We start from the raw sequence: 542,914 nt of genomic DNA on the forward strand, positions 1-542,914 counted from the left end.
AATCAATACCCAGGTAATTGAAATCCCCTAGTATGAGAACCCTCTTTCGCTTACACGTGTAGGAAATTTCATCATGCACTTTGGCGATGTAGTTTTGATCCCTATTCGGTGGATTGTAACAAACCCCAAGAATAAGTTTATGACGTCTTTTGTTCTCAAGTTCAACCCATATGGTTTCAATATCTATTCAACTCTACACGTTACACTCTCTAGCCTTCAAACATGATTTCACGTATATCAACCCCCTTTCCTATCAGATCTATTTCTCAAAAAAGTATCGTATCCTGAGATGTGTAAGAAAGATTCATCCCCATCGTTCACCCAAGATTCTGTAATGGCTATAAGATCCAGGTCCTCCATAACTATCATAGTTTCTAAGAAATCTTTCTTATTACCCAAGCTCCTGGCATTTATTAGCATACATTTTAATTTGCCTGGTGATTTAGTGTCAATCGAGAAGCCATCCAAGTCAGAGGTGGGTAATTCCCTGTCAGTACTGTTGTGATTAGCATTAACTAACCCGCATTCCCGCTAGTGATATATATCAAGAATAATACAAACGAATTTCACCAAAATATTTATGAATAGAACTATTCATACCATGAATTCAGAAGCTGCTTCTTAACTCTGTAATTATCCATTACACCAGATTCACTGGCTACCATTGGTTCACCTGTATGGAAGAAAAAAGAAAATATATTAGAGCGCCTATGAAATAGTCATAGTTCAATTGAATAATTAAGTAAACTGAATTTGATGAACATTCATTTGCTGAACAGTAAAAAAAAAAATTTATAACCTTCCTTAGTATTTGATCCCCTCTCCTGGAAAAAAAAAGTTCAACATTTAAATGATCTGCTGAAGAATACTCTACTGTAGATCTAGATATTCAGCAGAAATAAAAAATCTCACCTTCACAAATATCGTGCAGTAAAAGTTACTCGAGCATGATTAAAAAGTTGAAATTACCCATTACTACATATGCTTATAACATGACATGTAACCCACCGGCCTACCTATTGTGCTTTTAATGAGATTATACACAGTATACAAAAACAAATTTGCACCAAGTTTTAAAATTTAATCACGCAAAAACACTTTTTCAGAAAACTGACCTGAGTTTATGTCCAAGCCTATCAGTTGTCCTTGACTGTTGTTATACTCTTGAACAAGTTTTACAATAACTTCTTGGGGATCATAGCCAGCATTTGTAGCCAAGACTTTGGGAACAATGAGCAGAGCATCGGCAAAAGCTTGTATACCAAGTTGTGCACGACCTTTAACCTCTGTTTTGTATTTTGTGAGTGCTACATGCACAGCAACTTCAAAAGCACCAGCACCAGGAACAAGACACCCTGAAACATGATCAACAAATAAATAAAGTGAAATCTATCTTGAATGGAACCAAAAAATATAGTCCTATATAATAATCCATTTAGTTTATATATATATCCAGTTACATTAACATAATTATAATCAACAAAATGATTTATTCTATTAAATAATTATGTTATATTAGCAAATTTTCTACTTGAAGGTTTTTGAAAAACGTGGAATTTCTAATGCAAATAACAGAGCACCAAACATGGTTTTAGTTGTTCATATCAAATGAGCTTGACCATATATCTACATGGCTTTCAAAATTTTAAGCTCAAGATTTGATATTGGGATGATCAAATGTTGACGAGTACAAATGATATTTAACAGGGTGTCTGCCACATACCAAAAGCAAAATTTGGTGACTTTTCTGTGACCTTTTCTCATTCGACATAATGAACCATGCTGGACGGTTTTTCATATCAGTGGTTCCCAAACTCAAACTCTAAAGTAAAAATTTCACCAGTAGAATTATCACACACACCTGCAAGAATGATAGGCAAATTTCAGGAAGCCACCAGATGATGCCGATAGTACGTCACAATGACGAGAATGTAAGGGGGGGGGGTATATACGGAATGGTGGCAAAGAAGTAAAATTGTTCACAAGAGTTCTGTAGATGCTCAGTGCCATAAGCGAATAGTTATGACACAGAGGACGATGTGGATGATTTTTACGTGGTAGAATTATCGGCCGCCTGGAATGTGGGCATACTCAGATGGAAGTATCCGAGGAACTTGGAATTGCCAAAAGTGCCATCTCTAGGCTTTGGCAATGATTCCAAGATAACGGAAATGTCAGTAGATGTTACAGTACAGGTTGCCCCCGAGTTACAACACCAAATGAAGACCGGTATTTGGCAGTAACTGCCAAAAGAAGCAGACGGAGCACAGCATCCGACCTGTCTCGTCAGCTATCTTCAGCCACAGTTACCACAGTTTCAAGGCAAACCGTGTACAGACGTTTGGGAGATATTGGTCTATATACTCGCAGGCCTGTCAGATGTGTTCCACTCACGGCAACTCACTGTCGGCAGCGATTAGCCTGGAGTAGAGAACATGCAATGTGGACATCGTCACAGTGGGCTTGTGTGATGTTTTCCGACGAGTCCAGGTTTAGCTTGCAGTCTGATTCACGTCGGACTTTCATATGGAGAACGCCAGGTACCCGTTATGGTGGTGCAGCATTGCTCGTTTGGGGTAGAATTATACTGGGTTCCAGAACAGATCTGCATGTTCAAACCGGAACCATGAAAGCCCAAATTTATCGGGACATCATTCTGGAACAACATGTACGTTTGTTTAGGGGTGCCATGGGTGCAGAATTTGTGTTTATAGATGACAATGCCCATCCTCACCAAGCAAACATCGTAAACGAATGCCTTGAATCTGAGGATATAACCCGTATGGAATGGCCAGCATTCTCACCTGACTTGAATCCGATAGAGCATGTGTGGGATATGCTTGGCTGACGAGTTGCAGCCCATCAACCACCTCCTACAGGTGTACCGGAACTTCGGAGAGCATTGCTTGTTGAGTGGAGTGATCTTCCCCAAGATCAGATTGATAATTTGATACTCAGCATGCCTAGGCGTTGTACGGGTTGCGCCTTGAAGTTGGGAACCACAGAAAACCAACTTCAGCCGACCACCACTGTGGTGACGGTGCGGCTTGAACCCGGGTCCCCGCGATGCGAGTCCGTCACTATGACCACTCGACCACCACAGCGACCATAATAGAAACATATGATAAGAAATCAATTTTAGTCTTTTGTAACTTTTCATGGAGCATGATGATGCCAATACATATATGCACAATGTATTTTGATCGGCCGTACAAATCTTTGATGCAGGGGGGAGGGGTGTGGCTACAACTCCATGTATCTTAGTAAGCACTGTCTTACAACACAAACAGAAATAAAATTTCTCTATCAGAGCCTTATGACTGAGAAAATTGTTGTACATTGTACTTTTGTTCATTCTTGCAGCACCACAGTCATTTTGTGCCCATGATGGTTTATTCAAATGAAACCTAGTAAAGCCAATTACAACTGAGAATTAGAACACAGTCCTCAGTTGTGTCAAAACCAGAAGTGTTGTGGGTGCTCGAGCACTCATAATAGGCACAATAATAGGTGACATAGGTCTCAGCACCCCAGAATTTATTCAAAAATTGATATTTCCTATATATAAAGCTCAAGACGAAACACTCACTGGTTCAAAACACCTCCAACGCATCCGTCAGTCCTGTTAAACTGAACATGTTTATATATATATTAGGCACCTCTGCTGTTAAATGGTCATTCATATACAGCACATATGAATCAATAAACTTCAATGCTTTCGAATAGCTTTAAAATCTTTCTCAGGTCTGCATCAATTTTTTTACTTTTAAAAAATTAGAGAAAACATTGCTCATAGGATAGGAAACCATCGTGTGAGGGTGCACACAAATCCAGGCAGATTTTCAGATTCCGACAGTCAATAACCCATACACACAGGGAAGTGCAGTAGGGGCTGACAGGGCTCCAGCTTAGCCCCCCCCCCCACCCGAGATAATTCTTAATTATTTTTTCACACAATAAATTCATTATACAGGGGCCCACTGAGAATCTCAACTTAGGGCCCTGCTGCAGGATGTGGGAGGGGAACATTAAACCAACCAAGGGCCGTTCCGGAGGATGGGTTTCATTTTCAGTAGGGTCTCACATATATGACATAAATGGGCCGACAGAACGTTGGATAAGCGAAAATGTCAGATAATAGGGACATGTTAAACGTCAAACTATGCTATAATTTTACACATTACGAACTTGATAATCATATTTGACAACAAAACAGAAAAACTGAAATTAGTTACAGAATATTCTGAAGTTAAATACAGTACTAAAAAGTTCCATCCTGTGATGATTTAAAGAAATTTTTTATTGTAGTCTGCTTTCTTGATGAGTGCAGTTTTTTTGCTGCAGAGTTTTGCCATCTTTGCAGTGTCAATTCCTGTAGCAGCTTCTTATAGCTAAATATATTTAATTGCAGTTTCCAGAGCCTTAACGCCGCCGTTATGCAAATTCCTCGAAAAACCAGTCTGAAAATTTCACCGCCCATCCAAGAACTTTTCTGACTGTAGTATTTTACAGGAAGAATGTTTTTTGAAACTGTTTTAAAGGCTCTAGGATTTTTTAGCTTTCCAATCATTGCAATGTTAATTTTGAAGTTTGCTGTAGCATTGTTCATTTGCTGTAACATTTCAGTTCTGACTGCAAAGTTCTTACTAGGTAACATTTTGTAATCAAGGTCTGACTCATCACTGTTAGATATCTGATCACCTGTTAGGCTTTTAACTATAATTTAAATATATTCCTGAAATATTTTCTTGAATTCTTCCATTTCTTCAAAACTCAATGATAGATTTTCACCACAGACACTTGACTGATGGATACTGTACCTTTTCTTCCATCAGGCGAGCCAACCGACACTTGCTGTGAAATCTGGGTCACTTTCATTGAAGTCCTATTCATTGTGAAAATACAGCGCCATTTGCAACAAAAAATAGACTATGCTCATGCTCGCAACTGATAGCTCTTGTTGCCAATGGATGATTTTTTCTTTTCTGTGGCATGTCAGACAATACGGAATGTCGGATAAGCAAAAATCGAATAAACGAGACTCTACTGTATTTCTATTCCGTTTGAAGTCCAATATTATATGCTTCTTATTTGCTCTATTATCGACCTAAATTGCAAGCTTGTCACTCTATTCCAGTGGTTCTCAAACTTTTGTCACCCGCAATTCCCTAGCCTAATACATGGTTCATCGGCGGCTTCTCAGAATAAGTTTGGCAGATTTTCTCATCTTAAAAAATCAAAGCATAAATAGGCACACAAATCAATAGTTCAAGCTCGCCGCGATGCAGGGCCAGAACTAGGGGGGGGGGGGGGGAACAACTGCCCTGGGAGGCAAAATTTCTGGGACAGCCATTTTAGGTGGGAGCAAAGAATACTGTCATAAAATGATTGAATTTTAGAATGGGGGTGGGCAAAAATCCTAGTTATGGCCCTGCTGCGATGCACAGTTACCTCACAAAACAATTAACGGTGAATGAATCAGCAATTCGATCACGGATCCTATTCTATTTCGGAATTTGTCTTCTCGAACTCTCTCCTTCCATCACACGCGCATACTGCACGATTTCGTCGTTCACTATAGCTAGTTGGTAAAGACTGACATGACCAAAAAAATATATAAAATACTATTGAAAAACTACAACTTTCTTCCTTCACAGAAAAAAAAATTGACATCCTGTCTGGGTGTGGCTGGCAGGGCTATAGCCTTGAGGCCCGGGACAATTACAATAATTGTTTTTTCCTGTTATAAACTCACTATAAAGCCCCCCCCCCCATGAAAACTCTGGATTTGCAGAACCGCCGAAGATCCCAGCTTCACGAATGTGGGTGGGGTCATGCCCTTTCTCAAATGGAAACCAATATTGTTCCCATGAGATTTGCAGTCCACTGCTTCAGGGAAATATTGCAGATGTTGAAAGGTCCCAACAAGCAAAAGTTGTTCTTTTTGTTCATCCAACTAAATATAGCTCTCTCTCACAAAACCCTTGGAGAAACGAAAGGGAAAGAAAAAAAAATATTGAATGCCCGGAAAAAGAGTAATTTATAAGGGGAAAAAAACTTCAAGACATAAAAAATCTGTGACCTTTGCTTAAATTTTACGACTTTTCAGTGACCTTTTTTCTCATTCCATGATGGTAGACACTGTTTAAAATTAATTCTCTATTGTTTTAACAATAAATCAAACATGTTTAAGGCTCTCACAACAAATACTATACAAAAAATTAGTCCATTGTGAGGAGATTCAATATTTATTAATGTTTATGATCAGATGCTAAAGTTAACAATGATTATTAATGATGATCATATAATGCTGATGAGAATTTCATGATATGTGTAAAAATCAAGTTAAAAAAGAATTTAGACATCACAAGAAAAAAAAAAAGAAGAGATCATATTAAAATACAGGATAACAATCCTAGATTTTTACCATCTTCAATAGCATTTTTTACTGAGCGAAGACCATCGTGAACAGCATCTTTGATCTGGGTGAGGGTGTGCTTGTTTGGACCTTTGATCAGTACAGTAACCGACGTTGGATTTTGGAGCTCTTCAACAAATGTAAATTTTTCTTCTCCAAGGATATGCTCATATACAAGGCCAGCAAAACCAAGACATTCTGGTGTGAGATCATCAATAGAATTCATAGCCATACCCCCACAGGCCAAGGTCAATCTTGAATAACAATTAAATGAACAATTTACTATTACCACAATTTAGAATAGTTTATTAAGAAAGGAGGAGAAAAAAAAAACACAATATATATAAATATATAAATACAGTATTCTACTCAAGGGATCGCTTGATCCGTCCATGTATACAAACATAAATTATTCTGTGGTGGCAAACACTTTCATACACTAACAAGTACTAAACAAAATACAAGTATACAGATAGACAAATATTTCAGAGGCCTAGGTGACACAACACTGTATACTGGGGGCCGAAAAGTACCTTCCTATTGTAGTAAAATATTAATATAATCGATAATTAGTTTTTTGAAAGCTCTTAATTCATTTTCATATTTTATTTCATTTGGCAGGTTATTAAAATATAATAGAGCCAAATATATGAATTCCTTTTGGGTTAATGTTTTTTTAGGTTGTATAATATTATATTGAAAACCTCTGCAGAGACGTGTGTTAGTTGGTTTGAAATCAAGCACACACAAGTAGGATTTTTATAAACAAACATTAGACTTCGCATACATACAATTTTTGAATATTAAATCTATAGTCTGATTTATAATTATAGGCAGATGGTGTAGGGTTACGAGAGGAAATTATATGAATAGTTTTTTTCAGAGCACTTATTAAAACATTCAAATTGGAATCATAATCACCTCCCCAAACACATATAGCAAACTGAATAAGTGAGTAGAACCAAGCAAAATAAAGTGTATGAATAAATTGAGATATATTTTTTAAGCAATATAAACAAACATTCATGCATTTTATTTTGTTACTAAGTGCAGTTGCATGAGAGTTCTATTTCAAATTTTTGTTTATAGTGACTCCTAAATATTCAAACTCTTCAGTTTCTGAGACAGACAGACAAAAACATTGGTCATCAGAACATCTCAACTCATGGCATCAAACTCTAAGTGTTTCAATATTTCTATTATATAATTGAAAATTTATGTATTTAGTTTTGTTGAGATTCAAGGTTAACTTATTATGCCTCAACCAAGTGTTAATTTTTGTTAAATCTTCTTCAGTATCAGATTTCAGCATGTTATACGTTTGTTTCTGACAAAACAATAGCTGTGTCATCAGCATAGCTAATCAAATAACCATGTACACTGCTGGCCACCCAAATTGCAACACCAAGAAAGACAAGAGATATCGCAACAATATTTATTTTGTAGATAACATGTTGACCAAGCATCAAATGATTAAATTTATAGACTTCTGTGAAGTGTGGTTCCTGCCAAAATTAGTAGCCAGAGTAGCCGCCATTGTTGGAGATCACCGCTGCCACACGCCTCGGCATTGATTCAAAGAGACTTTGGATGTGTTCTTGGGATACAGCAGACCAAGCAGCTTCCACACGTTGCTAAAGTTGATCTGGTGTGGCAGCTGGGGATGTAATCTGGGTCAATCGTTGAGCAACCATGGACCACATGTTTTCTATCGGCGAAAGATCCGGAGAGCGAGCAGGCCAGGGAAGCAATTCAATCTGGCGATTGACGAAGAACCTTTGGACAATGCGTGCCACGTGTGGTCGCGCATTATCCTGTTGAAATATAGCTGTGGGCAAGCCCTGAAGGTAAGGAAGGACAACTGGCTCCAACACCTCGGAGATGTAGCGCTGGCTTTTTAAAGTACCGGCAATGCGTACTAGAGGAGTGCAAGAGTGATATCCAATACCGCCCCATACCATAATACCCGGTGCAGGACCAGTGTGGCGGTGCATAACGCAGCTGTTCAGCATCCTCTCTCCACGGTGTCTCCAGACTTGAATCCGACCATCGTGGTGTTGTAGACAGAAGCGTGACTCGTCAGTAAAGACAATTTCATTCCATTGTGCCATCCACATCCATCTTTCATCGCACCATTGGCGGCGGAGATGTCTGTGGTTCTGCGTCAAGGGTAGACGAAGCAATGGACGTCTTGCGGACAGACCACTCTGCTGTACACGGCGCCGAATGGTACGCGCAGACACTGGATGATGCGGTACAGACTGAATGTGCTGTGCTATGGTTCGTGATGTGGCTGAGCGATCCGTCACTGCCATACGCACAATACGCTTGTCATCACGTGAAGTGGTGTACTGAGGTGGATGCGATCGAACACGCCGGTCCGTCGTACCCTCCTGCATCCAACGATCACATATCCGCATTACAGTTGTTTTGTTTCGTCCAACACGGCTACCGATTTCCCTGAAAGATAATCCACAATCTCGGTAGGCCACTATCCTTCCTCTGTCGAACTCGGATACTTGATCAAAAGATGATCGCTGTTTTCTACGAGGCATAATTGATCGTTTTTTTGAAAAAAAACACAAGAAAAACACAATTGCCATACTTCAAATCGTCGAAATCTCCAAGCCTTAAATAGCGCTTTGAAGTGGCGCCACAGGGGCACGTGATGTGCGTCTGCGCTGAAATTCTAATCATTTGCATATCTCACCTCTGCTAATGCATGTTGCAAATTTCATATTATTTGCATGCTTCCTTCAGAGTGTTGCATTTATGGTGGCCAGCAGTGTAGATCCAGGTTATTGATATCATTAACAAAGATTAGAAATAAAATTGGTCCAAGAACAGAACCCTATGGGACGCCAGTTTTAATAATCCTGTATGTACCTATTGTATCATTTATTTTAACTGCTTGCATTCTATTTGAAAGATAAGTTTTAAACCAGTGATAAGTGTTGCCTCTCAGACCTGAACAATATAACTTATGCATAAGAATTGGATGATCGACACTATCAAAGGCTTTTTTAAGTCTAAAAACATAGCAAAGGTTCTTTTGCTGTCATTAATACTTTCATATACTTTTTCTGAAAATTTCAAAATTGCCATCTCGGTATTCTTATTTTCAAGAAAACCGAACTGATTTCTCGAAAACAATTTTAATTGATTTAGAAAATTTATAATTTTGTGTTTCATTATCTTTTCCAAAGTTTTCGAAAAAACAGGCAAAATAAAGATAGGACGATAGTTTTTGAAATCATTGACATTACCTGATTTATGAATGGGTATGACAAGAGCACATTTTAATAAAACTCCATTGAGAATTGAAGGGTTTATAATGTGGGTTATATAAACTTTATTGGTATTTACTGACAATTTTTAGCATTTTTGGAGTGATTCCATCATAACCAGATTCTTGTTAAATAATCATGGTGTTACATAAAAAAGATCTGAATCTTGAGTGGCATACAGCATATTATCTGAAGCTGTTTTTTGGAGAAGTTTAACTGAAAGAAAATTTTTAAAATAATTCACAGAAAAAAAAACAGTTAAAAAATAACAGTGAATGGTTAGCATCCTGTCACCTTCTCTCTGTGAGATATCCGACTGGCTTCATTCGTCACAAATGGTCACTCTCCTACACGGAGAGCAAGCACCGCTAATCAAGGGTCGATCAATATGACACCATAGCTGCCAACTTTTGAAAATGAAAATTCGAGAGATTTTTGCGCAAACCCGTATTTTATGCTAAAACCACTCCCTAATAAATACAATAGGGATTTTTCCAAATAAAATAGAGATTTTCTAAACAAAAGTTAAAGCATAGGGAATAAAATCCCTACTCAAAAACTAAAGTCAAATTAAAATAGGGATTTTACACACATGGAAGTTAAACCCTTGGGAATAAAACTCCTACGCAAAAAAAAACCAGTGAAATTGGAGGCCAAAACTTCAATGATGTAAAAATAAATATTGTGTTCAATCAGAAACGCTGTAAACAAACATTCTGTGCGAATGACCCCAAAATCATCGGAAGATGAAGGAAAAAACCGTCAATTTTGAAGAGCACTGACTTTTTGTGACACTTGCTTGATGTTTTTATTTTTTTCATTTCACGAGTGATGATAATAGTCTTTCCATGACCGATGTTTATGTCCGTAACCCAACTTGTCAGCTCTCTTCTGGAATGTTTGATGAAAGGAAATTCATCGGAATAAGTATCTTTAAAACTGATTAAATATGTTTTTGCTTATCAATATTAGTGTTTTGTTCTATTGCATGTACGTAACTTCAACAAAAGAAATTTTGACCATATGCGCGTCACTATAATCTTCAATTATTATCAAGGACTATTGGCTGCTAAGCCATTTACCCCACCCCTCTCCTCCCCCTGCACGATAAGACAAACAACTTTCTTGTTACCATCAGAGGGTTTGTAAAACTTCCTTAAAAAGGGAATTTCCCCATTTACGACGTGTGACGTCATTTCGAAAGGGGAAAAAAAAGAGGCTTCATGTGCCACAAGAAATTCCTTAGGGATTGTTTTCATAAGCGGCGATTTTTTTTAATGAAGTAGGGAATTTTTAGGAACAATTAGGGATTTTGTGATTTTCGTAAAAATTTGGGAGATTTAAGAACTTTTCGAGAGTTCGAGCGATGAAGCTAAAATTCGGGAGACTTGGCAGCTATGTGACCCCCCATACTAGGAAACAGTACTACACACGTCGTCCTAACTTTGTGACTATGGACCCTACATAAAATACAAATTCATGAAACCATAATTTGGTATTTCATTTCTTAGTTCACTAGTTTATTTTTCTTCCAATGAAATTACTTATTTTTCACAAAATTAATATTTTTTTTACAAAAATAAGGACCCTAAAAAAAGGTCTGGACAGACCCTTTCATTGTATTGTGTAAGAATTCACTTATATTGTGTGAAATTCATTCAAACACACAAGCATCTAGAAAGCCAGTGATAATACAGAATGATATGACATGCATAGTATACCTTTCCATATTTCTTCTCTTAGCACGTCTTAGAGCCACAATGCCTTCCTTCGCCAACATATCCAATGATATAGGATCGATTCCCTTAAAACAAAGATGTCATATAAAATACTTCGGAGAATACAGAGGATTACGGAAAAAAAGACAAAATGGAAGTTGATAATTATACCAAAGATTCTAAATTACCTTTTGATTTATAATAACAAAATTCTTATCCTCTGTATCACAGACTTTCTTTTTCAAATCAATAATTTTTTGTACACGCTGAGCTATGAAGTCTCTTTCGGCTGAAACAAGTTTTTCCCTTTCCTCAGCACTCTTGTAGAAGAAACCAGCATTTACCTCACTATACAAAAGCACAGAAACAAATTAAAATATCAAATAGTTACAGTAACATCACAAAATCTTGAATGTTTACTCATTTCTTTATACAGGGTGCATAGCTAACAACACATTAAAACACACATTTCCGATTAAAAAAAATATCCAAATAATGTGTAGACCACAGATAAGTCATTCATATTCCCAGTGGTTGTATAGTTATTCTAATTAAGAAAAAATAACTTCTTATGCAGACACCCTGTGCTGTTGCCTCTGTTGTTTGAAAATTGTGCTCTTGAAAATTGTTTCTTGTGATGCCAACAAAAAAAATTCCATGTTTCTAAATGTAATATTCACTCAGATATTTTAATTCAAAAAACTGGAAAGTTGGGAAAAAAAAGGATAAATTGAGGTAAAATGTTTTTTGCCTGTGAGGCGAAATGCAGCACTCTAGAACTCCGTAATTTTTAATATTTAGAAGGTTTTTTTATTTAAACTAAGAACATAAATTTCATTAACAAAAAAATTAATTAAATAGTTGTAAAATGTTAAAAATTACTTGTTGAACAAAACAACCAGCGCTAGTGCAATAATAAAAAAATACAGGATTAGTCATCTTATATATCCCTTTGGTCGAAAAGTGTTTAATTTTTTTTTTTTTTTTTTGTCTGTTTTGTCCATTGTGCTGTTTGTTCAAAAAAAAACAAAAAAAAAACAAAAAAAAAAAAACTTTGCAACAACACTGTAAAAATTAGCATATTGACAAAAGAATCAAATACAGAAAAAAAGAGTCAGTATGCATGATGTCATAATCGTTTTCTATCCAACAGTCTCACGCATCGCAATCTTTCTTCAGATCGGTACGCCACACCTGCATTTATGATGTCCCCCGCCAACTCTTCTCCATTTTGTGAATTCAGATATCTCAGCGAATATTGCACATAGAAAAGTGGATTTTTTTTGTTGGCCTCAGACACAGAGCAACAACTTTCTAATTGGGTTTTTAAGAAAGATATATATAAGTTGTTTTTTTTTAATTTTCAATAACTATTCAACCCCTGGCAATATGAATGACTTATCTGAGGTCTTACTTATTTGGATACTTTTGTAAATATTCACCCCTACATTGAAACCTGTCATGTTTCAATTGTGAAGGGGTAAAAATAGCTTGGTATATAGGTGTCTTAGTTTATAAAATTAGTTTGTTTCAGGGACATCACACATGGTTCACCAGTAACTAGCTGTGCGTGCTGTTAGCTATGCTCCCTGTATATTATGTGCAAGTTAAATTGCAGACCCACACTTTTAGAAAAAGAACTTATCAAATGTTCACCAAGCACTACACATTTGTGTCACAGCCAAGATTACAAGAAGGTACTTTATATATATATATATTTATTTATTTATTTATTTTTATTTATCACACACCCCAGTAGGCAAGATTGCACTTACACTGGTAAGATTCAATACTTAAAACATAAAAGAACATAAATAAAATAGAAAAAAACTTCATATAAGGTGTAAAGTTAAAATCGTCCAAGGAAGAAACTAATCCAGCATAAGGGGCAGAAACGACGTCACATGGAAGGCTGTTCACAGTCTAGCTGAGCGGCATCTAAAGTTATAAAAAAGGTGGTCGCCACTGACCCCTGGAATTTTCAATTGAAGACTGTGTCTGTGGAGGTTAGGTCGTCTGTCCAAGATTTCAAAAAAAGTTATCAGAAGGTAAATATACCATATTGTGTCCCCAGGGGTGGGAAGTGACAAACTCCATTTCGGAGTAGCTTTGGAGCAGCAAAATATAGGATTCAGAGCAGATATTTATAAATTGGAGCAGCGAAATTAACAAGAATATTTTCATTAACCCTCACCCTTTTCCAAAATAAAACTGCACTGTCTTTCGTTATCAAACATCTTTTCATCAGCTTTTTTTTTTTTTTTGGTGTTTCAGGCTTTTGACACATTGTTTGAAAGAGCGGCTGTCATAAAATATTTCACACCAGTCTATTCAAGATGATTTTTGCTTACGGAGTCACTATTTGCTGTCTGGAACAGCAGCACTTCAAATGGGCTAAAAATATTCTATAAGTTTTAAATTTTTTTTACACTCGGAAAGAAATTGTTGTAAAATGGGAGAGAATTTTGGAAAAATCAACACGATGTTTGGTGATCTGACACTCGCAGACGTGCGAACTTTTGAAATCCAGAAATCCGGAGATTCTCCCAAGGGGTGTCCCCCCCCCCCCGGCACTCACTGACTCGATCAATTAAGAATAAGTTAATATTACTTTCCCCCTCCCCCAGGCCGGTTCTGCATTGCCCCTGAGTAGAATATAATTGCATGTCAGTCTTTCCGTACAGGATAGAGAAATCACATCTACATACTGTTCATAAAATATGAAGCAAATATTTGAATTCCAAGAATAGTATCATTTTCATACATATGAAGACAATAGAACATCATATATTGCTAGTTACCTTTTCTCATATTCCAAGGATACATTACAGGTCAAGATGTAAGCATTTTCAACCCTCTTCATCATGTTGGGATGCCGAGCACCATGGTCAAGAACAAGCCCACGAACTAGCTTCGAATCCTCAGCAGTTTTATGTTGCATTTCCATTATCTCAACCATATGCAGATCAATTGGTGTATTTTCTTTTTTCACAGCCAAAACAGCATCAACACATATCTAAATTGGGAAGAAAATGACTTACAGCATTAGCAATTAATGGTTACTGACATCACACATGGCACACTAAATATATTTACTACTTTAATGGTATTTGAGTTTATTAAAACATGCATTTGTTGCCCACATATTAAACAGATTTTTATTTCATTTTTCCTCAACAGATCCCAGGTGATATGTATGATAAGTTTTTTGTAATGTTTTTTTCTGAAGTAAAACTAAAAACTTGCTTATTTCAGATAATCATAATTTTCAACTGTGAGGCAATCACGAGCCTATTTATAACCAATTGAGACCAAGACTTATTAATGAGTAACACACATATATTTCTTTATTTTATTTTTCTGTCACTTGATAATAACCCCCCCCCCTTTTCCCAATTTGTAAAAAAATTGACGAAATGTCTAAAACCTTTGTGTCGTCCAAACTTTAGCCTAGTTGTTACACACAAGTATATAGAAATTTAGATACCAAATGTTTAATAGACTTGATGCTTGGGATTCATCACACTTTGGTAAAGATGACCACATTTCAATATGATTTAAAATGAAACTATTTATTCTTATGATTGTTGTCATAGAGCCTATGGCAAGCAGAAAATATTCTGAAAGTGAGTAACAAAACAATTTTGTGATAATATACACGTTAACAAATTTTCCAATCACAAAAATAATCAAAAAACAAAAATTATTCTATGATAGGCTGAGAGCAAAATAACCAAGGTTAGCAGCAGGTTTAAAAATAAATCATAAAACGGGTGGAGGAGAGAAATCACAATTAAGTTACACAATTTTTATATTAACCAAATCAAACCCTAATCATTGTCTGCACCATTATTCAATGAATGATACAAAAGCAATTGGTAAATTTACCTCAGTCAGATGTGAAGCCAATTTTGCTGGCAACTTAGTGTTTAAGGTTGTATTTGCAATATTTATGAGAGTTTCTCTATCCATTTGTTTCGTAACTTTCACCTTATCCAAAACTCTGAGAGCCTCAGCCTTGGCAAGATCAAAACCATCAGTCAAAATGCGAGGATGTAAACCCTGAAATATAAGAGAGGGGTGGGGGGAAGCCACAAACAAGCTTGTTATTATGTATTTATTAAGTTATCCCATATACATTCGAGTATACTTATAACATACTGTGGATATAACATACAAGTGTAATCTTCAAAATTTGGTCTATTCACATCTATATATTTTTAGCTCCATGCAAATGTTGCTTATAACATACAATGCTTAAAACATACACTGTGGATATAACACTCCAAAAAAATCCTAGGGGGAAAAAACAGACTTCTTTGTATAACATTCACTGCATGCAGGTGATCTTAACATTTTCTCACAAAAGGGCTTGAATTTTTTTTCAAAAAAAAGAGAAATTATACTGCCATAATATAGTTAAATTTTTCATCAACTGGTGCCTTAATTTTTTTAACTTTAGCACTACCCGTTGGTAATAAATATAACTATTTTGACAAAATTGTTGACATTTAATAAAATCCTCTCTTCTATGCTCTTTGAATTATTGAATTTTTACTTGTTTTTGTTGACTTTGTGGTGACTATATAAATGGCTGTGATAAAAGAACAATTGTTGTAATCAACTCACTCACTGTTGAAAAGATATACTAATATTCAAGTGTATTATTGATTGGTGACATGTATTCCATAGACTCCAGACTATCCGGCCTAATGTGACAAAAAGCCAGATAACAAAAAAAAAAATAACCCCAATTAGTTCTAGAAATGATCACTTCTTACTTCGCCTATTAAAAACACCCTTTACCACCACCTGCTTTTATTCACATTTTCTAACCTCCAAGTACAGGCCAGTACTTATAAATGCTTATAATCAGGTATAAATGTTTATGTACCATACCATAGCATAAGCAGGGCTTTCTTGGGAGGGGTTCATTTTTAATGCCAAAATACCCCATAATCTCGACTCTACATACCACTTCTCCTGCCATATACCTTATGTGGGTGTGATAGTGTAGGTTTTAAAAAAATATTAATTTTAAGACCTTGCTTATAAGATACACCTCTTGAATCACTTAAGCTATGTTATAACTAACTAGGCATGGGACGAATAGTGATTTAGCTTAATACCAAATATTCGGTGGCCAAATATAAATTTTCTTAAAATTCATCACAATTATAAATAAAAGTGTCATTTTTAATTGGAAATAAAATTATTGGTAATTTTAAATGATTGATATTGAATTTTAATTATGCAATTTTTTATTTAAACACATATTAAAAAAACCGGTAACAAAGATTTTTATTGCCATGATTTTTATACCGACAACCAAATCTAACAATGATACATTGTATTTTAATATTACAGTGATACCTCAGCTAATGAAGATGATTCATTCCGGAATCACGTTTGTTACCCAAAACATGATTGCTCATAGGTTCTATGGAAAATAGTTTGGTATGTTTAAGCTTTTAAAAAACCAAGGAATGCTATACAAACTGATTGAAGGCTAAAATGAACAGCTTCAAATTAGATAATTAAGAATCTACAGGAGGATGAGATACCGAAGATCTTTTTTATTTCACATATTTTGTACACAACCCAATGGAGTTCATAAGCATCCCCATCCATTTGTGATTAGGTCAGCTCATTTCTGTGTCTCATACATGTGGATGGAAAAGATACTCTCATCCACTGTTCAGCTTGATGCTGAGTCTTGCATTGAAAGAACGAATACTCTAAAGACAGGCTACTTTTTTCAATGCATTTTCTATTTTGGCTGAATCTTTCATTTTATATGAAAATGTTTAAAGAATTTCATCATAAATGATGATTGGTGGGAAAATTCAGCTCACGGTGTGGCTATTTTATGTTAGTGGGTGCATTCATATCATCAAAAACTTTCATTAGCTGAATCCATATTTGCTAACTGACACAGAAAAATCACAAAAAAAACCTTCATAAGCTGAAAAATTTAAAGTTGAAGCGTTCATAAGCCGAGGTATCATTGTACTTATAAAATCAATTTCTTTTCAACACCTCTAAAGTATTAAGGCATCATAAAATTTAAGACTTATTTTTACACTCTAAGTGGTCTTCACCCCTTTCAGTAGCTCCATACATTTCTTGTCTAGGTACCTCATTCAGTTAGTGAACTCGTGTATATATAATTCATGCTCACTTCCACATTATTCGAAAGATTCCAATCAATATAATTTTTTAAAAATTAGTTTGTTGTGCTTAGGTTTAACAGATATTCTGCGAAATACCTTAGGTATTATCCAGCCGGGCTGAAAACTGAATATTCATCTCATCTCTAGTTAATAACCAAATTCGACTGCACTTATGTGCACGATACATACAATATAACTTGCAACCAGGAACTTAGAGAAATTCTTCTTCCCCCCCCCAAATTATACTCTTATGCTTCAAATTATCACCCCCCCCCCCAGTCCAAAATTCTTATAAAATAGAATTGTTTTTCCAAATTTCTCTCTGAACAGAAAATTTTTTCTCAGCACAATTTTGATTCGATTGTAGTAATGACAGATGATTTATCAAGTTAAGGTGGTGACTGTGACTACTGTTGGCGATACAGTCTAACCTCGTTAAAACTAATGGGCGTACCATATCCTCATGCATAATCCGACATGTGGAATAAAATCAGCAGTTGGATAGAAAGAACACTTTCTTGGAGAACTTGAACTTGACTTTCTTTCATCTAAGGATAATGGCAAGGTCTAAGGCGGGTTAGTTAATGATAATCACAACAGTACTGACAGGGAATTACCCACCTCTGACTTGGATGGCTTCTCGATTGACACTAAATCACCAGGCGAATTAAAATGTGCGTTAATAAATGCCAGGAGCTTGGGTAATAAGAAAGACTTTTAGAAACTATGATAGTTGTGGAGGCCCTGGATCTTATAGCCATTACAGGATCTTGGGCAACCGATGGGGATGAATCTTTCTTACACATCTCAGGATACGATACTTTTTTGAGAAATAGATCTGATAGGAAAGGGGGTGGAGTGTTGATATACGTGAAATCCTGTGAGAAGGCTAGAGAGTGTAACATGTAGAGAAGTGATATTGAAACCATATGGGTTGAACTTGAGAACGAAAGACGTCATAAACTTATTCCTGGGGTTTGTTACAATCCACCGAATAGGGATCAAAACTACATCGCCAAATTGCATGATGAAATTTCCTACACGTGTAAGCGAAAGAGGGTTCTCATACTAGGGGATTTCAATTACCCAGGTATTGATTGGGAGAACCTTTCATCTGGAAATCAGTATGAAAGAGACTTTTTTAAGTTGGTGCTCGAAAATTTTTTGTATCAGCATGTATCAGAAGCCACTAGGGGTACTGCTATTTTGGATTTAGTTCTTACTAGTTCTGAGGATCTAGTTGAACATGTTTCGGTGGGGGAAGAGTTTTCTTCCAGTGATCATCGTATCGTCAGATTTCACTATTTATTAACTTTTCCTCGGGTAAGGTTGATAACAAAAGACTGGTTCCTTGTTTTTGGAGAACTTTGATGTTTTGAGAAGGTTAGAGGAAGTTTTCAAAGACCGGTTGGAATCAGTAGGGGTGGTAAGTCAATGGGAAGAATTTAGTATGAAGCTGTCGTCTGTTTTGCACGACGTCATACTCTTTGTTTGAAAAAAACGTGTTTGTACATCGCACCCTCTATGATTTACGGATAGCATGAGTAACCTTTATCTTGAAAAGAAAAGAGCATTCAGAGAGTATAAAAGTGGACGAGGTGACCTATCATTGTTTACTGATAAAAGAAGACTGTTGAAGAAAGCGATAAGGGATAGTAAAAAGGAAGTTGAATCTAGGTTGGCAGATAACATTGGCTCTGACCCAAAATAATTTTTTTCGACACATCAATAATGGATGTAAGGGGACAGTTGGCCCCCTCTCGATAGGAGGCTCTAGGGTAGAGAGCAATGTAGGCATGTGTAGTGCTTTCAATGACTTTTTCGCGTCAGTTTTTATGGAGATAATGATATTCGATATACGGGTGTTGCATGGGGTAATAAAATCCTCAACGACATTCAAGTAGAAGACGTGGAGGTCCTAAATCTGCTAAGAAATGTATGTGAAAGCACAGCACCAGATGATATTTATCCCAGGGTCCTCAGGGAATGTGCTAATGAATTGTTGGGGGCCAGTCGCACAGATATACAGGAGTAGTGTTGCTGAGGGTATCGTACCAAGAGATTGGAAACTTGCTAACGGTGTTCCGATATTTAAGAAGGGCAGTAGAGAAGCGGTGTCAAATTATAGTCCAGTGAGTTTGACATTACTCTCTCGAAAATTTTGGAAATTATCATCAAAAGGCAGTTTGTGAAGTGGATAGACGAGAATAATGTATTGTCGGATAATCAGCATGGGTTCAGGAAGGGGAAGTCATGTGTAACTAACCTCCTTTGCTTCTAATGATCACGTGACTGAAGTTTTGGGTAAGAGCAAAAATGTCGACGTTGTTTACCTTGATTTCCAGAATGGTGTCACTATCTCAGATGCAACTAGGGTCACCGATTTGGGAATTCTCATTGACGAGCGACTTAGGTTTTCTGAACATTGTTCAGCAGTGGTCAAAAAATCGAATAGAATGCTTGGTCTCATTTTCAAAAAGGTCTCTTCGCGTTTTCCTTAAGTCATTCTTCCGCTTTTTCGAGGCTTAGTTCGTCCTGGACTGGAGTATGCTGTGAGGTTTTGGAGACCATACCTACAGAGGGACATAGACTTGGTTGAAGGGATGCAGAGAAGAGCTACGCATGTCCTTATTGGCACACAGGGCTTGAGTTATGAAGAGAGACTTCATTTTTTGAATATGTTTACATTGGATGAACGCAGGTGTCGAGGAGATATGATCGAAGTGTTCAAAATTTTCAATGGGATGGATAGGATGGACCATGAACTTTTAGTACACCGCCAATCGACTGCTTTTACAAGGGGACACCAGTATCGATTAGTGAGGGACAATGCAAGGTTATGGTGTCGCAGGGAATTTTTCTCTAATAGGGTTGTTAATAAATGGAATAGCTTACCCCCGGAGGTAGTAAATTGTAACACAATTGACACGTTTAAAAAGAAGTACGATAAATATGTTGGGGTAAATCGAGAAGCTATCCATTCTTAGAATAAGACAACCATAATTATTCTTCATGGGCGTTGTATAATATTTTATCATGTGTATATATTGTTTATAATTTGTGTTAATTGCATTTTTAATTGGGTTGCTGTATTTTTGAAATATATGACATCCATATTTTTATGGGCATCTTTTTATCAGCCACCTCGTTGGGCATTTTGCCTGTTGTGGTGTTGTATTTGTATAAGGTATTTATTGTTAAAAGAGGGAAAAAAATCTAAATCCATTTTTTTTCACTCACAGAGATAGCAGAAAATAGCCAATGCTTAAAAATTCAAAGGACTTGAAAACATTCTCAAAACTGTTTTTTCCTAAGGATGCTGTATTGACCCAGGGTTGGCAAATTCGGCCCAGGTCAGAAAAAAATGGGTGGGTTTTTCTGGGAAGGCCCAACTACAAAACCTACCGGGTTTTTGCTGAGAAGTGGATATTTGCTGAAAATCATTTGTAAACACACAAAATCCCATTTACATTTATCATTAGCAAAACAAATTTACCTTTCAAGCATTAGTCATTTTTTAAATAGAAATTAATGTTATATAGCTGAATGTAATTTCTTTGCATAGGAGAATAAATTGTTATCCTAAAGTATACAAAGTGCAGGCCCACTTAGGCCTGTATTGCACTATAAAATTTTTCTATAAGTCATATATATATGTAAGTCTTTATAATTTAATAAAAATAAAAAAAATTAATGTTTTTATTACTTTTTAATATTTAACTATCAATTTGTAGTTTAAGATTTCAAAAAATTCATGACTATTACATTAAAGCTATATTGATGCATATTAAAATTTCGCATGTTTAATTGAAGCATTTTTGAATCGAAAGCAGACCTAAATCGAAGGTCAATCCTACCCTTGAATTTAAATAGGTTTTTGCAATATCCATTGTGAAAAAAAATAAATTGGTTCATTTCTATCAGATTTTCCCCTCAAATTAATGGGATGAATGTCTGAGGAAGTTGCCACATCTGTTACTTTCAATATGGTTTGCATTTCTCTCCAGCCTTTTGCTTGGGAAGAAACATATCATGTTACATAAAAGCTTATATAATGACTGATGTAATGGTACCCTATAAAACGATAATCACACAGATAGTAACTCACTTTTCATAGTCTTAATATATTCCGTCTATAACTATAAGTTTCACTGATCCCTTTACTATCATTAGGGGTCATTCAAGTATTATGTCAGCATCAAGGGGGGGGGGGGTTCGGATTTGCTGACTTGTGATGACAAGGGGAGAAGGGGGGTTTGAAGGTTGCTTACGTCATCAACCACCCCCTTTTGAAGATATGAAATATTCTAAGATGCTGACGAAAATTTTGCTGACAAGGGGGGGGGGGGGGTGGTGTCAAAAATAGCTGAAAATCTGCTTACGTTGTCGGGTTCGTTTTCAATGACTGACTGCCACAATCATAAGCACTGCCACTTTTATGTATATTACTTGGTTTAATCATAATTTTCAACAATAACATTATACTATTAACACATCCTCCTCGCTTACAGCGAGCCTTTGAAACTACCTCCTGAGTCCACAGGAGCCACCCTCTAACTAACTCAAAACACACCAAGCTTCTTTCCTCTTCATTGAGGGCCTTTCTCCGCCACCCACACTTTCTAATCCCATCATGATCCTACCCGATGGGGGAAGAACCTTACATACATAATACTTGAATGGCCCCTTATACACTTGAGAATACAATTTATTTTCATGGTCCTACAACTCCAACAAATTCTCATTAACATTTCCAGTTTATAGCCTTTTCCTGCTCATGTTTTTTTTTGTGGTATTCATTGTATAAAGTACAGGCTCACTCACAAAAACTCACTGGGTTTTTTTGCTAAAAAGCATTTGTTAGCCCAAACTACCCTCCTCTATATATTATTTAGCAACACAAATTTTTTTTAAACAAATTAGTGAATAAATTACTGGCTGAATACAAGGAATTTTTTTGCATGGGGGAAGAGAATGTTATAATATATGCCAAGTACAGGAAAGATCGGAAATGTATTAAAGAAATTAAGATTCAAAATTTTAAAAGTAGCTCAATCTCACTAATACTAATTTAATATTGAAATTAAATTAGCATGATATTAAAATATTAATTACTAAGTACATATATCTAATGTATGCAAACTATTTTTATATTTATTACTTTATTATTTTTATATTATGTACATTGATATGTAATATTGCAAACAGCATACCCAGAAAAACCTGGGTTTTTGTCAACCCTGGTAGTGACTGCTGATGCAAAAAGGTCCATGACAAGTGAACTCTGATAACCAACTATAAACTAAGTATGGGAGAAAAGGCCCAATGTAAAGACACTCAAAATGTACTTCAAATATCTATAAAAAAAGAATTTTGTGAGGAATATTTTCACACGGGTATGTGGCATTGAAAGTATATCAGCAAAGAAATGTAAGCATATGAAGGATAATTTTTCTTAGTGATAAAAAATGTTTTGGTTGTTCATCATGTTTCAATTTTTCATATTACAAATAATTGTTTTAATTCGTTTTTTTGCAAAAAATCACTTGCAGATCAAATCAGAATTGATTACGTCTGGGTCACCACTTATTTGGGAGACTTCAACCAGTATATTAATCCTAAATATTTTTGTTAATCAAAAGGTATATTTATTTTTTGCATAACTGGTACTCTGTTGAACTGGTCTTGATAAATTTTTACTGGACTGTTTAAAAATTTGAAGGCCTATCAAATTTATGCAAGCTTAACACTTATTACTTGGTTAAAATCATATAATGAATTATTCAATTAAAAACAAAAATTAACATTACTGATGTGACGTCGCGCCATCAGCAGCACGACCAACTAGATAACACAGATATTGCAGGTATGGCAAAAATAATCAAAAGCATTAAGAGATGCCCGAATAGTATATTTCAGCCCGAAATATACTGAGAAAGTGAATTTTCTGGATGTTATGCCGAAACTAATATTTGAAAAGAAAAGTTATTTGTCTCCACCAGGAATCGAACCTGGATCCCTTTGCATACTGGGCAAGGGTGCTAACTAATACACCAGAATTGAAAAGTGTGTCTGGACACACAGGAAACTTTTATTATTTTTTGCTTTAGATCAGACAAAATCGCAGCAATTTTCATGTCTGTTATCAGAAATTTCCAGGTTTTAGAACAAAAATGGGCTATTTTCCCCTACTTTTTTAGTAAATTTCTTTCCCTGACAATTTCAGGTTTTCTATGACCCGTATGGACCCTGGTATAGAATCTATGGCAGAAATAATCGTGATTGAGTCTTTTGCATCATATACACCACACAATGTTGAAAAAAAAAAAATCTATCAAGGAATACCACACAGATAAATGATCAGTTCAAAACCAACCTCTGATATATAGAGTTCAGCTTGCTTAAGTAATTCACCGATAAGTAGCACAGTCGATGTTGTACCATCTCCGACAATGTCATTCTGTGCTGTTGATGCTCTTGCAATAAGAGTAGCTGTTGGATGCTGTATTTTCTATTGATAGCAGAAACACAACTCATTAATTCGTTGAATAATGATTATTTTCTTATAACCATCATCACATAGAAATAGCAAATAAATCATCAAATCACAGATGATTTGTAAAACATTTTCAAAAAGTAGTGATAGGATAAAAAAAACCATTTTATATAGTGCAGCGGTTCTCAACCTTTTTTGACTCACGGAGCTCTTTTCAGTACATAATTTCTATGGAGCCCTGTTTGTATATAATTTTTATGGCGGAACCCAGTAGACCTCTTTTTATTTATCTATCAAATTAACAGATTTATTTTGCACGAGTCGCCACGGAGCCCCTGGGAAGTGCACACAGAGCCCCAAGGGCTCCACGGAACACCGGTTGAGAACCGCTGATATAGTGAAACTTAGACATAACGATACTCTGACCAAGAAAAAATATTGTTGTAGAGGGATTGTCATTGCATCGAGAGGCAGCAGTTTTAACATTAGAGCATAAACATTTCTAGAGATGTGAGGTGGTGAGAATATTCTCCTGGATGTAAAAATTTGAAAATTGAATTAAAAGATTATTCTCGAGAATTTTACGTCTCTAGACATTTCAAAACAAGAATTCAAAAATACTGTCGTAGAGGGATTTATCATTATATCAAGGTTTTACTATATATCCATGCTTTGCACAATACACAATTTAAGTTACTTGCAGAGACACGTGCAACCAATAACTCCAGATACAGCTGTTTCACTGTATAGCAAGTAACTATTACTAAACCACGTGTGAATATCATAAATACTTTTTAAGGTTCTCGTAACAGATTGGTGCATACCAGAAACTGTTGTGTTGATGTTGTGTACTCAACATAAACGAGATTGTTTTCAGACATGAATGTTTCAATGAGTACTGTAGCCTTTCTTCCACATTTGGGAGCAGCAAGCAGACAGTTTAGTGGTTGTGTGATAGGCAATAACACACAAATTTAAATGTTGTAGGACTGACTGCGGAACAGCTTCGGTATAAGGGACACGCCAACTTGGCAAATTTTTTGCAAAGATAAGTCTCCAGCGCCGGCGCACTGTGGTGTTCTGCGTTGCCTACTTGGTTGTTGTTGTTTTAGAATGTTCTTTCGGTTAAAAAAAAGCGAGATGGCACTGGTGGTTGTTTTCTATTGTTTCTAGTGTATCTTTTGAAACTTCCAACTGCCATTTTCAAACCCGTCTTCTCTCGTTTTGTATTCTCTCCCTTTTTTCTTCCAAATGACGTCACCCCATAGCCGCGGCATTTTGAAAACCGTTGGTAGACGAGATCTTTTTTCGTGATTGAGAGCTTGATTTCCACAATGTTATCTTCATCCAGTTTGGCTTTTTCTGGGTGATTTTTCAGGAATCTGACCGTTTCCACCAACGTCTGGTTCAGATTAATTATTGGATATATCGTGCCAGAAAAAAAATCACCAGCATAAAAAACAACAGAAACGAACATCAGATTTTTCTATCCTCTCTCAGGTTGTACCTTCAATATTTTCCTTTATTTAAACAGTTCCTGTATTTTATTTATACCCTGATCACTTTAAACAAGGGTCCGGGCTTTATTTAAACAATGCCCGGTTTGATTTATTATTTAAACAATACCTGGGTATTATTTACACCCTGATCGATTTATTATTTAAACAATGCCCGGTTTTATTTTTATCCAGTTTTATTTTTTAAACAAGAGAAAGGGCTGTTGTTTATTTAAAAGCGCCTGGATGCCTTATATTGTTTTAATTATTATATTTAGTAATTATGTGCTTGTTGGTTTTCATTGTTTTTTTATGCTGGCCATTTTTTTTTTTTTTTTTGGTGCCCATAACGTGTCTGACGGTCTTGCGACTTTTCATCGGGTCGTCAGACATGTTTGGCGCTGAAAAAAAAAGTTGCCAAGCTGCCCCTTATACCAAAGCTGTTCCAAACCGATCAGAGAAAAACACAACTCAAATACAGTAGACCAGTGTCTACCAACCTATGGTATGCAACGATGGCGTCAGCAGTCCGCAGGCAGAGTTGATAATTTAATTCCAACTGGATGGAAAATTATTCAATTGCTGTAATTGTTATTATATAATATCCCATATGTATTCAAATAAAAATTGTACCTTCATACTTAGGTTCATTATACCTCATCAAGGAAAATGTGGGAAATTGCAATCCTAAATACAGGACAGCACTAATTTGCAGCCCAAATATGCATTTTCGGACAAATTTACTAATTACTGCAAAAACGGGTGAAGGGTGGGAAAATAAAAGGCTGTGCTACAAATCACAATGAACAAAACTTTCACAAAAAAAAAACCCCCCATTCAAATGACCCGATTACTGTAAAATTCTGAATGTCAGTAATTGTCATTGAAAACGTTGCCATAAGTAAGGAAAATCCCGAATTATAGTTAAAATTGCTGAACAATTGAGGAAAAACAGTTTAACTTGACAATTTCAGATGAACATTTGTACTGTATAACGCCACTATTTATTAAAAAATTTTGTAAACAAATTTAAATAAACATTACAAAAAACAGGACTGTCGTATAAAAATAAATTCAGAACCACTAAAAATATAAAAATTTCCTGTAATACAAGACGCAAGTGGTTCAAATTTTTTTAGACATTTTACTAATCTTCAGGTTCAGAGAGGTTGAGAAACACTGTAGTGGACTCTTGACCATCCGGCTCAAAACTAACTGGCCTGGTTAAAAAATAATTATAATTCTCTATAATAAAATAATTTATTTGCCAAGGTGTTGCAAGTGTAATCAATTTGTGCAATCATTTACCAATGAAATAAGTCTAAATAATTTTGTTTTTCAAGAATTAAGTCTATGTTTTGTTTATTTTGTCCCTTTCCGCGATGTAGAACAATATTTTTATACACTATCTACCAATAAGTATTTGGATACCTATGCAAATGATGATATCTGCGGTCCTGAGATACGTCATGCCCTCCGCCGGTATATATCGTGTAGGAAACAACATCGGCATTAGTCGCATGCAAGATGCAGCGCAGTTCGGAGCTCTCTGATTTCGAGAAAGGTATAATTATCGGGTATCAAAAAAATGACCGATCCTTAAGGGACATATCTAGCGAGCTGAAGTACCCAAAATCGACAGTGGCCTATGTGATTAAGAAGTGGAAGGTGAGCTGTGATTGTCGGAATTTGCCCAGAGTCGGCAGACCAACGAAACTTGGAGATAGAGACCGACGGGTGCTGTCCAGAGAAATTCGGAAGAACCGCACCCAACCGATGGCCCTCATCCGCGAGGAGCACATCTGATTGGTTTTCATGGTCGTGCTGCTGCCCATAAGCCTTTGATCACAAAGTCCAACCGCATTGCTCGGTTAATGTGGTGCAAAACACATCGAAATTGGACCGTAGATCAGTGGAAACGGGTTCTTTGGAGCGACGAATCAAGGTTCACCCTCTACCGTTCGGATGGCAGGGTCTGGCGTCTGCCAGGAGAACGTCTCCTGCCAAAATGCATTGCGCCAACAGTCAAGTTTGGCGGAGGTGGAATTATGGTCTGGGGGTGTTTCTCCTGCTATGGACTGGGACCCTTGGTCCCCATTCATGGTAAGCTCAACGCCAATGCCTACTGCACTATTTTGGATGACAATGTGCTTCCTACGTTGTGGCAGTTTTACGGGATGGACCCCTGTTACTTCCAGGACGACAATGCCAGCTGTCATACTGCGAGGTTAACCAAGGCTTGGTATGGTGCCAATGGGGTTCATCGAATGGACTGGCCTGCCCAGAGCCCAGACCTGAACTCTATCGAGAACCTCTGGGACGAGTTGGATCGCCGAATTAAGGGGTGCCCTACCCGTCCAAAATCGGTGAAGGAACTGACATGTCTCCTCCAAGCCGAGTGGAAGAAAATACCACTAGCCATCACACAAGGACTTGTGGAAAGTATGCCCTGGAGGGTTCACGCTGTAATTGCCTCTCGTGGAGGCTCTACCAACTATTGATTTTGAATAAAGTTAGTTTTTCTTTTCTATCACAGGTGTCCAAATACTTATTGGTAGATAGTGTATACTTGGACTTCCTCTTGCTGTAATAAATTTTTTAAAATACACGGTAAACATATATAAAGTAATGGCCCGTACTGAGAAGTCAAAATATGAAGATCAGGTTTTGCTATAAAGTTTCTTTTTATTGCATTGAATGAGATAAGAAGTGAGCATCTATGGAACTCCAACCTGTCCGGTTTTTTTTCTTCTGTTATACGGCCATTAAACAGGGTAGTTGCGAGTCTACTGTATAATGGAGTCTCTTGTACCAGACAATCCATTGGTGGCCACTTTTTTAAATTACATCAACTAGACATGTATTTTACTCTCAATTAACCGACACTTCTCATTAGTGGACAAAATTCTCTGTCAGTGTCTGTTATTGAGGTTCTACAGTACTTGAAATATCGAAAAAAGACACCCAAAATTTTATTTACAAAGAGAACCTCTTCATAGGTTTTATTGGGTCCAGATACCTAGAAGTTGGACATCACTGAAAAAAAATAAATAAAGGTGAAGTTATGGAAAATGACAAACGATTTAACATAATTACCATTTCATGAAGCAGCACATTACCATCTTTGGTGATTTTGATTTCTCCCGCACCAGATACCAACCTACAAGTATTAGAACAAATGAAATAAAAAATAATCATGCATGTTCATTCATCATTTTTATCAACAGTATCTGGTTTGATTCAGCCACTGGTTTTATGTGATTTATCAATATAAAAATATATATAAATATTACAGATGGGACGAATAGTGATTTGGCCGAATATTAGTTTTCTTAAAATTCATTGCAATTATAAATAAAATTGGTATTTTTAATTGAAAATAAAATTATTGATAGTTTTTTTAAATGATTGATAATTTTTATTACACAATTTATTTAAATTTAAAAAACTGATCTCGTTTATCTGACCTATGCTTATCTAACATACCACTACAAAAAACTATCCATTGGCAACATAAACTGCAAGTTGCGAGCGTAGTCTACTTTTGGTTTTGAAAAGCAGTTTTGTTGCTAGATAATGCTCCAATGCACCCTGATGAAGAGGAGCTTCAAGATGGTGACATTAAGGCAATGTTCTCCCCCCCCCCCCCCCGGAACAGCTTTGGTATAAGGGACACGCCAAATTGGCGACTTTTTTCCGGCTATAAGTTGCCATCGTTGGCGCGCTCTGGTTTGTTGTTGTTCTGCTGGGTTGTCGTTGTTCCAGAATGTTCGTAGAATTCTGCCAGTCGGTGGCGCTGACTGTTGTTTTTCCGTGTTCTTAGTGTCCTAGCGCGTCTTTCAAACGGGTTTTACTGCCATTTTCAAACTGGTTTTCTCTTTTTCTCATTCTATCCTCTCTCTTTTTTTCTTCCAAATGACGTCACTTAATAGCCGCGGCGTTTTGAAAAACCGTTGGGATAGTTCATATTTTCTCTTCCTTCCGTATATATGATGTAGTGTGTGTGTCGGATTAATTGGAATTATTTTGGACATCTTTTCCCTCAGGTTGTACCTTTAATATTTTCCAATATTTATTCTTTTCTACATGCAGGATGCCCCTGCATCCTTTTTATTTTATTTATTTATTTTATACCGTTGATTATTTATAAGAACCCGGATTCTCGGAAAGAGAGTCCGGGTTTTAATTTATAATAAATAGAATATTTTTATTTATACAACATGCAGGACCATTGATTATTTATAAGAACCCGGATTCTCGGAAAGAGAGTCCGGGTTTTAATTTATAATACATAGAATATTTTTATTTATACAGCAGGACCGTTATTTATTCACAACGGTCCGGGTTTTATTTAAACCCTGATTTCATTTCTTTTTATCCAGTTCTATTTTTTAAATACTCCACAGCTTATTTTTGTTTATGCCATTTGTTTTTACTGTTTTCTATGCTGGCGACTTTTTTTTCTGGCGCACGTAGTGTCTGGCGGCTTTTTCTCGGGCCGTCTGACATATTTGGCGCCGGGAAAAAAAAAGTCGCCGAAAATCGCCAACCTGTCCCTTATACCAAAGCTGTAACGGCTATGTGGATAAGTCCTCACCAATAGTATATAGGGAACAGGTGCTGTATAATCCAGAGATTGGCGATTTTTGGTGACTTTTTTCGGCGCCAATCACGCCCGACGGCCCGGACGAAAGTCGCCAAGACCAAATAGATGCTATGAATCGACAGCATTGAAAACATTACAAAAGCGGAAACCAACAATATAACAAGTAATAGAATATATATTCTCGGTTTAAAAAAATATATAAAATCCGGGCAAAAAATGAATCGATTAGATCTGGTAAGCGTTATAACGAGTTGGCGATAAAACGGGGGTTTTTTTTACATTATAATCACTATACGAACATATATGGAAGATATGTTCAGTGGAAATTTGTGGTGCCGTTATAACAGAGTTCAACTGTGCAAGGGGTCCCAAAAATTCATATTTGCCCAGGGGCCCGAACTTACGACGAACAGGCCCTGATTGAGGGAGGGGGGTGCGACCTCTTCGACAACTGCTCATCTAAGCCAAGGAACTTGGTGATCGGAATCGAGAGACCGAAAATGCGATTGAAACGAAAAAAACAACGAAATTCGAGAATGGTTCGCTCAATACCGAGTTTAAAGATTGGCGATGACTTACATTTTCATAGTCCCTTTAGGACCCAAGTTCGTCTTGAGCACATCCTGCAACCCTTTAGCGGCGTTGATGTTCACAGCTAGGGCCTCGGCTTGACGAGCGATTTCGGCTTTGGGATTCAAAGACAGGACAGAAGCCATTTTTAAGTATTCGGTGGATCGAAATCTGAGACTGACACACCTTCTGATATATGAACGCTACTCGAACTGAATCCGAAAATGCACAGGTGCGGCGTCGATTATTGTTAATGGAAACACGAGGGACAACTGAGATCGTTGCCGAATTGCGGACATCTACGACGGTTATGGACTTTCCGCCCCTAGTTAACATGAAATAAACTTGATGAGGACTTACTACAACCCTTTATTTTCATTCGGCAGTAATTTCTACGAAATTTTAGCGATAATTCATAGAACTTTTGACAATTAGCAACATTTTTGATGACAATTGACAACATTTTTGATGACAATTGACAATGGCCCGTATCTTTCCCCCCCCCCCATTAAGCAATATGGTCAAGGTTTGTGCGGCAAGACTGACAAACATAGGGAGGGGTGTAGCTAAAGTCAGTATCTAAGCTATAGTCAGCCTTTTCTCGAAAGCCGAGTTTTCCTAGAAGAAGGTTTTCTGTGCCGTTCGCAACGTGAATCGCGCAGCGCGATACGCCGTCCACTCGTACACAGTCATATTGTTTCCTACAGAGCGCAATACGGCTCACGACAGCGCATGGTCCCCACATTCTGAAGTAGGGCCCTAAGCTGGGATCTTTTGCGGGCCCCCGGACCAGACTTTCACGGGTCCTCGTATGACGTATTTACAGCGTGAAAAAACAAAAAATAATGAAAATCGTCCCGGGCCCCAGGACTGGAGCCTTGCCAGCCCACCCCTTGTGGGGGCCATGCGACAGCGCTTTACGTCGGGTGTTATTGGCGGACTGCTTCTGGAGGAGTCAAGTGCGCCGCGCGTTTCACCGATCTTCCCTTCATTTTTGTTGTTTTCTTTCCCGGTTTGAAGAGAAGCATGCAGACGACAGAGTAGCTGATGATGCTGGGGCCATATCAATACCTAGAGCCTTCTGCTCTAGAAGCAAAGCCGCTTGCAGCTCTTAATGCAGCTTTGTCTAGAAGCCTAGCAGCAAAGATGCATTAAGAGTTCTTTCAAGCGGCTTTGCCTAGCAGTGATGGTAACCTTGTCAAGCAACATTTCCCTTTTCACTAAATTTTTCCCACACATTCCGAAAATTACCCAAGTAGTCGCCTGACGTCAAATATGACGTGAAAATTTGGTCATTTTCTCTGAATGACGTCAGTCAAAAAAAAATCACGTCATTTCAAAGTCATTTGGTGACCACGAACAATAAAGGTCAGGAAATAACGTGATTCTTGATGACCTTAATGAAATATCAGGTCATTTCATGACCTTATTAGCCATGAAGGTCATGAAATGACGTGATTTTTTATGGCGTAAACGATTTTGCGTCATAAAAATCACGAATTTCTTTCCAACTGAAAAATTCTGTTCCGGATGAAAATATCAAAATTATCCAAAATGTTTGTTAATGAACCTTCAGAGGGTGTTTCAAAATTACCCTAGGCCTATTCGTTACTGGTTGTCACAAGATAAATGAAGTACTTTTAACTGCGATTTTGTTTTGAATGGAAATGCGAAATTTTTCAATGAGTAATTGTTCATATAAATTTATCAACGTACGTTATATAAATTATAATTGCATCCATTTCATGTTTTTTACGGACGATCAGAAGATCTGTGAAATCTGTCAAAAATTCAAGAAGATGCAACGAATTCATTGATCTAAAAAAAATGAATTTTTTAAAAACTTTTTTTTTCGATAATTGTAAATAATGCAAATAATTATATTTATAATTATATTACTATATTTTTCATGGATAAAAAAATAAAATAAAACGAAAAAATAACTGCCATCGGCTAAACTCAGCAAGAGATTAAACGATAATTGTAATATAACTAATCAATACTTTTACGGCCGTATTCACCGTCCAGGTTCAGAACGCGATCCAGGTTCTAAATCGCGTTTCACCTCAAAATTGGTATTCACCACCCCTGAATCGAGATCCACGGACCAGCTTTTCGAGCCTGAAACTGAACCTCCGATATCGGCGATCCAGCAGGGTGGATCGAGTTTCAGCGCATGCGCAGTGAACATTATCGTCGCTGCAAACACAAACATCGACATCTAATGGCGGTCGCGCTGAATTGTTTTTACGATGACCCGAAATGAAATAGGGAATTTAGAAAAATTTATTAATTATAGGGTGATGAGTGACCGCGTTTAGGTATTAAATATATGTTAAGTAATTATCCCCGATCAATGAAAGCTCTCAACTACTTCTTGAAGCCATCAACAAGTGACGAAAGAAGGTGAGTAATGATACTTTTCTATGATTTCCTTCAAATCTGAACTTCATTCGCTAACAAAATGATCATTATCAAATAATAATAGAATTGTATGAGTAATATACTCATGTATTGATATTAAGGCCCCCGGGCCAAGTGGCTTTTCTGAGGACCTACCAGGTAAATTACAGAAAATTTCAACCAAATCTCATTTTTGTGAGGCCCCTCTTCTCTCGAGGCCCCCGGGCCGTGCCCGGGTAGGTCCATCCGTTAAGGCAGCACTGGTAGTGGGCTCTTTCGATGCAGACTTTTTTCTTGAGTGGGGGCCCCTGAAAGTATTATTATGTAAAATAAAGTGTACATTTTTGTGAGGGCCCCCATTCTCTCGGCCCTCTGGAAGTGCTCCGGTTGCCCCAGCTTATTTACGGTCCTGACCTAGAGGTTAAAATGGCAGGGTATTGTGTCACGCTTTTGAAGTTTTTTCCTCTCTGAAAATAATGTAACATTGGTCTGAAAAGAAGTCATGAATATCTCTCTTGAATTGCAGGAATAGTCACTTGTATATAGTGTATACAAAAAAAATTTTTTTTGTATTACTTGTATACAAAAAAAAAAAATTTCCCTAACCAGGACCATCTTAAGAGCATGATGCCCCCCCCCGAGACGAGAAATTTTTCTGTGGCCCTACCTGGTAAATTCTAGAAAATTTCAGCCAGATCTCATTTTTGTGGGGGCCCCTTTTTCTCTTGAGGAGCCTCGTACATTAAGAACTCGCAAAATGTACTAGGCAAAAGCAATCATTACAGTAGTGCATTTTAATTCCTAAACAATGCAATATTCACCAACACTCTAAAATATAGATTTGTGTATGAAATGTTTCGTCTCTAACATGAAAATATTTATATTAATGCCAAGCAAAATATATTACCTTTTTTTAGCTTTTACCTCTTGGCAATAATATATTTATTTGATACTTTGCTGCTGTGTGTAAACATGACATTTTCCTTCTATATTCAGTCGATCTCGCTTATAATATTCCCATGTATAATATTTTCCTGCTTAGTACTCAAACTAATTTTTATTAAGATTTCCTGTTTAAAGCATTTTACCCGCTTACATTTTTCATGGTAATTTTTTGAAAAAAAAAAAACCTTTATAAGCAGAATCGACAGTATTTGCACAAATGAAAACACGTGCACAACAAAAAATATTTTCTGTGATGCACTCTCATTATCCAAAATCATATAATTATCAGCTCATTTCATTCTATTTGTGCATCAGTATTTTGCATATAAATATCAGTTCATTCGTTTATTATTTACAGTTAAACCTCACTACAATGATACTTGATATAAAAATAAATCCCTCTACATCAATATTTTGAAAGTCTTGTTTGGAAATTCCTATAGTATAATGTTAAACTGCTGCCACTCAATTACAGATGTGAGATGAGAATATTAATATGAGAAATAACTTGAGAATAATTATTATTTTTGATAAGAATATTCCCCAGTAATTTATAAAAGTAGTCTTTCCAAAGAATGTTCTCTAGGATATTATGTATAATTATATTATAAATAACTGGAGAATATTCTTATTAAGAATAATAAGAATATTCTCAAGTTATTTACAATAGTAGTCCTTCGTTGTAATATTCTCAAGAATTTTACATCTCTAATCTTAATACAACAGCAGTCCTTCTACAATGATATTTTTAGTGTGTGATCATACCTTTCGTGCTCAAAACACTAATTCAAAAATTCATGAAATTACTTTTTGGAACCTTATTTATGTGCAGTTCATGCCAGCATTGGGCAATGATTGAGTGAAATTTATAATATTTAAGTAATCTATCATTACATAACTAGTACCACGTGATTGCTGATTACATGTGCTCTATTCGTATTATGCAGTATGATTTCACTGTATTTGAAACACATGAGTGTGATTTGCTTCATTCTTTAGGGAAATTTTTTTTCATGAAAACTATGTTTTTAATTTTTCAGATGAAACAAGTATTTGGGAGCAAAAGTAGGGTAAAAACACATCTATGATAAAATGTGGCCACTGAAGACAAGCTGACTCAATCACAGAAGAAAATCTCAATATTTATTTACAATGTTTGTGTGTGTGTTATACGTACCATTATTTTTTTTAGCAATCTCAAATACTTCCATATAAATATGAATAAATTATTTTTGATAATTGATTTGTCGTTATTTCTTAAGTGAGGAAAATGTTAGCTTTTTTTTACGTAGTTTGAATTTGTGCCTTAATTATGTTCAAGTTACAGTGTAAATTTTGAAAGTAACGAATTACTAGATTGTGATTATCATGTAAATACAGTATATATTTTTAAAAAATCCAGATTTAACTACCAATCCTGCTAGTAAAAAGAGGGATGGAAAATGATTTTGTTGATGAATAATGACGTTGAATCTATCAATATATGTCAAGTTAATGACTTTAACGGCCGTATTCACCACTCACGGTCCTGAAACGCGGATCAGTTGAAACCCGTTTCAGTTTTAGAACGAATTTGGCATTCACCAGTGAGTCTCGAGTGCGTATCAAGTGAAACTCGGTTCAGTTGGCGAGTATTTGGCGTATATTAGCTTGGCGAGAGTAGATCCGACGCTGATTGGATGAAGGGTTTTTGATCTTCTAATGAAGTAGAAAACTCAACGGTAGGATTCTTGTGTTTACGTTTTTCAACAATTTTTTTTCGATAAGCAAAATATGGTTTTATCATCCCCTTTTTAATGGAAATTCCATTTCATTCCAGCTACGGTTTTCTTTCCTACTTCCGCTATATCTATAATGATGGTTTTTCATTACGCTACGGAATTGCTAATATTCTCAGATTAGATAAATTATGTATCACACATACAATCAGCTTAAATGCGCTTTTCATTGCTTTGAAAAAAAAAAATGTATCAGCACATTCAAATTTTATTAATCGTGAAGGAAAAAAGGACGGTCGCAATTGTGTAAAATTTATATTACACAATTATTATACAGTATTATTTTAAAAAATACTAATAAATTTGGAAATTTTTCAAAAAATAATTTTTATCTGAATATTTTTTAAATTATGATTGTTTTGTACCTGAAATCAAATTTTTAAATACACATATTAAAATGAAAAAGTACAAAATTCAGTGAATTTGATTTCCAAAAATTTTTTTTATGCTAATAGTAATTCTTGTGATGCACATTGAATATTAAATTACTGAACATTAATAGCTATATTTCCTATTAGCCAAATAAGTTAATATCTGAGACTGATTTTTTGTAATTTGTTGAAACTTGTATGATAGTTGCATGCAATCCTTCCTACACACAAGATGTGCCCCCTCTCAATGTATAAAATGCTAAACCCAACAGGTTTTTTTTCAACAAAAAACTGTTCCAACATGTGTACTAGTTTTTTGATTAGCTTACATAAAAAGTTAGATTCAGTTAAAAACAGTTCATTATATTATTAAATATAAGGTGAAAGGACGTCCTTGAAGCTGAAAGATTCTTAAAAATAAAAAAATCTGTAAACAAAGTTTCAAATCTGACAGTCAATACAAGCATTAGTGTATGGACAATTTTTTTTTTTTATGTGTAAAATGCATTGTTTTTGAATCATGTTTAACTAAAGGGTAAACTAATAGTCAAGACTAAAAATTAAAAAAAACTTGACATATATCGATAGATTCAACGTCATTATTCATCAACAAAATCATTTTCCATCCCTCTTTTTACTAGCAGGATTGGTAGTTAAATCTGGATTTTTTTTAAATATATACTGTATTTACATGATAATCACAATCTAGTAATTCGTTACTTTCAAAATTTACACTGTAACTTAAACATAATTAAGGCACGAATTCAAACTACATAAAAAAAAGCTAACATTTTCCTCACTTAAGAAATAACGACAAATCAATTATCAAAAATAATTTATTCATATTTATATGGAAGTATTTGAGATTGCTAAAAAAAAATAATGGTACGTATAACACACACACAAACATTGTAAATAAATAGAGATTTTCTTCCGTGATGGAGTCTCGTCTTCAGTGGCCACATTTTATCATACATGTGTTTTTACCCTACTTTTGCTCCCAAATACTTGTTTCATCTGAAAAATTAAAAACATAGTTTTCATGAAAAAAAATTTCCCTAAAGAATGAAGCAAATCATACTGCATAATACGAATAAAGCACATGTAATCAGCAATCATGTGGTACTAGTTATGTAATGATAGATTACTTAAATATTATAAATTTCACTCAATCATTGCCCAATGCTGGCATGAACTGCACATAAATAAGGTTCCAAAAAGTAATTTCATGAATTTTTGAATTGGTGTTTTGAGCACGAAAGATATGATCACACACTAAAATCTCAATAAAATGATATTCTGCAAATCAAGAAAAAATATCATTGTAGAGGGATGGCTGTTGTATTAAGATTAGAGATGTAAAATTCTTAAGAATATTGTAACGAAGGACTACTATTGTAAATAACTTGAGAATATTCTTATTATTCTTAATAAGAATATTCTCCAGTTATTTATAATATAATTATATATAATATCCTAGAGAATATTCTTTGGAAAGAATACTTTTATAAATTACTGGGGAATATTCTTATCAAAAATAATAAGAATTATTTTCAAGTTATTTCTCATATTAATATTCTCATCTCTAATCGAGTTGGCAGCAGTTTAACATTATACTATAGGAATTTCCAAACAAGACTTTCAAAATATTGATGTAGAGGGATTTATTTTTATATCAAGTATCATTGTAGTGAGGTTTAACTGTAAATAATAAATGAATGAACTGTTTTGGATAATGAGAGTGCATCACAGAAAATATTTTTTGTTGTGCACATGCTTTCATTTGTGCAAATACTGTGGATTCTGCTTATAAAGGTTTTTTTTTTTTTCAAAAAGTTACCATAAAAAATGTAAGCTGGAAAAATGCTTTAAACAGGAAATCTTAATAAAAAATTAATTAGAGTACTAAGCAGGAAAATATTATACATGGGAATGTTATAAGCGAGATCGACTGAATATAGAAGGAAAATGTCATGTTTACACACAGCAGCAAAGTATCAAATAAATATATTATTGCCCAGAGGTAAAAACTAAAAAAAGGTAATATATTTTGCTTGGCATTAATATGAATATTTTCATATTAGAGACGAAACATTTCATACACAAATCTATATTTTAGAGTGTTGGTGAATATTGTATTGTTTAGGAATTAAAATGCACTACTGTAATGATCGCTTTTGCCTAGTACATTTTGCGAGTTCTTAATGTACGAGGCTCCTCAAGAGAAAAAGGGGCCCCACAAAAATGAGATCTGGTTGAAATTTTCTAGAATTTACCAGGTAGGACCACAGAAAAAGTTCTCCTCTCGGGGGGGGGGGCCCTTCCCATCATGCTCTTAAGATGGTCCTGGTTAGGGGAATTTTTTTTTTTTGTATACAAGTAATACAAAAAAAAAAATTTTTGTATGCACTGCATACAAGTGACTATTCCTGCAATTCAAGAGAGATATTCATGACTTCTTTTCAGACCAATGATACATTATTATCAGAGAGGAAAAAACTTCAAAAGCGTGACACTATACCCTGCCATTTTAACCTTTAGGTCAGGACCGTAAATAAGCTGGGGCAACTGGAGCACTTCCCAAGGGCTGAGAGAATGGGGGCCCTCACAAAAATGTACACTTTATTTTACATAATAATACTTTCAGGGGCCCCCACTCAAGAAAAAAGTCTGCATCGAGAGAGCCCACTACCAGTGCTGTCTTAACGGATGGACCTACCCGGGCACGGCCCGGGGGCCTCGAGAGAAGAGGGCCTCACAAAAATGAGATTTGGTTGAAATTTTCTGTAATTTACCTGGTACGTCCTCACAAGTCACTTGGCCCGGGGGCCCATGGTGTTCTTAAGACGGCCCTGTTTCAGGTACCATAAAGACGAATTTGTCATTAATATCAATACATGAGTATATTACACATACAATTCTATCATTATTTGATAATGATCATTTTGTTAGCGAATGAAGTTCAGATTTGAAGGAAATCATAGAAAAGTATCATTACTCACCTTCTTTCGTCACTTGTTGATGGCTTCAAGAAGTAGTTGAAAGCTTTCATTGATCGGGGATAATTACTTAACATATATTTAATACCTAAACGCGGTTACTCATCACCCTATAATTAATAAATTATTCTAAATTCCCTATTTCATTCCGGGTCATCGTAAAAACAATTCAGTGCGACCGCCATTACTATGTCGATGTTTGTGTTTGCAGCGATGATAATGTTCACTGCGCATGCGCTGAAACTCGATCCACCCTGCTGGATCGCCGATATCGGAGGTTCAGTTTCAGGCTCGAAAAGCTGGTCCGTGGATCTCGATTCAGGGGTGGTGAATACCAATTTTGAGGTGAAACGCGGTTTAGAACCTGGATCGCGTTCTGAACCTTGACGGTGAATACGGCCGTAAATAACACCAGGTGGTTGCTGCTACTTTAGCGCGAACGGTTAAGGCATGGCGTGAGATACATAGGGACAATCCGGAGAGAAACCAGGTTCGACTCCGACCTGCGCCAGAAAGTGATACATTTTTTTCCCCGTCTCTTCGAATAGCGCCATCTATCTTCTGAAAGTTTAACTATTTGCAAATGGTCATATTTTTTTTGACGTCTCCAAAATGGACATAATGACCATTTTATCACGTGATGTTTGAGACATTTTATGACTTCCAAAAAACGTTTTTATTGACGTCAGGCGACAACTTGGGTATGCTGCCATCTATCGGTGGAAGTATGTAATCAAGTATTTTACAATAGAAAAAAAACATTGTTTTGCATTTATATTTTTCTTTCAATAAAAAATATTTTGTTTAATGAACTCGCAAAATTTGCCACAAACGCCAAGACATTTCCCATATGGACCAATTTTGGCCAATATTTCCCACGAGTTACCACGTTTCTGCCGACACGAAATGGTCTAACTCGGTTCACGCGGCGTAAAAACCTATTCCTAGGAAAACCCTGCATAATGAGCAGGTTTTTCTTTGCCGCGTAAACCAAATATGATAATTTCGCGTCAGAAAAAAAAAAACCATTAACTTTATCACGCTATAATCACGCGTCTACATAGGGTAAGAGTTTCAAGCGGCTTTGGGCAGGGTAAATGAACGGGAGCATGCAGACAACAGAACCGTTGATACAAAACGCTGGAAAAACAAAAACGCGTAGCGTGGTAAAGTTAAACGCTCCTGCCGACGCGAAAGTCACGCTTCAGTTCACGCTGCTCAAAAAAAACTGCTGATCCTTGCATAAATGTTCTTTTACTTATTATATGTAATAGATGGCGGTAGGTGGTTAAAATGAGGAGATGCGTGGAAAAAGCTTGAAATGTCTTCATTGGGGGGGGGGGTACTGTTTGTTGCTATGGTAACCAGTCTTGAGAGGGGAAATCAAAACGTGGAAATGGTGGTGGGAGAAAAATTAATTGGGGAGTATATATTGTGTGTTCCCATAAATTACTTCAAAACAAAATTAGTAAGTAGTATTTCAATTTTATTTTTCTAAGAAAAAATCCATACTGATTTGTGATTGATGATGTTGTGATTACTTTGCCAAGAATCCCTTGCCTTTTCTTAAAATAATTTTTTATGCACATCTGTAATCAGGGCAGTGGTGTATTTACGGGAGGACTGTATCCCAGGGAGGCAAATTTGAGGAATGAGTGGCAAAGAAAATTTGTTCAGTAGAAGAAGGGCAGTAAAATTTGTATGGCCTACCATAAATCTGCAGGGCCGTCTTAAGAACTTCATGGGCCCCCGGGCCAAGGGGTTTTTCTGAGGCCCTACCTGGTAAATTCTAGAAAATTTTTACCAGTTGTCATTTTTGTAAGGCTCCTTTTCTCTTGAGGCCCCTGGGCCCATGCGTTAAGATGGCACTGTAAATCTGCCCAGAGAGCAAAGGACTAGGTCAGTGAAAGAACAAAAGAATGACCTAGAGTGTGTGAATGACCAAAGAGTGACCTAGAGTGTGTGAATGACCAAAGAGTGACCTAGATTGCATGAATGACTAAAAGAGTGACCAAGTATGTGAATGATCAAAATAGTTACCCATGCAGTGACAACCCATGTCAGTCAGTGAACTAAAGAGTGCATGAGCATGGAAATGACTTATGGCCTCCACACAAGGATACTGAAAGTGAACTCAAGTAGCCTCAACGTGAATGCCGAGTTGACTTGAGCGAGTAGAGTTGCCTGCTCTCCCTCACATGGTGCTAGAAGAAGGAGAAAAAATCTTAAAGCCCGGGAAACTGAGCGAAAACTACACAGTGTTTAGTTCATCTCCTTATCTTCCTGTTCTTATGAACTGATGTAGAAAAAAAAAATCGAATTTTTAGTTGATATTATGAAAGAATTTATAAATAATTATCATCTCCTACACTATTATCTTCACTACAAAAGGATAAATGGAAGAAAATTATGGGTACATCTATACATATTGAAAAATTTAAAATAACATTCTTTATAAACTATTTGTGACGGTTAACAGGAATCAGATTGTTGATAAGGTTTTCTAACCGCTAGTGTTATACTAACTATTCATTATTTGTAGAAAGTGGTAAATCTATAAGATGAAGAAGCTTTATTTCAATAAACTGACTTTTGAAGCTAACTATGTTACTTCTGGCCGCTGAGCCCCTGGAAAGTGTTCACAGCACTGATTGAGAACCACTGACCTAGAGCATGTGCAAGCTTGTAAATGACCAAAAGAGTGATCTTTATATAGCATGTGTAAGTATATAAATGATTAAAAGAGTGATCTATAAAGTGGGAAACCATGTCAGTCAATCATCTAGAGCAGAAGTTTCCAACGTGAAAGCTCTCACGGAACCCCCCTGATGGTTATAAGGCTGTCCAACAGAACCCAAACTTATTTTGAATATTTCTCTAATTGAAGTGTTATCCTCAAGCCCATCCCAATATCATCATGGGATTGATCGAGTAAAATGATATGCTGGGGCTCCACACCTCAATTTGCATACTTTATTCTCTGAATTTCCAATAAAGAACAACTTTTTACGAGTATCAATAACCAGAAAATTCTTTTCTGTGAAAGCTCTACGCGTTCAGGGATTTTTTAAGTTTTGTCAAAAACCAGAACATAAATCAAGCGCTACGTATTCTGCAGAATAATTCTGTGGTGTTTGATTCCGCAAAATAATTCTGTGACGTTTGATTCCACAGAACCCTAGGATTCCATGAAACACCTGTTGGAAATCCATGATCTAGAGGGTATTTGAACATGGAAGTCATCTAGACAGCAAATCAGTGAGTGACCAAAAGAGTGATCTAGCGTTAGTACAAGCATGTGAATGACTGAAATATTGACCATCAATGTGTGATTATTATAGGAATAACCAAAAGAGTAACTTAAAAACATGGGAGTACTTATAGAGATTGGGGGGGGGGGGGCAGGGGCGTAGCCAGAAATTTCGTTCGGGGGGGGGGACCACTTTCATTTTGGGGGGGGACCAAAGTGACAGAACAATGGATTTGGCCATCTTTTTCCCTTTTTTCGGTCATTTCCTCACATTTCGGGGGGGGGGGTGGCAAGTGGGTTATAGCACAGGGTTGCAAATTCGAGGAACGAGGGGGTCATGAAAATTAGACTAGAATTTGAGGACAGAAAAATTTGCGTAGTCCACAGTTGGCAAGACTATAAATCCACCTCTGAGCAGATGGGGGAGGAGACAACTGTCCTAGGTAACAAATTTTCTTGGGGGAGACAAGAAACACTGTTTTTGTGAACAAATAACACTCTACTGTAAAATTGTCAAATTTTAGGGAAGAGCCAGTGAAACCATTTTTGCCCCCCCCCCCCAAACAATTCTAGCTACAGTCCTGTGTGTGATACACCTATTCAACTTGATTGCATGTAAACTGACATATTTGCAAATGGCCTTTCATTGTAGCAACCTAGAACTCTATTTGTTTGAATGCCTGAGGAGTGTTCGTGATGGAGGAGGAATATAAAAACCCATTTGATATATCATTTCTTCAAAGTGATGAGAAATCAAAGAAAGATTCAAAAAAGCAAGGAAAGGTAACTGCTTTTCATTATTTTCCATTGCAGCTGTATGTTTGCTGTTTCAACACATCCAATTTATTATTGATAAATAAGTTAAAACCTTGAAATAAGTTATAAGCCTTTGCAGTTGACTGATTCAGTACATTGTGTGAAAAGTTCCTTATTGTGTGGACATGCTGAAGCGATACTGATATGTTTACAGAGAACTTCTATATATCAAACAGATCCATCTCAACTACAGGGCATGACAAATCTCAAGTCGCCATGGCAACTAGAATATTAATACTGGCACCTTTAAAATACTCAATGTCAGGTGATTCTTGATTTGCTGGTTTTTACGTTCATCTTCAACCTGCTGTCATTGGGCTTTATCTCAAAGTGCACTCATCTCCACCTCAATATATATTTTTGTCCTGTCTTTGCCCCAGTGCTCATGAGAAACAGCTTCATTTGGGGTAATAATACATTATTTCTGTAATGTATTTATATTGTCTGAGTTATTTGCATTTCATGTTCTTGTTGGTTCTGCTATCTGTCATTTATATTTTGAAGGAGACAGTGACAGATTGTCTGAATTGAATTTGCAAGATATGCTATGGTGATGCTAGCATATGTGGGAAAAAAAATATCATGATTTATGTTTATAATCTTTGTATAGGCATAAATTCATAGGTGTAAAGTGTATCTACTTCAACAGAAATGCAGCATAAACAAGTATTATTTTTACTCGTTGTTTCTTTATAAAAAAAGTTCTGTAACTTATTTTAAACATAACCTGCTGGCATTTGTGTCCTCTCATGACTTTTTTGAGCCAACTTAATAGTGCAGGCAGTTTTAACTTGTGAAAGAGTAAATAAACTTTGGGCAGTGATACTCAGGAATCACCAACGTGAGGCAAATACAGTCTATTTTACAAATGTCCAATTTATGAACTGCTTGTTTTTACAAACTAATCTACTTTTCTTCATAATACACTATTCCTTTGAATGTCTTTTCAATTCAAGAACTATTTTTCCGTCAGTAGAGCTTTGTAAAAACGAGTGTTGGTTGTACACCAACACGTGGGAAAAATACAAAAATTCCTAATGCAGGGACGCCGGAACATATCTACTCTTGTTGCTAAAGCAATACCAATCATACCAATCACCATTTGAACATAGCTCAAAACATGGGCGGAGATACGGGGGACGGGGGGGGGGAGGGAGGCATTGTTCCCCCAGCGTCAAAGGTGGAGTCAACTGATCTTTTTTATATATGTATATATGAGCTGACATCATCATCATCATGCCCCCTCAGCAATAATGACCTTTGCCCCCCCCCCAGACTTCCAAGTCGATCTCTGCCTATGACTCAAATATTGCACTGAATGCGCTTTTTTTTAAATTAAAATTTTTGAAGAAATACCCTATCCTTGTGAGGAGTTGCATAGCTGTAGTTCTTATTGTTTGCTAGTCATTTCACATCCAAGGGACTTTCCCATACACCTTGTATATTCATTAAGCATGAGAATAAAATGAGCATCATAGAATCTGAATACCACAACGGTAGTCACAACAATAGACTTGAGACAGTACGTTTCATTGCTGATTTCAGACGGATCTCAACCCTTTGAGTGGAATTGACAAGACACCTTCTTATTTTAGCATTGGCAAGCCCAAATATTTTATAAAGTTTATCCCTCTCTCAGTGGAACACTTTTCCTTATACCAATGGTTCACAAACTTTTGTCGACCACTGCTCCCTTGCCTAATTCCTGATTTGTCAGCGGCTCTTCAGGATATATTAATGGATATTTTCCTGTATAAACTTTCCCGTAACTTCTTCAAAGCATAAATAGGTGCACAAATCAATATCTCAAGCTTGCAGCGACACCTCACATAAAGGTTGGGGATGCCCCTAGAAACAGCGTCGCACACTTTGAAAAAGCTGCTCTATGCCATAGGCGGAGAGAGACTTGGAAGTCTGGGGGGGGGCACGGTCATTATTGCTGGGGGCACGATGATAATGATGTCAATTTCTATATAAATATATACATTAGATTTTATATATATAGTGGACTCCACCTTTAACGCTGGGGGAGGGGGCAATGCCCCCGTATCTCCGCTCATGCTCTATACCCATTACTTTTTCAATACTTTGTACTCATTTACTGCTGAAAATCATAAGGAAGCTCATTCCTATTATGCCATGTAAAGGGATAAAAAACATCAATCAATAGTTTCCTCAATGTAGTTAAAAAAAATGAAAAAAAAGTTGCTGAGAAAATAAAACAAAAAATGATAATAAATGCAATATAATGACATAGCTTTGTTATTTGAAGTTTATACCACAAAAAAAATCATACTACAGAATCGTTTATTCCAGCGCTATTACCAAAATTAAAATTCAAAGCTCAACATAAGTATAAATAAACAAATATACTCAGACACAAGAAACATGTGTTTAAAAAACATCCTAGTAAAGTGAGATGCTGTATATTGAGATTCAGAGACGAAGGAGAAATGGTTCGACATTTGTTTTTTCTATTTTTCATGACAGTGTGAGGAAGAATTTGTGAAAAAAAAATACATAAATCACTTCAAATAAGAAAAGATAGACAACGTTTTAATTATCACCATGAAGTTATCGTTGAAAACACCAGGAAACCTCTCTGTTACTACTTCCAGAACACATGTGAATAATCTCATTTCAGCATTCTATATTTACACAAGACAAATCTCAACGATGATTCTTGTGCATGAAAGAAAAGATCGTTCGATAAACGAAATCAAACATTGATTCCATGCACCATGAAAATTAAGACGAAAATGTCTCGTGCATCTCTTTTCTGGACATACTGCATACACAAATTATACATCATGTTGTACAATGGAAAAGTGAAAGAATTTTTTTTTAAGTAATTGGAAAAAAGTATTTTACTTAAATCACTATATTTAATTTAATTTGCGTTTTTTTTTTCATTACTTTTCCGCACTGTCAACGGTAAAAGCCACCACTCCCCCGAGATTGATTGCTCAGCAGAAAAAAAATATGTCTGTTCACAGCAAATGTCATGGTTCAGAATGAAGTTGAAAGCCTGCATGTAAAACTAAGTGCTTCCTCACACAGGTTCATTAATAGCAATAAGTTGTTGCTCTAGTAACAGCAGTAAGTTATGAAATGAAGTAATTTTTTTATAGATCAGTTTCTTCTGAATTTAGTGGAAGAAACCCATTTTTTCTAGCTGATTTTTCCCTCCATAAAAGAAATTTCCCAACCCGGTTAATCACACATATGGATTTTCTATCATTCTGTTTGCTTAGTGACCTGTGGAGATGTGCCAGACAACAAACTAAACAGTGAGGAAGATGAATTTTAATCATCTATTGCAAGGGTTGTTAAACCTGCTTGTTAAACCTAAGGGTGTAAAGTTTCTAGGCATGAGAATTATTAGTTTTCAAAACAACTGTGCGAGTAATAAGTTAGTTTTTATACTCTCAACATTATTTTGATTGAAACTTTTCAAGATTATGGCAACATGAGATGTGTCGGTTTATAACCTATTTATTTTCTAGAAGCTTAGTGACCGTTTTAAACAGATGCTTCAAGAGAAGAAAGCTGCATCCTCTAAAATAAAAGAACAGTTGGTCACTGCAAAAAGTGTGAAAAAATTTATTGAACAAGAGAAGAAAAAAGCAGAAGAATACACAAAATTCATGAAACCTGGATATGTTGAACCAAAGTTCATATTAGACCTGACAAAAGATAGTAAGTATTGCAATAGCATTTGAGCTCCTATTATTGAACAGATATGGATGCGAAATTCCCATATTTATTGAAGTGTATGTTTTCATGGAAGCAATGGACTTAATAAAACTACATTTTTATAAGTTTTATTCCCTATTTATGTGAAGCTAATAGGGGTAATCGGGAATTAAAGCAATAGTGAGTTGCTCCAGAGCAACTTAAACAGGATTGTGCATGGTCACTCTTTTTTGTTCAAACAACCCACGGTTCTCTTATGAGTTGAATGGTGTCACTATCCCGGATGCAACTAGGATCACTGATTTGGGAATTCTCATTGACGAGCGGCTTAGGTTTTCTGAACATTGTTTAGCAGTGGTCACAAAAGCGAATAGAATACTTGGTCTCATTTTCAAAAAGGTTTCTTTGCGTTCTCTTAAAGTCATTCTTCCGCTTTTCCGAGGCTTAGTTCGTCCTGGTCTGGAGTATGCTGTGAGGTTTTGGAGACCATACCTGCAGAGGGAGATAGACTTGGTTGAAGGGGTGCAGAGAAGAGCTACGCGTGTTCTTATTGGCACACAGGGCTTGAGTTATGAAGAGAGACTTCATTTTTTGGATATGTTTACATTGGATGAACGCAGGTGTTGAGGAGATAGTACGTATGATCAAAGTGTTCAAAATTTTCAATGGGATGGATAGGATGGACCATGAACTTTTAGTACACCGCCAATTGACTGCTTTTACAAGGGGACACCAGTATCGATTGGTAAGGGACAATGCAAGGTTATGGTGTCGCTGGGAATTTTTCTTTAATAGGGTTGTTAATAAATGAAATGGCTTACCCCCCAGAGGTAGTAAATTGTAATACAATTGAAATACGATATACATGTTGGGGTAGATCGAGAAGTTATCTATACTTAGAATAAGACAACCATGAATATTCTTATGGGCATTGAATAATATTTCATCTTGTATATATATATATTGTTTGTGCAATTACATTTTTAATTGCATTGCTGTATTTTTGAAATATATGACATCCATATTTATTATGGGCATCTTTTTCTCAGCCACCTCGTTGGGCATTTTGCCTGTTCTGGCATTTTATTTGTATTATGCATTTGCATATTACACACATTTTCCAAATACTGACCCTTTAACACTAGAAGGGTCAGACTATACGTTATACCTAAAAGGGCCGCTGGCAGTCATTTTGACTGCTACTTCTGTTTAGTGCAATATATTTAATAACATTAAATTTTTACAATAAAAAACAAGCATTTTCCCACATGGTTAGTTTTTTAATTTTGAAGAAATTTGCATTTTCTTAAGCATACAGGGTGTTCATAAAATGAATTTCCAACTATAAATATGAAAAACTAGAGGGCAACTGTAGGTTACCAAGATTTATCATGAAAAAAAGCTAGATAAACATTGCATTTACATCACATCATACATTGCTCCATTTTGATAATGTTCTCATTTTTATATGTATGTCAATGTCTTTTTTATTCACTATTTAGTTGGCATGCTATGGATAACATATACTATTATGGCACTGTAAATTCGCACTATTGAAGAAAAACTAGGGCACTATTAAAATTTCATACTACAAATTAACTTATGAAGAATATACAATTAAAAAAAAATACACACACACGTGTCTTTCTTTTTCATCAGTATTATCCGATTCAGATGTCACTTCTGAAACCACTACTTTCGGGTAGATATAGAAAATCATAAATTTCTTTGTCAGAGTGTCTCCTCACCCTCAGATTTACTGCCCGAAATAGCATTCAACACTGATAAAATTTGACTATTTTGTTCTAATACATCTTTTTTCTGACACCCATTTCTACACACTGTGAATTAACCTCTGTTTCTTAGGCAGCTTTCGAAGCAGATGGTGGCATGAAGAGTTATGAAATGTCAAACAAAAACTGAGCTTGCCAAGTGAACGATCAGAAAAAATAAGTTTTTCCTCAACTTTGATAACAGAGGCTGCTACTAAACCACTCATGTACCTCGTCCATATTCGTCTGTGAAACGTCTAACAAATTGGTACATATTGGGATATGCGTGTCTGTGTTGTAAACCTAACGTGAAACTAGTTTCTGTGTAATGCTTGTCATAGTGCTGCCATCTGCCACGTTTTTTTCGAACTATTAGTGAAGTGTAATGTTTGGAGATTTTACCATTGTAGGCCTGTTGCTCTCTGCGGCAAGACTTATTAATGGGGAGATCGGCTTGCATTCACATCTTGAAGTTGGGAATAATAACAGAGGCTATGGCTGAATAAGATAGGGTTTTGATTGTGGATACATACTGTCCCTGTCAATAGACTTTTTAGATTGCCTAGTAACATGATGCAACGAATAGCATTATTTTTATATTTTTTTCTCATTGGTATGTTACTTGTGAATATATGTTGTATGTCATCAGGGAATGATAGGGAATATACCTAAAAGGAAAATCATCAATGCCCATTGCAAGGAGAAAACATATACAATTTACATATAGCAGTCAAAATGACTGCTCTTGGCCATTCTAAGTATAAATATCGATATCTCCCAAATAAAACCTTCAATATCTTCAAATTTTTTTATACAGAGATAAGGAAAAGCCACCAAAAATAGAGTGTGTACATCAAATGGTGGAGATTATAGTATTTTCAAAATTAAAAACTCAAAATGACTGCCCTGACCTGTCTAGTGTTAACAGCTGTATTACCTGATGAAAATATTTTTATGATCGCTACTTTTACAAAAATATACAAGGTGCATAGCTAACAGAACGCACAGCAAATTACTGAGGAACCGTTGATTCTAGAGACATACTTCCAATTAGAAAAAGTATCCAAATAATGTGTAGACCTCAGATAAGTCATTCATATTTCAAGGGGTTGTATAGTTATTAAAGTTGAAAAAAATAACTTTTTATACGACATCCTGTTCTCAAAAACCCTATTTAAAAATTTTTTGCCCTGTCTCTTCTGAGGCAAACAAAAGAAATTCCACTTTTCTAAGTGCAATATTTGCTGAGATATTTGAATTCCAAAAACTGAGAAAAGTTGGGGGGTAAATGGGGGATAAAATATGCTTTACGTGCAGTGTGTGCTGTTAGCTGTGCACCCAGTATATACAGTTGAGCCTGTTTATAAAGAAATTGGATATTATGAATTATGGTTATAACAAAGTTTTGTTCATCCCAGTGAACTTGCAATATCAAAAGGATGCTAAAATATTTTATTGTAATTTGCCACACTTATAGATACTGGATATAACAAAGTTTTTTGGCATGAATTTGAATTTTTTCATAGGATCAAGTCCTGTAAAGTCAGGAGTTCTCTTTCAGAAACGAAGTCCAAATGTGAAGTACAGTGTAAGCCGCATAATATTATCTCATCAGGACTGTGTTTCTGATAACAATATAAAGTTTAGTTATGGCTTTAATTAGTTATTATGAATTTATTTGACCATTTATGTTAATACCTTTCATTCACATTCGTAAATTGTAAATCATTGTATGATATGAGTTGGGATATTGAATTGATATGTCTCTCAACTTGAGTAGATTATGCTAGGTGGAAGGAACATTCGAGTAGATATCAACTAAAAGTATAGCATCTCTGCTTTGTGCTGTAGGTTGCAAAAACTAATTTGTTCTATACATAGTTGATAGTTTTATGTATACTGGATGTTTTCAGATTATTGAAAAACAAGTTTTTATTTGTTTTTTTTATGCTTTGAATTTGGTGAATATTTGCTTGTCACTTTTCAGTTCATAGGCTTGGAGAAAAAAGTGCAGAAGAGTATGTTAGTAGGAACAAGACAATACTTAAGGATAATGTAAGCCACAATCATTCAGATTGAAAAAAAAAATTGACTTATTAATAAATTTAATAATTGAGAATTGCATCAATGACTTTGATTTTTACCTTGCAGTTCCCCTTAAACATGATTTTCTGTTGCATGCTTGCTACTTTAACCCTGGAATTTTCCTTCCAAAAACTTTTACAGTAGACTCTTGCTAATCCTGCACATTTCAGACCAAGATGTGCCAGATTACAAAAATTTTCAGATTACTGGAAGTTAATTGAAATAGCCCATTTAGATAATATAAACTTCTGTGCACAGACATGCAGTGAGATGCTTTCCTCCATTAAAACTCACCTAAAACATCAGATTACTGGATTAGCCTTATTATCGAGAGTCTACTGTTTTTGTATTGTATTGAGTATGCCTTGTATGAATTGTAGAGAGCAACATCACATCATCTCTTACACTGCATAAGAATTCTACAATAGTTTTGGAAATAGGTTGTTCAGTTTTGGAATAAATGGGGTTTTTTTTTTCAATCAAATAAAATCAATTACTGATTGCATTTTTTTTTTCAGAAAATGCTTTAGATTTATTTATCATCATTGATTAATTGTCACTCTTTGCTCTTTGCCGCGCACATATTCTGAACTCTCTTATGCAGAAAATAATATCATGGAAATTTTCACTGCAGAACATTTTAATTAGCTGAAGGCTCATTACAGAGCAATGCATATAATTCTGATTTGGGGCTACTATGCATAGTAGCAGGCTCATGTCTGACAGTTAAAATAACATAATTAGAGGGAATGTTGCTAATCATCATCATAATCACAGCCATAAAAGGCTTCTGTTTTGTTAAAATAATTTTCTTTTGCTTTGGTAACACTTCACTCTGCTTTAAAATATTTCTGTGTGTATATTAATATTCACAATAAAATTTGTAGCATGCCTTAGAGAGAAAGTTGCAAGAAATATCAAAAATGAAAGAACAGGCAGACAAGGAGGAAGAAGATGTTGCAAAAGAGGAAGAAAGACTAGAAAGAGATGCTGTGAACTTCAATGATTTTATATATAGCATGAGTTCATTGACAGATGATGCAATTCGAAAGTAAAATCAGAGTTTCAAATTAAATGTTTGTACATTTAACTTTAGTACACATATGTTGTGAACATTTGCCTAGTAACAAAGTATCTATAACTGAATGTTATGAATAGAGTCTTAAAACAAACTTTTTTTTCAAAGTTCAACCCTTTAACTGCTTCCATTTTGAATAGATTTTGGGTTGCTGCATTTTAGTTATATTTGACATCCATATATTTTATAGTCATCTTCTTTTTAGAGACCTAGTTGGGCCTTTTGCCTGTTGTGGCCTTTGTATTTGTGTTAGATATTGACCATAGTAAAGTAGAATATGTCGCTAAATCACTTTCTGATGATTTATGATATGAAATTTTTTTTTCTTATTTCTGACTACTTGTGAAATTAAATAGTTGAAATATCATTCTATGTGTTCTTGAAGACAGTTTGGCAATGCTAGTGATATAACTGGGAATGCAGTTGACACTCGTTATAATGACTGTTCAATATAACCGGTATGATAAGTTCAAAATTTCTTCCTATTTATCCCATGTTATTTTTCATCCAATATAACTTGAAAGATCAATCAATTGATACAACTTCGAAACTCAGCTATGCCCCATCCCTAATTTTTGCAAAGAAATGGACGAAAAATCTGTTTGACTTGGTATTGGAGAATGCAATTTAATCTACATGAAATGGAAAAAATACTACAGGATATATGACAAAAATGTGTGTGTGGTTGTTGCATGACTGACACCTTCATTCCTCAAGGTGAGAAGGTTTCACGGAATCCAGATTCAGGAGAAAAGTTCTGATCCCCCACATAAGGACATGGCATTCATATTCCAATAGGCATTCATAATGAACCAATTTTTTTCAAATAATGAAAGGATATACAGACAAGTGGACTTTTATTTTACAATGAAAATCATGAATCTTTTTTGTTTGCATTCATTCAATGTGGTGGTCTGAGATTTATCACAACCAGACATCCTTGGACTTTAAATTGTATGTGCACTTTTGCATGCATGCAAACAGTTGGTTAGTAGTTTTATCATTATTCTCTAACCTGATGCATTTTCATTGCAACTGCTTACATTATAACCAAATGAATAATATAATTTTTTGTTGCATCCAAAAATGGAATTCTTAAAAACTAATATTTTTGCAAACTTTTCATGTAATTGCCTCTCAATATAATATCTGATTTCCATGGAACGATGGGGTGGGGGTCATAATAATGATAATTGTTGACTGGTATAAATATTATTCCTAACTCGTGTGTGAGTGATTGTTGTGTGCCCTACATTCATCTTTCTGAAATGTAAAGCTAGGTGTGTCCATCCGGTTTTTCAATGTTCAATGCATGTTATATAAAGTATATTGAATATGTTTTTTTATTCATGGGTAAAAAAAAGTACAGTATATGATTAGATTTTAAAGGAATTGCATTAATTGGATATAGATTCCTAGTAAATAAAAAAATTAATATTAAAACCTGATCATGTAATAGCTTTCTTGTTTCACAATAAATAGTGTATTCACTACCGATTATTTGAATTAATTTATTGATTAATTTGGTTCAGTTATATTCAGACAACTTAAGTTGTTGCAATTATAAATGGAATAAAAAACACCTGAAAAAAATAGTATAACTTGTATGTTAGGTTTTTTTTAAGTTTTAGAGATAAATATAAATTTCCCAAAGCAATAAAATCGCAAACAATATTAAATTTACATGCTGTTCTTTAAACATTATATACAGTAGACTGTTGCTAATCCCGCTCATATCAGACTAGGGTGTGCCAGATTACAGAAATTGCCAGATCACTGGAAGGTATAGTTAAAAAAAAACTTATCTAAAGGGGGAGTATTCACAAGGTTATGTTCCAGGGGTTACCACAAATATGGGAAAATCTGTGAATAGCCCAAACCCTAAAATTTTGTTCTTTAGGCATCTCATCTGCTTTGTGTGGAAGAAATAGAGTTAGGGGTGGTCCAGTGATTCAAGACAATGCTTTCTGGAAGGAACAACATAATGTCTGTTAGTGGTTTCTTCTAAATTCCAGTTAATTTGTTAGAATATACAGGGCTAAGCACGGATCATGGCCTCAAAACTAGTGAAAATAGTGACCAAAATGTTCAAAAAAGAGACCAAATAGTGACCAAATTGTTTAAAAGTGACCAAATAGTGACCAAAATAATTTTAGACAGAGACCAAATGGACATTGAATTTTGATTATTACCAAATTGAATGAATTGAAATTGAATTTAATTTTTACTAAACTTTGTATTTCAATGGAACTCATTGAAATTGGGTTTTTTTACATAGTAGTGTGAAAAAAATCAAACTCAAACACATTCTGCTAACCAGAAAAGTTTTGAATAACTTATCAAATTTATCAACAACTATGTGTGTGAGAGTAACATTACATCCTTTTTAAGTAACAATAACAATGCCTTTCCCCCATGTTGCATTCCACAACCCATCTTAAAATCAATTTAAGCAGGAAAAACTTCAAAAACGGGAAAAAATGTTCGCATCCAAAGAAGGAAAAAAAAATGAAATGACACAAAATTTGATGAGAGAATTTGTCCAATCTACATTCAAGTGGATTTTTCATTCATATTATGCTATGAATGACAGTATACAAAATGTACTCAAACTTTTTTTAACTAGTACAAATTTTATTTACATACCTAGGTTTGTATTCCAACAAATTTTAAGAAATTTACTGTAATGATTTTAAAAAAAACTTATAAAATTACATTTTTACAATATTATTTTAAATTATTAAATTAAAATATTACTTAAATTATTAAATTAAAATATTACTTAAATTATTAAATTAAAATATTACTTAAATTATTAAATTAAAATATTACTTAAATTATTAAATTAAAATATTACTTAAATTATTAAATTAAAATATTACTTAAATTAAAATATTACTTAAATTACTGAATTAAATAAATGATTAAATTGAATAAAGTATTAAAATGATTAAATTGAATAAAGTATTAAAATGATTAAATTGAATAAAGTATTAAAATGATTAAATTGAATAAAGTATTAAAATTATTAAATTGAATAAAGTATTAAAATTATTAAGTTAACTAAATTATTTTAATTATTAAATTAACTAAATTATTTTAATTATTAAATTAACTAGATTTTAATTATTAAATTAACTAAATTATTTTAATTATTAAATTAACTAAATTATTTTAATTATTAAATTAACTAAATTATTTTAATTATTAAATTAACTAGATTTTAATTATTAAATTAACTAAATTATTTTAATTATTAAATTAACTAGATTTTAATTATTAAATTAACTAGATTTTAATTATTAAATTAACTAAATTATTTTAATTATTAAATTAACTAGATTTTAATTATTAAATTAACTAGATTTTAATTATTAAATTAACTAAATTATTTTAATTATTATACGTTGAGGGAGGACAATCCCTCCCCCCACCCCCCAACGTCAATGGCAGAGCCTACTGATGCATTGTCATCTGCTGCACCCCTAAGACCTTCAAGTCTATGGCTGGACTGGGAAGGGTTGGGCACCAAAATAATAAGGCCCTTTGTGAGGGAGAAAATAAACCAGTTTTGAAATTGTTTGGTTTGAGAGAAAAATTTGTAAATATATGTTTTTCTTTTTTTTGCACATAACATACACCCCTGCAAAAAAAACATTTACTCCTTTACCCAGAAACAGTATAATTTTGGCCCCTCCACCCGTAATTTTTAACAGAAAAAGACCCCACGGCCTTCCCCGGTAAATTTCCCATGAACCTTGTAAGCACCAACGTGGCGGCTTTTTTCCGCGCCAATCAATCGCCGTTTTGCAGTGGCCAATTCAAGATGGCTGACTAAGAGCACATAAAATTACAAAAAAATGTATAATTTATAATATGAATCAACCTAATATGCGAAAATCGATAGAAATATATCGGGGAAATACGGAAAATTAGGATAAAATGAACACAAAAATCAAATCAACGACCAGTGCCGTCTTAAGGCATGGGCCCACCCGGGCACGGCCCGGAGGCCTCAAGCGAAGAGGGGCCTCACAAAAATGAGATCTGGTTGAAATTTTCGAGAATGTTTGGTAGGGCCTCAGAAAAATCAATTGGCCAGGGGGCCCATGATACTCTTAAGACGGCACTGTCAACAACATACGGGGTTTATAAATGCGGTTGATACAGAGTTTATGGATGCTGCTGTCAGGGTTACCTATTTTAGCGCGAAAAAAAGTTGCCACGTTAGCTCCAACTCCTCCCGTAATTTTCAACAAACAAAAACAGTGAATTTGCCCCCCCCCCCACCCGAGGCTCCCGATTTACCATGGCCGTAATACGATATTTTTTTCTGGATGGGAAACGTAATTGTACTGCCCCTTGACTGTGAAATTCGATAATTTTGCAAATAAATTTAATTGCCTTTTCTTAAATATATCAAAAATGTCGTTCGAGGCATTGCCCCCCCCCCCCCCCGTTTTGGATCTGATCACGGTATGCAGCAACCCGGGCTGCAAGTACGAACGAAAATTTAATATCGCCCGGGGACGGTATCCATTTTTTTAATGGAAAAAGAGTAAACTCGGCACCCTGGCACCCTTCCTTGTTCAACACCCGTGGAACCAGACCCCGCCCTCTCCTATTGCGGTCATAACAGCGACTCGAGACAAAAACGTTTTAATAACTTTCAACGTCTAAAAAGGGGATTGTTTTACACAACACCGATATTAAGTCAACAATCGGTATCGTGAAGATGCTCTAAATTAAGTTACAGCCAGAAGCGGATAAAGGCCGGTTGTTGACGGCCCTGGGCATAAAAAAAAAAATTAATATTAGGCCCCTTAAATTAGGAAAAAAAGTGTAAAGTAGGGGTCAGAGGCGTGCTCGGCGTGCCCACCGTTTAATCCGCCTCTATTTACGGCTCGCATGCATTCATCTGATTTGAAAACCCTTGTGTTAAACCAAAGCTGCATTAAGAGTAAGCGTAAACAGTCCTATCGTTAAACTGGTAGCCAAACGGCATCAGCGCCCTCTCTGTTTAGATGGGTGCCTGCTGGCCTGTGATTGGCTGCTAGCATCGGGTAGGAAAGTCATTTCCCATAATGCATTTCCCCATCACGGCGCCATTTTGTTTACTTACTCATGTGAAGACTCTCGGTTAGGTTGGTTAGCTATTGCTCGTGGTTATTTTGGCAAATTGTTCATCTTTAAAATTATAAAAACGGGCCTTCTGAGGGCCAACTAAAATTATATTTATTGAATAAGTCTGCGTGCATTTGATGGGTGTAAAATGACACGAAGACGGGTGTTCACAAGTATAGATTTAGCTGTTGAAGTGTCGATAATATTGTTATTGAGTGATTTATATTTTTATGCACAAGTACGTCTCCTATGAAGAAGTAAGAAATGTCCGCTTTAGTGGGAATTAAGATTTTTAGGTTCCGTAGCAATAGACTGAAAAATAAATCAAAGTTGAAATCGGAATAACGCGATCAAGGGAAGGGGGGAAGAGAAGCGTAGGAGCCACGTGATCAATCGGCAAGTTTGACCCATCAAACTTCAGATGGCGCTGCCATCAATTCCGCTGCCTTTCTTTAACATTGAGTGGGTACGCTTAACTTACAAGCGGCTTTGGTGTTAAACTAAATGTTGAATTGCAGGATTCTGTGATCTTTTCATAAACAGTTCTCCTTTCGATCATACCTGGGGCTACGGTTTCTTGCTGAGATTTAAATCCAGTTAGAAAAATAGTACAAATTTTATTTCTAGATAGATCACGATTTTCAGTCGGATGATTTTTTTTATTGTAAGTAAATTCAAAATACTTGCGAGCTTCTTTAACCTTGGCCACCTACAAGAGTATTCTCCAAAAGCGTATTAATAATACGCTTAATACGTATTAATAGTACGCATCTTTAATACGCGCACTTTGGTATTCTCCCGCTGCGCGTAAATTAGTTTCTGCACGGGCTAAATCGTCATTTCAAATATTAAAAAAAAACATTAACAAAAGTAACGATAGAACAAACAACAAATGTAACTTGCTCGATGCTCCAAGAAAGGAATTCGGCCCTTAGGACTAAAACGTTTTAAAACAAATAAAATAAAGGATCAATTTTAAAATAAGATGAAAATGAAAAAACGAGTGAGCACGCGTGGGGAAATAAGAAAGAATGGTAGTAGGGGGGGGGGGATTCTTTGTTGTAAGTACACCTTTTACGCTATTTTTTTCCGACGGGCTTTTCCATAAAATTACTCTTTAACCAAGGAGCTTTCTTTCCAAGCGCCTTGAAATCAAGTTATGCTGACCTCACACGGTATGCTTCCGGGAAGATAAGACGCCTTCATGTACAGGGGTTCTACCAAAGCCTTCTACTTTCCTAGGTACTTCTAGGAGGCTTTGGTTCTATGGGAAGGGAGCTAATGATCATAGTTCAATGAAGGGAGGGAGAAAATTAGCGACCTTGAACCTTTAAAGTTCTTCCTTGAAGAAAAGAAAAACACTGACAGCAGAAAAGCGCGCGAGACCAAGGTTTTTTTGCTAAAAAAAGTGGAAAAAGTGACCTGGGCCTGAAAATATGTAATAAAAGTGACTAGTTTCTAAAAAAGTGACTTTTAGTGAAAAAAGTGACCCGTGCCGAGCCCTGAATATAGTAACAACGCTTCCTTTACCAATTTTTCTACATGTGGAAAATATACCACAGATGGTCTATTTAATGGGAACAATCCATTGCTGATTTAAAAGTTGAAACTTAAAGCTGAAACTTATGAAGCCTTTGCTATGTTCTCATAATGAACATGTCTTCTATGTAATTCTCAATCTTGATTAGCTTCATAAGGTAGCATTTGGGTTTCAGAAGCAGTCAGCTCAATTAATTCCTCCTCTGTCAATTTCTGAATTGCTATTAATTAATACTCTGTAGTCCATTTCAGGTTAACTTTGGGCTGAAAGGGAAGCTATGAGGGAACTGCATCACTTGTTGCTATTGCAACAAAAGCCTTTTAATCAATGTATCGATGGGTGGCCTTGATAAGGTATAGCCGATTCTTGCCAATCTCGCTGAGAAAGATCTTTGTTTATGCGTAACATAATGCTTGTAAAAAAATTTCACAGTGTGTTAGTAATAATTATAGAATGAAAAAAAAAAACCGCAGATACTTTCAGAAATTAATGCACAGTTTTTTTTGTTTTGTTATTTATCAAAAAGTGTTTTAAAATTCATAAAAATTAATTATATCAATGTGTCACTTACTCTTCATTGATGTGTCGTAAGTAACACTAAAAATTTCGAAAAACATTATAATATTTTTCTGAAATATTTCCCTTCCCTCAGCTGAAATTTATTCATTGAAAAAAATACTAAACAATAATATGAAACAACATACAATTTTAAAATACTTTATATTAATTATGGCTCTCAAAAACTTTGCGATTTTGATTTTTTTTTTCAATTTATGTGGAAAAAATAAACAAATAAAATTTTTGAAGCCAATCAAAAAATTAATTAAGAACAAGCAGATTAACTCTTATCAACCCAGTTTTTGCTTTTGTAGGAATAACACCAAATAATAATAATGACATAGAAAAGTTTAGAATTTTTTACTCAGTTTTCTTGTTGCCATTTCTGTCACTCGCTCACACCAAGGTATACGCATGGCCCCCCTAAAGGTGGGGCTGACAGGGCTTCAACCCTGGGGCCCAGGGCAATGACCATCATTTTTTGTTTTTTTCACGCGATAAATTCACTATAGAAGGACCCGTAAAAAATCTGGATTGGCACCCGCCAAAGATTCTAGCCTGGAACCCTGCTCTGGGATGTGGGGGCCATGGTTATACGTCTATTTCACTTTTTTTCATGACAGTTTTAGTCTTTTGTTATGGTAGATATGCTGCTCATGATTATTATGGATGATTCTTATCAAGTATTGTTTTTACAGCAAGCATTCAAACACCAAAAATATAGTATTGAGAAATGCATATATTAAATAATATTAGTAAAAAATATAGTATTGGAAAAATTATTCATTCATTACACTTCAATCACTATGGGTTGAGAAAAACTCAAAGTTTAAAAAATTGATTGCAGACGGCAACACTACACATATTAAGCATTACACACAAACTTCACGGAAGGTTCACTATATGCACACACACACACACACACACACACACACACACACACATCTCAACATGTACCAATTCGTTAGAAGTTCCTCAGAGGAATATGGACGAGGTGCATGTCTGGTTTAGTAGTAGTATTGAGAAATGAATAGAGCAGAGAACTTTTAGCGTGGCTATCTCTGGTGAAAATAAATATAAAACTTTCACATAAAAGAAAAGAAAATGCACAGCTGGCATAAACGGCCGTGGTCCCCTCTCTCACTTAGTTTATCTGAAGAGACACTAAAAGGCATCTGGAGAAACAGGTGGCCCCTGCTGTGGGTGAAAGACAGTGTTTGTGGTGGTAGCAAACACATTTTTGTGTCAGCACTCTCCATCATCAGCAATATGCATGCATGTTCGGCCATAGGCAGGACTCTTTACTACACAACTCTCTGACCCAAGACAACGGCTTTCCACTTCAGAGAGCCAACTGAACATCTGCTTAAACCTTGGCTTGAGTGCATCCTGAATCGAGAAGATTCGAAAAGTAAAATACCTAAACTGGTCCGCTTTCTAGAGCAGCACCCTGAGGATATCAGAGCTACAGTCCTGGAGCCAGAATGAGATAGAGAGCCACCTATGACAGTTAGGAGATCCGTGGTTCCCAACTTCGAAGCGCAAATGTGAACCGATCTCCCCATTAAAAAGTCTTGCCGCAGAGAGCAACAGGCCTACAACGATAAATTATTCAATCATTACACTTCACTCACAGTTAGAAAAACTGGTGGCAGATGGCAGCACTACACATAACAAGCATTACACAGAAACAAACTTCATGTCAGGTTTCATTACACATACACACACATTCCCGCATGTACCAATTCATTAGAGGTTCTGCAGAGGAATATGGAGGAGGTGTATGTGTGGTTTAGTAGCAGTAGTTAGGAGATCCACTAGAATATGACGTCAACTACACCCATACAGCGATCTCGTACATCTGTTTAGAGAAGAAGAAGAAGAAGAGGAGGAGCTTGAGTAGTCGAGAATAGTTTGATCCACGTTGGCTTATCGAAAAGCTGGATACAGGCAGCAATTACTGACGAATGTCTTTGAACAAAATCAAACCACACGGTGCAGCAATTAGATCAACCCAGCAGTTGATTGACAGCATTCATTGATGTGATAGTTGCTGATTAAATGAAAATCCCTGGAAGAGAATCAAATCAAATTTTATCAAGAACTATTCTCGATTATGACGATTATTATGATGATTTCGTGATTTATAACCTGTGGTTTATAATCGTGATTTATTTACATAAATCATAATTTTTTTATCATAAATTTTATACTTGTTTACTGGCGAGGTGCGTAATGGCGCCTGCCCATGTATGTAATATATCTTTCTCAAGCCCAATAAATGGTTAGGTTCCCCGAAGGCACCCAAATCTTCAGGGACAATGTGCTTATATCACCGAGTGTGACAGAGCCTGGGTGTCTCTTGGTTCCTATCACTATCATCATCGGCAATAGGAATTCCAAAACCACCCCTATCTCATGAACCTGGCAAGAAATAAATAATTAAAAAAAAGGAGGACCTGAGAAACCTATACCCATAAAGAGCCTCTCACAATGGTATCGGTGCTCTCTTGAAAGAGGAACACTTCCTGTAATCTATGTGTGAATATCTACATTCATTGAAGCCTGTTTTTGGGAGAAAAAAATAAAACGGATTGAATATTCGTCTTGATGTAAGCAATTGTGTAATGAAGAAAGCATGACGGTGATATTGGCGAGGAAAATTTGTTGGAAATCTCATCAAAATATTTTTGCGCTTGCCATGGATTTTTGATAATGGTAACTAATATTTTTTCTAATTTAAAACTTTAAGCGAATAAACATCAATTCAAAACGGTATTTTTTCGAAATCAAAGAAAAAATGAAATATTCGGTATAAATGATCATCATAAACCTTGGATATATGGGAGCTAGATTTTGCGGCGAAGTAGTATACTCTCTACCTTCCTTTTCACTGCAAAGTTAATCTGAAACAAACTATAGTTTCTTTTATCTCTACATCAGTGGACCCTTCTCCATTAACAATCCAGAAAATTTTTTTCGTAGTCAAAGCTTTTTCATTGTTCACACAAAATACTAAGAGAAGTGTCTTATTCTCTTCATCTCTTCATGGATTTCCAGATTAAATAATGATAGCTATAGCAGTGGCAGCTCATGATTAAATGTTCTAGGGGGGGGGGGCCCAAAACAAAATTTCATTCTAAGATACCAGTAGTCAGTAGTTAATTTCCACACAAATATGATTTTTTTTAAATTCATTCATTTTAATTAATTAGATAATTTATGCATTGAAATTTTATTTTCAATGCGCCTGTCCAAATAAAAAAATTCACGCTCAACCTGGCAATATAGGAGTAAAGAGTCGGTACAGTATGTCGGACCACAATTTTTTCTGTCAGATGCTGAATTTATGCAGGGTGCTTCAGTACCAGTATCGAAAAACTTCTAGGAAGGACACACCCAAATGACATACTAATGTGTAGTCAGAAATGATAGGGTAGCGTACTCAGAAAACACGCCACATAGTTGAATATGCATTTCAACTGATACGAAGGGCCAGTGTATCAAATAAATTTAGAGACATATCAATTCAAAATAATTACTCTTAACTCCAGGTTCATTTTCCTTTGTTTTAATCCAACATCCATCCTACTGTTCAACAGATTAAAAATGTATATGTTCATTTAATTAACGCGAGGTGGCAAGTTGTGGGAGAGAGAGAGAGAGGAGTCAGTTATTTACTCACCGCCGCCAGGCCGAGGGGTCTGCACATGTTGCTGTTTCTTGTCACTCTGTCTCTGCGTTTTTTCTTCTTCCTGAAGGTCTCATTCTATGTCGCCAAACGACACCCTCTTGTGCGCCAAACAGCGTAGTGTTCCCAAGTTATCACTTGCGGTTACGGTTGAATTGAGCAGGGAAATTATCACAAATTAAATTATCTTTATCACAACAAATAACAGAGGTCAAAGGTGTTCAAAGTGTTGTCCCTGAGCTGTAATGTGGGTCTCGTGTCCCTGGCGAATGAAATTCCTATCAACATTCTGGAAGGTTACGGGCATGTCTCGGTCTTTCTTGCAATGTGTGCAGTCAGTTCATCAGCACCGGCTGCACACATTACAGGACAGAGCATTCTATTCATTAGCACCAATATACACATCAAATAACACTCTGGATAAAACATACACTGTGGGTATAGCAAACGGTTTTGTGTTTTATGTCTTTTGTCCTATTCATTTCTATATATTTTTACCCCAGTCATAACATACCTTGCTCAAAACATACACTGTGGATATAAATTACCAAAAGAAAAATTGGCTTGACCAGAATTGAATGTTTCCATCTCTGCCCAACTCTTGTAGGCTGTCTGGTCACTTACAAATCACTAGGGGGTGATATGTCAAGGGGAAAGACAAGTTTGTGCACGTGCGCGAGTTGTGTAAAGCAGTGGTTCTCAACCGGGGGCACTAGGATATACCAGGGGGGGCCATGGATGAAAATCTCTCAAAAGGGGAGCCACGGCTACTGATACGGGGGCCATGGAGAGAGAGAGAGAAGTTTGTGAAATAAAATTTTTTTAGCCACGTTCACTAAAAAAATTTAATTTCAAACAAAATGTGTGTGCATAGAATATCTTTTTCGCAATTTTTCCCCTATTCAAGTAACATTAACATGAGGAAGGAAATAAAAAAAGTGGTTCATATAATCTCTGTGGTTTTACAACTTGGGGGTGGCAGTAGACCCTGACAAATGTTACGAAAATAAGGGGGGGGGGAACGGAAATGGATAAAAACAACAAAAATCATATCCACATCTGCAAGTTATCAAACCCATTTGCTCACCAATAAGATGTTAAGCAAGACATGACTCGCTCCAATGGAGATATTTTATATTACACAATATAAGACTCCCATTTCGTTTTTTTTAAATGTATTCTGTGTATATAATATGGCAAGTGTAAGACAATGTATGAGATGGCATGGGGGACCCTTCAATTGCTTTTAAAACATACCTCCATCCTAATATGTGTACATTCATCTGTCTTAACAAAACCCCAAATTTTTTCTCAACTCCCAACCCCATTTCGTCTGTAATCAATATAAAATTTGTTAATCACGATAATACCCAATTGTCCAGGGAAAATATGTTGTAAAAATTTTGTATGTTTTTTTTTCTTTTCACACAAAATAAAGTGTTTCAGACTCTGCCACGAAGCTGGGCTGGAAGAGATCTTGCCAACGGGATAAGTCCCATGGCAAAGTTCTGGCATTCATTCATTCATTCAGTAGGCCCTGACACAAACTACAGTAGAGGTTTAAGCAAAATGGAGTAACTGTAAAGACAGAAAATTGTGTGTGTTCGAAGACTTTTCATTCAAAGAGGCTGCCATAAAGAAAGCAGACTAAGATTTGTTGACCATTCATTGGCATTCTTTTGAGTGCTGGTAGTAAATGTAATCCATAAAGTAGATAAGTGAAAAATAAAAGCTTGTTAAAAAACCCCATAGTTTTCATGCAATTACAGACGGATAGCCATCTAGTTTAGCACAAAGCTATCTTCAGTCGGCACTGAGTGGTCTGATGGGGAATATATATTGATAAAAATCGAATAAAGAATGATTGCTCTGGGATATTTTTTTATGAATTTTGAGGGGTGTGCTAATCCATTGCCTTTGCTGAAAAGAAATAAAATCAAATCCAGTTATAATGAACTCCAAGACACCAAATAATACATGAGGAAAAATACCCGTGAAATTTAATTTTTTAAAACTACATTGGTGTATAGCTTAAGAAACTGTAATTGCATAAAATTACGGTTGTTTCAATCGTCTCAAGTGTTTATATGCCATTCCTTTCAATTTAACAGGAAAAACGTTGATTTAAACATATTTAAGACGGTCTTAACATCATTTGGTTTGCTGATTGGTTTATATATCCAATGCAAGCATATAATGTATTGGGACTTCCTCTAAGATTGACACCACACCTTTAAAGTATTTTTAATATATACTGTAATGCTTCCTATTAACTGCCTTACTACTTAAGCCTGCTGCTTGCCTACTACTGGCCTGCAACATCCCAAATAATTTCAATGCAATTTTCCTATCCTGCAAGAACAATGTTGTGGACATCAGCAAAAATTCTTTATGACTAAAATTCTTTATGCAAAAGGGCTTATGACCACATTTAAAGTAATTTAAATCCATTTATTTGAGACTCGCTGCATCTGCTGATTTCTTAGAAGAGTGCAATAAATTCAAAGTCTTTCACTTTGAAATGTCCATAACAGGCTCAGTGTGTCTCTTTGTATCTGTCAATTTAAAATTTATGGTTTTTATTGTTGATAATATGCATGCAAATCCAGTTCAGTTGCGCGTTTTCACAATCTATAAAAACTGTGGGGATTTGATAGTTGGAAATGATGTCGAAATGCCAAAGATTCAGAGTTCCAATAAAAATGAAAATGCCAAATAATTGAAATTGTGCTGCGTATAAATGAAATATTTTAATATTGAAAGCTATATATAAAGATTAATCGTGACTGTAGTCAAACGTCTTCTAAATGTGAAATTTTGTCATAAATTTGAGAGTGAGGCACAAATCCCCTTGTGCACAAGTAGAATTTCGAGGCATTTACGCAGAACCGGGTCCCTATTAGTCATTTTTCTTTTTTTCTTCCCAACCTTTCTTCCTTTTGTTTCCTTCCTAAATTTATAAAAGTAAAAAGGGCTGTTTTCAGATCGAATTGCAGAAGTTCAATTATGTTAGTGCAAAAATGTCAGATTTTTTTTTTGGGAGGGGGGGGGGGAATACAGTCAAACCCCATTATAATGAACTCCAAGAGACCAGAGAAATCACTTCGTAATAACGAAATTTCGTTACAAAGGAATTCCGGATTTTTATATTGTTCCTATGTAAACTTATCCGGGGCTTTTCGTTAAAACAATATTTTTTCAGTTATAACGGTATTCGTTAAAACAAGAGTCGGCTGTATTTCGTCTCAAACTATTTTTTTACGTGTATATGCAGGCTGCATGGGTAACAGGGCATATGGCGTTTTACTGGAGAGCCGTTAGTCTTAGAGACCTACCCAACTAGAAAAAGTATCCAAATCACGTGTCCAACTCAGCTATGTCATTCATGTTGTAAGAGATTGTATAGTTATAAAATAAAAATAAATTTATACTGTCCCCATGTGCCAAAGAACCCAATTAAGAAGTTGTTGCTCTGTCTTTCCCGATGCCAACTGAAATAATTTCACATTTCTAAGTGCAATATTCACAGAGATATGCAAATTTGAAAAATTGTGGAAAAAACAGCATTAAATTGCGGGTAACATGGTTTCCCTGCATTTAATGCTGTTTTTTTCCAACTTTCTTCGAATATCTCAGTGAATATTGCACTTAGAAACGTTGAATTTTTTTGTTGGAGACCGGGAAACAACTTTCCAAGTGGGTTTTGGAGCATAGGGTGTCCGCATAAAAAGTTTAAATTTTTATTTTAATAACTCTGTAATTCTGCAATCCCTGGCAACATGAATCAAATATCTGAGTACTGCACATTATTCGTATACTTTTTCCAATTGGAAGTATGCCTCTAGGACCAATTGTTCACCAGTAAAACGCCATATGCCCCGTTACCTATGCTCCCTGTATATTAAATATAATACAGACTGTTATGCAAAATATTGTGTTGTGTTTAAGCCAACTCGCATGTTGCTTCGTTCGCCTGTGAGAGAGCGGCCACATTTTGAACCAAAAAGCCACTTGAAGGTAGCTTGTCATCCAACGAAATATCAGATTTTCACCATATCGAAATTGAAGTCAACAAACCGATAATTTTCTTATTTGAAAATCTGGTTATTTGTATTTTCCGATGGGCTTGAAATCCTGATAATGAATCATTATTATGTTCACATGAACAGTTTTGTCACTGCGTACATGATTTTTCTGGAATAAATGGTTCAAACAAATATTTAAACATTTTTCACACGTATTTAGTAGGGCTACAACATGAACCTATATCCTTGATACATGCATTATTGTTGAAAACGATGTGAAGGGTTGAACTTTTCAATTGTGATTCATTTGTGTGGCTACTCCCTCATTACTACTTTTAAAACTACTTTGGAAATAATACAAATTTCATCCAGTACAGTAACTTGATCACATTGTGCCGTCTTCAAGTGCAGAGTTTACATTGATTGAAAATAAATAATTCTATTTTTTTACTGTATTCTATTATGTTTATTTTGCTTTTTCGTTATTTTCATAATATATTGCATTGTATTATGTTGGTGTATTTGTATAAAAATTAATCAAATTAAATTCAAACATTTATAATTTAGACAATTTTTGAATAACTATCTTCTAATGGGAAATTTCGTTATAAAGGAACTTCAGGTCTTTGCATTGTTCCTATATAAACTTACCTGGAGGATTGGAAAAGTGTCCATTAAAACAAGATTTTCCCTATAACGGTATTCGTTAAAATGGTATTCGACTGTATATCAATTTTGAGGCATTAAATTAACATTCAGATGATTTGGGGCATCAAACTGATGCCCAGAAATTTTCTTGGGAGCCGTGTGCCTTCATGTCTTTATTATGAGCCGCCCCAGGGCAATAGTGTGCAATACATATAACTTCCATAACTTTTTATCACACCTGCAGAAAAACAGCACTTTCTATATGAGAGACATGTGGATCCAGAGCGATATAATAGCAGGTGTAGCTACAGCAGTGGCTAATTGAATGTTGAGTTCTTATTTCTTGATATATTTGACTGTAAACACATTGATGCCATAAATAACGGGGAAACTGCAGCAATGAAGCTAACCTTTGTCATTATTTCAAATTTTCCGTGCAAGTTTTTCAGTTTTAGAAACATTTAAACAACAGTCTTGTATAAATATTTTCAGAAGCACCAGAAAACCTTCAAGAGAGGTATTTTTTAACCTTTATTTAACATGTATAACTTATATTTTGTTCCGAGCCGACAATTATTAGCTCAACAGTGTTTTCTAAAAAAACTGGGAGAGAGACAGCGAATACAAAACTATGAATATGAAATCGGTGAATACTGATGGCTAACTGTAGAATAAACTCCTGTGCACACACATGCAGTGACAGTTTTGCTATTCTACACTTGCAAGTTGTTTGCCTAAAAATGCTGGATTACTGGACAATGCCAGATTATAGAGTCTACTGTAGTTTTAAATGTATTAGTTGTAAGCAAATTCAATTAGAATTTCTCTTTCCATGTTATAGCATGATCAATGAAACAAAAATAAAGTTTCAGAAGATTGAGGAAGCAAGTAAGCTGAAGACAGAGTTGTTTATGCTCAACAGGTAAAAAAATATTAATTTATGATGTGATGAGGCTTTTTCCTTTTTTCAGTTTATAATAGTTTTTTTACACTGAATTAAAAAAAAACTTTACTTGCATTTGAATTATCTCTTCAAACTAAGCAAAATGTAAATGCTATTAAATTAATGCAATCAGCGCAAATTTAGCTATCTCTTCTTATTTCTTTTTCCCTCTTTATTTTTTACAAAGCACAATGATAAAGAGAAGTTGTTCTATGACACATAAAAGAATTACTTCACATCTGAAGAAGTTCTTGTATCCTAATTGAATTCTTTTTTTTCTATATATTGTGTTCATTCATATAAGCAGGGCGATCTTAATAAATTGGCTCACCTGCCCACAGCCCTGGGTCCCTCTTGACCATTCATAAAGAATAAAACTTTTATAGGCAGCCACCTCTATTCTATGGCCAACTTCATGGGTAGTTTCTCCCGTGCGATAGGCTCCATCAACATAATATGAAATATAATATTACCTTGTGGCCATCTCTGCATGCAATTGGCAGCCAACCTATTCTTATAACTAAAAGTTGGAAAAAAAAGGTTTTATGAATTTTTTAAATGCATCATAAGACTGAATAGTTCTCTTTGCTTGACCTTTTGTATAACCTTATATGGTAAAACCTGTCTATAACAATACTGTAAGGACCTAGGAAAAATGTTGTAATAGACAGGGGTTATTCATGGCCCCCACATGGGGGGGGGGCTGACAGGGCTCCAGCCCTGGGGCCCGGGAATCAGGGGGGGCCCGTGGAAAGATCTTTTTGATTTTATTTCTTTCAGATGCATCCCATAGGAAAATAGACAGGACTCTTTAATATCAATCATATCAATTTGTACTCGTATGGGCGGATATCTTGAACTACGTACCTTAGATCTCATTGAAATTTTTTTTAACTATACACATGTACAAGTAAACGAAAAAAAAACCCAGAAACGAAGAAAAGAACATTGTACAAGGGCCCCCCCCCCTGGCTCTCATGGCAGTCGTTCTCCTAGGAAAGAAGAAAAGACGTGATGGTCATGGCTACTGAGACATCAAGGACATCAGCATTTTGTGTGTCCTCAGGGCTATAGCCACTAGAATGAGGGAGGCCACCAGAATAATCGTTATCTAGTCGTCTAGCATGTGTAGGGACCTACAGGGCTACCGCGCGACCCCTGCTGTTTCAGTTCGTAGAAGGCCATAATGTCTCGATAGAATGAAAATTGGAGTAAACAGACGTCGTATTCCACAGTGAAATTGCCTCTAGGTGCCGATAAAGCACATGAACCTCCCTTCCCCCAACATCCTGGAACAAGGGGCTCGAAACTTCTATTCACAGACATATTGTGACACAGAAAAATATTTACGGTTCGCGTCTGCAAAAATACAGTTGTTCGAAATCGTTTAGTAAAATAGTTGAACGAGTTTGCGTACATAAAGGAGTGATTTTTTTCCCACGCTGATGAATCCTACGGTTCTAGCCCAAAAGAACGGTAAGCAAAGCTAAAAATTTGAATTTCTGTTAAATTTTTATTTTGAGCATTAACAGTTAACTATAATAAATCTATGTCAGAAGAGTTTGGCCCTGCATCGAGGCCAGTAGCGATGTTTGTTGAATTGTGTTTCATAAAGTTTAAAAACGATTATTTTTAATAGAGCATATCTCAAATCACAGAGTAACCTCGTTCATACGTCACTCAGTTATACAACTTTCATGTTTATACGACGTTTAACTTTGGTAGCAATTGGTAACAATACATTTTAAACAACAATACAACAAATACATTTTAATGTTAAAATATTTCATTCATTTATTTAACGTAAAACTTCAATTATTCGACGTTTTCACTTCGACTAAAACTCGGAAACTTTTGAAAAAAGAAAAACGTAATTTATATCCATCAAATGCGCACAAAATTTTTGTATGCAGTGAAAAAGTGTTGCTGCAACAGTTCTAGCATATTGTCACCGCAAAAGACAAATTTTAGGGTGATTGCTGACGTATACGAAAATTGCCAGTGAGATGGCTGATGACCATTTAGAGTGGACACTTAGGTGATTTGTTTATTGCCTCTTTCTGAGAATACGCAGATGTGGAGAGTCCCGAAGAAATGAGTTTCAATTGTTTTGACGGCCGTATGACCTTTCAGAATTTTTTCTCTCCCTATGTTTTCAACGTTATCCCGAGAGGGTGAGAAAGTCTACTGTAAGCATTTGGGGGGTACAGGTCTGCCGAAAATAGGTACACATGCACAGCAAGTTCTTTCGATCATTTCCTGTAGAACTTTCTTTCTATGTGGTGCTTTGCTTGCTGACAGGGCCGCTTAAGACCATCATGGGCCTCCGGGCCAATTGATTTTTCTGAGGCCCAACCTAGAGAATTCTCGAAAATTTCAATTACTTCCCATTTTTGTGAGGGCCCCCCCTCTTCTTTTGAGGCCCCCGGGCCGTGCTCGGGTGGGTCCATGCGGCCCTTCAGACGGCACTGCTTGCTGACTGTGTCAAATCATAATGTCGGAAAAACAAAAAACGCTCTCTCTAAAAAAACTGGAAATTTTGGAAGAATTCAACAAGAATTTTAAATTGATAACGAAAGTTCATCTTGCAAACAGGCCCGTTATTTTGGGGGGGGGGCAACGGCCCCCTGGCTTTTGAAAATACACTAAAAATGGTATATATATACATACATACATTGAGTACATGTGTTTTCCCCCCCTGGAAGAATTTTGCCCCCCCCCCCCACCTGGAAAAAGTTGAAATAACGGCCCTGCTTGCAAACCAGTTGAATATGTTCGTTTCAACTTTTTGAAACGATTATAAAGTAGAGAAACAACCAAAGAGCAAGCTCCTGATTGAAAATCATCTACTGCCAAAAAAAAAGTCCAAGATGGGGAAATTTTTGCAAGTCGAGAAGATTTTGTTGCAATTTTGTACTCAATGTCGTGTCCCAAAGGTAATGTTGTGCCAAATTTTATTTCTTTAAATGATTTGAAATGTGATTTAATTTCCTCTCAAGTATGAAATATTTTTTACAACAGAATTGGAATGCAATTAAACACATAAAATTTTATAACATTTTATATGTATGAGGGGGGGGGGATAATTTTTTAAAAAGGCTGTTATATTCACTTCGACTTATACATAAAACGTTTTATGAAACATTTTGACTCGGCCTCTTGAACATCGTATAAACGACTGTAACAGAATTGTAGAGTTGCTCACTTGAATAGATGAAACGAACATAAATATTTAAATTATTTCAGTTCTCACACACAATTTTTCAGGCCAGTGCTTCAACCAAGGCCAATGAAAATATTTTTCAGTATTATTACTTTAACTCTTTAATTCACTAAATTTATTTATTATTTTTACACGCCTGTTGTGAATCGCCTGGCATAACGGAATCACCTTCGTTTTATCAAAAAAATCATTGCATGGAATAACTTCACGTTAGAGCAAGGCGCCCTTTTCCCCTATTCAATGCTTATCCGCGAGCTCCACCGGCTCTCCAGAGCTGTTTAACAAAGAATATTTTCGAAAACCTCACACGATGACAAAGGTTGGAGGCGCACAGTTTGAGATTTCGTGTGTTATAGGAATAATCTTTGATGTTCTAAATTGAAGTTAAACGTTTGGATAGAAATTTTGTTTTGTGTCAAACACGTTTCAAACTGGTTCGTCATGTGTAGAGATTCTACAGTAGTTTCATTTGGTGTAGTATGAGTATACTTGCTTCCTTGGTGAACAACGAAACTATAGAGATGTGGTGGATATCTTATCTGAGGGAAACTAAGGACAAATTTAATTCTGTCTGTGTGTTCTCTATACAAATCCACAATTTTAGATCGATCGTCGCCAAAATTTGGATATGTACCAAACAGGGCCCGGATTGAACGATAGGCTACTTTAAAAGTTCGTCAGAGCAGAGCGAATGCCTGAAATGGGCGAAAAACTTGTGCAACAATGGTTTCTGGGCCTCAACAATCACTTTCGGAATGTTTACTTTGGTTACCGTGGTTCCCTAGTAATGCGTTTTACACGTGCCTTTACAATGGCTTGTCACTTCTTTAATCCTGCCAGTATTATATATTTATTCCTTTGTAATGGTTTGTCACTTTTCCAATCCTCCCAATAAATGAAGAAAACACGGGCAGCGCCGGGTATTGTAGCTAGTATTATGCATGATAAAACTGCAGTGAAATCTCGATATAACGATATTCTGCGGACGAAGAAAAATACCATAATAGAGGTATTATCGTTAATCGAGAGACTTTGACATTGAACACTAGCCATCAGGGCCGCAAGTAAATGCTTGATCAGCTGAGGTAAGCACATATTTTGACATCCCCCCCCCCTGTAATTTTGAAGAAGAGGCTATAAAAGGTGAATTTTGCACACTCTTCTGGTCCTGGGCAAGATACCTTCTTGTCCCCCCCCAGTTGCGGCCCTGCCGACCATGAATCACGATCACCATTGGCGTATGCAAAGGGGGTTTAGGGTTCTAACCTCCCCCCCCCCGAGCCGAGATTATAGGGAAAATTATTATAAAATTATTGCAGGAAAAAAGAACGTAACCCCACCCTCGTGAAAATGGCAATCACAAGTTTCTATGGGAAAACCATATTGCCTAACCAATTCGTTCTTTTAACTGGCCCATAGGGGAGCTCTATTGTATTGCGTAAAATTATATACAAATCCCATAATCATATCTCGAAATGTGATAATATTTATCACACACACACACACAATTATATTTCATTATTTAGTTTAAATATACAGTGAAACCTCGATATAACAATATTCTACGGACCAAAAAAAAATATTGTGGTAGACGGATTAAAGAGGTAACATTATCCTCACGTGTGATCAAATTTATGCTATTGTCATTTTTTCTATATCGGCATTGTTAATATTATTGGAAAATACGCTTTTATGTATTTATTCGTTACAAAAAATTGTAATTGATTAGTTTATTTATAAAATTCACTTAGATGTCCCTGTACAGAAGTTTACCGCATATGCTTTTGTGTCGTACACATAGTGCAGCAATACAAATAACGTTAGCTTTCGATGATCATTTAGTGCAAAATATTGATGTCATCAGACGTCTTCAAAAGAACGAGAACAAGTGGTGAAGTTAAAATTAAATTCGAAACGATTTTGAACAAAATATAAAAAATATTGTTGTAGCGATTTCAAAATTCTCCTAAAAATATCGGATTATAGAGGCGTTTATCATAGTAGATGGTGTCGTTGTACTGAGAGTTTAACATAAAGCCAGGCAATTCCAAACAAGATTTGAAAAAAATATCATTGTAGATGTATTTATTATCGATTATCGCGTGTTGTAGCAATGTTTTGCTGCATATACAAATGCCGTATCGTATGCAGGATATTCTCATGGGGGGGGGGGGGAAGGGCATTCAATATTTTTTTTCTTCCCGGAAGGAGTTTCTTTTTTTTTACTTAAAAAATACACCATAATATTTTCTCAAAGGAGGTGCACAAAATGTTTCGGGGGGGGGGGCGCGAAAAATCCTGGCCTGGGGGCCCGGCACTAGCATGTGGGGGCCATGGGGTTATTGTTGTAGACTGTTTGAGTATCTGTGCATCCAGTATTTATGTACGTATAATGTGTATATGTGATATAATGTATGTAGTACCAATTTTATTGCTCTTAATGATTTATCTTACAAATACTCTCACATATATAAGATTGTACTTTGCAAAATTTAAATTATTTAGACTTTTTTTAAGAGCTTAAAATTTTAGTTAAAATTTTTACCAACGATATACTGTACATAAAAGTATGCATAAAAAAAGATGTAAGCATAATTTTATTTAATAATACAATTACAAAAAAAAAGTCTGTTAATACTCAGAAATTTTTTTTTTGTTCACTTGTTGATAATGACACTTGCATATACATGTTTGAGCCCATCCAAAAAATTAAAAGCCACATTTAAAAAGAAATATGATAAACATGTTGGGGCAAATCCAGAAGCTATTCATACTTAGAATAAGGCAACTATAAATGCATTTTATGGGCATTATATAATATTTTATCATGTTGTAATTTCTTTAATTGGGTTGCTGTATTTTAGAAATATATGGCATCCATATTTGTTATGGGCATATTTTTCTCAGCCACCTCGTTGGGCGTTTTGCCTCTTGTGGACTTGTTGTATTTGTATAAAATGTAATACAATGCCCAAATATACTACAATAAATAAGAATTCCACAGGGAACAAAGAAAATATTGTTATAGGCAGGTTTTTATCAGTATAGACAGTATTGCTATACATAGGTTTCACTGTAATCTTTATACGTCAGTGTAAATACCTTTTCAGATCAATTTTATTTTCTGTTCATACTGTTTATATGTGACACTGTCAAGTTGGAAACATTTGAAATAGAAAGACAAAGGCTAATGTTTGATCCCAGCTGATAAGAGTGTGCGTGCCCAGGAAAGCACACTCTTCTTATAGCCATTACTGAATCTTGGGTAAACGATGGGGATGAATCTTTCTTACAAATCTCAGGATACGATACTTTTTTGAGAAATAGATCTGATAGGAAAGAGGGTGGAATGTTGATATACGTGAAATCATGTTTGAAAGCTAGGGAGTGTAACTTGAAGAGAAGTGATATTGAAACTATAGGGGTTGCTTGAAAACAAAAGACATCATAAACTTATTGTTGGGGTTTATTACAATCCACAGAATAGGGATCCAAACTAATCGCCAAATTTCATGGTGAAATTTCCTATGTGTAAGCGTAAGAGGGTTATCATACTAGGGGATTTCAATTACCCAGGTATTGATTGGGAGAACCTTTCACCTATAAAGAGACTTTCTTAAGTTGGTGCTCGAAAATTTTTTGTATCAGAAGCCACTAGGAGTACTGCTATTTTGGATTTGGTTCTTACTAGTTCTGAAGATCTTGTTGAACATATTTCGGGGAGGGGGGGAGGAAAGAGTTTTCTTCCAGTGATCATCGTATCGTCAGATTTCACTGTAACTTTTTCTTGGGTAAGGTTGATGACAAAAGACTGGTTTATTGTTTTCGGAGAACTAACTTTGTTGTTTTGAGAGAAAGGTTAGCGGAAGTTTTCAAAGACCAGTTGGAATCAGTAGGGGTGATAAAACAATGGGAAGAATTTAGTACAAAACTATCTTCTGTTTTGCACAACATTATTCCCTTCGTTTTGAAAAAAACTGTTTGCACATCGCACCCTCTATGGTTCACGGATAGCGTGCGGAACCTTTATCTTGAAAAGAAAAGACCATTCAGAGAGTATAAAAGTGGACGAAGTGACCTATCATTATTTACTGATAAAAGAAGAGTGTTGAAGAAAGCGATAAGGGATAGTAAAAAGGAAGTTGAATCTTGGTTGGCAGATAACATTGGCTCTGACCCAAAATAATTTTTTCGGTACGTCAATAATGGATGTAAGGGGGCAGTTGGTTCAATGTCAATAGGAGGCTCTAGGTTAGAGGGCAATGTAGGCATGTGTTGTGCTTTCAATGACTTTTTCGCATCGGTTTGTAATGGAGATAATGATATTCAATATACGGGTGTTGCATGGGGTAATAAAACCCTCAACGATATTCAAGTAGAAGACGTGGAGGTCCTAAATCTTCTAAGAAATGTATGTGCAAGCAAAGCACCAGGACCAGATGATATCTATCCCAGGGTCCTCAGGGAATGTGCTAATGAATTGTTGGGGCCAGTCGCATAGATATACAGGACTAGTGTTGCTGAGGGTATCATCCCATGGGATTGGAAACTTGCTAATGTTGTTCCGATATTTAAGAAGGGCAGTAGAGAATCATCCAATATCATAGAGAGTCTAATTATCATCCAGTGAGTTTCATGAGTTCCCTATCAAAATTTTGGAAACTATTATCAAATGGCAGTTGGCGAAGTAGATAGACGAGAATAATGTATTGTCGGATAATCAGCACGGGTTCAGGAAGGGGAAGCCATGTGCAACTAATCTTTTTTGCTTCTATGATCACGTGACTAAGGCTTTGGGTGAGAGCAATAATGTAGATGTTGTTTACCTTGATTTCTAGAAGGCATTCAATCTGGTCCAACATGGTAAACTCTTGAAGCGTTTACACGAGATTGGGATTCGGAGCAACTTGCTGAATTGGATAGAATTGTGGTTAAGAGATAGTTCACAACGAGTTATGGTGAACGGGGAATACTCTGGTTGGACAGGCGTCACAAGTGGAGTTCCTCAAAGAAGTTCCAAGTCCCCTTGGCCCCATACTTTTTCACTTTTTGTTGATAAACTCGATCAGGGTATTGATGGGATTGCTAGCAAATTCGCAGATGGCGTGAAGCTAATGGGGGTAATCGGGAATCTAAGTGATAGGGAGTTGCTGCAGACCAACTTAAACAGGATTGCAGCATGATGTTTAGTGTTGATAAGTGCATGGTCTCTCATTTTGATTCGAACAACCCACGGTTCCCTTACGAGTTGAATGGTGTTTCTGTCCCGAATGCAAGTAGGGTCACCGATTTGGAAATTCTCATTGACGAGTGGCTTGAGTTTTCTCAACATTATTCAGTGGTGGTCAAAAAATCAAATAGAATGCTCAGTTTCATTTTCAAAAAGGTCTCTTTGCGTTCTCCTAAAGTCATTCTTCCGCTTTTTTGAGGCTTAGTTCATCCGGGACTGGAGTATGCTGTAAGGTTGTGGAGACCATACTTACAGAGGGACATAGACTTGGTTGAAGTGGTGCAGAGAAGAGCTACGCGTGTTCTTATTGGTACACGAAACTTGAGTTATGAAGAGAGACTTCATTTTTTGAATATGTTTGCATTGGATGAACGCAGGTGTTTAGGAGATATATGATCGAAGTGTTCAAAATTTTCAACGGGATGGATAGGATGAACCATGAACTTTCAGTACACCGTCAGTCGACTGCTTTTACAAGGGGACACCAGTATCGATTGGTAAAAGACAATGCGAGGTTACAGTGTCGCAGGGAATTTTTCTCTAATAGGGTTGTTAATAAATGGAATAGCTTTCCCCCGGAGATAGTAAATTATAACAGAATTGACACGTTTAAAAAGAAATACGATAAACATGGTGGGGTAAATTGAGAAGCTATCCATACTTAGAATAAGACAACCATTATATGGGCATTGTATAAAATTTTATCATGTGTATATATTGTTTATAATTTTTGTGATTGTACTTTTAATTGGGTTGCTCTATTTTTTAAATATTTGTTATGGGCATCTTTTTCTCAGCCACCTCATTGGGCATTTTGCCTGTTGTGGCGTTGTATTTGTATTTGAAAGATAGGATAAAGGCAAATGTCCCCCCCCCCCCAAATGTTTTTTTTCGGTCTACAATCATTCAATGGTCACTTCTGCAGACAGCCATTTTTTTACAGATAGCTGAGTAGCCGTCTTAGAGACCTTTCACTGTATGCTAATGTCTATTTTGTCAGACTTGTGGGATGTTTCATTTTATTCTTTAGTGTAGGAGGCCAATGATGCCATTACAATGATTCAGCCTATAAGTAAGAGGGTTGTTTAGAAAGTAACAATACATAACACATAGGCAGAAAAGTTATCTTTTATTGAAAATTTCTGGCATTGCTGACCTTGACCACAATCTTAGTTTTCTTCTCATGGTTTTCTGTCATTGCTATGCTGACTCTGTCTAAAGTCAGGGCTGTAACTGGAGGGAAGCGGGGGGGGGGGAAATTTCTGTCTCGAACTGCAGTATCAGGTGGGAACAAAAAACATTAATAGGATTACCAAAAAATTTTTAATGGGGGGGGGGGGGGGCAGCAAAAATCCTAGTTACAGCCCTGGCTGAAGTGGCAAGAGTGTGGTGACAATTCAGAATCTTGCTAACTGTTAAATGTTCTCTGTCATACATTTCCTAAGATGTGAAGCACCTCGCAGTTATTCACAGAGAAATTGTCTCCATTTATGGGAATTGAATCGACAAAATGCCTCAATGTGTTGCTTTGAATTCTCTGGAGTTAGGATTAATGTTATCCGAGTGATAATCATCAGCAATGTTCCATATGATTCATCAAAGCCAAGAAATTCAAAACCTTAATTTCAGTTAAAAAATCACTTCTGGACCGTGATTTTTATTTTCAGGGACAGTAAAAGCATTTTGGTTCACTTTATACCTCCCTGAATCACAATGCTGCTACCTATTGTCAAACCTGCAGCACCTTTGACAGGTTATTAAAAACCAACGGAAGGGAATGTTGAGTAGTGATGTCCTACTCAGGTTTACACAGTCAATTTACCAATGTCATTTCCCAAAAAGAATCAAGTGGTAAGTTTCAACTACACTGCTGGCCACCCAAATTGCAACACCAAGAAAGACAAGAGATATCACAACAATATTTATTTTGTAGATAACATGTTGACCAAGCATCAAATGATTAAATTTATAGACTTCTGTGAAGTGTGTTTCCTGCCAAAATCAGTAGCCAGAGTAGCCACCATTGTTGGAGATCACCGCTGCCACACGCCTCGGCATTGATTCAAAGAGACTTTGTATGTGTTCTTGGGGTACAGCAGACCAAGCAGCTTCCACGCGTTGCCAAAGTTGATCTGGTGTGGCAGCTGGGGATGTAATCTGGGGCAATCGTTGAGCAACCATGGACCACATGTTTTCTATCGGTGAAAGATCCGGAGAGCGAGCTGGCCAGGGAAGCAATTCAATCTGGCGATTGACGAAGAACCTTTGGACAATGCGTGCCACGTGTCGTCGCGCATTATCCTGTTGAAATATGGCTGTGGGCAAGCCCTGAAGGTAAGGAAGGACAACTGGCTCCAACACCTCAGGGATGTAGCGCTGGCTTTTTAAAGTACCGGCAATGCGTACTAGAGGAGTGCGAGAGTGATATACAATACCGCCCCATACCATAATACCCGGTGCAGGACCAGTGTGGCTGTGCATAACGCAGCTGTTCAGCATCCTCTCTCCACGGTGTCTCCAGACTCGAATCCGACCATCGTGGTGTTGCAGACAGAAGCGTGACTCGTCAGTAAAGACAATTTCATTCCATTGTGCCGTCCACATCCTTCTTTCATCGCACCATTGGCGGCGGAGACGTCTGTGGTTCTGCGTCAAGGGTAGACGAAGCAATGGACGTCTTGCGGACAGACCACTCTGCTGTAAACGGCGTCGAATGGTACGCGCAGACACTGGATGATGCGGTACAGACTGAATGTGCTGTGCTATGGTTTGTGATGTGGCTGAGCGATCCGTCACTGCCATACGCACAATACGCCTGTCATCACGTGAAGTGGTGCACTGAGGTGGATGCGATCGAACACGTCGGTCCGTCGTACCCTCCTGCATCCAACGATCACATATCCACATTACAGTTGTTTGGTTTCGTCCAACACGACTACCGATTTCCCTGAAAGATAATCCACAATCTCGGTAGGCCACTATCCTTCCTCTGTCGAACTCGGATACTTGATCAAAAGATGATCGCTGTTTTCTACGAGGCATAATTGATCGTTTTTTTGAAAAAACCACAAGAAAAACACAATTGCCGTACTTCAAATCGTTGAAATCTCCAAGCCTTAAATAGCGCTTTGAAGTGGCGCCACAAGCGCGCGTGATGTGCGTCTGCGCTGAAATTCTAATCATTTGCATATCTCACCTCCGCTAATGCATGTTGTAAATTTCATATTATTTGCATGCTTCCTTCAGGGTGTTGCATTTACGGTGGCCAGCAGTGTATATATACAGCCTAGACCTTGTGCCCAGTGACTTCCATTTGTCTCTTTAACTGAAGAAACATCTTAAGGGATATGACTCTTCCTCTATCTTAAGGGACAGATAAAACATCCTTGATGCTTACACAATAAAGAATGAAGTTGCACAATGTGGTTCGGGGAACCAGTGGCAAATTTCTATGACACTGGGATACAGAAACAAGTATCTAGAAAGAAATATATTTGAATAGTGATGACAATTATATGTATAAAAGTAATGCATTAACTAATGAATAATTTTTATTTGAGGTTTAGTAAAAAACAAAAATATTTTGAATAAATAGTGTCCATTGTATCTTTGTTTTTCAAACACCCCTTGTTTATTACTCAGAAGCAGCATTCATTTTTTTGTCCTTGCCAACCTTTTGAAATGATATCCTTGGGAATCCCTTCAACATCTCAGAACATGATTTGACTTACTATTTGCAACTACTGTTTACTACTATTTATTGTAAAACCATCACTATAGCCAATAATTTTTTTGGGGGGAAGGGGGGGGGGTGAAACTATGTGACTCCGCCTACAGCAATTCTTCTCTTATTTTGAGTGGGGAAATTCTCTATAAAATTCCCTTCAAAATGCTTATAAAATGCTACTCTAAGGAATGAATAGGGCGGAAAGAGTAATTTTTTTGGTATTGAATATGTTAGTATGACTTCTGCTTTTCAGCAGTATTAATGCCATGTATTTTAAATAAATACAATTTGATATTTATAACAATTTTATCTTCTTTTTTACAGTGATGTTTCATATAAAGAAAACTTGTTATCTAATTATTTAACATGCTACAACTTTCTGAAAGCTGCTAAACCTCAAGTAAGTTGATCATTACATTATGTCTTTTATTTATTATATTACTCATTAAAATTTGTACGTAATGATTATTATGGTATAATGTCCATTTTTATTTATTTATGTTTGGGTTTGGTCATACAAACTAAGCTCTAACTTAGAAGTTAGAAGCTTTTGTACAAATAGCAGAGGGGGGAGGGGTATTTGGCAAACCACTATCTCACCGTAATTCAAACCTTATATGAGAGTCAGGAATATAATATGGCATTTTTATAAATAAGAAAAATTTAAAGTATTAAAAAAACACAACATTTTTTTAAACTCTTTCAATGAGTGTGAGCAATGAAGTAGTATTCGCTCAGAAAGTTTCTGTATGTACAGTTTGTAAATTTATTCATTTTTGATTTAAGGTACGATTTCAAATTTGCATTGGTAGTTTGACTTCTCAATCATCATACAATGAAGTTCATGTTAGAAAAATATTTTTCACCTAAAACCTAAATTTTTTTTTTTTAGACCAAAACACATTGAAGACACCTAACGTAAATTTTTCGAACTCGTGAAGTTTAGAAGATGACTCCTGAATATTATAGTTTATTATAAAAGTATTGTAATATTGTGACAAATCATTGTCTGCCTTCCATAGATATTTTATGGTAGTCTGCTTGTATTGTGAAATCACAGATTGCACTTCCTTATTTCCACAATCAGTTGCGAAATACATGACCATTTTTTGCCATGTAGGGGGAATAACCATATAAATCCATAATCAATCCGACAAGGAAAGGGTCACATTGACGTTTCACCAGCCTTTTCCTTATGGAAGAGTGAAATTTTTCGCCTTTTCTATTATATTACAATCAATTGGAATACCTTTTTGTATCAGTCTTGTACTCACAAAAAACAGCATTTTCTGTACGAGAAACACATGGATCCCATAGGCATTGCGAAGTTTTGACTGCCACGGGTGTAGCTATAGCCACGACTGAATTAATTTCAGAGAGAGAGAGATTCCTTTTTCTTGATATATCTCACCGTAGATTCGTTGATTCCGTAAGCGGACCACAGCAGGTATTCAGTTACTTTCGCCAAGCATAGTTTTCCTCAATATATCCAATTTTTCTTGTCAAGTTCTCACTTTTATTTGTCTTTTCAAAGCATTATCAGTATCACTAGAAGAATGAGCCATCCTAAACAAGCACAACTCAAATTTTGTAAACAAAACACATGAATGACGATTGCTGAGTGTTGTCAAAACATTTTGTAAAGGAAAAACAACCGCGAATATGGGGCCGACTGTATATATATATTTGTGTATATATATATATATATATATACCATTTTCATATATAGTGTATTTTCAAAAGCCGGGGTGGAGGGCAACGCCCCCCTGACCCCCCCTCCCAAATGACAGGCTTGCCTGTCAGCCTCACACCAGGGTCATCTTTAGGGACAGCGCATGAGGCTTTGCACCTGGGCAGAGGGTAAGCTCGAGCTGCCCGTGGTGTAGGGCTATAGTAGCTGTAAGTGTAAAGGGTGTTTGGATAGGGCAAGGTTGGAACTTGAGATCAAAGCATTACGGGAGAGAGTTAGGGTTTCAGAGGCCTTGGGTATAACGTGTCGTCAAACAACGACGGTTTAGATGGTGAATGGGAGATCCAGGATGAGGTAGAGGGATATAGTGATGGGGTTTAATTATCGGGGATTCTATGGTTAGGGAAATCGGAAACAAGGTGTGTAGGGATTTTCGGGGTTTTAAGCGGCATTGTCTTCCTGGGGTAGAAGATTTGCAATGTTCAAGATGCTTTTTGTAGACAAAAGCTCCCTGAGCCTGCAATCATGTGGGTGGGAACAAATCAGGTAGGAGCGTATATTAGTGAGTCTCTGCCAGAGTACCAGCAGTGGCGTAACCAGGGGGAGCAGAGGGAGCGGTTGCTTCCCCCAATCGAAATTTTGCCTACATTGGCGCCTATTTTTCTAAATGACTTTTGATCTTTAAAAAAAAAACTTGAAAAATATTCACTTTTTCATTTTCTACCTTCCTTGACTAAAATTATGAGTAAAAAAAAATCTACATTTGTGCCTCTTGTGTGCAGTTTCACAGTGTGATTGGATTCGTACTAATCCTTAAGAGAAGGAAAAACAGAAAGTGGAGGTTTCCATTTGGAAGCATGTTCATATCAGCGTCTGTCCCCCACCTTTATTAAAGGGCAGAATCTTGCCCGCTTGTAGCTCTAACTTTTTCCTCTTGCTATTGGTCTTTCTCGGTAGATCTCCTACAAATACCTTTCATAGGTATGAGGATATGGAGTTCGCGAAATGCTCATTGTGTTCTGAAGGGCCACCAAGAGCATTGACTAAGGCGCCTTTTGAATAAATTAGGCATGGGAACCTATTGTGGACAGACCACTGAACCTATGAAGTAATATCTAGGATTCAAGCTCCAAGAAGTATCGCCTTTTCTTTAGGCATCTTAGGAAGAGCTTGAGCTCCTAGACATATCACTTTATGAATGGGGGGGCTTAACGTGGCATTTCTAGGCGCTATGAATCTAGCTATCTGCAGGTGCCTTGGCAAGAGCTACTAGCTTGCGTATAGGGTAGTGTCAAAGACTAGGAAAAGGTGGTAAACAGCTATGAGCTTTTGATCTCTAAAAAACCCAAGATTTTGGGGCACAAAAGGGGGGCTCTGGAAGAGTTTTTCCTAAAGATGGGTAAATAAAAAACCTATTATCTTGGGTCAATAGCGCTCTGATGTGTAGAGAATGGGAGAGGAAATTATAGTCTTTTATATTTGTACGACAATATATATATATATTATACTATATTATACGGTGAGTGCATAGTTTTATGTTAAAAAATGTGACTTTTTCACAAACGTCTTTTTCATGGTGAAGTTTCTCTTTTCTACGAATCACTGTTTGTTTCATCATTATGCATATACAGCAATGTGCCGAATTGGAGAAATTATTTCCTGGAAAAAGTTATGGCCGGTGTGTTTGTTAACTCATGACACGAATATCTCCACTCCAATTAATCCAGTGTTTCTTAAACTTTTGGCACCCGTGCCCCCTCGACTTTGTCATAATTTATTCGTGACTGCCCAGAATAGCCTGACGCAGATGTTTCTCTAACTTTCCAAAAACTTATTAGTTATTGGCGCCACGGAGCATCCCGAAGATTTTTTAAAGCGATTCTTTGTTAAACTGCTCTGGGCAGCCGTGGACCAATGAAATTTGGTACAATACACAGTTATAACAGGAAAAGAGATGTACCATACAAAAGTGATAGTATGCACTCATAATTGTCAGTAAAGCCCATCATTGAAGGAATGTCCAAAATCCACGTTGCGAGATCGAACCAAAAATGAGTCTAATATGTGGGTATGGTTTCCTCTCAGTCAGGCCAAACACATAGTAAGGCGACCACGAGATGCGGGAGAGACTAGTGACGGGGCACCGTGGATGGAAAAAGTTTGAGAGAACCCTAGTCTCTCTCTATCTCTGTACCATTCATCACTCGACATTGCCATTCTTTTTTGATTTGTTATAAAACATATTGCATGAATTTATTTCACTAGAAATAAATATACATATACTATGCACAATGCTTTTTTTAAGTTCTTCAACTTTGAGCAGAACTTCATTTTACATAGTATCTCCAAAGGAAGCCGGTAGATAATAAAACAAAAAAATATTTCAATCTATTCATACACCTGCCACTTTCACTTCGATTCGGAAGATGAGCAGTGGCATTACAAACACGCCTCAGAGATACTTGAATAGATTACGGACACATGTGACAATTTCTGGCGCACACATTCGTTTAAAGCAGTGGTTCCTAAACCGTTTTGGATTCAGGCCACCCTTTGTTTGTGCGTCTGCAATCTAGTAGTATGTGATAACCACCGCGATCGTGTGGGCATCATGATGGATTCATCCCAGTTTGAACCCCACTAGTGGCACAGTGGCGGTTGACTGAAGAGAGTCTTATTTTTTAAAATTTATAGGTACGAATGCTAACCGATCTTTCATTTGGAAAGCCTTCCCGCAGAGAGCAGGCAAGCTTTCGCCGTGGTATTTGCATAACACGAAACTTCAGGCATCGGCCAGTTTTACTTCTAATATGGAAGACAGTTGGCAAAACTTCTCGAACTAAAACCATGCATAACTATGACATCATATATGTTATGGTCACGCATAATATAAGAAAACTTTCCGGCATGCATTAATTTGTTAGAAATTCCATCATGTCTTGGAAGTACATGCACGATTGAGTAGTAGTAATGTATAAGTGGTATGTGCTTACGATAACAGTGTAACATGATGAAAGCAATTAAATGTAAGCATGAAGATTTCTCTGTACTTTCATAACTTGGAATAGTTTTAGGGAGAGAAAAAATATTTCTTCCTTTCTATTTTATTCTCCTATCATTTGATTTTTTTAAATTGGGAAATTTAAAGTTCTTTCCACTAATGCATAATTTTAAGTTTGCGCCTTAAGCACGAACAAAAAAAATGGCGCCTTTCACAATTTCGCTCCCCCACGGACCAAAACCTGGCTACGCCACTGAGTAGCAGGACTTGCTATTATCCCCCAGGAGGAGGAGGGGGGCGGGTGGTCCAGAAGTGGCAGTGATTTCAGTACTGCCAAGGGGTAGTACGTGTATAGGACAGGGTATGCCGATTTAAATCAGCTTGGTTTAAATCATGATTTGAATGACTTGATTTTAAAAAAAAAATCATTGATTTAAATAAAAAAATTTAAATTTTGTTTTCCCTTTACATAAGTTCAATGGTATTGAAGTAAAACTAACTTGGTATAGTATGCATGTTACTGATATGTGTAAATTTCTTAATTAAAAGAAGTATAAGAGATGTTTGGGGTAAATATAGACTTGAACTTGATCCCTAGGATACAGTGCAGAAAGAAAACTGCTCCATTTCTAGATTTTGTGCATGGAATAAATTGCAGAAAAATGCAAGGAGTTGAACTTAGCACTTAACTAAACTGCGCTAAGTATTCTAAATACATTATAATAGCCCTATTCACATGTGCAAGATTGGGGGTCGCTTTGGTGATAATTACTGGTATGGCAACTTTTTTTCCCTTGCAGGAAAAAAAAGGTGGGAGAGAAGCTCATAAAAAAAAGCCCATCTTTCTTGGGGTCGATTGGTGGTCGACACCGACCTTCTCTCCCATAATCCTTTGCGCAGCGAAAACTATTGCAAGTTCCTTCGTCAGCCATCTTGAATCAACCACTTCCGTTAAACCCACATAACCAGTGACGACTTTCGTAAAGAAGAGGGGTGATTACCGGCATAAACTGAACGTCATGTGAATGGTTTGTAGCGAAAATCCCCATTACCGGTAACTTCTCGGGATGTTTTATTGTACATGTGAACTGGGCTAAGGTAACACTAGGGTTCCCCTGATTAAAAAACAGAGGAATAATTTTTTGTATAAAGCCTTGAATTCTATCCCCTAATTGCTGATTCAAAATAATAATGGATGCTGTATCAATGTAAATACTGTTGGACTTTACCTTTCCCATTGAAATTTCAAGTTTGCTCTTTTTTTTACCAAAACCCATTAAATCTGCGAAGGAATAAAAATGCATAAACTATTAAGCAATACCACGCAAGTCGAAAACACATCCATTAATTGTGCAAGAAACAATCTTGTCAATAGAATTTTTTTTCAAGGAAACATTTTATTTTCTGGATATTATGCTGAGGTGAACTCGGAAAGAAAAATAAGAAAGATTTTTAGAAACCATTTGATAGCTGTGGAGGGCCTGGATCTTATAGCCATTACAGAATTTTGGGCAAACGATGGGGATGAATCTTTCTTACACATCTCAGGATATGATACTTTTTTGAGAAATAGATCTGATAGGAAAGGGGGTGGAGTGTTGATATACGTGAAATCATGTTTGAAGGCTAGAGAGTGTAACGTGAAGTGATATTGAAACTATATGGGTTAAGTTTGAAAACAAAAGACATCATAAACTTATTGTTGGGGTTTGTTACAATCCATCGAATAGGGATCCAAACTACATCACCAAGCTTCACGATGAAATTTCCTACATAAGTAAGTGTAAGAGGGTTGTAATACTAGGGGATTTCAATTACCAGCTAGAGAAAATTATTCAGCTAGAGATCAGTATGAAAGAGACTTTCTTAAGTTGGTGCTCGAAAATTTTTTGTATCAGCATATATCAGAAGCCACTAGGGGGTACTGCTATTTTGGATTTAGTTCTTACTAGTTCTGAGGATCTTGTAGAACATGTTTCGGGGGGGGGGAAGGGGAAGAGTTTTCTTCCAGTGATCATTGTATCGTCAGATTTCACTGTAACTTTTTCTTGGGTAAGGTTGATGACAAAAGACTTGTTTCGGGTTTTTGGAGAACTAACTTTGTTGTTTTGAGAGAAAGGTTAGCGGAAGTTTTCAAAGACCAGTTGGAATCAGTAGGGGTGATAAAACAATGGGAAGAATTTAGTACAAAACTATCTTCTGTTTTGCACAACATTATTCCCTTCGATAAAAATTGTTTTTTCGGGTTCGAAGACCGTCGTCCGTTTGAGTTTGTTCTCAACGTTTCCCCAACACTAGTGGTTGGCATCATCAGGAGAATTGATAAACTGGATCAGTTGGGGAAACAATCCCGAAAAAACAATTTTTATCAAATGATGGCCGCGAAAACCTTATAGACTATTATTCCCTTCGTTTTGAAAAAAACTGTTTGCACATCGTGAGCCCTACGGATAGCATGCATAACCTTTATCTTAAAAAGAAAAGAGCATTCAGAAAGTATAAAAGTGGATGAGATGACCTGTCATTACATACTGATAAAAGAAGGGTGTTGAAGAGAACAATAAGGGATAGTAAAAAGGAAGTTGAATTTAGGTTGGCAGATAACATTTGGTTCTGACCTGAAACAATTTTTTAGATACATCAATAAATGTAAGAGGACTTCCCCCCCCCCCCTCGATAGGAGGGTCTAGGGTAGAGAGCAATGCAGGCATGTGTGGTCCTTTCAATGACTTTTCGCATCGGTTTTTATTAGAGAAAATGATATTCAAAGTACCTGTGTTGCATGGGGTAATAAAATCCTCGACGATATTCAAGTGGAAGACAGGGAGGTCTTCTAAAATATGTATGTACAAGCCTAGCACCAGGAGATACCTATCCCAAGGTATAGCTATAGGAGATACCTATCAGGGAACTGGGAATCTTCAGGGATTGGAAACTTGCTAATGTTGTTCTGATATGTAACAACGGTAGTAGAGAAGCTGTGTCCAATTATCATCCAGTGAGTTTCACGAGCTCCCTCTCAAAAATTTTAGAAATTATTATCAAAAGGCAGTTGGTGAAGTGGATAGAAGAGAATAATGTATTGTCCGATAATCAGCATGGGTTCAGGAAGGGAAAGTCATGTGGGACTAACCTCCTTTGCTTCTATGATCACACGACTAAGGCTTTGGGTAAGGGCGAAAATGTATATGTTGTTTACCTTGATTTCTAGAAGGTATTCGATCGGGTCCAACATGGTAAACTCTTGAAGCGTTTACATGAGATTGGAATTAGGGGCAATTTGCTGAATTGGATAGAAGTGTGACTATTCCGGATGCAACTAGAGTTACCGATTTGGGAATTCTCATTGACGAGTGGCTTAGGTTTTCTGAACATTGTTCAGCAGTGGTCAAAAAGTCAAATAGAATGCTCAGTTTCATTTTCAAAAAGGTCTCATGTTCCCCTAGTCATTTTTCCAGTTTTCCAAGGTGTAGTTCGTCCTGTACTGGAGTATGCTGCAAGGTTTTGGAGACCATACCTACAGAGGGACATAGACTTAGTTGAAGAGCTAGAAGGGGTGCGGAGAAGAGCTACGCATGTCCTTATTGGCACACGAAACTTGAGTTATGAAGACTTAAAGGCCAGTCGCGATCCAGGCTCTGTCCCTGATGGGATGTAAGCCATTTACCCAGAAGGGTTGGACCACGCTGGAGGAGTTATGAAGACTGACTTCATTTTTTGAATATGTTTAGATTTGATGAACAAAGGTGTTGGGGAAATATGACCGAAGTGTTCAAAATTTTCACTGGGATGGATAGGTTGGACCATGAGTTATTAGTACACCGTCAATCGACTGCTTTTACAAGAGGGCACCAGCATCGATTGGTAAGGGACAATGCACTTGCATTTCTAATTGGGTTGCTGTATTTTTGAAATATATGACATCCATATTTATTATGAGCATCTTTTTCCCCAGCCATCTCATTGGGCATTTTGCCTGTTGTGACATTGTATTTGTATGTGCTAATGAATTGTTGGGGCTAGTCGCACAGATTTACAGGAGTAGTGTTGCTCAGGGTCTCGTCTCAAGGAATTAGAAGCTTGCTAATGTTGTTCCGATATTTGGTGAGAAGGGGGGTAGAAGGGAAAAGGGTAGACCATGTCCAAGTATCGTCCAGTGAGTTGGACGAGCTCCCCCTTGAAAATTTTGGATATTAATATCAAAAGGCAGTTGGTGAAGTGGATAGAAGAGAATGATGTATTGTTGGATAATCAGCATGGGTTTAGGAAGGGGAAGTCATGTGTAACTAACCTCCTTTGCTTCTATAATCACGTAACTAAGGATTTGTGTAAGAGCAAAAATGTAGATGTTGTTTACCTTGATTTCTAGAAGGCATTCGATCGATCCAACATGGTAAACTCTTGAAGCGTTTACATGAGATTGGAATTGGGGGCAACTTGCTGAATTGGATAGAATCGTGGTTAAGAGATAGGTCGCAACGAGTTATGGTGAATGGGGAATTCTCTGGTTGGACAGACGTCACAAGTGGAGTTACGTAAGGAAATGTCCTGGCCACATACTTTTTTCACATTTTGTCTATAAACTTGATCAGGGTATCGATAGGTTTGTTAGCATATTTGCAAATGACATGAAGCTAATCGGGGTAATCGTGAATCAAAGTGACAGGGAGTTGCTCCAGACCAACTTAAACAGGATTGGAACATGACGTTTAGCATTGACAATTGCATGGTCTCTCGTTTTGGTTTGAACAACCTACGTTTCTCTTACAAGTTGAATGGTGTTACTATCCCGGATTCAACTGTGATCATTCAGCGGTTATCAACAAAGCAAATAGAATTCCCCCTTTTTTTTTAAAGGTCTCTTCGTGTTCACCTAAAGTCATTCTTCCTCTTTTCTGAGGCATAGTTCGTTGTGGATTGGAGTATGCTGTAAGGTTTTGGTGACCATACCTATACAGAGGAACATAGACTTGGTTGAAGGGGTGCAGAGAAGAGCTATGTGTATCCTTGTTGACACACAAGGCTTGAGTTATGATCTAAGTGTTCAAAATTTTCAACGGGATGGATAAGATGGACCATGAATTATTAATACACCATCAATCAATTGCTTCGACAAGGAGACATTAGTATCAACTCCTAAAGGAAATTCTAGGTTGTGGTGTCACAAGGAATTTTTCTGCAATAGAGTTGTTAATGAATCGAATAGCTTACCCCTGGTGTAGTAAATTCTATCACAATTGACGCAATTAAAAAGAAATACGAGAAACATGTTGGGGTAAATCGAGAAGCCATCCATACTTAGAGAGAGAAGAATACAACCATATATATTTTTTATGGGCATTGCATAATATTTTATCATGTATGGTTTTCAGTTTTTATAATTACGTTTTTAATTGGGTGGCTGTATTTTAGAAATATGTGCCATCCGTATTTGTTATGGCCATTTTGCCTGTTATGGCCTTGTATTTGTATAAAGTCTGTCCTTTCGAGTGATAAAAAATGTGTCTCTCTTAGATTGAAACTCCATGCACAACCACCGATATGACATAAACATGTTTCTGATGTTCTTTGCCCGGATTCAAACCGGTTGAACTTACCGCTAACCCAGGGCTGTCATTTCAACTTTTTCCGGAGGGGGGGGGGGCAAAGACATGTACTCGATGTATGTATATATAATTTTTAGTGTATTTTCAAAATCTGGGCGGGAGACTGATGGTTTGGTATGAAATAAATTAATTAAATGTGTATTCTCGTACATAAGTTGTAAAGCAATTAAGAAGAAAAATTATTACAAAATTATGTTCAAGTGCATCTGATAAGACCTTTTTGTTTTTCTGTGGCTCATATAAGAGTTATAATATAAATATAATCATTATAAAGGAACTTTTTACTTTTTTCATTTTGACAATGTTTTATCGGATGCATATAATATACACTTATAAAATTACATTTGCTTTTTTGCACAGTTATAAAACTTACTTTAACTGGGTATTATTGTCATGATATTATTGTATTTTTGGTTACAGACTATTGACTGGGATACTTTAGACTTGATTATGCCTCTGAAAGGTATTCAAAATTTCAGCTGTTTCAATTTAAACCCATATATATACTTATCGAACAATTTTCCTTGTGTATGTCTTGAAAACTTTAGGCTCTTTTTGTTTATTGGGTAAAGATGCATCTTGGGAATTCCAAAAATAATATAATCAAATACTGTATATATACAGGGTGGTAAATATCGACTGCCCAATAATTACACACGCGATTCCTTGTGAAAAACTGATATGGGAAAAGTGTTTTCAGTTTCTTGATTTGACCCATAATTTATGAGTTATAAGCTTTAAAAATTGATGACCTCACTTCTAAATCCTGCCAAATTCACCCCACGAACACCAAATGTTTAACTTGGCGTTTTTTAAAACTGAACAATGATACAACCCTGAGAAATGGAAAAAGTAAACTATTTTTTTTCTCTTTTGTTGTATGTGTGTGTGCACTTTCCAAATTTTTACGCAGTTGTTATTTTTTATGATTTTCCAAGATTGTCGAGTTTTTGAATTCATCCGATTTAAAGAACAAGATTTAAAAAACATACTGCTGCCCTAAAAATTCTGAAATTTTGCTCAAATGTGTTACTTGCCACGTGTTAGTAAAATGAACCTCAGCTTTAGAAATTAACCCAAGTATTGTTTAAAACAAATATTGAATTCTCAGATTTTTGAAATTTATACAGTTTTTCAAACTTTATAAAATTCTAACCGAATGATCAGACATCGAAGTTCGAGGTTCAGCATCATTATGCCGTATAAATATTTTTACAAAATTTCAGAATTTCTGGTGTAGTAGGTTTTTTTCGTATCTTGAACGGATGAGCTCAAAAACTGCAATTTCTGAAAATCATGTTCAAAGCGTTTTTTCTTGTTTATGTTTAAACTGTAATTCATTAATTTTTAATTTTATTTTGAAAAAAACAACAAATTAACCCGATTCACACGAAGTTTTTGTCATTTGATTTTTGCAATTGAATGAAATATTGTTTAAAGTCATGTTTGAAAAATCGACTTCAGGGTTCATGAAACCCCTTAAATGAATAAAGTATCTCCAAAAATTTTAAGATGAGATTTTTGTTTCCAGTTCCGATTCAGAAGTTTTGGAAGATTTACATGTTGCATCACAGCTTTCGATTGTAATTCTGCAACACAATTAACTTGAGTAACACAACAAGCATAATGAAAGTTACAAATTGTCACAATGACTTCTAACAATTTTTACAGCATCTCATTAATGTTATGAATGTGTGTGAAACAGTAGGCCCCTACTCAAAACCATATTTGGAACAACAGATAGTAAAGACATGGCTTTCATTTTGAAAACTGGGGGAAGGGGGGTGTAAGCATGATTTTTCAGAAAAAATTTAAGAAACAAAATACACACACATAAGAGCAAAGGGACGGCAAAATTAGTAGTGTCTAGGGCGGCGACATCCTGAAGTCTGTCTGTGTGAAGAGGGGGCTCGGGAGCACACACAACTGCCCCCTTATAAACACACGCCTCCTTTCTTGACATGACAAGTACGGTTATTTTTAATTGGTCATTTGTTTTGGCACAGTTCGACCTAATTTGTCCTTGCGCCACAAAATACATAATCCAATTCAATAAATACGCCCCAGAATAAACCTTTATCTGAAAAAAATTACCAAGTTCTGTGCGAATCATGCAGGCTGGAAAAAATTTCAAAGTAGTCCAAATCTTTCTTGTGAAAGGTAAAGTAAAAATTTATTAATATTTCAGAGCGACAAAAATCAATTGCAGTCAAAAAGTAAATGAAAAATCTTCATTGCACATGCAGAAATCGGTATGAAAATGTGACTCGAATAATTGATAGAAAATATCTGAAACTACTAATTATTTTGAATATGCCAATTCATAAAATGCCCTAAATGTTATTATTTTACTGTTTTTACAAGTCACCTTCGTCAAGCTACCATTTTTGTACACATAACTGTTTTGATGAAGTTTTAAAATAACTCAAAAAATATTGCTGTTTCATCGATTAAAATGTAATCTGATTAAAACGACGGCATATAAAAAGGATTGCGTAGTAAACACAACGCACATTCCCTCAGAAAATTTGACTTGATGGTGAAAGAGAACAAATTACCACATTTTGGCAAAAAAGTATTGATTTGGTTAAAAAAAATTTCAAGTAGATCTCATTTGGCTAACACTTTACAAATCTGGTGATAAATTTGCAGATATCGTGGATAAAACTAACACGTAATTACACGTAAGCTAAACGTAACAACAAGGTTATACTATCACACTACATTGAGAGAAAAGTGCCAATCGTGAAAGAAGGCCAAACTTAGCTTCTAATGGGATTGAATATTTCAGTTCATTTTCAAAAAGTGACAACCCGCTGTTGGTGGAAAATTTACTTTTGTTGGGTGTTTGGCGCATAACTGACCATTAGAAAAATGACACGTCATAAAAATTCAAAACATCATAACTCATTAAATATTCGTCGGATTCTAAAACGGAAAGCACTTTTCCATATTAGTTTCTCACAAGAAATCATGTGTGTAATTATTGGGCGGTCTATAGTTACCACTTTGTACATTTAGAAATGTTTTAGAAGCAGTACAACTCTTTGCAACAGCATGGAGAAAAGAAACAAGTCAGCAAATAAAATAAAAACATCATCCTATTAACATTTGTAAGGATGCCAAAGATTTTGAACAATGGAAGGAAATATGCGATCCAATCCAAGTAGCAGCCATAGTCATTGCAGATGACATTTGCGGGAGAGTGTGTGAATCAAATGTAGAATGAAAATGAATCAAATTTTACCTATGGAAACATAATTATAATGAAATTGGACCTGCTGCTTTTTTTCTAAATTGACTCTACTATTTCTTTAAAATGAAGAAAAGGAGCATTCTTGATGTTATGCTTATTTATGTCATGTTTTTCTTCATACAGACGTATTGGACTTTCAGGAAGATGAAGTTCCAGAGTAAGTTATTATTATAAAGCTCATGTGCAAAGCTGTGTAAGTTTTTGTATGCAGCATGTTGATGGTTTTGATTTTAGGCTGAAAAATTGTAACTGATTGTGATTGTAAGGGATATTAAGTGAATATCTGTTGGAACCAGTGTTGAATGCCACCCACTCCCACCATTTTAACCATAGATGTTAAGTCATTATAACAAATTGACAAGTGGCTTTCAATTTTATTGAAACTCTTTCTCATAATGCTATATGCTAACTGCTCTCGTGGCATTACAGAAAAGAAATACAGTCGAATCCTGTTATAATGAACTCCAAGAGACCGGAGAAATCACTTCGTTACAACAAAATTTTGTTATAAAGGAATTCCAGATTTTTGCATTATTCCGATGTAAAAGTATCTGGAGGGATTAGAAAAGTGTTCATTAAAATGAGATTTTTGCTATAACTGTATTAGTTAAAACAGAATTCAACTGTATATAGCGTTAGGAATTGACATGGAGATTCTTCAGCCTATAAACCTGCGAAAACCCAAATAATTTTGTTTTTTGTCTGCTCATGAATATCTAAAAATTTCCCAAGTTTGGTCACAATCAAATTATTTACTAAAATCAGTTTAAAAAATATTTTGAGTATTTGATAATTGACAAAAAGTTCAAGTTCACACTAATAAATCATTTTAAAAACTGCAAATAACTTTCAGAATATGAGTAACATATCTACACAATTCACAGAAAATAAAATTAATCTATATATATATAATTGATTTTCTGTGTGTTTGTGTGTATGTTCTCTATACAAATCTACAATTTTAGATCGATCGTCGCCAAATTTTGCATATATACCAAATGGGACCCGACTTGAACGATAGGCTACTTTAAAATTTCGTCAGACCAGGGCAAATGCCCCAAATGGGCAAAAAAACTGTCCGGCAACAATGGTTTTTGGGCCTCAACAATCACTTTCCGAACGTTTACTTTGGTTACCGTGGTTCCCTAGCAATGAGTTTCAGACGTGTTTATGTCTTTACAATGGTTTGTCACTTCTTTAATGCTGCCAGTTATGTATAATAGTTTATGCCTTTATAATGGTTTGCCACATTTTCAATACTCTCAGTAATGAGGCTTTTTGAATAGACGTCATAATCATCACCATCATCGCTTTGAGGGTCAGGAAAAGGGTGATCCTCATAGAAATCACTATTAAAATTGCCGATTTAACTGCATAAATACGGAAATTTAGTGGGGGGGGGGGTTCCCTGCCACATCAATAATTTTAAAAATTAAATTGAATTCTCGATTTTTGAAATATGGAATTCACTTGGAGATACGAAGCCCAGAAAATTAAAAATATGAATAATTTGCCGGATCTACTTTTGAGTTGGATATCCATGTAATAACATTGATTTCAACTTTTTATTTATATTTTCTCAAGCATGAAAATTAAGTTCTCCGTATTGTCTTTTGATATTTATTTGCATAAATTCACATAGTTTAGGATGTTTTTAAATTTAGTTATGGGCCCCGTAAAGTGCATCGAAAAAATTCCACAGCTTTAATTAAACATTTTTGGAAGCTCAAACAGGCAGAAATAGATAACTTGAAGTTCAGGGGGAGGGAATCGAAATGCCTAACACCCATAAAAAAAAAGGGGGGGACTATTCATTTCTATGTTTCTTTAAATTTAGATTTATTTCTTTCGTGAGTCGCGCAGGACGTCGCCATATTGGTTAACTTAGACACGGTTCGGTTTGCATGTCCCTCAAAGAAAGAGGGAGATATCGCATGATCCAAAAAGCCTCATTGAAGAAAACCCGGGCAGCGCCGGGTATTGTAGCTAGTAGCAAAATAAGAATGAAATTTAAAAGATAATGGGACTTTTCCCATGTATACTTCATTCTCATGTTTTTGTACCAAAAACTTATCTCCATGATGTTTTTGATTTGTTCTTCCTAATGTAGATGCTTTAAATTGAGAATTCATTGGTGAAGGTTTTCTTTAAGCGGCAGTGCTTTCTTTGAATTTGTTGGGATGAGCGTGGAAGATGTGATGTGTCACTTGAATAGATATTGGGCACATTCCATTTTTTTAAATACATTTTTATGTTTTTCCACAAGCTTGAGATGATTTCTGGTCCTGTGACTAGGAAGTGTTTTAAATGCAAAGATATTCCAAGCTTCTTTTTAAGTCAGTCTTTCATCAAGTTTTTTGTATTCCAAATTCTTCCATAATCTGCTAAAAACCCTTCTTTCAAACATTGCCACAGAAACAATAGGAAAACATATTGTAGGTATTTTTGATGCTGGTGATTTGTAATCTAGGGCTGTGACAAATTTTTTAATGTGACCAATTTTTATGTATAATGGTGACATTCATATTTTTTAGAAATCTGTCTTGAGAAATAAGCATTATGTTTGTATATTAAGTTTATTAGCATTGCATGACCTAATATACATCGTAGAATAAGAAAAGGCTGTGACTGTGATTATACCACAGTGGATATAGATATAAATTATGTAGCCATAAGTCAGCGGGCACTTTGAAGTTCAGAGATTTTTTTGAATTTCTAGAAAAATGCTCAATGTTGAAAAATGATGTTGATTAAAGTTGTTCTGAAATTTTGGTCATGTTAACCCTATGCTTGTACTCACAATTTCCAGCGAAAAGTTAGCCACATCTATTCAGTAAAATCACTCTTATGCAGTCATCCCTCTTTTACGGATAAAATTTTTTGTTCCACCGGTGTCTGCAAAGTAGAGGTTTTACTGTATTTAAGGAGACTGACAAAAAAATTGTTTTTGATCAGCCCTGTATCAGATAAATCAATAAATCTGCAAATGATTTCTAACAAAACATTTTATCTGCTATTTTCAATGTTTGTATATATTTTCATGAAAATTTCATGTATTATCACGAAGATACAAAAGTTTCTTTTGAATATTCTAATTTTCATCTCTTGTTTTTTGTTTTTCACAAGCAAAGTTTTCAACAAAATTTTACAAAACCCTCAGAGAACTTGACAATATAAAAATGACACATTATACCCAAATTTAAAATGAAACCATATGATGTTTCATGAGATATGAGCATTTAAGAGAAACAATTTTTATGTTACACATGCACAAAAGATATCAATTTTATTTTTTATAATTTGCTTGAGTATCTTTCATGAAAATCACAGTTGAATATCATGAGAAAACAAAGATATATGCAATGCATAAATCTGTATTCAAAGTACTTCCAGAAAGTATTTGGATAATGAAGGATTTTTCACGAATTGATATTTTGTTTATTTTCTTGTCATTCGATTATTTCATTAATAAGCCCACAACATTATGCAAATGAGTACAGATGCATATCTAATGTTATATAATTATGAAATGTTTGAGCATAACACACATGTATGATGTCAAAATGCAGAAACTGAAGGAAATAATCATATGACAGAAAACAATCAAAATATTAAAATTCAAATTGATTGCTCTGGTCTTAAAACCAATTGCAAAAGTGACAACAACATGAAAGCTAAAATTAACAATAATACAATTAAATATAAAGTGAAAATACACTTGAAGGCCCGGGTGACGAACGGTAAGACCATTATATGCATGCTTTACAACAAAATGTACACGTCTATTCGCAATACTACATAGAGGAAGAAAACCACTGAATTATACAGGTGCTCAACGCTGTACAAAAGTAAATATAATAATAGAATTTCATAAAAATAGAGCTACCATGCAAATGAGTTCTGAAACATTGAGATGTCGGAAAGAAACCAGAATATTTTGTATTCAAGTCTATCGGCATTTTTTATAAAGTATGTGAAGGATTGGTTTATTGTAGAGGCTCCGAAGTATTTTATTCTGTAATAACTATAAACCTTGCATCTCAGAATCACATGTTGCCAAGTTTCTGATACCCTTTCATTATAGAAAGAGCAGGTATCTTCCTGATTTATCATCAGTACTCTACCATTCACGAAGATCGAGTCTACTCCGAATTTAAGTTGTGTAAAAACCCGTTTCGCACAAATTTCCCAGTTTACATTGAGATACTTTTTTTAACCGAAGTTCGTTTTTAAAAATTTGTATTGGGGAAAATGCGACGAGTTTTGAATACGTGACATATCATGTTGCATACTTTGATCTCTCAGTGATTGAATGATAAGGGGAATATAAGTATGGATGATGCTCGGGTCCCTCACTTTTCTTAGAAAACAAAAACTGCTTTCGTTTAAAATTTGCCATACAAAGCCCAGCCAGTTATAAGGAAAGGAGTTGATTGAGTTTTCTGCATTTTCGATCAAACGGAGGTAACATTGTTTAGGATATCTATGGTCTGGCATTTTCAATAATCGGATCCAAAAGCCCAGAATAATTTTTTTTCAGGTCCACTACAACTGGGAATTGTCCAAATTCTGCTGTTATCATATAGCCTGGGATTTGTCGCAGCAAAAGGAAAATCTTCCTGACAAATTTGAACAAAATAGTCTCCAGGTTAGTTAGGTACATAGGGGACCAAACTGCGGCACCATACATAGCAGAGGTTAATACCAGACTAGAATAAAGACTAAAAGCAGCCGAGATGGAAGATTGTTTAGACTTCGATAGAATTGACCAAACAGAAGCAGAAGCCGATTTGGCTTTTGCAATCAATCTTAATTTTGCCAAGTGAAAACTCCCAGATGAAGAGAAAGGTATTCCTAGGTACATGTATGATGGGGTTACTTCTAGTAGTCTGCCTCCAAGGAACCATCTCTCATTGCTTCTAATTTTACTACCTCTCCTACATATCATTACTTTTGTTTTATCCACATTTACGTTGAGGCCATAATCTCTACAGAAGTTTTCCAGAATATTTTTTTTTCTGTAATCCTATTGGGCTATCCCCCATTATCACCATATCCTCCGCATACAACAAACAGTGTGTTGCTGAGTGGTTATTAATACAGATTGGGGTTGTTTCTGAGGCATTCAGTCTGTCCACTAATTCGATAAGATACATTGAAAAAAAAAAGTGGGGATAAAATTTCACCCTGGAGAATCCCTCGCCTTATTTCCACTGCTTCCGAGAAGCCCTCGTTGGTTTTCACTCTCCGAGAGGCTCCTGCGTACATTTATTTGATCAGAGCAATAAATCGTGGGCTAATGCCAACTCGCTCTAGTGTGAGCCATAACATTTGGTGCGGCACCAAATCATATGCATTTTTAAAATCAACATATAAGACATATAGCCTGCCCTTGGGATTTCTAAGCGTCTGTTGCACTAAACAGTGGAGAGTGAAAATGTGATCTATACAACTACGACCCTCTCGAAAGCCGGCTATTTTTCCCGATACCTTTCATGCATGCATACTAAAAAATAATTTCCTTTAAACGTTTATATCCCATTAAATATTGAGTAGTTCCATTTAAAACTTCAGTATAACGTGTAATTTTTATGTTTATTTACATATTTTCTAAGTTTACTGTAAGTTTTGTTAAAATTTGATTGAAAACTCCACTTGTTATAAGCAAAAAAACTTGCTACAAAAATTCAAATTTTAGAGGAAAGTCATATCTTTGTGAATATATGTAAAATTTTCACGAAAAGGCATGTAAGCATTGCAGCTAAAATATTTTGCGGAAGTTACAAACCATTTGACACTTTTTCTGATACAAGGGTTGGGTTTTTATTGGCTGTAATTGGTTGTATGTCCTGCTTTAGTTTAAATGAAACATGGTCACCATTGGATACCTGCTATTTGTGAGATCACTAACTGGCAACCCTAGGGAATCACATAATGTTTGTGTGGTACTTCTTTGCTACTACTAAACCACACATGCACCTCGTCCATATTCCTCTGCGGAACTTTTTAACTGGAAATGTGTGTGTACGTGTTGTGAACCTAACGTGAAATTTATTTCTGTGTAATTCTTATGCCTAGTGCTGCTACCTGACATCAATTTTTCTAACTATGAGGGAAATGTAAGGATTGAGTAATTGTATCTTTGTAGTCTTTTTAATGGGGGAGATCGGCTCGCATTCGCACCTCAAAGTCACTTCCTTGCAACTACATAATCCTGCTTTTTAGATATTTGAACTCCAAAATAAAAATTTGTTCTCCTATGTTCAAAAGTAATGTTTAAAACACCAAATTGCTGTTTTCTGTCCTTTCCAGTTGTAAGGCATGGAAAATGAGTCTGGTTACCCAGAAACAAAAATCGTATTACATGGTGTAATAATTACTTTTGATATAAATTTTGAGTAAATATGTTAAACAAATTTAAGGTGTAATTTTTTGAATCTTGGATATTATACGTATCATTTTCTTCCCTCTCTTTATCTCCTGTTTTCTTGAACATAGTTGAGAAACTGATCATCATTTTATCTTTAATCAAGAAATTTTCTCCAATTACCAGAATTTCCTATATATAATCTGCTCATACAAATTCATGGTAACTATCTGTGACACCACTTATGAAATCTTTAAGAAATGGAAGGGGTTATCTGTTATGTTTTTTTAGAAAAAATGTTGATCCTGTTGCTTGTATTTACACACTGTCTGATATCTTTAAAATATTATTTTTTAAAGAATTGTTTTTAGAAATATTTGTTTCCATCTTCCAATCTCGGAAAAATAAAGTCTCTAATTCACATTAAAAAATTCAGATGCTTTTTAGCTTATAATCATCATATTATAAGCTAAAATCATGGTGAAACAGGTCTAAGGTGCTAAAGGCTTTAAAAAAAGTTTTTCATCCAAAATATCTAAATTAAAAACACGTTTATTATACCATTCTACATTTTCATTCATTATAATATAATGTATGTACAATGCATTTAATATATTACATTAAATACATTGTATGTAATAATTTGTATATAACTTTTCAGGACATCTTCAATGACTAAATCAGCTTTCAATATTTTTAATGAAGACTATGATGATATGGTAGGTGATGTTAATTCTTATGAAGTTATGTACTGTAATTATATAAATCATGTTATTTATTTTCCTTCTGATAACTGGAAAGATAGTTACAGTTGTTTCACCTAAATAACAAACATCAGTTATTATATATTCCATATCAAATGAGAGTAGGTTTTATGCAGCCATTAGATTTCAGAAATCAAACTTGCAGAAATGACAGTGATGGCTCATGACTCAAAATTTTTGGAGAAAATGACAAAATAATTTTTCACCAAGATACCTACCAGTCAGCTCCCAAACTAGTGATGGGCAAAACAGGGCTGACATATTCCAGGTGACCATATTGAATAATATTCGCTGCACAAGCTGGACATATGACGTCACTAACAACACAGAACAACAACTACGGTGACAAAACTGAAAATGAAAATGTTCAACGCCAGCAGATGAACTCAATGCTAGCCTCAAATCATCAACACTCTGTCACGAAGTTAAAAAATTATCATTATCTACCAACATGCGAGTTCAAATGCAAAATGACTCAGCGCTGCTATCATTTTCACATCAGTTGATCAAACTTGGCAATGGAAGAATTTCCATAGACCCAAGCACTAGACTGATTATGTTCCCAAATGGATTTTACCAATTTTTAAACTCAGTTGAAGAACTTGCAGACAGTCTTCCCAAACATTCAACAAAATCACAGAAACCATGAGTGGCTTTGTGAGAGAGCGATTCTGACACTGAAAAATGGCAGTGTGAACAAGATCAACGAAAAAATCCTAAAAATTATTCCAAGAGACTCCACATCTTACAAATCGGTTGACACAGACACAGCGCAGACAGTTCTGAATCCTGCAGAATATCTGAACTCTTTGGATAACACCTATAATAATTTTAAGAAATTTGGAGACACAGAGACTCTGCAATGGCACCAGACTCTGCGTGAAGAAATTTCACAATTACATCATTGAAGCAACGATTCTAACTGGATGTGCCAAAGGAGAAGACATCTTCGTTGAATGCATCCCAATTATCACTGAAGAAATGGCATTCACTTTCAAGCGATTACAGTTCCCGATTCATTTAGCTTTTGCCATGACAATCAACAAAGTGCAAGGCCAGTTGTTAGCAGTGGCAGGTATCAACCTACTTGAGCCCTGTTTTTCACACAGCAGCTTTTCGTCGCCTGTTCGCATGTTGGTAATCCCAAAAATTTGTACATCTACACACCAGATGAAAAAACAAAAAATATTGTGTATCCACAAGCGATTGCCTGAAGATTTTAATTAAAATATTTAAAAATAAAAGTAATTTTTTCTTACTTGATGCAGAAATTTTTTGATTAAGAAATAATTAATAAGCTATACATATATAAATTTTTTACAGGGCGGGCAACGTTGCCGGGTATGAGCTAGTTTACTATAAATGTTGGCTTTTTTCATGGACACATAACCACATTTGTTTTACCAGATTTCTCGAGACTTTACAAAGTCTATGAGAATTAATGTTTGATACATTGGTGATGTTATTTTTGAGTCCATCAATTGTATGTGGATTATTGCAGTATACAATATTCTTGAGATAGCCCGAAATTTGGGTATTGGTCAACTACAAAACCTCATATTGTTCATGAACAGCCCTCATATGATTTAAAAAAAAGGGTTTGGTGAGCTATATCACGCCATCAGATTGTGGGGCTTATTTTCCTGATTCAACTGTTGATGCCAGTCTATACAGACATTACTAAATTCATTTTACTGATGAACAGCGATGAATGGTAGGTTACTCATAGTTTCAACAGAATAGTGGCACACATCACAAGAAATTTTTCATGTTTTAATTGAATTTTTTGTTGATCGTGCATCACGCACAGACTTAGGCCACTACTCACATCTGGTAAAACAAATGTGCCTATGTGTCCATGGAAAAAGCCAACATTTTGAACATTTCATAGTAAATTCAAAGTTTTTAAATTTTTATTAAAAGTAATGTATTCCTCCATAAGTTTAGTCATATTTATTTAAAAAGCATTCATAAACTATGATGTGCGTGAATTTTGAAACACCCTGCACATCCTATGTTTATGGATTGCAAATATCAATTGTGGTCTTGATTTTAATTTGTAAGGTAGATGTGAAAAATGAAGTTCGAGTTATACAACTTAGACTTCAGAGTAATTTTTTTTAACTCTATCTTGAATGAAAAACTTTAGTTTTCAGAAATTAAAATAATTTCTTTCCATTTATTTTGTCTTTCAGCAGCCTATTCATATTCCTTTCAAGGATACGTATGAGTTATTGCAATCCATAGACCGTTTTCGCAACCAGAACCTCTCGATCATCACAAACAGTCACTATGTAAAGAGTTCTTTGAGGGATGCCCAAGAGAAGTACAATAGAATCAATATGGAATTGTATGTATATTACTTTTGATTAAATTGTGTGGAAATTCCAATAATAATACTTGTATCTTCTCACCATCCTTTAATGTAAGGTGGCCACCCTTTTAGTCACTTGCAGCCCACTATGGCTACGAATGGGTATAAAAGCAACATCTTAAAAACTAATATAAATAAATCAATTTATTAGTATTTTCTTTTGCCAAACTAACTGCTTCTCACACATCTACATAAGCTTATACCTAGCTGAAAAATAAGCTTAAATCTGATTTGTGAGACAAACCAAAATTTTGACTCAATAAAAAAGCGATGATTCACATTCTCAGCAAAAATTTTGTGCTTTGTTTGTTTTCACATGATCACAACTAAACTTTGACCTTTGAAGGCCGCATACATCCCACTTCTCATCTCACTGATCAAAACTGAACTGACTGTTCTTTGCGTCCACACATGTACTATGAGTTCATGGGTGATCTCCCATGCAGTCTCCAATCAACAAACTAAATGGAACAAGCTTACCCTCAAAGAGTTATGGAAAAACTATTTCCATATCCTGCACTATCTCAAGATCATTGATAAAGCATGGATACCCAAGAGAACCCTAAATTCTGCTTAGAGGAAATTGTGAGCTGATTGCATTATTGAACGTGAGATTGAGGGATTAGCTCATGAAAAGGAGCCACCATTTGTCAAAGAGATTGTCCTTGTGGTAAACCTTGGGACTGGAGGTGAATGAGGACCACATTCAAGAACTAGTAGAGGAACATGGCCAGAAATTGACTTCAGACTAACTGATCAATCTCAATTTTGTGCAAGAGCTTGTGGATGGAGTCTGGTCTGAGGAGGACGAGAGAGAGATGGACTTGGAATCTCTCACTTCAAATGAGATTAGACAGATGAGCAGAATATGGGAAGCCATATAAAATTTTGCAGAAAAGAGCCACCCAAATAAGTGGCAGTGTGAGCAATGAATCTGCTCAATGACAATGCAATTTCCCATTTCCACGAAATCTTAAAAAGGAGGAAAAAGCAATTGTTATTGGATAGGTTTTTTTTAAAGTCATACAAAATGAAGAATATTGCATTGGGCTAGCAGATAACAGTGAGCCTCTAAGTCATCCTAAACTATATTCTGTTTCTCTATCGTCATTTATAATGAGTAAATGTGTAAACATTATTGCATTGTATGATTACTTTATTGCATTGTATGATTACTTTATTGCATTGTATGATTACTTTATCGCATTGTATGATTACTTTATTGCATTGTATGATTACTTTATTGCATTGTATGATTACTTTATTGCATTGTATGATTACTTTATTGCATTGTATGATTACTTTATTGCATTGTATGATTACTTTATTGCATTGTATGATTACTTTATTTCATATTATATAAAATTATTGTCTCATATTATTGATTAAATGCCATTTTTATCAATCATTTTCATGTGAGTGAAGTATTATGGGTTGAATTGTTGGAGTTTCCATCACTTAATATGAAAAACAATTTCAATATACAAGTGTTTCAGATTACCAACATGTTCACATAACAAATTATGCTTGTAGAACAAAGTTCCACTGTAATTGACAGTGCCTCTGGTTTTCATGATGTTAATAGAAGTTTTGGACTGTTGCTACAATATAAATTTAGTCTAGTAAAGAGTCGAGAATTTTAAAAGTAATAATAAAATTCATTAGCTCAATGCATTTTATCATACTCAGAGATTAGAATAACTTTTTTAAATAAGAGATCGGTTTGCACTTTGGTCTCAAAGTTTCAGAAGATTCAGTTGCATCTTAATTGTAGTCCTGGAGAAAACCATTTTTTTTCTTCAAAAAATGACCCACTGGAATACTAATTGCATAAACCACAGAAGAAAAATAACAATAAAGTCAAATTAAGGAAAAAAAACCATAGGAACCTAAGGAAAAAATTTTGCAAATGCACATTCTGACAGAGCTGCTAACTTAAATTAGCTGATACAATATTGTCCTATTAAGAAGACAGCAACGAATAAGGCAAATACACGAAAATAAAAAGTCCTAATGTATTTCAAAACCAATGGGTGGCGTCTTCAGAGGAAAATTTAACTACTAGTGACGCTGACAGAGTTTCCCACTTGGGTTGAATACCAAATCTTAACGCTCGATTGCTCAGCGGAAGAAGTATGTCTGTTCACTTCACACGTTGTGGTTAGAATGAAGCTGTGAGCCTGCGTGAGTTACTAATGCAGTGTCCTGATTGGACACTTGCGGAATAGTGCTGTCCAATTGGTCTATTCGAATTTTCGTATAATTCCAGCTCAAAATGAATTTAAGCCATGGTGTTGCGATGAAGGGGGTGTAGATTTATTATCATTAAGTAGTGTATTTTGGAAGGCCCGAATATATGTGCCTTCGTAGAAATCTAAATCAACTGTGTACTTGACTTTGTGAAAACTCTCGCTTCATGAAATTTGAATCTATGGCCCTATACTAACAGTGAGCGGCGATGGTCGATTTTTCACATTCCTGATTCTTAACACAGCGAGCGTGTTCATTTAATCTTGCTTTTATGAGTCTCCTCGTCTGTCCTATATAACCAAGAGAGCAATCACCACATGGAATGTAATAAATGCCCCATTGTTTATTCTGCGGTATAGCATCTTTAGGGGGCATGAAACCAAAGTTTTTAGTGGGCACATCTATGGTTGTTAGATTAAACTTTTTAAGAATCTGTTTGATCTTTAGTGAGAGCATTAGATCATAGGGTATGACTACACTTTCTTTGAGTGGTCTCTCTGTAATATTTTCTAAAGTGGTTCCTCGTGCCGGTTTCAAGAATTTTCTACTTATTTCGTCAACGATCTTGGTGTTGAACCCCCTGTCCATAGGCGGAGATAGACTTGGAAGTCTGGGACGGCACGGTCATTATTGCTGGGGGGGGGGCAAGATGATGATGATGTTCATTCATCTATACATATATACATTAGATCAGTCGACTTCACCTTTGATGCTGGGGGGCAATGCTCCCCACGCCCCCCATATCTCTGCCCATGCCCCTGTCTATCGAAATTGCTCTGATGGTTTCAAGTTCATGGTCTAATGTGTTCCGATCTGAACAGATGTTAAATGCTCTCGCTACATAAGTGCGAAAAGCCGAAAGTTTCTGTTGCATGGGATGGCAAGATCTGAAATGAGGTGGTAATGAGACTGTGAAAGGCTTACGATAGACCGAGGTTTGGAACTGTGATTTCTGTTTCGTTACTAATACGTCCGAGAAAGAGAGTTCATTGTTAGTTTCAAATTCGGCTGTGAACTGAACATGGGGGTCTATGTCATTCATAACAAGTAACAATTGTGCCAAGTCATCTTTAGAGCTGTCCCAAAGCACAAAATTGTCGTCCGTGTATCTCTGATAAAATGAGAAGGGCACAATGTTCAATAGCTTACTCTCACAGACTACGGAACAGAGAGATAGTGTTGGTTTGTGCACTTTGAGTAGGCCATAGATACGTGACGAAATGGCGCTTGATGGAATTAGCATAGAAAATTCTTGAAACCGGCACGAGGAACCACTCTAGAAAATATTACAGAGAGGCCACTCAAAGATGCTATACATTCCATGTGGTGATTGCTCTCTTGGTTATATAGGGCAGACAAGGAGACCCATAAAAGCAAGATTAAATGAACACTCTCACTGTGTTCAGAATCAGGAATGTGAAAAATCGACCATCACTGCTCACTGTTGGCAAGAAGGCCATAAGTTCAAATTTCAAGAAGCGAGAGTTTTTCACAAAGTCAAGTCCACAGTTGTGTGTGTGATTTAGATTTCTACGAAGGCGCATATATTCGGGCCTTCAAAAATACACTACTTAACGATAATAAATCTACACCCCCGATCGCAACACCATAGCTTAAATTCATTTCAAGCGGGAATTATAAGAAAATTCGAATAGACCAATCGGATAGCACTATTCCGCAAGCGTCCAATCAGGATGCTGCATTAGTATCTCACGCAGGCTGACAGCTTCATTCTGACCATGATATTTAAAGTGAACAGACATACTTCTTCCGCTGAGCAACCAAGCGTTAAGATTTGGTATTTAACCCAAGTGGGAAACTCGGTCAGCATGACTAGTGGTTAAATTTTCCTCTGAAGGCGGCACCCATTGGTGTTGAAATGCATTAGGACTTTTTATTTTCGTGTATTTGCCTTATTCGTTGGTGTCTCCTTAATATTCTTGGGCAAAGTTGATCAAGTCTTCTAAATATTGTCCTACTTTGTATATGAAGGTGCTCCACAAATAATATACTCCAACTTTCAAGTGTTCATAGATCTTGAGAATATAATTTTTCTCATGGGGGGGGGGGGCACTGTTCCCGCAGTGTCTAGGTTAAATCCGACTGATCTAATGTATTTTTATATATATGAACTGACATCATCATGACCCCCCCCCCCTCAGCAATCATTGTGCCTTGCCGGACTTTCAAGTCTATCTCCGCCTATTATTGTTGGATTGTACTCCTATACCCCCTACTACATTTGGCAGAACTGGAATCATTGCCACATCTGAACTTCCCTCCTGAGCAGATAATAGTAAGTCCTGGTACTCTGACAGAGTCACTAATATTTGCTCCTACCTGATGTGTTCCCACCCACTAGATTACCCACAAAGGCAATTTTCGATGATGAAAAACGTCTCGAATGTTGCTCATCTTCCCTCCAAGAAGACAGCAGCGCTCAAAACCTCGAAAATCCCTACACACTCTGTTCTTCAGTTCCCTAACCATAGAATCACCCTCTACCTCATCCACGACCACCCATTCACCCTCTAAACTGTTGTTGTTCTTGGAGATTGCTTCTTCAACCAATCTCCATGTTGATAATGGCAAGTGGTCTCGATAGGCTAAGAAATTGTTTAGCACCACTGCTCCAGCCACCTTTACACTTCATTTCCGACCGTGCATTCAATGCAAAACTTTATTTCCTTGACTTCCACTTCTTCAAATTTAATTTGGCACCAATCTTTTTTACGACTAGTATATATAGAATTAAACTTTAATGTTAGTGAAACTGGTGCTTACTATGCCCTCTAGCTCCTTCACATTTTATTTTGATAGACATGCCAAAACATTGCATAGGTGCATGTTTACTTATTTTGTAATTGTGTGTAAAAACTTCATTGAATAGTTATTTTAATATATCTTTCACTTTTAAAATGTATATTCTTTATAAGACACACTGCATGCTTTTATTCTTTATATTCATTTTTGGTTTGTTTTTTTCTCAGGGAAACTTCCAGTAAAAAGCTGAAAAAACAGATAGAGGGTTTGATGAAGGAAATAGAAAATGCTATAGACGAAACTACTAAACTGGAGGAGATATCAAAGTAACCTACTTAAACATATTCATTTAAAATTTAGCATATTGAATTGCTGCTATAGTTTGGGAATATGATAATCTTGAATATAGAGTAAGCAAACTTGATTAATATTTGCCATTTCGTAGATAACTTTGAACAGAATTTAATTAATTTTTAATAGAATGGTTTCTAAATAAAATAGTCTAGTAAATTGAATTAAAACTGCATATCAGTGCCAAAACATACTGTTTATATTATTTATTTATTTATTTTTTAGCAAAGCTGTTTTACAAAGCATCAATGAAGAAAAAATGTTTCAAGAAAACATTACTCCTCAAGTAGAATCTGTTTATGAGACATGCTGTGGTGTAAAAGGAGGCCAGCTCAAGTATTTTTAATTTGAAATATTTTTGTTGTTCTATATACATGTATCATATTAAAAATAATGAGTGAGATTTTTTTCCATAAAATTACAATTTATTAATGTAAAAAAGGCAAACCATATTTTGATTCTTGATCTCCAGCATTTTCTTTAAACAAAGTCTTTTCAAATTTTTTTCTTCACATTTATACAATCGGGAAAATTCCCTTTGATTTCTATTTTAACTTCCATCACAGGTCCTCTCTAGACCAAAAACCAAATTTGTCATCAGAACCAAAAAGCTGGTAATGCGAGACCTTTGTTTTTAGTTTCATATATAATTAGCTTTCATTGCCTGATGCAAACTCATCAGGAAATAATTTGTCATTTTGATATCACAGAATTTACTAGGGTCACCGATTTGGGAATTCTGATTGACGAGCAACTTAGGTTTTCTGAACATTGTTCAGCGGTGGTCAGTGCTGTCTTAAGGCATGGGTCCACCCGGGCACGGCCCGGGGGCCTCAAGCAAAGGGGGGAGGCTCACAAAAATGTGATCTGGTTGAAATTTTCTAGAATTGTTTGGTTAGGGCCTCAGAAAATCAATTGGCCTGGGGCCCATAATACCCGTAAGACGGCCCTGGCGGTGGTCAAAAAAGCGAATAGAATGCTTGGTCTCATTTTCAAAAAGGTCTCTTCGGGTTCTCCTAAAGTCATTCTTCCGCTTTTTCCAGGCTTAATTCGTCCTGGACTGGAGTATGCTGTAAGGTTTTGGAGACCATACCTATACAGAGGGACATAGACGTGGTTGAAGGGGTGCAGAGAAGAGCTACGCGTGTCCTTATTGGCACACAGAGCTTCAGTTATGAAGAGAGACTTCATTTTTTGGATATGTTTACATTAGATGAACGCAGGTGTCGAGGAGATATGATCGAAGTGTTCAAAATTTTCAATGGGATGGATAGGATGGACCATGAACTTTTAGTACACCGCCAATCGACTGCTTTTACACGGGGACACCAGTATTGATTGGGGAGGGACAATGCAAGGTTATGGTGTCGCAGGGAATTTTTCTCTAATAGGGTTGTTAATAAATGGAATAGCTTACCCCCGGAGGTAGTAAATTGTAACACAATTGACACGTTTAAAAAGAAATACGATAAACATGTTGGGGTAAATCAAGAAGCTATCCATTCTTAGAATAAGACAACCATAAGTATTCTTTATGGGCGTTGTATAATATTTTATCATATGTATATATTGTTTATAATTTGTGTTAATTGCCTTTTTAATTGGGTTGCTGTATTTTTTAAATATATGACATCCATATTTTTATGGGCATCTTTTTATCAGCCACCTCGTTGGGCATTTTGCCTGTTGTGGCGTATTTGTATTTAAGAAAGTCAAGACTAATTGTTTCAATCTGAATTTTATGGTCTTCTGAAACAAAAGTGGCACCTAGAAAATTTTTTTTAAAACCTAATCTTCAATCATTTCTTGCATTGCACTCAGGACCAGGTTTAGGTTTGATGGGGCACTAGGTTATTGGAGGTAATGGAACCTGTCCTTTGTCAACAACAGTTTTTGAGTTTTTAGATTTAATACATGATATTGTCCCCCAATGCTAGAAACATGAATGTGCAAATTTCAAGAACTTGGAAAATTACATTTGAATGTTTACTCTAACCATGTTACACTATGGAAGTTGTCCTTAAGTGTTTTGTAGAATGTGTTTCATTAGGGGATACGCATTCACATTTTTGGCAAAACTTAGCAAAATAAGTGATCTAACCAGCTGATAAACCCAAAAAGTGAATATTTACAGATTCATGTCTCTGGCTTGAAAAAGGAATGATATATAACAATTTATGGACCTAATATGTATCTAAAGCATTTTTGCTATCCATACTTAGTTTATGGAGGTATCATTGGCATAGAAAGTTGCGTGCTGACACTTCAATTCCGGTAGTGACTTGTCCATAGATAGCGTAAATCTGACTCACAAAAAAATACTGAAATTCCAGATAACAAGTAAATATAAAGTTTATTAATTTGAAGAAACACGGTACGTTACACATATAAAAAGAAACAAGAATACACTGACACATAGAAAATGACATCTTGACTCTGCAAGAAATGAAAGCCTTCTCTCTCAAACAGCGAAAGAGAGGTAAAGAAAAGGCATGCTCACGAAAACCATGTGTTGGCAGGTTGTTTATGATATTGGAATGCTAACACCTACGCACTCTTGCCGACAGCACTGCCACAAGTTAAGACAACCACAATTTTTTTTATGGGTAGTGTATTGCATATTATAAAATTATTTTTGGTGATTGGAAATTTAGTAAATTTTTTCTGATATTTGGCATCCATATTTTTTATGGGCAAATTTTTTCAGCCACCTTGTTGGGCATTTCACCTTTTGTGACCCTTGTATTTGTATAAACATTTGTAAAGTGAAGTAACAAAGTTCTAAACTTTCTACTCCAATGTATTAAAATTTGATCTATTTCTCCAAAAAATAGCAATTAAGATTTTTGAGGCCCTCTGCAGAATTTAAAGACCTAGGCTACCGCCTGTCTAGCCTATAGCGAAGTCTGGCACTGATTGCATTACTGTGTCTAACTTCATTATTTGATATTCCGTTCAACTCACTGTGTTCAGTGAAGGTGGCGCTATAACGTTAACTGAAAGTTGATCATTTGAAACGTTTCTATTTTTAAAATGTGTTACCCATCTCTCAAAACAGCTAGCACCCATCCATTAATACTATCCACCAAGGTTGGACAAATCTCCGAAAATTTACATACTCTGTCGGGAAGGATGTCCGGATTAATATTTTACCATTTGGCATGTCAGCTAATGCAGGGGGTAATACGTATTTAAAAATATTAAAGTTACATGACAATTTCTCTGCTACGAATGACTGATTATTGTTTTTAATTTTTTCAGAAGTTGATAAACATTACACCACATTTCTTTGCAGTCTGACAATGATGGTGGGTACGATTGAAAGCCATTTGTTGAAACTGATTTTAGATATCCAGAAGCTGCCTGAAAAAGTTGTGTATAAAGTCCATAAGGTAAATAATTATGTGTCTTCCTTTACTGGGAAGGGGATATTTGATCATCATCATTGTGTCATGTGTTCACTAGTGTATAACGGTACAAACCTGCAGCGAGTGGAGAGGGACCACCTCATTTAAAATAAGTTCTTTAAAATAATTTTGTTAATTGTTCCTCACTAAAATATTGCAAGTCGGTTCATTGGTGCCGGTCCAAGGTTGTCGTCGATCTGGAGCAATCGGTAAACATCGCTCCCGAGGCTTTCAACTGACTGTAGTGAAATAACGTCACTCCTACTGTCGCTGCATCGCTGATCGAGAAAATCCGAAATGTATGCAAATCGCCGATGCGGTCGATGGTGATTGGTCGCCGCTTTAGTATAAAAGGCAGTGATAGTGTCGTCTATACTCGTATTCTCACTTCACTCGTATCCAGCCGTACTTGCCACTTGTTGGTTAACTCCACCAGAAGAGTTAGGATGCCATAGCTTGGAATGCTTCTGTAAATTCTCCATGTCCCTGAACTCTTACTAGGCCGCTTCTCATCATGAAAGGCTTGCAGAGGTAAAAGAATTGATGAGTCTACTTCAATTATCCAGCTACGAGATGGACTCACTCCCGGCAAATGGAGATGTGGACCGATGACTTGGTGATGTCAAAATTTGTAAAATATTCTAAATCAAATCCTTAAACATTCTATCTCAATTAAATTTATATTGAAGTTCTAATTCTCGACTCTAGTTGTGTTTGCTCGTGATGTTATTTTTGATCCCGGTTGTGACAAGTGGTGCAGTGGTTCTCAACCTTTTTGATATCGTGGCCTGGCAAATTATTTTTTCATGACTCGAGGGCCCGGTCTTGAGTATAGTCATACAAAATTTAAAATATTTCAGAAACATAAATAAATATGTAATTATATGAACTTTTCCGATAGTAATCGTAAACTATTAATAAGTAATTCCGCTTTAGTTATATGATTAACTCGAATAATTAATGAAAAAATCAAATTTCTAATAACGCATATATCAATTAATAGGTGTTGATTTATTTGCGTGTTTAGTGGGGATGTTAACAAGCTCGAAGTTTTTATTGAGTAAGAAAGATGAAAATATTTGCATTAAACATATTATTCCATAGCTTAAAAGTACATACATTCTCTCATTCTACCACGTATTTCAGAAACAGGAAAATTAATATTTTAATTGAAATATCTAAATGAAGTTTTACGAATCTCTGAATTTAACATTATACTACCAGTACAAATTGATACTTCAATTTTAAAACAAAATACTTCAGTTTAACAAAAATTAGAACTTAAAAAAGAGTGACTTACCATGGATTATGGCACTAATGAGACTTGTTGTTGTTTTCTGCCCGTTATCTCGTTAATCCTGGGCTGAATCGATGTAACAGCCAGACAGAGAGTCAAAAAGTTGCAAATGGTTTCTCTGCTTTGTTTTGAGCATAGATTCATAGTAGAAAAAAACGTTTCACAAAGATACGTGGTAGAAAAACAAAGAATAAGTCTCACCACCACCTCATGCAAATTTGGAAATTTATTTTTTACTTTTTTGCGGAATTTTGCAAGGCTAGTAGAATTATAAGTATTTTCCAATTCTTTGTCGGATGACAATTCAATTAGTTCAAGGGCTTCTTGATAAGAAAGGGCTGCTGTTTTGTATTCGAGAAAAGGATTCACGATCCACATGTATTTTTCCATTGGGTCCCGGATAATATTTTTCAAATGACAATAGCAACATCTTCAAATGCGATTCAATAACATCTGGTTCTTGAATGCAAGTCATCTTCTTCCATAGCATAATTTGAGTATGACTGAAACATTTCATAATTATTTTCACCAATTATTTTCAGCCATAATTCCATTTTTTTTTTTAAATGATTCAACCTTATTCTGAGAATGAAACATCTTTGTTTCTGATCCTTGAAGTTTCAAATTCAACTCATTTATGGAAGAAAATATGTTGCTGAGGTATGCCAACCTGGCTACCCACTTCTTATCTTGAAAGTGGTACATATCACTTTTTTTACCAATAAGGAACAATTCAACTTCCTTTAGAAGTTCATATATCTGCTTCAGAACTTTACCTCGGGACAGCCAACGAACTTCCGAATGAAAAAGTAGATTTTTGTGATTCGTGCCCATCTCATCGCACAATACTCTCAACAATTTGGTATTAAAAGCACTGTTTTTTATGAAATTAACTATTTCAATCGATTGCAACAGGACTTCGTTAAGTTCAGGAATCATTTTTTTAGAAGCCAGGTTTTGCCTATGAATGAAACAATGTGTTGATATTAAGTTATTTTCACTCACCATATCCTTGATTCTAGTGACTAAACCTGAATGTCTATCCGTTAGATTCACAGCACTGTCAGTACAAACTCCAATGCAATTTTGCCAATCCAGTTCTTTATCTTTCATAAAATTATCCAAAACTTTGAAAATTTCATTGCCGGTTGTGTTTGCAGATAATTCCGAAACACTGAAAATGTCTTCTTTCACGTCATTATCAACGTCATTATGATAATCACAACAGTACTGACGGGGAATTACCCACCTCTGACTTGGATGGCTTCTCGATTGACAACAAACCACCGGGCAAATTAAAATGTGTGTTAATAAATGCCAGGAGCTTGGGTAACAAGAAAGATTTTTTAGAAACTATGATAGTTGTGGAGGACTTGGATCTTATAGCCATTACAGAATCTTGGGCAAACGATGGGGATGAATCTTTCTTACACATCTCCGGATACGATACTTTTTTGAGAAATAGATCTGATAGGAAAGGGGGGGGAGTGTTGATATACGTGAAATCATGTTTGAAGGCTAGAGAGTGTAACGTGCAGAGAAGTGATATTGAAACCATATAGGTTGAACTTGAGAACAAAAGACGTCATAAGCTTATTGTTGGGGTTTGTTACAATCCACCGAATAGGGATCAAAACTATATCGCCAAAATGCATGATGAAATTTCCTACATGTGTAAGCGAAAGAGGGTTCTCATACTAGGGGATTTCAATTACCCGGGTATTGATTGGGAGAACCTTTCATCTGGAAATCAGTATGAAAGAGACTTTCTTAAGTTGGTGCTCGAAAATTTTTTGTATCAGCATGTATCAGAAGCCACTAGGGGTACTGCTATTTTGGATTTAGTTCTTACTAGTTCTGAGGATCTAGTTGAACATGTTTCGGTGGGGGAAGAGTTTTCTTCCAGTGATCATCGTATCGTCAGATTTCTCTGTAACTTTTCCTCGGGTAAGGTTGATAACAAAAGACTGGTTCCTTGTTTTCGGAGAACTAACTTTGATGTTTTGCGAAGAAGGTTAGCGGAAGTTTTCAAAGACCGGTTGGAATCAGTAGGGGTGGTAAGTCAATGGAAAGAATTTAGTACGAAGCTGTCCTCTGTTTTGCACGACGTCATACCCTTTGTTCGAAAAAAGCGTGTTTGTACATCACACCCTCTATGGTTCACGGATAGCGTGCGGAACCTTTATCTTGAAAAGAAAAGAGCATTCAGAGAGTATAAAAGTGGACGAGGTGACCTATCATTGTTTACTGATAAAAGAAGACTGTTGAAGAAAGCGATAAGGGATAGTAAAAAGCAAGTTGAATCTAGGTTGGCAGATAACATTGGCTCTGACCCAAAATCATTTTTTCGATACGTCAATAATGGATGTAAGGGGACAGTTGGCCCCCTCTCGATAGGAGGCTCAAAAGTAGAGAGCAATGTAGGCATGTGTAGTGCTTTCAATGACTTTTTCGCGTCGGTTTTTAATGGAGATAATGATATTCGATATACGGGTGTTGCATGGGGTAATAAAACGCTCAACGATATTCAAGTGGAAGACGTGGAGGTCCTAAATCTTCTAAGAAATGTATGTGCAAGCAAAGCACCAGGACCAGATGATATCTATCCCAGGGTTCTCAGGGAAGGTGCTAATGAATTGTTGGGGCCAGTCGCACAGATATACAGGAGTAGTGTTGCTGAGGGTATCGTCCCGAGAGATTGGAAACTGGCTAACGTTGTTCCGATATTTAAGAAGGGTAGTAGAGAAGTGGTGTCTAATTATCGTCCAGTGAGTTTGACGAGCTCCCTCTCGAAAATTTTGGAAATTATCATCAAAAGGCAGTTTGTGAAGTGGATAGACGAGAATAATGTATTGTCGGATAATCAGCATGGGTTCAGGAAGGGGAAGTCATGTGTAACTAACCTCCTTTGCTTCTATGATTACGTGACTAAGGCTTTGGGTAAGAGCAAAAATGTCGACGTTGTTTACCTTGATTTCCAGAAGGCATTCGATCGGGTCCAACATGGCAAACTCTTGAAGCGTTTACACGAGATTGGAATAGGGGGCAACTTGCTGAATTGGATAGAATCGTGGTTAAGAGATAGGTCGCAACGAGTTATGGTGAACGGGGAATTCTCTGGTTGGACAGACGTCACAAGTGGAGTTCCTCAGGGAAGTGTCCTTGGCCCCATACTTTTTTCACTTTTTATCGATAAACTCGATCAGGGTATCGATGGAATTACTAGCAAATTCGCAGATGATGTGAAGCTAATGGGGGTAATCGGGAATGAAAGCGATAGGGAGTTGCTCCAGACCAACTTAAACAGGATTGCAGCATGGGCAAATGAATGGAGCATGACGTTTAGCATTGATAAGTGCATGGTCGCTCATTTTGGTTCGAACAACCCACGGTTCTCTTACGAGTTGAATGGTGTCACTATCCCAGATGCAACTAGGGTCACCGATTTGGGAATTCTCATTGAAGAGAGACTTAGGTTTTCTGAACATTGTTCAGCGGTGGTCAAAAAAGAGAACAGAATGCTTGGTCTCATTTTCAAAAAGGTCTCTTCGCGTTCTCCTAAAGTCATTCTTCCGCTTTTTCGAGGCTTAGTTCGTCCTGGACTGGAGTATGCTGTAAGGTTTTGGAGACCATACCTACAGAGGGACATAGACTTGGTTGAAGGGGTGCAGAGAAGAGCTACGCGTGTCCTTATTGGCACACAGGGCTTGAGTTATGAAGAAAGACTTCATTTTTTGAATATGTTTACATTGGATGAACGCAGGTGTCGAGGAGATATGATCGAAGTGTTCAAAATTTTCAATGGGATGGATAGGATGGACCATGAACTTTTAGTACACCGCCAATCGACTGCTTTTACAAGGGGACACCAGTATCGATTGGTGAGGGACAATGCAAGGTTATGGTGTCGCAGGGAATTTTTCTCCAATAGGGTTGTTAATAAATGGAATAGCTTACCCCCGGAGGTAGTAAATTGTAACACAATTGACACGTTTAAAAAGAAATACGATAAACATGTTGGGGTAAATCGAGAAGCTATCCATTCTTAGAATAAGACAACCATAAGTATTCTTTATGGGCATTGTATAATATTTTATCATGTGTATATATTGTTTGTAATTTGTGTTAATTGCATTTTTAATTGGGTTGCTGTATTTTTGAAACATATGACAACCATATTTTTATGGGCATCTTTTTATCAGCCACCTCGTTGGGCATTTTGCCTGTTGTGGCGTTGTATTTGTATTTGTATAAAATGCTATGCTTTTGGACATCAGTGGATTCACCCAGCTGTATTGCAAACAATTTTGACGTCTTAATTTTTTCTACAAGTTGCATTTCAGTGTCTATTGCCATATCAGATATGCGCCTTTCTATGGTATCATTTGATAAAGGAATATCTTTCATTCTAGTTGCTGCAGACTGGCCTAACACTTCTTGGCAAGCAGTAATCAAAGAAGACTTGACGAGTTCTTCATCAATAGTATACGGTTTTTGGCACTTGGCTATTTGTAACAATATCAGATATGATGTCATTAGTAGTGAATCATCAGTCGTTGAAATTCGAGAAATATTTTTCTTTTCTGCTTGAAGAGCACCTTTTTTGCGCATGAAGTAGTCAATAGGTTTGTTAGCAAAATCAGGATGTTTCATGCTGAGATTTCGGGTGAGATGTGATAGCTTCATGGCTTCGTTTGCCAAAACAGTAGCACAAATAACACATTGTCTTGACAATCGGTCGGTGTCAGGGCAAAGAATGAAACCAAATTTCAAATAATCATCATTGCATTTACAGATGAACGCTGACTTTTTTCTGAGTGACACTAGCTATTTTTTCCTCGTTATACACATCCTGCTGGCTTGACTCAAGAAATCGTTTTTTGTTTATTTTCGATGCAGGATTTTTAACTCCAAAACCGAACAAAGTCCCTTGTGTTTTATTCATGATGAAATTCAAATTTGCACACTTATTCACAAACAAAATGAATACTCCAAAAAAAAAAAAAAAAAAAACCCAATTCACCCCCCCCCCCCCCAAGAAAACATTACCACACAATTCTGAGAACTAGACACAGACTGCTTCAATGTCTGATTAAGCTTTATGTCCAGAATACAGTATTTTCTGTGTACCCCGCTGATTGGTGGCTGACATTTGCCATACAGATGACAAAGGGGAAGATTTCCCCATTCAAAGTTGTAATTATATTTGTAAGAGCATTTTTCACGAATGGTCAACAACAATGGCATCTTTATAGGCCCTATCTTATGGGTTAAGAATTTTAACTGTGCAAAAGTTTCTCATCATTCTTCAACACCTCCACATTGAGAAGGATGCCGCTTGGTCACTGATGAGCACACAGTGACTAGCACATGTATTTTCAGTCTCCAGGGCATCAGTGTTTAGAAACATAAAGTGGTATTTTACTTAAGAATAGTCCCATTATATTAACAATGGACCATATGTATAACCAAAAAAAAAAAAACCACCCCTATATAGCTACAGGAGTTTTTTCAGCAAACATGAGCATTAATTTTCCTAAAAGGTGCCCAATTGTCCGGCAGTCATGGCGGCTACTTGAAAGTCGCACTACAAAAAAAAAAAAAAAGGAAAAATTTCTTTGAGGACCAGACTGTTCTGCACCCCATTCTCAGTCTTGCAAATGAAGATCGCTTTGAGAAAGATATTCCCATTGGAGTTGAACAAAGGGCCCCCCTCCCTCATGGCTATTCCTGCTTGTCCCAGTGAACATTCACTAGTTTATATTTGGATGCAATGAATTTTGTGGACAGAGATTTGAATTATGTATTGCTTATGAAAAAAAAGTTCCTGAAGTAATTCCATTAGTGTTCAGGAAAACTGCATAGCAAATAAACAATTAAAATGATCCAAAGGTGAATCTCTCACTGCCCAGCGGTTGAGAAACACTATCCTAAAATCCCCTTTTTGTAACATGGTGCATGTAGATATGAATAATGCCAAATTCATAGTTTGTGAATTGTTAGGCCAACATGATAGAAAGTTTTCATCTTTCGACATTTCATTGACATGGTTGGTGAACATTCTCAATTTAAGATTGGAAACCAAGCACTTGTAGATTTTCATTCCGTCCTATTGAAGCAGTTCTTGTTCTTTTGAATTTCACAATTGGTTCTCCAAAAATACTTGGGAAATATATATTTTTGAAAATCACACCCATACGTTATCCAAAGCCTTGGCAACGACATCAGCTATTAGAGAAACTTGAGCTCAGATGACAAATTGATAGCAAAGAGATTTTCCAATACTGACCATGTTGTGCAATGCAAGCAAGGTCACTTGAAAAAAATAAAAAGAGCCCCTTTGGGTTTCAGGTGAACCTATAGATTCACCCACTTAATGCATACAAACTCTTATGGAAAAGCACACTACTGCTACTCATGGCGGAGATACGGCATTGCTCCCTCAGCGTCAAAGGTGTAGTCGACTGATCAATTCAATTCAATTTTATTCATCACATCATAAAACTTAATTGGCAAAATGAAGAAAATCCATCCAAGGGATCGTTGTCGATCCGTACTGGTGGACACGATTATTATTGAGTTAATTTTCAACTAATCATAATTTTAAAAAAAATACATAAATAAATAACAAACAAAACAATGAAAAAACGCAAGACAGAGAAATCATCTAATGAATATGACATACATACACACACGTATACGCAGACACAAAATATTACACTGATTTAAATTAAGATTAGTGATTTGTTTTATTAATATAAATAGAATAATTTATAAATGAAGCAAATAATTAGTATTAAAATAAATAATAGCAACAACATAAGGTGCGATTCAGAAATTTTTGAGTGATGGGGTAGTGTTTTCCTTTTTTGCGAGAGCTCAATAGGGAAAAAATATATTGCATATTAAAAATAGCTTTCGATATCATTTATAGAGAGCAAATATTTTTTGAGACGTTTTTTTAATACAAATATTGAAGAGCAGGCAAGAATGTCAGATGGCAGATTGTTGTAAAATTTCGGAACAACAAACGTAAAATGATTTCTCTTTACTGTTTTACGAATAGGTGGTATAGATAGTGTATTGCTAAATCTACTCGATGTTCTTGAAGTATTGAAAGGTAAATTAAGTTGATTTTTATGTAGAAGAATTGTCGATCTGTGAAAATATAGATAACGAAGGGGTAGTATATTTAGGTTTAAAAAAAGTTTGTGTGAAGGAGTGGAATAGTCGTTAGTAAGTGCTCTAATTATTATTTTTTTTGCATTTGAATAATGGGACATAAAGTGCTTATGTAATCACTTCCCCATACAGTCAGGCCATATAATATATGTGAATGAATAATGGCATAATAAAATGACAGTAGAAAAGGTCGATTTACATATTGCTATCTATATGCACACTAAGATACTTTAATGAAGATACTTGTTCTAAAGATGAGCATGTACACGAAAAGTTATATGGCAGTTTTGACTATGAAAAATAATATTGTATCTAATTTCTGTATTGTTATGCAAAGAAAAGCTCATAAATTTTGTTTTTGATATATCAATTTCAAGATTTGCAGAAAACCAATTGCGAACTTTAATTAAGTCATGATTTATGGTGTTCGTTAAAGATTGATGATCTATTGCTGAATAAAGTAATGCAGTATCATTACAGCACGTTATAATTTTAACAAATAAATCAAGGTTACAGAAATCATTGATAAACATATTAAAAAGAAGTGGCCCTAAAGTAGATCCTTGAGGAATTCCTTTCTTCATGGACGTCGGAGTACTAATGTATTTGCCACTTTTAACTCTTTGGATCCTGTTCTTAAAGTATGATTTAAATAGGCTATGTGCATTACCTCTAATTCCATACAGTTAAAGTTTATTAAGTAAAATGTTATGGTCAATGCTGTCGAAACATTTTCGTATATCCAGGAAGATAGCTATTGTTTTCTTTGATTTGTCTATATTATCAACAATATAGTTACTGAATTCAAGAAGTGCAGTTTCTGTATTTCTATTTGGAAGAAACCCATGTTGGTTTTTTGAAAAGAAATTATGCACATTTAAATATGAAAAAAGTCTGTCTCTCATAATTGTTTCCATAATTTTTGATGCTGTACAAAGATTTGAAACAAGTCTATAATTGTCCAAGTCATTTTTGTCACCTGCTTTGTAGATTGGGGTTATGATGGCATGTTTTAATGAATCCGGAAAAATTCCATTTTCAAAACTATCATTGATAAGCCTGGAAAATATATGTAGAACATTATCCGGAATATGTTTCCAAACTTTTGCTTCAATTGAATCAGAAGATGCAACTGAAGTTTTTAAATTATTTATGATGTTTTTTTACTTCAGCAATATCTGAGGGAAAGAGAAAAATGGAGTTGTTGATGTTTTGAATATATTGTTCATGAGCATCATCCGAAACTCCTTTATTTGATGAGACATTAATAAAATGTGAATTGAATTGATCTAATGTATATATGAATTGATATCATCATCACCGTGCTCCCCCCCCCCCAGACTTCTTAGTCTATCTCCACCTATGCTGCTACTGAATCGGCAGGGTAATGATGAAGGGGGTTTGATAGTTTATAACTACCCATTGGAACCCTGGTATCACCAATTATTACCATCAATGTAAAAAAAAACTTGAAAAACAAAGAAAAGAAACATTGAGTCTACTGTTTTCTGCTACTTTTCTGTAGAGTGACCCCCCATCCCCATTTACATGAAAAAGCTCTAGGGCAGGGGTTGCCAACCCTTTTTCAAGTAGTGCCACAATCATTATTTACGACATCCATGTTACTCTATGAATTTTAATACTCAGACCATGAGTCCTGGTTTTACAAAACACGAGCCTTCTCAAAACATTTCTGCAAAACATTGTTCGACTGTCTTTTAATTTTCCTAAAAATTCCAGTGTGCCATTCTTTTGAGTTCTAAATTTTTTTTGAACGAATAATTTAAATTTTATCCAATTTAATCAAAATATTTTTGTATTTTATTAAATTTTAGTTAAAGATGAAAAACAGATTATAAACACATTGAATAAAAAGTCATGACTAGAGCCCGGATTATGCAAATGCATATGTGCATATGCATTTGCATATTTTGGCCTTTTTTAGCATTAATGAATATAAATGCATAAAATCAAAGAATTTTCAGTATAAGTGCATATTTTTGAAGGTCTATTTAAGTTCATTCAATTTTTTAAATAATTTTTCAAATAAATATTGTTCATAACATCGGTTTTTTTCTCGCAGGTGAAATTTAGTGAATTAATGCATATTCATAAACTATTTTACGAATGTTCACCGTTTTACTGTAAGGTTTTTTCTAGATATATCAAAGTGTTAAATGTTTTTAGAAATAGTGTCCAAATTCTTTTTTTTTACTGCTATTTTCATTATTGAGCAACTACAACAAACTAAAAATTAAGAAATGCCTGAATAAAAATATGTAGAAGATATTTGCATGTATGCCTCATATATATACATTTATATGAGGGGATATTTTTTTGTAAATGAATATTCATACGCACTAAGAAATAGAAAAGATGCATTTTAAAAACACAATTTGCATGGCGATTTTTTTAATGCATATTTTCTCATTTTTTATACATAGTTCGGAATTTTTGACTTTTTCAAGATTTTTAATGCGTATTCTGGGGTGTTTAATGCATATTTCGGGATTTTCAGTGCGTATTTTGGCCTTTTAAGTGCACATTTTTGCATTTTTAAGGGCATATCTTTGCATTTTTACGTGCATATTTGCATATTATTAGAGCATATTTTGCCACTTCTTTAGTGCATATAATCCGGGCTCTAGTCATCATACTTAACCGATATTAATATACATGGGCCAAAATGCATAGATATCTCTGTGTACCTGCATATGCATATTTTCTCATTTTTTATACATAGTTCACATAGTTCGGAATTTTTGACTTTTTCAAGATTTCTAATGCATATTCTGGGGGGTTTAATGCATATTTTGGTATTTTCAGTGCACATTTGTTTTTTAAGTGCACATTTTGGTATTTTAAGTGCATATTTTTGCATTTTTAAGTGCATATTTTTGCATTTTTAAGTGCATATTTGCATATGTTTAGAGCATATTTTGCCACTTTTTTAGTGCATATAATCCGGGCTCTAGTCATGACATAGTTATTATTTTAAGAGGGCCCGCTACACTAATAATATAGGTTTGGCAATCTATAATTTTTGAAAAGTGTTCGCGTGCCACTTCTGATACCATGGCATGCGTGCCGCAGGTTGGCCATCTCTGCTCTAGGGACATTGCTTCATAATTTCATTTCATTGAATGACAAGAAAAAATAGTTCCATTAAATTTACACATATTGCATTATATAAGTATTTTTTTTCAGTCATATGAAGTATGAAGTTTTCTGCATTGATCTTCAGCTGTACAAGTCTGGTTCTAAATGAATGTCTTAGTCCAACTCTTCAATGTCATCATGTCTTAAATGTAGATCTTGCTCTAGTTATGTAAAATCCTATATAACGATAATCCACTCTTCAATCTACATTACTCTTCGCTCTCTGGTCCCAATTCACAGTATTGACATGTCATATCTGTAACAATAACTCCTTCATAATAATTTTTTCCAGTCCCTTCACTGTACTATCATAATCCATGGAATAGTTGATCATTTTGCCACTAAAGCTAATCAAACATAAGCCAATAGACAATTATCAAAGGCTATTCTTCCATGTCTGCCACCTAAGTCAACAACGAGGTGGCTAATTACTGAAGTGTATGAAAAATAATTATTCATCACACATCAAAAGCAGATGTTTTGTTTTCAAATTTTATTTATTTGCAAAATTTTATTTTCAGATGTTTTTATTTTGAGAATTACTTATTTTAAACATATTTTGCAGGAAAAACAAGTGGAAAGACAAATGCAGAAAAAGAGAGATGAAGATGAGCGAAGGAAGAGAGTTCAGGAAGAACGTTCTATCAAACGGGAAAAATGTGCCCAGGAAGATCCCAAATTGAAAGTAAGAAATGGGTGACAGCTTTGGCATCATTATCCACCATTGATTGCGAACTTGATTCATAATGTGCAATGCAAAATGATTATCCGTAATCATGTGCACTTGAGTCAACAAACTAGGTTCACAAAAAGAGAAAAACGCCTACCTATAACACTATGTTGGTTATTCGAAATAATGTTTTATTCTCAAATTTGGCACCTTGTTTTATCTTTGGAATTGAAAATTTTCAAAGATGTATTTTTTTTTTACTGTTTCAGCAAGCTTTTTTTTTCAATGTGGAAACCTAAATTTATCCAGTTTTTATTCTAGAGCTCCATGAAATACTAGACTGATTTATCCGTCATCTTTGAACAAAAAAGTGACGTCAGTATTAATTGCTTTAATTAGAGCCCAGATTATATGCATTTGCATATTTTGGCATTTTCTAGCATTAATGCATATAAATGCATAAAACCAAAGAATTTTCATAATAAGTGCATATTTGTGAAGGTTTATTGAAGCTTTTCAAATGAATATTACTCATAATATTTTCATAACATCTTGTTTTTCCCCATACATCAACTGTTTCAGTGTTAGCGTCAAAAATGTTCAATTCTTTTAGAAATAGCCTCAATTCTTTTTTACTGGTATTTCGATACTGAACAGCCACGACTAACTAGAAATTGAAAATGCTTAAGTAAAAAATATTTAGAAGTTATTTGTGTATGCAGTTTATGCATTTTGAAAACATGGTTTTTTTTGCATAGTGAATTTTTAACGCATATTTTCCCATTTTTGGTACATATATTGGAATTTTTAACTTTTTTCAGGATTTTTCAAATACAAACACAAAGGCCACAACAGACAAATTGCCTAACGAGGTGGCTGAAAAAAATATACCCATAAAAGATATGGATGTGTATAAAGATAGTATATATTTTAGCCTTTTTAAGTGCATATTTGCACATAATTTGTGTAAATAATTTTAGAGCATATTTTGCCACTTTTTAAGTGCATATAATCCGAGCTCTAGCTATAACTAATCACTGTTCCCCTATCCTGCTTTTTCTACCATTTCCCTAGACATCACTTGGAGCAGTAAAACTGTTATTTGTTCAAAGATGGGCGATGAGTTTGTTCTGCTTTATAGGTGCCTTAGTTTTTGCTATTAAACAACAAAATAATAAATTTGTCGAAAGTTTTTGCTAAAACAATTTTTTCTATAGCCATGATCATGTTCATTTATTTGATAAAATGTCCCATTGGACTAATCCTATGTAACTACCTATATGTAATTTCAAAAGAGTAGAGCAAAACCCAAGTTCATACAATTTCACGTATTTATTTACATGAATCCAGATATTTGGTTTCTTTTTCTCTTGCAGCTTGAACGACGTCTTATGTATGCACCCAAACTTTCTCAGCAGATTTTGAAGAAAAAAGAATCTCTGCGCAGTACTACTTATGAAACACAAGACGAAGATTTATTTATTTCTGAGTGACCCTAACACTATTATAGCTTCAGCATGCTAGTCAGAATAGGGTTGTACTTTATTTATACTTATGTTTTATTTGATGAATTAGTTTTTCTCCAGAGTGTTTAACACACGTTATGACAGTGTTATTTTTACAAATATATGTAAACAACAATAAATCACAAAAATTACATAGTTGTTTGTAAATTTCTTTAACTTTTTCTTTTTGAATAAACCAAACTTCATAGATGTTTCCATACTCATAATTGTATGATCTCCAGTGTGCCTTCGATGGCGAAATGCGTTACGAGGGGTGTTCATTGGGAAGGGATTAGCCTTCATGAAAGGAACAGGTTCCTCCGGGATGACTTTATACTCCTTCAGGAGTTGCTTCTTTGTTTGTTTCACCAATTTATTCATGGTATCAAATTTTTAAACTCAGTTGTAGAGTACGAATGGAGTCTTTTCAATATGGAATGGGATTTGGAACTAGCAGGATACCATATTAAGTTAGACATGTGAGAACATTCTTTTAATGAATAAAAGCATTTCAAATTACGCCTCTTCACAAATTCGCTCAAAACTAATTACGTATTGTCTGTCTCGCATTATATACTTCAGTTGCAAAGTTCAGAGTTTTTTCGTTTATTGCTATGCAAAAAACAGCATAGTGGGACCTCAGAAAACCAATGATAACTTGAGATTCTTCTTGCTATGACGAACACATAGAAAAACAGTGTTACAGGGGCGACTTAAGTGAGGGTGCAAGGGGTGCGTTACACCTGGGCTGCAGAGTAGAGGAGAATTTTAAAAAATTTCCAATAGTAAAAATTCATGTGACATATCACACTTTCGTTACCATCATCTCACAGTTAGCTTCATTTTTTTATTTTTAAATGCTGTAAATTCACTAAAAGCAGGAGCGCCAAATATCTCAACGACAGAGATGCTAAAAAACTTGAGGGAACTGACAAGGCCTGGGAACATGCCCCCTCCCATCTTGGAGCACGGCCCCCATAATTGGGATCTTTGGTGTACGCTTATTTTTAGTAAATTTGTGACATGAAAAAATAAAAATGATGGTAACTTGTCAGGGCCCTAGGACTGGAGCCGTCAGCCATGCCTGGGACTATAATATTGGTAATTCCCCCCCCCCATTTGAGAGGACCCTGTATCCGCTATGCTAGGGGCCCACATGGAAGGTGTGATGGCCATGGGCAGGGCATCAAAGTATTGCGTATACAGTAAAAAATACAAAATAGATTCTAAATGGTACAGCATATTTAGGTTACTTTAATTTATGTCACAGTAAACTTCATTCAAGGATTTTTTTTTTCTGCATCCAATTTAATATCAAAAAACATTTGTGAAATCTTGGCTAAGGGGTATTCATTTCTCAACTAGGTCCTCACCTCGAAGATTCCGCCATATGGATCCGGCTCCAAGATATGAGGTGGGTGGCTAACGGACGCGAGAGTCCAGGTTTATGGTGGTTAAGGTGAGGTTAATGATATCATTGTGCAAATTTCAGATCCCACAGTCGAAGGAGTATGTTTTGCTGGCCAGGTCTTTTACCTTGCCACGCTCGGTTGATGATAATCCAGAGAGATTAAAGTTGAAATTTTGCCGTCTGAGACAGTGTGTTTGAACACATGCCTCTTGGATGAAACTTGATTTGATGAAACTGATTGATCCAGAGAGATTCAAGTTGAAATTTTGCCATCTGAGACAGTGTGTTTTGAACACATGCCTCCTGGATGAAACTTGATTTGATGAAACTGATTGGCTTCCGAAGTCGAGAAGTGTTCTGAATGTTTGAGCTTCACACATCTTATAGACCTCGTTGATGGTGGTCATTGGCAAGATGACTTAACTGGAAGTCGATGTTTTGACAAAAAGACAGTTATTGTGGTATGACATCCTCTTCATGCAGAAGTGTATTTGTAACATGAGGGGCCCGTGAATTGCTGATAGTGTAATATGAGGGGTTCTGCAGATTCCCGGTGGGAACCCCACTATGAGTCATCATCTACCTTAGTTAAAATGTGATAAATGTGCAATGTTTTTAATTTAGATATATTTGGAAATACAATTATACTTAAAATGTGCAATATTTACCTCCATGCTGATGGTAGGCCATAGACCACTTTTATAGTCAATATTTTATCATGGGTTTCCTCAATTTACAACAGGCCTAATTTTGTAGACCCTGGCCAGGTCTTCAATGTTTGCTTTTGTGTTGCCAGATTCTAAATGTCATAATTGTTCAATAATGTTTTATTTCGTAAAAATATGCAAATAAGAAATTATCTGTCAAAAAATCTATATTAATATTTCAGTATTGCCAATTCTCCACCCTGATTCATTACAGCGATAATGGATGATGGGAAGAATTCCCATTATATACCAGCAGAGTGCTGAGTATGATCACATTTCATTTCACCACAGTTCATTCCTCAGGCACTTCGCTCCAAGAGCAGTGCGCTGAGTCATGTCGCTTCCACTCCTATGTACTAATGATCCAGTAGCATGCTTCAGCACTGCCAGAGTTGTCCCGCTTCTCCTCCTGATCCCATCTCTCTATCTGTCCGGAAGTCCTCCATGTGAAAGCTCAAGGTGACACTTTTCGTCTAGGATGCGATATGGCTACTACATGTAACTCGTCCATATTCCTCTGCGGAACCTCTAATGAATTGGTACATGTTGGAATGTGGGTATACATGTAGTGAAACCTGACGTGAAGTTAGTTTCTGTGTAATGCTTGTTATGTGTAGTGCTGCCATCTGCCACCAGTTTTTTCTAACTATGAGTGAAGTGTAATGATTGAATAATTGTATCGTTGCAGGCCTGTTGCTCTCTGCGACGAGACTTTTCAATGGGGAGATCGGCTCGCATTTGCGCCTCGAAGTTGGGAACCACAGGAAACCAACTTCAGCCGACCACCACTATGGCGACGGTAGGGTTCGAACCCGGATCCTTGCGATGCGAGTCTGTCACTATGACCACCACAGCGGTGATGCGATATGGCTGACAGACATCGAGCGTGTTAGTGTCTTTCCCGGATTCATCAACACTGTTTCATACTGGACTGTGATCGCTGGGAGATATTCCAGACGCTTGTTCTGAACATTCTAAATTGTGTAGTTGTGGTTCCCCGTGAAGGGTGTCTCATCGGACATAATTGGTGAGAACGTTCTGTTTGTTCAACTCTAAGTGCTAATAACATTAAAGGAAAAATTTTATTACTCTATTATAATCAAGCTTAAAATGTTTTTTTTGTGTAAAATTTAATATTGTTAATAAATGTTTTAAGTGGAAAAGAAAGTTGTCATTCTTTATTGTCATCCACTGATATGTTAATTGTTTGGAAAACAAAAAAATTAAACCGGGAATGTACTTAAACAATACATGTTTAAGTATGAAATGTTGCATTTTTTGCATTGTCCTGCACAACAACTCCAAACACAGCACTCCATAGGTGATGATCCTAAGCAGTTTGATCCTAAACAGTTGAAACAAAGGCAATGCTTTTTAATGGTTGCTTTTCCAACTGAAAAACTCTAATTGAGGAATTTCAACATGTGAAGAGAGGATGGTTTCCTTTTCAGACCAGATATGACCTAAAAACGGTGATTTATCAACACTGATTTTCGTACATCGAATGGACTCATCGAGTGACCTCACATCTTTGACTTGACTGAACCTGATGATTTGTTTATTCGTACGGCTGCAAGGGCACGAGCTTGACTGTTGATGAATTCCCACCATTCACTGAAAGTGAGTTTCTTATCCCATTGTGAATGAAGAGACCATTAGCACAAAGATGCTGGATCCAGTTTTTTTCAGACAAGAAGTAGATCAGAATGCTATTCCAATATTGCACTGGTTGCTGGAGCGATTGCAGAGCTTCCAGGCAATGATTTGTGGTATCTAGATGTAGGCATGTTGCTGATTCATGTGTGATGTTCTGTTGAGAAAATAGCTTGCTCAGACTTGCCTGAGTGATTTCCGTTTCATTGTTGAACCGATCACCCAAGAGTGTCAGCTCTTTGCCATAATTGCTCCCTGCAAGCAGGATCACTTGAATAGATCTCCGACCAAAAAGTTCTTTGTATTTATTCCTGGAGACAGGGATCCAAACATGTCTCTGAAACTCCTCAGTATATGCAATGAAGGTCTGGTGCCTGAGCAGCTTTATCTGTGGGCTGTCATCCCGGGAAATGGGGGGTAACACCCTGGTGATTGGGGGAGCAAGCGATGGTGTGGACTGGCTTGCCACCAGATCTTTCATGGTGCACCGTGAGCTGAGCGCAGTTACGCTCAGAGAGCCATCCCAACAACAGAAGCCACCCACAGTGTCAACTTCACATCCTGAGGCAGAATAAACAGGCCGAACCTGCTACTGAAGCGAGGGCTGCCTCCAGAACCACAACAGGAACAGCAACTCCTTACAACACAGCAAAGTTGCATTCTATAACCGTGCAGCTTCAGTGGTTCCTAACTTCAAGGTGCGAATGCGAGGCAATCTCCCTGTTTAAAAGTCTCGCCACAGAGAGCAACAGACCAGACCTACAAACAGCACAAATGTAATTCAATCATAACACATCACTCACTTCCCTTCTGAAATATAAATGGCAGCACTGAAAAATCAAACACAACACTACATATGCACTAAGTGTGTTAGGTACACACGCAGTTACACCTCCGGCTCAACTCACTAGGTAGTAAATCGCCCATAAATGGTAATAGACCTGAGTTGTGCTCGGTTTCAAAGAAAACAAAGTCAAGGAAACCTTGCAGCTTCCTTTTATAATCAAGTTATTTTGAGCTAGTTAATTAATTAGCTCAAGTTATTTTTGTTATTATAAGCTCTGATTCAAGAACCATGGGTCAGAAGTGGGATGATTATAGGTCGTCTACCCAATTCCTAAGTTTTTGTTAAGAAAGGAATGGGGACACATCTCAGAGCGTGTGTGCACCATGCTTGGATGCTTCCGCAATTTACATCAGGAGATGTTGCTGTTTTAATAAAGGGTAATGAACTCAACAAGAATCGTTCTATCATGATTTGCTTGGTCTATATGGCCTATGATCTTAAAATCCCACTAGAGTTCGGTGAATTGGTGGAATACTGTGAACATTATAATACATGTATGACAATATGCTCATGGATATGATGTCAATGCTCATCATACAGCATGGGGTAGCTCTGATATAAACCAGAGAGGCAAAACATTTTTAAAATTCCTCATGGAAACAAATCTGGTCTGGGCTAACTAAAGGTACAGACCAACTTTTTGCAAACGAAATCGTGAAGAAGTTATTGATCCGATCTTGGTATCATATCTATATTGCAAATGTGATAAAGAAATGGAGGGTCGGTGATGAACCCTCCTTGTCACATCTCACCGGTTCATAAATTTCCATTATGAAGCAACAGTTGTTCCTACTTTTCTCTGAAATATTAGGAACATAAACTTGGTTCTTTTCAAAAAAAATCAGCTCAACACTCTCGTGAACTGTGCAGCTCTCAACAGCAGATGATTTGGACTACCATGCTGTCATATTGACGTATATACACAGGCTTATGCAGATGTGCTCATCCAAGGGCAGGATTTATCAACCTTAAGGAATCTTACTCAACAAACTTTACACTCTGCCAATAGATGGGGTGATAAACACCAACTAGTATTTTCTATGGAAGAAACCAAAATAGTGGTATTTACATGGAACAGAAAATGGGAACTTAGTAATCTAATCCTTAAGGGTCTAGAACTTACATGTGACTAAGTGAAATATCTTGGATGTCATTTGGACTCTAAGCTCTCTTAGATATTCCATATTCAAGAAAGAGCTAAATGGGGCAACTAATATATTTATGCTATGCAAAAGAATTATTGGTAAAACATGGGGTTTGAACCTTAAAACCACCCAGAAGATCTACACCGCTATTGTACGCCCAATGCTGAGCTATGGGTGTGTGGTATGGCCTCAGGCGTTAGTAAAGACCTCTTATGAGACCGTCCTACAAAAAGTGCAAAGATTAGCATGCATCCTGACCACTGGAGCTCTACCTAGCTCCCCTTCAATTGCCCTTGAAACCAGGGTTGTCAGATTTGCTCCCTGGGTAGATACCCATTTCCCCCCTCCCCCCAGGCTGGGGTTTTTTGGGGAAATTGTTTTCGAAGAAAATGTGTTGCTTTCAGGTTGAAATTTTATTTTGAGGTTAGTTTATATATTCCAAAAATTGCTGCATACCCCTTTTTTTTATGTAAGTATTTAGGTACGAGATGCACATATTAAAATATGTTACAAGAAACCGCAAGCAGAAAATGTAACCATGGACCTTAATTTATCAAATATACCTGATATGTAATATGTGATAAGCATATCCACAGAAATTATTCTTTATTTATAATACACAATAATTTTTCCCACTCGCACAAATCCTTGTATAAATAAATTCAAGCCTCTGTGAAGAAGTAAATCATTGTATGTAAACTGAATTTTCATTCAAAAAATATTTACATGTTTGCATTACTTTTTCATAAGTTTGCTGCGGCTCACCAAATACTGTGACCAACAGTTGCCAAGTGCGGAGGCAGCGCGAGTTAATGTGTATGACTCTACAGACTGGAGCAGAATGCTGATTTAATATGTTGTATTGTCTATGATACATAAAAAGCTGATTGTCACAGTGACCACCAAAATATTTGTTATCCTGACCAAACAAAATAGAGTGATTACAAAAAGGTCCTACCCTGATCCTAATGGCATCAGTGGTACTGCATGCAGTACATACACAAACTACACTGAATAATTATTTGAAAAGGTCAGAAAAAAACGACAACAGAGAAATTGCTTGAACTGACATAGCAAATAAGAAAACGATGCCAAACTCGTACATCAAGGCGGTGCACTGTTTGAGGTAGTTGACAACGAGCTTCAGCCTCTTGCATTCTTTTCTAGAAAATTAAGGCACTAGTCTCACTTCCCGGAGAAATATTCGATCCCACTCAAAGGGAAACATCATCAAAAGAATTTGTTGAGACTATCAAAGAACATTTTTCCAAAATTACGACTGCAACCAACATGTTACCATGGACCACAAAGTATTTTCATCCACCCTCATCTAAAGGACTGCTCACGTGTATTCATTCGGCATGATGGAGTACGGAAGCAGCTCCAAGCTCCATATGACGGGCCGTTTCAAGTGATCCAACGATGTGAAAAGACATTCGACATTGATGTCCATGGGAAAAAAATAAACAGTTTCTTTGGACAGACTGAAACCCGCCTTCCTGGCTTCAGACGTGAACGATTCCAGTCCGTTATCAATAAGAATTACTTTGCCTACGCCTCCCGTTCCTCAGACAAGAAAAACACGTTCCGGATGAACTGTCCATTTCCCAGACCGTTTCGAACCGTAAGTTTGTTACTGGGGGTACGGAGTGTGCGGCGGTTCACCAAAGACTGTGGCCAACAATCAACAAATGCAGAGATGGCACGAGTCGATGTTTGTAACTCTACAGATGGGAGCAGAATGATGATTCAATATGTTGTGTTGTCTATGATACATAAAAAGCTGATAGTCACAATTTTTATACAAGTATATCAGACTTTCATAATTGAAATACCAAGAGACAAAAATATTATCCCATAAGGAAAAGAAAATAACTTTGTGGGATTCTTGAATTGAACAATGGTAACAAACACCTTCAAGTGAAACAGAACAAAAAGTATAGTTTCCTCTGAAAATAAAACCTAACTTGATTTTTCAAGATGCTCATAATATAAGCGCGCCCCCGAAAATTGACCTGTTTAAATCATCAGCCAGATGAAGGTATTCTGTAGGTCTGTTGCTATACATGACAGATTGTCTTCTATAAAGTGATATTAATATACAATAATGTTATTGACATTTGTATTTAATGATAATTCAAGTTATTCTGTAGTTTTAAGTTCCCAAAAATCGCTAATTTGGACAAGTGGAAAACACTTCCAGAGTAATGAATCCTCAGAATGACTGCTATCTCCTCCTCTTAACCTGATCATTTTTTAATTATTACTGCTCTTTTGAAAATATTTCAGAATTTGATATAATGAAGCAGGGGATATTCTTGTAAGGAATTCAAGAAAAAGGGAAGCATGCGACTTTAGCTCCTGAAAGTTTGGGTTCGATTAAAAAAAACCTAAGGGGTTCTGGTTTAGGTTACGTAGCTATAAGTTTTATTTTTGACGGATCAGGACACTTTTGGGTACATTTTCTTCGGGGTTTGAAAAATTTGGAGAAAAAAAAAATCGAGGCACCGTCCTGATTTCTCAGAATTTTCATTATCCAAATGCATTTTATCACAATCTTCTTGCTACAGTTCTGCATACAACTCAAGCTGCAGATACAATTATGCAGAAGTGGGTGTGTGAACAATTATTCCTTTATTGTATGGTCAATTTTATTGATCAATTCCGTAGTTACATGCACCAAAAAATGAATATTTAGAAATAAGATGTACATATAAAGGATGTACATACATTTTTAAGTTACATATTCTGAGGTTGTGGAAAAAGGAAATTTGTAACAGTCAAGCTGTTGACAAGGATATACAGTAATACTTTTATTCATGAGACACGTGAGGTTCAAGTTCTATCGAGAGGCGACGACATTCTCGAGAAGTTTGATTCAGGGCTCCCACTCAAAAAATGAGAAAAAGTAGGAAAACGCAGGAGTAAAAAAGTAGGATGGGGAGGGTAACCCCCTTAGACAACATAATCATAGCATAATGGACAAAAATCCCTGAAAAAAATTTTTTTTTGCAAAAGAAAAATTTTAATTAAAATTTTTTTTTTGAAATTTTGAACTAACTTTTTTTCCATAGCACTATTTCAGTATCCTATAAGATTGACTCAAGCCAAAGCAAAATGACAAATGACTTGGTTACAAAAACCAATTTTTTGCCAAAACAGTGCACTAGCAACCACAGATAATTCTTTTCTGTCTCTCCTCATATAATTATATTACATTCTTTTTTTGGAGTCTTCCAAAGTGCAGAGTTTTTCAACTCTCTTTGACGATGCACAGCAAATTTTTAAGACGTATGTTTTTTAAGAATGATGCTCTTTCGAGACCACTTTCAAAAGCACAGTGCAAAATGTGTAAATTACAAGATCCGATGTAAATAAGGCAGGGTGAACCAGATAGTTTTACTGTGTTGTCTATCCTTTTTTAAAGGAATTGGTTCACATTTTACTGTTCAATGCCAGTGTAATCATTTTTGATAAATGAAGCACTTCCATTCCTAGCTCTTTGCAGAGCATTGTAAATATTGTTTATGCCTCTTCTTGCCTTAAAAATACAGAAGACAACTGAATGCTATTGGGTAGCATCAGAATCACCAAACCTAGAATAGGCCTATGTATCCAACTGCTTTGTAATGCAAACTGTTGTTTCACCTATTTGCCCCATAATTTTGAATGGTGAATGTTAGTTAATGTCCAAGACCATGAAGTAATAAATACAATATTATTTTTTCCATCCAGACAGAAGTTTTTAATGACTACTCTACTTGTTGAACACTCAAACTAAGCAAATGAAAAATTAATCAACCAAATGGTCTACATACACCCCTCTCCCAAATAACCTTAAAAACGATACAATTTCTGCTTTGGCAGAATCATTAATTGCAATCTACAACATTTATACTATTTGGCAATATATCAATGATTCCCTATTCAATTAAAATCAATTACACAAATTTTGTCGATAGGATTTGGTAGGAAAAGTAGGACAAAACCGAGAAAGTAAGACATTTTACCAAAAAGTAGGACGAATGGAAGCCCTGTTGATTTTAACCTTCATGACGAAGGATTGTCAGTTTCGCATGTTAACGTACAGTTATTCTGTATTAATGTAGAATACAGGAATTTTCACACACACACACACACAGTGTTCGTCGCTCCATATACACCACACCAACCATCACTAATTCAATTTTCCTCCCATTTTACCCAAAAAAAAAACCCGGCTAAGCTGTAAGTGAACAATTCTGTGGTGTTTGGTCAGAACATATCATCTCCAAAAAATGGTTTTTTGATCTAGTAGGAAGTCTTGCTAATTATAACTAATTAGAAGTGAGATAAATGCACAAATACGAGCTGTATGGCTAAACAACATGTTGATGTATATTTCCATTTGTATTTGTGTGTATGCTTTATTTTTGATTTTTAAATGACAATGAAAATGCTTATATCTCAAAAATTTGATTTTGGAGTTATCATGTTCTGACCAAACACCACAGAATTATTCCATTATTGTAAAGGATATACATATGGGCCCCTAACTATCATACCATTCACAGAAACTGAATGAAATTTTGGCATAAGGAATTTTGATGTATGCGCTCAAGAATGATATGGAAAACAACAGTGTCCCTATAACAGTTACGGTTACAGTGAGAAAATTTCGAAAATATCAAATGGCAACACCAAGTTTTTTGTATTGGAATGTGATTTCCATTGTGAAAAACCCTAAATAGCGTTCGAACGGCAACTGTAGCATGAAAATCACCGGTGGTAGATAGGCTAAAAGTGAGGACAACCAATAAGGACAGAGAAGCAGCATAAAATAAAGCATTTTATTGTGTTTCACAAATTTTCCACATGACCTTGTGGAGGACTAATCCGGCTGGGATCTCAGCCGAAGAAACGGTTTGACGAATGAAACGAACATTAATGCTCTGGTGCATGGCAAAGTCCTTTTTACTTTTTCCTTGCCTAGCTCCGGGGATTTTCGTGCTACAGGTGCCATTCCAATACAAAAAACTTGGTGTTGCCATTTAATATTTTCGAAATTTTCTCACTGTAACCGTAACTGTTAGAGTGACATTGTTGTTTTCCATATCATTCTTGAGCGCATACCTCAAAATACCTTATGCCAAAATTTCATTCAGTTTATGTGAATGGTATGATAGTTAGGGGCCCATATGTCGGGATAGTTTTTTTATAACCACCTCGTACATACATGTTTAAATTAGATATTTTGAGGTTGTGAAAAAAGGAAATTTAGTTTTCCCCATTTTGCCCAAAAAACCCCACCCGGGGTGGGTTTTTTTTACAACCCTGCTTGAAACTTCCACCTCTAAGATAGTATCTACAAGGAGAAGCTTTTAAGACCATATAGAGTCTTGAAAGAAATGGTACTTGGTGCAAACAACCCTATATGGGAAGCAAACTCTATTTTAAAACCCATTTCAACAGCTGTCCCCTCAGTAAAGTAGAAATTCCTTCTGCACTAATGCCAAAAGACTCCTTTCCAAAACAAAAACTTTTACCAAAAATTACACTATCCGCATACCTGGGAGAAATAAAATTACTAACATAATTGATAACATCTCAACGCGAATAATCAAATACAAATACAATACAAATACAACGCCACAACAGGCAAATTGCCCAACGAGGTGGCTGACTTAAGAACATCATGGATCCCCGAGCCATTTTTTGGAGGCCCTACCTACTACTGCTACACCACACGTGCACCCCCCCCCCCCCCGCGGAACCCCCAACGAATCGGTACATGCGGGAATGTGCATGTACGTATAGTGAAACCTGACGTGAAGTTTTTTGTTTCTCTGTAATGCTTGTTATGTGTAGTGCTGCCATCTGCCACCAGTTTTTCTAATTATGAGTGAAGTGTTATGATTGAATGATTTATCGTTGTAGGACTGTTGCTCTCTGTGGCGAGACTTTTTAACGGGGAGATCGGCTCGCATTTGTGCCTTGAAGTTGGGAACCACAGAAAACCAACTTCAGCCGACCACCACTGTGGGGTTCGAACCCGGATCCTCGCATCACGAGTCCGTCACTATAACCACTCGACCACCACAGCGGCAAATGTTACAATGATGGCTCCAGGATCACTGAAAAACTGGGGCTATTCTGTACCTTTGAAGTGGATCATGACTACCATAAGATACATTGATATCTTGGCAAAACGACTAGTCTTCCAAGCTGAAGTAGTTGCAATAGCCATGCTAGCTGAAAACCTTATTACTAAAGGGTATCATGACAAACAAATTGTTATTTCCTCTGATAGCCAAGCAGCATTAATGGCTCTTGACAACTTTTTCCAAGTTTCAAGTATGTATCAACTATTGCACTGTTATGTTGAATGACTTAACAGCACTTGACAACATCATCAACCTTTACTGGGTTCCTGAACATAAAAATTTCCAGGGAAACAAACTTGCAAACCAGATAGCCAAAAGGTCAGCGAACCTGAAACTATCTGGACCTGAACCTTTCTATTCCGTTTGGATGTCAACCATAAAAGGAGATGTCAAACACTGGATAGAAAATAAACATTATCAGCAATGGAACTCAAGGCAGGACTGCAGACAGGCCAAGCCGGTTTTTGGGAGCCCAACCGAATATTGCCAAAAAACTTATTTCATTGAATAGGAAACAGATTCGACATGTTATACAGATCATAACTGGTCATGTTAACCTAGTGAAACACCTACACAATTGTGGCTATGCAGACTCACCTATTTGTCCTGTGTGTGGGGAGGAAGACGAAAGTCCACTTCACTGTGTAGGACAATGCCCCACCTTCTGTATTCAGAGAAGGAACTACTTTGTTGACCATCAGGTGACACCAAGTGAAGTAGTAAATGAAACTATCATTTACAACTTGACTTGACTTACAACTCATGGTGATTATCAATTCTCTGCTCTGATTTGAACTGTCATGAGTTATTTTTCAATAACTTTATGTTAAGTTGCTGGCCACATATATCCCTAGAAGATCTCCTCTGCTCCTTTTCTTTAAAAGGGTATTGCAGATAGGAGCAGCTTCCTCATTTATCTGATATGGCCCATATCGGTTTGCAGTTTTACTATAATATCCCACTAAAGGGGTTCAATAAAATGGTAACAGACACCAACCTTTCACCCAACGCTGTTGTAAAACTTCTGGGAATTCACAGAACAATACTTTTTTACAACCACATGACCCACAACTCATGTTACACTACTTGGCGTTAAAGTAATGGGCAAAAAATTAGCCCAAGTTTTTCCCCACCAAAAAATGATGGAGGAGAGGGGGTTCAGTTTCTTTGTTTCCCAGTATTTTTTTACTGCAAAAATTTAACACAATATCGGCTCCAATGCTCCACTTTCCTTGGCAGCTGCCATGGTACGGTGAATTTTTAAAATTTATCACAGAAAAAGGAAGTCCAATATTGTGCACATTTTAAGATACATTTGATAAAGTCTTAATTGCAGGGAATATAAAATCATGTAAACTTTACAGTATATGAATACATAAATTTTTAAAATAAACTAAATGTTAATGTGAACTTAATTCTAACAAAAATAATTCAAATTTATTTTATTGTTTTTTGATAAATGATCACACAAATTGATAACACTTGAAACGCCTTGGCACAAAGTAAATTATTCTTCATTTTTATCAAGCAGAATTATTATTATTTAACTAGGCTGGATAGTGTGGAGTAAAGATAGTCATATGCAGGATAGCTAAGTGTATTGCATTTGGGATCTGTCGTACTGGTCGTTATAATGGACGGTTGCTTGTAACGAGCATCGACTGTAATATTTCTCATTCGATGCAGAGTATGAGGAAATGAAAATATATAAAATAACACACATATAATATTTTTTGGCTAAAACAAAACAAAAATTTGAACTATGTAAACCACAGAGAGGAAAACGAATGTAATCGCTTGTGTCTAAAATATATATTTTTCAAAGGGTCACTGTGAATAACTTCCCCCATGAGATTTAGTTGGAGGTATTTGTCAGTTTTTGATCATTGGGGCTCGTATCTTTTGTTGGTTCAAGTTTCATCATTACATTCAAATACATCGATTTGTAGAAGGAGCAGTCCCGTTTTGTTTTGCTGAATTTTTTGTCCATTTCTTCCAGCTCCGTTAACAGACCATCTATTTCATTTTGACTTTCTTCCAGCTTCTCTCTTGTTTCTTCCAACTTGTCTTCTGTTTCCTTCAGTTTCTTTCTCGTGACCTGAATAACAAAACAAATGAAAAATACTGAACATGTGGGGCAAAAAAATTCTGGACAGCCGAAAAATATGGAAATGGCCCATAAAATATGTCAAATGGTCACAGGCAATTCTTTCTCATTTTTTCCGTCTCTTCAATGTGGCTTTTGTGGGGAAACATTTTCTTTCCAAGAACATCATCTCAAAAGCTTTCAAGCTTTGCTCAAAGTGTGTGCAATTGAAAAAAAAAATTGTTAGAGCATAAGGAGGAACATTATCAGAGAAAAAGAAGTTATGATAGAGAAAACTAACCATCTCGTCTGTAAGAGTTTGTGTTTTATTTCAGATTATATTATGACATTGTCTTCTGCTTTTTATCTGTGTACATTATTGTTGCCTGTTTTCCATCAGTGTGAGTGCGACGAGGTAGACGTGTCTTGAGGAGCTGTGAGTCTGTCTATTTTTATTTTGCATTTATATTAAAAGTTTTTTAAAATTATTTAAATTGAGTTTGACTCACTGTGTTTTATATTCTTCATAAATTGTTGGTCTGTCGAGAACCAGAGAAGAGAAATACTTTCCATGAACTGAATTCAATGTGTAACTGCTTTCAACTCATCATGGCTAAATTATCTCATTGCAAAATTTTTTGGAACTCTTCGCTTTCGAGACTGGCATCAAAATTATTGAGTGTATTTTAAATGGATTCCATTGAGTTGACTGTCTATGCCAGTGGTGCACAAACCGTGGGTTGCGACCACCTGGGGTCGTATCAATGAACTGGGGGAGGTTGTGAAAATGTTCGTCGCCGTGAGGGGTGAGTCTTCTGATTATGCCGATTTCATTTTTGTTGGGCAGTCAGTGCGCTTGAAAATGGGAAGTAAGAGTATGTCGAAACTGTGTTTTTTGCATGGGATTTCTTTTGCCAGCCATCGTGCGGTATGGGACAAGGTATCTAATGCTTATATTTCATTAATTGAATATGATATGAATGCACATAGTGACGACGACGAGGCCCCTAACGAAACTAGTGTTAGACAAAACCTAATAGTCGCCATACTAAAAACTCTCGACATGCATTCGTCCCGTATGAGACATGCAGAGATTAAATCGTCTTCAAGAGGCACGTGCAGTGGTAACAATTCTTTCTGTGAACTGATTGAACTGGGCTTTAGGCTCGTAAACTGTGAAGTTGATTATGACAAGTACGAAATTGAGGATACTATGATATGGAAACTGGGTGAAGTGCTCAATGCCAAGGCATCATCTTGTGGTATATTTCGCAAAAACAGCCCTTCTCCCCGTCAATCATCTGATGACGATGCAAATAGCGTCAATGGAAAGGGAGGTCAGAAGAAAAAGAGAAATAAGAAGAAAAAGAAGAGAGATAATGACCCGAAGGACATTATTTGTGAGCCCATTACTGTAGAAAGGTGTGAGGTGCCCCAGGGTACCCTGTGTAATGATGATTCAAACGAATCCCCACTTATTAGTGCCTACGCTGTGGCCAGCGCATCCAATGCTGTAACAGCAAGTAATGATGTAGTCGCTCCAGCCAATGGGCAAACAGCTACTTGTGATGTTATTGCTACAGCCAATCAGGACTCAACCAGCAATAAGACGCGCAGGAGCGATGTCATTGAAGCTATACCATCAACAAGTACCGTAGGAAATGCAGGAAATACAGGACAAAATATCGGAAACTCTGGAAATAATTCAGAAAATGAAGAAATTGATGATCCAGACCCTGATAATCCTAATCAATGGAGAAAAGTCTCTCATAAGAAAGTTTGCATTCCCCCATTGACTCTTACAAAGTATGGGAACTGGATGGAATTGCTGCAAAAAATTAAAAGCACCTGCCAAGAGACTTTTTCGGCAAAAACAGCCGGTAAAAATATGATGCTGTTTTTGAACTGTGAAAATGACCACCGTGCGATTACAAAAATGTTCGATGCGAATAACATAAAGTATAGCACATACATGCTCCATTCAGATAAGACAATAAAAGTGGTTTTCAAGGACTTAGAAAGAAATACCCCCTGTGAAGTGATCAAAGAGTCGCTGGAAGCTGAGAGCTTCGAAATTATAAATGTTGCTCAGTTAAAAAGCCATAGAGGACAGGGCCCTGACAGAATAGTAGTACCAATTCCGATTTGGCTAGTGGAAATGCCCCAAAAAAATCGGAGTAAGGAAATTTATAAGTTGACTTCTTTGAACTACATCAGAATTCGAGTTGAGATGTATAGAAAACGCCAGGGTGTGGTCCAGTGTTTCAATTGTCAGGCCTGGCGACATACATCGAAGTCATGTCATAATGATCCACGCTGTGTCAAGTGTCCAGGGGATCATCACTCCTCTGAATGCAGTCTGAAGCGGGGTGAGCAAGACCCGATATGCACCAACTGTGGAGGAAAACACAGTGCAAATCACAGAGGCTGTTTATCGTGCCCCACTACCAAAGGCAGAATGGCCAGAAATGAAAACACGACAAGACGTCAAGATATACCAAGAAACAGACCAAATATTGGTATGCATAATTGTGAAAATGATAGACAATCCAACAAGTTGAGACCAAGTCACAAATCTCAATATAAATCTCAAGATGACCATGATGATGACTGCTAGAGCGTCAGTTCAGCCAGAGGCTGGCCCAAAGGAAGGAAGGTTCAACAAACCTAAAAGGACTTCTAATGTACCAACGGCTGAGGCAGTGCCAACTCATGATGACGAGAGTGTCATGGTTCAGCGGGCTACCGACGAGATGGTGCCTTTTGCCAAAATACTGAGGTTCCCTCCTCGACGAAGTGAATCACCGGCAACAGCTGTTACAGACGTGCGGGTCTCCACAGCAGCTTCCAATAGCAGTAAAGTAGCAAACTGCAATGTGGTGAAACCAACAGCTTTGAATCAACGATCTGACATGTGTGGTGGCAACCGTGTGGAAAAAGAACCCACGAAAATAGCAAATAACGATATCAATATGAACTCTAATAGCATAATTTTCCCGATTCAACAACTAATATCTATTACGAAGGACTGCTTTCTGAAAATCCTCAGAGCTACTTCAAACGAGGAAAAAATAGAAATCTTCTTCAACTGTTTTCTAACAGCAGCTGAACACTTATTTGCTTCAACACTCACAAATATCTAGTACACCAAATGTTGTGTTGCATAACATAAAGATCATGGCTTGGAATGCCCAAAGCTTGGTCTCTAGCATGACTGAGTTCAGGGACATCCTTGACACTGAGGGTGTTCATTTGGCACTGGTGAGGGAAACTTGGCTTCGTCCTTATTACACTGCCAAAGTAGCAAATTATGACTGTATCAGACAGGATAGAAACTTTGGTCCAGGGGGAGGAGTAGCTATACATGTAAAGCGACACATTAATTATGATATTATTCAGCTACCTCCCTCGACACAATGTGAGATAATAGCAATAGAGATCTACGTAAACAATCAAAAAATTAGGATAGGAGTGTGCTATAAACCTCCGAGAAACACTATAGACATTCCACTTTTTAACGAATTTTTCAATTGTCAGTACCCAGTGATAATATGTGGCGACATGAATGCTAAATCCTTTCTGTGGAACTCGTACTCTACAAACACCCAAGGCAGGGTGCTCGAAAATTTTTGTATCAGAAAGAGCATTCAACCTTATGTGCCATACACCAGATATTCTTGACATAGCGCTTGCTAAGAACCTTACATTTGCTATGTCGATTCACGTTCAACCTGTCACGGTTTCTGATCACAGCCCTATATTTCTGGTAGCGGATTTCGATATTCCTTTTATATGTAAACCAAAGAAAATAGTGATATGGCCATTATTTAAGCGAAAGCTGGCCAGAATCACCTTGCCTTCCTTCACGGGTGGCAATATTGATCAAACTGAATCTGACTTATTGTTTCTCACAGAAACCATCACTAACACTGCTAAGGAATCCACTCGAGATGCTCCCACTAATAATCCACTGAGTATTCCCTGCTGGATTAAGGAACGCATCAAATTAAAAAACAAATTTAGGAGGAAATGGCAAAGAACGTTAAATCCGTACTACCAAGATAGATACAGATCTATAAAAAGAGAAGTATCTAGAGAAATCAAAGAATTTATGAGTGAGCGTTACTTCAGCTTTTTACGTGAGGCAAATTGTGCTGATGGCACGTTATACAAAGTGTATAAAACATGTAAGCCCACTTATTCGAGGATTCCTCCGATTGTCGGCACAAGCGGAACAGTATATAGTGACAGTGATAAAGCGGAAATATTTGCTGACACATATGAGAGACAGTTCTCTCCATGTGATAACACTCCTTCTCAGCTTATTGCCAGTGTTGACAGAGAAGTTCAAGTATTTTTTAGGGATATTCCCCCAGAACAACCCTCTGCTTTATTTCCTACGAACACTGGAGAAGTAACAAACATTATCAAAAACCTCAAAAAGAAAAAAGCACCTGGTCAGGACACCATCACCAACAACACTATCAAGAATCTCCCCGAAAATATGGTTCGCCAGCTGGTCAACATATTCAACGAATTACTTCGTACAAACCACTTCCCGGCAGAATGGAAACTCGCTAAAGTTAAGGTCATCCCCAAAGCTGGACATGACCTACACTATCCACGGAATTGGCGCCCAATCTCACTTCTCAGTTCATTAGGGAAACTTTTTGAGAGAGTGGTAGCCATCAGACTACACAAATTTGTAGAGGACAATAACATTATCGGTCCAGAGCAGCATGGCTTCCGCAGCAAGCACTCGACCACCACTCAATTATTGCAGTTCGTAGAACGAATTCAAGAAGCCAAAATTTATAAAGACACTGCAGCAGTAGCCTTTTTCGATTTAAAGAAATATTTTGATAAAGTTTGGCACAATGGGCTGCTGTTTAAGATGATTCGCATGGGAATGCCATATAACATCATCAAATTTGTGAGCAATTATCTCGACTCACGCTCCTTCCGAGTACAGATAAATGACTCAATATCTAATTCTAGACAGATTCGTTCATCAATAGCTCAGGGAAGTGTGTTAGGTCCCATTCTACACAATTTTCATATGAATGACTTCCCAGTTGCCCCTAAGGGTTTCACCGCTCTTTATGCCGACGATAGTGCCCTTTGTTGCACAGATAAGGACCCTGGCAAGGCCCTTTCAAACTTACAAAAAATGGTAAGATTGGTCGAGCGCTGGTGTGTGCGAACCCGTGTTGAACTGAATGCAGATAAAACCAAATTCATGTGGTTCACTAACAAGTCCTCATTACCACAACAAGCACACATAGAGGTACAAGGAGTTATAATCAACCCAGTCATTCACAATAAATATTTGGGGGTGATAATGGACAAGAGGTTCAGTTTCTCCCGGCAGTGTGTTGATGCCATCCGTAGGGCGACCGTGGCTTTGGTCATGCTCAACAGACTAAGCCACAGGCACTCAAGTCTTTCAATTTGAAATAAAATTATTCTGTATAAGATGGCAATTAGACCGATTCTTCTGCATGCTGCGCCTGTCTGGTTGTTCTCGAAGAAAATGAATATCATCGCTCTGGAGAGATTTCAGAACAAGACTCTGAGGAGATACACCAGACTACCTTGGTACGTTAGAAACGTTAATATCAAACGTGATTCCGGAGTGGCTGATATGATGTCATATGCAAAGAAACTGGCAAAGAACTTATTTGATAAATTGAACTATTCTGAATTTCCACACCTTGCGGAGATTTCATCATATGACAGTAGACACAAAGCACGATTAAAAAGACCAAAAAATTTTCTACACATGCCTCGACCTGTGTTGTCACGTCTATGAACATTTGAAAACTACAACATTATAGCTCGGCTCTTGAGGGCCGAGCTTGAAAGAGGGGGAAAAAAACAAACCCTTGGGTCTCAGGTGAACCTACGTCTTCACCCACCTTATTAGAATCTAACTATCATTGCAAAGCGCACTACTGCACAGGAATTGGCAGAGTCATGATGAAGGGGGTTTGATGGATTATAACAATCCATTGGAACCCTGTTCCACCAATTACAGTTTTCGGGAGGTTGTGAGAGATTCTCCAAAATAAAAACTTCCAACTAAGAAATTCCTCTTTCTTTAAAAGTGTGTCAAAACTAAAGAATGCCTTTATTGAGCCGAGCTTATTACCATGTATCATACAATGTAATTTTATCACATTCTACTTGTGCAATAATCAATATATCAGCTCCGTCATGCCCAAATCACAAATGTCCGTGCAAAAAAAGATGTTTACTCTCTACCCATGTTACTCTATGGAAGTTTTTTTACTAAAATTTTTTTAACGTGTTTCAATAGGGATACACATTCCATTTCAGGCACAACTGAGATTGCAAAACAAGGTATCTAAACAGTTGATAAAAAAAAGAAAATTTTTACATTGGTTCCTCTGGTATGCGGAGGACAATACCCAGTTAGTACTTTTACAGAGTGACTTAGAGAGAATCATCCTATTTCAAAATTGTATATTTCTTAAAAATTAAAAACATAGAATAGTATGATAAGTAATATGTGAATATACGGGTAAAGTATGTTTATGTTTCATGAACAATTTTTGTTAGAAGGCATCATGTTCTGTGTTCATGGCATCATGTTCATTCAAGTGTAGAATCATTTTGAAATCGGGTGATTCTTTTTTAATGTATACAAAAATCAAGAACTCCCCGTACACCTCGCTACGCTTCCATCTTGCATAAGCAGGGTTCATACAAAATTTCCTTAATAAAAATCACGGAGTTTTAAGGACTTAAGTAGTTTCAAGCAGTTCTTAATGAGTCATGGCAAACTTCATAACTTACAACTTTTACAGCAAAAAAGGGGGGGGGGGCACATATGCAAATTCATATATATTTTTAATTTGACAAACAAATTTTTCCTCTTCTCAAAAATATAGACGTAGAAATTACAACTTTTGATTTGTTACCCAGCATCATGAGAATTCATAAATGAATAATCAATCTACATACATACTTTTCTGTTGTCACCAAAGTGTTCTAAAACCTTCAAATTTCGGTCAAAAATATAACTCATAACAGCATCACATAAATTATAAAAATTATAAAAGTGATATTCATTCCCCTTCCAATTATTCAAAATAAAAACTACAGCTGACAAAGATTTTTCTTACAAAATTATTTATATTTGCAGCAACTCTTTATTCACCTCTCGCTTAAAATAGACACATACACAAATCTTTAAAATTAGGCTTTTCAATTTTCCTTCTCGTTTTTCAGTTACACTCAGAAACAAATTGTTGCAAAATGGGATCAAATTTCAGGACATACAACACGATGTCTGGCAATTTAGAACTGGTTATTTGGCAACACAGGCGATTTAACACTCCTTATTTAGTAAAATTTACAAATTAATTCGGCGGAGCAGCTCTTATTTATGAAATGGATTTTTCTTCCACGAAACATCAGGATTTGACGCAATGATGATCGACCACAATAATTTCCGCTGCTTGCAGTGGTGACTTTTTTGGTTTCTTTTTTTTGAAAACGGAAACTGCGGTAGGTTGTTGAGAAACACTGAAGTAGAGTAAACCATCTTCAGTTGTAGGATTAAGGATATAATTGGGGTTTCACGATGAGAAGCCCAATGAGGGGCCTATAATTTGAATAAGGAGCTGCGGTTACCTCAATCCGATTTTCTGGGACAAAATCAACAGCGGGAACTTGCCAGGAAAATCCAATACGCATCTACATTCAATTTCAATCCTCCAAATTTTGTAGAGGACTGAAAGCACTCTTTCAAATTTTGCGTAAATTTTTTTCCCCCATAAGATAAAATACCGCTTTAAAAAAATAATTTTTTTTAATATAAATAAAAAAAGTTTTTTTTTCAAAAATACCTTCCCTTAAAATTTTGGAGAGGAATAAAATTACTCTTCAAAATTATTTTCTCGAATAACTCCAAGTGCGACTATGGAAGATGGGAGAAAGGGGTGGTATTGAAATACGAAGGAATAAAACACGCTCCCTGGGAAAGAATCGTTTCTTGGCACGCAAAAACAAAACTTTTCTTTGTGCCGTTTTCCCGAAGATCTGGGAATTTAATGTGCTGAGCACGTCATTGTACACACGAAAGAGGAGAAATATAAGTATTTCTCTTTCTCCTCTAAGGCAGTGGTTCTCAATCTTTTCAAGCCTGCGACCCGATTTCATTCATTTTTGTGAGTCAAAGGCCTGGTCAAACACACGACCAAAGGAAAATGAATGAGGAAAAATTAAACGGCTAATCACTAACGGCCCGGTATGAATGATATCAGGGTCCGGCGGTTGAGAAACAATTGTTTTTTAAGAGCTTTTTTAAAATTTCAAAAATTCAACCAATAAGATTATTGGTTTCATTTGTACAAATGTAATCTATGAGCTTTATTGGTTGGATTTTTCAAATTTTATAAAAGGGATTTTATCAAACCTTTATAGTGTAATCTCGGCCTGAGGTACATACAAGGCAACTATAAAAGTATTTAAAGGAGTTTCCAAAAAAAAGAAAACAAGTGCTATTTGAAACAGAAAAATATGAAAATGCACTATAGGAGCAAGATGTTAATTTTGGTGCAGAGTTCCCACCACTGGTAGTAGCATCATTTTCTGGCAGGAATGATAGTTAGAACTTAGCTAACTTCTTTATGTCAATTTCATTGTTAATTTTTTTGACAGAGCAACAATCTTTTCCAGTTTTTCTTAGCATATCAGAAGCGGGTGTGGCCACTGTAGTCTGACCAATCGGGTGCCGTTAATCTCTTATCTGCACTGGTTGTCGGCAGAGCTGTTCTCACTCGCTACAGGGTGGCCTTGAAATCCCTATAAAGAAATCTCCCCCCCCCGACATGCCTTGTTTTCTTTTTCTTTCTTTTTTCCAGGGACTTTCTTTCACCATCAAGTACTACTCATCATCAACCTTAGCAGGAAATATTTCAGGGAGGGGGAAAAGTCGACTTTTTTTTAGAAACAGGTGGAAGGATTTTAAGGAATTTTTAAGGGCCCTTAAAAGGAAATGAAAATTAATGACTTTTTAAGGAGTTTTTAAGCACCGTACGAACCCTGATAAGGGACACAAAGTACATCAAATAAACAAAGTAAATATTTATGATATTAAAAAAATTTAATATATTTGGAAGTCAATATCACCTAATTAAAATCGAAACATGCATTCTGAAAATTGTTTTCAGGACAGCACATTTACAAGCAAAGCATTGGAATGTCCTGTACAGTCAGCCTATGTAGGAGTCGCTGATAATTTTTTTTGGTCAAGGGGAGTCGTGTTTCAAAAGGTTTGCGCGCCACTGATTTCTGCCAAAAAGCTGAATGATATCAAAGAAGGCTTCAGAAGTAATCGTAACAAATCATCAGTGAATGCAAGGATGAAGATATAGACAAATTAATCAAGAAATCAGAGTTGTTTTCCGACAGAGTTACAGAGCTGGAGCCCTTAGTGTTAAAACGCGAAGAGAATGGACATAAGGAGAAGACATCACACCAAGAGGATTCTCATTCATTCCAACGAGGCGGAATCAAGATCAAGTTGCCAAAGCTGACACTGCCGACCTTCTTGGGTGGGGTGAATGAATGGTTGTCCTTTTCTGATTTGTTCAGTGCTTCAATGACCAAAAATGATTGTATCTCTAATGCATAGAAGCTTCAATAACTCAAAAGTTCAGCAAAAGGAAGCGCCTTAAGGCTCATTCAAGCATTCTTCATGACAGATGTTAATTTTTGAAAAATAGCCTGGGACATACTATGTGCGAGGTATTCAAACAGAAAAGGGTTCTTATTTGCTATTTTGAAAAGAATGATGTCTCTTCCACAAGTTGAGAGTGAATATTGACTATGCTATCATGGCAATATCATCTGCACTTCGCTGATTCAGCTACCGAATGTCACGAACAGAGTCTTTAGCGACTCTGGGACAGTGGGTTTCAGACTTCCCCGATACAATCATCCTGTTCATAGTGCAAAACAAACTGGATTCTTTGACGAGGAGCTGGTGGGAGATGTCTCAGAAGGATGATGGCATTCCATCTCCACAAGAACTGTTTGAGGGTGGTGCAAAATGAACGTTATGGTTTATATGCTTTATAACTTTTTTATTTGATATTGCATTTTTTATTTTGCTTCAGAATTGTGTAAAGAAGGCTTGGGGAATTTGAAATGAAACAGTACACAATAGAACGAACAAAAATCATTTAATTTTATTTTTCAAACGGAAACTCAGTTATTCTGACGCAGCATACATATCGTCGATATTTTAATGTGCGGACTGGAGCCTCAGTGCCAACAATAAATCAATAACTGCAAGGCAATGGTTCTATTATGGGAGATCTTTGGGGAACACATTATTTCGCTTAGGAGCGACTTCAATTGGCGTTCGCTGGATTTGACCGCTCCAGACTTTTTTCTTCTGGACTATTTGAAAGAAAGAGTATACGTCAATAAGCCACAGGCCATACCTGAATTGAAAAACAATATTCGCAATGAAATCCGTGCCATAACCCCTGAAATTTTGCAAAAAATCGTGCAACATGTGTTGGAAAGAGCACGACTTTGTGAAGCGCAAAATGGATGACACCTGCGAGACGTACTTTTTCACGTTTAAGTTAACAATATCCTCCATTCATATGCTGTATTTTGACAAAATAATGTTAACAATTTATTCAAAAGTAAAAAAGTTATAAAGCATTTAAACCATAACGTTCATTTTGCACCACCCTGTACATGCAAAGGCCTTGCAATTGAGCAAATCCTCATCACAGCAGGTGAAATAAGCAAGAAGTATGTTCCATTCTAAGGTTACTTAGCTCACTTCCATCAACCCCTCTTGTTGTTATTGTAATAGCAATCATGAGTTGTATAAGTGCGAACGATTTTTTGAAAACTTTCCGTTCAGAGATGCATAGAATTTGTGAAAAATAAGAGACTGTATTTCAACTGCTTGAAGAGCAAACTTCGTGTACTGGCTTCAAGAGCATATTCAAATGCAAATTTTGTGGCAAAAATCATCATTCACTTTTGTATTCCAAAAGAGAGGAAAACACAGAGGCAATATGTGTCCGGCAAAAAGCTCCTGTCTCCTATTGCAGGAAACTGGCACTTGTGCCTCTAGGAGTGTGAGAAAGTGAAACTGCAGTAGAATTTAAAGAGGATTGCATCCTACCAAAGATACCACCTGAAATCGAGATTATAATGTGTATTTCTGACTTTAAACAACATGTGCTATTGTGTACAATGGTAATCAGAGTGAGAGATTCAGCGGGACAGTGTCGAGCCTTGCTTGATCCAGAAAGTTAAGCAAGCTTCATCACATTGAACATTGAAGGACTGGACACACCCCGATTCCCCTCTCAGAGAGATAAAGAAAAATGTGTAAAAAGACTTAGGCTGTCACGAGAAAAGGGGAAAATTCCCATTTCATGTTTAGGTACAATAAGTTTTTACACCAATGGAGTAACAGATTTATACTTTACTCCTCATTTTACATATATGTTGACTTTTTGTGAATCCACATATGAGTGTTGCATAAAATTGTAGGAGCCACATTTTTCTGTCTCATTGAAGTTATGTAATGAGTTCAATGATCTCGAGTTACATTCTACATTCTACAAAAGTGGAACTATCAATATTTTTCTACGTGTAAATATGTCTCTTACCTTGTTGAAGGGTGAACAAAGTTATTTCGTTAAAGATTTGCCATTTACTGTACGTTTTGAACTTGGTTAGATCATTGCAGGAGCAGTGTTCAGATAAATGTGAAGGAGAATCCTATACACTTTCAGTCAATTGTATCCAGGCTAATGATGATTCATGCTTGAAAAAATTCTAGGAGTTAGAGTCAGTGCCTGATGTGAATCATATGACTGAAGAAGAGCAAGTATGTGAAACACATTTCCTGAATACATATATGAGAGATCAATCTGGATGATATCTTGTGAAACTTCCGTTTTGGAAATTCACCTACAGAGTTAGGAGATTCAAGGGAGTTTGCAGAATGGTGAGCTCCGTAAAACTTAGTGAATTCATGAATGAATACTTGGCTTTAGGTCATATGGTGAAGGTTGCTCAAGAGCAGTGTTTGCCAAAGTGGACAATATTGCCCCCTGATGGGTGATGGAACGGTCCAGAGAGTGATAGAAGCTTCAGGTACAACATAGGATACTATGGGTTCACTTGAGTTGAGGGCGATGAGAAAAAAATTTCTGAAGAAAGGGACGATGGAACAAAAATTTTGGGGAAGTATGCTCAAGAGGAAGCTTACAAATCAGTTTCTCATAGTTATTACATGCCACATCATGCGGAAATTAAAGAATCTAGTATAACAACAAAGTTGTGAGTAGTATTTGATGCATCTGCCAGGACAACTAGTGGTCTTTCTTTGAATCATCTACTATTGGCTGGACCGAGAACGCAATCAGATATATTTCTTATGCTATTGAGGTTCAGAATTTTAGAGGATGTTGATTTCCAGAGAATTATGTGTAGAAATAAATCTGAGGATCCAATATCAGAGTATAGACCTTCAACTGTGACATATGATACTACATGTGGTCCATTCGTTGCCACATGAGTACTGAAACAGCTCTTGATGAGCCTGAATCATATCCAATAGCTTCCAAACTTACCTTGAGTGATGTGACAACCTATTTTTATCACATTTTGTGACAATTGCTCATTTCCTGTAATTGAAATAATAATTTCCCATATTTTTCTTCACAAAAGGAGGTCAGCCTGCAATTGCAAAGACTGCAAGAGTACTTTCTTTGGGATTTCTCATTCATGCGAGTCACAGAATTTGAGGTTTTTTAGGAATTTCTATTTAAAGATACAAAAAATCAGAATCTGGTTTCGAACTGTAAGAATTTGAAAAGGCTGAAAAATCATAATGCTTCTGGGTAAATCTGAAGCATTGGCACTTATGAACAGTGAATTTTGCCCTATTAGTTTTTTTGTGGCTTTTTGTTTTTGCAGTTGATTTAAATTTTAGGGATGTAATCCACTGGCAGCGACTGGAAGCAATAAACAAGTCGTGTGCGCACAGTGCGAGAACTTCGTCCATTTATCATCCATCAGCAATCTTCAGCTAGTGATTTCCCACTACAGCAACAGACAAGAAAATTTTCAGATTCCTATGGGATTGCACAGCTTTTGTTGTATCCGCGCAGGTGCAGTAAGGTTGTTTACTTTTTTTGCATTATTCATTCTTTTTCCCCTCCTCTTCTCAGTCTTTCTTTTTCTCCCTCTTTTCCCACACGAACATAAAAGAACAAAATTTGGTAACTGCCGTTCATAAGTTGTGATGGTAAGTAGTAATCGATTAAATATAATTACTGGGGCTCAGATTGCTATGTTTTTGCATATATTTTAATTTTTTTTACATATTTTGCTATTTTTACGTGATAGAGCATATTTTCATAATTTTAAGACCTATTTTGCATATTTCATAATTTTTTATCACAAGTAAATTTTTTCTTCGCTATTCCAATCCTGCCTCAGACTTTTTTTATGGTTCTCGTCTCTGACGAGAGCTCTTAGGGCTAGGATTTTATGCACTAAAAATGGAACAATGTTGCTGATTGGTAAAAAATCCCAAAATTCAGGTTTTTTAACCAATTATCAATGACGCCGAATTTTTGTGGAGCATAAAAAATACTAGCCCTTGAAGGACACTGGTGTATGCCTGTAAACAGGTTAACCATCTGAATCGGTCTCTGTGGTGTTAACGCATGGGAAAAATTGGCTAAAATTGGTAAATGGGGAATTTTTCAGCGTTTGCAGGAAATTTTGAGTTTTATCAATTAAAAGCACAAAGAATTACAGCTATTATTTCTTTCTAAAAGAATTATTTTAATTTTGTGCAATGCTTTTCTTAAGCCAAATACCGTACTTGGCTAGGTATTTTTACCTATAGATGGCAGCACATTAATTCTGAATTTGTTGGGGAAAAACTTACTGAAAAAGGAAATTTTTGGCTGGATGAGATTAGTTAGTAAAACGAAGAATTTTTGTTCATACAATAAGTAATAGTTCAAAATAATTTATACTGCATCAACACTTCTAATTATCATATTATTTTGTTGAAACGAATGTTATTTCAGATAGGAATAGAAATTGTGTTTCATTTTATAGGGCATATTTAAAATTTTTTAAGAGCGTAAATGCATTTTTTGTAGAGCATATTTTAGAAGTTTTTCTAGCCCTATTAATTAATCATTTATTTACAACAAGATTGCCTTTTCAGAGTTAGTGTCAGATGTCTCAATAAGTATGGACTTGAATAAATTAAACTTATTAATAAATTTTCACAATTAAGTAAATTTTCTCTTAAATATTCTCTCATTAGTAAAATAAATAACACATCTAAGACGAGCACATTATTTAAATACTTTTCTAATTGAAAATATGTTTCTATAGCCAACGGTTCAAGTTATTTGAGCTGAATCTAAAATGTCTGATTAACAAAACCACAAGTATTTAATTTTCTCAATTTTATGCCAATCAGATGAAAGAATAATGTCATACTTTCAGTTCTTCCGAAACAGCTGGATCTGTTCCATTGGTAGATGAAAAATTTTCACGCAGATGACTGAGTTCAATCTGCAGTTTGTGATGCTCCTCTTGCAAAGCAGTGAAACATCGTTCGATCCTCTTGGAGTTGAAAGTCATCAAATGATATTTTCTTTCCATTTCTTTCAGCTGGGTCTCTGCCACTGTGTTTCTTTCAGATTCCTGTCTTACCTAAATACATATTTGAGAATAAAATCTCATGACTGGTGATTAGATATACTTGAATTTTGTAAATAAAGAAATCATAATTTTCATAATTTTGCAAAAAAATTTCAAATCGAAAAACTAGCATTCATCTTCAAAAAACATTTTTTGGAGGGGGCTTTCTATTTCTAAGAACAGATTATTTTTTTTATGGCAGGTAGAATCTTTTTTGAGGATTGGCTGAGGCCTTCTTATTTTCACCAAAGCCTTTCATCTGGGTAGTGTGTGTAATTAATTATGAGATGAGAGAGAGAAAAAAATATATAGATCAGGTTAATTGTAGTAGGTGTGAACAAACATTTCAATTCAATTTTATTCATAAATACAGAACAATATAAGCAGAATAAAAATTGCTAAAAAGCTGAGACATGGCTCTTACTAGCAATCACAATTTTTTTGGGTTTTAGACATTAGTTGTAAGGATTTGATTCAGAATTAGATAAGATAATAATAAATGAAAGAAGACAAAAAACCTAAGAGAAAACAAAAAAATGGGGGGAACTCAAAAATGACAAAATAAAAACTACCTAGTGGTGACAATTGCAGAGAAGCAACAATAGTAATCGGAAAGAAATTATTTGATCTGTTTTTCCTTCATTTTATTCAGACATTTTGTTGAATTGAAATTAATTAAAAAGTCAAAAGAAAAATAAACAATAGATTAAAAAAAAAGTTGAAAGGGTTATATTATGAAGGTAGTCAGAAAAAATTAAGGAGAGGTAACCTGTGGAAATGGAAAGTAACATCATTTAGAAAAGCGGTTGGTGAATAGAAATTTTTTTTATTGCACTGAACACAACATACAATTAATACAATTAAACTCAGAAAAACACAAAACAATAAAACTCCACAATAAGTAACATTACGATGACACAGACACTCTGTGACCCCAAGGGACGGATAGTCCTTCCAGTGGGTCAATATAAATTGAATTATGCAACAGCCTTGTTACAGTACTAATTGGTTAATATTTTATAAAGTCATATATATATATTTTTAGATATTTTTTAACTGAACAAATAAAATATAATCATATAATCACATACTTTATATAATCATATAAAATTAGTCAGTTGACGAACACAGAATTCACATACAATGTGTATTCACATATTTTTAAGTTGATTACAGGAATGGTTATATTTTTGTTGTTTTTAGAATGAATTATTTTAATTATGTTGTTTTATGATCCATTATTGTTGTAGTATGGATTCTAAACTATTGTTTATTGAGAATATAAATATATTGTGATTGGATCTTATGTTATTATTTGCATGATTAGTTGCATGGTATTGGTTCATTACTTTCGGGGCAGTATATCTCTTTTGGAATAGCGTTTCATTTAGAAATGAATTACCTTTTGGGTTTGATAATACAATTGAATAATCTAACGTCAATTATTCAATTGTATTAGCATTTTATTTGTTTTTGGCACTTGATATAAGTTATTTAATCTAGATGAGGTTCTATTTTGTTTCGTTTCTAATCATTTATTGTATTTTAAAAGAAATGTTCAATGTTGGTGATAGTAAAAAGATGTTTTTCAAGATTTTCTTAAAAGTGGGTATAGATGCTGTACTGTCAGTAATTTCATTTGGTAAATTATTGTAAAAATTTAGAATCAGATAGGTGAAATGCTTTTTACCAACTGTTTTATTAATTTTTGGAGTCAAATAAAAGTGATTTAATCTTGGAAAATATCTAAAGCTATTAATTGGAAATGTTTTTTTTTAAAAATAAGAATAGATTTTAGAAAGTATAAATGCCGCAAAGGGAGGATATTTAATGAAAGGTAAAGCTCATGTGATGATGAATTACAGTTGTTAGTGACTAGTCTTTTTTGAATACAGATCTAAGGGTGTAGATTAGTAATGTATTCAGATCCCCAAATTGATAGTCCGTAAAGCAGATGAGAATGACAAAAGGCATAATATAATACCAAAAGACTTTGAGGTAGTAGAATCTGTATATAAGATATTGAAATTTAGAATGAATGTGATCTTTCTGAAATGTTGTACAACCGTTTTGCATTTTTCTACCCTATACCCCCCCCCCCCGTACATTACTGATCCCACTAATTTTTAATATGAGTTAGGAGGTAGTACTGATGAAATTTTGCTGACAGGGGGGGGGGGTAAAAAATGGCTAGAAACATGCTGACATAATACTTGAACGGCCCCTTATAAAACAAAAATCTGGGGCTGTTCAAGATATATATAAAAAAGAAATGGCAAAATACATAATTTTTTAAATTTGGTTTTTCAGATTCCTTTAAAAAAATTTTAGGTTTGTTAATCTAAAATAATTGTTGATTTGTTACTACAATTATTGTTAATCTAAATAATTGTTATTCGGTCTACGAATTTTTACGAAAAAATTACTTTCTAATAAGTACTTCGACAAAAAACTAATTAAAATAAAAAAACCTTATCCAGTAATAGCGCACAACTCGAAAATGTGAATGACAAGGAATGACTTCATGTTATGTAGTTCGAAGAACAATAAGAACTTTGAACTGTAGAGCACACTTGAACAAGACAGGCTGTATAAAGTGTGATATGTATAACAGGAGTAGGAACTAATCTGAACCAAACGAACTAGTGAATTGAAAGGAGAAAGGTTTCTATTCAAATTTCGACCCTCAGAGTTCGGGCAGTTAGCTTGGAGTGGCACTATGTGGACTCAGGGAAAGATCGTGCATCCGCATTCCAACAGGTAGTGGAGGGGTAAAGAACTAAAGAACGATAGTTCACTAAAACAAAGACCGCTACGTACAGCTCTTTTTCCCGAACTAGTGTATTTGAACCAGTTGCTCACAGGCTTTTTTTCCCTTCACAAAGAAGCAACAACAGTAGTGACTTCTCTGGCATGTTAGGGCAGGTGGTCTTATAACCCAAAAGAAGACCAGCTGCTCCTTAAGGACAAAGACCAGTGTACTAGCAGTTATATTACCTCACAGACATTTTCATTTCCTTCCAAAAGGAAGCAGCACATCTCATACTGTATATCGCCACTAGGCAGGGTTGGTAAAACAATAAAATTTCTGAAAAATCATTCAAACTTCTACTAATTAGTTGAAATAAAATGTTTAATGTAATTAACACTATTCCCATATTAATTAATCAATAAATATTTCTTACATTTTAACAAAAACCAACTTTTGCAATTTAATTATTTTTTGCTTGACTCAATGGATTACTGTGTGTTTGAAAAAATTATTTTAATGTTATTATTAATCATATAAAGATGTTTTTTCTCCAGTTACTTTCAGCATGCTTAATTAAGGTATCCGACTACCTTTCTTGTCACTTTTCTTTAAAATGGTTCTAGAGTGAACTTTAAATACATTTTTTGATAGAAGGTGTCTCGAAATGGTGAAAACAGTGACAAATTTTGATCTATCTATTATATTTTCTATGAAAAAGTCGTTTTTATGTCAAATTTTAGGCAAAATTCATGTGATATTCGAAAAACGATTGCAAAACATTTTATCAATGAAATGCTTTGTGATTTTCACAGTGCATTTAGCTAGTAATGTTACAGGTTATGAAACAAAATGTAAAGGATTGCATTATATGTTCATAAGTTACACCAAAATATGTTTAGGGAACGTGTGAATTTTTTGAAATTTCATCCTACATTTTGTCTGTAAAACACTGTAATTCAAAAAATATATATGATAGGCCTTAGATTTTGGTTCATAACCTCAACAATATATAGCAAAATATCACATTAAAATTTCGTAAGCATGCAATGCATCAATTTTTACAAATCATGTCACAAAGTCAAGTAAAATGTCAAAAAATAGCATTCTTTGTAAAACACGTTTAAAGTATTTATTCGCGTATTACTTGTATGTAGAAACACAACACTAAAGTGAACGTAACTTTGATTCTAAGCATCATATAAACAAAACAAGACCCATTTTGGAATCACAACAAATAGGGCTTTTATAAAAAATAAAAAAAATGAAAATCTTTATTTTCTCCCAAAATGACGTTTTCAACATAGTCGGATACCTTAAGAAGTTATTTTGCAAAAACTAATAAAAATTATTAATTAGCAATGATTTACAATATACAGGGTGATTATAACTAAGGTTCTGATTTCAAAACACTGTAAAAAGAGAACGATTGTCAGAATGACTTGAAAATTGACATGAATATTCCTGAAAAAATGCAAATTTATTTGGTAAAGGGGAAAAAATACTTAAAAATGTAAAATTAATGACATCATCTAACATGTGAAAAATTTGCTCACAGAATGGAAACGATAGCCAGTCATGGCAAAATGACAACTTAATTATAGCATTTCACGATTTAATAATTCATGGAAACCACAAAAAAATGAAGTAATTGAAGAAATAACTACAACTTACTTAAGAAATTTAAATATGTTGTCCACAGTGTTCTGGCTATGAGGTTGAAAGCACATAAATTCTTGTTCAACAACAGATCAGAGTATGCCATGGTCATGATGTGGATGTGCTTGCAATTTACCTTTATTAAACCAAACGTGCCCCCACGTTAATATTCCTGAGGAACTTCTAACATAGGGGATGTGCTGGAGATCGCAATTCACCAAATTTTCCAATCTAACCATTGTTTATACCACTTTGAGGTGCCCCCTACAGCCAGAAGTTACAAGGGTTAAGGTGCATCCTGTCAAAATGGGTCTTCAGCAGCTGCTTTGCTGGTATTGCAATGTGCAGCTTGATAGAAGTTCTATCTACACAGTGAAGCTATGGAAGTGCTGAAATGATGTGGTTTTGTGCAACCACACTGCTGGCCAAGTACAGCATTACCTACTTGCACATTTGGCACTACTTGCACTTTTTTTTAATTTTGCGAAAGAAACTTCCATTGCTTCAGGAATATCCATGCAAATTTTCAAGTCATTCTGACCAGTACTTATTGTATAGTTTTGGAATCAAAACTTAGATTATAATAGAAAATGTATGAGCTAATGTAACTACTAGTACACTAGTCTTTGTCCTTTAAGGACAGCTGGTGTCTTTATTGGATTATAGGACCACATGCCCTTAGCATGATGAGCATGATGGTGTCACTACTGTTGCTGCTTCTTTGTGAAGGGAAAAAGAAACCTGTGAGATAATACACCACTACATTTAGGTGTGTGATGCAATCCTTATTCATGAATTTGCCTAAAATAAAGAAGATACTTCATATGAAAAAAATGCATATATATTCTGGCCATTTCTATGAGACTTTTTGAAAAAAACCACTTAAAAAAATCTTATGTCATTTAAAGATATACCATCAGAATGTACCAAAGGATATAAAATGTGGCAAAAATGAAACATTTTGGCTAGTAATGAACCAATATGATATTTTTCAAGGAAAAAAAATATTTAGGCCACTTTTATTTGATTTAAAAAAAAAAAAAACCACTTGGTTTAAACCATGGGTCTTCAGCAGCTGCTTTGCTGGTATTGCAATGTGCATCTTGATAGAAGTTCATGGTTTAAACCAACGTGGTTTAAACCCACAACCCTGCCACTAGGCTTAACATTGAATTTTTTTTTACATATTTTTACCATTGCCCCCCCAAGTTAATCAAGGTTTTACTGTGCAGTAGTAAAAGCCAGAAATTGGCCAGTTCATGAAGTGGGCAGCGATCCCTGTCCAAAAAAAAAAAAAAAAATTCAGTTAGAAGTGCTTTGGAATATGGAATGGGCCTCCATTTAGTTAGGATGGACAGTAGTAAGTGATTAATGAAAAATAATCAGCTATATATACATGGTGATTATAATTAAAGTTCTGATCCCACAAGACAAAAATTTTACCAGAGCCAAAATTTAAACTATGAGAAGGGGTATGTATTTTTGGAATTTCCTCATGGCGTGGAAGTCTCTGGAACACCTATCACATTGTGTATGATTTTTGAAAAAATAAAAGTGTATTTGCATAACCTATTTAGAGTATTTGAGATATCTTCCTCTCAGTTAACAATTCTTTGCATTTTGTTACAATGATGTCCCCCCTTTGTTACGGGAAGCATTTTTGCAGATCACAGGCAAAAAATTTGAAGAACACTTCAAACTAAGATGTTAACATGTAAATTACTAATCCATTTTCTATTAGAAATAAAAAGTTTTGATCAAATTAAATATATGTAAAAAATAAGCTTTTCTACATGCTATTTGGAAAAAATTATGAAAAATCAAAACAACACAGAAGAAAAGTAAAAAAAAATTTAAATTGCGTTTCTTTCAACATATATGTAAGAAATAAGTTGATATTGTTATTTTAAGGGATGAAAACAGCAGAAATAATATTTATTTTTTTGACAGTGATATTTGTTTTTGTAACAGAGTGAACAAATACAAATACAAATACAAATACAAATACAACGCCACAACAGGCAAAATGCCCAACGAGGTGGCTGATGAAAAGATGCCCATAAAAATATGGTTGTCATATGTTTCAAAAATACAGCAACCCAATTAAAAATGCAATTAACACAAATTACAAACAATATATACACATGATAAAATATTATACAATGCCCATAAAGAATACTTATGGTTGTCTTATTCTATGAATGGATAGCTTCTCGATTTACCCCAACATGTTTATCGTATTTCTTTTTAAACGTGTCAATTGTGTTACAATTTACTACCTCCGGGGGTAAGCTATTCCATTTATTAACAACCCTATTGGAGAAAAATTCCCTGCGACACCATAACCTTGCATTGTCCCTCACCAATCGATACTGGTGTCCCCTTGTAAAAGCAGTCGATTGGCGGTGTACTAAAAGTTCATGGTCCATCCTATCCATCCCATTGAAAATTTTGAACACTTCGATCATATCTCCTCGACACCTGCGTTCATCCAATGTAAACATATTCAAAAAATGAAGTCTTTCTTCATAACTCAAGCCCTGTGTGCCAATAAGGACACGCGTAGCTCTTCTCTGCACCCCTTCAACCAAGTCTATGTCCCTCTGTAGGTATGGTCTCCAAAACCTTACAGCATACTCCAGTCCAGGACGAACTAAGCCTCGAAAAAGCGGAAGAATGACTTTAGGAGAACGCGAAGAGACCTTTTTGAAAATGAGACCAAGCATTCTGTTCTCTTTTTTGACCACCGCTGAACAATGTTCAGAAAACCTAAGTCTCTCTTCAATGAGAATTCCCAAATCGGTGACCCTAGTTGCATCTGGGATAGTGACACCATTCAACTCGTAAGAGAACCGTGGGTTGTTCGAACCAAAATGAGCGACCATGCACTTATCAATGCTAAACGTCATGCTCCATTCATTTGCCCATGCTGCAATCCTGTTTAAGTTGGTCTGGAGCAACTCCCTATCGCTTTCATTCCCGATTACCCCCATTAGCTTCACATCATCTGCGAATTTGCTAGTAATTCCATCGATACCCTGATCGAGTTTATCGATAAAAAGTGAAAAAAGTATGGGGCCAAGGACACTTCCCTGAGGAACTCCACTTGTGACGTCTGTCCAACCAGAGAATTCCCCGTTCACCATAACTCGTTGCGACCTATCTCTTAACCACGATTCTATCCAATTCAGCAAGTTGCCCCCTATTCCAATCTCGTGTAAACGCTTCAAGAGTTTGCCATCCATGGAACAAAATCCATGACTTTTCATAAAACCCAAAAAATAGGTTATTATTGCAAAATAAAAGTGAAAAATATTTATGAAATATTAAACTTCAAGTCATTGGCTGTAATCTGTCATAAATTTCATTTTGAAAATTTGACTTGGAATTTCACATTTCAAAAATGTTGAATGTACATTTTTTTTTGGGGGAATGACCCACACGACTTCATTATTTTTACCTGTACATGAGGCATGTGCTACTCGTATTTTACAATAAAAATCAAATTAAATTAAAATAACAGTGAAAAAAAGCTATAAAAACCATTATCTTTGTATCATTGTTTATTTTTTTTGGGGTCATATTCCGCGGTGTTCTTTTTTTGTTCTAGCACACGCTGGATTGTGAGATAAGTGTTTTTTTTTATTATATTGCTCTCAATTTTTTTAAAATTTTCGTTGTGTATTTTTGATCGACTTAATTTTTTTTTTCCTCGTTCGCATTTCATTTTCATTGAATTTTTGCCAGGTTTGTGTTTTCTTGCTTCTCTGATATAAATTCGTAGGTTTTTTGGACGTTAGGGTTAGCAAAGAGTGTATACTTTTTCCCAGGTTCTCTCAATAACTTTGTTTTTCCTTCCACTTGGGCCTATAGTTGTAGTGTTAGCGTGATTTGAGATAGTTAGCTAATTCTAATAAGTAAAAATTGTACTTTGTAGCGTAATACTTCTTTTAGAGTGTGTTCTATTCTTTATATACATATTTATTTTATTCTTCGTGATTTAGTGTTAAGCATTCTATTTTACGTAATTTTTTCGTACAATCTCTTACGCATATCGCATATTTACATTATTTCGATTTCCTGTTAAAGTTTTTAATTTTCCTATTTTTAATTATTATTATTATCTAGCTTTAGCAATAGTGTTAGTATGCTTCGACCTCGACTAGTGCTGTGCAGAGCTTGCGACGGGATGTTTCCCTGGTCTAGGGGTATAGTAGCTGATAGTTTCAACTGTAAAGGGTGCTTGGATAGGAAAAGGCTGGAACTCGAGGTCGAAGCTTTACGGGAAAAAGTTAGGGTGCTAGAGGGCCCGGTTATAACGGAGCCTCTGGACATCGAGCCACCTGTTGATGAAGAAACAATCTCCACGAACAACAACAGTTTAGAGGGCGAATGGGTGGTCGTGGATGAGGTAGAGGGTGATTCTATGGTTAGGGAACTGAAGAACAGCGTAGCCGGTCAATTTGTCGCAATCAACTTGTCGCGCTCAACTCGTCGCGCATCAATTTGTCGCAGTGCCAATTCGTCGCGGTACAAATTCGTCGCAGAGCCAATTCGTCGCGATACAAATTCGTCGCAGAGCCAATTCGTCGCAGTACAAATTCGTCGCAGAGCCAATTCGTCGCGGTACAAATTCGTCGCAGAGCCAATTCGTCGCGGTACAAATTCGTCGCAGAGCCAATTCGTCGCGGTACAAATTCGTCGCAGTGACAATTTGTCGTGTAACCAATTCGTCGGGACGTCAATTTATCGCAGAGTCAACTCGTCACGCGATCTGTATGTAGGTTTTTTCTCTCATACGTGAAAAAATAAACATGAAGAAAAGTTTTTTTCCATCAAGAAATGCACACAGTTTACTAAATTTTTTTTTTGTCATTTCGAAAAAAATCATCGAAATTAAAATTACAATTGATATTAATGTTTTATTATTTAATTATTATAAATGTTAAAAAAATCATTTTTTCTATGGTAAAATTTTAAAATTCTGTAAAAAAATGTCGGTGTTTATGATATTCCCCAAATTACAGTACAGTGGAGGCTGTCTTTAAGTGTAAACTTGTATCTGTCCCATGTGGAATCGAGACTCCCACCAACATTAACCACTACAGTATCTCCACAAGAACCTGAAATAATTAATAATTTATTTTAATTAATATTTCATTTTCACCGGATAAGCCACACTTGTCGCTTTCTCTCGAGATTTCCATTACTCGTAGCGAGGGGAGTTGGGGCGCACACCGAGATGATAAATTGCGATCACATACATTTTCAAAATTTAATTTGCACCGGATAAGTTGCTCAAGTTAAAAACTCAAAAAATCCAACCAATAAAGTTCATAGGTTACATTCGAGCAAATGCAACCGATAATCTTATTGGTTGAATTTTTCAAGTTTTATAAAAGGATTTTTAGAACACTTTCATAGTGTAATGCTAGTCTTAGATATATTGTCGGTAAAAAATTCCTCAAAGATGTATTCCCTACATGGCAGATACATATTCAATAGTGAATTAGGGCCATTCAAGTATTACGTAAGCAGATTTTCAGCCATTTTTGACCCCCTCCCCCTTGTCAGCAAAAATCAGCAAAACACTGACCCCCATCCCCTCCCCCGTCAGCAAAATTTCACCAGAAGCTTAGAATATTTCATATCTTCAAAAAGGGGTGGTTGATGACGTAAGCGACCTTCAACCCCCCCCCCCGCCCTCAAAAGTCAACAAATCCGAAACTCCCTCCCCGATCCTGACGTAATACTTGAATGACCCCTTAGGCAAATTGTGCTTTGGGATGGGCATTGATCCTAATTTATCATCTTGGTGTGTTCCCGCAACACCCCTCGCTGCGAGAAATGGAGATCCCGCCAGAAAGCGGGAGTGCGGCTTATACGGTGAAAATTTAATTTTGAAAATTTATTTTATCGTAATTTATCATCTTGGTGTGTTCGCCCAACGCCACTCGCTGCGAGAAATGGAGATCCCGCCAGAAAGCGGGAAGTGTGGCATGAATACCATGAAAACTGAATTTTGAAAATTTATTTGATCGGCGTACTGACTCTGCGACAAATTTGTACCGCGACGAACTGACTCTGCAACAAATTCGTACCGCGACGAACTGATTCTGCGACAAATTTGTACCGCGACGAACTGACTCTGCGACAAATTTGTATCGCGACGAAATGAGTCTGCGACAAATTTGCACCGCGACGAACTGACTCTGCGACAAATTTGTACCGCGACGAGTTTGTAGCACGACGAATTGACGCTGCGACAAATTGATTGCGACGAATTGTCGTGCGACAAGTTGATCGCGACGAATTGACCTAGACCCGAAGAACAGTGTGTAGGGATTTTCGAGGTTTGGAGCGCTGCTGTGTTCCTGGGGGGGGGAGATTGGCAATGTTCGAGACGTTTTTCATCGCCGAAAGTTGCCCTTGTGGGTGATTCTGTGGATGGAAACAAATCAGGTATGAGCGAATATTAGTGAGTCTTTGTCAGAGTACCGAGATTTACTATTATCCGCTAGGGAGGGGGGGGGGGGGTTCAGATGTGGTAGTGATTCCAGTGCTGCCAAGGGGTAGTAGGGGGTATAGGAATAGGATCCACCAATTCAATATAGGCCTGAAGGACATTTGCTCCTCACTTGGGGTCACATTCTTGGAGCTTCCCACATTTACCGATAGGTGGCTTCGTTCAGATGGGATCCATCTAAATAAGAGGGGGGTCTGGGAGGTTTACGATAGTCTTAGGTCAGGTTTTTTACTCCCAGACCACGTAGTCGGGAATGCGGGTTAGTTAATGGTAATCACAACAGTACTGACGGGGAATTACCCACCTCTGACTTGGATGGCTTCTCGATTGACACTAAATCACTGGGCAAATTAAAATGTGTGTTAATAAATGCCAGGAGCTTGGGTAATAAGAAACATTTTTTAGAAACTATGATAGTTGTGGAGGGCTTGGATCTTATAGCCATTACAGAATCTTGGGCAAACGATGGGGATGAATCTTTCTTACACATCTCAGGATACGATACTTTTTTGAAAAATAGATCTGATAGGAAAGGGGGTGGAGTGTTGATATATGTGAAATCATGTTTGAAGGCTAGAGAGTGTAACGTGCAGAGAAGTGATATTGAAACCATATGGGTTGAACTTGAGAACAAACGACGTCATAAACTTATTGTTGGGGTTTGTTACAATCCACCGAATAGGGATCCAAACTACATCGCCAAATTGCATGATGAAATTTCCTACATGTGTAAGCGTAAGAGGGTTCTCATACTAGGCGATTTCAATTACCCAGGTATTGATTGGGAGAACCTTTCATCTGGAAATCAGTATGAAAGAGACTTTCTTAAGTTGGTGCTCGAAAAGCTTTTGTATCAGCATGTATCAGAAGCCACTAGGGGTACTGCTATTTTGGATTTAGTTCTTACTAGTTCTGAGGATCTAGTGAACATGTTTCAGTGGGGGAACAGTTTTCTTCCAGTGATCATCGTATCGCCAGATTTCACTTTAACTTTTCCTCGGGTAAGGCTGATAACAAAAGATTGGTTCCTTGTTTTCGGAGAACTAACTTTGATGTTTTGAGAAGAAGGTTAGCGGAAGTTTTCAAAGACCGGTTGGAATCAGTAGGGGTGGTAAGTTAATGGGAAGAATTTAGTACGAAGCTGTCCTCTGTTTTCCACGACGTCATACCCTTTGTTTGAAAAAAGCGTGTTTGTACATTGCACCCTCTATGGTTCACGGATAGCGTGCGGAACCTTTATCTTGAAAAGAAAAGGGCATTCAGAGAGTAAGAAAGTGGACGAGGTGACCTATCATTGTTTACTGATAAAAGAAGACTTTTGAAGAAAGCGATAAGGGATAGTAAAAAGGAAGTTGAATCTAGGTTGGCAGATAACATTGGTTCTGACCCAAAATCATTTTTTCGACACATCAATAATGGATGTAAGGGGACAGTTGGCCCCCTCTCGATAGGATGCTCTAGGTTAGAGAGCAATGTAGGCATGTGTAATGCTTTCAATGACTTTTTCGCGTTGGTTTTTAATGGACAAAATGATATTCGATGTACGGGTGTTGCATGGGGTAATAAAACCCTCAACGATATTCAAGTAGAAGACGTGGAGGTCCTAATTCTTCTAAGAAATGTATGTGCAAGCAAAGCACCAGGACCAGATGATATCTATCCCAGGGTCCTCAGGGAATGTGCTAATGAATTGTTGGGTCCAGTCGCACAGATATACAGAAGTAGTGTTGCTGAGGGTATCATCCCAAGAGATTGGAAACTTGCTAATGTTGTTCCGATATTTAAGAAGGGTGGTAGAGAAGCTGTGTCAAATTACCGTCCAGTGAGTTTCACGAGCTCCCTCTCGAAAATTTTGGAAATTATCATCAACAGGCAGTTTGTGAAGTGGATAGACGAAAATAATGTATTGTCGGATAATCAACATGGGTTCAGGAAGGGGAAGTCATGTGTGACTAACCTTCTTTGCTTCTATGATCATGTGACAAAGGCTTTGGGTAAGAGAAAAAATGTAGACATTGTGTACCTTGATTTCCAGAAGGCATTCGATCGGGTCCAACATGGCAAACTCTTGAAGCGTTTACACGAGATTAGAATTGGACAGACGTCACAAGTGGAGTTCCTCAAGGAAGTGTCCTTGGCCCCATACTTTTTCACTTTTTATCGATAAACTCGATCAGGGTATCAATGGGATTACTAACAAATTCGCAGATGATGTGAAGCTAATGGGGGTAATCGGGAATGAAAGCGATAGGGAGTTGCTCCAGACCAACTTAAACAGGATTGCAGCATGGGCAAATGAATGGAGCATGACGTTTAGCATTGATAAGTGCATGGTCGCTCATTTTGGTTCGAACAACCCACGGTTCTCTTACGAGTTGAATGGTGTCACTATCCCAGATGCAACTAGGGTCACCGATTTGGGAATTCTCATTGAAGAGAGACTTAGGTTTTCTGAACATTGTTCAGCGGTGGTCAAAAAAGAGAACAGAATGCTTGGTCTCATTTTCAAAAAGGTCTCTTCGGGTTCTCCTAAAGTCATTCTTCCGCTTTTTTGAGGATTAGTTCGTCTTGGACTGGAGTATGCTGTAAGGTTTTGGAGACCATACCTACAGAGGGACATAGACTTGGTTGAAGGGGTGCAGAGAAGAGATACACATGTCCTTATTGGCACACAGGGCTTGAGTTATGAAGAAAGACTTCATTTTTTGAATATGTTTACATTTGATTAATGCAGGTGTTGGGGAGATATGATCGAAGTGTTCAAAATTTTGAATGGGATGGATAGGATGGACCATGAAGTTTTAGTACACCGTCAATCGACTGCTTTTACAAGGGGACACCAGTATCGATTGGTGAGGGACAATGCAAGGTTATGGTGTCGCAGGGAATTTTTCTCTAATAGGGTTGTTAATAAATGGAATAGCTTACCCCCAGCGGTAGCAAATTGTAAAACAATTGACACGTTTAAAAAGAAATACGATAAACATGTTGGGGTAAATCAAGAAGCTATCCATTCTTAGAATAAGACAACCATAAGTATTCTATATGGGCATTGTATAATATTTTATCATGTGTATATATTGTTTATAATTTGTGTTAATTGCATTTTTAATAGCGTTGCTGTATTTTTTAAATATATGACATCCATATTTTTATGGGCATCTTTTTATCAGCCACCTCGTTGGGCATTTTGCCTGTTGTGGCGTTGTATTTGTATTTGTATATTTGTATTATCTGTTTTGAAATGTTGGCTTTCTTCCCAAATATGAAAATGTGCAAACAAAACCAGCATTACCATTCAAATTCACCGTCCTGAATGGTAATGGTTATTTTCAGTTCATAAAGTAATTAATTAACAATGTGTCATATTTACTAATACAAACTTGGGATTATACATAATAAACTGTTGAATATGATAAATCTCTATTTGTGAACAGAAATTAATAAATTATCAAAGCATTCAATGACCATGCACACACACATAACCACCGTATTTATTATTTTATACCTTAACATATAGACTATATTTAATATGATCATATTAAAGAAAGGATCACCATGAGAGTTATGCATTAAATAACACAACTAAACACCCGACGATTAAGTCAAGAAAATAAGTGCATTTCCAGAAGGATGCGCATTGAGTGAAGTAATACACAGAAGTTGGACTTTTCTGGAATACAAGAGATATGCAGTTAAATCAAAATTTGAAACACTTTGTGTCTGTATATACACACAATGACAAATAATTTAAAAACTATGAGATGAGTTTGTTTCATTTTTTTTGCTTCTCAGAGAAAATGAAACTCACAATTGAATATAGACACACACTTGGAAGAAGACAAATAAGGGCCGTAGGTGAAAAATGAAGTTTGAAAGTTTTAAAGGAAAAAACCTTTTTTTTGCAGTTTAACAAATGAATTAAGGAATAGAAAAAAAAGAAATTGGCAGCCATTAATGCAACAGAATATGAAAAGCTTGAGGCAAAAATATTGGCTGATTCAATCTGGCTAAATTTTCATGACCTTGCTTAAGTAAACACATAGCTGGAGGTCTCTGCTGTTCTAAAACTCAATTAAAAAACTGCTAAAAAGAGCTAGGGAAGAGACATTAAATACAATACAGCCATATGGATTAGTCTTATTTTTTGGTAGCAATCAAAGTTTAAAGGTCTGCAGTTACAGGAGTAGGGTGCGAGAAAATGGAAGTTTATCAATAAGGTGAGGAGGGCAGAACATTTTTCTCTCTTTTTTTTTTTCATAAGCAATCAGATAAGGAAATGAGTTTATACTTTGATATTGCACACTTACTGCTTTATTTTCTTCATCATATTTCTGCAGTTCAGTTTGAAGACCTTGCACAATACTGTCGTAGTCAGAAAATGATTTTTCGGCATGATTCATCAGATTCCTCATAGTTCCATCTAGATGGCACAGATGCAACTTGGATGAATTTGTTAAATAACACAGTGAGTTCCAGATATTCTCAGAAGCTTGAACAATATTCACTGGACACACTGAATTTCTGAATAAATCATTTTTCTTTATTTCAGTTTCTGTGACTAATTTTGAAATCATGGTAAATTTACTAACAACAAGTTCCAGTTTCATGACCTCTTTTTTTAATTTATTTAGAAGGGATGATTTATGTTCTATGTGAGGTTGCTGGATGTCATTATCAATATGTTTTAAAATTGCCTCAGAAGGCTTCTCCCTAATTGTACAATAATTGCCATCATAGTTATTTTCTTGCACGCTGTCTAAGGATTTCGCAATTTCTGAACAACTGTTGAAGAAGTTTTCTACCAACTGTTCCCAGGCTTTGTGTAATTTGTTCTCACCGGATAATGCAGTACAAGTGCTGCACACCACCGACTTAAAATCCCGATCAGCTGTAGAATCTAGCCTATGATTCAGGTTTTGTTCACAGGCATCAGTTTCTCTTCCCTCTGATTCAATTTTATTGTCTGTAATATAAAGAGATTTGGTGGTTTCACATTCTACTTTACAGTTGGTTTCAAGTTCTGTATCAATTTTCTTGGCTAGACATATTTCTGTTATTTTTTCTTCTAACTTCACCTTCCTTTCAAGATGAGCGCTGAGTAGAGATAACAAGTTTTCGGACAATTCTGCATCTGTCTTGAGATTATTTCTCATCTCTGGAAAAGAACATGTGCTACATGAATGCTGTAGACTTTCAACTTTTTTTTTCAGATACTCAACACAATTTTTCAAATTCTCATCTTTCGATTTTTCCATTTCCATAACTGACATCTTAGTCTGCAGATTTTTTGTTAAAATTTCCAGTTCATTTAGTTTGCTATCTTTTTTTTCACAAAGTGAACATGCTACACCATCATCTACCTTGATAATTTCCTTTCCAGTTGTTTCTGTATTTTCCAGTCTCAACTTCAAGGAAGCAATTTCTTTGATCAACAAGTGCTTTTCTGCTTCAAGATTACTAACCAGGTTTTGCCAATTAACTGCTCTGCTTAGATGTTCAAGATCTACATTAAAATCAAAACTTTGTGAGAGATCTCCTAACTTCTTATCTATATCTTCAATGATTATTGGTTCGGGCACATCATGGATACTTTCCTGCATATTTTTGATGACAGATGAAGTGGTTTTAAGATAGTTCTTACCAATCGTACAAGTTTCTAACAATGAATTATCCAGGCCAGTATTCTGCATGAAACGTTCCCTGTACAATATCTCTTTTTTTAGTTCTTCAATGGCATCTTTTTGTTCATGTATCAAAAGAGATTTTTCACGAAGTGAATTTTGCTGCCTGGCTATCAAGTTTATTTTCTCTGTAGTAGAACACTTAAACTTGTCTAAGAATTTCATAAAATTTTCAAGCTTTTCTTTTTGAGCCAAATGAGAACCTTTGACATTGTTCACATTTTTTAGTATTTCTCGCATATTTTCTTCTGTACCTTTTCTTTTTTGTTGAGCATTTTCTATTTGTTTCAGAGCTCTTTCGCAAACAGACTTTTCTTGTTGACTCAGCATTTCTTCAAGCTGATTCTGCAAGTTTTGCTTCTCTTGATAAACTTCTTGAAGGTTTTCCTCAATTTCATCAATAGTCTGATTTAACATGGCGTTTGATTTTTCAAGTGACAAACACTTTTGTTTTAGAAGTTCACAATTTTTTTCACACTCTTCATATTTTTTTTTCAAAAGAAATTTATCAAAATCATCTTCTGAGTTTTTTTCACATGATGCAGTTTTTTGCAAAACGGAGGTAGTCACATCTGGTTTCATTACAACATTTATACATTTTTCTGTATCTTCCAAATTGGACTCAAGATTTTCTGTGACATTCTCATTTGATATTTTGTTTTTTGAATCAATTGAAGAATGAAGAGAATCAGGAAAAACTTTACTCTTGAGAATATCTTTCTTTAGACTATAATGATTGCTGTGTGTGATAAGAGTATTTAAATTAATTAATGAATTATGTATGTCTTCAACTTCTTTAAATATTGCATCATTTTCAGCATGACTATCTTTTAATCTCATTTTAAATTCTTGATTTGAGTTTGTCAAGTTGGTAAAATTTTCTCCAACACAAGCGAATTCCTTTTCAAGTTCATTATATTTACATTTCCAATGTTCACAACTTGCTTGTAGATTTCCACATTCTTTCCCAATGGAATCAAGAGCTTTTTCCTTCTCTTCAAAAGATGATGTGAGAATAAAAATTTCTTTTGCTTTGACTTCAAGATCATCTTTCAATTTGCCTGTTGAATCAAGCAATTCAGAGTTCACTTCCTTCAGCTGTAAGATCTTATCATTATTGGTTGTTGCATCAGTAAGCAGTTCATTATACTTTGTCCTCCAGCAGTCACAACTTATTTCCAGATCCTCATGCTCTTTTTGAATGGAATCAAGGGTCTTTTCCTTCTCTTTCACAGATGATGTAAGAGTAAGAATCTCTTTTGCTTTGAATTCAAGCTCTTCTTTTTGTCTGGATATTGATTCACACAATTCAAAGTTTGTTTCTTCTAATTGTAGGATTTTGTCATCCTTATCTGTTGCACCTATAACCAATTCATTATACTTTGTCTTCAAATTCTTGTAGCTCCCTACCAGATTCTCAGATTCTTTACGAATAGAATTAATTATTGTCATTTCTTTTTCTTCCAAGGATGATGTAAGAACAAGCATCTCTTTTGCTTTGAATTCAAACTCATTTTTTAGTTCGCCTACTGATTCAAGCAGTTCAGAGTTTGTTTTCTTCAGTTGCAAGAGCTCATCACCTTTATGTTTCAAATCAGTAAGCAGATCATCATACTTTATCTTCCAATTTTCACAACTTGTTTCTAGATCCTCACGTTCTTTAAAAATAGAATCAACAATTTTTTCCTTGTCAGCACAAGATGATTTAAGAATCACTATTTCTTTTGTTCTGACTTGAAGTTCATCTTTCAATTTGCCTATTGAGTCAAGCAGTTCAGAGTTTGCTTCCTTCAGCTGTAAGATCTTATCACTATCAGCTGTTGCATTTGCAAGAAATTCATTACAATTTTTTTCCCAATTGTCACATTCTTTTTGAATGGAATGAAGAGTCTTTTCCTTCTCTTTCACAGCTGATGTAAGAGCAAGAATCTCTTTTGCTTTGCATTCAAGCTCTTCTTTTTGTTTGGCAATTGATTCAAACAGCTCAGAGTTTGCTTCTTCCAACTGTAGGATCTTGCCATCCTTATCTGTTCCACCTGTAAGCAATTTGTTATACTTTGTCTGCCAACTTGTCTTCAGATCTTCACATTCTTTCTGAATGGAGTGAAGAGTCTTTTCCTTCTCTTCCATGGCTGATGTAAGAGCAAGAATCTCTTTTGCTTTGAATTCAAGCTCTTCTTTTTGTTTGGCAATTGATTCACTCAGTTCAGAGTTTGCTTCTTCCAACTGTAGGATCTTGCCATCCTTATCTGTTGCACCTGTAAGCAATTGATTATACTTTGCCTGCCAACTTGTCTTCAGATCTTCACATTCTTTCTGAATAGAATTAAGAGTCTTTTCCTTCTCTTCCATGGCTGATGTAAGGGCAAGAATCTCTTTTGCTTTGAATTCAAGCTCTTCTTTTTGTTTGGCAATTGATTCACTCAGTTCAGAGTTTGCTTCTTCCAACTGTAGGATCTTGCCATCCTTATCTGTTGCAGCCATAAGCAATTCATTACACTTTGCCTGCCAACTTGTCTCCAGATTTACATATTCATTTTGAATAAAATTAAGAGTCTTTTCCTTGTCTTCCATGGCTGATGTAAGAGCAAGTATCTCTTTTGCTTTGAATTCAAGCTCTTCTTTTTGTTTGGCAATTGATTCACTCAGTTCAGAGTTTGCTTCTTCCAACTGTAGGATCTTGCCATCCTTATCTGTTGCACCTGTAAGCAATTGATTATACTTTGCCTGCCAACTTGTCTTCAGATCTTCACATTCTTTCTGAATGGAGTGAAGAGTCTTTTCCTTCTCATCAAAAGATGATGTAATAGCCAACAATTCTCTTTCTTTGACTTCAAGCTCTTCTTTTTGTTTGGCAATTGATTCACTCAGTTCAGAGTTTGCTTCTTCCAACTGTAGGATCTTGCCATCCTTATCTGTTGCACCTGTAAGCAATTGATTATACTTTGCCTGCCAACTTGTCTTCAGATCTTCACATTCTTTCTGAATAGAATTAAGAGTCTTTTCCTTCTCTTCCATGGCTGATGTAAGGGCAAGAATCTCTTTTGCTTTGAATTCAAGCTCTTCTTTTTGTTTGGCAATTGATTCACTCAGTTCAGAGTTTGCTTCTTCCAACTGTAGGATCTTGCCATCCTTATCTGTTGCAGCCATAAGCAATTCATTACACTTTGCCTGCCAACTTGTCTCCAGATTTACATATTCATTTTGAATAAAATTAAGAGTCTTTTCCTTGTCTTCCATGGCTGATGTAAGAGCAAGTATCTCTTTTGCTTTGAATTCAAGCTCTTCTTTTTGTTTGGCAATTGATTCACTCAGTTCAGAGTTTGCTTCTTCCAACTGTAGGATCTTGCCATCCTTATCTGTTGCACCTGTAAGCAATTGATTATACTTTGCCTGCCAACTTGTCTTCAGATCTTCACATTCTTTCTGAATGGAGTGAAGAGTCTTTTCCTTCTCATCAAAAGATGATGTAATAGCCAACAATTCTCTTTCTTTGACTTCAAGCTCTTCTTTTTGTTTGGCAATTGATTCACTCAGTTCAGAGTTTGCTTCTTCCAACTGTAGGATCTTGCCATCCTTATCTGTTGCACCTGTAAGCAACTGATTATACTTTGCCTGCCAACTTGTCTCCAGATCTTCACATTCATTCTGAATGGAGTGAAGAGTATTTTCCTTCTCTTCCGCAGCTGATGTAAGAGCAAGAATCTCTTTTGCTTTGAATTCAAGCTCTTCTTTTTGTTTGGCAATTAATTCACACAGTTCAGAGTTTGCTTCTTCCAAGTGTAGAAGCTTGCCATCCTTATCTGTTGCAGCCATAAGCAATTCATTACACTTTGCCTGCCAACTTGTCTCCAGAATTACATATTCATTTTGAATAGAATTAAAAGTCTTTTCCTTCTCTTCCATAGCTGATGTAAGAGCAAGTATCTCTTTTGCTTTGAATTTAAGCTCTTCTTTTTGTTTGGCAATTGATTCACTCAGTTCAGAGTTTGCTTCTTCCAACTGTAGGATCTTGCCATCCTTATCTGTTGCACCTGTAAGCAATTGATTATACTTTGCCTGCCAACTTGTCTTCAGATCTTCACATTCTTTCTGAATAGAATTAAGAGTCTTTTCCTTCTCTTCCATGGCTGATGTAAGGGCAAGAATCTCTTTTGCTTTGAATTCAAGCTCTTCTTTTTGTTTGGCAATTGATTCACTCAGTTCAGAGTTTGCTTCTTCCAACTGTAGGATCTTGCCATCCTTATCTGTTGCAGCCATAAGCAATTCATTACACTTTGCCTGCCAACTTGTCTCCAGATTTACATATTCATTTTGAATAAAATTAAGAGTCTTTTCCTTGTCTTCCATGGCTGATGTAAGAGCAAGTATCTCTTTTGCTTTGAATTCAAGCTCTTCTTTTTGTTTGGCAATTGATTCACTCAGTTCAGAGTTTGCTTCTTCCAACTGTAGGATCTTGCCATCCTTATCTGTTGCACCTGTAAGCAATTGATTATACTTTGCCTGCCAACTTGTCTTCAGATCTTCACATTCTTTCTGAATGGAGTGAAGAGTCTTTTCCTTCTCATCAAAAGATGATGTAATAGCCAACAATTCTCTTTCTTTGACTTCAAGCTCTTCTTTTTGTTTGGCAATTGATTCACTCAGTTCAGAGTTTGCTTCTTCCAACTGTAGGATCTTGCCATCCTTATCTGTTGCACCTGTAAGCAACTGATTATACTTTGCCTGCCAACTTGTCTCCAGATCTTCACATTCATTCTGAATGGAGTGAAGAGTCTTTTCCTTCTCATCAAAAGATGATGTAATAGCCAACAATTCTCTTTCTTTGACTTCAAGCTCTTCTTTTTGTTTGGCAATTGATTCACTCAGTTCAGAGTTTGCTTCTTCCAACTGTAGGATCTTGCCATCCTTATCTGTTGCACCTGTAAGCAACTGATTATACTTTGCCTGCCAACTTGTCTCCAGATCTTCACATTCATTCTGAATGGAGTGAAGAGTATTTTCCTTCTCTTCCGCAGCTGATGTAAGAGCAAGAATCTCTTTTGCTTTGAATTCAAGCTCTTCTTTTTGTTTGGCAATTAATTCACACAGTTCAGAGTTTGCTTCTTCCAAGTGTAGAAGCTTGCCATCCTTATCTGTTGCAGCCATAAGCAATTCATTACACTTTGCCTGCCAACTTGTCTCCAGATTTACATATTCATTTTGAATAAAATTAAGAGTCTTTTCCTTGTCTTCCATGGCTGATGTAAGAGCAAGTATCTCTTTTGCTTTGAATTCAAGCTCTTCTTTTTGTTTGGCAATTGATTCACTCAGTTCAGAGTTTGCTTCTTCCAACTGTAGGATCTTGCCATCCTTATCTGTTGCACCTGTAAGCAATTGATTATACTTTGCCTGCCAACTTGTCTTCAGATCTTCACATTCTTTCTGAATGGAGTGAAGAGTCTTTTCCTTCTCATCAAAAGATGATGTAATAGCCAACAATTCTCTTTCTTTGACTTCAAGCTCATCTTTCAGTTTGGTTATTGATTCAAGCAGTTCAGCATTCACTTTTTTTAGCTGTACAATTTGATCACTTTTATCTTTTGTATCTGTAAGTAACATATTACATTGTGATCTCCAATGCTCGCAACTTGTTTCAAGATTACATTCTATGTTTTTCATGGTTTCTATTTCATTCATGAGGTGAGCAATTTCTGCATCTTTTTCCATCGATGCAGTACATTTGCTCTCTAATTTTGTTTTTAACAGCTCATACTCAGATTTAAGAAGCCCCAATTCCTCTTTAAAGATCTTGATACTTTCATCCCTTTCAGCTCCCAGTTTCCCATTTTCCTGTAAAATAAAAAAAACTGAATCTTTTACCACATTTATATATATTTCATTTTAATCCATTTAAATTTATTCATGTAGTAAAATATATTTTTTCAGCAGATAACCAGCAAATATCTGATTAGAGGGGAAAAATCAACTACAAACTGAAACAAAAAAAGTAAACCAATTAAATACAATCCACACAACCTGAATCAGTAAAAAAATGTTTTAAAACTTGTTTTGTTTAATTTTGTCATCAAACCTCTTATACACACATTCTTTATATAGTCAAAGCTTGTTATAACACCCTGATTGTTCCATGCAAAACCCAATGTTATATCAAAATTTTGAGAAAAAAAAATCTTCCACGTATTGAGGAAGTAAAAAATTATACTGTCAATTTATTTATAATGTAAGCAGTTGCAATGGAATGTGTAGGATTAGAAAATAATTAAAATTGTAATAATTAATTGCATAAGATATACTTATGTACATGCCATTCAACGTCCAAGGCTATTACGTTAGGTTTATTTCAGACAGCCATATTAAATGAATCAAGGAAGTGCTGATTTTAAACATGAAAACATAAATCTATTATATTCTCCCCTTATTTAAAGTATTTCTTATGAACACTATTCAATTGATTAACCTTATATTGTGGCCAGAATCTTTCTTACCTCTTTATTCTCAATAAGGATTCCAAGAAAACCAGACCTCAAGAAATGTACGAGTTAATCATTCAACAGTCACACACAGGTATTTATCAGACAATTTTGTCTCTACGTCTTTTGTCTAATTTTGTCTATTACAAACAGATTACAATGACAACCAAATTATCAAAGGTCAAAGTTAAACACACTTTTTGTTTATTTCTTGACAAAAATAGAAGAGGGGAAGTAGAGTTTCCCCCGAACTTCTTATCGGTTGTAGGTCCTCGGCTGTACCTCCACTACGATTTCAGGGCGAAAAAACTGGATTCTAGACTCCCAAAAAGAAGAAAACAACACCTTATTTAATTTATTATCCAACACCTCCACGAAACCGTCCTGTCTCTTCGGTACAAACTTTCGCACCTCTCACTCTTTTTCGAATGTCTCAAAAACGTTCTCGTTTCTCTCTCTCGCGACTTCTGTTTCTCCTCTGCCTTTTTCCAACCTCTTTTCTCCTGAACCTTACACGTCCCATCATCGAAAAGCACATCCATCATGGCTACCGTGACAGGGCGTTGGCATTACCTTGCATATTCCCCTTCCGGGTCCCTCAGGCCAACGCATGATGCTATCCGGTATGCGAGCGTTGTATCGTGCAGCAGCAGCTACTTTGGCGGCGGCGGCCATACCATCCTTGAATGGCAAATAACGGTTGTTCATCCAAGAGTTCATGGGGTGGTGGTCACCACCGCATAAGTGAAGGATGGCCTTTCTCTGCCCTGATTCCTGGGCACGGCGTTGTTGGCGATTGAAGATTTAGCCGATTGGCTTCTGGTTTTCTCGGTCTTCGACTGCCGGTTCGTAGCTCTGTTGATTCCTTTGGCAAATGGACACGAAAACAATCGCCAGTTCGATTACTTGGATGTTTCCTGCCTAGCCGGGAACCGGTTCGGTGCCGATCTCCTCCCTTTGACAGCATGACCATCGTCGTATCGTTTCGAGTTCATCTTCTTGAGCTGCGAGGCCTTGCCCTCGGATGCGGACGCGACCCGATTGGTCTTGCACTTGATAAGGGCAAACGTCTTCTTCACCATATTCCCGTTGACGCAGAGACAGCGCCTCGTACAGACATCCGGTATCTTAGATCCTCGATTGACGACTGCCACGTCGACGACTTCTCCGTGTTCTGATATAAACTGCGACACTGACTCGGGTGTCATTTCCTCGAACGGCATGTTGCAGACCAGGATCATTTTTGCGCATCTGGTCTCGAAAGCCGGTACGGGCAAAATCCGGCGCACTTTAGTGCCTCCTACGTTGACTTGGAGTTTGTTCGAGTTCCTGAGACAGTACCGGACGACCCTCCAGTCCTTGGTCAGGGTCTTGACCTTCCTGAAAGATGAGACCAACCTCAGGCTGATGTAGCCCTCCTTGTTCCTCTGGATTTGTTTCAGCAGAAAGTTGTTCTTTATGATGTTGAAGTCAGTGAAGTAGCTCTCGACTTGAGATATGATCCTCTCTTCAAGTTCTTCGTTAGGTATGCAAAAATCGTTGTTATTGCCATTGTTGGCCTTCTGTTTGCCATTGGCAGATGAAGTACATACACCGTCCCTACGGCTTAGCTCATTGATCGGACTTGGAACTAGTACATTTCCCAAGAGTGCGTCGTACACCGTCTGACATATTAACATTTCATTTATCAAGCGACTCGACACTGCGCAAGAAATCGGCACGTACCCGTGTTTGCCGTCGCTGATTTTCATCATACATATTTTCAGAGGGGCTATCTCACTTTCGCCAAATGCGGACTTGATCCTTATTCTCCCCTCGCCTTCACTGTCGTCGATCTCAACCAAATCCGATCTAACGACTGAGATCTGATTCCCAGAATCGACCACGCCTCTTATTGTCTTCTGACCATATTTCAAACTCACGGTCTGCGGTGTGTCAATGTCCGCACAGACACCAGCTGCCGGCACCGTGATATGTGCTGTTAGAACTGTGGTTTCTTCAATCATGTCCCCCTCTTCTGTCTGGACAGAGTCCGCCTGGGCCCGACTCAGGGGCTCCTGCTGGACTCTTGCAGGACAAAACCTTGCTATATGGCCTTCTGCTCCACACACATAACAAGTGACTGCGGCTCTCTCTCTGGTATTCGAACCCATCGTCACTTTAGGTGGGAAGGACTTGTAACGTGCCGATGATCCCCCGACGTAAAAGTCTGTAGTCGCCGTCACGTGATGTGTTGTCATAAATGTTACTAGTCCGCAGCTGTGATCGTATGGCGACCATCAAGGCCGATCGTGATGTCCGCCTGCGATCGCATGCAAATGAGGTGACCTTGAAGCCGATTGGCTTGATCAGACACGTGCGGCCGGATGTTTTTCCTTAAATACCGGCCGTACGTTGTAACAGGTCTGATTCCGTGTTCATCTAATCTAGTTCTATTCAACTGAAGCTCTCTAGTAGGACGGTTCACCGTCTTGCTACCGTATCCATTGGCCTTAAGCTGAATTGTTAAAATGCAATAATTTACATTGTTTGAATCCGTTTTCCGGCAGGTCCGGAATCAAAAATATTAAATAATCTTCACAGTCAAAGTTCTTCATTGCTGATCAAGGTGGTCCGGCCCTCAACCGAGAGGCCCCCTGGAGCTGATCAAGGTGGTCCGGCCCTCAACCGAGAGGCCCCCTGGAGCTGATCAAGGTGGTCCGGCCCTCAACCGAGAGGCCCCCTGGAGCTGATCAAGGTGGTCCGGCCCTCAACCGAGAGGCCCCCTGGAGCTGATCAAGGTGGTCCGGCCCTCAACCGAGAGGCCCCCCTGGAGCTGATCAAGGTGGTCCGGTTCTCAACCGAGAAAACTTCTCTGATATTTGCGGGAAAGGCTAACAACATCGGATGTCCGATCACTATACAAGTTGACTGTTGATGATCATCAATTGGTGAGCCAGTAACTTTACTGTTAACGTCAAATAGAGGGCTCCACGTTATACTAATCTATTGTTAAAATTGACTAACCCTATAATTAATTTGAATAAATAATATTTCATGCGAAAGTTTATTTGCAATCATTTTCCACTTGTCGTTTGCCACTTTATTACTGGATATTTCGAACCGGGCAAGCAACTCCCATAAGGGACGTTGCAATTTTGGGGGCTCGACCAGTTCTCAGTAAGTGTGGCAAACCGCGGGTGGAAAGTACTTTCGCTAAAATTTTTTTTTTTGAAATTTAACATTGATTTTGGAAATGAATGCAAATAATCATAGTACGCCGTAAAATTCGGGCAATCATCTGATCAAGGTCAAATCAAAATTTTGCAAAAATGTGATTTAATGTTCTAGTCGTTTTGTGATTTTACATTCTAGTCATTTTCAATATTTAAATGTTGAGACTAAGGACTTTTTCTCCGGTTGTATGATCCTGTAGGAGAGGGGGGAGTGCCTGTCGAAATTAGTGTGTATAACGTGTATTTTGGAGGGAAATGTTATTTCATGTGTTTTGGAGGGGATAGTGTGTTTTATGTGTATTTTGCGGTTTTTAGATAAATGTGATATTTGGTGTGATATTTTGAGGTAGTGGTGAGGAAATTGAAGTTTTCGGAAGGTTGATAGGGCAGGGCCCTATATCTATATATTGTATTTTGGTGTTGCGATTTCATGCGGGATTTGAAGTTTTTGTTTGAGTGTATAATTATAGTTAGTGTATTTCATGCGGGATTTTTGATATTTTTAGTGTATTGATAGTGTGTATTTAATGCGGGATTGTTTATTATATTGCATTTCATGTTTTCGATAGGTTTCTTTTTCCTCGGGATATGGATTGTTAGGAAAACTGGGCCTTAGAAAAATTCTTAAGAATTTTTCTTTCTGGTGGCAGGGGGAATGTAACGTGCCGATGAAACCCCGGCGTTAAAGTCTGTAGTCGCCGTCACGTGATGTGTTGTCATAAATGTTACTAGTCTGCAGCTGTGATCGTATGGCGACGATCAAGGCCGATCGTGATGTCCGCCTGCGATCGCATGCAAATGAGGTGACCTTGAAACCGATTGGCTTGATCAGACACGTGCGGTCGGATGTTTTTCCTTAAATACCGGCCGTACGTTGTAACAGGTCTGATTCCGCGTTCATCTAATCTAGTTCTATTCAACTCAAGCCCTCTAGTAGGACGGTTCACCGTCTTGCTACCGTATCCATTGGCCTTAAGCTGAATTGTTAAAATGCAATAATTTACATTGTTTGAATCCGTTTTCCGGCAGGTCCGGAATCAAAAATATTAAATAATCTTCACAGTCAAAGTTCTTCATTGCTGATCAAGGTGGTCCGGCCCTCAACCGAGAGGCCCCCTGGAGCTGATCAAGGTGGTCCGGCCCTCAACCGAGAGGCCCCCTGGAGCTGATCAAGGTGGTCCGGCCCTCAACCGAGAGGCCCCCCTGGAGCTGATCAAGGTGGTCCGGCCCTCAACCGAGAGGCCCCCCGGAGCTGAGCAAGGTGGTCCGGCCCTCAACCGAGAGGCCCCCCGGAGCTGAGCAAGGTGGTCCGGTTCTCAACCGAGAAAACTTCTCTGATATTTGCGGGAAAGGCTAACAACATCGGATGTCCGATCACTATACAAGTTGACTGTTGATGATCATCAATTGGTGAGCCAGTAACTTTACTGTTAACGTCAAATAGAGGGCTCCATGTTATACTAATCTATTGTTAAAATTGACTAACCCTATAATTAATTTGAATAAATAATATTTCATGCGAAAGTTTATTTGCAATCATTTTCCACTTGTTGTTTGCCACTTTATTACTGGATATTTCGAACCGGGCAAGCAACTCCCATAAGGGACGTTGCAGACTCACCCTGAAGTCTCTGGTTCTCGCTGGCTTTCCATCTTGGATTTTGATGAACCGGTCTTGGGGTTCTCGTTCTGTCACTAGGGAAGGGTGTCTTCAGAGTCCTCTTCACATCATCGAACCTATCTAGTTTCTCCGATAGCTCACTTGGAGACACCATATCACTCCATTCGTCCAGATAGTGTTCCTTAAAATCTGCTGGGACGCATTTTTTCATTTGATCGCTGATGATTAAATCTCTTAGTTGCTCAAACGTCGTGACCTCCAAAGCCGTCGTCCATGCATCAAAATAGGTACACAGTTCATGGTAGAAGTCTCTCCAGGTGCCCTCTTGGTTCTTGTAGCACGAAGAAAACATCTGTCGGAACTTCTTTGGGGTGAGTTTGAATCTCCGCAATAACAATTTTTTAACTTGGTTATAGTCCTGTACTTGCTCTTCCGGCTCGTGGGCAATTAACTGGTTCATCTCGTAGGGAAGAAGTCCCAATAGCTCAGCTAACCAATCTTCCCGTGCCAGGACCGCGCGACGAGCTTGCCGCTCGAACAGCACCAGGTACAGACTTATGTCTTCTTCCATTCTGAACTTTTGCATCATGTTCTGGAAATCCCGGCTGGGGGTTCTGCCGTGCCCAGCTTGATTATTCTCCTCTCTTCTGACTCCTGTCTCGATCCTCAGTCTTTCGAGTTTTTGTTCCCTCTCCTTTTCTCTATGCCGCTCCTCCATCTCCATTTCTTTCTCTCTAAGCCTCTCCTCCATCTCCATCTCTTTCTCTCTACGCCTCTCCTCCATCTCTTTCCCTCTATGCCTCTCCTCCATCTCTTTCTCTCTACGCCTCTCCTCCATCTCTTTCTCTCTACGCCTCTCCTACATCTCCATCTCTTCTCTTTCTTTCCTATTGCCTATGATCGTTTTCAGCATCTCTCTGCACGTCGCTTCGTTGTACAGTTCACTTTCCTGTATGGTACTCACTAGTTGCATTAAGTTGAACTCCGGTCGGACTTCTACCCCCAAGTTGGCGGCCATAGTCTCCAGATCCTCTTTGTTCCCTTTTGCCAAATACGCCATCTTTATTTAACGTCTCGATACCGCCGTACAACAGTTGCTCCTTTTTCCCTGGGCAGGATTGCCCCTCTCAGCACCGGTTGTCGGGTTGACTTCACGAAAAAAAACAGCGTGGGTGCTCGACGCTGCTACTATCCTTCTATACGAACCGGGTGGTTCCACTGTCGCTAGGACACTCTTCTTCGAATTCAGCTCACAATCTTGAGTCGTTGAAGCCACGACCTCATCCTACCGACTGCGCCAGTAAAGTTTCCCCTGAACTTCTTATCGGTCATAGGTCCTCGGCTGTACCTCCACTACGATTCCAGGGAGAAATAACTGGATTCTAGACTCCCAAAAAGAAGAAAACAACACTTTATTTAATTTATTATCCAACACCTCCACGAAACTGCCCTGTCTCTTCGGTACAAATTTTCGCACCTCTCTCTCTTTTTCGAATGTCTCAAAAACGTTCTCGTTTCTCTCTCTCGTGACTCCTGTTTCTCCTCGGCCCTTTTCCAACCTCTTTTCTCCTGAACCTTACAGGGGACAAAGCCAAGTTTGGATGTTGTATTGGATTGAACTGTCTTTGTAAGTCATTATATTGCATTAAAATAATACGAAGGTGAATAGGAAAACATTTTGGTCATTATAATGGAAGGGTCACTATAAAGTGCATTTTTTACAATGAACTTGACTTTTATTCAAAAAATACCAAACCAAAATGTATCATGAATTCTGCTGAATCTCTGTTTTTAATTCATTCAAAATTTTCAATTCAAATTGTTATTTTTCCAATCTCATTCAATATAATCTATTTACATAGCTTATTTTTCATTCACAGATGGTGAATTACATACAAACATAAACTATACGTTATCTCAAACAACTAAATGACTATTATAAGGGTAAATACATATATGTGCTCAGACACGAGGCCCAATTTCTATTGGGCCTCAATACATAATGGGCAAATACAAAATTATTTTTCCATCCAGACGGAAGTTTTTAATGACTACTCTACTTGTTGAATCCTCAAACTGTCCACATACACCCCTCCCCCAAACAACCTTAAAAACGATTCAATTTCTGTTTTAGCAGAATCATTAATTGCATTCTTCAACACTTGTAATATTTGGCAATATATCAATGATTCCCTACACAATTAAAATCAATTACACAAATTTCGTTGATAAGATTTGGTAAAAAAGTAGGAAAAGTAAAACAAAAACTAGGAAGTAGGACACAACCGAAAAAGTAGGACAAATGTAGGACATTTTACCAAAAAGTAGGACGAGTGGGAGCCCTGCAACACCTTAAAGGAACTGCATTCAAGGATTGAAACCATCATCATTTCATGCATTCCTATGTTAAACTTGCAGTAAAGATGATCTTCTTTTGATGATGGGTACAGACAGTGCTCCTAACTGGAAAAAGGTTGAAGACCTCTGCCCTAGTCTCTTCTTAAACCTCTCTTGTGGCAGCCTGCTCTCCATTTTTTTTTTTTTTTTGTCTTCCTTATTTTATGGCAAATGATCTGCAAAACATATTCACTTTCTCCACTGGACTTAAGGCTCATTTTAAGCACTTTGATGGGCACGGCGGCAAAAATATACGCTTGTCGTCTGTAACGGTACAAACCCGCAGCAAGTGGAGAGGTACCACCTCATTTAAAATAAGTGCTTTAAAATAATTTTAATTACTTCTCACTAAAATATTGTAAGTCAAGTCATTGGCGCCGGTTCAAGATCGGCGATCCGGAGCAATCTGTAAACATCGCTCCCAAGGCTCCCAACTGACCGTGGTGAAATGACGTCATCCTTGCTGCCACTTCCGCTGATTGTGAAAATCCAGAATGTATGCAAATCGGCGATGCAGTCAATGGTGATTAGTCACCGCTTCAGTATAAAAGGCAGTGATGGTGTCGTCTCTACACACTTGTATTCTTACTTCACTTGTATCCAGCCGTACTTCGCCACTCGTTGGTTAACTCCACCTGGGAAGTTAGGGTGCCATAGCCTGGAATGACTCTGTAAATCCTCCATGTTCCTGAACTCTTACTAGGCTGCTTCTCATCGTGTAAGGTCTGCTGAGGTAAAAAAACGGATGAGTCGACTTCAACATCCAGCTACGAGATGGACTTACTCCAGGTGAATGGAGATGTGGACCGACGACTTGGTGATATTAACTTTGTCAAAATTTGTAAAATATTCTGAATCAAATTCTTAAATATTCTATCCGAATTAAATTTAAATTGAAGTTCTAATTCTCGACTCTAGTTGTGTTTGTTCGTGATGTTCATTATTTTTTATTCCGGATGTGACAACTTAAACGTCACACGTCGTCCCTAACTTTAGTAGAACCGAAAAAAAAAAAATTCTCTTCTCTTTCAGTAGCGAGCTGTGAATAAAACACGTCAAAAAGGGAAGGAGGGATAAAATGGGAATATTAAGAGGGAATGGGGGTAAAAAGGAAAATTGTGGTGAAAGTAGGAAAATAGGAGGACATTTCTGAAAAGTAGGAAAAATAGGAGCACTGTAGGTCTGTTCATGTAAGGGACAAAAAAACTGACTCTCACTCTCTCTACCGTCCATTTTCTGATGTTAAGGAAGGTGCCACTAATGCCTACACTTCAGCGCCTCACATCACAGTGCATGAAATAAGGAAGGCAGGGTTGTGTCTCCAGTGGTGTATATGGTTGCACACTTGCCCAGTTTGCAAGAGGACATAGGTTTGATTCCTGGTAGAGATCAGATGACTTTAATTTCTATGTTCACTCTGGCATAATAAAAGATCTATTTCTTAGCAAAAATCATTTTTGCATTAGAAAGAAGTGGCAGAAATTTCATAAGTATAGCACTCAATTATTGATAATTCATGAAAATGACTAGAACTTTGATCATTTTTGGGTTTTTAACTTCTGGCACTGATTAAAGATGCTATTATTTTCTAGTAACAATTTTAAAATTATTCGTATACTTGATCACATATCCTCCCCCCCCCCAAAAAAAAACACCAACAGGATTTAAAAAATGTTTTTACATTACATACAGTTATTACAAAATATTAAATGTAAACACAGACGATGTACAGAAAATATAAAAAAAAACAATTAATATACACAAGTATAAAAACAACCTCCATTTGCTTCTGAAGGACATCTTTCAGTTCAGATATTTCTGTATCCTTTTCCAAGAGAGCCATTGCCTTACTTTTAAGTTCTGTTACCATTCGTTCAAGTTCACCAGAAAGACACACTTGCTGCTGAATGGATCTCCTTTCATCTTCCGTGATATCCTGTAGTTCTTTGTTACTCTTTAGATAAAATAAAGATATAGAGATATCTAGTTTTTTTTTAGAATAATTACAAAAAAAACAAAAACTTATGATTTAATACAAAAAAGTCAAGGGAATTTCTTCCCCCATGTAATAATTCCTTGACCCTGTTTGCAAATTGATTCCGTATATGATTTCGGGATGAAATCACACAATTACGCAACTTCCAAAAGCGCTACTTTATTCATGCACAACTCAAGCAGTCATGCAATACATTTCAGCCTATAACTCAGAGGAGAACTCTTTAAAAATCAGTTGAAAATATTACATGCTATACACACAAATTCTTGCTATAGTAAAACCTTGATTGACCTTTTTTTTTTTTTTTTTTTTTTGAGAGAATAAAGGTTTATTTGTATGAATAAACTACATACAACATAACAAAAAACAACACAACACATGAACTACACACAAACTGTATACAAGAGTATGATCTCCCAAGGGACCTCATGTCCGTCCAGGGCAGATCCATGAAAATAATACCAAAAATGTTTTGTGGCCAACACATCGTTTAATATATGCATGTATGTGTGGTTGCACGTCCACAATCCATGGTTTTTAGTGTATGTGTTTATTTGTCTGTCTTAAAACTTTATATACTATTTATGATATTGGTATTTTCCACATATGTTTTAATCAGTTTTATATTTTTTTGTGCATTTTTCATTTTTTATGTGTGAATTCAGGGTATTGTAAATTTTTGGTCCTAAATAGATAAATTGTTTTTTTATTATAGTTTTACAAGGAAGAATTATTTGAAATTGCGTCCTGTTATTTCTGATATTTCTTTGAATTTGTCTTATTTTAAACCAATCTGTATTTCTGAATAGAAAGAGTAACAGTCTATAAACATAGGTTTTATGAACAATTGATCTGTAGTCATTTATTTGGATATTTGATGGATGATGAGTATTTGGCCTGATTATATTTAAGCTTTTGTTTATTGTTTTGTTGAGTAATTGGATATTACAGTCATAATCACCTCCCCATACACAAATTCCATAATGAATGGTGGACAGGATCCAAGCATTGTAAATAGTTATCAAAAAATTTTCTGAAATAATGTTTCGGAGGTCATATATCATATATTCTTATATTATAATATTTTATTCTATTGTTGATAATTTCTATATGATTTTTCCATTTCAAATCTCCACTAAATGTTATACCTAAATACTTGAAGGTTTCAGTCTTTTCTATTTGAGGGCAATCACAGAGCTCATTCATACAATTTAGAGAGTGATACCTTATCTGAAATGAAATGTTAACGTCATTTCTTCCAAGCTGAAATTTTATGTATTTTGTTTTCGAGACGTTTAACTCGAGTTTATTTCTATGGAGCCAATATTGAATTCAATTTAAGTCTTCTTCTGTACATTGCTTTAATACTTGATCACTTGAAGCTGATATGCTCAATGCGGTATCGTCGGCAAATGTAACTAATTTCCCATGCAGTTGCAAAGAATGAATGTCATTTATATATACTAAAAATGCCAACGGTCCTAAAATTGATCCCTGAGGAATTCCTTTTCGTATTATCTTATAATCACTCATTATATTATTTATTTTAACAGCTTGGTTTCTATTTTCAAGATAACTCATAAGCCAGTTAAAAATTTTCCCCCTTAAACCTGCATTATAGAATTTTTTCATTAATATATCATGATCGATACTTTCAAACGCTTTCTTTATATCTAAGAAAAGGGCTAAGTTTTTATTATTTTTATTATTTTCGGTGTAGATATATTCAGAGAATTTCAAAATGGCCATTTCTGTATTCATATTTTTTCGGAAACCAAACTGTGAACTCGAAAAATAACTATGTTTGTCAAGAAAATTCACAATTTTATTCCTAACAACTGATTCGATCACTTTTGAGAATATGGGCAAAATCGAAATGGGGTGAAAATTTGTTAAGTTATTTTTATTTCCGGTCTCATAGATGGGTTTTACAATTGCGTATTTTAATTTTTCCACAAATTTCCCTTCTAATATGGAAGTGTTTACAAGATAGAGTAAGAATTTAGAATGATATTTATACACCATTTTTAACATCTTTGCAGTAATACTATCATAACCACATGATTTATTATTTTCCAGACTATTTATTACTATTTGTAAATTTTTTTCATTTATTGGGCTGAATACCATTGAATCTCTTTCGGAGTGTGAAATATGATCCATATGTTCATCTAGATCGAGAGAAATGTTTTCAACTGTGTTGATGAAAAAACCATTAAAATCTTCAGCCAATTTAGCATCATTTAGGGATTCTGGTAAAACAATCCGTGGCTGAGGTCCCTTAACAATCATGTTCACTTGTCTCCATTGTTTTCTATTATTTTTGCCACATTTAAGAAATTAATTTTGAAAATATCTTTCTTTGACGAATTTGATTTTTTGTTTCAGCATAGTATTAAATTTTTTATAGTCTCTGCATTTCTGTACATTATTAATGTCGTGCCTATGAGTTTTATATAGTTTTTCTTTATAATTAATCATTTATTTTATTTCGGAATTCATCCAATTATGTTTATTGTTAGTATTTTCACTTTCGCACATCCAGTGTTTATGTTTATTTATTAATTCCAGAAACGCTTCATAGATGATGTCTACATTTTTTTCTTGATATATTTCATCTGAGATTCTCGAAGATTTTGTTCGTTTAATTCATTTTTATTTCCAATTTCTCTATTTATATCGATTTTCAAGACTATTGGCCAATGATCGAAAATCGAGCTTTTAACAATAGCAGTTTTATATTTTGAGTTCATTTTTTTTATTTCTTATAAATATGTGATCAATACACAAATTATTTCGGGTAGGATTGTTTATATATTGTTGCAAACCGTGTTCTGACATTAAACCTGTATATTCGTTTGTATTATTGTCATTTTTCATCAGATCAATATTAATATCACCTATTACAATCATTTTTTTTTTATTTTGATTAGCAATAATATTACTCAATTCTTCTATAAATTGCATCGGGGTATATTCATGTGATCTATAAATTAAAATAATATCTAAATCCATCTGTTTACAGTAAATACACTGCTGGCCACCGTAAATGCAACACCCTGAAGGAAGCATGCAAATAATATGAAATTTACAACATGCATTAGCGAAGGTGAGATATGCAAATGATTAGAATTTCAGCGCAGACGCACATCGCGCGCGCCTGTGGCGCCACTTCAAAGCGCTATTTAAGGTTTAGAGATTTCAACGATTTGAAGTACGGCAATTGTGTTTTTCTTGTGGTTTTTTCAAAAAAACGATCAATTATGCCTCGTAGAAAATAGCGATCATCTTTTGATCAAGTATCCGAGTTCGACAGAGGAAGGATAGTGGCCTACCGAGATTGTGGATTATCTTTCAGGGAAATCGGTAGTCGTGTTGGACGAAACCAAACAGCTGTAATGCGAATATGTGATCGTTGGATGCAGGAGGGTACGACGGACCGACGTGTTCGATCGCATCCACCTCAGTGCACCACTTCACGTGATGACAGGCGTATTGTGCGTATGGCAGTGACGGATCGCTCAGCCACATCACGAACCATAGCACAGCACATTCAGTCTGTACCGCATCATCCAGTGTCTGCGCGTACCATTCGACGCCATTTACAGCAGAGTGGTCTGTCCGCAAGACGTCCATAGCTTCGTCTACCCTTGACGCAGAACCACAGACGTCTCCGCTGCCAATGGTGCGATGAAAGAAGGATGTGGACGGCACAATGGAATGAAATTGTCTTTACTGACGAGTCACGCTTCTGTCTGCAACACCACGATGGTCGGATTCGAGTCTGGAGACACCGTGGAGAGAGGATGCTAAACAGCTGCGTTATGCACCGCCACACTGGTCCTGCACCGGGTATTATGGTATGGGGCGGTATTGGATATCACTCTCGCACTCCTCTAGTACGCATTGCCGGTACTTTAAAAAGCCAGCACTACATCTCAGAGGTGTTGGAGCCAGTTGTCCTTCCTTACCTTCAGGGCTTGCCCACAGCCATATTTCAACAGGATAATGCGCGACCACACGTGGCACGCATTGTCCAAAGGTTCTTCGTCAATCGCCAGATTGAATTGCTTCCCTGGCCAGCTCGCTCTCCGGATCTTTCGCCGATAGAAAACATGTGGTCCATGGTTGCTCAACGATTGACCCAGATTACATCCCCAGCTGCCACACCAGATCAACTTTGGCAACGCGTGGAAGCTGCTTGGTCTGCTGTACCCCAAGAACACATCCAAAGTCTCTTTGAATCAATGCCGAGGCGTGTGGCAGCGGTGATCTCCAACAATGGCGGCTACTCTGGCTACTGATTTGGGCAGGAACCACACTTCACAGAAGTCTATAAATTTAATCATTTGATGCTTGGTCAACATGTTATCTACAAAATAAATATTGTTGCGATATCTCGTCTTTCTTGGTGATGCAATTTGGGTGGCCAGCAGTGTATTTAGAATCTCGGCTGTTTCCATGTTTTAGGAAACGGATGAAAAATATAGATAATTTTTTATGAAATTCATGACACCTCCAGACCTGTTTGAACATCTGCATCTATTATATGCATAATATCCTTCAATATGATAATTATCAACTTCATTTTCTTTGATCCAAATTTCGGATAACAAAATCAAATCAAATGAAAAGTTTAAAGTTTTTAAATAAACAACGAGCTGATCAAAGTTACTACGCATACTTTGGATATTTAAATGTAATATTTTCAAATCATCATATTTTTTATTTAAAAAATAATTGTCTATAGTCTGTCTCAGGTTAACTTTGCAGTGAAGAGAAAGGTAGAGAGTGTATTCCTTCGCCGCAAAATATAGTTCTCATATATCGGAGGTTTAAGATGAACCTTTATACAGAATATTTCGATTTTTTCTATGATTTTGAAAAAAATACTGCAAAAACATCGTTTTGAACCGATGTTTACTTGTTTAAAATTTTTAAATTGTAAAAAATATTGGTTACCATTATCAAAAATCCATAGCAACGGCAACAACACTCTGGCGCGATATCCTAGAAATTTTCCCCGCCAATATCACTGTCGTGTTTTTTCCATTACACAATTGTAATATATATATTTACAACAACGCTAAACATATATATATATTTTTTCGTTATTTGGTTGAATTTTCCATAACGATACAATTTTTCATTGTTTTACATGCAGTTATAGGCTTACATAAAAACGAATATTCAATCAGTTTTATTTTCTCCCAAAAATAGGCTCAGTGAGTTCAGATATTCACTCATAGATTATAAAAAGTGTTTCTCTTCTACGAGATTGCCGATACTATTGTGAGAGGCTGTTTATGGGTGCAGAAGTTTTGGTTAGGTTTTCCTTTTTTTTAATTATTTATTTTTTGCCATGTTTATGGGATAGTTTTAGTTTCCGATCACGGAGAGTGTTGACAGAGTCGCGACTTCCACTCACACGAACGGACGCGATCTTCCACCCACCTGTCTCTCCCGTTGCCCCTTGCCTTTAGTGTCTCTTCAGATAAAATAAATGGGGGGGGGGGGTGTCCACAGTGGTCTGGGTTTTCATCTTTTATGTGACAGTTGCGTCTTTATTTTCACCAAGCCAAAGTTAAAGCTAACGTTCTTAGATAGCCAAGCTAAAGTTCTCTGCTCTTCCATTCCTGAATACTATATTTTAGGTTTTTGAATACTCGCTGTAAACAAAACTTGATAAATACAAATACAAATACAAATACAACGCCACAACAGGCAAAATGCCCAACGAGGTGGCTGATAAAAAGATGCCCATAAAAATATGGATGTCATATGTTTCAAAAATACAGCAACCCAATTAAAAATGCAATTAACACAAATTACAAACAATATATACACATGATAAAATATTATACAATGCCCATAAAGAATACTTATGGTTGTCTTATTCTAAGAATGGATAGCTTCTCGATTTACCCCAACATGTTTATCGTATTTCTTTTTAAACGTGTCAATTGTGTTACAATTTACTACCTCCGGGGGTAAGCTATTCCATTTATTAACAACCCTATTGGAGAAAAATTCCCTGCGACACCATAACCTTGCATTGTCCCTCACCAATCGATACTGGTGTCCCCTTGTAAAAGCAGTCGATTGGCGGTGTACTAAAAGTTCATGGTCCATCCTATCCATCCCATTGAAAATTTTGAACACTTCGATCATATCTCCTCGACACCTGCGTTCATCCAATGTAAACATATTCAAAAAATGAAGTCTTTCTTCATAACTCAAGCCCTGTGTGCCAATAAGGACACGCGTAGCTCTTCTCTGCACCCCTTCAACCAAGTCTATGTCCCTCTGTAGGTATGGTCTCCAAAACCTTACAGCATACTCCAGTCCAGGACGAACTAAGCCTCGAAAAAGCGGAAGAATGACTTTAGGAGAACGCGAAGAGACCTTTTTGAAAATGAGACCAAGCATTCTATTCGATTTTTTGACAACCGCTGAACAATGTTCAGAAAACTTAAGTCGCTCGTCAATGAGAATTCCCAAATCGGTGACTCTAGTTGCATCCGGGATAGTGACACCATTCAACTCGTAAGAGAACCGTGGGTTGTTCGAACCAAAATGAGCGACCATGCACTTATCTACGCTAAACGTCATGCTCCATTCATTTGCCCATGCTGCAATCCTGTTTAAGTTGGTCTGGAGCAACTCCCTATCGCTTTCATTCCCGATTACCCCCATTAGCTTCACATCATCTGCGAATTTGCTAGTAATTCCATCGATACCCTGATCGAGTTTGTCGATAAAAAGTGAAAAAAGTATGGGGCCAAGGACACTTCCCTGAGGAACTCCACTTGTGACGTCTGTCCAACCAGAGAATTCCCCGTTCACCATAACTCGTTGTGACCTATCTCTTAACCACGATTCTATCCAATTCAGCAAGTTGCCCCCTATTCCAATCTCGTGTAAACGCTTCAAGAGTTTGCCATGTTGGACCCGATCGAATGCCTTCTGGAAATCAAGGTAAACAACGTCGACATTTTTGCTCTTACCCAAAGCCTTAGTCACGTAATCATAGAAGCAAAGGAGGTTAGTTACACATGACTTCCCCTTCCTGAACCCATGCTGATTATCCGACAATACATTATTCTCGTCTATCCACTTCACAAACTGCCTTTTGATGATAATTTCCAAAATTTTCGAGAGGGAGCTCGTCAAACTCACTGGACGATAATTAGACACCACTTCTCTACTACCCTTCTTAAATATCGGAACAACGTTAGCCAGTTTCCAATCTCTCAGGACGATACCCTCAGCAACACTACTCCTGTATATCTGTGCGACTGGCCCCAACAATTCATTAGCACCTTCCCTGAGAACCCTGGGATAGATATCATCTGGTCCTGGTGCTTTGCTTGCACATACATTTCTTAGAAGATTTAGGACCTCCACGTCTTCCACTTGAATATCGTTGAGCGTTTTATTACCCCATGCAACACCCGTATATCGAATATCATTATCTCCATTAAAAACCGACGCGAAAAAGTCATTGAAAGCACTACACATGCCTACATTGCTCTCTACTTTTGAGCCTCCTATCGAGAGGGGGCCAACTGTCCCCTTACATCCATTATTGACGTATCGAAAAAATGATTTTGGGTCAGAGCCAATGTTATCTGCCAACCTAGATTCAACTTGCTTTTTACTATCCCTTATCGCTTTCTTCAACAGTCTTCTTTTATCAGTAAACAATGATAGGTCACCTCGTCCACTTTTATACTCTCTGAATGCTCTTTTCTTTTCAAGATAAAGGTTCCGCACGCTATCCGTGAACCATAGAGGGTGTGATGTACAAACACGCTTTTTTCGAACAAAGGGTATGACGTCGTGCAAAACAGAGGACAGCTTTGTACTAAATTCTTCCCATTGACTTACCACCCCCTACTGATTCCAACCGGTCTTTGAAAACTTCCGCTAACCTTCTTCGCAAAACATCAAAGTTAGTTCTCCGAAAACAAGGAACCAGTCTTTTGTTATCAACCTTACCCGAGGAAAAGTTACAGTGAAATCTGACGATACGATGATCACTGGAAGAAAACTCTTCCCCCACCGAAACATGTTCAACTAGATCCTCAGAACTAGTAAGAACTAAATCCAAAATAGCAGTACCCCTAGTGGCTTCTGATACATGCTGATACAAAAGCTTTTCGAGCACCAACTTAAGAAACTCTCTTTCATACTGATTTCCAGATGAAAGGTTCTCCCAATCAATACCCGGGTAATTGAAATCCCCCAGTATGAGAACCCTCTTTCGCTTACACATGTAGGAAATTTCATCATGCATTTTGGCAATGTAGTTTTGATCCCTATTCGGTGGATTGTAACAAACCCCAACAATAAGCTTATGACGTCTTTTGCTCAATAAGTTCAACCCATATGGTTTCAATATCACTTCTCTGCACGTTACACTCTCTAGCCTTCAAACATGATTTCACGTATATCAACACTCCACCCCCTTTCCTATCAGATCTATTTCTCAAAAAAGTATCGTATCCTGAAGAAGACCCATAGAAGAAGACCCATAAGAATCATCCATAATAACCATGAGTACCACATCAATCGTAACAAAAGACTAAAGCTGTCGTGAAAACAAGTGGCATCGACGTATACCGTTCGGGGGAAGGGACGGTTCGGTCGAGCGACGAAAATTTCGGCAAGAAAAGTGAGTAGAAAAATTCTAAACTTTTCCGTATCATTATTATTATTTGGTGCTATTCCTGCATTTACACGTGAAAACAGAGTTAATCTGCTTCTTCTCAATTTTATTTAACGTTAATTTTTCCCATTTAAATACAAATACAACGCCACAACAGGCAAATTGCCCAACGAGGTGGCTGCATCATGGATCCCCGAGCCCCTACCTACTACTGCTACACCACCCCCCCCCCCGCGGAACCCCCCAACGAATCGATACATGCGGGAATGTGCGTGTACGTGTAGTGCAACCTGACGTAAAGTTTTTTGTTTTCTGTGTAATGTTTGTTATGTGTAGTGCTGTCATCTGCCCCCAGTTTTACTAACTATGAGTGAAGTGTTATGGTTGAATGATTTACCGTTGTAGGACTGTTGCTCTCTGTGGCGAGACTTTTTAACGGGGAGATCGGTTCGCATTTGCGCCTTGAAGTTGGGAACCACAGAAAACCAACTTCAGCCGACCACCACTGTGGGGTTCGAACCCGGATCCTCGCATCACGAGTCTGGCACTATAACCACTCGACCACCACAGCGGCAAAAAATTGAAGAAAAAAATTAAAAATCGCCAAGTTTTTGAGAGCCATGGTTAATATACAGTATTTTAAAATTATACGTTGCTTTCATAATATTGTTTGGATTTTTTTTTGTAAATAAATTTCAGCTGAGGGAAGGGAAATATTGCAAAAACATGACTGTTTTTTGATATTTTTAGTGTTACTTACGACCCATCAATGAAGAGTAAGTGACACGCTGATAGAAGATAATTATTTTTTCTAAATTTTAAAACACTTTCTAATCAAAAAACAAAACAAATGATTTCAAAAACCTCACTTTAATTTCTGAAAGTATCGGCAATGGTTTTCTTTTAATTCTATAATTATTACTAATTTAACTGTGCAATTACGTTACACGTAAAAAATATTTTTCTCAGTGAGATTGGCGAGAATCTGCCATACCTTACCGAGGCCGCGCATTGATACATTGGTTAAGAGGCTTTCGTTCCCATAGCAACGAGTGATGCGGTTCCCTCGTAGCTTCCCCTTCACTGCAAAGTTAACCTGAAACGGACTTTTTTTTTTTCCAAACCGAGCACAACTCAGGTCTATTGCCATAGGCAATTTACTACCTAGTGAGTTGTGCCGGAAGTGTAAGTGCGTGTACCTAACAGTCTGAGTGCGTATCTAGTGTTGTGTATGATTTTTCAGTGCTGCCATCTATATCTCAGAAGTGAACTGAGTGATGTGTAGTGACTGAATATTTGTACTGTTTGTAAGACTGGTGCTCTCTGTGGCGAGACTTTTTAACGGGAAGATCGGCTCGCATTTGCGCCTTGAAGTTGGGAACCACCCTGAAACGGACTATAGGTCAGACCAGTTTTCTAGGTAAGGAGTCTCTGGAACACTCACATTTTCTTCGATTTCATCTTGGAACATTTTTTATGGTTGGCAGTTTGCCCAAATCAGTTGTTAATTTTATTCTATACACTTTTCCCCCATCACTTTGTCGCAGAAACACCTTACCGTCCTTTACCCATGCGTACTTATAGTTATTTTGTGATTTGAACTGTCTAGCAAGATAATGCAGATGTTTTACATTTGGAGTCAAGTGTTCATTTATGAAGATTTTTGATTCTGGAAATTTTTCACTTACTTCACTTGCATCGATTCATTTACACTGTTTGTTTTTTGATAGCCACCTGTCACGGATAGAAACATCCTTAAATCTCACAATAACAGGTCTGATTTTACATCTATCACTTGTGGGGACTCTATGCATCTTGATAATGTCGCCTTCACAATACATTCCCAGTTTCCTGCCAATTTTTTCTACCAACTGGTGAATATCCTCATTTTTTCCTCTGGCAGATCCCTGATCTCGATGTTTGTCTCTCTGGATCGTAGCTGTAACTCCTCAATCTGCATCTCCAGTGTTTCGATCTTAGCTTTCTGTACACGTTGACTGTGTTTGAGGAGTTGATTTTGATTTATTAGATCTTTTAGCGGGTCTTGTTGGGATTTCGTTTGCTTCTGGAGTTCCTCTATAGAACCGTTGCTGAAATCTATTGATTTTTTAAGATCAACAATAGCAAGCCTATATTCATTTGTAGCATAATCCTGATTTCATCCCTAAATTCACTGAACAATTTACTTAAATAATCGATGTCGTGGGTCTGTGTCGAACTGCAGTCTTGACATTTCCATCCCATTTTCTTTTCCTTAGGCATTTTCCTGAACATTTTTCCTCAGCCACATCTACACACTTCGGATGAAATAAGCTCTCACACGTACCGGAACACTCAAAAACCTCAGTTCTATCAAAAATGACTCCACTGCACCTTTGACATCTCTGTGCCATGTTTACTATCTTTGATGGCTCTCCACTCTGCACACAATCACTATTTTACAAGTAGGACTCAAATCCGATGCTTTCGAATGTATACAGACAGACTTTGTTATATTTTCCACTTCATATGGATATCACACACACTATTTTCACATATATTTATGTTCCAATGGTAAATTCGTTTGAGGGCATCTAGTACATTTCAATACCATATAAATCTGATTAAAAAACTATCGAAAATTATTTAAAATATGTATTTTATCACAAAAAATCCGGAAGACATTGGACTACCTAAAAAACACGTCCGATCAAGGCAACACCTGTGTTGCCCTTATTATTGCGACTTATTCTCATTTATACATACCTCTATATTAACTGATGGCAGTCTCTTTAGTAAAAGTAAATTTTCTTTTCAATGGTAAGGAAATTACTGCTTAAATCCTAAACTATCTTATTTATGAAAATTGAGATGAAGGTAAGGATACACAGCAATGTTTGAGTGTTTCTTTAACTGTTTAAAGGCAGAACTTTGAACAAAGTCACTTATTGTTTTGAAATGTGGAATTTGAGGTTCTTTTGCATGCCTACACATAGATCAACTTTGAAATTCGAAGAAAACTTTTTTTTTTTTTCTGTTTTTCATGATGTTCCATTTATGGAAAATTGGCACTTGGAGAGAGGTGAGAGTAGAAACTGGTATTGCCTATATTCTCACGATTATTTGCTTCTGAAGTACACAGTTATCACACGAAATTTTCTATTTTTTACTACAAATTCAAATTCACAACACATACTGGTTTTCTTAACATAAAAATGAGTACGGAAAATGCAAAATTTTTCCTAATGTCCATGATAAAAGAAGGAAAACATATATTTGATGGACCCGTTTGTCACATTGGTAGCATTTATAGTGTTTTTTTGGCAAACCGCACACTGTCCTTGTGTCGCAGATACAATATAAGGGCCATCAAATGACCCGACATCTTTTTTTCAGTTGACAATGTGGACCTGGATAAATAATAAACTCCTCCTTCGTTCATAGAAGGTCCATTGTCACTTCTCTTCAGAATTCCAAATGCGAAATAAGATCCGCTTCTTACAACTCTTAATTAAGTAACGTTCCATAATGGCAAATCTTTCCAAATTCAAATTTTCAACCAGAGCCAAGGTTTTGATCGGATTCTAGAAACAATTTTTTTTTATCCCATGCAATAGTTTTTTTGGTTTGCTGAAAACTGTTGTAATTACGTTTTGCTCTTTTTTTCTGCCCTACATCTTTTGAAGAAAACATTTCAGGAGTTTTTTAACACCTCATTCTCGTTGTTGCAAAATTACCTAGCATTTCACATACAGTTGGAACCGTTGATACTAAATCATTTTCAACAATATCATCTTCCCATTTTCATTAGCACGTAATTGGCATACATCTGCGTTCTCTAATTCGGAAGCTGAAAGAGTTTCTATATATCTTACAGCTTCTTCTAATGTAAGATATCTTTTTGATATGGTCACACTCAGCTGAACACAACAAGACTATCTAGGATTGTTGAATTCAGTTTGATTAGTCTGAAGTTCGCAAAAACATACATTTCTAAGAATGCAAGAATAAAAAAATACTCATCCAATATAAACAATCCATCCCAGAAAGCACATTCCTCTGTAATATTACGTAGAATTAGCCCCTATACACATGTCGAACGATGACAACCATTCTGGGGTTCGAAAGGGAAAATTGAAGCAGCGCACTGCACATTAGATATCCCTAGAATCCTGCTCTCTTGAAAGGCCAATGTTTCATAAATGGCACATGAATTTTTGAATGCGTGTAGCTCTTTAATGTTTAATAGTACAAAGAAACTAATTGATTTACTTTGATTAATATATTAAGTGGTAAAAACACACAAAATAATTTTCAATTTACTTCAAAATTGAAATTTTGGCAAATTTTAATCGAAATGGGGAAAAAATGCCCCAAAAATGTCAAATTTCAAAATTCTGTCAAAAATGTTTATATCAACCTGAAGTTTCCGAATTTATTTCGAAAAATACTTTGAACTCTCATTGAAAAGCTCTCATAAAAAACCTGAAATGTTTGAATCAATTTTGATCTGATATTTTTATAAATAAAAACTATGTTCCATTTATGGAACATTGGTGGTAAATTCTAACACAATTGACACGTTTAAAAAGAAATGTGATAGATACGTTGGGGTAATTTGAGAGGCTATTCATACTTAGAATGGGACAGCCATAAGTATTCTTTATGGACATCATATAATATTTTATCATGTATATATATTGCTTATAATTGCATTTTTAATTGGGTTGCTGCGTTTTTGGAATATATAACATCCATATTTGTTATGGGCATCTTTTTCTCAGCCACCTTGTTGGGAATTTTGTCTGTTGTGGTGTTGTATTTGTATAACATCTCACCAATATTGCAGTTTATGTGCACAAGAAAATTCAATAAGCACTCTTACTAATGTAAGTAAATTAACAAACCTCAACTTGCTTAGTAAGTATTTCATTAAGTTGGATTATTTCAGCTCCACTCTTAGCAATCTTGCTGTCTTTATCTCCAACTTCAACTTGCAACTGCTCCAATTCAGATTGCTCCTCAATCTTAAGCTTTTGATCCTCCACTTTGCATGATGATACTTGCAATTCGCTATTTTTCTGTAAAACCAATTTTATTATTCTAATTTTCACAACAATGGTAATATTAGTATTTTAAAAAATATTAATGTTTAGTATTAGTAATATTAGTATTAAGTATTTTTTTAAAAAAGCCAGGGACTATAAAACTGAAAAAAGAAAAACAAAACTTGTGTGGGAAACCTTCATATAACTTTTGAGTTAAACACAAGTAACCCCTACTAAAGAGGAGCAGGTGGGTCTGGTGCCCCAGTTGCTAGACCAGAAGGGGCACAAATTTCACCCTTAAATCTCACCTTCAACATTATGGGGGAAGGGGGGCAAAACGTATGCTTCCTCCGGCTGATAAAGCATCTAGCTGGGGGGGGGGAGAGAGAGAGAGAGAGATAGATAGATAGAAATATATATATTACCAAAATCATCAATACATGAAGGCTTTCACTGTTGAAGTTACTAGGGCAACTGAAAAATTCTTCAAATACCTCATCAAAAAGCTGTGCGGTGATACCTTTGCTAATGAACACTAATTTTTTGGCCAATTAAGATTTTTTTCGAGGTTTTCCTGCCTCGGCTAATGAATACAGATTCTGCTAACAAACATTTTAGTTGATATGGAAACACACACCTGCTAACATAAAACAGCCACATCATGAGATAAACTTTCATGTCAATCAAATACCAAAATGAATCAAATGAACAACTGTCACTCAAGCTAGATTATTTGTCCATTTCTAATTCACTTTACAGATACACCTCTATTTTCTAGAAAGATTTCAAGCCATTTAATGAAAAATGAATTTTTAAAAAAGAAAAAAAAGCCTCAGATTTGAATGGTTTCAGTGCATACAGTAAAACTCTTGATACCAAAGGGAGCAGTCTGGACGTTCTAGGAACTTATTTTTTCCATCTGCATGTGTGTGAAAGAGAAAAGAGTGAACTATATCACACACTTCCTTCATCATATTGGAAATCTGTTTATCTCAACCTCTGGGCATTTTCTATAGTGCTTCTTAAATATTTTATAAAAGTTACTTTGAAATTTTGGGCAGCTAGAACAAATTCAACAATTTTCCATAGAAACCTGTGAGAAAATCACATTTTACCTAACAAATGTGATTCTGGAGCGCCTTACCTTTGCTAGTCAAGGTATGACTGTATAGTGAGATAGCTAAAATTTTTGTCTGCTAATGCGACAGACTTCTTCGGCATTGAATTTTCTATAAACATTTTACAGGGTCAACTGATTTTTTTTTTTCACATGTGAATTCTCTCTCCATTTATGTTGATCAAAAGGAAATTAATGTTGTTTTGGACTACTGCTACTAATCCATACGTTTACCTAGTAGCATTTCTCTGGGAAATTGGGGTTGTTTTCTATCACAAAATTATTCAAACTAAGATTATAACTGATGGAGGGTTCTCAGCAAAATCTGCCTGATCATTTCCCAGACTAAAACTGCTGAAGAAAGAAATATAATTTAAAATTTTAAATGTTTTCCCTTCACAGAATTTTTCAGGATGCTGGAAACCCTATCATATAATAAATTGCATAACGAATCGGCACTGAAGTTTCTATTTTACTCAACAGACTTTATCAATAACATCTTTTACAGTGATGTTACTCAGAATCACGATCGGCTAGGTTTTGGACTGCCCTAAACTTGCGCCTCAAAAATCATATATTAATTTATCAGCTTTAAATCAACAACTTGAGAAAAGGGGCTAAACACCTGAGACAAAAATCAGATCACTCTTTCAGATACAGTCAATGCTCATTATAATGACCCAACATTACAGTGACCACTCTATTAGAAAAATCAGTAGGATAAGTCCTAGTGTTTTCATAGAACAACTATCATATATGTTTTACTTTTGATATAACTTTTTAAAAATAAAATTTTCACTATTGCGAAAGAATGTTACGGGATTATCATCGCGTTTTGGGTATTTTCTTCCTCACTTTGAGTCAAGAATTTTGTTCCGATGTCATCTCCCCTACTCGCTAACCGACATGCCTCCTCGCACTCGTTTTCTGCTTGTATAAATTCATCTCTCTACTGTACAACGTTGTATGCGGTTATATATATATATATATATATAGTCATTTTTCTATATATAATCTATACTGTATTTAAAAATTTTTATTTTACACTTTTGCTGTCAATATTTTTCAGGTGATCCCAGAGGTTTTTCCATCACTGCATTTTTCTCCGCTCTTTCCCACTTCCCACCTGTTCCTTCTTTTCTTGCTTTCTGGAGATATCAAGTTCAAACCTGGTCCTAAAGCTACCCGCTCTCTCACAACTTCTCTAATACAAACCAGATCCAATTCCCTTTCTGAGGCAGCCAAAGCACCCGATAATTTCGATTCTTCCATCCAGCATAATATACAAGATACTCAAATGGCTATTCTCAATAAGCTGACACTGCTCTTATAAAAACTGGACTCTTTCAGCATCCAACTAAACTGTTTATCTCAACGATTAAGTGCAATTGAAGAGAAATTTTTCCCCATCGAAGATCTCTAAAAACAGGTTTCCGATCTTTCATCAGACTTCTCTTCTCTGAATTCATATCTTCCCTTGTCAGCAAAGTAATTGATCTCGAGGACCGCTCCCATCATGCCAACTTAATTTTTTGTGGCATCCCAGAGGATTCCTTGGACTTAGAAACCCCCTCGACGCTTGAAACAAAAATATTCAAATACTGCTCCAATCATAATTTCTCCTTCCAATATTGACCATTGCCACAGACTTGGTTCTAAAAAAGATGTCAGATCTAGGCTCTCAATAAATAAATTTAATAAATTCAAAGTCAAAACCGAAATCCCTAAAAGCACCTTCAAATTAAAAAAAGTGGCATTTTCATCTCTGAGGATTTCTCGCCTGCGGGACAGATTGGGAGGGGAGGGCTTCCCAAAAATTCGGTGATAGTGGTTTGAAAGTTAAACTATTTCATAACTTTGCCTTTATCAACAACACTAAATACATTTGGTATCCCAACACTAATGATATTTTCTTGATTTTTCTATCTTATTGTTGTCCTACTCCACCCTCTCTAACTCCCCTAAATCTTCCTTCACCATCCCTTTAGGCTCCTTCAAATTCCCTTGTAGAAGCACCTCAAAAAAACCCTTCCAAAATCAGAACTTAATATAAGAAGTTTTTTTTTAAAAATTTTATTATTACTAATAAAATTCATTCTTTCAAATCCATATTGTTAGTTCATAATACCAATTTTCTTGCTGTCACTGAAACCTAGTTACATAGTAATATCAACAATTCCAAATTCTTACCACCTAATTACCTTGAGTTTTGTAAAGATAGAAACTCCCTGGGAGGAGACGTTGTCCTCGTCTTTAATAGCTCCATCCCACTTCTTGAAATTTCTTTGAACAAAAATCTTGAAATCGTTAGTACAGAGTGGCATTGTCCAAGCTGTACTCCTATCACAATATATTTTCTCTTTATTTACCCCCCCCCCCCCGTTCCATAGAATTGGAATCAATTTTAGAGAGATTTTATAATTCACACCTCTTAATCATAGCCGGTGGCTGAAACCTACTCACAATTGACTGGCACAAAATGCAGTTCCTCTCGGGTAACAACTATATTAATAATAGAGTTCTTTTTCTTTTTATGAAGTTTAATCTCGTTCAAACTAAGAAGTCAAACCCTTGACTTCTTAGTTTGTATGAGATTTTTCTGATTTTATTCTAGAACCAACAAGAATCTCAACCCACTCTAGCTCTACATTAGATCTAATTGCTGTTTCAAACAAAATCCTGGTTTCCGATTTCTGTTTTTGATGGCATTTTCAACCACAAAATGCCCTTTGTAAATTTTTCCCTCCATCACTCTCTCTCTTCCTTTAAACACGCTGCAAAACTCAATTTTAACAAGGACACCCATTTCCCGGATTTTATTTCATCGTCTCCCTTAAATGATATTCATATTCTCTGGAGTAAATTCAAAGCGATTACAGAAAAATGCAAAGCCTCTGATCCCATCAAAAATACCTCTTCTAAATGTCTCTTTAACCCCTGGATCAATCGTGATATCCATTTAAAATGGAAAATTCCCCAAAATGTCTCCAAACTCAAATTCAATAACTCCCTTTCTCTCAGAAATAAGATCTCTGTCTCCACACGTAACTTTAAAGATCTCATCTCTCACCGAAAAACAAATTACCTAACTCCTTGCCTCAATAACTTAAAACTAACCCCCTCAAAAATTTTGAAATTTTTTTTGCCCTAAATCAGTTGGCCTTTCTTCCCTTAAAATTAATACCATTGACCTGAATTCTCCCCTTGATAACATCACAGACTTTAATCGGGCTTTTTCTTTTATTTTTTACTCGGACCCCCACTCCCTCTCAGTACTCCTTATTTCGATTCATTATTCAATTCGTGTCCTATCTTCTTCACTAAAGTAGGTCTCCCGAATCTTTTAAAAAAGTGAAACCCCACTCCATTGGTCCCGATAGGATTCCAAATCATACTCTGAAATTTTGCACTGATGAAATTTCTAATTACCTTTTAATTATCTTCAACATATCATTAAACTTATCTAATTTGCTCTCTGACTGGAAAATTAATAAGATTATCCCAAAATTCATATATATATATAAATTGTTCTCTTTCAAATCCCCTTAATTTCAGACAAGTCGCTATCACCTGTACATGCTGCAAACTTTTTGAGTACATGCTGCAAACTTTTTGAGCACATAGTTGCCAAGGAAATCTGCTTACACCTTGATTCAATAAACTTTTTCCCCTAATCAACATGGCTTTCTATCATCTTTATCAGTAACTACCCAATTAGCTCTTTTCATACATGATTTATCAAGTAGTATCGACAAAAACATCCAAACATATAATTTTCTTGGATTTCTCTAAAGCTTTTGACAGGGTGTCCCACAATAAATTTCTTAAACTCCAAAATCTTGGCCTATGTGTTCAACTGCTTAAATGGGTGGAAGCCTTCCTTACCAACCGCAGTCAGTTTGTCTCCTTCAAGGGCCAGAACTCCCCATTTCTCCAAGTCTGGCACGGCCCAGGGTTCAGTTCTCTTATCATTATTTTTTATTTATATAAACGATCTTCCTAATTTCATCAACAGCTAAAAAAAAGCGGGCACACATGCAAATTTATATATATATATTTTTTTAATTTGCCAAACAAATTTTTCCTCTTCCCAAAAATGTAGACGTAGAAGTCGTTTAAAAATTACAACTGTTGATTTGTTACCCAGCATCATAAGAATTCATAAAATAACCAATCTACATACATACTTTTCTGTTGTCACCAAAGTGTTCTAAAACCTTCAAATTTTGGTCAAAAATATAACTCATAACAGCATCACATAAATTACAAAAATTCTAAAAGTTATATTCATTCCCCCTCCCCCATTTATTCAAAATAAAAAACCACAGCTGACAGATTTTTCTTACAAAATTATTTATATTTGCAGTGGATCAACACATACACACATTCTTTAAAATTAAGTTTTTCAATTTTCCTTCTTGTTTTTCAGTTATACTCAGAAACAAATTTTGGCAAAATGGGAGCAAATTTCAGGATATACAACACGATGTCTGGCGATTTAGAACTCATTATTTGGAAACATTGGCAATTTAACACTCGTTAATACAAGATTCATTGAGCAACTGGTTATTTGTGGAGATGAAGATTACAAGGAAGAAAAGTCATCACTGCCCCCACGGGGACTCGAACGCCGACAGAGATGGAACCCCAATGATTGAGAGACTGGTTATTATTAATAACCAGTCTCTCAATGAATCTTGTATTGACAAGTGGAGAGGGCATTTCTAATAACACTCGTTATTTGGCGAAATTTACAAATTAACTTGTAATTCGATGGCTAGCTCTTTTATTCATGAAATGAATTTTTTTCCCACGAAACATCAAGATTTGGCGCAATGGCGATAAACCATAGTAATTTTTGCTGCTTGCAGTGGATTTTTCTTTTCTTGAAAACGGAAACCACGGTTGGTGGTTGAGAAACACTGGACTAGAGTAAACCATCTTTAGCTGCACAAAGATATGATCGGGTTTCACGATGAAAAGCCTGATGAGGGGCCGATAATTTGAATAAGGAGCTGCGTTTACCACAATCCAAATTTCGAGGACAAAATCGAGAGTGGGAACTTGCTGGTAAAATCCAATACGGATCTAAATTCAATTTCAATCCTCCAAATTTTGTAGAGGACTGAAAATATTCTTTCAAATTTTGCATAATTTTTATTCTGTTTTTCATAAAATAAAATACTGCTTAAAAAAATAAAAAATTTTAATGATAATATATATTAATTTTTTTTTCAAATACCCTTTAAAATTTTGGAGAGGTCAAAATCATTTTCTTGGATAATTCAAAGTGCGACTATGGAAGACGGGGGGAAGGGGGTGGTGCTGAAGTAAGAAGGAATAAAACATGTTCTCTGGGCAAGAATTGTTTCGTGGCACACGGAAACAAAACTTTTCTTTTTTGTGCCCTTTTCCTAAAGTCTGGGAATGTAATGCGTTGAGAGCGTCATTGTATATACATATAGAGAAATACTTATATTTCTCCGCTATGACACATACAAGGCAAGGTATAAAAGTATTTCGAGGAATTTCCAAGTACACACACAAAAACACAACAAACAGTATTTGATGCAGAAAAATACAAAAATACACTATATAGCAAGATGTCAATTTTGGCGCAGAGTTCCTACTGGTAGTAGCATCACTCTCTGGCAGGGATGATGTTTAGAACTTAGCTAACTTTTTTATTTCGATTTGATTGTCAATTTTTTCGACAACGCAGCAATCTTCTTTTCCCATTTCTCTCAGCATATCAGAAGCGGGTCTGGACACTGTATTCCAACCAATCAAGTGTCATTATCTCTTAGCTGTGCTGGTCGTCGACAGAGCTGTTCCCACCCTCTACTGGGTAGCCTTGAAATCCCTATAAAGAAATATTTCCCCCCACCGTCTTTTTTTCAGGGACCTTATTTCAACATCAAGTACTACTCATCATCAACTATTCACAGGGTGGGAGAAAAATCATTTTTTTAGGAAAAGCTGGAAGGATTTTAAGGCTCCTTAAAAACGAAATGAAAATTAATGACTTTTAAGGAGTTTTTAAGCAATTCACGAACCCTGATTATAAATATCTGGGTGTAATTATTTCTAGCAACCTCCATGTTGATTACGTCTTTCATAAGTGTCTCCAAAAAACTCTTCTTCCTTCGTCAAAATCTTAAAAACTCCACGCATCACATCAGACATCTCTGCTTTCAAACTCTCATGCCTGCGAAATCTGGGATCCTCATACTCTCTCCAATATAGACGAACTAGAATGTATTCAAAATAAATCAGCTCGCTTCATTTGAAACTGTTGGTTATCCTCCATCTCCGTTACTGAACTCAAGTGCCAACTCAATATTCAACCACTTTCCACCTGTAGACATATTTTTTAATTAACTTTCCTTTTCTAGTTCATGGCCATTTTCATATCGACACTTCAAATTTTCTAACTCCAGCTTAATACTTTTCAAAAAGAATTAACCATTCACAAAAATTTAAACCCATCTTTGCATCCACAGATTGTTTCAAATTTAGTTTCTTTCCTCAAACAATAACTGACTGGAACAACCTACACCAAACATTTTTTATTGTAAAACAGTTTCCAATTTCCTATGTAACATCAACCGTCTCTTTTGTCAAACTTTACCACTGCATTCCCTTGCATAGGCCTCGACCAATCAGTACTGAATAAATAAATAAAATAACAATCCTTCCAGTATAATGCCAGTTTTTGATAGGATGAAGGGGGTTATTATATTGAGTGCTGACTGTATTTACAGATTTTCTGACTGATTTAAGATTTGGACAGTTGTTTTATCTGCTTGTGGTTTTTATATCTCTTCTTATTGGGTTGTGGTGTTTTTGATAAAGTTTAGATATGTATATTCAACATTCATATTTTTATGGGCATCTTTTTTCAGCCACCTCGTTGGGCATTTTGTTGTGGCCTTTGTATTTGTATATTTTTATTTAGTGAAGACCAAGGTGCTGAAGCAACCTTTGTTCAAGGGACATGGAGAGCTGATGTCCAATTATTCTGAGCAGCAGGGGTTTGGGTTTTGGTCAGGAAGCATGTATTTCACTGTCTTAAACCGTCCAAAACCTCAAAACTTCTAAAAAAAATTATCAAAATTCAAATTTGTCAAAAAAAAAAGAACTTTAAAAGCATGAAAAACTGCCATTATGGAAGGATATCTGAATTTTGAAACTGCCGTTAACTGTCATAAAATTAATCAAAACCTGTCCTTAAGTGCCAAAATATGACCATATGAAAACAAATACACTTTTCTTTGATTATACTAATACACTATAAAAACTGCCTATAACATTTCCAAACTCTCTTTAGCGGTCCAAAATCTGTAAGACTGGATTGGCAAAGTTTTGGACTGCACTGTAAAAAGCTTGGTAAATATATACTATGGTTTGATCCTACTGTTCAAAAAACTGTCTGAAACTCTCTTTAAAACTATAGTACACATAAAAAATAAAATTTTGAGAAAGAATATTATTTATTGCCAAATGTTAAATAAAAGATAGCAAAATTGAATATGTCACATATCCACATCAGTGTCATGAGCAAGTGACTTAATTTTATGTGACCAATATTAATTATACAGATTTTATTAACTTTAAACCACCAGATGGACAAAAACAAAAATGGAATGACATTTGCAGACAATTTGAGGATATTTTTAGCTTAATTTTTTTTGATCTGCTTGTGGATTTTTTGAAGTGTACCTCACACTTATCTTTGGTATCATCAAAGAAGCTACTGTTTACACACATCATGACACTCTAGGGGTGTGTAGATTTGTTTTATCAATTGTTTTTATAACCATTTTTTATGACAGTGGTTTTTTTAGCATGATAGTAAACTGTATCATTAAAAGAAAATCTTGCTTTCCATATCACACCAATAATTATGACAAAATATAAATATACATACTGCCAATAAAAAAATTATGGTTGTCTTATTTTAAGTATTGACAGCTCCTTGATTTATCTCAATATGTTTGTCATATTTCTTTTTAAACATGTCAATTGTGTTAGAATTTACAATCCCCAGAGGCAAGCTATTCCATTTATTCAGAACACTATTAGAGAAAAATTCTCTGCGACACCACAACTAAGAATTGTCCCTTACCAATCGATACCGGTGTGCCCTTGTAGGAGCAGTTGATTGACGATGTAGTAATTGTCATTTTACTCATGGTTCATTTTATCCATCCTGTTGAAAATTTTAAACACTTCAATCATATCCCTCGATATCTGAGCTCTTCCAATGTAAAAAACATTTTCAAAAAATTCTCATCTTTCTTCAAGGCTTAAGCCTGTGTGTCATCGACAGCATGTGTGACTCTTCTCTACATCCCCTCGACCAAACTAATGTCCCTCTCTGTAATTATGGTCTCCAAAACCTGATGGCATACTCCAATCCTAAATGAACTAAGCCCCAGAAAAGCAGACGGATCACTTTGGAAGAGCGTGAAGAAACTTTTTTGACAATGAAACTGAGCATTCTGTTCACTTTTTTTAACCACTGCTGAACATTAACACAGAGCTTGTGAATTAAACTCTTACAAATATATATTTTTTTAATTTTAGTATTTGACAAGCTATAATGTACCAGTGATATCACTGATTTTTTACCACACAACAGACAAAAAAAATTTTAAATCAATGCAGACAATAAAGCTATATTTAAAATAATCAGAAAGAAATTCTCATATGCTTTAAAGTCAAAACTTACCTGCTGAAGCAGCTCAATGGTTTTCTTAAGAGCCAAGATTTCTGATTCATATTCTATTAGGATAGATGCCTTTTCTTCTAATTCAGCTGCAACTTCTTTCAATTTTTTCTCTAGTGTTTCTATTATTGTTTTGCTACACTTGTCAGATGCTTCCAGATCAGTGCAAGGCTTCTGAAATGGACTAGCCTAAAAGTTTCCAAAGTAAATTAGTCATTTATGCAGAGCCATAAAGAATAATTAAAAAGAAAGTTTCATATGCACACCTTTTTTTCATAGAAAATGTTTCTGATTTTTTTTCCTTCTCGCATATTCATAGAAATTTGTTTGGGTAATACAAAAATCCATGATTAAAGAATTTTATAGCTTCATGATTCTGTATCCTCAATATGTGAGGAGTTAAAATGGAACTGTCCAATGTGCATCACAAATGACGATAATTTTTTTAATGTATGACATGTGCCTTAGATTCCCTTGTGAACGTCTTCCGGCAGAGGAACTGTGAATGTGGTCAGTTGGTCAGTATATAGGTATGTTGAAAAACCATAAACATTTTTTAGGCAGATTACAGTTTGAAAAAAAAAATATCAATTTATTATACATCATAATATGATGTCCCCCCCATCACACATAGGTGATGGGGGGGGGGGAGTAGTTTCAGCTTTCACATCCAATCAGCATTTGTTAGTTTTGTCATGCTGCCCAATTCAGAGCCATATGATTTTCATGTTGCTGAGGCCTTTAATTTATATTTAGTTGCAATGTTATTTCCAGTAAGAATATTGTTTTAAATGCCTGAAATTTTCAACATAATTTAATAATAATAAAAATCATTATTTACACATATTGGTTTGAAAAATAGAGCTGTAGATTATAATGACAATAATGTTGCTTAAAATTATTCTGAAGAGAGTATAAAATTATTTATAATGAGTGTAAGGTTTTCCCCCATTGGGAAGGAGCATGATGGGAGTAGAAAGCGTGGGTGGGGAGAGAAAGGCCCTCGACGAAGAGAAAAGAAGCTTGGTGTGTTTTCAAGTAGTTAGAGAGTGGCTCCTGTGGACTCAGGAGGTAATTTCAAGGGCTCGTTGTAAGCGAGGAGGACGTGTTAATAGTATAATGTTTATTGTGAAAAAGTATGATTAAACCAAATATTATATATAAAAGTGGCAAAGAGTGCTTATGATTGTGGCAATTATTCATTGAAAACGAACCCTACATAGTGGTGTCAGCAGTGCGGTCAGTAGAACTATACTGAATGGAAACTGACTATTTTGTGCGAAGGTGATCGCAGGAATAAATCATCGTTAAGCGGTTGACAAAATAGAAGAATCAGGACTGATCACTTGGCGTAGCTGATCACACATTGGGTGGTGACCATTGTCTCAAGACATCGGAATATTTATGTGAAAGCTCGGCCATCGGCAGAAAAGAATGAGCATCAAGACTTTCGCCTCTACTGAGGTGAGCGGTCACATTTTTTTTGTTTGCAAGGCGAAACCGAACTATTTTCGTACCGTAATTTCATTCGATACTGATTTTAAAAAGAAAAAAAAAATTAAAAATGGCCGTCTTTGCCATGGGACGAAAAGAGGACCTGCTGGTTTTAGCAGACGAGCTACGGGCGGAAGTCCCCAAAGACGCAAAGGTTGGGGATTTGAAAGAGCTAATCATGAAAAGCCCTCATTATGAACCAGAATTTGTGAAAGAATTACTAAATAGTATTATCGATGAAAGAACAGAGCGAGAAGCAAGAAACCACGAATTAGAGGTAGAGAGAATAAAACATAATGAAAGACGTGGAACACGTGGCAATAATGATTTTATTGGGTATTTGAATTTAATGAAAGGTGTAATACCAGAAGTGATGGAAAACATAGAGGATTGGCCTTTTTTCTTTCATCAAGCAGAGACTATATTCAAGTTGTATGAGGTCCCAGAGGAATACCATGGGAAAATTATACTATGCATTTTGAAGGGGAAGGCTGGATGCATGCATAAGTATGAGGCAGGCAGAACCCGATTTTGATGATTACAACAGAATCAAAGAGATGATTTTGAAGGAATTTCAAATCACTCCCATTGAACATAAAAAGAATCTAGATACGATGAAAAGGAAAACGGAGGAAACGTATAGTCAATATGCGGTCAGGGTGGAAACAGCTGTAGATTTATACCTCAAGTCGAGGGAAGTTAGCACATTTGAGGATTTGAAGCAATTGGTCATCGTTGATAAAATTAAAGAAAGCCTGTCCCCAAACATCAGAACCTACATACAGTTGAAAGAAACAGACGGTTGGTTAGATGCAGTCAAACTTGCGAAAGAAGTAGATAATTACACGAGTGCGACAAATAATAGCGGTTCACATTCAGAAAATTTTTCTGACATAGGATGTTATGATAACCAACAGAATAGATATTTTCGTGAGCGTGACCATGGAAAGAAATATTCTGATCAGAAGCCACTTCGAAAGGAAGGTTGTTTCATTTGTTCGTCAAGATTCCATGTAAAAAGAAACTGTCCTGAAAATAAGAACAGAGTCAGCATGAGTAATAGAAGAGCAGGTAATTTGGATACTAGAGTCAACCAGATAGAAACGGAAAGTGTAATACAAGATACAGAAGCGTTTTCAGTAACAGGAATCGGTATCAGTGACGATATCAGACAGGATTCGGATATATCCAATCTATCACAGCATTGAAGAGAATGAAAGTTAGCATTGAGGGAAAAATTGTGAATGCATTGATTGATTCAGGTTGCCAAATTTCTGTCTTAAGAGAAGATTTGGTCCTTCGCCACAAGACAGAGTCTAAAGCAAAGACATATTTGAAATCTGCATTCGGAAAGCCTATTTTGGCAGGTTTGAGACACGTCAATCTGGCCATTCCCGTAACGGACAAAACAAGTGTAGTCCACCACAGAGCTATCTTGTGCGCTATTACACCCCACATAAGTGAGGAGGCCATATTACATCCACAAATTATCGACTTACTCAAAGGGGAAGTGAAGGCCCAAAAGATCGCAGCTGTGAACAAGAAAGATATAACGAACAACGAAATGCAGGCAAAGCAGGGTGGGAGAGATGGAGTGGATGAGAGGAAAAAACATAAACAGAGCACATCCTCACCCCACAAGAAGAATTTCAAAGAAGCGACCCACTGGTTGCTGAATGGGAGTCAGCAGCGAAGGGTAAGTGAGGATACGGCGGGCTGTGCTCTTCAACAAAGGGGTTGGGGGTTGGTTTTACCAAAAGGAAAAAAAAGTTTTTTTGCGAAGGGCCCGTAAAACTCCTTTTGAGGGACATATAAGAGTGCTAAGAAACAAATGACAGAATCTGGTACTCATTTTATTGGGAGGGGATTGTCAAGGATATGAAGGAATTTCGTGTGTGCATGTGAGGCTTGCCAGTTGAGAGGAAAGAACGAAGTCTCAGACAGAGTTTCAATTACTCCATCAGTAGGGGCAGAACAAAAACTCATACTATCCGATCATCATCACAACACCTGGAAGCGGACACGCCAGGGACAGACAACGTAAGCGCCGACGTGATATCACATTTACGAACAGAATGAATTGTGTGAACTGAAATAATGAACATTAATGTTTACTTGCGTCTTATTGCAAATCATGTAAATATTTATTGCTATCAGTATCGTGTTGTTTGATCATATCCTAGTTTCTATTATCAGTATCACTGCATGTAATCAGATTGTCTTGTAAAATATGTTATGCATATTTCACGCTTAGGAAGGGGGTAATGTAAGGTTTTCCCCCATTGGGAAGGGGCATGATGGGAGTAGAAAGCGTGGGTGGGGGGAGAAAGGCCCTCGACGAAGAGAAAAGAAGCTTGGTGCGTTTTCAAGTAGTTAGAGAGTGGCTCCTGTGGACTCAGGAGGTAATTTCAAGGGCTCGCTGTAAGCGAGGAGGACGTGTTAATAGTATAATGTTTATTGTGAAAAAGTATGATTAAATCAAATATTATATATAAAAGTGGCAAAGAGTGCTTATGATTGTGGCAATTATTCATTGAAAACGAACCCTACAATGAGTATATTAAGTATTTATTATTGGTATAATATAGTGATTTCAAACATTACATGCAATCAGTGCATTTATTTTCAATAGGAATTTCTATAATGAAATTTACTGTTCAAGGTTTTTGACGCGACGGTTTAAGTCGTTAAAAACCTGCCAACTCTGCTTATAAGAAAAAAGTGAGTCTGGTTCATCCTTAGTGATTCAGAATATAAAAAAAGTTTGTGAAAAAAAAATTGATAACATAAACCAATGTCCTGATGAATACGATAAATGAATTTTTTCCCATCTTATGAATGATATTGGTCTGTTCCATACTTTACAAAAGTGATAACAATACCGTGATTCTAATGAGTAGCATCGACTCACTGTACCAGCTTTTTCATTTCCAATATAAAAAGCTCAGGATTTTCATAAATAAATTTCCCAGAGTCTTCCAGGTTTTTCAGTCAAATTTTAGAAAAAAGAACATAGTAATTTTTTAATCAAAAGTGTGTCAAGTTTTATTTTTACAAAAAAAAAGGGATATAGTTAATAAACTGAATGTACTTATAAATTCTCTGTACGTTCACACAGTTCTTTAAAGTTCTTAATAGTTTTTGATTTTTTTTTATTCTTCTAAAATAAAAAGAATGAAACTAAAAGCATATATACAAAAAGTCACAAAAGAAATACGTACAGTAAAACCTCACTAATCTAAACTAATTGGGACCTGTTCAGATTAACAAAAGTTCAGATTACCAGAATGTGTCTTTTAAGCATGGCTTTTTTTAAATCCGTAATAATAATAATGAGCATCCCTACGGGTGGGATAAAAGTTGACTAGATAATTCTGTTTTCAATGACTGAAAAAATTTCGGGGAAATTAAAGGGATATTTTTTACCTCCTAAAGTCTTTGCTAATGAATTAAGTGGCTTTACAAAACCTCAAACAGGTGTACAAAAAAATATTGCTTCCATATTTCATTGAAGATGAGAATAAGTCCCTTTCCATTCTTTAAAAAAATTGGAAGGAAAAAATCACTAAAAATGTCATTTACTGACCTGCAGAAGTATGGTAAAACGTGATGGAAACTTTTCTAAAGAAAACCTGTGAAAAATTATAGCTTGCTTTTGACAATAATCAAGAAATAACAAAAGAATCCGATAAAATGCTCCAGCTTTCAAAAGAAATCTCTAGTTTTGAGGGAAGCACAGGAAAGATGTGAGTGAAATGTGGACTCTAACACAGCCATCAAATTTTCACAGATGCGGAAATTGTCTCTGAAGTTTCAACTGGCAATGGTTTTCTTTCAATGATTCATTGTCGAGCGATGAGTTAGATCAATTGTTCTCAAAGTGTGCGTCAGTTCTCTTAAAGATGCCACCAACCTTTGTTAAGGGTGTCACGGCGAGCTGCGAACATTGATGATTGCCTATCAGTGCTTTGCAGTGATTTTTTTCTTAGACTATTCTGAGCGATCGCAGATAAATGTTGTCATGGCAAAGGAGCCACAAATGGCAAATGTTTGAGAACCACTGGGTTAGATAGATTATCACGCTCCCCACCAAAGGCTCATTCAGAAGCTGTGGTAGCATTTGAACCTCTCCTTCCACACATGGAGCAGTATAGTAATGAAACCCCTTTCCCAATAATTATGTAATAATAATGAATGTTTTTCTTCAATCTTTCCCAATAATAATGAATGTAATAGAATTCAACAATACGTAACTAAACAAATTATAAACTTGATCAACAATTTAAATGGCAATTAAACTAAGTGTATTATTTCGGCCTATATGAAAAAAAAATTAATTCATACCAATTTAGCTGTTGAGAAGAAAATAAATAAGGATTATTTTATACTTTTAACTTAGAAAATAATTTTTTTTCGCAAAACATTCATACAGGCAAACTTGGTTAATTCAAATTTGAGTAATTCCCCTTGAGTTTTCCAATTCAATTTAATGTTAAAATTACCCGTTTAATTCAATTTGAAATCATTTAAAATCATTTTCCTCATGTTTTGTGTAATTCAAAGTTTTATTCAGATGTCATTTGCAAAATGCTTATTTTCTCTGAATTTCTGTCTGAATTTTGGTCATCCTTTTCTTTACTGTGTTGGTAACTGATCTTAGGGTATAACAAATATTTAAAAAATTACATAATTAGCTGTCGTCTTTCAGTGGTCAGCTGAGTTTTACTGGTTCCTGAGTGACTTCATTAGCACCTGCCACTGGCAGATGTAAATGCAACTATTCAGGAGATATAAAAGTTTGCATCTGTATGTGAATCTCTCCATAGACAAATTCAGTTGAAGTGCTGAGATTCTAGTTAGTCTGATAAAATGCATTGGAGATTTGTCCCTCTAGCGTTATTACTTGTTTATTTTGGAGTATCAATGTTTAACAACATTTCTCACCATGTCCAAAAAAAGTTCATATCTCTAAACCAGCAGTTCTCAATTGGTGCTCCGCAAAGCCCCAAGGGCTCTTTGTGCAACTCCCAGGGGCTCCGCGGCGACTCAAGGAAAATAAAATGAATCAGTAAATTTGATAGATAAGTAAATAAGAGAGGCCTACAAGGTTCTGTCGTAAAAATTATGTACAAAAAGAGGACTCCTCGAGTCAAACAGAGCTCCGCCATTGAAATTATATACTGAAAAGTGCTCTGCGAGTCAAAAAAGGTTGAGAACCACTGCTCTAAACTAACTCTAGAAAAAAAAAAACATTGGTGGAGTTATGGATGTGGATATTGGTGAAGTAGAAAATAAAGTCACATGGACTCTTCTCATGAAGAGAACAAGAATGAATCTAAGAAAGCAATAGAAGTCGTTATTCAAACACTTGCAGAAACTTGGAAGGACATTCAAGTTCTTGATGTCAATAGTGTATGTATTGTATATGTATATATGTTTGTATATTGTATACATGTTTATGTGTGTACATATCTTTGCATTTGTGTAATTAAAAACAAAGCTACAGACATGTTAGAAAAAAGTAAGGCTGCTTAAGCTAGAAAATTACATCTTTTATTCTCTAAATCAATTTGGAGATTTTGTTCAATGTTTAAGAGCATCCAAAAGAAAACAAATTAATATTACAGATGAAATAATTTTCATGATTGTTATGTTGTTTTATACAAGCACTAGTTGCAACAATAAAGAAACTGACATATTAAGTAATAGCATTCAACCATTCAATACATTTTCAAAGTTAGCAACAGTTTTTGCTTTTTTAGTGAAAAAAATAGTTATTCTGTATTGATGATTGGATAATTCGAACTTTTTTGCTGTCCCCATGAGCTACGAATTAACCAAGTTTGTATTTGCTCAATTTACCCCACAACCTGTAACTTACAATTACAAAAAGATTTAAAACTTATAATTTTAATATTTCTTCATTAGTAGCCAGTGAAACATAATAATTAAAATTAGCTCACCGTGAATGAATTCCTTTTTATTTGCAAAAGCTGGCCTTCAAGCAGGTCTGCTCTAGCATCACGACTCTGAAGCTCCACTTGAAGCTTCTGATGTTTCATTTCCAAATCTTGGCATTGTTCAGAAAGAGTTCGTACTTCCTTTTGCAAACAGCAGTTTTCAGATTTTTGCTCTTCTTCCTGTAGCATACAGATCGATCAATATAGCTAACAGGATAATTTAAAAAAAAATTAGGAAGCTTTTATACAGTTATACCTGAGCTTACAAATTTTTAGGCTAACAAAAACTCTTTTTGTAATTTTTTGGCCTCAGCTAACGAATACAGATTCGGCTGATAACATTTATGAAGAAAACAATATATGTGGTAACATAAAAAATCTGCATCGTGAGTTGAATTTTTACATCAATCACCAGAATTATTCTCATTGGAGTCCATTTAACTCATGTCCATCTCAGAATCTTTATTCAGATGTACCTACGTCTCTTTCTGAAATTTTTTGAGCCATTTCATGCAAAATAAAAGATTCAGCTAATAGAAAATGTATATAAAACAGAAGCCTCTGTTTTCAGAGCACACATTCTTTCAGAGCAAGACTCTTAGCATTAAGCAGAACAGTCTGGTAGTCATTTTCAATCTGCATGTGTCAAACAAAAATGAGCTGATTAAATCACAAATGGATGGGGTCACGTACAAACCTGATTGGGTTGCGTCAACACAAGCTTTACTAAACTAAAGCTGTTATTGGTTGCATACATCAGTGTAAAATAAAAAGGTCTTCAGTATAGTTCAACTTCCTGTACATTCTCATTTATTCAATTTTGAAGCTGTTCATTTTAGCCTTGAATCAGTTTGTCTTTTTTATAACATTCCTTGGTGTTTTAAAAAACTTACCTTTAAATTTTGAGCTGGAATGAATCAAACGATTTTCCATATAAACCTATGGGAAATCATATTTCATCCAACGAGTGTGATTCTGGAACAAATCTTAGTTAGCCAAGGTATCACTATATTTTTTCTTAAGAACATCAACCACAGAGGTAAGAGTTCATGAAATATTTATAAATATACAACACAAAATAGAAAATGGGGTTTGGTGAGGAACCTTCATAGAAACTAAAGGACCATGATAATTTAGGACCTATGAGGAAGTGCTCCAAAAATATTGCCAAAAACAATAAATCAGTACAGAGTATATTATTCTTGCATTCCAACCAAGCACAACTCCGGTCTATCACCATGGGCAATTTATTACTGAATGATTCGTGCCGAAAATGTGAACATAACAGCCTGAGAGTGTATCTAGCATTGTGCGTTCGTACCGTTGTAGGCCAGTTACTCTCTGTGGTAAAACTTTTTAACAAGGAGATCAACTCAAATTCAGGCCTTAAAGTTGGGAACGCAGAAACCAAATTCTGCCAACCACCACTGTACCATGATGCGATTCAAGTTTCACAATGCGAGTTTGTCATTAAATAGGGCATACTGGGAAGTTTTAAGGTTACTGATGAAAGCAGTAGGAAAAGAAAAGAATTCAATTTTTAACGAGATTTCTCATAAAAAAAGAACTGATGTTACCTTTCGTTTATGGCTGTCAATAATCTGTTCCAAATTCTCAATTACAAGCAGTTTTTGCTGCCGCTCCTTCTGTAACTGTTCCAGCTGATGTTCAAGGACATCTATTTTTTGCAATGCTTGAGGAGATAGATTCATTTTCCATTCGGTAGCTGCCCAATCCATGTTTTAGTTATTCATAAAAACCACTAGAGGGTTACATATACTGGAGTATTACTGCATAATAGAATAGAATAGTTTAAAGAGCAAGAACCTTTGAACCAGTAATCTGAACATTTCAAAAGCTTTATAACTGAACATATACTATTAAGCAATTTAAACTAAATTTCTGATACCTATGGCTAGCGACTATTTTTTTAATTGCCAGACCTGATGTTGTGTTATTCTCCAGGGTTACGGGAAGGATGACAGGAGCAGTAATTTAACGTTGTAACCATACCATTTATCCCTTTTTTGTCTTGGCTAATTTTCGTCAAAGCAAAACCAAATTGAGCAATTTGGCTTGTTTGTTTCCACACAGCATGTTTTAAATAAATAACAAATTTAAATGCATTACACTAAAAAGGAAATATTTGACGCTAGACAGGAGCCATAAATTCAAAGAAAATTCACCAAGACAAAAAAGACACGAATTGATGATGCCATGACTGATATAGAATTTTAGGAAGCGATACACAACATAAAGGACGCTATTTTCAATGTCACCATTACCTGGGCTGTCCTTGCATTGATGTTTATATTGATCGTTTTCTGTGTGTAAAACTAAATACAATATGCATGTTTTATGTTTTATTCACTTTTAAAAGATTTTATTTTCATTTTTGTCCCAAGCCGGCAGTGAAATCACGTTCTGTACATATGTATTATGGATTTGTTATCCGTCACAGCTCTTGTCCAGACAGTGTCAGTTGATCAGTTTTACTGTATTCAGGACGGATAAGATTCCGTAAGCAGGGTTGCACCAAATTTGGCTATTTCGAACTTCGCCAAGGTTTTTGCTCCTTGGTGACCTAGAATTTTTTTGCTCGCCAAAAATTTTAAAGCAAATCAATATGCCTGGCAAAAAAAAAGAAATTTGGCACTTTTTCGGCAAAACTAGAACATCGTGAGTAGGAATTCTAGAACCAATGGAGAAAATATTGACCACAAGATTCACCAACTCATTACATTTGGTAATTTTTTAAATGCTTACTCTGGCAAATCCAGCACCAATCAAATTTTTTGATACGATTGTTGTTTGGAACCATATTAGTGGCACATTTTGGGCAAGAAACTATGATTTGTGTTACAGGTATCTCACTGAATTCTGCCAAAAACTAAAGTTTTTTTTGTTTGAATGCTCTCATCCATAAAAAATTGAAAAATTTCCCCACCAAACGATACCCGATGACGAATAGGGTTTCAGTCTAAATAAAGTTCAATAATGACGAATACGATAACAAGACAGCTAAGGCACTGGTGAGAACCAGAAATGAAAATGACACTAAAATATATAATGATAGCACGTTAGTGCATGAAAAGCACCATTGGCCCCAATGAAAAATTTTGAAAGACCAAACCGCCAAGATAATTATTTGGCAACAAAAAACAATCCCCAAAATTGGCGCAACCTCACTTACGGAATCTTAGCCTTCAGGACTGGTTTCATAAATCATGCTTGGCTACTAGGAAATTTCATTGGCTCCTAAATACCTTCTCGATTTGACAAGTCGTGCTGAGCACAACTGGAAAACCCTCTCATTCATTGGATACAACTCATAACATAAAACCAAGAACCCATCTTTGGACTTTGAAGAATTAAAGATTCATTTTCAAATAAAATCATTCATGTGAGAAGATTCAAAATAATGAAAAATGATGTGGCCTGACTCATGTAAGATTCAAAATAATGAAATGAGATTGATGTGGCCTGAGATTGACATAGCATTTTAAGACATACTGTTACCTTTTTAAAGACAAATCATGAAAATGTTTTCAATGAAATATGATGAAAATGTTTAAAAACTTATTAAGTTGAAAGCGATCAACCAAATTTAATTATTTAAAAAAAAAAGTCGAAATATTATTATAGATAAGTAACCAAATTTTTCACTAATGTTTTCAACATTCAAGTTTTGAGTTCAAATCACTGATTGGCTACATCCATAATACGATTACGATATTGATAAACACTAAAATTCAACTGACACTTCCAAGAAAAAAAAAAATAAAATTTTCAACTTTTTAATAACGATCATCAAATCGTTTATGTTTAAAATGTTTTTAATTCCATTATTTATTTATTTTTTTAGAGTTTTTCACAATGAAAAGTTTTTTTCCTTTGAAATGAGAAGAATATACGATTTCATCCTAAATTGCTTTAATGATAGGAAAGATATCTTAAAACTACGGTAAATTACTTAAGATTGTTTTTATAACGTGAAAAGATATTATTTATTAATCGATGTAATCGATAAAGAAGGAATTTCTGAATATTTAAAATTTTTAGGTATTTTATCAATTAAAACTTGTTGTCAAAAGTTAGATCGTGAGGCCTAATTTATTTTGTTTCTGTTTCTTGGGGTTTCGTTCGAATTTTAATTCAATTCGGTCCACTAATTACCCTCCAGAGAGTGTGTGGATCGGCGTAATCGTAATCGCAAGTGTGTGTTGCGTGTCAAAAACCTGTTGCTGTTGTTAATTTGAATTTTTGCACCTAAATAATATTTGGTTGGTCGCGAATTTATTAGTTATGTCTATACGCGATGTCCATTTCGACGTAGGATGATGTCCACGGTCCCATTCAACATCACGTGTTAAATGGTTTGCGTCTATTATGAGCGAGCGAGTGAGTGAGTGATTAGCGAAGTAAAGTGCTGGGTACGTGATTATGTGTTTTTCGCTGCTTCGCTCACATGTTCGCTCAAATCATCGCCGTACGAATAGGTGAGAAGCGGCCAAAATGCCACATTCACATTGTTCGGGCATTTAACAAAACTGGCAATTATGTTATCATCCTCGCCCCAACCTTCGGTGGATGATGCAGTCGCTGCTCAGAGGTGTGTCACTCCCAATCGCAACATCATCCAATCCACCACAGAGAGCTGCGATGCTGCATATCAACAACATCCTCCTCCTCAGTGGGGCCAGTTGGCTTACGAATGCGACGTGTTTGCGAGACTGGATGGTTCCTTCGAGTTCATTGTAGAGGGTGGTTCGGATAATGGCGAGTTCCCTTTCTTTGGTTCGAACCACGGTACATATCAGAATATTTCTAGAGGCGACATCATATTGGAAATTCAAGGACAGAAAGTAGCTGGCTATACGCAGAGAGACGTCATTGCGTGGCTCGCACACTGTTCTCGAAATGGGAACGTGGTAAAGATTAAAGCTGTCAAAGCAGGTGCGGTTTTGTTACACGAAATTTTATTGTTCACGTGTTTGTATCGAAATCTGCCGTGTTTACTTCAAAATATGGAAGGTAGATGGCAGCACATGTATAACACGAAACAAGGGTGACTTTGTTAACATAGATATATTAGAACCGTGTACATTCTTGCATGCACCAATTCATTAAAAATTCTCCAGTGCAATGTTTACAAGATGCATGTGTGGTTATGGTCAACTAGTATTACAGTAGATTCTGCTTTAATGTTCCCATGTAGAATCTTGTAATGCTTCCTACTCACTATGCCTCATTTTCGTGTTCTTAACTCTTACTAATACTTATCGAGATTACCCATATAAAGTGTTTTCCCGCTTATACCACTTTTTCATGACAATTTTGGGAAAATGTAAGCAGGATTGACGCACACATACACACATTGATATTTATATCAATTACATTAGGGCTTGACAAATCCCAGGTTGCCCTGGTGACTAAACAATTAGCATTAGTACTGGAACAGTTATAGTATGATTCTCCTAAAGCAGAATGTTTTGCATTGTTCTGTAACAAGCCTTCAGCTAACTGGAAATGTTCTGCAGCAAAAATTCCCATGTAGTGCATGGTGTTTTCTACAATTTTTTCTTAGAATTCTTCCAGATTGTTCTATGACATACGTCAGTTTTCGGCATATTCTGCTTTGGGGTATAATCCTCTTTTGGTGATGTGTTGGTGATTATTTTCTCTGGCGTAGAAAAAATTCCCTAGAGCATGATGAGAAGCAGGGTTTCGGAACAGCTTCGGTATGAGAGACACGCCAACTTGGCAACTTTTTTTCAACGATAAGTCGCCAGTGCCACCGTGTAGTGTTCTGCATTGCCGTTTTTCTGCTGGGTTGTCGTTGTTCTAGAATTATTTCTGTTAAAAAAGGTGACACTGTTGTTGTTTTTCCATGTTCCTAGCTCGTCTTTTGAAATTTTCAAACGGGTCTTCTCCCTTTCCATATTCTCTTTCTTTCTCTTTTAAATGACATCACCTTATAGCCGAGGCATTTTGAATGATTTGAAAAACCGTTGGGAGATAATATATACGGAAGGAAGAGAAAATGATCTAATGTAGCGTGTGGTTCGGATTAATTAATTATTGGATATCTCTCAGGTTGTACCTTTAATATTATTCGATATTTATTCTTTTCTGCATACAGGATGCCCCTGTATCCTTTTTATTTATTTTTCTTATTTATTTTATTTAAAAGAATAGATTCCCGGAAAGAGAGGAAAGAGAGTCCGGGTTTTAATTTATAATACATAGAATACATTTATTTATACAACATGCAGGACCATTGTTTGTTTAAGAGTGGATACCTTATGTTGTTTTGATGTTCAGTCTTAGATAGTGATAATTTTATTATAATTATGCTTGTTGGTTTTAGCATTTTTATGCTTGCTTGAGCGTCAATAGCGTTCGACAGCCCCATATCATATTTATAATCCAAATCTTATTTATGTTTCCATTTCTCTTGTGTTTCATGATATTTTTCATATTGTTTTCTATGCTGGCTATATTTTTTTTCGGTGCCCGTAATGTGTCTAACGGCCTTGGAGAATTTTGATGGGGTCGTCAGACATGTTTGCCGCTGAAAATTGCCAAGCTGCCCGTGATACCGATGCTCATATCCTTAAACCTTCCAGGATTTCTCCTGACTTTTTATCCATGGTAGCAATTTGGCTAATCAGATGGAAAACGTTGTTGCCAAATAAAAAAGCACCTTAGCCAAATTGACGCGTTATATAAAATATGGATTCAATTTATATCAAGTTTTTTGGAGTTTTTCTCCCATTGGTTATATACTGAAAATAACGGTAATTTTGCGACTACCTACCTGGTGTTAAAAGACAGCATATCTGCGATGTAAATTTGCTTTATTTCCCACAAGATTGCATTCATACCAAATTGAAAAGGGGATTATTGCACTCTTTTAAATTGCCAAATTTTTTGGAGATCATTGGGAAAAACAGGATCTGTAAGAGCTCTAGCTGATATCCAGTTTTGTCATCTAGCCACTATGCAGTCGTGTGGTTATCATCGGTCGTTGCCAATCGTGACAATTTCACGTCACGAAAATGCGGATTTGGTTAACAGGGGTGGCTCGAGAAAAAAAATCTGTACCCATGCGGAACCTATTTTTGGAGCTACTTACCACGTTTTTTGGTTGACAAAGCTTTTTTCATCCATCCAAGGGGCATTTGGTGCCCCTTTTAGAGCAGCACCCAATATGACCGCTCGGTCCGTGGGCCACCCATGCATTGATGGGGTGCATGATACTGTCTGCTCTTAACAATAGTCAAAGGAGGAAGTTTGTGCTAGGAGCATGCTCGTTTTACATAACTATGTGAGATACCTATTATATACGAATGTCCTACCTTTCCAAAACATGTTGGAGAGAATAAAATGTTCCCACCATCTCTTCTATTTACTCACGCTCCCTCTAGTACAGAGAATTATACTCTGCCTGCAATTAAAATTATTGCTGGGATTTTTCTTAACATTGTATCACCAACAGAACTATCAATTATGTGTGATGAATGCGTTGCAGTACAATACAAAGAATTGTAAGTAATGACATCAGTTCAGAGAATAGATAGCTATTGGACAGATATATTTTAACTTTGTAACCTTGATAGCAGCCCAAAGTTCAAAATTTTGCCAGTTTTGGTAAAGGTTTTTTTTATCTTTAGCACATGGTAATGCAGACAGTGAAGCAGGGTTTAAGCTGGATAAAAAATTCCTTTCGAAAAAAAACAAAAATGGGTGAAAAGCTTTAGCAAAATGCTACAATGCTAATGTAATGATTGATGGTTGGATTTCTCATTTCTTTCTTCCTGTGCACATTTTTGCAAAAGTGGCTACTACTTTTTTGCATTCTACGATTTTCTTTTGCATTTTGCGAAAAATATGACTGTAGCTTAAACCCTGCAGTGAAAGGGACTTCAGGGAATAACAGTGTTAACAAAAGTCTGTTTCTACAGTGAAAAATATATCCAATACTTTAATGGAATGAGACACACAAAATCTCATGTTTAAGGGCATGAAAAATGTTAAAAAATTGTCATTGAGATGCTGAATTCCTGAAAGTGACTTGTGATTTGTATAGAAAATATTGTAACGAGCTTCAGGCTGAGAAAACAGCAGAGAAATTTTTTTTTTTCAATCTATTAACATGCTGTTATGTTGAGAAAACCCTGATGAGAAGTCACCAAGAGTGAAACGAAGGCATGCTTTCATATGTCTTTTTTGCTAATGTCTTCTTACAAAAAAATTTTAACACATAGTTGAAAAGAGTAATACTATGGCTGTTAACGTTTTAAGCGGCACAGCAGAAATTGCTAACCTCCCTGTAAAATGCCATATTTTTCCTAATGAAGTATGCTTTCCTCTGATTTTCAGCAGGTGTTGGTGTTAAAATAAGTAACTTTTAAGGAGGCGGGATATCTCGTCAATGATGCTTAAAGGGTTAAAAAAAAAGATAAAAAATCCAATAAAAACAAATGACAAAAAGAATAACACGCAAAATACCCTTTTAGACTAAATAAAAAAGGATCAATATTGAAAATATAACGTCCTAGACCAGGGCTGGACAAATCCCACGCGCCAGGTTGCCATAGCTACTAAAAAAATTAGATTGACATTTAATTTTTTTTATGTTTGATAACTGAATTGAAATATAGGGACCACAAAATTTTCTGAAATTATGTCAGTCTGTCTGCTTGCAGAGAAGGGGGCCCCTTGAGTCCCATAGAAATTAAAGGATACTATATTTTGGATCAATTTTGTTTCGGGGGGGGGGGGGAATGTTTGGCTCCTATGAAATTTTCTAGCGCTCTTCCACCCCCAAGCAGAATGTTCTGCAATGAGCCCTTGCTGACTGGAAATATTCTGTGGTAAAAACTCCTAGATTGCTCTGTTACGTCAGATTTCAGCTTATTCTGCTTTTGGGGCGCGCCTAAATATCTTCTTGATTTATCAAGCTCTGTATTAGATCAGATACAGGATTGAAAGTAGTAAAAAAACCTGGACTCTCTTTTAAATAATACAATGGTCAGGGCTAAAAAAGTTCTCTGGGTTCAATAAAAACGGGATTGCGTGACCAAATATAATGGCTAGTATACAAAAAATTAATACAGTCGAATCCTGTTTTAACGAATACTGTTATAGCGAAATTCTCGTTTTAACAAACACTTTTCTAATTCCCCAGATAAGTTTACATAGGGATATTTTTAAATAACCTGAAATTCCTGTATAACAAAATTTTGTTATAACAAAGTGATTTCTACGGTCGCTTGGAGTTCGTTATAAAGGGATTCGACTGTATAAATAGAAATTGAATGAATGAGAGAAATATATCGGAAGGGTATATTTCGATAACGCGTAAAGGCGATAGGTATTCCAACAAGTAACTACTACTACTTCACTGCACACAAACTCCGGCCATATCCCTATACTTAATTTATCCAACAAGATATTTTTCATTTCATGCCGTGCATCACCCAGGTTCTATCGACCATTGTCAACTTTAGCCATTGCCCTGGATGAGGGGGGCTGGGTGGTGTTGGGTGCTATATTATGCATATTGCATGAATATAAACACATTATTTGAAAAAAAGATATATACAGATTTAAATATTTCTGTTATACAAAATTTATATCGATGTGCTCTGATGATGTCTTTGTAGCTCTATTGAGCCCTTTGTTGTTCTTTGTGGCCAGGCGCTAGGTCCGTGTTTTCTCTCATTAGCTTGTTGGCTCGGGTGAGCCCTCTGCTGTGGCCAGGCCAGGTCCTGGACCATGTCTTCCCTTGTTGGCTTGTTAGCTCGGGTGAGCCCTCTGCCGTAGCCATGCCAGGTCCTGGACCATGTCTTCCCTTGTTGGCTTGTTAGCTCGGGTGAGCCCTCTGCCGTAGCCATGCCAGGTCCTGGACCATGTCTTCCCTTGTTGGCTTGTTAGCTCGGGTGAGCCCTCTGCCGTAGCCAGGATCCAACAAGATAACTGGATGTAACATACTGGGGGAAAATGGTACATACGATAAAACGTATAAATGAACAAAGTAAAAATTATCTCCAAAATTTTAACGGCTCAATTAATTCACACACAGTGTGTCTATACAAAAGCCTATTATTACTAACAACATTTACGGGTTGCTCCAATATATCCAATAGTGAAAAGGGAAAAGTGCAACCTGAAAGAAATAATAATAAATATACAAAAATGCCAATGGAAGAAAATGCCCAACCAGGAAGAAAAGCACCAACAGACTGGAAAAGAAATCACCTAAGGAAAAAAAGGAATTGTATTATAGCTGTTCCAAAGTGCTTGCCTACCAATTTGTGTATGCTTACTATCAAAATTTTCAATCAGATCTTATTTTCACTAGGCCCTTGAGTTGTGCCCTCGTGGATCCATGTGTAAGAATGTCACTGATGGGAAGGGGTCATTTATTCTGGGAAAAGTCAGAAAAACATTATTTAAGCCTTTTTCTTGTGAAAAATCACTTTGCTCCTCAGAAATTTGACTGACGCCTGAATTGTTTTTTGATTTGTTAAGCCCTGGATTACATAGTGTTGATAGTTTGAATATCAAAGGATCGTTATGTTTCACATCATATTCTAATTTGTTTCTCTCTGAAGTTCAAGATTTTCTAATGTTAAATTTACCAATGGAATTGATATTTTTATTCATTTGTATCTCTACTCAGCAATAATCTAGGGCTTGACAAATCCAAGGTCGCCATGGCAACTAAAAAATTTATATTGGCTTTTAAAATTTTCTATGCATGATTTCTTTTTAGCTCAGGCAAAAGGAATACTCTTGGCTCCAAAAAATTGGTTACGGCTTATTTTTTTTTCTCGATTTGTCAAGCCCTGCAATAATCCATTCCAAAACTAAAGGCATAATACTATACTAAAATGAGCAGCATTAAGCAAATTATTCGTGTAAGAAATAATAGAAATTCATAATATCTCTCTTAAAATCTACACATGTGTGCACTACAGAGTGTGCACACACCTTTTACCACCACATTTTACTGGTGAACCATTGATCCAAGAGGCACATTTCCAATTAGAAAAAAAAAGTATCCAAATAACATGTAGTTATCCAATAACATAACTGTTTCAAAGTGTAGATATTTGCTGAGATATTTCAATTTAAAAAACTGGGAAAAGTTGGAAAAACAGGATAAATGGGATAAAAAACGCATGTTACCCGTATTTAACTTATCCAGTTTTTTCCCAACTTTCCCCTAATTTTTTAATTTAAATATCTCTGTGAGTATTGCACATAGAAACATGGAAGGTTTTTTTTTACCTCAGAAGAGACAAGACAACAACTTTCGGATTGGGTTTTTCATCACAGAGTTTTCATAGTTTTTTATTTTAATAACTATACAACCCCTTGCAATATGAATGACGTATCTGAGTACTGCAAATTATTTGGATACGTTTTCTAATTGGAAGTATGCCTCTAAGATCAACAGTTCACCAAAAAAGTGTTTATAGCCAAATGAAAATTTTCCCCAGCTGTTTTTTTTTTTTCAATTGTGTCATTTAGAGAATACTGGTTCAAGTCCTACAACACCAGTTGCCACCTATCAAATTTAGTGTTGAGAAGGTTGTGAGAGAAGAATGTAGCCGTCACTTGAACCACCTTTTAAATCAATTAGAATTGTGAATTAATTCACAAAGTAGGTTTATTCAGGAAAAAAGAGGAGAGTGTCTTTATCAAATGGCTTTCTCTTGGCTATTTTTTTTGTGATACATAACTGAAAATTATTTTCACACTTTACCACGTTTCAGTTCAAAGACATCTTTTATTTCCAAAGAGCACATGTTTTCAACATGCTTAGTTTTTTAATCAGTGCTGCAAAGCATGTAAAAATGTCTTTCTCCTGGCATTGTTTAACCAGAAGGAAGGTTCGACCATAAGTTAATTGGGGAGTAAACAAATTCCAAATTTCTTGGTTGCAACATGAAGCTGCAGTAATGTTTGATCTAAAGACTGCTTTGAGAATGCAACTCGTGCTCTAGCCAAACAGAGACAAATTAGAAATCAGTTGCCCCCCATAAAATTGACAAAAAATGGAGCAAGAAACACAAATAAAAAAGAAATAAAAATGCAACTGACAAAAAAATTCTTCAGAGTATTAGTGCTTGTCTAAGTTCAAACTGATCTATTAAAATAAATGGAACTTGTTGCAATTATCAAGCATGAACATCAAGTTAAGTACTGAAATGGGCAAAATCTATCTCTTAACATAGTTAAATTTAAATTAATCTTAGCTCCTCCATTGCTTACTATATTTCATTTATTATTTGAATCGCTAAATGTAAAAAGGGGTCATGTCACATTTTCTCAAGTTTTCAAGAGAGGCAAAAAACTTATATCTTCTCCAATAATTTTTTTTTTGGTAAAAAATTTAATTGCAATGTCTGTGGAATGCATTTAATGAAGCCCTGAGAGAGGATTTTAAATTTTTATCACTTAAAAATAGCCACGAGAGAGTAAAATCTGATACGGACATGACCCTTTTTAACAATTAAACATTTTAGAGCCTCAATTCCCCAATTAAAAGTCTCAGGAAAACACATAAATAAACAAATGTACGCAATGAAACAAACTTTATTTAGCTTTTTATACTATATAAACTTTCTATTAGGCGGGGATCAAAAGTACTCCTCTTCCGGTTGCCTCTCATGAGTTAATGGTTGGTGCACTAAAAATCTGGCCCCAAAAAATCATTATACTCCATTGGGATGTATTTTTTTGTTTTATTCAAGTCATCCCTTTTACTTTGGTTATTGGAAGTTTGTCTATGAATAAGCTTTGCTTTGGAGTATTATTAGTGGTACACCAAGTTTTCTTAGTGGGAAGATTCGTGAGCCAATACCATTGACTTATTGCGTACAGTAAACTTTGATGCATTCTGGTTGATCAAATACACATATTGGTGCACTGTGTACAATCTCACATTCTTCTTGATAAGTATTTTTATTAGGGTGAAATCCCTATCACAGTAAAAAATAATGCCCTCTGATGTGGAAATGAAATTTAATTTCCTCAAAACGTTCAGACTCTACTGAGAACATCAAAAATCTCATCAATGTGTTCTGCCCCCCCCCCCCAGTTGTCCATAAAAAGTTTTTCACGATCTTTCCATCTTCAGCTCCATCAATATATTTTTTCAAACAGAACATAACTTTATTAGGCCCTTTGCCTCCATTTGTTTCGTCATAAACGAAACATTTCATTTTACCATCTCTTAGGTTATGAATACTGAAGGTATCAACACTCAGCTGCCTAAAATAGTAGATATCTTGCACTGGAATCTGAGGTAAGGATACAGTAGCCATATAGTCAATACACAGACAGAAAATATCACTGTTTTCTTGGCAAAGCTCTTTAGTTCCTGTGATTGCATCATAAAATTTTTTTCTCCTTTTCTGTACTAATGATTACAACATAATTACATAACAACTACTACGTTTTAAACAATAAATAACATATAACAACAAAACAAAAACAATGTAAACGAAGAAAACCTTCTTATGAAGGTAACTCAACAGGAAAACCCTGCTGCCACCTGTTAGTGGTCTTGAGAACTAAATGTAAAAAGATGTTCTGGACCCCTTTTTACTTTTAACATCTGTTTTTTCTCAGCATCTAGGAGTGAGACTTGACCCATTGTACTATAAAGCGATGCGTTGGCGTCTCTATTACATGAGTCCATCAAAACATAAAAAATGTGACATGACCCCTTTTTACATTTAGCGATTCATTTATTCTTGTCCTCAAGAATTTTTTGGATTTTTTTCGTTAATATTTTTTTATAACTTTTTCTTCTATTTTTTGTCCAATTTCGAGAGAATGACCCAAATATGCATTGCAAGCATTAAAAGTAATATTCATGTGCTTGTATGCAATTGAGGGTGACTTCATATAACATTCATTGACATTCAACTCATAGGCTACCATCATGCTCTTATGAATAGCAGCAAAAAACTTGGTTTTAGAGATCTTTGCTAAAATCCCTATCGCCCCTAAAGCAGGGTGCTATGGCTTTAAAATAAAATGTGTGTGAATGCAAGCCAGTCTTTCATTTAAAAAAGTCTCTCCGCAAAGAACAGGAAGGCCTACAACACGGTACTGACATAACATGAAAATTTAAGCATTTATACCACCTTTACATCAAAATATGAAAGACGGATGACAGCACCAGAGTAAGAACACAAAACAAGCAACTCTGACTACATAGATACATTCCCTAAAGCAAAATGTTTTTTGCATTGTTCTGCAACAAGCTCTCTGCTGACTGGAAATGTTCTGCGGTAGAAATTTCCATAATAGTGTTTTCTAAAATTCTTCCAGAATTCTTCCATTGTTCTGCTGTATCACTGATTGTAACCCAAAACAGACATTCCAGCATGCATAGATTTGTTAGAAATTTCATAGAGAAATGTGTATGAGGTGCATGTATGGTTAAGTAGTAGTAGTTCTCGGACCCCAATTAAGTGATCGGACACAGAAACCTTCAAGCGGCAAAATTAATTTTCCAGTTACCATATGGCAACCTGACACTTGCCAAGCTCTGTTGGTTCATAAAAGCTTGAACTGGTGTCTGCACATTTTTTTAATTTATCAAGCACTGTCCTAAACCTTATGTTTTTTTATGTTTCATGATGATAGGTCTACAAATCTATAGTTTTGCAACATTTTGTGCCCTTCAAAATTTTTCAGAGGCTAGGGACTTAAAGCACTGATATAACAAAACTATGGAGATATTGATAATTTTTGTAAGTTTTTACCTAATACATTTCACAGAAATTTTTTTTTTCTATTGAGAGCACACCATTTCCTCCATACTACAACATGGTAACATCAAAATTTTAGATAATTACAAAAAATGATGCATCTCAGCATTCACTTTGATATGCTACAACTAGGAAATCTATAACACATGTCTACTTTAAGTAATTTTTGTTTATTCTGATGTAATATAGAATATGACTGTATACACTTCATTTAGTGTTTAAATATGTTTTTTTTAAAACATCTAAAATTGAGTTATCTAGATGTAGAGTATTGACACGATGATATGTGTGTTGATAAATTTTATTATGTGAACTCATTTGTCTTCTTCTTTTACCTCTCAAGGTTTTCTAACCAAAGATTTGCGTCAATATCTGAATTCTCGCTTCCAGAAAGGGTCTTTAGATCATGACCTACAAAATACAATTAGGGACAATTTGTATTTGCGAACTGTGCCATGTAAGTTTCTTCATTAATAATTATTAAGAAAATGTTAGTTTTTATCTTTTATGGATTTCGTGTTTTACCTTTAAACTGAGGAAAAAACAAGAGTTTATACATGCAAACAAAAAAATTTTGTTTGTAGTTGTGGTTTTCATTTGAGGAAAGTTCATGGCGTAAAAGTCTTCAACTTCAACCCGCTAACAAATATGTTGTGCTATACTTTTGTAGCTAACTAAATGCTAACAAAAAGCGGAGAGGACAGCAGAAAAAGAGCTCTATCCTGACTACCTTTTTGTATCCATAAGTGACGTGTTCCATGAATTTTTGTTGTCTTTTATGATCAAGCATGGAAATAATCCGAGAGGAAAGAAAAGCCCTAAAAATATTTTATGATGTTAAATCAGTTTATTTTTGGAAATTTGATATAATTTTATCATATTTACGAAATTTCATATCCTTTGTTTCACTGCTTCAAGATTTCCTGCTTGGTGGTACATCTTGAGACAAAAGTTTCTTAAAACATGTTTTTGAAAATGCCCAAAAAGGTACAAAATGAAAAGGTACTTTCATAACATTCATGAATGTCGAAAGTATATAACAAATTTGCATGATTGAGTTTTTTTTTTAATTTAACAGCAAAAAAAAAGCAAAAAATATTCTATGGTGAGCCATTTTGCCTTACTAAGCTAATGAATGATTAATTTTTATTAAGCTAATTACCAGTAAGAAATTAAACCAATGCAAATTATGTAAAGATAAAACAATAAGCAATCTAAAAGCAGCTCTAACTCATACTGTTCAATTTTTATGAGCAAATATGCCAATGTTCAGTGTATGTTTAATCGTTGGAGTTTAATAAAAAAGCAACAGAAAAAAATTTAAATAAATTTTTATCCATACCCAAATTTACGGTTACAAAAAAATATTTTATTCCTTAAAAAAATAAGAAATTTTGTACTGCCTAATTTAATTTCGGCATGGAATAGCCTTCAAATTTAAATAAATTTGAAGGCTATTCCATTATATAATAGCTGAATTTAATGCTAAGTGGTGACGGTAGCGCAATTGCATCTGACTCCGTATGAATGAGACGTAGTTGTAGATACATTATCTTTAATTATGATGCTATATAGAAGATATTATTTACATGGTACATATATTAAGAGAGAGAAAGACAACGTTGGTGCATCTCGTGTGAGAGCTGGAGCTGAACTGATGTTCTCACACACATGGCCCTTCGGACCCTCCGAAGGGGCATCTGGTCACATGATCATCTCGTTTTTCAGTACAGAATGTACTGAGATTCTTTCACGTGACCAGAGTGTGCTTGTTAAGAGAGAGCCAATGTACAAAGTAAAGTAATAATAATAATACATATAAGAATATATATTGTACAGTACCCCCTCCCCAGTGTCAATGTTTGACACAATAAAAATCCGTGAACCGGACTCGACGTCAAGATCGTGTGGTCATTGGTGGTTTCGATTTCGTTGTCGAGCTCTCTGACGTAGAGTCGTTAGTTTGCGTTTTCGCCACCAGTGCCGTTGTATCTTCCGAGAGGGAGAATGCTGGTTTTAAGCGGTCGATGGAAACCGAAACTGTTTTGCCATTGATGTCAAGTTTGAACACTTTTTCATTTTTGTTAATGACAAGAAAGGGACCATCATATGGTCTGTGGAGGGGTCGACGGACACTATCACGACGTAGTAATACGCGAGTAGCATTCATCAGTTCTGGATACACAAATGTAGCACGTTTTCCATGATGTTTTGTTGGCGTTGGACGGAGCTGCTGCATGTGGCCCCGTAACTTATTTATGTAGTCACAAGGGTCAATGTTGACATTCGTTGAGTCGAAAAATTGGCCGGGAAGACGCAAGGGTGCACCAAACACCAGTTCGGCTGGCGTACACTGCAGGTCGGCTTTTAGAGCGGCTCGGTAGCCCAGAAGTATAGTTGGTAATACTTCGGTCCAACGTTTGTTGTTATGGCATTTAATGGCCATTTTTAGTGGTCGATGAAATTCCTCAATCAAACCATTCGCTTGAGGATGGAAAGCGGTAGTTCTAGCTCATTCGGTGCCTAGAAGTTGTAGGAGAGAGCAGAAAAGGTGGGACTCAAATTGTCGACCTTGATCAGTTTTTATAACTGATGGAGCACCATAACAGGATACCCAACAGTTATAAAAGGCTTCTGCTACAGTTGGAGCTGTGTTGTCTTTTATTGGTTGTGCTTCTGGCCAGCGGGAAAAGCGATCGATCATGGTCAAACAGTAAGAATAACCATTTGATGGAGTTAATGGACCCACTATGTCGAGATGAATGTGGTCAAATCTTACAGATTGCATAGGAAATTCTTTCAAAGGAGATTTGACATGTCTGTGAATTTTACTTTTTTGACAAGCCATGCAAGTTTTTGCCCATTTTGTTAATTCCTTATTGATACCAGGCCAAACAAAGCGAGAACGGATTTGGTGGATCGTTCTTCTGATGCCTGGGTGCGCTAAGTTATGAACGTGATCAAATACCGTTTTCCTATATCTCACAGGAATGTAAGGACGTGCACTTCCAGTGGAGAAATCACAAATTAAATCTATGTCAGATTCGGGAAGTTTAATTTTTTTCAATTGTAAGCCACAATTTGAATCATCCATCAATTTTGATAATTCATCATCTGTTGCTTGAGCTTCAGCGATTTCATTGTAATTCATTGGGCTTGGCATTGAAATAGCACATATGCGGGACTTTATATCGGCTGCTATGTTTTCTGAGCCAGGGATATGACAAATATCACTCGTGAATTGGGAAATGAAATCCAAATGTCTGGTTTGGCAAGGCGAGCATTTGTCATGCTTCTGCCGAAAAGCATAGACCAAAGGTTTTTGATCTGTAAATAGAGTGAACTGACGTGCTTCAAGCATGTGTCGAAAATATTTGATAGAAGAGTATGCAGCCAATAGTTCTCTGTCATATGCGCTATAGCGTGTTTCCGCTGGAGTGAGTCTGCGAGAAAAAAATCCTAGCGGTTGCAAAGAATTGTCCACTACCTGGTGTAATGCACCACCAATTGAAAAATCAGATGCATCAACATGAAGTGCAAGTTTTGCAGATGTGGAAGGATGAGCTAATAGAGTGACTTTAGCGAGTTGCTCTTTGCATTGATTGAATGCTGCGAGTGCAGAATTGGTCCATTCAATTTTACGATTATCTTTTTTTACGGCGGGAGCCCTTTAGAAAATCGTGTAAGAGTATTTGTGACTCAGCAGCATGTTTTATGAACCTTCTATAGAAATTTATGAGACCAAGAAATTTTCTCAACTCAGAAATTGTGTCAGGTCTGTTGAAATCTAATATTACTTGCACTTTGCTAGGTAATGGTTTAATGCCAAGAGGAGTGATTAAATGACCTAAAAATTCCAAATTATCTACACCTAATACACATTTAGAAATATTGAGTTTTAAGCCATACTTGTGTAAACGCTCAAATATTTGCCTCAGGTGATTTTCGTGCTCTTCAACAGATGATGAATATACGAGGATATCATCTAAATATGCATAACAGAAAGATAAACCTCTTACCACCGCGTGCATGAAACGCATAAATGTTTGAGGCGCATTTACTAAACCAAAACAAAGCTAGTATATTCGAACAGACCCCATGGTGTTGTCACCGCTGTTTTAGGAATATCAGTTTCGAAAATAGGGATTTGATGGTATGCTTTGAAAATATCTAATTTTGAAAAAATTTACTTACCATGAAGTGCATTGCTGAAATCACTTACGTATGAGATGGGATAGGAATCAAATTCTGTGACAGAATTCAATTTTCGATGATCTCCCACTGGTCGTATAGATGTTTCTGACTTCAGAACAATATGCAATGGTGAAGACCATGAACTTTTTGAAGGACGAATTATTCCTTGTTGTAACGAAAAATCAAATTCCGTCTTCACCTTCTCAAAGTGTTGAGGGTGAAGCCGTCTCGGTTGAGAACATATTGGAGGACCTTTAGTCACTATGTGGTGAACTGTGTCATGTGATGCAGGTTTGCCTATTAAGCACGGATTTGTGATGTTTGGGAATTCAGAAAGAATTTTCTCGTACTTTGATGGGCCCACTGTGGAAATTGAGAGATGAGCCGTTTGATGCACTGCTCCCAGTGAATGAAGGGATGTGCTAGAGCTAATGAGACGACGGTTTTTCAAATCTACCATGAGATTGAAATTGCGCAGAAATCTGCTCCGATAATAGGGCACGAAACCTTGGCGATGACGAATGTCCATGGAAAATTTTGTCACAAACCCAGATCTAGAACAATATTTTTGGTACCGTAGGCCGGTATTGACGTCTGGTTTGTTGCGTAGAGACAAAATGTGGAGCAGGGAGTGGTGGAAGCAATCACTGACGGCGGAACGACACTAATTTCACTGCCCATGTCAACGAGATATTTTATTCCCGTTTTACGATCATGGATGAACAACCTGCTGGTCTCTGAGCTCATGTTCACCATGCCAGCTATGACGGAGCTCTTTCGTTTTTTGGTGCCCTGAAGTTGCACGGTGTAGTACAGCGCCGAGCATTTTTACCGAATCGATGATGGTAGTAACACATTCCGGAGGAATTTTACCTGTTCCTGGAACTGGAACGCTTCTTGAAGAAGTTGTTTCACCCATGATGTGGTGAACGTCCACGTCGTTGAGAGGAAAGTTCATCCACTTTTTTGGTGAGCATTGCGATTTGTTCACGCAAGTCATCTTGATCCGGCGGTGGAGAAACGGCACAACCGGATGCATTTTGGCTTATTTCCGCGATTTTGTCAGCCAGTTCCGCAAGTTTATCCAGTCCATCACTCGATATTGAGAGGACAGTTTGGATTTGAGTGGGAAGACGTTGCAGCCACAATGTCTTTAAGAAATCATCAGTTAGTCGAGATCCCGAGAGTTGGCGCATTTTTCGTAGCAGCTGTGATGGTTTATCATCTCCGAGTTTAATTTCTGTGAGCAACTTCTTGATTTTGGCAGATTCGGTTTCGGCAAACTCCTGTATCAGCCGGTCCGAAAGAGCCTGGAATTTCCCGGTCGCAGGAGGATTGACGACAATATCGGCAACCGCATGTAGTGTTTCTGAGTCGATATTAGCGACGAGAGCGGCAAATTTGGTATCATCACTTGTAATGCGGCTGAGGAGGAGAGCTTGCTCGCATTGCCTCACCCAGAGAGAAACGTTTGTCTTCCAAAATGGGGGAAGGCGGAGAGCGACACTGGAAACTTGGGGAACGGTATTGTCCCCTTCTGCTGCCATCATCCTGTTGCTTGAGAGAGAAGAGAACCAAGAGGTCAAGCGGAAAGGACCTTATGAGGGAGGCTGCTCCATGGTCTACTGTTGCTAGGAGAAAAATCCTCTGCTGCTGCTCTCACCGTAATGGCATCTTTTGAAGAATATTCAGAAGGCATTATTTTTTCCGTTTAAACTTCTGCGGTCACCAATGCTGAATTTAATGCTAAGTGGTGACAATAGCGCAATTGCATCTGACTCCGTATGAATGAGACGTAGTTGTAGATACATTATCTTTAATTATGATGCTATATAGAAGATATTATTTACATAGTACATATATTGAGAGAGAGAAAGACGACGTTGGTGCATCTCGTGTGAGAGCTGGAACTGAACTGATGTACTCACACACATGGCCCTTCGGACCCTCCGAAGGGGCATCCGGTCACGTGATCATCTCGTGTTTCAGTACAGAATGTACTGAGATTCTCTCACATGACCAGAGCTTGCTTGTTAAGGGAGAGCCAATGTACAAAGTAAAGTATTAATAATAATACATATAAGAATATATATTGAGGCTCTACAATATAATATTATGTATTTAGTGGGGATGATACTTACCATTAAAATTCATAAAAAAATTATAAATAATAATAAAGTGTTCTTAAAATACGGGTAATTTTGAAAACCTTCCTTTCGGCTGCATGCAATTTTTTTCATCTGATGAAGAGAATCTTAACACAAAACTTTTGGATCACTCCTTTAATTTAATTTACACTTTCAAATTACACATTAACAGCATCAGAAATATAAAACAAATTTGGAAAAACTTGGGCAATTAAAATAAATGTAAAAACACTAGCAAGGCAGAGATGATGCATGAACAACAAACATGTTCAATCGTGCTCTACTGTGTAGGGTTATGGGCAAATGATAGCATTACTCTTGCTGACTTCACAGGGCACTTGATCATGAGTGCACAGGCCTGTATTATCTCGAAGGTCATGGTTTTCTTCACCAAATCAAATTGGGCACATTGGATTTGTGAAATGAAGAGCACAGATTTAGAGTCATGATGCAAATGGGTTGAGGAGCAAGAAAGAAAATTAAAAAAAAACCACCAGGATCCTCGCTACCTGAATAAAGTGATATATATCCATGCATCAGCTATCTATGGTGATAAGTCTGCTAACAAATGCCTTGGCTTACAAATTTTTAGGCTAACAATGATTTTTTTTTTTTTGTTTCTCTACCTCAGCTAATGAATACAGATTCCACTGAGGAACATTTTAGTTGATGTGGATGCATGCACTAACTTAAAACACGTGTGGCATGAGCTAAATAAAGTTACAGTATATTTACATAATACTACCAAATCTTAATTCAGCCAGTAAAAGTGTAATATTTAAAAAAAATGTGCTGTTAAAATTATTTTTTTTTTGTATTTGTGTAGCTATAGAACAAATGGAATCTAGAGTCTGTCCAGCCAAAATTTCTTCACAAAATTCTGGATCTGAAAAACAGACCCTTCATAAAATAAAAAGTGAAAACAATTATCATAAAATAATCACATAATTCTTTTGTGATTAACTAGATTTCGCTTCCCACAAAATTAAATATGATCCTTTTCATAAAAATAAATAAAATTTTCACAAATACAGGGCTAATTTTAAAAGAATTTTTTTAATCTTTAAACGTTTTCAAAATCTTTAAAACTTTTCACTATGACAGAGAATATTCTCGAACTAAAACTTGCAATAAAAACTGAATTCTATTTCATAACATAAATAAAATTAGTAAATTTGTTTCTCATTATTTAAAAGAAAAGAGAATATTCTCGATTATTCCCCAATTTTTACATCCGGGAGAGTATTCTCAGGATATTGTCATTCTCAGAAAATATTCTCATATGACTTTTCTATATTTTTTCTTTCTGTGATGAAAAATTTTAATTTATAAGTTTATTGATCTTTTTCCAGGCACCACTCGATCACCTCGCTGTGGGGAAATAAATGGGGTTGATTACACATTCTTGAGTGTTGAAGAATTTATTGCTCTCGAAAGGAGTGGAAATCTTTTGGAAAGCGGCATCTATGAAGGTTTCTTTATTTATTGTGTCCTTAATAAACAATGTAACTTAATTTTCTTTTTTGCTATTCATCAATCAAAACAACAAAGAATTATCAAAATGTGTATCAATTAACAGTGAAATTGCTTTATAACAATTTTAAAAAGGCAGAGGAAATTTACCATTATAGATGGAATTTCATGTACATTATGGCTATGGAAAATCTACCAAAGGGGTACAAAATCATGGTAAAGTCTCTTGATATTGTCACTCACTTCATTTGTTTTATCCCCTCATTCCGTTGATATATTCACTTATTGATAGTCCCTGCGGAAGAACAAGACTATGAATGTTAACAATGTACTAATATGTTGTCATTAATTTTATGCTCTACATGTGTACAGTTGTTCCTTTTTTCTTATATTAAACTATTGAATGATCCAGTCTGACTTAAAATTTTTCAAATTTTCAGTGTAGGAAAATAAAGTCAGCATATTCACCTATTGTGAAGCTGGTTCAAAGTTTTTCCTTTTGTAAAACTTACAAATACATCAGTAGCATCATCTTATCCACTGTTTTTGTTGCTTTTCTCAAAACTTTTTGCTAGTCACTGATTAGTTTTTCTCATCACCTCTATTTTTTTCTTTTTTGAGTTTTTCTTTAAAAATAATGATGTGATCCTCACGTATTCTCAAGGGATCAGCATGAGTTTCTAGTGGAAAAGGTATGACTGGTGTAGTTTTTGGCTTATTTGTGTTTTTGGTCATGCATCTAGGCTGTTAAGACTCTCAAAGGGAAAATTGAGTGAAAGGAAAAATTTCCTTCATGCTCTACTGAATAGAAAATTCAGTAGAGCTAAAGCAACATTTATTTATTTATTTATTGTTTATTTATTTATTCAATATTGGTTGGCCGAGGCCTATACAAGGGAATGCGGTGATGAGGTTAGACAGAGATGATTGATGTCGGAAAAGAAAATCAGAAATTGTTTCACAATCAATAATGTTTGTGGGGGAGGTTGTTCCAGTCAGTTATTGTTCGAGGAAAGAAACTAAATTTGAAACAATTTGTGAATGCAAAGATGGGTTTCAATTTTTGTGAATAGTTAATTTTTTTTAAAGTATTAAGCTGCAGTTAGAAGGTTCGAGGTGTCAATATGAAAATGACCGTGGAGAATTTTAAAAAGGAAGGATAACCGAGAGATATAAGATTGAAGTGGGCGGATTTATTTTGAGTAGATTCTAATTTGTCTATATTGGAGAGAGTATAGGGGTCCCAGATTTCACAGGCATATGAGAGTAGAGGAAGGATGTAGGTTTGGAAGCAGAGATGTCTGAGGTGACTGGTGGAGTTTTTGAGGTTCCAACGAAGAAAAAAAGAGTTTTTGGAGACAATTATGGAAGAGGTAATCAACATGGAGATTCCAACGGAGGTCAGCTGAAATAATTACACCCAGATATTTATAACTAGAAATTTTGGTGATCAAGGAGTTATCGATAGTGTAAGAAGAAACGAGGGGAAGTCTTTTGCGAGTAATTCTCATAAAAACTGTTTTTGAAGAATTAAGGGTTTATTGCTAGGATGAGCACCATTGAGAGACAATGTTGAGGTTATTGTGGAGAAATGCTTGGTCAGATTTGGTGTGCACCGTGTGGTAGATGACGCAATCATCTGCAAAGAGTCTAAAGGGTAAAGAGTTAGTTAAGTAATGTTTTTTTTGGCGGAGGATGAGATCTTTAAGGTCACATGTAGAGGCTGAGATCTTATTTCTGAGAGAAAGCGAGTTATTGAATTTAAGTTTGAAGACATTTCAGCAAATTTTTATTTTTAAATGGATAATATCATGATTGATCCAGGGGTTAAAGATATATTTTGAGGAGGTATTTTTGATGGGAACAGAGGCTTTGCATTTCTCGATAACAGCTTTGAATTTACTCCAGAGAATATGAACATCATTTGAGTCCGAAAATGAAGCGAATTCAGGGAAGTGGGTGCGGAGGATATTTTGCAGAAGGGGAAAGTTGGCCTTGTTACAATTGAGTTTTGCAGTGTGCTTAAAGGAAGGGGGTATGATGGAGAGAAAAATTTACAAAGGGCATTTTGTGGTCGGAAATGCCATCAAAAACTGAGACATCGGAAACCGAGATTTTATTTGAAACAGCAATTAAGTCTAATGTAGAGCTTGAATAGTTCGAAATTCTTGTCTGTTCTAGGATAGTTTGAATGAGATTAAATTTAAGGAAAATGAAAAGAATTCTATTATTAATGAAATGGTTGCCCTAGAGGGACTCCAATTTATTCCAGTCAATTCTGGGTAGGTTCCAGTCATTAGCTATGATAAGGTGGTGTGAATTAGAAAATTGATCTAAAATTGATTCCAATTCGATAAAACAGTGAAGATATGGGATAGGGGGTTAATAAAGAGAAAATATTGCAATAGGAGTGCAGTTTGGGCAACGTCACTCAGCCCCAACGATTTCAAGATTGGTATCCAAAGAAATTTCAAGAAGAGGAATGGAGCTGTTAAAGACTAGGACAACACCCCCTCCCCGGATGTTTCTATCTTTACGAAACGCATGGTAGTTAGGAGGTAAAAACTCGGAATTGCTGATATTTCTATATAACCAAGTTTCAGTGACAGCAAGAAAATTTCGGTTATGAGCTAACAATATGGATTCGAATGAATGAATTTTATTGGAAATGCTTCTTTTGCATTTATAGTACCGATTTTGAAGGAATTTTTCCGAAGTGCTATTAGGGAATTTGAGATGGTGGAGTTTTGGGTGCGAAGCCTAAAGGGGTGGTGGAAGAAGATTGGGGAAGTCAAACGGGGGGGGGGGGGGTAGGATTACAGTGAGTTTGGGAAATCGGGAGGATATCATTAGCATTGGGGTCCCAAATGTATTTAGTGTTATTGATGAGGGCAAAGTTGTGAAAAAGTTTGACTTTCAGACCAGCGTCGCAGAATTTCTGGGAAGCCCTCCTAATCTGTCCCCGCAGTCTGCGGGTCTCGAGAGAAAAATCCTCGGAAATGGAAATTCCACTATTTTTTAATTTGGAGGCATTTTGGAGAATTTCGGTTTTGACTTTGTATTTATTGAATTTAATTATAGAGAGTCTAGATGATAAAAATTTAACAAAAACAGATCTGCAGAACACAAAACATTTGATGAACTCTAGATCAGGTTGAAAATTTTAATTGGTAATGAAGGAAACAGCGTCATTTCATAAAATTATGAACAGGTGGACAGAGTTTTGATTACTTCTTAAATACACCAGGGCATAACATTTTGTAACAGCATGTCTTCCAACATGGCAGAAAACCATTAAGTCCAGGAAAAGTGAAATAAGATTTTATTTAGGCAGTGTTAATTCATAAATTAAACAACTAGAGTTTCTGAAATTCACATAAAAATAACTGAAATTTCGAAAATTCACATAAAAACAATTGAAATTTCTAAAATTCACATAAACACAACTAAAATCATGAACTGAAATACTAGAAAAGTTTACGTCGGTAATATTTCATTTCAATTATGTAACATAGTTTTCTTTTGCAACTAGATGCATATTTTTTCTAACTAAATAGCCTAAAAAAAAGTACCAGATCTATTATGGAAAAAACTAAGTTGGCAATATTGTATTTAGGACCAATTTTCTTGAGGTAAAATCATGCTTGGCTTTTAAAAAATTAGAAATTAAGAGATAATCCTGTTGTGCTTTGATATATATATTTTTATGAAACACAAATCTAAAACAGGAAAAATTACTTTGTTTTCAGTAAGTACATACATAGATGCTGTCTCTGTTTACTGTTGTAGTTTTTGTTTCATTCTGAGTATAGTCAACATCCTATCAGGTGTGACACTAAGTGGTACAAGTGGATTTTTGTGTTTGTGTTCTATTTATTATTATTTTAATTGACCTTAGAAGTGGTTAATAGAAATGACGAAAACATTTATGAAATATAATGTTACAAGTCAAGACAGAAAAAAACAACAAATCTGTTTGTTTGGTTGTTATTCTCTAGGAAACCTATATGGAACACCAAGGCCAGCCCCTGCTGCTTCGGCTTTTTCCGCTAGTATATCAAATTTAGTACAGTCAACAGGATGGATGGTAAAACGTATGTAACTATGCATCAATCAATTTTATATCACAGTGGAACTGTTATAATATGAGCATGATTAATATGAGATAACGACTGATAGAGCAATTCTAAAAAAATTTTCTTCTGCTATTTCATTGTATAAACAAGAAGTTCATTCTTTTTGAAAGCAGTCAAATAGAAATTTTGGTTTATACAAGCAGTTATTTTTGGACTTTAAACAGTAATAAAAGGTTAATCACACACACGTACACATACATTCCAACATGTACCAATTCGTTTGAAGTTCCGAACAGGGCCGTGTGCAAGTAGAAGATTTTTTTTTGCAAAAAGCTAAAACACTGCCAAAATATAAATTAAAAATTCAAAACCAGTTATATATATACATTTTTTTAAAAAATTCTTGTTATCGTTATATAATAAAACATACATGCATGCATGAACTATACTAGTGCTTTTCACAAGTTCATTCAAAAAAATCACTGAGAAGGTTGCTGAGCAAAATTTGAAACTTCACAAAAGGAAGAGATATAAACATGAATACTTACGAACATGAAAGTTTTTCATTCCTGAAATGATTTTGGGGATTAATTGGTCTTCTTAGAGTGAGGAACACTTTTTCTCACGAAACATTACCATATTTTGGGAAGCATTTTCTGACAAAGTGGGTTCTTTTGCATTGTGCCAATTGACAGAAAATGTATATTACTTTTTTAAATATAACTTCGTATGGAAATTGATAGAGGATGTATTTATCAAGATGTTTTATTCTGTGCTTTTAATTTGCATGACATCGGTTATTATTTTTTCATTTTTATGTCATTAACGGTATGATACCGTTGAAGTATATATGTTGTGTGTTCACTCGCGCGATGAGTTGTTATATGAAATAACGGAATTATGCACTTTAACGGTAACATATGTATTGAATAATGGTTGTTTCAGAGTCTAAAAAAATTTCTGATTTAACACTTATTACATCATTTATTGTAAAAGATGTATTTTGTTTAAAAAAAAAACCGTGGTTGCAAAATTTTTTTCCTCTCAACTTGAGTCCAACACAAAACAATTTAAATTTCTTTTCAATTACCTGCTATGCTTTCTTCCTTTCTTACATTTCTGATAAAGGTAGAAAGATCTTTATTCAAAATGGTTTTATTTTTGTTTTCAGCTAATATTCATGGAAACGGGAACAGGCATGTCAAAGATGCCACTCATTCACCAGCAAAGCGTAATAACTCAGTTGGTCACATCATGCCTGGAGCTCATGCTTCATCAGAGGGAAAAAGACGTAGAAATAGATCTAATGTTGAAGCTATGGCATCAAAAACAACAGACGCTTGTGATTATCCACCATCAACCCATACTAGGTTAGCATGTTCTTAAGTTTTTATGCTTTTAATGGAACTGTGTAACTGTATAAATAAATTCTTGATTATTTGACATGAATAACATGAGGACATATACCGGATATTCATTTTATTTTTATTCATTTTAAATAGTTAAAATGCTTAAATGTATAGTTTACTCAAACTATGTTCAAATTATTGTTGTTTTGCAACTTTTATTTCATTCTTTGCTGTTTAACTACGGTTTTTGGTTATCCTGGTTCTCTTCCCCTACCATTGCCACAGTCAGTAGAAGGCTATACTTTATTTCTGGTATTTATTCCTTTTCCAAAGGATTTGTAGAAAAGAAAGATCTCAACACAAAAATTTTGAATGATGAGTTTGAATTGTGTCATCAATGATTTTTTTTTTTAAATCAAGAATAAACTTTTCAAAATGGTACTGATCTCATTTGAGGTGGAAGCATTAATACCCCTAAAATTTGAATCAGCATCTAATGTATATTGATATATTCTTTTTTTACAACCATATTTTCACGTAGCCTGTCAAATATAATTCATTCCATTGAGCTGTAGCAATCTTACAAGCCATAGTAAATAATGTTCCACTCTAAGCCTTGCTTCTTGAAAGGATCTCACAAACATAATAAATAATAATGAAAAAAATTTTCTTATCAGATTTTAACCCTCTGGTTCAACCGCTTAAAAATGTATTGAAATTTTTTTTTCAGATATGGATGTGAATGGATGCTGTTAGCATATTTTTTTAATTAAAAAAATGCATCAGCATAGCAATTTAATTAAATTTGAATTTTTTAATTAACTAAAATGGTTAATTAAGGGTAAAACAGTCTGCCTTGATTTTGTTATTTATAAACCGGTAAAATCTTACTTAGCAAAGTTGAATACTTTATACCACAGTTTTCCAAACTTTTTTTGTTCCATCGCCCTCTTCAAAATTTTTCTCATCTGCCACAACTCAATCGAGCCTACAGTATTCTATGTTATACCTGCAGCTTCTATCATCCACTTTGGGGAAACACTAGAGCTGTCCTGATTAATCGGGTTGGTTAATCGATCAATTGTTAATAGCAGTTGAAAATTTTGAGTTAATCGGCTCGATCAATAAGATCAAAATTCAATTAAAATTATTGTTAAAAGTTTCTATTTTAACTTGATTTATTTGACTAAACCGATTAAATGTTTTAAATTATGTTCCTGTACATAGCATTTCAGATAAGTGACCGTATTTAAAAATATTTGAATCAGTATTTTGGTAAAATTTTGTGACATGAAGAAACGCAAGTTGATTCAACGGAAACTAGTGATGATTTCTAAAATCACCATTAAAAAAACGACAAGATCCAAGTTAAGAAATTCCAGGATACGACAAGCATGTTCAGCATATCGTCCCCCCATGCCTGAGACATGGATGTACAAATTTTCACTTTTGGGTTTATCAGCTGGTTGGATTTATTTGTTAAGTTTTGCAAGAAATGCAAATGCATATCCCGTATTGAAACACATTTTACAAGAAATTTTAGGAGAATAACTTTCATAGAGTAAAATTCAAAAGTCATTTTCAAAGTTCTAGAAATTTGCACATTCATGTTTCTAGTAAAGGGGAACAATATTATAATAGCTTCACTATCTTTTCAAGCGGTCAGCCTTTATTTCTTAATCTATTTCTATATTTGTTAACACCCGCTCAGTAGATATATAGATGCATGAAATGAATAGAATATTTATTTATTTTATCACACAACCCAGTAGGCAGATTGCACTTACACTGGTAAGATTCAAAACTGGAAACATAAAAGAACATAAATGAAATAGAAAAACACTTCATAAAAGGAGTAAAGTTAAAATCGTCAAAGGAAGAGACGAATCCAGCATAGGGGGCAGAAACGACGTCACGAAACAGGTTGTTCCACAGTCTAGCTGAACGGCATCTGCAGCCATAGAAGTATCGGTCGCCTCTGGCCACAGGAATTTTCAATTGAAGACCGTGTTTATGGAGGTTAGGTCGTCTGTCCAAGATTTTGAAAAAAGCGTTATCGGAAGGTATATATACCATATTATGAACCAGTTTATAGCACATAATTAGGTCAGATTGAGCCCTCCTCCACTCCAAGGAGTGAAGGCCAAGTATCTCGAGTCTCTCTTGGTATGATCTTCCACCAATACCTGGAAGTCGTTTAGTAAAAGCCCTTTGGGGACTCTTGATGAGTAATATGTCTTTAATTTTGTATGGACACCAAACCTGCGAGCAGTATTCAAGAATCGGTCGAACATATGTGCAAAAAGCGAACGTCAGGGTATGCATATCGCACTTGCTGTACGCCGTACGTATCATATATGTGACTCTATTGGCCCTGCATATCATATTATGATAATGATCAGTGAAGTTGAGAGATCCGGATAACGAAATACCCAGATCGGAGCATATGGTCAAGTGTTGTAAAGCTTCAGGACCCATCTGATAGCAGACGGGGTCGGTGTGTCTGCCTAGATGCATAGAGCCACTCTTGACGATAGAAATAGGAAGATTGTTCTGGCTACTCCAACGGAAGAGACGAAAGCAGGCAGTCTCGAGGCCCATTGTGTTGTCCGTCGTTGAGAATAGCTTTATATCATCTGCAAATTGTAGAATGGGAATGGGAGAAACGGCTTGAGCTATGTCATTAGGGAATAAAGTGAATAGAATGGGACCCAGCACAGATCCTTGGATGACACCGCTTGGTACGGGGGACTCGCTGACACAGCCCCAGCAACTCGAACACAATGAACTCTGTCTGACAGTAGGGCAGAAATTGTCCTGACTATTTTGCCAGGAATGCCCATATCGATTAACTTTCTTAAGAGAATTGATCTGTCGACTTTATTGAATGCCTTATTAAAATCCACATAGATTACATCAACATTGTGACCTTCGTCGATAGATCTAAACCAACTGTTGTGGGCGACTAGTTGCTGAACAGGTAACGAGTGGAGGTGTAAGGAGCTGTGTAAGAGGTATAAGACCCATCTCAGTTGAATATGGAAGGAGGTGATTGGCAATGCATCTTTCGAAAATTTTGCAGGTGATGTCAGTCAAAGAAATTGGGCGATAATTGCATAGATCTGATGTAGAACCCTTCTTTTTGTAGACCGGAATGATAATTGTGGAGTGCCAGGAATGAGGGATAATTTCATGGATGCAAAAGTAGGAAAATAGAAAGCTGAGAAGCGGAGATATAACGTCGGAGAGGAGTCTGAAGTAAATGCCTGAAACTCCATCAGGACTCGGGGATGAACTGGAGCAAAGGGAGGAAATAATGGTCTGTATTGTCTGAATATTGAACATGTCATTAAAAATCGAATGGTCTCCCGCAAGGTCACTGCTGGAATGGTCATAGCCCTGTTGAACAAGACTGTAGGAGCGAGAAAAGATGTCAATAAAGGTATTAGCCTTATCGAGGTCTTCAGTTATTGGTGAATCATTCAGAAACAGCATGGGGATAGTCCTAGACCCACAAAGCCTATAGCAGATATCTTTATAAAAATTACTGTGATCGCGATTCATACAACGTTTTTGAAGATGCAAATATTCTCTATACTGCACATAGTCTGAGTAGATCCGTAGAATACTTTTGTAGTCATCTTTGGAAAATTGAGAAGGATAGTTCTTAAAATGGCACCACGCATATAGTTTTCTTTTGTTGCACATACGTAGAACTATCTGATCTATGGAGATCAGATCAATACCATACTGATATTGGTGAGTTGTTCAGAGACAGCACAGGGATACTCCTACTTAAATGGAAGGTGGGGCGGGTTGTCACTGTAGCAGAACAGGGGAAATGAAAACAAGTCCTGAACCAACGAGGGGGTCGTTGTGAAGAGGAGATCCAAAAAGTTGACTCCTCTTGTAGGAAAGTGGACCAACTGGACAAGACCCAGTTCAGTAAAGTATTCCAGGAACCGTGATGCCACACCAGATGAGCACCTACCGGTCGGCCAGTTAATGCCATGCAGATTAAAATCTCCAAACAGAACCACCAGGAAGTGCACCGAACAGAGCTGGGAGAGCTCACTCCAAAAGATAGACCAGTAGTCAGTAGAGCAAGACCTATTAGGAGGTACGTAGGCCGAAATCAACCTGCATCTATTATTTCGACACTTGATGTCCACTGACACAATCTCAACCTCGTGGTTCGTATGGGGGCCTGGAGACCAGCTTCTGCTTAAGTTTGATGTTAATAAAAAGACACACACCACCACCTGAAGAAAAAGATCAATCGTGTCGAAATACCTCATATCCCGGGAGGCCTATTAAAGATGTTGGAATGGACTGATTCAGCCAAGATTCGACTATGCCCAAGATGTCAATATCATGTGCTGGAATGAAATAGTGTAGCATATGTTTTACAGCATATATATATATTATATTATTATTATTATTATATTATGTTATATTATTAATATATATTATAATAATATGTAGTTACTGCTATATAATATTGTAGTTATATAGTTTTGTAGTATATATAGTTTACTACTTTTGCTATGATTGAATGGCATTTAAAAATATTCGATTAAATTTTGATTAATCCATCAATCAATTAAAGATTTTTGATTAACCAGTTAAAAATTTTAATTGATTCCCAGCCCTGGTTTATACCTTGAATTTTATCTTTGATTTTTCTCAATTTTGTGGTTTTATAAATCTCTGAGCATGCTAAGTTTCAGCGGCTCTCATAAAATGGCATTGACAAAAAATCAACTCTTTTTAGCGAGAAAAGTATTGTATTTATATAGCTATATTTTGTACTTTTATGACACTAAAAGATGTACTTTCTAGATACAAAAAAAATTGAAAAAAGAAATTGGTATAATGGGTTTTTTGACCATGCATTTGCCATGTACAGTGAAACCTGTCTGAGATGACACTATGAGATGAAAACCTGTCTTGAACAGAATTAAAAGATAGTCTGTTCGATCATTAGTGCTTTGATGTGCACTATTACAAAATGTGAATCTGTCTAAAATGGAATATTATTTCAGTCTCTTGACATACTGTACAGGTTTCACTTTATATTCAAGTATACACAAAACCATGGGGGGTTAAGCCAAGTAACAGTTTCCTTTAGTTCTTATGTGTGTCGTAAATGAAACTCCCTTCTTTGTGACCATCTTCATGTGCAAAAGTAAAGCTGAGGTTTGCTAATGACACAATAAAGGAAACAATGATCTGTAAAAATCCCAGCAAATGAGAAATCGATGAGCTCAAACAAATGAGCAATATTAACAAAAAGTACAAAAAAATTTGCCTCACAATTTTTTTGGTATTTGATTGGGGTATCTCACATATCCTTGGCTTGTCACTTATGTGGGGTTTCACAATTCATAAGAGAAGTATCGGGAAAAATATTTCATCGATATAAAGTATGTATTCGATTGAGTACACAATCACAAAACTTGAAATATACATTCACACAAACTATATTGCTCTGAACTTATATTTATTTTTTTATTTATTAATTTGGATAATTATAGGTCTTCAACTCCTGTCACCAGCTTACCTAATATCGTAAATTACAAGCAAAATCATTTCATTCCATTTTCTTCAAGTTCTCCATATGATCAAGACTTTTCATCCAATGCAGATACTCCAACACATAGCTATATGGGAAACAATCAGGGATATTATTTGGCAAAGTGAGTATTATTGAAAAATAATCCTTCCTTATTATTAACACATTTGCATGGAGCTATTTTTCCTAAAACTTTCATATAAATCAGGGTATTTTAGTGATATAAAGATATTTCAACATGTGTATTAAAACTAAGATAATTATTTTTATAATTAATATATTTTATTGAAATTTTCACTCATACATAATGTAAATATATAATCTGGTTTTCTAAGAATTTATCAGGATAAATTCTTGCAAAACAAGAATTCTCGTTTCATGATGCTAATGTGTTAATTCTTATATATTTGATATTAATTCCCTTTTTTCTGTTACCGGAGCTGTTGAAAAAAAAGAATTATGGAGTAGATTTCTCAAATGAAATGGTATGAATTTTCAAGTGAAATGGTATTTAGTAAAGTCAGACTTTTGTATAACGTCACCTCTGGGGATAGAATAAAAGTGACTTTCTAAGTGGGGTTACTTAATAATGAGTAAGTCTGCTTTAACAAGTAAACATGCACTCTAGGAAAGTATATATAAGAAAATTTGTTTTACGCATAGAAACAGACGGTTGGACTAGAACTTATAGAGTTATAAGTTTCAATTATTCAGGTAACAACAAAAAGGCATATTTCAGAATAATTGTGTGATTTAGTAGAAAAATAAATAATAAGCATAATTTTTTGTGACTTTTGTCAGTATTCGTATCGAGAGTAGTAGTCAGATTCATATTGTGAATTGATTATGATTCCAAGCAAGATGAACAGTAGTTTTGCAACTTCTTTTTTTTTTTTTTGCCATCTACATTTTTAGAAAAATGTAAATGGCAATTTGACTGATTGTAGGTTTTCAAATGGTGACTCTGCATTGCTTTTGAATTTTTGTATTTCCTTCAAAATTTAGAATTTTTTATCCAAATATATAAGGTTTGGTTTTTTTTTTAAATTTCCTAATTAAGTAAATCCAGTATTGATATTCAGTAGTGTTTTAACATTGTTTATAAAATCTTAATTTGGGTATCTAGTATTTTAAGTTACATGCCTGACTGGGCATGTAAATTTTTGTAGATTTGTCGAACCCTAGTTTCTTCTCATTTACTCAGCTGAAGCTTTCCTTTTCGCACTCAAAGACGCTATGATATGAGGAAGAGTTTTTTTTCATGAATTTTCAAAATTGCATTTAAAGTCTCATCAGAATAACTGCTATTGTTATAAGTACTTATAAAAATACTTTGTATAATTTTAACACTTTATGCATTTTTTTAATCATGTTGACTATATTTATTTTTACTTCATTAATAACTGACATTCTTGAAGAAAAACATATTGAAATTGTTGTTCTCATAAATATATTGTGATGATAAATTACCATTGTTCCAGTCATAATGGGTCCCACTGGATGGATTCAAGAAACGCAAGACCACCTCCACAATCAAGTTTTGGTGACTGTGATAATGGTGGGCATGTAATTTATGGCAATTAAATTGTGAGCATAAGAAAAACATTGTAAAAGTTTGTAGTACTTGAGTTTGTCTTTTTTTTAGATCTTCCATTTGGTTGGGAAAGAATCGATGACCCTCATTATGGAACATATTATATTGAGTGAGTGATATATTTGCTGTTATATCTCACACTAATACAGTCAAACCTCAGTTTTATGTTTTTATATTTATCACTTTTAGCATCATCCTGCTTGTAACATTGGTTTTAACTGAATGTTATTTTTGAAGTTGTTATCACAATGAGTGAAAAGTATTAGGTGTGTCGCTCAAAATCATTACTTTGTTTCTTTTTTCGTAGCCATGTTAATCGAAGGACACAGTATGAAAACCCAGTTTCACATGCAAGAATATTTGATCAAAATGGTATGAATGAGTAAATTATGAAAATTCATAAATGGTTATAAGTTTATAAAATACAGTTACATCTCCCTGTAATGACTACTCTTTCTGCGATAACATTTTTAAAAATTTTGTTTGGAATTATATTTAATATAAAATTAAACTTCTCTCTTGATACAACAATATCCTTTACTATGATAAATCCCTATGTAAAGATATTTTTTTAGGGGAAATCATTACAATTATAATATATATTTTTATATCTCACTTAAAGCACCTCTATTTTTTTGTAACTCCACCAGTTTTAGTTCTTCCAGGAGCATTAAGTAGTCAAATTGGTATTTTGTGCGATTGGCCCCTATTGCTATGTTTTTTATGACAAAAAAAAATGTAGTGCAAATAAACCTCTTTAAGGGTGAAACACATTCATGCTCTTAGTAACAGTGATTCCTCAGAGTGATAGAAAGTCAATCTAGGAAGTTAAATTTTTTTAAATAGAATCAATTGGCTACAATGTGATGCTCAACGTGAAATATTACATTTTTTCAACCCGAGGGGAATCGTCAGCGTTCTGCCTGAATGTACCTACCGATTGACAAGGGAAACTTCCGCCGCAAATGCTCGTCTGATGTTTGTTTTCAACCTGAAAGAAATTCATCGCATCAGTTGTTTTGAAATTCGCGAAAGTGTGGAAATGTTCCGCTGATGTTCATTTTTTTATGTTGCTCCATGCATCTCAAAAGTGTCAATTTTTTTATTGTTATTGAAACATTGGTTTATATATCGTGTAATATGGCTTACTTAGAAAAAGGAAAAAAGCAAGACCTCATCGTTCTAGCTCAAGCCTTGGGACTAGCTGTTTCTACTGACATGACAGTCATTCAGTTAAAATCTGCCATAGTCAATCACGGCATTGATGAGCACTTTATGAAAGAATTCCTGCTAGCTGTCATCGATGAGAGAATTTTGGACTCTAAGCGCCAAAATCAAAGGGAACAAGCCATGCTTCAAGCGGACAAGGAAATTGAAGTCTGAAAGTTGGAGATGCAGTTCAAATGTCAAAAGTTTAAGCTTCAAAACGAAATGGATCGTAACGGTGCCTACTGTGTGTTAACATCCCCGGAACTTAAATTTAACCTTCAAAAACTGCTCCTGAGTTTCGACATTCAAAAGGATGACATATCATTGTTTCTATCTCTCGCTAAAAGGTAACTCAAATTGATGAAGGTCCCTGAAAAATTTTGGGTATCCCACCTCATCACAGTTCTGTTGAGTAGTGTAACATCGTTCATTGCACAAGAACCTGAAGATAAAGCATCTGATTATCAACATGTAAAAAGGGTCCTCCTGAAACGTTTCCGATTATCTGCTGAAAAATTCTGTCAACTGTTTGCTACTCACAAGAAATCGAAAGACAGTACTTGGTGTGATTACTATTTTGAGCTCTGGTCATTCTTCAGGAACTGGTTAACTGAATCGAACATCACAACTTTCCATGGCTTAAAGGACTCGATCATCACAAACCAGATAAAAAAGAAAGTCCCTTCTTAATGTAAAGAGCATCTAATGGATGAGTGGACAGAAGTAATCTCACCCACTGTTTTTGCCAATAAACTGGATGGCTATGACAATATCAGAAGTTTTTCATCCGAAACAATTTTTCAAATAAACCCGAAGCAATTCATAATACTGTGCAACCCCAAAAATCCTTACCTTTTCATGACAAATTTTCTATCATTTGCTATGGATGTCATATGCCAGGGTTCATCAAAGCAAACTGTCCAAATTGCTTGCTATTGACTGTGACAGCTGTGAAATCTCCAAAGCTATTTTGCACAGCTGTCAACCCACACATGCTTAAGTATCGCTACCACTGATAGAAATTCAAGTATATCAAGATCACGGTCTCATATGCGTCAGCGCAGGTGCGACACACTCGGCTGCAGGGGAACTGTTATACAAGCTTTTCCTAACTGCCACCACGACTATTTCTGTGGCTGATGGTACCCTGTCTACCAACAGTGTCTATGAAGTGAAAGTACCTGTATGTGTGGGAAATCAACCTGTCGAGACCACCTTCTTAGTGTTACCAGAAGCAAAGGGTAACCTATCATTGCTGAGATTGGACTTCCTGATGGCAGCAGGCATTGCAGTAGATCTCAAAAGATGATAGAAAATAGATTTTGCTGGGATTCAAGTTCCATTTTCTTACCTTACAAAGGAATTTTCCCTATCTTACCCATGCTGAATTCAACTCACTTCACTCAATTTTCCAGAACTAATTAATTGTGTGATGTGAGGGACATCAATGTATACAATTAAAATAGCATCATCATCCTGATTATGCAAATGGATAATCAGGATGATGCTGAGCAAAAAGTACAATAATAAGCAGAGTTAGATTGAGTTTGTTGATGGAGTGTTCCAGTTTTTAATAAATCAATTGATGAATTTGAAAAGTTCCAAGTAAAATTAATTTTATAAATCAGCTTATTAATTAAATAAAAGTATTTTTAGATTTGTTTCTTTCTTTTGTACAGCAACACCACCGCGAAATCTCACTTCACGATCTCCTTCATGGCATAGCAAGTTGGAGCAAAGGAGTGAAAACAGCAGAAGCCTGGGCCCATGCTCTCCCCTTTCAGATTCCAAGATCTCGCCAAGAACCTCAAGGAACAGCTCACTTACACATACTACCAACTGCAGTAACGCTCATGATTCTGTAACCCCAGCTAACACTAACAGTGAGTCTCCGTTAATTGACGGAAATTCTTCTGTGCAACCTGTTGCCACTTCTTCTAATAACCCTCTATCTTCCTCTCCTGCTACTAACCATCGTTTTCCATACTTACATTGCATACCCTGTTTGAATGAAAAGCATGATCCTCCAAAACACCAACTTCCATCAGATGATGGCTCAAAGCCTGATTCTACTACTCATCTGCCTAACGGTACAATACCTTCTGATGCTGCTAGTGATGGGATTGCGCAAACTTCTACACTTATTGCAGATTCTTCTTGTCATGCTAATTTCAGTTCCATTGGTCAGGGTAGTGATTCGACCTGCAGGGACTTTTCTCATCCTTCCTCTAGTCTCACAGGTATCTCCAAGAATTTTTAATTTGACGTTATCTTTTCTCTTTCACTTGGCCCTTTTTATGTTTAATTCTCTGTCCCCTTCCCATATCAATAAATTTTGAAATATTGTTGTATTTTTTTTGGGGGGGGGGGGAAGAAGTAATGGTGTAAAAAGAGGATATAATCTTGAGCCACTTTCTGTTTAGATAAATTTTGAATAATCTTGATTTCACTCAGAATTTTGGAAAAATAGAAAAATATGTGACTGTGATCAAACAATGCAAATTAGTTCTATAAGTTTCTATTTGAAAATGGTGTGATTTCTTATGATATAAATTCTTAGCTTTGTCATATGCCGAGTAAATACGGGTTCCTAGTGACCTCGAAAGTAAGGGAAAGTCAGGGAAAGGAAAAGTGATTAGGGAAAGTCAGAAGAAATGTAAAATGATTAGCATAAGGCTGAGAAATATGCAAATATTTGCTAAAAGTCAGGGAAATGTTCTGTGAAGGGGGAAAAAGAATGAAATACGAGAAACACACACACAAAGATTCGAAATCTGGGAGATTAAGATTTTGAATTATACTTCTTTCGAAGTTTTTGTCTGGGAAATTATCAAGCATGTTTTTCTGAAAACCCTGAAATATCTGTTCATTAAAGTTATGGTTTTTTAATTATGAAATTATATAAAATTATGAGGATAATATGGATGCTCATTTTCTAAAAGAAGTTAAAATATGTACACAGACTATGTCTGTAATGAACATTTGTATGTTCTGAGCTGTCTATGGCCTACTATCAGAAAATTATAAAATTTTAGGAGCATCTTAATGATAAGATGAAGAAAATTTTTGAATCTCTTTTAAAAATAGAAAATCTCTGCATGGCTTTTGGTGTTTGTAAAAGCATTTTATCAGTGAAGCATAGGTGAGAAAGACTTGGAAGTCTGGGGGTGGCAAGGTCATTATTGCTGGGGGGGGGCAAGATGATGATGATGATGTCAATTCATAATATACACATATACATTAGATCTGCCCACTCCACTTTTGATGCTGATTCCCCCCCCCCCGTATCTCCGCCCATGCAGTGAAGCACATTCTTGAAAACTCAATCTTATATTTTTTAGTGAAGAAATGAGGATAAAATTCTGCTGGAAATGTTCAGATACCCCATCAGTTTGGTCACATGTTTGCAAAACATTAGCACAAGCACTATGTAGTTTGCATACAAAATATTCTCAAGTGATGAATGCCAGAAACTTTTTTGTGGTCTATCTCTATCCCATTCTTTCACTGAAGGCTGTAGGCCAAAAAATGCCAACTGTAATTATAGACACCATGTATATGAATGCATGAGATAGTGGAACTTTAGGAAGGATAAATGCAAATTTAAACACATTTTTTAGTTTAAGCAAATGTTGAAAGCATGATTTGCTAAACTCATCAAAAACTCTTTTTTTTTCTTTTCTTTTTTGCATGCTGTAGGCTTCAACACCAACACAATACCCAAGCAGCCAGCTTTCTTTACAAGAAATCCAGATGAGCTTAGGGGTATCATGTTGCTCATACCCCTAGTGAAGAGCTCTAGAGGTTTGGGTTTTACAATCATTGGTGGTGACAACCCTTCCAGCCAAGAATTTCTGCAAATCAAAGATGTTGTGCCTTATGGTCCTGCATGGTGTGATGGGAAACTACAGACTGGTAAAGTTATTTTCATTGAAAATATTTGACTTTGATTAAGATAAAGGGATTGAAATAGTGGCTCTCGAAAAGTTCCCCTTGGCAAAACCAAAGCATATACTTATTTCCTGCATTATATATAAATTGTTTGCAGTTAGCACAATTAAACTAGTGCAGTTAAGATTGATTAAGCAAAATGCAATATGACGACTGTCAGATAGACATGTGCTGAGTTCAGTGGCATAGAAAAACTCTTATGGTAAAAAACTGCTTTATAATTTTGGAACTGCCGGAGGCATCTGTACAAAAAAAAACAAAAAGCATTCAAAGCAGTCCAGCGTATATATAGGATTCAAGGGCATAAGCAGGAGGAGGTTCATTTTTTATTATTATTTTTGGTGGCCTCTTCACCCCCCAAAAAGCTTATTGGGGAGAGGAGAGCCTCAAGTGTCCATAGTCTCTGAGTTCCGGCCCCTATGAAATTTCTGGGTCAAGGTGTTGAATTATTAGGCTTTTACCTTTCAGCTGCTTGGTACACCAATCTCTTATTTGGAAGAAAGGTGACATTCTTTCACAGGGTCAGAACAAGTGACAGGGAAGTGGGTGCCAGGGGCAGTTGCTCTGGAGGGCAAACTTTGAGGGAAACAAAACAAAAAACAGAGGTAAAATTCGTAGACTTCTATGTTGAAGGGGGGGGGGGCACTTAATTATGTTTGCTCGCTTTGAAAAAGCCCTAGTTACGGCCCTGGCATTTCAAGTATCATTACATCTGTCACAAAATCAAAAGCATTCTTTTGTATAGACCTTGTCCTACAATAGTGTAAAGATAAATATAACATGCACAACTTGGACACTCATGTTTACATAAAGAAAATACATATTTGTACACTGCTTTCTAAAATATATCAATTTATTAGAATTTCTTGAGAATGCTTACAATATGCGTATGTAGTTTAGTGGTAGTTGTCCAGGGCTGAAGTCCTGAAAGTATTTCAGTTTTTATTCTACATCAGATTTGAAGTGTGGGTTTGTGTTTATTTATAGTCTTTTTTTTGCTTCGCAACAACAACAAACAGACTTTGATGGAAAGTATATGTTGGTTTTTTTTCATTACAGTTTTAGTTCAAATGAACTTTTTTTATAACTTCTGTTAACATGTATGATTTTTTTTGCAGGTGATGTTTTAGTGCATGTAAACAACACTTGTGTCTTAGGTTACAGTCACAAAGACATTGTTTCATTGTTTCAGTCAATCCCTCCTGGGGAAATAGTAGAACTTGAAGTTTGTCGAGGTTACCCATTGCCTTTTGATCCAAATGATCCTAACACAGAGATTTTAACAACTGTTGCTGTTTCAGTGGCTAGCTCAAAGTCATCTTTCTCTCAAAATGTATATTCAATAAGCCAACCTAATAGCAACTCCAGATTGATGAATTCTTCTGGTGTTAAGTATACAGAACCCATAAGTAGAACTGCAAAATCTTTGCCTGACCTGAGTTCAAGACAGCCATCATTCTCAAATCAACATAATGCAGCAACTGGCATCCACAATTCAACTATGCCTTCTGAAGATCTCTTGGATGAATATTACTCTTCATCAAAACCACCAAAGAGGATTTCTATTGGCATTATCAAAGGAACTGCTGGATTTGGTTTCACAATTGCTGATAGCTCTTATGGACAAAAGGTATCATCAAATTATCATCTAATCAGTAGCATGATTACAATGACTATGTTAAAGAAATTTAGACAAGTTGACTGTATTAAACAAATTTAGACAAGTTGACTGTATTAAACAAATTTAGACGAGTTGATTATATTAAGAAAATGGGACAAGATATTGCTGTAAACCATTACATTGTTGTATTCTTCACAGGCTTTTGGTTTTCATTATTGTTGTTAAATATGACAAGGCTTCTTTATAGGTTACAAGAAATGATGCTCTGTTATAACTCAGCGTATGGATTCTAATCTGTAGGATAGACATGAAATGATAATGGGAAACATTGAAATCAACGTGTCAAATATCTGAAATTTTTGATAAGATTGTATAGAAATTGAATTCAAGCATCCCCCCTTACTCTATAATAACCCAGGTTTTTTTTTAACAATTTGGTTTCTACGTGAGTCAATAGATACTTAATCACTTGGGGAATGACAGGTTCAAAATTAGATGGATATAGCCTATTGGGAGTGAGTGGCATGGTGCTAAGAAGCTCATCTACTACTGTATAGGCTACTGACAGGTCCGATCCTAAGAATTAGCAAAGACAGTTTATTTTGCCATTGGACCTGAGGTCACCATCAATAGATGGCACCCTCTTAATATACCCTTGTTAAAAGTCCAATATGTGCTCAAAACAAGGGTGAAAGCTCATGATTTTTGACTCATCTCGATCAGTAATAAATTTGGTGGCTATTTTTTTTTCAGGGAATGTGTGTGGAAAAACTTAATAATACCAAATAATTTCAACATGTTTAAGATGTAGACAGATAACCAGAGCATGAAATTCAATATAGAGGGGAATTTAGTGAATCATTTTGATGTATATACAGCCAACACATTTTGCTTATAAGTACAGTCAGACCTCATTATATGTCTACCACTTTTAATATCATCCAGCCTAGAACGTCAATTTTTAAAGTTAATTGCTAGCATAACTTCTCTAGATCTGGCTGTATTCTAGTGGATAGTAAATTTTCTTTTCCGAGTATTTTAAGAATAATCAACTGAGATTCTTCTATGGTTGCACAATGATAATAAAAACTGATAAGGAACACTTGGTTTTTTAATTTCTGAAAAGATTTCGTTCAAGTCTAAAATTTTCTTAACTCTTTCATGGTTTAATATATTCCTGATATTTAACATTGGGTTCAGTTCTGGGGAGGCTGTATTATCTAAAGCAGTGTTTCACAACTTCGGGCCACGGCCCGGTACTGGGCCGTGGCCCGACAAGGACAACTGGCTCCAACACCTCGGAGATGTAGCGCTGGCTTTTTAAAGTACCGGCAATGCGTACTAGAGGAGTGCAAGAGTGATATCCAATACCGCCCCATACCATAATATGATGTCACGGCCCGGTACTGGGCCGTGACATCATTCATACCGGGCCGTGACTGTTCTGCCGTTTTCTTTTGCCCCCATTCATGTTCCATTAATCATGTGTTTGACTGGGCCTTCCACTTATAAAAATGAATGAAACCTGGCCGCGTGCCTCCAAAGGTTGAGAACCATTGATCTAAAGTACACTGCTGGCCACCCAAATTGCAACACCAAGAAAGACAAGAGCTATCGCAACAATATTTATTTTGTAGATAACATGTTGACCAAGCATCAAATGATTAAATTTATAGACTTCTGTGAAGTGTGGTTCCTGCGAAAATCAGTAGCCAGAGTAGCCGCCATTGTTGGAGATCACCGCTGCCACACACCTCGACATTGATTCAAAGAGACTTTGGATGTGTTCTTGGGGTACAGCAGACCAAGCAGCTTCCACGCATTGCCAAAGTTGATCTGGTGTGGCAGCTGGGGATGTAATCTGGATCAATCGTTGAGCAACCATGGACCACATGTTTTCTATCGGCGAAAGATCCGGAGAGCGAGCTGGCCAGGGAAGCAATTCAATCTGGCGATTGACGAAGAACCTTTGGACAATGCGTGCCACGTGTGGTCGCGCATTATGCTGTTGAAATATGGCTGTGGGCAAGCCCTGAAGGTAAGGAAGGACAACTGGCTCCAACACCTCGGAGATGTAGCGCTGGCTTTTTAAAGTACCGGCAATGCGTACTAGAGGAGTGCAAGAGTGATATCCAATACCGCCCCATACCATAATACCCGGTGCAGGACCAGTGTGGCGGTGCATAACGCAGCTGTTCAGCATCCTCTCTCCACGGTGTCTCCAGACTCGAATCCGACCATCGTGGTGTTGCAGACAGAAGCGTGACTCGTCAGTAAAGACAATTTCATTCCATTGTGCCGTCCACATCCTTCTTTCATTGCACCATTGGCGGTGGAGACGTCTGTGGTTCTGCGTCAAGGGTAGACGAAGCAATGGACGTCTTGCGAACAGACCACTCTGCTGTAAACGGCGTCGAATGGTACGCGCAGACACTGGATGATGCGGTACAGACTGAATGTGCTGTGCTATGGTTTGTGATGTGGCTGAGCGATCCGTCACTGCCATACGCACAATACGCCTGTCATCACGTGAAGTGGTGCACTGAGGTGGATGCGATCGAACACGTCGGTCCGTCGTACCCTCCTGCATCCAACGATCACATATCCGCATTACAGTTGTTTTGTTTTGTCCAACACGACTACCGATTTCCCTGAAAGATAATCCACAATCTCGGTAGGCCACTATCCTTCCTCTGTCGAACTCGGATACTTGATCAAAAGATGATCGCTGTTTTCTACGAGGCATAATTGATCGTTTTTTTGAAAAAACCACAAGAAAAACACAATTGCCGTACTTCAAATCGTCGAAATCTCCAAGCCTTAAATAGCACTTTGAAGTGGCGCCACAGGCGCGCGTGATGTGCATCTGCGCTGAAATTCTAATCATTTGCATATCTCACCTCCGCTAATGCATGTTGTAAATTTCATATTATTTGCATGCTTCCTTCAGGGTGTTGCATTTACGGTGGCCAGCAGTGTATATTGTATCAGATTGATTAACAATATTGAGAGAAGATTTACAACTTCATCTACTGGATTGCTGGGATCAACCAAGATGCTGTGTAAATACTGACGACTGAATGTAAAGCAACTTTCCTGCTTTCTTGCCTGTTGTGATCTTATTTTATTGTATTGATGAATAATTTCCATTCTTAGTCATGAATAATTTTTTTCTCTTGTGTGTGTTTTTGTTTTCCATTTAGGTTAAAAAAATACTGGATCGTCCAAGGTGCAAGCAGCTTCAAGAAGGTGATATCTTAATAGAAATCAATGGGTTGCTGGTTAGAGAAATGCCTCATGCTGAAGTTGTTCAGATCTTGAAGGAATGTCCATGTGGCAATACAGCGGAGATAGTCGTTCAAAGAGATGGTATCTTGCAGCCTGTGAGACACAAGGTAATATCATAGGTGCTAATGCTTCCAATTTTTCAGCTTATTAAAATCTTCTGGTCTAAAATCAGATTCTTCCAATTTTTTTTGCATTTTATAAAAAAGGTCCCTAAAAATCTTCAATTTGGCTTCACTTGAATGAAAAATCCCTAAATACTTTTTGGTCCTTGCAATCCCAGGCTGGCCATGTTTTCTCATGGAAAATATGCAACATAAGGATTTCGAGTACTCCAAATTAACATTTGTTGCCAAATATGATGCCAAAAGTGAGCAAAGTTGCTAATTATTTAGAGAGATAGATGGCTTTTTCTCAGCCCAAGATATCAAGGAAACAGTTATTTTCTGGATATTATGCTGAGGTGAAATCGGAAAGAAAAGTTATCAACTCAATAGTCCCGGCGAAAACGTGATGACTTTTCTTTCCGAGTTCACCTCAGCATAATATCCGGAAAATAACTGTTTCCTTGCCTAATTATTGTTAAAGTTGCGATGGGTGGGAAATGAAGCATTACCACAAATTACAGTGGATTAAAATGAATTATAGAAAAAACTTTATGACAAATATGTGAGATACACTACAATATTCAGCCATAATTTTTTTTATGAGTTGACAAAATAATTTTTATCCTTGATTTCAGCCAGGAATAAGTTCAAGAAGGTTTGGTTGAAAATATGGAAAAAAATGGGTATTTTTTTTTATATGAAACAAAATTGAGACCAAAAAATAAGGGAATCTCCCAGGAAAAGGGGCCATATTGTTACCCTATACAGTCCCCAAAAAATTACCAGTTTTCCCTTTTATTTATATTACATACTTTCTTTATTGTGAAAAACTTTGTGGCAACAGACATGAACTCATGTAAATTTGTAGTGCTGGCATCATGCTGCTTGATGCATAAATACCTAACAAATATTGTAACATTAATTGGGGGAGTATTATAACGTTAATAACAGAAGGGTTGCCTTAACTTCATCATGTGATAATCTACAGATTTTTCAAGTCTGGGAATTTTCACCCATGTAATACAGTGGAACCTTGTTTATATAAAGTTCAAGATGCGAGTCAAAACATTGTATGAATGCAAAAATCGCGCAACTGAGACTTCTTTAAAGAAATTACCTACCCCCCCCCCCTTCAAAGACAAAAAAAATTATAAAATTCAATGTGTTTAATAGCATCACCAATTCCGTTAAACACTGGCGAAAAATAAAATTCCAATATCCAGAAGAAATTTAGGCAAATCAATTGTTCAGGTAACAATTTATTTGAATAAAGTTTCAAGGTCCATGAAGTTAAGGCAACCCTTCTGTTATTAACGTTATAATACTCCCCCAATTAATTAGGTATTTAGGTAATTTATGCATCAAGCAGCATGATGTCAGCACTACAAATTTACATGAGTTCATGTCTATTGCCACAAAGTTTTTCACAATAAAGAAAGCATGTAATATAAATAAAAGAGAAAACTGGTAATTTTTTGGGGACTGTAATCGCCACGATTGTGAATGCAAGCATGAAAACGTGCATGCATTGTGTCATACAGGTGCTGTGTCATTTTATGGGATGGAGTTCCATGCCAGTTGCAATTGGTCAGTCAAATCAGCAATGGGGTTAATGCTGGTTGTGGATTACTCTAGATTTGTCTTCCAATAATGTCCCATACGTGCTGAATGGGAGAAAGATCTGGTGATCTCGCAAGATGTCGGCACTTTGTAGAGCTCACTGGGTGACAGCAGCGGTATGAAGACAAGCGTTATCCTGTTGGAAAACACCCCCCTGAATACTGCTCATGAATGGCAGCACAACCAGTTCAATCACCAGTCTGATGTACAAATTTGCTGTCAAGGTGCTAGGAATAACGACGAGAGTGCTCCTGCAAACCGTAACTCCAAGTGCTCACCTGGCCTTCTTACCAACGTACGACCATCATTGGCACCGAGACAGAAATGGATCTCATCTGAGAACACAACAGATCTCCACTTTGCCTTTCAATGAACTCTAACTTGACACCACTGACGTCGCAGATGGCAGTGATTCAGAGGTAGTGGCGTGAAGCTACAGGCTGTCTGGCTCGGAGTTGTCCCTCAAATAATTGATTTGTTACAGTTCACTGTGCCACTCTGGAGACAACAGAAGCTCTAATTTCTGCTGCAGATGCAGTACAATGCGCCACAGCCATGCAGTGAATATGGCAGTCTTGTTGGGGGGAATTTCTTCATGCCTTATGCAAATGACAGATTACACTCGTCTCTCTCGGCAACTGGTCGATTTCCATGAAGGGAACAAATTTCCCAGTCTATGAAAGATAATGTTTGTTCGTGAACTGAGTTCTTTGTTAGTTTAATATTAGTTCGATGCCAGTTCAGTTTCTGTATACATGTTGTTTCAACATAGTTTTTTGCCATGCTCGTTACTGTGGATTAAAATGAACTTATTTATTATTCAAATTTGGGTTCTTATTGAGCAACACTGAAATAACAAGATTATGGCTACGCTCTGATGATATGCAGGGTTATGCTCGTGTAACCCAGCGGAAGTTAATTTTCCAAGTGCTCTTCCTGTATTCGCCAGAAGGGGGCCACCTCCAAAATATTGTCAGAAGCTTTTTGATTATCGTTCCTGGAGATGGAATCCAACGTCCTCTCTGCTCAGCCCGGGAATTTATTCTTCATGGAAGTATGATATCAAAGTCTACCTAATGGACAGAGGTTGTTGGTCCTTCATTGAGAACTCTGAACTACCTATCGCCGAAGGAATGTCTCGTCACGAAATAATAGACTATAACTTGCGAAAGGGTCGTGCATACTCTGTAATATATTATGCACAGGTGTGGGAACTCGGCACCAATTGCGCCGCACTGCACCAAAATTAACATCTTGTGCCATCCTTCTCCAATGCTGTCTTAAGGTAGCCAAATTCTGTCTTTCAGAAATCCAATCCTTCTCCAATAGTGTATTTTCGTATTTTTTTGCACCAAATAGCCAAAATATCAAATTTTACTTCATTATGCCCGGAATTTCGGAAAGGATGGCAAAAAGTTTTTCTTCCTGCATGCCGCGAAACGATTCTTTCCGAGAAGAGCGTGCTTTATTCCTTTATACTTAAACTATCTGCCCCTCATCAGGCTTTCCATCGTGATACCCCAATAAACATAATATCCGTGATCGTAAAACAGAAGATGGTTTGCAATGGTCTTTCAGCTTTAAAGCGCAAATGCGAGTCAGTTTTCGTTTTCAAAAAAAAATTTTGCCACTGGAAGCAGCAGAAATTACTATAGTCGATCGTCATTGCGTCAAATCCCGATGTTTCGTGAAAAAAATTTTCATTCTGGGGGTAAAAGAGCATGTCCATCGAATTACAAATGCTAATTTGGAAACTAATAAAGAACGGAATAACCAGCGTTAAATTGACAATGTTGCCAAATAACGAGTGTTAAATCACCAAATAACGAGTGTGAAGTCTCCAGTCTCGCCAAATAACGAGTGTTAAATCACCAAATAACGAGTGTGAAGTCTCCAGTCTCGCCAAATAACGAGTGCTGAATCGCCAAACATAGTGTTGATTCTTCTGAAATTCTCTCCCATTTTGCAACAATTTCTCTCAGAGTATAAAAAAATTGAAAACTTATAAAAATTTGTTAGCCTATTTGAAGTGCTGCTGTTCCAGACAGCGAATAGTGCCCTCAGTAAGCAAAAATCATCTTAAATAAACTGGTGCAAAAAATTTTATGACAGCTGCTCTTTCAAAGAAGGTGTCAAAAGCCTGAAACACCAAAAACAAAAAACAAGCTGATGAAAAGATGTTTGATAACAAAAGATAGTGCAGTTGTTTTACTTTGAAGGGGGGGGGGGGGGTTAAAAATATTCTTGTAAGTTAATTTCGCTGCTCCAATTTATAAATATCTGCTACAGAACTGCTCCGAATCCTATATTTTGCTGCTCCGAACCCTATATTTTTTTTTTAATACAAATACAACGCCACAACAGGCAAATTGCCCAACGAGGTGGCTGACTTAAGAACATCATGGATCCCCGAGCCATTTTTTGGAGGCCCTACCTACTACTGCTACACCACACATGCACCCCCCCACCCCAATATTTTGCTGCTCCAGAACTGCTCAGAATCCTATATTTTGCTGCTCCAGAACTGGTCCGAATCCTATATTTTGCTGCTCCAAAACTGCTCAGAATCCTGAGTTTTGCTGCTCCGAAATGGACTTTGTCACTTCCCACCCCTTTATTATACCATAGAACCTCAATATCGTAATCCCATCAGTGCCACAACCCAAAACCAGAGCACAGTTAATACAACTATTAGATGAATCCTTCTCGCTTCATTAATGATGAAGACGTGAATGCGAGCATTGGTGTTTTTAGTGCCCAACTGAAGGAAGCCGTGCAAGCACTAAGTAAAGCAGGCCACCCACTCGAGATTTTATATCAAGGTTTTCAATTCATATGATTCGTGCCTCAACAAAAACCTCAAATATTGCTTTTCAATATCAAAATTCTCATTGGAAATACACACGTTAATTGTATGTAATGTTTAAAGTAACTATATTATGCAAAGAATAAATATTTAATGATTGTAAAATAATTTTCTACTCTCTGATATTTAAAATGTGTATTTCTCTTTTCTTTATTCAAGTACTTTATGCATTTCATGACCACAACACACATGTGTACTCATATTGTCATGTTCATGTTGCTCATCGCATAAGGTGCTAAGTGAGATGGCACGGGTGATCCCTAATTGTATATATTTCCCCCACACAATATTTCTATTTTGTATATTTTCATCAAATCCATCCCGAAACGAGTGAACTCAACCCAATAAAACTGATGCCAGCTTCTAGTCCGCAAGTTAACAAACCCATTTGCTCACTAATATGGTCTTAAGTGAGATGACTCACTCCGATAGATATTTTACGTTTTACAATAAGATTCTCATTTCGTTTTTCTTTCTTTTTTGTATCCTGTGTATATAATATGACAAATGTAAGATAACAGATTAGATGGCATGAGGCCCCTCCAATTGCTTTTTAAGATATACCTCCATCCTAATATGTGTACATTCATCCGTCTTAACAAAACCCAGAAACTTTTTTCCAACTTCTAACCCCATCTTGTCTGTAATCACCACAAAATTTGTTAATCATGACAGTACCCAATTGTCCAGGGAAAATATGTTGTAAAAATTTTGTATGTTATGTTGTTTTTTTTTGACCCAAGATAAAGTATTCCGGACTCTGCCACGAAACTGTGCTGGAAGAGATCTTGGCAACAGGATAAGTCCAGTGGCAAAGTTCTGGCGTTCATTCGTTCTTGATACTTAAAACGATACTCTTATTGTGCATAACATTGAAATATATCTAGCAATCAAAATACTGAATTGCAGGACTAAAAGGTCATTTATTTTGGCAATGCTAGCTTGTATATGATGCTTAAGAAACTCCTGTAACTTAACCTTAGTCAAACTTGGTTATTCTTAATAAGTTGTCCTGCGTCCCCCCCCCCCCCCCAGGACAACATGATCATCGTACAGGGCGTCCATAATTAAAAGACCCTATTTTAAAGTAGCCTACAGGCAAAACCAGTCATCAGAAAATTGTTAAATTTTGTGGAGGACTTAATGAAGGGATGGGAATTTGTTTAAAGGAGAAAAATTAGTTGCATATGTCACCACCAGAGGACGTTTCATAAAGAAATGACACATTTAGGCAAACGTTTACAATTTGAACAATTTTTAAAAACTTTTACAATTGTTACTGCAACAAAACGTTTCACATGATGGCCATAATTTTCAGATACCACGTGAAATTGCAAGATGACATGTTCCACAACTGACCAAAGTGTGTGCTGGAAAATGTTCAGCACGTCGTGTGAAATGCTGCAGGTGTGAAATCAGGGGGTGAATCAGGGGGAATCTGCTGGTGAATGCACGGGGCAGGTGGGAAATCAGGTAAAGTTCTTGGATTGTCACGACTTACCGGACATTTCAAATGCCTCAAAAGCCAAAAATTACATGGATTAAGGTTCGGGGATCAGGGAGGCCATAGATTAGGGAAGTGCCGGCTGATGACACGTTCTTATGTAAAATGTGTTTTAAGAACATTCTTAACACACACTGCAATGTGTAGAAGAGCTCCGTCTTGCACAAAGATTGTGTTTGCAAGGTAGTGACATGCTTGCAGAGCAGAAACAGTTTCATTCTGTAACAGAAATGCATATAACTTCCCTGTTATCGAACATGTCACTCGACCTGTAGAACATAACTCGTCATAGTAGGGACCGAGAATATATGATGCCACTATATAATAGAGTAAATCCGCACTATACAATCACTTTTTGTGAATGCAACAAAACCTCCAAGATAGAGTGCTGATTTTCTGGTTTCCAAATTCAGCAGTTGTGAGTATTGACTCCACCATCCAAGTGAAAATGTGCTTCGTCTGTCCAGAAGATATTCCAAGGCCATTCTGAATTGACCTCAACACGAGCGAGCTAGAAACTACAGTGAGAACTTGAGAGCATCATAATCATGTGGAAACAAACACTGCACAAGTGAAAGTTTGTACGATATTCTGCATGAGCATGATCTTGTGGACAGTTGAACGTGACCTATCCTCTTGAGTTCATTTCTAGTCCAATGACTTACAGCAGAGTAATATCAGTGGATAACATGTTTATGTTTTGGATAAAGTGAAACAAATTCCCATCACTTCATGAAGTCTTCCCCAAAATTTCACAATTTTCTGATGACTGGTTTCACCTGTAGGCTACTTTAAAATAGGGTCTTTGAATTATGGATGCCCTGTACAATAAAAAATAATCACTGAAAAATTTAATTTTTTTAATTTTAATTGAAAGTTCATTAAATGCAGTACCTCATTGGCACTGGAACCTAGAAGGCTCAGGCTACATGTGCCCCCCCCCCATCTCCCGAAACAACTTTCCGAGGTCAACCTTAATAATTCATGAATATTCAATGCAATCCCAACCTGCATACTTCTTGTGGATGTATACGGATGTCTAGAAACCTTGGACCCCCATCCCCGTTTTCTTCATATCAGAGTACCTACGACGAAACATTCTTGCCGACACAAGTTCTACAAGCATGCCCATGCACTATGCAAATGAAGCCGTGTCCCGACCTGCTTCTCTGAACCACTCAAAAACCTGTTTTTAGACCGCAGCGGGGGGGGGCGGTTTTGATGGAAAACAGAGGTTTTTGAGCATTTATGCATCGAGTATGGAGGTGGGTTTCTACGCGGCTTTACAGATTGTCTTCCGCGCACAGACTAAAACAGATCGTCCGCGTGAGTCTTCTAACTCTCTCTCACATGCATATACGAATTCAACGTTATAGTACAGATCAATGTAATTTAAAAATGATAATAATAAAAATAAGTAAAACACAGCAAGAAACTCAAAAGACCCGATCTTTTTAAACCGATTTCCGTAGTATTGAGAGTGTTTCCCGTAGCTCCGTAGACACTACAGACAAATCCGTAGCAGTTGGTAACTCGGTGTTCAATATAATTTTATCCCAAAAATACTGTATAGTAGCCATATTTGAGAGATTTTAATCTATTATTTTTTCTGTTATAATTTAACATTTAATATGTGCAATAATTGAGCGTAATATAATTTTTGGAATATCTACTTTGCTCATTTGAATCTGGGATGAGTATAGCTTAATTTCTCTTTGTAGGGTTTTCTATTATTTAGAATTTTTATACGCTCTTTGCAGAAAAGCTTGCTTTGCATAAATATAGAACAAAATAATATTTTTGTTGCTATTTTTTAGCAGTATCCAGTGATATAATAAATGCAGTATTAGAAGGAGAAGTATTAAAAGGGGACAATTGGCCCTTTCTCGATAGGAGGATCTAGGGTAGAGAGCAATGTAGGCATGTGGAGTGTTTTCATTGACCTTTTTATTTCAGTTTTTAATAGAGAAAATGATATTCAATGTACGAGTGTTGCAGGGGGTAATAAAATCCTCAACAGTATTCAATTGGAAGACGTGGAGGTCCTAAATGTTCTGAAAAATGTATGTGCAAGCAAAGCACCAGGACCAAATGATATCTATCTCAGGATCCTCAGGTATTGTGCTAATGAATTGTTGGGGCCAGTTGCACAGATTTACAGGAATTGTATTGCTGAGGGTATCGTCCCAGGATGATTGGAAACTTGCTAATGTTGTTCCGATATTTAAAAAGGGTAGTAGTGTCCAATTATCATCCAGTAAGTTTGACGAGCTCCTGCTCGAAAATTTAGGAAATGAATTATCAAGAGGCAATAGGTGAAGTGGCTAGACGAGACTAATCTATAGTCAGATAATCAGCATGGGTTCAGGAAGGGGAAGTCATGTGTAACTAACCTCCTTTGCTTCTATGATCACGTGACTAAAGCTTTGGATAAGAGCAAAAATGTAGATGTTGTATACCTTAATTTCCAGAAGGCATTTGATTGGGTACAACGTGGTAAACTCTTGAGGTGTTTTTACACGAGATTGGGATTGGGGGTAACTTGCTGAATTGGATAGAATCGTGGTTAAGAGATAGGTCACAACGAGCTATGGTGAACGAGGAATTCTCTGATTGGACAGGTGTCCAATGGGAGTAGTTGGGAATCAAAGTGATAGGGAGTTGCTCCCGATCAACTTAAACAGGATTGGGCATGGACAAATGAATGGAACAAGACGTTTAACATTGACAAGAGCATGGTCGCTCATTTTGGTTTGAACAACCCACATTTCTCTTATGAGTTGAATGGTGTTACTATCCCAGATGCAACTATGGTCACTGATTTGGGAACTCTCATTTACAAGTAGCTTAGGTTTTCTGAACATTGTTCAACGGTGGTAAAGAAAGCAAATAGAATGGGCGCACGGTTTCATTTTCAAAAAGGTCTCTTTGCATTCTCCATCTGTCATTCTTCCGCTTTTTCGAGGCTTAGTTCGTCCTGGACTGGAGTATGCTGTAAGGTTTTGGAGACCATACCTACAGAGGGACATAGACTTGGTTGAAGGGGTGCAGAGAAGAGCTACGTGTGTCCTTATTGGCACACAGGGCTTGAGTTATGAAGAGAGACATCATTTTTTGAATATTTTTATATTGGATGAACGCAGGTGTCGAGGAGATATGATCGAAGTATTCAAAATTTTCAACGGGATGGATAGGATGGACCATGAATTATTAGTACACTGTCAATGAACTGCTTTTACAAGGGGACACAAGTATCGATTGGTACCTGAATTGTGCTCGGTTTGGGGGAAAAAAAAAAGTATCGATTGGTAAGGGACAATTCTAGGTTATGGTGCTGCAGGGAATTTTTCTTTAACTGTAACAGAGTTGATTGTGACTTTAACTGTGAAAGACCGAAATTGGAGAATGTCAACATTCACTGATTGTAAATGTCTGAAATATTCGGTTATATTTTTATACATTCAGACTATCGCCAGCTTATATCGACAATTACAGATAAGCTCTGGTGGGGGTCCTAATGAGAAGGCAAGAAGAAAGAGCCAGAGAGGTGCTAAATCCTTGTTGTGGATCTTTTTTGCCGGTTGTGAAAACAGCGTTGATATTTTTGGGGGCAGGGGCTCCTCTTTATCTGCCCGAGGAGCAAAGTGATGGGGACCAAGCCATTTCCAGGTAGCGAAGCTATTTGTGGGCCACCGGCTTGTCAACATTTGTCGCTGTGATTGACAGGGTACGCTAATTTAAATGAGCTTGATTTAAATCATGAAAAAAAAATGTAATTTCGTTTTTTCGAACAGCAATAACTTCAATGATATTGAAGTAAAAGTAACCCGGTATGGTATGCATGTTAATATGTGGTAAAGTTTGTAATTAAAAGAAGTATAGACAATCTTTTTTGGGGGATAAATATAGACAATCGTAATCCCTAGATAGAGTGCGGAAATAGAACTACTCTATTTTTGCATGGGAAAAAATTTACTGAAAATATAGGGAGTTGAACTAAGAACATAGCTAAACTACACTAAGTACTTATCAGTGCGCATTCATTTTCAGGTTTCCCTGATTAAAAAACAGAAGAATTATGTTTTGTGTATAAAACCTTGAATTCTATGCCCTAATTTCTGATTCAAAATAATAATAGATATTAAACCAACATAAATATTGTTTAGCTTTAGACTTCTTTACTTTTCGTATCAGAATTTTGAGTTTTCTTGTTTTTTACCAAAACTCATTAAATCAGTGAAAGAATAAAAATGTGTGAACTTTATTAAGCAGCATCATGCAAGTTGGAAACATGTCATAATAAATGTAATTGTGCTAGAAACAATCTTTTCAATAGAATATGTTTTATTTAGTTGACGCTGAATGGCCCTTTGGTTATGCGTTGAGTGAATTGAGATGTATGCACCATATGTGTGATACGGAGTTGCCGCCAATAAAAAAAATGTTAATCTATGAAGTTAATTTGGTCTCAATGACCTTTCACGTTACATAAACATAGATTTTTCATATTTTTTGCTTGTAGTTTGTTTGTAGTTTAAACATTAATGCTTAATTAAATTTGAGCAATTAAGATAAAAAAAAACAGGTGATATGAAAATATGCATTCTTAATGATTAACAAGATTTGTTTTAATTAATAAGCATTCAGTTAGTTTTAATCAAAAACATGCAATTTAAATCAAAGAAATCTTATTTCAATTAAAAATATCTGATTTTTTGGTTTTTTGTTTTAAAAAATCATGATTTTTTTCATACCTTGGGAAGTGAGAAATAATGATAATATTAAATATTTTGGAGATTCACTATCAGTGCATGGTGAATGTCTTCATTCGCCAGATTTCGGTCTTTCATGGTAACACATGTGTATTGCTTCTAGTTTTTGTAATTAAATTTTGATTAGGTTGCTGTATTTTAGAAATATATTACATCCATATTTGATTGGCATCTTTTTCTGAGCCACCTCATGGAGCATTTTGCCTGTTGTGGTGGTGTATTTGTATCCCCATTAAGTGATTATCAAAATAACAATACCTTTTGCCAATATTTTAATTGTAACCTTTACTTATTTTTTTCTTCTGTAATATTTAAATTTGTTGATGTAGGCTAATGTTCGCATGAAAGAAATGAATTTCTCACCCATTTTTCAGAAATATTATTTCAAGTGTAAATAGTCATAGTCAATATTGAGCTTTAGATTTTTTCCTTTAAAAGTTTCATTCAATTTTGTGTATTTACTCCAGGGACCTATGGATAACTATAATTCGGTCAAGAGATATGACTTCAATGACAGCACAGCACTACAGTCATCTACTCATCACATTTCTTCAGGTATGTTTGCTGTAAATGTGTCTATTACTAGTCTTTTTTTCCTGCTGAGGAAAAAGTTTTGAAAAGAGACATAATTTCACTGTTTGTGTTCAAGGCTACGTACAGTGGAACCACATTTATATGACAGGATGAGTTAAAACGTGGTATAAATGTGTAAGTCAAATAACAGACTTAGAAAAAAAAGACATCTCTTCCCACAGATATACAAAATACAGTGAAACCAGTCTAACACGAACACTGTATGAGATGGAAACTTGTCTTAAACGGAATCAAAATATAGTCTGTTCCATGGTTAGTTCTTTGATTTGCACCTTTATAAAATTTAAATCTGTCTAAAATGGGATATTATTTTTTGACGTCTCTTGACGTTCCGTCTCGTACAGGTATTGCATGCATACTGTATTATAAAATTCAATGTGTTTGATTGCATCTCCCATTCTGTTATAAAAAATATCATTTCAATCCTACTTGAAGGGGAAAAAAATTAAATCGCATTTCAAAGATATAAAATTTAGTAGAGCATTGCCTTTGAGACACAACACATTGCTTAAAAAAAACTTTTTTGACTTGGGAGAATTTCCCATCTTGGACTCTCATTTTTTTGGCAGTAGAAAATTATTTGCAAGCAGCAGCTTGGTCTTCGATTTTACTCCTCTGTGTTATAATCCTTTTCAAAGTTGACAAAGTTCAACTGTTTTGCAAGATAAACCTTCGTCATTAATTTAAAATTCTTGTGGAATTTTTCTAAAATTTACAGTTAGTGAAAGCGTTTTCGGTTTTTTCGATATTAGTAATGGGAGATTTGACACAGCCAGCAAGCCAAGCCTTACAATGAAAAACAATTCTACAGAAATGATTGAAAGTACTTACTGTGTGTGTGTACTGTATGTGTCTCGTACAGTAGACCTGTACCCTCCAAATGTTTACAGTGTGCAGACTTTCTTACCCTTTGGGGATAACGCTGAAAACATTAGGAGAAAAAAAATTAAGAAAGAACATACGACCATCAAAATAATTAAAACCCATTTCTTTGTGGCTCGCTGCGTCTGTGTATTCTCAGAAACAAGCAATAAACAAATCACTTAAGGGTCCCCTTTAAATGACCATCAGCCAGCTCACTGGCTATTTTCGTATGTGGCAGCAATCACCCTAAAATTTATGGCTTTTGCAGTGACAATATACAAGAACAACTACTGTAGCAATGTGTTTTTACTGCATAATAATGTGAGCATTTGATGGATGTAAATGAAGTTTTTCAAAAGATTTGAAGGTTCGAGTCAAAGTAAAAACGTCAAATTATTGAAGTTTCGTGTCGAATAAATGAATTATTTTAACATTAAAATGTATCAGAACTGATTGCAGCCAAAATCAAACCTCATATGAACATGAAAGTCGCACTACGCAACTTATATGCATGGTTCCACTGTATAAATTAGTGAGCTGAACACAATTTGTATCGTTTCAAGAAAAGCTTCAGATTTTGTAATAAATATATTCTAAATTCTTGAAGCATGATGTGGTAAGTTTGTGTATTTTTTTGGGTTTTTTTTTCAAACCTCTCCTCAGTGTTGTTTGTGGTTGGTTCCGCTCTCATATAGGTTTGACAGGTTTGTTATATTCCTATGAATACATGGCAAACTATTATGTGAAAAGGTTTGGCTCACTAATACATTTATCGCTTTGGACTTTTTCCCCCCTGATGTATAGTAACTTGTACTCATTATTGAAACCAAGTTCATATTTCACATCAAAATGATTAAGTATGCCAATCATTTTATTTCCAGCTGCTCTTGTCTTTGAAAAAATCTCACCATAACGAGTAACAGACACTTTCAAAATTTAAATTACATTCATAAGAATAGTCCTTCATTTCCAGTTTTGTCTTTAGAAGGCAGATGGCAGCTCTTTAATATGCATGCAGGGCTCCCACTTGTCCTACTTTCTAGTTTTTGTCCCACTTTTCCACCAAATCCTATGAACAAAATTCTGGGATTGATTTTAATTGAGCAGGGAATCATCGATATATTGCCAAGTATTACAAATGTAGATTGCAATTAATGATTCTGCCAAAGCAGAAATTGTATCGCTTTTAAGGTTATTTTAGAATAAAATAATGGAGAAGTAATAATGGAGACCTAAGTATGGAGAAGCTTTATCCATACTTAGAATAAGACAACCATAAGTATTCTTTATGGGCATTGTATAATATTTTATCGTGTATATATTGTTTACAATTTTTGTTAATTGCGTTTTTAATTGGGTTGCTATATTTTTGAAATATATGACATCCATATTTTTATAAGCATCTTTTTCTCAGCCACCTCGTTGGGCATTTTGCCTGTTGTGGCGTTGTATTTGTATTTAGGGGTGTATGTGGAACATTTGGGTTATCAATTTTTTATTTACTTAGTTTGAGGGTTCAACAAAACAAGTAGGGTATTCATCGAAAACTTCTATCCATATGGAAAAAATGATTTTTTACTCACTACTTCATGGTCTTGGAGTATTCATTGTACAGTAATTAACATCATTTAAAATTATGGTGCACATTTTGTGTATAGGTGAAACAAGTTCGCATTACAGTTGGATACATAGATCTATTCTAGGTTTGGTGATGTTTAAGCTATCCAATAGCATTAAATTGTCTTCTGTATTGTCAGGCATAAACATATTATTTACAATGCTCAGCAAAGAGCTAGAAATAAAAGTGCTTCATTTGTCAAAAAACTGCTATTGAAGCTATTGAACAGTAAAATGTAAACAAATACGTTTAAAAAAGGGATGAACAATGCAGTAAAACCATCCGGTTCACCTTGACTTATTAACATCAGATCTTGTAATTTTGCACTGTGCTTTCGAAAGTGGTCTCCAAGGAGCATCATTCTTGAAAAACATACATGTCTTCATAATTTGTGGTGCATTGTCGAAGAGAGTTGATAGACTCTGCACTTTGGAAGACTCAAAAAAAAATTGTGATAAATCTTTTCTGTCCCTCCTCACAATATGTATCTTTGGCTGCTAGTACCAGCACCTGCTAGAGATAGAAGGCCTCTGCAGTCTGCTTGTAACGTCAGTAAGTAGAATTATTTTCCCTCAGAATATTCGGGGGAGAAAATTCCCTGCTCTTGCCAGTATCATTGTTATGAGGAAAAGAAATGCTCGGGCTCAGAATTGCAGATTTCTATGTCCCACATCAAATCACTATGCAGTATTTGTTAGTCAATATGGAAGATTCTACGCCAAAATAAGAAGAAATGAAATAGGATGCTGTGTTTCAAAATGTGGCAAACTTGCTAGGTAGTCTGAATGACATTTATGACAAACAGTGCAGAGGCCTTCTATGTCTAGGAGGTGCTGCTTGTACATGGTTTTGGCCAAAAATTGTTTTTGTAAGTCCTTTTTGCAATTTTGCTTTAGCTTGAATCAATCTTATAGGGTACTGAAATTGTGTTATAAAAAAATTAAAATTAAAAAAAATTTCAAAATATATTTTTGGGGGTCGTTTTTTTATAATGCTATTATAACTCCCCCGTCACCCACTTCCTACTTTTTAGTCCTGCTTTTTTCTATTTTTTCTAATTTTTGAGTGGGAGCCCTATAGATAGCAGCACTGAAAAATCTGACACAACACTAGATACGCACTCGGAGTGTTAAGTACACACACTTCACTTCTGACAGAACTCAGTTGGTAGTAAATTTCCCATGTGCTCGTTTTGAAAAAAAAACAAAAAGCTTGTGGACACAAATAATGTACAAATATTACAGTAAGGTATGGGACCGTGTAACTAGAATTTTTGCAGCCTGACAAACATGATCCCCCCCTCCCCCACAACTTTGAAATTCTATAATTTTATATCTGTGTTCTTTGTTCCCACCTAAAACTGCCACCTGGGGCAGTTGCTCATCACCCAGCGCCCCCTCCAGTTCCTACCCTGGTTAGGCATTACAATAATTGGTCCAATACAGTACCACACTGTTAGATATTGCAATAATTAGTTCTAACTCAACCACCTCCATGCAAATGAAATGGTAATAACTTGCCTGCGTGGCGATAGACCAGGGCTGTGTACAGTAAGTAGCTAAGTATTATTCAGGAGTGAAACACTTTTTAAGAGATTTTTCTAAAGTATCCAAATCCAAGGGAAGCAAGCAGGATCATGAAGATTGGAAGCTGTGGAAGATGAAGAAGATCGAAATCAGTAACTAACCTAAAATCGAGCAGCCCTACCTTTCTAATCTGTTTCTGTTTATATTTTTTAATAGATGTGTGTTAAGATGTGATTTGCAAATGGATGTATGATGAAACAAAAAAAAAATTTCTTTAGCATCAATTAATAATATATATAGAAGAGTTGATCCACTTTGCCCAAGAATATTTAGAAGACACCAACGAATAAGGCAAATACACAATTGTGTATTTGCCTTATTCGTTGGTGTCTTCTAAATAATAATATATATTTGCTAATAGCAGATAGCACACATAGATGGTGCACAATTGAAAAGAACTGATTAATAATTAAATTAATTAGTTAGTTTTTTAATTGATCGACCAATTTTAATGAATTCAATCTGTAGTTTTTATGTCATGCAATATTTTATGCTACATAATGTTTTGTTGTTTCAATCACCAGGGAGGAGAGATGAAAAAATATTCAATAATTATCGTAGCAAAACCCCCACTGCTGAACTGTACAGCACACGAGATAAAGATGCAGTAGTTGTACCCAGACCAAAAACACCTCTGGTAGATTCACGTAACTGGACAAAAAGCTCTCCAGAGAATAATCTTTCATTTGGATTCACCGAGAAACAAAATATATTCACCGGATTATCTTCATCATCAACATCCTCTAGGCATAGGAAAAGAAATGACTTCAAGAATGGTGAACAGTTGGATCGAGAGACCACAGATTATTTGCTGCGTGAACCAAGCTATAAAAGTTCAGTGAATCATCATCATCATAATCAAACGTGGTATTCACCTAACAACCATAGTAATTTTAATTCTGAACCATTTGACGATACCAATGTGATGTCATTGAATAAACAGTTTCAAAACATGCCTTCTCACTTTGAAAAAACACCCAAGAGTTTGGACCGACCTTATTTGTCATCCACAATTGATCCTCTTAATGAAAATGGTGTTTCCAAGTCAGGTGAAGATAATAGTATCAGTGATAATCCAGATACTTTAGATTCTGATTGGAAATATTCTGGTAATAGCTCTTCAAGTTATTATAATAACCACAGATCACCATTACCTTCTAATGCCGCATTTTATGATTCATTTAGACAGTCACAAGACAATAGTTTTGGGTTGTATACCGCGCAGCCAACTTCTGGCTATCAGGCAATGACCTTGAATCATGTGGGTTCATCAGCTTTGTGGAACGGAAATGCATCTATAAGAGAATCGTCATCTGCAACCAATTCTCTTCATCATAGGATGGATCAGAAGTCTCAGAACAGTTTCATCAAAAGGGAAGATAACTCTGTTGATCAAGAGCACACAATGTCAAATGTTGGGCCAGTACAATCACTCACCAGCAATGATATGAGAAATGTAAATATCCAGTCCAGTGTGAGCAGCAGTGATGGTTTCATAAATATGACAGTCACTTTATATCGCCAGAACAGTGGTTTTGGTTTCCGAGTTGTTGGTGGAACAGAAGAAGGTTCACAGGTAAGTAGATATTACTCTTCCTTCCCCCAGAATGTAAATAATATTTTAGTGAAACCTCGATAGAATGATACTCTGCTGGCCAAGAAAAATATTATTGAAGAGGGGTTATATATCGTTATATCAAGAGGTAACATATTATCAGTAGGCATTGGCAAATTTATAGTTGTTCGCATGTCTTCTCAATTGTCGTTCTTAGTACCACCGTAAGCACCTACGTGATGCAGTGGTAAGATGCATGTCTTACACTGTGAAGGTTACTGTCAAGGTCCACGGGTTCGAATCCAAGCAAGAACATTAGAAACAAGTTCTTCACTTACCGATCCTGGGGCGACTACCGATAGATAAAGATAAAACCTCATTTCCCACCCAACTCCACTTGTTGGAAATTGCTGTATGGCGATATAACTGGAGTTGGTATGCAGCGGGGTTGGGTTTTTGAAATGACAAGCATCAAAAACTGGTTTAAACTGTCAAAAATTGGTTTAAACTGTCAAAAATTGGTTTAAATGGTCAAAAACTGGTTTAAACCATCAAAAACCGTCAAAAACCTAAATGAATGCTTTTTGATAATGTTTTGAACATCATAGGTATATAACATGATGAAGAACTTACCCTTTTGCATATGTAGTGCTGCCCGCACGATGGCGCTATCGTATCTTCGCAGCTTGTATAATGATTATTCTATGTTCTGCTCGTGGCAACGCAACAGAAAATCGGGAGTCAAAGGCGTCTGACTCTGCTTGTTGTTGTTGATGTTGTCTTACTCACCGATGCGCGTGTCTGTGTCTCGCCGTGCACGGGCCACATTTTTCTCTACCAGCATTCCCGTTTGTATTATGTAAATATTATCCGTTGTAAATAAAGTGTAAATATATAAACGAAATCATTTCATGGATCAACCAAAGATTGGCGACATCGGACGTGAAACAAAAGAAACCACCATGGCAGAGGTGAGTGCCGTAGTTATACCGCCATTAAACGTGCGTGATGTTTCGTTATGGTTCGTGATGTGTGAAAGCACTTTCGAGTTAGCCGCTCCAAAACCGATAACAGAGTCAAAAACAAAATACAACTACATCGTTGCAAATCTACCTCCAGATACCGCATCTCTAGTACGAGACATTCTCATGAACCCGTCGACTTCGGAGCTATACGAAAAACTGAAGCATGAACTAGTCACACATTGTAGTGAATCCTCGTCTACACAACTTAGGAAACTTCTAGCTTGTGAGCCATTAGGAGATCGGAAACCGTCTGACATTCTCCGTGAATTAAAACGAAGAGCGGAATCTCACAACGTTTCGGACGAACTATTGACAGAACTCTTCCTGCAACAACTGCCCAAATCCACTCGATCTATACTCGCTGCCGTCAGCCCGCTAACACTTGACAAAACGGCAGAGCTGGCTGACAAGATCCAAGAAGCAAGCCCACCATGTAGACGCTGTGGAAAAAAGTCAACAATCGGACATGATCGCACAACTAAAAGAAGAGGTTGCCCAACTACGCCGCAAACTGAAAACAGTTTTGCATGTGCGTTCCCGCAGTGTTTCGCGCTCGCGTTTCTCTCGTTCAAAGAGATCAACATCACCACCTACGTTGCGGGATAGACAATTTTGTTGGTACCATAAGACATTTGGCAATCAAGCCAGAAGGTGCACTTCACCATGCAGGTTTACAAAAAAACGACGAAGGCGGAGAGTAGTAGCGACATGCTCCCTGCCAACAACATCTCGTCGCTTATTTGTAGTCGATCGAAGCACCAACATTTCATTCCTTGTGGACACTGGATCTGACGTTTCAATACTCCCAGCATGCAGCACTGACAAACGTCAACCACTTCTCCAACTTTTCGCTGCAAATTCGTCTCCAATAAACGTCTATGGTGAGCGAACCATCACTTTAGATTTTCAACTCAGCAGGGTCTTCCGGTGGACTTTCCTCTTGGCCGCGGTACCGAAACCCATTCTTGGGGCCGATTTCTTGTACAACTTCAATTTGCTTCCAGACTTACGACGACGATGTCTCCTCGACATTAGGACGAAACTCACTGCAAACTGTCAACTAAAGAAGTCAGAAGTGCATTCAATCAAACTTTTCGACGGTGACGCAACTTATCAAAGCCTGCTCAGCAAATCTTCGCTGAACTCCAAACCATGCTGTGAGCATATCATCGAGACAACAGGTAGGCCAATTTTTGCTAAAGCTTGCCGTCTCTCTCCAGAAAAGTTATCTTGTGCCAAAAAGCAATTTCTGGACATGCGAAAACAAGGATTATGTCGGCCATCAAATAGTGCATGGGCCAGTCTAATTCATATGGTCAAGAAACCTAACGGTGCGTCGCGTATCTGCGGTGACTACCGTCAACTAAATAAGATCACCACACCAGACAGATACCCCATTCCTCATATCCATGACCTAACCCACATGCTTCATGGGACTGCAATCTACTCTACCTTGTCTTGGCGTACCAACAAATTCCAGTGGCAGAAGCTGACGTGCCCAAGACTGCCGCCATCACGCCTTTCAGGCTTTATGAAGTTACTTTCATGCCCTACGGACTTTGCAATGCCGCCCAGACATTCCAGAGGTACATCGACCAAGTGTTGGCTGGTCTCAATTTTTCTGCAGGGTACATAGATGACATCCTCATCGCATCAACAAACTCTGAACAGCATAAACAGCACCTGGACATAGTTTTCAAACGACAGGCCGAGCATGGTCTAAAGATCAACTCTTTGAAGTGCAAATTCTTCCAAGATGAAGTCACATTTCTTGGACACAGGATATCATCAAATGGGATTTCTCCTCTTCATGATAAAGTGAAGGCGATAAAAGATTTCCCAAGACCGACAACCACCCAAGAACTTCGACGTTTTCTGGGAATGTTGAATTTTTATCGAAGATTCCTTCCTGGGTTAGCAGAAACACAAGCTCCACTATGTTCATATCTTCGAAAAAAAGTCAAAAGCAACGCGAGGATTGAGTGGACGGAAACATCAAATCAAGCTTTCGTAGATTGCAAGCAAAAACTCGTTTCTGCAACCCTTCTTGCTTTTCCACATCCATCAGCCGAACTCTCTATCATGGTAGACGCATCCAACACAGCAATCGGTGCCTGCCTGCAACAGCTTGTCAAAACGCAATGGCAACCTCTCGCTTTCTACTCCAGGAAGCTTATCAAAGCTGAGATGAATTATAGCACTTACAACAGAGAGCTATTAGCAGCGTATGCCGCAGTGAAGCAGTTTCAACACATGATCAAAGGAAAACATTTCATCCTCTACACCGACCATAAGTCCTTGACGTTTTCGTTTCGTTTAAAGCCTCACAAGACATCTCCCAGACAAACACTACATCTAAACTTCATGGGACAGCATACCACCGACATACAACATGTATCAGGCGTACAGAATCAGGTCTCTGATGCTCTTTCTAGAATACAAGCCATTGCATGTCCTCCATCAATAGACTATTCCAAGATCGCAGAAGCTCAAGTGACCGATAGCGAACTTGACTCTCTCAAGCATTCCTCCTCATTAGAACTCAGCATCTGCAATTTAGTTGGTATAGACAAACCACTCTGGTGTGACACATCCTGCAATCGAATACGTCCGTATATACCAAATACTCTTCGAAGACACGTTTTCGATGTTCTTCACAATCGATGTCACCCAGGCATCAAAGCCACAACACGTCTTGTCTGTGATCGCTTTGTATGGCCTTCAATTCGGAAAGACTGCGCCACCTGGACTCGATGTTGTGTGCCTTGCCAAAAGTCAAAGGTGCACAAGCATACTGTTTCCGCTCCAGGAAAAATAGAAATGCCAGACGCTCATTTCAAGCACGTTCACATCGATATCATTGGTCCACTTCCGTCATCTCAAGGTTACACATATTGCCTCACCTGCATCGATAGATTCAGCCGTTGGATCGAAGTATTACCGATGAAGGACATGACAGCAGCCACTGTTGCTTCAACATTCTATTCTGGTTGAATCAGTCATTTCAGAACCCCAAAACAACAGACCAAGGTCGGCAGTTCGAAAGCTTCATTTTTCACGAACTCACCAAACTCCTTGGCATTCAGCAAATCAGGACGACACCTTACCATCCTCAAGCTAACGGGATGATAGAAAGAGTTCATCGACAACTGAAAGCAGCTCTGATAGCTAGGTCAAACATGAACTGGGTGAACACACTTCCAACAGTCCTGTTAGGGCTACAATCCTGCTACAAAGAAGACCTCAAAGCCACACCAGCACAACTCGTATACGGCACAGAGCTCCAATTGCCTGGCGATTTGATCGCCAACAGTAGCAACACCATTCCGTGTCCCACAGAATTCGTCTCCATTCTAAGAGACCAGATGCAGCAGCTACAACCAACTCCTGCAACGGCGCATGGTGAAAAGAGACTCTACGTACATTCGGAACTGAAGAACACCACCCACGTCTTCCTGCGGTCAGACACAGTGAAACGAGCACTCGTCCCCACTTACAACGGACCGTACGAAGTGCTGAAACGTGGTGAGAAGACATTTAGCCTTCTCATAAAAGGAAAACCTTCCATGGTATCGGTCGACAGGTTAAAACCTGCCTTTCTGCTCACCGGCAATGTGCCTCAGCCAACCAACAAAAAGACAGATGCATCTGTGCCAAAAACTTCCTCCCTCGTTCCAAAAAGCATCCTGAAAAAGACAACGACCAGCAGAAATATTTGGGAAAACCGTCTACGTTCGTCGAAGCACGTGACTTTTAAAATATAACTTTTTTTTTCTCTTCTTTCCTCGTCCTTCGGACTGCGAGGGGGGGTACTGTAGTGCTGCCCGCACGATGGCGCTATCGTATCTTCGCAGCTTGTATAATGATTATTCTATTTTCTGCTCGTGGCAATGCAACAGAAAATCGGGAGTCAAAGGCGTCTGACTCTGCTTGTTGTTGTTGATGTTGTCTTACTCACCGACGCACGTGTCTGTGTCTCGCCGTGCACGGGCCACATTTTTCTCTACCAGCATTCCCGTTTGTATTATGTAAATATTATCCGTTGTAAATAAGGTGTAAATATATAAACGAAATCATTTCATGGATCAACCAAACATATTACAATGTTTTATTTGTAAACATTAATTTATTACAATGATTAAAGCAAAATATTAATTATAATTTGAAATTTTGAATTTTTCAACTTAGTCCAGAACATATAAAATATAATTTTATGGTTTATTTACCTAAGCTACTCATTACCTGTGTTCAATTTGCTAAGCGGAATGGAGATGCTCATTCAAAATATGTATGATAGGGCATCAGGGTTAAGTTTTTGACTTCAGAAACTAAATCAGTATTAAAACAGTTTTATTGTCAATGTTGTCAAATATTTTTTTCAACCTGATAGATATGTTAAATTACAAAACACTTACTTTTATATAGATTAAAGGGTTTTATATTTGGAATTATAATTACTGAGAAAAAATATCTATTTTAATATTTTGAATTTTCTGACCTGCCCAAAATTTTATTCTGTATGAAAATTCTCATACAACATTTGTTAATACATTAATTAAACTCATTTATTCTCACCTAAAAGTTTCTAAGCTCAGGGTGTATAAATTCACAGAGTTTTAAAGAGTATTTTCAACCAAAGTAGATCTGACAGGATTTGATACCCAAAGCATTTGTTTTACACGTTTAAATACAGCTATTCAATTGTAAAACCATTGCATTATAAATGCTATTAAATACACCATAAATAAGAATAACTAAGTTTGACTAAGGATAAGTTACAGAAGTTTCTTAAGCATCATATACAAGCTAGCATTGCCAAATTAAATGGCATTTTAGTCCTACAATTTAGTATTTTGATCGCTAGATATATTTCAATGTTATGCACAATAAAAGTATCGTTTTAAGTATCAGTGGTTATCCGGACAATTTAATAATAACAGAAATCAACATTACATATACAATGTAGTAAACTTTTTTAAACACTTATCTGTTGTAAAAAGAGTACAGCAGATGATTTATATCAATGCATTTATATAAGCAGTTGAAATTTTGGAAGGTCAAGAACTATCTTAAATCAGGGAATGTCAATCCATTCCATAATTTTCCCTTCAGTGTTTATCTTATGCTTTATTCAAATTGTAAATCTTATTTAAAAAAATGTATATATTGTCCAAAATAATTCTGTAGAGAGTAGAAAATTATTTTACAATCATTAAATATTCTTTGCATAGCATAGTTATTTTAAACATTACATGCAATTAACGTGTGTATTTCCAATGGCAATTTTTATATTGAAAAGCAGTATTTGAGATTTTTGACAAAGGTTTTTGACATGACAGTTTAAACCGTGGTGTATACCGTCAAAAACCTGCCAACCCTGGTGTATGGTAAAGTAGTACCACCATATACCAATATTTATAAATGCATTTATAAGTATCTATTCGTAGCAAAAGATTCTAAAATTCATTTAGTTGTTTCACCCTGTAAACTGGTTTACTACATAACACTTTTGTGTAGCCGTGAAGCTACTTTCTAACACTTTAAGAGGGTAGATAGTGCAAAATACTGATGTTATTAGACACTCTCCAAAGAAAAAAAACTGCTGAGGAAGTTGATTATACAAAGAATTTGATATTGAGTGAAATATAAGAAATTATCATTGCAATGGCTGTGAAATGTCCTAAAAAATATTGGTGTACAGAGATTTATCGTAGTAGAGGATATCATTGTTTTTTTTTCATTATGAGTTTAACATTAGGCCATACTCAATCCCAAACAAGATTTGGAAAAATATTGTTGTACAGGGATTTATCATTGTTGCGGGATTTCACTGCATTTAAATTGTTCGATTATATTTTTAAAAAAAAATAATATACATTAAATATGTTGTAAGAAGTATAAAATACATACATGTAAATTTGTTTTTATTAAAAAAGGTGATTTACCAAATAAAATATGACAAATTCAACCGAGAAATAACACATATCAGATATAATTATTTATACAGTGTGTATATATGAATTTATACAATGGAACTGATTAAATGCAATCACAGTTAATGCAAGATCAGAACTAATGAAAAATTTTGTTCGCTACTTAATTGCAATATAAATTTCAATCATTTCAATCAAAAAGCGGAAGAATGACTTTAGGAGAACGCGCAGAGACTTTTTTGAAAATGAGACCAAGCATTCTATTCGCTTTTTTGACAACCGCTGAACAATGTTCAGAAAACTTAAGTCGCTCGTCAATGAGAATTCCCAAATCGGTGACTCTAGTTGCATCCGGGATAGTGACACCATTCAACTCGTAAGATAACCGTGGGTTGTTCGAACCAAAATGAGCGACCATGCACTTATCTACGCTAAACGTCATGCCCCATTCATTTGCCCATGCTGCAATCTTGTTTAAGTTGGTCTGGAGCAACTCCCTATCGCTTTCATTCCCGATTACCCCCATTAGCTTCACATCATCTGCGAATTTGCTAGTAATTCCATCGATACCCTGATCGAGTTTGTCGATAAAAAGTGAAAAAAGTATGGGGCCAAGGACACTTCCCTGAGAAACCCCACTTGTGACGTCTGTCCAACCAGAGAATTCCCCGTTCACCATAACTCGTTGCGACCTATCTCTTAACCACGATTCTATCCAATTCAGCAAGTTGCCCCCTATTCCAATCTCGTGTAAACGCTTCAAGAGTTTGCCATGTTGGACCCGAGCGAATGCCTTCTGGAAATCAAGGTAAACAATGTCGACATTTTTGCTCTTACCCAAAGCCTTAGTCACGTAATCATAGAAGCAAAGGAGGTTAGTTACACATGACTTCCCCTTCCTGAACCCATGCTGATTATCGGACAATACATTATTCTCGTCTATCCACTTCACAAACTGCCTTTTGATGATAATTTCCAAAATTTTCGAGAGGGAGCTCGTCAAACTCACTGGACGATAATTAGACACCACTTCTCTACTACCCTTCTTAAATATCGGAACAACATTAGCCAGTTTCCAATCTCTCGGGACGATACCCTCAGCAACACTACTCCTGAATATCTGTGCGACTGGCCCCAACAATTCATTAGCACCTTCCCTGAGAACCCTGGGATAGATATCATCTGGTCCTGGTGCTTTGCTTGCACATACATTTCTTAGAAGATTTAGGACCTCCACGTCTTCTACTTGAATATCGTTGAGGGTTTTATTACCCCATGCAACACCCGTATATCGAATATCATTATCTCCATTAAAAACAGACGCGAAAAAGTCATTGAAAGCACTACACATGCCTACATTGCTCTCTACCTTAGAGCCTCCTATCGAGAGGGGGGCAACTGTCCCCTTACATCCATTATTGACGTATCGAAAAAATGATTTTGGGTCAGAGCCAATGTTATCTGCCAACCTAGATTCAACTTCCTTTTTACTATCCCTTATCGCTTTCTTCAACAGTCTTCTTTTATCAGTGAACAATGATAGGTCACCACGTCCACTTTTATACTCTCTGAATGCTCTTTTCTTTTCAAGATAAACGTTCCGCACGCTATCCGTGAACCATAGAGGGTGTGATGTACAAACACGCTTTTTTCGAACAAAGGGTATGACGTCGTGCAAAACAGAGAACAGCTTCGTACTAAATTCTTCCCATTGACTTACCACCCCTACTGATTCCAACCGGTCTTTGAAAACTTCCGCTAACCTTCTTCTCAAAACATCAAAGTTAGTTCTCCGAAAACAAGGAACCAGTCTTTTGTTATCAACCTTACCCGAGGAAAAGTTACAGTGAAATCTGACGATACGATGATCACTGGAAGAAAACTCTTCCCCCACCGAAACATGTTCAACTAGATCCTCAGAACTAGTAAGAACTAAGTCCAAAATAGCAGTACCCCTAGTGGCTTCTGATACATGCTGATACAAAAAAATTTCGAGCACCAACTTAAGAAACTCTCTTTCATACTGATTTCCAGATGAAAGGTTCTCCCAATCAATATCCGGGTAATTGAAATCCCCTAGTATGAGAACCCTCTTTCGCTTACACATGTAGGAAATTTCATCATGCATTTTGACAATGTAGTTTTGATCCCTATTCGGTGGAATGTAACAAACCCCAACAATAAGCTTATGACGTCTTTTGCTCTCAAGTTCAACCCATATGGTTTCAATATCACTTCTCTGCACGTTACACTCTCTAGCCTTCAAACAGGATTTCACGTATATCAACACTCCACCCCCTTTCCTATCAGATCTATTTCTCAAAAAGGTATCGTATCCTGAGATGTGTAAGAAAGATTCATCCCCATCCTTTGCCCAAGATTCTGTAATGGCTATAAGATCCAAGCCCACCACAACTATCATAGTTTCTAAAAAATCTTTCTTATTACCCAAGCTCCTGGCATTTATTAACACACATTTTAATTTGCCCAGTGATTTAGTGTCAATCGAGAAGCCATCCAAGTCAGAGGTGGGTAATTTTCTGTCAGTACTGTTGTGATTATCATTAACTAACCCGCATTCCCGACTACGTGGTCTGGGAGTAAAAAACCTGACCTAAGACTATCGTAAACCTCCCAGACCCCTCTCTTATTTAGATGGATCCCATCCGAACGAAGCCACCTATCGGTAAATGCGGGAAGCTCCAAGAACGTGACCCCAAGTGAGGAGCAAATGTCCTTCAGGCCTATATTGAATTGGTGGATCCTACTCCTATATCCCCTACTACCCCTTGGCAGCACTGGAATCACTGCCACATCTGAACCCCCCTCCCTAGCGGATAATAGTAAATCCCGGTATTCTGACAGAGACTCACTAATATTCGCTCCTACCTGATTTGTTCCCACCCACAGAATCACCCGCAAGGGCAACTTTCGGCGATGAAAAACGTCTCGAACGTTGCCAATCTTCCCCCAGGAAGACAACAGTGCTCGAAACCCCGAAAGTCCCTACACACTCGGTTCCCAAGTTCCCTAACCATAGAATCGCCGATGATTAAACCCCTATCACTATCCCCCTCTACCTCATCCACGACCACCCATTCGCCCTCTAAAATGTCGTTGTTCGTGGAGATTGCTTCTTCATCAACAGGTGGCTCAACGACCAGAGGCTCCGTTATAACCGGGCCTTCTAGCACCCTAACTTTTTCCCGTAAAGCTTCGACCTCGAGTTCCAGCCTTTTCCTAACCAAGCACCCTTTACAATTGAAACTATCAGCTACTATACCCCTAGACCAGGGAAACCTCCCGTCGCAAGCTCTACACAACACTAGTCGAGGTCGAGGCATACTAACACTATTGCTAAAGCTAGATAATAATAATACTTAAAAATAGGAAAATGGGAAACGTTAACTGGAAATTAAAATAATGTAAAATACATTACTATGCAAAATATACGTAAGAGATTATACGAAAAAATTACGTAAAGTAGAATGCTCAGCACTAAATCAAGAAGAATAAAATAAATATGTATATAAAGAATACAACACCCTCTAAAAAAAGTATTAAGCTACGAAGTACAATTTATACTAATTAGAATTAGCTAACTATCTCATCACACTTACACTACAACAATAGGCCCAAATGGAAGGAAAACAAAGTTATTGAGAGTACCCGGGAAAAAGTATACACTGTTTGCTAACACTAACGTCCAAAAACCTACGAACTTATATCAAAGAAGCGAGCGAACCTGGCGAAAAAACAACGAAAATGAAATGCGAACGAGAAAAATAAATTAAAGTCGATCGAAAATACACAACGAAAATTAAAAAAAAATGAGAGCAATATAATAAAAAAAACCACTTATCTCACAATCCAACGTGCGCTGAAAAAAAGAAAATCACCGCAGAATATGACCCAAAAATAAACAACACGCTAAGTAAAACTCACGAGAACGAAGAAAAAAAGTAAGGAAATGTAAGGAATACTTTTGTTATTAAGGAATTGCCATACTTTATGAAGAAGTATTTTCTCGCAGTATAACACACAGTATAACATAAGTAATACAAATACAACGCCACAACAGGCAAAATGTTCAATGAGGTGGCGGAAAAAAAGATGCCCATAAAAATATGGATGTCATATATTTCAAAAATACAGCAACCCAATTAAAAATGCAATTAACAAAAATTATAAACAATATGTACACATGATAAAATATTATACAATGCCCATAAAGAATATTATTGTTGTCTTATTCTAAGAATGGGTAGCTTCTCGATTTACCCCAACATTTTTATCGTATTTCTTTTTAAACGTGTCAATTGTGTTACAATTTACTACCTCCGGGGGTAAGCTATTCCATTTATTAACAACCCTATTAGAGAAAAATTCCCTGCGACACCATAACCTTGCATTGTCCCTCACCAATCGATACTGGTGTCCCCTTGTAAAAGCAGTCGATTGGCGGTGTACTAAAAGTTCATGGTCCATCCTATCCATCCCATTGAAAATTTTGAACACTTCGATCATATCTCCTCGACACCTGCATTAATCAAATGTAAACATATTCAAAAAATTAAGTCTCTCTTCATAACTCAAGCCTCGTGTTCCAATAAGGACATGCGTAGCTCTTCTCTGCACCCCTTCAACCAAGTCTATGTCCCTCTCTAGGTATGGTCTCCAAAACCTTACAGCATACTCCAGTCCTGAACAAACTAAGCCTCAAAAAACTGAAAGAATGACTTTCAGAGAACGCAAAGAGACCTTTTTTTGAAGATGAGACCAAGCATTCTATTCGTTTTTTTTTACATCTGCTGAACAATGTTCAGAAAACCTAAGCCGCTCATCAATGAGAATTCCCAAATCGGTGACCCTACTTGCATTCAGGATAGAAGCACCATTCAACTTGTAAGAAAACTGTGGGTTGTTTGAACCAAAATGAGCGACCATTCACTTATCAATGCTTAATGTCATGCTCCATTCATTTGCCCATGCTGCAATCCTGTTTAAGTTGGTCTGCAGCAACTCCCTATCACTTTGATTCCTGATTACCTCCATTAGCTTCATGTCATCTGCGAATTTTCTTACAATCCCATCAGTACCTTGATCAAGTTTCTCGAAAAAAAGTGAAAAAGTATGGGGCCAAGGACACTTCCTTGACGAACTCCACTTGTGACGCCTGTCCAACCAGAGAATTCCCCGTTCACCATAACTCGTTGCGATTCTACCCAATTCAACAAGTTGCCCCCAATCTCGTGTAAACACTTCAAGAGTTTACCATGTTTGACCCAATCGAATGCCTTCTGGAAATCAAGGAAAACAACATCTACATTTTTGCTCTCACCCAAAGCCTTCGTCACGTGATCATAGAAGCAAAGGAGGTTAGTCACACATGACTTCCTCTTCCTGAACCCATGTTGATTATTCAGCAATATATTATTCTAGTCTATCCACTTCACTAACTGCCTTTTGATGATAATTTCCAAAATTTTTGAGAGCTAACTCAAACAACAATAGTTGGACACAGCTTCTCTACTACTCTTCTCAAATATCGGAACAACATTAGCAAGTTTCCAATTCCTTGGTATTATACCCTCAGCAGCACTATTCCTGTATATCTGTGCGACTGGCCCTAACAATTCATTAGCATATTCCCTGAGGACCCTGGGATAGATATCATCTGGTCCTGATGCCTTGCTTGCACATAAATGTTTTTTGGAGATTCTGGACTTCCACTTCAATATCGTTGGGGATTTTATTACCCCATGCAACACCCATATATTGAATATCATTATCTCCATTAAAAACAGACGCAAAAAGTCATTGAAAGCACTACACATGCCTACATTGCTCTCTAAACTAGACCAGAGAGGGGGCCAACTGTCCCCTTACATCCATTATTGACGTATCAAAAAAATGTTTGTATGTCAGAGCCAATGTTATCTGCCAACCTAGATTCAACTTCCTTTTTACTATTCCTTATCACTTTCTTCAACGCTCTTCTTTTATCAGTAAACAATGATAGGTCACCTCGTCCACTTTTATACTTTCTGAATGCTCTTTTCTTTTCAAGATAAAGGTTACGCATGCTATCTGTGAACCATAGAGGGTGCGATGTACAAACATGCTTTTTTCGAACAAAGGGTATGACGTCGTGCAAAACAGAGGACAGCTTTGTACTAAATTCTTCCCATTGACCTCTACCACCCCTACTGATTCCAATCGATCTTTGAAAACTTCCGCTAACCTTCCTCTCAAAACATCAAAGTTAGTTCTCCGAAAGCAAGGAACCAGTCTTTTGTTATCAACCTTATCAGAGGAAAAGTTACAGTGAAATATTACGATACGATGGTCATTGGAAGAAAACTTGTCCCCCCCCCCAAACCATTGTCAGCAAGATCCTCGGAACTAAAAAGAACTAAATCCAAAATATCAGTGCCCCTAGTGGCTTCTGATACATGCTGATACAAAAAAATTTCGAGCACCAACTTAAGAAACTCTCTTTCATACTGATCTCTAGATGAAGGGTTCTCCCAATCAATACCTGGGTAATTGAAATTCCCCTTGTATGAGAACCCTCTTACGCTTACACGTGTAGGAAATTTCATCATGCAATTTGGTGATGTAGTTTGGATCCCTATTTGGTGGATTGTTACAAACCCCAACAATAAGTTAATGATGTCTTTTGTTTTCAAGCTCAACCCATATAGTATCAATATCACTCCTCTTCACGTTACACTCTCTAGCCTTCAAACAGGATTTCACATAAATCAACACTCCACCCCCTTTTCTATCAGATCTATTTCTCAAAAAAGTATTGTATCCTGAGATGTGTAAGAAAGACTCATCTCCATCTTTTGCCCAAGATTCAGTAATGGCTATAAGATCCAAGCCCTCCACAACTATCATAGTTTCTAAAAAATCTTTCTTATTGCCGAAGCTCCTGGCATGGATTAGCACACATTTTAATTTGCCTTGTGATTTACTGTCAATCGAGAAACCATCCAAGTCAGAGGTGGGTAATTCCCCTTCAGTACTGTTGTGATTATCATTAACTAACCCGCATGAGGGGTATGTTGTCTGGAAGTATAAAATACCTTACCTAAGACTATCATAAACCTCCCAGTCCCCCCTCCTATTTAGATGGATTCCATTCCAACCAAGCCACCTATCGGTAAACACGGGAAGCTCCAAGAACGTGACCCCAATTGAGCAAATGTCCTTCAGGCCTATATTGAATTGGATCCTACTCCTATACCCACTACAACCCCTTCGCAGCACTGGAATCACTGCCACATCTGAATCCCCCTTCGCTAGCGGATAATAGTGAATCCCAGTACTCTGACAGAGACTGACTGATATTCACTCCTACCCAATTTTTTCCCACCCACAGAGTCACCCGCAAGGGCAACTTTCGGCGATGGAAAAACGTCTTGAACGTTGCCAATCTTCCCCCCAGGAAGACAACAGTGCTCGAAATCCTGAAAATCCCTACACACTCTGTTCCCAAGTTCCCTAACTTTAGTATCATTAGTATCATGTATCGAAGAGTGACATCATCTTTGGATGAGTTGCTGTCTTGTCGCAGTGTCAGCAATTGTGAACTTTGGCCTAAGTTAGGTCTGACTGTCCATATACAGTCTCGTTCAGTGTACACGAGCTCTAAGGAGAGAGGTGCATTGCCTTTGTAAAGCATAGTGGAAGACATGTATTCGATTCTCTACAGAGGCAGTTGACTTTTCTTTCTTTGATCATCTTCACATCAACCAATTGTTGATACCTTTGTATAAATCCCAAAACAGAATTGTTCTGCAATGAGCTGTTGGCTGATGGAAAATGTTCTGCCATGATATTATTTTCTGCAGAGAAGAGTTCATTTTCATTCTTTTCTTATTATTCTTCCTGAGATTGTTCCTTGGAAGCACTGATTGTTCTGCGATATATGTCATAATGTTTGATATATTCTGCTAAAAATCTGTACATGAAGTGGTGGATTTTCTAATTCTTCTATGAATAGCACTTCTAATGGAGATGTGACCATGGATTCTGGAGTTTTTGCGTTCGATAATCTGCTTAGGGCATCCACATTACCAATTTTCTTTCCCGGCTTATGAATTAACAAAAAATCATATGCGTTTAGAAGCAAACTCCACCTTAGCATTCCCGGAGATAAAATCTCTTTTGTGATCTTATTTTTATTGAAAATTCCCAAGAGAAGTTGGTGGTCAGTAACTATAGTGAATGAGTGACCACACAGAAGATGGTGAAACTTTTTTATTCCAAATACTATACCCGAAGCTTCTTTTTCAATTTGAGCATAGTTCCGTTCTATAGTAGTTAGAGTTCTTGAGGCATAAGCTATTGATGCTTCTGAACCATCAGGAAGTATGTGACTGAATGAATGAACGCCAGAACTTTGCCACTGGACCTATCCCGTTGCCGAGATCTCATCCAGCCCAGCTTCGTGGCAGAGTCTGGAAGAAGTATGTGACTCAAAACCGCACCAACTCCAAAAGGTAAAGCATCGCATGCCAACACAATGGGAAGCTTTTCATCGAAAGGTACAAACACACAATCTGAACTTAACAATTCCTTCAGAGAATTGAAGACATCATCATGGATCTTTGACCATTTGAATGGTACATTTTGATCCAGTAATGTATGCAACACTTCCACAACTGTAGCCTTATCCTTAAGAAAACTGTAAAACTGTTATAGAAATTTATCAGTCCTAAAAATGCCTGCAATTGATGTTTGTTTTTTGGAATCGAACGAATTGCTTCAATTTTCGAATGGGAAGGGTGAATACCCGCAGCATAGATATGGTACCCTAAAAATTCAACCTCAGTGATTCCAAAAAGACATTTTTCTCTTTTAGCACGTAATTCGACAACATTTTTAAGTTTGTCTAGCATGCATTCTAATCTTGATGCTAACTGCTCTAGAGAATTAGCCTGATCAAAACGTCATCAAAATATGGAACTACTCCTTCCAAATTTGAAAACAAATTTTCGATCATATTTTGGGAAATTCTAGGATCAACATTAACACCATATTGCAATCTGTTAACCTTGAAAGCACCCTTGTGACTTACAATTGTCTGGGCCTAAGCTAATGTTTCGTGTACACGAAGCTGTAAGAAAGCCTTAGCTAAATTTACAGGGTGATAAAAAAACTATCCCGACATATGGACCCCTAACTATCATACCATTCACAGAAACTGAATGAAATTTTGGCATAAGGTATTTTGATGTATGCACTCAAGAATGATATGGAAAACAACAGTGTCACTCTAACAGTTACGGTTACAGTGAGAAAATTTCGTAAGTATCAAATGGCAACACCAAGTTTTTTGTATTGGAATGTGATCTCCATTGTGAAAAACCCTAAATAGTGTTCGAACGGCAACTGTAGCATGAAAATCACTTGCGGTAGATAGGCTAAAAGTGAGGACAACCAATAAGGACAGAGAAGCAGCATAAAATAAAGCATTTTATTGTGTTTCACAAATTTTCCACATGACCTTGTGGAGGACTAATCCGGCTGGGATCTCAGCCGAAGAAACGGTGTGACGAATGAAACGAACATTAATGCTCTGGTGCACAGCAAAGTCCTTTTTACTTTTTCCTTGCCTAGCTCCGGGGATTTTCGTGCTACAGGTGCCATTCCAACACTATTTAGTGTTTTTCAGTATGGAGATCGCATTCCAATACAAAAAACTTGGTGTTGCCATTTGATATTTTCGAAATTTTCTCACTGTAACCGTAACTGTTAGAGTGACACTGTTGTTTTCCATATCATTCTTGAGTGCATACATCAAAATACCTTATGCCAAAATTTCATTCAGTTTCTGTGAATGGTATGATAGTTAGGGGCCCATATGTCGGGATAGTTTTTTTATAATCGCCCCGTATTTTTGCGTAATACCCTCCACCCTTCAAGTTTGACAGTAACTGATTAACCACTGGAATTGGATAGGGGTGAGCATTCATGGCCTTATTCAAAGTTACCTTATAGTCTCCACATAATCTAACGTCACCAGAAAGTTTAATAATGGGAACAACAGGAGTTGACCACTTAGGGTTCTAAATAGGTTCAATAACTCCTTCATCCAGAAGTTTTTCAAAGCAATCTCGATTTTTGGTTTCATTGCAAGTGGAACATTCCTAGCCTTGAGTTGAAAGGGAGGAAATTGAGGATCAAGAGGTAAAGACACGACAGGTCCTACAAATATACCCAATCCAGCATCAAAAACCTCGCTGTATTTTTGAATTACAAAATCCACGGGATTAGATTCATTCTTTTTAACTCCATGCAATGAAATACCCAAGCCTCAAACCATGAGAAACTCGAAATATTTGTGCATTTGCATTTTGAAATTAGCAGTTGTAGTCTGACTTTCTTGTTCCCAAATTTACTTCTACTATGCACGAACCTAGAAGTGAAATTAAATTTCCGTGAAAATCCCGCAACTTCACAAAAGTGTTTCTACTCTTAGGTTTGCAGCAACCAAACAAAGTTTCAAAAGTTTCTTTAGAAATTATAGCATAAGATCCAGAATCAATTTCCATTTTTAATGCATGGTTGTTCAATAAAACCTTGATACCTTGTTTGAAACCAGAAAAGTTAACTACAGAATTTGAATATTCATTTTCGGTTTTAATTTCATGTGTATTATGTGTGTATGCTTTATTTTTTGAATATTCTTGGCCTGGCATACAGTTCGTATATGCCCTTTCTTGCCACAGTGCCTGCAAGTCGCTGATTTGAAATGACAATTAGAATGGTCATGTCGTCCACCACAACCAAAACATACGTAACTGTTATTAGAAAAGTCATCCTTTGAAACATTTTTTGTTTTCCCCCAGAACGGGACCAACGACGACTGACCAGAGTCATTAAACGTGACAGACGTGCAACCCTTCTGCAAATTGCTGCAGATTTCAATGCTGGGCCATCAACAAGTGTCAGCGTGCGAACCATTCAACGAAACATCATCGTTATAGGCTTTCGATGTGAGCCGAAGGCCCACTCGTGTACCCTTGATGACTGCACGACGCAAAGCTTTACGCCTCACCTGGGCCAGACAACACCGACATTGGACTGTTGAGGACTGGAAACACGTTGCCTGGTCTGACGAGTCACGGTTCCAATTCCTTCGAGCTGATGGACGTGTACGGGTATGGAGACAACCTCATGAATCCATGGACCCTACATGTCAACAGGGGACTGTTCAAGCTGGTGGAGGCTCTGTGATGGTATGGGGCGTGTGCAGTTGGCGCGATATTGGACCCCTGATACGTATAGATACGACTCTGACAGGTGGCAGGTACGTAAGCATCCTGTCTGATCACCTGCAACCATTCATGTCCATTGTGCATTCCGACGGACTTGGACAATTTCAGCAGGACAATGCGACACCCCACACATCCAGAATTGCTACAAAGTGGCTCCAGGAACACTCTTCTGACTTTAGCTTCCACCACACTTCCGCTGGCCACCTAAATCCCCAGACATGAACATTATTGAACATATCTGGGATGCCTTGCAACGTGCTGTTCAGAAGAGATCTCCACCCCCTCTTACTCCTATGGATTTATGGACAGCCCTGCAGGATTCATGGTGTCAATTTCCTCCAGCACTACTTCAGACATTAGTTGAGTCCATGCCACATCGTGTTGCGGCACTTTTGTGGGCTCGCGGGGGCCCTACACGATATTACCAGTTTTTTTTGGCTCTTCAGTGTATATGAATATATTCAAAAATTTAACATATTGTGAAATAATACTATAATGTAGTTTACTTTTATATGTGTCTGATTAAGTTTTCAACGTTTATTTTTCTGGTCACTTTCAGGTATGTGTAGGCCACATAGTGCCAGGTGGTGCAGCAGATTTAGATGGCCACTTACAGACTGGAGATGAGCTACTAGCGATTGATGGTATATCTGTAGTGAACAGTTCTCATCAAAATGTGATACAGCTGATGAATAATACAGCCACCAATGGTCAAGTCACCTTACATGTACGGAGGCCGAATCCCTCATCCAGTAAGTTTTGGTGTATGTATCTTCCGCAGATGTTTCTACCTTCAATTATTACACTGCTTAAAAAAACACACATATTCAAATTATGCCAAGGAATTTTTAACAGTTTTTAAGGTATATTGAGACTGTTGATTTGCTGATTCCAAGACTGGACTGGTTTTGGTTATGCCAAATTGGCTCTAGTTTTTGAAAAAATACATATATATTCTCAACATTTCAATATAGTCTGCAGCCACTAATTTTTGTGGCAGATTTTTACTTTTAATTTTTTTTTCCTATTTTATTAACTATATTATTAAATTTATATCATCAGACACCAGTGGTCTTATATACATTGGTCTAAAAATGTATAAACTTCCTACTGGGACAAAAAGCATATCTATGCATGAAGGACTCTGTATTATTTGCGTGTGGAATAATAAGACACATAGAGATCATTGGAAAAAGATAAAATGGCATTTAAGAGAAATGGTCACTGCAGATACGACAAATATTATCAGAGATACATTTATTCATAGAGAAAATACAAGTCTCCCACCACTTCATATAAAACTTAGTGAACCGATTTGTGAGGGCACTCAATAAAGGTGGTGATTGCCTTCAATAGATTGGTAAACTGTTTCCTGAAGTGAACAATAAAATACTGCAATCAGGAATTTTTTATGGTTTTCACATTCGTAAACTTGTTAAAGATTCAAAAATTTTAGCATATTTAACTGATATTAAATCATCAGTTTGGTCATGATTCTTGGTTATTAACTTGGTTATTAACCTTTTACTGGCCGAATTAAGATTTGAATTGATTTTCTAATTTTTTTTTCTGTTATTTCCTGTGTCCCGATCCTTTAGTTTAAGATATAAACCACAAAATTCACAAAAAAAAATTTCTTGTATGTTTTCTGGACTTACCCATGTCCATAAAAACAACATTGAAATCAAAACTAAAAAAATTTATTCTTCCTTAAAAATAGGTGGTTTAACAAATTTAATAAATGCTTAAATGAATGAAATTTTTGTTTTGTAAATTAAGTTTGGAATCTCATGCATTCAGGAAAAAAATCAAGTGCTTTTCATGTAAGAATAAAATTTTTTTGCTATTAATAAAATCGATGTTCCCGATTGGGAATATTGTCTGTTAAAAGGTTAAGAATTTTTTGGATTACCACAAAGCAGAGAACCGTGAAGAATTGGTGCAAAATGTGCTTCATTTGTAATTAAATTTTGAATTTTTCAGTTTTGAAAAAATTGGTTTACTAACATGAGCACAAAACTGCATATTTTCTTCCTAGTCACTTGGAAAAAATTTCTATAGTCCGTTTCAGGTTAACTTTGCAGTGGAGAGGAAGCTACGAGGGAACCTCATCACTCATTGCTATGGCAATAAAAGCCTCTTAACCAATGTATCGATGCGCGGCCTGGGTAAGGTATGGACGATTTCTAGGATACCGCGAAAATGTCGTTGTGGTTGCTATAGATTTTTGGATAATAGTAACCAGTATTTTTTTTCTAATTTAAAAATTTCAAACGAAGAAACATCGGTTCAAAACGATATTTTTCCTTTCTTTTTCACAAAATCATTAAAAAAATTGAAATATTCTGTATAAATGATCATCATAAAACTCCTATTTGTGGGAACTTTATTTTGCGGCGGAGGAGTACACTCTCTACCTTTCTCTCCACTGCAAAGTTAACCTGAAACGAACTATAGGAAATCTGGGCCATTTGCAATGAAACAGAAATATCATATAAATGCATTTCCTTGAATTAATTGAAATACATGATTTTGTTTTCATTTTAGCAGACTATAAATGCAACATCATCACACATTGTTTAGTGTAACATTGTATTTTTTAAATTTTATTCTTAACTTACATGTCATGCAGATTTTGTGTGATATGTGTATTGCCTGCCTATTTGAATCTGCCAATTGCATGGTGTATTTTTGAAGATGTGCATTTGTTCTTCCTGGACTGGAGTATGCTGTAAGGTTTTGGAGACCATATCTACAGAGGGACATAGACTTGGTTGAAGGGGTGCAGAGAAGAGCTACGTGTGTCCTTATTGGCACACAGGGCTTGAGTTATGAAAAGAGACTTCATTTTTTGAATATTTTTACATTGGATTAACGCAGGTGTCAAGGAGATATGATTGAAGTGTTCAAAATTTTCAACAGGATGGATAGGATGGACCATGAATTATTAGTACAACGTCAATCGACTGCTTTTACAAGGGGACCCCAGTATTGATTGGTAAGGGACAATGTGAGGTTATGGTGTTGCAGGGAATTTTTCTCTAATAGGGTGGTTAATAAATGGAATTGCTTACCCCCGGAGGTAGTAAATTGTAACACAATTGACACATTTGAAAAGAAATTCCATTCTCAAATATTGCAAGGAAGAAATCTCTGACTATCTTCTAATCTTATTTAACTTCTCACTAAATACCGCCATACTCCCCACCGATTGGAAAATCAATAAAATTATTCCCATTCACAAAACCGGCCCCCTTTCCGACCCCCTTAACTCCAGACCAATATCTATTACTGCATCCTGTTGTAAGATTTTCGAACATATTATAGCAAAGGAAATCCACGCTCATTTATACTCCATTAACTTTTTCTTTCCCAACCAACACTTCTTCAGAAGATCCCTTTCTACTACATCCCAACTGTCCCTTTTCATCCATGACCTTACCAAAGCCATTGACGGGAAGGTACAAACTGATATCATCTTCTTGGATTTCTCTAAAGCCTATTGTAAAGTTCTTCACAATAGACTCCTCCTTAAACTTTCAAATCTTGGTCTTAATGTACAGTTGCTCAAATGGTTAAAAGCTTTCCTAAAAAATCGTAAACAATTCGCTCATTTTAAAGATCATGATTCACCTTTTTTCACTGTAAATTCAGGTACTCCTCAAGAAGTGGTTCTCTCGCCTTTACTGTTTTTAATTTATATAAACGACCTCCCTGAAACCCTCAAGTGCACCACTAGATTTTTTGCCGATGATTGTGTAATCTACTGCGCAATTAATGACAGATCTGATGAAGAAATTCTCCAACGTAATCTTGTTTCCATCTCAGATTGGTGCTCATGTTGGCACATGCCTATTAACCTATCTAAATTTTCATGAGAGCTACACATAAAACTCTTCCCCTCGAATTTTCATACTTGATGAATAACATAACCATATCCCAAGTTTCTCAATTTAAATATCTGGGAGTCATAATCTCGGCTGATCTCCATTGGAATAATCATATTGATTATGTCTACCAGAATTCCTCAACAAACTTTTTTTCCTTTGCCACAACCTCAAGCATTCTACTCGTGACATCAGACTTCTCTGCTACCAAACTTATATTTCTCCTGTTCGTTCTTATGCAGCTGAGGTCTGGGACCCCCACACCTCTAGTAACATTGACAAACTTGAATCTATCCAAAATAAATCAGCCTGCTTTATTTACGACTGCTGGTCATCTTTTAGTTCATTTTCCGATCTCAACTCGAACTTAATCTACACCCACTCGCTACTTACCGACTTATCTCCCGCTTAGCCATTTTTTACAAAATTATTCATGGTAATTTAAATTTCGATATGTCCGGTATTTTGTTTAGCCCTTCCTATGTTTCCAATAGACTTGACCACCCCAAAAAATTAAAATCTATTTTTGCCTCTACAGATTGGTATTAGGAAAGAAACTGAATTTAAAACATAGTTGAATGGCACAAACTCCCCTCTACTATTGTTAACTCCCTCACAATCTCCGATTTCTTGTCTAATGTTTCAAAGCATATGTGTAATCTACTGCGTTCTCTTGTATAGATACGCCTTGGAACCAACAATATTGTATAAATAAATACGATAAACATGTTGGGGTAAACCGAAAAGTTATCCATACTTATAATAAGACAACCATAAGTATTCTTATGGGCATTGTATAATATTTCATCATGTATATATATTGTTTGTAATTGCATTTTTAATTGGGTTGCTGTATTTTTCAAATGTATGACATCCATATTTATTATGGGCATCTTTTTCTCAGCCACCTCATTGGGCATTTTGCCTGTTGTGGCATTGTATTTGTTAGTTTAAAAATAGGCAGTACTTAGTAGCATCGGTAGTAATTTATCTTGTGATTTATTTGTTGGCTATTCTTTATGTTTAAATTGATTTATTGCATTATGACCATACATCCCATTTTTGAAAAATGAAAGTAATTTTTTTAAATAGTTTTTTTTATTTGGTTAAATTGGCCATTTCCGTAGAAACTACTTTTTTGCGCCAATTTTTATTTGATTTTAGTTATTCTACCAACAGGTAGAGTTGTAGATGATTCTACCTTTTCTCTTTACATCTGAGGGTTGTCGCAACTTTTTGTGGAAGGATGTGAACAAGGTGGCAGAGGTTCTGGGATGATCCTTTGAGGTTTTTTTTTAAGACCTGACACACCCCTTTTCACATCGTAGGGATGATCTGGATACCAAGGGTAGGTCATTCACTTAGTTCTGCCAAAAGTTAATCTGAAACCAGTGGAATGGGCCACAGAAAAAAATTATCTTTTTCTAATACCATTGTCTGTTCCTTCCCTACTTGAAGCCGTTCAAAAAGACAAGCCACAACAAACTCCTATGTGGGGCAGTGAGAAGCTCACTTATTACGCGACTGTTTGCTCTCACACAAACCAATTCTATGTAGTAAAATTGATTGAGGAGTGGTACCATAGCATGGCAAGGAACCTATGGCCATCCAAGACTCAGGGATCTCACGATATTTCTTGAGGACAACCTGGAGTAAGTTCATGATAAACAACCTCCAGTTGCCAGGAAAACAGATCACCCCCTCTCCCAAGAAATGTTGCCAGAGTATGGAGATGCAGAAAATTTCACTAACAATGATGACGAATCAAACTTTCTCCTACAGTCACTGGTGGCTCCAAGGTGCAATCGAAGGGCATGGGATAAAGAGTGACGGAATTGTTTGGCATGTATGGTTTTGAACTCAATCATTTTTAAATTTCGTGTCCCCATGCATCTGTTGTACACCATTCCCTGTACTACTTTGTTTTTCCATGTGTGTCTACACTGTGTTTTGATATTTAACTTTCTGTGGCTCCATGCATTTGTGTCGCATTGTCCACTGTACAGCTTTGCACTTCAGCCCACTACCATTGTTTCGCAAACAGGGGTCGAATCTTGATCCTCATGATGGGATTCCTGCATGATGCCCACACGTTTTAATTACTAATTATTAGGGGGCTAGGATTTTTATGCTCTAAAAACTTTTAAAAATGCTCTATAAAATATGCATTTATGCTCTTAAAAAACTTAATATATGCCCTATAAAACGAAAAGTATGTCCTAAAACATTTTTCATTCCTATCTCAAATAACATTAGTTTTAACAAAATAATATGGTACTGAAAAGTGTTGATGCTATACAAATTATTTTGAACCATTACTTATTGTATTAACAAAAATTCTTCGCTTTACTAACTAATCTCATCGAGCCAAAATTTCCCTTTTGAGGAAGTTTTTCCTACAAATTCATAATTAATGTGCTGCCATCTGTAGGTAAAAATACCTAGTCAAGTAGTGTATTTAGCTTTAGAAAAGCACAAGTTAAAAAAATATATATAAATAAATAAAATAATTATTTCTATTTGATAAAAACTCTCCAAATTTCCCACAAACACGGAAAAATCCCCCTACCAATTTTAGCCAATTTTCCCACAAGTTACCATCACTGACACAGATTCAAATGATTAAATGGCCAATCGTTATTGAAGCCGGCACAAAACAAAAACAGGCAAACACAGTTTTAATTCTTTTAGTTGAAATTCACTTAAACACGTTTTCGCAGCTCAAGGACTGGTGTGGTTGACTTTTACTTCACTTCAGCCTCGTCGTCGGAAAATATTCGTCGCCGTGGGTTGCTGTGAGGGGTGAGTCTTCTGATTATGCCGATTTCATTTTTGTTGAGCAGTCAGTGCACTTGAAAATGGGAAGTAAGAGTATGTCGAAACTGTGTTTTTTGCATGGGATTTCTTTTGCCAGCCATCGTGTGGCATGGGACAAGGTATCTAATGCTTATATTTCATTACTTGAATATGATATGAACGCACATAGTGATGACGACGAGGCCCCTAATGAAACTAGTGTTAGACACGACCTAATAGTCGCCATACTAAAAACTCTCGACATGCATTCGTCCCGTACGAGACATGCAGAGATTAAATCGTCTTCAAGAGGCGCGTGCAGTGGTAACAATTCTTTCTGTGAACTTATTGAACTGGGCTTTAGGTTCGTAAATTGTGAAGTTGATTATGACAAGTACGAAATTGAGGATGCTATGATATGGAAACTGGGTGAAGTGCTCGATGCCGATTCATCATCTTGTGGTATATTTCACAAAAACAGCCCTTCTCCCCGTCAATCATCTGATGACGATGCAAATAGCGTCAATGGAAAGGGAGGTCAGAAGAAAAAGAGAAATAAGAAGAAAAAGAAGAGAGATAATGGCCCGAAGGACATTATTTGTAAGCCCATTATTGTAGAAAGGTGTGAGGTGCCCCAGGGTACCCTGTGTAATGATGGTTCAAATGAATCCCCACTTGTTAGTGCCTACGCTGTGGCCAGCGCATCAAAGGTCGATTTGGCCAATGCTGTAACAGCAAATAATGACGTAGTCGCTCCAGCCAATGGGCAAACAGCTACTTGTGACGTCATTGCTACAGCCAATCAGGACTCAACCAGCAATAAGACGCGCAGGAGCGATGTCACTAAAGCTATACCATCAACAAGTACCGTAGGAAATGTGGGAAATACAGGACAAAATATCGGAAACTCTGGAAATAATTCAAAAAAATGAAGAAATTGATGATCCAGACCCTGATAATCCTAATCAATGGAGAGAAGTCTCTCATAAGAAAGTTCGCATTCTCCCATTGACTCTTACCAAGTATGGGAACTGGATGGAATTGCTGCAAAAAATTAAAAGCACCTGCCAAGAGACTTTTTCGGCAAAAACAGCCGGTAAAAATATGATGTTGTTTTTGAACTGCGAAAATGACCACCGTGCGATTACAAAAATGTTTGATGCGAATAACATAAAGTATAGCACATACATGCTCCATTCAGATAAGACAATAAAAGTGGTTTTCAAGGACTTAGAAAGAAATACCCCCTGTGAAGTGATCAAAGAGTCGCTGGAAGCCAAGGGCTTCGAAATTATAAATGTTGCTCAGTTAAAAAGCCATAGAGGACAGGGCCCTGACAGAATAGTAGTACCAATTCCGATTTGGCTAGTGGAAATGCCCCGAAAAAATCGGAGTAAGGAAAGTTATAAGTTGACTTTTTTGAACTACATCAGAATTCGAGTTGAGATGTATAGAAAACGCCAGGGTGTGGTCCAGTGTTTCAATTGTCAGGCCTGGCGACATACATCGAAGTCATGTCATAATGATCCACGCTGTGTCAAGTGTCCAGGGGAACATCACTCCTCTGAATGCAGTCTGAAGCGGGGTGAGCAAGACCCGATATGCACCAACTGTGGAGGAAAACACAGTGCAAATTACAGAGGCTGTTTATCGTGCCCCACTAGCAAAGACAGAATGGCCAGAAATGAAAACACGACAAGATGTCCAGATATACCAAGAAACAGACCAAATATTGTTATGCATAATCGTGAAAATGATAGACAATCCGACAAGTTGAGACCAAGTCACAAATCTCAATATAAATCTCAAGATGACCATGATGATGACTGCTCAAGCGTCAGTTCAGCTAGAGGCTGGCCCAAAGGAAGGAACGGAAGGTTCAACGAACCTAAAAGGACTTCTACTGTACCAACGGCCGAGGCAGTGCCAACTCATGATGACGAGAGTGTCGTGGTTCAGCGGGCTACCGACAAGATGGTGCCTTTTGCCAAAATGCTGAGGTCCCCTCCTCGACGAAGTGAATCACCTGCAACAGCTGTTAGAGACGTGCGGGTCTCCAAAGCAGCTTCCAATAGCAGTAAAGTAAACTGCAATGTAGTGAGACCAACAGCTACGAATCAACGATCTGACATGTGTGGTGGCAACCGTGTGGAAAAAGAACCCATGAAAATAGCAAATAACGATATCAATATGAACTCGAATAGCATAATTTTCCCGATTCAACAACTAATATCTATTACGAAGGACTGCTTTCTGAAAATCCTCAGAGCTACTTCAAACGAGGAGAAAATAGAAATCTTCTTCAACTGTTTTCTAACAGCAGCTGAACACTTATTTGCTTCAACACTCACAAATGTTTAGTACACCAAATGTTGTATTGCATAACATGAAGATCATGGCTTGGAATGCCCAAAGCTTGGTCTCTAGCATGACTGAGTTCAGGGACATCCTTGTCACTGAGGGTGTTCACTTGGCACTGGTGGGGGAAACTTGGCTTCGTCCTTATCACACTGCCAAAGTAGCAAATTATGACTGTATCAGACAGGATAGAAGCTTTGGTCCAGGAGGAGGAGTAGCTATATATGTAAAGTGACACATTAATTATGATATTATTCAGCTACCTCCTTCGACACAATGTGAGGTAATAGCAATAGAGATCTACGTAAACAATAAAAAAATTAGGATAGGAGTGTGCTATAAACCTCCGAGAAATACTATAGACATTCCACTTTTTAACGAATTTTTCAATTGTCAGTACCCAGTGATAATGTGTGGCGACATGAATGCTAAATCCTTTCTGTGGAACTCGTACTCTACAAACACCCAAGGCAGGGTGCTCGAAAATTTTTGTATCAGAAAGAGCATTCAACCTTATGCGCCATACACTCCAACTCATTTTCCTGACCAGGCTGGCCAGTCACCAGATATTCTTGACATAGCGCTTGCTAAGAACCTTACATTTGCTATGTCGGTTCACGTTCAACCTGTCACGGATTCTGATCACAACCCTATATTTCTGGTAGCGGATTTCAATATTCCTTTTATATGTAAACCAAAGAAAATAGTGATATGGCCATTATTTAAGCGAAAGCTGGCCAGAATCACCTTGCCTTCCTTCACGGGTGGCAATATTGATCAAATTGAATCTGACTTATTGTTTCTCACAGAAACCATCACTAACACTGCTAAGGAATCCACCCGAGATGCTCCCACTAATAATCCACTGGGTATTCCCCGCTGGATTAAGGAACGCATCAAATTAAAAAACAAATTTAGGAGGAAATGGCAAAGAACGTTAAATCCGTACTACCAAGATAGATACAGATCTATAAAAAGAGAAGTATCTAGAGAAATCAAAGAATTTATGAGTGAGCGTTACTTCAGCTTTTTACGTGAGTAACAAACTTATCAAAAACCTCAAAAAGAAAAAAGCACCTGGTCAGGACACCATCACCAACAACACTATCAAGAATCTCCCCGAAAATATGGTTCGCCAGCTGGTCAACATATTCAACGAATTACTTCGTACAAACCACTTTCCGGCAGAATGGAAACTCGCTAAAGTTAAGGTCATCCCCAAAGCTGGACATGACCTACACTATCCACGGAATTGGCGCCCAATCTCACTTCTCAGTTCATTAGGGAAACTTTTTGAGAGAGTGGTAGTCATCAGACTACACAAATTTGTAGAGGACAATGACATTATCGGTCCAGAGCAACATGGTTTCCGCAGCAAGCACTCGACTACCACTCAATTATTGCGGTTCGTAGAACGAATTCAAGAAGCCAAAATTTATAAAGACACTGCAGCAGTAGCCTTTTTCGATTTAAAGAAATCTTTTGATAAAGTTTGGCACAATGGGCTGCTGTTTAATATGATTCGCATGGGAATGCCGTATAACATCATCAAATTTGTGAGCAATTATCTCGACTCGCGCTCCTTCCGAGTACAGATAAATGACTCAATATCTAATTCTAGACAGATTCGTTCATCAATAGCTCAGGGAAGTGTGTTAGGTCTTATCCTACACAATTTTCATATGAATGACTTCCCAGTTGCCCCTAAGGGTTTCACCGCTCTTTATGCCGACGATAGTGCCCTTTGTTGCACAGATTAGGACCCTGGCAAGGCCCTTTCAAACTTGTAAGAAATGGTAAGATTGGTCGAGCGCTGGTGTGTGCGAACCCGTGTTGAACTGAATGCAGATAAAACCAAATTCATGTGATTCACTAACAAGTACTCATTACCACAACAAGCACACATAGAGGTACAAGGAGTTATAATCAACCCAGTCATTCACAATAAATATTTGAGGGTGATAATGGACAAGAGATTCAGTTTCTCCCGGCAGTGTGTTGATGCCATCCGTAGGGCGACCGTGGCCTCGGTCATGCTCAACAGACTAAGCCACAGACACTCAAGTCTTTCAATTCGAAATAAAATTATTCTGTATAAGATGGCAATTAGACCGATTCTTCTGTATGCTGCGCCTGTTTGGTTGTTCTCGAAGAAAATGAATATCATCGCTCTGGAGAGATTTCAGAACAAGACTCTGAGGAGATACACCGGACTACCTTAGTACGTTAGAAACGTTAATATCAGACGTGATTCCGGAGTTGCTGATGTAACGTCATATGCAAAGAAACTGGCAAAGAACTTATTTGATAAATTGAACGATTCTGAATTTCCACACCTTGCGGAGATTTCATCATATGACAGTAGACACAAAGCACGATTAAAAAGACCAACAAATTTTCTACACATGACTCGACCTATGTTGCCAGGTCTATGAAGATTTGAAAACTTTTGAAAGAAAAAAAAACCCTTGGGTCTCAGGTGAACCTACGTCTTCACCCACCTTATTAGAATCTAACTATCATTGCAAAGCGCACTACTGCACAGGAATTGGCAGAGTCATGATGAAGGGGGTTTGATGGATTATAACTATCCATTGGAACCTCGTTTCACCAATTACGGTTTTCGGTTTTCTATTTATGGCCACACACATGCAATGGCCATCAATGTCATTGCTGATTGGTTGAAAACCCTGAATTTCATAATTTTTTACCAATCAGCAACAACGTTCTATTTTTAGTGCATATAAATCCTAGCCCTAAGAGCTCTCGTCAGAGGCGGGACCGCAAAAATCAACCTGAAACGGAATTGGAATAGCGAGGAAAAAATTTACTTTTTATTAAAAATGATTAAATATGCAAAATATGCCTTAAAATTGTGAAAATATGCTCTATCACACAAAAATTGCGAAATATGGGAAAAAAATATGCAAAGACATAGAAATCCGAGCTCTACTAATTATTAGCTAGAACTTGGCTTTTAGCTTGTGGCAGTGGTAAATGTATGGTGAAAGTAGATGAAATGAGTGGGAACACCACAGAACAAACAATTAGCCTTGGGTGATCACTATCGGAGGCCACTCAGTTGGATTGTACATTGTTATCGAGGTCAGATATTCAAATCGGATTAACTGAATGAAAGAATACATTGGGAATACAGTGGGATAGTCTATGTATAGATTGTGAAATGCACATTTGACTGTATGAGGTTCAGAAGCTGCAAACTTATAAGGGTACCTTTGCTGAAAGCAAGTCATCACTCTAAAAAAAATTTTGAGCCAGAGCAATGTGCTTATGATGGGAATTTCTAGGATATATAAGCTAGAAAACACAGTGTAAAGACTATCAGCAATGAGGGGCAAATAACATTATCTGACTAGTCCCATTTCCAACTATACTAGGCTGTTGAATGGCAGAAAATATGGTGGAGCCGTATGAAACTATGATCCAACATGCCAGATTGAAATCATGTGCATTCATCGTGATTTGATTATGGCATGATGTAGAGCCGTTTTAATGCATTGGCTCAACCCAGGAAGAAATAACTCCAGAAATTTTTCGCCTACTTTTTGAATAATTCGCAGAGTTTAGTTCAAAAACAAAACCTCCGACCTTTGCTCCGATACATTTTTATCATATTAAAAACATTTCATTTCGTTGATTCAAAACAAAGAGAGCTCCTGGCTTTATTTTAGCATAAATGTAAATTTTTGAAATACTTGAAAAAATGATTTATTTTCGAATCTCTTTGCAGAGCACCCAGAAATCCTTGGCGGAGCACAGTTTGGGAACCCCATTCCTAATGAAATCTTTACATTTTTCCAATCGATTTGACCATCCCAAAAATCAAAACCTATCTTTGCATCCATAGACTGTTTTAAATCTAGTTTTAACCCTCAAACAATAACCGATAGGCACAACCTCCCAACCAATATTATTGAATTCTAATTTTATCTGCAATATCAGCCGTCATCTTTGTCGAATTTCACCACTGTATTCTCTTGTATAGGACTCGGCCAAGCAATATTGTACAAATGAATAATATCAACATTTATCAGAGCAGCACCACAGAACTTATTGCATTGCTACCGTCAAATAATGTAGTAAAACTCCTTAAAACGATATTCAAGGGGCCACTGAAATGTATCGTTATAGATGGAGTATATTAGCACAATGAAAAGTGCATCAGGACCAGAGACTAATATTGTTAGATAGGCAATTAATATTGTTATAGAGATGTATAATATTGTTGTATATGATTTTCACTTTATTTTGAAAGTGAGTGATGATGCTTGTTATTTCAAATGTATAAATAATGATACATATCAACAATATTGATGGTGCTAAAGACTTTGTCAACCATGTCGTTTTCATTGATTTGCAGCCAATAATGGAGACAACAGAAAGATTGGTAATCGATATGATGTAACTTTAGTTCGCAGTGAAGAAGAAGGATTTGGATTTGTTCTTATATCTTCTCTGAACAGGAAAGGATCTGCAATAGGTGAACTTTTATTTGTGGTTTTTAATTTAGCATTAAGTTGCTTACGCATAGTCAAACGTGGGAAAGGGGGAGAGAATTCCAGTTGTTTTGAAAGTTTTCAAAGTGATAAGGAAGGTAAAGCTTTTAGATGTCTAAAGTGTGATGACTCACTAACATGTTATTTATGGCCTTTCCAAAGAAAAAGGGATCGATTCACACACAACACGATAAATATAGCCGATTACAGCCTGTGAATCATAGCCATCTCACATATCTGGCCAGCAAACTGAACATATTGTACACCCATCTTGTACACGTGTGATAGTCATTGATGTGATAGAAAAATACATTATTGCTGTCGAGGTCAATTAAATGGAAGGAAGGCAACAATTACAGAAGACTTTTGATTATTTTTCATTGGAATTTTGATTATTTTTCTTAGAAATACACATTTTTTCTCTAAAATGTTTAGTTTTTGCTCAGTTTATACACAGGTTTTGAATTTTGTTGGTCCTCAAGTTGGTGGGGTCGGTTTATACACGAACTGGTGTGTACACAAGTATGCATGGTACATATTTTTTGGTTATCATATGATGAGAGAAATTTAAGGAATATACGAGACAATGGCTAATATACACTGGTGTAAGAAATTAAGAGAATTTGCAGACTTGGTCGATTATCTCTAGAACTACTGTACCGATTTTAATGAAATTTGATGTGTACATACATTGATACAATACAAAACAAATAACCATCCAATAATTGTAATACACACGCATGATCGTGCGTAACACTCGTTGGAGTCGGAAGGTATGAAACAGCGGTTGCAGAATAAACAAAAAAATGGGTTAATAGCGGGTATGGTCCCCTCTTACAGATATACAGGTCTCGCGGCGTGATTTCATACTTAAAATAAGGCAGTTTATCATTTCCTGTGGCAATTGGTCCCACTCGTTCAGCAACGCTGTTTTCATTCCCTGGATGGTTCCCGGGGAGGGGGGGGGTTGTGAGTTGCAATTGTCCTCCCCAGAGCGTGCCAGACATGCTCTCTAGAGTTAAGGTCTGGAGATCTGGCTGGCCAATCCATCCGGCGCATATCCTCACTCTCTAGAAAATCGTCGAGCAGAAGAGCTCTATGTGGCCTCACGTTATCGTCCATTAAAATGAACTCAGGGCCAACTGCACCCCTGAAAAGGCGAATATAGGGCTCCAAGACCTCATCCCTATACCTCACACCAGTCACTGTAACGTGCCGATGGTGCCCGGTGTAAAAGTTCGAAGTCGCCGTCACGTAAATCTGTTGTTGTCATAAATTTTGTTGCTATTCATCGGCAGCGGTGATCGTTTGGCGACGATCAAGGCTGATCGTGATGATGTCCGCCTGTGATTGCATGCAAATGAGGTGACCTTGAAGCCGATTGGCTTGGTTGGACACGTGCGGTCGGGAGTTTTTCCTTTAAATACCGGCCGTACGTTGTAACAACTCTCTCAGCGCTCTTCCTTTGTTTTGTTCATTCAACTGAAGCCCTCTAGTTGAACGGTTCTCTGTCTTGCTGCCTTATCATTTGGCCTTAGGCTGGGAAAATGATCCAACAGTTATTCAAAATGAAATAGTTTATAGTATCTGAATTTGTTTCCCGGCAGGTCCGGAATTGAAAGCATTAATTTATCTTCATAGTCGAAATACTTCATTGCTGATGATAGACGGAAAATAACGTAGCGGCTGGCCTTGTCAAGGCTATGTGCAGTAAAGTAACATCTTGGAGATCCGGCTCTCAACCGAGAGGCCCCCTGCAAATTCGCAGATGGTGTGAAGCTAATGGGGGCAATCGGGAATCAAAGTGATAGGGAGTTGCTCCAGACCAACTTGAACAGGATTGCAGCATGGGCAAATGAATGGAGCATGACGTTTAGCGTTGACAAGTGCATGGTCGCTCATTTTGGATCGAACAACCCACTGTAGCGTAGTGGTGAACTCATTTTTGCCAATGAGATAACAAATCATTATTCTTGATTAAATGATTTTTAATTTTAAATAACAATATATGTACATTCTACATTTTAGTTAAAATACTTGAGTGTCAACCACGTTGGTCGCACATCCATTCACTATCTCGGTTCGTCTCTTCTCTCTCTAAGTTCTTATCTCTCGTTAGACGATGGCGTACTACCTGTACAGGAGCAGGTGTTTCCAACCGGCAGATGTTTGGACACCCGCCGGGGCAGTCCACATAAGTTCAAGGGGTAGGATTTGATGGACGTCACACCACAGTTCTCTTATGAATTGAATGGTGTCACTATCCCAGATGCAACTAGGGTCATCGAACGGTCGCCCATTGATCCATACTCCAATCTCTATGCTCTCTGCACCATGATAAACGGATTATCCTGTCCGTAGAAGTGAGCGGGATGCAAACAGCAGGTCTTCTTGCAAACAACCCTCTCTCATGAAGTCTTTTGGAAACAGTCACCTTTGATACACGGGTTCCTGTGGCTGCATACAAGTCACGAGACAGCTGAGAAGCTGTAGCACTCCTGTTACACCTCGCTATAATCGACAAATGGTGATCTTCTCTGGCCGTCATGGCTCTTGGATGACCTTGCCCAGGCTTTCTCTCGATGGATCCGGTATCCTGGAACTGTTTCCATAAGTTACACACGATGCTGGCCGTTAAATTGAACTCTCTACAAATCTAGACTTGAGATTGGCCTGCTTCTAGCCTCCCCCACAATTCGCCACCTCATTCCATCATCTAAACGTTGGTGGTTACTCATTTTTACTGTTAAAATTTGAAATTAACCGATTGCTGCAAAATAACACCAAGAAATTCGCCGAGGTGTGCTAGCGAACGAAATGCGTCTTAACTTACGCGTGCTTATAAAGCCTGTTTCTCTACTGGCTCCGCCTACACACACGTGTACGCTTGCGTATTTGACATACAAGATTTGGATTTTTGTCTAGAAGCAGTGATTTTACATTCAGTTCAGTTCTTTTCATGAAATTCGGTAAAATATGCAAATTCTCTTAATTTATTTCACCAGTGTATCAAAATCAGATCTTCATGCTACATCATCCTAGGAGTATCCTTTGCTCTCAATTATCCTCGCTTCCTCTCTGTGGGGTCTTTTGGCATCTCCTTGCAATCTCATCTTTGTCAAATGGGTTGATTCAGAAAATCCTAACCTTACATAAAAATACTTATTTTCATAGAATTCTCAGCAAAGTACTTCCAGTATGGTGTTTATTTTTACAAAGTCAAATCCACCAATGAAAAAAAAAGAAATTATGCATCTCTGTCATAGATTTTTAACATTTCCATTTGTTTGTTCATAGGCAGAATCACTGAAGGAAGTCCTGCCGAAAGGTGTGGCCAGCTTCACATAGGAGCTGTGATTGAAGCTGTAAATGGAGTTAGTATATTAGATATGCATCATGGAGACATTGTCGGGCTCATCAAAGATTCTGGCCTATCAATCACATTGACAATCAACCATATACAAGGCAATTTTTTTTCTTCTTATTACCACAGTAGAAACCCCATAATCCTGAACCTTGGTGATTCTGAATTTTAGAACTTTCCGGATTATGGATCAAGTTTTATTCATTTCAAAATTTCCATATCTAAAGCAGTTACACGTGTCTATGAGATATGCTGATTCAAGTTTTTTTTTTTTTTTTTTTTGAGAAGATCGTTTATAAAGTAAAACATTTATGCATAGAAACATATAATTAATTTGTCTAATTTACATATACCGTAATTTCCTGGTGATAATCCATAGCTGTAGTAATCTGCATGTGAAAATTTTACTCATACATTCCTTTCATAGACTGGAAGAGATTGCTTGTTCCATTTTTTGTATGTCAGTATTTGTGCTCACATCTATATACTATCAATGGATGTTTTAAAATAAATACTTTTTATCAGTTAATTGATATAATATTCATTTTTAGTCCAATTTATCAGAAAAAAATCTGTATTACTGATCCTTAAATCACTTTATATGTTATTGGAATATGTTTAGCGAGAATTGCTTGGAACGTATCATTATTTTCTGTTGTTTTATGTTTGTGAATCTTTTAGAGTTTTTCTTCTAGCTTTTCTCAAATTTTTATAGATCCATAATCTTTGGCATTGTTAGTCTAACCTTCCAAAACACTATTTAAGAAGCATCATAGCTAATCAGTCAGAACTTTCTGTATTTCCTTTAATACTCTCATTCTCACCATTTTCTGAATTAATCCTTTCTCAGTTCTTACTTATGCCACAAAGTTTGCCATTCATTAATTTGTTACTAATCGTTCCATCATTTTTTCAACATCCTCATATTTTGAATTGCTGTTGAAAAGGTATGTTATAAAAGTTATTTGTTTGACTGGTGTATTTTGGTGTTCATAACATACTTTATGTTTGATGAAAAAATTCAATTCGGCCCCACAATAGCTGTTTTCAGCAAGCAGAATTGTAGGATATTTATTGTAGTAGGCAGTTCTTTGAAAGGTTTTCAAGTGAGACTTACCCAAGCCTTCATTACTCCACAATCTGCATCATTTACACTGACCTGTTTGAAGTAACCTTGTGCTTTTCCGCCACATAGTTGATGGAAGTCACCATTCTATTCAGAAAGTTGCTGTTCCAGCAACACTTAATGAATTGCAAATGCTCATCCACAGAACTGGATTATTTCATTTTGTGGAAAAGAAATGCAGTAGACTCTCGGTAATCCAGCACATATCAGAGCAAGGGTATGCCAGATTACTAGAAGATCTTCTAAAAAACAATGCATAAAAATTATTTAAACCACTGTACGCCATATTTTCATTAGCAAAGCACCATATAAAACCAAAAATGAACTGAACTTTAAAATTTTAGAATATTATATATTTTATTAAGCTATTGAAATGAGTTTGCATGATGAATCTGTGCGTTTCTTTTCTGTGACAAAAAAAAACACTACTGGTAACTGTATTATTCCATTTGAGTAAAAAACAGGTTTTACAGGGCATATTCCTTGGCAAGGTCAACCAACTTTCTTCCTTTTTTCAAGCTTCTATTATTAAGAAGCTTGAGAAAGGAAGGAAGTTGGTTAATAATCACATTTTTTTGAACGAGAGTTAATGTTTAGACTGCAATGACATTACACACGTGAAACAACAGAGATGCAGACAATACACCATCTCAAATGAAGGGGACTGGGAATCACAAGTCGAAGCAAAGACTGACCTGGTGTGACGGGTGGGTTACAATATTTTTACAATAGTTTCTTCACATCTGCATATTTTTGGGACATGTTTATATGCATATGTTTTTCCCATAACAAAGTGGTCTGGCAAGAGAGCAAAAGAATCAGCCAGAAAATACTGGATTAATGCATGGCCAGATTATCAAGAGTCTACTGTAAATAGAAAATATCTATGATAAAAGTAGAAGGCATATTTTCGAAAGGTTTTGCTGTTGTGATTATCTTGATTGGAGGTTGAAGTTGATTTGAGTTGATTTTTCCTCTTCGATTGTCTGATAAAAAAAATATATATATATTTTCCGTTGTTTCCAGAGAGACAAGGCGATTACAAAAACTTCCATCTTCAATGTAGAAAATAACAGGAACTGTTGTCAAAAGCCCATATTTCCTGTCAAATGAAAGCATTTGATAGGGCAAATGATACACAAATAAATAAATGTTATAAGAAATATATATATATATATATTATAGCCCCACACATCAATATAACTTATAATTTTATTGTTTTTTATTAGATGATTCTTCTAGTGCAGCGTCCACATCTCAAAAGGTGAGTTCACCAAGAGCGTTAAAATTTCCATATTAGTTTATTGTTGAGGTTTAATAGCTTAGGTCAATGTAAAATCTGCCTCATGTACAGCAGGAGATGCTGATGTTTCATGAATTCCAAAATTTTGTGTATACACTTGAAAGAAAGAGAAACAGCATCAAGATGACCACAAAAAAATCCCAAAAGATAACTAGAGACTGCAGGACTCAAATTACCCTTTTTAATATTGATAAATACATCAACACCCCGAAGTTTTGCAATAGGTAGACCAATGATAACTGCAAGTGAAAATCGCTTTAGTCAGCATACAATTTTGCTTACAAAGGCAAATAAATATATGTTAATTGAAACTAAAAGTGGAAAAAAACAACCCAATCTTTTGGTGAAAATTGTAATCAAAAAATGTAATTTTATCTGCACAATATACTGAATGGAAAGTTGATGAAACGTGTCTTTATAATGATGTCTTCATCAAATGTAAGATACCCCAGGGCTGCAATCGGGTCCTTTAAAAAGTCCATATTTTTTTTAATTTGTGCAAATGACTGTGATGTGTATGTTGAATGTTTTCATAATACCTTATCTTTGGAGGCAAGAAAACAACTTTTACTTTATAGTCGAAAATTAATTAAGAGTTGCGGACCTGGTGAATTGTTATTGATGTGTGTGTGAGAGCATCGTATTAAACATTTTTTTAAGGCTGGCAATAACATTGGACCTTGGATAGAAACTGTAACTAGTATGGTATGAAATGAAAATGAGTCTGCAAAAATGGCAGATACCACACCAAGCCTTGAAATGATGTTCCTAAAAGTCACTGCAAAGTTATCATCTTTAGCAATTTCCCCAACTTATACTGTAGTCTCTCATGAATCAGCGTAATTCAGTACATAGACTGTTATGATCGACGATTTGATTCTTACTTGACACTACCGATATTCACTACCAACTCAGCAATTACCCTGTAATTATGCTTGAGTTTGAGGAATATGAATTTGTCACAGAAAATCGTTTAACTTTGAGTTCACATAACTCTGGGTATTACTTGTAATTGATTATTATTATTTTTTTAATGTTTACAGGAAGACGAATCACTGTTCGATTCCAATGATGGTTTGCTTAATATTGATCTTCAGAGAGGAACGAAAGGATTTGGTTTCAGTATTAGAGGAGGCAAAGAGTTTCACAACATGCCCTTGTTTGTTCTGCGTATTGCAGAAAATGGGCCTGCTCATCAGGATGGAAGAATCAAGGTAATATCAGTAATTTTTAAAATTGCCAATTGCCCCAAAGCAGAATATGCCAAAATCTGTGACTTAACTCGCTAGAAGAATTTTAAGAAAAGTGTAGAAAATGCACTAGTATGAGAATTTTTACCGCATAACATTTCCAGTCAGCTGAGGGCTTGTTGCAGAACAATGCAAAGCATTCTGCTTTGGGTCCCAATTGTATTCAGAATCATCACATTGAGAATACATTTACAATGAAGCTCTATTTATTATTATCATCATAAATTATTGATTCAATGTTTTGAATTATAGGAATATTGAACATCATTAAATCAAGATTGAAATCCATAGATGTTAATGTTCTTTGTTCTTTTTAGGTTGGTGATCAGATCATGGAGATAAATGGTGTATCTACTAAAATGATGACTCATGCAGGTGCTATTGAACTGATCAGAGAAGGAGGTAGTGCGGTTCGCTTGCTGGTCAAGCGAAATAATCAATCTATGCCCATATTGGCAGGTAAGATTCAGATCATCCTAAAACTTCTATGCTGTCTCCACCAGGAAAAACAATGTGAGAGATTTTGTGCTTGTGAGGGCAGAGGGCCACTGTTATAAATCATCACTAACTCTAATTTTCTAACACACCCTGCCTATTTTGAGGCAACATAAGTATGCCGTGTTGCATTAGTTCAAATTTGTATAAAGTCCAAGGTTCCATCTTTTTATCTATCTAAAACTTGTACAAAAATAGGCATAAAACTATGATTAACCTCACAAATCTCGGAACATCTCCCAGAATACCACTCAATTTGAGTGCATGGGTATACAGGGTGGAAACTTGCTTGTTTCACCTCAAATAACTTGTAAACCATTGGCATAGTAAAAGAAAAAGTATTTAAGTAACATGCTCATCTTACGTAGATATGCTGTTTATTTTACTATACAAAGTTAATTTTTATATGGTCTCCCTGTAACTATCAATAAGAAAGTTTTCCTGTCTCTCCTGAGCCTAAAAAAAAATTCCATGTTTCTAAGTGCAATATAATCTGAAATATTTGAATTTGAAAATAGCTGGAAATGAGAGAAAAGAACAGCGTATGAAACATAGAATGAGTTTGTCTTTTAGTTTAAAAAATTAAAATTTGTATCCCAGTCCTTATACTTATGGTTTAGTAGTAGTCTTTATACAGCCCTTAACAAAATGAATGACACATCTCAGATGGGCACATGTTTTAAATACTTTTTCTCATTCAAAGTATGTTTGTATATCCAATAGTTTATGAGTTATTTGAGGTGAAACTAACTCAAGTTTTGACCCTGTATGTAGAGCAAAGAGGAAAGTTTATAAAAATCAATGGTAAAATTAAAATTTAAAGGGAAAAAAAAAATTAATTTCAGAAAATTAGTTTCAATGTATTGTGTAGTAAAATATGATTACTTTGTTTTTCAGGGACCAATCAACGTCTTCCATCTCATGCGTCACCAAATCATATTTTCAACCCTGTTAGCAGCGAAAATACTGGACATATGATATCGTGACAGCAAAAAAATTAGAACTTAAGTTTTTTTTCTGCCATAGGTGACAAAGTTGAATGCATGCATTTCCGCAGAATGCGTGTAAATTGATATGAAAGGATAAGTGCAATTGGTTGTTTTTGTTACATGCTTTTATTTTTTTAAGATCACAGTAATGTGTGCAATCCAGAAGTGCTTCAAAATTACGATAATTGTTTCATTGTTGTTGTTGTTGTGTTGACTGTATGTTAAAATCTGAGCTTCATATTGATGATAAATGTTATTCAAAAGTATAAAGCTATACCGGTTACTCAATATTTCCAAGCAATATTCATTTTATACAACAGGTTTATGATAAGTGAATTTTTCTCTGATTCCACAAATATTTTATGTAAATAACATTACATTGCTATTGAAAATTGTCAATGAATCATACACTAATTCCATTATGTAATAAAATTATATATAATTTTATTAAAATATTATGCAGGGTAGATGAGAATTGGACAAATTTTAAGAATTGATAATAAATCAACCAATTGATATAAAAAGGTGCGGTTTGCAGCAAAATGCTTATCGTGGACTAAAGATAAATTTTAAAAAAAGTGTAAATTTCACTCGCAGGTGGTGCTGTAAAATAAAAAACTTGACGTAGCACATAAAATGTAACACAAACATTGCATAAATTAACGTTTATGACAATTTGCATTGCATAAAACTATCACATTCCCATATAATCACCCTTTTTAGCTCAGGCTACATCTGAATGTATGAAAGGTCCTGTTGAAATATGTATATGTTATGGTAAATGTGATGATCCCTAATTGCTGGTTGTTATGTATAATTATCAATCATCTTTAAGTTTGATAAATTTTCCTACATTTATCACTTTTACCAGTAATTATGCATAATTCCTGAATGAAGCTAGTAAGTAAGATAAATATGGAAGAAATCATGTGGAAATAGCACTTAAATTCAATCATTTATCAGCATCTCCCATATGTGGTGGATGCACTACTCATGTAGAAATTAAAATAAGTGTTATGTTAAAAATTTATAAATTATTATCAGTCTTGTAATGTTAGCTTTCCTCGCATTTTTAAACATAATCAGCATCACTGATCGAAACCATCATCCTAGACTGAAGTTGGAGCAAAATGTTTGGTAAATTTAATTATTTCATTGGTGATTCATCATATTTACCAATACGAGATGGAGATTATACATAATCATCAGTAAATGTGATAAATTTATAAAATATAGCAAACTTACGAGAATGGTTGGGGATTATATATAGCAACATAAGATGCATCATATTTACTGTAACATATACATGTCAACACCTTATTTTGAAATACTTGTACCTCAGTTTTTTTCAAAAATGTCTTTTCAACAATTTTAGATTGTGAATACCGTAACTGGCCTATCACACCTTTTGAAAAAAACAAAAATCTGTAATAATCTGCGTTCTATAGAGAAAACATTTAACCCCTTTTATGTGTTATTCAATGGGACGGCTCATCCTCCTTTCTATAAAGTTAGGAATTTTTTATGTATGAGTTGTTTTCATTATAAGGTGAAGATATGTAGCTTTATTTAATGCAAATTGTCATAAACATTAATTATGCACTGTTTGTGTTACATTTTGTGTGCTATATCGAGTTTTTCACTTCAAAGTGTCCCTTGTTAGGGAAATTTAAACTTTTTAAAATTTATCAGGAAAAAGCTCTAGGCCCATGATAAGTATTTTAGGGCAAACAACATCGTTTTATGGCAATTTGTTGATTGCAATTTGTTATTGATTTTTAAAATGTGTCTAGGACTTCTCGTCCACCCCGTAATTCCATTACAAATAATCATGCTACTCTTTCTATTAGAAATATTGGGATTAAGTTGATGAGGTTGAACAAACTGACCCATGTTGATTAAATTCTTGTAAAGGGTAACTTACAACAGTAATAATAATTTGAAGCTTTCAGATTTTTTATATTCTTATGAGGCTCATTTTTGTGAATGTTATGTTGTGGCAAGGGATGCAGAAAAAAACCTCTTTTTTTTTTGGCTATTATTTATTTTGATTGTTGTATTTTAAAAAATTTGATTTTTTTTTTTTGTGCTGAGGTTGAAGTTATATTCTTCATTCACTGTTTATTTATTTCCTCCAATCTTGTTTATTTAACTCATAAATATTTTGCATATGCACAGAGTTCTTTAAACATTCATGGCTGTAGCCAGCCAGTTTGAAGATTAAAATTCAGAATGTCTCTCCATATAATGTGAGGTTATATTATTTTCATTTTATATTTTGAATTTGCTAGTAGATGTCCCAATTAATGAGAACAACTGTTTGTTCATTGCCGATCATGTGTGCCTGTGATTTCACTAATTCATTAAATGGTTTTTTTTTATAACCTTGAAGTGTGCTACCAGAATTTTTTTTTCTCACAATAGTTTGAATCACAAAGAAGATGGTTTTAAATTTTGAAAGTGATATTACTTTAATACATTTTTTTTTACGTGCAGTTTTTGAGACACTGTATATCCTCTGTAAGACCTTGTATAAGCAGTACAATTCATAATAGATTTTTTTTAATGATTTTTCTGGCTTTAATATGTATCATTAAGAATGAAAAAAATTATCAGCTCGAAAAAGAAATAGAGCGTTTAAGGGCAACTAAATTTGTTGCCTCTACAGAAAGCAGCAATTTACTTTTATTGGTTGTCTCGCACAGAGAATTGCAGTTACATTATCCTTCTCCAACTGAAACTGCTGTTGAGAGAGAGAGATAATCTTTTCTCAGCCCGCAAATCAAGAAAAGTTTCTTGATATTATAGTTGGTATTAAATTCGAAAAAAAAAACAGTTGTTTGTCTCCACCAGGACTCAAACTTAGGCCCTCTTGCAATCTGGGCAAGCACGATATCCAATGCAACATAGAGCGCAAAGGTTCCCAAATACTTTTGGTCATGGACCCGTCTATCAGCAAGAATATTCTTGAACAATAGAGGACATTTTATACAAATACAACGCCACAACAGGCAAAATGCCCAACGAGGTGGCTGAGAAAAAGATGCCCATAAAAATATGGATGTCATATATTTCAAAAAAACATAGCAACGTAATTAAAAATGCAATTAACAAAAATTGTAAACAATATATACACATGATAAAATATTATACAATGCCCATAAAGAATACTTATGCTTGTCTTATTCTAAGTATGGATAGCTATTGTCAAATCATAACGATATTAGTGCTGCAGTCTACCAACATTGCAGTTGTGTGTTTTCATGCATAAATTTAATTGAAATTTTTCCTTTTAAGTAATTTACTATAAGTCAACTTAGCATTAATTTATTTTATAGTTATCCCATTATTATATCATTTGCGAACCCCTGCCATAGAGAAACAACTCTTATTTCCTTGTAACATACATAGTAACATGGCGCGCTGGGTGGAGATATTGCTAAGTTAAGAGAGGCTGTAAATTAACCTTCACTTTATCTTTGAAAATAATCATGGTTGGCATGAGGAGACTGTGGTGAAACAAATTATTTGAGTTTCTATTAGGTGTTATGAGGAAGCACGATTCAATGTATACATGTTTTGGATCACGTGCATGTTTGCAGAATGCATTATGCTCATAAATGGAAGCTCCATTTTATTAAAAAGTGTATCAGTAAAAAGAGGAAAATTAAGCTGTGATAGTAGCACTTCTGTAAAATAATAACTCATAGAAATATAAAAAAAACCAAAATCTATATATACGACCCCTCCAGCGAATAAAAAATGTAGATTAAAATTTGTACCTACTTTTATTATATCAAAAGAAATTTACCCCATTTGAATGAAAATTCTTGATTTTATTTTATTATATCTTGAAGCAACTTAGTTTCCAAAATTTTTCAAGACTTTGAAAAGTTGTGAGAAATGGCAAAAAAAAAAGAAAAAGATTTAATAACCAACATTTCAGTGAATTTTCAAATGGTGTAAATTTCTTTTGTTGTGAGAAAGGTAGGCACAAAATTTAATAATATATTTTTATCACAGTTCAATCTCCATTTTTTTCTGATCATTTTTAGAATCAACCCTAACATTTCAATTCTTTTAAGATACTCTTTGCAAAACGGTGTATATTTCTCATTTTCAATTAATATTGAAATCTTTTTTCTGGTTTTTTTTTCATCCCTTGTTAACAGAAAAAAAGTGTGCGTTAAATAAACTGTTGAGCAGTAAATGTCTTTTTTTAGTAATAAAATTTTAAGAATGGTGTATCAGTCTTGTGTATGATACTCTCTCTAAAGTACAAATCAATGTATTTTTTCCCCCAGTGTGTAAAACAGATAGACATATTTATATATTAAATGTTATTTTTGTACTATTTATATTGTTGCAAAGGTTTTCAGTTTCCCCCCCCCCCCTAAAAATACTGTCCAGCAGTAGCTTTTTATTGCTAGGCATATTTTATTCTTAACATTCCATCGGACAAATGTTTTATTTTTATATACATAAAATTTGTCTGCATTATCATTTATATATATATACACACACATATATAGGTATTATATACATATTTACATCGCTATGTTGCTGTAAGTATATTTGCGAGAGTTTTTACTTTGCTTATCGTGTATTTTATAATTTTAATCACAAATTCTTTTTTTAATGTGTTTTTAATTTATGTACAGCAAAATATTTTTTGCATAGTGTGCAAAATGTATAATGCAAAAGCTGCATGTTTATTCCGTTATGTTGACTGCCATACCGATGTCTGAACAGCTGATTCATGTATTCATTATATGGTATTGTAAAAGCAATGTGGGTTTTTATTATAATTTTTTAAAAAAAGTACATGAACATGATGATGAAATAAAATTTTATTATACATTAGACCGAAGAGATTCAATAATACCTCCTAATCACAGATGAAAATACTCTGGTAGAAGTAATCTCGCTATAACTGTTGATAATAATACAAGATGCGCACCTTAAGAACTGGAAATAAAATTATAAAAATAAAGGAATATAGATTAGGGCTGCTCCGATTTATCGGGTCTGTTAATTAATCAATAAAAGTTGATAGGCTTGGTCAATCTGATTAAATTTCAATTAAAATTTACATAAAAGTTTGTAATTTAACTTAATTTGTTTAACAAAAGCAATTAAGCATCTTAAATTATGTACTTATACAATATTTGGGATAAGTGACCATGTTTAAAAATATTTGAATCAATATTTTGATCAAATTTTTCAACAAGTTGATTCATTTGAATCAATATTTTGATCAAATTTTTCAACAAGTTGATTCAATGGAAACTGATGATTTCAAATTTAGTTTAATGGGAGTTTTAGAAGACAAGATCACAATTTATTGTCCCCCACTATGAACAGTCTAGGAAAACAAGCAATAGTATGATAGAAAGTAATTTCAAAATCGGTGCCTAATCTAAAATAACCAATTTAAAAAAAAAAAGACAAGATCCAAGTGAAGAAATTACAGTGTTTGGACAATATTATGTTCAGCATATTAAATTGCTTCAAGCGGGTAGCCTCAATTTGTTAATCTATTCCTACATTTGTGTACATCTGTCAAATAGGTGTGTAAAATGAATGAAATACAATTTCATAGCATCTATTAATATTATATGATTACAAAAAATACTCAATTAAACTTTGATCAATCAGTTACAATAATTTTTATCGATTTCCAGCCCTAAATATAGATACAGCAGAAAATAATTCTTTTTCAAAGTATCTTCCCTCAGATGATATGCAAATGGCTTTAACTGGAAGCTGCCTCAGTGAACCCTACACAGCTGAATAATATCAGCATCTTCATTAAATTTTTTGCCACAGAGCTGCTCCTTCAATATTGGAAACAGCCAGCAATCCCATGATGAGACATCTGGACTGTAAAGGGGGTTGTGAAAAGTTTGTGACAACATGTATCAAGAAAACATTGTAAACTAGTAGGAAATTAGACATTACATCAATCATGATAACATCCGCTCGTTGTCGTTACTTCTGTTCAGCACAATATCAATGCAATATTAAAATCGTGTCACAATCCCCTCCCCCTATAGTCCGGATCTCTCACCATGTGATTTCTAGCTGTTTCAAACATTGAAGGAGAAGCTCAGTGACAGGAAAATTCAATGAAGATGCTGACATTATTACAGCTATGGGTTCACTGAGGCAGCTTCCAAAAAAAACCTCTGCTTGCTTTGAAAAGTGAACTGTACGGTGGGAACATTCGTAAATAATCTGAAGGAATATACTTCAATGTATTAAATAATAAATTATTTTCTGCTGTACCTATATTCTTTGATTTTTCTTCAGTTCGTATGGAGAACGCACCTTGTAACTTATCGAAGAAATGCATCAACAATACGCCTTAAAAAAACATTGTTATTCTTCAAAAATATATGCCTTGTTATCACTATGAATTTGAGCAGTGTTATATAGCACCAACTTTTTAGAAGTATTATACAACAGACATTCATCTACATCACTTAATAGTTTCAAGTTGTAAATTAGTATAAATTTTCATTCTATGACTATAAAAAAATACAATATGTAACGTTTTCCTATTTAACTTCCAGTTTCTTGGCAATGGTTTGTGTGAACTGTGTGTGTGTGTGTGTGTAGGCCCTATTTAACATTCATCAGAAATTGACAAACCTCTGAAATAGTTCACAGAATAATTTTTTTTCACAATACAGTCAATTCTCCCTACATGAGGGGGTAATTAAATTGGAACCTCTAGTTTATAGCCCATCCCAAACTGCAGAGTTTAATGGGGTTTTCTTTTTTCACGTGTTTTGCCTGAAAGGTGGTTCTGCTAATTCCTTTGGGGGTTGGGATTTTCTGAAATGGCAATGTGCTCTGTAATCATCGTTTTGCCATCTCTATTTTACCTAAGCAATCATAAAAATTTCAAATAGGATTAATTGTGCATCAAATTCGCAACAGCTCTGGACATCTTATAGACTTGGATACAGTGCGCTGGAGTATGGAGTTGCCAGCTTCGACAATGACTTTTGGAATATATACCTTGGTCACCATGTTTTTGAAATGATCATTATTCTAACTTTTCGTAAGTTGAACACATAGTGAGGTGGAGAGCAAAGCAACAAATCACAAGACCTATCCCACATTTGTGTGAATACATGCGATAGGAATGCACTACCTAATACTTGCCAACTACTATGGAATGTCTAAATTTTTTATGGATTTCTACCATAAAATACAGAATTGCAAAAAACTATGGAAGTCGGTTTTTTGGAAAAGTACATGTTTCTGATTAGAGATTTCTCTGTATTCTATTATCCTATCAACTACAAAATATCACGCAAAGACTGCATCTCAGAAGAAGGAATATTGAGCTACATTTGAAATTAAGTGAAGCAACCCTGTTGTTAATAGTCGTTGTAAAGGTTTGCTTTGTTTGGCTGTCTGCACAAGTTGTGCAAGTTGAATCCTCAGGTAGACGATTACACCTAAAAAATTACTAAATTAAAAAAACAAACAAATGAGCGGAAGTTTATTAATTTACAGGGTGTCTACCATCGAGGGAAAGTCCTGAAAAAGTCACAAAAATTGAGTGAAGGTCACAGATTTTTTTTAATTTCGATTTTTCCCCTAAAATCTAGGCTTTGGAGAAGCTGTGGCATTCATTCAATATTTCTTCTCTCTCAGGTTTTAGTCATTCATTTTTTTGCCCTGGATGGGTGAGTAGCAACAGAAATGAACAATGCCAATATGTAACCACCCCACATTGGGGCGGACATTATATGAGTGGGGCAAAAAAGCTATTTAAACTGGATGAACAAAAAAGAACTTTTCTTCCTTTGCTTGTCTGGAGCTTTCAACATCTGTAATATTTCCCCTAAAGCAGGGTTCTCAGGATCACGTGATAATTCCTACAGGAAGAGCGGGAAGACTGTAATAGACAACGGCAGCAGTAGGGAGTCCTCTTGAGAACAATATTGGTTTTTCTGTAGAAAGGACATGATCTCTCCCCCCCCCCCCCACATCGTGGAGCAGGGCTGTTGGATCTTTGGGGGGTCCGCAAGCCAAAGTTTTTACTTGGGGTGGGGCTCTGTAGTAAATTTATAGCATGAAAAAACAGTGATGGTGACCCAGGCCTTAGAGCTGCAGTCCTGTCAGCCTCATTCTTGTGGGGACAGGTGAAAGGACACCAATTTTCTCCCCGCGAAAGATTTTTTCAAAATTATCGTCCATTTATTTATTTGATCGCGTCGATCTTTACCGACTAGCTATATCGAACGACGGAATCGTACAGTATACGCATGTGACAGAACGAGAAAGTTCAAGCGAAGACCGATATTGAACTCGTTCGCTGTTGTGTTGTGACATAACTTTTAGGCCAAATTTAAAGGAGTAACAGTGCTTCCAAAAGTGAGCGTCAGGGCTCTGGAGCGTCGTTTCGAACTCAAAATATGGATTTGTGCGCACAAAACCTATGCTTTAAAATGGTTCTTTTATATGGCAAAAACCTGCCAAACTTCTTGGGAAGCCGCTGACGAACCATGAATTATGCAAGGGACGCAGCTGACGAAAGTGAACCATTGGAATACTGTAACAAGCTTGCGATCTAGACCAGAGGTCTTTAACCTTTTTCCAGTCGCGAGCACTGCCTGTACCCATCATCAAAAGAAGAGCACTCTTACGTCATGTTTGACATACGAATGCATGAAATCCGGATGATTTTAATAATTGAATGCAATTTGCACAAGGTGTTTAAATGAAACGTTGATCAAGTGCTCGCAAGCATCAAATCGGACACGAGCAACGGATTGAAGACGCCTGATCTAGACGGACACCTAAGCAAGATGATAGAGCAAATAACAAGCGTCAAATATTGGACAGAAAAATGTGAATATGAAAAGGAATATGTGAAATCTGCGTCCTTCGTAAGGGCTACTAGTAATATAAGCTCCATGGCTGGACTATGTTTGTACCCTTAAACGATGGTTTTGGCTCTCGTATATATAAGAAACGTTTTTTTAAATTTTTTAAAAATTTATTTTATTTTACCTGCGATGTTTTGCCTAACCGCGTTAATGCCATCAGTAAAGAAATGGGTTCATTCGTGCACATTCTATTAAGACGCGTTTTCTTCTGATGCACATCCCTGTCTGGCGATGCGTGTCGATTCCGACGGCAAACTGCCGATTTCGACAGTCGCGCCGATCGTTGAACCGACTACTACTAAACCATACATGCACCCCGTCCATATTCCTCTGCGGAACCTCTAACGAATCGGTACGTGTAGTGAAACCTGACGTCAAGTTTGTTTCTGTGTAATGCTTATGTGTAGTGCTGCCACCAGTTTTTCTAACTGTGTGAAGTGTAATGATTGAATAATTCATCGTTGTAGGCTTGTTGCTCTCTGTGGCGAGACTTTTTCATAGGGAGATTGGCTCGCATTTGCGCCTCGAAGTTGGAAACCAACTTCAGCTGACCACGTTGAACCGACTGAACAAACAGCTCAATCTATCACACCTTGCTCCATTCACGGGTCTTTTGCTCTGTTCTGAGCCCACTATGCGTCGCAGCACAATGCTGCTGTTGTGCACTCGGCTTAATATAGATCAATAGTGCGTTCAGTAGTGCATTCGCAGAACGCGTTTTAAAGGAATGCGGGCAGGGCCGCAACTAGATGCTTGGTCACCCGGGCACGAGACCCGCCTGCCCCCCATCTAGTTGTGGCCCTGAATGCGGGTGCGCCCACTTTGTAAAGTTTTGTCGTAGCTGTAGCGAAGAAACTCCGATACAAAGCTGCATGAAGAGTTTTCAATAGACTTTTCTTTTTAATAGAGAACTTTCAAGCAAGCGGCTTTGCTCAAAGGTGGACATTAGTCTCCCCACCTTGTTAGGGAAACAACCTGTATTCACTTATGCTTTTGCGGGGGGGGGGGGGGGTTGTGGCTTGAGCCCTTAGGGTGCAGTTTCTATGGAGCATTGTATTTCAATCAATGTTAAATTTAAAAGTTTTTAAAAATTTAATACAAAATTCAGGGGTTTTTTTGTTAATTTACTTGTGCTCCCCCTTTCATTAAGACCCTCTATTTTATTGACTCAAACCCCCCGCCCAGGTGGTCGTTACTCACAGTTTGGGAACAACTGATATAAGAAAACAGTCCAGCAGGGCTCCCACTCATCCTTCTTTACCTACTTTTTGGTAAAATGTCCCACTTTTCCTACTTTTTAAACAAAATTCATATAATTGATTTTTATTGAGAAGAGAATCATGGACATAATGCCAAATAATACAAATGTAATAGATTGCAATTAATGATTCTGCCAAAGCAGAAATTGTATTTTTTTTAAGGTTATTTGGGGACGGGGTGTATGTGGACCATTTGGTGGTTTAGTAATTTTTTATTTGCTTAGTTTGAGGGTTTTACAAGTAGAATAGTCATTAAAAACTTCTGCCTGGCTGAAAAAAGTTTTTTGTATTTACTACTTCATGTGGTCTTGGACAGTAACTAACATTAATCGTTGCAAATTACGGTGCACTTTTTGTGTATAGGTGAAACAACAGTTTGCATAACAAAGCAGTTAGGTAGATAAACCTATTCTAGGTTTTGTGACGTTGATGATACCTAATAGCGTTCAATTTTCTTCTGTATTTTTAGGGCATGCGGAGGCACAAACAATATTTACAATGCTCAAGTAAAGAGCTAGAAATGAAAGTGCTTCATTTGTCAAAAACGATTATGCTGGTACTGACCACTGAAATTTAAACAAATCCTTTTTAAAAGACATGGTCAACATAGTAAAACCATCTAGTCCTCCTTGACTTATTTATATTGGACCTTTTAATTTACACATTTTGCTTTTGGAAGTGGTATCCAAAACGTGTCATTCTTAAAAAAACTTACATATCTTCATAATTTGCCGTGTGTATTGTTGAAGAGAGTTGACAGACTGGACTGTGGAAGACTTCCAAAAAAAGAATGTAATATATATATTGTGAGGAGAGCAGAAAAGAATTATCTGTGGTTGCTAAGACGCCTATTTAAAAAAAAAAAATTTGTAATTTTTTCTGTAATTTCTGTAATTTTGCTTTGGCTTGAGTCAATCTTACAGGATACTGAAATAGTGTGCTATGGGGAAAAAAATTAATTTTAAAAATTTTCAAAAAAAAATAATTCTAGGGATTTTTTTTATTATGCCATGGTTATGTTGTCTAAGGGGGACACCCTCCCCCATCCTACTTTTTCTAACTTTTTAAGCGGGAGCCCTGCGAATAAGAAAAAGTCACAGAATTTTGCTTTTGGTAGACACTCTGATTTACCAAGTTTCTTCATAGCATTTTTCATGGATAAGTTTTTATAAAGTGGAAAATGGATGGCAAATGAAGCAGTGACAGCGCCCTGACCAAAAAATCAAGGAATTGATTTTGTGAGAAATATTCACAACAAACAGGCTAAAACTTAAACAAAAGAAAACGTTTTAAATGTTCGTCGAAGCTGGGTATGGTCAAGTTGAAGAAAAGAAAAATCTGAAATCATATAATAGTCATGAAGTGGAAAAAATTGGCGGGGGGGGGGGAATCACCCCCTCTTCCATCAGTGAAAATTGTGGAGAGGCTTTGTCCCAAGGGTGACATGTATGCACTAACATGACATTCTGTTTTCGAAATTTCTGGTGATTTTTTTTTTTTTCAAATATGAGAAGAATCTACATTTCAACTTTCACAAAAATTTTAAACTAAAACTTTGTCGCACTTATACCATGCACACATCTTGAGGTTCCCATTCTCATACAAAATTTTGGGTCTTGCACCCCCCCCCTCCCCCACAATAGCAGAAATGTGTAAAAAAAAATTGATCACCAGCATCCCATCAAGTAATAGAGCACCTTCCACCCCTTGTATAAAACTAAATTTGTAACAAACCATTTGTAAGAACCAGAGAATGTGATGATTCAGTTGTCATTCAATATAAACGAAGCCACAACTACCCAAATGTTAACTGCCAAGAGACAAAGCCTTAAACACTCATATCATACACTACGATTATTACCAATATAAGAGGGTCGTTTGATAAGTAAGGTAAGAAATGGTGATTAAAATTTTTTTTTTGGACAAGTTCTATTTTGTTTTTCATATTGTCTCCTTCAAGCTCCACACACTTTCTCAGATAATTTTCAAGTATCTCTATCTGGTCAGAAAATCATGTTTTCTCTAAGCCCTCAAAGTGGTCATTTATGGCTGCAATGGTCTTTTAATTTGATGAGAAAAACAGAATTTCCACCAAGCTGAACTTTCAAGTTTCTTTCTTTCAAACCAAGCACAACCAACTGCAGTCTATCATCATGGGCAATTTACTACCGATTGAGTTGTTCCAGAAGTGTGAGTATGTGTACCTAACAGTCTGACTGCATATATAAAGTTGAGTGAATTATTTTAGGGGTGCCATCTATATTCCAAATTCTGAGTGAAGTTTGATATTTGTACTGTTGTAGGCCAGTTGCTCTTTGTGGCGAGACTTTTCTAAAGGGAGATCGGCTTGCATTTCCATCTCAAAGTTGGTTTTCTGTGGTTTCCAACTTCAGCTGACGACCCCTGTGGCAGTGGTAGGGTTTGTTCTCGCAATGCAAGTCTGTCACTAGACCACCATAGCAGCAAACTTTCAAGTTTAGGAACAGGAAAAAGTCACGTGGGGCCAAATCTGTAGAATTCAGTGGATGAGAGATTTACCTATACAAAGCCCAATTCATCTGATTTGACCATTGCAATGATGGATCTGTGGGATGGAGGATTTTCTTAGTGAAATAGGCCTTTTCTTGTAAGTAAACCTTTGCCGTTTCTGCGGTTCTTTTAAATTTCCCAGAAATATGGCATAATGTTGTTCTCTTATTATTGTCTGACCTTTCTGGAACAGACAATGTCTTGAGAATCAAATGATGCCATCACTTTTCCAGCAGACAAAACAGCCTTTGCTTTGTTTAGTGCAGTTTTACCATGCTTCATCCACTACTTTGAATGTTGTTTTGACTCAAGCGTATAGTGGTGAAACCATGGTCAAAAATCAATGGGGAAAGTCTTCAGGTTATGAGCTAATATTGACAAGTGCTCTTTTGAAATGTCTTTTGCATTCCCTTTTGATCAATTGTCAACAATCGCAGCACTCATCTTGCAAAAAATGGCTTTTCAATTTCTTATGGAGAATATTGTGAACCCATTCTATTTAAATACCAACAAAATCAGATATCTCAAGCAATTCCAATCTGTGATCTTCCATGATGATACCATGGACTTTCTCAATGATTTCCATGGTGGTGACCTAAACCAGATGCCCAGGATGCTTCTTCTTCGGTGGATGTATGGCCTGTTTAAATTTGTTGATCCAAAAATAAATGGTCTTTAATGATGGTGGAGTCTCTATAAACTTATTCTTATTCAGGTTTAATCTAGGCAGCTTGCAACTATTTCAGATTTAAAAAAATTGTTTACTGCACAGCACTTATGATTATACATCTCTAAAATAACTGCTACAACTCAAACTTGGAACGGAACCAAAAAAATAAACTGCAAAGCTCTTTTGAACTCCAACTTGTTGTGACACGTTTTAAAGAGTCATACTTATAGTCATAATAATTTGAAAGTGATCATGCTGCTATCTCATGGAGATATACTTTACTTATCAAACGACCTACATATAAAGCTAAATTTGCAGAAGGCCACTAAGACCCAGAGAATGCAAAGACACAGCTACCAGCCAATCTGAACTAGGTCACCTTTACCGACGAGTTAACTGCCTGGAGATACAGCCTTAAACACAATTATATTGTACAGAATAATTATATACACGAATATAATTTCCAACTTTGAGGCTTAAATGTGAGCTAATTCCCTGTTTAAAAAATCTCACCAAAGACATAAACAGATCCCACAAGGGTTACAAATATTCAATCATTACTTCACTCACAATTTTGAGTATAGATGGAAGAACCAACTTCACTCACACCACCAAATATGAGAGGAGGGGTACCCAAAAGTAACCAGAATTTTTTTTTTACAATCTCCTTATTAAATGTTTTACAAAAATTCTTCTATTTCCTTGAAAGTACCCTCTGGTGGGGATAATACACTTGTCAAATCTTTTTTCCATTATTCAAAACATTTTTGAAATTCATCTGTAGTGATACCAGACAGTGCCTCCATCATTTTTATTTTCACTTCATCCATGTTGGCAAAACACTTTTATTTCAGATCTCACTTCATCTGTAGGAATAAAGGAAAGTCACATGGAGCTAAATTGGGGGAATAGTCCAGGCGGGGGTACAGTAGTCGTACTGTTTCTTGTTAACAGTTGGTGCACTGTGAGGGATATGTGAAACGAAGCATTGTCATGATGCAAAAACCATCTGCCTGTCTCTCATAAATCTGGTCTTTTCTTCGTATGCTATTGTACAATCTTCTTAGCAGCTAGCTTGTAAAAAAGCATTCATACACTTACGTTTAACTCTTAGCAGCATCTTCATAAGCTGTTTCTAACATCTCAACAGTTTCTGCTGCTTTTTTCCCGAGCAAGAAGCAAAACTTCACAGACCCACACTGTTCATGTAAGTCTACTATGACCAGAAACGAGGAACAAGCTAAACAGCTTCCACAAAAAAATTCACAGACGCCAAACACAACCTTCCCAAACAACAGCACATTAGCTCAAGGGGAGTAGTTTTACGCTTACCTAGTGGGAGAACCATGTACTACGGATACTCTGCTAACCATAAGGTGATTCTGGTTATTTTCGGGTACGCCCCCATACATACACAATGTGAACCATTACATACACACATTTCACCCAGAAAGGTGTAAAACAATAGAAAGTTGCCCATAGTTGTAATACACTAGTGAAGACGAAAATGCTAATCTGATCAATTTGGAAATAATTTTTGATGAACAGGAATTTTTAATGTAATAAGTATGTTTTTACTTCTTTAAGTGTGAATAAGATTTCATATATAAAGTTAGCCAATATTTGTGTTTACAGTTCCAAAGTTATGTTCCTGTTTAAAAAAAAACAAATGCAATATTTATTATTCAAGGAAGAAAATATAGAGCCATTAGAGGAAATATTGAACATGTCAATATGACTTTGGCATATTGAGTGATTTTTGAAGTGATATCACTTAACACATAAGTTAAAATATCTAAATGTTCCTTTTCTTTACAAGAAGTCCTGGACACATTTTTGAAAATTAATAATAAATCAACCAATTGACATGAAAAGGTGTGGTTTGAACTAAACTACTCATCATGGAGTAGTTAGCTGTAGAATGAAAAAAAAAACAATAAGACATAAAAACAGTGCATAAAAAAAAATGTTGATGACAATTTGTGTTACATAAAACTACCCATGTTCCAACAAGAACACCCTTTCACTCGTTTAGATGTAACCTGAGTTAAAAAATGATGCTCATATTGAAATGTGATAGTTTTATGCAACGCATATTATCATAAACATTAATTATGCACTGTTTGTGTTGCATTTTATATGTTACACTGAAGTTTTTCATTCTACAGCGTTACCTGTGAGTAAAATTCAAATTTTTTTTTATCCCTTTAGGCAATTTTTAAAATTTTCCTGATCTGCATTATAACTGTAACATTAGAAATAAAATTGTGTTAAGAACCTGAGATATTTCGGGGTGACCAAAATAAAGCAGATCAAGTTTGACAAGATATCTTGGGATTGCCGCTGCAATTATTAATCTATCAAAAAACTCTAGGTCATGTTAAGTATTTTAGTTCAAATTGCACCTTTTATGTCAATTGGTTGATATGCTATTAATTTTGAAAATGTATCCAGGACTTCTCGTTCACTTCGTATTTCAGTTAAGTGGTCTCTGGAATATTAACCCTCCATCGTGCACACCACAACCTGGTTTTACATTGCCTTATATTGTGCCGAACAGAGGGTTAAAAAATGTTCCTGTTTGTCAAATAAGAGTAAAAAATACATCCCATTACACAATGCAGTTACATGGATATAACTTCACATTTGAAGCAACTTCATTTTTAGCTACTTCAAAAACTGTCTCTCAAACCCACACACATAGAACAAAAAAAAATGCAAGAAACTTTAACAAAGTAAAAGGAAAAATAATACAAAAGTGTAAAATAAAACCTAAATGCAATAGTCGTGAGCATCTCAATGCATAATGGAACCTAATATGTACTATACGCTTCCATCAGATATGCCTTTGGCACGAAACCTATTTTACCATTGAGTTCACCTATCCACCAGGCATATGGATCATGCTCTTTGCTGAGTATTCTAATAACATCACCATAGTGAAAGTCTAATTCACTTTCATCGTCAGCTTTACAGTCCCACAGACCAACGTACATATTCTGGTAATCAAATATATGTGATGTGTTGTTGTTGCTAGAGTCCTCTCGACTGCTTCTATTACTGTGAATATTACTGACATCATTGGTGTCAAGTGCAAGAGAATTCCTTTTGAGATTCTGTTCCTCATCTTCAACCATTTCATAGATTTCTTCAGCATTGTAAGAGTCATCATAGATGTTTGCATTATCATTTATCTTGTCTGGAGAGCTGTTGTCTTTTAATGTAGATTTCCCGTAACCTGTGAAGCAGAATATATATTTATGGTTTTTACTTAAATTTCAAGATTAATATATAAATATAAAAATGTAAAATAAATTTTAATCTTACTTAGAGAGCGAATAATTAAAAAAGCAATGCTAAGAGTTTTACTAGAGCTATCATCACTGAAATATTCTCTTGGTATTAATTTTCGTTTCAAAAATTTTACTCAAAGAATTTTCATATTTTTATAACTATCACTATCATAAAACATTCCTTTTAGACCTTATCAAAATATACAGTGATACCTCAGCTAACAAAGATGATTCATTCTGGAATCACATTAGTGATTTTCCATAGGTTTCTAAGGAAAATCGTTAAATTTGTTCCAGAAATGATCCAAAATTTGAAGATAAATTTCATAAAATAAGTAGCACCATAAAAAAAGAAAAGAAACTGATCAAAGGCTGAGATGGATACCATCACAATTTGATGAAGGGGGAATTTAAAGGGGGGGGGGGAAACTGAACAAATATTTTATTTTGCATTTTGTGTTAGCTATGCAGATTGGCTTGTCAGCCATAGTGGAAAAAATAAAATGTGTGAGGTGATGTGCAATTTGATATAGTCACCTCCTTTCTCTTTCACACACACGCAGATAAGAAAGATATGTTCCTAGACTGTTCAGTTTGGTATTAAGAGGCTTATTGTATCCACTAAAATCATTCAAGTCTGAAACCTCATTTTCCCTTAGCTTAATCATTCATTTTACATGAAATGGCTCAAAACTGTTCCGAAACAGAAACAGAGGTGTATGTGGAAAGTAATTCTGAGTTGAATATAAATTAATCTGGCTCAAATAACAGTTATTCACTGGACTCAAACATTTTAATTTGCATGAAAATTCAGCTCATTTATTTTAGCTCATGCACTCATATCAACTAAAATGCTCATTAGCCGAGGCAGAAAAATGTCAAAAAAATCGTCATAAGCCAAGGTATCACTGTATCAGTAATAAAAGAAAAATACTAGTGGCAATTTTTTGAAGATTGTTCATGCCTATAATCATTCACTTTTTCATAGGGTTACTATTTATTTGCATTTTAAGCAGGACCCAATTTTGACTTGAGAGAGCAAGGTGTGGGCATAAAGGACATCCCCAAGATTACAATTGAAGGATTGATTGTGGAAGGGATTTTCTTCCCTTTCCATAGATGACGAAAAATTAAGCCACCCATAAACATAAGCAAAATGTGAAAAAAAAGGAATTGCTTGGATAATCACTGACAAAATTTCAGTTGATAAAAATTTAAATCTGTTCCTTCCTAGTAGTAAATAGAATAAATCCATGCTGCCATATTCAGCAGCAGCAGAGTGTACATTGAATAATTGTGAACAAAATCAACAATGGAAATTAATTCTGATAAATAAATTTTGGAACAAATAAAATAATTACCTCTGTTGTGTTTTTCAATGGCAGCAATCCACTGTTTCATATCCTTCTCTGATACAGCTATGAACTGGTGATGAAAAAAAGAATTTTTTTTCTTATTATACTTTACCTTATTAGGATAAAATGAATTATACACCACAAAATACAACATGATTCATATTATCCTAATTCCTGATGAAGCTGCACACAAAGTTACCAAAAAAATTCTAGAACACAGTTTTCGATGCATGTAATTCTTTTTTATGAAGACAAGTAATCATAAAATACACAATTTTTTCTTTTGAACTTTAAAACTTTTTTCTCATTTAGGTGGTAGTCAAAGTGCTAAAAAATATATCGCACACAAAATTAAGGAAATCTCAGTCAGAAGAAAAACATAGTCTTCAGAGATTATATTTGATAATGATTATATATATATATATAAAATTCAGATCATGATACATATATTGTACCTGCTTTTGGTTCATCACTATTTGTTTGATATGATAACAAAGGTCATTTGGACAATGATTTTTTTCAAGCAACATAAAAATTATAATGATAAAAAATCACTTGCCTGATAAGTGTGTTTTCCAGGGCAGACGAGTTCAAAGCTGTAATAATTCTTTTTCTTGTTTTCTTTTGCTTGGACTTCCCTTATCTCATAGCCGGAAAGCTGAATTACGCCTTTTTGAGTCTGATCTGTCGATTTTTCGTAATAATACATCAAGCCATCTTTGATTCCATACCACCGCCTCTGATATTTGTTTATCAAACCTCCAAATCTCTCTGAAAATGAAAATATGATAAAAAATGGCAAATATGTAATAATACAGGATATAAAGAAGACTGGCTATGTGTAGAGATGTTGGTTTTCTTTTGGAAAGAAAAATTTATCTCTGCCTCCATGAGGACTCAAATCCTGGTCTCTCATATGCCAGACAAGCGCTCTACTACTAAGCTATGAAAGTGGATAAAATATTTTTTTCTTGGAGCATATATATGCTGAACAGCATCATGCAATGGACGGTGACACAACAATCAGCTAATTGTTCATAAATAACATCAGAGCCACCAGATGGCAGCATCTTCCTCTACCTATAGACTATGTCACCATCTGATGGTCCTGATGTTATTTATGCCCTTCAGCAGCTATTCACAATACTGTTTAGTGGTAGTGGTAGAGCCAGAGCCGTCTTAACAGCAGCATGGGCCAAGTTATTTTTCTGAGGCCCTACCTGAGAAATTCTCGGAAAAAATTAACTACTTCTCAATTTTTTGAGGCCCCTCTTCTCTTGAGGTGCCCGGATGGACCCATGTATTAAGATAGCACTGGGTAAAGCACTCATCCATTGTATGCGGGGATGCCGGAACATATATGCTCATGTTGTTCAAGCAACACCAACCATCATTCAAATATAGCCCATACTCAGTTCGGACGATGGGAGATTTAAAACGGGACATTTTTGTTGAATGTGTGACGTATGGTCTTCATACATATCCAAATGAACATTATGTTCATTACTCGAGCAATACCAAACATTTTTGACTTCCGGCATCGCTAATGGTATGAGAGACTGGGGTTAAGTCCCTATGAAGGCAGAGATAAATTTTTCTTTTCAAAAAGATCAGCATCTCTACATATAGCCACTTTTCCATATATTTTGTATTAACAAGTGGAAAGGGTATCTTTCTCAACATATAATGATAAATTTGTTACAGAAATGTAATCGCACTAGTTTATGCTATATATGTATGTGTATAGATGATGCTTCATGTCCATGAACCGGTCATTCGCAGTTATCTGCGTAAGGTGTGTGCTTGTATATTGTATCCTCTCTTGTATAATAAATAGTCTTCTTTCTGACACCGACTTGTTCACACCTCTCTTTAACAAAACCATTGAAGATTAATGTTTTATGAACAAAATAAAACTTAAATTGTCAAAAAAAACATGAGCTTTTCTCAAAATAAATATTCCAGTCCCTTTCCTTCATTGCATACACACTTGTTTAAAAAAATTGGAAGGTTGCAGAAATTTACAAGTGCAGTTCATGAAATGTTTAAGTCATAGAGCTCAAATTAACATTATGGTTGTAATTTGAATTTTCATCTTCTAAGAGGTTCATCTTGTGCATATCAGTGATATAAAAAAATGCACTAAGTGGACTGAATGAATCCTAAAATGTCAAATTACTTTTTTCTCTTTGTTTAAAAAAACTACAACATATCTGACAGAAAACGGATAATGAAGACATGAATATTTTCATGCAGATTGATGTAGACTTGATCAAATAAGTGTTGTATGTAAACCTAGAATAGTTCTATCTTCACAGAATAGGTAGAAAAAGCAACATTTCTGTATATGAAAAATTAGATGTGCATTTACTAAGACAGTATGAGAAACGTGAGCTGATGTTGTAAGAATGCATTGTGTTTGTGTGTAGCTATAGTATTTCATATTATTATTTTTCTCTGTATCGCCACTAGATGGCACAGCTTACACAATTATTATGTATGTTACTTTTCCCGCTTTTTGAGGCAGATGTTATTTTGTATTGGCTCGAGTCAGTCGTACCTTTGCTTCATCTCATTAATAAAATTTTTTTATTATAATTGAAACCTTTGCGTTCTCCGTATATAACAGTGCATTCGTTGTTCGTATACATTTTTTGGCACCCGAACAGGGACTCACTGCATAAAGTAGTCCATATCATGTCAACTAAGGACATCGTTGCTCATCGAGGAAGAGCTAAGGCCTCGATCACAAGAATCCAGCATTTCATCGAAAGCGCAACCGAGTTCGACCACGTGGACATCAAGACCAGATTGGACAGGCTCGAGAATGTCTTCGAGGAATTCATTCGCCATGACGAATGCTTGGACGAGGATTTATTCATTGGCTCATTCAAATCCTGCTGGACAAGGTAGATCCGGAAACACGACAGCTTTGGACTCAAAAGACAGCAGAACAAGATTTTCCAAAGTTCGAAAACTTCCTTGAGTTTCTCAATTCAAGATGCGCTGTCCTCGAGATCTTCAATCCTGAAAGGTCAGCAAGCGGAATTAAGATGCCACAGAAATCAACATCGTCACCTAGCAGTCTCATCAAGAGCTGTCCATCTTGCAACGGACCTCACGGGCTACATAAGTGTAACATTTTCAAGTCATGGTCAGTGGCCGAGAGAAAAAACTTCGTTTGCAAGAAACAGTTATGTTTCAACTGTTTCTCCAGCTCTCACAAGGTTTATGAATGCTCATCATCGTTCAGGTGTTCGCGATGTGATCAGCGGCATCATTCAACTTTGCACGAAGTTGTGTCCACTAGTGTTACCGCAACGTTATCGGATATGCCTGTATCTATCGAGTCTAAGGTGCATGAATCCACAGTGTTGCAATCAAATATTTCCGCTAATGTTTCTTTCTGTACGCTATTGCCCACGGCTCAAGTGTGCATCTTAGATACATCAGGTAACTGTCATGCTATCCGTGCACTTCTCGACTTGGGCTCTCAGTGTTCCTTTATTAGTGAGGCATGTGTCCAAGCATTGAGCATTCCCCACAAAAATGTCCGCTTTACTGTGAAAGGAGTAGCAGCTGTTGATGCCGGTACCACTAGAGGGTTAGTGAACTTAAAATTATATTCTGCCTATGATGATAGTCATTATATTGACATTAATTTGTATATTTTGAGAAAGTTAACAGCTCCATTGCCTACTGAGTTTGTTCGTTCCGATGAACTGAATTCTTATGCTGATTCACTTAAATTAGCTGATGCTTACTTTGATAAGTATAAAAATATTGACATTATTATTGGAGCTGAACATTTTTTCTTTTTGATACGCCCAGGCAAATACGGGATAAATATAGTGCACTTATCGCCCAAAATACATTGTTTGGTTGGGTGCTGTCAGGAAAGATCCCTGCAAAATTTAATGAAGCTAATAATAACTGTCAGTCTAATGCTAGTTTGATATGTCTTCATTCTGAATTGGATATCGATGAAACACTTCATGTCTCTGACAAGATTCCTACAGTGTCCCATGAAAACTGTCTCTCCCCTGAGGAGGAATTTTATGAGAGGCATTTTCAAGAGAATTATCAACTGTGCATGGTAACTCACGGAACATCATCGGCCCCCTTCCCCACTACTAGATCATTGCATCAGATGGCCTTGAACTGTGAGAGCTTATCAGCTGTTGCTGAAGTCATTAAGAAGGACACGTACGTTGATGATATGTTATTTGGTTGTGATGATTTGACAAGCGCTATAAACATTTGTTTGCCGCCGCAGCTTATCGATGTTTTGAAAGAGCATGGTTTTCATTTGAGAATGTGGCGTTCTAATTCATTGGAACCAACTGAACATATTTCTTGGGATGTCTCTTCTGAAAATGCATTCGTTGAAAGTTGTAGTGATGGTATCTTATGGGTGGGAGGCCGTTTGCAATATTCTTCTTTGAATCGTTCTCTTTCAGCTAGTGGAGTTGACTTTGCAGGACCTGTCAACATACAACACACAGAGTTCGCGAATGACTTCCGGCAAAAGGATATACTGCTGTTTTTGTGTTTTGCCCGAAACTTTTCATTTCGAAGTTGTCAGTTACTTACATCCAGTGCATTTATTGCAGCCCTACAATGATTTTGTTCACATGCAGATGCTACTAAAAATATTTATATTTGGTAATGCCATAAAATTCATCTAGTAAGAATGTTATGTTCGAGTAGTTGCCATTCGAACTACTAAGGGTATTTCTGAAATTTTTAATTTGTTAATCAGATGCTAAGATATGTGTTCTACTTATGTATCAAGAATAATATGACACCATGTATATATTCTTGATAGGGTGGGAGTATGTTTGTGTGTAGCTATAGTATTTCATATTATTCTTTTTCTCTGTATCACCACTAGATGGCACCGCTTACACAGTTATTATCTATGTTATTTTTCCCGCCTTTTGAGGCAGATGTTATTTTGTATCGGCTCGAGTCAGTCGTACCTTTGCTTCATCTCATTAATAAACGTTTTTTTTATTATAATTGAAACCTTTGCATTCTTTGTATATAACGGCGTGTTCGTCGTTCATATACACATTGCACTGTGGCCATCTTTGGCTTTGACCCATGGATTTTATGCATTAAGACATGAATTAATGTCTTTGGCTGGGATTGGTCCTCAGCATCGATGAAGTTTGATGGGCATGACCCAGTTCTTGATCCAATCTGCATTTCCCATCTTCAGACAAAATCCTCGCCTCTTGGAACTAGAAAAAAAAGATGCCAATAAATCAGAAGATTTATCTGGATATGCTTTTACATTAGACTTTCTGCCTTTTGATTCCAGAAGTTGAAGACTTGTATGTAGATGGACATTTCATTTGGTATCAAGATTTTGCGAATGTGAATTACAGCATAGATACAGCTACTTGGCCATGGGCAAATAAAATTTGCAAAGTTCCGGAACGCTCTAAATTTTTTTGTAAAGGAATAGAGGAAAGGAACTGAAATAAGAGATTTATTTTGAGAAAAACGCAAACTTTTTTTTCGCAACAATTGCAGTCCGTGAAATTCCCATACATAAAAAATTATGGATCAGATCACACACGCACAGTCAAGATCACATTTTAAAATATTTTTGTCTTTGTAAGTAAATGTAATAATTAAGAAACAGTGAACCCTCTCCCTGTAACGGTCACCTCTGAACAACGGCCACATTTTCTTGGAACAAAACGCATCTCATTGGATTAACATTAAGGTTAACCTCCAAATAATGATTTCTGAATAACGACCACTTTTGGAAATCAAACTGAAAGAAAAATGAGAGATGGATTTCATCACAAGAAAAATAACCCTCAAGCTTCACTTTGAAGGAGTTTCTTCTTCCATGAACCCTTCAAACATAAAAATAACTATTGGTTATTTTCTACGTCAGTGGTTTTCAACAATGTGGGCCACGAACCCTTAGGGTTCCTCAAGTAGATGCTAACGGGTGCGCTAGAAGCATTTCAGAAATAACAAAACAGAAATTAGTGTTGGAACTTGGGAAGTGGCTATGACATAGACCAAAGAATCACGTAAGCACTAATTGAAAATACTGCCCCTTAGATAACAACAAAAAGTAGCCAATTGCATCCGAGGATGAATCTGATGTGAAGAATGCATGTCCCAGGATACAAGGATTACAGTGCAGCTGAATGTAGTTTTGTTCATGAAATTTTTGAATAAAATTAACAGCAAATCACAAATAAATTAGTCCTTCATGAAAAGTCCACTCATCTTCAATACAAAATAAATCTTTGTCTTGCTACAAAAATGTTTTTTTCCAATTAATTACAGCATGGGCTGTTATAATTTTACAAGCGACCAAAAAATTTAATCTATGTTTCAGAAATACTGAATCTTTGAGCAAAGGTAACGTCCGAACAACGGCCACACTTGCTTGATCCCATCAGTGGTTGTTGTTGTTGGGAGGTTTCATAGTATTAACTTTTTTCTGAAGATATATAAATAAATAGTATTTCTCTTATGTATCTACCATATTTTAACATGCATAAGGAACCCCTTATTTTTTGGGCTAAAAATTTGGAAAAAAGTTGAAAAGATATATCTATAATACCATGCAGGCATAAGAACCCCCCCCCCCCCGGCCTTTTTGGGATCTAATTTTTGGCAAAAAGGGGTTCCTCACATGCGTTAAAATACAGTATATCTCACTTATATTTAATTTTTTTTAACCCTGATACATCAGTGCAGAATTATTTGTCTATTTCATGGCTCTATTATATGCATCAGATACATCAAGAGATTTAATTCTTTTAAATTTTCCATTTTCATGAATACAAAAATATATGTTAAAACAGAAAAAAAAGAACTAACCCCTTCCTTTCTTTTCTAAGAATCCATATTTTTCAAAAGCTTGAAGATGTGTAGCAGGCAAAGATGAGTACTTGCAGTCTGTAAAATAATTATATCTGCATCAATATGAGAAATGGATTTAAAAAAATGTGAGCTCTATGAATAGACATGTTTCTGAGGGAAAACTTTCCATGATGTAAAATACAGTAGACTCTCGGTAACTCGACACCCTAAAAGTATCGACAAACATGTTGACTTAAGCAGATGTCGAGTTAGCGGGGTTTCGCTCTAAATCTTTGTCCGATCGTTTTTGTGTACGTAATTATACGCATTCAAACAATTCGATTACATAAAATGCTAATTCTCTCATTAATTTTAATTTGGAGTTGTTTCATAATAGAATCGAAACATATGAAAAAATTTACCTCGTGAAAAATAATCAAGTATATTTGTTTTTCTTTCCGCAGAGAAAACGAAAATTCTACACTGTTCAGTTTATCCCGCGATTGCTAGGCTTTTACCTGAGTGCGTAGGAATCGACGCATCACAGCTTTCAATGCATCATGGCGAGATGGTGTAGATACTTTTTCATCTGAACTGTGGGTTTTTGATTTTCCGATAAAAAAAACAAACGGTTTCAATTTTTCTAGTTTGCAGCCAAAAGAACTGTCAAACTATCTTTGTGTTTTTTACCTCCTTCACATTTTTCACCTTCGAAGGCAAGCGTTTGGTTAGGCAAAAGGCGAAAAAATAAATCTGTCTCATCACAATTAAACACATCTGCATCTTTATACCCTTCTATCATTTTTGGTTTCAGAATATCATTCTTCCAATTTTCAACATTTTCTTGAGATGCAGATATGCTCTTTCCACAAACTTTCCTAAAAACATTGCCATGGCGCTCTTTGAATCGGGTCAACCATCCACTGCTCGCAGTAAAATACCTTGAATGACATTTTTTGCGAAATCCTTTGCTTTCTTGAATTATTGGTCTGGATAATGGGATTGAGTGAGATCAAGTGGATTTGAACCCCAAAAGAGTTGCTTCTATGTCACTGAAGTCTGATTTTCTTATGCATTTTCTGCTTGGTTCATAAGATTCAAATGCTGACAAAAATTTTTCCTTATTTTTGGCAAATGTTGAAACAGTGTTCCGTGCAACTCCATATTCTTTGGCGAGTTCAAGAGACAACCAAATGACATATTCAGCGTCTTACTAGGCTTTAGCTCTTTTTCTTTTACTCTTTTTCAAAAAAATCGTGAAACTGAGTTCCACCGAAAACATTCTTTACAGCAGACGATATCAAAACGCCCAATAGATAAGATTTTCATCCCTATTGGATGCTGACAATATCAACACGTGTTTTTGACCATGAAAAGAATGAAAGACCTTTTTTGGAAACTCCACTAAAATGATAAGCCAGCCAACAGATTTCAAACATTCATTCTTCACATACACGACCCCCCTCCGCCCCCAATGCAAAAGAGGGACCCATCATAGAGAATAAAGAAACAAAGAATTCTCAAAGTACCCATGAAAAATGTCAAAAAATTCTTATAACTGATAATAGAAGGCCAATTGTAAAAACCAGTCGTGGTGAAGAGACAAAAATCGTAGTCGACTTAAGCGGAGTTAAGCCAAAGATGTGTCGAGTTAGAGAGGTTTTCCTACATTGAAATTAGTATTGTGCCACAACCAAGGGAATAATAGATGTCGAGTTATCCGGATAGTCGAGTTATCCACGTGTCGAGTTACCGAGAGTCTACTGTATATTCCACATAACTAATGGGGCATAATTAATTTTGTCATGTTTCAAGTTAAAATAAACGATGAGAATTGTAGAAATAGCACTGTCTTTAACTTTTGGCTATGTGGTGTACCTCATAGATTGCGAAAGACCATAGATGCAAGAGACTAAGATGGTACCTTTATGGTACTTTAAAGTACCACCAACTTTTTAACCTTATAACATCCCTTACATACGTTATTGGGTAATGGTATTTCGATGTATAAAGGCTATATAACTACTTTACGATTTTCAGATGACAGGAGTGGGACTATCAGTTTTTTTAAATTCGACACTTTTGTTTAATGCAGTAAAACCACTGCTTTTACAAAATGTTTCCAAACAAATGTGTAAAACAAAATTATGGCTTTCTTTGGTGGTAAAATTAATAAATATTTATAACTATGTAGTATTCAACATATTTGAGAGAGAGAGAGAATTGGTAGTTTTTATTTTTATTGTCAGTGTGTATAGTGTTGATGAAACTGTCAGGTACAAGGTCAATAATCATTGCGTAATAAATAATATTTTGAAAAAAAAAAATTTAAGCCTTAATTAGAGCTAAAATGGCCTACCAAAAACTTTTCATGATAATTATTTCATTTTTTCATAATGCAGTGCTGAAAGGTTTAAATCAATCTTCATGTCATTTTTACTCAATTAATTATTTCATTGAACATACAGAAAAGGGCTATTAATAGTCAAAATATGCCAGAAAAGTTTTACTCTATTAATTATGTTCAATCCCATTTCTCAAACAAAAGAATGAAGACAAAATAACCATGAAGGTATGATTGAAAGGACAAAACAGACGTCATACTATACAAGCACCCAAACCAAATAAAACCAGTTCCCAAAACCTTGCCTTTTATTTAGCTTTTAAAATATTTAATTTACTTCCACAGTTAATTATTAAACAATCTTAATACACATCTTTTTTTTTATAAATTTAAAATCACGGTTGTTAACTCAAGAAAATTGATATCATCTATTTGATATTGTAATCTTCTTTCATCTTGCATAAGTCGCTGAATGTCGATTTTTTTAAAATCTATCGATTCTATTCTTGTTGCTACCTATTTCTTTATATTACAGTCAATCCTGCTTACAATGTTTCCACTTAGAGCATTTCTCGCTTGGTAAGACTTATTTTCATGGTGTCAACTCTACTAATTCTCATTAAGATTTCCGGTTTAAAGCATTTTCCCGCTTACACTGTTCATTCATGACGGTTTTTGCGAAAAACATAAGCGGGATCCACTATATATATATATATGTGTGTGTGTGTGTGAATTTCTTTTCTTTCTTTTTCGTATCGTTATTATTTTTCAAATTGTAATTTTATTGTCACTTTTAATTATTACAAAATATACAAATCAAACAAAACATATATATCAAGGGATCCTATAGGATCCATACTGGCGAACACATCAATTTCATAAGGGTACAGTCATTTTTAATAGTTGAATCAAGTATATAATTTATGTGTATAATACATCCATTAAAATGAGAAGCTAACCAGAAGAAAAGAATTATAAACACAGAAACAAAAAAGGGGGAAGAAAACACAGTAGTATATATAAACAAATAGGTTGATATATGAGTCGTGATTTGTACAGATATTGATATTTATTGGTGAATCTGGTGTACACAATGAAATTAGTGTGTAATCATGATTAGCAAAGAAAAAGAAAAAACAATAAAAAAATAGTAATAACATTTTATTAGGTGTAGGCAATGATCAGAGAAATATAAATGTATCCATTATTAACATAATTACATTCTATCTATAGCTAAAAAATTGTGTATATACATATATATAAACTGAAGAGCCAAAAAAACTGGTCCAGGCATGCGTATGCAAATAAAGAGATATGGAACCAATCAGAGTACGGCGCTGCGGTCGGCAATGCCTATATAACACAACAAGTGTCTGGCATAGTTGTTAGATCGATTACTGCTGCTACAATGGCAGGTTATCGAGATTTAAGTGAGTTTGAACGTGGTGTTATAGTCGGCGCACGAGAGATGGGACATAGCATCTCTGAGGTAGCGATGAAATTTGGATTTTCAAGTATGACCATTTCACGAGTGTACCGTGAATATCAGGAATCCGGTAAAAAATTAAATCTACGACATCGCTGCGGCCGGAAAAAGATCATGCAAGAACGGGACCAAGGACGACTGACGAGAATCATTAAACGTGACAGACATGCAACCCTTCCGCAAATTGCTGCAGATTTCAATGCTGGGCCATCAACAAGTGTCAGCGTGCGGACCATTCAACAAAACATCATCGATATGGGCTTTCGGAGCCAAAGGCCCACTCGTGTACCCTTGATGACTGCACGACACAAAGCTTTACGCCTCGCCTGGGCCCGACAACACCGACATTGGACTGTTGAGGACTGGAAACACATTGCCTGGTCTGACGAGTCTCGGTTCCAATTGCTTCGAGCTGATGGACGTGTACGGGTATGGAGACAACCTCATGAATCCATGGACCCTACATGTCAACAGGGGACTGTTCAAGCTGGTGGAGGCTCTGTGATGGTATGGGGGGTGTGCAGTTGGCGTGATATGGGACCCCTGATACATCTAGATACGACTCTGACAGGTGACAGGTACATAAGCATACTGTCTGATCACCTGCACCCATTCATGTCCATTGTGCATTCCGACTGACTTGGACAATTTCAGCAGGACAATGCAACACCCCACACATCCAAAATTGCTACAAAGTGGCTCCAGGAACACTCTTCTGACTTTAGACACTTCCGCTGGCCACCAAAATCCCCAGACATGAACATTATTGAACATATCTGGGATGCCTTGCAACCTGCTGTTCAGAAGAGATCTCCACCCCCTCTTACTCCTGCGGATTTATGGACAGCCCTGCAGGATTCATGGTGTCAATTACCTCCAGCACTACTTCAGACATTAGTCGAGTCCATACCATATCATGTTGCAGCACTTCTGCGGGCTCGCGGGGCCCTACACGATATTAGGCAGGTGTACCAGTTTTTTTGGCTCTTCAGTGTATATGCACACACATATCTACATACTGGGATTTCCAAAATGTTGGGGCCTTCAATGTTGTTTATGATAAATAGGTAATTCTTGAGCCATTTTTTTAACAAAGGAAGAGATGTAAAACTCAGGACATCGTTCTGGAAATTGTTATAAAATTTTGGGATGAGATAAGTCAAATGGTTTTTCTTTACTGTTTTGTGTATCAGAGAAATTTGTAGGGTATTGCTGAGCCTGGTTGACGATCTCAATGTATTTAATGGTAGGCAAATCTGATTTTTTTAAGAACTAGAGATTTATAAAAGAACAAATATCTCAGTGGAAGTATATTTAAATGATAAAAAAGTTCATTTATAGGGGTGGTGTAATCGCTAGTAATAGATCTGATTATTCTCTTTTGTATTTGAGCAATAAAGCAAATCGTACTAATGTAATCACTGCCCCAGATAGCGAGGCCATACAATAAATGTGAGTGAAAAAACGAGTAATAAAATGATAGTAGGAAAGAAAGTTTTACTTTGTCTTTGATGTGATAAAATTTGTAGAGACTGAAACGAAGTTTTGACCGAATATACTTGGCATGTGAAGTATATTCAGTATATATATATATTCATATTTTTACCAACAAACATATAACAATTATTATTTTTCGGGGCTCACAAGCTAGCTTAGCTGCAAAATGTTTTTTGTCTGTATTTTAGCTGAAAAATAAAATGATCTTATCTTAAAATAATTTAAAAAAAATTCAAAAAATTGTACCATCATTCATATTGTTCTCTTCAAGTTCCAATGACGTCAGAAAATCTGAGGTAACAGATTTTTCACTCTCACATAACTCATAGCTGTCTTCAAAGATGTCGCTCATGGCTGAAAATAAATTTAAACAAAAAAGTTAGTAAAAAAATCTCACCAAATTAAACTATTATGTTTCAGTGCTAACAGAAAAGGGATGAGAACTGTTGGACTTATTGAATAAGATTTTCTTGAATTTTTAGTTTTGTATTTTTTAATTCCAACATTACTCTTGCTTTGAGCAGATTTGTTTCCCCTCAATCTCATCTTTCTAGTGCTTCTGTTCACACAGTTTAGACTTATTATAAGTTTAATCCAATGAGTTATAAATCCATGAGTTCCAATGAGTACTCCATAAATAAAAACTAGGTTTATCACACATAGTAGGCTCTGGACTATCCGACCTAATGTGGGCCAGATAACAGAAAAGTCGGATAGGCCAGAGTTCTATAAATACTCACTTCCTACCTCCACCCATACCATCAAAAACACCCTTTTTATACCAAAACCCACTCTTATTCATATTTTCTGGCCTGTAAGTACAGGTGAGCACTTAATAAATGTTTGCTATGTATACTGAACTAACTACGTTTTAAAAATATATTAACAGAATCAATAGTCCAAAAATAAAAATATTTGACTCATTTTAGGTTTTTAGGATAAATGTTTCTATGTCAATCTTGATTGGAGGAAACAAAATCACGTACACTATAAATCACGGACAAAGACTATGGGCTTTTAAAATACAACAAATATTAACGTAAAATATAAGTTTAATTCTTACAAGAACTATTCAAACTTATCTCACTCTTCATTGATAAACAATAATGCAAATGCCAAAAGGTAGGCCTAAGATGTAAGAGTCAAAAATCACAGTTTTTAGTTTTTTAAAAGTCCTTGATGTAGAGGAGCTTACTAAGGACGTCTCCCTTTCAGCCCTTTTCCGCAATATAATGTCCCTCCACTTATGCTCTGACCTGTGCAAAAATCTGTCGAGTTCTGAGGCAAGGCTAACATAGCGGGAAAGATTTTAATGGTCAATTTTGTGTAGCCCCACCCTATAACTGTTTTTTGTGCAGATTGAAATCATGAAGAATTATTATGTATTAATTTTTAACTACGCTGGATAGTATGAGAACCACATAGTCAAGAGTCTACTGTAATTTATTTTGTAAAAAAAACCCATACCTTTCTTAGTGCCATTGCCTTGCATATCAATATAAGGAGTTGGACTGACAGGTGAAGAAGGGAAACCATCTAGTTCCTCAGGATTGAAAGATAAATTCAACTGCAGTTGGGGATAGAGTCTGTGCAGCATTTGCAACTTCATCAAGAGGGCTTCTTTCTGCGTGATTGCCCGAGAAGACAGTATTTCTTGATGAAGGCTATTGGAAAGGAAGTGCCCAACATCTACAAAAAAATAATAACAACAATTAGTATGATCAATAACTGAGACAAAAGTACTCATAAACGATATACATATTCTTGGAAACTGCTGTATGTAACTGACATATAAGACAATACTGTGCTTGACAAAACAATTCTTATTCAATTTTGAAAATAACTTGTGCTTAGTCAAAAGTTTTATACAAGCTTTCAATATGAAGTTATACATTGAACTCTGACAAACATTCTATGCCAAAGCATGGAAAATTATTGAGCGGGTACAGATGCATTAGTTCCATTGGCATATGCAAAGAGGGGGGGGGGGTTACAACCCCTTTCAGTCAAGATTATAGTGTTATTTTGCAGGGAAAAAAAGTAAACCCTCCCCCCCAAGAAAATTCTGCATACACCTATGATTAGTTGTACATAGTGAGGAATGATTAAGAGGTTCATGCACACTTAAGTAGTAGTTGTAAGTAGTGTTTATGGAAGAATAAGTATTATATAACATATTGTCGCATAGCACACAGTGCAACAACCCTGCATACTACTCAGGTTCATAAATAAAACAAGGTATGGGCAGGTAGAAAAAATTATAGGGAATGTTGGTCAAAAGTTTTATTATTTACGAATATAGTGAAAACACCTGCTTTCAGAACTTTTTATACTGAAAAATAAATTTCTCATAACTACGGCTCTGATTTAAAATTATTGAAAATATGCAAGCATTTATGACCTTAAAATTAAAAAATATGGCCTTATAATATTTTCCCATTATTTCATCTCTTCTGTTTCAGTTAGTGCTTCTTCTAATTGAGAAATAAAGGAAAAAATATCATCAAATTACCTTTTTAATTAAAATTCTCTCACCAGATTTACATAAAAACCATGCCTATCTTATGCACAGTAACTACTCTTCAGTGCATTTTAGAATCACAATTTTATGAGATGCAGTTTCAAAAAACTTATTGTTTAGTTTTTTCCAAGAAATATTTCAGGAAACTCAAGGAAACAGATATTTTCTGGATTTTATGCAGAGGTGAACTCGGAAGAAAATTCATCTGGTCTCCACCAGGACTCTAACACATGTCTTCTTGTTTCAGTCCCAACAGAGACCAGATGGCTTTTTTTAAAGTTTACCTCAGCATAAAATCCAGAAAATAACTGTTTCCTTGGTATATTGGGCTGAGAAAAACAGCAGTCTATCTTTATTTTAAGAAATTACTTTGCACACACAAAAGGTTTTTTTTTAAATTTATAGAAATTTCCAGATAGAGTAATATTTGAAGGGTTCAGATAAATAACGGTCTATGTTACATTTTTTGCAAAATCTATTTTTTGACTGAATAAGATTTCATGTAGCTTCAGCTTCCTTTAGTTAATTCCAGCAGAAACCAACATATTATGTTACTATGTCATTTTAAAGAGCTGCCACACCATTTTACACAGCTGCGATTGTGAGTTCTATAATTGGAACAACAGTCTATGTTGTGTGTGCCATTGCATTTCAGTTACCTTGCTAGATGGAAAAACGGTCTGTGTTACTCTCAGGTGGAAAAAAAAATTAATTGCATCTCCTGTAAAGTTTGAAAAAACAACATCAATTGTTATTCATCCAAATCCTTCATTTGAAGAAAGCTTGTCATAAAGCAGACTCTAGTTTTTGAAATCTCGTTGATTTAGATAGAAACGATGTCACTCTCCGCTGTTCACATGAGGTATGAAAACCTGGACAACCAAGTGGAGATTGAGATGTAGTTCGGAAAGAAAATTCACATTCCTCTGTGGGGAATCGACCCACCAATCTCTCACTGTCCTGCGAGTGTTCTAACCATTGAACTACAGAGGCCAGACATTTTCATTCCTTAGAGCATATGTATGAATGCTGAACGGGACTGCGTATGGACAGCTAATAGCTCTTACGACGTTAGCATTTAATGTGAATTTTCTTTCCGAACTACATCTCGATCTCTGCTTGGTTATCCAGGCTTTCGTACTTCCTGTGAACAACGGAGAGTGACATCATTTCTCTCTATATGTTGCCATCTGGGGGCTAACGTCGTAGAGCTATTAGCTGAGCTAGGAGGCTGTCCATGCACAGTCCCATTCAGCATTCATACATATGCTCTAAGGAATGAAAATGTCTGTCCTCTGTAGTTCAATGGTTAGAACACTCGCCGGACAGTGAGAGATTGGTGGGTTGATTCCCCACAGAGGAATGTGAATTTTCTTTCCGAACTACATCTCAATCTCCGCTTGGTTATCCAGGCTTTCGTACTTCATCTCATTGATTGTTTCTCAAGCTGAATTGCTATGTTGCTGCACATTAAATTGTTTTTGCACTGGAACTTTTAACATATTTAGCAAAATAAAATACAGTGGTACCATCTGTCCTTTTTCTTATAAACCGAGAACAACTCAGGTCTACCATCACTGGGCAATTTACTACCATTTTATACACTGTCAGATGTGAGTTGAGCTGAAAGTGTGCATAAGTTCTAACCTAACTGATACTTGATATACCTAACCATTTGTGTGTGTATCTAGCGTTGTACGTGAAAAAAAGAAATATGTGAAGTTAGCGCTGCCATCTATATTTACAATTGTGAATGAAGTGTAATGATGAAAATATTTATACAGTTGTAGGCGAGGCCACAAATAGGAAAAAGTAGGGGGTGTGGTGGACTATGCCTCCAAATTTACTTTTTGTTCATTCAAAATTAAAAGGAAGGTAATTTCCTGAAATATTTTGTAGTGAAATATGGCGGGCAACATTTTGAAATGTTGTTATCTACATACTTCGCTAATTCCGAGCCACCGTAAAGATTGGCTTGTATTGTCCCGAAGGTATGAGATATACTCCGATCAAGATACTGAGTCAAAGGAAGCTGGCGACATAAAAGTCGAAATTTTGGATCATGTTACGGGTCTTGCTAGTAAGTTGAAGGCCGACGCTACTTACATCATGGACTTCCCGCAAACTAGACGGATCTGCAGGGACGACCAACTTTTCAGACGGACCTTTGAGGTTGTTGAGCGTATGAGGAAGATCAAGTCTTCAGAGGAGAGGAACAAGCTTTCAGATCAGGTTTTCGAGAGCTTCCAGATCCTGTCGACCATCAGCCTGTCATCGACGTGCAACATCTTCAGAAAGAAGTCACAGAAGAAGACGGTTCAACCTACAAATTCGCCAAAGAAACTCATGTTCTCTCCTGTTCCTTTCTCCCCGCAGAGGAGCATTGAAGTCAGTGAAGGAGATCTCACCATCCCACTCAAGCCCTTGGAGGTGCCTTCGGCAATTCCAAATCAAGCTGAGGAGGAGAGTGAGCAAATTTGTTCAAATGAAATACCTCCTATTATTGTTAACAGAGGTCAACCAAGAAAAATTCCTCCAGTCCATATCTCCAGTATGGGTAACTGGAGAAAAATTTCCAAGGACTTGGACATGATCTGCCCTACTGGTTTTCAAGCAAAGTCTGTCAACAACAGAGTGACAGTAAACCCAGCAAGCGCAAATGATCATCGTCTCATTACTAAGTATTGCGAGACGAATAACATCGAATTCCATACTTATTTACTCGAGTGTGACAAACCGGACAGTTATGTGGTTAAGGGTCTAGAAATAGACTCTTCAAATGACGATGTTTTACTATCTTTACAGGATTTGAACTTTCAGGTTATCAAGGTACAGCAGCTGAGAAGACGCCGAGATGGAAGAAAACTGCCTATATGGAAGGTGGACCTCCCACAAGTGCCGGAGTCTTCAAAGATCCTGGACCTCAAATCGATTGATCATCTCAAGGTAAAGGTTGAGAAATTCAGGAAACAAGCTGCACAGAAGAACATCATCTGTTACCGCTGTCAGCGTTGGGGTCATCATAGCTACGGATGCAGGCAAGAGGAGAGATGCGTCAGGTGCATTCTCCCTCACCCGTCCCGCCTATGTCCAAACGTTAGAGGAGTGGACAGACCACAGTGCGTCAACTGCAAGCTGTTTCACACGGCAAGCTACAGGAAATGCTGTTATTCACCTTACAGCAAGGAATTCAAGCAAGCAAGGAAGATGGAATCTTCGAAAGAACCGTCTACCAAGCGCATGATGCGTATTATGGACAAACCATCACAAATCCCATCTCATGTGGGTAACACGACTAGGACGGAGCGTAACTGCCCTCAAGAAATAGCATCTCCGGACTATTCACCTGGGACAAGCGTTGGCAGCAATGCTGACCCAATAGATGTGTTTGCAGTGGAAAGCGAGCCGCTGATCATGAAATTCATCGCTCTCAACGGCGATCTAGGCTTAGCGGATGTCATCCGATGTCTTCAAACAAGCATCAAGAGAACGGCCACCATGGTCAAAAGATCGGTTCCTGTCGTCGTAAAGGACTAACATCATATCAAGACAAGGGGTTTTTGCGTTACAGCCCGTAAGGGCTGGTGTTTTTCCCCTTTTTTTCCGCCCTGAACGAGAAAAAATTCAGCCTGAATCATGCCCTCAAGCGAAATCTTGCCTCAGCCAATGGGGAATCAGTAAGCAGTTTTGGACCAATGAGGTTAACTTTGCCATGACGTCACATATCAAGCAGTGCGATTGGTGGCATTTTACCTTGCAAGCTAAACTTTGACCATTTTTCCCGATTTTGTCAAAATTTTTCCCTACTTTTCTTCCCACTGACATGCACACACATACTAACTGACATATTTTTTCTCTTCTTCATAGGCTCATCTTGAGCCCGTCTGTAACCCCACAATCAGCCCTATGGAGCTGGGCATGGGGGTAAAAATTTTATTCTGGTCTGGTCTGGTCATTCAAAATTACGAGGAACTTGTTCTAAAAGAGACTGCTTGCCCCAGGTGAGAGTGTCAATTTTTTTTTTGACTGCGGCCATGGTTTTAGTATCTGTTGCAGGATTTTCAACAGGGAGATGAACTCACATTGGCGCCTGAAGTTGGAAACAACAGAAAACCAATTTCAGCCAACCACCAATGCATCACTGGTGGGATTTGAAGGCAGGTCCTCTAATACGAATCCCTCTTGATACCCACATGACTGCACAGCGGCTACCTGGAGCTGAAAATGTTCTCTCCAAAGTCCTAAAAAAGTTTTTTGTAACTTCTTACTGTGAACACTTAACTTTAGGCAGCACCAGAATTGAAAAAAGGGTGGACAAAGGGGGGAGGGATTCCCAGAGAGTAAAAAAGTGGCCACTAGGAATGCAATAGTTTTTTTTAAAAAAGAAAAGATAAGAATTCATTATAAGTGAATACTACACATATCTGAAGAAAATTCCCACAGATCAAAATTTCAGCCGCTGTGGTGGTAGAGTAGTCATGGTGACGGACTCGCGTTGCAAGGTCCCGGGTTCGAGCCCCACTGTCACCACAGTGGTGGTTGGCTGAAGTTGGTTTTCTGTGGTTCCCAACTTCAAGGCACAAATGCGAGCCGATCTCCCTTTTAAAAAAGTCTCGCAACAGACCTACAAACAGCACAAATTCAATCATAACACATCACTCACTTCACTTCTGAAATATAAATGGCGGCACTGAAAAATCAAACACAACACTACATACTAATTCAGACTGTTAGGTACATACACAGCTATACTTCTGGCACAATTCACTAGGTAGTAAATCACCCATAGATGGTGATAGACCTGCGTTGTGCTCGTTTTGAAAGAAAGATAAAAATTTCTGGGGATAAATGACTAAAAAAAAGATATACTGGTTGTAAATTCCTATAATATGATGAATAGCTCAAAAATGCCTAAAATATGACGTCATAAAAATCAGAGCCCTACACGTAACTAGCATTTATACAGGGTGCATAGTTAACCCCTTTTGCTGCAAAGTACTGGCAAAACCATTGATTTTAGAGACATACTTCCAATCAGAAAAATGTAACCAAATACTGTGTAGACCTCACAAATACACCATTCAAGGGGTTGTATAGTTACTGAAATAAAAAAAAATTGACTTTTTATAATAAAAAACCCTGTTTTCTATTAACCCATCAAAGACGACTTTGATTTTTTGAAAGAAAAAACACTGAGTGGGAACCACTCCCACCATTTATTGGCGAAGAAAAAATTAAAATTTTGAATGGCAAATTTTCTTACCAACTGGCATTAATGGGTTAAGCCAGAAATGAATAGAATGACAGAAAAGCAGCAAAATTTTTATACCAGTAAAACAATAAATTTGCCTCTGCTTAGAGACAAGGCACAATTTCTGCACAGACAAGTGAGGAATTTGCCAAGGACCAGGCTCACAATTAGGTACCTGGTCAGCCAGGGCAAGCTCATGATTTTATGCCCTTGTTCAATGTTGAAGTACACTGCTGGCCACCGTAAATGCAACACCCTGAAGGAAGCATGCAAATAATATGAAATTTACAACATGCATTAGCGGAGGTGAGATATGCAAATGATTAGAATTTCAGTGCAGACGCACATCACGCGCGCCTGTGGTGCCACTTCAAAGCACTATTTAAGGCTTGGAGATTTCGACGATTTGAAGTACGGCAATTGTGTTTTTCTTGTGGTTTTTTTCAAAAAAACGATCAATTATGCCTCGTAGAAAACAGCGATCATCTTTTGATCAAGTATCCGAGTTCGACAGAGGAAGGATAGTGGCCTACCGAGATTGTGGATTATCTTTCAGGGACGAAACCAAACAACTGTAATGCGGATATGTGATCGTTGGATGCAGGAGGGTACGACGAACCGACGTGTTCGATCGCATCCACCTCAGTGCACCACTTCACATGATGACAGGCATATTGTGCGTATGGCAGTGACGGATCGCTCAGCCACATCACGAACCATAGCACAGCACATTCAGTCTGTACCGCATCATCTAGTGTCTGCGCGTACCATTCGACGCCGTTTACAGCAGAGTGGTCTGTCCGCAAGACGTCCATTGCTTCGTCTACCCTTGACGCAGAACCACAGACGTCTCCGCCGCCAATGGTGTGATGAAAGAAGGATGCGGACGGCACAATGGAATGAAATTGTCTTTACTGACGAGTCACGCTTCTGTCTGCAACACGACGATGGTCGGATTCGAGTCTGGAGACACCGTGGAGAGAGGATGCTGAACAGCTGCGTTATGCACCGCCACACTGGTCCTGCACCGGGTATTATGGTATGGGGCGGTATTGGATATCACTCACGCACTCCTCTAATACGCATTGCCGGTACTTTAAAAAGCCAGCGCTACATCTCCGAGGTGTTGGAGCCAGTTGTCCTTCCTTACCTTCAGGGCTTGCCCACAGCCATATTTCAACAGGATAATGCGCGACCACACGTGGCACGCATTGTCCAAAGGTTCTTCGTCAATCGCCAGGTTGAATTGCTTCCCTGGCCAGCTCGCTCTCCGGATCTTTCGCCGATAGAAAACATGTGGTCCATGGTCGCTCAACGATTGACCCAGATTACATCCCCAGCTGCCACACCATATCAACTTTGGCAACGCGTGGAAGCTGCTTGGTCTGCTGTACCCCAAGAACACATCCAAAGTCTCTTTGAATCAATGCCGAGGTGTATGGCAGCGGTGATCTCCAACAATGGCGGCTACTCTGGCTACTGATTTTGGCAGGAACCACACTTCACAGAAGTCTATAAATTTAATCATTTGATGCTTGGTCAACATGTTATCTACAAAATAAATATTGTTGCGATATCTCTTGTCTTTTTGGTGTTGCAATTTGGGTGGCCAGCAGTGTAGCTTTAAAAGGGCAAAATTTGGCGCTCCCCTCTGATTCAGCACCTGGGCACTAGACCCGCTTGCTCAACCCTAGTTACAGCCCTGTCCACAGGACCCCATAACTTTAGGGACCCAAAAATTCAAAAAACATACATTAACTGACCAATAAAACAAATTTGACTGTTGTCGTGAGGGCCTCCTAATATCTGCTCCTTCCAGGACTTCTTTGTGTTAGAAATGAGCCCTGCCCAGAGAGCGAGGGACTATGTCAGCGAAATATGTGACACTGGGTTGTTTCTAAGGGTGATGTGGGGTTGCTTGCCAGCATGTTAGTGTGTAACACAAGCATGTAAATGGAAGCAGGGGGGATTCTCATACTTTTTCTAGCTGCAGCACCCCTTACCCTAATCAATGCTTACCTATCCGTGGCTCCTCACTGCAGTTCAACAAAGGACCTCTTTGAAAAAATCTTTGTCCAACCTTTGTTCCGTGACGCCCCTGATAAAGGTTGGAGGTGCACCAGGGTGCTGCAGGACACAGTTTGAGAACCCCCTGAGCTAGAGGATGAAGGACCAGGTCAGTAAGCCATCAAAAGAGTGACTAAGGAAGTGTGCAAGCATGTGAGTGACCTAGAGAGTGTGTGAGCATAGGAGTTATTAACTCTAAAACAACGGGAATTTCAAACTACCTAGAATGATGGTGGGGGTCATTTTGATTGTAACAGGAAAAATTTTACATAAATTATTTTTCTTTATCAAAAATTTTATATTCATTTTCTCTGTGTTATTTTTGTGATGAACCAATGCACCAATTTTTTGGAACTTCGGACAAAAGGGCTCATTATGACAAAAACTAATCCAGTACTTTGTTACTTTCAAAAAAAAAGCTTTGACTACGATTTTTTAAGCTCTTGTAATTTGTGGCTTCATTTTCATTTGGCTGTCTACTGGCAAGGCTTGAAGTGTTGCATATGCTTATGAAATTTATGAAGAGATTTCTTGCGTGGAATGAAAAAACTGCGCATAATCATCAAATCCTAAGTAATATAAAATACATACGTGAGACAGCTTTTCAATGCCAATCGTACTGTGCACTGAATGAAGTCGTTTTGTTGAAAACATCAATGAGACCAATAAGTAAAATAACAAAATTTCACAATTTTGGGCTGAAATTTTCTTTGTCCACAATTTCAATTTTGTATGTGCATGGTATTCAAGACCTAGATTTTCAAACCTGCTTATTAACTGTGGAATTATTTATTTCCTCAGTCAAAAGCGTGATATATGGTAAAATGAAGGCTTCCCACATATTCATACTTTAGGAATTCAAGAGCCTTAAGAGGATGAGAACATTTATGAAATTTCATTGACGTGAGATCATTTGTTTCTGTGTAATCGAATGTCTTACACAGAGTAAGTAAATACACTAGTAACTCTGCAGCCAAAATGACAACTTCCATCATTCTAGTGTTAAAAAGAGTGACTTAGAAACAGAGGCATATCGCCAAGGGCGAAAAATGTAAGGAAATGAGTGGTCAAGAAAATTAGCCGAGAAAGGTCACAAGATTTAACACACCCTACAGGCGGCAAAACCATAAATCCGCCTCTGGTTAGGAGAAAATGATTATAATCAACACAATGAATTAAACAATATAGGCTATATTTGTCAATGTAGTGCATGGTTGTACTATAAAAAAGCTTTGTGCTCATATTTTTATTAACTTGATACATGAGCTACACTCTCATTAATGAATTAACTACAATGAAGTTTATTAATGATTCGCTCATTAATGGTTCATTTATTAATAAGTGGGCCATATTTGCGTGCATGTGCTACTTTACCGAGCAACATTAGTGATAATAAATGTTTTGTGATCGAAAGTTAAAATATTTTTATCATAAATCGCTGATTTACCTTCTAAAAATTCGCGAATAGATTCGTGAAATCGAGACATCACTCGTCAAAAAAAAAAAAAGAATAAATAAATATCGGGAGGTCGTTTAAATAACGTGTCACTCAAAACTCCATGTTTGATGACAAATGCTGATAATTATGGAGAAACCCATAACAAAAACAGAAACAATGGCCACGCCCACAATTTTTGATATAGTCTGAAGCAAAACTAAAAAAAAATTCTAAAAGCTCAAAATTTTAAAATAAAAATTGAAGTTAATTAAGCTAGAAATATTAGTTTTATTCAATTTTTTGGGAAAAAAGTATAGCTGGTATCGTCCGTCCATCTGTTTCTATCTCAGTTCCTATCATAGATAATCACTTAGTTGCCGAAAGCCCTGTATAATCATGATTGTGTCGTTTCATGGATAATGGTCGCCGTCACCATTGTTGTTTCTAGGAAGTAGCGACGTTATAAGTTGAATGCTGACAGTTATTTCCTGTGTGTTTACTTTCTAATCGTTTTGAAACAGGTAAATTTTTATTCCTCAACGCATTTTACTGTAATTATTTTTTAATATGATCAACGAAATATTTCTCTTTTCTTCCAAGATTCTTTCTCCTTCAATGATAAAAAGTATCTCTGATTACAAAAGTGATAGTTGCATTCAAACTAGCCTTGTATCGAAATAATTTTGTGAACAATTCAATTCAGTGTGAGGGCCGCCTTAACGAATGGCTAGAGAGCTTCAGGTGACTTGGTGGGGAACATAGTACCAGTAACTACCCACCCCAAGAACGTATTGTGGGGGGGAGGGGGCTCAGTGGCTTACGCAGGAATCCCCCCCCCGTCAAGCCGAGATTATAGTGTTATTTTGCAGAGAAAAAGTACATCCCCCCCCCAGAAGAATTATGTTTTTAAACTACCCCTTTTTCCTCCCCTCGAGAAAATTCTGGGTACACCTATGGCCCCAGGTGACAAATTTGAGGAATGAGTGGTGGAACCTTCTAATGTGTAATTTTCTCTTATGTCATGAATAAATTACAATGTGGGTAGGGTGGCTATATGTCCTGATTTCTTGCCAATAAATGTACTGTGCCTAAAAGTGTCTGTTTTGAATTTGTGCTATCAAAGATGTATTAAATGCAATTATTTTTCAATATTTAGCTGGCAGAAATATTTTATTGTGAAATTCAAATCTACCCATGTTTTTAGCTCGGAATCCAGTGCACTTTGTAAGGTTATCAGGAGTAATAGCGGGCCTCTTGTGCTTTCACAGGGAACGGTCGCACATATGAGTGCTTTATTCGCTGCGGTGCAGTCGTGTGGGCATTGTGCTGGACTCTCGTTGCTAGGATCCAGATTCAAACCCGGTTGACAATGCAGATGTGCTCAGCAAAAGTTGATTTTCTCCAGTTTTCCAGCTTTGTGGCAAGCGGTCTCCTATTTGAAAAAGTCTCATGTCCATCCGCTTTAAATGTCTTATTCAGTGTTATTCAAAAAATAATTTTGAAGAGTTATTTTGCTCTTGTCCAAAATTTTAAGAGGTAGCTTTGTACAAAAAGGAGGTATTTTTTATGAATACAGTGAAATAACTCTTAATAAAAAATATTACCTAAAATTTCGAGGAGTATTTTCACTCAAAATTTGAAGGAGAAATTCAATTTCAATGTGTATTAGGGTGAACACTGGTCCCATCTGACGTTTTTGGATATATGCCTAGTTATCAGTTATTGTTATCTGAAATCCAGAGTCCGAATGTGATCACGTTAAATGGTATGCATTGTTCATTGATTTGAAGCTATTCCTGTAAGTTTTTTTGACATACCATAGACAGGGACACAACTTTGCCATCTTTTTTTTTTCAACTGGTTTATTAACTAATAATGTATGAAAATGCTTTAAAACCACCTTAAAATATTAGTCTTGATCTCTAGTTTCATAATCTGTGGGAAACATGGCAACTTAAGTAAAACTTTATACGTTAAAAAAATAAAAAACGGCATTGGCCATCGGTTTCTTCTGGTGCCACATCGATTCCCAGTTGTATTCTCTTCTGTAGAATCTGGCTGTAGTGTAGTATCATAATTTTTATATGTATGGCCTCCCTACTTGGCATTAATTTGTGTTGCCAGCTAAACAATCTCTAAAACAAACATAAAAAATGCATTATTTGTAAAAGTATGCAAGAATTTGGGAAAATCACAAAATTCTAGGTTGGCAAAGTTGCTCCATTTTCACTAAGCTTTGTGGTGCAATATTGCCAAGTAATATTATTGAACCTAAATATAACATAAAATTTACATCTGAAAATGATTCAAAAAAAGGATATGCTGTATCTAGCAAAAAAATTAGTTTTTACTTACCTTTGAATGAATAGGCAGGATGAGACACTTTTGTAAACTACCAAAAACTTGTATTCTACCAGCCGAAAACACAAACACAGATAAAGACCTATAAACAACTGGTGTGACTTAAAATATGCGAAATGACTAGGCTATTATTCTCTGTGCAATGAAAATATTGGCACCTCTATTGGTTGGTTCAGACTTGGCAGGACACAAAGCATAACCTTATTCAAAAACTGGCTAAGTTGTGTCTGTGTCTATGGTAGTGACAGATGCTGAGTGCTGTTGGAAGAACCACGATGGTTTTTTAAAGAAAATCTTATAAATATTAAGAAGATAATTAATTAAATAAGAAATATTCATTATAGTCCAAAATGACATTTCCAGACTAGAATCTAAGTAAATAATAAATCCATTCAAGGAGAATGCTGTTCAAAAACTGCTTTAGCACAGCAACATTTAACACACTGGGGTCAAATCAATGTGCTTGACTTATTCTCTCCTGCTGCCTCCTAGTAGTCCTGGCCTTAAATTTATTATACCATAAATTTCAGTCTAAATTCAAAGCCGTACAGTTGAATCCCATTTTAACAAATACTGTTATAGTGAAAATTTCATTTTAACGAATACTTTTCTAAACCCCCAGATAATTTTATGTAGGAACAATGCAAAAACCTAGAATTCCTGTATAACAAAATTTTGTTATAGTGAAGTGATTTCTCCTGTCTCTTGGAGTTCGTTATAACAGGATTCAACTGTATCTGGATGTGAACGCTTAGTGTCGCTATTTAATTTTTTTTTTTCAGTTTAAAATGTCTTTGTCAGCTTGATGTAGTGTAATTCAAGTCATGAGTGGTCAGTAAATAGATTCTGTGAGGGCAGTGTAGGTAATTTTAGAAAATGATTTGTCGAATGTGTATCATACAGATGCATCTTGGCAAAAATATAGTAAAATATTCTTGCAAATACATTTGCAGTTAATTTCACAAATAGTAACAGTATTTATCGTGCAACTGTGTTAGGGCTTGGCAAACCAAAGGCGTCAGGTTGCCATGACGATTAAGAAATTAGTATTGGTACGTAAAATTTTTGTAATTCATATCAGCATGCCTACTAAAATGGAAGGGGATCATCATGTCATAGGAAAGTTGCAAGAAATATTAATTTTGGACCTAAAAATTTTTTTTTGGTGCTTAGATTTTTTTCGTGATATGTCAAACCTTGAACTATGTGTATATTTCTTATATTTTTCACACATGAATCTGGTTACCACAGTGTGTGAAGTTAGGTTAACAGGTTCTTCATGATTTATATGAATGTTTGGATTAAATTTTCAGTGATATTCAGAACTCTCTCTAAATTAACTGGGTTCATTTAAATTAGACATTATTTAAATTATTTCACCACATTTTATTTGAATTAGAACATTGTTACTGGTGATCATGCATTATTAAAAAAGTCTAATATTTTTGAAAAAGAACAGGTTTAAAAAAAACTGCTACCCTATCATATTTAACGTATTGCTTATTTCAGGTTTAAAATGTTTCGTTTTGGTTCGCCATTTGATGGATTAATAGAAAAAGCTACAAGTCCATTAAATACGGCTGAAGATTGGGGACTAATTCTTGAAATATGTGACAAAGTTGCCACACCAACCGCATCTAAGGATTGTCTGAGAGCTGTCATGAAAAGGTTGAACAACGAAGATCCACATGTTGTATTGAAAGCTTTCATACTGCTTGATGCATGCATAAAGAACTGCGGGAAAACCTTCAAACTAGAAGTCTGTTCAAGGTTATTTGAAGAAGAAATGCGGAAGATTCTAAAAAAGGGTCACCCAAAGGTTGTAGACAAGCTGAAATGTCTTATACGAGAATGGGCCAAAGAAGATTTTAAAGATGATCCCCAACTAAGCCTCATCCCTACGATGTATAAAAATCTCAAGAGAGAAGGTGTTGATTTTTCTTCATCGAGCAAATCATCCAGTAGAACATCGTCTAAAATTGAGGATCCTGATGCAGTTGCCAGTACGCAAGAAGTGGAAGACATTGCAAAAGCCATAGAATTATCCCTTAAAGAAACCAATCTACAAGTTCAGCCTACTAGTTCTATTTATCCTGCCGCTAATGTGCCATCACTAACAGCCATTGATAGCGTTAAGGAGCCAAAGAAAGTTCGAGCTATATTTGATTTTGAGGCTGTTGAAGACAATGAATTGACATTCAAAGCTGGTGAGATTATATTACTGGTTGATGACAGTGATCCGAATTGGTGGAAAGGCTCAAATCACAGGGGTGAGGGACTTTTTCCTGCAAATTTTGTTACTTCAGATCTTGATGCTGCGACTGATGAGGTTCCTCTCAAGGTAGAAAAGAAAAGTGTTAAATTTCATGAAAAAGTCACAGTGAAGGTGGTTGAGGTTGAAAAGGAAGTGGAGATAGACGAGGCAGAAATGGACAATGTTCTTCTCTTGATAAATGAAGCTGATACAACAGGTGATAAGCCGTTGCCAGAGAAACTGTTTGAATTGGAAAAAAATTGCTTGGAGATGGTTCCTCTGATAAATAAGAAACTGGAACGAATTGATAAGCGGTATGTTTCTTTGACATCTGTATGTAAAGAACTTGGAGATGCTTTGAATATCTACCACAACCTTATGAAAGACTGCATACCAGCTCAAATATTGATGTATAACCCTTATGCAACTGTCGGCCACACAAATCATGTCCATCAGACATATAATGCTTCTATGAGACCATTTCCTTCTGAAAGTAATCCAAACATTCAGGTTTCCTCAGGCATGGGAAATTACCCTGCAAGTATGTGTCATCCAGACGCTGCTCAAATCTCCATGTCAGGCCAAGCCATTCCAAAGCAGCTAATGTCATCGGAGGTGTCCAATAATGGTTCTTTTCAGTACATTCAAAACAATCCAACTCTTGGATCTAATGGGATGCATATGCCTCCAAATACAACTGCTTCAGCTGATGCGCTCCACTCACTCGGTGTGAATTCAAATCCAGCGGTAGTTTCTACTAGCCCTTCTGTTGTGCTTCCGTTGCATCCCCAAACTACTTCGTGATTAGAAGTACGAATGTAGCAGATCTTTTGAATTCATCTTATCAATGTGAACTTATAATTGCTTTTGTGTACTTATGCTCTCAACTTTTGGAATGACGTGCTTAGTTGAATTCGATCGTTTATAATTTTGTTTTTCACTTTTGAATATAAGTATATAAAGCATATATGATATGTGCATATTGTTACATACATTTAATAAAAACAATTGCATAAGAAGTTCCTACTGTGTATCTATGAGAGAAAATAAATATGGAAATATTCGATGAAAAAAGAGTTATTGTCCAGGAGATGAATGCGTACTTTATTTGCCAATTGATAAAAATGTATTTATATTATTTTACACTTAAATTTTGTGCAGAATAGTTATTACTGTTAGAATTAAAAGTATAGTTTTTTTAATTTGATCAGTAAACTCCGGATTATCGGACAGTTCGGAACCCCATGGGTATGTTGGGTAACCAGGAGGACACATTGTGTCATTTTTTAATTGGCAAGCATAGTAATATCGAAATAGTATAAGAAAAAATTTGAGGGATTGCATTAAGCAAATGCGATATCTGAATGTTATATGACAAAATATTTTATTGTCAGTAGCCTAATAAAAAGGAATATGAAATATTGCACTTCACTGGACACTGTATTTATATGATTTACATAGATCTGAATTGTTTAAAAATGATATTGTTTGCTAATTTTTCTATCATTGTTTTAGAATGTGCACAGCAATATGTCTCTTGTACACCTGGCATTTCCCTCCAAAATGCAAGGAAAATTATCTTTCTTGCTTGGCTTGTCAAGAAATTGGGAGACATTATATTTGGGCAATTACGCTGGTAATTACAGGGTGATTCACTATTAATATGACAAACTTGTAGGAGAGGTTGGGGGCACAAAGACGATTCGGAATCACATAGCATTGCAGGGTCAGAAATTACTTCTTTATGTGGTAGAGGGGATTGTGCGGGAGTTCAACTGAACAATGATCCTGCTGAAAACCAGCATTTGAGATCCAGTCGCTGAGGTAGTAGAATGGGCAAATACTCAGACATTATCCATCAGGCACGTTGCGTATGAAGCTGCACACTGTAATGGGCATGCTGCTCTATGCTTGTACCAGAAATGTTTCCCTAACAGGCATGCAACATCTTCATCATACGATCTTTGTGCGTCTGCACAGGTTATGTGAGAATAGTGGTTTCGCGAGAGCTACCATGAATCGAGAGTGATCAAAGGATGTCTGACAATGAGGAGAATGTCTTATATCTTGCTGAAAGAAATTCAACTATGAGTACTTGAGCGATGGCCAAACGATAAGGTATTTATTATTCCCTACCCACCATATGGAGGATACTGTCAGCAAACCAAATGAATCCATACCATTTGCTGCGTCTGTTTTGTTCATGGAGGAGGTAAGTTTTACAAGAAAAGGAACCTTCAATCCACATAATGCCCATTTGTGGACTTTGGAGAACCCCATGGTACACAAACACGTGTATTTCAAGGCTGTTTCACTGTAAATATTTGGGCCAGCATTGTCGGAAACCACCTCGTCTTGCCAGTAGAAAATACTTAATCTTCCTGCAGCAAGTCCTGCCAGAACTTAATCAAAAAGAGGATGCTCCTCATTTTCATTACACTGCTTAATGTTGTTCCAGCGTGATGGGGCTCCCAATCATTACACCATCGATGTCTGGCAATGCCTAAACGTTGTATTTCAACATTATTGGATTGGCGTAATCGTCGGGTTGATTGGCCTCTAGATCAGTGGAGCAATCATGCCTGGACGACTACTGCTGGGGTCACATGAAGTCATTAGTGTGCAAGACCCCCATTGAATCAGTTGAAGACCTAGTCACTCACATCTCTGTAGGTGCTGGGGGGACATCCGAGACATGTTAGGAATCTACCGGAATGCTAGGGATTCCATGTGGCACCAATGCGAAGCCTGTGTGAATGCTCGTGGTTGAAATTTCAAACACCTTCTGTAGCATGTGTACTTTTGCCAATGTAAACCTCATCATTAAAGTATTATTTGTTATTCATGTAGGAGGCATTTCTGACCCTACAATGCTATGCGATTCCGAGTCATCTTTGTGCTCCCCCACCTCTCCTGCAAGTTTATCGCACTGGTAGTGAATAACCCTGTATAGAAACCTCATGAGCATCTCATAAGTAAAAATCAAATGTTTAGTTCTTTAAAAACATCAACGCCGGAATGAGCTAAAGTAATGCAATGCCTTTATTTGAAAAATATAAGAAGCTTGTGTTACATATATGCTTGAGAGCAACACGTCCAAATAACAGGTTAATACTAGTGATTCTCAAACTTCTGTCATCCGTGGCTTCATTGCTCTAATTATTGTTTATCTGTGGCTCTCAGGAAAAGTTTACTGTGCATTTATAAAAAACACGCTTAAAAGCAAAAACAGACATAAACATCAATACCTCTAGCTCTTCACGACACCAATAGCAAAGGTTGGCGACACACACTTTAAGAAATACTATTGTAAGGCCGGTATTACACTGTAAAAGTGCTTTGATAAAACTTGAAAAATACAACCAATGAGCTGATCGGTTGGATAAGCTTGAATGTAACCCATCAGCTTATTCGTTGCATTTTTCAAGTTTTATACAAGCACTTTTTATAAAACTTGTATAGTGTAATACCGGTTTAAGTAAAGCAGGGATTGACAAATACCAGGCTTGCCATGGCAACTAAAAAATTAGTGCTACACCTAAAATTTTCTATCTTTGATAAAGTCTGAGAACATCGTAAAATTTTCATAATTTATAACTGTGTACTAGCATGAAAACAGGCTCTAAGTCCCTTAAGAGCCCCAAAAAATTGTTTTTGATAATTTTTCTTGGGGAAAAATGTTTGGCTCCCCTAAAATATTTGTTTGGTATATCTAATTTTTTTTTTTCGAAGTCCTGAAATAAAGTACAGTGTAACCTTGCTATAGCAAACCTACCTTTGAATGTGACGGGAAAAAATATTTTCGTCTGATTATTCAATAAGATCTATTAGATTGCACATAGAAGTCCATATAAGGGAAAAAAAGTTTGTTACAATGAAATTTAACTGTTAATCAGTGGGAGTAAAAAAATAATGTGGTCAAAACTCTATATTATAAAGAGACACCAAAAGTTTGGTTTTTTATATCCGATCTAAAAATAGAGAATATCCTGGGGACTGGGTTAACATTTCTTGTATCCTGTGCTTTGTTGTAGGCCAAGTTAGCAATATCTTGGTTCGCTGCTGTGCAGTCATGTGGTCATCGTGCTGGACTCTCATCCTGAGGATCCAGTTTCGAACCCCATTGATGACATAGTGATGGTCGGCTGAAGTTAGTTTTCTCTGGTTTTCCCAACTTCAAGGCATCAATGCGAGCTGGTCTTCCATTCGTAAAAGTCTCTGCAGAGAGCAGACAGACCTACAACATGATGCTTATATGACATGAAAATTCAGCTGCACTAGTGAAACAAGTGCAACTCTCGCAACGTAAATATGTTAGGGGCCACACATACACTCGGAACACACATTCCGACCTGTACCAATTCGTTAGAAGTTCGACAGAAGAATGTATACAAGGTACTTGCAGGGTATTTTTAGTACTTTTTTCATATACCATATTTTTGTCAATCATCCTTTAATTTTGCGCAACAGTTTGGTGTGTAGAAGTTTTGTCAGATAATTGAGTGTGTTGCATTTGTTTTTATATTCATACAAGTGGAACTTCCCCATAGACACTCCCCGTTAACCTAATGCCGCCACCTGTTAACATAACTTTGGAAGTCTGGACCTCTGCCCATATATAAGCGGATATAGGGATATGACAATAGGGGCGATTGCCCCCCCCCCCCTCCCTTCAGTAGAAGAATTGTATTATTGGCAGAGGTGTGAACATTGCCCCTTCCACTACACACACCATCCCCTTTCTCCTATGCAAGGAGCCTGTATCCGCTTAAGTAACTGTCCCTCGTATTTTGCTATATATTCTTCACTCTAGAAGTACAATATGTGCACCTCATTTTTATTGGTTTTAAATTACTTCAAATGGTTTTAACTTAGGACCTGAGGCACACTTCACTAAAATGTCTTAGGCTGGAATTACACTTTAAAATTTAACCAATAATGTTGCATTTGCTCGAATGTAACCTATGAGCTTTATTGGTTGGATTTTTCAAGTTTCATGAAAGGGATTTTATCAAACTTTTACCGTGTGATCTCAGCCTTAGTAAAGATATCAACCCAAATTAATTTTTAAAAAAATTCTTTTTAAAGGACATTTTGACATGCAATGAACATATCAATTTTTTTTAAATAGTCAGTTCTGATTCAGGTTTGAAGAGAATATGATAACAGACACTCCCCATTGGCGAATAAAAATTGCAGTCCTATGGTGTCTGTTATCAAGAGGTTCCACTGTAATTTCAAATTCCATACAATAGGTCTCTTCTTTAAATACAAATACAAATAAAACGCCACAACAGGCAAAATGCCCAACGAGGTGGCTGATAAAAAGATGCCCATAAAAATATGGTTGTCATATGTTTCAAAAATACAGCAACCCAATTAAAAATGCAATTAACACAAATTACAAACAATATATACACATGATAAAATATTATACAATGCCCATAAAGAATACTTATGGTTGTCTTATTCTAAGAATGGATAGCTTCTCGATTTACCCCAACATGTTTATCGTATTTCTTTTTAAACGTGTCAATTGTGTTACAATTTACTACCTCCGGGGGTAAGCTATTTATTAACAAGATTATTAGAGAAAAATTCCCTGCGACACCATAACCTTGCATTGTCCCTCACCAATCGATACTGGTGTCCCCTTGTAAAAGCAGTCGATTGGCGGTGTACTAAAAGTTCATGGTCCATCCTATCCATCCCATTGAAAATTTTGAACACTTCGATCATATCTCCTCGACACCTGCGTTCATCCAATGTAAACATATTCAAAAAATGAAGTCTTTCTTCATAACTCAAGCCCTGTGTGCCAATAAGGACACGCGTAGCTCTTCTCTGCACCCCTTCAACCAGGTCTATGTCCCTCTGTAGGTATGGTCTCCAAAACCTTACAGCATACTCCATTCCAGGACGAACTAAGCCTCGAAAAAGCGGAAGAATGACTTTAGGAGAACGCGAAGAGACCTTTTTGAAAATGAGACCAAGCATTCTATTCGTTTTTTTGACAACCGCTGAACAATGTTCAGAAAACTTAAGTCGCTCATCAATGAGAATTCCCAAATCGGTGACTCTAGTTGCATCCAGGATAGTGACACCATTCAACTCGTAAGAGAACCGTGGGTTGTTCGAACCAAAATGAGCGACCATGCACTTATCTACGCTAAACGTCATGCTCCATTCATTTGCCCATGCTGCAATCTTGTTTAAGTTGGTCTGGAGCAACTCCCTATCGCTTTCATTTCCGATTACCCCCATTAGCTTCACATCATCTGCGAATTTGCTAGTAATTCCATCGATACCCTGATCGAGTTTGTCGATAAAAAGTGAAAAAGTATGGGGCCAAGGACACTTCCCTGAGGAACTCCACTTGTGACGTCTGTCCAACCAGAGAATTCCCCGTTCACCATAACTCGTTGCGACCTATCTCTTGGCCACGATTCTATCCAATTCAGCAAGTTGCCCCCTATTCCAATCTCGTGTAAACGCTTCAAGAGTTTGCCATGTTGGACCCGATCGAATGCCTTCTGGAAATCAAGGTAAACAACGTTGACATTTTTGCTCTTACCCAAAGCCTTAGTCACGTAATCATAGAAGCAAAGGAGGTTAGTTACACATGACTTCCCCTTCCTGAACCCATGCTGATTATCCGACAATACATTATTCTCGTCTATCCACTTCACAAACTGCCTTTTGATGATAATTTCCAAAATTTTCGAGAGGGAGCTCGTCAAACTCACTGGACGATAATTAGACACCACTTCTCTACTACCCTTCTTAAATATCGGAACAACGTTAGCCAGTTTCCAATCTCTCGGGACGATACCCTCAGCAACACTACTCCTGTATATCTGTGCGACTGGCCCCAACAATTCATTAGCACCTTCCCTGAGAACCCTGGGATAGATATCATCTGGTCCTGGTGCTTTGCTTGCACATACATTTCTTAGAAGATTTAGGACCCCCACGTCTTCCACTTGAATATCGTTGAGCGTTTTATTACCCCATGCAACACCCGTATATCGAATATCATTATCTCCATTAAAAACCGACGCGAAAAAGTCATTGAAAGCACTACACGTGCCTACATTGCTCTCTACCTTAGAGCCTCCTATCGAGAGGGGGCCAACTGTCCCCTTACATCCATTATTGACGTATCGAAAAAATGATTTTCGGTCAGAGCCAATGTTATCTGCCAACCTAGATTCAACTTGCTTTTTACTATCCCTTATCGCTTTCTTCAACAGTCTTCTTTTATCAGTAAACAATGATAGGTCACCTCGTCCACTTTTATACTCTCTGAATGCTCTTTTCTTTTCAAGATAAAGGTTCCGCACGCTATCCGTGAACCATAGAGGGTGTGATGTACAAACACGCTTTTTTCGAACAAAGTGTATGACGTCGTGCAAAACAGAGGACAGCTTCGTACTAAATTCTTCCCATTGACTTACCACCCCTACTGATTCCAACCGGTCTTTGAAAACTTCCGCTAACCTTCTTCGCAAAACATCAAAGTTAGTTCTCCGAAAACAAGGAACCAGTCTTTTGTTATCAACCTTACCCGAGGAAAAGTTACAGTGAAAACTGACGATACGATGATCACTGGAAGAAAACTCTTCCCCCACCGAAACATGTTCAACTAGATCCTCAGAACTAGTAAGAACTTAATCCAAAATAGCAGTACCCCTAGTGGCTTCTGATACATGCTGATACAAAAAATTTTCGAGCACCAACTTAAGAAAGTCTCTTTCATACTGATTTCCAGATGAAAGGTTCTCCCAATCAATACCCGGGTAATTGAAATCCCCTAGTATGAGAACCCTCTTTCGCTTACACATGTAGGAAATTTCATCATGCAGTTTGGTTATGTAGTTTTGATCCCTATTCGGTGGATTGTAACAAACCCCAACAATAAGCTTATGACGTCTTTTGTTCTCAAGTTCAACCCATATGGTTTCAATATCACTTCTCTGCACGTTACACTCTCTAGCCTTCAAACATGATTTCACGTATATCAACACTCCACCCCCTTTCCTATCAGATCTATTTCTCAAAAAAGTATCGTATCCGGAGATGTGTAAGAAAGATTTAATCATACATATTTGCAGTTATCTCTCTTGCAGGTATAAGTATTTATACAGTTGAACTTGTGTACAAAATGAATGTCAAGAGATTGAAATGAAATTCTGGTTCTAGACATTTCCGTTTTATAAAGGTGTAAATGAAAGCACTAATCGTTGAACAGACTATATTAGGGTTGGGTTTTTTGGTAGAAAAAATGTGCATTAATTAGAGTTTAGTTGAAGTACACATAATTAATTCTTTTTATTTTGTCTCGTTAGTTGTAAAATAATATCAAATATGTTTTAAAAACCATGTTTTTTTAACATTTAATTATAAATATCGCACCAAGATGTACAATATTCAATTTTCCAATAAAGCACACATATTAAAACAAATTATTTCAATTACCGCTGAAAATGCTAATCTGAGTATAAAAAATATTATAAACTGAAGAGCCAAAAAAACTGGTACAGGCATGCGTATGCAAATAAAGAGATATGGAACCAATCAGAGTACGGCGCTGCGGTCGGCAACGCCTATATAACACAAAAAGTGTCTGGCATAGTTGTTAGATCGGTTACTGCTGCTACAATGGCAGGTTATCAAGATTTAAGTGAGTTTGAACATGGTGTTATAGCCGGCACACGAGAGATGGGGCATAGCATCTCCGAGGTAGCGATGAAATTTGGATTTTCACGAACGACCATTTCATGAGTGTACCGTGAATATCGGGAATCCAGTAAAAAATTAAATCTACGACATCGCTGCGGCCGGAAAAAGATCATACAAGAATGGGACCAACGACGACTGACGAGAATCATTAAACGTGACAGACGGGCAACCCTTCCACAAATTGCTGCAGATATATCCCCAGACATGAACATTATTGAACATATCTGAGATGCCTTGCAACGTGCTGTTCAGAAGAGATCTCCACCCCCTCTTACTCCTACGGATTTATGGACAGCCCTGCAGGATTCATGGTGTCAATTACCTCCAGCACTACTTCAGACATTAGTTGAGTCCATGCCACGTCGTGTTGCGGCACTTCTGCGGGCTCGCGGGAGCCCTACACGATATTAGGCAGTTGTACCAGTTTTTTTGGCTCTTTAGTGTACAATTTAAAATATGATTAATGCATGTTTGTAGAAAATAACTAGTTTCATATATTCAGCACATTTATCTAGTTACTTATCAATATATAACTATAAGGAGTAATACGGCACGTTTAACAAAAATGTAAAAGTATTTTAATAATTATCATAAGACTTAATTATGATTGACAGACGTTCCCTATACAATATAGATCAAAGCTGTTGGGAGACATCAGATGTAACAAACAATTGAAATGCTTAGAAACATTTTTAATCGTAATGTTTTTTCCATCGTGAGTGACTATCTCCATGAGGTGGATAGAAGCATACTTGACATAATTTTTAATTGCACTCAATATATCAGCTGCAGAGAGATTGTGCAAATAGTGCAGATTATTATCATGAATGAATGGGGCTACTGAATATTAGGATGAATGATTGAATTCTAAACAGGAACTGCAACAAAGTATAGTAACTTGAGTTTTTTTTTAACTGCAAGTGCAAAACTTCAGTCATACCATTCAAGTTTTAATATGGTATTATGGTAAGAAAGATGTAATAAAGAGGTAGGCCTAATGTGGTAAATATCTGAAATTCTTAAAAAAACTGATTGTGTTGAATTGTGTTGAAATGCTTCTAAGTTCTGCAAATTCATAGGAATTTGCAAATTTAAAAAGAATTATATATATGTTTTTGAATTCACCCACTCAAGTTTGGAACAGCCTAATGGCTGTCATAACAAAAAGGTTTCGTTACACCACATTACATTGAACTGATGAAAGTGAACAATTAATTTTAAAATGATTATACTTTTTGGCAATTGGACTTTTTATTCAAATATACAACTAAGAAAATCTTTAAAAATTGATACTATATGTACTGTATTCAGTGATTTCCCATCAGAATCGCTGCAAACATGGTCATAGGGATGCACAAGGGGAAAGGGCATGCTCTCCCGGCGAAACCATCAGAAATTGAAAACATTTTTGAATAATTTGAAAAAAAAATTAAAATATCAAAGGAAAACACCTTTACATGCCATCTTAATTTTTCTAAATATGAAATGCTTTTATAAGATTAGCAACTCAAAACTTTTAGAGGATATTGTGCTTCCCCTTCTTAAATCTTTTGTGCCCCTCTGAAAATTCAATCCTGCATGTGCCTTGGAACGTAGTCCAGAGTGGTAGTTTGTGCGTTATACTTAACTTTTGGGCTTGAGTATATTTTTAGATTTGCTCATGTATGTGGGAAAACTTAAAGAAAAATATTGACTGAAAGATATAAACTTTTTTAGATACAGCAAAACCTCTTTTGCGGACACCGACGGGACGAAACATCTGTCCGTAAAAAGGGGTGACTGTTAATCAGGGTTATGAAATACATACTTTTATTACATAAAGAGGAAATAATTATCTTGCCTTAAAAGAGGGGTGTCTGTTAAGGAAAGGGGGGTTCACTATATAAGTATTTTTGATGCATTAAGATTGGGCACTTTGTTCATCTAATTTTCCCTGTTTCAATCAAATTAATAGAGCTTAAAAAAATGTTTTTGTTTCAAAGGAAAAAATATTATAGTACAGTCTACCCTTGGTTTATGAACTTAATTCGTTCCTGAAGTTTATTTTTGAACCAAATTGTTTGCAAACCAAAATGATTTTACCCATTGTAATCAATTTAAAATGAATTAATCTTTTCCTAGGGCTCTGAGCATTTTTAGTGTGAACTTTTACAACAGCTCTTGTTCATAACCAATGGTTATCATCAAACTAACACTGAAAAATTTCCATAAAGAGTTCATCTCTTTATGTTTATGGTTTCATGAATATGTACTGTATCATCTATAATTTATTGTCAAAGAAATCTTGACATGAAATCTCCTCTTACAACATCAGATATTATTGCAAAGTATCTTTGAAAAGGTTTTTTTCTTCAGAGCTTCATAAAGTTTGAAATGGCTCACTGATCCAGGGGATGGACAAGAGGAGCTGTACAGTGTAATCTCATTAACATGAGACTCGAGGTTCCTTGAAAATTTTTCACATTAACCGAATTTTTTATGTCAACCAATAAGCATGGCAGAAAAAGAATTTTCGACATTCTATTTGCGTTAGTCTGAAATTTAATACACCGTAAATTTGTACAAGTGTATACACTAAAGTGATCACGAAGTCCTCTTTTAAAACATTCTTTTTTTTTTCACAATTTGTGAAACAAAAAATTTATGTATCAGCAGCATTCAATCATTTTTTTAAACTACCGTCCTTAATTTCATTCAAGATTTTTTGCTCATCCAGAAGAGGAACTGACTGCTGCTTGTTAGTCATGGTGAATGAACAAGCATCTAACGATCCACAGCACGTGCAGAGTAGTAGCATGAGACGAAAAAGCAAAGATGGATGAGACAGCAAATTTTAAAGAATCCCATTTAATGATGACATTAACACAACATTAAATGACATTCACACGAATAAAAATTAAAGACGATGCATGACACAGCAATTACGTATGACATGTACACACACACCTGGGGGCAATAAAGCCCTCTTCCCAACAGTAACCAAGGTTGTGCCCTCTGTTGTTTAGCACATTAATGACATTCACCCAACTCTTACCTTTCTTACCTTTCCAGAGTTTTTCTGCAAAGCATTTTTTTTCAGGTTGACATCGTTTCACGTTAAGCGATCTTCTATTTAATAGGTTCATATTAATTGTATTTTTTAACATTATATTGCCATGGAGAATGGTTAACGTGAAAAGAATTCTTGGTCTGATCAGAGTTTCATGTTAAGCGGGTTCGACTGTATTTGGTGGTGGGAATTTTACCATGGTGAAATACAGTTCTTCAACCAAATTTTGTTGAAAAAAAATTTGTAATCTCTGACTTCTGAAATATGCTTCCTCCAGCCGTTTTGTTTAGACTATTTTGCATGTTCGTAAATCAAAATTGGTTCTTAAGCCAAACCATTTTTTGTCGGCTGTAAACCAAGACATTTATAAACTGAGGGTTTACCATACTTTTTTTAGTACCAGCAATTGTGAAATTCATAGCTAAGGCTGATCCATTTCATGATTTGTCTTTAAATAAATACTATGTCCCAGACATATCCTTCAGATTGGTGGATGACACATTTTAATTTAATCAGGGATTGATGAAAAACAGACTAAAGAGCCATACTTCTGCATCTGTTGAAAGATTATTATTAGTGTAATAAAAGAATGAGGTAATTGTTTTCTGTTTAAAGACAGAATTCTGTGTTTTTAGTGTTGATAGAAATGAATAATAAATGTAGTATAGACATTGATGCAGTTGGACTCCGTCTTCACCAGAAACTTGTTAAATCTGTAGAAGAATAAAATTGTGTAATAATTAAACATCATGTTAGTTGGAAACGAATAATAAATGCATCTCCCAAACGAAACATATGAAACATGGGCAGAGATAGTACATTGTACACCCAGCTCGAGAAATCCTGTGCAATATGTGATAGTGGAGTGTTTCTTGACATCTCTGAAAACAAAGACCAGTAAAATGTCTGAAAAAAATTGGTCTCTTCGCGTTCTCCTAAAGTCATTCTTACACTTTTTCGAGGCTTAGTTCGTCCTGGACTGGAGTATGCTATAAGGTTTTGGAGACCATACCTACAGAGGGACATAGACTTGGTTGAAGGGGTGCAGAGAAGAGCTACACATGTCCTTATTGGAACACGAGGCTTGAGTTATGAAGAGAGACTTCATTTTTTGAAAATGTTTACATTGGATGAATGCAGGTGTCGAGGAGATATGATTGAAGTCGATTCAAAATTTTCAATGGGATAGATAGGATGGACCATGAACTTTTAGTACACCGCCAATCGACTGCTTTTACAAGGGGACACCAGTATCGATTGGTGAGGGACAATGCAAGGTTATGGTGTCGCAGGGAATTTTTCTCTAATAATCTTGTTAATAAATAGCTTACCCCCGGAGGTAGTAAATTGTAACACAATTGACACGTTTAAAAAGAAATACGATAAACATGTTGGGGTAAATCGAGAAGCTATCCATACTTAGAATAAGACAACCATAAGTATTCTTTATGGGCATTGTATAATTTTTATCATGTGTATATATTGTTTATAATTTTTATTAATTGTATTTTTAATTGGGTTGCTGTATTTTTGAAATATATGACATCCATATTTCATGGGCATCTTTTTCTCAGCCACCTCGTTGGGCATTTTGCCTGTTGTGGCGTTGTATTTGTCAGGTTTAATGTTTCGTCCTAAATTTTTTGTAAAATTTTAATTATGATTGGTAATTTACATACCTCTGACGATGTTTTTGATGACAATTGGCAATATATGTTTTACGGATTATTATTTAAGATCCAAGTTTACCAAATTTTATTTTCTCAGTGAAATATTGTCATCAAATCGTTTGAATATTTTTTTTTTTGTGAAAAACATTTTTCTTTATATATACACAGATTGATTAGCAAATTGCTTTTAAAGCAATAATTTGTAATTTTTGGTGAATTTTTTTATCAAAATTTGGTGATATCCTGTATTTAGCATCAATTTCATGCTTTCTCCTTGATAATGTATTGTGAACCTAAGTATGAAGGTATAATTTTATTTGAACCCATAAATATATTACTAATATCAATTACAACGGCTGAATAATTCGATCAAGTCTGCCTTCGGACCACCTATGCCACCTTTGCAGACCACTGGTTGAGAAATGCTGTGATAGTGAATCGCCACAAAGAATTTATTTCACAAAAGGGAGTAGCCCTTATGAATAAAAGCACTTGTTGCCACAAGACAATTATTTATCACTGTGGATGTAGCATGCTTGCCCAGTTTGCAAGAGGGCCTAGGTTCGAGTTATGGCAGAGACCAGATGACTTTTCTTTCAGAGTTCACCCCGGCATAACATCCAGCAAATATCAGTTTCCTGGATATCCTGGACTGAGAAAAAAGCTGTCTATCTCTATCAGGCTCCACAAACTACCATGTTACATAAACTGGTTTTTGGTGTTCATATTCTGTGCCTGTCAAAACTTTGTTTATTAGTTCATGCGTTTATGCTATATTAGGTTTGAAATTAGATTTAAAAAAATCATTCTTTCTCTTAATCATTCACAAGATTAATTTTGCTATCGCTAATAAGCAATAAGTTAATTTTAATTTAAAAAATCTGATTTAAACAAGAAAATTTGTTTAAATTAAAAAAAATTTTAATGAAACTAGTCTTTTTTTAAATCATGATTTTTTTTCCATTCCCTGAACCAAGCCGTACTTTTTCCTTACACTCATAAGTGTATGGAAAATATAAGTTAAGCTTATGGTTCATAAATATAAGGTTATGGGAAATGTAAGTGAAGCTTGGGAAATTAAGTGGATTAAATAAGTGTAGTATAATGAACTATACTTTTTTTGTAAGTCTGATATCTTTATGTTAACGTTTGTTTTCACCATATTCCTTCGCATTTGCCTTCATGCTGTAAAAATTGAAGGACACCAGCTTTTTGAATGTTGAAGTCTGGTCTATTTTTGGCATACAAGAAAAGTGAGGTTTAGTAAAAATTACAGCCGCTGTGGTGGTCAAGTGGTCATAGCAATGAACTTGCATTACGAGAACTCAGGTGTGAATCTCACTGGCGCTAGAGTGGTGGCCGTGGTTGGTTTTTTGTGGTTCTCATTTTCGGGGTGCAAATGCAAACCCATCTCCCCTGTAAAGTCTTTCCATAGAGAGCAACAGGCCTATATTTTCATACATTATGTTATATTTCCACTCATAGTTCAAAAAATAAATGGCAGCACTATAACAAGCATCACACAGAAAAACTTCACGTTTAGTTCACATCACAAATACATTCCAACATGTACCAATTCGTTAGAGGTTCCATAGGGGAATATGGACAAGGTGCATGTGTGGTTTAGTAGTAAAAATTGCAGAATACATTCAAAATTACAGTATCAATTACATTAAACACTGAATAAATAAACGAATAAAATGATAGTTTTTCTATGTAGCAAACATGTTTTGCCAATGGAATTTGATAGTGATGATGAAAAATTTAACATTTACTTATTGATCTAATTTAATTATTGTTAACCTACGTTTGTTTAAATAGAAAAGATCCTATAAAATATGTAGATCAGACAAGGTTCAAATTACCCAATTCAATATTGCATGTTCCTTGTTAATTGCTGATGAAAATATATTTCTTAAGCACCATTTATTACCGTCTATATCAAATTCTAGCAGCGTGTATAATTAGTATGGGGCTAAGCCTATTTATAAAACTTATTGGGGAGGAGGGGGCCCGCACGAAACCTTAATCATCAGGCTCCGTCCCCTATGTACAACATGGTGCATTCGTAGCCAGCGTGATGTCTAGAGAATGTCAGGTGCCAAGCGGAGTTGTCCAGGGATCGGTGTTAGGCCCGATCTTATTTACTTTGTACACTTACGATATTACTCAGGCTGTGTCACCCATCTCTCTATTGCAATTCGCTGATGACGTGAAGTTATTCTCTCCAGTGGAAAACACTAGGGGCTTAAGAATTGCATGCCAGCAACTTTTCCAGTGGAGTTGTCAGTATAAGCTACCTATTTCATCATCAAAAAGTAGATCAATGCATTTAAGTAGACGCACCGATCCTGAATATTACCAACTAGGTAATGAAACGTTACAGCAATTGGATACATGCGTGGATTTAGGTATTGCAATGAGCCGTATTCTGGATTTCACTGATCATTATCATGGCATAGTCTGCAAAGCTAATAGAATTTCATACATGTTACGTATAGCATACCATAAGTGTGATGCGCATACGTTGTCATTTGCTTTCTGTGTGTACGTTCGCTCGACCCTGGAGTTCTGTTCGCAAGTATGGAGCCCTTACAAAATCAAGGACATACAGCTCCTCGAAAAGCCACAGAGGTCGTTTACTAAACGAATACCTGGCATGAGCGGTCTATCTTATTGCCAGAGACTTCAATTTCTGGGTTTACACTCACTGGAATGGCGTAGAATCGCTGCAGATCTGAAGATGTGCTACAAACTAGTCCACCAAATTGTTTATCTACCATCGAGAGAGCCTTTCTTTGAGATCATAGACAGGCGAGTTAACCTACGTAGGCATCGCTTCCAAATAAGAATACCAATGGTTAGAAGGGATTGCTTTTTCCACGGATATAGATGCCGTGTGGCAAGAATATGGAACAGTCTTCCATCAGAACTTGTATGTGCCTCCTACGCAAGATTTGCTTCCACTATTGGGGATTTCGACCTGGCTCCGTATGCGAAGTGCTTCCCGTACTGACTATTATTATTATTTTTTTTCTTCCAGTATAAGTGCATTTCATGCCTTCTGGGGTTATTGTAAATAAATAAATGGTGTAGGTAAGATATGCTTAGATGAAGGTAAGAAATTCTACTGATTTACATACATATGCGATCTGCATTGCGATAATGGAATTTGTGACTCAAAAATAAAAACAATTTAGAACTCAAAAGAGTGACAAACCGAACATTTTATGACAATAAGAGGACAATCAAACAATATTTGCAGGAATGGAGAAAACTTGTGTCCTGTAAAATAGGACTGTGTATGGTCAGTGCATTAAAATTTTTAGTGTGGCACACAGCTTGGAATAAGGTTGGCCACCCCAATATAGAGGTATGAGGTTCTTTCCACGATTTTCATTTTGTGTGCAACTCAAAAATGCAATTTTCTGAGTTGCTTTTTTGAACTGGGCCGTGTTGATATATAGGTTATGTTAATTTGAATAAACTTTGTTTCACTGTTCTGGATTTCAAATTTTTTAAACTAAACATAATAATATTGTAATAATGCTCTGTTTGTAGTTTTCTATGAAGAATGCCTGGCCATGTGATTAGAGGTACTCCGATTGCTGTTGATCTGTGGGATGACAAGAAATATCCTCAGGCCAAGTTGTTCTTCCTGACTAATTTTAAAGCTGATCACATTGGAGGGCTGACAGATGCATGGAAAGACCCTATATACACATCTGCAGTGACTTGCAAACTCCTGGTCAAGAGACTTGGGGTTAGTTTGATTTTATTTCATTTATAAATCGATTTTTCATATGAGCTTGCTATATCAAGATTAGAGATAGGACAAATATTCAGCTGCTACTCGGCCTATTTGCAGAATATTCGGTTTGGCTGAATAATGCTTAGGTATTCTGCCAAATATCTGTGCTCAAAAAATCGTCAACGAATAAGGCAAATACCAGGAAATGCTAAAAAATTCCTAATGCATTTCGACACGCTATGAGTGTAGTCTTCAGAGGATAAGAGTATCACGCTGACCAAGTTTCCCACTTGGATTGAGTGCCAAATCTTTAATGTCAGTTGCTCCACGGAACAAAAAAACAATATGTCTGTTCAAGTCAAATGTCATGGCAAGAATGACCTTGCCACGACATTTGACTTGAACAGACATATTTTTTTTTCATTCTGCTGAGCAACCGAGATTGAAGATTTGGTGGTGGAAAACCCGGTCAGCGTGATACTCTTATCCTCTGAAGACTACACCCATATCGTGTCGAAATGCATTAGGAATTTTTTAGTATTTCCTGATATTTGCCTTATTCGTTGATGATTTTTTGAATATTATTAGGCAAAGTCATCTACTCTTCCGTATCTGTGCAAATCTAAACACAACAAACAAATTTTAAAAAGTTATGTTGATTGGAATTTTTCCCATAAATTAAAAATTATTAGATTATATTTTATTGTGTGGAGTATATTCCTTTCTATGAAAGAGATTATGTCAAAGTGCATTTCTAGGAAAAGGAAAACATGAAACTTGAAATAGAATGCTACTGTAATAAGGTGGAAGTGAGCATGAATTACACAAATTCACTAACTGAAGACTCAATATCTATCCTTTGAAATTACCAATAATTTCATTTTCAATTTAAAATGGCAATTTTATTTATAATTTTGATGAATTTTAAGAAAATTGATATTTGGCTGGAAAATATTCAGTACTCGACCAAAACATTAGCAGAATATTCGGTATTCAGTTATTCAGCTAAAACATTAGCTACGTATTCTGTATTCAGTTATTCAGCTAAAACATTAGCTAAGTATTCTGTATTCAGTTATTCAGCCAAATCACTATTCGTCCCATGCCTAATCGAGATTATTAGAAATGTAATCACAATCAAATGTAATCAAATGTGTAAGAAATGTAATGAATGATTGTGGGACTCCTTCAAGCTACAAATGATTCTCATTTATTTTTTGCAGTATTTGGAAAATTCATTTCATTTTAATAGTTAAAACACAGTTGCCATGTTTTATTTTATTTTTATATTTATATTACCACAAATGGGGACATAATTCAAGGGCAAGACGCCGGTGTGGCTACACCTGTCACACACACCCAGATGGTATATGTTTTCAATTCAATCAAATATTAAATACCTAAAATAATTTGATTACTTGCCGTAGCTGTTTTCAGTGCATTTGTGGTGTAAAAAATAGAATGGTACCCAATACAATGTGGGTCCCAGGGCCAGAGCACTCTCACCCCTGCACGGCTTGGGTGAGTCAAAACGTCAACTGATGACCTCTTGGGACAATGATTGGTCAGGTATACATGAGCAAGATATGCTATAAGGCAAAAATATCGAACACCATCTGGCCAAAGCAAAGTTGACGTAGGGCAATACCAAGTTTTCTGTCGCTCAGAAACTTGCACCTATTCACGGTTATTTGGGATTGAAGGTGTAGGACTTTCTGATAATAATTGATACTAATAGTTATCGATTTAAAAAAATATATCAAGTACTTTGAAGTTTTCCATGCGCAAAATATCTAAGTTCTACTGAATATAGCCTCTGAGATTCACGAACAAACTTAAAGCAATGCAATAAATATGCATTTATGGCATGAAAAATTAAAAAAAGACATTTTTAAGTTCGAAAATAGGAAAAAAATGGGCATTTATGGTATTTTGCCTGAAAACTTATGGGCTCTAGTAATCAGTTTTGATTTTCAAATACCTTTGAGTCCTGATAATCCAAGTCAAGAAGGAAACAAAACAAAAAAAAATGTCATTATGAATGTAAAGATCCAAAATGTAATTTGTTTTGTGAGCATCCGAATCAGTTGATGCACTTCTCTATAAGAAATAATTGAAACCAAATAAATCATTCCACTATTACTACTTTACCGCACACCAACTCCGGTCATATCGCCATACAGCAATTTACTACGATCTAGTTGGGTCAAAAATATTTCTAGAGAGAGTCATGTTATACTTCTGTCCTCATCTTGGACAGAAAGGACTTCCAGCGAGAGCATATTGAGGCACTATCTGGCATCAGCCTTCATGGTGGTCAACAAGCATCTTACCACTGCAGTCACTCTACAACTGTCTCCTTCACACATCAGCTGTGATTCTTTTCAAAGATACAGTTGCAGGTTAATTTGTTTTGCACTATAGTAGTAAATTTTTACTTGTTTTTTTATATTGAAGGCTCTTGGGTTTTCGAAGTAATATAAGGCAGGGTTTCTCATTTCGAATTCCCCGCTTGCATAAACACATAACAAGAGAGGGTGATGCGGTCATTGACTTGTTTCTTCTCAGAGAGGTGGCAGACCTTCGACACGATACTCACATAACATTAAAATCCAGGCGTCAGCCATTTTCACTTCAAAATATGTAAGACAGGTGGCAGTGCCATTAGGACACAAAATACACATAACTATGACACTATAAATACATTAGGACCACTCACATGCACTTAAAATACATGTTCCGGTATTTACCAATTCTTTGAAAATTCCCCAGAGGAATGTTTACGAGGGACGTGCACTGTTATATAGTAGTATCCATGGGCTTGTGCTGTAGACAGTGCTTTCTTAATGCATAGGGCCACTCGATCACCAAGTGAAGAGGAGCCTCACAAAAATGAGATCTAGTTGAAATTTCTGAAAGTGAGCGTGTATATTGGTCAGTCAGGGCCTCCAAAAAATCACTTGGCTCATGATGCTCTTAAGACTGCTATGCTGTAGATGCCACTTCCCACAGCCAGTTGTGTCTCAACATGTTGGCCTACAGGGCAGGAATAGAGCCAAACAATAACCTCTAAATTATTGAATGTTTTCATTAACTTTTAATTTGGCCTTCTCTCAAAATAATGAAAAGAGCCTAAAAAAGAACTTGACTCGCAGCACTTTTCCTGATCTTGGAGGCTTTTATATTTGTAATATTCATATTCTAAGGCATCGCTCATTTATCAAGTCAAAATTGGTTTACAATTTTTGTCCATCTCGCAAAACACTCATAAACTAAGTTACTCATAATATAAGGTTTTGATTTTTTTAATATTAAGTTGATTTCCAAGAATGTTAATTTTTTTTTAATGAAAATTATTTATAATTTTGCTGAGTGACAAGGAAAGGTGGATGTTTTATCCATAATCAGTTCTTAATTACATGTTGGCATTAACTGTTGCATTTAGGAACATGATAGAAACATTTAATTTATAGTAGGGAGTTTCTTCTTGGTGTTTTGTTACATGTGACATGACTAGGGGATACATAATTTTTACATTTACAAAAAAAGATTTGCTTTTAATTTTAAGCAAAAATTAATAAAAAAATACAAAGTACTGAGCATAATTTTGCTTAGTACTTGTGTGTGTGTGCCATGCATACTATTATGTACTTAAAAGCCAGTATTTCCTTTCATAAACTAGATCATTGTTATGTGATTATTTGTCAAAATATCTGCCTGGTTCAGGTAACCTTCCTTCAGTTTCGGAAACGAAGTTCTAACTCATATAATACAACTTCAGTTGACTTTCATTTCTGAATTCTGTCAAAAAATTATAGAATTAATTGGGCAATTTGGAAAGTTCAAATTATCTATTCTCATGCAAGTTTTGTGGAGTAAGTAAAGAGTCTTGAAATTTTCGTTTGAGTTCCTAATTCAAGGAAATTTTTGAAAAAAGACAGAAAATTTTTGGAAAATAAAAAAAATGATGTTCAAGAAGAGTGCATGCTAAGGTAATTTGTGTCTTTAGTAATATTATGTTAAAGACAGTAGCAGCACATAGGTATTTTGTCCCATCTAAAGCAGAAACAATTTCTATACAAATACAACACCACAACAGGCAAAATGGCCAACGAGAAGGCTGAGAAAAAGATGCCCATAAAAATATGGATGTGATATATTTTAAAAATACAGCAACCGAATTAAAAATGCAATTACAAACAATATATATTACATGATGAAATATTACACAATGTCCATAAAGAATACTTATGGTTGTTTTATTCTAAGTATAGATAACTTTTCGATTTACCCCAACATGTTTATCATATTTCTTTTTAAACGTGCCAATTGTGTTAAAATTTACTACCTCCAGGGGTAAGCTATTCCATTTATTAACAACCCTATTAGAGAAAAATTCCCTGCGACACCATAACCTTGCAGTGTCCCTCACCAATCGATACTGGTGTCCCCTTGTAAAAACAGTCGATTGACTGTGTACTAATAATTCATTATTCATCGTATCCATCTATCTGAAAATTTTGAACACTTCGATCATATCTCCCCGACACCTGCATTAATCAAATGTAAACATATTCAAAAAATTAAGTCTCTCTTCATAACTCAAGCCCCATGTGCCAATAAGGACACACGTAGCTCTTCTCTGCGCCCCCTTCAACCAAGTCGATTTCCCTCTGTAGATATGGTCTCCGAAACCTTACAGCATACTCCAGTCCAGGACGAACTAATCCTCGAAAAAGCGGAAGAATGACCTTGGGAGAATGCGAAGAGACCTTTTTGAAAATGAGACGAAGCATTCTATTCAATTTTTTGACCACTGCTGAGCAATGTTCAAAAAACCTAAGCCACTCAACCATGAGAATTCCCAAATCGGTGATCCTAGTTGCATCCGGGATAGTGACACCATTTAATTCATAAGAGAACTGTGGGTTGTTCGATCCAAAATGAGCGACCATGCACTTGTCAACGGTAAACGTCATGCTCCATTCATTTGCCCATGCTGCAATCCTGTTTAAGTTGGTCTGGAGCAACTCCCTATCGCTTTGATTCCTGATTGCCCCCATTAGCTTCACACCATCTGCGAATTTGCTAGCAATCCCATCGATACCCTGATCGAGTTTATCGATAAAAAGTGAAAAAAAGTATGGGACCAAGGACACTTCCTTGAGGAACTCCACTTGTGATGCCTGTTCAACCAGAGAATTCCTCGTTCACCATAACTTGTTGTGACCTATCTCTTAGCAATGATTCTATCCAATTCAGCAACTTGCCCCCAATCCCAATCTCATGTAAACGCTTCAAGAGTTTACCATGTTGGACCCGATCGAATGCTTTCTGGAAATCAAGGTAAACAACATCTATATTTTTGCCCTTACACAAAGCCCTCGTCACGTGATCATAGAAGCAAAGGAGGTTAGTCACACATGACTTCCCCTTCTTGAACCCATGCTGATTATCCGACAATACATTATTCTCGTCTATCCACTTCACAAACTGCCTTTTGATGATAATTTCCAAAATTTTCGAGAGGGAGCTCGTCAAACTCACTGGACGATAATTAGACACCACTTCTCTACTACCCTTCTTAAATGTCTATTCACTACGCCAACTTCCCTTTGATAATAAGTTCCAAAATTTTTGATAGGGAGCACATCAAACTCACTGGATGATAATTGGACTCTCTACAATATTGGATGATTCTCTGCTACCCTTCTTAAATATCGGAGCAACATTAGCAAGTTTCCAGTCCCTTGAGACGATACCCTCAGCAACACTACTCCTGTATATCTGTGCGACTGGCCCCAACAATTCATTAGCACATTCCCTGAGGACCCTGGGATAAATATCTGGTCACAGTCTTTTGTAATCAACCTTACCCAAGGAAAAGTTACAGTGAAATCTGACGATACGATGATCACTGGAAGAAAACTCTTCCCCCACCGAAACATGTTCAACAAGATCCTCAGAACTAGCAAGAACTAAATCCAAAATAGCAGTACCCCTTCTCGGCTTCTCATACATGCTGATGAAAAAAATTATTCAGCACCAACTTGAGAAAGTCCCTTTCATATTGATCTCCAGCTGAAACATTCTCCCAATCTATATCCAGGTAATTGAAATCCCCAAGTATTACAACCCTCTTATGCTTACACATGTAGGAAATTTCATCATGAAATTTGGTGATGTAGTTTGGATCCCTCTTTGGTGGATTGTAACAAACCCCAACAATAACTTTATGATGTCTTTTGTTTTCAAGCTCAACCCATATATAGTTTCTTATCACTTCTCTGCACATTACACTCTCTAGCTTTCAAACATGATTTCACATATATCAACACTTCACCACCCCCCTTTACTATCAGATCTATTTCTCAAAAAAGTATCATATCCTAAGATGTGCAAGAAAGATTCATCCCCATCTTTTGCCCAAGATTCTGTAATGGCTATAAGATCCAGGCCCTCCACAACTATCATAGTTTCTAAAAAATCTTTCTTATTACCCAAGCTCCTAGCATTAATTAGCACACATTTTAATTTGTCCAGTGATTTAATGTCAATAAAGAAGCCATCCAAGTCAGAGGTGGGTAATTCCCGTCAGTACTGTTGTGATTATCATTAACTAACCCGCATGCGTACTATGTGGTCTGGGAGTAAAAAAAACTAACCTAAGACTATCATAAATCTCCCAGTCCCCCCTCCTATTTAGATGAATCCCATCCCAACAAAGCCACCTATCGGTAAACGCGGGAAGCTCCAAGAACGTGACCCCAAGTGAGCAAATGTCCTTCAGGCCTATATTGAATTGGATGCTACTCCTATATACTCTACTACCCCTTGGCAGCACTGGAATCACTGCCACATCTGAACCCTCTCCCTAGCGAATAATAGTAAATCCCGCTACTCTGACAGAGACTCACTAATATATGCTCCTACCTTATTCGTTCCCGCACACAGAATCACCCGCAAGGGTAACTTTCGGTGATGAAAAATGTCTCGAACATTGCTAATCTTTCCCCAGGAATACAACAGTGCTCGAAACCCTGAAAATCCTTACACACTCTGTTCCCAAGTTCCCTAACCATAGAAATGCTGATGATTAAACCCCTATCACTATCCCCCTCTATCTCATCCACGACCACCCATTCACCCTCCAAACTGTCGTTGTTCGTGGAGATTGTTGCTTTTTCATTAAGAGGTGGCTCGATGACAAGTGGCTTCGTTATAACCGGGCCCTCTAAAATCCTAACTTTTTCCCGTAACACTTTGGCCTAGAGTTCCAACCTTGCCCTATTCAAACACCCCTTACAATTGAAACTATTAGCTACTATACCCCTAGATCAGGGAAACCTCCCTTCGCAAGCTCTACACAACACTAGTCAAGGTTGAGGCATACTAACACTATTGCTAAAACTAGATAAAAATACTTAAAAAATAGGAAAATGAGAAAAGTTATCAGGCACTTAAAATAACATAAAATACATTACAATGTGAAATATACGTTAAAGATTGTATGAAAAAATTAAGTAAAATAAAATGCTCAACACTAAATCATAAAGAAGGAAATATATATGTATATAAACAATACAACACACACCCAAAAAAAAAAGTATTAAGCTACAAAGTACAATTTATACTTATAAGAATTAGCTAACTATCTCTATTCACTAAAACAATAGGGCCAAATGGAAAAAACAAATTACTGAGAGCACCCTGGAAAATGTATACACTGTTTGCTAACACTAACGTCCAAAAAATCCATGAATTTATATCAAAGAAGCAGGAAAAACACAAACCTGGTGAAAGTACAATGAAATGAAATGACAGCAAGAAAAAAAATCAAGTCGATTGAATATATATATATACACGGAATGACAATTTAAAAAAAATGAAAGCAATAAAAAAAAACACTTATCTCGTCGCAAATCCAATAATGCACAGAAAATCTGGTGATAAAATCAAACTAAAGAGTAAATTCAACACACAATCTAGAAGAATAACAAAAACACAGGAGAATATGAACTGCACTATCTACCTCATCTCTGCACCCTCATTTGGAAACTTCTCTGGTTTTTTTAAAGGCATGTTGCAGAATCGGCTCATTTTGATAGATACTATAATTTTCACAACAGCTTCTTCCTGTAGCGAACCAAGAGACTTGTGTTTATGGTCATGCAAAACAATGCTGGTACTTGAACTTTACGAGGACAACTATACAAAGCCTTCATAGTCCCTAATAGCAGGAATATTAAGAAATAATTTTGTAGAGCCACAGTGCAGTGCTGTCTTAACGCATGGACCCATCCAGGCATGGTGCTGGGCCTAAAGTGCAGAGCGGCCTCAACATGAGATCGAATTAAAATGTTCAATACTAAACATGCTAATTGGTAGGCATTTCTAGCCACGGTTGGGTCTCAAAAAATGCACTTTGCCGATGGGATCATGATGCTCTTAAGATGGTCCTGCTACAGCATTGTCATTACTGAGAGAGACAGAAGGCAAAGGCTGAAGGAAGAGAATATAATAAATACTACAGTTTTAGCTTTTAACTAATTACTGTTACTTAAACTTGAAAAAAAAATTATTCTATGTTTTTTTGCCAATAAATGCGAAATTTTTTATTGAAATTTTTTTTTTGCAAAATTTAAGTATTTCTTAACATGACGTATTCAAGAAATATGTAGCAAAGATAGCAAAGACAAATTTTTGCTTCAGATGCTGAGGAAAAGTGTTTCAGGTGCTAGAAAATTAAAATTAGTATGAATGAGTAAAGAGTGTTTTGTAATTTTTCATCGCTGTTCTTATTGTTATAAGTTTCAGTACAGTATACACTGTTTTTGTAATCTAGGTGAACAGGTCTCTGATACATCCCCTTGAAAATAATCAAGAATATTTGATTCCAATGGATGCAGAAGAGAGAGAAGTAATGTCTGTCACTGCTTATGATGCTAACCATTGTCCTGGTGCCATAATGATTTTGTTTTGCGGTTATTTTGGTAACATCTTTTACACTGGCAATTTCAGGTATGAAGAAAACATTCTTGATTTCAGCACATTTCCTGATATAGACGCCCTTTATCTGGATAATACCTACTGTTCTCCAAAATGTGTATTTCCTTCTTATGAGGAGTCTATGGATGCAGTCTTACAAAAACTTCATGCTTGTCTACAACGGGGAAGACGTGTCTTCATCGGGATGGATAATCTTGGAAAAGAAGATCTGCTGCAAAAGATTCACGAGGAGACGCATAACGAGATATGGGTGAATCCTGGAAGAAGGAAGATCCTAGAAGTTCTTAAAATGGCTGGTTTTCTCACAGGTGAAGACAGGTGTGGTGCGAGAATTCTGGTAGTGCCGTTCAATCAGATTAGTGGGTTTAACATAGAACGGTGGAGTGCAGAGCATCCATCCTGTGCCATCTTGCCCACAGCCAGGTACTGCGGTTATGGTTTTAACCCATTCGGTAGGCATGAAAACATCCATGTCATCTTACTATCTAACCATTCATCTTATGGTGAGCTTTTAACATTTGTTCAGAAAGTTCACCCAAAAGCAGTTGTACCCATCATTGGAAAAGATGCCAAAGGATTGTTTGGGAGTAGCGTAGAAGACAGAGCTGACATGAGTGTGTTCAGCTCATTCATCAGTGACAGTCCGCTTACTGATTTTGATATACCCCGTTCGGTTCAAAGAGCAATGAGGTCTCAAAATAAACTCAGGGGAAGCATCCGCCATCCAAAAAGACCACCAGATGAACCATCTTTGATTCAATCGAAACGCTTCAACACAGCTCAAACCAAATATACTGATAATGATTTAGATTCCCTTAATCGCCAAGAAATGAGTAGATATGATCCCAACTCGGGCAGTGTTGATGATGATGATGATATATTACAGAGAGCTAGTTCTGGTATTAAAGTTGTATGGGAAGTTGTACACGTCACATGCGATGGCAAAGTTGAAGAATGGGAGGCATCTGATTAAATAATGATAAATTTTAATTATTTTTTCTCGTATCTGTCATTCATTTTAAACAGTGTTAATTTTCTTGATGGCCATTTTTTTTCCAAAAGTTATCTGTAATTTTTAATTTGTGAAATTCTTGATTACTTTAGCTAGACTGACATACGGGTTGTTCCAGAACTCTATCACAGAAATGAAATCGGTAATGGGTAATACTAACTTCAAGACAAACAGTTTTACAGTGGAAGTTACCAAAATATAGGAACCTTGCTCACATCATAAGGGAAAAGGAGAATTTCATACACGATGTGGAAGGTGAAAAAAATTTTCTTTCCTCCAGTCACAGAAAAAAACAGTGTCCCCCCCTTTTCTCTAATGCTACTGTATGGGGGGAGGAATGAAGAAACATTTTATCCTCGCATTGTCAGGGTTTCTTGAGGACCTTTTTGATGCCAGTGGCTTAAATTGCATATCACAATGTACTGACCAAAAAATTGGTTTTAGGCCATAGTTCAGTTGTTCTCGAACTTTTGCCACCTGTGGTTCTCTTGACTCTGTCAATGTTCATCTGCGGCTGTCCGGAATTGTTTAGCAAAGAATTACTTCAAACATTGAACACAGGTACACGCCAATATCAACAGTTCGCTGCTGCACCCCTGACATAAGTTGGTGACACACACTTTGAGAATCACTGCCCCAGTTCCATTGCAAAAACTATTGGTCTTGATTTGTATCATCGCCTCTCTCATTCTGATGTTCTGGGACACCTTATACATCAGGGCGTCAGAAATTGGGGAAAAATGTATTCGCCATTGAGATTTCTATTTCTTGGAAGCCAAGCATGATCCTCCATTTAAAAAAAATAGTCTAAACTAGGGCTTGACTAGTCGCAAAATATCTATGTGCCACACCATTTTTTTTTCATGAAAAACAGGTAAAAAATAATTATTTTGACTTTTCCCAGGACAGTGACTGCCTTAAGTATTGATAGATCCATTGATATATGAATTAAAAAAATTCTATATCATACTCAGATTCCAATTTAGTAATTACACACACAGAAAATTATATATGTTACTACCAAAGAGCCTGAAATTGGCCAGTTCTGTTGAATATTGACCCATCCAATGCCCGAATTTTTGGCTTTGGATAGCCAATTCGCAAAGTGGCCGGAGATCCCTGGCCAAAGTCTGATAACAAAAGTCATGATTCAGAGTCATCACCAAGTTGGTGTATTTTTCATGATAATTATGTCCACGTTAGCTATGGAAGCCCATCAAACCACAGTCATGATGCGGTAATATTTTTTTTTCAAAATTTGCCAAAAAAAATGAAGTCTATTATTATATGCAGTGAAACCTGTGTATAGCGATACTGACTGACGGTGAACCTGCCTATAACGATATTTTCTTTGGTCCCAGCTTGGAAACGTATTCAATAGGAAATAGCGCAAATGCTCAGTCTGTCTACAATGATAACCTGTCTATAACGTATATATATATCTGCATTTTTCTAGGTCCCTAAAGTATTGTTATAGACAGGTTTCACTGAAAATACGAGTAGTTCTTTCAAATTTCTATTTTCTCTCATAAAGCTAACCCAATGCAGCTGCTATTTATATAGCCATGTATCACAAGTCGGTGATGTAAGAAATAGATTTGAAAAGAATCTGATTTCCGCTTATAAGAATTTAAAAAAAAATTCTCTCAAAAACTACTGTTCATCCAAGTAGTGGTAACATGTTGAATATTTCTGATTATTTACAATATTATTTGAAGGACTACTTATTGTTACTTTTACCTTTGTAATAAAAAAAAACCATCCTATATATTTACTGTTGCCTTTCCTTCTCCTCCCTCTCCCAAAAACAGTAAGGATTACAGCTTTGAAGTGAGCTTCTTTCCATGAATGACAGAACTTATCTATACGAAATTTATGGTTTAAAAAATAACTTTTTCGACAATGAAGTTACTGACATGTGAACCTATTTAGAACAGTGTTTCCCAAAATGGGCAATATTGCTTCCTCTGGTGGTGATAGAAAGGTCCAGGGGTTTGTAGTAGCTACGGGTATAATATAGGATCCTATGGGTTGGCTTGAGTTGGGGGGGGGGGGATGATTAAAAACATTCTAAAGGGGGAGAGGGCGATGGAACAAAAAGTTTGGGCACCTCTGATTTAGAGATATGCTCTTGGACAATAGACCCGTTTCCTGGAGCAGAGCCCCTTGGTTGGAATCTTTGGTGGGCCCCTGGCCCAGATTTCTCAATTTATAGTGAACTTAGAATTTATATCATGAAAAAATAAAAAATGACAATCATCCCGGGTCACAGGGCAACTGCTTATAAGAATCAAAATGGCCGAACAAAACATGATTCTTATAAGCGATGGCTACTGTATATAGGCACCAATACCAATTTCTTAATCACCATAGTGACCGGACGCCTGGGATTTGTCAAGCCATTTGGTCGAAACATATTTTTTTAGACTTTGCATTGCTCTGGTGATCCTTTTCTACATTGGTTGGTGAGTGACATTAATTCAGGAAATTTTGTTTTCCCATCAACCTCCAATTTAATAACTACACACAGAAAATATATATTAGCGCTACACTTTTTTTAGTTGGCCAGAGATTTGTCAATCCCTGTTATAGGTGTCATTTTTGAAAGTTTATATGAACGAATGTCAGAAAGGGACTGATCTAAAACAGTTTGGTCTTTACAGATGGTATTATTTTTTAAACTTTGTGTGTGGCCTGAATTTTTACTTCAAATGTGTAGAATGCATTCCATATAACTATAAATTATTTAAAGTTCAGGTTATATATATATATATAATTTGTGTTTGATTGAATTCGAAAAGCAATGACGTAAGTTTGTTAGGTTTTAATAACACTCAAGATTAATAAAGATAGAAGCTATTACAGTCAAATCCCGTTTTAACGAATACTGTTACAGCGAAAATCTCGTTTTAACAAACACTTTTCTAATCCCCCAGATAAGTTTACCTAGGAATAACGTAAAAGACCTGGAATTCCTGTATAACAAAATTTTGTTATAACGAAGAGATTTCTACGGTCTCTTGGAGTTTGTTATAATGGGATTCGACTGTAGTTGCAAAAATTCTTTAATTCTGGATAGTCATGTTTTCCCATCATTTCCATTTTTTTAATGAAGGTTGATTATCAAATAAAAGTTAAATTGACGAACCGAGAATTTTTTAGAAGCACAGTAGACTCTTGCTAATCCAGCAGATATCAGACAGGATGTGCCGGATTACTTTGAGCCAATCTATATAAAGCCCATTTAAATAATGTTAACTTCTGTGCAAAGACATGCAGTGACCTGATTTCCTCTTCTATACTCGAAGAGAATCCGTCTAAAAATGCTGGATTATTGAGAGTTTGCTGTATTTGTTCTTAAATTTTGGAGGAAAAAATATTTGTTATTCTCAATGGGTGAGTGTGCCCATGCCATAATTCATTAGAATGTTTATTGATTTGTACACATTTGTATAAGTGCTGGAAGCCAGATTAGAGAATGTATAGCTCACTTATTTATCCGGATTAGAAACATAGATACGGAACACTGGCTGAGTGAGGAGATATATGTTTCAGAAAAAGAAAATTCATCTCTGCCCTCACTGGACCCGAACCCGGTCTCTCGTTTGCCAGATGAGTGCTCTACCAACTAAGCTATGAAGACAGATAGAATTTCCCCCTTCTTGGAGCGTATGTATATGCTGAATGGCTCTGTGCAATGAATGGTGGCAACATTCTGCTAATACCTCGCAGTATCGACATCTGCTCACTCACAGCCAGTGTTGTGTATCTGTCGTATTAACAAGGAAGAGTGACATCTTTTGTCATATAGAAACATATATTTTTTAAATTATATTTAAAAATGTGAATCTTTGAGAGTTTATAAAGGGAGCCTATATTTTGTGTAATATTTTCATATTGGCAAATTCATATGTTTAGAAAATCAAGTTTTCTTGTCCATATTTGTTGTAAGATGCTCAAGTAAATACTGTACATATAATTTTTTGTAATTTATTAACGTGTTACAACTTCAGGGTACCAGAAATTCAAAATAAAGTTTAAAAACTATGTTTAATATCATGTCTAGTTGTATTGTATTTGGCTTGTTGATCATTAATGTTATACAAATTTTGTAGCACAGAACTGAAGTATGAGCATAAAAATTCGTGCAGTAAAACTGAGCACAACATCGGTCTAATGTCATAGGTAGTACTGTGGAATGAGATGTGCTAAAAGTGTCTATGTGTACTTCGCAGCCTGAGTGTGCATAAAAATATATCTAGTATTGTGTGTGAATATTTAGTGCTCCATCTATTTTTCAAACTATGAGTGAAGTGTGACGATTGAAGATTTGTACTGTTGTAGGTCTGTTGCTTTCTGTGGCAAGATCGGCTAGACCCTTTGTACCAATGAGATTAAGGCCACTGACCCCTTTACAAAATAATATTCAACACGCAATAACTTAAAGTCGTTTTCTCATCTATGCTCCTTTGAAACCTCTCCAAGGACCCCTGGTTAAGAACCACTGATTTATAGAATGTTGAACCCTTTATGCTGGGATGAACTTAGAAAAAAATGTGAATATCATCTGTGATGTTGTACCTTTAATAGTTATTATTTTTTTGCATTATATCTACAGTTTTAATCCTGAACGTTTTATTATTTAAAAGAGAGTCAGGTTTTTATGTTTTAATATAGAAAATATTTATACGGCAGGAAGGATAATTTTTTATTTAAAAGAGTCTGGGTTTTATTTTTTATTATAGAGAATATTTATTCCCAAATCATGTTATTGTTGTTCATGTTCATTTCCAATCTCATCAATCTAATCTTGGGTGTTTTATTTTTATTACAGATCCTTATTTAGTCTAAAATATGTTTCTCATTTTCAATCTCCATATCTTGTGTTGTTGTTTTAATGTTTAACCTAGAAATAAATATTTCTGGGTTAATATATATGGGTGAAATATATATTTTTATACTATAGCTGTTCTAAAAAAGTGTTGTTCTCGTCACCGGAAATTGAACCCAGGAACCCTGGCATGCCGGACAAGCACACTGACCATTATACAGGGGTGCAAGAGCTGCGTCAATTGCGCCAAACTGCGCCTAAACGGTTCTCTTGCTACATGGTGCGCCAAGGCGCCGAATCCCTGCGCATTTGCGCCAGTTCTTGTTTGTGGTCCGCGGAGGTACCGCTAATGCACTGTAGTACGTCAAATACCCGGAATTTAGGAAAAAGAAGCATGAAAATTTTGTTCACGGGACGCGTTTTTTACGAGACACGGAAAAAGATACGGAGAGGGAGAAACTTCAATTTTTTTCACTTCCCACCATCTACCACAATCGCGTTATCTCGTGACCTTGGAAAGTAGGTCTACTACCTTGAAGTATAAAGTCCTATACTTTTATTGGTTAACCGGCGGGCTATCAAAGTCCCTGAATGAATATGCCGAATTTTCCGATTTCGGAAACCGTTTTTTCTCCTGCGGGTTATATACTGAAAATAACGGTAATTTCGCGGCTGCCAACCTGCGTTCAAAGACGGCATACATCGAAAAGGGACTCGTTTAAATTAGCGACATTTTTCGAAGATCGTTGGGAAAAAATGGGATCTGTAAAAACTCCAGCTAAAATATTCATAGTTTTGTCATCTAGCCACTATGCGGTCGTGTGGTTATCGTCGGCGGTTGCCGATCGTGACAATTTCACATTCGAAAATCCGGATTTGGTGAACAGGAGCGGCTCGAGGAAAAAATCTCTACCCATGCGGAATCTATTTTTGGTGCTACTGGCGGCGTTTTTTCTTTTTTTTGGTAAACAAAGCTTTTTTCACCCTTTCAACTCCATTTGGCATCCCTCCTAGAGCGGCGCCCAATATGGCCACACGATCCGCCACTGCATTGGTGGGGGAGGGGCATGCTCTTAACAATAGTCAAAATGGATGTCAATGATGAATAATCTAGGAGCATGTGCTCATTTTACCTAACTTCTGTGAGATACCTTTTTTATATTAATGTCCTACCTTTCCAAAACATGTTGTTGGAGAGAATGAAACGTTTGCACCCTTGCTTGTTTTTCGCACTCCCTCTCGTGCATTGCTGGGATGGTACATTACTCCCTGATGTATTGCTGGGATGTTGCTTAACATTGTATCACCAACAGAACTATTAATTATGTGTGATGAATGGGTTGCACTACAATGCAAAGAATTACAAGAAGTGAAATCAGTTCAGAGGATAGATAGATATTGGGCAGACATATTCAAACTGCAACCTTGAAAGCAGCCCAAAGTTCAAAATTTTGCCAGTTTTGGTGAAAGCTTTTTTATCTTTAGCACATGGTAACACAGACAGTAAAAGAGAGTTCATTGTTAACAAATAAATAAAAGTCTGTTCGAACATTGAAAAATGTGTCCATCCAATGCTTTAATGGAATGAGACACAAAATCTTATGTTCAAGGGCATGAAAAATTTGAAAAAAATTGTCATTGAGATGCTGAACTTCTGAAAGCGACTCGTGATTAGTAATCTATTAACATGCTACTAAGCTGAGAAATTGTTTAAGTAAATAAGGTATTTTTTTAAATATTTTTCTCATTTTTGCATTTTGCTTTTAAATTTAATAATTCCTTTAAATTCTGTGAGAAGCTAATTTTTTTTTTCACGGAAACCTGTATTATATTCTGCATGCACTTTTTTTGCTATATCAAGATGAATAAGATTTTGGTGTTCAAGCAGCAGAAATTCTTGCTGCCTAGCTTTTTAGTATGCATGTTGCTTAATTTGAAAAGAGTCTCATAATTTTTATTCGTCATTCCAGTAATGCATGTTTTAGTAGTAACATAAGATAATTCAGGAAAAAATTAAATGGATTTTAATTTGTGAAGGAAATTTATTTAGAATTATTTGTTTCAACCATTTTTGGCAAAACTTTTGGCATTTCACAGAAAAATTACTCCTTATATTGCAGATATAGTTCGTTTTTAGTTCTGCTCCAAAAATGAAATTTGCTGCTCCAAAATAGATGAGGGGGCACTTGCACCCCTGCATTATACCACAGAGATATGATAATTTTTTCTTTAAAACATGCACAGTAATGTGACTTGCTAAGTAGAGACATTGCAACCTCTCTTAACTTCAGCTAATGGTCTCCAAGTGACAGCAGTAGAGATGGATGAGGAGATATTTTGGGTTTGATTCCTGGTAGAGAGAACAAGACTTTTTTCCAAGTTCATCTTGAGGCCATCAGCTTAAGTTAAGAGAGGCTGCAATTTTTCAGCAAGTCACGCTACTGTGCGTGTTTTAAGGAAAAGTTATCTCTCTGTAGTGTAATAGTCAGTGCCCTTGCTTGGTATGTAAGTCTTTTTTACAAGTTCACATTGGTTTAATATCCAGATAGCCTATTGATTTCATGTGTTTTGGTCGAGCAAAAACATCATCCGTCTCTACTGTTCAACCTTTTGTTAGCTTAAAAACCATCTCTTATTTTAGTCCTGTTATAGCTCCATAGAGCTGTATTATCCAAAATGGGTTCAGCCCCCCCCCCCCTTTATTGTGAGAGATTTTACTGTATATAAAACAAAATTGTTATAACTTCACAGTACACTTTTTCTTGTTTCTTTTTTATTTCAAATCACATGCGATGAATTCTTCTGAAGTAATCAATGCCCATCACAATAAAATGCAACATGCAGCATGTTCATCGGCAAAGTACATGCAGTTATCAGTTCCGTAAATGTAACATTCTCTACTTCCTTTTCTTCTATCTTGCATGAAAGAAACAAGAGTAAAAGGAATTTCGTACAGTTTTTGTCTCTGTTAAGAAAAGAAAAAAAAATTAATCAACCATTTTTATATTTCTAACATATTTATCTATCTGCACGGATAGCGTGCGGAACCTTTATCTTGAAAAGAAAAGAGTATTCAGAGAGTATAAAAGTGGACGAGGTGACCTGTCATTGTTTACTGATAAAAGAAGACTGTTGAACAAAGCGATAAGGGATAGTAAAAAGGAAGGTGAATCTAGGTTGGCTGATAACATTTTCTCTGACCCAAAATCATTTTTTCGATACGTCAATAATGGATGTAAGGGGACAGTTGGCCCCCTCTCGATAGGAGGCTCTAGGGTAGAGAGCAATGTAAGCAAGTGTAGTGCTTTCAATGACTTTTTCGCGTCGGTTTTTAATGGAGATAATGATATTCGATATACTGGTGTTGCATGGGGTAATAAAACCCTCAACGATATTCAAGTAGAAGATGTGGAGGTCCTAAATCTTCTAAGAAATATATGTGCAAGCAAAGCACCAGGACCAGATGATACCTATCCCAGGGTCCTCAGGGAATGTGCTAATGAATTGTTGGGGCCAGTCGCACAGATATACAGGAGTAGTGTTGCTGAGGGTATCGTCCCAAGAGATTGGAAACTTGCTAATTCCGATATTTAAGAAGGGTAGTAGAGAAGCGGTGTCAAATTATCGTCCAGTGAGTTTGACGTGTTCCCTCTCAAAAATTTTGGAAATTATCATCAAAAGGCAGTTTGTGAAGTGGATAGACGAGAATAATGTATTGTCGGATAATCAACATGGGTTCAGGAAGGTGAAGTCATGTGTGACTAACCTCCTTTGCTTCTATGATCACGTGACTAAGGCTTTGGGTAAGAGTAAAAATGTAGACGTTGTTTACCTTGATTGCCAGAAGGCATTCGATCGGGTCCAACATGGCAAACTCTTGAAGTGTATACACGAGATTGGAATTGGGGGCAACTTGCTGAATTGGATAGAATCGTGGTTAAGAGATAGGTCACAACAAGTTATGGTGAACGAGGAATTCTCTGGTTGAACAGGCATCACAAGTGGAGTTCCTCAAGGAAGTGTCCTTGGTCCCATACTTTTTTTCACTTTTTATCGATAAACTCGATCAGGGTATCGATGGGATTACTAGCAAATTCGCAGATAATGTGAAGCTAATGGGGGTAATCGGGAATGAAAGCGATAGGGAGTTGCTCCAGACCAACTTAAACAGGATTGCAGCATGGGCAAATGAATGGAGCATGACGTTTAGCGTTGATAAGTGCATGGTCACTCATTTTGGTTCGAACAACCCACAGTTCTCGTACGAGTTGAATGGTGTCACTATCCCAGATGCAACTAGGGTCACCGCTTTGGGAATTCTCATTGACGAGCGACTTAGGTTTTCTGAACATTGTTCAGCGGTGGTCAAAAAAGCGAATAGAGTTATGCTTGGTCTCATTTTCAAAAAAGTGTCTTCGCGTTCTCTAAAGTCATTCTTCCGCTTTTTCGAGGATTAGTTCGTCCTGGACTGGAGTATGCTGTAAGGTTTTGGAGACCATACCTACAGAGGGACATAGAATTGGTGGAAGGGGTGCAGAGAAGAGCTACACATGTCCTTATTGGAACACGAGGCTTGAGTTATGAAGGGAGACTTCATTTTTTGAATATGTTTACATTGGATGAACGCAGGTGTCGAGGAGATATGATCGAAGTGTTTAAAATTTTCAATGGGATGGATAGGATGGACCATGAACTTTTAGTACACCGCCAATCGACTGCTTTTACAAGGGGACACCAGTATCGATTGGTGAGGGACAACGCAAGGTTATGGTGTCGCAGGGAATTTTTCTCTAATAGGGTTGTTAATAAATGGAATAGCTTACCCCTGGAGGTAGTAAATTGTAACACAATTGACACATTTTAAAAGAAATATGATAAACATGTTGGGGGTAAATCGAGAAGCTATCCATTCTTAGAATAAGCCAACCATAAGTATTCTTTATGGGCATTGTATAATATTTTATCATGTATATATATTGTTTATAATTTGTGTTAATTGAATTTTTAATTGGGTTGCTGTTTTTTTTTTAAATATATGACATCCATATATATTTTATGGGCATCTTTTTATCAGTCACCTCGTTGGGCATTTTGCCTGTTGTGGCGTAGTATTTGTATTTGTTCACTGAAATCTGTTTCCCAATTTAATGACTTGCTCCCAGCCAATGTTATCTTGTCAATCAACTATAAATTGGTGACCCGTTCTTATCTTATTTTGATTATGTATCCTTCATAAATATATAAAAATTTGAAAGGATAATAATAAAGGTGTCTGAATCAAATTTTCCTAATTTTAAAAAATTAATGTCACTTAGGATGACAACATTGGAAAAACTTTGATGCTCTCTCAACTCGACAATAAGTTCTTCATTTGTATCGTTTAATATAATCGTTTTCATTTGATCCACCCATATACTTTTCTAATTCCTTCCAACTTCTTGTAAAGTGTGTGAACTGATTATAAGTTTGATTACATTTTGCATTCACATTTGATCTGGACACCCTGTATACTGATTTGATCATTTGATACCCAGTACTAACAAACATATAGGAGGGTTGTTCTTTCTGACTGTATTCTTTTTCAACCTCAGGGAGTTCAGCCTTGACTTCAATGATAACACACACACACACACACACATAATCCTTGAAGTCAGAACTGAACACTCTGATCTTAATAAAAGAATATTTAAAGCGAGAAAAAACAGTCTGCGCATTTGTACTTAAAGGATCTGAAATGATTGAGAGAAAGCAAAGTTAGATAGCAAGAAACATAAAATACCTGCATAATCAACTTTTCCGTGGCAAATAATGTTTCGTGTCTTTTACATAATGCTGTTGATATTTCATTCACTTCTTCAGCTGAGAATGTATCAAGTGGACAAACCTTTAATAACACAGCAGGTGATATTGAAATCGTGCAATAAATGTATGAATAGTCCATTTAAACAATTCAGAAACCAAAGTTGAAATTTGATTGTCAATTGTTACATATTTAGAATGCATTAACTCGCAAAACAATAAGAAATTGTGACTTTTTTGCTTTTAAAAAAAGTGTTTTAAAAGCATCATGTGCTGTCGTATGTAGTGAAGGTTGCAATTCATAGGATTTCAAATCTGTATGATAACCGCAAAGATAGATTTATTTGCACAACACAGATGAATACAGAACACCAAAGATTAATACTGACATTCATGTTATACATACAATATCAACAAAATCATTAATTAGGCAAAGACAAAAATAAAATAAAATTTATGGAGGTGAGCAGGCAATTCACATGAACCAATGTTAATGATAAAAAGCAACTAGAATCAAGATTTATATTATGTAAGTGTTGTTGAGCTGGCAGTGGAAAAAAAGGGCAATTATATGCCCTGATTGGTTCCCACTACCATGTTTGGCAGCAATGAACTCCAGGATTAAGAGGTTTAAAATGTTACATTTAATTTTGCAAAAGCAAAGGCTAGATTTTTTTCTTAATTTACAACTTATTCATATCTTCGTTCCAAACGAGAAAAAAAAAATGCATAAAAAAAATTAGATCTAAAATTGATATTGATCATGTTTTGTGATATTTTCATTAATTCAGTGTTCTCAGCAACCTAGAAAGTCAGGGAATCGGAAAACGGTCAGGGAAAATATGAAATATTTGTCAAAAGTCAGGGAAAATTCTAAATACTTGGAAAAAGTCAGGGAAAATTTGAAGGGGAAAAAATCAGAGGATAAATCTACATTCAAATGGTTTACCTTCACTTTTTTCCATGGAAGATTATTTTTCAGATCCCCAGAGAGAGGAAAAAAAATCCTTATCAGCATTTTCCTCCAGATCCCCTACTGAGAGAAATGTCTAATCAGTTGAAGAGTGGGATTTTACAATGTTGGCCAAGAAACAATCTGCCCTCTGAGTAAATAGATGAAGGGATCTAAAGTAGAGAGACCCTCCTTTTTCCATTGTTGAAAGCAAAGCCAATATATCAGCGCTTAACTTCTTTTCTATTTCTTCTGAAAAAACATTTTATTTTCTTGTTTTTTTTTCCTGCCTGTGGGTAGAGAACCTTTAGGCCCATTTCACACTGAGCGGACGTGGGTCCAGATCCCAGATCCGCATGCCCTTTCACACGAGCACTAAAGTTCTAAAAAATCTTTAGTTTGAAATTTGTGCATAAAAACTTTTTTTTCCCCTATTTTTGTAATTATTTTTCTCCTTCACCCCTGATTCAGTGCTCATAGGCAGCCTAGAGCTATTCTTTGATTTAATCTAGAGCCCCATAGAATAATCTTAATAGTTTAATCTTAACATAAAGATGCCTTTTCAGTTTGATCGTCACAATTAGTCAATGGGAGAACATATCTCAAAATATTTTCAAAAGGTTTTGAAAAAAAATCTAAGATCTGTCTTTTTAGAAAATATGAAAAAAAATTCCAAAAACACATCCAATGATGTTCCAAAAAAAAAAAAAAAATCAGGAGATATCAAAGACTTTGCAAGTAGAAAAAGGGGGAGGGGTAGAGACATTCAAAATGTCTGTGCTTAGAAATATTCACATCACAATTCTGTGTTAAACCTGGATTACACTATAAAAATTTTATAATTCTTTTACAAATGCAACCAATAAGCTGATCGGTTGCATTTTCTCGGGGGCATTAATGCCCACGTTGGGAATCGCTGATTTACTGATATTAGATGGTTTAGAATTATATATGCGTGTGACAGTGTACGTGCATTTGGTCAGGGAAATGATCAAGCGGATTTTGCTGGGAACCCTGTAATTTGTAAGAACGTTTTCATCGTGTAATCAGGTTTTTAAAAGTTTCCTATTACGATCTCTGAGACTTTTGGGAGTTTGTTTCACATCACTGGGCCAACAAAATTTAGACTACATCTCATATATTTGGTTTTAATTTTGAGTGGGATAAGTATGTTATGATTCCATGTGGCGTAGTTATGCTGGGGCTATCGCATTTGTTGATATAATATCTGTTTGTTTTTTAATTCTCGTTGAAACATTATTATACATATCTTCAAAGCATAAAGGCAATCATGACCAGAAGATTAGTTTCATTTGTGTTAGGGTGATTAGATTGGGTATAAGATCATGATCCCAGTTCTGAAGAAAGTTTCAAGAATTGTTGCTAGATTCTGTGAAAACGATCAAGAAAACTGTAATCAGGATTACCCCACACATATATAGAATAATTGATGTGAGATTGGACATATGAATGATAAAGCATTGAAATATCTGAGATTTAGACGCAAAGGTTATGTACATACTTTATATATGAATTACTAAACTTAGATTATGTTGCAAGGTGATTCCAAGAAATTTAATAGAGTTAGTGATTGAAAGAGTATATGATTCAATGATAATTTCTTTGAAATTGATAATACAGGGTCCAGCATAGGACAGCATGCACTGAGTTTTAGAGGGATTAAATTTCAAATTATGATTTTGGAACCGAAATATATAATTGGAGAATGAGTTCAACGTTTCAGTGGAGATTATCAATATTATAATGCCAGAAAAGAAGAGTTATATCATCAGCATACGTGTGAACTTTGACAGAATTATTCACCTTAAAAACATCATTAACATAAAAAGTAATGGTCTTAAAACTGAGCCCCGAGTTACACCAGATTTTCAACAGGAAGGCAGCCAGAGGAGATGACCTGAATAGATACCTATTGTTTGCTATCACTAAGGTACGACTTTAGAAAATTATGGGCAGGTCCACGTTTGCCACAATTATATACTTTTCCTAACAATATTCATTGGACACCACCTTATGATCATCAGATTTATCAGCTGTATGTGATTTACAATTTGTACAATGCCTGTCAGAATGGGCTGCTCCCTTCAAATTTTTGTTTCGCTCTGACATAAGATTCATTTTTATTAATGTGGAATGGGTGGTAAAAAAAATTAGATTAGGACAAAGAGGAAGACAACAAAATTTCCACAGCTTAAGGCATCAAATGCACAAATCTGCTTCTAATGTAGTCATTCATATTGAAATGCCACTCCAATGGATGACCCATCAAACTCTTAGGAAGTTCGTCTTTGTTGTAGCAAGACTGTTGGTGACACGAAACACTACTAATACTCAACTGCACATGCACGTTGTACACATTTCTCTACAGAATTTGTAATGAATTGGTACATGTCGGAATGTGTGTGTATGTTGTTAACCTGGCGTGTAATGCTGCCAACACAACGACACCAGACACTGGTGTTCCTACACGAGGAGTAGCCTAGATGATATTGGTATTTTGGGTTTTTACTACCACATCTTTGCACAGAGTTCTGGCCAACAGGACTCTCATATGTATTGGTTTTTGTGTAAATCAAGGGCGTAGCCAAGGGGGGGGGGGGACTTGGGGGTCTGGTCCCCCCCCCCCCCCGAAATGTGAGAAAATGACCGAAAAAAGGGAAAAAGATGGCCAAATCTATTGTTCTGTCACTTTGGTCCCCCCCCCCCCGAACGAAATTTCTGGCTACGCCCCTGGCGTAAATCATAATGTAAAAGAATTTAAAATATTGTATATAATGTTGATCTTTGTGGGTGTGAGGGGCAAGGACACAACACTTATGCCACAAGTGACAGGCCATCAGGAGTAAATGTGAAGGCTTTCTTCAAATATTGAAGAAATTCCCTCTAATTCTTGAACAATCATTTTCTTATCGATAATAGTCTTGCAGGCTACGAGACCTATAAGTTGTATAATTATGGCCTTGTCAATAATTGTTATTACATTTCATTCACAAAATCCAGAGGAGTACCAAATTATACAGGGTAATTCCATAATTCTCCATTCCTCTGCATTTTATTGCTGAACCATTGGTCCTAGAGGCATACTTCCCCCCAATTATAAAAGTATCCAAATAACATGTACAACTAAGATATGTCATTCATGTTGCAAGGGGTTATACTAAAATTTTAAAAAATCAAATTTTTATAGAGACACTGTTGTCGAAAATCCAATTAGAAAGTTGTTGCCCTATCTCTCCTGGTGCCAAAAAAATATTCCACGTTTCTAGGTGCAATATTCGCTGAGATATTTGAATTCAAATCCGAGAAAAGTTGGGAATGACCAGTATAAACGAGGAAAAGGTTGTCCCTTAGTTTATGCTGACTCTGATTTTTTGAATTTGAATATTTCAGTGAGTATAGCACTTAGAAATGTGAATTTTTTTTGCCTCAATGCGCAGAGACAGGGCAACAACTTTCTAATTGGAAGTTAAAGAACAGGGTGTCTGTATAAAAAGTTAATTTTTATATTTTAATAACTATAATATTCATACTTAGATAAAACAATCATAATCTTTCTTTATGGGTAGCGCATTATATAGTATTAATTTAGTTTTTTCTTTTCCTGATGTATGCTTCTATACGAGGTTGCTGTATTCTGGTTATATTTGGCATCCATATTTTTTCGGCATGTGCATCTTTTTTCAGTCCCCCCTCTGGGCAATTTGCCTGTTGTGGCCTTTGTGTTTGTATAACTCTACAATCCCTTGCGACATGAATGGCGCATCTGAGCTCTACACGTTATTTGTAAAATGCGGCTAGGTGAATCATGGAATCACCCTTTATAGGGTGGGCATAGAATGATAGTTGCCCTTAAAACAGGTCTAAAATTTGAAGAGTGGCATGGCTTGGAAAAGGGTTGACTACCCTTTGGGGTGATTTTGGTGATGTGATTAATCATGAAATGGGGAAAGTGATTGAACATACTAACAAATAGTTTGGACACTGAATTAAGTGTTTATTTTACACTAATTGGCGATCATATGATGTTTACATCTTAATGAGCACCATTACACTGAATTAGGAAAAAAACATATCTTTTCCATTTATGCTGTCATTTTGTAAATAGCTACATATGTCAGAATTAAGTTAAAACTTACCCGAGGATTTTTCTCTTCGATGATAATACTAGCTGGAGCCGAGAGCAATTTCTCTGGATTGATGTTTCCCGCTGTAGCTTTTGTGACTTGTTCTTCCACATGGTTTGTCCTGGTGGAAATAAAAATATGCAAATGAATGTCATCATGATGATGATGATGCCTTTCTGAATGCATCTGGAATTAGAATCTTATTCCGTGTACGTGAAATATGAATTCCTTTTCCCAATTACCATGAAACTGTAAGAGTCAGAAAATAGCGGATTTGACCGATTCCTCCACATGGTCTGCATATGGATATTCCATCTGTGCATCTCAGACATCTACAAAATAAGACACAGCGATAGTTTCAATATAGTATGGGGTTGCACAATTTTATTACTTCATGCATTTGGCGGACTGTTCTTTTTATTTTTAGTGATCGCTTCATCGCCAATTTGCTCAGGTGTAGAGATTCTTTTTGCTTTCAGTATAAATTTGTAGGTCGAATAATTTGCGAAACATTTCACTCGATTCATGTAGCCGTTACGCAATTTTAGATTTAATCAATAAAATACAGTATGTACATGTATATTACAGTAAATTTAATAAATTGGTTATTACGGTGTAATAACCGGCTATTATACATGCTTACCAGTCGTCTTGGTAAGTTTTATAAATTTATCACTTTCACCGGCGAATATACTTAGTTCCCAAGTGTCGTTGGTAAATTTGATAAATACTAGAAATTTATCACCTTTATCTGTGATTATGCATAATAGCCTAGTCATCTACATAATAAGTCAAACTTAGGGAAGTTTATCGAACTTACCAAAATGGTCGGCGATTATGCGTAATAACTGGTTCTTGTGCTTATCGTATTTGCCATGTATTTTTTGCGGTTGGTCTGCGAATCATTTCTCCTGCTTATGCAGTTTTTTTTTCCTATTGATAAACAAATATTGATCCTGTTTATTTTTGATTGATTTATTTTCCTGAAAAGTTTTTAACCGGTTTGTCATAGGTCCGCAGTTGTAAAAATATCCCGACTTCTCATTGCAGCATGCAGTGCCAGATTTCCCTATAGGCTGGCAGTTAACGCATGGGTCCACCTGGGCCTAAAGAAAGAGGGGCTCTCTCATAAAAATTAGATCTGGTTGAAATTTTTGAGAGTAAGCATGTAAATTTGCCTGGTACGGTCTCGGGAAAATCACTGGGTCCGGGGGCCCATGGCACTTTTAAGAAGGCCCTGTAGGCTAGACAGGCTGCAACCTAGAGCCCTAGGTCTGCAGAGTGCCTCAAAAGTCTCAAACTTCTTTTTTTTTGATAATTTGCTCAAAGATCTGCGAATGGCCTTAGATACGTATTAAATAAATTACCGTGCATCCTATATTTAACAAAAGACCGACTATTTGTTGTTTATAAAGGACCAGACGCGGATCCAGGATGATGTGTCGGGAGGGGCGAAGTTCTTTGAATCATTCCCGTATTTTACGGGGCAGAGGTTCCCCCATATTTGGCTCTCGGGAGAGGCGATTGTTCCTATCCCCCCACTGATCCGGGCCTGAGCAAATTCAGACATATTCAACTGCAAATGGAGTGGAGGCAGGCATCTTCATTTGTGATAATGAAGCCGAGGCAGACATATTCAGTTGCAGATGAAGATGATAGCCTCCACTCCATTTGCAGTTGAATATGTCTGCCTTTGCTCAGGCCCGGATCCAGAGGGGGATAGGAACAATCGCCCCTCCCGAGAACCGAATATGGGGGAACCTCTGTCCCGTAAAATACGGGAATGATTCAAAGAACTTCGCCCTCCCGACACATCGTCCTGGATCCGCGTCTAGTCCTTTATCACCGACAAATTGTCGCTGACCTTTGTTAAATTTAAATATACGATGCATTATAATTTATGTACTAATACGTATCTAAAGCCATTTACAGATCTTTGAGCAAATTATCAAAAAACAAACTTCATTTGTGAATGAGGCCGACGCAGTTGCAAATGGACCGGATGCAGGTGGATCCAGGGCATCCATGTGTCGGAGAAGCGACTTATTTTGTAGTGCATTGGATCGTACCGTATTTTACGGAACAGACATATCTACCCCCATATTATTCGGCTCTTGGGAGAGGCCCTACTCTGAATCCGCGCTTGTAAGGGACAGCTGTAGTTGGACGTGTAATCCCCCCGTCAGACTTAAATCCGGCCCTGGCACCATGTGAACTAATTCAGTTCATGAACTTAATTTAGAATTTGAATAGGGTAACTGAAAGAGCGACTTTTTTCATTGAAAGTATGGGCAGGACTGTTGCATACTCGGTATGCACCAGGACCACACTTCACCGAGCACATAATGGGAAATTGGTACTTACTTTTTCCTTCCAGTTCCGAGGCATTCGTGGCAACGATCTCTGTATCCGTGAAGGGCGATCTTATAACCTGCACCCAAGCAGAAAGAACACCTGTCCTAATGAAAGGGGTCAATGTTAATTACAAACAAAAATTACAACTACAATATTACAATCGCAATTCATTCCACTTAATAAATTAACTGTAATAATGCAACTTACTTGAGTGATATGTAAATGTGGCATGGGCTACTTGAGTGATATGGAACTGCGCCGCAGTTCATTTACGTGATATGTTAATGTTCCGCGGGTCGCCCGCATTAGATGACTTCGAGGGCCACATTTGGCACGCGGGACATGGGTTGAGCATGTTATAAATAATACTCATCGACATTTCTCGTTTTAAGCGTTTTCCCCCTTACAACGTTTATCTATGGATGGCAGCACTGAAAAATCATACACAACACTAGATACGCGCTCAGACTGTTAGGTACACGCACTTACACTTCCGGCACAACTCACTAGGTAGTAAATTGCCTATGGCAATAGACCTGAGTTGTGCTCGGTTTGAAAAAAAAACGTTTACCTATGGGATCGTGAATTGTAACACGATTGACACGTTTAAAAAGAAGTAATAACATTAGTGGGATAAATCGAGACGCTATCCATACTTACAGATGAAACAACCATAATTTTTTATGGGCAGTATTTATATTTTACCATAATTATTGGTTTTTTATTGCTCTTATTTGGTTATAGTTTAGATTCGACTTCCATATTTTTTATGGGCATCTTTTTTCAGCCACCTCGTTGGGGATTTTGACTGTTGTGTGGTCTTTGAATTTCAGCATATAAACAGGAATGTTGTGAAAAATACCTTTACAAAAAAAATTTGAAAACACGAATGTTAATTAACACAAAAATTGATGAAAATTCAGCACTGAAGGTAATTTTGAACTAATGAGAGAAACAATTTCCGAAAATTAATGAAAGTTTTAGAATTGATGAATTAAAAATAATTGAAAGAAATGATTCCAATGAAAATTCAGAACCCATTAGCTGCCACGATCCCTATTTGGAGGATCTTGGAATTTTACGTGATTTACATTTACAACTTTTTGTGCATATATATAACTTATCCGGCCAAAAATTTCAATGAAAGAATTGGCAGTTAATGGTTTAACGGGAGAAATAATTACATTTCCATTATGAAAATTCAGAACCAATGAAAGAAAAGTACGGAATTGATGAAAAAAAATCAGAAATAATGGGGGAAGACTTCCAGTTGATGAAAAATGCAGAATTTTAACGGGGAAAACTTCCACACAGTGGATTGCAGAATCTGAAAATTCATAATTGATGCAAGAAATAATTTCAGAATTAATGAAGGAAATAATTCCGCAGTTGATCTAAACTCAGAGTTAACGGTAAAAAAATCCAGATTTGAGAAAAATTAAGAATTAATGCGCTAGAAATAATTTAACAGCTAGTTTTAAATTGTTTGGATTCAATGCCCGCATTAATTTACCGTGAGTGCGGGACCCGGTGCGACTGCACTTGTCACACACCCCTAAGGGCGGCTCTGGGATTAAGGACAAGTTGAAGATTAATCTACATTCCGAGAGATGCTTGATGACGATGTTATTCGATCTTTGCGCCTAATGCGACCCTAATTCTGGGACAAATGTCACACGTGCCGAGCAATCCATCAAACAAGAAAGAGGCTTTTATCCGTTTAATGAATGTGTCTGTATGAGTAAATGCCTACCCATCCGGACGCGCTGCAAACGAAACATCTCTTGCTCCCTTTGCCACCGCAAGTGAGGCACGTGATCACATAATCCGTGTGAGGAACTGCGCAAGTCAAAGAAGAATTTCGAAATAATTCTTGACAAGGACACGGCATTTGCCAAGCCGGCGGAGCTGATCCTTTCGAAGGGTCGTCCGGAGCATCACCTGTTGCAGATGAATAACGTCACTTATGAATAAAAACTTGACAGCAATGAACAAAGTCACGAAACCAACAACGTATTCAGAGAGGCAATAACGTACAGATTTACAACTTACCCGTATAAGGCTCGAAATCCCAATTCAGCTGCCTTCGTTCAGCGAAACTTTCCAACGTATACTTAAAGATGTGAAAGAAAAGAAATAATGTATAATAGCGTCTCCTTATATATATATATATATATAATATAATGAATGTGAATATAAACAAGGTGGTTGTGTGAGAGATTGCTTTTTCAAAAACTTTCGGTAAACAATAGACCAGTATTTCTTAGTGTGCTACGCGGGGAGCTGGAGATATTGATTTAACGCTTTGAAGTTGTTCTTTTATAAGCGAAAACTATTATTATGCTGCCAGTTATACAAAACTATGTATAACTGGGGAGCTGCAGACGAGCCATGAATTGGGTGAGAGCAGCCGGTCACCAAAACGTTTGCAAGAAGACACTGCAATAGACACTTCAAAAATAAAAAATAAATACTTGGCGTTACCAAGTATTTTTTGAACCGTTTGTGTTCCATTAATCTAGGGCAGGGGTTCTTAACCCTTTTCAGCCGTGACCCAAAACACCCGTTGGGTGTTGGGCTTTGATGAGAACCTGGGAAAGAAAAGTTTGTTGTCTCCGCCGGAAATCGAATCCGAGAGCTCTTGCAATCTGGGCAAGCGCTGAGGAGGGAAAAGTTGTAGAGAGAAACGATGTCTCTCCCTCTTTCTCAGCTGTTCATACGAAGTACGAAAGCCTGGATAACCAAGCTGAGATCGAGATGTTGTTCGGAAAGAAAATTCACATTCCTCTGTGGGGAATCGAACCACCAATCTCTCACTGTCCGGGCGAGTGTTCTAACCATTGAACTACAGAGGACAGACATTTTCATTCCTTAGAGCATATGTATGAATGCTGAACGGGACTGTGCATGGACAGCCTTCTAGTTCAGCTAATAGCTCTTACGACGTTAGCCCCAGATGGTTAGAACATCCGTCCGGACAGTGAGAGATTGGTGGTTCGATTCCCCACAGAGTAATGTGAATTTTCTCTCCGAACTATACATCTCGATCTCCGCTTGGTTGTCCAGGCTTTCGTACTTCGTGGGAAAAGTTGTGTCTGTCTCTTTGGTGTATTGGTTTGCACGTTTGCTAGACGAATCGGGTTCGATCTTCGCTGGGGACAACAAACTTCTCTTTCCCAGGCTCTTCTCGTATTCCTGAATCAGTTATTTTCTCATCCAAGCTTACGGATTTTTTTTGGTCAAGAACCTCTGCGTTAATGGCTTTTCGCGACAGGAATTTTTCGCCTAATTAGCATTGTATGCTTGAAATACAGATTGATACGCAAATATGTATGTACAGTCGGCCCTCGATATTCACGGTCTCTTTCCCACTTTTTTTTTGGAAAACACTGTTCGGGGCACTGATTTTCGTATATCGGAACAAAATATAAGTTGTACGTGCCAAATAAACGTTCAAAAAATCTCTCTTGAAGGTTTTCTCGGTGCTTCTGTAAATGTTTATACAAGATTGTTGTTTAAATGTTCCTAAAAGTGAAAAACTTGCAAGGAAAATTCGAAATATTCACAAAAGTCAGCTTCATCGCTGAAGTATCCAGTTATTTCGACATCAAAATGCGTCTACAGTCAAATATATCACGAAATAAGGACTTAAAATTCGATTAGCCATTGCTGTCGCTACACCTGCTACAGGGTCATAACTAGGCTGGGGCAACAGTGGCACAGCCCCAGGGCTCCCGAGCCGAATGGGGGCCGCAAAAAATTTACGCTTGTTTTGCATAATAACATCCCTTTCAAGAAGGGCCTCGAAGGAAAAGTCTACCCCGAAAAGGCACGCTACGGTCCTGACCTACTACTATATAGCCCTGGGGATCCCTATGTCTCTTATGTAGAAAGTGCTGTTTTCTTGTAGGCGCGATAAAAAATTTATGCAAGTTATGTATTGCATAACTTGCGTACTATTGCCGTCATTATTTAATCTGCAAATACTTGTGACTTATTGTTTTCATCAATACCATATCTCCCAGTATTTTGTATGAACAAAGAACTACAAAAACACTTTTTCTGAGATTTTAACCCCTTTACAATCATGGATATAGTATTGCGTCCAAACGCCAGAGGAATAAATTCAATCGAGCTGACTCTTTCTTCAACCTTTCCCCCCCCCCCCCATTGCAAAGGTTTATTGTGACCCTACGAAAATGTGTGTGTTTTTCCCTCTGTTCTCCCACCAACACCGTGATATCTCTACGAGATAACGATCAACTGATAACAATGGCAACGGTTCTCATCTTTACCCCCCCCCCCCACACACACACACATACACAAAATTAAAGAAAAAACTACAAAACAAGTTTTTAGGTGAGAGCGAAATGCGAAATAAGCAAGGTATTGCGTGTACTAATACTCCCTTATCCAATATATCTCTGTACTGTGTTCCTCTCCACCTTTCTTTCTTCCTCTTTCTTTTAACGCGGAACACGCCTTCTCTATTTATCGCCTATACGTCTAATGCAGATCATTCAAATTCATCGCTAACAGATTGCAGTCGAAGAGGTTAATCCTTTAAGTGGCATCGACGAGATATCTCGTCTCCTTAAGTTTCCAGCATTGAAAAGCCTAGATATTTTGTAAAGTTTATTTCTCAATGGAACATTTTTCCCTGTACCCCTTACCTTGCACCTACAGAAAAGTGCAAGAAAGTCTTCTTAGTTAAGAAAAGATATATGACATTTTATAAGGGATTCAGGGATTTCTGCCCTGCTGCATGTGAAGAGTTAATGTTTTATACTGATTTATAGAGATAAAAGAAATTACAGAATCAATTAATAACACTTTTTTCAGAAATCGACCGAGAGGAGGGATTAATGCAGCTGATGACTGTGTGCTTCTGAAACCTAAGCGATAGCTTATGAAGATGATCAAGATTCGCAAGGAGGCGATTAAAAAAAAATCCCTTCATAGAAAATGATTTTTTCAATCGATATTTGGGGCTCTTTCACACACACCAGTTTCGTCCGGACCGAGAAATGCCGACCAGTTCTTTTCCGGGGTTGGGGGGGGGGGGAAAGAAAGAATGGGGTCTTTTTATACTGTCGCGAGTTCGATACCCGGTTCACCCTTGTCAGAAAACTTTCCTGACACAGGGGTACAACAGAAACGGCGACATGACCGCAGAAAAAATTGCTACCGCAGGGAGTTCCCCCCATCGAGGGGTTAGCGCACCAACCTCTCGATGAGTACAAAAAGCAAGCCTGCCGTTCGGAATCGGCAATAAATTGTAGGTCCTGGTCTAATTATCCCTCGCGTGCAGAAAACGACCGTGGTGCGACAAAAATGAGCAATAAGCTTTTTTCTGCCCGGTGGCGCTGATGTAGCCGGCCCAATGCAATACCACACTAGAAATAGTATGGTCTGTGGTGTTGCCCAATGACTAACAAAAGAAAATGACCGGAGGGCAAACTGGACGGCATTTTTCCATCCGGACGAAACGGTGTGTGTGAAAGGACTCATAGCTTAATGAAGTACAAGGCAAAGTAGAAATGGAGAATATATATATGAATGTCTTAAAATAACGCGTCTAATGTTATTACAGGCTTACTTTGTAGACGGGGATGTAAGACTTGTTTATGACATTCACACGTCCCGGAGTTTTGCAGCAGCAGGAACAAGTTGGATTGTCTATGGAGCTGATCAAGGCTTCTTCTATTTCCTCTGACGTCGGCGGATCGACTCTATAAAGCGCAGAAACTCTAATTAACATGGAAACATTCCAGGAAAAACTACCGAGTGAGTATTTCTAAATGCGTTTCACACACAGGCCCGAGGATGTCAGCAGGACTACATACGATAGTGTAGATCAGTGTTTCTCAACGTTTTTGAAGACAAGAACCAATAAAATGTCTGAAACAACTTGACGGACCCCTTGTGTCCCGTATTAGGGGACATTCTAATTTGAAACGTTTCTAATTTTAAACATTTAATTTTCATTGTTCCGATTTCTTTCTATACATTTTCTTCATCGATATTTATTTGAATCTGTAATAATTACTAAAGTCGAAACACACGGCGTTTCCATAATATAAATTATGTTGTGATAAATGTGGCAAAAAAATTATAAAAATTCATCTCGCATATAAATGTCACGTTTAACGTTTTTTCAGTAATTTTAATTAAAGAAAAAGATCGCTCCTACTTTTGCCAATGTTTTTCGATGACAATTGGCGATGCCCCGTATTTTACGGATTATTATTCAACGTACCAGCGTTTACCGTATTTTTCTCAATGAATTATGGTCTCGGCAGACTATTTGAATTATTTTTTTTTTTCTCGTCAAATACTGTACGTATTTTTTTACCGCGATTTGCATCGTTCCTTTACTCCACGCCCTTTAGCAATTTCAATAATAATTAGCGAATTCCGTTTAAAGCAATAAATTGCAACTTTTGGAAAAATTTTGTGATATCCTGTATATTTAAAATCGCAATTTTCTGCATTCTCCTCGATGATGTATGGTGAACCCATATGGACAACAATTGCAACGGTCTGTCTGCGGACCACAGGTTGAGAAACGCCGCTGTAGATCAAGGGTGCGAGCCACTTCATTGGTTTGGTAACGTATCGTGGTGGGCCACTTGAGTTATATTAAAATGTGCGCGAGTGTAACTCAGGTTACTTGATCGTGTGCGTCGGCCAGCTTGAGTTCTCTCTCTTTAAATGTGTCGCGGAAAATATAAGTGATCTGTAAATAATCCAAGAGCCAATCTGGAAATGTGCTGCGAGTCACTCGGGGGATCTGAAAGTGTATCGCGTTCCACTTAAGTGATCAGGAAATATGTCATAGGCAATTTACGTTATCTGGAAATGTGCCAAGAGTAATTTAAGTGATCAATAAAATGTGAAGTCCTCACTGCTTAAGTGATCTGTAAGTGTGCTGCGCGAGTTATTCAAATGATCTCGAAGCCTGCTTCTAGCCACTCGAGTGATCTGGAAATGTGCCGGCCAGCCATTTATGAAATCTGCAAATGCATCACGCGTCATTTGAGTCAACTAGAGGTGTGTCGCGGGTCCGTCAGATGATTTGGATATGTGATTGGGGTCGCTTAAGTGATCTGGATATGCGCTGTTGCCACCTTAAATAATCAGCGAGTCTGCCACGAGTCACTGAAGTAGTTTGTAAATGTGCCGCAGGCCTCTCTCTCAAGTGATTTAATAAGTTTTCGTAGGCCACTTGAGTGACTTGGTTATGTTTACGGGTCACATCCGATGACTGAGGACCACGGGTTCAACATATATGCTGTTTATCAGGGGTTTCCTAACGTAAACTTCCGCGCGGAACCCTTGAAAGTTACAAGGGTTCGAACCCCACCGTCGCCACAGTGGTGGTAAGCTGAAGTTGGTTTTCTGTGGTTCCCAACTTCTAGGCGTGAATGCGAGCCGATCTCCCTGCTCAAACGTTTCGCCACAGAGGAGCAACAGCCGTACAACGTTACAAATTTTCAATCATTACAGTTCACTCACAATTGGAAGTATAAATGGCAGCACTAATTCACGCAGAACCATCATACACGCACTCAGACTGTTAGGTACTCACACTTCCGGCACAACTCAATCGGTATTAAACTGCCGATGGCGATAGACCGGGGCTGTGTTCGATTTGAAAGAAAGAAAGTTATGAGGCTGTTCTACGTAATTCAAACAAATATTTGAATATTTATCCAAAAAATAATAATGACGTCCCTACTGCCGTCTCTAACCAATGGCCAAATTGAAAGAGGCTCCAATAAAGCATATTTATTGTCATACACCCAACACTATGAGGTCCCTCACGGGGGGGGGGGGGGAAGGGGGTTCTGACAGGGCTCCTGCCCGGAGACCCGAGATGATTCTTTCTCATCATGTTTTGTTTTTTTACCACTGCAAATTCATAAAAGATGGACCTCTTTAACAGTCCGACCTGGAGGCCTGCTAAAGATCTCGGCCTAGGGACCCTATCGCAGGATATAGAGGTCATATGTGCCCGGATGGAACTCGTGTTTAAATGGCCCTGGGTGTCCTGTGAAGTGCACGTAAATTCTGTAATCCAAGAGTCTTCACTTCTAGTGATAAAAAATTTCCAAAAAACGAATCAAGAGGTTTGATTTTAAGCGTCACCAGGAGGAAATCTCCCGTACAATAACTCTGGCATATTCTTTAACAGAATGAATCATCAATCATTGTAATCAATCATCAATCATCATAATCAATCATCATAATCAATCATCATAATCAATCATCATAATCAATCATCAATCATTATAAACAATCATTATAATCATTGTGAATCATAGGGTGTTCATCCGAGTTATCGGTGAATATCTTCCGAGTACGAAAAATCAAGCATACATTGTCAAATGGTTTACGTGAGCACCATGACCTCCACCCTCAAAGTGTATGAATTCATTACATAGGAGGTCCACCAAATATCTCGGTCCAGGTAGCGTGGCTCTAGGTTTTGGGGTTGGGTGAGCACCTAGATCAGTGATTCCCAGCGTGGCTCTTGGGGGCGATACAATATTGTAGGGGGGCGGTAGAAGCTGCGAGTATAACATAGGATCCTATGGGTTAGATTGCGTTGGGGGGCGATGGGAGAAAAAAAAAATTCTGAAGAAGGGGGCGATGGGACAAAATAGGTTTGGAAACTATGACCTAGATTCTCGCGTGGAAAAGAGAAAAAGTTTATTCCTGTATTACAAAATGCCCTCTAATTTTGTTTTTCCCAGATAGTGGGCGCATTTTCTTTTATTTCACCTGCACAGACCTGTTGTTTCTCTGTGCGCAGACTTATTGGTAACTCGATATCTCTGCACGTTATGACTAAATTATAATTATACAATAATACAATAATTTTTCTCTGCACAGCAAAACAAAAATGTACAGAGGAGCGTTCTCAGTCACTTTCAGACTCTTAACCAGTGCCATCTTAACGCATGGGCCCGGGGGGCCTTAAGAAAAAAAAAGGGGGCGCCAAAGATGAGAACCGGTTCAAATTTTCGAGAATTTGCCAGGTAGGGCTTCAGAAAAATTACTTGGCCCGGGGGCTCATGATGCTCTTAAGACGGCCCTGCTCTTAACGTACCATACTATGCAAACTTATTCGCCATTAAAAAATGATGCCTTTCTTTGTTACTTTTGTCCATACGAAATAAACATAAAAAATAAATTTTATCAGTAAAATGTGCCTCCTAGAAAATATTGAAAGTAAATGTGTGGCCTACAATATACGGGGTGTCCTGTAAGTGCTAGCACGGCCATTATCCCATCAACCCCGTCCGTCGTAGAGTGTGTGTGTGTATATATATATATAAAATTCTAGTTTAAAAAATACTCAACGGGCATTCAAAAATTACCGTGTACCAGTTTTGAGAGTGAAAATACAGTGTGTAACAAAATAAACTAATCTAAATTTTTATACGGTCCCCCTGTGCTCTAACTTCCAATTAGAAAGTTGTTGCCCTGTCTCTCCTAACGCCAAAAAAAAAAAAAAAAAAAAAAAATCCATGTTTCTAAGTGCAATATTCACACAGATATTCGAAAAACGGAGGAAATTTGTGAAAGAACAGCGTTAAATGCGGATAAAACGGTTTTTCCACATATTTAAGTGTTCTTTCCCAAATTTACTCCGTTTTTCGAATTCAAATATCTCTGTAAATATTGCATTTAGAAACGTGGAATTGTTTTTGTTGGCATCCGGAGAGACAGGACAACAACTTTCTAACTGGAAGTTAGAGCACAGAGGGACCGTATAAAAATTTAGATTAGTTTATTTTGTTACACACTGTATTTTCACTCTCAAAACTGGTACACGGTAATTTTTGAATGCTCGTTGAGCATTGTCTAAACTGAAATCATACCTCTACGACGGACGGTCGATGGAATAAAGGCCGTGCTAGCACTTACAGGCCACCCTGTATGCTGTATATACAGGGTGATTATAAAAAAACTATCCCGACATATGGGCCCCTAACTATCATACCATTCACAGAAACTGAATGAAGTTTTGGCATAAGGTATTTTAATGTATGCGCTCAAGAATGATATGGAAAACAACGGTGTCACTCTAACAGTTACGGATATGGAAAACAACAGTGTCACTCTAACAGTTCCAGTTACAGTGAGAAAATTTCGAAAATATCAAATGGCAACACCAAGTTTTTTGTATTGGAATGTGATCTCCATTGTGAAAAACCCTAAATAGCGTTCGAACGGCAACTGTAGCATGAAAATCACCGTCGGTAGATAGGCTAAAAGTGAGGACAACCAATAAGGACAGAGAAGCAGCATAAAATAGAGCATTTTATTGTGTTTCACAAATTTTCCACATGACCTTGTGGAGGACTAATCAGGCTGGGATCTCAGCCGAAGAAACGGTGTGACGAATGAAACGAACATTAATGCTCTGGTGCACGGCAAAGTCCTTTTTACTTTTTCCTTGCCTAGCTCCGGGGATTTTCGTGCTACAGGTGCCATTCCAACGCTATTTAGGGTTTTTCACAATGGGGATCACATTCCAATACAAAAAACTTGGTGTTGCCATTTGATACTTTCGGAATTTTCTCACTGTAACCGTAACTGTTAGAGTGACACTGTTGTTTTCCATATCATTCTTGAGCGCATACATCAAAATACCTTATGCCAAAATTTCATTCAGTTTCTGTGAATGGTATGATAGGGGCCCATATGTCGGGATAGTTTTTTTATAATCACCCCGTATATTATACTTATATTACGTATAAAATATATAATTGAACTCACCTATCAAATAAAAAATACAACTGTTGCGATTGTTCGATTGAAATTGAGTTGATCGGTTTTTGATTAATGCTCAGCGTAGAAAAAAACAATATAGCACGAGACTGAAAAATATCTTTTGAGCAATAATGTCAGTTGAATTGTCAAGTTTGCTTCGAAATTTTAACAGTTGCTGTTTGTATGTGGTAAATTAACATTAGTAAGAGGCGCCAGAATAAAACAGTTCGATTCTGGTTTATATATCATTCGAAGGTTTTAACAGCTGGCTGATGCGAAGATGAATTTAGCATGTCATGTTACGATCGACAAACTTATGTATATTCGGGGAGGGGACAGATTCAGTGTTAAACGCTCAGCAGATGACGCATGTGTTTTTTCCCCTGACTGAATACAGCTCGACTTTATACAGTCCAAGCCACTTAATGCGATCACATCGGGACTCGGGGTTTCTGATAACAATAACCAAACGATAACTATATGAGAAAAAGACCCGTTTGCAAGTAAGGTGAGCATACATCTCGTTTGATTGAACGGTGCGTTTGGTAAATGGGAATTAGTAAAACGGGGGGAAAACTCTGTTTTTCTCTTTCCTATAAAATTGGTGAAGTAAAATGTTCAATCTCCACATTCTTTTTTTTTTATTCTATATTCTAACAAAAAAAACATTACTTTTTTCTCCCCCACCCCCATTCAGCTAAAATCCTGCATTTTTATTGTTGAGCCATTGTGGGGTGTTACAATGGGGAACTGCCTAATGAAAATTACGAATTGCGATGTAAGAAATTACGTTTCTGTCTTGAAGAATGGTGCTAGTTGAACACAAACGGATATTCAGTATAGAATCCAATTCACGTTTCAAGCTGTATGTCACCATCCATTTTATGGACCACTCATTCCGTCGGAGCCGGTGTGAGTGGTCTAGCAACCCCAAAATTGATTCAGTAACCAAAATTTCCAATATAAAACTATAGAAAAAAAAGGAACTCCCACAGGTTGGAAACACTTCCGACGCCCCTGTACGGGCTGTTCACTTCTGGTGCGTGCAGGAATCATTGACTAGATCATAGTTTTCCAAACTTTTTGTTTCCATCGCCCCCTTCTTTACAATTTTTTTCCCTCTCATCGCCCCCCGACTCCAGTGAACCCATAGGATCCTATGTTATACTCACAGCTTCTATCGCCCCCTTGGACTATTTCATCGCCCATCAGGGGGCGATATTGCCCACTTTGGGAAACACTGGACATGCAATTTTCTCAGCTTATATACGTGTTGTAGTGATAGACATTTGATTAATGATAGTGCAGGATAAAATATAATGCCGAAATATCTACACTTGTAAAATAAAATTGCGAAATGACTGCACCGCTACTATAAAGATGACTCAAGATGACGGACATGTTCCTCTTCAAAGGATAACCTTAGTTGTCTAATTACGTCCTGCAATCTCGCGATGTATATACTAAATTGCAAATCAGGTTTTGATGGACGTGGCCTTGCGAAGCTGATGACGTCGAACCCATTCTTTAATATTTGAAGAGGAGACAACAAAGAAATGAAAAAGTGCCGCCTTTTTTTTCCAGTTTCTTTTTCATCTCATCAGACAGAGCTCATGTCTTCTTGCAAAATATAATCCATAGGAACATTGATCCATATTTTAGTTTCAAATTACTGTACGCTTTTCACCATAAATCATTCCTTCCCCCCCCCCCCACACACACACACACAAACCTTCTTTCGCTTGAAGTTAACGACTTAATGGCATTAAAAGTTAACTTGAGGATAGACCTAATACAATTTGTAGTTTCAAGCATGGCCCCCACATCCAGGAGTAGGGCCTCCAGGATGGAATCTTTTGCGGGCCCCTTTATGATGTATTTATACCGTGAAAAAAACAAAAAATGGAAATCGTCCCGGGCCCCAGGGTTGGAGCCTTGCCAGCCCACCCCTTGTGGGGGCCATGGCTTCAAGGAGCTTCTACACAGGCCTCCTAACTTTGACTTTCGTTCGCCGTGCTTTTTCATTCTTTCGTCCTTCTCACGCTCAAGCCAGTTCCGACCAGAGACACAACGCAGCTCCTTTGATTAACCCATCGTCGTCGGATCCTCCCAAGTTTGGCGTTCTTCTAGCGTGCGTTGCTTGACTCGCGATGAAATATTTCGTGACAGCCGGGAAATCTCAGCAAACGACTCTAAGACAAGCATAGCGCGTACCTCAAGAGTTTGCGGCTATTAGAGCACGGTGTTTACGGTGATAATGAAGATCCCAACAACAGTGCTCGATGCCTATCAGTTCCCATTTCGTACCTTCAAGAGAGACTCTACAATTACATACACCATTCAAAGATATATTTGGAAATCATAATTTTTCTGATTCGAGTTTGAATTGTATGGCAAGATAGGTGTGCTTCTTTTGATGTTGGGCATAGGTGGTGCCCGCGACGCGAAGACTCCTGCACCAGACGCTGGAACGATCATCGAAAGTCCCTGTTATCAGTAGGACAGATAATTTGATCGTAACTTCTTAAGGATCAGGGACGAGATATCTCGTTTAACGCAAACCGAACAAATGCATTTCAGCTCTGCCAGTGTTTTTTACCTCTTTTCTCATCATCGTTTTGACCTTTTAAACGGAAGGGCTCAAGGGCAAAGTGCAATTCTAGGGCCCTAATTAGCTAAAACTACTCGCTTATAAATTTTAGGCTTTCTCTCAAAAATTATAGCGAGAGGTTCTCATTATCACGAGGTCCCTTATGCACTTGAGGCCCCCCGGGCACATCATATGAGAGAGAAAAAGAATACATAGGGGGAAGGGTGAAGGATGTGGTTAATCACGAAAGCGAAATCTACTCTGCACTCATCTTTGTCTCCCCCCCCCCCCTCATATTTCTAACATGCGAACAAGGCAGCCAGTTTTTGAGATTGATTATCGCCGGCACTTCAAATACAGATCGTCCAAATTTGTTGCTGAAAACTTGTACGTGAAGGAGTTCAATGACATACTTACTTTATGAATATCCTATTATCCATTATTTCTTGATCGCCCTTGTCCTCCTCGTCCTGTTCTTGAACCGCTTCGAGTGGCGTTTCTTTGGACGTTCGCATAGAGTTTCGTAGTGCTGGTGAAGGTGGCGGCGGAGGCACAAGTGCTTTGTTAAATAAGCACAGACACACCACATTATTATTCTTTGTAAAGATTGTAAAGTGTATGTATAAAAGAAAAAAATTGAACGATATGTACTGAGGGAAATTGTAAGATATTAAGGGCGGTAACTATTGACCACCCAATAATTTTATACCCGTTATTCCTTGTGAAAAACTAATACAGAAAAGTACTTTCCGTTTTATTATCTGACGGATATATTTAGGGAGTCAATGTTTTGAATTTTTATGACATGTGACTTTTGTAACTCTCAGTTACGGCCAAACAACCAATGGAAGTGAAATTCTTCTCCACCGGAGGGTTGCGGGCTTTCTGAAAATGAACTGGAATATATTCAATCCCTTTTTAGAGGCCACTTTTTCTCTTCCTGAACAGTAAAGTTATAACCTTTTTATAATGCAATAAATTCACTCACCATATTAGTTAATTTATCACCAGTATTGTTAGTGAATTTGCAGATGACGTGAAGCTAATGGGGTAATCGGAAATCAAAGCGATAGAGAGTTGCTCCAGTCCAACTTATACAGGATTGCGGCATGGGCAAATGAATGGAGCATGATGGAAATTGAGCGTTGACAAGTGTATGGTCACTCATTTTGGTTCTAAAAACCCACGTTTCACTTATGATTTGAGTGGTGTTATTATTCCAGTTCGAACTAGGATCACCGATCTGGGCAGTGGCGGATTACCGCACAGGCGCATGAGGCCTCGGCAGAGCGGGGGGCCTCCAAATAGTTGTGTGCTTCATCCTACATATGAATTTACATGCGCATCAACAAATCTCTTGAACTAAGTACAGTATCTGCTCTCCCCCCTTTTTTTTTTAACCGCAATTTTTTTTTTTTTTTTAATGTATACTGTACGTATGGAAGAAAAACGGGAACTGAAAGAAAAGAACAATTTACAAGACGCAGCTCTCAAGGGCCAGTTCTTCCCCGACAAAGAAAGAAGAGACATTGTAAAGCGATCATTCAGGGAGGGTCATTTTCAAACAGTATTTCCCTAAGGGCACAAGCAGGAGGAGGGGTGAGAACAAATGTTTTTCTATTAAATATTATCAGTATCTTTATATCAAATCAAATATATTATATTTGAGATATTATCAAATCTTTATTAATCAGTAATATTAAATTACTAAAACTATGACGGATCTCCATTTTTGCCGTGTGGCTGAAGGCACCAGGACGGAAGGGAAAAACTCATCTCTGCCTCTACTAGGAGTCGAACCCGGGTCCCTCGATTGCCGGACGAGTGCTCTGACCACTAAGCTACAGAGGAGATAGAGATTTTCCTTCGCTAGAGCGTATATATGCCGAACGGAACCGAGCAGTGGACGGTGAAACCGATCAGCTATTAGCTGTGCAATGACGTCAGCGGCCGCCACCCTAACAACTTTTGTAATAATTAATCAAATAAATCTTTTTGTAGTTATTATTGTACCTTTTGTCGTTCCAGCGTGACGTCGAAACCTGCATGAGTTTTCCGCGATTTTCACCCTCTCAACGTGGTTTGCGACAACACGTTCCACAGCAATTTTTGTTCCTCTTGATGTCTACTAACAACCCTCTGAGTTTGTCGGTCCATTAACAGAGCACCCTGTATAGTTTTCCTCGATTTCTCGTCAGAGTTACATCATTATCATTCAGTTTCAAAAACGCCAAGTTGAACGTTTGGTGTGCCTTCGAGGAATTGGGCAGAATTATGAAGTGACGTAATCAATTTTTAAAGCTCATAACTGCTGAATTATTGGTCAAATCAGAAAACTGAAAACTCTTTTCTATATTAGTTTTTCACAAAGAATTACATGTGTGATTATTGGGCAGTCGATAGTTACCACCCTGTATGTGAAACAAACGAAATCACTAAATAGACGAAAAAATGAAAGGATCGGCGTATTTCTGTTCAATTACGGAACTTAAATGATTTTCAATGATGTACGCTAATCACCAGATATCCATTAACTAATAAAACCTGACGAATCACCGGCATGGTTTCGTCTACCTTCTGTATTATGGCTGCGGTAATTTCTTTTCTTTGAAAAGCACAAAAAAAAACACGGCATTGCAGGATTCTGTCATTAGGCGACACATTAAATTGATGAATGAAAGAACGGAACTCACTGGGTTCGAAGGAGATGTGATCGGGCAGCCCAGGAATCAGTTGGCACAGTTCCTCTGCTGGGGGGTGGCATACGATGGTCTCATGAATGTCTATCGCTGAAAGAAATAATAACGACTTGCTTGAGTTTAAGACCGCAACACCGTACTTACATACATTCTTCGCATACATTTTGGCGCTTCCACTCCGCGAATGCGTAAGGGTGAATCAAATGAAAACGAAACAGTTGTTATAATCAGAGAGCCGCCCTTAGACCTCTTATTACACACGGAGCGGATGAGGGTCCGAATCCGCGTGCCTTTTCACACGAGCCCATACTTCGCCCTCATCTTTAGACTCATTTTGTTTTCACCCAGTGAACACAGCGCGTTGTTTTTATATAGTTTTTAATTTTTTAAAGTTTTATTTTATTATTTAAGAATAAAATTGTGAAGTATGGACAAAAGGAAGGTTCTAGCTGTACTAAAAAATATTCTTAAAACATTTTAATATAAACTGCTGGCAGGCATTACACATGCTAATGTTTTTCACAAAAATGTTTTTTTCTCAAAACTAAGTTTTTTGTTAAATAGGGAACATTTTTTTCAAACACCACTCATTCAAATGTCTTAGAACTTTGTGTCTCTCTACACTATGGTGTTACATACCGTAAACTGGGGTGACTTTGCGCCAAGGTTCCGATTATGTGCCATTTTAGGACGAAAGCGCTTCCTGGGAGCGTATGGATGAACAACCGGTTTCAAAATTTTTCATGCCGATGCAGGAGCTGCAGGTGACTCACCGACAGCATTTATTGCGTCACCTGCTGTCAGCTGTTGTCTATAGAATTTTAAGTCTTCTTTATTTTTGTTAATGTTTCGGGGAATTAAAATTTTTTCAAAAAAAAAGTAAAAATAAATGCTTTCTTTACTTGAAAATGTCAATAAACTGATTTTTTAGGTTTCAGAGATTATTTTATTTAAAAATTGAAAAATGACCTAATTTTGGGCAGAAATAATTTTTCCAAAGGGTTCCAAGTGAAGTTAACAACCGGAATTCAATAAAAATGGGTGTCACAGGCGAGAAGAAATGATGGTCATTCCCCACGGGGTGGCGACTATGTCATACGAAAAAAAATTCGCTGTCCTTTCCTTGTCATCATAATTTTTTTTAAACCAGAAATCGAAAGCTGAGATGTGAGGCTACCTTTAGTAAAATCCCCAGCAGCCTAGGCAAAGCCTCAAAAGTGGCACAAAGTCATCCCAGCTTACGGTACTTTAACACGAGCTTTTAGGATTTTAATTGATGGTTATTTTTTATTGCATTTTAACGAAATGCAACTTTTTCAAAAATCACCAAAATTTACCCATATTTTGTGCCATAAAATTTTTAAAAATAAATTTAATAAAAAAATCCTCTTGTTAAAGTATGTAACACGTAGACAGTTAAAGTTGCTATTGTATCTCCTTCATCTCAGAAGGAAACGGATGGATAGACGTATGTGGGTAGGCCTACATCCTTTTGATAAACAGGGACCTTCATATGGTGTTTTTAAGGGTGTTTACGGCAAAAAATTCCATGCAAAATCATCTTCAAAAGTAGCCAATGATTCGGGCGAATTCCACCCGGACCCGCGTCGTGTGTGCATAGCTCCATATAACCAAATGTTACCTGCATGTGCGGATGCGAAGCCTGCACTTAAGTTTTGACACATGCGGACGCCATCCGGACCCGGACGAAAACTTCCAGATTCCGGGCGCACTCCGTATTGTCCGAAGGGCTCCATTTTGTACCGATAGTTAAAACTTCCGGGCCCGCATCCGCTCCGTGTGAAAGGGCATTTAGGGGTGTGCGACAGGTGCAGTCGCACCGGGCTCCGTGTTTTGGGAAGGCCCCCGCATTTACAGTAATAATAATTCCTTTCATAAATTCTCTGGAATTCTCTCCATTTTCATCTATGTAGAAAGAAACAATTCTGGAATTTTCTGAACTTTCATCATTTATAGAATTCTGAATTTTCATCAATTTCTGCAATTATTTCTTTCAGTTGCACAGAATTTTCGTAAATTCTAAAAGTATTTCTTGCATTTATTCTGAATTTTGGTAGACGTTGGAATTATTTCTTTTATTCATTCCGAATTTTCGATTACCCTTTCCCATAGAGTATAACATATAACATTCGGGGCTAAGGGGCCCTGAAATTGTCAAGACGCCTCCGGCCCTTCTATTATTTTCGCACCGGACCCCACGTCTAGTAACGGCCCTGGTTATTATTTGGTTTATTTTTGTATGAGTGGGGACGAAACTTTATGTATGAATAGAGCAGGAAGTAAGGAAAACCCCTACTGCGAAATGGACTTGACCTGGGTAGTCGCGCGGGACCATGTGATATGTGCTGGTGGTTGGCCAGCAGTGTCGTACGGCTGGCAATCAGTCGTTTTCCTCATCTACGTCTTTCTTTCTTTCAAACCGAGCACAACTCAGATCTATCACCATCTATGATCGATTTACTACCTGATGAGTTGTGCCGGAAGTGTCACTGTGTGTGTACCTAACAGTCTGAGTGCGTATGTAGTGTTGTATTTGATTTTTCAGTGCCACCACAGTTTGATATTTCAGAAGTGAGGGATGTGTTATGATCGAATTACATTTCTACTATTTGTAGGTCTGTTGCTCTCTGTGGCGAGACTTTTTAAAGGGGAGATTCTCATCCTCATCTGCGTCTGCGGAATGTTTTCGAGTAAAAAAGTGCAATACTGTGTTTTTTTGTTTTTTTTTTGGCGGCAGAAGGAGTTGGAGTTCGTAAAATGCATTGGCGAACGATTGCAGTGTATGGAGAGCATGTACTGTTATTAACTGTGACCTCGGTCATGCTCAACAGTCTTAGTCACAGGCATTCAAGCTTTTCAATACGCAATAAAATTATACTCTACAAAATGGTCAACAGGCCGATGCTACTGTACGCTGCTCCTGTGCGGCTCTCGAAAGATTTCAGAACAAAATTCACGCGGGCGATATACTGGGCTTCCTTGGTTCGTCACAAATGTCAATATTAGGAAAGATTCAGGTGTGCCGAACATCACAGCTTACAGTAAGAAATCGGCAAAAAGACTATTCGACAAACTATCCGACTATGAATTTCAGTACCTTGCTGGAATTTCTGCATATGATATTAGACAGAAGTTAAGATTAAAGAGATTATCTACATACGCCCAGATCGGCTGTACCGGGTCTATGAACTGCTTATAATGACGACAACAGATGGTAAATGCACAGAACTCTTGAGGTCGAAATAATTCTGCATATCAGCCTTTCTTGAAAAAAAAAAATTATTATTATTATTATGATGGTGCTTATATCACCATTGGCCCTGATGAGATTCCTTTTTTCTAAAAAAAAAATTGTGTTACAAGTGACTTGCCATGGCTTTCTTTTTGGTTGAGCTGCAGATGTCGTTATGATCCTGGTTGATGTAAATAAGAAGTTGTATATATATAAATACATCTATTTTCACATTTAATCGTATTTATTCACGTTTAATCGCCTTACATTGTAGACATTGTATTCATGTTCCCTTCAGAATTCTTACGCAGGCTGTGGTCAGTTTGACTGTTGTTTATCCCCTTGCGTATATCAGGTGAACTTAAGTATTCACCTACCTTAATGCATATTAAATGTTATTGCAAAGAGCACTACTGCTACAGAAATCGGCAGAGTTCTGATGAAGAGGTGTTTTGATAGGTTGTAGCTACCCTTGGAACACAGATAGCACTCGGAGAGAATTCAGAGAGCAACTTGTTGAAGATGCGTGCTCATATATTTTGCAAACTTTATTCACCATGAAAAAGTTATGCCTTTCTTTTAATGGATTTTGTCCAAAACTGGTAAAAATAAAATTTTATCAGCAAAAGGACTCGGGTGTCGGGGGGATATGATCGAAGTTTTTAAATTTTTCAACTCAGTGGATAGGATGGACCATGAATTATTAATACATCGTCAATTGACTGCTTGCTTCGACAAGGGGACACCAGTATCGATTGGTAAGGGACAACTCAAGGTTGTGGTGTCGCAGAGCATTTTTCTCTAATAGGGTTGTTAATGAACGGAATAGCTTACCCCCGGAGGTCGTGAATTCTAACACAATTGATACATTTTAACACATACTTTGTACAAGGTGTTTAATCGGGACGTTCATTAAGTGCCCGTGAGCACGATATCGGACGTGGGCATAGAGCTCTATGGGTGCTTCAGAGAGCACCGTGGTGCTCGCGCGCAACTGGTTGAAGATGAGTGCTCATATCTCATAAACTTTATTCACCATGAAAAAGTGATGCCTTTCTTAGTTGATTTTGTCCAAAACTAATAAACGGGTAAAAATTAAATTTTTATCAGGTAAAGGACGCAGGTGTTGGGGATCGAAGTTTTTAAAATTTTCAAGTGAATGATGGACCATGAATACATCGTCAATCGACTGCTTCGACAAAGGGACACCAGGATCGATTGGTAAGGGACAACTCAAGGTTGTGGTGTGTCACAAGAGAATTTTTCTCTATTGGGGTTGTTAATGAATGGAATAGCTTACCCCCGGAGGTCGTGAATTCTAACACAATTGATGCATTTAAAAAGAAGTAAGATAGACATGGGGGGGGGGGGTAAATCGTGAAGCCATCCATTCTTAGATAAGATAACTATAAATATTTTTTATGGCAGTCTTGCACACGAGACAACGACAGTTCATGTTCACCGTACACTACCTTCGTTCAATGCACTTCGCGAACTCCAACACCTGCTGCCACTAAAAACGAATACACCATGTTGCTCTTCTTTACTCGCAAACATTTCGCAGGCGCAGATGAAAAAACAACTAACTGCCCGTTAAACGATAGTGTCGACCGACCGCCAGCGCATGGCACATGATTCCGCGCGACTACCTAAGGCAAATCCATTCCACACAGGAGGGGTTGCCTTAATTAACTCCCGCTCTACCTCTACACGAAGTTTCGCCCACTCATACAAAAATAAACCAAATTATGATAACTGTTCCGTTCTCATTTGATCCACTCCTACTTTAGATCGAGCGATCAAAAATAGACAAAGGTTAGATTTGGCGCCATCCCTGGTCAAGATTCTTTTATCCGCGAACATTTCTGGAACTCATCTCGAGTAACGCACGTACTTCTGAAATAACATCAAAGAATAAAACCGATGTGTATGTTTTAAACTGTGTTACCACATACGTCATCATATTTATGTCATTCGGAGCGTCCTCATACTACATTATCCGCAACTGCCCCCCTCCTTCTCTGCCCCAGATTGGTCCTACAGTAGAACTACTTCAGAGACTGAACAGGCACACATCGATATCTTCAGCTTACCGTAACTCCTCTGAAAAAGGTTAGTGATCCCTCAGGGATCCACGACGCTTGGTTAAGGATAATGCTGAATTATTCGGCTGCTGTTTTATGTGTAGGGCCACTCTCAAGTCTATCGTTACATCGCCCGATTATTACAGAATTTGAAATTTGCCCCCTCGACATAGTTTTGAAAACGAAGCCTATACTTCCCTGGAGACAAATCATTTCTCAACGTAAGGTATCTCCTTTGTACCAGAGGCGGATTCATGGTTTTGCCGCCCTTCTCTCATTCTGGACTACCCATTCTTTAATTTGTCACCGTGGGCTATAGCTCACTTAGCCCCTCCCCCCTCTGAAAGCGCCTCATCTGTCCCTAAGTCAATATTTTGATTGCTCACACGCCTGGTCCTTCACTCACTAGGTTACGCTTTCGGTCGCTCAATGAACTACTACTATTAAACCACACACATGCACCTTGTCCACATTCCTCTGCTGAATTTCTAAAAAATTAGTACATGCTGGAATGTGCGTGTACGCGAACAATGAACTACTTCGCCAAACACCAACTTTGGCCATATCGCTGTTTTTTACAATTTACTGCCATTAATGAGACGGGTGGGAACCACCACGCCACTCGGGCAGAACAAAACATGACACGAGCGTCGAGCACTCTCGGTTCTTCAGGGAGCATTGTGGTGCTCTTGAGCAACAGGTTGAAGATACTTGCTCTAGGTCACGCTTTCGGTCATTCACCTGCTTTTACATGCTCTCTACGTCACTCTTTTGTCATTCACATACTTGCAAATGCTCTAGGTAACTCTTTTGCTTGCTCACTGACCCGGTCCTTCGCTGTCTAGGTCACGGGTTTCCAACTGGTGTTCTGATCAAACTCCACGGAACCTTCAAAAAATCTCGGAACCTGAAGAGTTTGAAAAGAAGAAAACTTTATTGTTACGTAAAAAAAAAAAATTCAGACCACTTGGGTGACTAACCTAGAGAGTGTGCAAGTATGCGAATGACCAAAGCAGTGTGCAAGCATGAGTGACCAAAAGAATGATCTGGTAGGCGAGTGACGAAAACAGTGATCTATAGAGTGTGACAGCTCTGCTGTACGGTCGTGTGGGCATCTCCCTGGATTCTCATCGTGAGGATCCAGGTTCGAACCCCGTCGACGCACAGTGATAGTCGGCGGCTGAAGGCGGGTTTCTGCAGTTTTCCACCTTCAAGCCTGGTTGGAAAACAATTGTTCATTGTTGGCCGTCTTAAGAGCATCATGGGCCCCCGGGCCAACTGGTTTTTCTGAGGCCCTACCTTACAAATTCTACAAAATTTCAATCGGACCTCAAAGTTTTTACCATATATGACTTAAAGGGAGGGTCGCAATGAATTTCTTAAAGAGAAATTTTGAGTTCTTACCCCCTTCAAATAGCATTGAAAGTAACAGAAATCGATTATAATAACATATAAAGGTACTTTTTTCGAAATTCTAATTTTTTTACATTAAAAAATATTTTTTTTTTATTGTCTGGGGAGGGGAGGCACACGAGCCCCCTCCCGCGTACGGTTCTGACCCCCACCAATATGCGTTAGGAGGTGGGGGCAGTGCTGACAAGGGGGAGAGGGGTCAGAGTTTTGCTTACTTTTGCTGAAGGGGGTCAAAAATGGCTAAAAATTTGCTGACGTAATACTTGAACTGCCCCAGGGCCAGGGCGACAATGGTTTGTGGGCTTCAACAACGAGTTTTGGAATGTTTACTTTGGCAACCGCTGTTCCCAAATAATGTGTGTTTAGTTTTGTGACTTATTCAATGCTTCCCTTATATACACGGAGAAAACTCGGGTAGCGCCGGGTATTTTTGCTAGTAGTGCAATATAAATACTGTACTGTATAGTTATTTTCAATGTTTTCTAAAAGGCTATTAAATACAATACAAATGAATACAAATACAAGGCCACAACGAGGTGACTGAAAAAAAGATGTCCATAGCAAATGTGGATGTCATATATTCCTAAAATACAAACCAATTAAAAGCAACCCAATTAAATTTATATCAACTGAAAACTCTATATACATGATAAAAATGTAATAAACTGCCATAAAAAAATATTTATAGTTATCTTATCTAAGAATGGATGGCTTCACGATTTACCCCCCCCCCCATGTCTATCTTACTTCTTTTTAAATGCATCAATTGTGTTAGAATTCACGACCTCCGGGGGTAAGCTATTCCATTCATTAACAACCCCAATAGAGAAAAATTCTCTTGTGACACACCACAACCTTGAGTTGTCCCTTACCAATCGATCCTGGTGTCCCTTTGTCGAAGCAGTCGATTGACGATGTATTCATGGTCCATCATTCATTTGAAAATTTTAAAAACTTCGATCCCCAACACCTGCGTCCTTTACCTGATAAAAATTTAATTTTTACCCGTTTATTAGTTTTGGACAAAATCAACTAAGAAAGGCATCACTTTTTCATGGTGAATAAAGTTTATGAGATATGAGCACTCATCTTCAACCAGTTGCGCGCGAGCACCACTGTGCTCTCTGAAGCACCCATAGACCTCTATGCCCACGTCCGATATCGCGCTCACGGGCACTTAATGAACGTCCCGATTAAACACCTTGTACAAATTGCATTCAAAGATTAAAATCATCCCGATTTCACGCATTCGTATGTCCAATTTGCCGTAAGGGTGCTCTTCTTTGATGATGGGTTCAGGCAGTGCTCGTGACTACAAAAAGGTTGAAGACCTCTGGCTCAGAGTCTGAGAATGACTGAAAATGCTCCCGAACTTTAAGAATTTTTAGAATTTTTTTTTCTGCGCAGAAAATAATCCGCCAATAGGTAGCAGCATGTTACTTTGTCATTCCACACAGATATCGAAATTCTCTGCGCAGAGAAACAACAGGTCTGTGGTGCAGGTGAAATGAAAAACAATATGCTCCCATCTAAGAAAAAAAAAGTTAGAGGGCATATCATTTTTTCATGTTGGAATAACTTCTTTTCCTTTTCCTTCCCGGGAGCATCATGCCCCCCCCCCCCACCATCAGGTCCTGCAGACTGTGATCTTTGGTGGTCCTCTTTTTTTCTATAGCGAATTTTTAGTATTAAAATAAATAACAATAACATTTGTCCCGGGGACTCGTGCTAGAGCCCTGCCAGGCCTACCCTTGTAAGGGGTCATGGTGCTCCCTTAAACCATTGAGGATAGATGCTTGATTTCGTACTCAGGAGATATTTCCACCGACAAAAATCAGATAAACACCCTATGATTCAATGATTAGCATCATGATTATTTCAGTCATTCTCGTACGGAAGCATTTCTTCTGGTGTTGGTTATAATCAAAGCTCTTGATTCGTGAATACGGCGTGCCTCCCAGTAGCCCACTTATACATAATCAGCGGTAAAAGTAATAAATTCAGAGAAATTTATCAAACTTACAAAAGTTGTAGACGATTGCGCATTATATATACGTACATATAAAACCGGATTGATCACATTTACGGTGACATTATAAAGCTGTTCGACGTGAAACGTTTCATCTGAAAAAGTGATATTGCAACACTGTATATTCAGCATTTCAATTGAGAAACATAATATACCCAGGGTCGCACTTAGTAGACGCGCTGACCGGGGCGAAAATAATTTTGAGCCTCCTTAGCCTCGATTTTATATCATTTGTGTGTGTGTGTGTGAGGGGGGGGGGGGATCGGCATCTCAAGATTCGTGTATTATCAATCACAGAATACAGGAATGCTGAAAAATATATATGCTTATTAATGATAATTCAGAATCAGTCAAAGAAAATAATCCCAGAATTGATAAAAGTTGAAAATTAATGAAGGAATTCTTCTCAGTCTATACCGAAATAAATCTCATTATGTGTAGCAAATAATAATGTACCTTCGTGACGACCAACTGAAATTTTTACTGCACCGCCTGTCGAAAAGAAATTTTCCGGAAACATTTTCTACTACTTGGCTCCTAAACTTTACAATGCATTAGCTTTAGAAATTCAAAATTACCTACCCAAAATTCAAAAACGCCATTTTCAAATTAATCTTATCAATAAACGATATTGACGTAGGCTATATTTTAATGTCCAATAGCGAAATTCTTATTACTTGTATGCCTAGGTGTGCCATAATTCTATCTAACTCAGCATCAGATATGAAATTTATTTGAATGTATTGTACGAAAATTGCATTTGAATATAATTAATGTATTTGCAAATGTATATAATTACGAATGTGTATATATTTATAATTATTATTTATACTGATTGATGTATATATTTACTTACAGTTTGATCATAAATTGTCTACCGTCAACTATACAGGCCTCTTGTCGACTAATAATATGTTATATATTGTAATTTTTTATGATATATCGTAAACTGAAGTAAATAAAATAAATAAAGAAAGAAAAAAATTCAGAATCGACAGAAATTCAGAGTTAATGAGAGAAAAACCCCAGAATTGATCGAAATTCAGAATTAATGAGAAAAAATCCTAGAATGAATGAAAATTCAGGAACAACGAGAGAAAAATCCCAGAATTGACGGAAATTTATAATTAATGAAAGAAATAATTTCCAGTATTGAAAATGTTTGCGATAGATGTATGTGTATTTTTTTCACTTCTATTACGATAAGTGCGGGGGCCGGTGCGACCGCACCAGTAGCACACCTCTAATAAGGGCGGCTCTATCTCTAGTTGCGAAACTGCAAAAACAATCGGCAGCGCAAGCAATAATGAAGAAAGTATGTTGTACCACAAAAGCACCGCCGTACTTCAGAAAAACCAATTTCGGCTTTTTTTGGCTTCGGGGCATCGCAAACTATGTGCTGTCAATGTTTTTTCTCCTGATGGTAAACGCTAACGTTTGGGGGGGGGGGGGGGGAAGAGTTCCTCTTGAATGATTCTCACAAATGTACTCTATAAAACAAATTTCATACAATATATGGCAGCTGGTGAACAGGTTTTACGTTGACTAATGTTTAGTGAAAAGTTGACATCGAAATCGCTTTGATAAGAGAAATTTCCTTTGCATTTTTAATGGAAAACGTAATCATTTTGAAAGAAGTTTGATTTTTTCTTGACATTTTCAAATTAATGAGATTTGTGACTATAGATTGTTCGCCACAAAAAAAAAAAAAAAAATACTGAAAAGAATGTGTTTTATTTAAAAAAAATTTTTTTTTTTTTGGTGGATGAGGTTTTCTTAATGCAATTGAGTAACCCGCGGAACATTTACTGATCACTTAAGTGGCCCACGGTGCATTCCCAGTTAAATTATGTGACCCGCGACACGTTTTTGAACCAGTGAAGTGACCCGTACTCTTCAAAAAAGGTGAGCATCTTTGTTATAGACCAGGGATGGCAAATCTATATCAGCGACAATCTATTTCTTATGAATGATGGTCTTGTTGGGCTGCCAAACCTATAATTAGTATGGTAGACACTCTTAAGAAATTATATAATGCTTTTCTGTTCTCAGCTTCGGGCATAGTTTCTGGACGCCCCATGTGTACGAGATTCAGGATTCGATGGGGGGGGGGGGGAGGAACATGCATTGTATATCCATGAATTCTTAGGGGTGGGGAGAGCGCTAAGAGCCCTCTTACAAAGTCTATTACGAAGGCGGCTTCATTTATTAGGAAGGCGGGCCTAAGTACCCTCATTCCTCAGGTTCATGGCCCCACATCCCGGAACAGGCCCCCTGTCAGACTTTTCACGGGCCCTTCTATAGTTAATTTATAGCGTGAAAAAGCAAAAAATGATGAGAATTGTCCCGGGCCCCAGGACTGCAGCCCTGTTAGCCCCGCCCTTGTAGGAGCCATGCTCAGGTTCCATTGCCTGCATAGCATGGTGTAGGTAAGATGAATTTCTATCGATGTACGTACATGTACAATTTGCGTTGCGATAATCGAGTTTATGATTCAAGTATAAAAACAATTTAAAACTCGAACGAGTGGCAGACTGAACATTTTTACAGAAAAAAAAAAACGACAATATTCTGCAAGAACGGAGAAAATGATCGTGTCCTGTAAAAACGGCACCTTTGGTCTGCGTGATAAAATTCGTAGATTTACACGTGCACCGTAAATAATCGTGATAGTGGCACGGCTTGGAAAAAGGTTGGTCACTCCTGATCTAGACGAAGAGGGAACACAGGATGTAAATCAAAAGTACAGAATTGTTAGTTGAGATTATTACTCATCGTATGTTAACATCAAAACAAGAGGGAACATTACCGTTCACGGAGTTCAACCTGCTTCTGGAAACGCTGGCGACACTGTATCGACGATGGCAAGGAGCGGATAGGCTGCTACGTCTCCGATTATATTCCAGCCTTTCCTGTTGTAAGCTCGCCCTTCTATAGATACTCATAGTGCTGCTCTGTTCGGACTATTCTAGTAATCCAAACTGGACCAGGATAAATCCGAATCGTGCAAGAGGGAGAAAATCGAATCGCTACTAATTATAGAACCGGAGACGGCTCTTCAAGCCGCTGAGGATGAAGTCGGACAGATTTCGGTTCGCAGTTGATTCAAAGTCTCATTCTAAGAGGAGGAAGTCAAATAGAACCCAACCCACGGTCCTACACATGAAAATTTTCTATTTTTCTTAACTTTTCCAGCCAAATCTATCAGTTTCTGCACTCAAGTCATCAATTTCAACAGCCTTTACCCATCCCTCTTGGCACAGACATTTGTAAATAATCCGTCTGCAAGTGAAGGAGTAAAACTCGTCGCTCTCTCTCTCTCTCTCTCTCTGCGAGTTATTTTTATTCTAATGTAAATAAATATATAAAAGTTTTGGATTAAGGTTTAGGCACAGGCCAGCACGTTTTTTCCGGTATTTTTCGACTTCAACAACTTTCACATTTGGCCAGGCATGTGTGCATCTCTTTTTTACTTTGCAGCGCATTTTGCGAATAAACAAGTTATAGGTGGTTCCCACTCGTGTTAGGATTTTTGAAAAAAAGAAAGAAATTTTTATTCATTTTCTTTCATTAAAATTAATGAATAAAACAGTATAAGAGCCAGAGGCGGATTTATGGTTTTGCAGTCTGTGGGCTACACAAATTTTGCCGCTTCTCTCCCATTCTAGTCTGATTTCCTTAATCAATAATTAGGACTACGTAAATTTCGTATTCACAAAATAAACGCGATAAATGCGAAATAAATGCGAAATTTGCCAATCTTCGAGAGTGAACGCGAGAATTTGAATTTTTACTACTTTTTTTGTGAAATCTCGATAATTCACATTTTCGTCGTTATTCTTATTATTTCTTGACGTCGCTTATTATAATAAACTCGAAACGAAATTGAATAATCTGAAGCATCAGATTCCGCACGTTGCATGACTGCGTCCTTTAACTTATTAAAAACACTTCTTGGTGACAACATCTTGCACTACCAATGCTGGGCACATGAACTGAATCTCGTGGTAGACGTATTCATTAAAGAGCTCAAAGAACTGAATTCTGTTGCTGCCAGAGTCACCCTTAGGGGCGTGTGACGCACCGGGTCCAGTGTTTGGGGGGAACCCATACTTAGTTATAGAACTGAAAAAATACACATATATCAAAAAAATTTTAATTCTAGGATTTTTTTCTTTCATTAATTCAGAATTTTCCTCAATGCTGGGAATTTTTTTCACATTAATTATGAATAATCATTAATAAGTAGATAATTTTCAGTATTCCTGTATTTTGTGATAATGCATGAGCCTTTGGATGCCGATTCATGGGCGGTGATTCCAGAAGGAGTTAGATGCTGATCCTGTTCTGTTGAAAGTGAAGAGATACATAGCACAAGGCTGGCCCAGGTGTGTAACGGCTGAAATTCGTCCTTTCTGGCTCTGCCGAACTGACTTGTCAGTGGAAAACGGTATTATTATACGTGCGAATAGAATTATGTGCCACCAAAGTACAGGAAGTACGTACTGTCGGAGCTTCATGGGGGTCACCAAGGTATGGGTGCTCTCAAAGCCTTGGCTAGACAGTCTGTGTGGTGGCCGAATATTGATAAGGGCATTGAGGACTTGGTACGTTCGTGCATCGATTGTCAAGTCGAAGCTTCCGTTGCTCCATCAAACTTGGCACCATGGCCTTCCACAACGGAGCCTTGGAGCAGAATTCATATCGACCATGCAGGCCCGTTTGATAACCACATCGTTTTGTTAGTAGTGGATGCTGCCACTAAGTGGTTGGAAGCAATTCCGGTGTCTTCGACATCGTCAGCTGCTACGGTCGCTGCATTACGATCCCTCTTTGCGAGATTCGGACTGCCCAGGACAATCGTCAGTGATAACACAACATCGTTCACTAGTCAGGAGTTCTCGGATTTCCTTCGTAGGAACGGAGTCATCCATGTTCGAGCTGCGCCGTATCACCCGCAGTCCAATGGGTTGGCTGAAAGAGCGGTGCGCTCCATGAAGGATGCTTTGAGGAAAATTAAGGGTGGCTCCTTCCAGGAAAGGCTTGACAGAATTCTGTTTCACTATCGAAGGACACCCGTCTCCTCAACTGGTCAAGCTCCTGGTACGGCGATGTTCAACAGAGTCATGAGAAGCAGGTTGGACCTGTTGAAACCGGGTCAACATCTGGCGAAGGATCCCGATCTCAAACCCAAGTTTGCACCTGAGGATAAGGTATGGTGCAGAAACTACGCAAGTGGCCCAAGGTGGATGCCAGGAACGGTCTCCGCTTCAAGGGATAGGGTCATGTCGGAAGTGAGTACTCCTTCGGGTCACGTGGTTCGGCATCGGGACCAATTGCGTCAACGGCGTTCGGTGTCACCTTCGCGTTCAGCTGGTTCCGAGGTATCCCAGCAGCCCAATAAATCAGAGGGGCCCGATCAGACGGAGAATACCGAGTCCACCAGAAATGAACCGACGAAGGCAAGTGATCCTCAAGCTGTTGATTCATCACCTCCTCATCTGAGGCGTTCACAACGTCGCAGGCGACCACCTGAAAGACTAGGTGTGTAGTGAGTTGCGTAACTGAACTCGTGCATTGTAGTGCAGACTTTCTTTTAGAAGGGAAGGTGTTATATATATGTTATATTTATATGTATGACTTGGCAACAGCGCGAGCTTCAATGAGCGCGCGCCGTTCGATTGCTGGGGATTCGAGTTCTAGCGGCCATGGCGGTCGGTTGTGTTTCTCCGTAACTATTGTACTAATGTGGCCGCTGTGGTGGTCGAGTGGTTATAGTGCCGGACTCGTGATGCGAGGATCCGGGTTCGAACCCCACAGTGGTGGTCGGCTGAAGTTGGTTTTCTGTGGTTCCCAACTTCAAGGCGCAAATGCGAGCCGATCTCCCCGTTAAAAAGTCTCGCCACAGAGAGCAACAGTCCTACAACGGTAAATCATTCAACCATAACACTTCACTCATAGTTAGTAAAACTGGGGGCAGATGACAGCATTACACAGAAACAAACTTTACGTCAGGTTGCACTACACGTACACGCACATTCCCGCATGTACCGATTCGTTGGGGGGTTCCGCGGGGGGGGGGATGCATGTGTGGTGTAGCAGTAGTAGGTAGGGGCTCGGGGATCCATGATGTTCTTAAGTCAGCCACCTCGTTGGGCAATTTGCCTGTTGTGGCGTTGTATTTGTATTTGTAAAATAATTTCAATCTTTGACAATAATCGTCTTCGCCGTCGTTGGGAACGGACGTGCTATTATCGCGCTCCGCTCACCGACACGCCAGTGCGCCATTTTGTGTCTTTCTTTGTGTTTTTCTTCGTTCTCGTGAGTTTTACTTAGCGTGTTGTTTATTTTTGGGTCATATTCTGCGGTGATTTTCTTTTTTTTTTAGCGCACGTTGGATTGTGAGATAAGTGGTTTTTTTTTTTTTTATATTGCTCTCATTTTTTTTAAATTTTCGTTGTGTATTTTCGATCGACTTATATTTATTTTTCTCGTTCGCATTTCATTTTCGTTGTTTTTTCGCCAGGTTCGCTCGCTTCTTTGATATAAGTTCGTAGGTTTTGGACGTTAGTGTTAGCAAACAGTGTATACTTTTTCCCGGGTACTCTCAATAACGTTGTTTTCCTTCCATTTGGGCCTATTGTTGTAGTGTTAGTGTTTTGAGATAGTTAGCTAAGTTGTTAGTTAGTTAGAGTCGATAGTTAGTTAGAGTCGATAGTTAGTTAGAGTTGTAATTCTAATAAGTATAAATTGTACTTCGTAGCTTAATACTTTTTTTAGAGGGTGTTGTATTCTTTATATACATATTTATTTTATTCTTCGTGATTTAGTGCTGAGCATTCTACTTTACGTAATTTTTTCGTATAATCTCTTACGTATATTTTGCATAGTAATGTATTTTACATTATTTTAATTTCCAGTTAACGTTTCTCATTTTCGTATTGTTAAGTATTATTATTATTATCTAGCTTTAGCAATAGTGTTAGTATGCCTCGACCTCGACTAGTGTTGTGTAGAGCTTGCGACGGGAGGTTTCCCTGGTCTAGGGGTATAGTAGCTGATAGTTTCAATTGTAAGGGGTGCTTGGATAGAAAAAGGCTGGAACACGAGGTCGAAGCTTTACGGGAAAAAGTTAGGGTGCTAGAGGGTCCGGTTATAACGGACCCGCTGGTCGTCGAGCCACCTGTTGATGAAGAAGCAATCTCCACGAACAACGACATTTTAGAGGGCGAATGGGTGGTCGTGGATGAGGTAGAGGGGGATAGTGATAGGGGTTTAATCATCGGCGATTCTATGGTTAGGGAACTTGGGAACCGAGTGTGTAGGGATTTTCGGGGTTTCGAGCGCTGTTGTCTTCCTGGGGGGAAGATTGGCAACGTTCGAGACGTTTTTCATCGCCGAAAGTTGCCCTTGCGGGTGATTCTGTGGGTGGGAACAAATCAGGTAGGAGCGAATATTAGTGAGTCTCTGTCAGAGTACCGGGATTTACTATTATCCGCTAGGGAGGGGGGTTCAGATGTGGCAGTGATTCCAGTGCTGCCAAGGGGTAGTAGGGGATATAGGAGTAGGATCCACCAATTCAATATAGGCCTGAAGGACATTTGCTCCTCACTTGGGGTCACGTTCTTGGAGCTTCCCGCATTTACCGATAGGTGGCTTCGTTCGGATGGGATCCATCTAAATAAGAGAGGGGTCTGGGAGGTTTACGATAGTCTTAGGTCAGGTTTTTTACTCCCAGACCACGTAGTCGGGAATGCGGGTTAGTTAATGATAATCACAACAGTACTGACGGAGAATTACCCACCTCTGACTTGGATGGCTTCTCGATTGACAACAAACCACCGGGCAAATTAAAATGTGTGTTAATAAATGCCAGGAGCTTGGGTAACAAGAAAGATTTTTTAGAAACTATGATAGTTGTGGAGGACTTGGATCTTATAGCCATTACAGAATCTTGGGCAAACGATGGGGATGAATCTTTCTTACACATCTCCGGATACGATACTTTTTTGAGAAATAGATCTGATAGGAAAGGGGGTGGAGTGTTGATATACGTGAAATCATGTTTGAAGGCTAGAGAGTGTAACGTACAGAGAAGTGATATTGAAACCATATGGGTTGAACTTGAGAACAAAAGACGTCATAAGCTTATTGTTGGGGTTTGTTACAATCCACCGAATAGGGATCAAAACTACATCGCCAAAATGCACGATGAAATTTCCTACATGTGTAAGCGAAAGAGGGTTCTCATACTAGGGGATTTCAATTACCCGGGTATTGATTGGGAGAACCTTTCATCTGGAAATCAGTATGAAAGAGACTTTCTTAAGTTGGTGCTCGAAAATTTTTTGTATCAACATGTATCAGAAGCCACTAGGGGTACTGCTATTTTGGATTTAGTTCTTACTAGTTCTGAGGATCTAGTTGAACATGTTTCGGTGGGGGAAGAGTTTTCTTCCAGTGATCATCGTATCGTCAGATTTCACTGTAACTTTTCCTCGGGTAAGGTTGATAACAAAAGATTGGTTCCTTGTTTTCGGAGAACTAACTTTGATGTTTTGCGAAGAAGGTTAGCGGAAGTTTTCAAAGACCGGTTGGAATCAGTAGGGGTGGTAAGTCAATGGGAAGAATTTAGTACGAAGCTGTCCTCTGTTTTGCACGACGTCATACCCTTTGTTCGAAAAAAGCGTGTTTGTACATCACACCCTCTATGGTTCACGGATAGCGTGCGGAACCTTTATCTTGAAAAGAAAAGAGCATTCAGAGAGTATAAAAGTGGACGAGGTGACCTATCATTGTTTACTGATAAAAGAAGACTGTTGAAGAAAGCGATAAGGGATAGTAAAAAGCAAGTTGAATCTAGGTTGGCAGATAACATTGGCTCTGACCGAAAATCATTTTTTCGATACGTCAATAATGGATGTAAGGGGACAGTTGGCCCCCTCTCGATAGGAGGCTCTAAGGTAGAGAGCAATGTAGGCACGTGTAGTGCTTTCAATGACTTTTTCGCGTCGGTTTTTAATGGAGATAATGATATTCGATATACGGGTGTTGCATGGGGTAATAAAACGCTCAACGATATTCAAGTGGAAGACGTGGGGGTCCTAAATCTTCTAAGAAATGTATGTGCAAGCAAAGCACCAGGACCAGATGATATCTATCCCAGGGTTCTCAGGGAAGGTGCTAATGAATTGTTGGGGCCAGTCGCACAGATATACAGGAGTAGTGTTGCTGAGGGTATCGTCCCGAGAGATTGGAAACTGGCTAACGTTGTTCCGATATTTAAGAAGGGTAGTAGAGAAGTGGTGTCTAATTATCATCCAGTGAGTTTGACGAGCTCCCTCTCGAAAATTTTGGAAATTATCATCAAAAGGCAGTTTGTGAAGTGGATAGACGAGAATAATGTATTGTCGGATAATCAGCATGGGTTCAGGAAGGGGAAGTCATGTGTAACTAACCTCCTTTGCTTCTATGATTACGTGACTAAGGCTTTGGGTAAGAGCAAAAATGTCGACGTTGTTTACCTTGATTTCCAGAAGGCATTCGATCGGGTCCAACATGGCAAACTCTTGAAGCGTTTACACGAGATTGGAATAGGGGGCAACTTGCTGAATTGGATAGAATCGTGGTTAAGAGATAGGTCGCAACGAGTTATGGTGAACGGGGAATTCTCTGGTTGGACAGACGTCACAAGTGGAGTTCCTCAGGGAAGTGTCCTTGGCCCCATACTTTTTTCACTTTTTATCGACAAACTCGATCAGGGTATCGATGGAATTACTAGCAAATTCGCAGATGATGTGAAGCTAATGGGGGTAATCGGAAATGAAAGCGATAGGGAGTTGCTCCAGACCAACTTAAACAAGATTGCAGCATGGGCAAATGAATGGAGCATGACGTTTAGCGTAGATAAGTGCATGGTCGCTCATTTTGGTTCGAACAACCAACGGTTCTCTTACGAGTTGAATGGTGTCACTATCCCGGATGCAACTAGAGTCACCGATTTGGGAATTCTCATTGACGAGCGACTTAAGTTTTCTGAACATTGTTCAGCGGTTGTCAAAAAATCGAATAGAATGCTTGGTCTCATTTTCAAAAAGGTCTCTTCGCGTTCTCCTAAAGTCATTCTTCCTCTTTTTCGAGGCTTAGTTCGTCCTGGACTGGAGTATGCTGTAAGGTTTTGGAGACCATACCTACAGAGGGACATAGACTTGGTTGAAGGGGTGCAGAGAAGAGCTACGCGTGTCCTTATTGGCACACAGGGCTTGAGTTATGAAGAAAGACTTCATTTTTTGAATATGTTTACATTGGATGAACGCAGGTGTCGAGGAGATATGATCGAAGTGTTCAAAATTTTCAATGGGATGGATAGGATGGACCATGAACTTTTAGTACACCGCCAATCGACTGCTTTTACAAGGGGACACCAGTATCGATTGGTGAGGGACAATGCAAGGTTATGGTGTCGCAGGGAATTTTTCTCCAATAGGGTTGTTAATAAATGGAATAGCTTACCCCCGGAGGTAGTAAATTGTAACACAATTGACACGTTTAAAAAGAAATACGATAAACATGTTGGGGTAAATCGAGAAGCTATCCATTCTTAGAATAAGACAACCATAAGTAATCTTTATGGGCATCGTATAATATTTTATCATGTGTATATATTGTTTGTAATTTGTGTTAATTGCATTTTTAATTGGGTTGCTGTATTTTTGAAACATATGACAACCATATTTTTATGGGCATCTTTTTATCAGCCACCTCGTTGGGCATTTTGCCTGTTGTGGCGTTGTATTTGTATTTGTATTTGTATTTGTATAATGTTGGAATAAAGCGCAGTTATGCTATTGTGTAATTCCGAATGCTCCTCCAGTCTGACTTTTATAAATGTCTAGTGAGATACATTTCACTATCACAAGTCACCTCCATCTCAGCAGTCCTCTAACAGACGAACAAGTGGAAATTGTCTACCTTTCAAAATCACGAAAATCACGGAAAGATAAAAAAAAATTTATCAATTTTTTATTGGAGACAACCAGAATCTGATTATCATTCCCAAACCAGCATTGCCGTTTATATCCCGCAAGGGACAGAGCGGAGCCATGTTCGGTGTTGGCGCAATGAACATCTCGTGATCGCTAGAGTATGATTCATGTAGTGCCTCTCTGTTATGAACACCTCGTGATCGATAAAGTATAGTTCTTGTGGTCCCTCTGCTATGGATACTCGTGACAAACAAAATGATTCTCCTGGTCCCTCTGCTGTGAACACCTCGTAATCGATAGTGTATGGTTATCGTGGTCCCTGTGCTACGGAACTTGTGAAAAATGGTTCGCGTGGTCCCTCTGTTATGAACATCTCGTGATTTATATGATTACCATGGTCCCTCTGCTATAGACACTCCTGAGAAAAAGAAAATGTTTCTCATAGCGCAGCTGCTATGAACACCTCGTGAGAGATACTGCATGGTTCTAGTTGTCCCTCTGTAATGAACATCTCGTGATCGCTAGAGTATGATTATCGTGGTCTCTTTACTACACTGGTGTAAGAAATTGAGAGAATTTACAGACTTGGTCGATTATCTCTAGAACTACTGTACCGATTTTAATGAAGTTTGATACTTTATGTACATACATTGATACAATACAAAACAAATAACCATTCAATAATTGTAATACACACGCATGATCGTGCGTAACACTCGTTGGAGTCGGAAGGTATGAAACAGCGGTTGCAGAATAAACAAAAAAATGGGTTAATAGATGGGTTAATAGGGGGTATGGTCCCCTCTTACAGATATACATGTCTCGTAGCGTGATTTCATACTTGAAATAAGGCAGTTTATCATTTCCTGTGGCAATTGGTCCCACTCGTTCAGCAACGCTGTTTTCATTCCCTGGATGGTTCCCGGAGGGGGGTTGCGAGTTGCAATTGCCCGCCCCAGAGCGTCCCAGACATACTCTATAGGGTTAAGGTCTGGAGATCCGGCGAGTATCCTCACTCTCTAGAAAATCGTCGAGCAGAAGAGCTCTATGTGGCCTCACGTTATCGTCCATTAAAATGAACTCAGGGCCAACTGCACCCCTGAAAAGGCGAACATAGGGCTCCAAGACCTCATCCCTATACCACACACCAGTCACAGTGCCTCTTTCAAAGATATGGAGAGGCGTGCGGCCATCCAACATGATGCCTGCCCAGACCATTAAACCTCCTCCGCCATAATGGTCGATTTCACGGGCATTGGAGGGTAGGTAGCGGGTCCCTGGTTCTCTCCATATGAACGTACGGAGAGAATCAGTGCTTAGGCTGAACGGGGACTCATCAGTGAAGAGAACGGTCGCCCACTGATCCATACTCCAATCTCTATGCTCTCTGCACCATGATAAACGGATTCTCCTGTCCGTAGAAGTGAGCGGGACGCAAACAGCAGGTCTTCTTGCAAACAACCCTCTCTCATGAAGTCTTTTGGAAACAGTCACCCTTGATACACGGGTTCCTGTGGCTGCATACAAGTCACGAGAGAGCTGAGAAGCTGTAGCACTCCTGTTACACCTCGCTATAATCGACAAATGGCGATCTTCACTGGCTGTCGTGGCTCTTGGACGACCTTGCCCAGGCTTTCTCTCGATGGATCCGGTATCCTGGAACTGTTTCCATAAGTTACGCACGACGCTGGGCGTTAAATTAAACTCTCTACAAATCTGGACTTAAGATTGGCCTGCTTCTAGCCTCCCCACAATTCGTCACCTCATTCCATCATCTAAACGTTGGTGGTTACTCATTTTTACTGTTACAATTTGTTACAATTAACCGACAACACATCATTAACCGAATGTTGCAAAATAACACCAAGAAATTCGCCAAGGTGTGCCAGCAAACGAAATGAGTCTTAGCTTATAAAGCCTGTTTCCCTACTGGCTCTGCCTACATACACGTGTACGCTTACGTATTTGGCGTACAAGATTTGAATTTTTGTCTAGAAGCAGTGGTTTTACATTCAGTTCAGTTTTTTTCATGAAATTCGATAAAATATGCAAATTCTCTTAATTTATTTCACCAGTGTACTTGAATGGCCTCCATACAAGAAAATTATTTTCATAACTAGCAGGGTTGGCAAGTTTTTGCCACAGTGGTAAAAACCGCCCCGGCAATAATTCATAGAATTAAAAATTAGATTTATCTGTTTCAAATTTTATGAATAAATAATTATAGTCTTTTACTTAAGAATTTTTTATACCAAATCTGGTTAATGCCTGTTTTTTTTTTGGATATGTTTTCATATTTTTGGTTGCTGAATATTCATTTTTATACCATGTAATTCTATAAGTTTCACATGTTTTTTAAGTTTTTATATTGAAAAAAAATATTTCGTAATTTAAAAACTAAGCTTTGTATGTCTTGAGTAAAAAAAATTTTTATTAATTTTTGCCTGGTTTTTCCCCTTTCTGCCACTGTCCCGGTAAAAAACCCAACCTTGATAACTAGCAGTTCCCTTTCTTGTCTCGTAAATCATTGCAGCTTGTTTTCTTGTCCACATCATACACAAGCATGGATGGTACAGAGATGAGAGATAAAGGATGGAAATCCCCCAATCATGAAAAATTGTATCATTTGCATTGGGCAAACATATCCATTCTTCCCCCCCCCCAGATCACCATGCACACCCTCTGGGAACCACCCTACCCCTGTTGGAAGAGCATGTGGGGCTTATGTGGGGCCATTCAAGTATTACATCAGCAATTTTCAGCTATTTTTGACCCTCTCCCCCGTTAGCAAAATTTCGGCAACTCTGCCCCCCCCCCCACCTCTTATCACATATTGGTGGGACCAGAGATTGTACGCGGGGGGGGGGGGCGGCAAACGATCAAAAAATCATTTTTAAATGGGAAATATTTTTTTTTAATTCACCCCCTTGCCTAACTGCCCCCTCAAACCTAATTTTGTAAAAATGAACTAAGCGGCACATTTACAGATCACTTAGGTGATCCATGGCACAATTCCAGAGCATTTAGGTGGCCCGTGGCACATTTTCAGATCACTCAAGTAGGCCTGTGGCACATTTTTCAGATCACACAAGTAGGCTTGTGGCACATTCACAGATCACTTAAATGATCCGTGGCACAGTTCCAGAACGCTTAAGCGATCCATTGGCACTAAAGGGATTTAGAAATCCCTTTAGTGACAGTTGGTACAGTTTTAGAGCACTTGAGTGACTTGCAGTGCGTCTCTACATCACTCAAGTTACCCCGGGCACATTCTCAAATTACTTAAGTGATCCGCTGATTATGGATCACTTGAAGTATGTGACACAGTTTGAGAGTACTTGAGTAGCCCAAACACATTTCTAGATCACTAGAAGGATCCAAGAAACATTTAGAGATCACTAAAGTGGCTCTCTAGGAGACTTATCAATAAGGAGATTCTTAGTTCAGGTACCCATAAACCACAGTTCAGGATGCCATTAAGAATATTTCATATTTTTATAAAGGATGGTTGATGACATAAGCATCATCCAAACCCCCCTCCCCCCTTGTCATCAAAGTCAGCAAATCGGAACATCCCCCCCCCCCCATCAATGCTGATGTAATACTTGAATGAACCCTGTATGAGAGTCTAGCAAATTCACTCAAGGACAACGCATTAGATGCACCGAGTGGAAACAAAACAGTTTAGCCCAACCGTGCGCCACCCACTTTTGTCAGGAGCACTGGTCTTGAGAAAGGTTTTTCGAACAGATTCTTTGTTACACTGCTCTGAGGAGCTACAAATAAGCGCTGATTAAGGCAAGAGGCACCTCGTGAGTGTAAAAAAGTTTGAGAACCCCTAGTTTAGCCAGACATGTCAGAAATGTTTCAACCCTTTGGGTGCTAGTCTTGAGTTTCATGTAGAAAAGACCCCCTTCCATAGGTAAGACAGGACATGAGAGTGATCTACAGAGATCTTAGAAAGGTTTGAGAGATCTACTAAAGGACTTATCTATAGGAATGTTAGTTCAGGTGTTCACAAACTAAGAAAGGTTTTCTCATTTTTGGTATTCTTAAAAAAGATGGAAAATAAAGATGAAATTAAGAATATTTAATATTTTCATAAAGGGTGGTTGATGATGTAAGCATCCTTCAAACCCCCTTACCCCACTGTCATCAAAAGTCAGCAAATCCGAAAACCCTTTACCTTCCCCCAATGCTGATGTAATATTTTAATGACCCCTTAGAAAAATGGCTGATTAAAAAAGAACAGACTTGAATTTCAGTTTTAGTTTGTCTGAAGAACAATAAAGTAAAAATTTACCATTTTTGCCCAGTCATCAAATATTCCTTGCGTATTTAACTTCAATCGAAAACTGTCTGCATCACCTTTGAGCTTCTGTCCTTCAACATGATTTTCCCAGCCTTTGCCAAGAACATCTTCAACTCGTTTCATGTATACAGTCAGTTGCCTGTCAATCTAAAACAAAGAAATTTTTCCCATTTAAGATTAAAATAAAATAATAAATTCCTAAATCTCTTTCTAAACACATCTTTAATACTTTGGTTTTTTTATTTATAAAGATTGTCTGAGGTAACTGGAGTTAGCCTACATCAGTACGGAAAACTTTCTGGATAGTTGAATATGCATCAATAGAAAAGTCTGGTATAGTCAAATATAGGCCTATATTAAACTGACACAGGCAATTAGGAAGATATTTTTTCCTTTGCAAGTATGTCAAAGTTCTTTAACAACACTATTTATGGCGAGTCTTTAAATACAGTCGACACTCAATTTTATGAACCCATAATTCACAAACTATTTTTAAAGTTAGTACAGGTCCGTAAAAACAAGCGTGACTGTAGTTGCTGTTCCAACCAAGCACTTTTAATAAAGTGTTACTCAGAAGCTAAGTTGCTGCTTATTTGCATTTGTAAAATCAAATGCGTTTATTATTGCCTTATTTTTATTTTTTCCTTTATCAGAAAGGAAATTTTTGACTTTGATGGGGGGGGGAAGAATTACTACATCAATAAAACTTATCATTGAGGAAATCAATGTCGATTAACAGAGTCCTGAATGAATGAGAGTTGGATAGTCAAGGGTCAGCTATTTATTTGCTTTTGCTCCAGCATTTTGTTGTCTTTATCAGCCATTGATACATTTCCCATGATCACCCATCATATCCTCTCCCACTGCAATGAAGATCTAATTATCCAGACATATATATGTCTTTTACACTGAGTAAAGCTAATCAAGGCATTGCTTTGCTTCATGGTTTCTACATTTTCATTTTTGTATTTATGAGACAACTGCTAAAGTAAATGATGCATATTCATTGCCCTAATTAAAACTTCGTTTTTATATCTCATTAAGTAAAATTGTCAGACTTTACTCAGAACTTTTTTTATCAACTAGTGATAAAACGGACATTGATGATTCACGGACATTGGAGGGTAGGTAGTGGGTCCCTGGTTCTCTCCATATGAACGCACGGCGAGAATCGGTGCTTAGGCTGAACCGGGACTCATCAGTGAAGAGAACGGCCGTCCATTGATCCATACTCCAATCTCTATGCTCTCTGCACCATGATAAACGGATTCTCCTGTCCGTAGAAGTGAGCGGGACGCAAACAGCAGGTCTTCTTGCAAACAACCCTCTCTCATGAAGTCTTTTGGAAACAGTCACCCTTGATACACGGGTTCCTGTGGCTGCATACAAGTCACGAGAGAGCTGAGAAGCTGTAGCACTCCTGTTACGCCTCGCTATAATCGACAAATGGCGATCTTCTCTGGCCGTCGTGGCTCTTGGACGACCTTGCCCAGGCTTTTTCTCGATGGATCCGGAATCCTGGAACTGTTTCCATAAGTTACATACGACGCTGGGCGTTAAATTGAACTCTCTACAAATCTGGACTTGAGATTGGCCTGCTTCTAGCCTCCCCATAATTCGCCACCTCATTCCATCATCTAAACGTTGGTGGTTACTCATTTTTACTGTTACAATTTGAAATTAACCGATTGCTGCAAAATAACACCAAGAAATTCGCCGAGGTGTGCTAGCGAACGAAATGCGTCTTAACTTACGCGCGCTTATAAAGCCTGTTTCTCTACTGGCTCCGCCTACACACACGTGTACGCTTACGTATTTGACGTACAAGATTTGCATTTTTGTCTAGAAACAGTGATTTTACATTCAGTTCAGTTCTTTTCATGAAATTCGATAAAATATGCAAATTCTCTTAATTTATTTCACCAGTGTATGTACACCTCGTGACAGATAGATTAGGGTTCTCCTGGTCCTTCTACTACGCACACATCATGATCGAAAGAGTATTGTTACCGTGGTGCCCCGTTATGCGTACTCTTGAAAAATATATAGTGGTTCTCGTGATCCCTCTATTGTGATCGAGAGAGTATGATGCTCCTCGTCCCTCTGCTATGTGATTTTCGTGATCACTAAAGAACGATTCTCGTGATCCCTCTAGCATGTGTTCCTTTGAGTATGGTTCTCGTGGTTCTTTTGCAATGATTGCTTGGTGCTCTATAGACCATGGCTGTCGTGGTCCTTCTACTATGAACACTCGACAAATAGCAAATGGTACGCCTGGTCCCTCTGCTGTGAAAACCTCTTGATCAATAGGGAATGGTTATATTCGTTCCTCGTTTATGCACACTCGTGCATAATCGTTGTCGTGGTCCGTTCGCACCGGACACACTTCACAAAAAGAAAGTGGTTCTCGTGGTCTCTGTAATGAATATATGATCATTAGAGTATGATTCTCGTGGTCCCTCTCTTATATATACCGCGTGATCGATAAAGTATGGTTCTCCTGGTCCCTCTAATAAAAACACTTCAGGATCTATAGAGTAGGGTTACCATGGTCCCTCTGCTATGGACCTTCGTAACAAATAAATGGTTCTCGTGGTCCCTATGTTATAAACTCTTCGTGATCTATAGGGTATGGTTGCCGTGGTCCTTCTCTTATGCACACTCGTGACAATTGGAAAATGTTTTTCTTGGTCCTGTTATAAACACCGGTGGTTGCTATAATCACGAGGTGGTCACAGCAACTGGATCACGAGAAATATTGCTTGTCTTGAGTAATCATAGGAGGGGGGGGGGGGAAACACGGTAACCATACTCTGTTGTGAAGACCGTCGTGAGATAGGTGAGTTTTACGTTAGTTTTACGTTACTTCAGAGTGAGCCAGGGATGCACCAGAAGAATACTCTAGATCACGAGGTGATAGCAGAGGATCCACAAGATCAATATCCCATCGATCACATAGTAGAAGGACCACGCGAATCATAATCTAACGATCACGAAATGTACATAGAGTAACCAGAACCATACTCTATCGATCACTAAGTTTATACCAGAGGGACCACGAGAACCATACTCTATCGATTATTCAGTAGAGGGACCACGAGTATCATACTCTAGCGATCACGAGATGTACATAGCAGAGGAACCAGGAGCATCGTACCCTATCTATCACGAAATGTTCATTAGACAGACACCTCGAGAATCATACCCTGTCTGTTACGAGATATACATAGAAGCGGAACCACACGAGAATCAGTTTCTATTTGCTATGCGTGCACAGAGCAGACGGACTACGACAACCATACTCTATCGATCATGATGAGTTCGTAGCAGCGGGACCTCGATCGACCATATCCTCTCTAACACGAGAACAGTACCCTATCGATCAATAGGTGTTCATAGCAGGACTGCGAGAACCATTTTCCAATTGTCACGAGCATGCATAACAGGGTGGCCACGGCAACCGTACCCTAGTGATCACGAGGTTTCCATAGCAGAGGGACCACGACAACCATACTCCATCGATCATGATGTGTTCATATCAGTGGGATCATAGGAACCATTTTCTATTTGTCATGAGGGTCGATAGCCGAGAATCATACTCTATCCATCACGATGTGTTTATAGCAGCGGGACCACGAGAACCGTACTCCATTGATTACGAGGTGATCATAGCAGAGGGACCAGATGAACCATTTTGCATACGAATCCCCATCGCAGAGGGATCACGGTAACCCTAAACTATCGATTACGAGGTGTATACAGTAAAGGAACAAAAAGAACCAGACTCTATCCATCACGTGTTCATAGCAGAGGCACCAGAAGAACCACTTTCTTATTGTAAAGATTGTCCAGAGCAGACGGAACACGGAATATTTTTCCAATTCTTACAAGTGTGCATAACTAAGGGACCACGGCAACCATACTCCATCAGGCTGTGTTCATAGTAGAGAAACCACGAGAACTACTCTCTATTTGTCAACAGGGTCCAGAGCAGTCCTACCACGATACCCATTTCCAATATAACAGAGGGACCTCGGTAACCCATACTCTATCGATCACGACGTGTACGTAGTAGAAGGGCCACGATAATTATAATCTATCGACCACGAGAGGTTCATAGCAGCGGGAACACGAGAACCATACTATATCGATCACATAGTAGAGGGACCACGAGAAACGTACTTTATCGATCACGAGTTCTAAACGGAGGACCACGGGATTCAGACAATTTATAGTCATGAGATGTATATATCAGAGGGACCAGGAGCACCATACTTTATCGATCACGAGGTCTTCATAGGAGAGGGACCACGAGAACCACACTAATGGGATAACGAGATGTTCATAGCAGTGGGACACGATAATGACTTTATATTTGCCAAGTGTGTCCTGACCAGACGGACTACGAGAAGCATTTTTCATTTGCACGGGTGTGCATAATAGAGGGACCACGGCAACCATATACTACTGAAATCAATGTTTTCATAGCAGCGGGACCACGAAAACCATGCTCTATCGATCACGAGGGGTTCATAGCAACGGGACCTCGAGAATCACTTTCCAATATTTACGAGTGTGCTTAACAGTGGGACGATGGCATCAATATTCTATGGATCACTAGGCCCATCTCTCACGACATGTACATATAAGCTGGACCACGATAACCTTTTTCTATTTGTCAAGCGTGTAGAGAGCAGACGGTTCACGAAAACCATTTTCTATTTGTCACGAGGTGTTAATAGCAGCAAGATCGAGAGAAGCACTTTCTGTCAAGTGTCCAGAGCAGACGGACCGCGATAACCATACTCTATCAATCACGTTGTTCATAGCAGAAGCGCCACGTGATGATGTAATCATATGATTGTAATCATACTATGAACGCGTAAGGATTTGTGCCGTGGTCCCTCTGTTATGCACTCTCGTGCCCATTGGAAAATGGGCACGACGGATCAGGGGCAGGGCCGGACTTAAGGGGGTGCGAAAGGTGCTGTCGCACCGGGCCGCAAAATTTCAAGGGCCGCTATTCTTCCAAAAGAAACCCTTTTCTTTCTCAGCAGTTGTTTTGGAAATTTTTGATTAAAACTTAATTTTTTTCTCCATCAAACTATTGATTGTGAAAGGAGGTTTTCAGTTAGAAGCCCCCCCCCCCTATAATATCATTTTTTGTGTTATTAGGTATATATACTAGCTTATTTCAAACAGGAAAAGAGTGTATGCAGGTGGTCACATTTTTTACCCTTAAAAAAATTCTAGCTTTTCTTTCTGCCATTAAAGATAGCGTTTCTCAACCTATGGTCCATGGACCAGAAGTGGTTTGCAATCAGACTTCATAATTAAATTCTGACTGAATGAAAAATTATTCAACCATTGTGGTTGATAGGCCTAATAACGATATGGAGTTTCTAAAAATTATGCCTTCATGCGTTACACGTAATAACGTATAAACATCTAATAAAATATCGCGTAGTAATAATGATGTATGTAGGTTCACCATAGATCTATGAAAATGCAATCTTAAATTCGGGACGTTTCTAAAATTTACCAAAAAATTCAATTGCTGAAAAATGAGGAAAATAAACGGCTGCTAAAAATCAGTTACAAAATGTACACAAAAAAAATTATTCAAATGAACGGATCACTTTATTTCATTGAGAAAAAAATACGGTAACTAGAATCTCTTAAATGGAGTAAAATACGGAAGATCGGAAATTGTCACCGAAATCCGCGCCAAAAGTAGACACAATCACCAATTTGTGTTAAAATCGCTGAAAAATTGTGGAAAAAACGTTGAACTTGACAAATATGTGAGATCATATTTAAAATATAAATTTATATTTTTTTGCAATAATTATCATAATATAATTTATATACAATGAAAATGATGTGTATGCATTACTTCAGTGAATATTACAAATTTAAATAAACTGGAAAAACGAGACAATATGTATAAAAAAACCGGTACAACCAAAATTACAGGCATGTCCCGTAATACGGGACAAAAGTGGTCCACCAATTTGTTTCAGACAGTTTAATGGTCCTTGGGTTCTGAAATGTTGAAAAACGCTGATTAAAGATATAACGGCTGCATCAACCAAGAAAAAAAAACATGCTTAGGGCATCAAACAAAAGGGACGCCAGAAAAGAAATCTAGTAATTTTATCCTTCCCTCATTGGAGTTACCATCTGGTCTAAAGGTACCAATAGTGCGCACAATGTGTAGTTTCATCCGGTGGTGCCTCCATTAGCCATAGTAGCCTGTGGCATGGACATCTCTAAATGATGACTGCCCCGGAGTGAGGTAACTTCGGAGTGTTAATTGCATACCTTCCTGGGAACTGATGTTTTCCTAGGGAGCAAGGCCGTAGTGTGCCTTTCCTGGGCAGACTTTTCCTTGGAGCCCTTCGGAAAGGGTTTCTATTAAGCAAAAAAATTTAAATTTTTTGGAGTTCCCCCTATTACGCCGGGCCCCGGTTGCCCCAACCTAGTTACGGCCCTGCAAGGGAGGCTTGAAAACTTTTTCGAAATTTCTTAACACCACCATTTGAGAATCATTCTCTCATATATTCCGGAAGGCGGATATACAATGTATTAATTGAATTTTTGAATTTCAAGTTTGAATATTCAAATATTGAGATTACAATCTTGGATATTATTTGTGGCAATTGGTTTTAAACAAGTAATAACATTGGAGTGCTCATATATAATGAATCCTACTTAAAACGTTTTTCAAAAACTCGTCATAAAAAACGTTGTAGGCAGGAAAATGCTCTAAACGGGAAATTTTATGTGTTAATAAAAGGTAGAATTACGAAAATAAAAGTCGTACTCACAGCGAGAACTTTCCAAGTGGGAACGTTAAACGGAATACACTTTATTTCTGTGAATACCAGTGAATCCCAGTACTCCTGATTCCTTTACTACTATTATATACATTAGTTCAACAAAAACAACAATAAAAGATTCGAAAAATGATCAAAGTTATGGAATTGTAACATATCTTTGCTAAAGATGATGCAACGCTTTAAAAGTACAGGGTGATTATAAAAAACTATCCCGACATATGGCCCCTAACTATCATACCATTCACAGAAACTGAATGAAATTTTGGCATAAGGTATTTTGATGTATGCGCTCAAGAATGATATGGAAAACAACAGTGCCACTCTAACAGTTACGGTTACAGTGAGAAAATTTCGAAAATATCAAATGGCAACACCAAGTTTTTTGTATTGGAATGTGATCTCCATTGTGAAAACCCCTAAATAGCGTTCGAACGGCAACTGTAGCATGAAAATCACCGGCGGTAGATAGGCTAAAAGTGAGGCCAACCAATAAGGACAGAGAAGCAGCATAAAATAAAGCATTTTATTGTGTTTCACAAATTTTCCACATTACCTTGTGGAGGCTGGGATCTTAGCCGAAGAAACGGTGTGACGAATGAAACGAACATTAATGCTCTGGTGCACGGCAAAGTCCTTTTTACTTTTTCCTTGCCTAGCTCCGGGGATTTTCGTGCTACAGGTGCCATTCCAACGCTATTTAGTGTGGAGATCACATTCCAATACAAAAAACTTGGTGTTGCCATTTGATATTTCCGAAATTTTCTCACTGTAACCGTAACTGTTAGAGTGACACTGTTGTTTTCCATATCATTCTTGAGCGCATACCTCAAAATACCTTATGCCAAAATTTCATTCAGTTTCTGTGAATGGTATGATAGTTAGGGGCCCATATGTCGGGATAGTTTTTTTATAATCACCCCGTATGTCAGAAATGTATGTCTGTTCAATATGATTCGAGCCACGAAGAAGTGTAAGCAGGTGGACCACGCCAATTATTATTAGTCATTTATAAATTTTGTCAAATTAATTAAAACGCGATTTCCATTCAATATATTGTGTTTGATTACGATCTCAACTATCAATGCGTTTCTGAAATAATTAAAAAATAAGTGTAATGAAATGAGTTCTTTTCCTGAACAATTTTTTCCCCTTCAAGATTTATGTTCGTAAGTCTAAAAATTTACAAGTTGGAGAGTGACTGATACACTTTTTTTTTGGAGGGGCCGCAAAATTTTTTTTTGCACCTGGCCGCAAAGTTCCTAAGCCCGACCCTGATCAGGGGCACCATACGCTATCGATCACAAAGTTTTCATAGCAGAGAGACCACGGTAACCATACTCTATCGATAGCCGCTGTGGTGGTCGAGTGGTCATAGTGACGGACTCGCATCGTGGGGACCCGGGTTCGAGCCCCACCGTCGCCACAGTGGTGGTCGGCTGAAGTTGGTTTTCTGTGGTTCCCAACTTCGAGGCGCAAATGCGAGCCGATCTCCCCGTTAAAAAGTCTCGCCACAGAGAGCAGCAGTCCTACAAACAGTACAAATATACAGTCACTACACATCACTCACTTCACTTCTGAGATATAGATGGCAGCACTGAAAAATCATACACAACACTAGATACGCTCTCAGACTGTTAGGTACACGCACTTACACTTCCGGCACAACTCACTAGGTAGTAAATTGCCTATGACAATAGACCTGAGTTGTGCTCGGTTTGAAAAAAAAAAAAATACTCTATCGATCACGATGTGTGCATTGTAGAGAGACCACGAAAACCCTACGCCTTCGATCACGAGATGTACATAGTAGAGTGACCACGAGAATCATATTTTAGCGATCACGACATGTACATAGTAGATTAACCAGGGATCCACCACATCCAACCACATCCTATCAATCATGAGTTGTCCATAGTAGACGGACGTCGGAAACATTTTTCGAATTCTCACGAGTGTGCATAATTCAAGGATCACGGCAATTGTACTTCATCGATCGGGAGGTGTTAGTAGCAGAAGGACCACGAATATACCATACTCTATCGAACTTTATCGATCACGTGTTGCTCAAAGCAGCGGGATCACGGGAACCATTTCTTATTTTTCACGAGTGTACATAGCAGAGGAACCTTCACGTTAATCATACTCTATCGATCACGAGGTGATCATTTGATCATTTTTGTCGCACCACGGTCATTTTCTGCACACGAGGGCTAATTAGACCGGGACCTACAATTTATTGCCGATTCCGAACGGCAGGCTTGTTTTTTTCATACTCATCGAGAGGTTGGTGCGCTAACCCCTCGATGGGGGACTCCCTGCGGTAGCAATTTTTGCTGCGGTCAAGTCGCCGTTTTTTGTTGTACCCCTGTGTCAGGAAAGTTTTCTGACAAGGACGAACTGGGTATCGAACTCGCGACACCTCTAAACATCCTTTGGTACTTTAGGCGAGCATCTTATCGACCGGGCTAGCGCTCCCACGAGGTGTTCATAGCAGAGGGACCTCGAGAATCAGACTCTAGCAATTACGGGATGTATACTGGTACTTCTGGAGCACCATACCCTATCAATCACGAGATGTTTATAGCAGCGGACCACGAGAATCACTTTCTATTTTTCAAAAGTGTCCAGAGTAGACTGACCACGAGAATCATTTCCCAATTGTTACGAATATTCATAACAGAGGGACCACGAAATCCACTCTATCGATTGTGTGTGTGTGACGGTACGCTGACGTCTCCGTTACCGCCAACCTACGTCACAGCTTTAAGGAACATTCCGATTGTAGTGACCTAGAACGAGTGTCGGTGCTAACCTACGTCGCAGACGATCCATGTTGGTTGCACGGATCCTGCCATTCGCATATTCTTCGATTGTGAGACGTACGTTTTGTATAAAACGACTGAGCTTTGTGCCGTCACTGCTTCATTCGCTTGCTTATTATTTCTGTTACAACCGCTAATTCTCAATGTAAATTCATATTCTATCTGCTCGCACCCCTTGGGGCTGGGTAAGATATCGCCCAAATTCTAAAGTAATCATGTTTAACTGTTAATTGTTACAATAAACTTGTTAACTGCTACCGCTGTGTCATCCGTCCTTCTATACGTGTCTTAATCCGTTCGTAAGATGAACACGATTAATCCTGTCTGGCATCGTCTACATTACTACTACTACTAACCATACATGTACCTCGTCCATATTCCTTCTCCGGAACCTCCAACGAATTGGTACATGCTGGAATGTGCGTGTACATGTAGGGAAACCTGACGTGAAGTTTGTTTCTGTGTAATGCTTGTTATGTGTAGTGCTGCCATCTACCACTAGTTTTTTTAACTATGAGTGAAGTGCAATGATTGAATAATTGTATCGTTGTAGGCCTGTTGCTCTCTGTGGCGAGACTTTTCAATGGGGGGATCGGCTCGCATTTGCGTCATCATCTACACTGGTATGCAAAAATTAAGGTTGAAGCTGAAAAATTGAGGTCGAGTACTTTTTACGGATGAAAGCAGATTTTGTCTGACTAGCGATGCTGGACGCATACACATCTGGAGAGAGCGGGGAACACGCAATAACCCCAACATCATCAAAAGGGACCGGTTTGGAAGTGGCGGAGTTCTCGTTTGGGGAGGTATCATGCTTGATACCCGTACATCTTCCAAGAGATGGTTCAGCCACAGATGCCCGCTATTTTACCTAGGTTCTCCTTCTTCACGTACGTCTTTTTAGAGGTCTATGAATCCTCAGTTTCTCTTCATGGACGACAACGCTACACCTCATCGTACAGTGGACGTCGCAGAGCTGTTGAAGAGTGAAGATATTCAACTCATCGATTGGCCGGCAAGGTCCCCGAATCTAAATTCAATATAGCACTTGTGGAACACTCTAGGGCACGGGTTTCCAACCCTCCCCGCGAGCCTGTTCTGAGGGCAGCTAATATCGAAAAACGATAGGTACTGCCAGAAATCTTTAACTTTGGACTTTGGATTTCCAACTTGTGTTCCGCAAAACCCGGTGGTTCCGTGACAGCTTTTTTTTGGGGCCCCGCATGATCGAACGCTACAGAACCTATAAAAATCCCAAAACTCGGAAAGAGCTTTCAAAGAAGAAAATTTTCTTATTGCACACTGATATTCGCAAAGCTGTTCTTTGTTTTGAATTTTTGCGAGGTAAAAATGTTTTAAAGTAAAAAATCACATTCACGTAAGTTATCTGGAAATGTACCGCTTAGTTCATTTTTATAAAATTAGGTTTGAGGTCACAGGCCGCACCGCATCAGTTGATGCGGAGGGCCACACCTCGCCAGCGGGACATGGGTCGAGCATGTATGCTTTAGTCGTGTCCCCCAGGACAGGGTTATATGGAACCTTTGATAGTCATAAGATGGTTCCGCTGAACCCTTGATGATAAAGATGACAATTTTCTCTCTACAGAACTCTACTATGTTTGAATATATATCCAAAAAAACGTGTCCCTACTGCCGTCCCAATAACATCATAGCTCCAGGGCAAAATGAAAGAGGGCTTAGGCACCACCTCTTAATTTACATATATATTGTCATAAATCATTGTGCAAGGTCTTATCGTGGAATCTCCTACTGAGGTCACAAGGGGTAGACAGGAATCCTGTCCGAGGGCCTAAGGTGATTTTCATCAAATGTGATTCTTTTTTTGCTTTTCTCTCACACCACAGATTAATAATAATGTGTCCTCTTGGAGAGTCTGACCTGGAGCCCACCAAAGATTTCAGCCTTGGGGCCCTACTGTGGGATGTGAGGCCATGAGTCTCCGTGTCGTGCCATGTCAACGCCTCCTATTACTACTCTAGCTATAGATGGAGATGGATTGAAGCCCTGTCAGCCTATATTGTGAGGCATATTCACAAAGCACCCGTACAAGAACTCTGACATATGGCTTTAACTGAAATAATCATGATGCTAATCATTGAATAAGGTGTTCATCTAAGTTATCGATTGAAATCGCCTGAGCATGAAATCAATCACATCTATCCTCAATGGTTTAAGTGAGCACCATGACCCCTACAAGGGTAGGGCTGTAGCACAGAGCCAAGGAGAAACCTAATTTTTTTTTTTTTACATTATAAATTCACTATAGAGGCGACCCCATAGAAGATCTCAATCCTGGAGGGGGATGGGGGTGCTAGCTTTAGGATGGGGGGGGGAGGACATGATAAGCACCGAGATGCTCGCAGTGAAAAGGAAAAATTTTATTCTTACATGAAACGAGCCCGTCAACTTTTTTTCCAGAATAGAGAGCACGTTGTCTTTTATTTCACCTGCACAGACCTGTTTCTCTGCTCACTGATTTTTGATATCTGCAGAATGACAAAATAACATGCTGCCTTATGCAATATAGGGAATTTTTTTCTGCCCAGCAAAAACTCCATGTAGACGGAGGCATTCTCTTACTCTAAACGTCAATATTTTGTAAACTTTTTTCACCATGAAAAAAATGATGCCTTTCTTTGACACTTTTGACCGTAACCCACAAGCAGGTAAAAATAAAACCCCTTGCTAGGGTCCTTGTCTGTGTAGCAAAGAGCACTGTCATTGGCTTAGAGAGCCATGAAGCCCTTAGGGGCAACTGGGAAGTCATTCATATGAAAATTGTGTAGGATGGGACCTAACACACTTCCCTGGGCTATTGACGAACGAATCTGTCTAGAATTAGACATTGAGTCACTTATCTGTACTCGGAAAGAACGCGAGTCGAGATAATTATTCATAAATTTAATGATGTTATATGGCATTTTCATGCGAATCATCTTGAGCAGCGGCCCATTTATGAGCGAGGTCTACCTAAGTTTTCTGCGAGAGGCTAATTGTGCTGATGGCACGTTATGCATATAAAGTATACAAAACTTGCAAGCCCTCCTATTCGAGGATTCCTCCGATCACTGGTCCAAATGGAATAGCTTATACTGACATCGATAAGGCTGAGGTCATGGCCCCCACATCCTGAAGCGGGCCCCTAGGCTGGGCTCTTTCACGGGGGCCCCTTTATGATGAATTTATAGCGTGAAAAGCAAAAAATTTGTGAAAATTGTCCCGGGGCCTTGTCAGCCCACCCCTTGTGGGGGCCATGGCTGAGGTCTTTGCAGATACATACGAAAGACAATTCTCTCCATGCAACAATACTTCTCAAATAATAGCCAGTGTAAGGCCACACTTTACGAATGTTCCTGAAGTTATTCTACTACACACAAACATCAACTGTTAAAATTTTGTAGCAAACTTGATAATTTAATTTATTAATGCTCAAAAATTATTTACTAATATCGTGCTGCGCTGTTTTTCTTTCATGCGGATCACTAATCAAAAACCGACCACCAATTCCAATCGTAGAATCATAACAGTTGTGTTCTTATTTGATAGGTGGCAGAAGGGGGTTCTAGTTTAATGAAGTTTCTCTATATAATACATCCTGTACTGTATAGTACCAGGGCCGCCTCTATTCTACCACACATTATACACATTATGTGTTATCCCCTGTGGTGGTGGTCATGTGGAACACATGCTGCTGTAATAAACGATTTGGAGGTGTTCTGTTCGTTATTTGCGTATCTTTACTTTGACTTGTGTACGTCAGCGCCACATATCGGCTGTCTTAAAAAATTCCCGTGACCTAACGATGCTAACCCTGCAGTTTTTTATTTCGCGGTTATTTTTCCGGTTTTTATGAATTTTTCAAGTTTCTACGGACTTTTTGCCCACCCTGTATTTTCTAAAGGGCATGTTTCGGCTAATAAAATTTTGTTTTTAACCGTTTGTTAGTTATGAAATTACCCATTTAGGGTTTGAGAATGACTGAGAATGTTCCCGTGTGCATAGAGATTATTGCTGCGCAGAAAAAAAAATTCCCTACATTGTATAAGGTAGTATGTTATTTTTTTGTCACATTCTGCACAGATATCGAAATTCTGTGCGCAGAGAAACAAGTCAGCGCAGGTGAAATAAAGCACAATGTGGACCCTCTCATCTGAAAGAAAGCAAAGTTAGAGAAAACATTTTTATCTTTAGTGGGTTTTATCTCTATATTGGATTTATAATGTAAAAAAAACTTTTACTTATAAAAATACCTTTTATGGTATTTTAACCAATTTCTGGTAATTTTAATGCTTTTTCAAGGGTGGTAACTCAAAATTTCTCGGGAAGGTAATTTTCACATTCCCCCTTCCCCCAAGCCTTTTGCGCCCATTCCGAAGGTCTATGATGCATACACTTCTGTCTATACACCGCCCCTGATCAAGTTGAGGTGGTGACGAAGTCCTTTTTCATTTTGCCCTGGGGGCTGTGATGCTGTTGAGACGGCAGTACAGGGACACGGTTTTTTTTTAGATAAATATTCAAAAATTTGTTTGAGTTCCAAAGAGCTGCCTTATTATCATCAAGGGTTCCGCTAAACTGCCTTATAACCATGAAGGGTTCCGCTGAACTGCCTTATAACCATGAAGGGTTCCGCTGAACTGCCTTATAACCATGAAGGGTTACGCGAGAAACTCTACGTCGGAAACCCCTACTCTAGGGAGACTCTAGGCAGCACGTCACCAGACGATTACTAGCCTCGATTGGCGCTACAACAGGAATGGGCAGCAATGCCTCAACAGCTCATTGACAACCTCGTACGCAGACGGTGTAAATCCTGCATAGCAGTCAGGGGTGATCATATCCCTTACTAAAGGCTGTATTTTCCAAACAAAGTATAAAAAGGAACAAAAAGTTCCTCCGTTTACTTTTCCGATGTTCTTATGTCTTGGGGATCGTATGGTATTATTTGTGTCGATTTGGAACACTTCTGCACGACGTTGCATTAGAAAAACCGTCTCGTCCTTAATTTTTTGCACGCTAGCGCTAGTGTATATGGATCTGATTTGGGAGCACCTACCTACATGAAATACCTGGCCCCCATCGAGATAAAGTGTTCCAGACTCTGCCACGAAGCTGGGCTGGAAGAGATCTCGGAAACGGGATAAGTCCAGTGACAAAGTTCTGGCGTTCATTCATTCATTCGGCCCCCATCCAGAACGAGAAATGTGCGTAGCAGAGGGACTACGAGAACCACTTTCTATTTGATTGAAAATATAGTGGGACGAAGGTAACACTAAATAACAAGGTTAACATCACTCTACACGAAGAGAAAAAAGCACCAATCGTCAAAGAAAATAACTGAACTTGGTTTCAATGTAATCGGATATTTCAGCTCATTTTCAATTAGCAGCAATTCGCTACATGGGGAATTGTTTTTTCGTTGGGTGTTTGGCGCGTAACTGACCGTTACAAAACTGACACGTCGCAAAATTTCAAAACGCTAATTCCCTTAATATTCGTCCGATCCTAAAATGGGAAACACTTTTCTAAATAAATTTCTCAAAAGAAATCACGTGTGCAATTATTGGTCGGTCGATAGTATCTACTCTTTCGTTCAAAGTAACCCGGTCCTGTGTTACTTTGCACACATTTAAAAAAAATTATAAAAATTAAAAAAAAATAATTGTGATGTCTTTTTATGGGCAGCGGACCTGTTCTCACGCCATCTTAGAACATATCGACATCATTTTACATATTTGCTGTGCCTGTAACATGGGTTTTCCTCCAATTATAACTCTCAAAAACGGTGCAAAGTAGCCCCGCAGTGAGTAGTGTATGAAACTCACATCACTATTTTTACCGAGTTTATTGGAACGCTATGGAATATTATGTATTTCTCACATAAGGATATAGTTGGTTAGCTAAATCAGTGGTTCTCAACTTGGGGCCACATGGCCCTTTTGCGATCCTGGGATATTCTAAGGGGGCCACGAGTGAAAATCGGATGGAAAGGGAGCCATGACAAGTAGTTAATGGGCTCATAGATAGCCGTGAAGAAATAAAGCTTTGAAGTGAAATATGGTAGAAAAATATCTCTACTTTCGGAATCCTGCAAAGCTGTTCGTAAAAGCAGGAGCCATCTTAACCCATGTGCCTAAGTGGGTATGTAAGTTGTCACTTCCATCTAAAAGTAACAGCTTTCAGCCCCACCAACTTCAGCCGACCACCTTCAGCCTTGAATACAAAGCCGGGGTTCTAAACCTATTTCAGCTGAGAACCAAAATCAACAATCAACTTCATGACCCATCGGTCTATTTTTATAATTATTTTGAAAGCTTATCAAATATACGTCTGATTTAAAAAAAAATTAGTTTTCGAAATCGGTGGTTTCTTTCTGAACAGTTAAACCAACAGGAGCTGAGACCAGACAGTGCCGTCTTAACGTATGGGCCCGACCAGAGCCCTTCGAGAATAAACAGGTAAATGAATAGGCAAGCATTTCTATCCGGGTAAGGGCCTCAAACATAATGGGCCAAAGGTTAAAATATAACTTCAACCTTTGGCCCATGTTCTTTGTACAGCCCTGCGCCTAAGACCCTGAATCAAACAAGAATCCCACATTGTTGAAAGATTTCACCAATTCTGAAATGATTTCTTTCATATATCATTTTACCTCCCTAGTAAATCCCGGTACTCTGACAGTACCGGGATTTACTATTATCCGCTAGGGAGGGGAGTTCAGATGTGGCAGTGATTCCAGTGCTGCCAAGGGGTTGTAGGGGGTATAGGAATAGGATCCACCAATTCAATATAGGCCTGAAGGACATTTGCTCCTCATTTGGGGTCACGTTCTTGGAGCCTCCTACAATTACCGATAGATGGCTTCGTTCGGATGGGATCCATCTAAATAAGGGGGGGGGAATGGGAGGGTTACTATAGTCTTAGGTCAGGTCTTTTACTCCCAGATCACGTAGTCGGGAATGCGGGTTAGTTAATGATAATCACAACAGTACTGACGGGGAATTACCCACCTCTGACTTGGATGGCTTCTCGATTGACAACAAACCACCGGGCAAATTAAAATGTGTGTTAATAAATGCCAGGAGCTTGGGTAATAAGAAAAGATTTTTTAGAAGATTTTTTAAGATTTTTTAGAAACTATGATAGTTGTGGAGGGCTTGGATCTTATAGCCATTACAGAATCTTGGGCAAACGATTGGGATGAATCTTTCTTACACATCTCAGGATACGATACTTTTTTAAGAAATAGATCTGATAGGAAAGGAGGTGGAGTGTTGATATACGTGAAATCACGTTTGAAAGCTAGAGAGTGTAACGTGCAGAGGAGTGATATTGAAACTATATAGGTTGAGCTTGAGAACAAAAGACGTCATAAATAAACTTACTGTTGGTGTTTGTTACAATCTACCAAATAGGGATCCACACTACATCGCCAAATTTCATGATGAAATTTCCTACATGTGTAAGCGTAAGAGGGTCTCATACTAGGGGATTTCAATTACCCAGGTATTGATTGGGAGTATCTTTCATCTAGAGATCAGTATGAAAGAGACTTTCTTAAGTTGGTACTCGAAAAGTTTTTGTATCAGAAGCCACTAGGGGCACTGATATTTTGGATTTAGTTCTTTCTAGTTCTGAGGATCTTGTTGAACATGTTTCGGTGGGGGAAGAGTTTCTTTCCAGTGATCATCGTATAGTCAGATTTCACTGTAACTTTTCCTCGGTTAAGGTTGATAACAAAAGACTGGTTCCTTGTTTTCGAAGAACTAACTTTGATATTTTGAGAGGAAGGTTAGCGGAAGTTTTCAAAGAACGGTTGGAATCAATAGGGGTGGTAAGTCAATGGGGAGAATTTAGTACGAAGCTGTCCTCTGTTTTGCACGACGTCATACCCTTTGTTCGAAAAAAACGTGTTTGTACATCGCACCCTCTATGGTTCACGGATAGCGTGCGTAACCTTTATCTTGAAAAGAAAAGAGCATTCAGAGGGTATGAAAGTGGACGAGGTGACTTATCATTGTTTACTGATAAAAGAAGAGTGTTGAAGAAAGCGATAAGGGATAGTAAAAAGGAAGTTGAATCTATGTTGGTAGATAACATTGGCTGTGACCCAAAATCATTTTTTCGATACGTCAATAATGGATGTGAGTGGACAGTCGGCCCCCTCTCGATAGGAGGCTCTAGGTTAGAGAGCAATGTCGGCATCTGTAGTGCTTTCAATGACTTTTTCGCGTCGGTTTTTAATGGAGATAATGACATTCGGTATATGGGTGTTGCATGGGGTAATAAAACCCTCAACGATATTCAAGTAGAAGACGTGGGTCCTCAGGGAATGTGCTGTTGAATTGTTAGAGCCGGTCGCACAGATATACAGGAGTAGTGCTGCTGAGGGTATCGTCCCAAGGGATTGGAAACTTGCTAATGTTGTTCCGATATTTAAGAAGGGTAGTAGAAAAGCTGTGTCCAACTATCGTCGTGTGAGTTAGCTCTCAAAAATTTTGGTAATTATCATCAAAAGGCAGTTAGTGAAGTGGATAGACGAGAATAATGTATTGTCGGATAATCAACATGGGTTCAGGGAGGGGAAGTCATGTGTAACTAACCTCCTTTGCTTCTATGATCACGTGACAAAGGCTTTGGGTGAGAGCAAAAATGTAGATGTTGTTTTCCTTGATTTCCAGAAGGCATTCGATTGGGTCCAACATGGTAAACTCTTGAAGTGTTTACACAAGATTGGGGGCAACTTGCTGAATTGGGTAGAATCGCAACGAGTTATGGTGAACGGGGAATTCTCTGGTTGGCCAGGCGTCACAAGTGGAGTTCCTCAAGGAAGTGTCCTTGGCCCCATACCTTTTTTCACTTTTTATCGATAAATTCGATCAGGGTATCGATGGGATTACTAGCAAATTCGCAGATGATGTGAAGCTAATGGCGGATATAGACATGTTTCTCAATAATTCTGTTATTATGTATTTCGTTCAATAATTTCAGATTCTCATCAAATCTGAATGTCTGAATTTTTGTTTAGTGTGGCCATATCTGTCAATACATAGATATTTTCCAGCATTCCTGGGAGATCTGTAAAGATGCCTTTTTGCCGACCTCTCCCTTAGAGAAGTATGTATAAAATTCTGCCTCAAGAGGACTAGAAAAATGTCTGGATTACGAGCCACCGATATCGTTAAGAGACCCCCCCCCCCAACCCCATCCTGAAACAGATAGAGCAAAGAATGGATTTTTAACCAAATTGTAAGTAGATTTATAGGACTCATCTCTGGAACCCTTGCAAAACATAGGAACCCCTGGGATAGAGGAAATGGTAAAAAATGTGGTAGAAAAAACTAAAGGAATAAAAAAACACATCAAACCCTGTCCTGGATAACAATAAATTTATTCAGATCACAGACATAACACCCATAATGAATGCACTACTGGGATGATACATACATCGCAAACCTAAATACAGTATCATAATGAGTTTGTTTTAAAGGAAATAAAACATGGAATTTTTTAGCTTGAAATATTAAAAAGTTTTTCTCAGTTCCGAGCTTCATAAAGCGCTGTAACCCCTTCAGACCCACACAAGCATTCATTTTTTAGCATTTTCAAAATTTTTCTGCAGTTTTGATACTCAAAAAAAAAAATTCGTTAAAACATAAATGTTAGAAGATATTTTTTCGTGAATAAATAACTAATTTCGTTCAAATTTTTCCAGCCAAGATCATGCAGGGTACTTCATGCAGGTCATCTTCACAAAAAAAAATTTTATTGCTAAATTTTATGTAATAAATCACACTTTCTCCGGAAGCATTTTCTCCTGTGGAAGCCATCCTAAAAAAACCCCTGAAAGTTCAACTTTTAAGTGCTGCCAGAGACGGCCTTAAGTATTTTGCCGCCCGGTGCGAAAACAGCTTTGTGGCCTTCTAAAATGATTTTTCTCCGAACCTCCAATGTTCCCGGCACCCTGGGGCAGGGCAGGTTTACATTAGCATCCGAACTCTATTATACAAAAAATAGCCACTTGGCAATAAGTTTGGCCTCATCACCCAACGATAAAAATTATAAGTGTGCACCCGGGCAATTGAAGGTTGACAACCATTACTTTTGTAATCACGCCCTTCCCCCAAAAGGTGTTGGGCTGACAGTGCTCCAGCCCGGGAAGCCCCCCTTACCCCGGAACGATTTTATTAATTTTGTTTATTCACCTTTTAATTCACTGTAAAGGGGTCCGTGAAAAATATCTATCCTGGGGGGACCACCAAAGATCAGCCTAGGGATCAACCTGCTACAAAATTGGAAGGGGGCATGTGTACAAGCGCTCTTTCTGGTCCAGCTCCCGGGACATCAAACCCGAGTACACTCTTGGCTTGGAGCAGGGCGTTTCTAGCATGGACAAACGAGGCACGTGCCAAAGCCTCCTAGATACTACTATTTCTATCTAGGCATATTTGCATGTGTCCAGGGCCGCCTAAATTGACATTATAGTCACTGGACCCTTTCCATGCCTGTCTCAAAGGGGAAAGAAAAAGAACTATACATATGAGGCCCAAAAAAAATCACATTTGCCCAGGGCCTGGCTTGAGGGGACCGTCAAAACCCTAAATCTGTGAGTTCCCTGTCTGGCAGGGCCGCAACTAGATGCTTGGTCCATCAGGGCAAGCATGTATTTCGGCGTCCCTAATGTTGAAGGAAGGGTTAGAGAGTGAAATTTGTACCCTCCTCTGGTCTGGTGCCCGCCTGCCTCCTCTTAGTTGCGGCCCTGCTGTCTTGAGCAGAAGTTTAAGCTATTGCTTTGTTAAAAAGTCAAAATGTAACTCCATGTAATCAAATTATTTTTATTCCATTTTGCGGCCCATAAAACTGATGATGAAAAATTCCCCCAAAGTTCATATTCACTATATTTATAACTCAAAACTTTCATAATCCTTCAAGTCAGGACTTAATTCCCTGAGGTTATAAAAAGAAAATCTACAGTTAGGAAAAGCAACCCACATATTTGTGGCACCAGGGTCTGAAAGGGGTCAATGGGTCAATTTTCTTGGAAACAGTACAAAGATCCAAAAATTAGAAATGAAATGTTAGCATTAAAAAAATGGCGCTTTCGTGATCAACAAATTTCAATCGCTGCTGATAACATAACTTGAAACATTCACATTGAAAAGAATTGACGACATATCTTAGGGAAATTACTCAACAATAACAATAAAACACGAGAAGAATGAATAATATTATACATCCAGTAGTATTCATTGATCTACATATAATGATTATACACGCATTAATGGTTCTTTTTGCAAACAAAAGAAAATTCGAGACCGAATATCAATTTTCCTCGTACTTGCTCACGTAATTCCTATGTTCCAAAATCTCGTCTGTTAAAGATCTTCTAAGACACATGCTCAACCCGCTGCCTGAGGGCCAAATGTGGCCTTTGAAGCCAACTGATCTGGCCCGCAAAGATAATATTTTACCTTAATGTATAAGCAAAATGTGAACATTAAAACTGGATTCTTCCAAGTTAAATTCAATAGTGGAGAGGGAAGGTTATGTCCCCCTGAAACACAGGGTGATAGGTCACGCTATATACACAAATTTCTGGCCCGCAAGAGACAGAAATACCGCATATCTGGCCACGACCTCCTATGTAACCTATATAGGGTAGTGGAACGCGGACCGAAAAGTTTGCCCACCACTGCTGTAACACATATTTGTTTTCTTCCATGCGAGAATCTATTCTGGAAACAAGAATTCGCGTGGGAAAACGATTCGACTTCAGTCATAAATACGGCATTTCTTGAAAAAATAACGTTACGACAGTGAACAAATTTAAGAGAATTGCTAAAATAAAAATTGCTAGAGTCAGCGCAAACAAAAAGAAAAAAATATTTACATTCATACTGGTATATGTGTAAGTTGTTTTGCTCCTGGAATCGCACAAAGCATGCAAAAGCTCGTTCAATTCCACACTTCGAGTTAAAAACTTCACTTGAATAAAAGTGTCCAAAAAAAGAATTGAGCTTATTTTCCAAAGGGAACATTTCCAAATGCACTTTTCAATGGTTTCCGAATCTTTGGGATGAGCTGTCAGATTATGCAACAGGGTTTATCCGAACAAGATTAACTTTTAGTTGAAATCACAATTTAAAGTGGGTCTGCAAAAGTCTGATCCACCCCTTCCTTGTCAGCAAATTTTCGTTATCAGCTCTGGCTCCTAACGCATCTTTGGTGGGATCAGAGACACACGATCAAAAATTTATTTTTTAATGCAAAAAATATTTTAAAATTAAAATTTCACCCTTTATTTGTTACTATAATCAACTTCTGTTCAATGCTATTTGAAAAACTCAAAATTTATTTTTAAGAAATTCATTGCGACCCACCCTCTAAAGCCATATATGATAAACCCTTGGCCCGCGGACCAAATGTGGCCCAGAGGGTTATGATGTGGCCTGCCTCCTCAAACTTAATTTTGTGAAAATGAACTAAGCGGTACATTTACAGATCGCTTAAGTGACCCGTGGCACAATTCCAGAGCATTTAAGCGGCCCGCGGCACATTCACAGATCACTTATGTGACCCGTGACGCAGTGTTCCAGAACACTTAAACGATCCCGTGGCACATTTAGAGATCCCTTGAGTGACATGTGGCACAGTTTTAGAGCACTTAAGCGGAACCCAGTACGGTTCTACATCACTCAAGTTCCCGCGGCCAATTCCCAGATTACTTAAGTATGATCCACGGCACAGTTACGGATCACTTGAGTGACGCGCGGCACAGTTCCAGAACAACCACTTCAGCGGCCTGCGACACATTTCCAGATTACTTAAAGTATCCGCGAAACATTTAGAGATCACTTAAGTGGCTCTGTAGAGGACTTACCAATAGGAAGAATGTTAGTTCAGGTGCTCACAAACTATCAAAAGGTTTTTCTAGTTTTTGGCACACAGAGTAAGATGCCATTAAGAAATATTTAATATTTTCATGAGGGGTGGTTGATGACGTAACATCATCCCACCCACCCCGGTCATCAAAAATCGGGAACACCCCCCCCCCCACCGATGCTGACGTAATATTTTAATGACCCTTCATGGGTGGTTCCACTGTTTTTTTTTTTTTTGTCATTCACGAGAGAGAAGTAAGGTTGCTTTACTTGGCTAGGTGAAACCGGGAATCAACAGGTGGCGTAAAAATTTCCATTTTTCAGACTTAACCAGCTCCACTTTTGATCAAAAGTTAACATTTTCACTAATTTTCTTCAAAAACGGAACATTTCTAAAATTCAAATGTAAATAACCTTTGGATGTTGATCAAGAAACACATGCTCACACCACTCCCGTTTGCTACTTGTTGGGCTATTTTCGACTTATTTTAAAGCAGTCCATTCCGGAGATATAAAGATTTTTTACTTCTACAGTAAATGTAGCAAAAGTGGCAATGTTCCCTTTTGAAAATAAGATCCTCGGTCAAGCACGTGCTGTATTTAAGAATCTCAGTCGCTACTGCAATCATCTACAGCTTCTTAATTGAAATTTTTACCCCCCCCCCCCCCATAGGTAACGGGATATACTGTATGTGATAAGATTATTCTTGTAGCGAGAAGAAAAAAGTTTCTTAATTTAAGGCTGCGCATATATATACAGGATGATTATAAAAAAACTACCCCGACATATGGGCCCCTAACTATCATACCATTCACAGAAACTGAATGAAATTTTGGCATACGGTATTTTGATGTATGCGCTCAAGAATGATATGGAAAACAACAGTGCCACTCTAACACAAAGCTGCATTAAGAGCTTCTTTCAAGCGGCTTTGCTCTAACAGTTACGGTTGCAGTGAGAAAATATCAAATGGCAACACCAAGTTTTTTGTATTGGAATGTGATCTCCATTGTGAAAAACCTTAAATAGCGGCAACTGTAGCATGAAAATCACCGGCGGTAGATAGGCTAAAAGTGAGGACAACCAGTAAGGACAGAGAAGCAGCATAAAATAAAGCATTTTATTGTGTTTCACAAATTTTCCACATGACCTTACTAATCAGGCTGGGATCTCAGCCGAAGAAACGGTGTAACGAATGAAACGAACATTAATGCTCTGGTGCACGGCAAAGTCCTTTTTACTTTTTCCTTGCCTAGCTCCGGGGATTAGCATGCCGTAGTATGCTTTTCCGGTATGCAAGAGGGCCTAGGTTCGAGTCCGGGCGGAGACCAGATGACTTTTCTTTCCGAGTTCACCTCAGCATAAATATCCAGAAAATGGATGTTCAGTATTGTCGCTATAGCCAATCACTGTTTTCTTTTTTAAAAAATTAAACGACACTTGGAGCGGCAAAACCAGTTTTGTTCAAAGATAGAGGATGGCGAGTCCGCTCTCATATCTAGGTGCTATACGATTGGCTATAGTGGTGGTACTGACAATACACGATATTACTCAATGATGGCGGTAAGGCAATCTGATATTTCAAGGAGCTCTAGCTAAATTCAGTTCGTATATCTTTCTCACTAACAGAACATTTGACACCATAACCTTAAAGGTCGAACCCAAGACCGGTTAAACAGTCCCCACCCGCCACGCCATGCGATTTTTGAGCTGCGCATAACTGGTTTTATGGGAGTGTGGCTACACAAAATTGACCATTAAAATAGCAAGAGCGCTGCTAGCAACATTTGAAAACCGATCTTTGCACGGATTGAAGCTGTGTAGTACTGCAGGTATGGATCTGAATTCAGATTACCCAAGGGTAATTTAATCTGCTTCCACATACCAACTGGAATTTGACCGGTTAAAATGAAAGATTACCAAACAAAAAAAATTACTATTCACCAGCTTAGGAATAAATGATATAAAAAGTCTCACTGCTTTGCTTTGTGTCATACAATGTTATAATTTACATTGCAAGTCTTCTTTTTTGAAAATGTGACATCTCTAGAACTGCAGACATTTTGCTTATAAAAAAAAGAAGTACGATACGAACAGGGCCCTCACAATATGGAAAAGTCTACTAACTTCATAATTATAACGTTCCAAATAACAATAGCAAGAAAAATTTGCTACAAACAATACAGGATGTATAGCAAAGTCTCTTTATCGTGGAATAGCTGGCGAACCGTTGATCCTAAGAGCATAGACTACTTCCAATTGAAAAATGTATCCAAATAACATGTAGACCTCCGATACGTTATTCATATTGCAAGGGGTTATTTAGTTCTGTATGTCAGAGGCAAAGGACACTATATACCCATTTTCGTCAATATTGAAATGCTATTAATTTGCAGTACTTTTGTTTCACTACATATGGGATAAAAAGTCCTTTTTATTTCAATAAATGAAGTAAATTAGCTTCATAAAACAAGCCAGCTCCATAGAGAGGCATACCAAGAAGAAATCTTTGAACCCTTGCAATAATAATGGCACGTTATTTAGATACTTTGTTCAATTGGAAGTATGCTTCTACGATCAACTGTTCTTGCAAGTTATTTCAAAATAAAGGAACTTGTCTATGCACCCCATTGAAATCTTCCCCAAGGAATAACCTCAGACGAGAAAATATAGAATTCATCACAACATGATCTGCAGGCAGCGCATTCATTGTGATGCCCCTTCCAGACTAGCCAAAACCATTTGCATCGAATATATTAAAATATAGGTAATGGAACACTAAAAAAAATACATTAATAACAATGCTTTTACGTGTCTTTATATACACAAAAATAAAAAAAAGTATAATAAAAATAACCTTTCAGAAAATAAAGTAATAAAAGTTTGAAATTATAAAATAACTAACACAGAAATCCTGATTGAATAAGAAAACACAGTAAGTATATCACAACAATTTTGTAACAGCTTTAGAATCCTCCTCCTGAGTGAATTCATCAAATTCCAAAAGGTCCATGGTCAGTGGCATACGCAGGATTTTCTCAGGGTGTGTTCGTTTTTTTACAGCTAAAAAAAACCACCATTGTAATCTCGGCTTCCCGGCGTACACCAGTGTCTATATATATATAGTAAATTCATATAGCTGCTCATTTTTCTCCTCTCATTCAACAGACCTTTGCAAAAGTGTTTGATTGTTTATAACACTGAAATTGCACACCACTATAAATAAATTAAATCCTAGCTGAGGGAGGGCATGCCCCCTCCCCTACCTGCTGAAATTCATACACTGGAGAAGTGCGAAAAGACATCCAGTACTGGTAAGCATTTTTGTACCGAGCAGTCATTCTTTTTTGAGAAATGGCTTTCTTTCATTGAGGATGATATATGTTACTGCCAAAGAACGAAATTGAGTAGTTTGCGAAATTGAAAATTTCATTGAATATTGACTCTGCGAATGTCAAATTTCGAGCTTTGGCCACCCAGTTCGTGAAGTAGCCGGGGATCCCTTCCCAAAGTCTGATAATAAAAGCCATGATTTGGGTCACCGCCAAGTTTTCATTTACGTGATAATTATGTTCACGTTAGCTATGGCAACCCATCAAACCCCAGTCACAATATGGTAATTTTTTGCTTCAAAATTCGACAGCAAAATAAATAAATATATATATATGACACTTTATTATATTGTTTTTCTCGATTTCTTTTTTTCCTCTCGTCACATGGAGTTACTCCAATACAGCTACTATATATAGCCACACATTGGCGATGAAAAAAATGGATTTGGCACCTACCGGACCATCTTACATCAACACATCAAATCTTGGTCAGAGAGCTCCAGCCAAACCCCAAATCATTTCTAAAAATCAGATTTTGCCAAACCTCTCGGCTATTTTACAAACTAACCACACTTCAGGCTTTGGCAGCAACATAATATGCATATTTTTGTTTTTTGTGGCTTCCAAGTTACACTTGTGCACGTACATTAAGGGGCTGAAAGATTTATGTATGCTATGAAGCAATAGCCCATTACACCAATGAAAAACCTTGAAACCTTAAATCCGTCCCTTTATATGTCCCTACGTAATAATTTAATTAAATAAAGAAATCAATACGCGTCTGTGCCTATAAAAACTGCAACATGGCACATGGAAACACACACACAAGAATGTAAATTACAATAAATCAAAATGTTTCACATCTTTCTGCAGCACATTTATTACATACCATTATTTTACCAGCTGTATATATCACTGGTCCTATCGCTATCACAATTTATAATTTATTGCATACCACACAATCACAAAATTCGGTTTTTTGTCGTTGAGCAAAAGCTTTGTATAACATTGTTTCTGTGACTGGCCTGAGTGAGAATGAGTTCAACAAAATTCATACTGTACTAATTAAGAGCACATCCAAAATTATTGATGCCCATCAGTGATGATTTAAGTCAGCCATCTTCAACCTATTGTTCGCGAGCACCAAAAGTGCTCAATGCTCGTGTCCGGTTTCGTGCTCAAGAGCACTTATAATCAACACTTCAATTAAATACCCTGTAAAAATTGCATTCAAGAATTACGATTATTTCGTAATTCTGTGTAATTATTTTCCAATTACGCAGATTTCAGGCATAAGTATGTCAAAGTTGTCGTAAGGGGTGCTCTTCGTTTGATGATGGGCAAAGACAATGCTCGCAACTCAAGAAAAATTGAAGGCCTCTGATTAAAGTAGATAAGACAAGTTGCTTCACAAAACAACAAAATATATAATGGGGGTCCATACTGTAAAATAACCCCCCCCCCCCCATTCTTCCCAACACATTATTCTGGATTCGCGCCTGTTTCAGCCGCAATGCCAATTGGGATTAGACAAGCCCTGTTTCAAGCTACGTCCACACTAATAGCCAAAACTCTTACTGCAAAAATAAATAGCAAGAATCTTTTTCTCATACCCACACCTATAAAATATTGTACAATTTGTCTCAAGTTTATGATCATCCGTGATCAGGGGACTTCGAAATTTTTTTAGACTTGTGGGTGCTCAAGTCGAGTTTAACTCAGAAAACTTTGATTTATGAATTAATTTTAGGGATGCTCTGAGGAGTGATGAAAAATAGCGGGATTGCTCCAGCACCCGTAGCATTCCCGACTCTGATGCCACTGTCCATGATGATAGATTATAGATCTGCGATTTTAACCTATTATGAAAAGTTGCAGAACACATTCGATTTGTTGCATGACAATCGCTGAACATTATAAACGCATGTTGAGCGATTTTGCAAAGGAAAGGAACGTACTCTTAACTTTTCTTCTTCTCCCGCCAAAATATACATCATTGTCAACATTCAACAGATAAACTTTCCTCTTTCTTTAACAGATCCCATCATCCAATAAGTGTAATCATCCTTAGGTAATTGAAGACCGGGAATTAACCCTTTGAACTGCAATTTATTTTCAGGCAGCACTCTGCTCACACAGAAAATTCACGACGAGCTGGACTCATCATTTCAGTTCAAGTGGTCAAATACAAAAACTTATAAAAAAATTTGAAATAATAAAAATTATACACGTTGAAAAATCTATGAATTAGCAACTTCTCTCAAACTAATGGAAAACTACATTTTCGATAAATATCATATAAGTAAAAACAAAGTGGCAAAAGACTTGAATCTATACAAAAAACGGTGCATTTACATACACGCAAACATGAATACATAATATTTTGAGAAACCTTATATAACAGATTCACTTCAGAATTTGAACATACAATTTCAAGTCATAGTGAAATATTATAAATTAAACCAACATTTTTATGCCACCTTTGAAGAGAGAAAAAAGTTTTCCATACTTTATTAACCCCTTGACAATGTAATTTATTTTATAAAAATTCATCAAAAATGGAAATATTTCTTCTTTGTTGTTGTGCATTATATGATAAAAAAGACAAATTAAATACAGATTTCGTGGAAGAGAAAACCTTTTTAGCCAAAAAAATAATAATCATCAAATCACAAATACAAAATTTTTCTGTTGCTCAAACTGGATTCAGGCATCAATGTCAAGGGATTAATAAATCACTTTCGAGAAATACCATGTGCAACACGAATCACATTTGATTCACTGCAGCAGCAAAAACTTGATAACCTAAAATGTAAGTCTTATTGCTATTCTATATAAAACAAACTGAACACACATCATTGTTTCAAGTGACTGCCTAACCTATTTTCTTCCTCTGAATTCGCTACATGTCTCGAAGCACATAGATAAGGAAATTGGTTTTTACATACTCTTCTATTGGTAATGCTGTGCTCAATGATGAGTGGCACTCATCATCAGTAGATCACTATGATTACAGATGCAAATGGGTGCTTCGAGTAGTATTTTCAATGCATCAGGGAGACTTATTTTTCTACTTTCGATGAGAAATTAAGAGAAAATGCATACCATTACATTTTTCTTTTAACTTCAACATTAAAAATAAAATTCCACCATTTTAATGTTCTTAAAACTATGAACAATTCAATAAAAGTTAGCCTTTCCAATTATATGAGAATTAAAATGAATGGTTTGAAAACTAAATAACACAAATTTGATGCAAGAATAATTTGTTCAAAATATTGCACCGGGTTTAAATGACATAGCCAAAAAATATATTTCTTCTCAAAAAAGAAGGTCAACAGGAATTGTAAATAACAAGTTACACAAGTTAATATTAATAAACACCCATAATTTTCCTCTCTCAAAAGTTCAAAGCAGGTAGATACTGTATATAATATAAATAGGTAATCATCTATATAAATAAGCAAATAGATACTGATAATCATTGGATTATATAGGTATATAATCCAGTAATTAACACTGAAAAAAAAAAAAAATTTTTCTTTCAACACTAAAAATCTAGATTTATCTAGAATTTGATTTTGAATGTATCACATCCATAGGCGCACGCAGAATTTTCTCAAGAGGGGGGAGGGTTCAATTTTTTCTTCTTCTCAAGGGGTTTAAGTTTCTTCCTGCAAAATAACACCATAATCTCGGCTTGGGGGGTTAGAACCCCAAAACTCCCCTTTGCGTACGCCAATGATTACACCTGAAATTAATGTTTAAAAAATTTATAAATCAACATTATTTTTGACCAAATGTTAACTGAACTGTGTCTATGATAGTCTTCATGTCAATACATTCCTTCAACACAAAAATAGAAAAAAAAATCTACACAATTTTCTCCACAATTCAATGTACACTATAAGTTTCTAAAACCACCGGAAAAAATTAGGTCATTGCTGAATATATCTCTTCATTCAAAAACATCCATCACATTACAATACAGTCGAATACTGTTATAGTGAAAATCTTGTTTTAACAAACACTTTTCTAATCCCTCATATAAGTTTACATAGGAACAATGCTAAGTAACCTGGAGTTCCTTTATAACGAAGTGATTCTTCCGGTTTCTTGGTGTTCGTTATAACGGGATTCGACCGTATTAAAAAAAACTTGCAGCACACAAGGTTGAACAAGTATCTTCAGTATATATTTCATGGTGCATTCATAATCTAAGTTAAATAACATTCTGCATATTTCTTGAGTTGCTTTTGAATTTCAGTGAAATATTCATGGAGCACAGCAGTACTTCCATCAAAGGTCTATTTACACAAGAGTTATGCGATTTAGCAGTTAACTAAATTTTAAGTCATCAAGTACTTTGAAATCTGTGCCAACATGAAGACCCATTTTATAGGGGGTTAAGTGATTTAGTGGTTAAGTAGATAAGAATAATAGAATCTGGTCTATTTTTTCAATTAAGCAGAAACTATGTGCATGCACCAGTGGGCAATGGCCTTGTATCACCCAATGATCATTCACTCACTCGACGACTTAAAATTTAGTCAACTATTAAATCATTTAACTCGTGTAAACGACCTTTAGAGACTAATTTGTTCTTGAAAATTGAAGATTGGAAATACTAAACGCAGTAGGTACAAAATTTTTTTTTTTTTTTCTGTGTCTAAATATAGTGAATACCAAGGTTGTGAACCTGGGAAAAGATGTGAGTATCCAACCAGTACCTCCTAGACATAGAAGGCCTCTGCACTGTTTGCCATAAACGCCAGTCAGACTACCTAGTAAGTTTGCCCCATTTTGAAACACAGCATCCAATTCTGTTTCTTCGTATTTTGGCATACAATCTTTCTGATTGGCTCACAAATACCACATAGTGATTGGATGTGTGGCATAGAAATCACCAATTATGAGTCCGATAATTTCTTTCCCTCACAACGATGATAATGGCACGTGCAGGAAATTTTTTCCTTTGAATATTCTGAGGGAAAATGGACTACTTAGTGACGTCACAAGCAGACTGCAGAGGCCTTCTATCTCTAGGAGGTGCTGGTCCAACTCACTCTAAGTAGGTGAAAAACGCGTCAGTAGATATCACTTAACACATTGGTCTATGCCACCTGAAACCTTTTTTTCACTCTTCTTGTAAAATTTACAACTTGGCACTTACCATTTCTGGTCTTAATTTTCTCTGGAAAAGCTCATTTTCTCATATAAAATAATAATGATCCCATTACAATTTGTTTCATACTTGGCAAAATATATATATATATACAAAAAAATTAGCATAGCAGTGTATTTTATATAGAATGAAAGAATAAAGGGATATATAGAGTCTACCATACAAAAAAAAAAAATCTTTACTTAAATAAAAACATGAAAGTAATGAATTTCAGGTACGATAAACTATGTATTTGAGCAGCATTTCCTTGTAATCAAAATAATAATAGCAATAAGCTCATATATTATGAAAATATTAATAACATTTTAAAAATAATGAAGCTGTGATTAAAAACTTGGAAATTTTTTCCCCCCCTTTCAATCATGAATAAAATCTGGCAACCATATCTACTGCTAAAATTAATTTTGGAAAAACAACAGAAATATTTCAGTCTCATTATGGGAACATGAAACAAGGAAATTCTTTCAGAAAGTCTGGCAAAATATAATTCCTCTCCATCTAAATGAAATGCATGAAAATGAAAACAAAATTTAGCCCCAAATTATTTTGCTGATAACTAACAACGTCCGGGAATCAACTTTTGAAAACAAACGGTGCTTCTGGGAAGTAACCGGAGTATGGCAGAGATGGACCAAAGGAAGGCACTTTGGTGTTTAGGCCTAGAAATGACAGGGTTTCTAGATTTGGCACTGCTATCTTGGCGTGCTCTGCTAAAATCCTTGCCCATAAAGTCAAATTTCTTTCCGAAGCAAAAAACGAACCCCAGAAATTTGAGCGAAGCAACCAGCTCTCTTTTGGAACAAATGTGCTGCTGTCTTCTGCTAACATCTCCTCTACGATACCTACGGTGTCGCAGCCAGCAAACTGTGATGGTGCAAAGACGTCCTCAATTATCGAGTCTCCCACATACAGTACTTTTGGATTCTCACCGTTGCATAGACCCTCGAAAAACTGCTGGAGGTCATTCCAATTACCCTGAGAATATACGGTGTGTGTTTTCATTCCATTTGGAGAGATCTGGCTGATTTCTAAGTCTTTCTCCACTATGTAAAATGGGTTAGACTTGGAGAAAAATCCAGGTTTTTTAGCAAAAGTTACGATGACATCGAAATATTGAGCCCAGTCACTCCCTAGACAGTATTCTGCCAAAAATATTGCCGAATCAAAATTAGAGCTGGTAAGCAGGAAAGTTCTTTTTGACTCCCGTATACTTTTCAACCACTTCTCAACATGGTGAGAACATTTACGAAGATATAGCTCTGGATTTTTCTTCAACGCTGGAAAAAAATTCCCATTACCGTTCTTAAAGTTTTCCCTTTCATACATGAAATACAGTCCTCCGAGGAAATGTCGCCAGAAATCATAGACAGGCAGAGGATTTCCATTGTTTTTCTTATCTAAGACATCAACGACTTTCATACAGAACACAGCTCCAATGGTCACAAAATAGTCCTTGAAAATATAGAATGGTTCATTCATGTAATTACTGCTGCATAATATTCCTGGTATGCTCTCTGTGCCTTTCATCAACTGCTGATTGCCATAAACTCGCATAATCTCATCTTCTGATAACAGCTTGGTGCCATGGCAAGCTTTGAGTATCTTGTAATCTTGGTCCAACTTCAGGAAGTTGCCCCTGGACTTGTCCAAGATTATACCTTTCTGAATGAAATCTGAATCAGACGGACGCCTCTCGAGAAGCTCGCGTGGATAGCCATGATTTTCAACAAAGAAGTGAGCTAACGAATCATAAATCAGTTCGAAAAGAGCGCATAAATTATACTTGCAGATTGTGTGATCAAGATCAAAGCCCACTATTTCATATTGATTGATGCTGAAATCTGGCGAAGATGATATTTGAGCACAAGATGCATTCTTTGAATATTGTCTGGAACAAAAGAGAGAAATAAATGAAACGACAAACTTTTATGTGAAAGAGATCTTTTAAAATTTGACAGAAATGAAAAATGATCAGTGAGTAAAATAATCAGGGGTGGGAAGTGACAAAGTCCATTTTGGAGCAACAAAATTCATGATTCGGAGCAGTTTTGGAGAAGCGAATTGAGGATTCGGAGCAGATATTTATAAATTAAAGCAGTGAAATTAACAACAATATTTTCTATTTTCGTTAACCCTCACCCTTTTTCAAAATAAAACAACTGCACTGTCTTTTGTCATCAAACATCTTTTCATCAGCTTGTTTTTTGTTTTTGGTGGTTCAGGCTTTTGACACCTTCTTTGAAAGAGCGGCTGTCATAAAATTTTTTGCACCAGTCTATTTAAGATGATTTTTACTTACTGAGGGCACTATTTGCTGTCTGGAACAGCCACCCTTCTAATGGGCTAAAAATTTTCTATAGTCTTTATATAGATATTATAAATTTTCTATATCAAGTTTTCAATTTTTTTATACTCAGAAAGAAATTGTTGCAAAATGTGAGAGAATTTCGGAAGAATAAACACGATGGTTGGCGATTCAGCACTCATTATTTGGCGAGATTGGCGATCTGACTCATTATTCGGCGAGACTAGCGATCTACACTCGTTATTTGGTGAGATTGGCGATCTTACTCGTTATTTGGCGATTTAACACTCATTATTCGGCAACATTGGCGATTTAATGCTCGTTATTCGGCAAAGTTTCTAAATTAGCAATCGTAATTCGGCGGACATGCTCTTCTTTTACTCCCGAAATGAAATTTTTTTTCACGAAACATCGGGATTTGACGCAATGCCGATCGACTACAGTAATTTTTGCTGCTTCCAGTGGCGACTTTTTTTTTAAAACGGAAACTGACTCGCATTTGCGCTTTAAAGCTGACAGACCATTGCAAACCATCTTCATTTGCACGAACACGGATATTATCGGGGGTTCGCGATGGAAAGCCCGATGATGGGCCGATGGTTTAAATAAGGCGATAGTTGAAGTACAGTGGATTAAAACACGCTTTTCGGAAAGAATCGTTTCGCGGCAAGCAGGAACAATTTTACTACGATAGTATGCAGGAATTTTTTTACGTCCTTTCCGAAATTCCGGGCATACTGAAGCGAAATTCGCTATTTGGCGCAGAAAAATACGAAAATACCCTATTGGAGCAGGATGGCGCAAGATGTTAATTTTGGCGCAGCGTTCCCACCAGCGTTAATACATAAATTTATATAAGGAAAAAACCATTATACATTACAGTAGCATACAATCAGTCATGCCTATAAAAATTCATAATAACTGAGTGAAATAGAGCCTCTGAATAACAGGTACCATAGGAGTTCTATAGGAGGACAGAAAGTTTTATCCAACAGGTGGTGAAATGCATTGAAGACCCACTCCATAGGACTTGTGGGGGGAAACCATTAAAGGTTTATTCACACACATATCAGCCACAGCCACTTTTTGTTCCAAAAGATCTGTCTCGTCTCAGTTGAAAAAAATATTCTTACCTCTACTAGGCTATACTGACAATCACCAAGTGCAGTTCAGAATCTGACCCTAATATGTTCCAGGCCGGGTTCACACTGTCCTGATACAAGCGATACAACCATGAAGGAAATCAACACAGATTGGTTAAAAGCATGGAAGTGGCATTAGTTTCAGGTTTTATCTTTTTATTTGGAAGTGTCTCGCTCAAGCAACAAATTTTTTTTATATTTTTCACATAAAGGCATCGTACATATTTCAGGGTACGCCAATTTAAATCAGCTTGCTTTAAATCACTTGATTCAAAAAAAAATCATTTATTTAAATCACAAAATTTAAATCTTGTTTTTCCTTTAAATAACTTCAATGATATTGAAGTAAAAGTAACCTGGTATGGTATGCATGTTACTGAGATATGTGGTAAAGTTCTTAATTAAAAAGTATAGAAAATCTTTGGGGTAAATATAGACTCGAACTTAATCCCTAGATACAGTGTAGAAAGAAAACTGCTCTATTTCTAGATTTTGTGCATGAAAAAATATATGGGGAGCTGAACTATATAACTGCACTAAGTATTTTCAACGCATTGCAATGTGACACTATGGTTCCCCCTCACAGGGGCGTAGCCAGAAATTTCGTTCGGGAGGGGGGGGACCAAAGTGACATAACAATGGATTTGGCCATCTTTTTCCCTTTTTTTGGTCATTTTCTCACATTTCGGGGGGGGGGGGGGGCCAGACCCCCCAAGGCCCCCCCCCCCCGCCCCCTCATTAAAAAAACAAATTATTTTTTATGTAAAGCCTTGAATTCTATGCCCTAATTTCTGATTCAAAATAATAATAGATATTGAACCAACATAAATATTGTTAAGCTTTAGACTTCTTTACTTTTCGTATCAGAATCTTGAGTTTTCTCGTTTTTTACCAAAACTCATTAAATCAGTGAAAGAATAAAAATGTGTGAACTATTAAGCAGCATCATGCAAGTTGGAAACATGTCATAATAAATGTATCCACTAATTGTGCAGAAAACAATCTTGTCAATAGAATATGTTTTATTTAGTTGATGCTGAATGGGCCTTTGGTTGTGCATTGAGTGAATTGAGATGTCTGCACCATATGTGTGATGCTGAGTTGCCACCAGGCATTCCCTTCAATAGGCAGTGGGGGAGCCCTTATGAATAAAAGCACTTTTCTCTATAAAAAAAAATGTTAATCCACGAAGTTAATTTGGGCTCAATGACCTTTCATGTTGCATAAACAGATTTTTAATGTTCATATTTCTTGATTGCAGTTCATGTTAATTTATTCATTAATGCTGAATTAAATTTGCGAGATTAGGTGATAAAAGCAGTTGGGCAATACGAAAATATGCATCTTTACTGATCAACAAGATTTGTTTTAATTAACAAGCACTCTGTTAATTAAAATTAAAAAAATCTAATTTTTTAAAAATAATTATATTTTCATACCCTATATTTTGATATAGTTTCGGCATTGATGCTTCTAGCAACTCAAACATTGAATTTGTACTTGAGATGTTCATGAAGTTTCTACAGCAGAGGCTTTCAGCCCTGAAAGTTTGAGTTTCCATATAATTACTTCTCGAGACCCTCTATCTTGACAATTTCTTTCTTTTTTGTCATGTAATAGAATTCAGGTATCACCTCATTTTTTTAACATAATCCCCCTCAAAATCTCCTTCGCATATTTCAATGCTTGTCAATTAAAATGATTAAAGATTGAATGTAATGTAGATCAAACAGATGTGTGTGTGTGTGTCAATAGACCTCAAAGGGGTCTGTCATGGGAGGTTCAACTGTAGACCTATATGAATAGGGGTCATTCAAGTATTACGTCAGCATCGATGGAGGGGAGGGGGGGGGTATTTCGGATTAGCTGACTTTTGATGACAAGAGGGGAGGGGTTTTGATGATGCTTACGTCATCAACCAAACCTTTATGATGATATGAAATACTCTTAATGGCGACTTATTCTGTGTGCCAAAATTGGAAAAAACCTTTCGATAGTTACTGGGAACCTGAACTAACATTCTAAGTATTGATAAGTCCCCTACAGAGCCACTTTAATGATCTATAAATGTTTCACGGTTCCTTCAAGTGCTCCAGAAATGTTTCCAGGCCAAGTGCTCTGGAACAGTGCCACGAATCACTTAAGTAATCTGGGAATGTTCCATGGGTAACTTGAGTGATGTAGAACCACATTGGGGGCCGCTTAAGTGCTCTAAAACTGAGCGGCATGTCACTCAAGGGATCTCTAAACGTGCCATGGATTGTTTAAGCATTCTGTAACTGCGTCGCAGGTTACTTAGGTGATCTTTGAATGTGAAAGTGATCTTTGAGGCCTACTTCAGTGATCTGAAAATGTGTCACGGCCACTTAAATGCTCTGGAATTGTGCCATAGGTCATTCAAGAGATCTGTAAATGTGCCGCTTAGTTCATTTTTACAAAATTTGGTTTGAGGGGGACAAGTCACATCAGATAACCTTCAGGGTCACATTTGGTCTGCGGGTCAAGGGTTTACCGCATATGGCTTAAAGGGCGGGTCGCAATGAATTTTTTAGAGAGAAATTTTGAGTTCCTATCCTTCAAGTAGTATTGAAATTAACAGAAATCGATTATAATAACAAATAAAGGTATTTTCTTTTGAAATTTTAATTTTAAAAAAAAGAAAATTTTCCATAAAAAAAAAAAAAAATTCGTCTGGGGGGGAGAGAGGTGCACGAACCCCCATGCCCCTCCTCCCTCGTACGTTTCTGATCCCACCAATATGTATTAAGAGGTAGGGGGCAGCGATGACAAAATTTTGCTGACAAAGAAGGGAAAGGGGTCAAAAATAGCTAAAAATTTGCTTAAGTAATACCACATTTGCTTGAACGGACCCATACTGAATAAGACCTGAATATCAAAGTGAATTTGCACAAATGACCAACAGGCAGGGTTGGTAAAAAAACCAAAAAACCGGGTTTTTTGGTTTAAACCGGTTTTTTTGTTTTAAATGGTATTAACATTAAAAACAATGAAATTTCTGAAAAATCATTCAAACTTCCAATAATTAACAAAAATAAAATGTTTATTAATGTAATTAACACTATTCCCATGCTAATTAATCAATAAATATTTATTAAATTTTAACAAAAACCAACTTTTGCCATTTAATTATTTTTTGCTTAACTCAATGGATTACTGTGTGTTTGAAAATTCTTTTAATGTTATTATTAATCATATAATATATAAAGGTTTTTCTCCAGTTACTTTCAGTATACTTAATTAGGAAGCTATTTTGCAAAAAGTAATAAAAATTAGGTGAATATAATGCATTTAATGATGCATAAATAATGCGGATTAATTAACGATGATTTACGATATACAGGGTGATTATAACTAAGGTTCTGATTTCAAAACACTAAAAAAAGAGCGATTGTCAGAATGACTTGAAAATTGACATGAATATTCCTGAAAAAATTCAATTTTATTTGATAAAGGGGAAAAAATACTTAAAAATGTAAAATTAATGACATCATCCAACATGTGGGAAATTTGCTCGCAGAATGGAAACGATAGCCAGTCAAGGCAAAATTATAACTTAATTATAGCATTGCACGAGTCCATAATTCACGGAAACATCACAAAAAAAATGAAGTAATTGAACAAATAACTACAACTTACTCAAAAAATGTTAAATATGTTGTCCACCGCGTGTTCTGGCTATGAGGTTGAAAGCACAAAATTTTTTGTTCAACAGCAGAATCGGAATATGCCATGGTCATAATGTGGATGTGCTTGCAATTCAGCTTTATTAAACCAAACGCGCCCCCTTTCCCCCGTTCATATTGCTGAGGAATGAGGAACTTCTAACGTATAGGGAATGTGCTGGAGATTACAATTCATCAAAGTTTGCAATCTGACCACTGTTTATAACATTTTGAGGTACCCCCACAGCCAGTAGTTACAAGGGTTAAGGTGCATCCTGTCAAAATGGGTCTTCAGCAGCTGCTTTGCTGGTATTGCAATGTGCATCTTGATAGAAGTTCTATCCACACACTGATGCTGTGGAAGTGCCGAAATGATGTGGTTGCACAAAATAGATTATACTGCTGGCCAAGTACAGCATCATCTACTTGCACATTTTGCACTACTAGCGCTTTTTTTCTTTCGACAAAGAAAATTCCATTGTTTCAGGAGTATTCATGCAAATTTCCAAGTCATTCTGACCAGTACTTATTGTATAGTTTTTGAATCAAAACTTTATAATCACCCTGTATATAGCTGATTATTTTTCATAAATCTGTTATTATTACTCAGTAGAACACTGATTAACTGGGCTTAACAGTGTGTGTGTGAAAGTATAAAAAAACAACTATTGAATATTAAGACTGGGAGATATAGAGTAGGAGATGTGCTACTTCTTATGGGAATGAAAATGTATGTGAGGTAATGTAACAACTAGTACACTAGTCTTTGTCCTTTAAGGACAGCTGGTGTCTTTATTGGATTATAGGACCACCTGCCCCTAGCATGATGGTGTCACTACTGTAGCTGCTTCTTTGTGAAGGGAAAAAGAAACCCTGTGAGATATGTAATACACCACTACATTTAGATGTGTGATGCAATCTGTATTCATGAATTTGCTAAAGATAGAGCATCAGAATGTAGCCAAAGGTTAGAAAATGTTGTAAGAATGAGAAGTTTTGGCTTTTAAATGACTAAGATACTTCATATGAAAAATATATATTCTGGCCACTTTTATGAGACTTTTTGAAAAAAACCACTTATAAAATCTTATGTCATTTAAAGATATACAGTCAGAATGTACCCCAAGGATATAAAATAAGGTAAATATGAAACATTTTGGCTAATAATGAACAAATATGATATTTTTCAGGGAAAAAAATAATATTTATGCCACTTTTATCTGATTTTTTGAAAAAAACCAAAGTGGTTTTTTTAAAAAAACCAGTTGGTTTAAACCAACGTGGTTTAAACCAAACAACCCTGCCAACAGGATTTATGAAAATCAGTTTCAGCGAAAGACAAAGAATTTGACACACTTGGCTACTTACTGTAATTAATTAAAATTTTATGCCTAGTCAAATATACAGGGTGGTCGTAAAATAAGTTTGCCAAAATATGAGCCCCCAGCAGCAGAAAAATCAATGAATGTGAATGACATTGGTGTTTCACAATATGAGCTAGAAAATGAAGAAGAAAAAAAAACAAACTCTAGTTCTCATGGTTATGGTCGCAACACTAAAAGTTTTGAAATATTTAAATAAGAACACTCACTTTTATGCATTGCTAAGTGATTGGTGTAGTGAAATACCATTTGTGAATAGGCATTAGAGTGGCACCCATAGCGCCATAAATACCAGTGCAGGATGCAGACAAAGACAGAAGATTGCACCAAGGGGTTGGTTCACTAACCCCTCAGTGGGGGGACTTCCTGCGGCAGCACTGTGATCTACATTGGTTGCTTCCCCATTTTCATTTGTCCAGTGCCCGCATTTATCATGCAACGAATACTGTTAGAATGTTATTTATGGTACTTTACTGTTCCAATCCCTTTGCAATGCATAAGTAGGTGTTGCCATTTGAATTTTTTGAAATTTTGTTACTGTAACTGTAAGAACCTGATTTTTGTTCCTCTTCTCATTCTCGAGAGCATACTCTGAAACACCTATATCTCTAATGTCATTTCTGATCGCTGATGTTTCATCAAGTTTCAAGTATCATTTGCTGGTGGGCTCAAGTTCGTTCAAAGTTATTACATGAGCACCCTGTAAGAGTAGAGTCATTCAAACTCATAAATTAAGTGCTTACAGGATTATCAGACTTATTAGCTACAACAGAGGTCTTCAACCTTTTTCCAATCGGGAGAACTGCCTTGTACCCACCACTAAATGAAGAGCACCCTTGAGGCAAGTCTAACATATTAATACATGAAATGAGGATAATTTCAATCCTTGAATGAAATTCCTGCAAGGTGTTTAATTGGAACTTTTAATCAAGTGCTAGAGAGCACGAAATCAAACACAAGCATCAGGCACTCTGGGTACTTCAGAGAGCACTGTGTTGAAGATGTCTGAGCAAGAACATCAAAGACTTTTGTTAATAATAATTCACCTGAACATGTAACACTGATTTAGGAAACTTGATACAATGTTGAGATGATTTTAGAAAACAAAAGGCCTAGGCCGCTTTTGGGAACTGAACCCCCCATTTCCTTGCAATCCAAGCAAGTATACTAACCAATACAATATCATCATCTCTACATTGTATACAGTTTCCTATATCTTGTGTGAATAATGAAGAGCATAACATTATCATTTCTATATACCGTCACCGTTGGTTATAACGACTCCCATCGCTCCTTTGAAAACAGATGTTACATTGGGGTGGTCATTATAGGCCTATTGAAAGGTTTACATGTAGGATATTTCTTACATGAAAGGATTTGGGTCGTATCAATCCTACCAGTCATTGAAATGGAACGGTTGCTGTAATGAGGGGTGTTATAATGAGCGTTGACTGTGTAATAAGTGTTTTGGTGATGCACAGCGAACCACTTGTTGCTTAAGGCGGCTACACACATAACTGCAAACTTGATAAGCATGTGCAGAGGTGGTCCGCTATTCAATCTTTTTCGCACAACTTCCCTTTCACCTCCACATGGTACAAGTATGCCTGTACAAACATCAGTTTGAAGCACTGAAGCAATTTACGGAAAATTCCTAACACACAATTTGGCACAAATGAGAGAGTGACAGAGTCAGCGACCAAGTGAACAAATGAGTGAATGAATGAGCAATTGAGCTTACGTAAGTTCCCCTGAGAATGAGCAAGTACAATCACTCGCTCAAGTCAGTGACTAAGTGAGCACATGCATGAGTGAAAGAGCAAGTCATTGATCAATTGAGAAAATAAGTGAGTGACACATAGTGAGCAACTGATTGAAAGAGTGAATGATCAAGCGAGAGAAAGTGAATGAGATATTGAGTGAATAAGTACAAGCTAACTAGCTGTGGTTACGAGTCAATTTTGTAGTCCTATTTAATTTCGCATCCAGCAAGTTGGATTAAATAAAACAGTTGCTCTCAAATTTTCAGTGTTTGCAGCTCTATTACACTAGCTCATTCACTCAACCACTTACTTGCATATTTACTCACTCGTTTGCTGACTTGGTTACTGACTTGATCATTCATTCACTCGCTCACTTGTTCATTCACTTGCTTATTTACTCACCAACTTGCTGATTCACTTGCTTATTCACTCACCAACTTGCTGATTCACTTGCTTATTCACTCACCAACTTGCTCATTCACTTGCTTATTCGCTCATTCACTTACAAGCAGAGCTCACTAAAACGTAAAGACTGATACAGATACTCACATGGTTATGCTTGTGCAAATGCAGGAGCTTGAACAAGCGTGCATTACCAAATTTGCTCAAGTATTGCTTGTACAAAAAGATCGCACATGAATGCTTGTCAAGCTTGCAGTTACATGTATAGGCACATTCATGAACTGAAAACTGGAACAAAAACTTGATATGTACAATGAATTTATTCAAGAGTGGTTTCAATTGCTTCACGGAATGATTCATCATGAATGAATCATGGAAATTAGGAAAACTATTAATGGCAATTGAATCAATTTCTAGATAATTATTTATGTACAAGATAATTTCATTGATCTTCATATTTCTTCCCTAAACAACAAATTTTAAAGCCCCATTCATGAGAGGGACCCCGATTTTCTTTCAAACATGCAATTTACCAATGACAGTTAATTTGATCAATAACAAAACTAGTTTCGGTTATTTAAAGTGAAATAAAAACCATCGCAATAAAATGAATTTTTTTTAAATAAATAATTTATTTACCTGCATATGGTCTTGACGAGGCCGCGGCACTTGACAAGGAGGGCTCTCATCTTGCTTGTAAATAATGAATGATAAGCTCGACACATTTGTTTTTCATCACCAGTTCAATAATCAATATCATCTGAACTTCGATAGGGCAATGCTTAAATTGATGTCACCGCCTTCCTGTTGCACTTCACTCAGCTGACCTTCATCCAGGGAAGATTGATTGAAATTAAAATTATTATTTTCATCGAACAATAAAATCATAAAATTCGTAATTTTTATGAAACATAAAGTTCTTAAAGTTTTTTGATAAGCTCATTAATTTTATTAGTTGTCATTCATTAAAGATTGAGTGTCCTTAGATATAGTTTTTGTTACCGTGTTTCAACAATTACGCTTTAAAACAATCTATAAAATATCAGAGAGTAATTTTATAACTGTTTATAGATATTATTTTTTGATTTATTAAAGTTCTCGCAAAAATTTTATTATGAATCATGAAATTAATCTAAATATCTGTAAAAAGTGATAGTTTCTGAATCGACATGTCGATGGGTGAATCAAAGCCGTCCTGAACAATCATATGACACACAGAAAATGTAAACATTTTTCTGATTTAAAGGGTTCTTGTCTCGTCATCGTTTCTAGAGAAAGGCGTTCCTTGCCGCGATGCTGATTAAAAATTTAAATATTCTAATTTTGAAGCAATAAAATAGTATTTTATCGTAGGTTAAATCATGGCCGAAAGCAATATATTACAGTTCGTGCCTTTCTCGTCTGCGCTCGATTCGGGATTTTGGTATAAATTGTCTCAAAAGAAGTTGAACGAATACAAATTGGAAGACGCTTCAGTCAGTATCTGTGCATCTTATTCGAATGGTACTTGGTTTATGCTTTCGTGATTTTAAGTGTTTTCTTTCCCCGCAAATTCTCGTTGAAATCGAAAATTCGTGTCAATTTCAATACATTGATTTCTTCTATTTCTATTTGTAGGAGAATCGAGTGGATTACCGCCTATCGCGAACATCGATTATACTTCGTTTGATGAGTATGAGATGAGCTTTCTTTTAATTTTCGTTGAATTTTATGTCCTACATCATTAATATAGTACAGGGTGTCCAAGAAATTCGTAAATATGTAGTTTAAAAATTCATAAAACTGAAGGAATTGGTATACAAAAGAATCTTAATAATACAAGGTGAATAGTACAAAGACCACTTCCGATTACTGAAAACTCAGATTATCCAAAAAAGTAAAGGCTCGTTCGCGCACACATTAAATGATTTAGTTATTAACTAAATTTTAAATTGGCAAATTCTCAAAAAGTGTCCACACATTCAGTGAATTTAGTAAACGCTGATTAAAATGATTTTCATAGGAGGCCCACTTGCGCATACACGTAGATTTACTTAACCCTTTCCAGCACGCTGCCCTTTAAAGTTGGAATTTTAAAAAAAAATGTAGGCAGAGTCTATTCAGACCTAAAGAAGTACGCACATATAATTGTTCTTACCATTTTAATTTTGTGCGTATGCCCAAAAAGTGCACACCTTGAATTTGGGAATCAATTTCAGGCAAGCTTTCAATGTACAGCCTAATAGGGCATTTTGCCTGTTGTGGCATTGTGTTTGTATATAAAGTTAAAACTTATACAGAGTAAAAAAATTAGTGTGCAACCACCAAAATAACATTGAAATTTTTTTCCCATAAATTCTTTTTATACCCCAAAAAAAGGAAAAAATAGCAAAATTTGAATTCATTTCTTTGAAGAATAAGGTTTTTCAAAAGATAAACACATGGGCCAAAAGTACGGATCAGCTTGTGTAGTGCCGTTATCTAGTGTTGATAAAGAAGGTAAATGGCCCTTATCATCTGCATACATTTTAAAGTACTTCATTACTTGATAATTTAAAATTTAGTTAACTACACCAAATCACTTTACTCGTATAAATGGGCCTTAGTATGGTAGAACCATACCACCTTTCTTAGTGGAAAAAGTTTTTTTGGAAAAGAAATTTTGAAAAGTTTGTGCCTCAGATTATCTGGAACCTTGAAGTTTTAAGTCTTGAATTATTGAGACTTGACTGTATTCGAATGTGGTTTGCACAACAATTATTATCACGAAAAAGGATTTTTTAAGTACCAAAAAAAAAGTTTAAATTTTGGAACAGCTATAGCAAAGATCTTCAAACTCTTTTTAGTTGCGAGCACTGCCTGTACCCATCATCAAAAGAAGAGCACCCTTACGGCAAGTTTGACGTACGAATGCATGCCTTTAATGCAGTTAGTACAAGGTGTTTAATTGGAATGTTGATCAAGTGCTTGCGAGCATAAAATCAGACACGAGCATTGAGTACTGTGGGTGTTTTGTGAGCAACAGGTGGAAGATGCTTGAGCTGTAGTATAATCCCTTTTCGCGGGTGTGTTGGCATTTTTTCTTTGTCAAGAAAAATGGCAAAAGCATGGGAGAAGTCACCAAGAGTCAAACAGGGTCATGCTTTCGGACATCTTTCCTGTCAAAGAAAAAGATTGGCAACACATTGGCCGGGCATTGTCTTGTAACAATAGGACACCTACTACACCGCACACCAACTCCGGTCATATATCGCCATACGGTAATTTCCAACCAGTGGAGTTGAGTGGGAGATGAAGGCTCCAGCCGTCTGTGGTCGCCCTAGGCTCGGTAGGTAAAGAACTTGCTTCAAATGGTCTATGCCCAGATTCAAACCCATGGACCTTGATGATAACCTTCATAGTGGAAGACGAGCATCTTTACCTCTGCGCCACTCGGGCACAATAGGATACCTGTAACAAACAGTCCTAGTTGATTTTTGGAAAATTGCCTTACGAAACAGATCCATCATGGCACAATAACTGGCAGTAATCACAGTCATTCCACAGGTGATGAAATCCACCAGCAGCACACCCTAGTAGGCACACATTGTCATCGGGGGGAATGTGCCTGGCCACCCTGATCTTTGCTCGTCTTGCACATCTGTTCTGCCTATATCAAATTCTGTGCACCAAAACCATGCTTGTTTTCATGACATTACATTGATTCCATAAACTTCCACCAGTTTCCAATGAATTTCAGCTCTGAGCGTTTTCTTTAGATGCAAAAACCTTATCACACTTCTTCATTCAGTGGCAGACGACATTTCTGTCAATACCTCCATCTTCTAACTGAGACTTTGGCACAGTGTTGAGCTAGTTCCATCTACCGGCGGCATTTAAAAGCTGTGATTGTCTCAGCTGTTCAGACATTGAATTTGTACACCCCTCAGAGCTCCTGTTACCTTACTTTTTGAGATACCAACTATTATTCTTATGCAATATACTACAGAACTTGAGAAATAAATATAAATTTAGATGCCAGCCACAATTCTTAAGCCAAGCATATGATTTTTTCAAAGAAAACAGATCAAAATAACATTTCTTTCTGGACTGGGTGATCCTCCTTTCCACGTTGGTAGATCTGTTGAAAAAAAATTATAGAAATTTTACGAGGTCCTCAAACTCTAATTTAGTAAGCACTCCTATAGAATTTCAGCCGTCAATACTGATTTTTCAGTAACCATAACAACCAAGCTCCTAGGGTTTGTCAAATGCAGATTTACTGTGTCTTTCTTTTTTAAATTCATTCAAGAATGTGATAAAATTTTTCTTGAAAATCTTATAGTTACAAGTATTTACCAAATGTATCAATATATCATACTAAATACGATATTATGAATAGAGTATTCATTATTGATATATTTCATCTAGCAACATTGACATTCCTCCGAGATCATTTCCTTTGAAAGGAATACTGATGAACACCAATACCTTAGAAGAATTCAAAGCTAAAGACAAGAAGCTTCTCATTCAAAGTTTTGGTGAAAAAGTTAGTATTTTTTGTATGTTTAAATTCATGTCATCAATTTTCTTGATTTTTATTTGAAGTTCTGAAAAAACAATGATGAAAATTCCCAGTGTTAAGAAAAAAAGATGAAGAAGCTATGTTATGTATTGCTATGTTAAAAGCGCGGGAATAAAAAAAGAAAAAAGCAATGCATGCATTAAAAAATATACATATCAGTAAATCAACAAAATATATGCACTGAATATAAAAAAATAGAGGTGACAGACAGGAATTTATTTGTAAAAAAATAAGCAAATCGCTTCAGTGAAACACATCAAAATGTATAAGTTTATGTTAAGTATCACTGAATGACATAACACAGGGGTGCAAGAGCTATGCCAATTGCTCCAAACTGCTCCGAAAGGTTCTCTTGCTACATGGTGCACCAAGGTGCAGAATCCCTGCCCATTTGCGCCAATTCTTGTTTGTGGTTCATGGAAGTACTGCTAATGCACTGTAGTACGTCAAATACCCGGAATTTAGGAAAAAGAAGCATGAAAGTTTTGTTCATGGGACGTGTTCTTTCCAAGACAAGGAAAAAGATACAGAGGGGGAAACTTCAATTTTTTTCACTTCCCACCATTTACCATAATCGAGTTATCTTGTGACCTTGGAAAGTAGTTCTACCTTAAAGTACAAAGTCCTGTACTCTTATTGGTATAACCCGTGGGCTATCTAAGTCCCTGAATGATAATGCTGAATTTTCCGATTGCGGAGAGTGTTTTTTCTTCTGCGGGTTATATACTGGAAATAACGTAAATTTCGCCGCTACCAACCTGCATTCAAAGATAGGGTATCTACACTACCTCCTATATATATAGTCCTATGTATATAGGAGGTAGTGGTATCTACAGCATAAATTTGCTTTATTTCCCACAAGATTGCACACGCGCCTTTGCGAAGAATCAAAAAGGGGATTGGTTTATTCGTTTAAATTACCAAAATTTTCCGGAAATTGTTGGGAAAAAACGGGATCTGTAAAAACTCTAGCTAAAATAGCTGTAGTTTTGTTATCTAGCCACTATGTGGTCGTGTAGTTATCGTCGGTGGTTGCTGATCGTGACAATTTCACATCGCGAAAATCCGGATTTGGCAAACAAGGGCGGCTCGAGGAAAAAAAACTCTACCCAATCAGAACCTATTTTCAACGCAGGACTTATTTTTGATAGTTTTTTTAGTTGCCAAAGCTTTATTCACCCTTTCAACTCCATTTGGCACCCCTCCTAGAGCAGCGCCCAATAAGGCCACACATTCTGCCTCTGCATTGATGGGGGAGGGGCATGCTCTTAACAATAGTCAAAGGAAAGAGTTTATACTAAGATCATGCTCATTTTATACATAACTTCTGTGAGATACCTATTATATATAAATGTTCTACCTTTCCAAAATATATTGTTTGAGATAATGAAATGTTTGCACTCTCTCTTCTTGTTTTTCACACTATCTCTTGTGCATTGCTGGGTAGTTGCTTAACATAGTATCACCAACAGAACTATCAATTATGTGTGATGAATGGGTTGCACTACAATACAGAGAATAAATAGGTAGATATTGGGCAGACATATTCAAACTTTATAATCGTGAAAGCAGCCTGCAGTTCAAATTTTTGCCAGTTTTTGGTGAAGGCTTTTTTTTATCTTTAGCACGTGGTAATGTAGACAGTGAAAGAGAGTTCAGTGTTAACAAAAGTCTGTTTGAACAGTGAAAGATCTGTTCATCCAATGCTTTAATGGAATAATACACACAAAATCTTATGCTCAAGGGCATGAAAAATTTGAAAAAAAATTGTCATTGAGATGCCGAACTTCTGAAAGCGATTCGTGATTCGTATAGAAAATATTGTAACATTCTTCAGGCTGAGAAAACAGCAAAAAAAAACCATTTTTAATCTATTAACATACTGTTATGTTGAGAAATTGTTTAAGCAAATAAGATATTTTATATTGTTCTCGTTTTTTGCAATTCACTTTTAAATTTAAGCATTTCTTTAAATTCTGTGACAAGCTAACTTTTTTTCATGGAAACCCTTATTATATTCTGCATGCGCTTTTTTTTGCTTTATCAAGATGAATAAGATGTTGGTGTTCAAGCAGCAGAAATTCTTGCTGCCTAGGTTTTCAGTATGAATAGTGTTTGATTTGAAAAGAGTCTATAATAATTTTTATTCATAATTTCAGTAATGTATGTTTTCGTAGTGACAGAGATAATATCCTCCAGAAAAAATTTAAATGAACTTTAACTTGTGAAGGAAATTTATTTAGAATTATTCGTTCCAACCATTTTTGGCAAAACTTTTGGCATTTCACAGAAAAATTACTCCTTATATTGCAGATATAGTTAGTTTTTAGTTCTGTTCCAAAAACGAAAGTTTGCTGCTCCAAAATGGATGAAGGGCACTTGCACCTCTGCATAGCACAATAAACCTATGAGAATTACTTTCACCATATTCTGTAGCATTTGGCCACTACCCCGATTCTCTAATTGTACAGTTTTGATTAGTCTATCCACTTGGCAACTATATAGCTGGCACAAACATTTCCTGGAAAATAAAGTCAGCCATAGCGATGGAATTTTTGCCATCAATTTCATATTGTCTACAAACTTATTAGCATTATATACAAAGTGCAACATATATATATCTTCATCAGTATCAATTTTATTTATAACTAGCTAGAGTACTCGGTGCTGCCTGGATTTTCTTCAATTACTAAGAGGATTGAAAAAGTTACAAACTATTATAAAGGCATAAACTATCATACATAATACTGGCAGTATTAAAGATGTGACAAACCATTGTAAAGGCATATGCATGTCTGAAACGCATTGCTAGGTAGCCATGATGACCAAAGTAAACATTCTTCTAGGTCGCTTGAGACCTAGCGACCCTTGTTGCATGACAGATTTTTGCCTAGCTCTGATGAACTTTTAAATAGCCTATCATCCAAGTCGGGTCCCATTTGGTGTATATGCAAAATTTGTGGCAATGATAGATCTAAAATTGTAGATTTGCATAGAGAACATACGCACACACATAGAAAATCAATTTTATATTCATATGTTTTACTCAAGCCAGAACCTGATAAGGCTTTTATTGCATTCTTGCCAAATAACTTGTACATTCTTTCTTTAGTCAAGTCCTAAATTGTAAATCTAAAAATAATGCAGGGCAATAGTGATAAATCATGATCCTGATTTGTAGAATTTTGTTTCTTGGTTCTGCCAAAACAGTTTCACATTTTTTTAGAGAATTTTTCTTTTAATCCAAACAACGCCAGCATTCATTTCAGGTGTTTTTGGATTTTCTGTGTCAATTTTTTATTCTTTTATAGGCAGATTTAAGATTTTTTTTTTCAGGTATGGGAGGCTGTTACAAATGGAGATGCTATCAAAGATCCCTCTTTGCTGCAACAAATTTTATGTTTCACATTTGCAGTAAGTTCATTTCTCTTTATGGATTTTCAGTTTAAAAGCAAGATTTTAGTAGATGCAAATAAATAAATAAAAATAATAAAAAAAGGGCTAGTTAATACAAATACAAATACAAATACAAATACAAATACAACGCCACAACAGGCAAATTGCCCAACGAGGTGGCTGACTTATGAACATCATGGATCCCCGAGCCCCTACCTACTACTGCTACACCACACATGCACCCACCCCCCTCCCCCCGCCCGCCCGCCCGCCCGCGGAACCCCCCAACGAATCGGTACATGCGGGGATATGCGTGTACGTGTAGTGCAACCTGACATAAAGTTTGTTTCTGTGTAATGCTTGTTATGTGTAGCGCTGTCATCTGCCCCCAGTTTTACTAACTATGAGTGAAGTGTTATGGTTGAATGATTTATTGTGTGGGACTGTTGCTCTCTGTGGCGAGACTTTTTAACGGGGAGATCGGCTCGCATTTGCGCCTTGAAGTTGGGAACCACAGAAAACCAACTTCAGCCGACCACCACTGTGGGGTTCGAACCCGGATCCTCGCATCACGAGTCCGGCACTATAACCACTCGACCACCACAGCGGCGACCACCACATAACCAATGTGGAAGTTAATTACTAATTAGTCTCTCAACAACTATTAAAAGAGGTATAAATATTACCTCTCTGAATTAATTATAATTTGAATTGATTAATGACTTTATAAATGATTTGTGTAAATGTGATTTTAAGTTTCTTCGTTTTCTTGCTGCCCCTTAAGCAGTGTTCTTCAACTGGTGCTCGAAAAACCATTTTCTCCCATTTCAAGTAGCATCTACATAATTTCAGATTTAATAAATGAAATACTGTCTATATATTAATTTTTATTTGTCTTAGCCATCAGAAAGTCTACAAATCATTTCTCCCATTTTGTCTGGTTAGTAGAATTTTTCAAATGTTTTCACTATTCAGTAAGTGTAAAAAAATGGTTGAGAAACACTGCATTAAATATGTGTGTGTGTAAATTTCATGAAGTTTTCGTGAAGCAAAACCTTTGTGGACCTGCGCGCACACACACACATCCCTATGTGTAAATATACCCATTGGCATACGCAAAGGGAGGGGGGGGGTTGGGTTGTAACTCCCTGATCCTCTCAATCCGAGATTATAGTGTTATTTTGCAGGAAAAAACTTAACTCCCCACTAAGAAGAAAAAAAATTGAAACACCCTCTCGAGAAAATTCTGCGTACGCCTATGAATATACCTGCCTGTTTCACCGTGGTCCTTTTTTTATACTTCCTTACGTTTCAACCATTGCTATAGTGAGTGTCTTGCAGAGGTGAAATTACTGACTTGCAAGTGCTTAGTAACCCAGCAAGTCAGTAATTTCACTTTTCAGGATGCCTATCATAGCAGTGGAGTGGAGGAATATATGAAAGACCATGGCTGAACAGCCCAGTATATTCTTGCTTTCCAATAGACACTGGCCATTAAAACAATCGTGAATACAACTGAATTGAAAATTTTATTTTTTTAAATAATAAGCTGTCGTTTTTATTCTGAGTATTCATATTTTTCGTTCTATGGTGAATTAATGAAATTGATTAATCATAACACTATTGAAGAAGGTAGAAAGTTTATAGAAATTGTGATAGTTATTTTCGAATGAACCAAAATTATTATGCTTGTTTAACTTCCCTTTTTCTCCCCCATATTAGGACTTGAAAAAATACCATTATTATTATTGGGTAGCTTTTCCTGCATTCTTATATCCAGAGGTTTTGTGCCACCAAGTCAGAAATATTAATGATTATTTCAATGAGTTTCAGGTTTGTTTTTCATTTTTTCCTCATGATGTATATTTCTGGTGTGTTTGCATTGATGATGAGATGCAACCCATTTTTTCTCGACTTTGTTACAGACTGATTGTAATAAAAAAAAGAACAATAAACTTTACGGAAACACAGTTTGTTAAGCCAAAGGGTAGGAGTTAATTTTCTCTTGTATCTATTTATGTATTTTGTTAAATCAGTACCAGGTAATTTTTTTCCTCAACATTTCCCCAACACTAATGGTTTGCATCATCGAGATGTGTCTAAGTCACATTACTACTACTACTACTATACCACACATGCATTTAGTCCACATTCCTCTACAGAATTTCTAATGAATGGGTACATGTCAGAATGTGTATGTGCTGTGTGTATTGTAAACCTAACGTGAAGTTTGTCTCTGTTAAATGCTTGTTATGTGTTGCTTGCCAAGTGCTGCAATCATCCTTTCGAATTTAGAAACAGAAATTGGTTTGCTTTTTTTCTTGTGTCCTGTGTGAGTTTTCAAATGTTGACCTAATCAATTTAAATGATATATTGGTTTGCATTCATGCCTCAAAATTGAAAAACCATGGAAAACCAACATCAACAACCGCCACTGTGCCGTCAGTGTGGTTCAAATCTGTGTTCTTATGATGCAAGTACAGCACAAGTCACATTACTACTACTAAACCACACAATTTACCTCATCCAGGGCCGCAACTGGGGGGGGGAGCAGGCGGGTCTCATGTCCCGGGCGCTGGACCCGAGGGGGTGCAAATTTCATCTGACCTGATCTATATTCCTTTGTGGAACTTAAGTAACATTACTGGATACTAGGGCTGGGAATTGATTAAAATTTTTAACTGGTTAATAAAAAAAATTTAATTGATTAATCAAATTTTAATCAAATATTTTTTGTGATCATTTAATATCAAGATGGTAAAAAAATATATTTTATTGATATCACTTACCCATTCTGTGCATGTAAACAAATATCGGAATAGGTTAAGAAATTAAGGCTACCCGCTTCAAGCAATTTAATATGCTGAACATAATTGCCCAAACCTGTAATTTCCTCACTTGGATCTTGTCATTTTTTAAAAGAAATCTGTTATTTTTGATTATTCACTGATTTTATTCACAGTGAAACTTTTGATTATACTGTTGCTTTTGTTTCTAGAAACTCCTCTCAAATAGTACTTGTGAGGAGATGAGCTGATGCTTCCAAGAATATGGAAAATGTACTGTTCATAGTGGAAACAATAAATTTTGGTTTTGTCTTCTAAAATTCACATCAAACTCAATTTGAAACTGAAATCATCAAGTTCCATTGAATCAAATTTCATTAAAATATTTTAAATATGGTCACATCCAAAATGCTCTGCATAAAACATGATTTACGACTTCTAATCGGTTTTTTTTTTTTTTTAAATTAAGTTAATTCTCACAAAATTTTAATAAAAGTTTTAATTGAATTTTAATCAAATTGATTGAGTTGATTAATTCAACTAAAATTTTTAACTGTGATTAAAAACTGATCAATTAACCAGACCAGCCTATTGGATAGATTAAATTAGAAGCTCAGAAAAATTTCTGGGTAGCTACGAATCTGTGATTTTTCAACAGTTTGGTTAACAATTTTCTTATGGCAGCTTGAGGTTATGACTTTTCAATGAAAATGGTGCCTTTACTTTGCTCTGTTAGTTGTTGTGGACTTACATTGCTCTCTCTGTAAGCATTATTCATACTTCTAGAAATGGATGTGAATGGACAAAAGATGCCTGGCTATCTGATTGGTTGCCATTTTCATTTTGTAGATGGCCACAGAATGGAGAGGGCCTTATGTTCTTCAGAGATTCATGTTGTTTTGAGCTGTGTCGCCTCCTCTCTCTTACTGTACCAATTTTGTTATTCAAATGTTTCAGTTGCCTGTCTGCTCATTAAAGAAAAGAAGCTGCTTTCATTTGTTAACCGGAGTCTTAGATTTACAGCTCTACTTACTAAACACCAACTCTGGCCATATCACTATACTGCAATTTACTGCCATTAATGAGATGGGTTGGAAATGAAGGCGCTGTCTACTTGAGCGGTGGTCCTCTCAAGTTTGGTATCGGGGATCGGTTCTTGGCCCAATACTTTTTTCTATTTACATTAATGAAATTCATAATATCAATATTTCCGGTCAACTTGTTTCATTCGCAGATGATACAGTTCTAGTTTCCTCCGCTGAAACAACTGAACTGATAAAAAATTTGGAAAAAGACATCCATGCAATAAATAAAAGAATTCGAAACCTTCGACTTAGGCTAAATGCTAGCAAAACTAAATGGGTTCTTTTTAATTTAACTAACTTAAGCACACAGACAGATTTAATGAAATTTCATGAATGTAACGACTTTCTTTCAAATACTATATGTAACTGTTCATACATTGAAAGAGTACAGCATTATAAATATCTTGGAATCATTATTTCATCTAACCTAAAATGGAAAGATCATACTGATCAAGTTGTTAATAAATTACGAGCAATCACAGCAATGACGTATAAATTAAAGGCTATCATCTCACACCAAAGTTTGAAAGAAGTATTTTTTGCATGGGTGTTCCCACATATTTTATATGGACTACAAGTTTGGGGGGGGAACATATAAAAATTCAATCCATACTATTGATAACCTTTATGACTGTTTGCGACTTGACATTATACAAACTAACAGTTCTTCACAAAATAAAGTATCATTGATCCAATTTAATATACGGCAACTTTATCTGTATAAAGTTTTAGTATACATCTATAAGAATCCTGATTGGTATCCCAGAGTGAATATACAAAGAAGAACTATGAGATCACAATATTTATATCAAATACCATTACCTAAAAAAACAATTTTCAAAAAATCAATATGTTTTCTTGCTCCAAGAATATGTAGAGAATTTGATGATATTATTAGACAACAGCAATCATTTTATATGTTTAAAAAGACTATAAAGGATCGTATACTGGAAATAGCAGATATGGAGCGGTTCGTTTCGTTCGATAGTTAATGAAATTGCAAATGATATAAGGAGTAAAATTTGTTTATATTTTTGTTGTGTAAGAAAATATATCTGTATTTCGACATATCAGACTATAGTTTAACATTTTAAGGTAATATAGTTGGTGTGACTTGAATGCAGCAATTGTAGTAAAATATATCTATGTATGTTGCCAGAAATTCTTTATGTAATGTATCAATACGACCCATGGAAGGTTTCTTATATCCCTTTGGGTCGAAAAGTGTTTAATTTTTTTTTTGTCTGTTTTGTCCATTGTGCTGTTTGTTCAATAATTAAAAAAAAAAAAAAAAAATCTTATCTATATCCTCCCTCGGGGGGGGGGGGGAACAAACCCAGGGCAGTGACAGCAATCTTCCTTGTGGTCGATGAGCATCTTGCCACCACCATGCTACTCGGGCGCTCTAGATTTATAGCTGGAAATGAATTTTCTAATTCAGTATTCAGTAATGTGACTTAGATACCTACTAATGATGAGAAAATAATAAACCCCTACTGTTGAGAAAATAATAAACTTGGGCCAACAACAGCTCTTTACCCCAAAAAATTCCATTTTAATTGATGAAGGTTGCAAAAAACATTCATTTATTGAATTTTATATTGGATGTAAGTGCTAAAATGCTGAAGAGCTTGGCTATCCCCCCCCCCCCAAATGTTTCTTTAGACATTTTTCAAGATTTTTGAGTTCATTAAATTACAAAAATAATTGCATTCATTTTATTTTATTACTTAATTTGTTTTTAACTTGTGATATGTTAGATTTTTCTTAATGAATATCATTGATCTATTTTTCTTCATATGTTATGATTGTTCTACTTTAACTCAATTCAGTTTTCTTCCTAATTTCATTAAGTGGTCCAAGGGAAAGAATTATTTTGTTTTGACTTAACTTCATGTTCTCTAGTAAAGTTTAATTAATTTATTTTTTATTCTGAAAACAACAAATACATGTTTTACTTTAATGAGGTTTGACTATTTTTTCATAATTTTTGTTGATATTTTTAATATTTTTTATATATTTTTGTTTTCCGAGCATTAATTTTCGTTTTATTTTTAGATTAAACAGTTACTGTGTGGTTATGATACATTATCTGAAACTGACAGAATGTATTTCATTGTTCATGTCTTAGATGATGAAAATGTTAGGCTTCTCAGCTTAAGTACTTATGATTCTATCGATATCAATTCTGGAAAAGTAAGTTTGTTTAAACCCAGTGCTTGTAAGTGTAACATTAAAAAGCACTGTGGTTTTCAAGCTTTTTTACTTCATTGATTAATATTGTGCTTGTTTTTTATTTATGTTTTTGATTATATGCTTTGATTTTAATTAAAAAACTGCCTTATACAGTAGGACCACTGAGAGAATAGGATCTTCCTTACTTTGACTTAGCTAATGACCCAACAGATCTTTGTGCTGGAAAGAAAATAACAATAGTAATAATAGGGCAATGCAACAATATTCATACCAAAAATTTTTTCTCCTTTTTTGAGAATTGCAATAAACTGTGGTGTCAAATTAATTTTGTGTTGTGCTGGTACAAAAGAATTTTTCTTTTCAAAAATTTGAGATAATATACACCAGGAGTGCTCCTTCTACTACCCTTTTTGTCTGAAATACAAATACAAGGCCACAACAGGCAAAATGCCCAATAAGATGGAGGAAAAAGATGCCCATAACAAATATGGATGTCGAATATTTCTAAAATACTGCTACCAAATTAAAAATGCAATTATAAAAACTAAGCATTTAGTTTTTAAACTGTCCAGCATCTAGTAATTTACAGTATTATCCTGCATATAATCTGCAAATGCAAGTTTTGCTACTTTGAAAATAAATATTGTGTAGTCCACCATGACGTCTCTCTCACTCGAGCGCCCTCCTCCCCCTCCCCTTGTTCCCTTGCATCGAGGCATAAGTGAGAGATCATATTTATTTATATTGCAGTCTCAGAAAAAAAAACTGTAGATAAAGATGCAACAATATGCAATTTTCACTAAATATTCTGATGTTTGCTTAGCATATAATCTGCAAATTATACTCAGGAAAATACTGCAATTTCAGGTCTTCTTTCAAACTTTTTACATGTGCATTTTGATTAGGAATTTGCTGGTAAGACATTACTGATCGAGATAAGACAATATTTTTTTTTAAACTTATTATATTCACTATTTATCTATTGGATGTTTCGTTCATGAAAGCCGGATTCATATTTCTTTGAGCAAAAAAATTTTGAGAAAAAAGTTGCATGTGATTTTTTTAGAAACTGAATGATGATTTTTTTTCTTTCCCTTTTTTTAAATAATCTGAATTAAGTCATGACTGTGAAAATTTATGTTAGTTATATTATCTGGTATGAAATCTTTACTATCTTTCTAAAATGATACGATTCCATTTTTGTATTCCATAGGTTATTCTGGGATTTTCAGATCCTTCAACGGCTAAACAAAATCCTGGCTGGCCATTACGAAATTTTCTTTCTCTGGTTGCAATGAAATGGTGAATAAAAATAATTGTTGACTTACTGTTACTGGTTCCCATCAGGACAGCCATAAGTTATTGATTACTATACATTTTTTTAGATTATTTATTTATTTTTAATTATTTATCTACGTTTACACATTTTTTTAGACTGATTATTGTATATTAATACTCTTGGTTTCGCACATGTAAAATACAAAAATGTTCGAATACAAGGCTACAACAGACAAAATGCCCAACGAGGTGGCTGAGAATGTATGCAATGTATATGTAGGCAATGTATTTAATCAATGAGGCTTTTGATACAGACATCAAAATTATCATATCATAAACTTGTATTTGATTTTTAAATATTGAATTCATTTTGAAAAATTTATGAAAATCTAATTTTTAATCTCATGTTGAGAATTTTTTTTCACATTTTTCAAAATAAAAGTAAGTTGAAAAATTATAAGTCAAATAAGGTCCTACATGTATTTTTATTGCAATTACCTGAAAAATTTGATAAATAATTAAAAATTCATATTAAACAAACAGTAAATGTCATTTTATCTGTTCATTTTCGAAAGTGTTGGTTATAAAAATATATATTTTAGGTGTAAGAATAGTTTCCACTGGGATGTGGTTTGCCTTAGAGATCGTTTTAAAGATGGTTCCAGAACTTGCAGTCACAGCATTGTTTTGTCTGTTGAAATGAAAGATAAAGTACCTCCTACAGGTAATATTCATGTCATTACATTAGGTTCTACTTATTGTTTTTGAACCATCTGTCTATTGATAATATATAGGAGGAAGGGATGCTTCCATGGCCAGTTTAAAAGATAATTCTAGACCAAGGAACTATGGGTCCATGGAAATCGGTTTCCCAGAGGTTTCATCCATACCTGTGGGGGACATCTTCAGTGGTGGAAGATGAAAAGCTGCTTTGGTCTTCTTGAAGACCAATTTCAGCCAGATTACTACTATGCTGTGGGCTGCAGCCTGCGTGAACAAAACCCGGACCTTGTGATGAAAACCCAGCACAATGGTCACACAACTGCTCATCGGCTACCAATATCAAGGCCACAAATCTTGTTTGTATGTCAGTCTAAAGCACAAACTTTTGAATGTGCCACTTATATTTTATTTCAAAAAAGTTAAATTTTTTTTCTTTGAAAATTGCTTTTTTGAACTTGTATTTTTTAAGACATTGGGATTATTTTTTCATTGATTCCTTTTAGGGCTTTCAATTTGTCAAAAAAGTGTTGGCTAGCTACATCAACTCAACACCAGAACATAGTTTTCTTATGCAAAAGAAAAATGTGCACCCAAAAATATCTATCTTCAAATATTTTTCAGTATTTATACACTATATGATAATAATGATGGTATCATGAAATATTGGTAGTAAGCCTTACAAAGTGCATTCAATTGTTTCATTTATTTATTCGCAGATTGCTCTGCTTGAAAAAAACTGATAACCTCAAGTATCTTGGAATATTAATCCTACCAAAAACTTTATTCTTCTATTCATCTTTTTAATCAACTGCAAAAGAAACATGACTTCATATTCAGACAAAAATTATTTAATATTTCATTCTTTAAAAAAATGTAAGTAAAACCAGTGTAAATTATGTAATGCACGCATTTTTCGATATCTTTGATGTATAATTTCAGTATGTCCAAAAACTGTTGGTTGGGAAAAGAACCAGAACAAACTTTTACCAAGGAAAGTGGACATGAGTTCAAACATGGATCCAGTCAAGTGAGTGAAGTTAAACAAAATCAAAACATAATTTTTAATAGTTTTCTATGGAAAATCTTTTAATTTGTTCTATGAACCGCCTAAAATTTCAAAGTAACTTTCATAGAACATTAAGAAGTACTGTGGTCTTTTTGGCTGTTTACAGACAACTGTAAAATTTTATTCAAATGATAAACAAGTTCACATTTGTGCCTTAAGGCTGGGAAACCTAAGAGAACCACCTCCAGTGGATTACTATTAAAACTACTGACGGATAAAGGAGAATTTAAAGTATGGTGAAAACCAAACAACTCAACATCTTTTTATGCATGCTATGCGGTTAAGTTCATGAGCCGCTGTGGCAGTTGAGTGGTCATAGTGACAGACTCGCATCGCAAGGATCCGGGTTCAAACCCCACCGTCACCACAGTGGTGGTGGGCTGAAGTTGGTTTTCTGCGGTTCCCAACATTGAGGCACGAATGCGAGCTGATCTGCCCATTAAAAAGTCTCACCGCAGAGAGCAACAGGCCTACAACAGTATAATTATTCATTCATTACATTTCACTCACTATGAGTTGAGGAAAAACGCATAGTTAAAAAAACTGATTGTAGATGGCAGCACTACACATAACAAGCATTACACAGAAGCAAACTTCACGGAAGGTTCACTATACGTACATACTCATTCCAACATGTACCAATAAGTAGAGGAATATGAATGAGGCAAGGCCGTCTTAAGAGTATCATGGGCCCCCAGGCCTATTTATTTTTCTGAGGTTCTACCAAACAACTTCTCGAAAATTTCAACCAGATCTCATTTTTGCGAAGCCCCTGGGCCGTGCCCGGGTGGGCCCATGCCTTAAGACGGCACTGGGATGAGGTACATGTTTGGTTTAGTATATAGTAGTTAAGTTCATGAGCTACAGTGAAAAAATGTTTGGCAGTGGTGTGCTATATGATATAGTCAGCTCATTTCTCGCTCATACACATGCAGATGGAAAATATAAGTTGCTAGAATGTCCAGACTGTTCAATTTGATATAATATCACTGAAACCCTTAAAGTCAGGTTTTTTTTTCAAAATATTTATGAGAAAGAGGTGTATCCGGAAAGCAATTCCTTAATGGAAATGAATTAATCTGCTTCAGGGGAGAGATACTCATTGGATTCATTTTGATTTGCATGAAAATTTAGCTCACGATGCAGCTGTTTTACGATAACACATGCATTCATATTAACTTAAATCTTTGTTAGCTGAATCTGTATACATTAGTCGAGGCATAAAAATATCAAAAGGGTCTTCGTTAGTCAAAAAATTCATAAGTTGATAGATTTTTTAGTGGAGGTATCACCATTGTTATTTCAGAACATGTGCTCACCATAATCACAAATTGGGGACAATCTCACATGTATGAGGAATGAAGCAAAGGCTGGTTTGCTATGAAGCAATAAAGAATTACAGATTTCAAAGCAGATTGCATGTACAGTGATTTTAACTACTGTTTTTTGTATTAGTAAATTTCTTTATTTTACGTCACGTGTATAATGAACATTGGGGAAATAAATATTCCGGCTGATTGAAATAGTTATCTGTGAATCAGATTTCTTAAATTAAAAGAACACAGTTCAAGCAAACCCACAGTTGACAAAATCATACAATTGAAAAGTTTAAAAAGAAATTTGATAAACATGTTTGGGTAAATCAAGAAGCTATCCATACTTAGAGTAATACAATCATAAATATTTTTTATGGGCATTGTATAATATTTTATCATGTATGTATAGTTTTTAGTTTTTATAATTGCATTTTTCATTGGGTTGCTGTAATTTAGAAATATCTGACATCCGTATTTGTTATGGGCATCTTTTACTCGTACACCTCATTGGAAATTTTGCCTGTTGTGGCCTTGTATTTGTATATAAACCCATACATTCTCAAATAAAAGATATGTCAATTGTATTTTCTGAACAAAAGGTTGTGCTTTTGGTGGTTTTCATGAAAAAATCCTCATATAATAAGTGCACCATGAAATACTCAAAATTGTGGTGTGTTTTTAGGGGAAAAAGCTTGTTCCAATGTATCGAAATGAGTGGTGGAAAATGATGCAGATATAGGCTTATGTATGTGCTTGAAACTAGTAATACATTTGTTTCTTTTTTCTTTTTTTTTGCTAAGTTGATTATTTTTCGAATACCCCACTCATATTACTGTAGCAGGCTAATCTTAAATTTTACCATAAGGAGATGGTAAAAGTCTGAGAAATAGTGAAGTAGTATATTATATCCAGCATCTTTCCACCACATCCCCCAGACTTGACTACTAGACACTGGCTACTTCATGAAGAAGTCAGACTTCAGACATACTTAAATGACTGGAGAATCATTATAAAGAAGTTATCATTATAGGTGGAATGTGTGACCATTATACTAAGTGCATCAGGATCAAAGAGTAATATCATTACATAGGATTTTCACTATATATGTTTGTCATTTATTTGCCAATAGGGAAAAAAATTACAAGAATTTCTAAATTTATCTTAATATTCTTTTTTTGACCCTGTCTCTCTCTCTCTCAGTAAATTTTCTCTATGGTATTAATGTGTTATTAGTTCCATGTGTGACATTTATGCTAATCATGCTTATGTTTAGAAATTCCTCTTTGATTAATTAGTTTGAATATTGATTCCAAACCAAGTGATTTTGGAATCAATTCTCATAATTGCAGATATCAATTTTTATTCCTGCATTTGAAAAAATAATTCTTCACTATAGTTTCTAATATTAATGTAGAAACAAACACTTGAATAGAATAACATAAAATTTCATAAAGTACTCAAGAAAAATTAGTTTAAATTTAAACCTGACCACGCATTATGATGCTACAAAAGGTGAAATACTTTGTAAGTTGCTATGAGTAATAGGAAATTTTGAGAAATGTATAACAAGCATTTTTTTATTCTATTTAATGTTTTTTATATTGTCCGTAAAGTTTTAAAAATCCAGAAGTTTTTCTCTTCTCCTTAATTTATGCATTTTAGACTGGCAGATGCTGCGGTTGATTTGAATTTGAAGTTAATTCGATGGCGAGTATTGCCTGAAATAGAATTGGATGTTATAAGTTCTTCTAAATGCCTCCTGCTAGGTGCTGGAACGCTTGGCTGCAATGTTGCACGTTGTTTGCTGGTGTGTGTTGCATATATATATATTGTTTATGTAATGAGATTTCAAAACATGTTCACAATAAGTCAACTACCTGAATAAGATTATATTTAACAACTTTATATTAAACTTTTTGAAAATTGAGTATGTACTTAGACATAATAAATAGCATCAAGATGAACACTAGATAAATCATAAAAGTGATACCTTGGCTTTTGAATACAGATTTAACTAATCAATGTTTAAATTCAATGGAGTTGAATAGGCTATTGTAATGCAGCCATGTTGTTAGCTGAATTTTCCTGTCAACATCATCAGAATTAGCGATAATAACCCTGATGAATTGATGTCTGCCTTGGAATCACTTTTCAGAAATACCTCTATTTCTCTGTCAAAAGGCTTTTTTAAGTGATTTCATGTAAAATAAATAAATACCTTCAACAACAAATGTGATGTTTTAAAATAAGCTCTATCTTCAATGCACATGATAAGATGCTTGGTATCAAACTAAAAGGTGTGGCTAGGAGCTTATCCTTTCTGTCAGTATGTATGAGACAGCAATCAACTCAACATCTCATGGGGTAAATCCATACACCGGAGTGGGTTGTGCTCATAGTACTCCATAAGTACATAGTTCAAAGTGAAAAATCTTTGGTTTTGCATATTCATTTGAATTCTCTTTTATTCTGTTGTGAAGCTTTCATTCCAAATAAAAAAATATTTAGTCACTACCTTAAGAGGCCAGGGTTTTTTATCATTGTAAAGAAGGCTGTGGCAGGCTAAGCTAGCTGTTCATCTCAGCCTTTGGTCAGTTTATGTCCTTTGTAATAATTTTTGCTGGTTTATAAATTTATTTTTAAATTTTAGGAAACATTTAGAATGAATTAAAAAAATTTCTGTATTGTCTGACCATGGAAAAATGGCTTATAAGAAATGGGAGGAGGGGGGGGGGACATCCTCCAGCAGCAACCTTTGACAATGATTTTTTCTTTCCTCCATTTCTTCCTACTGCATAATAAACCCTTTATTTTCTTGATGGAAGTCATTTATATTTATTTATAAACTCACACAACAGGCATATGCCCAATTACAGTAGAGTGAAGAAAAAAGAAAAAAACAAACGTAAACAGCATGTTGCAATACAGAAAGGCAAAGAATATTACAAATAATAACGGCACAACAATAATAACGCAAATAAATATAATAAAAAGAGAAAAAAATGTCAAAAAAGCACATGAGAACTTCCACACCTGAGGAAGCGGAAAAGAGGAGAATTTTCCAACACGTTAGTTCGGTATGGTGGGACATAGAAGAGATTGTGGTTACGAAGATCGATGCTATTGCAGTGAAAACTGATTTGCACTAAAATGTCTGGTTCAAAATTGCTTTTGCTGATTATGAAACCGACATTCCTTGATGTTTTTGAAACAATGTTATTAATATGCAGGTTGAAATTGAGAGTCTTATCAAAAGTGACACCTAAGTCCTTCATGTACTCTACTCTGTCGAGTGTTTGACCATCAATATTGTAATTGTACAGGATGGGACTATGCTTCTTACTGAAAGACAAACATTTGCACTTGGCAATATTCAGATTTAACTTATTGGTTGAACTGAGTTGTTCGACAGAATTTTGTAGCATCTCAGCGTCATCTGTATTATTTGACTTGGAAGATTTTAACATCATCAGCATATATCAGCAATTAGAATCTACGTAATTTTCCAAATAATTTATGAACAAAATAAAAAGCAAAGTACCCAAAATGGACCCCTGAGGAACGCCAGTAAGACTAGGGTAACGGGAAGATTTGGCACCATTAAAACTTACTTGTTGGTATCGACCTATGAGGTAGGATTAGAATCAGTTAGCAAGGTGACCTGAAAACCCCAAGCCCTTATTTTTGAAAGAAGGATAGTGTGGTTAACGCTATCAAACGCTTTGGAAAAGTCAGTGTAGATTACGTCCATTTGCGTGTTTCTGTCAATAGTGTGAGAAATAGCTTGAGATATTACAACAAGATTCGTACTAGTAGATCGTTTAGTCATGAAACCATGCTAATGTGCAGAGATCCAGGACCGAACATGGCTATAAATTCTCTTGTGCACAAGTTCAAATACTTTGCAAAGGGCACTTGTTTTGATTATAGATCAATAATTTAATACATCAGCATTATTGCCTTTTTTAAAAATAGGCGTAGTGGTGCAATTTTTCCAAAGTGACCCGAATGAACTGAAACATTGAAGATGGTAGTGAGTGGAGTTGCCAAATAGGGGCCACAGCCTTTCACTCAAAAAGGTGGTATATTATCATCACCATGTCTTTTATGAGCTTTGAGTTTTTTAATGGCAAGAAGTACATCATTCTCAGTAATAGGGCTGAAAAAACAGTTGTCAGTGAAATCATAATCATCGACATAATTAACACATATACTATTAGAATTATGGAAAACAGAACCAAAAAAATCTTTGATCAATTCAGCAATTTCAAAAGCATCAGAGGGAAATTTGCTGAGGTAAGACCTCTTATTTGGAAAATGGTTTTTGAGAGTTCAAATTTTTACAAAAAGACCAAAATTTTTTAGGGTTCCGGATAAAGTCATTTTCAAGTGAATTCAAATAATTGCGATTTTGAAAACATATTTTTCTTTTAATCTCAGCTTTTATAGTTCTCAGATCCTTATAGGCAAGCCAATGGCCATGACATAGAGAATTGTAAAGTTTGTTCTTCAGTTTGATTATCTTAGTGATTTCCACAGTAAACCAAAGTGGAAAACAGCTTTTCTTAGGCTTAAGTTTGGGGATACATATATTAAATATATCAAATATCACATCATAAAATTTAATTAATGCTTCGTCAACATTGATAACATTGAGTAAAAAACTCCAATCTACAAACGCTGAAACATACTTATCAATGCGTCATAGTCAGCTTTCTTGAAATTATACTTTTTGTCAAAAACGATATTACCACTTATCAAGCTTTGGGAAAAATGAACTGACTGAAAGTTCTAGAAATTCGCAACTTTGTTAATTTGAAAAAATGCGTGGCTTTGGACAAAGTTTACAAATTCAACTGCTTTAACTGCAGCATTGCTAGTGGGATCACTATATATCCAGTCAATTGATGGCAAATTAAAATCACCCATGATTAAAAAATTAGATTTAGAGTGAGATAAAGCATCAACAGAATTATAAAACTCATTATATAACGTACAACTAGATGAAGGGGGAAATATATAGCACATATGTGCACACAGAAGAAAGGTGACAGTTTAACAATGACCCAAATATCTTCATTTGAAGTTTCAATATTTGAACATCTATTGGAAATTAAAATATTTTTAACAGCAATTAGAACACCACCATCTCTCGTAGATGTAGAAGATTGGCAGTCACGTCTATAGACCGTATATCTATTGTCAAATAATTCTTTATTTGATATGCTATCCATAAGCCAGGATTAAGTGATACATATTATGTCAAAATCGGAAGAAATAACTGAGATTAAAAAATCATGTGTCTTAGTTCTGAGTCCACGCGCATTCTGGTAGTAAACAGATATGAATTGGCACTTAAGCTTGTGAGAGTCCTGAGGTGATCCACATATATCATAACTCGACTTATTGCATCATGCATTTACTTGAGTGTGTCTGAACCCGTTTCCTCTTTTATGCAAAAAAACGGTCTAACTACAACACCAGAAGGCCAGAATGAAGCAGTAGTCATCAAGAAGTCATATTTATTATTCGTAATTTTAATTTTAAATGAGTTATAAGCAAAGGGTGCACTTAGACGCTCACACTCATGAACTTCTATTAACTCCGGTTTCAAGAAAGAAATAATTGATTCATCAGTGGTATCATTTCTGCATCAGCCTAGATATATATAGGAAAAACTCATACCGGCAGAGAAGCAGCATTCTTTTGCATCTCTGGAGCCCATCAGTGTAGGGCGTTTTCTTCGACGTCGTCTTTGTTCCACGAAGGGAACATTATCTTGTTCCTCCTCATTCTGAAGTTCAACCTCCAGAGGGGGGGCTGACATTGACCAGCTGCGGTGCTGTAGGGTCAGATTCCACTCTTGGAGTAGGTGGAGAGGTAGAAGGAGCACGAGTGTTCTCTCCTCCTCTTGTTTTCATTGTCGCAGTTGAATGGGACAATATTCTTAGCCCCTTTGCTTCTTGGTGGGGAACAACATTACCCCTACTAACCGATGGAGGAATTGACTCCATGCAGAAGACCTACTGAGATTGTCATGCGACTTCCTCTGACTTGCATCTTCGATCGCCTTTCTCAAAGCAAGCAGCTGTTCTTCCATTCTGGAGATACTGTTGAGTACATGAACTGCGGGAAGATTGCGAAGATCTCATGCAGCGAAATTAGGAATGAATCCCTTATCCATTGCAAGCCTAAGCGTGATGATGATGTCTTCCATCTCAAGCACTGAACGAGGGTTAGTTGACAAACCACGACGATTCACGTTTTTGGATGTAAAATCCTGATGAGAAAGATGATCCATCATCTCAATTTTTGCCGCATGTATGGCGTCTTCATTATAGAAATTAAGGCACATATTTGCAAGTTCGTCATTTAGCATGGAATGAACATAAGAACAAACAAAACAGAGCAGCTCGTTCACACATGGCGAGGTAGCAGGGGCCATCTTGGCTCTGGTCATAAGCCATATTTCCCTGGTTAGAATATAAAAAACGTATGATAAACATTTCAACTGACAAATGTGAACAAATTATCTCTTTCAGTTGAGATATCACTATTTATGTTCTTCAATTTTCCACTTCTCTAAGTACACGCAGTGAGTGAAAAGAGCTATCAACCGTGTTTTTTTTTAAATCTAGGGATGGGGTGTGAGAAATATCACGCTAGTGGATAATGCTCGAGTATCTTTCTCAAATCCGGTGCGACAGACTCTTTTCCAGTTTGAGGACTGCTTGAATGGAGGAAAGCCTAAAGCAGAAGCAGCCTGTGATGCTCTGAGGAAGATTTTCCCTGGAGTGGTACATAAATACAGATAGCTTTATAATATTAATAGGTGAATTACATTTAAATCAAAAATGCTAAGTTGAATAATAATTGAAACAATGCTTTCAATATTTCAGAACGCTGTTGGAAAACCGCTTAGCATTCCCATGCCTGGACATTATGTTTCTGAAACTGGTAAGATTCCTTATCTGTTGTCAGTCTAAAAAAGCTTATTTTCACTTAATTTTAACTACATTTTGATTAGAAATAGTCATTTAAAGTTTTTTTGCAACCTCAATTTCTCTCTCTGTATGGCAATTGGTTGTGATGACAAATAGCCATAATCTACCAGTTACTAAGTGAAGAATAACTCATGTATATTCCCCTGTAAGAATAATTTCATTTGGCATATATTCTAAACTTAATAACGATATTGTGTAGTTGCTTACAAATAATTTTCCTTTTAATTTAGAACAGATTTTGTGACAAAACACAAATGAAATTGATGTGAGCAAATATATTTTGATGTACAACAAAAAATTAACATGACTTGCAAACTGATTTAAAGGAGAACTGTTGCCATTGGGCAAAAGATGACATTGGTTGTGGATGTGTGAAGACTTCATTTATCCCAGAACGATAGTTTAGAGTAGATTTATAAAACATAAAAACATGTATGCCATATCTCATCAGTGAGATCCTTTAGTTGCACAATAGAGTTAAACTTAACATGACCTGAAACTCTTTTTATTGAACATCTTATCGAATTCTTATTTATTATTTTGATACTTTAAAGATAGTTTTCTATAAATTTAGCATACAAAAGTTTAAAAATATTTATTAATTGGATGTATTTCAAGAGTTAACAATGAAAATCACTGTGATTGGAACTATTCAAAAAAATCCTGAAGAAATTCTAACAGAATTATTGCTGAATTGTCAATGGGATATTTTTCTGTTTTTTTACATTGGTTTTGATGAACAACTGGCCCTAATGTACAGACACTGTGGACATGCAAGCAAAAGACAGACCCTTGTGCCTACCTTCTTCTAGTTCTGAATGATTGTTGGGCATTATTAAAGGTAGTTGATTTATGATCTCATCCAGGGAAAACTTTAGACTTAGTTACAGTCTGCAGTTAGTCTTCACTGAATCATTGAGAGTGGAAATTTAGAAACTGCATGTTGTAGCAGTGGCTGGATCAGCAGTACAAGCATTAAGTTTAAAGGTATTCTGCTTGTCCACAGTTTTAAGATAGAAAAAGGAAGACACAACACACTGATCATTTGATTGTATGTTGCCCAGAACACTAACAAATTATCTACAATATGTATGCACTGAAAAATTTAAAATATCTTCAAGCGATTTTCTTTAATACAATTATGATTATTTCTTTATAATGATTGAAATTATTTAGTAAAATACACAAATAATTTATACCTGGATAGAAATTGTCATTTAAATTATGTGAAATACATAAAATCTATATATTAAATGTGGGGGTTACCACTCACCCTAGGTCATTACTGGGTTCATTATGATAAGACATAGTGATAGGGTTTATATGTAAGAATAAAATATATTGAATCACTTTTCATGAAGTGCCTGAGTTTTTTATTAGACTTCAATTTAGATGCAAAAATATCAAGTATTTTAATCATCCTTCACATTTTTCCAATATGCTTATCCATTCCCAAAAAATTTAAACTCATCTTCACATACACAGACTGTTTCAAATTCGATTCCTTTCCTTGAACAATAACTGATTGGAACAACCTTCCATCAAACATTATTGATTGTATAGCAGTTTCCAATTTTATTTGTAACATATCATTCTTGTATAGGCCTTGGCCAAGCAATATTGAATAAATAAATAAAATATGACGAATTTATAAATTTTTTACCACCGTATGCATGTTTTTTTTTTCTCTAAACTATTAGATTATGCATCAGTGAAATCAGATGTCCAGGAATTAGAAAACTTGATCAACGATCATGATGTGATTTTCCTTCTCATGGATACTAGGGAAAGTCGTTGGCTGCCAACAGTGATTTGTGCTGCTAAGCAAAAAGTGGGAATGAGTACTGTCATCTAAACCTCTCTGAGTTTTGATCTTTTATGTTTTATAAATTTGAGCTAGAAATACAGATTAAATAGTTTACATTTATGACATAAATTATTCCAAAATTTTATTTTATGTAAAATCTTGAGAGAAAGAAGTTATATTCATGGATTGTTTTTACTTTATATTAGTTTTGAATACAGAGGACGAAGCTGTTCTCTGTTTTGCACGACGTCATACCCTTTGTTCGAAAAAAGCGTGTTTGTATATCACATCCTCTATGGTTCACGGATAGCGTGCGGAACCTTTATCTTGAGAAGAAAAGAGCATTCAGAGAGTATAAAAGTGGACGAGGTGACCTATCGTTGTTTACTGATAAAAGAAGACTGTTGAAGAAAGCGATAAGGGATAGTAAAAAGGAAGTTGAATCTAGGTTGGCAGATAACATTGGCTCTGACCGAAAATCATTTTTTCGATACGTCAATAATGGATGTAAGGGGACAGTTGGCCCCCTCTCGATAGGAGGCTCTAAGGTAGAGAGCAATGTAGGCACGTGTAGTGCTTTCAATGACTTTTTTGCGTCGGTTTTTAATGGAGATAATGATATTCGATATACGGGTGTTGCATGGGGTAATAAAACCCTCAACGATATTCAAGTAGAAGACGTGGAGGTCCTAAATCTTCTAAGAAATGTATGTGCAAGCAAAGCACCAGGACCAGATGATATCTATCCCAGGGTTCTCAGGGAAGGTGCTAATGAATTGTTGGGGCCAGTCGCACAGATATACAGGAGTAGTGTTGCTGAGGGTATCGTCCCGAGAGATTGGAAACTGGCCAACGTTTTTCCGATATTTAAGAAGGGTAGTAGAGAAGTGGTGTCTAATTATCTTCCAGTGAGTTTGACGAGCTCCCTCTCGAAAATTTTGGAAATTATCATCAAAAGGCAGTTTGTGAAGTGGATAGATGAAAATAATGTATTGTCGGATAATCAGCATGGGTTCAGGAAGGGGAAGTCATGTGTAACTAACCTCCTTTGCTTCTATGATTACGTGACTAAGGCTTTGGGTAAGAGCAAAAATGTCGACGTTGTTTACCTTGATTTCCAGAAGGCATTCGATCGGGTCCAACATGGCAAACACTTGAAGCGTTTACACGAGATTGGAATAGGGGGCAACTTGCTGAATTGGATAGAATCGTGGTTAAGAGATAGGTCGCAACGAGTTATGGTGAACGGGGAATTCTCTGGTTGGACAGACGTCACAAGTGGAGTTCCTCAGGGAAGTGTCCTTGGCCCCATACTTTTTTCACTTTTTATCGACAAACTCGATCAGGGTATCGATGGAATTACTAGCAAATTCGCAGATGATGTGAAGCTAATGGGGGTAATCGGGAATGAAAGTGATAGGGAGTTGCTCCAGACCAACTTAAACAAGATTGCAGCATGGGCAAATGAATGGAGCATGACGTTTAGCGTAGATAAGTGCATGGTCGCTCATTTTGGTTCGAACAACCAACGGTTCTCTTACGAGTTGAATGGTGTCACTATCCCGGATGCAACTAGAGTCACCGATTTGGGAATTCTCATTGACGAGCGACTTAAGTTTTCTGAACATTGTTCAGCGGTTGTCAAAAAAGCGAATACAATGCTTGGTCTCATTTTCAAAAAGGTCTCTTCGTGTTCTCCTAAAGTCATTCTTCCGCTTTTTCGAGTCTTAGTTCGTCCTGGACTGGAGTATGCTGTAAGGTTTTGGAGACCATACCTACAGAGGGACATAGACTTGGTTGAAGGGGTGCAGAGAAGAGCGTGTCCTTATTGGCACACAGGGCTTGAGTTATGACGAGAGACTTCATTTTTTGAATATGTTTACATTGGATGAACGCAGGTGTCGAGGAGGTATGATCGAAGTGTTCAAAATTTTCAATGGGTGGATAGGATGGACCATGAACTTTTAGTACACCGCCAATCGACTGCTTTTACAAGGGGACACCAGTGTCGATTGGTAAGGGACAATGCAGGGTTATGGTGTCGCAGGGAGTTTTTCTCTAATAGGGTTGTTAATAAATGGAACAGCTTACCCCCGGAGGTAGTAAATTGTAACACAATTGACACTTTTAAAAAGAAATACGATAAACATGTTGGGGTAAATCGAGAAGCTATCCATTCTTAGAATAAGACAACCATAAGTATTCTTTATGGGCATTGTATAATATTTTATCATGTGTATATATTGTTTATAATTTGTGTTAATTGCATTTTTAATTGGGTTGCTGTATTTTTGAAACATATGGCATCCATATTTTTATGGGCATCTTTTTATCAGCCACCTCGTTGGGCATTTTGCCTGTTGTGGCGTTGTATTTGTATTTATTTTTGGTCAGTTTCCTAAAAATATATATTCAATTTTAGAAGAAATGGGTAAAAGTTTATGCTTATTTTTTGAAGCCAACTTATACATCACCAAGAAGCTATGTAACAAACTTCTGAGTCTACTATCATAAAGCTAAATATCAAAACATTATATCGTTAACAAAATTATAAGTGTCTCATAAGGTGGTATTAAAAAAGAATTTTTGAACTTGTATAGGAACTGAACAAAACAGTATTCAGCCATTATGTGGCTATCCTGAGAATCAGTATGCTAAGCAATCCTGGTATTCACATATTGTATAACCCCACACTGTATTGTTTGTTTGTGATGAGTTGTAATGCGGTATTGCTACTAAAAATGATATGAGAACCTAAAGAACATGCATCAAAGTGTCTGGTTTAAAATCTATATGAAATAAATTTCCAAATCCCAGAATTCATTGCAGCAGGCATTTGATGGATGTGTGCTAGAAGAAATACTAATTTGTGTGTGGCATGGATGTTTCAAGGGCCAAAAATCACTTCAAGCTAATGAATATTCTTGGTACAGATGTTTTTACAGATTTCAGCATAGAATTTGTGAATCTTTTCATTCGAGTTTGATGATTTTTTTACAGCACTTGGTTTATTATATTGTCTTGAATGAGTCCCTAGATATGTTTGCAGCAAATAACCTTTAATCTTCAGAATGCTTCCATCATCCACAGATGATGAGCATAGTAGCCTGCTCAATCATCCTGTGATGATTCAAAATTTTTTTAAAGATTAAATTCTTTAAATGACATATAAATGGCTTACCTGTACATACTCTTAGTTTTTATTATTATTATTATTTCTCTATTTCTCTATTCTCTGACATATTTGCTTGTATTGTATTCTGTATGGGAGGATGTATATAGGATTGAGTAGTAAGTAATTGAGTAAAGCATCTGGCTCCAATCATTAGTTTAAAGGTGATTTTGGGTTCAGACCCAGATTTCCCTTTTGTATCACTCTCTTTTCTCGATTGTATTTAATTTGCAATGTCTGAGTGTGATTGACATCTATCACAAAATAAAACTGAAAAAAAGGAAAAAAATTTTTGTGCTCCCGCAGCATTTTTCCGACTTTTTCCGCAGATTATGATTTGAAAGATAAAGTGAGCATTTTGTTTGAATATATATAACAATTTCCATATGGGTTCTCTTCTTCTGATGATGGGCATAGACATTGCTTGCGACTTGAAAATGGTTTGAGAACCCCCTTCCGATAGCATGAGGAAATTTGTGTGATAAAATTGTTTTTGTATTAACTTATTTTTCCACTTTTCAACTTCTTCCCCTCCTATTAGATGGTTTTGAATGCTGCTTTAGGGTTTGACACATTCCTTGTTATGAGGCATGGGTTCAGGCATACAGATTCAAGTTCTTTCGTTGCTCCAGAGGGCTGTTGGCAAATCATTGGTGGACAAGATCTGGGATGTTATTTTTGCAGTGATGTAGTTGCTCCTGGTAATGTGAGTATAATACACATGTTTTATAATCAAACTTGAAATACATGTTTGTTGGATTTAAAGGAAAAAATTTCACAGCTTTTTCAATTTTTTAATAACTCTTGTGTATGTACGTGCTATTAATTTTTAAGGGTTTTGGTTTATGTAGAAAAACAAACTGATAAATTATACATACATTGGAGATTAAAAAGGTGACCTCTTGTAAATAAGTGATGTAAATAGCATAAAATAAGTGCTTATGATATGTGTTTATACCCTTAGTCCACAAGAGATCGCACATTGGATCAGCAGTGCACTGTGACAAGGCCAGGTGTCTCATTTGTAGCTGCCGCTCTGGTTGTGGAGTTGATGGTCAGTATTTTGCAGCACCCTCAAAGGTAAGAAGTTTTATGTCACATAGAATAAAAAATATTTAAAATTTGTAAAAACACACTATAGTTATTATGAAGGATTTTAGACTGTTCGTCTATGACGGCTAAACAGCTCAAAATATTTTCATCATAGCGAAACATACCAGAATTTTGTAGCCATCAACAATGAGAGCTCATCATATAGGTGCAATAAATAATTCCCGAAAAACCTACTATCAGATATTATATAAAAGGTGCAGTCAAAAAGTTTGGTGAATGGTCCAATATTTCAAGAACAACGTGGGTCAGAAATATGCATTCATTCATGCATTTTGAGAGACATGTAAAGAATCGCCCCCAACATTTTAAAAAATCTAAGCTGAAGCAGAGTTGCCGAGGACAAAATAGAATGCATTGAGTGTGAAAGTTGATGTCGCAATACAATGGAACCATGGCCCCCACATCCTGTAGCGAGGCCCCTAGGCTTGGATCTTTTGCGGGCCCCTCGGTCAGACTTTTAACGGGCCCCCCTTCTGTAGCTAATTTATAGCGTGAAAAAGTGAAAAAATGATGACAATCATCTTGGGCCCCAGGCTAGAGCCCCGTCAGCTCCCCCCCCCTATGTGGAGGCCATGAATGGAACAATATGTAAACATAAAATTGTGCAATAAAATTGGAAAAACTGCAATGGAGACCCATGAAAAATATTCATGAAGGTGTATAGAACACAGAAGCAATGGGCAAAAAATTTGTTTATGATTGGTTCGAATGCTGCAATGGAAAAGAAACTGTTGATGATGAGTTGCATTCATTTCGACCAGTAACCTGTAGAACACCAGAGATCATCAAACAAGTGTGGCAGAAGCTTGTGGGTAATCAGCAGCTGACTTTAATAAAGGTAGCAAATGAATTGGGGGATTAGCAAGGCCACTGCAAACTTCCTTCAATTCTCCCAACCCCAGGGAGTCATGAAAAGCCTACACTTTGTAGACTTACCAGACAGCCAAGTAAGAATGACATTGTTGCTCCGGCAGATTCCAGAGAAAGCTTTTGCTGAAAGTTTTCAGCTGCTTTACAACCATTGTCAAAAGTGTATTGTCGCTAACAGAGATTACTTTGAAGGTCAATAAAGGCATTTTGTTTGTATCTTGTGTTTCCTTTATTTTCTGAGACCATTCACCAATCTTTTCAAGCGCATCTTGTATATTTCACTCATTAATAGAACAGAAAAAATATTATTTTCTGTTAATGCACATGTGCATGTAAAAAACTAGTTTATCTCTCTATTATCTATTAGCCTCACACATACACTCAGAACATTTTTGCTGCAAATAAAGTCATTTGCAGTGTTCATTAAATTGGTCTCCAATTTGAAAAGTCTTTCCACAGAGAGCAGGCAGACCTTCAACATAGTACTTCCATAACATGGAAATTCAGATATTTGCCATTTTTATTACAAAATATGGGAACAGATGGGGGCACTGGAAGAACATGAAACATGCATAGGTTTGACAACATAAATAAAGTAGCCTCACACATACACTCCGAACATATACACATTCCGGCATATACTGATTCGTTAGTAGTTCACATGAGATGAGGTGTATGTGTGATCAAGTAGTAGCAGTTTTCATTGAAAAATTATGTTTCTTATTTCCAGTAAGTAAACTTTTCCCCGACTTCTTCTCGGTCGTAGGTCCTCGGCTATACCTCCACTACGATTTCAGGCCGAAATAACTGGATTCTAGACTCCCAAAAGAAGAAAACAACACTTTATTTAATTTATTATCCAACACCTCCAACCAAACCATCCTGTCTCTTCGGTACAAACTTTTACACTCCTTCCCTTTTTCGAATGTCTCAACTCGTTCTCGTTTCTCTCTCTCGTGACTCCTGTTTCTCCTCGCCCTTTTTCCAACCTCTTTTCTCCTGAACCTTACACAGTATGTTATACATTTTAATTTTTCCTAATCTTTGTATTGGTGAAAAATGAGCAGATCTTTGTTTCCTTGTTGGTTTTATTCAATATATGTTTCTAATTTATTTTCTGTTTCTGGAATTTTGATTAAACTTGAAGATGCAAAGTATATGAGAAATTCAAGTACTCAAGATATTTATTATATGAATACAAATATTTAAAATCAAATTCGGTTATAACGATCTCAACGTTTCAGTGAAATTTTGTCATTACAACTAAGATTAGCTTTTTTGACTAAAACTATAACCAGAAGCAATAAAATGCTGTGCATGATGGTTTGAATGATCATATTTGATCGAAAAAAATATGTGGAAAATTGGGTTAATTTATGCTGGACATAAAAATTCTCACCAAATATGTTGCCAAATGTCAGCAAAAGTGTCAAATATTACTTATAAAGAACCCTTGGTGCTGCAGTAAGTCTGCTAAAATGCATTTCGTGGGAAAGAAAATTAAGTAGCAAATATATGAAATGCATGTTTATGGTAATATTCATTATCACATGATTTATAAATTATATAAATTACCTTCATTCCTAATTCTAATAAAAGTTAGAAATTGAAGCTTTCACTGTTCATTGAAAAAACAGGATATTTTTATAAGAAAAAGTCGGGATGGGTAAAATACTCTGAAATTTTTTGTATATAATGGTCATATAAATGAGCAAGTTATAGCTTCAAACATATAATAAATATATTTTTTTAAAGAACAGCAGACGAAAAATTCCCTTAATGTGATTGGCCCTAATACAAGGAGTTTCTTAGGAAAGTGTCATTGAAACAGAAACAAAAGTGAAAAAACAATTATTATATTCGTGGTGGTTGCTTCTCATCTACGTTTTAAACAAGGTTCATTAATCATAGGAATCATTCTGGACTATCTACTATTGATGTTACAACCAAAGTTGTTATAACTGAGTTTGACTGTATATGAAGAAAAGATATAGGGATAAAACAAAAGTTTTATAAAAAAAGTTTCAATTTTCACTGAGATACAAGAGTTGAGTTTTATGATTTCTTTTTTTCTGAACTTCAGAGGTGGTGCTCCTGCAACAGCTGAAACTAAGAATGAAGAATATACAAAGCATTCAACCACCCACTTTGGCATTGTTCCTCACCAAATCCGAGGTTATTTGGACAAGTTTCAAAACATGGTTCATGTTACCAGAGCATTTGATCATTGCACTGCATGTTCCAAGCAGGTGAGAGAAGATAGTTTCTGTATTTGGATTGCAATGAAATTGTCTATTGCATTTTTTGAAAATTATTTTAACAATATGTACTTACTCAAGATTCTGTGGTGTTCTGTTGAAGCATTGACAAACTTAGAGTGACAATAGTTGGCATTAAAGAGGAACAAAACTTTCTAGGGTATGCAATCACAACCATGTTTTTCAGCAAAAGTACTTGTGCAGGGCTAATGCTTGCTGGAGTTTTATTCTTCTGGGGATGACTTCATGCCTCAGACATAGAGATTTAACTTTTTAACTTTGAACAATGTTTTTGAATAATTTATCGCTGCTCATGTTCCGGCATAATACTCTGTGCCTCTAGCTGTGTTGTAAACATGCTGTCAAATACTTTTTGCACTTATTGTATTCTTGTTGAACCCTGAACATTCAAGTTATAGAGCTTTGATTTTGAAATACGTGAGAAATATTAAAATTACTTGAAGATATTTTCAAGCTGTAACGTTCAAATGCAATTTTATTTATTACCTTTTCATGGTATTCATGAAATTTCATTATCAGTAAATGGCATTAGTTATAACAGTGAAGAGATATGCAAAAAAATCTTGCAATTAACCTATTCACAACTTGAAATCAACATCGGTTATGAAGACATAACCCTTTAAGTAGCATTGAGATATCTTTCCTCCTTACAAGCCTCTTATTTTAGCATTGACAGCCCAGATATTTTGTAAAGTTGATTTCTCAATGGAACATTTCTCCCTATACCCCTGTTAGTTTGCATCTTCTCAAAATTGGAAGACCACCTACTTCATCAAAAAAGATATGCATTTTGAATGAGGCTTAATAGATTTCTGTTGTGCTGCTGAAAGGGTTAATCATCGTGTCAAAGAAAACTAGAATATATGCTAATAAAATTGGCCAACACTTCCATATTTGCTTTGTTATGAAAGTTTTTGGCAAAGGGAAAAGTTCAATTGGCGCTTAAACTTGCAATGAATTAAGTTTGATACACTCTTATGAAAAGGATTGCTGTCATAAATATGTAGCACATAATTTGACCAATATTGGTTTTCAAGGAAGAAGTGGCATTTGAAACATAGACATTGCGAACAATACTTTACCAACTGTTCACAGTCCTATGCTCATAAAACACAGTAGGTCAATAGCACATATTAACCATAAAAGGCCCTTCTCCCAGATCTGAGTTATCGATCAAACCTGTCTTAAAATATGCATGAAGGTGATTTTGCTTGAACTGAGGAAATGAAAATTGATTATGAATGAGACATGCTGAATAGAGTAATCATCAATTTTCCATGTTGAATTTTTTTCAGGTGTAACAATACACGAAGGTTTCAACATCTGGCCGATGTGAAGACGAATTCCAGAAAGAAAATTCAACTTCCTTTGTGGGGAAATGAACCCACGTCCTATCACTATTGGATGAGCGTGCTAGATCACTTCACTATGAAGGCAATGAACTTCTCTCCTTAGAGTTCATGTGTGCTGAACAGGACCATACATGGACAGTCTGAATTTTCTTTCCCGAATTCAAGCAGCTGTTGAAACCTTTGTAAGATCAGCAGAGAGTGACATCATCTTCGGGGTAACAATGTAGTCTTTGATTTTTCCGTTCATTACTGTGAAGCAGGGTCACAACTAGGATGGAGCAGGCGGATCCGGGTGCTGGACTCGGGGGGGGGGGGTGAAAATTTCATTCTGAAACCTCTCCTTCAACATTACAAGGGGGCGTCAAAATGCACGCTTGCCCTGGGATATCAAGCATCTAGTGGTGGCCCTGCTATGAAGGGCCGCTATTCATCTATAAGTTGAAAATAGTTAGCCATAGCAGGACCACGAGAGATTTCTGATGCAACTTCAAACCAAAATTTGACATGTTGATTGCCGTTCAACCCAACTAACATATTTTAGTCCACCTAAAACCAGTATGGAATAACAAAATTAAAATGAGTTCCAATGGCAAAGTTTAGTTCCTTTTCAACCACAGAAGGTAGATTTTCATCTGCAATCTGAGGAGTTAGTTGCACCTGATGATGTTGTCATTGGTATTGCTCCCAACAGACGGTTAAACGTACTTTATTGTGCCTAACTGCAACGATTTGAATCTTCAAGTTATAATTAAATTGGTTTTCGGAAATTTAAAAAGGGTCATGTTTTCCTTAATCATCTTAAAGAATGAAATAGTAGAAAATTTTAATTTTTAACAGAGTTGGATGATATTGCACTTCATCCATTTTGAAAATGACAGTTGTATTTGAAATACTTCATGCTTTATTCTGCATTATTACTCATGATAGCATTCTTAATGTATCTCAATAATGTCAAACATTTAGCCGCCTGACAGTCGAGTAATTAGCATGCTAGTCTTTTGCTGTGCAGGTCTGAGTTTCAGTCCTGGTTTGGGCATGGATGTCTGCTAACAATGACAAATTCCCTGGACAGATCATTCCTTTCTTTTGGGAATATATAAAGTCAAAAAAAATTTGTAAATTACATAATTTTTATTCAAACCATTCATTTCATTTCCAATCTTTAGCATTGTATCATTGATTGTGAAAAAATATAGTAATGAATATGAATTTTTCTTAATGGGGGGGGATTATAGATTATTGATGCATACAAGCAAGGAGGCTTCGATTTTCTCTTGAAAGCGTTCAATGATTCCCAATATCTGGAAAAGCTGACTGGACTTGCAGATCTTCTCAACAATGTCGATTTTGATGATGCAAGTATAAAACTTTAATATTTAATGACAAGTAGCTGTTACCATGTCTAACTACACATAAGTAATCATATGAATTTACTTTACAACATTTTCATTTTTTATGAGAGTTTTAACTGCAAGCTTTTTTTTCTTACAATATGAACTGTGGAATAAAGTAAGTTGAGGACTAAATACAGCAGATGCTGTTTATTTGAATCATGGATAATGTTATCATTCGGGTATTGTTATTAGTCTTGCAAAGTGCCGAACAGACCAATGTGATAATATGAGAAAAATTTCTTTTATATTAGGGCTTTGGTTTACATCATCGGTAGCCAATAGCTAGCCAAATGAGGTGATATTTTGTGCACCCCCCCCCCAACAAAGTACTAATACTATATATTTTAAATTGGTTTTCTGATCATTACTTGAGCTATTGGTTTCAACAGCTGACTTTCTGATTAACAGACTATTTGCATTCATTATTTCTAGTGACATAATCACCATAGTATTTTGTTATGTTCTCACCATACTACCTTTTCAAATATGCAAATTTTCTCAAAGTTTGTTTTATGAACATTTTTGCCTCATTTCTGTCCACCACCTTGTTAGTCAAGTTGCCCATTGGTGACTCTGTATTTATAGCTGAATGCAAATTTTGTGTTCTGCTCACTGTGGCAAAACTTTTTTCAAAGTGAATGCAACTCACAATGGCACCTCAAAACTTCAACCACAGACCTTAATCATTTTAAAAAAGCAAAAAAGTTGTTATATTTGATGGTCAGGTTCATATTATGCTGTTGAACAAAGAAGTTATACACACGAACACGATGATTGTGTCTAAAACAGAGAAGCATTTATCTCATGAAAAGCTAGTGCATCGTATCTTGGCACCATCATGTGTGCACCCATTCTGGATGGTCATTATTATATGCTGTTTGGCACCTTTCCATCCCAAGAATGACTTTAGGAGAATGTGAAGAGACCTTTTAGAATGCTTGGACTCATTTTCAAAATGGTCTCCATACTCTCCTAAAGTCATTCTTCCTCTTTTTCGAGGCTTAGTTCGTCCTGGACTAGAGTATGCTGTGAGGTTTTGGAGACCATACCTACAGAGGGACATTGACTTGGTTGAAGGGGTGCAGAGAAGAGCTACGTGTGTCCTTATTGGCACACAGGGGTTGAGTTATGAAGAGCGACTTCATTTTATGAATATGTTTACATTGGATGAACGCAGGTGTCGGGGAGATATGATCGAAGTGTTCAAAATTTTCAAAGGTATGGATAGGATGGACCATGAATTATTAGTACAACATCAGTCTACTGCTTTTATAAGGGGACACCAGTATGGATTGGTAAGGGACAATTCTAGGTTATGGTGTCGCAGGGAATTTTTCTCTAATAGGGTTGTTAATAAATGGAATAGCTTAGCCCCAGAGGTAGTAAATTGTAACACAATTGACACGTCTAAAAAGAAATACGATAAACATGTTGGGGTAAATCGAGAAGCTATCCTTACTTAGAATAAGACAACCATAAGTATTCTTATGGGTATTATATAATATTTCATCATGTATATATATTGTTTGTAATTGCATTTTTAATTGGGTTGCTGTATTTTTCAAATATATGACATCCATACTTGTTATGGGCATCTTACTCAGCCACCTCCTTGGGCATTTTGCCTGTTGTGGCATTGTATTTGTATAATAATGAAACTCCTCTTAAAGTCTAGAGATGTGTCAATCAATTATTTGAGCATCTTCGTTTGCAGAAGAGACAGTAATTTTTGATGCATTGCATCTATAGCTTGGGACACAATCAGATAAATGGACTGTGTGTCAGTTTATGAAGAACTCTTGGAGCCTAGGGTAAAATTTTAATAACCAAATTTTATGTATTTCACCATATTACTTGATGGTGGAGACAAATCTATGAGTTTTGTGGGTCATTTTACTGATGTGGCTTATACACCAGAGCTGCCCCTGGTGTGCCCCCCCTCCCCCAGAAACTGCAGCTGACCATTATGCTGCTGTGGTGGTCAAGTGGTCAGAGTGATGCATTTGCATTATAAGGACCCGGGTTCAAACCCCACTGCTGCCACAGTGGTGGTTGGCTGAAGTTGATTTACTGTGGTTCCTAACTTTGAGACGCCGCTGTGGTGGTCGAGTGGTTATAGTGACGGACTCGCGATGCGAGGATCCGGGTTCGAACCCCGCAGTGGTGGTCGGTTGAAGTTGGTTTTCTGTGGTTCCCAACTTCAAGGCGCAAATGCAAGCCGATCTCCCCGTTAAAAAGTCTCGCCACAGAGAGCAACAGTCTTACAATGATAAATCATTCAATCATAACACTTCACTCATAGTTAGAAAAAAAAAATTGGTGGCAGATGGCAGCATTGCACATAACAAGCATTACAGAGAAACAAAATACTTCACGTCAGGTTTCACTACACGTACACGCACATTCCCGCATGTACCGATTCGTTGGGGGTTCCGCGGGGGGGGGGGGTTGTGTGGGCGGGGTGCATGTGTGGTGTAGCAGTAGTAGGTAGGGCCTCCAAAAAATGGCTCGGGATCCATGATGTTCTTAAGTCAGCCACCTCGTTGGGCAATTTGCCTGTTGTGGCGTTGTATTTGTATTTGTAAATGCGAGCTAATCTCCAGTTGAAAAGTTTCAGCACAGAGAGCAACAGGCTACAACAGTACATATATTCAAACATCACACTTCACTCAGAATTTGTAATAGATGGCACCACTTAAAAGTTTTTATACAACACTGTATGCTGCACTCAGACTGTTAGGTGCACATACTCACACTTTCGGCATAACTCAGTCAGTTGTAAATTGCCCATGGTGATAGACAGAAGTTGTGCTCACTTTGACAGAGAAAAAGCTGACCTCTATGTGGGCTTCCAAACAGTGAGAAGGTGGCCACCCCTGGTTTATATTATCAATATCTATTGAAAGTTTTTTTTTTTGCCTATTTTGAAGCTCTACGGCAGAATGAAACCTTAAGTTATCATTACCAACCTGCTATGTAGGAGATCAGAATATGTACACCCCTCTCTTATGTACAAACATTTCTGTATGTTATTCACTATGTAATCAAACCATAGTAGCCGCTATGATTCATTTACATGTGGAGCTTCTTTTTCAACAGTCTTTCTACATTGAAGGCAAATGTAAGGTATAATAAAACAGCCCCCCCCCCCTTTCAGTTCTTGGTCAGTTTCTTTCAGATGACCAGATTCACGGTTACTCAGTTGAAAGATTTTCTAAAAGGATCTAAAGTACATACCATAAATTATAAAAATAATATATATTAGACATGTTCCATTCTAATTCCTCACAATGAAATTACATTTAAAAAAACAAAAACAGGATTTTTAGCTTAAAGGAAAAATAACGTGTTTTATAACAATATGGGGGAAAAAACTTCACAATTGATCATTTTACAACTAGTTATGTGGGAAAGAAAAACGAAGTGGTCCCATTTTCAAACGTCCTGTTTGAACAAACAAAATGTATGGTCATTTCATTTACTTCTGTTCTCTTTCGGATAGATTTATCAAATGGTTATTGCTATAAAAAACTCTGAGTCTCGATGCAATCACATTAAGCACAGTGCACTGTATATTTAAAAAAAAGTTGAATGCAATTAAAATACAGGCATTTTTAAAAAATTGTACATAAGAGAAGTACCACCTAATTTGTTTTTTCAATGTAAACTTTGAATATGTATTATAGTAGAACTTGACAAATCTCAAGTGCCAGGTCACTATGGCAACTAAAAAATCATCATTGACACCTTCTTTTTTAGTTTTTATGATTGCATTTGTAATTGGGTTGCTGTATTTTTGAAATATATGACATCCATATTTGTTATGGACATCTTTTTCTCAGGCATCTCGTTGGGCATTTTGCCTGTTGTGGCCTTAAATTTTATTTAAGATGCGTGATGACGTAATTGTAGTCTGAGGGTAATGTGGAAAGTTCAAAATTTATGTAAGCATTTCTACTGACTTGGAAATAGTCACCAGGATCCAGAAAAGTCAGCAAAAGATATTTTGGCCACTCTTCTTAGAAAAAAAAAGTGCCTTGCTGCTAGTAAATTTGGCTAGCAGATAATTTTTTTTAAAAATTTGCCAATCCCTTTATTTTAGTAAGCATTCTCTCAACTTTTTCCACTCCATTCACTTTTATGGAATTTAGTTTCTAATGATTAAATATTTTGAGGAATTTTTCCAAAAAATTTTTTTATTGAAAAGAAATTTCTTCAAACCATTAAACTGCTAGAACTTTTAAAAATTCCTAAAACTAGTCAATTTTATAGCATGCTTTGTTATTAATAACCAATTAATGTGAAATTTTAATTTTGCAGATTTATGAACTGAGTGATGATGGAAGCATTTAGCATTCATCTGATAAAGAACAAAACACTGCTTTTTTTCCCTTGTCATGCTGTATTTTTTTAACGATTCAAACGTAAAAAGTTATTTAAATTATATTCATATCGCACTCATTGGTTATTGCAAATGAATTATTTGTATATTTTGCTTTACTGAATAAATGTTTAATTAAATAGCTATAAATTTGAAAATGCATTTTTTTTTTCTGGTTTCTGATGGGTATTACAGACACAGTTGAACATAGTTTGGCTTTAAACTTCTAAAGAACTTGTAAAAATATATACAATTGAATTCCAGCATAACAGACTTCAATAAACCAGAGAAATCACTTCGCTCTAACGAAATTTCGTTATAAAGGAATTCCAGATTTTCTTTCATTGTTTCTATGAAAACTTATTTGGGGGATTAGAAAAGTGTTCGTAAAAATGAGATTTTTTGCTATAATGGTATTTGTTAAAACAAGATTCGACTATGTCAATGTTGTTCTAGTTCAAGTTAATAATTTAAATCAGCATTTTTCAACCTATGGTCCATGGACAAGAGGTGGTTTGCAAATATACAATAAGTGGTCTGTGAGCAAACTTTGATTCTTACTTTTCTCTAATAGGGTTGTTAATAAATAAAATACCTTATACCTCTAAAGTTTATGAATTCTAACGCAATCGACACATTTGAAAAGAAATATGATAAACATATTGGGATAAATCTATAAGCTATCTATACTTAGATAAAACAACCATAATCTTTTTTATGAGTGGTGTATTATATAGTATTAATTATTAATTGTTTCTTTCGTGATATATGATTTTATATTTGGTTTCTGTATTTTGGTTATACAGTCAAACCCGATGTAACAACAGAATTTGTCTCAGATTTCTAGTGCTAAAGCGAGTTTGAAATTACATCGAATTACAAATTAACGTGTGTAATCCATATATACCTGGAAGATTTGTTCACTGAAAAATTTTGGCAATAAGCATTGTTGGTGCTACAACAGGGTTTGACTGTATTTTTATGGTGAGTATCTTTTTTCAGTCACCCCGTTGGGCAATTTGGCTGTTGTGGCCTTTGTGTTTGTATTTGTAAAGAAATTTTAATATCAATGTTTACTGTAATTCACTCTTCTCTATCATCCACATAGGAAAATATTACAGCACCACTTCTGCTGTATTTTAGTGTCTGCAATCAGTTACACTTGACCCCAGATTCCATCCTGGTGGGCACATTGAATTACATCTTAATAGGTGAGCCAATGGGACTCAAGCAAAAGTCCCAAGTCAAACACAGGCCTCATAAATTATTTAAAAACTGATAACTAATTTTCGCACTGCAATTTTTTTTTTATTAATTTTTCTTCACTTCTAATTTCAATATTCAATAATATTTTGCTGTTGGCTATTCAATTCAGTGTTTTAGGAGCAAGCTTAAAGGGGAAGGGACAAAAGCTTTTGAGTCTGAAGCCCCCCACCCCAAGCTCAGTAAGATGTCTCTGAGTAATTTCAGTTAAAATGAAAAGGTAAAAACATTTGTGCTTGTGACTATTGACCAGTTCTAGATTTTACTGAATAATTTTTCGCAAATGTGATGCTAATGTGGTGTTTCTTCCAGAAATTACAGTAATGATAATATTCACAGTACTCTGTTATAGTATTCACAGATTAAAAAAAATTAATTGGACCTACAAAGGCCTATTCTAAGCTAGTAGTCCATTAAATAATTTCAGATATTTTACTGGTCCTTTGGATTCAGAAATGTTGAGAAATGCTGATTTTAATTGGGGGGATTTAAAAGCTAGTGGTCAGTATTTAGTATCCCTTGAAATTGTAAGAGTCACAAGTCCTTGTATTTTCTCAAATAATCATACAGCACCTGTCATTTTATAAAATTAATTTTTTTCCAAAAAAAAGTCAGTTAATAAAATTGAAATTTGCCTGGATAAAAAATTGTGATAACAAAATTATTGTAAGCAGTGTTGGCACTGTATAGTAAATGATTAGCTATGTCCTCAGTAGTGCATCTTCTTTCAACTTTCAATCTCGTTTTTTTTTTCTTTACCGCTGAACTCTATCACATGCTTCAAGTGGCGTGCCTTTTTTCTGTCTACACCTTTTACGGCTAAACCTTTCAATTCAGATGCCGATGCAACTGTCGCAGTGGATGCAATTTCCACATTTTAATGTGAAAATATGCGAGGGAAAATTGCTCTATATAACACGGAATATATATATATGAAATCATTCAAAATTGCTCAACTTCGGAATAAATTAAAAATTAAATCAAGTCGTCCGTCAACTTTACCCGAATATAGTCGAGTCAAAGAAAATAAGAAAACTGTATACTTCTATTTTGCTAAGTCGTAATCTCATACGTATTTAAATAATTTTTCGTTCAAAATTTAGTCAGCGCAGCATTATTTTTCTCAAGTATTTATTCATACACCAAAGTACTAAATCCATGGTAATAGAAGTGGAAAACTTCAAATTTCCAAATTAAATTATTTTTCATAATTATAAAAAGTAACAGAATATGGTGACCCATGGTTTCCCCGAAGATGATCAAAGATTTAAAATATTTTCACACACAAATCAGAATATTGAAAGAAAATTATTTTGTACGTTGCTTCAATCAATTTTTAAACTTGAAATATTGTACTTTCAACAGTCAGTTACAGAAAATTTCTCTGGAAGAGAATTTCTGGTGCGCTCATCCTTAAACTCGATGTGCCCTCGAAAGGTTGGTCCTGCGTACGCTTCTGGTTGCAGCTTTAATAATGTTTATGAAAATAAAATCTGCATAAAACTATAGTTTTTGAGAAAATAGTGAAGATTATCAGTGCGCTGAAGGGCACAGCCTGTTCCTCATAAATTCAGGCCCTGTGAAACATGAATTTTTTCCTACCCCACCCCCTTTTTATATAACGTTCTTTGAGGCAACTTTTTTCTAGTCGCAAGCACAATGCTTGTTCCCATAATTAAAAAGGGTGCACCCTTATCAAGTTCGGCATACGATTGCTTGAAATCAGAATAATTTTATTTGTGTTCGTTGAATACAATTTGTACAAAGTGTTCAAATTGGGACGTTAATCAACTACTCGCAAACGTGAAATCAGACACAAGCATCAAGCACTCTGGAAGCACCACAGTGCCCGCGAGCAGCAGGTTGAATATGTCTGCTGCAAAGTATAATTATGTAAAAAGTTTACATAATTACTCTCAAATTAAATTTCACGTTTGGAAATATTCTACGGAAAAGAAGGTTAAAAAAAATAAAGGGAAGGAAATCCAATTTGTGGGCCCCCTGAAATTGCAAGGGCAAAGGGCATGTGCCCTATTTGCCCATGCAAGAAACAGGCACTGGTAAAGCGGTCTTGCATCCGGTAAAGGTGATCCTCCAACAGTTGACTAAGTATTATTCGCGTGCCTTCACGAAATGTTTGGAAAAATGTGGAGTCAAGTGTTTCAACAGCACCGTGGACCTCCGATGAAAGTGATATTCGGAGGGTGTACCAATTTTACATACTTTGAAAAATCATACCATTTGATCTTATGATCATAAATAGCCCTCCAACACATCTGGTTAAAGTTCTCACGCCATGTCTGGATTGCCCCATGCATTGAGGTAGCCCCACGAAGAGCTTGTGAATTATTTTATAATTACACAGCAAACCTCGTTAACACGAGCTCTTCACAAAAACATGAAAAAGAAATCGACCAGCATTTTAGTATGAAATTCTACCAAAAAAATAATTTTCAAGACAATCATTTAATTTAAATTTTGCAATTATAATTACCGTTAATTTAAATTTACCTTCAATAATATCACGTAATGCTAAAATGCTAATGCACTACGTGACCTGAAGTCTTCAAAAGTATCAAAGTTTTTTTTTGGATGACGTTATGAAAATCGAGAAAAACTTATGAAAACAACACTGGATCTTCAAGAAAAGGAAAGGGAAATTGAACGAAAATCTTTCCACACCTGGTAGAGCAGAAGGAAAAGGAATGCCTCTTAAAAATGGCCGCCTTTCAACAAGTTTTAGTCACTCCTGAGTGATTTACGACATGCTTGATGACAGGTGTGCCAGTGGAAAGCGCCTTGACGCAGAAAAAACGCACCAGTGTAGACATAGCTATTGAGACTTCATGAACCGGCAGATCAAGGCCAACTGGTCATAAATATCTTACACTGCTTGATTATGTCAGGAGCTTCGGAAATTTTTAATGCTTGAGGGCTCTAATCAGATTTTCAATGGACTCACTGTAACTCCATGAGATCTTGATTCATTTACAGCCCTATATAAATTACCATAGATTTGGTTGCAGATCACAACTCTAATTTATATGTGAAATGGTATATGCACGAGGGAAATGTTCCTCCAAGGGTAATCAAAATTAGATTTTTTTTAAATAGAAAAAAAAAATTTTAAAAACCAATTTAACTCTTAATTTTCTCTGATTTGAAATATTACATTTTTGAAAAACAAATTTAAAAATGAAATAAATATAATGAAATGTCTCTTTTTAAGAGGTTTCTATGATCTCACTTTCAATGCAGCTCTGCTTCCGAGCGAGGGACATGCTCACATATGCAAGTCTTGTCTCTTGGGGGGGGGGGGGGAGGACACAGGTTATCTCTCCAGAGAAATGTTGAGTCATTAGCCATCACTCTATAGGCATTTTATGTCTACAGAAATTGATGAAAACATTAGTTAAAGGTTGTTATTTTTTTACAAAAATTAAATGTTTTTTTTTCAGTTTTTTCTTTTAAGATTTTCATTTTTGATCATCTTAGCGGGGGGCATGAACCTTCATGCTCTTTCCCCAGAATCCAGGGGAGTCTTATGTTTCCCCCTCCAAAGGTTGATCATGCATATATGCTCATGTTTCTCTCTCCCTTGTACTTCTCTGCTCTAATGCATCAATATTCCCAATAGACCAGCAGTTCTCAAAATTTTACCACCTGTGGCTCCCTTTCCTCAGTCAAAATTTATTCGTGGCTAACAAAAAATTGTCTATTAATCACACTTTGAAAACTACTGCCATAAAGCATTGTCTATAATCAGTACCACACTAGTGTTGTGTTGCTGCAACTGCCACTAATAATGTCTTCGGAAAGTTTTACTATAATTTTTCCCTTTTTGAGAACAGGGCCGGTGCCATGGCTAGGGGAAATCCCCCCCGCCCCCACTGTTATATTTCTTCCATACACACAGGGACGAGATATCTTGTCTTGTCCCTGTGTATATGGAAGAAATACTTTCATGCTGCCTTCTTTCTCTTGAGACTCATGTTTTTAGTACCCCTTGTGGACGAATGTTTTTCCCCCTTTACCACTGCAATAACATATTTTTTTCTCCTTTGCTATCATTTGATGAGTAAAAAAAAGAAGTTTGTACAATAAAAGTTTATGAAGGGAAAGGGGGAAACCTGTTCCCCTCTCATCTTTTTTCCTTTCATTTCCAATATGTTAACAATAATAATATACTTTTTTGAAATTTATCTCTGCTAGAGCAGAGGAGTAACTAAGAATTTCGTGGGGGGGGGGACATGATGTTTTGTCACCCCCATCTACTTTCTTTCATTTCAAACCTCCAGTCTATCACCATGGGCAATTCATTATGGAAGTGAGAGTTTGTGTAACGCTTTACGCAATAATAATGCCTTTCACACAATTAATAATGCCTGGATTACTCTATAAAAGTTTGATAAAAGATTTTTAACAAAACTTAAAAAACAATCAATAAGTCTATTGGTTACATTTGCTTGAATGTAATCAATACACTCATTGGTTGTTCTTTTCAAGTTTCGTAAAAGATCTTTTATAAAATAAATTTTGTGTAATACTGGCCTATCTAATAGTCTGAGACTGCAGCATATAGAGTCTATATGGTGTTGCTTTTTTTTTTTTTAATCAAACCAAGCACAACTCACCATGGGCAATTTACTACCAAATGAGTTAGTGAAGTGTAATGACAATATTTCTGCCGTTGTAGGTCTCGGTGGTAGAAATTTTTCAGTGTTAAGTGGGGGGGGGGGCACACAGAAAAATTCAACAATTTTATTTCGGTATTTTTGTTCTCCCCTAAAACTTGCCATCTTTGCAACCTGCGTATGCAAATTGGGAGGCAGGTATTTATAGCTAGGTGTGGGGGCCTCAGAAAAATTGGTTTTACCCGGGGACCTATATGTTGCTCTTGAGCTTACTTTATGGAAATGGAGTGAAATCTCAATCCAAAAACTGCATTAACGCGAGTTCTTGTTTCTCTGCTTTTGTGTCACCACAAGAAGAAACGGAAATTTATTCTGTCATTTGCTGGGGGTGGGGGGGGGTACCGTATCCAATTTGGCAGCCACTCACTGTAGTTTTTAACTGAAAACAATATAAACGCAAGGCCTTTCTTGGTCCAGCACCCGGAAACAGACCCCCCCCCAACCGCCCTCTTTTAGTTGCAGCCCTGGTCAACCTTTCGATAAAAACATTCAATTGCAAAATCAAGTGCTCTTAAAATTTTACGATTTTCTACTCGATGGTTCATGGTCAGAAAAAAAAATTATATACACATATATAAAAACAATGTAAGATTTTTTTTTGTGCTGCCCCTTTTCTCCTGATGCCGGAAACACATGCTTATTTTGTTTAATAGTTAATCCAGCTCTGCCTGCTCACATTAAAATGATTAGATCAATCGGCGCCGTCATTAAACGGATGCCTTATTCTCGTTATAGCCACTAATAATAATAATTATCTAGTCGCCTTAATTCTCGTATCTCCACCCATGACGTGACACGCGTCCGCTCATGAGAAAAGCAGTATGGCCAAAG

At 36.7% G+C, this 542,914-nt stretch overlaps 9 protein-coding genes and 1 long non-coding RNA gene across 22 annotated transcripts; 5 read left to right on the forward strand and 5 right to left on the reverse strand.

Moving 5' to 3' along the window:
- Window positions 1–590: 590 nt before the first annotated feature.
- On the reverse strand, window positions 591–30,910 carry CCT6 (chaperonin containing TCP1 subunit 6). The gene is made up of 10 exons (XM_089245379.1): window positions 30,774–30,910; window positions 28,685–28,748; window positions 23,973–24,107; window positions 15,312–15,485; window positions 14,225–14,439; window positions 11,612–11,771; window positions 11,427–11,509; window positions 6,428–6,672; window positions 1,116–1,355; window positions 591–673 (listed from the first exon to the last, which is right to left on the reverse strand). Exons 1-10 carry the CDS (start codon window positions 30,908–30,910, stop codon window positions 591–593), a joined length of 1,536 nt encoding a protein of 511 aa, XP_089101505.1.
- A 1,861-nt stretch (window positions 30,911–32,771) lies between these two features.
- LOC149075235 (uncharacterized) lies at window positions 32,772–35,355 on the forward strand. The gene is made up of 2 exons (XR_016193972.1): window positions 32,772–33,170; window positions 35,153–35,355. It is a non-coding gene; the product is annotated as an uncharacterized LOC149075235 (long non-coding RNA).
- A 4,542-nt stretch (window positions 35,356–39,897) lies between these two features.
- Window positions 39,898–126,512, forward strand: LOC149075236 (cilia- and flagella-associated protein 100-like). 5 transcript variants are annotated; one of them, XM_089242530.1, is made up of 16 exons: window positions 39,898–39,985; window positions 43,163–43,293; window positions 46,833–47,025; window positions 50,782–50,849; window positions 51,767–51,930; window positions 68,385–68,465; window positions 80,991–81,066; window positions 91,384–91,426; window positions 94,343–94,376; window positions 101,248–101,305; window positions 103,546–103,700; window positions 108,965–109,063; window positions 109,314–109,424; window positions 112,384–112,480; window positions 124,699–124,818; window positions 126,180–126,507. In XM_089242530.1, exons 2-16 carry the CDS (start codon window positions 43,207–43,209, stop codon window positions 126,294–126,296), a joined length of 1,503 nt encoding a protein of 500 aa, XP_089098656.1. In that variant the 5' UTR covers window positions 39,898–39,985; window positions 43,163–43,206; the 3' UTR covers window positions 126,297–126,507. The 5 variants fall into 5 exon arrangements, with proteins under 5 accessions (XP_089098656.1, XP_089098658.1, XP_089098657.1 ...); XM_089242532.1 differs by lacking the exon at window positions 39,898–39,985 and adding an exon at window positions 40,254–40,728 and having other exon boundaries at window positions 46,836–47,025; window positions 126,180–126,512; XM_089242531.1 differs by lacking the exon at window positions 39,898–39,985 and adding an exon at window positions 40,254–40,728 and having other exon boundaries at window positions 103,549–103,700; window positions 126,180–126,509.
- Window positions 126,513–139,946: 13,434 nt separating this feature from the next.
- Window positions 139,947–222,073, reverse strand: LOC149075237 (uncharacterized). Of its 3 annotated transcripts, none has more exons than XM_089242536.1 (9): window positions 221,885–222,073; window positions 219,943–220,155; window positions 218,369–218,545; window positions 210,915–211,100; window positions 200,923–201,096; window positions 187,147–187,323; window positions 170,290–177,495; window positions 154,842–155,057; window positions 139,947–140,312 (listed from the first exon to the last, which is right to left on the reverse strand). In XM_089242536.1, the coding sequence occupies exons 2-9, from the start codon at window positions 220,102–220,104 to the stop codon at window positions 140,070–140,072; spliced, it is 8,541 nt and encodes a 2,846-aa protein (XP_089098662.1). In that variant the 5' UTR covers window positions 220,105–220,155; window positions 221,885–222,073; the 3' UTR covers window positions 139,947–140,069. The 3 variants fall into 3 exon arrangements, with proteins under 3 accessions (XP_089098662.1, XP_089098663.1, XP_089098664.1); XM_089242537.1 differs by having other exon boundaries at window positions 219,943–220,127; window positions 221,885–221,961; XM_089242538.1 differs by lacking the exon at window positions 187,147–187,323 and having other exon boundaries at window positions 221,885–221,962.
- A 508-nt stretch (window positions 222,074–222,581) lies between these two features.
- On the forward strand, window positions 222,582–324,730 carry LOC149075238 (membrane-associated guanylate kinase, WW and PDZ domain-containing protein 1-like). Of its 3 annotated transcripts, none has more exons than XM_089242540.1 (22): window positions 222,582–223,321; window positions 233,510–233,623; window positions 240,860–240,979; window positions 244,979–245,074; window positions 246,228–246,426; window positions 251,943–252,104; window positions 253,462–253,538; window positions 253,626–253,683; window positions 253,882–253,946; window positions 256,463–257,023; window positions 258,483–258,698; window positions 259,853–260,364; window positions 263,559–263,750; window positions 274,977–275,064; window positions 279,696–280,747; window positions 299,538–299,742; window positions 312,401–312,520; window positions 315,834–316,001; window positions 318,256–318,290; window positions 319,373–319,543; window positions 319,897–320,038; window positions 320,972–324,730. In XM_089242540.1, exons 1-22 carry the CDS (start codon window positions 222,925–222,927, stop codon window positions 321,058–321,060), a joined length of 4,839 nt encoding a protein of 1,612 aa, XP_089098666.1. In that variant the 5' UTR covers window positions 222,582–222,924; the 3' UTR covers window positions 321,061–324,730. The 3 variants fall into 3 exon arrangements, with proteins under 3 accessions (XP_089098666.1, XP_089098667.1, XP_089098668.1); XM_089242541.1 differs by having other exon boundaries at window positions 299,538–299,730; XM_089242542.1 differs by having other exon boundaries at window positions 256,463–256,666.
- A 1,165-nt stretch (window positions 324,731–325,895) lies between these two features.
- On the reverse strand, window positions 325,896–362,686 carry LOC149075239 (src kinase-associated phosphoprotein 2-A-like). Its single transcript, XM_089242543.1, has 7 exons — window positions 362,532–362,686; window positions 352,713–352,934; window positions 351,492–351,599; window positions 345,937–346,014; window positions 339,638–339,849; window positions 339,085–339,148; window positions 325,896–337,668 (listed from the first exon to the last, which is right to left on the reverse strand). The coding sequence occupies exons 1-7, from the start codon at window positions 362,569–362,571 to the stop codon at window positions 337,244–337,246; spliced, it is 1,149 nt and encodes a 382-aa protein (XP_089098669.1). The 5' UTR covers window positions 362,572–362,686; the 3' UTR covers window positions 325,896–337,243.
- A 231-nt stretch (window positions 362,687–362,917) lies between these two features.
- LOC149075240 (signal transducing adapter molecule 1-like) lies at window positions 362,918–398,377 on the forward strand. 2 transcript variants are annotated; one of them, XM_089242545.1, is made up of 3 exons: window positions 362,933–363,043; window positions 384,160–384,361; window positions 393,195–398,377. In XM_089242545.1, the coding sequence occupies exons 2-3, from the start codon at window positions 384,173–384,175 to the stop codon at window positions 394,329–394,331; spliced, it is 1,326 nt and encodes a 441-aa protein (XP_089098671.1). In that variant the 5' UTR covers window positions 362,933–363,043; window positions 384,160–384,172; the 3' UTR covers window positions 394,332–398,377. The 2 variants fall into 2 exon arrangements, with proteins under 2 accessions (XP_089098670.1, XP_089098671.1); XM_089242544.1 differs by lacking the exons at window positions 384,160–384,361; window positions 393,195–398,377 and adding an exon at window positions 366,393–368,562 and having other exon boundaries at window positions 362,918–363,043.
- Window positions 398,378–401,954: 3,577 nt separating this feature from the next.
- On the reverse strand, window positions 401,955–440,419 carry LOC149075241 (protein SSUH2 homolog). 3 transcript variants are annotated; one of them, XM_089242546.1, is made up of 12 exons: window positions 440,115–440,409; window positions 428,521–428,616; window positions 426,245–426,386; window positions 418,052–418,184; window positions 414,505–414,565; window positions 414,206–414,393; window positions 412,462–412,556; window positions 410,340–410,429; window positions 410,110–410,218; window positions 405,950–406,033; window positions 404,981–405,085; window positions 401,955–402,166 (listed from the first exon to the last, which is right to left on the reverse strand). In XM_089242546.1, the coding sequence occupies exons 1-12, from the start codon at window positions 440,248–440,250 to the stop codon at window positions 402,023–402,025; spliced, it is 1,383 nt and encodes a 460-aa protein (XP_089098672.1). In that variant the 5' UTR covers window positions 440,251–440,409; the 3' UTR covers window positions 401,955–402,022. The 3 variants fall into 3 exon arrangements, 2 of the variants coding, with proteins under 2 accessions (XP_089098672.1, XP_089098673.1); XR_016193973.1 differs by lacking the exon at window positions 405,950–406,033 and having other exon boundaries at window positions 404,981–405,060; XM_089242547.1 differs by lacking the exon at window positions 405,950–406,033 and having other exon boundaries at window positions 440,115–440,419.
- Window positions 440,420–471,661: 31,242 nt separating this feature from the next.
- Nt5a (5' nucleotidase A) lies at window positions 471,662–495,184 on the reverse strand. The gene is made up of 2 exons (XM_089242548.1): window positions 495,005–495,184; window positions 471,662–485,576 (listed from the first exon to the last, which is right to left on the reverse strand). Exons 1-2 carry the CDS (start codon window positions 495,088–495,090, stop codon window positions 484,262–484,264), a joined length of 1,401 nt encoding a protein of 466 aa, XP_089098674.1. The 5' UTR covers window positions 495,091–495,184; the 3' UTR covers window positions 471,662–484,261.
- Window positions 495,185–495,572: 388 nt separating this feature from the next.
- Window positions 495,573–536,280, forward strand: LOC149075243 (ubiquitin-like modifier-activating enzyme ATG7). 2 transcript variants are annotated; one of them, XM_089242549.1, is made up of 18 exons: window positions 495,573–495,868; window positions 495,983–496,037; window positions 498,755–498,872; window positions 502,245–502,322; window positions 504,027–504,137; window positions 508,234–508,371; window positions 509,585–509,673; window positions 510,252–510,373; window positions 511,312–511,399; window positions 514,417–514,561; window positions 519,393–519,551; window positions 519,654–519,711; window positions 521,459–521,589; window positions 525,279–525,443; window positions 525,702–525,817; window positions 528,804–528,969; window positions 531,587–531,706; window positions 536,066–536,280. In XM_089242549.1, the coding sequence occupies exons 1-18, from the start codon at window positions 495,727–495,729 to the stop codon at window positions 536,096–536,098; spliced, it is 2,034 nt and encodes a 677-aa protein (XP_089098675.1). In that variant the 5' UTR covers window positions 495,573–495,726; the 3' UTR covers window positions 536,099–536,280. The 2 variants fall into 2 exon arrangements, with proteins under 2 accessions (XP_089098675.1, XP_089098676.1); XM_089242550.1 differs by having other exon boundaries at window positions 531,587–531,710; window positions 536,066–536,231.
- Window positions 536,281–542,914: the final 6,634 nt, after the last annotated feature.

This window comes from Pholcus phalangioides, unplaced genomic scaffold (genome assembly GCF_987345545.1).
Source record: "Pholcus phalangioides strain wild (caught in Gottingen) unplaced genomic scaffold, Ppha-v1.0 ptg000015l_1, whole genome shotgun sequence".
In the NCBI taxonomy this organism is placed as follows: domain Eukaryota; kingdom Metazoa; phylum Arthropoda; class Arachnida; order Araneae; family Pholcidae; genus Pholcus; species Pholcus phalangioides.

Excerpts from the sequence above, each read along its gene's own strand:
- LOC149075237 (XM_089242536.1), bottom strand. The coding sequence starts at position 220,104 with ATGGATTGGGCAGCTACCGAATGGAAAATGAATCTATCTCCTCAAGCA. Across the intron at positions 177,496-187,146 it reads TCCTTCAGAAGCAAATGGAG|GAAAATGGGAAACTGGGAGC; the intron begins GTTGTTTTTATA and ends TTTATTTTACAG. Across the intron at positions 140,313-154,841 it reads CTGTTTCGGAAGAACTGAAA|GTCACGAGAAAGAAACTGAA; the intron begins GTATGACATTAT and ends TTTGTTATTCAG.
- LOC149075241 (XM_089242546.1), bottom strand. The coding sequence starts at position 440,250 with ATGAGTATCTATAGAAGGGCGAGCTTACAACAGGAAAGGCTGGAATAT. Across the intron at positions 426,387-428,520 it reads TCACATCTCCTTCGAACCCA|CACTTGTGCCTCCGCCGCCA; the intron begins GTGAGTTCCGTT and ends TATTTAACAAAG. Across the intron at positions 402,167-404,980 it reads CGGAAAAGTTGATTATGCAG|AGACAAAAACTGTACGAAAT; the intron begins GTATTTTATGTT and ends TTTTCTTAACAG.
- LOC149075240 (XM_089242544.1), top strand. The coding sequence starts at position 366,400 with ATGTTTCGTTTTGGTTCGCCATTTGATGGATTAATAGAAAAAGCTACA.
- CCT6 (XM_089245379.1), bottom strand. The coding sequence starts at position 30,910 with ATGGCTTCTGTCCTGTCTTTGAATCCCAAAGCCGAAATCGCTCGTCAA. Across the intron at positions 28,749-30,773 it reads CCTAAAGGGACTATGAAAAT|GTTGGTATCTGGTGCGGGAG; the intron begins GTAAGTCATCGC and ends TAATACTTGTAG. Across the intron at positions 14,440-15,311 it reads TGGCTTCACATCTGACTGAG|ATATGTGTTGATGCTGTTTT; the intron begins GTAAATTTACCA and ends TTCCCAATTTAG.
- LOC149075238 (XM_089242540.1), top strand. The coding sequence starts at position 222,925 with ATGTTATCATCCTCGCCCCAACCTTCGGTGGATGATGCAGTCGCTGCT. Across the intron at positions 245,075-246,227 it reads AACAGGATGGATGGTAAAAC|CTAATATTCATGGAAACGGG; the intron begins GTATGTAACTAT and ends TTTTGTTTTCAG. Across the intron at positions 312,521-315,833 it reads CAGGAAAGGATCTGCAATAG|GCAGAATCACTGAAGGAAGT; the intron begins GTGAACTTTTAT and ends GTTTGTTCATAG.
- Nt5a (XM_089242548.1), bottom strand. The coding sequence starts at position 495,090 with ATGTGTCGAGCTTATCATTCATTATTTACAAGCAAGATGAGAGCCCTC. Across the intron at positions 485,577-495,004 it reads CTCGTCAAGACCATATGCAG|ACAATATTCAAAGAATGCAT; the intron begins GTAAATAAATTA and ends CTTTTGTTCCAG.
- LOC149075243 (XM_089242549.1), top strand. The coding sequence starts at position 495,727 with ATGGCCGAAAGCAATATATTACAGTTCGTGCCTTTCTCGTCTGCGCTC. Across the intron at positions 504,138-508,233 it reads ATTATTTCAATGAGTTTCAG|ATTAAACAGTTACTGTGTGG; the intron begins GTTTGTTTTTCA and ends TTTTATTTTTAG. Across the intron at positions 509,674-510,251 it reads TCTCTGGTTGCAATGAAATG|GTGTAAGAATAGTTTCCACT; the intron begins GTGAATAAAAAT and ends TATATATTTTAG.
- LOC149075236 (XM_089242530.1), top strand. The coding sequence starts at position 43,207 with ATGGAGGAGGAATATAAAAACCCATTTGATATATCATTTCTTCAAAGT. Across the intron at positions 94,377-101,247 it reads CAGGAAGATGAAGTTCCAGA|GACATCTTCAATGACTAAAT; the intron begins GTAAGTTATTAT and ends ATAACTTTTCAG. Across the intron at positions 101,306-103,545 it reads ATGAAGACTATGATGATATG|CAGCCTATTCATATTCCTTT; the intron begins GTAGGTGATGTT and ends TTTGTCTTTCAG.
- LOC149075239 (XM_089242543.1), bottom strand. The coding sequence starts at position 362,571 with ATGTCTCGATTTCACGAATCTATTCGCGAATTTTTAGAAG. Across the intron at positions 351,600-352,712 it reads AGGCAATGGCACTAAGAAAG|CCATGAGCGACATCTTTGAA; the intron begins GTATGGGTTTTT and ends ATTTATTTTCAG. Across the intron at positions 339,149-339,637 it reads CTGGAAAACACACTTATCAG|TTCATAGCTGTATCAGAGAA; the intron begins GCAAGTGATTTT and ends TTTCATCACCAG.